Source organism: Lissotriton vulgaris, chromosome 7 (assembly GCF_964263255.1).
Source record: "Lissotriton vulgaris chromosome 7, aLisVul1.2, whole genome shotgun sequence".
NCBI classification, from domain to species: domain Eukaryota; kingdom Metazoa; phylum Chordata; class Amphibia; order Caudata; family Salamandridae; genus Lissotriton; species Lissotriton vulgaris.
In genome coordinates this window covers 894,854,845-895,431,560 of record NC_141695.1, presented here as the reverse complement: position 1 = coordinate 895,431,560, position 576,716 = coordinate 894,854,845, and the positions used below count along the sequence as shown (strand labels likewise).

Genomic DNA, 576,716 nt, shown 5'->3' with positions numbered 1-576,716 from the left:
TCATTGTCTCGTACATCTTCCCAGAGGTATACACACATTTCCTCAAATACGTATCTTTGAGTGGATGGATCCCACTGACGGAAAACTTCCATAACAGACTGAAGATCATACCTTACAGTATCAGTAACCCATTTGCGTGCTAACTCATTCAGTACTTCTCTTTCCTCGTAGTCGGGTAGTTGACTACGCAACTGTCTACGTTCTGGTTTAGGGGTCGTTTTAGGCGACCCAAAGAAGGGCGAGAATAGACCAGTGACAGTACTTGTCACTCTCTGTCTGACAGAAGGAGAAGCTTGCGGCGAAGCAGATGCGCCAGAAAAGACAGGCTGATGTAAAGAGGAAGTCGAGGCAACAGCAGAGGAAGTTGAGGCAGTCTATCAACATCCAGCTTTCCAAGTTCATCAATGATAACAATCTTCTTGATGAGACCCAGTTTGGTTTCAGACAGGGACATGGGACGGAGACGGCACTACTAAAGGCCGCAGACGAAATCAGAGCAACCATGGACATGGGAGGAGCAGCAGTCCTAGTTCTTCTGGACCTCTCGGCTGCTTTTGACACGGTCGATCATGTCACTCTGATCGACCGTGTCTCAGCTCTAGGAATAAGAGGCAAAGCTAAAGATCTGATTGCCTCATTCCTAGCTAACCGCCCTCAGACCATCAAGATGGGCAATTTCACCTCCCACACCTTCTCCCTCCCTTGTGGTGTTCCCCAGGGCTCCTTGCTAAGCCCGACGCTGTTTAATATCTATGCGTCGGACCTAGCGAGGGTGATAAAATCTTATGGAATCGCCCTCACTACGTACGCCGATGATACCCAACTAGTATTATCGGTGCACAATAATGGAACATCCGTCTCAGCCAACTTTCAGGAGGGAATGAAGGCGATAGGCTCCTGGATGTCATCTAATTGCCTCAAGCTTAACTCCGATAAAACGGAGGTGATGACATTCGGGAGCTTGCGCCCAGCATGGTCTCCTCAGTGGTGGCCACCTCAGTTGGGGCCCCCACCCCAGCCGGTGGCAAAGGTCCGCAATCTGGGAGTCATCTTTGACAACAAGCTGACATTTCACCACCACGTCAACGCCGTTGTTTCATCTGCTTTCTACACCCTCAAAAAAATTAAAAAACTGCTTCCTTACCTTCCACAATCAGCAGGAAAAACTCTCATCAGCACATTAGTGTTCTCGAGAACCGATTACTGCAATTCACTTCTTCTGAATGCGCAGGAAGGAGTTCTCAATAAATTACAAACAGTACAAAATGCTGCAGCCAGAACATTACTCTCTATCCCCAAATTCTCATCCATTTCCCCGTACATCAGAAAACTCCATTGGCTCCCCATTAGGAGCCGAATCAAATTTAAAGCTATGTGCATAGCTTATAAGACCCTGAACAATACAGGACCACAGTTTTTAAAAGAAGCTCTCCGTCCAGTTGAACAACAAAGGATCTTACGGTCTTCTTCAGCCTTTCTGTTGAAAGTCCCCCGCACAAAAAGGGCCAACTGGGGAGACAGACGCTTCACCATTGCCACGGCCAAACTATGGAACACTATACCTTTCCATATCAAAACTGCCCCCACACTTCTAAAATTTCGTAAAAGCCTCAAGACATGGCTATTCTCCTCCTCCTAACTCCCCTGTATACACATAGCCATCCTCCACATTTAACTCCGCTGTCACCTCTAAGTGAGTTTTGCGAACTTAGCGCCGAGACACCCTTATGGGTATTTGTTTGCGCTTTAAAAATTGCAAAAAATAAATAAATAAAATAAAGTAGCAGACGTAGTATCGTAGTGAATAGTTGGAGCAGTAGGCAAAGTCGTAGAAGTAGAAGGAGTATGTAGCAAAGGCGGCGGCCCTTGAGAAGGCTGCGCCGGAGAAGTAGGAACCAGCGGAAGAGGAGCTGGTGCTTGTGCAAGAGCTGCTTTTCGTGCGCTAGGGCGCGGTATAACAATACGTCTCGGGGGTCCAACAATACTCAATGTATATGGGGGTGGTGAGTTTAATAAATGGGACATTAATGGATCTTTCTCAGGTGTTCCCTTTGAGTCTTGTCCCCCATGTGGTAACATTGGGTAGCATTTATCTATTGCTAGTTTCTTGCTTCTGAGCATTTGCTCACTTTCCTGCTCTTCCTCATTATCCCTGTATGCGATGGCAGCTTGTACCATCGACATACCTCTTTTGTTTTTCTTTGCTAATTTCATTTCTTTCTGTTTGGCTTCCTTGCGCCATAAGCGAAAAGAGTCAAACCTCGCCGGCCGGGCTTTCTTCTTGAACAATTTGACCTCGAGGTTGTCTAATATTTCTGAGTCAAAACTACCATGTTGGGGCCATTTTAAAACACCATCCTTGCGGGTGTATTTCATCCACACTTCGTTATACGTGATAGGACCTACTCCATGCTTTATATATAACTCATATGTTGGAGTTCCAATCGGAGGAACCGGACACAAATCCTCTAATCGGGAGTCCTTACTACAACCAAGACAAAACAAGTTTCCAAGTCTGCTGAGACCAGGCATCTTCGCTCACTAGTCTAGCTTCAAACTTCAAGGGATTATCTAATTATGATATTGTCGTGATTACACGAACCCCTCGGTTTTGGTGCTTGCAAGTACCAATAATACAAACCGTATCTCTGGGATACCAAGACTAAGAACCAAACTAAGAACCAAACTAAGAACTGGGAGACGCTCCACTTATACTTAACTGAATATTGAAGATCGGTGACGTCACTAGAAGACTCGTCTATCGTTTCGCTCTACCAAGGATCACTGGGTCCAAAACAGGGCGATAGTCAGGGCAGCAGTCCTTCGTAGCCGTCGGGACGCGGGGAACCTCGCAGCAAAGACCTTCGGAACCACGTCGACATGCAGGGGTCGCTGAAGTGGCTGGCCGTCCTCCGGAATTTTCACACGAAGCTCCTCACGAACATCTGGCTTGGACCGTCACCGCTTGATATCGCCCTACGTTGGGCGCCAACTGAGGTGCTGGGTTTTTAGAGACCCGGTGGTGCCAGGGGATCACACCCGAAGACCTCTGAGTTCTCCCTGTTCTGGACTTACAGAAACACAGAGTCTTCTAGTTGAAGTCAGTGATCGAGTTTTATTGGCTGCAACCAAGTAACATGCGTCCTAGAAGTACGACCACAGGGGCCGTAAGTTCTCAGGAGACTGTTCTTTTTTACAGAACCAGCTTTCTCCTTATATACACAAATAATGGCTGTAGGCAAGAATTCTTGAGTTTATGATATGGCTATACAAATATTTCCACAATAATACAAAGAGCGAAGTCATGCTGGTCAGCACATATTTTAGATGTCCAGTTGGTGATGGATTACCCCGCCAGATCCAGAACTCTCATCAGATATCGATGAAACACCAATAAAGTCGAGCACCCTCCCATCATAAAACGGGTTGTAAACAAGAATCATGGACAGGTGTATGTGTATGGGAAACAGGGTCTGTATGTAGTGGATGGTTTATGACATGTTGTGCCTTGATGATATCTTGCTCGGCCACTGGGCGAGGAGCTGCCCAAACAGGCTTGGCTGGAGGCAGTGAAGGCAGCTTCGGCCAGGTCATGGGGAAGTCAGCTACAGAGGACGTGTCCTTTTAGATCAAGCTTGACTTTAATCAATTGACTCATATGAGGGCAAGCCATAAGATGGATGCCGTTTACAAAATGGAGTCCGAGGGTTCGGGACAGAAACTACGATTTAAGGGTGTTAGCATCACTCGATCGTGACGCAAATACATAGGGATAATGTCCTGATCATTACCGGTTCGTAGATACCAAATTCGTCACGGTACGACGATATTTTATGACACGAGTGTTGGACCTCGATATCTGTAAAACAGCGGGGTCCAGATTTGCAGTACCACAGGAGGCAGAGAGGGTAAATCATTTGCCAAGCCAGTTACCCCAGGGATGTGTAGCCCGAAGGAGGCTGCACCCTGGGGGCTTTCTTGTGAGAGGGCAGAATTGTGCATTCTGGGATAGGCAGATGCTACACTCCACAGGAAGTGGGCACTAGGTGGGAAGTAACCTAGTAGCCCGTTTGCTACCAATCCCAACCTACCCTGGAAACATTTCCTAAGTATAAAGGGGGCACCCCTGGCACCCTGAACTCTGATCTTTACGGACTGGAAGAAGGACCACTGAGGAACTTGCCAAGAGAGGCTGCACTGAAGAGGACTGCACAGCTAAGCCTGTTAGCTAGCGAAAGAAGGGACTGTGCTTGCTGTGTCCTGCTCAAAGGAGATATATACAAATGACAGTATCCCAACCGGTATTATTTATAGACGATTAGATAGGATATCTATACAGCATTATCCAAAGAGAGAACAAGGAGACTCAATTTGATTATCATATGTGCTCAAGGCATTTATATCAGCATTCAAAACATTTTGGTGTGGGACAAACACAATTACAGTTGGTATCAGCACTGCAATTAATCAATAACAGGTAGCAGCCCAAAATTGTACTAGGTGCACGAGTGCAAAGGTGAGTGGCACTACGGCGATGCAAGTGACAGTGAAGACAGCGTGGACGGTGCAAAGTGTAATGTGAAGAATTATATACAGTGCATAAAAACAATTCAGTTTTCCAATTTCCGTTTTCTGACAGCCACTGAATAGAGGGCGCCTAAATTATCGCTGGGGAGTCGACAGCGTTTCGATCCATAGAAATTGGGATCATCATCAGGACTGTGGGGCTGGAAGCAGTGCTGTATGGGAAAGAGAGGGGGAAAGAATCAAGGGCATGCAGGGACGTGGGTCCATCACGAGTGTGTGAGGGTGATGATGGTGGAGGGCTTACCGTCTGGCAGCTGGAATACATCCACGGTTCAAGGCTCTGTGGTGTGTATCGGGGGCAATCAGGTGCTGGGGGATAGTAGGGTCCCAGATTACATCTAGTGTTCCATCAATGCCTGAGGCCTGGGGGATAAGAGCTAAATCAGATTGCGGATATAGAACCAATTCAGGGTAGAGAGCTTGAGCTGTAATTATACTCAAAGCAGGGCATGCGTGGTAAACCGGAAACTTACCGGAGGTATGGAAGTGGGCTGAGTTGTCCGTGGGAACGCCGAAATAAATCTTAGCGTGGTAATGAGGACGGAGTTAATCAATCTGTCAAGAAGGAAAAACGTTCACGAGGAAGCGGAGGGTAATCGTGTCTAAATGAATAATGGAGGGCGACGTGAAAGATTACCTTCCTGGGTGGACCTGACAAGCGAGTGAAGCGCTGTCCCGGGGTTGCTAGGGCGAACAGGATCCTCAGTAACCAAGCTAAAAAGACATAGGTTGAGGAATCGGCCCGATGACGTGGGACCTGTACGGAGTAATACGACTATCCTGATAGGTGCAGAGGGTGAAGGGGGCAGGAGTCATGTAGTAAGGCACGCCCGGGGAGGGAAGCTGTCAAACCCATGGACAGGTACTGGTGTCAGATGCGAGGCGAGTCAGCAGTGTCAAGGGGAAGGCAAAAATGCTAAGAGAAGCAAAGGAAAACGAGCGTGGCACATGGTATCTTATACAGTAATCATCAAACATAAATCTGAAGCACTCCCTCTCTTGGTTTATGTTAGTTTTTTGGTTGCTGTTTATCTGGTTTAGCAGGCATGCACTCGAGTGTGCTCTGCTCCTTTTGCACACTTATACTGTCCATACTGAAACAATAGCCCGCCCCGTGCTGGGCATAAACGAGCTGCACAGCTGTATACACTTAGTGTTCCAAATGATTCACTTTCACCATAGTTTTTATATTTGTAATCCATTTTATTTCCAAATTTTATCCAAACTTCATTGTCACGCCAGGGATACGAAATTCATGGATACTTCTGCATTTAAATACTTCATGATTGCCAATCCAGGCTTAAACATGAGCATGTACTGAATTTCGAGTCCTCCAAATTATGTAAGCATTACATCAAACCCATTGTAGTTTGAATCTCCTCCCCATACCATAATTACAAGACAGTTATTCACTACGCAAACGCTTTCTAACTCACACCATGTTCTGTGTTTGTTTTCTAAAACCCTATTAGCATAACAAAACTACCCATTTTAAGGACATTTTAAGGAGACATTGTCAAATAACTTCAAAAAGTTAGCTTTAAAAAGGGCAGTTGGAAGGTGGACGGACAAAAGGGAGGTTACGGCACGAGGTATGGAGCAGGTCGACATCAGGTACGAGTGTAAACAGATCACACAAAAGAGCTTGTCGGGTAGGAATGTGAGCGGGAGAGAGTTAAAGTTTGTGTGATTTCATGCGGCATTGGGATTACAGCAAAGTATTGGTTTTAATTAGGGGGAGGTTTGAGATAGCGTTTTTTTCACAACTTAGGTTGCAGTCAAAGATCATTTTAGAGGATGCACGTTAAAAGGGTAGTTTTGTTATGCTAATAGGGTTTTAGAAAACAAACACAGAACATAGTGTGAGTTAGAAAGCGTTTGCGTAGTGAATAACTGTCTTGTAATTATGGTATGGGGAGGAGATTCAAACTACAATGTTAATACATGTTGAAAGTGTAACATTAACAGTAATGGAAACATGTGAATTTTTTATCGTAGATACCCCTGATGAAGCGTAAAGCGAAATGCATTGGGTTTGATGTAATGCTTACATAATTTGGAGGACTCGAAATTCAGTACATGCTCATGTTTAAGCCTGGATTGGCAATCATGAAGTATTTAAATGCAGAAGTATCCATGAATTTCGTATCCCTGGCGTGACAATGTAGTTTGGATAAAATTTGGAAATAAAATGGATTACAAATATTAAAACTATGGTGAAAGTGAATCATTTGGAACACTAAGTGTATACAGCTGTGCAACTCGTTTATGCCCAGCATGGAGCGGACTATTGTTTCAGTATCTTATACAGTAATAACATTACTAATCTGATTTGTGGCGAGGTGCACGCATAATGCTAGTATTCACATTTACGATTGTAAGCATATCAAAGGCATGCACAGCAGTATCTGTCAGGGGAGTTCAAAATAGCAATGGAGTGTTCATGGCACATATTAACTTATACAATGATAACAATAAAGATCAAAGTGGCGGTAAAGACCGCGTATGATACTGTTAATAAAAATCACAACTATGTGCATATCAGTAACATGTATAGAGATGTCAACGGGATGCAAAATCCATTTGTATGAATTCATGAACTTCCGTGAGTGGCGAAGGGAAAAGGGGGGGGAAGGAAAGGACCTGGGGCAGGCCTGGTTGTATCTACCAGGAAGGTGGAGTCTGTTGGTAGGTAGTCCCATGATGTCAAAGGGGGCAGAAAGGGGGGGGGGGGGGTCTGAAAGGGAAGGGAAAAGAGGAGGGGAGGAAGAACAGGAGAGGCAAGAAGGGGTGGATCAGATGATAATGGTGCTGGTTCCCAGGGAGAAGTTATGGAAGGTTCTGCTAGATCTAGGGTTACCCCTGTATATCCTTTTCTTATTGTTAAAATTTCACGATGGTAACTTTGCTCAAGTGCGATGGGGCACGAAGGGCGAAAAAACAGAAAGAATCCCTGTGGGAAGGGGCGTCCGTCAGGGATGTGTCTTAGCGCCCACTCTGTTCTCGCTTTATGTAAACGGAGTGGTTGACCATCTACTTGGAACTCCCTCGGACGCTCCTTCATTGGCGGGCAAATGGATCCCTACACTGCTCTTTGCAGACGACACTCTCCTTATTTCTAAATCCCCCATGGGTCTACAGAGCCTCTTAAATAGTTTCCATGAGTTCTGTCTGTTGAGAGGCCTGGTAATCAACACAGACAAAACTAAGTTTTTGGTTATTAACCCCCCTAGGAAACTTGGCAGGCTTCCGTCTTTGAACTCCGAGCCATTAGAAAGAGTTTCCGAATTTGACTATCTGGGTATCCGCCTCAATGATTCCCTTTCCTGGAATCCACATATTTACAAAATGCTACTGGGCCACAAAAGGGTAGGAGGAGCATTACTTAAGAAACAACGCTCCTCATCCAGCAAACCCCTAGCCCCAATAGTGGAAATATATAAAGCGAGAGGGGTCAGTGCCGCCCTATATGGGGCGGAGCTGTGGGGCACCTGCAACTTGGACCCAATAGTCAAATCGGAGATCAAGTTTCTGAAAGATCTGATGGCTTTGCCACGGAGTACTCCAACCGTGCCAGTATTACTGGATTTAGGTTGTTGACCTATCGGGGACCAAGCGCAGCTTCGCCCACTGCTCCTTTGGGCGAGGTTGTGGCGAGTGCCCGAATTGATCTCCTATGCTGTACCTCTGTCTGAGGTCATGGATATGGCAGGGTGGTCTAGGATCAAGTGGCTGAGGGATGTCAAAAGACTATTAATGGAAATAGGGTTACCCGATGCTTGGGCCACGAAATCTGCCCCACCAAAGGCTACAGTTAAAAAACTGTACTGGAACTGGGTCTCTGCGAAACTACATTTAGACTCACGCCATTGTAACGCAACAGTAGCTTTTGTGAGAATTAAGGATGTGGTGGCATACGAATCCTATTTAGACATCATCTCCATCCCTTTTGACCGCACCCTGTACTTTAAGTTCCGTGTGGGGACCCTACCCGTAGGGGAGGTGGTTGCACGCTGGAAGCGCCCTTACCAACTTTCCCCCTATTGTGCATCTTGTCCTACTCGCATAGAGTCTGTGGCCCACATCTTCTTTGAATGCCCGGATTATCGTGCCCCGCGCTCTCGTTGGCTTAAACCACTCTGTAGACTTTTGGGCATTCGTCAGTGTCTAGTGGTGATGCGTATTTTAATGACTGACACATCCCCTGTGATTGTATGTGCTGTCGCAACATTTTTGAAATGGTCTTGGTTGATTCGTAATAGAAGGCTTTCTGTATCAATTTAATCCTTGTATTAACCTTTTAAATCAATTCTTGTACTTATTTTTAACGATTATGTGTAACAGAGTGTATTTGATATTATTACGAATTGTATTTTTGTATTGCTTTTATGGTATTGGTATACCGAAATAAAGCCTATCAATCAATCAATAATGGTGCTGTTCCACTCATCAATGGTATTTAGTCCATTATTGAAAGTCACACAGGGTCATCCACTTGCATTCACTCTTATTCAAGAGGGAACGGATATCGCCACCCCTTGTGGGCAATGTCAACTGTTCAATAACTTGCCATTTAATGTCTGTGTCTCTGTGATTTTTCTCGAGGTAGTGGTTCACCAAGGGTGCTGAGGTCACTTTGCAATTGATGCGACTCTTGTTTTGCATGATCCTGTTTTTGATGGTTTGTGTTGTTTGGCTAATGTACAAAAGTTTGAATGGACATTCAATGGCATATACAACATTGGTAAATCTACAATTGGTGTGGCTTGTGAGGGTCTGGGTTTTATTCTTGTATTGGAATACTTTGGTGTTGGTCGTAAGTTCGCACACTGAACAGCTCTGGCATTTGAAGTGGCCCAAGACTGGTGGCATGCCCCATGCTGCAGTAATGCTGTGGTGATCTGGAGTTTTTTCCGGCCAGGTGATGGCCCGCACCAGGTGGTTGGCCAAGTTGTCTCCTCTTTGGTATGAGAAGAGAGGTTCATCCTGGGAGGTTTCAAAGGGACGGAGGATTGACCAATTCTTCTTGATTATTTTGGCCACTTTGTTGCTGTTTGGATTGAATTTGGAGACAAAAGGAATTCTCCTAGAGGATTGTTTGGTTTGGGTGGAGAGGAAATGCTCTCTGTGGCTGTACCACGCTCTTGAAACCAGTCGTTTAGGGTATCCCCTAGAGATACGTTTTTTAGTTAGAACATCAGCTTCCCTGAAGTAGTCGTGACGCCACTTGCAGTTACGCCTAATTCGGAGAAATTATTCAAAAGGCAAACCGTCTGAGTCCTCTCGGGTGGTAGCTGGCGTATTGGAGCAAAGTATTTCTCTCAGTCGGTTTTCGAAAAAGGCGAGTTCCCAATTTACCATCCTCTGCATGGATAGTGACATCTAAGAAGGGTAGGTCGTTCTGTTTGCCTTCGCCTGTAAAGCGGAGATGTTCCTGGGAGCGGTTCAGCTAGTCAATAAAAGGCATGAGGGTTTCATTGCTGCCTTTCCAAAGTAGCAGGACGTCGTTGATATATCGACGCCACAAACTTATGTTTCCGTGAAAGGGCTTGGATGGTTGTAGAATAAGGGTCTTTTCCAAATGATGGACATACAAAATTGCAAAATTCGGAGCAAAGCAGGTGCCCATAGAGACTCCTTTAATCTGTAAGAAAAAGGTGTCTTTATATAAAAAATAGTTGTTTTGGAGCGCAATACGTAGAAGATCCATGATGAATTGGGTTGGTATTCTGGCCGGTTGTGGTCTGGAGTGAAGAAGTAATTCGATGACTTGTAAGCCTTCCTGGTGGGGGATGTTCGTGTATAACGACTCAATGTCAAATCCTGCCATGAGATTTTGTTCTTCATTGTAGTCCAGTTCCTCAATGGTATTTATAAGGTCTGTGGTGTCCCTGATGAACGTATCCGTTAGGGGGACAAATTCTTTGAGAATGGCATCAATGTACTTCCCTATCGGTTCTAGAATGGATCCACATCTGGACACGATGGGCCTGTCGGGTGGATTGCTAAGGTCTTTGTGGATCTTGGGTAAGACGCATACGACAGGTGTACGTGGGTGGGGGTTGTTCAGAAAAAGGAATTCCTTGTGGCTTATAATGTCCATCAATTTAGCTTGTTCAGTCACCGCCGTGATCTTCTTTCTGATCTCTGGTAATGGATCTCTAGTGAGTCGACGGTAGTGTTCGGCATTGTTAGGTTGCCGTTTAATTTCCAATTCGTATTTGTCCGCTTGTATGACGACAATTCCTCCACCCTTATCCGCGGGCTTACAATGATATCTGTATTGTTCTTCAAGGCCGTGAGTGCCTGTCTTTCAGCTAGAGTGATGTTGTATCGAACAAATTGTGGTTGTGACTGTAGTTCAGCAATGTCGCGGAGCACAAGCCGTTCAAAAGCCAAGATTTCTGGAGGCATCATAGCCGAAGGCGGATTGAATGATGATGGTGGGTGGAACCGTTGTAATATTGGTTTATTGGGTTCGGCTTCATTAATGAAGAACTGTCAAAGGCGTATTCTCCGGAAGAATTTAAGAAGGCTTGATTGTAGTTCTAGAAAATGTGTTCTTTCAGTCGGAACAAAACTTAAGCCTCTAGACAGAATACATGTTTCCTCATTGGTCAATACATAGTTGGAAAGGTTAAAAATAGGTATGACTTCATTGTTGGCAATGGTAGGCAACTCAGGTTCAGTTGAGGAGTTGGTTATTGTGGGAGTCACCATTGGTAGTACCGGTTGCATGTTTGTTTCTCTCCTGGTAGCTGTGGTTGATATTGACGACTTCTTGTTTGTTGTGGAGGAGGTTGGCCGCGTCCGCGGTCTAAAAAACCTTGGGGAAGTAGAGGTGGAGGTCGGCTGGAAGGTCGGCTGGAGCTAGAGCCTTCTCCAGGGTCCGAGTCTTCGGCAGAGGTGTTTGAGGAATCAGAAAAAGTGATACGTTGGTTGTTCCTGTATCTACCCCAGTTCTTGGAGGAATGTAGAGTGTATTGTAGAATTCCTCGTTGAGGTAGGGGTAAGTATTTTCTACCTTGTAAAATGTAATATCTCTCAATTTTAGTGACTTTTTTATTTTGTTCAAAAGTACTGAAGGTGGAAATAGTAGTATTCACTTTCTCTAATAGGCTCTTAGCGTCGGGGATTGTCGAGTCGGCTAAGATGAGTTGTTCCAACTCTTCGATTTCTTGGAGTTCCTTACGGCTATGCTCGATGGCGGTGTCAATACCTAACACCATCCAATGGCGGGAACAGGTGGTTGAAAGGTGACTAAAACTGGTACGGAATTTGGGTGCTGTGTAAAAATGGCAGGAGTGTTTCGAATCTGGAGTCCTACTCGAATGACACCAGAGCGAAGGTAGTCAGTGAGCATGCAGGCATGTAAATCGGTTCTAATCTGCTTTTTCTTTAATTTCTCTAGTTTCTCCAGGAGAACACGGGAATTGTTGGGTGGGTTGGCGGTAGAGGATGAGATGGATGGACCTGTCAGGAGGGAGGGGCCGCCCATAAGGGTCTGGATATATTCCTCTGAGTAGGTCAGAGACTCCTTGGACATTCTGAATGATCAGCAAAGTGTCAAACAGAGTAAGGGATTACCAAATTAATCCGAAAATGAAGGCCCTAAGAAGGGCGAACTCTCGCAGCTCAGCAGCTGCTCACAATCTTGTGTAAAGGAAACAGGAGTGAAAACCCATCAACCTTGTTGGGATTGGGGTGAGAAGATATGTACAAATGACAGTATCCCAACCGGTATTATTTATAGACGATCAGATAGGATATCTATACAGCATAATCCAAAGAGAGAACAAGAAGACTCAATTTGATTATCATATGTGCTCAAGGCATCATTTATATCAGCATATCAAAACATTTTGGTGTGGGACAAACACAATTACAGTTGGTATCAGCACTGCAATTAATCAATAACAGGTAGCAGCCCAAAATTGTACTAGGCGCACGAGTGCAAAGGTGAGTGGCACTACGGCGACGCAAGTGACAGTGAAGACAGCGTGGACGGCGCAAAGTGTAATGTGAAGAATTATATACAGTGCATAAAAACGATTCAGTTTTCCAATTTCCGTTTTCTGACAGCCACTGAATAGAGGGCGCCTAAATTATCGCTGGGGAGTCGACGGCGTTTCGATCCGTAGAAATTGGGATCATCATCAGGACTGTGGGGCTGGAAGCAGCGCTGTATGGAAAGAGAGGGGGAAAGAATGAAGGATATGCAGGGACGTGGGTCCATCACGAGTGTGTGAGGGTGATGGTGGAGGGCTTACCGTCTGGCAGCTGGAATACATCCACGGTTCAAGGCTCTGTGGTGTGTATCGGGGGCAATCAGGTGCTGGGGGATAGTAGGGTCCCAGATTACATCTAGTGTTCCATCAATGCCTGAGGACTGGGGGATAAGAGCTAAATCAGATTGCGGATATAGAACCAATTCAGGGTAGAGAGCTCGAGCTGTAATTATACTCAAAGCAGGGCATGCGTGGCAAACCGGAAACTTACCGGAGGTATGGAAGTGGGCTGAGTTGTCCGTGGGAACGCCGAAATAAATCTTAGCGTGGTAATGGGGACGGAGTTAATCAATCTGTCAAGAAGGAAAAACTTTCATGAGGAAGCGGAGGGTAATCGTGTTCAAATGAATAATGGAGGGCGACGTGAAAGATTACCTTCCTGGGTGGACCTGACAAGCGAGTGAAGCGCTTCCCGGGGTTGCTAGGGCGAACAGGATCCTCAGTAACCAAGCTAAAAAGACATAGGTTGAGGAATCGGCCCGATGACGTGGGACCTGTACGGAGTAATACGGCTATCCTGATAGGTGCCGAGGGTGAAGGGGGCGGGAGTCATGTAGTAAGGCACGCCCCGGGAGGGAAGCTGTCCAACCCATGGACAGGTACTGGTGTCAGATGCGGGGACGAGTCAGCAGTGTCAAGGGGAAGGCAAAAATGCTAAGAGAAGCAAAGGAAAATGAGCGTGGCACATGGTATCTTATACAGTAATAACATTACTAATCTGATTTGTGGCGAGGTGCACGCATAATGCTAGTACTCACATTTACGATTGTACGCATATCAAAGGCATGTACAGCAGTGTCTGTCAGGGGAGTTCAAAATAGCAATGGAGTGTTCATGGCACATATTAACTTATACAATGATAACAATAAAGATCGAAGTGGCGGTAAAGACCGCGTATGATACTGTTAATAAAAATCACAACTATGTGCATATCAGTAACATGTATAGAGATGTCAACTGGATGCAAAACCCATTTGTATGAATTCATGAACTTCCGTGAATGCCGAAGGGAAAAGGGGTGGGGGGAGGAAAGGACCCGGGGCAGGCCTGGTTGTATCTACCAGGAAGGGGGAATCTGTTGGTAGGTAGTCCCATGATGCCAAAGGGGGCAGAAAGGGGGGGGGATCTGAAGGGGAAGGGAAAAGGCGGGGGAGAACAGGAGAGGCAAGACGGGGTGGATCAGATGATAATGGTGCTGTTCCACTCATCAATGGTATTTAGTCCATTATTGATAGTCACACAGGGTCATCCACTTGCATTCACTCTTATTCAAGAGGGAACGGATATCGCCACCCCTTGTGGGCAATGTCAACTGTTTAATAACTTGCCATTTAATGTCTGTGTCTCTGTGATTTTTCTCGAGGTAGTGGTTCACCAAGGGTGCTGAGGTCACTTTGCAATTGATGCGACTCTTGTGTTGCACGATCCTGTTTTGATGGTTTGTGTTGTTTTGCCAATGTACAAATGTTTGCATGGACATTCAATGGCATATACAACATTGGTAGATCTGCAATTGGTGTGGCTTGTGAGGGTCTGGGTTTTATTCTTGTATTGGAATACTTTGGTGTTGGTCGTAAGTTCGCACACTGAACAGCTCTGCCATTTGAAGTGGCCCAAGACTGGTGGCATCCCCCATGCTGCAGTAATGCTGTGGTGATCTGGAGTTTTTTCCGGCCAGGTGATGACCCGCACCAGGTGGTTGGCCAAGTTGTCTCCTCTTTGGTATGAGAAGAGAGGTTCATCCTGGAAGGGTTCAAAGGGACGGAGGATTGACCAATTCTTCTTGATTATTTTGGCCACTTTGTTGCTGTTTGGATTGAATTTGGAGACAAAAGGAATTCTCCTAGAGGATTGTTTGGTTTGGGTGGAGAGGAGATGCTCTCTGTGGCTGTACCACGCTCTTGAAACCAGTCGTTTATGGTATCCCCTAGAGATACGTTTTTTTAGTTAGAACATCAGCTTCCCTGAAGTAGTCGTGACGCCACTTGCAGTTACACCTAATTCGGAGAAATTGTCCAAAAGGCAAACCGTCTCCGAGTCCTCTCGGGTGGTAGCTGGCGTATTGGAGCAAAGTATTTCTCTCAGTCAGTTTTCGAAATAGGCTAGTTCCCAATTTTCTTTGAAAACGTTACTAAGCGTGAAATGTTTGGAATTGGCCTAGGGTTCTGGTTGAGTGAAAATGCTTTGAGTTATCAATCCTATTAAAATCTATATCTCCAAATCCCTCAAGTGGATCTTTTCATTCTAGTGCGTAAATTCCTATAAAAATTGTCTATTTTTATAAATTGGTTTTGAGTTTCTTCTGTCGTATTGATTTCTTCTTCAATTGTTTTACTGCTTTTTAAACACTTTACTCTAGTTCCTCTTTGTTAGCCTTGCTCAGTGATATAGCTATCCTGGACTTAGCTGAGGTTTTGACCGGGGAAACCTACTGGTGCGAAAGAGGTTGGTAAGTGTATTACACGAGTTGCACAACCACACCATATATTAATACACTCCATTTCCTCACAAGTGATGACAGTTTTCGACCTTCCTCCTGAAGTCTGTAATGTTATTCTGGCAGCCAGGCGTCACTCCACCAAGTCAGTATACGCCTGCTGCTGGGATACATTTGTGACATGGTGTGCATCTAGGAACATTAATCCTCTGTTGGCACCCCTTCCTCAGGTTCTTCTGTTTGTTTTTATCCTTGCAGGGCTCTGTTCTGGGCACAGTTAAAGGTACTTGTCACTCATTTCAGCATTTTTGCTATTGCCGGACTAATCTTTTTTGTTCAAGTTTTTTTTTGACGCTCAACATCCTGTGATTCTAGGCAAATCACCTATTCTCCCCGTGCCTAGCAAAAATGAATGTGTCCTCATATTACGAAACTGGTGCTCATGTAAAACGCTCGGATACCCAATGTCTCAAGCCTAGTTCGCGCTATATAAAAATCAAAAAAAAAAAAGAAATTGTTAAAGTCACATGTTTTCGCTAGATTCATCAATGGTTTGCAACATATGTTTCCCCACAGGCATTCATTGTTCCCCAGTGGGGCTTAAACATAGTCTTGAGCTACTTATTGTGCACTCGCTTTGAGCCACTGCACAACTACCCTCTCTGGTTATTAACCATCAAGACTGCTTTTCTGGTGGACATTCCATTGGCCAAGCGCATCAGCGAATTGCAGGCAATCTCTATATACCCTCCCTACACCACCTTTTATGCAGACTAGTTGGTACTCCAGACACATGCCTCCTTCCTCTCAAACATTGTGACTCTTTTCAATGAATGCCAGAACATCACACTCACTACCTTCTTTGCTCGGCCTTACCCTTTAAAAGAGGAGGAGAGATTCCACTGGACTCAATAAGAGCGTTGTTCTACTTTGATAGCACAAAAGAGTTCTGGGTTGACGATCGCACAAAAAGAGAAAGCTGTGCAGAAGGGACCATCTTTAGATGGACAGTACTCTGCATAATGATCTGCTATGCATTGGCCAAGAAGCAACATCGTGAGGGCTTGCATGCTCATACCACCAGAGCCAAGGCTGCGACCACTGCAGTAGCCCGTGTAGTCCTTGCCCTGGCCATCTGTTAGACAGCAACATGGGCATCTCTGTGCACATTTACCATGCACTACTGCCTAGAGGGTCAGGTCCATTGTGACGGGCACTTTGTTTGTTCAGTCCTGCTGGATTTCAATTAATCCATCAGGAATTTATAAAGCACGGCAACTATACATAAGTGTGTCCAGGCGCTAAATAAACTGCAACAGTTTACTGCATCCACAGTGTAAACCCCTCAAAATACCCACTAGAATAGCTACGTTTTCACAGCTTTCCTAAAGAGATATTCCCCCCTAATCTTGCAGCAATGTTGCTGGAGTTGGTTCCATGCTTGAGCGGCAGATAGGAGGATGACACCCCTCCCCACTTTTTTCACCTGATCCTTGGCACTGAAGTAAGTTGGCATCTGGCCGAACAAAGGGCTCTAGACAGGTGAGAATGATGTAGCCTTCTGTAATGTACCATAAAAAGTTCTGTGAGCCAAGACTAGTGCCTTAAACTGAATTCTCTCCTTCACAGCTAGCCAATAGGTCAACTTCAGATGGGGAGCAATTGACAAACACCTAGGCACTTTTAAGAGTAGTCTAGCTGCTGCTTTCTGTACAATCTGCAATCTCTTGAGCAGATAGTCAGGCAGACCCAGGTGCAGGATATATTAGCATAATCTATGTGTGACGGGATTACAGCATGGATTACTGTCCTCTCTGCCCGGAAAGGGAACAGTCTTAAAAAACGTTTTTTAACAATCTTAATAAAACAAAGCATGAACTGACTATAGTAGAAATCTGTGAGAGCTTGGAGAGGCTAGAATCAAACGTAAACCCTAGATTCTGTGCCAGAGTGGTAGGAGGAGGGTTCGGATTACTCTGACCAGCATCCCTGTCCCAGCTTGACATGGAAGATCGAAGTAGCAGGGTTTCTGTTTTTCCAGGGTTACACTGAAGTTTGCCGGCCCCAATCCACTTAAAACAGCTGCCAAACAGTTCTTAAAAGGCTTAGAAGAACTCTGTGGTATCCTTGTCCTCCTGGTCAGAGTCACTGCTCTACCCCGTGCAGCTCCACTGTTAAGGCTTTGCCCTTATCACCAGCTTGAGCTCCTCAGGTAGGTGTTTGAGGCCCTCCTCCACCACAGGCTCCTGCCTGCGCCTTATCCCTGGTGTTCTAGTGGAAGAGCACCTTCTCTTCTGCTATTCCGCTCTGTTCTGTGTCCTTTGCTTTTCTCTTGTTTGCCTTTTATTTTGTTTGCCTTTTATTTTGTTTGCCTTTTCTCTTGTCTGACTCTCTCTCTTTGCCATTTATAATTTTGTGTCTCTGCCCTTTTTCATCTCTTTCTCTTTGGCCTTTTTTCATCTTTTTGTGCCTCTTTCTCCTTGCCTTTTCACTTTCTGCCTCTTTTTCCCTCTTGCCCTCCCTGCTCTCTCTTCCCGCGCTCCCTGCCGCTGCTGCCCCCGTGGCCCTCCCCCCAGCGTGTCGCTCCCGGCTGATTGCCCGGCCCCTACTTAATGGTGGCCGCGTAAAAGGCAAGCCTATCTGCGCCAGACTCCGACCAGCACCAGGGAACCTGGTCCCGCGACCCCCTGCCGCTATGACTCCAGCACTCTCCACACACTCAACCCCAGACACAACAACTGCCAGCTCTTGATGCAGAGCAACACCAATGCCCCATCTCCTGCCACCACACCCACCTCCGGACCCCAGCAGCAACCCCCAACCCACCGGACGCCACAGCTCTCAAACCACTGAGCTGCATCCTCCTCAACCTACACTCCCTGCACAGACACACTAAAAATCGCGGACCTACTCAACACTCACACGTACAACGTCACGTTCCTCACAGAGAACTGACCGAGGCCAGCTCCTCACCCATTGCAACCACTGTCCCACACGGATACAAGATCCTAAGAAAAGACCGCACCAACCGTCGAGGAGGATGCCTCGCCATTGTCTACAAAAGCTCCCTCCGACTGACAACCAACAACTCAGACGACGCCTCGCCCCTCATGGAACACATCCACCTCCAGATCCAGCCCAACCCCAGAACGGTGCTCTGCGGAATTCTCATCTACAGACCTCCAATTTTACCCCGCACCCCCTTCACCAACATCATCGCCGACCTCATCGCACCCCACACCCTCGCCTCTACAGACTACATGCTATTCGTAACCTGAACTTCCACCTAGACAACCACAGCGACCCCAACACAAACCGCCCACCTAGAGAACCTCACCAACATAGGATTGAAGCAACTTGTCTTCACCCTGACTCACACAGTAGGACACACACTCGACCGCACCTTCACCCTAGGACCAGCATTCACTTCAGCCACACAACGGAACTGCTCTGGACCGACTACTATTGCATCCATTTCTCCTTTATGAAACCCACCGCACACAAGCAAATGAGCCGCCCCCACGCAGAAGCTGGAACAAAGTCTCCAAAGAACACCTCACCTACACTCCACCCCCAATTACGGCAGATTCCTACACAGCGGCAAGCAACCTCTACCAATGGATTGCCAACTGCGCCAACTCTCGCGCCCCCCTCCTGAACACCTCGAGATGACACAAGAAAGCCAACTGGTTTACTTCGACTCTCCAAGAATCCAAGCGCTCCTGCCGAGGACTGGAAAAGACGTGGTGTGGGGAATCCGCAATACCCCTTGAAAGCACGCTCCAACTACAAAACAGCCATCACAACACACCACCAACTCAACAAAACAACAAAGAAAAACTTCATCCAATACAGAATCCTCTCCAACGCCGACAACTCCAAGGAACTCTTTGCCATCATATAAGAATTTGCCAAACCCAACAGCGAAACATCTGACGTCCCTCTCTCCCTCCCAAGACCTCTGCAACAAATTCAGCTCCTTTTTTCAAGACACTACAACAACTTGGACGACCAAGATAATTGCACTGCCCCATCCTCCACCTCTAACGACGCCAACCAACAGACCCTTCTCACCTGGACCCCTCTCACCACAGAAGACACTCTAAAGACAATGAAGAGCGTCCACTCTGGAGCCCCTTCTGATCCTTGCCTGCCACACATCTTCCACTGCCATTGCACCCAAGCTACGCTGAACTATCAACTGCTCCCTTGAGACAACCACATTCCCCGACAACTGGAATCCCACCAAAGACAACCGCCTCCTAAAAAAGCGCTCCGCAGATCCGACGGACCTCAAGAACTTCAGGCCCATCTCACTGCTTCCTTTTGCTGCCAAAGTCATCAAAAAGCCGTCGACACCCAGCTAGCACACTTCATAGAAATCAACAACCACCTAGACACCTCTCAATCTGGATTCCACAGCCGCCACAGCACCGAGACGGCCTTCCTCGCCGCCACCGGCAACATCCGCGCCCTCCTCGACCAAGACCATACTGCAGCCCTCATCCTCCTGGACCTATCAGCAGCCTTCAACACCGTCTCCCACCGCACACTAGCCGCCAGGCTCCACGACGCCTGCATCCAAGGAAAGACCCTAGACTGAATACGATAATTTCTCTCAGGCAGAACACAGAGAATAAGACTCCTGCCCTTCCTCTCAGAACCAACAGAGGTCATATGCGGAGTACCCCAAGGATCCTACCTTAGCCCCACACTCTTCAGCATCTACTTGGCCCCCTCACAACCACAGTCAAAAACCATGGGATCAACATAGTCTCCTACACCGATGACACCCAACTCATCCTCTCTCTCACCAAGGAACCCGACATCACCAGGCACAACTTCCAAGAAGGGATGAAAGCCTTTGCGACCTGAATGAGGAAATGCTGCCTGAAACTCAACCCGGAGAAAACAGAAGTCCTCATCCTCGGCTCCACCCCCTCTGCATGGAACAACACCTGTTGCCCCCTGCCCTCGGAGACCCACCCACCCCAATGGACCATGCACGCAACCTCTGCATCATACTTGACTGATCACTCACCATGAATTGCCAAATCAATACCGTATCATCCCCATGCTTCAACACCTTGCGCATACTATGCAAGACGTTCAAGTGGACCCCCCAACTCCAGGAAAACCATCATTCACGCACTTATTACCAGCAGACTGGACTATGGCTTGGCCTTCTACTCTGGAATCAATAAAAAACTCCTCCGCAAACTCCTGAGCACCACAGACAGACTTATCCTCGATACCCCACGACACATCCACATCACCCAACACCTCTGTGACCTCCACTGACTCCCCTTCGTAAGAAGAATGACTTTCAAGCTGCTTACACACGTCTACAAGGCCCTCCGCAAATACCAGACCCCAATACCTCAATGATCGAATCTCCTTCCACACGCCCAACAGAAACCTCTGCTCAGCCGACCTCTCCCTAGCCACATTTTCATGATTCTACAGGACCAGAGCAGGTGGAAGATCCTTCTCCTACCTCACAGCCAAGACTTGAAACAACTCCCCCTTCACCTCCGAAAGAGCCAGACACTGCACCAAGTCAGAAAGGAACTCATGACCTGGCTCTTCGAATAACCCCAACGGAGCTCAGCCAACCTCTCCCTAGCCACATTTTCATGATTCTACAGGACCAGAGCAGGTGGAAGATCCTTCTCCTACCTCACAGCCAAGACTTGAAACAACTCCCCCTTCACCTCCGATAGAGCCAGACACTGCACCAAGTCAGAAAGGAACTCATGACCTGGCTCTTCGAATAACCCCAACGGAGCTGCCCACACCCACCCTCAGCGCCTTGAGACCCTCATGAGTGAGTGGTGCGCTTGACAAATCCCCCAATTGACTAACTGACTGATTTAAAGAAGAAGCTGAGTTTTATCCAACCCTCGAAGGATTCCACTAATGAGGCGAGGGGAGATATATAGATGTTAAAACCAGTATATGTAAATATTAAAGAAAGGTAACATTTAGAAAGTTACCTTTTACCTGTCTGACTTCCTGGAGGCTTATTTGCATTGACTCTCTAGACCAGGGGTATCCAACGGGTAGCTCAGGAGCTACTAGCATCTCGCCAGTACCCTGGAAGTAGCTCTCTGAGGTGCAGTACAGCACACTATGCAATACAGAATGTCTAACCACATTGAAGAAGGCAGCAGTATATATCTCTAGACTTCACACTGACAACATGCAGGACTTGAAATATAATCACGTCTCCTCTCTCTATTTGCAGTCACATGGAGATTTGTTCTTTTGTAAGCCCTACACAACCTTTCCTACAGTGTGTGAAAAACACAAGAGGCTCTTCGACTGTTTTACTTAAAATGAAAAAGGCATTTTTGATCGAAAATAGAGTAATTTGAAAATGTTTGGGGAAAAAAAAGAATGAGAATCCAAACTACATTTAAATGTAAAGCTGCTCTTTTTATGGGAGATTTATAGCTATTAGTATCTCTTTTGTGCCAGTGGGCACTTGTCGATTTGATGTTATTCCGTTAGTCATGTGGAGGCTTTTTATATTGATACAATTTTCCAATAATTGATCGTGGTAAGTGTCTTATGCTTTGGGGTGGTCAGCGTTCTATCATAATGTAGTCAGAATATTGACGGCCACAACATTGTGAAAGAAAGTATATATACGTAAGTATAGTTTAATGTGTGATTTACACCTGGGTGGTCGCTACTCTGATCCTGCAAGTTGTGGTCACTATTTTGGTCATATCTGATGTGGTCACTATTGTATCAATGATCAAAGACATTAGTAGTTCAGGACTATTTTCACTGATCAGAAGTAGCTCTCACTATCAAAAAGGTTGAAGAGCCCTGCTCTATCCTCTCCCAGCCAGTTTTGCCCAAAATTTGTGTAAGAGTTTAATGCCTCCCAGGAGCACGCAATAGGTTGACCTGATGCGGCAGAGATTACTCCTGAAAATGCAGGGTGGGGGCTGTGGGCATCTGTTTTGACACTGGAGTGTCAAATCCTGCTTGCATGTCGAGTCGAGCTTGACAGGACTGCCCAGCTCACGCAGCACTTGGGGCACATTTCAATGGGGAGAGAAGAAGATGGTAAGAAAATTATTGTGGATCCACAGTCTGGTTGCTTTAGTACTCTGCTTTTGTCCTACCAGACCTTTGCTTCTGGTAAGTTATGCATACAGCGGCTGCCTCAAACTAGATTTCAGTGTTAGATGTGGGAGGACACAAGGGTTACCATAGTACTCTCCCCACATGCACCCAATCTTCTGAGCCCAAGTTTAATGTGGCTGAATACTGTTATCATCTTGAAAATGCTTAAAGTGGGTAGGGTTGGCTTCAAGAACTTTACCCTATTAGTTAGGATGTACCCAAGAGTCATTCCCACCTACTAGCTAGTGCCAGGAATAAGTGTGGCACCACCAGGCACTTACTTGAGAACACTTATTGGAGCTGTTCCCTCTTGTACAAAGGACAAAGAATTGAACTCCATGGGTCATACGGCTGAGATAATGTTTAAGCTACATAGATACAACAAGCAACAATAAATCTTTTCCTGCAAATACCCAGCTGACCAGTGGCAACTGCACCAATTGTTTGTCCTTTACCTTACATATTGTAGGTATTTGTGTATCTAAAGCCCCCCTTGAGATCCTGGATAGGCTTTAGATGCATACTCCTATGATGGATTTGATTTAAATGACTAAATCAGAAGGTAAATCTGTTTCCTGGCCTAACCTGGTTGGTGTATCTGGTCTGCACTCCATCATGGCCACCCAGAAATTGCCCACAGATCCCAATCTACTAGAACCATTGACTATCATTGGAGCTTTGTGCTCTTTGGATTTTTGTCATTTTGATGTCCTTTTGTTTATTACATTTTACTCTTTTTTTCTACTACGATTTGGGATTTTTATTGTTTTATATTATGACTTTATACTGTTATGTACTGCATAAATACTTTACACATTGCTCTCTGTTAAGCCAGCCAGGTAATTTGGTGACTTTGAGAGTTCACCATGACAAGTGTTGTGATTGTTCATTAAGATGGGTATTCCCCTATGCGAAATAATAATCCAATTATTTCAATATTCAGTAAGCTGTATAAATTAACTAGATGGCCTATATTTAGTTCATGTTATAATGAAACATATTTGCACATTTTAAAAGGTATTAAACCAAAGAAGAAAGTGTTGAAAATGAGTATAGAAAAGCCAAAAAAAAGAAAATAGTATGGAGTAATAGATATGAAAATTATGAGAAAGTGATGAAGATTAGCATGTTATATGAGTACAATGGACAGCTGTATAGCATAATGAATATTATTTGATAGCTTTAATAGAGAAGAATTGCTGATTTTTATAACATTTTAATTTGGGGACAATTCAATCTGTCGTTATAAGTTATAGTCATTAAATTAGGTATTATATTTAATTTAAAAAATATGGTGACCAGGTAAAAGAAAACATCCTTCTTACTTTTATCATGCTTTGTTGTTTTATAAGTATCAAAACTTTGGTTAAAACATAGAACATTCCACCTAACCAATAAAATAAAATCCTTCTAACAAGATGTTATAAGCAAATATAAATTAATTTAAAATTATAGGATTCTGAGTCAATGGGTACAGATAATGTTTCTAGAGATACATTTGTGAAGGGGAAAGATAACTGTAACAATGAGATTTCATTAATGTTGCATCAAACTATCTTCCAAAAATGGCATCTTATTTATAGGAGAAAAGCAGATGCATTAAATAAGCATTTAAAGGTTTACCTGTTCCAACATGTCAAGCCACTAGTCTTTGATGAAAATTTACAAAGTTTAGTACAAGTGAAAAGTAAGCCATTATAAATGAAAATAAAGTTTAGATAATAGCTGATTTTGAGGATTTAAAAAGTGGTATTGTTGTAGTTTAGAGACATTGTTTAATGCATATATAAATTGTATTTTCTGTGTAATGGTTTGCCCCACTTTATCCCTCTTACCTTTGTTCCCTTGTTCCTTCTCTTCCTTGGTAACTTCCTCATTCCACGACAGTTTGAATGTGCTGGAACCTACTGTTTATATTGTCAGTTGAGAAGTCTACCAGGCTGTCACAGAAGATATTACTCTTCAAGTTACTTTGTGTGGGGAGAGTTCTTTACTATAGTTATATTATTCTAAATCTAGGCAAGCAGATGTTAATGGTTGGAAGGTTGGTGGTGGGTTATTCTGTGAAAATCTGCTCTACCTCTAGCCTTACAAGTTTAGGACTAGCGCTGCTGCCTTGGGAGTTGGCAGTGAGTCAGTCCCTCTAAGTTATCATAGCACACACACTCTTTGAGATGCTAACTCCAACATATTTAGAAAATAGGCACAGCAAATAATAGATTGTTTTTCATATTCCTTTTCGAAAAGCCATATCTTTTTATATGAAATGAATGATTTACACCCTACTTAAAACCCTGTACTGACCAATTGCATCGCGACTTTAAAACATTAAGCCCTATAATAAGCATATAAAAGTTACCTGGGGATGAAAGGGTAAAATAGGACAATGTAGCCATACACACAGCTCCATGTAAGATTGAAAAACTGCCAGTACAGCTTCAAGGAGTCATACTGGTCAGAATGCTGCTACTGCAACCAATCTCAATATCGGCATGACCAGGGGAGTAATTCACCCAGTAAAGGCATGTCCTGGGACTTTGTTTCCTTATAGGACTTTATGATCCTCATTGTGACATCACAGTTTAGTCATCTAGCTGCAGATTCCTTACCTTCGAATTTCCCAGCCGTCAGTCTTGATCCAGATGAATTTTGAGTGAACAGTATCCCTGTGTGCTGGTAGGTGATGTCAATCAGCTCCACATGGCTTCATCCTTGCCAGAAGTGATGTCCGTGTTGCCTCTATAGGCACCACCTCGGTGCACTGATTTCATTTCTTTTCTTTCCACACCAGTTAGTGCTGATCTGGAGAAAGAGCTACCCCTCTGTTGCTTTTTGACGGAATTTGTTTGCTGTTTGTCAAAATACTTTTATGAATACTTTTTCCTCCTGGTGTGTCGAGGTGATGTCTTTGAGAAGACAGGTTTTAAACAGTGTGGCGCCTGTTATCGTGCCATGTTGGTTATGGACCCACATCTGTTGTATCTGTTCTGTCTCGAGCGTGACCATGATACAAGTCGTGCTCGGACTGCCAGGCCGCCATGGCACCAAAGGCTTTGAGAGAGCAGTCCCTAAGCTGCTGGTGGCCCGGCAGGCAACGGCGAGTTACACGATTCCTCGGAGGTCTCAGTTCTGATCAAGAGGGAGGTCGCAAAACTGCTACAGAAACCCCAAGTCGTCTTCCTTTCATTCCACTTCATCAGGACGTTTGGGAAAGAAGCATAAGAAGCACAAGGTGTCGAATCATGCTTCGACCTCAGCTGAAGGGATGAATAAGTATCGATGTTTGAGCCACAGTTCTTTAGCATCGTTGCCAGGGCCGACTCCGCGCCTCCCACCTTTTCCAGGAGCCAGGGTGACCCACATTTAAACAAATTTTGCGAGGCCATGCGCCACGTATGTGAGCGGACCAACCCCTCCGGCGCACGTTCAGGCCCTGTGGGGTGACAGGGACCCCATTGGATTTAGGTCCGGCCTCTGCTCTGATGGATCCGATCCCAATCTGTACTGGCGCCAGTCATGCCACAATGACCTCCCCCAACGCCAGCCCCAACGCTGATGCTTCCTTCACCCACTGGCAGCGCCAGCCCTCTGTACATCGAAGAATCCAACACGGAGCCGGAATGGCATAGACCGCCGCTGATTCCGGGGGTGACAGGACCAATAGGTCCTGGGTTAGTGCCTGAGCCTTATTCTGTAGGGCTAGACTTTGGTAAAAAATGGGAGGGGTCACTGAACCCTATAGAATAACAGTTTCAAGGTCAGGAAATGGACTGATGTGAGGAACTCGGGATGCCAGTGGTCTGGACACATCCCCAGATGTGGCTACGGAGGAAGGGAGCATCTTATTCCTTTTTTCATATTATATTCTTATTGCTATTTACCATACAAGTTCATAGTATCACAAATGAATAAATATACACAGCAACATCTCCAAAATTAATCGCATTCATATTCTAAACAGTAAGATTGCAATATAATATTAATACAATATCATACATAGCCAAATAAACTTTACTTACACTCCAGCTGTACTTGGGTTAGCAGCATCGGTTAAAAAAGAGAGAGAAACCAGCCACTCTTAGGTATTTAAGGTGTCAGCTTTATGATGTAGACACATTTGCACTTTTAGAGTTAATAGGCAGGCAAAAAGTCCCAGATCATGACCCCAAATCTAAAATGCCCCTCTAGGCATTATCCTCCTGACCCCTCCATCCAGGTGGTAGCGGGCCCAAATCCTGTGTCCCCCTTGGGAGCGTCTTATACCCTGGTGGTGGAAAGAGCAGCGTAGGCCTTGGATCTCGAGCTGCATTTAGTGGCAATCAAGACTAATATCTTTGCAGACACACAGCTGATCCTCTCCCTCACTAAAGACCCGGCCATCGTGAAACCCAACCTTCACATGGGAATAAAGGCCGTCGCAGAATGGATGAAGACCAACCACCTGAAAGGGAACTCTGACAAGATGGAGGTCCTCATTCTCGGATCCACCCCCTCTGCATGGAATGGCTCCTGGTGGCCGACCTGCCCTGACACCCACTAAACACGCACGCAATCTGGGGTTCATCCTGGACTCTACCCTCGCCATGACCCATCAAGTCAATGCCGTCTCCTCCTCCTATTTCAACACCCTCCATATGCTCCGTAAAATCTACAGATGGATTCCATGAAACCAGGAGATCGGTCATCCAGGCTCTTGTCAGCAGCAGGCTGGACTACGGCAACGCACTCTACGCAGGAACCACGGCTACACTCCAGAATAATCTCCAGCGCATACAGAACGCCTCCGCACGCCTTTTCCTCTGACTCCCTCGCCACATCACCACCCACCTAAGAAACCTGCACTGGCTCCCAGTCAACAAGAGGATCACCTTCAGGCTCCTCGCCCACGTGCACAAAGCGCTCCACAACGCCGGACCAGCATACCTCAACGAATGATTGTCCTTCTACACCCGAACCGCCAACTTCCCTCCGTTGACCTCGCCACTGTCCCACGCATCTGTCGAACGACCACCGGCAGCAGATCCTTCTCCTACCTTGTCGCAAAGACATGGAATACCCTCCCCGCCCATCTACACAAGACCCAGGACCTGCTGACCTTCAGTAGACGCCTCAAGACATGGCTGTTCGACCAGTACCTGCCTTCCCTCTCCCCCCTCCACCCCTGCGGCCCTTAAAGCCTTGAGACCTTCACGGGTGAGTAGCACGCTCTACAAATGGATTGATTGGTTGATTGCAGAAGTGCTAGAGCTGCTTCTTCCAAACCCTTGCTCCCTTTTAATGAAGCACTTAATGTGTTCTACTGGGAACCTGGTCAAAGCCCAGCACAGGGACTCCTGTAAACAGGAAAATTGCCCGTTGCCGCCACCACTCTGCACCTGGGAACCCGAACTTCCTCACTCAACATCCCACCCAGGGGTGTGTAAATTCTACAACCCAACTCCCTGAAATTTTTATTTGGGGTCAAGGATAACATTTTTTCATGTTTATTTTGTCCTTGGGATAAGTAGGCCCAACCCCCTGCAGCACAAACCCTTTGGCTGTCAGTTTACAGTACCACATTATGGATCAGAGAAGGGTATTGTCACAGTTAAGGTAATATGTGTGTCTATATGTTAATGCTGTCCAAACTTCTATTTATGGTTCTCCTTGGGATTTCCATGAATAGCCCTAAGCACTGAATATTTCCGCCCACCTGCAGGACCCCAGAGCAGTTCTTCAATATATTTCTTCTTAAGTAGAGACTTTCGCCGTTCTTCAGGATGGCCTGTGAAGACACTTAAGAAAAACACAGATAATGCTGCCTATACACCTAGGCTAATATTGCCAGCTTATTTCATCATGAAGTCAAAAAAGGGCAAATACATTAAAAGCGAGTATAATTTGAGATACTTGGAAACCGTACAAATCTCCTTCACAAACTAAAAAGAAGATATGCCTTTAGGAAGCCAAAGACCACTAGTATCCCATCATGCCCAGCAGCTGGCCGTTACTTCAGTTCTTTTTTCTGGCTCCTGCTGGCAGGACCCAGAAGCATTGAGCTTGACTTTTTTATAGGATTTTTTTCTGAAAAAATATTAGTGACAACTTCTACACAATGTCTTTTTGCTTTTCTATTGTTTTCTGTGATTTATTTATTATTTTTTTTTTAATTTTTATTTATTGCATAGTAAATAGAAAGAAGGAAACACAGAGAAAGAAAAAGAGAGAGGAAGACAGGCGGCAATATTGCAGTATTACATATGCAGGATTGGGAAGAGTCTCAGACAGAAGCATCTGCTATGATGTTCTCCAACAATTAGGCTGTCCTGGATGCAAGGAAAGCCAGCAATAGTCAAGGAACTGACAATCATACGTTTCCGGATGCCTCGGCTGCCCCCTCCAAGGAGAAAGTCCATCTAGCAAGTTCACGGGTCCCGAGAACCCCTGGGTAAGCAAAATCTCCCCGCAGCTATGCAGTGCCGCAACAAAGACAGAAACCCCCCCCCCCAACTCCCCCCATCCCGCATCCCCGAACTCCCCCCTCCCCCCAAGGTGGTGGCGCCAACATACATTCTCATTCACAGTCGCACTATCACACAACCTACTTAAATCTGAAAAAGATGAAGGGCTCGCAGGGCTGATGGGCAGACCGCAGACGGCAAACCTCGCGATAAAAATCGGACCAAGGGTCCCCACCGAAACATAAAGTTCTTAAAGTTGCCCAGGAAGATGTCCTCCATTCTCTCCATGCTCATCCACCTCCATAGCTTTGCATGCCACAAAGACCGAGCCGGGGCCGTCGGTTTCTTCCAGGCCGCAGCCAATGTAAGCTTAGCTGCTCCCAGACAGAGCCACAAGACTTGTTTGTCCTCCTTCGTTTGGTGCTCCAATAGCAAGTCCCGCAGGCCCAACATGACAAAGGACAAGGAATCCGGGATCGGGTATCCCAATATTTCTTTGATATGTGACAAGATCTCGGTCCAGAAGGGCCGTATAACCGGACAATCCCACCAAATGTGGCTAAAATCTCCTAACAGACCACAGCCCCTCCAACAGCGGTCCGAAGACGCCGGGAAGATGCAATGCAGTTTTGAGGGGTACAGGTACCAGTCGAACATAGTTTTAAAGTGGGCGTCCCGTAAATCCACGGTGTGATTATGAGTCCTAATGTCACGCCAGAGACCTTTCCATTCTCCTTCCGTTATGTCCCTACCCAAAAGGCCCTCCCAGTGGTCCATGTAACGTGGACGGGGAGAGATCGCCGTACGAAGCAAGAGTTTATATAGAAAGGAAATTGTTCCCTTCATCGTGGCAGTTCGTAAGAGAAAGGCCTCGAAGAGTGAGGGCGGTCTAGTTGCCGCTTCTCGCAGTCCCGTCGAGGTAGCCCAGTGGATCAGTTGGGCATACCTAAAATGCTCCGTAGAAGGAAGGCCATAGTCACGCATGCAATTAGGAAATGAGAGTGGCTCCGTGCCGTGAAACAGGTGCGTAAGGGCTCTACAACCTCCCTCTCTCCAGAGTCGAAACGGCCCCTCTTGCAGCGCCGGCGGAAAGGCCGGATTAAAATGCAGAGGAGTAAATGGAGAGGGGAACGTCGTCCAGCGCTCATCCCCCGTCACTGTGTCCCACACCTTCAGGACAGTGCCCGTGGGCGTGCTGATGTAGGCGTTTCTGGGCCTGTCAACTTTGGGTTTCCAGGCCAGATCCCAGATCGACCTTCCCGCCACACTCCTGTCCATGTGCAGCCAGTGTTTCTCAGACTCTTGCTGTGACCATTCCACCAGCACCCGCAACTGTGCAGCCTTGTAGTACAAATGCATATCAGGGAGACCAACCCCCCCCCCTCCTCCCGCGGGCGCCGCAGAGTTGCATAGGAAAGGTGTGCCCGGCCTCCCTGCCAGATGAATTTCAGCAATAGAGTCTTAAGGCGCCGGAAGAAGTCCATCTCTATAGGAATGGGGAGCGCCTGGAAGAGGTATAAAAACCTGGGGAGGAGAACCATCTTAATGGCATGGATCCTATCCAGCCAGGAGATGTATTTCGGCTTCCAGCGGTCCAGTTCCCCACGTACCGCCGATAGCATAGGAGGGAAATTTGCTTCGAATAGGGACCCAATGGAAGGTGTCAAACGCACACCCAAATACAGCAGGGAGGCCGGTGCCCACGCCAGTGGCGTAAGCGGGCGGAGTCGCTCCAACTCGGCTGGCGGGAGCGTCAAATTCAAGATATACGATTTGTCGAAATTAACTTTGAATCCGGCCACTACCTCATAGTCAGAGAGCAATGATTGTATGTGCAGCAGAGATTGAGCCGGGTCCCCCACCGATAGCAACACATAGTCCGCGAAAAGGGAGATTTTATGCTGTTACCCCGTAAAGGGGGATTCCTTTTATTTGCTCCCTCTCACGCACCGCAAGGGCCAGTGGTTCAATGCTTAAAGCAGAAAGGAGGGGTGATAGAGGGCAGCCCTGCCTACTTCCCCGGGAGTGAGCGAAGCTGGCGGAGCGGTGACCATTAATTACCACCCTGGAGTTGGGAGTGCTGTAGTTCGCACGAATCATGGTGATAACTTGGCGTGAGAAGCCAAAGGCCTCCAGAGTGCGGAATAGAAATCCCCAATCCACTCGGTCAAAGGCCTTTTCTGCATCCAACCCCACCAGTACTGCTGGGATACGGAACCGAGAGGCTTTCTCTATGAGATGTATAACTCTTCTCAGATTGTCCTGCGTCTGGCGGCCCTTAATAAATCCCGATTGATCTGGGTGTATTATTGCCGGCATCAGGTCCTGAAGCCTGCGTGCTATGATGGTGGAATATAGTTTAGCATCAACATTGAGAAGAGCTATCGGGCGATATGACGAGCACTGAGATAGATCTTTACCCGGCTTGGGAATCACCGTGATCACAGCTTCCGCCATAGAGCCCGAGGTTCGTCCCGTGGCTGCCATTTCGTTGAAGAGGGGCGCCAAGATGTCACAAAGTTCCGATACAAATGATTTATAGAACAACGCCGTGTATCCATCGGGTCCCGGTGCCTTGTGGAGCTTCAGATCCCTGATAGCATCCAACACCTCTGATCTGGAGATGGGGGCAGCAAGATGTTCATTCCACTCCTTCGACACCCGCGGGATGGGAAGGTCAGCCAAAAAACGATCCTGAGCCACTTGATCTAGGGAGTCATCCCTATATAGTGCCTCATAAAAACGGCCAAAGATATTGGCCTTGTCCACATCTCTGTGGTGTAACGACCCAGTGGGGTCCAGGATGCCTCCTATATAATCTCTCTCCCTCTTGTCCCGTAGTTGACGAGCCAAGTGCTTGCCTATTTTATTCCCCTGTGAGTAGGAAATACGCCGAAGCCGAAGGAGGGTAAACTCTGCACGGTTATTATAATGGGCCTTCAATTTACCCCGTACAGCAGTCAGTGGTCTAAGGGTCAATCTAGACAGATTGGTTTTGTGGGCTTGTTCTAAAACAGCCAGCTCCGCTTCTAGATCTTCCCGCTCCTTCCTCCTCAACCTATTGAGGTTGGCGTTGAGACTGCGGCAGGTGACCCGCAGGGAGGCCTTACTCGCATCCCAAGTGTTAAAGAGGGAAGTGTCCGAAGCCGGGTTGAAGGCCAGGAAGTCCCCTATCGCTTTCCGCAGTTCCCTACGGGAGGTGTCATCCCGAACAAGGGCCGGCGGGAAATACCATTTCCTCGCCCCATCTCCTCCAGTCGGCCAGTGGAGCCCCAGTACCAGTAGGCTATGATCAGACACCGAAAGAGGGAACACGCTAGAATCACGGACATCTCCCCTGAGGGCCTGGCTTACAAAGATATGATCGAGTCGGGAATAGGTATGATGGACATGAGAATAAAATGTGTAGTCTCGTGTGTGTGGATGCAGGAATCGCCAGCTATCAATCAAACCAAGGTCACCAACCATACTCTGAGTGTCCGCAGAAAAAACCCCAGTGCCCGCTCTCTGAGCTCTAGAACTGTCCAAGTCCTTGTCCCATATCATGTTGAAATCCCCCATAAGAATCACATGCCCCTCAACAAAATCCACCGCTCTGTCCAACAGATTGCGGAGAAAAGCATTCTGCCCCGAGTTAGGGACATACACCACCACAAAAGTACAGATCATACCATGAAGCACCCCCTTGACCATCAGCCAACGCCCCTCCTTGTCACAGCTGATCCCCATAGGTTGGAAGTGTAGGGACGCTCGGAACATAAGTGCCACCCCTCTATGTTTAGTAGCTGCAGAAGATCTATAAATGAGCGGGAAATGCCTATGACGCAATCGAAGCTCATCTTTACGCGCCAAGTGGGTCTCTTGAAGCCCCACAATGTCTAAGTGGTGATCGGAGATATATTTCCAAATTTTTGGGCGCTTCTGGGGTGAGTTGAGGCCCTTAACATTCCAAGTCCCAACACTAATCGGCATGGGAATTAATCAGACCCCCCCTGCATGTACGTCCCGACAACCTGCCTACGCTCCCATTCCCCCAAAGGCAGCCAAGCAGACCCCCAAGCCCCAAACAGCACCAGGCCTTCACTGAGCACCGTACTCCTCCCAGATCCCGGAAACTCAGGTTCAGCAACAGCTCCCACCCAGTTAGCAAGCCCTCCCAGAGGCCCGACAGACCAGATCACAATCAACGCAAATGAAAAAAGACCGAAGCATACCACACAGTCATTCCAGACGCCACCACCTAGCAGCCCAACTCCCCCCAGTCTCCCACAACCCCCCCCCCCCCGCCAAAGCCCCAAAGTGTCCTCCCGCCTCCCCCCAAGACCAAAACCAAACCCAAAAGCAAACAAATGTACTTAGCAGTCCCAGTGGAAGGTAGTTCGTAAAAATCCTCCTGGGTTGGGGCCGGGGGACCATAGTTGGAGCCCCAAGAGACCACGGACCGGGGTGTCTTCTCCAAAAGTACAATCAAACCCACGGTACCTGAAGTCATGCGCCCCTCCGGCACCTACCAGTTGGCGGCTGAAAGATCAAGCAGCTCCTGAGCTTTGCTGGGAGGACGCCAAAGTCGCCGAAGCCACCGAGGCCACCGCATCTCCCCTCTCCAGCAAGCTAGCCGAACGGTCAGGCCGTCTGGCGTCCAAATCCGGGCCCACCCTCTGCCATGAGGAGGAGCGCCTGCGCCTCCGTGGCGGCCAGCCGCCTGCTTCCTGCGAGGGGGTCACGTCGTCCAAACCCAGGAGATCCTTCGCCACTTGGAGAGAGCGAATCTGTGCTAGTCTGTTCTCCCACCGAAAGATGATGCGAAATGGATGGCCCCACGAGTAGGAAACGCCACGCGCCCGAAGGAAGGCAGTCACCGGACGGAACTCCCGCCTTTTCTGGAGGGTGGAAGCTGCCAGGTCTTGGTAGAGCTGCGGCCTGTGTTCCCGAAATTGCAGGGAAGTGATGGTCCGTGCCTTCCGTAAAATGCGTTCTTTTAGTTGGAAATCATGAACACAAACTAGTATGCCCGGAGGTGGCCCCCCTCTCCTCGGAAGCCCAACTCTATGCACCCTGTCCATTCTGATTTCCTGGACGTCATCGTCACCCAACACCTGCAGGAAAAGGGCCTGGACATAACCCCGTAGATCCCCTGCTTCTCCGCCCCACGGTACAGCGCGGATGCAGATGTTGTTCCTGCGGGAACGGTTCTCCAGGTCTTCCGTGTGAGATTGGAGGTCCAGGTTTTGCTCCGTGAGACGAATGATGTCTTGTTGTAACTGGTGGACATCGTTCGCCATACTTAAATCGTGATCCTCCAGGGTAGCCACCCGCTCCCCGATACCATCAACATCTCTCCACACCTCACGGAGGTCCGATGCAAGTTGGGCGCGTAGTTCCGAAATGTCTTCCTTAATGGAGGCAAAGAGCTCCGTCATAAAGGCCTTAGTCGCTGGGGCCTCATCATCCGACTTCTTGGGTGACGCGCTGGGTCCAGGGGACGCCGGTTGCTGAGTAGATTTCGCCGCACCATCTTTCCCAGGTTTCCCCTTGCTGCGGGATGCGTTTGACATCGCGGCACTTCTCATGGGATGCGGCGTCCCCCTAGCTCCAGGTGGCGAGTCCTGCACCCCAATAATCCGCCACCTCCCGTCGAAGCCTAGTGTAGGCGCGCCACACAGGCCGCGCTATCAAGTCCCATGCAATAGCTCTCTCAGGGTGGGCCCAACGCCGCTCCGCGCACCTTCACCTGCAGGCACAGCGGGAGAGCGTGGCAGTCCCCACACGAGCCCCCCCTAGATGCCAGGTGGCCACAGTTGTCGCGGCAGGCCAAGTTAGGGGCAGTGGGGAAGAGTCCATGCAGTCACCAAATCCGCTCTGCCATCAGACTTCGATTGAAGCGCCAGCTCCTCCACTCCAGTAGGCCTCGCTCCGGCGCGGCCTCCCCACAATCTCCAATTCCGTACTGGACCCCCAGCAATCGGTAAGTCCCAAAATCGGTAGATTCCTCCTGTCAACACTCCGCGACCACCTCCGACACTCTCCCAGTAGCAACGCAAGGCCGGGGATCACAGGCCTCCGGATCTCAAAAAGTCCTGGAGACCAGGTCGGCCGTCGCCGGGACTGTACTCCTTGCCAAGTCTCTCCTCACCACACCGTGGGAAGAAGCCTTCCGGCGCAGCGACTTTGCCGGAGTGGTCAGCAGATAGCGGGAGGAGGGGGGGCAAGATGCCGTCACTCCGCCAGATCACCCCGCCGGAGGACACGCGGCGGCCGCGGCCCCCGATTCCAACGCCGTCTCACTCCTCCAACCCTTTGCCAGCAGACTCGGTAGGCAACAAAGCTGGGGCCGCAGGTGTCGACGCCACCTCCGTCCTGCCTCAGAGTCCTCGCTTAGGAGCCGCGTCAGGGATCAGGAAGTCCAGCCCCTCCAACACGCTAGGCCGGGGATTTCAGGGCCGTGTGGCGTCGCCGCTCCAGAGACCCCGTTACGACCTCCAAAGGTCCCGTGTGTGGCACCGGAGCTGGCCCCCCATTTCAGGGAGCCGAATCAGTCCAAGTGGGACCGTAAAGCATGCCGCTAAACGTGCTAAACAAGGCTAAGCTGGGCTCGGCGCCGGAGGGACTCAAAAAGACGTCTTACTCCGCCGCCATCTTGGCCACGCCCCCTGTGATTTTTTTTAACAGAAAACGGAGGCATTTGCTCAAACAGAATGCCTTAATTGTTTGATAAGTGCCCTTGCTGTGGCAGGTAAAAGGCCAAAACAGACCCTCACGAGGTCTGCATCATCTGCCTACCTCCTGCTTATCTTCATGATACCTGTGACATCTGCAGGAAGTTATCCAGGCCCACTCTTCGCGACAAAGAAAAGATTTGCTTCAACAAAGAGAAGAGAGATGGCGCCAGCCAGTACAGTCTGCTAGTGGGACTTCAGAGTGAGGGGAAGGTCAGTCTTCCACCAAAGCTCTTCATTCGGCCTCCAGTGAATGTGGTAGGCTTCAAAGGTGTTTTTCTGCATCGGTCCCGGTCGACGTAGAGAGGTTTGGCATCGAGGCAAGGTATCAATGTATTGCGCCAACATGTTCGCCGTCGAGGACTGGCTGAATGTTGCACAAGGGTCGCTGCTTGCCATCTACCCAACACCACTTGACGTCGAAGGATTATACATGGTTGAGCAATCACCTGCATTAGACGTCAAAGTACCTTGTCATCGAATAGTGCCTTTGTCACCGCAAGAGCATCAATATCGACGTGAGAATTTGACTTTGAGGAGTTTGTCGACGTAGAGGAGGCCATACAGAAAGATGAGAAGAATGTATTCTTCATCTGAGCCTCACCATTCCAGAGCTTATTCACCTCTGGTTTTAGTACCATACCATACCCTACTTCTCCACCTCCAACATCTTCTACACCTCTAACACCTTCTCCGCCATCTCCAGCACCTCCTGATCTGCCACTTCCTGCAGTGCCACCTCCAACACCTATAATTCCAGCTTCCAGGTCTTGTACGCGATAACGATTGCACCACCACTCGCGGCACGGCCATCATACATCTTGGCGCTCTTTCACCACGTCAAGACATACTCATCGTCATCATAATCTGTGTGATTATAGATGGGGACAATCAATATGCTAATTAGCCCAGTCAACGCTAAACTTCGGGAGCATCTTCCATGTAAAGGCAAACATGAACAGCTCACACACATTATAGCTCTATTTCAGGGAGGAGCTACTTGAATCCCCATTCCACCTAGGCCTGTTGCAAATAACATTGAGATGGACTGTCTGCGCCCCGAATTAATACCAGTGGTTACAATTGACTCGAGCACTTCTGTCCTCTGTTACTGATGTCCATTGCCCAAGTATGTGGTGTGTTTGGGTTCAACCCTGTAGATTTCAAGTTGTTTATTTCTGCATTAGCTCAAGCACAATGATTTTATTGGAACTGAGCTTCGTCATTAGTGGTCAGGGATCCTTGAACATCCTCCTCACGGATGGATAGATCTAAAGTATGGCAATATATTTGGAGGAGACAGTAGTGGGGGCAGAAAATGGTGTTACTCGATGCAGCTCGGTAGCCCTTCCTTCTCTGAATAAGAGGAGGGCAGGCCCAGAACCTATTTCCAAACTATGTAATGACTAAGGACCACATCAATACTTGGCCAGTTTCCATTTAAGATGCCAGACTATGACATCCATATCCATCCATTGAGGGTGGAGTACTAGGAAACGAGGCAAGGAATGCAGAGCCTTTTGGGAGGGAGAAGGGCGGCAAGCCAGACTGACAACTGTATTGTGTGTGTAAAAGGCCGCTTTATTGAAACAGGTGCACAAACTTTATTAACTGGCTCCTTGCCTTACAAAACTAAAACCTCTCTAAACATCGAGTTACCTGACCCCTTGCCTTTCCTCCCCCCGACCCTACGATCCCCACATGATAAAAACATCCCCCACCCTGCAAAACACAATACATAAAATGCAAATACATTACATAAATACACTATAATACACAATCTTATCCCATAACCTTTGACCTTCTTAACCCCAAAAACCTAATCTCCTATCCGTCTTCCTGCAACTGTAACTAATGAGCACCAATGTAAAACCTCAAACCCGTTCCTGAACACCAACTCCCCAACTTAACGCTAACTACCAAAACTCCAGCCAAACTTGGCCAACTTCCAAAACAAAAACCGCCACGCAGGAAAGTCGGGAGGATAGGTGGGTACAACGCCTCCCTACTTTCCTGCCCCCCCCCCCCCGTCCCCCTGCTCCCTCAAAAACAGGCAGAACCATCAAAAGCTCTAGCGAACCCCTAACAACCGCGAAACCACCTCAGTTCCAGCAGGTAAAGATCCATCCCCAGATGGGACAAATAGACCCCATCACCCCGAAACAGTTCCGGGGCATCATACCTTATATCCTTGTGCCAAACTCTAGAGGAACCCAGGTGCCTACAGAACCTCACCATCTCCACATTCACCTTTCTCCTTGCTTTGTCAATTGCCCCAGGCTGCACCGCGCCCCTCCACACCCGACGTGGCACAAACTCTGTCCAAACTAACACGCACCCTGACCACCTTCTCTTAATCTCACCCAGATCCCTCTTCATAGCCCTCATAAGCACCAAACCAGTCTCCCTCACCATGTCATTTTCACTTAAATGCAGCACCAGGACGTCAGGACACCTACCCGCTACCACCATGGTATTGAGAGTGGAAACCAATTCCCGCCACAACATGCCCCCTTTACCCTTCCAACTTATGCTAAACACATTAGGGTTAAAACCCAAGTTTTCGCCAAAATAACTGGATCGCGCCTGCACCTGGGTACTCCTAACAAAAGAATGCCCCACGATCCAGACCGCCATGTCTCTAGCGAGGGTACCCGCCACCGAACCAAAAAAAGAAACAAACAGTAAGTACCATAGTCACCATCAACACCGCGCGCTTCAAACGCTGGGTGCGCCCCGAATGTTATGCCGATAACAGTCCGCGACCATCTGCCCAGCCGCATGATGTCCCCTCGTCCCCGCCCTTGCCGGTGCGCCTCCAACGCTGCGCCAATCCTAAAAGAGTGGGTGCCAAAGCGCTTCCCGTCCAGCCCCAGCCCCTGCAATGCCTTGCGCAGAACCGCCAGTAGCTGCGTCCCGACACCCAACGGCCGTCCGCATGACGAAAAACAGCCCCCTCCAGACGCCCGCCGCTTGCAGTCTCAATCCCCACCGCACAGGACACCTACCCCCCGATGCGACCCCTGCCAATGGAACACAACGGCCTACCCCCCTCTGATCCATCTTCTCTCTCCTCAACCACAAACTTACTTCCCCCTCCCCTAACGACAACTCTGACCACTGTAGTCCCGCCTCCTTCCGCACGACTAGCAACTCTGATACCCTAAAGGCTCCCGCAAACATCCATGCCATCAGAGTGGCGAACAAACAGGCCTCCCCAGCGTTAAAACACACGCCTGGCAACACATAGATAACCTGATCCAGCAACCCCAGCGACAAAGGTTGACGGACCCTGCACCCCCTCCAGCATTCTCTGGCCCACCCTTCCAACATGCGCAACCCAAGCTCCCCGAAGACGGCGCATACCACCTCAAAAGTTTACCCATAAACGCGATACCCGCCAGTTTTCCCGCAATCATGACCCACGTGAGTCCCTTGTCAATTAAATCCAGAATGAACTGAACCACATCCTCCTGCTTTTCCCCTCCCGTGGACCGCCTCCACGCTCCGGACGCCAAGAAATCCTCCCAAGCCGTCAAGTACGTCACCTTTGTAGACACCGCTAAGGACCCTAGAACCAGCTGCAACATCCTGTATTGCCTACGTACCACATCTGAGAGGGAATGCTGGTCGGATCCCGGTCGGCGTCCTTGGCTAAGCCACAGAATCTCCCCCACTGCGAACGAGACAAAGCATCCGCTATTTCATTGTCGACCCCGGGCACATGCACCGCGCGAAAATCAATATCAAAACGCAAGCAGCCAAGCACAAACACACGCAGCAGCTTCAACACTTGTACATTCCTGGCCGACTGCCGATTGAGCTCCTCCACCACCGCCATGTTGTCCACGTGAAAAGTTACCCTCCTGTGTGCCAGCAGTTCCCCCCACAACGCCACCGCCACCCCCAAAGGAAAAAGCTTGAGGAAGGCGATACTCCTGCCTCCCCCCACCCACTCTGGGGGCCACTTTTCCGCTAACTACCAGCCTTGCCAGTACAATCCAAAACCGTCGCTCCCCGCCGCATCTGAGAAGATCTGCACGTCCTAGACCAGTGCCTCCCCCATCTGCGTGGGGATTCCATTGAAATGCTGGAAGAAAAAGCGTGAAAATCCGTAAATCCTCTTTGACTCTCGCAGGGAGCCGGACGTGGTGATGCGGCGGGTGCCGCCCCGCCAAAGCCCTGGCCAGCCTTCTACAGAAAGTCCTCCCAACGCGCACCACTCTGCATGCGAAATTTAGGTGGCCCAGCAACACCTGAATCTCCAAAACCATAACCTTGGGTCGTGCCAACATTCCTTCCAGCAACTCCAGCATGTGCTGCTTTTTATCCACTGGTAAACATAGCCACAGAGTCCAGTTCAATCCCCAAAAAGGACATTGCCGTGCCTGGCCCCACTGTCTTTTCTGGCGCCAGTGGCACCCCCAACTCCCCAATGAGCTCTTGGAACCTGTCCAGCGCCTCCTGGCAGTCCGGAGAACCGGGGGAGCCGACAAAAAAGAAGTCATACAGGTAGTGTGTGACACCTTGGTGACCCGTCCGTTCGGTGAACAGCCACGGCAGGAACGTACTGAAGCACTCACAAAGTGCGCATGACATCGAACAGCCCATCGGCAATGCTTTGTCCACGTACCAGCGGCCGTCGGACTGAATTCCCAGTAGGCCCCAATCGTCTGGATGGACTGTGAGCAGCCGGAAAGCCGACTTGATGTTGCACTTTGCCATCCCTGCCGTTGCGCCCGCCGACACTACCAAGGCCATGGCTGCATCAACGGAGGAATAAGACACCGTAGTCTCCCGCTAGTCAATAAAATCGTTCACCAAGCCCCCCTCTGGCCAGGACAGGTGCTGTATAAGCCAAAACTGCACTCTCTCCTTTTTTGGCACAACCCCGACTGGGGAGACAATTAACTCCTCCAACGGCCAATCCTCAAAAGGACCCGCCATGCGGGCCTCGCGCACCTCCTTCTCCAGCTTGCTCCGCACCACCTCCGGGTGCTCACTGGCGGACTTCAAATTGTCGGCCCACCTCCGCCGCCTGGGCCCTTCATACCCCAGGCGGAACCTGTCCCGGAATCCCACCCGCAAACGTTCGGCGGCCCTCGCGTCGGGGTAATCGCGTAGCGCCGCCACCAGCCAATCCACTCTAACTGGCGTATGGGCCCCGGACCCTTATCACCTCTGCCTGTCCCGGCCACCTGGTGGGAGCCCGCCATCTGACCGCCTGTTGCCTCTCGCTGACCTCCTTTGGATGTGCCCACCACACCCCAGCACCTGACCAGGGGATGGCCATATTTCCCGCAGCCGGAACATTCATGGCGGAAACGGCAATGTTCTCGGGTGCCATCCCTTTGTTGTAATCCCAACAGGGACCTGCAACACCGGATTGAGTTTTGGCCCCTGCCCCCACCTCTGGGTGGGTCGACCTTGAAAGGGCTGATAAATTATAGGCAACCCACTGGCTGTAAAAATGGTCTTCCCCGACCCTGCCAACCCCATCGTATGTTGCCAAAGGTCGGTGTCTAGTCCGCCCCATTTCGCCTCTGGATCCCAGGCCATCCTTGCCTGAACTCCTCATCATACTGCGCCCAGGCAAAACCGTCCCCGTGATTTGGGCTTTCCGGATGACATCCATGTATTTAAACAAGGACACCGACCTCTCCGGGAACTTCTCGCAATACACGCTCGTGAAAATTAAGAAAGCCGCCGTCCAGTTCTCTATCATGAGAGGCACATTCGGCCTCTTCTGGAGTTCATACTCTCCCTCCTTCGCCTGCACCTCCTCGTGAAGTAACTTAAGAATCTCAACGTCCCACCTTCCAAATCCGTTCCTTCGTTGCCAGCTTCTTAATCTTTAGCTCCTTACTCTCCGGCTTTGCGAAGTCCTACCCCGTCGTGCCTGCACCTGCCGATTCCACCCCTCCAGCGGACCCGGTCACCACCGCCCCTTTTGCCCTGCCCTCCGTGCCTGCTATGCTCGAGTCCTTGCCCGTCGGCTCCACTAACACCACGTCAGGTCCCACCCCCTTGTCCGTCACATACTTCCCTTTTTGCAGCCACACACCCCCAAACCCCCCCTCCCCCCTACCCCCACAGACACTAAACGCGCTGCCGCTGCCGCTGCTCCCGTACCTGACACCAAAGAATCCACCGTCCGTCCCCCACCATGTCAGTCCATTGACGCAGCTCTCGGCTCCCAACGTGATGCCCGGGCCGTCCACTCTTGCTGGCCCCGTGACCTCTGTAAAACACTAGCAACACCATTATTACGCCCCCTCCGCCCTCTCCATCCCTCAATTCTCCTTCCAAACTATCCTCGTCATCCATCACCTGCACAGAACCTGCCCCATACACCCTTCCTGTCAGCGGCGCCGACTGCCCCAACATTAAACAGCACAAGTGTGTCGTTCCTCCAGCGGCGAGACTCCCCAGGCCGCTGGTGCCCCGTGGGTGCTGGGGTCGGCGAGCCCGCCTTGGGCCTTCTTGTGCCGGCCACGACGGGATCCCTCGCCGGTACCAGGCTTGCCGCGGGAGGCTCCGTCCTCCTTTCACTTTGGCGCCGCCGGGCCGTCCCCAGCCCTGCCAAGTCAGGAACCCCTCGCCGCTCTTCTTCCTGTAAAAGAAATGGCCGGACTGGTGTGCTGGGTCCCTCACTCAACCGAAACCCCGACCCCCTTTGCCTCCAACCCCTCCCCCGCGCCCCGACCCGAAGACCCATCATCCTCCCTGTCCTGTCTCCCCCTCCTCCTCGTCGTCGCTCCACACCAAACCCCCAAAGTCCTCACCCCGTCATCATACCACGCCCCTCTGTCCTTCACGACCGCTATGCCGGCCCCCTGCCCCTCCGAAAATCTGCCGCGTCCAACTCTCTCCACGGTCCCAAATGCCCCCGGCCCCCCAGACCCTCCCTGTGTCCCCGGCGCCTCCCTTATCCCCTCCCCCCAAGACTCAAAACCATCCAAGCCCTCCCAGTTCCCTCCACTCCCCTCCGATATTAACCAAGGGGACCAATACCCCGCCTCCTCCCACCCTCGCTGGACCCCCGTCCCCTCCCTCACAACCTTCTTCCCCTACACACTTACCTCTGCCAGACAAACCCCCCCATCCACTCATGGCCCCCAGACCCTCCCCCCACTGTGGCTCCTCTTGCCCCCTGACCCACTTGCCAAACCCAACCAGACCCCTCTCCACCCTCCACCAATCTACCCGGCGAGAGGGGGCCCTCCAGCCCCCCTATTTGAAACCCTTTCCTCCCCTTCTCCAGTCTCTGGGGCCTCCCCGCCGACCTCTCCTGCCTCACCCCCCACTCTCAACCCCGACCACCCCCATCATCCTCGCGCTCCTCTAGTACCGAGGGGGGGAACTGGCCTCCGCCTCCCCTTTTCCTGACTGCCTTGTCCCGGCACGCCTTTCTCGATGTCAACGGGGAAGCACTCTTATTGCCCCCCCGCCGCTTGCCTGTCGCCTTCCTCCGCACACCTCCCGCCCCAGAAAACGCCCCCTCACTCACTGCGGGGGGAGCGCTCTTTGCGCCGCCCCTCCGTGTCACTCTTGCGTTCCCCTCCGCCTGCCCCGACACCTTTGCAGCGGGGAAAGCGCTCATCGCGGCTCCCTGCCACTTGCTGTCAGCCGCTCTCCCCGGCCTTCCCGTCAGAGCTCCTGATGTCCCGGACGAAGGCGCGACCTCCGTCCCAGACCTTCCCGCCGGCCTCACCAAGACCGCCCCCGAAGCTGCGTGCGGTCAGACTCCCTCCCAGACGCCCGCGAAAGGTTGCCCCCGGCTCTCCTTCTCAGTAACGGCCTCCCCTGGCCCCTCTCACCTCCTGCGCCCACAGACTCATCCCCCAGGGCCGCGCTCAGACCCTCTGCTCGGCCCGGGGGCCACACCTGTAGCCTTGCAGACTTCCGGGGCAGCAAGCAGGCCAACACGGCCGCCGCCACCCCGCAGACGTGCTCCTCGCCGGGTGCTCCCCCCCTGGGGGCCCACAAGGAGGTCCATCCGCCCTGCCTCACTGAGCAGGCGGATGGCCTCGAGAACATGAACGTCGTCAGCAGCCATACTATCTCTGGCAAAAACCACCAAAGCACTACAACCGTCAGAGCACCACCAACCGAGGCCCAGACAAAAAACCTAGCCTGCAGCACTCCCAGCCACCAGGTTACCAAAACCTAGAATGGTGGCTGGGCAGGCGCTGTAAACCCCTATAAACTTATTGGGCTTTTTAATTTAAAAACGTGGGCTGCTTTTGGGCTATCCCAAAGCAGCCCAAAACGGCACAACATGGCTGCCGCCATCTAGCACCCCTCCCCCACCAATCTGCCCTGGGGGCAGACATGGAGGCTCGGCTTCCCCCCAAAACCCCCTTCTCTTACTGGAAAAGTCACACGAGGAATCGCAGACGTGAAATTCTGGATCAGTTCTGCTAACAAATTATGTTAGAATACAAAAAATCCTTCTTTGAAAAACCATTCATCTCTAAATTCTTATGATTTTTTTTTTTATTGCTCTCTAATAGTAACTGGTGCATGTCGGACTTGTCACGACCGTCTGGGATGTTGAGGAATAAAGAGTGAAAGGTTATTTGCTAAGTGGCTTTCACTTTTTTAGGATTTCCGAAGACGATCATCCGCGAAAGGAAAACCGGGTTTCTCTTAAAGTAGGTTACTATCGGAGTGAACTGTTGAATCTTTCCAAACTACTGTGCCTCAGCTAAAATCCTGCGTATCCCACAGGCTGCTTCCAGGTGTGCCTCACTCAAGTGAATGAGGGCTCGGGTGAGATTGATTTCTAAATGCGAATGCAGATGTACATGCGCTTATATACTTTTGGCCCAGATGTGGGCCTCCTGGCTGGAAGTGTCTGCATTCATAGCCAGGTGTAGCTTCACTGTTTATTTATGGTTCAGGCGTGTGGGCCAAAGTGCCATGCAGTTATATAACCATACTGCATTCGTTTAACTTATAGTAATCACTGTAGTTTGCTAAAGTGAAGTCTTTCATTTAATTTCTACTCTGTATTGCGTTGCTGAACCATGTGAATTTGTTACAGAAGCATTTGTCACATGTTCGGCCTTGTGTTTTTGCTAATTATTTTGCAACACACTAATGTTATGTTAAGTTATAGGTATTTCTAAAGCGTGGCGAGGGTGTCCTGGCGCTAACCACTATTCTCTGAGCTATTATAATAGGAGGCAACGTTACAGGTTAAAAAGCCAGGTTTTCAATCCCCTCCTAAACAGAAAAATGTTGTGGCTGCCACTATCCTAGTCCTAAACTGGGTTGGCAGTGGCTGCTTCTCTTGCTAGCACATCTCCCTTTTATGATATACCTTCTATAAATTTCCCTTCATCAGCTCCACATAGAGTACAACCTAATCCTGAATTAATATAATAATTCTTTGTCACATTTCAAAGCCACTAATTGTATATATGACATAGCTATTTGAATGTACTTGTGGTACTGTCTTGCATGCAGTGCATTATGGGTAGGGTGGATTTACCATATCTTCTGCAGAGTGCAGTACCATATGTGACCAAACATTTATGATGTTCACTAGGGACCTCTAGGAGCAGCTTGTGGTACTGCACCTAGACATGCAGTGCTGGTGCCTTGCTCAGTGGGGCCCTCTAGGAGCAGCTTGCGGTACTGCAATTAGACATTTAACCTGTTGAATTGTAGGATTTGCAGTCCAAACTCTGTAGTTTTTCCAACTCATTCCCTGTGACTACCAGTTTTTACCTCCAAATGTCTCCTTTGCTCTGTGCTAAGACCTGTATGGGTCCGCTGAGACCGCAGTAATCTGCTGTGTGCTGTTTAAACTCTATTTAATAGGGACTGTGCACTTCGTTTTTTGGCCAGGAGAGGGAGTAATGTTTTATTCAAACAGTAGTGTTAAAGCACAAGTTTGTTAGACCCTAACCTGTAGAAGTACAAAGTGTGAATTGAGCTTGTCTGTCTCCTTGGAGATTTCTGAATAGAGCAGCAGCTTCCAACTCCCTGGCCAGCAAACCTTGTCTGATTTAGCTGGGACCTTATATAGTCTGCTATTGTTTGGTACATGTGTACACTGATTGGTGGTTGCATCTAGTGTTTCTGTTGGATTAGGGTTAGTGTCCTCATTGGTTATATATTTGAGGGTTGTGATTGGTTTCTGGGTCTGTGATTCAATCAATGTAGGGTTGGGGCTAGGGTTAGGAATTCTATTGGAAGTAGGGACTGGGGCTTTCTGTGTTATTGGTTGGTGGGACTAGGGCTAGGTTAGGCCTTTAATTGGAAGTAGCGATTAGGGAATCTGGTGTGATTAGTTGCTGGACTAGGTGTGGGTCTAAGAGTAGGTTTAAGCTTTCTATTGGAAGTAGAGATAGGGCTTCCTGTGCCATTGGTTGCTTGGACTAGGGTTGGGACTACTGGTAGGGCTAGGGCCTCTATTGGACCTAGAGATAAGGTTTTTTTTTTAACTGATTGGTTGCTTGTACTAAGGCTAAGATTGGCTGTAAGGTTCTGGTCTCCTACTGGTTCCAGATTTTAGGGGTTGTGTTGTGATTGGATAGTGTTAGGGCTAGAGTTGCCATTGGCTGAAGGGGTCACCAGATTACTAGGACTATAAAAGGCCAGGGTTAGGGCATTTCAGCCCGGGCGTCAAGGCGAAGGGCAGAGAGGACAAGGGCAGTTGCCTCTTTGCGCATGTTCCGGACTAGGGCCAGAAATACTGCCCCTGTTATCATTCAGTAATACCCACCCACAATTTATTCTCACTATAGATATGGATCTATCTGTGTGTATTGCTTTGTATAAACATGTGGAATAATTATGTTGTTAAAAAAATCATCATCTTTGGTCTACATGTACTTGCTTCCATTGTGCATCTATGTACCTCCATGTACTTGGATCTGTGTGTCTGTTACTTTTCTCCTGAAAAAGCATATCCGATGCACTACCCTACTTCTCATCCTGTACCTCTATCAATATAATTAATGTACATATACTTACCTCCTTTATGCATCTATATTCTTTCAATGTACTTATGGATCTATATAGTTATCAATTTCTTCTAATTTGGCATTTCCAATGCACTGCCCTATTTCTCACCCTATACTTCTCTCAATATATCTTCTAACCCAACTTTCAGACTCATCTCAAACTTCTTTCTACTGCTCTTTCCAAAGCGCCACCCTATCTCTCATCCTATATATTTATCAATATATCCTATACACCCACTCTCTCATTTATCCCAAACCACTACTATGATCCCCAAAATAACCCTTTCTAGACTCGCTTCTACTCTACCCCTCCTTGCCTCATCTGACACCTCTTTTACTATACCAATCTCCCAAAACAAACCTCTCTAAACTCTTGCCTCTGACTCTTCCCCTCCAAAAAAACCCTTTACTCATCCAAAAGCCTTCTCCCACTGCTATGACCTAAAAAACAAGAAATAATTAAAAAAAAAGTCCTTCACTCTTCTATCCATCCACTATCCTTTTCAATCAAAATAACAGACTAACATGTTTACTTCTCAAATCCAATATTCCACTATACTAACTCACCACTAATCCTTTATGGATTCCAGAGTAGCATGCTATTGGCCAATAAAGCATTTCAACATCCCATCAGGGTTACAAGCGCTATATAAATGCAAACCTTTTTTCCCTTTTCTACCCCTCCCCAACCCTTCTCAATCCAAATAACTGACTAACGTATACACCACGCAAATTAATTTCATGTTTCACCATAATAATTCAACACTAATCCTTATGGGCTCCGGATAAGCGTGCTACTCGCCAGAAAAGCGCTTCAACACCCATTGGGGTAACAGGTGCTATATGAATGCAAACCTTTCTTCCCCTTCTATCCCTCTGCTATCCTTCTCACTCCAAATAACTGACTAATATCCACCTCTCAAATTACTTTCATATTTCACCATACTAATTCACCACTAAATCTTTATGGGTTTCCGGAGTAGCGTGCTACAATTACCCAATTAGGGATAACAAGCGCTATATAAATACAAACCTTTTTTCCTCTTCTATCCTTCTGCTATCCTTCTGAATCCAAATAACTGACTAACCTATCCACCACTTAAAATTTACGAGCATGTTTCACTATACTAATTCAACACTAATCCTCTATGAGTCCCGGAGTAGCGTGCTACTCGCCGAAAAAAGCCCTTTGACGCCTCGTCAGGGGTAGTAAGCGCTATACAAATGCAATTACAATACAATACAATACAATACAATACAATAGATCGCACCAATGATCAAGGTCAACATCTTATAGAGACAATACACATGATTCTTCTTCTACCAGAGTCTAATCACCAACTTTGTCAGACTGTCCACCGCCCCTGTCTCCCCGGTGGATGACATTTCTACCTTTCTAGAGCTTCTAGTCTGAGGGGCGGGCAGTTAAACATACCGATGTCGGTTCCAATACCATCCACAACTGTAATCTTTGAGACGCTACAACAGTGTATGGCTACAAAGCCTTTGCTTCCCTTGGTTCCGGGTCTTCTCAAGCCCGCCATGGATTTGTTCCTCACACCAGCTGGTGCTAAGCCTTTCCCATCCAGACTTCAAAAGAAATACCGGCCTCTGGACCAGGACCCCTTTGTTTTCTAAGGTCTGACCCTTCACCTAATCTGCGGTGATTTTGGCTGCACGTAAGTCTCGTTCCACCATTTTTGCCTCCAGTTAAGGTGAGTAGAAAATTGGATTCCTCATGCCAAAATGTCTGCAGTGCAGCAGACATTTCTATGAAGGCAGCCAGTGCTACAGCCCTCTTCAGGTACAACAGAGACCTTTGGGGTTCATTCAGCAGTTCGCTGAGCAACTGTCGAGACAAAAGGGAGGTTTTCCTAGAGATCATTAATGAGGGTGCAATAATCTCAAATTAGATCATCAACTCTGCTGCAGATTCTTTCCTCCTTGCCGCTCATGAATATTGTCATGGAGTGTCCTTGCGCAGACAACTCTTAAACCGGTAGTGCAACACCGCATTCGAAATTTGCCATTCTCTGGTTCCAAACTGTTTGACAGCCAAGTTGACAATGAGATGGCATTAATGAAAATGGACATGGATACATTAAAAGCTGTGGGCCTGGAGCAACACACCAAACAGTGCAAATCATTCCGGCCTTTCCAGCGCCAGTTTTACTCCGTGGGTTCAAACCCCTCATTTGCTTCCAGGAAGATCTCAAAAATATCAGACCAGAAGACGTTCTGTCCAACAGTCCACCCAAGGTGATAAACAGTAAACAAACATCAGACTCAAAACCCCGAGTCCTCCCTTCCCCCTCTACTGTTATTCACTCCAGCATTGGGAAGCATGTCACATTACCTGGAAGAGTGGCAATGCATCACAAGAGATGCCTGGGTTTTAAATATTGTGCAGAATGGGTACTGTCTCAGGTTTACCTCCCCATCACCCTCCATTCCACCAAAGTCGTCCGCTTTCCATTTCGACATACTAAGGACAGAAGTCAACAACTTATTGCAAAAGAAGGCGGAAGTCGTTCCTCAAAGTCAATGGGGAACAGGCATTTACTCCAAGTATTTCCTACTACAAAAGAAAGAAAAACAAGAAATCAGACCCATTCTCGATCTTAAAATCACCAACAAGTGGATTTGAAAGGAAAAATTCGGGATGCTGGCTTCACATCAAATATATCCCCAACTATACCAGGGAGATTGGCTCTGCTTAAAAAGACCTCCATGATGCCTATTTCCACATTCCTATCACCAGGAAGCATCAGAAATTTCTCAGGTTCATCGTGGGTCATGAACATTACCAGTATACAGTACTACCATTTGGCCTCTGGTCCGCACCCAGAACATTCTCCAACGACGGGACATGGGTACGCATGAGACAATACGGATTCAGGTATTAGACAAGGGAAAGAAATATCCCTACATTGAATAAGCTAATCAACACGTGAGTATATTGTACAATGAAATAATATGGATACTCGAAGGATTAATATCTTTTGAAATAGAGGCTCGATGACATACAAGAATGAGCCCTGAGGAAGTTCAAGCGAATTTGAACGAAACGCATTTGACACGGGGCACCTATTGGATACGGATTGGAAAGGCAGCAACACATGAGCTCTAATTATTTATATCTAAATTATTAGTATGGTTGACATGGGGCACTCTTATTGTGGATGGCCGTGCCCCCTTGTTTACCTTTGCATTTTGTTGTCTTTCAGGACCGCTGTGGCAGTGGTTTTGTTGGGGGTTCTTTTTACTAACAGAACATCTATGTAAGTTGGGTTGATAGATCGGGCAGTAATTACGGAGGTAGCGGATTCTGTTACATCATGACTGCATATGTGAATTGCTCCATTCCATTATTGCTGCAGCGAAACTGAATTTGGTGGTTGCTACCACATAGGGTTGATATCTGGATATTTGCAACTACCCAGATAGGTGCAGTGCATGCATACGGTTGCGATATAACTTAATTGAATAAGTCTTGTATGAGAAATGTATTCACTTGTACTGTTCCCAAATGACCGCCACGTTGACTCAGCATTTCGTCCATAAGGTTAGGGAATGGCAATGCCGACGAATACCTACGTAAGCGTGACTCTCTTGCCTATTACTTTCGTACTTCGAAATGAGGGTATCCCCATTTGTTGTGTTTGAACGACCGGAAGCGGGTACGTAGGAGACAATACGGATTTAGGTAATATGGCGGTAAGGTACTCTGCTGGTTGCTCGGAATGGGTGTAATGGTGTTTTTTCCACCACTCGTTTTATATATTTTATCAATAAAAACTTTGTAGTGACACTCAGATATGTCTGGAATGTCATGATCTTTGCCGGATAGTTAGTCGCAATAGGGAGGTGGAGGAATGCTGACTGTTGGTCTGCACTTAATTGAAACTTAGGGATCTCGACTCACGTCATTCACGGGGCATGGTTCATGAAGTTTATACAATTCGGGAGGCAATTCTAAACTAGAGTGGATTTTGGTGTTAAAAAGGGCTTGCAGTGTTTTCTCTATTTTAGTCTAAGTCTCAAGGATTGTTATTCTTAATTTTGATATCGCTTAAACAGGTGTAGAATTGTGGTCTTAAGCCCCAATTGCGTCCCATTTCCTGTTGCCTGTATGGGGCATTAGGATTTGCATGTTTGTGTGACTTATATGAGGTGCGTGTTAAAATGACTACATGGTAAATGGTCAATGAAATCTGTGGTAAATTTTAAATAAAGAATTATCTATGATTATTTAGCATTTCCTGTGGCCCTTCGACACAAATATGGGTTATTGCTGATAGAACAGGATAGAGGCTCGGTTGAGGGGCATGCCAAATGAATATATGGGGATTGTAATGTTGAATTAGCAGTGAAAATTCAATATAAATATGGCAGTGTGACCTCTGTTTGTGGTTACACTATGTAAGGACTGGCAATTTGCTGGGACTTGAGATCACAATGTCTGAACCTTTTTTTAGGTATTGGACCAGGGAAAGAAATATCCCTACATTGAATAAGCTACTCAACACGTGAGTAGACTATATCGTACAATGAAATAATATGGATACTGGAAGGATTAATATCTATTGAAATAGAGGCTCGACCGCATACAAGTATATGGTATATTTGTTTTGTATACTTTAAGTCATTTAGTCAATATAAGGTATTTTCAAAATAAATATTTTTATAAAAATGAATTGCAGCAGCAATGATTTATGTATTGGAAATGTAGTTGGCTACCGGATATCGTTGGTACACTTAAAATATGCCATTTAAAAAAGTAAATTTAATGAAAGTTATGAAAAATAAATTGATGTGTTCCATGCACCCACTCAGGTCACTGCCTTATGTATGTTATCATAACAAAATGAGATAATCATGCTTTTTCTGTTTGTTTTTGTTCTGTAAATGTATCGTTATTAATAAGTTTCTGTTTGTGACAGTACCACTTATTTAGTTACTACTTAAACAATGGGGTAGCATTTTACTTGCTTTGATAATATTTGATGCTTTCCTTTGTAGAGCTTTCCAATACGTATGGGATTACGTTGATAACAAAAATGTATGTTTATATACCTTTGTAGTTTATCTTCTCTGTACTATTGGGTCGAGAATTGTTATTTTATGTAAATTTGTAATTCTGTGATGTTTTGTTGATTACTTACTACTAAGTTAGGTTCAGCTATACGTATATACGTGGGTCTGTTCTTTATATGTGTGTGATTGTATTTATGTCTATATTTATGTTGGGTTTTTGTACATCACTTACAGCCCCGAGGAAGTTCACGCGAATGTGAATGAAATGCGTTGGCTGGATGATTTTAATCTTTGGAATTTTCAAATCTGAGAACTGGATGTGAATAAAGAAAGAACATTTTTTCTAATGGGCTCAAACACTTGTATTATTCCTGTATCGGTGCACCATTCCATCTTTCTGCTTGTCAAGATTCCTTCTGCTTTGCAATAATACCACACGACGGCTGGTATTGGGAGAGAAGTGCACTGGGTTGTACTGTTGGAACTATATGTGTGGTGCAGTAGGGAGGTCTGCGGTTGACCCTTTTATATTTCAAGAAGCCCAACTAAATTTCAAATGAACTTGCGATCTGAAAGAGACACGTTAGTGATAGATTCCTTACCTTAGAATATCCCCAGGCGTCAGACTGGATCCGGAAACTTTTGCGTAGCAATACCCCTGCGCGCCGGTAGGCGTCGTCTGCGGCTCCGCGTCCGTCGTCGGCGTCGTGAGCGCCGGGATGACGTCGTCGGAGTACTTAGACGGCGCCCATGCGCGCTGACGTCAGTTCTTCTTTTTTCCGCGCCAGCTAGCGCAGATCCGGAAGAAGCTCTACCCCCAGTCACTTTTTGACTGAAAATTTTTGATCCTTTTGATCTTCTCTTTAGTCGACTATCTCGACTATCGGTGCCAGGGATGCCCGGGTTCAAGCCTTGTTCGAAGTGCGGCCGACTCATGTCGGTCACGGACCCCCATCGCCGGTGCCTGAAGTGCTTAGGCCTCGACCACGACGATCGATCCTGCTCCGACTGCCGGGCCCTGACGTCGAAGGCTAGGCGGTAGCGGTCCCGCAAGCGTCTCGAGCTGAGGCAGTCGGCCCGCGCCGCTCCAGGTCCCGGTCCCGGTCCCACGGGAGGTCGAGGGACAGGTCGCGAGGTCGGAGTCATCGGCGTTCCGGAAGTGGACACCGATCGTCTGGTTCCAAGTCCTCAGGTAAGAGGCATGAGAGGTCGGAGCGACACCATCGATCCTCCGACCCGACGCTCGCACGACGCGGCCGGGGACTCGGGCGACACCGCCCACGCGGCTCCGCGGGAGTCGCAAGCGTCGCCGCCTGCCCCACACCTTCGGGTCCCTGGGCACGGCGCGTCGCAGGAGGAGGTCGAGAGGTACCTCATGGCCATGAGGGCCCTCCCTCCTCAGTCGGTTCCCGTGGCGCCTTCGGGCCGATCGGTTCCGTCTGGAGGTCCTTCCGGGTCGGGCGCTTCGGCCCCGACGACGTCGGGTACTTCGGCCCCGGCGCCGCTGACGACTTCGGTCCCGGCGCCGCACGACCTCGCTGGATCCGGCTCCGGATCCGGGACCCCGCCGGTCGACCCTACGACCTCGCCGGCGCCGTCCCTTCAGGTGTCGTCCCCGGCAGCCGAGGTGGTTGCCGCCCCCAATGTCTCCTACGGTCCTACTCAGGAGTCGGAAGGGCGCCGATGGGCGCCGATTCCGTCGGCCTTTGGAGATTTTTATCTCCACGAGGAGGCCCTGGCTGTTAATCCTGGTCTCCAGGAGCCAGGTGACGAGGAGCAATGGGAGGGGTCCGAGGACCCTCTGGCACGTGATTGCCAGTCGCAGCAGGACTGGACATATGAGCTTGGGGAGGCCAGTGGTATTGACACCTCGCCAGACACTGGATTTACATCGCCCCCGACTGTGGCTTCGGAGGCGGGTTCTGCTTACAGCGTAGTGTTGACGAAGGCAGCTAAGGCCTTAAACCTTCAGCTCCCCGTCGCGGCCGTGAGGACTAATCTCCTCACCGAGGTCCTCAAACAGCAGTCAGGCTCCGCGGAGCCCCTCCTGCCGTTCAATGAGGCCTTATGTGACGTTCTTCTGGGCACTTGGTCCAAGCCCGCCACAGGCCCCCCTGTGGACAGGAACGTGGCCAGACGCTACCGCCCGGCACCGGGCGACCCATGCTTTTTGTCCACCCATCCCACCCCCGAGAGTCTGGTCATCCAGGCCTCAAACTCCCAAACCGCATTCCCGTCGGCCCCGCCCGACAGGGAATCCAAGAGATATGAACAGTTCGGGAAGGTTTTCTCGTCTGTGAGCTTAGGGCTGCGGTCTGTGAACACCGCCTGTCTCTTGGGCCGCTACACCCACACCCTGTGGGACACGGTTGCGGAGGTGCTGCCTAAATGCCCGGAGGAGGTCCAGGCTAAACTCAGCCAAGCCCTGGCGGATGGCCGAGATGCAGCACGCTTTTCTATCCGGTGTGGGCTGGATACTACGGACTCACTGGGCAGGGCGATGGCAACGACGGTGGCGGTTCGACGCCACGCCTGGTTGAGGTCCGCCAACTTTTCGGCCGATGTCCAGGCCACCCTCCTGGACATGCCGTTTGATGGCCGTCGCCTCTTCGGCGACAAGGCAGACCATGCGCTGGAACGTTTCAAGGACTCCAGGGCCACGGCCAAGTCCTTGGGCCTTACGGCCCCACGCCAGCAATCGGGTGCCTTTCGCTCCTTTCGTGGCCACGGAAGGGGCGCCCCACCACGTACCGTCAGCCACGCGCTGCAGAATGTCCAACAACGCGGTGGCGGACGTGGGAACCGCCGTGGCGGTGGTCGGGGCCAGCGGCGAGGCCAGTCCACACCTCCCTCAGCAGTACCTGCCTCAAAACCTTCCTAGTCCGAGTTTTCAGGCCCATGTGACGCCTGTGGGAGGCAGGGTTCGCCATCACCTCTCCCACTGGCATACAGTCACTTCGGACAGGTGGGTGCTGCAGATTGTTCGAAGGGGCTTCTCCCTCCCCTTCGAGTCATCCCCTCCATCCATGCCACCTCAATACCACCGTGTGTCGGGGGATTACTTGCAACTTCTGCAAGAGGAGGTTTCGGCCCTCTTGGCAAAGAGGGCCATCGAGCGCGTTCCTGGGCCAGAAGTAGGACGTGGTTGTTACTCCCACTACTTTCTGGTGCCCAAGAAGGGCAAAGGGGGCCTACGCCCTATCTTGGATCTGCGGAACGTCAACGGCTTCCTCCGGACGGAGAAGTTCAAGATGCTCACTTTGGCTCAGGTCCTGGCTGCCCTGGACCCAGGAGACTGGATGGTAGCGTTGGACTTGCAGGACGCCTATTTCCACATCCCCGTCCTGCCGGCCCACCGGCGTTACCTGCGGTTCACGGTAGGCCAAGAGCACTTTCAGTTTACCGTGCTCCCCTTCGGCCTTACCAGCGCCCCACGGGTGTTCACGAAGGTGATGGCGGTGGTCGCAGCCCATCTGCGCAGGCAGGGGGTATCAGTCTTCCCCTACCTCGACGACTGGTTGTTGAAGGCGGGCTCGCCCCAGACAGTCGTCAGCCACCTCCAGACTACGGCCGACCTCCTGCACTTGCTGGGGTTCTCCATCAATGTGCCGAAGTCACACCTGTGTCCCTCTCAGAAGCTCCTCTTCATCAGAGCGGTTCTCGACTCGGCGCAGTTTCGGGTTTACCCACCCGAGCAGCGGGTTCGGGATATTCAGGCTCTGGTTCCCATCTTCCAGCCGTTATCCCGGGTCTCGGTCAGGTTGACGCTGCGGCTTCTGGGACTGATGGCCTCCTGCATCCTTCTGGTGCGTCACGCCAGGTGGCGGATGCGGGCTCTGCAGTAGGACCTGAAGTTTCAGTGGGCCCAGCATCAGGGCAACCTGTCCGATCATGTCCTGATCTCAGAGGGCACTGCGAGACAACTGCAGTGGTGGCTCACGGACCGCGACTGGGTCAGTGGCAGACCCCTCTCCCTACCCCAACCGGAGCACGTAGTTGTGACGGACGCGTCCCTCCAGGGCTGGGGAGGCCACATGGGAGAGGCGGAGATCAGAGGCCTCTGGTCTCCGGCGGAGTCCCGGCTCCATATCAACCTTCTGGAGCTGCGGGCGATTCGTCTAGCACTGAAGGCATTCCTCCCCTCTGTCCGGGGGAGCGTAGTGCAAGTGTTCACCGACAACACCACCGCCATGTGGTACTGCAACAAGCAAGGCGGGGTGGGGTCGTGGACCCTCTGCCAGGAGGCTCTGCGCCTCTGGCAGTGGCTGGAACATCAGGGCGTGACCCTGGTGGTTCAACACCTGGCAGGCTCTCTGAATGCCAGGGCGGACGAACTCAGCCGCCGGTGCATGATGGATCACGAATGGCGTCTGAACTCGGACGTGGCGCAAGGTCTCTTTCGGCAGTGGGGAGAGCCTTGGTTAGATCTATTCGCCACAGAAGAGAACGCGCAATGTCATCAGTTCTGCGCGTTGGAATTTCCAAGGCGGCACTCGCTCGGAGACGCTTTTCGTCGCGAGTGGAGCTGCGGTCTGTTGTACGCCTTTCCGCCTATACCACTTCTGCCCAGAGTGCTGAAGAAGATCAGGCGCGACCGGGCCCAGGTCATCCTTGTGGCTCCGGACTGGGCACGAAGATACTGGTATCCCGAGCTACTCAGCATGTCAGTCGATCCCCCGATTCGTCTGCCTCTTCGGGAGGACCTTCTGTCGCAGCAGCAGGGGACGGTCCTGCACCCGAACCTGTCCAGTCTCCACCTACAAGCTTGGAGATTGAGCGGCGGCAGTTGAGGCCATTTGACTTGCCTCCTGAAGTCTGTGATATCATTCTGGCAGCCAGGCGTCCCTCCACAAAGTCGGTATACGCCTGCCGGTGGAACAGATTTGTGGCATGGTGCACAGCAAAGGCTGTGGATCCTCTCTCGGCACCCCTTTCGGAAGTGCTGCTCTTTCTTCTTTCCCTTGCCCAGCAGGGCTCTGCTCTGGGCACTCTTAAAGGGTACCTTTCTGCTCTATCAGCCTTCCTGAGGCTACCAGATCAGCCTTCTTTATTCAAGTCCCCTATTGTAAGTAGATTTCTGAAGGGCATCACGCACATGTTCCCTCCTGTTCCCTTCGTGATGCCCCAGTGGGACTTGAATCTTGTTCTCACTTATCTGATGTGTGCTCCCTTTGAGCCACTGCATAACTGTCCTCTTCGTCTCCTTACTCTGAAGACTGCCTTCCTGGTTGCCATCACCTCTGCCAGGAGAGTGAGTGAGCTCCAGGCTCTTTCTTCTTCTCCACCTTTCCTGTCTGTCCACCCTGACAAGGTGGTGTTACGTACACGACCTTCCTTTCTGCCCAAGGTTGTCACGGCCTTCCACATCGGGCAGTCCATTACCTTGCCCACTTTCTTTCCGCCTCCGCATCCCTCGAAGGAGGAAGAGAGGCTCCACCGTCTGGATCCAAAACGTGCGCTCTCCTACTACCTAGACCGCACACGCCAATTCCGGGTGGATGACCAACTCTTCGTTGGTTACGTGGGCGCGAAAAAGGGTAAGGCTGTGCACAAGAGGACCATCTCTAGGTGGATCATCTTGTGTATCCAAGCATGTTACTCCATGGCGAGGAAGGAGCCCCCGGCTGGATTGCGGGCTCACTCCACTCGGGCCACGGCAACGACAACTGCCCTGGGCCGAGGTGTCCCCCTGCAGGACATCTGTCAGGCAGCCACGTGGGCCTCGCTGCACACGTTCGCAAGACACTACTGCCTGGACAGTCAAGTCCGGAGGGATGGCTTCTTTGGCCGTTCCGTCCTCCAGGACTTTCTGGTGTGATATTGGTTCGCAGACCCACCACCGGGGTTGGTATTGCTGGGGTATCTATTCTAAGGTAAGGAATCTATCACTAACGTGTCTCTTTCAGATGCACAAGTTACTACTTGTGTAACGATATATCTGTAAGAGACATTAGTTAGTGATAGATTCCTTACCGACCCACCCATCCTCCCCGTTCTGCGAACCGATATCTAGGGTTAAGGTCATCCCCTTTCAGGGCCCTAGTTTCATGGCACCAGTGTTAGTTCTATCATGGCTCTGCGTATCTGGCGCGGAAAAGCTGTGTGTCAGAACTGACGTCAGCGCGCATGGGCGCCGTCTAAGTACTCCGACGACGTCATCCCGGCGCTCACGACGCCGACGACGGACGCGGAGCCGCAGACGACGCCTACCGGCGCGCAGGGGTATTGCTACGCAAAAGTTTCCGGATCCAGTCTGACGCCTGGGGATATTCTAAGGTAAGGAATCTATCACTAACTAATGTCTCTTACAGATATATCGTTACACAAGTAGTAACTTGTGCATCTCCTCCATTGCTTGCGTCTTCACACCAACTTCATCAAGTCCAGGTCAACTAAGCATGGGCGGAAAATCCGTTCCGCTTGCGGATTTTCGGTAAATTCGCAATCCGCGAACTCTCGCGAATTTACCGAAAATCCGCAAATTCGCACGCAGCGGATTTTTTTGCTTGGTGATACAATATTGCGGCGTGCGGCGTTCACTTACCGTCATTCAGCATTTGCCAAGTTGTTTTTCTCGATATTTTGCGAGTGCTGCGCCATTTTGGATCTTGCTGCGGGATCCCGCGGGATTTTGGCGACGCATCGCGAGAGTTCGCAATTGCAAACATGTAGATGCGGCGGGCAGCAACAATCTCGCACTCGCGAAATTAAAAAATTTGCAATTCTGCACAAGAAATCCACCAGCAACAGCATAAACCTTCTGAAAATGATGATTTTTATCAGAATAACTCCTCAGGTTGACATTTGCCTGCACTTTTTTGGATTTGAGGCCTTTTTGACTTTCTTTGGATCTCTTTTGGATTAGAAATCAACTTTCACAAGTAAGTTTGTTTGGGGCATTATAGTTGCTGTTCTGCAGAAAAACGAGTTTTGCAAAACTGAAAGCACTCAGCAGGTGCAAAAGTTCACTCATCATTAGTAACCATTCCCTGTAGTGCTTCCTGAGGGGCCCCTCCAGAGTTCAGTTGCCTACGTTTGTTTGGGGCATTACAGTTGCTGTTCTGCAGAAAAACGAGTTTTGCAAAACTGAAAGCACTCAGCAGGTGCAAAAGTTCAAACTCATCATTAGTAACCATTCCCTGTAGTGCTTCCTGAGGGGCCCCTCCAGAGTTCAGTTGCCTACTTGCAACTATTCTATGACCCTGCTCTGACCCTCACAGCAGGCTCATAGAATAGCTACAAGTAGGCCACAAAGGTCCTGGGAAAAAAAATTGCACTGCAACAGAAAGCAAATTACAGATAAGGAAGCAGGTGCCAGACAGGAACTTTAAATTCAGTGACACATTAATCAACGCCAAATTAATTCATGTCAGTTGAAGCAGGGCAGGTGTGCTTGCTTTTCCCCCTCATAATCTACAGTGATGAATCAGAGGGTGGCAGTGATGTACCAGAGGATGGCATGGGTGAATCAGAGGGTGGCAGTGGTGAAACAGAGGGTGCTGTGAGCCTGTGATGATGAACCAGACGTAGAAACAACAAAGTCGCGACCGTTGCGAGCCGACAAGTAAGTCTACAATTGCGAACTGGTACAAAACCCTTGCGAACTGGCAGAAACCCTTGCGAACACAAAAAAAATAAAAAATCTGCAAATTCGCGAGAATTCGCGGATTGCGAGTTCGCAAATACGCAAATTCGCGAACGCCAGATTCGCAAATTTCGCCCATGCTTAAGGTCAACACCAGTCCAAAAGTTGACCTACTTGGGGCCTCCATCAACACCATTCGTGCACAAGCGTGTACTTCCGTAGAGCGACACTTGTCGATCCTTCAGAAATGTCAGACTCTCAAGAAGGCTCCTCATCTAACAGTAAGGGCAGTCTCATTCCTTCTCGCCTCAATGACCTCCTGCATTTTTCTTACTCCCAATGCTCGCCTCCACATGAGGCACCGCCAGGAGTGTCTAGACAACCAGTGGGACCAGCTGATGAGCAGCTGGAATGACAGGATCATGCTTTCCTTGCACAGGCACGGTCCCTCGAGTGGTGGAGCTCTCAAACCAATCTTCTCCAAGGGATGCCGTTTTACCAGTAAGCTCCTTCTCAGACCATTGTGATGGATGCCTCACTACTCAGATGGGGAGCCAACATGAATCATTTCTGAGAGAGATGTCCTACCATATCAATGTTCTCGAGCTCCGCGCAGTTCATCTGCCGCTTAAGGCTTTTCACCCATCATTCACCACTGCCAACCTGTTTGTTCAGACTGACAATACAACCACCATGTACTACCTGAACAAGCAGGGGGCACCATGTCCAGAGCCCTATCCCTAGAGGCCCAGACAATTTGAAATTGGCTCTTGGCCAGGAACCTTAAGGTGATAGCTACTCACTTACCAGTCATCCAGAATGTTCAAGCAGATGCTCTCAGCAGAGGTCTCAACGAAAATCACAATCTCTACTCTTCGAATTTGGCGGCATGGATCATGAGCTAGTGCAGTATAGACTCTTAAACTTGCCATAGGACTGCATGGAGATCCTTAAAGAGGCTAAGCGGCCTAACACTTGCTACACTTATTCATTCAAATGGACGAGATTTTGCATTTGGTGTTCCTCTAAGAACATGGACCAGAGTACTTGCCAAGAGGATGTGATTTTATCATGTCTCTACACTTGGCTAAATCTGGCTCGAAATTATATTCCATCAAGGTCATCTGGCAGCTCTTACTGCCTACAGGCAAGGTCTGTGACAAAACTCCTTTTTCCAAATCTCAGTCATAAAGAATTTCTTAGAGGGGTTGAAGAAGGTTTTCCCTCCCATTAGGCTTCTTTCACCTCCCTGGGAATTCCATATAGTGCTTTCTCACCTTCTGCTGGATTCTTTTGAACCCATCTATAGGGCCTGCCTACAACACCTTACCTGGAAGGTAGCTTTTGAGGTAGCGATAACATCAGCTCGCTGGGTTAGCGTGATACAAGCACTATGTTCTCATGACCCATACACTGTCTTCCATTCTAGCAAAGTGGTTATGCACAGTCACCTGAAATTCTTTCCTAAAGTAGTGCTGAACTGCCATATAAACCAGACTATCTCATTGCTTACATTCTCTGAATGTTAGGAGGGTTCTAAAATGTTATCTTAACAAGACAAAAGATATCCGCTGAACGGACCAATTGTTTGTTTATTAACTATGTTCCAGTCCTCACTGGATTAGCCACCTCCAAACCATCCATCTCCAGATGGATTGGTTCATGTAGTTTGTTTTGCTACCAAAAACCTCACAAACATCTAGTATCTAAACCTAAAGTACACTCTACCAGGGGAAAACCACTACTGCTGCTTTACTGCGCAATATCCTGATTACAGAAATTTGCAAAGCAGCTACTTGGAAATCTGTACATAATTTCACCAAGCACTACTGCCTAGAGTAGACTCTGATGCTAGAGAAGATGCTAAATTAGGACAGACATTCCTCGGAAATGTATTTGCTTAAACTATCAATATTTCCCTCTGTCTTCTCCACCGCACTCTGGGCTTGCTCCTCTTTTCAGTGCTTATAACTATACATGGAAATCCACACAAGAGGAAGAGAAGGAATAGTTTCTGTAATTCCTGTTCTCTCGTAGTGGTATTTTCATGATAAGTCATAAGCACCTCTTATCCTCCCGGTGACATAGACAGAGGTGTCCTTGTACTCTTACACATGGTGCGCATCGCCTTAAAAAATAAATTAAGTAACTGCCAGCAGCTGGGCATGATGGGATACTCGTGGTCTCTGGCATTTTAAAGACACTGCTTTTGTAGTCATAATGGCAGCCTATGGAACTACTCTGCCCTGCGCTCCCTCATCTCTATCATAAAAAAAGCATTGTAAATGTAATAGGTCTCGCATTTGTTTGAGTTCGAGCTATTGGCATTGTAAATGGCAACGTTTTTTACTGATATGTTATGAAGTGTATACATGTGGTGTACAGTGGAACTATGGGAGTTGAATTTGATTAGTTAGTTGTGGAATTGTGTGGTGTGGAATTGTGTAGTGGATAATGTGGTATGGTGTGCTGTGGAACTTTGTGGATAGTAATTATGTGGTATTGAGTGTACTGGAACTATGTGGAGCGGGATTGTGTATTATGGAGAGTAATTATGTGGAATGGTATTTTGTGGCGTGGTATGTAGTGAAGTTTATGTGGTGTGCTTTTGAATTTTGTGGCAGGATGTGGAATTGTATGGTGTGGATTTGAATGTATGTGGTGTTTTGTGTAATTATGTTGGGAAATTGTATTATGTGGTTTGGTGTCAAAATATGTGTTGCAGATTGGAAATGTGTGGAGTTGAATTGTGTGGCGTGAAACTGTGTGGATAGCTTTGACTTTTTGGTGATGAAAAAAGAGAAATACATAGGAGCTAAGGTCCAGATCGGTGTGATAGGGTGTTAAAAAAATAATTATGCAAGTTAGACTATTCGCGTTGTAAATGTAAATGTCTCTTACCTATGTGTGGCATCGAAATGTGTGTAGTGGAATTATGTGGCCTGTGCAATGGTATTATGTGGTAATTGTGTTTTTGAGTTTTCTGGAATTATGTGGAATATTATATGTTATGGACTAATTATGTGGAATGGTATTTTGTATTGTTGAGTGGTTTGTAGTAAAGTTTAATCTGAAAGAGACATGTTAGTGATAGAATCCTTACCTTGGAATATTCCCAGGCGTCAGACTGGATCCGGCAAGTTTTCGCTAGCAGTACCTCTGTGCGTCAGAAGGTGGCGTTGTGCGGCTCTGCGTCTGTCGCTGGTGACGTATGTGCTGAGATGATGTCACAGAGACTACTTAGGCGCCACCCATGCCAGTTCTTTCTTTTTCCGCACCAGCAAGTGCGGATCCGAGAGAGAGCGGTACTCCTGGTCAATACATTTGACTTATTTATGAGATTTGTCTCGTTTTTGTTGAGAGTTCGACTTTTGGTGCAGTAGGGATGCCCAGGTTTAAGTCCTGTAGGGACTGCCGTTGGACCATGTCGGTGATGGACCCGCTCAAAATGCGTCTCTTCTGCTTGGGGCATGCCATCTCCCCGAGACGTGCCCTGATTGCCAGGCTATGGCGCAGAAGGCTTGCGGGAGCATTCCCGGAAGTTGTTGGAGGCCTGGCACTCGGTACAGGGCCGCTCAAGGTCCTGTTCCTGTGGGAGGTTGAGGGATCGCTGGCGCAGCCGACTCCATCGTTCATCGGAATTGGGGACAGGTAAGTCCAAGCGCCATTAAAGGTCGAAGGAGTGGTGTCGCTCTTCGTCTACCACTCACCGGTCGCCGGACTCAGTGGAGGGGGCGGGTGGCTCCCCCGCGGCTCCAATGGGGCCTCCGTTGTTGCCTGCGGCTACCCGCATTTTTGGGGACCGTACGTGCCTCCGGAAGAAGTACAGGTACATGGCCCGTTTCTTGTCCCATCGGGTCCCTCTGGAGCGCCTTTGGGCCCCGCGGACCCCTTGGGTGGCTCTGCTCCCATGCCACCCCATTTGGCCACGGTTACGCCGGCAAGATACCATGTGGTGCCGTTGGCTCCAGCCTAGTCACCACCGCCGTTGGCTCCGGACTCTGCACAGCCGTTGGCTCTGGCCTCGGCTTTGTCATTGGTTCCGGCCTCAGCGTCGCCGTTGGTTCCGGGCTCAGCGCTGCTGTGGACTCCGACCTCGGCCCTACAGTGGACTGTGGACTCCGGCCTTGGCGCTGCCGTAGGCTCCTGCCTCGGCGCTGCAGTCGGCTCCGGCCTCGGCGCTGCAGTCGGCTCCAGCCTCGGTGCTGCCATTGGGTCTGACCTCAGCGCCTCCGTTAGCTCCGGCCTCGGGGCCGCCATTGGCTCTGGCCTCGGCGCAGGCTCTGGCCTTGGCGGAACCGATGGCTCCGGCCTCGGCACAGCCTGTGCTCCGGCCTCGGCGCAGCGGTTGGCTCGGGCTGCGGCACTGCCGTTGGCCTCGGCACCACCTTCAGATCAGGCCTCGGCGCCACCTTTAGATCTGGCATCGGCGCTGGCCTCAGCGACGCCGTTGTATCACAGCCTCTGCACCAGGGGCACCGGCCATGGCGTCGTTGCCTGCAGGGCCGCATTACATAGAGCCTGCCTTGTCTTGCCTCCTATTCCTATTCCTGACCGACGGGGGGTACTAGGAGGGGTCAGAGGACCTTCTAGCAGTGCTGTGAGGGTGATCTAAACTAGATTAACAATATGGAGAATCCCAGCAAGCTGGAATTATCTCCACACCCTGAGTCACTGTCCCCTTCCTCCATAGCTACGGAGGTGGTGGGTTCCTTTTGTGATAAGGCATAGGAAAGGCTCCTAACCTCAAATTCCATACAGTGCCTCTCGGGGCAAATCTTCACACTGCAGTGCTTCAGCAGCGTCCTCCTCTACAGAGCTGCTACTACCCTTCAATAACTCACTTTAAATGTAACACAGGGGTGCCTGTACATACAAGGCAACCCCAGTTTCATCGCTCTGCACCTACTACCGGAGTGTCTAGTGGTCCAGGGTTCTGCTTCTCCAAGGGCCTTTTGGCCCTCTATTCCAACTCTGTGTGGGACATGGTGGCGCAGGTGCTCTAGCGGAGGCTTGGAAGGTGCTCTCCCAAGCAATTGCCGAAGGCAAAGATGCGGTGGGATTCACCATCCATTGTGGTCTTGACCCTGCATCCTCCATAGGCAGAACAACCTGTCCGATCATGTCCAGATCTCGGAGGGCACTGCACGACAGTAGCAGTGGTGACTCACGAATAGCGATTGGGTCAATGGCAGATCCCTCTCCCTTCCCCAACCGGAGCAGACAGTGGTGACAGATGCGTCCCTCCTGGGATGGGGCGGCCACTTGGGAGAGGTGGAGGATCAGAGGCCTCTGGGTTCCGGCGAAGTCCCGGCTCCATATCAACCTTTTGGAGCTTCGGGCGATCCGACTTGCACATAAGGCATTCCTTCCCTCTGTCCGGGGAAGTGTTGTGTAGGTGTTCACGGACAACACCACCGCCATGTGCTATTGCAACAAACGGAGGGGGTGGGAGAGTGTACCCTATGTCAGGAGGCTCTGTTCTTATGGACATGGCTGGACCATCAAGGCATTACCTTGGTGGTTTAACACCTGGCAGGTTCTCTGAACGCCAAGGCAGACGCATTCAGCCGACGGTGCTTAATGGATCACAAATGGTGTCTGAACTTGGATGTGGCAAAAGGTCTCTTTCAGCGGTGGGGAGAGCCTTGGTTAGATCAGTTCATCACCGAAGAGAAAGCTCAATGTCTTTAGTTCTCTGCATTGGAATTTACAAGGCGGCACTCGCTCAGCGACGCACTTTGTTGTGACTGGAGTTGCGGTCTATTGTACGCCTTTCCGCCTATACCTCTTCTGCCCAGAGTGCTGCAGAAGATTCGGCGCGACCGGGCCCAAGTCATTCTTGTGGCTCCGGATTGGGCATGAAGATACTGGTATCCCGAGCTACTCAACATGGCGATCGATTCCCCGATCCGACTGCCTCTTCGGGAGGATCTTCTGTCGCAGCACCCGAACCTGTCCAGCCTCCACCTCCATGTGTGGAGAATGAGCAGCGACAGTTGACAGCTTTCGATCTTCCTCCCAAAGTCTGTGATGTCATTCTGGCAGCCAGGCATCCCTCCACTAAGATGGTATACGCCTACAGGTGGAACAAGTTTGTGGCATGGTGCACAGCAAAGTCTGTGGATCCTCTCTCTGTCCCTCTTTCTGAGGTCTTTCTGTTCTTTCTATCCTTGGCCCAGCACAGCTCTGCCCTGGGCACTATCAAAGGTTATCTTTCAGCCAGCTCCGCCTTTCTACAGCTTCCAGATCAGCCTTCTCTTTTTAAGTCCCCGTTTGTTAACTGTTTTCTCAAAGGCATTACATACACGTTTCCTCCTGTGCCTTTCATAATGCCTCAGTGGGACTTAAATCTTGTCTTGACTTATCTGATGTGCGCTCCCTTTGAGTCCCTTCATAATTTTCCTTTACGTCTTCTCACTCTAAAGACGGCTTTCCTGGTAGCTATCACCTCTGCTAGAAGAGTGAGTGAGCTCCAAGCTCTTTCTTCTAAACCTCCTTTCCTTTCTGTTCCTCCGGACAACATGGTTTTAAGGACCTGTTCTTCTTTCCTGCCAGAGGTTGTCACACCCTTCAACATCGGACAGACCGTCACTTTGCCCACCTTCTTTTCCCCTCCGCATCCTTCAAAAGAGGAAGAGAGGCTCCTCCGCCTGGCCTCAAACGTGCGCTCTCGTTCTAGTTGAAGCACACACAAATGTTCCAGGTGGATGACCAGCTCTTCGTTGGCTACGTGGACACCCAAAAAGGTTGGGCCGTGCACAAACAAACCATCTCTCGGTGGGTAATTCTGTGTATCAAAGCATGTTACTCATTGGCTAAGAAGGAGCCTCCTGTGGGGCTGCATGCCCATTCTACCATGACAACTGCAGCTACTACTGCCTTGGGACGCGGCGTTCCCTTGCAGGAGATTTGTCAAGCAGCTACGTGGGCTTCGCTGCACATGTTTACCAAGCATTACTGCCTTGACTGTCAAGTCCGGAGAGACAGCCTCTTTGGCCGTTCTGTTCACAGTGACTTTCTGGTGTAATCTTGTTCGCATACCCGCCACAGGGTTGGTATTGCTGGGGTTTCTATTCTAAGGTTAGGAATCTATCAATAACGTGTCTCAGATGCACAAGTTACTACTTGTGTAACGATATATCTGTAAGAGACATTAGTTAGTGATAGATTCCTTACCGCCCCACCCATCCTCCCCGTTCTGCGAACTGATTTCTAGGGTTGAGGTCATCCCTTTTAGGGCCCTAATTTTATGCACCTGTGGTCAGTATCTTGCATGGCTCTGCGTTCCTGGCGTGGAAAGTTGTGTACAGAACTGACATCAGCGCTCATGGGTGGTGCCTAAGTAGTCTCCGTGATTTCATCTCGGTGCATACGACGCCAGCGATGGACGCGGAGCAGCACAATGCCACCTACTGACGCGCAGAGGTACTGCTAGCGAAAACTTTTGAAATCCAGTCTGATGCCTGGGAATAGTCTATGGTAAGGAATCTATCACTAACTAATGTCTCTTACAGATATATTGTTACACAAGTAGTGACTTGTGCATTATGTGGTGTGCTGTTGAATTTATTGGTATATTGAATTGTGTTGTGATTTGGATATATGTGGTGTTTAGTGGAATTATGTGGTTTGGTGTGAAATTGTATGGCGTTGAATAGTGTGGCATGGAAGAGTGTGGTGTTGAGTGGAATTATGTGGCATGGGGTAAAGTGTAATAATGTGGATTGTTATGTGTTATAGAGTACATTGATGTGGGGTGTATTTATGTGGTATTGAGTAGCATGTAATTGTGTGAAGTGTAATTATGTTGCTTGGTGTGGAATTGTGAAGCACTGAATTGTGTTGTGGAATTGTGTGACATTGTGATGAATTATGTTGAGTTGAATGCTTATCTACAGCAGTGCTGACGGAGCAGCCTTCATGGGAGGTGAAATAATGTTTCTTTTTTCTGTCATCTAACCACCCTGAAACTAGCTAAAACAGTGTGAATGCAGCTGGCCATGTCGCACGCAGAGCAACATAGAGGGGACCGCATCCTAGTGTTGCTTCCCTGCTGCAAGGGTAGACTAGCCCATCGGGCCACCATAGGAGGGGAAGGTGGGTCATCCCCCACTTAGTTTATGGCCAGGGGGTGTCAGGAGGGGAGGAGTAGACCAGGAGGGCTCATAAGGGGTCATCTCCCAGGGCAGGGACTCTTTGGCGGTCTGCGTTTGTTTGGACCTGGGGCAGACTGCGGAGGTGGAAGCTGTTCTTCTAGAGGTGAGCAAATAGTGGAGGAGGCTGCAGCTCTGGCTACCAACATCCGGATAAGGGGCACGGTGCAGGAACACACCCCGCGCTTCACTCTAGAACTAGAATAAAACCAATAACTCCATTGTGCCTGTGCCCCCACCACTGTGCCAGCATTAATATTAATAAATGGTTGCCTCAAATCTAAATATCCACTAGATGTCCGCGGTCACCGCAAGAAGTGATTCGGTTGGTCTCTAAGGAGCAGCAAGAGCAGAGCCAGCAGATTTCCGGGACCTATTGAGTAGCCGCTATGGATCTGTGGGTGGCAGCAACGCTGCCCCCGCCCTGCTGCTATTTCTGCCTTTTTGTTACATGCTCACTTGAAGAGTGGCCGTCGTTGTCCCACCGTTATACTGTAACAGGGATTCTGCGCAAACACAGAACTGTGCACAGAGACTTAGGACCTCAGTGAATTAGGGTGTGCCAAAACTCACCTTAGTACCCAAAATCCCCTACCACACTAGAAATCAGTGTCACATTAGCTCTTCGTCCTAGAGAAAAGAAACCAATGATTAAACAACCTAGAACATGCGACTTAGAACCATCTCAGGAATGGTGGGAAGTGAAAACACTCTTTGGTTAATCGTGCATACCAGTCCACAACAGGAGTAAAATAGAGACATGGTAAGGTTAAAATGTTTATTTTAACAACGTGATCTCAAGCGCAGTATTTTAATCAACATCAGCATACATATAGATAATACTAATACAGACAGCATGGTTACAATTCCATAAAATACAAAAGGAGGAATCATATTACAATGATAGTGCAAACAGCTGATAAAAGCGCCTATTTAAGGCACCCTCCCTAACTAGGAACTATGTATTATAAAACTATAGAAGGTCTCTGGAGTTTTCTTAGGTGGACCCCATTTACCTGTCCGCTCATAAGTGTAAATTACATCAGGGTCGGTTAATCTCTCTGCATGCCTGGAATCTTCCAAGTGTACTAAATTCTGACAAGTGTGCTATGATAAAGGAGCCAGAATCCTACTCGGATTGCAGCTGCCAAATTGTTGTGTCTAGAATGTGTTACACGGACACGCCAATAAACAGGCTAAATTGTGTTTAAACTTCTAATAAGTCATGCTAACTTAACATGCACGCAAAAAGAGGCCCATAAACCACACTACACCCCCCCCCCATATGTTCGGGGAACACACAGAGATCAAGTTCGAGTGAAACAGAACCAAGTTCAGACATTTTTTGCCGAACTTGAATTTTAGGATTGAAAAGTCAAGAATTTTTTTTCAAATCAGTGAATTCAAACACACGCTGCTATGGTGTGTGAAAATACCTCAGATATGTAATAAAAAAGCAATACCAAAATTAAAAATATTCACAAGTTCAGCACATGTCTGAAGCAAAAAAAATTATTAATACTTCAGTCCAACAACATGTAAGCACTAAACGTTGCAACTGCTTCCAACAAGAAGTCGTCGTTGTCATCCATGAACATTTCAGCCATCCAATTAAACAAAGGAAAAAAACATATATGCTCCTCGATTGCTGGAGCCTCTAGCAAAATCAGAGGACAACTCGGACTTACTTCAAGATAACTGCGATCCAGAAAGTCATTGGCCGCAGTCCAAACGTTCCAATTGCCTAGAACCCCATGTGCAGCTGTGCAGGCCATAATCCCGGAACTAGAACAGTCTATTTCATGAGCAACTAAGGGACTCATTAGTAGATCAAAATCCAGATCAGGAGACACATTGTTGCAGAGACACAAATCCAGGGCCCTTTCGAATCCACAATCTAGGCAATGGAAAACAAGGCTGCACGCAAGTGATTAAAAAGAATCGGAAGGATAAACCATAGGCCACACTTAGAGTCGCCAAAGGCAGCGCACCATAATATTCTAGCATCCGGTCATGCAGGTGGAGCAGCCGGGACTGTACGTCAAGGGGCACATATTGTGCATCCATTTTGCAATAAACAAAATAAAAGCAGAATGCCGGCGCCCAAAGCCAGGAGAAAGGGGAAACCTCTGAAAACACTCGGAAAAATTGAATGAAAAAATGCAGGGATCACACCAAATATAGTCTGAAATGAGGTAACTAGGCCAGAGCATACTTCTTTAAAAAAATGAGCCAAGCCAGTAGTCGGCGAGGCATTCAAGAGTGTGTGGATCAAAGCATCGAAGTGCAAGGGCACTTGCTTAATATAGTCCGTGTTTAATATAGTATTTACTTCAGTACGCGTATTTGCAACATGTAAAGGACGAATGTCTCACGCGCAGATGTAAGGGGAACTTCCTTCCAGGACAAAAGAGCTCTTATTCTGCTCATCATGTTGAACTCTGCTTTCAAGGTCGGAATCAAGGGCCAGATGGAAGCATCAAGCCTGCCATGCGGAGGAGGGAACAAAACATTCTTGCAACAAGTTACACGCTGGGAAATGGTAACAATGTAAGCAATACCGGCGTGCATCCCACAACACTCTTCATTATTTAATAATAAATAACTACCGTTAGCAAGCAGTGTGAATATAGGTGTAATGGCCGAGACTGGGGTGCCTTTCAAAACACACGCTAAATTTAGTGCAAGCACATTACACGAGCCGTGCAACTGAAGATTTCTGCATGTTAATGAATGGTCTGGTGTAGTGACGCAATCGTCACCATTTAAAAATACTTTTTTACCATCCCTCAAACATCTGTAAGTGAATGGGAGGTTCCAAACTTCATGAAGATATGCTCCACCCAGGGGCTCAAATCTGCCTATACCATAGTGTTTCATGCAATTCTCGAACTTGAAAAGAGAGAAGGGTAAGGTTATTAACCCGTGGATAAGCCACACAGCCGAATTTGCCTCTGCTACAGAAAAAGGCAATGGTTCTAATTTTTCAATATGCAACAGGGAAAATGTGGCATCTTTCATTGACATAAATTGCTGTTTCAAAGTCAAATTAAAAGGCAGAAATAAGAAGCTTGTGTTCATGTAATCCCATGGAACGCGACCATTCTTAAGTGTCTGCAAAGTCCAGGCAAACTGCATAACAGAACGCAATTGATTTTGCCCATGATATAACACTGCAACATCTTCTTGTACAATATCAACCACAGATGACACAATATTATCTAAAGTGTAAATTTGGGAAGAAAGGGTGTTAATGCTATTATGTACAACAGCAAGCACTTTTTCTAAATTTGCCTGATCAATAGCTCTAAACCTAGAAGCAGCTTCAATTTGAGACAGTTTCCAAACTTCATTGTAAGCAGCATATATCCATCTTTTCGATCTGCCTCCCGCAGGGCCTTTCACAAAATCATTTAAATCGACAGTTTCAGTGAGTTTGGATAAATGTGATTTAACAGACGCTAAGGATGAATGTCTGAGCCTACTCTAGCACAACTTGCCTACAGAATAGGTGGTGACTGAATGGTGAGTCTGAAAATGGGGATCAACTCTAACCGCCGTATAGCCAGGGGTCAGACCCAGAAAGCGGAGCTGCCAGGAATCTGCACGTTTTTGCCATAGCAACCAGCCTTCGGGATTAATGCTGCAAACATTAAAAGAGGAATTACCAAACAGTGTCTGAATTTCACTCAGTGGTGTACTGGTAAAATTATTCCAATGGGGGAATTCACCCAAATCTGGAAAGGAAGGAGCATTTAATTATTTAGAAGTAGCCAATCCAAAGCATGGTGTTTGTGAAATAGTATCACTCAGAAACAACATATGGTTTGGGGTGAGACATGCACGATGCAAAGCCTCAGTGCCTTGCACTTGCCAACTTTTAGAACCCCAAACAGATTTAAGATCAATAGTATCTCTCCACAGTTCATAGCCCCCAACAGCCAACTGGTCAATAAAGGACTTTGAATAGAGTAATTTAGTGTGAGTAAGTCTAACCTTGGAAAATGACTCTCCAGTCAATTTAAAATAAAATGCATTAGAGTTGGATTGATCAAAATCTGTAAAATAAGAAAACTTGTTCTGCGCGAGGTCCCCGACGCCGATAAACCCCGTCAGTTGTCGAAAATTATTACGGAGGCTTACAAGACTGTGGGTCGTAATAGTTTAAGTGTTAACCCTTTCGCAAAGAAAGAAAAACAACTGCAAACTCAGCAAGGGTCGTCCGATAAAGATGACCGCCCTAAAGTTCAGAAACAAAATTGGAGTAAGAACAAAAAACAGGGGAAGTAGCAGCAGCAGAAACAGGGTTCCCGTCCCGCTTCACCTACACCTGCCCCTGTTGACAGTAAACATGAATTGCGTGACCGCAGAACTAGTAAGTCGCCTGATAGGTTTCAGGTTCCTGAACAACATTCTCCTCGCTCTTTGCAGGAAACATCGGTAACAGCCACCGGTGGAGGAGGCGGCGGCAGAGGTCAAGGTGCCCAACAGAGCTGTGAGCAGCCTCGTAAGGCTGACGGAACAGGCAAGCAGGACGAGACACCGCGTCAAAGGTCACAGTTTCAAAAGAAGAAAGTTGCTGCTGTGGCAGCCAGACATGCCACATATAGTGAGAACGCAGCTTCGGAATCTGACATGGGCTCTGACCCTGCTGGACAGCGCGGCGGCGATTACCATCATTCGAGAGGTGCTGCGTTCACTACTGAAGGTGATAGCGACTGACACCTTCGTTGTAGTTGAAACAGCAGATACTGGAGTGGCTCCCCCTGAAAGACTTTATGAAATAGTCCTTGTAATTGAAGGTGACATAGAACGTGCCATAAAAGGTTTTTGGGGGAAAATCTAACGACTACTTATGATATTTTGTTGGGGGAGGTCGACTGGCCCCCACCTTTTGTCTTGGCCGCTCCACAAGGGAAGGAGATGATCCTCCCTGCTTTCATGCACACAGTGCCGAAGGAGTAGGCGCTGCAGTTTGCAGAAAATTGGGCTAAGGCGCTTGCGCCAGCGTTGTACTGTACTCAATGTGGATGGGACAAATTTTCCCCTTGACATGAGATCCCTTTGCGGTCAATACCACAGCCACAACCCCAATACCCCATGCGGCGTGAGGCAAAAGCCTCGGTGGCCGAAATCCTTGAACATTTGGAATATCAAGGTGTAATTGAAACGTCTGTGTCTCCGATGAATAAACCACTTTTTACTGTGACCAAGCCAGATGGCTAGTACCGTTTCGTATTGGATTAACGCCACTTAAACTCACATTGTCGTACGTGTGCGGTGCAGAATACTCACAGCTCTGCTTGAGTGGATAGTCTTGTGAGTAAAAGGTTCAAAACCACGCTTGACATTTCCAATGTTTTTTTGCCCTGAACTTGTCCCCGCTTAGAAGTCCGTGGACGAGTTTTACCTGTGGCAGCACACAGCGCCAATTTCTTCGTTTGGCCATGGGCTACAAGAACAGTCCAGGCGTTTATGCTGCCCGAATAGTCTCTCTGCTTGAGAGGCTCGACACAGATGCATGTTCGTATGTGGATGACATTTATCCCACAGATGACAAATTATGGCTATAAATTCAACTTTGCAAAATCACATATTGCAGAATACACAGTGTTGTTCCTGGGCTACGAGCTCAACAATGAAGGTAGAGGTGTGGCTCCTTACTCCTTGGAGAAATGCGCACGTTTGCGAGCTCCCACAACGCTGAAAAAACTACAATCCTTACTGGCCTTTTTGAATTTCGGACGTACATACATTCCAGAATATGCCCAGCGTATCAAGCCGCTTTATGCGTTGATACAACCTACTTTTTCCAAATCGTGCTGGCTGCCAGAACATTCAGCCATCTTGCAATCTTTGCAGGCTGACTTACTTGAATCTAAGCTCTTGTCGACTCGTGATAACCACACAAACCTGGTGATAAGAATCGTACCAGGGGCGGTGGGTTTCAGGTACCTCACTTTTAATGAAGGAGACACTGTTCCTATTGCTTACAAGTCACACCTGTACACTTCGGCCGAGTTGCGGTTTTCTACTGTTGAAAAAGTTTTGACAGCAGTGCAAATGGCGATTCTTAAGGAACGTGCACTGTTGCAGGGAAAACGCATTGTGGTTGTTACTCCGTATCCTGCCTTGGAGGCACTGACAAAGGCCAGTGTACCAAATTCCAAGGCTTTGCACGCTCGGTGGATACAATGGGCTACATCCTTGACATCCCCAGATGTAACATTCATTTTCGATTCCTCTTTGCAGACTCAAGAGTTTTTGCAGTATGAGTTTGTTCATCCTGCTCCTCTGACTATGCGCCCACTTGAGGATTTTCGTTGTATCATTTACACTGATGAGAGTGCGCAAGCGGCTACGGGTTCTAGACACGCGTATTCCGTGGCCTGTGCAGTTGTGGTTGGTACAATGGTGGATGGTGAATTCAAGTCCGATGTCGTGCATACACAGACACTAGGGGACTGTACCGCCCAATTAGCAGAACTACGTGCTCTGAAGCTTGCACACGGCCCAAGTGTGACTACTCTTATTGTGAGTGATTCTTACTACTATGTACAGTCTTTCAATGACAATCTACCCTTTTGGACTCAAAATGATTATCGTGACTCCAAGGGTCGCACAATAAAACATAAAATGATCTGGGTTCGAGTGGTGGAGCTTAAAGAACGTCTCCCGCTCGTTTTTGCAATTCATACTCTAGGTCATCATCGCGTGGGAGTTCACGCTGTTGGCAACTGTCTCGCGGACAAGGCTGCGAAGAAATTAGTAGCAACATTTGCAATGGCAGCGGCTACACGTTCCAAAAGTAAGATTGATGATGACATCTTGGCAGCTATTGCCGCGACTGAGAAGGAAGTTATTTATCTTAAAGGGGTTCCCTTTGAAGTACTTTATCACTTAAGTCCCGAAAAAGTTCCTTATGTGAGAATTAACGACGTTGGTGACAGACTGGGTCCCAACGCGGACGGCAGACAGGCTTTGATTACAGCAGCCCACGCGGGGATGGCTTCCGCGCATGCCTGCGTATCAGCTACTGTATCACTCCTCCAGCAACGATATTGGTGGCGGGGTTTGTACAAACAGACATGTGATTTTGTCCTTTAATGTGGCATTTGTTAGCAAATTAAGCCTTCTTCTGCTACACCCCCGCCCCAGACTCAGTTGTACATATCTAATAAGCCACTTGTGTGTGTTTGTTTTTTTGGAACACTGCAGTCCTTTCTCCTCTGATATTGCATATAAGTACATCTTAGTAGCAGTTGACTCTTGCACGTCCTTTGTGTGGGTGTGACCTCAAAGGAGCGCTGATTCCAGAATTGTCATAAGAGATTTGTGTGTCTTTGTGGGAATTTATGCATGTGGCACCTTCCATTCGGACCAGTATCCAGCGTTCGCCTCTAAGGCGTACAAGGATGCCATGGGTTCATTTGGGGTCCAAGTCAAATTTTTGTCTCCATACAGGCCTGAGGGCAATAGTGTTGTGGAGCGGATGAACCGTAACTTAAAGCAATCATTGACAGCGAAGGTTTTAGGTGCTGGCAGAGAATGGCTCACCCACTTGAATAGCTTACAACGTGCACCTAATAATCTCCCTAGAAGGTCTCTGGGTGGGCGGACCCCATTCGAAATGCTCTTTGGCATTAAGATGTTTGTTCCGGACCTTGGCGGTCTAGACATGGCGGCGGGAGCCGCATCCTTTGACGTAGTCGAACATTCTAATAATTTGCAGAACCTACAAAAAAACAGAGACAGTCTTGCAAAGGAACACTTGCCCTCCAAGTCTGAGGCTGCGTTGCAGATTCCGGTAGTCGGATGGCTACCCCAGGTTGGAGAACTGGTCCGAGAGAAGATCGACAACAAAAAAGAATTTGATCCTTCCTATCGGGCTCCAGTTGCCGTGCTTGGTGTGCAGGGTACAAGAACAGTCATTTTATCTACTCTTCCTGGACGAAAGGGGAACAGGTACATTTCAATTGACCATGTCAAACCACAGAGGGTGGCTGATACTGTATAGTATGACCCCTGCTGTTTCATGTCCAGCAGAGTATTAGCGACCTGGAAACTTACAGCATCCCCCTTGACTTTAGCAAGGACGAGATCACGTACCATATCAAACGCTCCCACGAGGCGCATCCCCAAACTCCACTGCTGCCTCTGGTCTGTGCGGATGTACGTTGTTACAACGCATGTTGTAACAACACATGCCTTTACCACGCAAGTCTTACAACGCAAGTCGTTACAACGACTTGCGTTGTAGGGCGTGGATTTAGGAATCATATAATTTTATATTCCAACACCAGTCCCCGTAACAGTAGGGAAGGTGTTGGAATATAAAATTGCAAGATTCCTTATCCCACAGCGCCATCCAGCGCAAGTCGTAGTAACGACCTGCGTTGTAATAGCTGCGGGGTAAAGGCACTGCGGTGTAAAAACCGCGTCGTAAACGATGTTCCACACCCTGTGCTCATCCTGAGCACGCTTGATCACAGTGGGCAAAACAGTCATCAAGGATGTGCCAAAACACCTAGTATAGACCGCCGCAAAAATCACCCCCCAAGTTGTACACTCAGTTACTCGGCAAGCCAAAAAGGCATTTCTTCCTTATCTTGGGGACGCTTGCCCATGACCGCATTAACAATGACAGGACTAAGTTTGAGTCTGCCACCGCCAACTGGATGTGCTGCACCACCCGGGGCCACCACCCGGGAGGTTGCGAGTAATGTAGTGAACCAGACCCCTAATAATTGCAACCGAAGAGGCATATAGGGGTCGTAGTTGTATGGCTGTCAAAGCACCCGCCTGTGGATGCGGAGTGTAAGCAGCCAACACAGGCCAAGTAGCGGCTGGAATGGACAACGGTCCTTGTCTGACCGCTGTAACAACATGTGAGAGGGCGCCATTAAACCAAACGGCATGCTGCCAAACAGAAATCGGAATTTCTACTGTCCGATATGGAGCGTACACCGTAGGAGCATCAGTGGGTGTGTAAGTGTGAAAAACACCAGCATTAGCATCCACTGTGGGAAATGTGACCCATAAGTAGTACAACTCAAATGGGTACGCAACGTCAGCAGAGACCACAAAAACCACCGCCTGTCCCTCTAGAGAAACAAGGTATTCCTGCAAATGATTACGCACAGCTACACGACTGAGTGCCGGGATATCAACCGCAGCCATATCGAAACAGTAATAGAGAAGTACAATAAAATACTATAACACACAACTGGGTGGTAATTCAAAGAAGAAACCTTTGAGAAATATCAAGCTTGAAACAACCTATGTAAATATAGGTAGGTTTTTTTATCCTTCACTACCGTCAACTGGAAACGAAAGTGAGGGGGTTGTAGACTGATATAAGCTCTACTCAAGTGTCTCACAATAAGACCACACTCGTTGGCGGTGCCATGTAACAGGGATTTGGTGCAAACACAGACCTGTGCACAGAGACTTCGGACCTCAGTGAATTAGGGTGTGCCAAACTCACCTTAGTACCCAAAATCCCCTACCAGACTAGAAATCAGTGTCACATTAGCTCTTCGTCTTAGAGCAAAGAAACCAGATCCCTAACCTTATGTCCTTCAGAAAGGCCTTAAAAACCTGGCTATTCACCAACTTGGGCCCCCTGTTTTTCCTTATTTTCTGTTATGTTGCTGCCCTCTGCTGACCTCTTCGCCAAAGCGCCGGGACACTCCTTTGGAGTAGCCGTTGCGCTATAGAAGAACATTTTAACATAACATAACATAACAATGATTAGACAACCTAGAACATGCGACTTAGAACCATCTCAGGAATGGTGGGAAGTGAAAACACTTTGTTTATACGTTCCTACCAGTCCACAACAGGAGTAAAATAGAGACACGGTAAGGGTAAAATGTTTATTTTAACAACGTGATCTCAAGCGCAGTATTTTAATCAACATCAGCATACATATAGATAACACTAATATGGACAGCATGGTTACAATTCCATAAAATACAAAAGGAGGAATCATATTACAATGATAGTGCAAACAGGTGATAAAAGTGCCTATTTAAAGCACCCTCCCTATCTAGGAACTATGTATTATAAAACCATAAAAGGTCTCTGGAGTTTTCTTAGGGGGACCCCTTTTACCTGTCCGCTCAGTAAGTGTAAATTACATCAGGATCGGTTAGTCTCTCTGCATGCCTGGAATCTTCCAAGTGTACTCAATTCTGGCAAGTGTGCTATGATAAAGGCGCCAGAATCCTACTCGGCTTGCAGCTGCCAAATTGTTGTGTCTAGAATGTGTTACAGGGACACGCCAATAAACTGGCTCGCACGTTATGATAACCTTGGTGGCTCAGCACTCACTGTGCAGACTGGGGACATGATTTATGTCTAGAGATGTCGAAAAACAACCCTTTTCTCATATAGACCTTCGTGAAAGCTAACTCAGCAAAAACAGCTAAGCAGTGTCGTGTGCAAAAAGCAGCAACAAGGAAAATGGAGTTTAAACTTCTAATAAGTCATGCTAACTTAACATGCATGCAAAAAGAGGCACATAAACCACACTACAATACCTGGTAGTCTGGGTTTAGTGGGGTTGATATGTGCGGGCATGGGGGCAGCAGCTCACGTTTCTGCTGGTGGCAGCGGTTACGTCCCCCCACCCCGCATCACATACCCAGCCGCTTGTACTCCATATGCAGCAAGTATAATACCTTGCTGGTGCATCCCGGAGTTGCACACTTGCATGGGGCAGACAGGTTTTTTTTTTTGTGGCATCACTTTCTGCTTGGGTCAGCCCCCCGGGGCTCCCTATGCGTCATGGCTCGCTCTCGTGCCCATGCCTCCCCTGGGGTTGCCCGTGGACCGGGCCAGGCTGGTTTGTTGTTCGTTGTGGCTGGGGCGCTGTGGTTGGCGCCATATTCCTGAGTGCCAGGCACTGCCTCTGGGTGGTGGATGAGGTACAGGGCCAGCATGGTTGACACATGGGGAGCTGCTTGTTACCTCTTGTGGCTGCGGCACCGGGCAGCAATCCTTGCTTCTGGGTGGGGGACTTGCCGAGATATTGGGGATGGGGTGTGTGCCCGATTTGCAACTGCCATTTTGTCGCATTCCCTGAGCCACGAAGGGGGATGTGGGGCGTGGCTAACATTTGGAATGGCGGAAATGGGCTGATGCAGCCGCCATCTTTAAGAAAGAATAATAATGGATGAGCGCAATTTAAGTCAGTTTTGCATTCAGTGAATGCCCATGCAGTGGTTCCTTGGTTATATTTAAAAATAAAAAAAACACTTTCTTTGCAGCGAGCCTAATTCAGGCATAAGTGCTGTCACGTGTGAAAGTGGTAACACCAGCATGAAACATGTGAGCATGGCTGGGTATAGGAATGTGCCTGCTGGAAACCGGTTGGGGGAAGCCAGGGAATGTTTGATCAATTTTTACTTATATTTCAGATGATTTTTGAACACGGAAGGTACCAAGGGGAAGGTGGATGAACTCCGCATGGGTTGGCCCGTGCTAAGGGGAGATGGCCAAAGGGAGTGGTAGGCAATTGCAATTCTGTTTGCCGTTACAGCATGATATGCCGGTTAAGTCACTTTAAGCTATTACCTACGGGCATGCAGCTAGTTTGGAACGCAGGTGAATTATTGAATTGGACTGCATGTTTGAAAGAAGGGAATTTATCATAGCCAGGACTGTCAGCCTATATGAACATACAATGTTACTCAGGAGATCGTTATTGCAGTTAAGTCATACACTTAGGGTAGTTAGGAGGTGGCTAATGGGCAGCAGGGTGGTGGCACTGGTGGTTATTGTAATATTGGGGTAGAATTTGTGGTTCATGAAAAGTACTTGCTGTTTAGCGCCGATGCGGCTGCGAAAGGATGGCACAGGAACCTCAATTAGGCGGTCCAGGCAGCTCTTTACGGATCGGAGATGTGGAGGTATAGTACAAGTTAAAAGGGGCCCAAATACAATGGTGTTAGGTGCCAGCCTGTCATGTGTTTTGTATGTATGGCAGTAGGGCGTCATAGTGGGGCCATATATTAACCAGTCACCTTTTCACGCATGGCTACGACGACTGGAAGATTGTGCTGTGCATCACAGTGAAGTAAGTAGGTTACACACCAATGTGAGGGACAGTCAGGTCTGCCCTTCTATTTCATGGTTGCCCACACGAGGGAGGAAGATACATAGTGGGGAGGGGCGCCCCTTGACACCATCAGATAAGTATGTTCAGCAGGTGGGAATATGGTATTAAGGACCTTTGATCAGAGGACATGGCAATATGTGTTTCAAGTGGGGTATATGATTCACCACTTGTTAGTCAGGTGACATCTGCATGGACTGAGGAAACGAATATGATGATTACTTGCTGCCTCATCTTAGAGGTAGTTGTGGAAAAGCATAAAGCACCGTCCAACCGCTAGCACATGATCTAGAGAGGCACGGTGCAGCCGGATAGGAGAAACTACCTGACTAAGGGATCAACTCAGACACTGGCAGAAGCCTTAGCACGGAGGGTATAGCAGGTATTGGGGGCAAAGTTGTGGGCGAATGCAGATCCAAAGTGGTGCTAAGTTAATCGCACTTTCACAAGCTTTCAGATTATGAAGGAGAGGTTTACCTTGTTTCAGGTCATGATAGGAGTGAGGATTTTACGCCAAAGTAACTTTCAGAAGGGCGCGAGCCCAGTATGAAGGCGGATGTTGACAGGTCATGTATTCAATATGTTTCTATGCTGGTTTGTTAAATACGCTTCAGAAGGGCACAAGCCCAATATGAAGTCTTGTACATTTGGGTACAGCGGTGCAATTCCAAGTGACCGTCTTTAATGCAACCACTGATACGGTGACACATTTCCGTGCACACAATGGTTAAGCTGTCCTCTTTCAATTGCAGATTTCTTTCACTCACCCACACGTAGGCTCTGAGTTATGGAGGACAACGGTTCCCCCTCTCTGTTCTCCCCAGAGCCTAGCCACGAGGACACCAAAGTATGAGCAAAGTTCATGGCTATGGGGCAGGCAAAGGGGCCGGAGTGGGGAAGGAAGATGTTGGCAATGCAAGAGACGCAGCAGCAATCAGCGCCACTCAACTTGACAGATGCTGAGGAGTTGCAGCCAACGGTTTCTGGCCTTGGAGTCCAAAGTGTTCAGCCAGCGGTAACCCCGCAGGGCAGGGACAGGACCCACAGACTAGCGTGCCGGTGGCTCAGAGGCAAACTAACCAACCCGTGTGGGAGCTGGCTCCCAGCCTAACCCCAGGAGCATCAGGCCAGGGCCGGCAAGAAAGTCGAGGTAAAATGATGGGAGCAATGCACAGCTTCATGGCCTCTACGAAATTGCTCGTTGGGTCAGGCACAGGGCAGCCTCCCAGCACCAATCGAGCAAGTGCGTGTCAGGTGTGGGTGCAGGAAAGCAGTCCTTCTCTGTAAGTATGGGCTGAATCCTCCTCTTTGGCAACGGTTCAAGCACGGGTATTGCAGACGTTACTGCAGGTGCAAATAGCAAGGGAGTTTTAATTAGGCCTGATCTGCTGTTGCAGACAGGAAGGTCATCTTTGGCTTGGAGAATTCCTTTAGAGGCCAAGAGATAGAATTTGGAACCAGGAGTTCATTGACATTTTTTCATTGCTTACGTTTGCCAAGCAGTGTAAAGAAATCACTGTGTCGAGTAAGGATATGGATAAGCAGAAGTGGAAGAGGAAGGTTAAACCAGAGGAGACAATAGACATCTAGTTAGAGGCATTTGCCATGTTAGCCACAGTCATCATGGAGAAGTACCCTGAACAGGGGCCTGCCCTGTGCAAATATAACAGGGTACTTTATGAGGAATACAACCGTAATGGGGGCATGGACTGGTTGAATTACGATAGAAAATTCAGACAAAAGATGGAGCAGGCAGCTGAGATGTCATGGGATTGTCAGGAGATTGAGCTCTGGGTACAGTACATGGGTAATGGCAACAGCCCCACGAGGAGAGACACCCCCTTCCTGAAGTACTGACAGACAAAACTATACAATTTTAAACAACAGTTTAGGCATTACTTTCAGGGCAGGGACCCCCAGAGGGGGAGGGGATGCTATCAGCAGAGGGCCAACAAAGCATGCAGGCTATACAACAATGGGGCATGCACTTGAGGCTCAACATGCATATTCACCCACACCTGCTCCAAATCTGCACTACATTCTAGCGCCTTCCCCTATTTCCTTTCCCACCATGACCCTTAAAGAGTACCCTAGAGCAGCTGAGCGGGAATTGTTGTTCAAGGGTTTTAGTGAGGGCTTTAGGATTCCGTATTCTGGACCCGCAGTTATGAGTGAGGCCAAGAACTTATGCTTGAGTATAGACGCACCAGAGGTGGTCAGGGAAAAGCTGGAGAAGGAGTGCCATTTGGAGAGGGTGGCTGGGCCTTTTGCCCACCCACCCCTCCCATAACTATTGTGTCCACTCTGGGGATCATACCCAAAAAAGAGCAGGGCAAGTACAGGACGATTCATCATCTCTCTTACCCCAAGGGATCATCAGTAAATGACTACCTGGCTGACAAAGAGTGCTCACTTTGTTACGCTTTGTTTGATGAGGCAGTTGATTTGGTACGGGCAGCAGGCGAGGGTGCTCTTATGGCAAATGTGGACCTAGAGTCTGCCTTCAGCCTTCCCCCAGTCCACCCTGATAAGTTTCACCTACCAGGTATGTGGAAAGATGGTCAGTTTTTCTGTGATAAATGTATGCCCATGGGCTGTGCAGTGTCGTGTTCCCTGTTCGAAACATTTGCATGCCTCCTGGTGTGGGCATTGAGACAGAGGGACCCCCCAGTGAGCTCATTACATTATCTAGAGGACTTCCTCTTCATCAGTAAGGCAGTTTCCAGGGAGTGCAGCGAGACCCTCTGTGCATTTCAACAGCTTAGTCAGTCACTTTACTCCAGAGAAGACCCAGGGCCCAACCGAATGTTTGACATTTTTGGGCATAGAATTTGATTCTACAGCAGGGATGGGCAGACTGCCAAAAGATAAGGTTGAGGCACTTCACAATGACATCCTGCAGATCCTGAGCAGGAACTAACCGGCACTGGTCACTATTCAGAGCTTGCTGGGCAGGCTAAACTTTGTGTCTAGGATCATACCAGCACAGAATCTTTGCCAGGCGGCCTGCTAGGGTGACAGTACAAGTAGAGAAATCCCATCACTTGGGTACCTTAGTGGGGGATTGAAAGATGACCTGTGCATGTGGCTGTCCTTTGTGAGTGAGTTCAATTGGTCTCTGTTGTGGGGCACACCATGGTGCAGCAGTCAGCAGTCAGCAGCTTTAGCTGTTGACTGATGCATCTGGGAGAGACTGTTTTGGTGCCATTCTAGGCAGAGAGTTGTGTGCGGTGAAATGACCGAATGCATGGTTGAAACATGGGCTTACAAAAAACATCACTGTTTTGGAAATGTTTCCAATTGTTTTGTCAGTACATCTAATGCCACAAATACTAACTAACAGCAGGATCACATTCTGGTCGGACAATATGGCTGTGGTGCAGGCTGTTAATTGCCAATCGCCCGACCTTGGTGGGGCTTTTGAGGGAATTGGTGAAGGGGTGCATTTGGAGCAATATAGAATTTTGTGCCAGGCATGTCCAACGGGTAAAAAAACATGCCCGCTTGACGCTCTTTCTCGTTTTCAGTATGCAAAATTCTGGACAAATTACCCGCAGGAGATGGAAGACAAGATGCCCTTCAATGCGGAAAGGTGGCACATGGTTCAGTGAAGCAAAGGATAGTGGCCTTGGGGGAAAATTATCATAAGCACCTGGGACACGAGCCAGATAACAGGCGTGTTCCCTGGGATCAGCGGAAGGCCAGGGCCACCATCCCATCGGAAGAGTGCAGCGATTTGTGCTGTGGGCCAAAGACAATGGGAAATTGCATGCATGGGTTTCGAGACACCAGGCGGCAATCGCCCACCTTACGAAGCTGAAAGGGGAAGCTGATCCAATTGTGGTTTCCCTGTAAGTGCAACACTGAAAGGATGGCTAGGTAGGAACGAGAGAAGTCACCAGACCAAAAGGCACCCATTGATTTGAGCATGTTGAGGTGGTTAGTGGGGCCACTCCCTGTCATATGTAGTTCACGGTACGAGGTGCTACTATTCTCTACCTAGCCTTTTTTGGGGCCTTCCGGACATCCGAACTAGTGGCAGAGGCAGGGAATGACTCCGCTTATAGGGCGCTGAAGTTGGGTGACCTCAGAATGCGTCAAAATGTGGCCGAACTGACAGTGAGGCCGTCAAAAACGGATCAGTTGGGGAAAGGCGCAGTAGTCCATTTGACCAGGTTGGGAGACTTCGAGTGTTGCCCGATAGAACTGCTCGGGGCTTACATGGAGTGTCAGCCGAAACAACCAGGGTACTTGCTGCTTCACCAGGATGGTCAGCCTCTCACCAAATATCAATACAGAAGCATCCTCAGACAGGCTCTTACAGAGGCGGGGTAACAAGGACAGAGATGGTCAACTCATTCCTTTAGAATTGGGGCTGCCACAACGGCGTTTAAGGAGGGTTTTCCTCCAGCTGCAATTACCGCATTGGAAGGTGGCAGACTGGCAGTCAGACAGATACAAGTTGTATGCCCAAACTGGAGTCCATCAAGGGCCGTCGTCACAACAGCTGAAGTGTCAAAGTACACCATGACTTGTGGGGATCAAAGGGTAGCAAGAAATCCTCTAAACTACTGTATAACCTTAGCCTGGTTCTACCCTTGTTTACGCAGTGACGGTCACAGTACTGAAGCATTGTTTGTTCCTTAATAATTATATGACCATATTGAGTGTGTTCACAGATGTCAATAAAATGTGTGGTAATGTTTACCTTCTTGTTTTATTTAGGACCTAAAACAGCTTGCTCAGTGGACATCTAAGCGGTAGTTTTGCACCAGATGGGGTACACCTTTGCTCCCCTCACATCTCCTTTAAGTATAGCGCGCCTTTCCATGGCATCCCCAATGCTCAGCGGCAAACTGAATCCATGCATCATTTACGCACATGTTTAGGTCTGGATGGATAGCTAATGCAAATGACTAGACTGGGGAAAAAGGACGGTGTTTTTGCAAATGCAACTGTCTCTGTAATGAAAGTACATCATGTTGCGCACTGCTGCTGAGAAATATATGTCCAACACTGTACACTGTTACAAGTATAAACAAAGATGCTTTACAACAAAGACGGAATCTGTGCACATGTAGAGTGCCCCTCCAGCGCCGCATTTATACCACTGCACAATACTGAGACAATAGGAAGTGCAAACACGGGCGAGCACAACAGGGAAGGGGGAAGTGTGATAAAGAACGCAGTGTGAGAGAAGTACAAGAGGGAAACAGCCCTTCAACGTATGGTGTGCTAAACATATGGAGTGCTGCTGAATACAAAACAATTAATTTACCTTACAGAATGGAGATATATACGATATATTAAGTAAAGGGCATAGTTCTCTGGTGGGTGTTTGAGTCACAAGAAAATAAACTGTTTTTTCTGGGGGCATGCACTCATCTTTCTTGAATTGATTGGTCCCATCTTCCATCAGGAGACTGAGCTGCAGTCTCGCCTACACCCTGATACTGCTGGTTCTTCTCAGCCAGAGAGGTTTTCAAAGCAGGAAGTGCGGACACGCCGGCACGCACAGGGCCACGGGCTTGCATCTGTCTGTTCCTGTATTTGTATGAGGCCAAAGGCTGCTGAGGTGAAGCCGGGACAGTCACGGCTTGGCGACGTCCCTAACCAGCTGCCTGAGAAAATACAGGATGGTGGGAGACTGATTACATACATTGATCGCACATGCATAGTCTTACTCATTTGCACCGTTTTCATTACAAGTATACACCTAATGGCGGAAACATATTTACCACTGTTAATTATTCCTTTAAAAAGTAGAATGAAATATGCTAATTAATAAGAGCGTTTTCCCCACCTTAGTTTTGCCGGCATGTAGATAAAAGTACAGTTGTGCAAGCCATGCTGAAAGCAGAAGCACTGCACCGCACTGATCAAAGGCACCCAGAACTCGAAGTCAAGTCAAGTTTAAATTTGTATAGCGCACTACTCACCCAGAGGGTCTCAAGGCGCTTGAGGGAGGGGGGGAGCTTTACTTATCAAATATCCAAGCAGAGCATCAGGAAGAGGTAAAATATTTCCCGAACATGAACTCAAAAAGACAAATGCGTAACAAGAAGGGAAGTTAGGCGCAGCTCCTGGGAAGATACAAATGCTAAGAAGCGGGTGAAAAACAAAGAAGTAACCAGTAGCAACGAAGCAAGTTTGAAGGACAGACAAAAGAAAGAATGACAATGCATGGACGGTATATAAGCTCATAGAAAAGATTACAGCAGGTCTCCAAGAGACCGCGCATTCTCTGCCTAGGCTCGACCTGAAAAGGGATTTGTGAAGGAGACTTGTACTGTTTCCAAAGTATCTCATATTGAATGTATAGGCCTTTTTTTAATTAATGATGAAGAATCTGGCCATTGAAGCCAAGGTACATAGGCTGCATTATCTATCGTTTTCTTAAGTGTCTTTACCGGCGTAGGAGAGTAGGGTCTGCTTCCTATGGTTACCCCCACTTTTTGCTGTGTTTCACTGGTTTTTCGACTTTAGTATGGCGGTGGCCCTGCTAATCAGGCCCACAGCCTGGATGTTCTCTCTCTAAATTGATACCATGTACTTTAGGTACATACCAGATTGGTTACTGGGTCACCCTTGTGAGCCCTGTATATGGCACCTAAGGTACCCAGGGCATAGGTGCGCCCTAGGCCTACCAGGGGCTGCAGCATGTATTGTGCCACCCCTGGTTAGCCTTCCAAATTGACACCACAGGTTTGCTATTGCAGCCTGGGTAAGGTGGTGTCATCACCCCTTACTTAGATATAGTATACCTATATATATATACAGACAAATATTAACCTATAAGTCACTCTTATGGCAGGCCTTGACAATCCTAGAGGGAGAGTGCTTGGTTTTGTGTGAGAGGGTGCCCTAACATGAGTTGAGCCCCTCTGCACCTTTCGGAACCATCTCCTTATGGCTGTTCTATGATATAGCCATACCATATACTCTTAAGTGCATTATAATCCTCGTGGTTAATGCTAACTTTGGTTTGGCTTTATCAAAATATGTGTATGGTGTCAAGCACTTTGGAATACTACCCCCCCCCCTTCTAGAGGGAGAAGACATGTAGTTACTGGTAAACCCGAACCCGGTTAAAGTTAAACAGAGCCCCAGCATCACAAAATGGATGCTGCTGCCACAGACACGAGTCTGCCCTCCTGCTGCTAGACGAAACTCCGGCAGGGGAGGCCTGGACAATAGATTTCCTGTCCAGGGAGGTGCCAGCACCTCCCCAGACAGGATTTAGTGTATTGGGGCACGGTGGGTTGCATTTAGTGAATGCTTTTCAGACAAGGTGCTCCATGCATTTCACAGTTCAAACCGGTTGCTGGGACACTCTGTCCCAGCTCTGGCGCGAAACTGGACAAAGGGGAAGGGGTGTAACCACCCCCTCCCCAGGTCCTACCTTAGGTAGGACCCTAGAATTAGTCCAACCCCTAAACTTGCTATAAGAATAGGAGCCCAGTCCCTGAGACTTTAGATTACCCTGGACGAAACTCTGATACATAATTCCTTTACCTTCGACATTCCATTTCGACTGGAAGACAAAAGAAATCTCCCTTGTGGTCAAGGAGTGACCACCCTGTCCAAACAGGCACCAACAGTATCTTTGCCGGTCTGCATTTTGGAGGCTCCCACCGGATCCCGAAGAATCTGCGACACAGAACACAGACTTCTAGAAATCTCTGACGCTGACCTGCGCTCCCAGCAAAGCTGAGACCTGTAGCGGACACGAGAGACGTGGGACCGGAACTCCTGGACATCCTGCATTTTTGAAACTGCACCTCCTTCCCGAGGTATCCCGAAGTTGTGCATTGGGGTATTTGAAGCCCCAGCCCGAGCACCTTTTTCACCGAAGCTCAGAGGCCTACACTCCACGAGTGTCCGCTAGCGAACCCCCACAAAAGTCCATCTTTGATTTCTTGAGCTTTCCGGGTTGCTCCATATGGTCTGTAACTCCTCTCCAAAAGAGGAGTCCCTCAAACCTTGCTGTTCTGCACCAAAGCCAATCTCGACATCTTACGTGGGTTGCCATTGCCAAGGCTTGTTGGGTCCTATCCGGATTCCGACACCGCAGTCAACTAGATCCTTCGTGGCATAGCTCGAATCCAGCTCCTGGTCGTCGTCGACGCCTCCTGGTCCTCGTGGCTGAAGAGACAAGCTTCGCCTCTTTCACCCGAAAGCACCCAACATCCGCTGGCATCTTCTCCTTGCCATCCTGGTCACTGGCTAGTGACCCAGACTCTGTCCCTTCTGCTTTTAGGTTCTTCATAGCTCTGATCCACCCTTGGATCCACCCGGACACTTTTCCTCTGGTCGCCTGCAGCATTTCTTCGCAGCTCTCCATTGGAATCAACGACGAAACCCGACACTAAAAGACACCTATGCACCCGGCTTCCCTGGGTTAGGTAACACGAGTACTCTGGTGCTCCCATGGGTCTTGACTCTCAAAGTGTCCTAGTCTGAAAGGGTTCCATCGTAGTTCACCTAGAAGTGCCCTTAATCTTCAAAATTGTAACTTGTTCGTTCTCCATAGAAAGTCAATGGTGATCCGCGGCTGTGTTTAGACACTGCAAGCGTCCCCGTGGGCCACCTGCATCCTAACCTTTAGTGATTCTAGGTAGCCCCAGCGGTTTCTATAGGCCCTAGGCCTGCTTTCTAACTCTCACATGGTTCTTATACCACTATTTTAGTATATGGTTTGTGAGGCCCCTAGGGCATAACATATACTGTGCAACTTATCGTATGCTAATTAAGTTCCTTGTATTGTAATTTTACCTCTGACCTCATAAAGAGACCAGAGGGGTTGTGTTTAGATTAAATACATATATATTTGATATATACCTTGTGTGGTGTGCTTTCATTTGGTCATTCAAGAGATTATAATTGGTACAAACAACTTGCTTAACTCGCCTCTAAGTCTTAACCTGAAGGCTGCTCTCTACAGCTACCACTAGGATAGCTTTCTATAAGGTTAACTTTACAACCTACCATCAATAAGGGTCATTTGGACTGGTACAAGGTGCCCACTAGAATACTGGACATCATATACCAGGCCAACTTCTCACAACAGGCCTTCCTGAAGAAAGGCGAAAAGCTCCACTTAAGAAGGTATACATTTAAGAACTGCTCCGGGGTCCCCGCAGGCGGGCGTAACTATTCAGTGCTTATGACTTATTGTGGTGATACCCCTATGAGAGAGCAGGAGTTACAGGAAAGAAAATATTACTTCATTAATACAAAGCCTTTCTTATTCGAGTGAGCACTCTAAGGAAATATTGTAAGGTCAGACTGCACTTCTGACAGTGATTCCAGTGTAAACATGTATATATGTATCCAAAGTTTAACAATATGAGGCTATATACAATGCTCCCAGAATGTTCTCTAATTAGATGGAAATAACTGCAGCAGCGTGAAAGCAATATTGATGTACCTTTGCTTTGTAAATAAAATATTCACAAAAAAAAATGCAACTTGGAAAAAAAGATTTCGCTAAACTACTGTGAAATTGTATGAAACATTTCTTTGAAGCATCACTTTGTAAAATTTATTGATGCATGCAAGTATTTCCAGAAAATATTCATAATAGAAAATGAGTGCAACAAGTTTAATCAAGATAATGGGAAACATGAAAATAAACAAGCATTGGTAAAACGAATTGGGCTATATTGGTGGTCAGCATTTTGGTTTTGTCTTGTTTTGATATGGTTATTTGTAAAACTTTGTGGGAGATGCCAGGCCCTCACCATTATGACAAACATTAGCAAAAATCAATAATGTTTTTTGGTCTCAAAAAGCAAACATTGCCACAGTATTACCTGGGACTGAACAACACTACTTTGGGTGCTGATATGCTCCTTGTGAAAGAGGGGAAGCTGATGGATGGAGATAGCATTGTAATTAAAAAATGGTCTTGGTTAACATAAGATCTAATTAGGAGCCCAGTTATTAAAGAAAGTCACAAAATTGTACCCCTCTATGTCCTCGGAAGTAGGCCAGGAAATCGTACTCATAGAAAACATTTGGGAACTGCTTTTTAATACGTGTAGATCTGCTCATGCTAAAATCTGTTGAGTATTTACAAGTTCATTTTCCCTCCAACCACTTTTTTCCCAACTCTGGAACAAGTTTTACTTCTGCCATTGTTGGGAGTAAATTTCCAACCTTACTCAGTATGGTGAACAATTGGAGAAGATCTAGCGAAAACCATAACAACATGAAATTTAGTAGGTTTGCAAAGACTCAAAAGGACATTCCAACCCTCGAAAATTGCTTAACACTAGCTCCAGCCCCAGTATGTAGATCTGTAGAAAGGTGGCAAAATAAGGAAACTGCTAGAATTTAAACCCTACTATAGTATGAGTCCTGGAATACTCAGAAAGGCTAATATCGGAGCTTTCATGTAATGAAATTGCTGCCATAATTTTCAGCTGCACTATGTAAAATCAAAAGGACAAGTGTATTTTTTTTACAGGACACGTGTATATATGAAGAAACCTGTCCCATGGGCAAGTAGATATTTTACTAATTTCCACAACCCTTCCCCCTCTGAGAGGTTGGTGATCCAAGCCTCTACGTCCCATGGCGCAATCCTTGCTGCACCCCAGGACAGGGAATCCAAGAGGCTGGACAGCTTGGGGAAGAAGATGTTTTCTTCGACCAGCCCTGGGTTGCGGTCTGCAGCGACAGCCTCTAATCTCTCTTAATCTTTCCCTACAAGATCATGGTCCTCCAGTTGGTGGCAGAATCGGTCATCATCTGCACCACTGACAATCCATAACATTGGGCAGGTGGATCTTACAGATCATTCGGAGGGGCAACTCCCTTCTCTTTCAATCCTCCCCTCCCTCCAACTCACGATCTTCTAACGGAGGATCATTTGTTGCAAGGAAGTCACGGCTCTGTAGGCCAAGGGAGCCATAGAGAGGGTTCCATTGTCAGAAATAGGCAGTGGTTGCTATTCCTGCTACTTTCTGATTCCCAAAAAGAACAAAGGACTTAGCCCTATCTTTGATCAGAGAACCCTCAACCTTTTCCTCAAGAAGGAGAAGTTCAAGATGTTCACTTTGGCTCAGGTTTTGTCTGCTCTGGACCCAGGAGACTGGATGGTAGTGTTGGACTTGCAGAGTGCCTATTTTCATATTCCTGTCCTGCCTGCCCAGTTGGATTTACCTGTGGTTTACAGTAGGCCACAAGCACTTTCAATTCATCGTGCTCCCTTTTGGCCTTACCAGCGCCCCTTGGGTGTCTACCAAGGTGATGACGGTGGTCGCCACTCATCTGCACAGATCAGGTACGCCAGTCTTCACCTATCTCAACAACTGGCTGCTGAAGGCGGGATAACTCCAGGCTGTCGTCTCTCACCTCCAGACTATTCGCTAGGGTTCACTGTCAACGTGCCAAAGTCACACCTCACTCCCACTCAGACGCTACCTTTCATCGAAGCTGTTCTGGACACAGTGCAGTTTCAGGCTTATCCTCCACAGTGGCGAGTTCAGAATATTCTGTCCAAGATATAGAAGTTTCAACTTCTAGCCTGGATTTCGGTGACCATGACTCTGAGGCTGCTGGACCTCTGGCCTCCAGCATCCTATTCAAGTCAAATCAAGTTTATTCAATCAATAGCATGATCATACACACATACATAAAATCACAATACATACAAAGAGTCATTAGTAATACAATAAGCATAGAAATAAAAAGACAGCACCATCTTCACAGTCCTATACCACATCCAAAGGTAGAATTAAAAGTTGTGACTTGATTTGAAAGTTTAAAATTATTTTAAAAGCTATGCTAAACATTAAAAAGGATATCAGCAGTTAGCAAGACTATCCTATACCGTTATTTACACTACAGTCCCCGTCAATGACTTTGGCCTTCCTGCATCCTATTAGTGACACATGGCACATGCAGGCTCTGCAGTGGAACCTGAAGTTCCAGTGGGCGCAGCACTAGGGAAATCCCTCCGATATGGTCCATATCTCAGAGAGGGCTGCAAAAGACCTGTAGTGGTGGTTAACGAACCGCGATTGGGTCAGGGGCAGAACTCTCTCTCTTCCCCGACCAGATCTCACAGTAGTGACGGATGTGTTGCTTCTGGAATGGGGCAGCCATCTGGGAAAGGTGGAGATCAGAGGACTCTGGTCTCCAGCAGAATCCGGACTCCACCTAAACATACTGGAGCTCCGAGCGATCTGACTGGCATTGAAAGTCTTTCTACTCTCTATCAACGGAGGGCTGGTGCAGTTGTTCACAGATAACACCACTGCCATGTGGTATTGCAACAAACAGGGCTCGGTGGGGTCATGGACCCTTTACCAAGAGGCCCTGCATATCTGGAAATGGCTGGAACAACAGAGCATATCCCTGTTGGTTCTACACCTGGCACGTTCTCTGAACGCCAGAGCAGAAAAACATAGCTGTTGATGGCTAGTGAGTCACGAATGGCATCTCCACCCAGAGGTGATGCAAGGTCTTTCAGTAGTGAGGAGAGTCTTGGCTAGATCTATTCGCCTCTGCAGAGAAGGCACCATGTCTGCAGTTTTGTGCACTGGCGTTTCCAGGGCACCTCTCGCTTGGAGACACTTTTCATCTCGATTGGAGCTCAGGCCTTCTGTACACCTCTCTGCCCATACCACTTCTGACCAGAGTTCTCAAGATCAGAACAATCAGGCACAAGTCATACTTATGGCTTTGGACTGGGCACGGAGAGTCTGGTATCCTGAGCTTCTCAGCATGAGCATCAATCCTCTGATTAGGCTGCCCCTTCAGGAGGATCTCATGTCACAGAAGCAGGGAAGGGTCCTTCACCTGAACCTGTCAACTCTATGCCTTCTTGCATGGAGATTAAGCAATGACCATTGACAGCTTTAGACCCTTCAACCGAAGTGTGCAATGTTATTCTGGTAGCCAAGCATCCCCCCACCAAGACAGTGTACACCTGCCGGTGGAACAAATTTGTATTATATTGTACGAAAAGTCTATTGACCCATCTTTTTTGGCTGCCCTCCCAATGCCAATTGGAAATCATGATGGCCTTCTGATATGTATCCCCTGTCATCGGCTACTTCACTGGCAAAAAATCTGGGTGTCAAAACTGATAATGGTCTCATCTTCAAACCCCATATCCTTACTGTTTTAGGCCACTGCTGTGGCCTTCTAAAAACTCTCAAGAAATTTCTTCCTTTTCTTTCAGTTGCCCATAGGAGGATTATTGTTCAAGCTTTGATTGGCTCCCGACTGGACTATGCCAATATACACTACCTGGGTTTGCCGGAGTATTTACTCACCCGTCTGCAATCAGTTCAAAACTCGGCAGCAAGAGTTATTTTTGGCCTTAGCCAAAGGTCTCACTCCTCCGCCCTGCTGAACTCTCTTCACTGGCTCCCAGTGCGTAAACGCATCCACTTTAAGACACTTATCACAGCGTTTAAATCTCTCCACGGCATCGGGCCCTCCTACTTAAGGAAAAGGATGCACTTCTATCACCCTGCCCAATCTCTGCGCTCTGCCTCTCAGGCACTGGCTATTGTCCCAGCAGTCAATCGAGCTCGTATCAGAGGGAGCTCGTATAGACTCTTGGCGCCCCAACTGTGGAATAATTTGCCACTATCTCTCAGAAAGCTGAACAATCTCCTCTCCTTTAGGAAGGAGCTTAAGACGTGGTTGTTTGTGCAGTAATCTTGTGCTCTCTCTCTGTTCAGACACTGCAGGTCTCTTTTAGCGCCAGGACACTCTGCCTGAGTAGCCGAGCGCTCTACAAGACTATTTCTAACGTAACATAACATTCTGCTTCTCTTTTTTCCTTTTATTCTTACCCTTGCCCAGCAAGGCTCTGCTCTGGGCACTCAAAAAGATTACCTTTCTGCGCGATCTGCCTTTTTGCGGTTGCCTGACCAACCCTTTTTGATTTAGTCCCCCTATTGTGAATAGATTTCTTAAATGTCTTATAAATATGTTTACTCCCTCTCCTTTTATTATGCCTAAGTGGGACCTTAATTAGGTTTTCATGTTCTATGTGTGTTCTTTAGAGCCTCTTCATAATTGTCCCCTCCTGAGTCTCCCAATCAACACAGCCTTTCTAGGAGCAATAAAATCTGCCAGGAGAGTGAGTGAACTGCTGGCTTTATCATCCAAGCCTCCATTCCTGCTAATTGTTCCAGACTAATTGGTGCTTTGCACTAGAGCCACCTTCCTGCCGAAAGTGGTAACACCATTCCATGTGGGCCAGTCAGTCACCTTATTCACCTTCTACACTTCTACACATCCCTCAAAAGAAGAGGAGCGACTACACCTTTTGCACCCAAAAAAGAGCATTGTGGTTCTACCATGACCATACACGAGATTTCCAGCTAGACATTCAACTCTTCTTGTGATCGAAGAAGGGTCGGCTGTACAGAAACAGACCATTTCTCTAACTGCTACTCATTGGCCAAGGGCTTAAGGGCTCATTCCACCTGGGCTAAAACTGCTACCACTGCATTAGCATGTGGAGTCGCAGTCCTGGACTTCTGCCAGACAGCAACGTGGGTGTTCCTGCACATGTTTACATAGCACTAAAGCCTGGACAGTTCGGCCCGCAGGGATGGGCACTTGCCCACCCATCCTCCCCACTCTGCGGACAAGTTTCTATTGTCAGACTGATCCCTTTCAGGGCCCTAGTTTGGATACACCAGTCTCAGTGCACTTCATGACTCCACACTCCTGGTGTGGAAAGTCGTAAAAAGTAACTGACGTCAGCACACGGAGGTGGCGCCTATATAGGTGACAAAGATGTCACTTCCAGTGCAAACGCCCCTGATGATGCCATGCAGAGCCAATCAACGCCACGCAAAAATGTTCAGAATCCAGTCTGATGCCTGACAGATTCAAATGCAAGGAATCTGCAGCTAGATTTTGTCTATACAAGATAATGCTTTACTGAAGGTAAGTAACTTGTTTGTTAACGTCATTATGATTTTATAGACAATGTTTACCAGATCTATGTTGGTATGTATGTCCATATGTCAAAATACCGAAATGATTTCTTAAAGATTTCCCAGATTGATTCCAGCAAAGAAGACAGTAGTGTGGAATGTTCATTTATGATGGATCTGCCTATGACTTGGGCTGATTCTGCCTAGAGAGGAAGGCGAGTTCTCATGAGACTGGCAAATCAAGGCTGCCATCTTAAGCAAGCATTGGCATTGCCAATAGGTCTTGCCTTTGGGGCGTTATAAGTGTTTAGACAGAGCTATTGGATTTGTTAACGTTTTTAATATATGCTGTAGAGCATTGTGAATGTTGTGCAGCATGTTGAAAATGTATAAGTTATAATAAAAAAAGTGTTATAACTATTTCTGTCACCATATATCTAACCGAAAAAACTATATACAACTGAAGTATTGTACTAAAAACCAAAATTAATACAAACAATGTGTTCTAGTTTATTTGTTTATGCAATGCTGTAAATTTTTCCTTGTTTGTTGTAATACATTTTTGTTATAGTTTTTATGGTTAGGTGTGGGATATGAACAACCGGAGGGTGAATGTTTGAAATAGTATTGTAATTAGATAGGAGCAGTGGCGAGTTATTTGTGGAGAACTAATAGATGTCAAATTTTTATGCCAAACTGAAGTGGTGTGGAGTGATGCTTAGGTGGTTGTGAGTAGTGGCGGAGGTGATACTCCGGTGATCTTGAATGATATTGAGGTGCTGCTGAAGTGGTGGTGCGCTAGTTCCGAGGTGATGCTTATGTGATGCTGAATGATACATAGGTGGTACTGAGTGATGCTGAGCTGGTGCCGAATGATGTTGTGGAGATGAGTTATGCCGATGTTGTGTAGCTAAACTGGTGCTTATGAACTGTCCTCGTGTGCATGCCTCCCTGGAAAACTCTTTATTTAACAATATTCCCAAAACAAAACATCTTTTAATGCTCTGTGTCCTTTATTTTGTTAAGTAGGTACCTTGTTGGATGTTTGGATGGTTTTGGCATACCAATATAATCAGTGTAGCTGAAAAATAAAATAACGAGGCAGCGTGGGCCAGTTAATGGTATTAACTTTCCTGTAGATTACACGCCTAAACACTTACGTCTGTTGCACCAATCTCGGGGAGGAGACAGTGGGAGGGAGAGAGGAAAAGAGTGAAGGGGACGGGTGATGACCAAGTAAAGGGAGATAAATTGCAGCAATAAGAAACAATACATAGACTTTTTACTGTAGAGCCATCTGTTGGAAATGTGGGAGGGGTGATGGGTCTGCCTCCTCTTACAGTGGCGGTACTGGTGTGCTTCCTGTATGGGCAGCACAGGGGCACAAATGTTGGTGCTGATGATTTAAAAACTAACAAATAGTGTGATAAAGGGCAATAATGTCAATGCTAAAGTTGCTAGGAATATTAAAAATTAATAATATTATCAGACTATCACAGTAGCTTGTGGCAGAGGAGTTTGTACCTCGGCTGGGGTGGAGAGGACGCGTCATGTAAGGAAAGCTGCAAGGTCCAGCGCCTTGGTGCTTCTGTCAGGGCGCTTTATAATCCATCTTATGGGGGTGGGGTCTGTCCCTCAGCCGGGGTGAAGGGGCGGGCCTTGTAAGAAAAGCTGCAAGGTCCAGTGAGTTCACAAATGCTAACATTGTAAGCCTGGGCATCTGTGTGTGAAATGTGTTTATTAAACAGAAAACGAGAGAACCATGTGGGTGTGATGGAGGGGGCATGTTCAGTGGGGTGAAGGAAACACGCACCACAGCTGTGCACTGTGCAGTGGGGTTAAAGGGAGCACGCACCACAGCTGTGCAATGAGGTGAAAGGAAGCGCACACCACAGCTGTGCACTGCGGTGAAAGGAGGCACACACCACATATCTGCACTGTGCAGTGTTGTGAGAGGAAGCACACGCCACTACTGTACAGTGGGGTGAAAAGAAGCACTCGCCACAGCTGTGTAGTATGCAATAGGGGAAAGGAAGCACGCACCACAACTGTGCACTGTGCAGAGATGTCGAAGGTAGCACGCACCACAGCTGCGCAGAGATGTGAAAGGAAGCACACACCACTGTGATGAAAAAACGCAAATGTTAAAAGGTGTGGTCCATTTTTAAGCTGTGTACTGTGCATTGGGGGGAAAGGAAGCACGCACCACAGCTATTCAGAGGTGTGAAAGCAAGCGCTCACCACAGTGCTGAAAAAACGTGAATGTTAAAAGGTGCAGTCAATTTTTAAGCTGTGTACTGTGCAATGGGGGAAAGGAAGCACACACCACAGCTGTGCACTGTGCAGAGATGTCAACGGTAGCACGCACCACAGCTGTGCAGAGGTGTGAAAGGAAGCGCGCACCACAGTGCTGAAAAAATTTGAATGTTAAAAGGTGCAGTACATTTTTAAGCTGTGTATTGTGCAATGGGGGAAAGGAAGCACGCACCACAGCTGTACACTGTGCAGAGATGTGAAAGGTAGCAGGCACCACAGCTAAGCAGGGGCATTATTTAGCAGCCAGTGCCTGCAAGCACGCACAAAAAGCAAGCGCTAGTAATTAAGTGCCCACGTGCGCACCGGCAGACACTGGCTCAAATTAAGCCCCTAGTAAGGGCCTGTGTTACGCCCCTGGATCGAGCGAGCACCAAAAACAATGTGGGGAAATGAAACGCGCACCAAAGCTGTGCACTATGCAGAGATGTCAAAGGTAGCACGCACCACAGCTGCGAATCGGTGTGAAAGGAAGTGCACACCACGTTGATAAAAAACACTGATGTTAAAATATGTGGTCAATTTTTAGGATGGTACCGAAAAAGAGGCGACTATAGAGGCCAACTACAGAGTACAGCAAATGTCTTGACAATAACATACTAATGCAAAGATAACGGTGCAGGAAGAGAGTGCTGACATAGATGAAATGCGAGTGCTGGAAAAAGAAGAGCGCACTCTTGTGGCGGTGGGGTCTGTCCCTTGGCCAGGGTGGAGGGGACGTGCCTTGTTAGTATCTTATTGTCATAAATTTGAGTGCTGGAAACCAAGCTTGCACTCTTGTGGCGGTGGGGTCTGTCCTTTGGCTGGGGTGGGGGGACGCGCCTCGTAAGGAAAGCTGCAAGGTCTTGAAATGAAACATGATCTACAACACATGGCCCGCTGTGCCCTGCTGCTTGCTACCGACATCTAAACACTGTGGGAGTAAACATTTTCAGAAAAGGTGGGACATGCACTCACCTTTGGCCATTAGCCTGCTTTCATTTTTAAAAGCCAACCACAAAGGCAAATAGCATGTGTGGAAAATTGAACACCAAACGCACAAGTTTGCAGAAAGTCTGAAGTGATTCCAAGAGGCCTTCTCCTAGGGCAGCGCGTGCGTGCTGCGCTAGGCTCAACCTAAAAAGTCTGGTTATTTAAGTTGTGCCTCTCGATGTAAAGATGGCTGTGAGCCTTGTTGCCGAAACCTCAGAGTCTGGCAGAAAATGATATACCGTAGTGGCCCCCCGTTCTGGAATATTGACTGTAAATCTTCAGCTCATTATGTTTATAAACAACTTTATTTTGGGTACTATAATTTGAATTTGAGGAAGAGCTGGAAAAACAAAGCTCTTATTTCTTGGGAGTTTACTTGCAAGAGTATGTTTGACTAACCAAGTCCTTCCTTGCACAAAAATATTTAAACCAGTGGATTACAATGAAACCATGTTTGAAGAGACAATCCTTGTAGAGTCATTGGAGTGCCATCTGATCTAACTCGGTTGTGAAAACAAATATGCTATCCTATTTGAGAAAGAAAAGAACCTGTATTTGAAATAGTAGACAGAAAGACACAAAATGCAGGTAAGAATCAACAGGAAACTTTAGTAGAAATCACTGTGGTAGTGTAAAATTTGCCACTCGACTTATGGCACATGTATATATTTTTCGAAGGGACACCGATAGAGAGATAAAACAACGAGAGTATAAAACTAATTTATGTCCTAAGTACAAACAAGATTAACTTAAGTCTTGATTTGCCTTCACAGTTGAATGTTCCACATGTCTCCTTTTTGTTGTTGTTAATTTTTCAGTTTGTTTGTTCTCAACCTCTTCCATATTCGGGTTACTCTTTCTGCCATTTCATACGTATTCTGGGAGTCCATGCAATGCGGCCTAGCAGGGAGAAAACAACATTCGAGTCCAGCCTGACAGTTCCCTTGTGTCAATGTGACAGTTGCTCTGGCTTTTGTTCTGGCTCCTGGTGACTGGATTCTGGAGAACTGAGCTTCGCCTTTTTTGGCACTTTTCCTTTGAAAATCTTTCCAAATTAGCTTTAAAACTGTTTTATCTCGTTGTCCCGTAGAATTTAAAGTTCAGTTCTGTCGTATTCTGACAGAAAATATTTTTATTTAAAAACAAATGCCATATCTTTCTTGAGGTGTTCATGTGGGAGAAAAAGGTCAAAAACTGATCCTCATGATCTGTTTATACATTGTCTTCTGGATTGCCAAGTTGATGATAAGTGTAAGGAGGTAGGAAAATGTTCTGGCACTCCCTGAAGGATAGCGAGAAATGTTGCCTTCATGAGCTTCAGGTGAAACAGCACGCCAACAGGAGTCTCTCAGGACTAGCTGGAAGATCTGAGGAGTAAGAAGAAGTGGAAAACTTGACCAGTGGTTCCTTTTCTATCTTTGAGGGCTTCTCTATAAGAAATCCAAGAGGAGAGATCATTGTGAAAAATGACACAGTTACATAGAGTTCCATGATATCAAAGGCAAAGTACTGCCAGGTACCTGTTCGCCATCGTCATCAGTTCGCCATTGAAAAGCGATTATTGTCTAAGAGAAATCAACCTTCAATATTGATGGGATGTATGACCTCAAAACACCATTCATCATCAGGGTACATAGAAACGTTAGGATTTTTCTCAGTTTAGGAGTAGTAAAGTTAGGACTCCTAAACTGAGAAAAATCCTAACTTTAAGACTTTTGGTATTCACAGAAGGCATTTAGGAGTCCTAAAGTTAGGAGTCCTAACTTTACTACTCCTAAACTGAGAAAAACCCTAACTTTAAGACTTATGGTATTCACAGAAGGCATTTAGGAGTCCTAAAGTTAGGAGTCCTAACTTTACAACTCCTAAACTGAGAAAAATCCTAACTTTAAGACTTTCGGTATTCACAGGAGGCATTTTGGAGTCCTAAAGTTAGGACTCCTAACTTCTGTGAATACCGAAATGAGTAAGTGCCTTCTGTGAATACCAAAATGAGTAAGTGCCTTCTGTGAATACCAAAATGGTAGTAAGTTTAGGATTTTGTCTTAAGTTAGTTCTGTGAATTGGGCCCTGGATGCTTTGCACTACTTCACAAAGGCCAAATTGTCTCACTCTTGTTGAACTGCGCAAGTGCATTAAACAATGTGCCCACCCTTGTTCATAAAGAAGCATAAAGAGTCTGAGAGGCCCCAGTAACTTTCCAATGGACCAGTTGTTTTCCCCAGTGCCATCAAGGAGGTCCAGTCCACTGTGGGGGGGAGGTTGTTCTCACCACTTGTATCACTGAGCCAGAAACTACTTATGAATGGGTGATGTCAGTGGAGATTAACAGGTACGCTCTGCAGTTTTCACAGCTAGTTTCACCTAGCCATCTCAGCCTCGGTCACCATTCCAATAAAAGTAGCAGGACGTAGAGACGTTCCTCCTTTAAAGGGCAAGTGCACTTGTCTTTGATACTACCATTACTTCCTTGTAAGGTAAGAAGGATGAGGTGGTTGAAAACGCTGCCTGTCATTCAGGTCCTGCTGGCTTTTCAGAGCAATAACTGGTAAGCTCTATTGGCACTGTCCCATTCCAACAATTTGTCCATGTATAGATGAGCGAATTGATGAGAACTATCTATTAGTGCCTTGTGGGACATTTTTCTCTCTGCAGAAACTTTTGGAGCAGAAGGCAACATTTCATTCACTGTAAAAAAAAAATATTTACCGGTGTTCAAAGTCAGATTCGTGGTGATCCCTATGGACAGTACCAAAGCAATCAGGAACCAATAGGGTACTTTCTTCATAGTACTTTGCCAGCTGGTTGTGGACCTTGAGAATTTACCTTATAGTGCAACGTGTGCCCGCTAGGATCCCATATTACCCAGATTGACAATACCAGGGCGAACGGACTGTTACATTCTTCAGGAAGTCCCAACCCCCTCTTTGAGCCTGGAGCCACCCAGCCATAGACATTTCCTATTCATCTGAAAACCAGATCATTTCTCGGAATGATAAGGGTCCCAGATTTTGAATTTATTTGTACCTTCTTATATTCCTTTCTTCTGGTCCTGAAGGTCTTTCTGAAAACCAGGAGGAGCCCAGGCTGTTCGATCTTGCTGGTGGTTCTGACTTGGCCTCATCAAGTCTGTTTTTTTAACCCACTCCATCTGCCCGAGAAGGAGCACGTCCGTCTACCACAGCAGAAAGACTTCCTATCTGTGTGACGGAGGACAATGCACTCCCTCTACTATTGCTCAGCTTTAGTGCATTGTTCCTTAGAGTTAGCTTTTGAGAAGAAAAACTTTCTCTCACAGGACTTTAAGGTCCACAAACTCTTCCACCAGACCTTCCCACAGGATCATATCGCTAAGAATCTGGCACTGGACAATAAAGAACATAATCTCACTCACCCGCTGAGTGGATATCACCTTTTTTATGTCCCCTAGCCAAGATGAATACTTGCACTAATTACTTTGCAGAAGCTGGCACCTACCAGGGCAGTCGAAAGACATCTAACAGGCATCATACATGTGGTATTCCATGACTTGATGTCATTTGGAATTAGTTTATGTCACCTGGAATTAGTTTATGTCACTTGGAATGTTTATCCTTAATTACCGAGTCAGTTGCTCAGAGGTCTTACTTGGGAGAATGTCATTTTCCTACTTGTGGTTGTTAAGCTATTCTTCTGCAACAATAAATCTACTTGGAACCTAACTTCTGTGTGGTTGGAACTTACTACACATTTACTGGCGACGATTGGGAGGATTAGATTTAAGGAAGACGGCGTTCACACGTTTTTAAATTAAGAAAAGCCTGCAATCCATGAACAAATAAAGAAAAGCTCATTTGCGGTAATACTTTCGAGATTTTGCTAAAGGAAGTGGTCCGCTATGGCTCTACAAATGTGAGTTTTTTTTTTCTCCTCGGAATGACTCTGGATTCGTGTTGAAATTGGTTTCCACAATGTTTTGACTGTTTTTATCGTTTTTATCGACCGCACTTATCGAGCGGTGTTCGCCGTGATTGAATTGGATTTTGGCGAATTTAAGGATTGTTTGGCTGGATTGATGAATCGAATGTAAGCGGATGTGAGCTGAGCGTTTTTCGTAGAACTATTGACATTTAAAATTTAAGGAAGCTTACCACGAGCTTTTGAGTTCTGCCTCTGGAATTCGCTTATCGCCCGATCTTGACGGAGTGAATTCTGGGTATTCTAACGTCATCGCGCACGATAAGACGTTTACGGCGGCCATCTTTGTTAAGTTTGAGGCATTTTTAGCGTGAATTGTGAAGACTACGTGACAGGAGAAGACATAGTGAAGGAAGAAGCATTTTTGGGATTTAAACATCGTTTGTGTCATCTTTTAACATATCCTGCTGCAGGTCAGTAACCACGGTGATTTGAACACCTATTTCAAGATTTTGAGTGGAAAATTCGATGTTGGCAAATCAATAACTACGGTGATTTGCACACCTATTTCTCGATGATTTGCACACCAATACTGTTAATAATTTTTTTTTTTTGAAGCTTTATTTATTTATTTATTTGTTTTTTTTTATCTCTGCCAGTTTTAATTACAAAATGTCGAATATAGCTGCACCTCCACATTTTCTTCAAATTGCAGGTGATCCTAACATAGAATGGTTAATCTTTGGTATCCCATTGTTTATTGCGTACGTAGAAGTATTGGAAAAGGATGGTTGTTCTGCAAAAAGGAAACTAGCTCTTTTAAGACATTGTCTTGGGGGTGCTGGGATCAAAGAATTTGATAATTTACCACCTTTAGAGGATGCTGGTGACATGGATGTGTTTGATAAAGCCGCAAAGCAAATGAAAATTCGCTTTGGTAGAAGAATAAATACTGGGGTTGACTCTATGGTGGATAATTGGGTAAGGAATTGTTCTCCTTGTTTGTTGAGTGACAAGACTGTGAAGAATGTTACTGTTGAGATGACTCCTATTGAGTACGCCAATGGTCCTTGGCGGAGAGTGGCAATTGACATCATTGGACCTTTTAATTATCAATCTGGAAAAGAGTTGTTTGCTTTGGTTTTAATTGACTACTTCTCAAAATGGCCGGAATTGAAAATTGTAGAGAGAACTTCTTCTGAGAATGTGATTGAATTTCTTGATGAAATATTTTCAAGGGAAGGTTTACCAGAGGAACTTATTTCGGACAATGGTCCACAGTTCATCAGTAAAGAATTTGAAGATTTTCTTAGTAAATGTGGAATTGTACATAAAAGAACCTCAAATTATTTTCCACAAGCAAATGGCCAAGTCGAGAGGTTTAACAGGGTCATCAAGGAATCTTGTCAGCTAGCTGTGAAGAGTGGTTTGAAGTGGAAGAAAGCTCTTCAAGCGACCTTGTTAACTTATTGTTTGTCTCCTAATTCTGTGACTGGTTTATCTCCGTTTGAGTTGTTGCGTGGCAGGAAACCAGGTTCTCGACTTTTACCTTGGTGGTTAAAAAGTAATTCTTCTTATGAGGTGGACTTTAAAGAGTTGAAAGATAACATTGGAAAATATCAGGAAAGGATGGTTCAACATATTTCTAAGAAGTATAATGTTTGCAAATTACAAATCGGTGATTTTGTACGTGTGAAATTGGGCGGATTATTACATAGGAGGGTATCTAAATGGTCTGATCCTGTTAAGGTAATTGAGGTTTTTAGCAAAGCTGTCGGAGTGGAAGTAGGGAAAATATGGAATTTGAGAAGAATCTCCTTATCCAAGACTCTTGTTGTTCCTTTCACTCAAAAGATCATTTTGCCAGAAAAGAATGCATTGGATCATAATTCTGACGGCTTTTCTGGCACACATGAGGTATATGACAATCTAGAAAATACATTTGTAAATAATTCTGATGTAGTGATCAATTCTGATGTTAGGTCAGATGCTTGTGTTGAAGTTGATAATTATTCATTGAATGTAGATTGTGAAGAAATTTCCTTAAGACGTAGCGAACGTGTAAAATGTGTTCCTTCAAAGTTTAAAGACTATGTTAGAGTTTAACTTATTGCTAATTTATTTCCTTTTTGTTTTCTCTTGGGGTTATTTTTTTTGTTTTGTTGTTTTTTTTTTTTAAAGGGGGGAGGTGTGTGGTATTCCATGACTTGATGTCATTTGGAATTAGTTTATGTCACCTGGAATTAGTTTATGTCACTTGGAATGTTTATCCTTAATTACTGAGTCAGTTGCTCAGAGGTCTTACTTGGGAGAATGTCATTTTCCTACTTGTGGTTGTTAAGCTGTTCTTCTGCTACAATAAATCTACTTGGAACCTAACTTCTGTGTGGTAGGAACTTACTACAATACACCTGCTGCATCTAATAAGACACTCCACTGTCTCTTGGCACCATGGCCTGGTCCTGATCAGGGTAATGCATATGTCTTTTGAGATGCTAGCCCCATGCCACTCTTTCAGAATATTTCTTTATTGGAGGCAGGTGCATAAGCGAGTAGCATTGCCTTTGGTTGGAATAAAACCTTTCATACTCTTCCGTCGAGGCAAGATAGTCTTCAAGCACCCCTCTTTGTTCCAAATGTACTGTCCAAGTTGCAGTTAAATGAGCATCACTCTGACCTTTACCACTTCCCCAGGACATAATACCTTTTTGAATCCAAAGATGTTTTTTGCTTATATCTTTACATTAGTTTAGGTAGAATATAAATGTATGCATTTAATTTATGATCACAAAATGAGGAGCTCCATGGACAGGGGCTCTGCTAGCAGTGCCGAAAAATAGATCTTCCAAAGACCTGCACTGTCCTAAATGCATACACTGTATACCTGGCATACCTAGGTGTGGTGACAGAAAAGTACTCTGCATGGTTAAAGACATGTGTCCCTGACCTGAGTGCTCATCTGTGCTGTTGTCTGGATCCCTAATGCTGATTGTTGTGTCATAGGTAAACACGGATCTTGTGTGTGCACCATAACATAAGCCTGTCTCATGAACTGCAGTCTAGTAGGAGCACCTGCCTTCACCATGACCTAAGTAGCACAAGCACGGTGTTGCCCGCATACCATGTTGCGGCTCAGTAGTCGCAAACAGGTCCTTTTATCCTGTGTCATTGGAGTAAGGCCTAGTGGCTCACTCACCTTTGTAAAGGTTCTGCTGCTGAGGGCTTAACTCACCCTTGGCCCACAGCAGTAATATTCAAAGTACAGCCTGGACAGCACCAGCACTGGGCTGCTTTTTACTCGACGCAGTACTAACATTAAAAAGATGTTAATAAACAGACAAGCAGTTTTTTAAAGGTTAATTGCAGTTAAAGAAAGGAAGTAGCAAGGGTGTCATGCGCCTTAACTTAAGGAACACCTTTATTTTTTCAGCAAACTTTAAAAATATTGTAGTCTCTTCAAAATTCAAAAAAGTGTATTTCATTAACATTCAGAACAGTTTTCGGAAGAATTTTTGTTTGAAAGTGATAGTTTTCAAACAGGAATATATAAATATTCATGCTTCCCCCTCCCCCCATCCTGAAAACAATACCAATAGTGAACTAGGAGGCAAGTCAGTTGTTATGTGTACCCCTTGGGTGACTGGACTTACTATTATAAATGAACAATATTTTAGTTTATTAAATCAAACACAGGAGAAGGTTTTGTACAGCACACATATTCAAGTCATGTATTTTGAGGTCCTCATATATTATAATGAAGAAAAAGAAGGGAAAGTAAAATAAAAGGGTTGCCTAGGATCACACAATTAGGTCAAGAGTGGAAGCCAGGATTGATACCAGGTTTTTTGGTGCCGCATTATGCATTCAATTCAGCCACTAGATGTACATGTTTCATTTTCCCTACACAATAGCTTGCACCCCCTACCTCCCCCTGACCACTACCCTTCCGGCATCAGCATGGCACTTGGTCACACCACAGACCAAATGTTTTGGACCCTGGGAAACTGTTTGTGAGTACCAATGATGTAGTGTTGTGCAGCACAGGAGGAATGACTGTGCCTGGGAATGGTACAGTACAGGGACAGAGCAGTACTGTGCAGTATATGTGTGGTTGGTGCATGTACTGAGTGTATGTATGCCTGCCTACAGGGAATATATTACATGAGGGATGTAGTGTTGCAATGAAAGTATTTGCTGGGTGTATGTGTGCTTGTATGAAGTACAATACACAAAGGACTATGTGTGCAGTGCGCACAACGTGAGTGTGTGTGCTGGCAGTGTGTGTGTGTCTTTGAAAATAGCACACCCTGCTACAATACAGAAAAGCTGCAGTACCGAGCAGTGCTGATCCAAATTTGATCCTACAATCAGTGCCTCTGCCATAGAGGGCTACCACTGAATGCCACACTACTGAAATCTTTCACAACGACGAGGGCAACACCCGCATGGTGCTGCCATAAAATGTCTTCTTAACAGTGTTAACAGTACGATTCACTAGTCAAGCAGCCTGACTGGACAGCCATGGCCTGTGTCTACTACCATGCTTAGAGATCTGAAGAAGCTGCAATATCTCATATTTGGTGTTTTACAAACTTTGAAGAGAATAAATAAAGCGTGAATATAGTGGTGAGAGTGGCATAGATCGTCTGTGACATCCGCTCTCACCTGGAATGGAGCTTCAGTTGTGGAATGGGTAAACACCAATATCCTTGTTTAGTTAGAATCCTACTGACTATTGCAAGACATTGTTAGCTTACAATGGCCTTAGAGTCTGTCCATTGCTTACCATTGTTTGACTGGATTGTCACTCTGGTTAGCTTGCTTCTTATCCCTTCGCTTTTGTGAGCTTTCTTTCCTTTTTTTGTGTTTCCCCTGCCCTGGAATATGGATGCATTACTTGTGTCCTTCCGGTGCTCAGTTTTCAAGCACTACATTTTTCTTTTTAAACACTTCAAGACAGTAGACGTGTTTTCCAGCTGTCTCCCTAATGTGGTTCTCCTTGCTGCACTCTCTCTTGCCCGTGTGCTCATTCCCATTGCACTCACCTGTTTCTTTTCCTCCCCCGCTCCACATTGCTCTTTGTCCCCAATAGTTTGCATTCTACCAAAGCGTTCCCATGTTGCTTCCTTTCCACCTGTGTCCTTGTTTCTTGTGTGTCCTATATAATTCTTCCCCTCCTCTCTGTATTTCTTATGCCCTGCGCTCCACATTGCTTTGTCTCCCTGTTAGTTTGCTTCCCCACACCTATACTCTCCTGTTGCTTCCCTGACCCAACCCTCTGTACTGCTTCCATCCCCACCCCCATGCACCAGGTTGCTGTCTTTCGCCCATGTGTATTACTTACCATCAGGATCACAGAGAAGCTGACAATATATGGATCTGCTTCGCAAAGAGCAAATAACTGTGGGGGGGGTGAGAAAACAAAAGGGGCCTCTCCGGCCTTGAGATGCATGCAGGGGGGTGCCCTCCTGCGTGCATTCGCCCCCAGCCAGCTCCATGCCCTGCAGGAACTGGCTTTGACGCTCCCATTGCAGTGCCTTTTTCAAAGGCACCTCAGTAAGATTGCCAAAGAACAGCCTGCCAGAGTAGAAATAAGTTGTACTCTGGAGGGTGGTCTTTAATGGCTTTGGCGGTCTTGGAGCGGGACGGCAGCATGGTGGCTTCCCTCTGAGGCCGCCATAGTCATAATAAGGCCCTTAGTGCTGTCCTTGTGATGAGAGTTCACTGTCGCTCATCATCAATATCGCTCATTAATTATTTTGAATAATATTACTCTCATTTTAACATTTTGTAGGAAAATACTGCTCCCCTTACAGGAGGGTCAGAGATGACAGCTAGAAATGTATGAAAAAACAGTGCATCCATAGCAATCTTTTCAATGGTGCTGGAACAGTTTTTTCGAGTGGGTGTGCTGTCGTCAAGGTTACATCATTTGAAGTCATAGAGATTGTGAGAATTCCAAGCGTCTAACAAAGAAGTAGTATAGCAAATCAATTCAATAAGAGAGTGGTAAGGGTATGGAATATAGCTGGTGCTACATTACGAAGCACACTGATATATGACAGGCGATTTATAATGCGCACGGCTACTCCCAGGAGTGTCCCTTTGCAGACATAGTTAGACGGATGATATTTAGATTTGCACAAAGAGCCAGGTTTTCAGTTTCTTCCTGAATAGCACTGAGTTACTAACAGAGCGTAGCTCCATCGGGAGCTGGTTCCATCATGGGGCGCCCAAAAAAGTTAGTGATCTGCCTCCTGATCTTTGGTGCTGGTACTTTGGGAGCACAGCTAGCAGTTTATTGGTGGACTATAAATGTATGACTGTTTTGTAGAAGCTAAATCTAGCACTAAGGTATTTGGGCCCATCTAATACACAACATCATGTACCAATATCAAAGCCTTAAATGTAATCCTCTCTCTTAATAGGCAACCAGTGAAGTCCCCATAGAAGAGGGCTAATGTGTTGTTTTTTGGCACATTCAACAGAAGGTGAGCTGTTGCGTTCTAGATCAACTGCAATTTCTCCAGAAGATATTCTGGTATGCCCAGATAAAGACCATTACCGTAATCCAGTCTAGATGTGACTAGTGCCTGAATAACTGTTTTCCTAGTAGAAAAGGAGAGCAGGGGCAGAAATTTCTTTGGAGACATCAAAATGCCAAAGCATGTAGCCACAAGCTTTTTGACCTGCGAACAAAAGGATAGTTTATTATCAAAGGTTATTCCCAGATTTTTAACCGAGACCTTTTGAGGACCAATCAGGGAAACATCATCTGGTCAAATAGTTGACACAAAGTCAGGTGGGTAAGTCCCAAAGAAGAGAATTCCTGTCTTCTCTTCATTGCATTTAAGTTGAGCTTTGGCTAGGCAGTATACAACTGCAGTAAGGTAGATCTTAATTTGGGTGCCATTGAGCTCAGATCCCTTACACCAGGAGAAAAGCAATTGAGTGTCATCTGCATAAGACAGCGCCTTCGCTCCCAGTACTTCTGCTAGAAATGCTATGGGTGTAAGGTATAGGTTGAAAAGTGTTGGGCTTTGGGCCGAGCCTTGAGGAACACCTGTGTCCACTTTCTTGGGGCTAGCACGGCAGAATCCAAACTTGCTGGCTTCTGTCTGCTAGAAATGATGTTAGCCAGTCCAAAGCATGCCCTGTCACTCCAATATCTTTGAAGTGGTCTAGCAATAGTGAGTGGGGAACGGTTATCGAAGGCGGCTGACAGGTCCAACATGACCAATATGGCTGCTCCCCCCCACTCCCCATCAAGTGTTCCTTTGATGTACTCCGATACCTCAACCAGTCCAGTTTCCGTACTGTAACGGGCTCTAATGCTTGACTGGCTAGGATGTAACTGCTTAGTAACTTCCAGGAAGTTTGACAATTGCTTATTCACTTGCTTCTCCAGTATTTTGGAAAGGACTGGCAGCAAAGAAATCGGTCTATAATTAGCTTGGATGGCTGGGTTTGCTGTTGGCTTTTTAATTATTGAAAGGATCTTTACCTGCTTCCAACCATTAGGTACTGAGGCTGTTCTTATTGAGGTATCTACAATCCTGTTTACCACTGGATTGATAATCTCTGCCACCGAAGCCAACAATTTGGGCATGGATCATTAGGAGAGCCAGAATTGACTGGTTTGAAAGCACTTGTCGTGCAGTCCAACTGAATAAAATCAAAACTACTAAGGTTTGTCTTAGCTGTTGGAATCTTCTTAGCCAGCTGTAGGATCTCAGCATCGACCTCGGGAAGCCATCCTACAGTACTGCTAGGGGGATTGAAAGCTGACAATCTTAACGGTGAAGAAGCTTGCTAACATTTCACACCAGTCTATCGAGACTACCTTAGTATAAATGCAGGCCGCAAGGAACATACAGTTCTTGATGATAGAAACGATCTCTTTAGATCCATTTCCTCCCATTCCCATGCACTCCTCACAGTAAACTTGCTTTGATGTGGGTATAGCCGAATAGTATGCCTTTTGTTCCCACTTGAAGATCTTTTTATCTGCTGAATAATAATCCATCCTCCAATTGCGCTGTAGTCTCTTAAAATCTTTTTCTCTCTGTAAGGGCAGCTGAAAACCATGGCCTAGAAGGTGTACTTCTGTGTACTATGCTTCAGAAGACCGGGGCCAAATCTTCTGTAGCCTTTCTGATCCAACTATTTTGCGAGATCATCATTCATAACACCATATAATTCAGGGAGATGTTGCTTTAACACCTTTGAGAATTACTGCGGTTCTATACTATTAAAAGCTTTCACATTACGGGTCAACCTATTCTGAAAAGGGTCCTGTATTATTGGTCGTTGCCATGAAAATCCAATAAAAAAATTATCCGACCAGGACAGTTGTTGCGGTTCCTTCATCTGAATTGGCACGTTGGAATAAGCTTGATCCAGCGTATGTCCTCCGTGATGGGTCGGTTTCACCAGATACATGCTAAAATTAAGCATGTACATAGTGTCTTTGAAAGCCAGAGCATCTGCGCTGTCTATTTATCTCAATGTATGTTAAAATCACCAAATAACATGAAATGTGCATTTTTAAGGGCTACGTGGGCAATAGCTTGAGCCAAAGACTTCAGAAAAGCGCTAACAGGACCCGGTGGCCTATAGACTAACACTCCGGCTACTGGTTGTTGGTGAGATAAATAGATCCAAAAGCCCATGACTTCTGCACCCAACAAGTCCTTAACCCCTGTGACTTGAAAACCCCAATCTTCTCTAAGGATAATTTCTAATATTCCTCCCCTGCCTTCTGGTCTGCCTTTTTTTAAATACATTTCAAAACCCTTAGGGACAGCATTAGCAATAGTGCAGTTTGATTCTTTTGATAGCCAGGTTTCATGATACACTGAAAGTCAAGCCTACCTTCGCCTAGAAGGTCATAAATGCTGTATGCTGTTTTTTTGCATTGAACGTGCATTTATCAATGCAGCACGTACTGGAGAAATGCCTTTTTTAAGAGTGGTCTGAAGTACGTTTAACTGTTTCAGTCCCCTCCATATAACAGATGTGACAATCTGGGCAGTGTGTCTTATTCCTATTAAAAAAGGCCCTAGGCTCAATCTGGAAATTGCTCATCAGCGCGAGATCCAGGAGAATCTCTGCTGTAGCTGATGCTCATCTTACTGTCTGAATTCACGGGTAGCGTGACTAGCACTGGCTGCTTCCGAGACGCTGACGGGCTTAGATGGGCTTGCCTTTGGCACGCCCGCTGCGCGCATCCGCACATTGTGACTGCATTTAAGGATGAAGCCCCAGCGACACTAGAGCACGCACAACCAAAAAAAAGGTGCCTCTAGTTGTGTAACAGGAAGGCTCTTTCTACCTCACTTCCTGTGCTGCACGACTCCACCTCTCAGAGCCCCGACTAGCAAACACTGGTAAGTACAATTATCATTCAAGTACACAGTATTAAAAGTTTTAAAAAAGCAATTCATTAGTTGCAGTAGAAAACGAATCAAGGTGATAAAGTGCAGAGTGCAAATTCACAAACAAAATAACGCAGTGCTAAACATGAACCGACCTCTTAATGTTGCATCCGGGCAGTGTGACTGCACTTAATCATGAAGCCCGGGTGACACTAGAGCAGGCACAACCAAAAAAATGGCGGCTCTAGTTGTCTAACCGGAAGGCTCTTTCATCCTCACTTTCTGTGCTACACGAGTCCCTTTCCCAGAGCCTCGATTAGCAAACATCGGTACGTACAATTATTATTCAAGTAAACAGTATTGAAAGTTAAAAAAAACGCAAATTCATTAGTTGCAGTAGAAAACTAATCAGGGTAATAAAGTGCAAAAGGCAAATTCACAAGAAAAATAACACTGTACTAAACACGGACTGACCTCCTAATGTCACATGGTTAAAGCATGGTGTGGTAGTGCACTGCCAATTACAGACAGCATATTTTATATTGCAATTGCAACAAAATCCACGCTGACATGCAGTTTTACTGATAAAACTATCTAACTCGCAAATTATAATGTATGGAAATCGGGTTATAGCAAATTGTTATCATTTGCACATCACCAAGTAAAGTGTCCTGATATTTCGATCAGTGGGGGCTGGTAGGGGGAGGGTGGTGAGTTTAGAAAAAAAATTAAATAAAAAAGATTAACCTGCTGGTCGCCAGCCGTCCCCTCTCCACCGTCCTTGCTGTATCCTGACTCCCCGAAAAACCCAGGCTCACAGATACCCCTAGCCAATCACAACGCTGATGTCATCAGCATGACAGCAGCATCGTGAGTGGTCTGAGTGCTGAAGTTCGGCGCTCAGACATGGCGTGGTAGGCTGTGCATGTTCGCCGCCCAGGCTGTGCAATACAACCGGTGGCGAACATACTACTAGTGCAGCAACCACTCCTCCTCCCTCTGACGTCATGCAGTCCCACCCCCACCCAGCCCTAACATGGAGCTTACAGCCAGACTTAAAATAAAATGATAATAACGTTCTGTTATCATTTTATTTTTCCTATACACTGCTCTTAGAAAAGTGCGCCAATGCTCCTCCGCCTTAGTGGTAGAGCAGCTGCTATATTCGATCCCATTAAAATCTTTGTTTCATCACACTTTAGAATTACAAAAAAGTGCTTCATTTGTGCTTTCATAACTGCTATTTTTAATTTACAGGTATTTAAATACTCTTGTGTTTAGGAAACAAAACTGACAGCCCGCAGCCTTTTCTATCATATTTCTAAGGGTGGGTGGTGGACTTCGCCCTGCCTGCAGAGTTCACAGAGTTTTTGCAACTCCGTGCTCCGCTTGGAACATGGAGTTTGGCAAAAACTCTGCAACTGCAGTGGAACGGAGTTTACTACCACATCCGGTGTCGCTCACTTGCTGCCCCCTACTTTTAGTGACTGCAGCCATAGAAGAGGGTCAGTCTCGCGACAAGAAACACCTGGCAGGCTGCAGCACACTACAAAAGCTGAAGCGCTAGCCTCCAGCCACAACCACTAGTGGCAGATGTGAGGACGTGCAGACGCCAAGCTGCTGCAGTGAGACCTCTGCACTGATGGCATAGGCTGTTTGGCTGCCTCCATAACAACTTTGGTGTGGCATGCCCACTCCATGCAGAGAAAAGCCCGAGGGAGGAGGCTGTCAGTTTACCCGTCTCGGAGATGGATCGAGAAAGACATGCTCCCCAACACCTCAGAGTTAGCTAACTCAGTCATGCACGAAGATCTTTTTCTTTTTCTCATTGCCCACATGGCGGCCTCTTACTACCTTGGGATTAACAGCACCACGTGAAGGCTTGGTGATGTTTGTGTGGTTCACCTCAGTGAAGGAAGCATTTATTTTGGCCTCATCTGCCTGATCGCGGTGTTATAGTTGTCAAGACTGGCACTGGATTCTGTAGGACTACAGGGAAAAACCACTACGGAGGAAAAGCACCATGAATGGGTACCCCAATTAGTGTTGAATTACAATGTGCCTCCTACAAGCCTGTCAATCAAGAAGGGCAGCCTACTAGCCTGTCAATCAAAAAGGGGAGTCCAGGATGGCATTAGAGGTATGGGGAAAGGCGTGGGTTTTTGAAATTGTGTTGTGCAGCGGTTATGGTGGGCAAGCAAGCAATACCTCACTAAATTGTGGAACTCCGTGTAGCGCGGCGGAGATTTTTTTACCACTTCAAGGAGTTCTGCGCGGCAAAGCAGCCTCCGCCCTGGCCTACATATTTCCTGAACCGCACCAAGACTGCTGGTTAGTTCACTTTACAAAATCTCTAACTCTGTTGTCAAAGAAACAATAGTAAATACAGTTCTACATTTTAAAGGAATTTGAAGCGATTTGTTAGAACACATAACCTCTCTCGGAACGCACAGCAAGTACAACAAGATAAACACGAAATTTAAAGGCATATTTATTGCTCATCCACCTTCTGAATTCCAGCATTTTTAATTTGGGTGGTGCTACAGCACCCCCTAAGCACTTGTTTTTCAAACGCCTATGAATGTTTTTCCCCCAAATGAAGACAAAAAATGTAAACTATATTGGACGGGTGCAACAGAGAGTGGAAGAGATTGAAACTAGCACTGTGATGTATGATGTCTAGTATTGATCTATGCAGGCTGCCTCTTAGTACTGCGCCGTCAAACAAGCTTTGTCAGTGCTTGAGAGCAGTTTGATATAAATGAGGAACAACAAAGATTTTGTACATATGTTACCATCACACTTACGCACTGGAGAAAGGCCATAGATTGAATAAGCATATATTCTCAACACTTTTATGGCCATCTGACTCACACTGCGTTTAGTCCCATAGCTCTCAATAATGCACCATTATGACATCCTCTCACTATCAGACCTCACCCGGACTCCTAAATGTGACTCCGCTCACACGTAACATAAAAGCATTGGAAAAGGCAATAACTCTGCCTTTTAGCACAGAGGCACCTCGTCTTTGCCAATGTTTAGTACATTTATAGCCCACCGTAGAGGGCTATACCAGATATTAAAGGCCCTCTCCAGCGTTAAAGGCCCCGAGCCGAAGGCGAGGGCCTTTAACAAGGGAGAGGGGCTTTAATAGCGGTATAGCCCATCTACGAAGGGCTATATGGCTATTAGAACATTCTGTCACTAGAGGACAGAATGTTCTAACAACAAAAAAACAAAGCCTTTTGGGAGCGTGAGGGGATTGGAATCCCCTCAGGCTCCCTGAACCCTTTGTTCACAGCCAGAGCTGTGAACAAAGAGACATTGGAATGTTGGAGCTCCAGGCTTATACCAGCCATTATAAGCCCAGAGCGCTCCATTGTTTTCAATGGAGCTCCCAACATTCCAATGTTCTAATTCCAATTATAATACACAATTGCATTAAAGCAAAGAGTTTAATACTAACGAATTAAAGTTTTTACTTCTGTAAAATATGCAATGTATATTCGGTAATTTACTGGTAAAACCTTTGGCAAAGTCAATACCTCCCAAAAGCGAGACCTATTGGCTTTTTGCTAATGCTTGTTTTGGTAATCAGACATTTATTAATTTCTAGCAATATAGTATTTAATTTTCTAAGCCATCACATATATTTCAGTATTATACGTTCTCTGTTTCCAACTATTTAGCTTTTACTCTTATTTTCCCTTCTTCCCAAAATCTAAAGTGGCTGTAGGAATAAGCCTGAAATGTGAAAACGTCATACTTGTTCGCCTGTGCCCTAGATTGACTTTAATTTCCAGGTAGTATGACCTGACCCAGCTCTGTTGGCCTCGACTGTGCTGGAAGTGTACTGTCTATTTCTGGGTTGGTATAGTGCTTCTGCTAGCCTTCGGTCTCTTCAGAGCACTTCAGTTTTCTGAGGATGAATGGGTTTGTGAGGAGGGTAAGAGAAAGAAAGCTGGTCGGTGTCACTGAGTCACTCTCATACAACAGACGAAACAGGTATGTTTTAAGGCATTTCTAGTACGTCAGATAATCAAATTTGACTCAGAAGAGTAGAGGAATGGCATTCTAAAATGTGGAGTCCTATGACTCCAGAATCTGGGATTTTCCCCCTTAAAGGTTATACCCTGCCAGACCTAAGTACATCTACTAAGAGGCGCTGATCTTGATGGCTGCCAAGCATGCATCTGATTTGAGCAGATGTCCACCTGGCCAATGCCTTGTGTACTAGTCACAGTTTCCTTTTAGATCCACTCAGTCCTTGAAAGGAAAATGAAATTATTTCAAACAGCGGTAAAGTTCTCAGACTAGAGATGAGATGCACAGGATAAATTTCAATTAAATGTAACTCCGATGTTTACCATCTTCTGAGAAGGGATGTCCAAGAAATCAGTGGGGCTCTGGGTCTGGTCACTCGTCCTGCTCTTGGGGGTGTGTGCATTATTCTGTAAAAGGGTTCATACAATACAAGTATTCCTCCACAATCAGAAGCAAGGTGGTCCAGCACCGCTCTGTTTGAAGATGTCAAGCTGTTGACGTGGACACAGAGTCACAGTGTGCCACGTTAGTCTCTTAGCACCAATTATCAGAAATGCGGTCACTCCAGTAGACGATGAGGCCTCCCTTTTCTGGACTCAGGCCCCTGGGCTGCCAAGTTTCTTTCTCGGTGCTGACTGGCTCGGTCACAGGTGCTCGTAGGCTCTCAGGTGCTTCGGAAGGCAGTAGCAAACAGAGTCACTATAGTAATAGTTGTCCGGACATCGGGGCCTCCTCCTTGGGCACGGTGACCTGTAGCAGCTGGCCGGGCACATAAAGGGACTTTTATTAGAACCGTCGTAGACCTTTTAACTAGCGGAGCAAACGTTCAATAACACAGAAATGTACATCAAAACTGGAAGAAAACAATTTCTGCTGCGGTCTTAATATGGTGAGAAAGCAGGCAAAAAAAGCACAACTAAACTTCTTGGGATCTTATTTTCACAAATACAAACTTTTAAAGTATGTTAAATACATCAACTTTCCCAGCAGTAAGGATTAATTAAAATTGAAAACTAAGCCCGCGAGGTTGTATGGCAGAATATTGTGGACATTAATTCTATACTTTTGAACCCAACACCATCCCACCACCGTGCCCTCCTAAGACAGGTTGTTATAACAACTTGTGTGCTGAACAAATGTGTACTAAAGACGTGTTTGTTCTTTTTTGCCGGCGCTGTAATGGCACAACGGATTTCGGATTCAGTCTGAAGGATTTTTCTCCTATGTAGTGTGTATGTGTGTGTATATATATATATACATATATATACATATATATATATATATTTTTTTTTTTAATGAAATTTAAAACAATGAACGAAAAATGAGCTAATGTAAATGCTTTATTTCTGTTTATTATAAATTTCACTTTGAATATGTAAATGATACACAAAATGAATAACAACGTTAATTGTTTTTAAATGAGCACTAAGCACTTTCACTTTACCACCCTGGTTAAGTCATGGTATTTGTGGTATTTGCACGTTACAAGATGGCGCCCACTACATTCTGAGAAAAAAGTGTCCTTTTTCTATTTTTTGTAAATGCAATTGACCAATGACTTTAAATGGTGGTTTTAATTCTGTCACTAACGTTGCACTGACGAAGCCTGCAAAGGCGAAACGCGTCTGCGAGGGGTGAAGGGGGGTTCTGGTGATTAAAATTTTGGAAAACGGATACTAGTGTGCCGGCCTTTCTTTTTTCTGACACCGCATGGAGGCAGAAAACGTGTAGCTGTGTATAGCGTCTCACCAGCGCTGACGGCTTTGGCACCCGTGGAGAAGAGGAGCGACGGCGGTGATTCGAAACCGTGCCTGAAACGACTATGACCGTTGGCCCCGGGGAGAGATGAGCGTAGAATCCTCATAAACATCGGGAAGAAGTACAGCAGCGTATGGGCTGACCTGCACACGCAAGCGGGATCAAACAAGCGTGCCGATTCAAGACGGAGACACACCAGCTGGCGCTGACGGATACCCTGAACGAGCGGCAAGCCGGGTGAGTGAACGCCGACCCAATCGCTTTCAACACTTGCTCAGCCCCATCCACGAAGGTTCCGTGGAAGTTTACCAGACCCCTTACCACAGTGACTGAGTCACCACCCCTGCAATTGTAAAACATATTATTACAAGTGAAATAGTGCAAGAAGAATATGTCCAATGAAGATGGTATCATGGGAGAAAGAGAGTCAGCCGCAAACTTTATGTTTAGAAGCGCAGCCACTCGACAAACACAGTCAAATAAAACAGCCACACCAACTGCTCCTGGAAGCACGCTAAAAACACTGTTTTCAAGGCTAGAAAAAATCCAGGAAAGAGAAATTCGAAAATGGTGGGAAGCAACATCACTGGAGAGGTATATAGACTGTGGTAGAATACCTAGAGGACTGCGCATCTATACCGTTCCGTCATATGAAAACCCTGATCCTGCATTGCTCAAAGATTGGGCGGAATATACGGCAGAGTCAGCCAAAGGAATGGTAAGGATACTAATAAAGTATGCGTGGAGTGATAGGGAAAAATGTCTCCAGGAAATTAAAGATATTGAAGAACTAATATCTAAGGAGAAAGACTCTAAAGAAAAAGAAGAACTGAGAGATACCATGACAAAAAGGATTAAGAACTACGAACTGACTATTCGAAAACGCAAACAATCCAAATTCCTCAGAGTTTGAGTTTGAGTTTGAAAGTACTTTTAAAGCGCACGTATACCAGCGGTTTCTTGGCTCAGAGACGAGCAAGACTACCTGACAGGGAGAATCCTAACATTCGCCAAGAAATTCGATGCCACAAGGAAGCGCCTGGCACAGACGAATGTAAAACTAACGGAAGATGAAACCGAGGAGTCTGAAGTCTCAGAGGGGGAACAAGTGGAAAGTAACACAGAGAGAAATGAGTCAACTGAAGATCCTTTTTTCGACGAGTTCGAAGTCATCAAAGAGACCCGCCTCCGCCCCCAACTACGAAACCACCCACCGGCAGCCCAACAAAAACAAAGAGGAGGACGCGGAGGGGCAAGAGGGGCAAGAGGTGGAGGCCAACAAGCAGCAGCATCCCCGAGAGTCACCAGGAGCGGATTGAATCGCAAGAAGCAAGGGATGAGCATGAGCAAGACAACAACATCATAAACCTTTCAAAACGAACACTAACGGATGACGAGATTACCATCCTTAAGAAAGGTTTAAGCTTCTGTCCAGCCAGCGACCATGATCCAGTAAAAACACGGATTGATCTCTTCAAATACACACGGAAACTGAAATTCAAAAAAATCTTTCTCCAAAAATCTGAGAATGAAATATCAGCAAGTAATTTCATAACTTCCACAACGGATCTGAATGAAACACTATCATGTGAGGAACTGGCAGATGCTTTGCTGACACCAACACAAGAACAAATGTCGAACACCAACATGGATGTGACTCAATCACAAAACAACATAGAACAAAAACGTGATCCAAGTCACTGGAAAAATAAATCTAAAAAATTACCAATCTCCAGTTATGACGCAATTGATCTCTTCAATGAGGCAGTCCTTGAAGATCTAGACAAAGTTGCATCTTGTACAAAAAAACAGATAAATCAGAAATCATCGAACATAACAAAAGGAGAGTGGCAAGCGATCAGATCATTAAAAGAGGACACCACGATCGAAATTAAACCTTCTGACAAAGGAGGAAACATTGTCATCCTTGATCAAGAACACTACCTGGCAGAGGCTCATAGACAGCTAAAAGATAGAGAATGTTACACTCCAATAAAAAGAACTGAGTATAACAAGAGTATTTTGGCCTATTACAACATGTTGGACGATTGGCAAAAGGAGGGCATGCTAACAATGGATGAATACCTCTTTTTGAAATGCGATGCACCAGTACTACCAACATTTTACCACCTACCAAAGGTGCACAAACACCCAACCAAGCCTCCGGGACGCCCCATTGTGTCCTCAATAGGTTGTCTGCTTGAGAACACCTCCAGATTTGTTGATTCTTACCTGGCACCTTTTGTCAAAGATCTTCCATCGTATCTTAAGGACACTCAAAACTTTCTTAATGTCATGGACAATGTAACATGGGACTCAGAAATGTTATTAATCACCCTAGATGTGGTAAATTTATACACCTCGATAAACCATGAACAAGGTTTATCTGCGATAAAATGGTTCTTAGACCAAAAACCACCACATTTCAAGAGTCATAACAACATGATTTTGTCAATGATCAGATTTTGTTTGTTTAATAACACTTTTATATTTGATGGAACCTTGTACAATCAAAGAAGGGGCACTTCGATGGGCTCGTGCTTCTCCCCCAGCTACGCAAATTTATTTGTGGGCTGGTGGGAGAAGCACGAAGCTTGGAGTGACTCCAATCAAATATGGACCGAAAAAATACTCATGTGGACAAGGTATATTGACGACCTTTTTATAATCTGGCAGGGGGATCGTCAATCAGCAGAAGAGTATATTACCGCACTGAATAACAACACGCTCAATCTTAGATTCACCAGTACTATAAGCACTACTAGTATTAACTATCTGGACCTTGAGGTTTTTGTGCATAATAACACCCTTCATACACGCCTGTATAGGAAACCGACAGCAGGCAATGCGGTCCTGCATGCCAAGTCCTACCATCCAAAAAGCTTGGTAAAAAATGTACCTTACGGTGAATTTTTACGCCTGAAGAGAAATTGCTCTCTGGAGAGAGATTACAAAGTAGCAGAGAGGGAGGCGAATAGCAGATTTGAGCAAAGGGGTTACAACACCACTACCCTAAAACAAGCCAGTGTGAAAGCCTCAGGAACCAACAGGAGGGACCTCCTGGTTCCTAAAACTAAAATAGAGGCTCCCGAAGAAGTACGTATGATCACTGAATTCAGTACCAAATCGGGGGAAATAGTCAACATTTTCCGAAAACACTGGCATATACTCGCTGCAGACAAAGTCCTGAAAAAAGATCTGCCAAAGAGACCGCTGATAACCTATAGGAGATGTCCCTCTCTGGCAGATCATTTGGTCCATAGCCATTTTAAATCTCAGGCTAAATCCATCAAATTATCACAGTCAGTGGGGTTCTTCCCGTGTCTAAAATGCAAGGCATGTAAATTCAGCTGTAAAACAACAGAATACCCAAATCGCACAGGTGACAATAAGCCGAATATTAAGATCAAACAGTTGTTTAACTGTAACTCGGAGTATACAGTGTATTGTCTTACCTGTCCGTGTAAGCTGCGTTACATCGGCAGCACAATAAAACCGGTGAAACTTAGAGTTCTCGAACATATGCGGGCTATCACCAATAATGACAAATCTTACCCAGTAGCCCGCCACTTTGCTCAAGAACATCAGAGCAAGTGGGAGAAACTAAGTTTTTACTGTATAGATCAGGCCCCCAAATTGGAACGTGGAGGTGACAGAGACAAGTCTCTTAGGATTCTAGAATCCAAACACATCATTGGCCTCAAAACCATCACCCCTTGGGGATTGAATAACAACGAAGAACTTTGGGTACACTTGTAAATAGCTGTAAATATTAGTGAAAATAGTGGACTAAAAAACTGTACAAAAGAACTCTGCCACTTTCCCAATCATTATGTCTTTAATTTTCATGCCTTTTTTCTGTCTTGCACCATGCTAAGTTTGCCCATTCAGGGCTAAATAATGAAATTTAAAACAATGAACGAAAAATGAGCTAATGTAAATGCTTTATTTCTGTTTATTATAAATTTCACTTTGAATATGTAAATGATACACAAAATGAATAACAACGTTAATTGTTTTTAAATGAGCACTAAGCACTTTCACTTTACCACCCTGGTTAAGTCATGGTATTTGTGGTATTTGCACGTTACAAGATGGCGCCCACTACATTCTGAGAAAAAAGTGTCCTTTTTCTATTTTTTGTAAATGCAATTGACCAATGACTTTAAATGGTGGTTTTAATTCTGTCACTAACGTTGCACTGACGAAGCCTGCAAAGGCGAAACGCGTCTGCGAGGGGTGAAGGGGGGTTCTGGTGATTAAAATTTTGGAAAACGGATACCAGTGTGCCGGCCTTTCTTTTTTCTGACACCGCATGGAGGCAGAAAACGTGTAGCTATATATACATATATATACATATATATATATATATATATATGTTATAATTAGGAAATAGCATCAAAAAACCATTGAAATTCACTGAAAAACCCAATTGTTACAGGACGTTATAGTTAGGATATAGAATTAAATAAACCTTACAAATTCCCTAAAAAAATCCCAAAGGTTACAGGTACGTTATAGTTAGGTTCAGATTTTACAGACAAAAAAAATATAGAAATTCAGCAGTTATAGTTAGTTATCTCAAGTAACTAAAACTCTTGCCCTAAGATATCTAAAACTTGCGCCCCCACCATGCCCAGTTTTCTCACTAAACATTTTGTAGCAAATGTTTCACTGATATTATCAATCATGTCATAGAAGATGTCATGAGGCCCTCCTCCTGTGCTAATTTTTACCCCGGGGACGCCATCACCTGGGGCCTTTCTAAAGTTAATAAGGGGGCAGAGGTACGCAGGCCCCTCCCCAAGCCAATTTTGCTCCTCTATCCACGGGAGGCTGGCCAACTACTAACAAAGGCAAAGGGAGCCGTGTGGCCCCCTTCCTCTGTCCAATTTCAGAGCCAGGGACCCTATCCGCCAGGGCCTTGCCGAGAATGGGTGGGTGCCATGATGCCCACCCAAGGCACCCACCATATCCTTGTTGAAACAGCCCGGGGAGGGTACTGCGTACCCCCTCCCCCTTATTGACTTTAGCTTGGCCCCCTTCCACATCTTAATAAGGACAGACCCTGGGGAAGGGGTGCCTGGGGCCAATATTGGCTCGGGGAGCAGTGCCGCCTCCCTCCCCTTCTCAATATCTGGTTGGCCCCAGGGATGGGGTCCCCCAGGCTGATATTGGCCTGAGGACAGAAGCCATGTGCACCTCCCTTACCATACTAACATAAACAGTTAACTCCCCGGGACCTGGCCCACCCAGGGTGAAAAACAACCACATTTTCTTCTCCAAATTTTGCCACGGATTTGTGGCAACATTAAAAAAACAAATGTTTGGACCCATGACCAGGTCTAGGAGGTCAGAGCATTCCTCCCCTGTCCCCTAGTGTTTTTTTTCTTCATTTTTCTTGGGACTCGTACCGAGTCCAAAGACTCAGATGGGTGCCACCTCTTTCTGGTTAAAGTGATGGCAGCCAATTAGGCCTCATCATGCAATCTTTCAGATCCACGGACCCTCTGCTTGATGAACATAAATCTTATTTTTTTAACTACTTAAAAACTACTGAATGGATTTATTCCAAATTTCACAAAGCACTCTTTCTGGACCAATATCTAGTTTTCTGCTAAATTTGGTGTAATTCCAGTCAGTGGTTTGGGCTGTAGTCTTGTCTAGAATCCCTATAAGAAATTGCATGGGAAGGGGGGGGCCCTAGAGGGCGCCAAGCAAGATGGCTGCACTTGCGTGAGGCTCTTTTTTTTCGGGAGCCCATCCGATAATTATCCTCCTCATTTCGCGAATATTACGCAGTTAAATCACACTACCTGATCTCCGACATCTCGGAGCATCCAGATGACTCCTCTGCTGCCCACGAGAATACCCTGAACCAGTGGAATGCAAACTACAGATCTCCCAGGCAAAACGCACAAGATGGCGGCCACGGCCGAGATGCTATCGAACTGAATGGCGCAGACCCACCGTTCTCAAAGAGATAGCCGCTCACCCAGCAGCTGACTCTGCAATGCCGGGGTGCCAGCTGGGGCTGATTGGCCGTCGGCTTGTGAATCCGCCGACCTCTACTGCTGGTGCTGGGTCCGCCTCCCTCTGGCGGGAAGCGGTGACCTGGCGGGCCTGGCTGGGAGAACCGGGCTGGTGCGGGCGTGGGACCACTGTGGCTCCTGAGAGACGAACAGAAGGAAGGGGCTGTGAGTGAATTGCGCTGTCCCCCTGGGACCGCTGGAGCGCTCGCGCCGCTGCTGAGCTTGGTCTACTTGCTATTGCACTGCGAATAACCAAAGGAAATGATGGAGGGAGCGTTGACAATACAAGCACTCACCCCCAGTCAACTGATCTGGGTTTAATCCATCACCGTTCTTTAGCCCACTCTGCCACCCCAGTTCAGACATGGCCATATGCAAATCAGTCTGATCCTGTGCCTCATGGGAACAGTCCAGCCCGAACTGCCAAGCCATGCTTTCCCTGGACCGGAAACAACGTACCGAGGACCGGTTTCTGGCATTTCAGCCGTCTTCAGCCCGGCTTGCTTGAATCCAGTGGCAAAGTGAGCAAGGGACTCACGCCTGAGCATACCCTGCCAACTTATGGCGAACAAAGAAAAACCAAAGGAAATGATGGACGGAGCGTTGACAATACAAGCACTCACTCCCAGTCAACTGATCTGGGTTTAATCCATCACCGTTCTTTAGCCCACTCTGCCACCCCAGTTCAGACATGGCCATATGCAAATCAGTCTCACCCTGTGCCTCATGGGAACAGTCCAGCCCGAACTGCCAAGCCATGCCTTCCCTGTACCGGAAACAAGCTACCGAGCACTGCGGCACTGCACTTCCACCCCAGGGGAAAGCGGCTGCGGCCTAGCGGATCCTGCTGGACGGCCCGGATTACTACACACGCCGGCCCGCGGCCCTCTAAACACACGGGGGACCCGGGACAAAGGCTTATTAGCGCAACACCCCGGCCCGCTTCGCATTACGAACCCTGACCAATTTGAGACGATTGGGGCTGGATCTCTATGGAAATCTTCTCTGCTGGACCTGGGGCACCCTAGAAGACATGAGAACAGTAACACCTAATAGCGCACAGACAAACCACCTGACCATGTACTGAGGCATGGCCCCTCCAGGTGCTGGAGACTGCGAAGCGTGGAGGGGGGGTGACATCGAGCCTGACTGCTTTTGCTGGGACCCACAGACGCCGTCCCAACTATCACCCACTATAAACCATCCCATGCTACTGCCCGGCGCTCACTACATCTGGGGACCTTTGGCTTTAATACCCTGGGATGTACCAGGTGGGAGATGCAAAGAGCTGATCCTTAGTGGCACCAATCTTGAGCCCAGATGCGTGCCTTTATCATCAGAACAGCCCTTGTTGACTTCTGAAACTGCCGCCAGGACCCCGCTGACCTGTACCATGTCCTGGACACTCCCGCACTCGTAAAGCACGGCCTGGAACTTCGATCCACACATATTGCCCTGATACAGGGTGGCCATCCCTAGAAAGCCACAAAGACTGCCTCGGACCGGAAGGGGTCTCTGTTGCCAGTACCCTGCACCCCCCGCCACTGGCTCGTCACGCACTGAGCATTGCGGCCCTCGCCACAGGGCAACAAGTACGAAGAACAGGATCGCGAAGCGGACCCTCTCCAACCAGAGCCCTATCGCCACTTCTCTCGCTCCATCGCCATGGGGAAACCAGATGGGAGGCAACCGAAACTTAACTTTGACACTCGTAAGTCTGCCCAATCCCAGACGGAGCCTGATGAAGATCAGGCCGAAGCTCCGACCACTTCTATCACAGACCTGAAAGAACTATTACTGGTGATGCAGTCGAGCCTGACATCCATTGAATCAAAAATGGACTCTATGAACGCTAGGCTGGACGGCCTCACACATAGGGTGGAAAAACATGACAACCGATTAACTGAGGCGGAACGACGAATATCTGACTTAGACGACACCTCCAGGGCCAAAACAAACGGCACACTTGAGATGAAGAAGGTCCTAAAGGTGATAGCTGCCAATCAATCAATCAATCAATCAAGAAATTTATATAGCGCGCTACTCACCCGGAGGGTCTCAAGGCGCTTGGGGAAGGGGGGTCTGCTACTGCTCGAACAGCCAGGTCTTGAGTTGCTTCCTGAAGGAGAGGTGGTCTTGGGTCTGACGGAGGTGGATGGGGAGGGAGTTCCATGTCTTGGCTGCCAGGTAGGAGAAGGATCTTCCTCCCATGATGGCTCTTCGGATGCGTGGAACGGCGGCGAGGGCGTGGCTGGTCGAACGAAGCTGTCGGGTGGGAGTGTAGAAGGTCAGGCGGTTGTTGAGGTACCTGGGGCCCAGGTCGTGGAGGGCCTTGTGTGCGTGGGTGAGGAGTCGGAACGTGATTCTCTTGTTGACGGGGAGCCAGTGCAGGTCTCTCAGGTGTCCGGAGATGTGGCTGTGACAGGGGATGTCCAGGATGAGTCGTGCGGAGGCGTTCTGGATGCGTTGGAGTCTCTTCTGTAGTTTGGCTGTGGTTCCGGTGTAGAGGGTGTTTCCGTAGTCCAGTCGGCTAGTGACGAGTGCCTGTGTGACCGTCTTCCTGGTTTCGGTGGGGATCCATCGGAAGATCTTTCGGAGTATGCGTAGGATGTTGAAGCACGAGGACGAGACGGCGTTGACTTGTCTGGTCATCGAGAGGGAGGAGTCCAGGATGAAGCCCAGGTTGCGTGCGTAGTCCGTTGGTTTGGGTGCGCTGTTTTTTGTAATTTTCTCCCTGAGTGTACTGGGATAGCTCAGACGTGGGTCCCAGAGCCTCCACACCACTGGAGTCAAGCTAGCCGGGCTGATGAGAGGTGTTACCTCGAAACCGGTCCGGTCCTCGGATGCTTGATTCCGGTCTGGGAAAGATATGGCTGTTGTAGTTCGGACTGGACTGTTCCCATGGGGCACAGGGTCAGAGCTGATTTGCATAAAGCCATTATCTGACCCAGGGTGGTGTGGAGTGCAAAAAACGATGGATTTAGGCCCAGATCCTTGTACTGGGGTGAATGTAAGACATTGATCTACATTCTGTCCATCAAATTGTTTTTTGTAATTTTCTCCCTGAGTGTACTGGGGTAGCTCAGACGTGGGTCCCAGAGCCTCCACACCACTGGAGTCAAGCTAGCCGGGCTGATGAGAGGTGTTACCTCGAAACCGGTCCGGTCCTCGGATGCTTGATTCCGGTCTGGGAAAGATATGGCTGTTGTAGTTCGGACTGGACTGTTCCCATGGGGCACAGGGTCAGAGCTGATTTGCATAAAGCCATTATCTGACCCAGGGTGGTGTGGAGTGCAAAAAACAATGGATTTAGGCCCAGATCCTTGTACTGGGGTGAATGTAAGACATTGATCTACATTCTGTCCATCAAATTGTTTTTTGTAATTTTCTCCCTGAGTGTACTGGGGTAGCTCAGACGTGGGTCCCAGAGCCTCCACACCACTGGAGTCAAGCTAGCCGGGCTGATGAGAGGTGTTACCTCGAAACCGGTCCGGTCCTCGGATGCTTGATTCCGGTCTGGGAAAGATATGGCTGTTGTAGTTCGGACTGGACTGTTCCCATGGGGCACAGGGTCAGAGCTGATTTGCATAAAGCCATTATCTGACCCAGGGTGGTGTGGAGTGCAAAAAACGATGGATTTAGGCCCAGATCCTTGTACTGGGGTGAATGTAAGACATTGATCTACATTCTGTCCATCAAATTGTTTTTTGTAATTTTCTCCCTGAGTGTACTGGGGTAGCTCAGACGTGGGTCCCAGAGCCTCCACACCACTGGAGTCAAGCTAGCCGGGCTGATGAGAGGTGTTACCTCGAAACCGGTCCGGTCCTCGGATGCTTGATTCCGGTCTGGGAAAGATATGGCTGTTGTAGTTCGGACTGGACTGTTCCCATGGGGCACAGGGTCAGAGCTGATTTGCATAAAGCCATTATCTGACCCAGGGTGGTGTGGAGTGCAAAAAACGATGGATTTAGGCCCAGATCCTTGTACTGGGGTGAATGTAAGACATTGATCTACATTCTGTCCATCAAATTGTTTTTTGTAATTTTCGCCCAGGGCAGGGGGCCACCAGGAGTCGTCCCAGGCGGAGGAATATGGTCCCAGGATGAGGACTTCCATCTTGTCTGAGTTGAGTTTCAAACGGCTGTTCTTCATCCACTCGGCTACTTCTTTCATCCCTTCGTGTAGGTTGGTTCTGACAGTGGCTGGGTCGTTGGTGAGGGAGAGGATCAGCTGAGTGTCGTCGGCGTAGGAGATGATGTTGAGGTTGTGTTGGCGTGCGATGGCCGCGAGGGGGCTCATGTAGATGTTGAAGAGGGTGGGGCTGAGTGATGATCCTTGTGGTACGCCGCAGATGACTTCGGTGGCCTTGGATCTGAACGGGGGCAGGCGGACTCTCTGGGTTCTTCCGGCGAGGAACGAGATGATCCACTCCAGTGCCTTCTCTTGGATTCCGATGTTGCTGAGGCGTTGTACTAGGGTGCGGTGGCAGACAGTGTCGAACGCTGCAGAGAGGTCCAGGAGGATGAGGGCCGCTGTTTCCCCGTTGTCGAGCAGGGCTCGGATGTCATCAGTGGCTGCGATGAGGGCGGTCTCGGTGCTGTGGTTGGCTCGGAAGCCGGACTGCGAAGGGTCGAGGGATCCGTTTGTCTCGAGGAAGGCGACAAGCTGTCGGTTGACGGTCTTCTCGATGACTTTAGCAGGAAACGGGAGGAGCGAGATGGGGCAGTAGTTCTTGAGGTCGGTGGGGTCTGCTGATGGTTTCTTCAAGAGGGCGCTGAGTTCGGCATGCTTCCAGCTCTCCGGGAAGGTGGCGGTGTTGAAGGAGCAGTAGATGACGTCTCGAAGTTGGGGTGCGATGACGGAGGCGGCCTTGTTGAAGACGTGGTGGGGGCATGGGTCGGTTGGTGATCCGGCATGGATGGTGTTCATTGTGTGGATGGTGTCTTCGGTGCTGACCGGGGTCCAGGCGTGGAGGGTGGTGGTGGGGGGCGTCGGTTCGGTGGTTGGGTGTGTGGGCTGTGTGCTGAAGCTGTTGTGTATGTCGGCGATCTTGCTGTGGAAGAACGAGGCGAGTGAGTCGCAGAGTTCTTGCGAGGGGGTGATGTCGTTGGTTCCGGCGCTGGGGTACGAGAGCTCTTTGACGATGCTGAAGAGTTCTTTGCTGTTGTGTGCGTTGTTGTCTAGTCGTTCCTTGAATGCTGTCTTCTTGGTGGCGTGGATCAGCTGGTGGTGTTTGCGGGTGGCGTGCTTGAGGGCAGTCATATTGTCTGTAGTCTGGTCCTTGCGCCAGGCTTTCTCGAGGGTGCGGCAGTTCTTCTTGGAGTTCATGAGATCGTCTTTGAACCAGGAAGCCTTCTTGCTGCCGGGTCTGCTGGGATGGTTTTTCAGGGGTGCGAGGTCGTCAGCGCAGTTGGTGATCCACTGTGTGAGGTTGTTGGCTGCCTGGTTGGGGTCCGTTGAGCTGGCCGGAGGATTCAGGTTCAGGGATGTGGAGAGCTGGTTGGAGGTGATCTTGTTCCAGCTCCTGCAGGGAACCTGTTGCGGGTGGTGGTGGGTCATGGTCCTTCTGAAGCTGAAGTGGACGCAGCTGTGGTCTGTCCAGTGGAGTCCGGTGGGGTGGCTGAAGGAGACATCCTTGCTGGAGGAGAAGACGGGGTCAAGCGTGTGTCCGGCGTAGTGGGTGGGGGTGTTCACCAGTTGCTTGAGTCCGAGGTTGGCAAGGTTGTCCAGCAGGGTGGTGGTGTTGCTGTCCTTGTTGTTCTCTAGGTGGAAGTTGAGGTCCCCTAGGAGGATGTAGTCAGCAGAGAAAGGGCGTGCGGGCTGATGAAGTCTGCAATGTCTTCGCTGAATTGTGTGCGAGTTCCTGGGGGTCTGTAGATGAGGGTGCCTCTGAGTGTGGTCTTGGGGTCGGTGTGTATCTGGAAGTGGAGATGTTTGGCGGCTGTGAGGGTGTCGTCGGAATTGCTCGTGATGCGGATGGTGTTCTTGTGGACGATGGCGATGCCTCCTCCTGTCTGGTTGACGCGGTCCCTCCGGGTGATCTTGTATCCGCCGGGATGGCGATGTCGGGCGCTGAAGAGGTGTTCATCCATGTTTCCGTGAGGAAGGTGACGTCTGGAGATGTGGTGTCGAGCAGGTTCCAGAGTTCCACGGTGTGTCTATGGACGGAGCGGGTGTTGAGCAGGATGCACTTCAGGTGGTTGCTGCTGGTGCTCGGCTTGGCGGGTGCGGTGCAGGTCCGGATGCAGGAAAAGTTGCAGGATCGGCAGCAGAGGGTCCGTGGGTGCGTCGCGGGGTGGCTCGGTAGCATCCGGGGATCCGGCCGGTGTTGAGTGCGTTGAGTGTGGCGTCGTCGTACTTCCGGTGGGTGGGATGGCCTTTGCGGGGGCCAGGGGTTCTGGCGCTGGGCGCGGTCCAGGCGCGGACGGGCGCAGACGGGCTTGCCTTTGGCATGCCTTCGGCGCACAATCGGTGCGCCCGCTGCGCGTGAACACTGCGCGTGCGTGGGGCGTCATAAGAAGGGAGCCGGGAGGGAGGGTCCACTGGGTGTCGGGGGAGAACGGGGGGTCCAATCTGCTGGCGGGGGTCGGGCCGCAGGGAGGCCGCGGCGGGAAAGTCGGGTGCGGGCAGGCGGGTGGCTCAGCGGCGGCTGGGTCACCTGCACCGAATCTGGTAACTCGCAGGAGCAGTAGCAGGAGCGTGGGGGCGACCAGGCCTAGGCAAGGCTCAGTGGTCGCCAAAAACGAAGATTTAGAATCTCGCTCAAGAAGAAACAACCTATGCATTTTTGGGGTGCCGGAACCAACAGACACCGGAAAGATGGAAGAATACGTTGAGCGCCTCCTCATAACGCTGTTTGGCAGAGAGGTTTTTCACCAGTTCTCGTTGTTGAACAAGCGCACCTCTCACTGGTGAACCGGCCCGCTCCTGGTACCCCTCCCTGTCCCATAATAGCCAATATACTTAATTACCGGGACCAAGACACTGCCCTCCGCCTCTCTAGAGAAAAAGGTCAGCTCTGGTATGAGGGAACGGAGAAATCAATCTATCCCAACTTCACCAAGTCAAGAAAAAGCTGCAACAACTCAATATGCCCTATGCTAAGCTGTTCCCGGCCCACCTAAAAGTAACACATCAAGGAAAACAGCACTTCGTCACCAATCTACAACATGCTCAGGACTTCCTCAAGACCCTACAAAAATAATCTGCAGGCCGGTCATCCTCTGACCACCGTCCAGCCAGAAATGGCAGTGCCTCCAACATAGAGTGAACCCATGGGAAACTGACCCTGCAATGTGACGCAACCAGGACAAACACTCCATGAGAAGTATCAAGGAACTGTAAAGACTTATACAAAGCCCCTGAGGTTCTGAAAATTACGAATTCGTTCGTGCTCAGCCTCCATTTTGTGATCGCTGCCATTTTATGTTGCCCTCACTCAGGCAGCTCGGCGAATGCGATGTTTTTGTTGTTTCTTTCTTTGCGTGTCAGGTGGCTTCTTTGCTTATGTTTACTAGCAAGTTTCAGGGTCTGGCCGAGTACACTAATTCCTGTCTGAGCTGATTAATCCCCGTCCGGACTACATGTTGGTTCACACCATTGTTTCCTTTAAGTTATCTTATCTGCTGTCCTTCGCTACATGTCTCATGCATTCTCCTGTTTCACGACTGTCCTTCTATAACACGCAGCTGTGTTTTCTCTGCTTGTAAATCGAATTGTGTGGATTCATTTGTAATTTACTTAAGGGGTCGAGTGACAAACGGAACCGGGAACTTGAGTTGCCTTAGCCTTAAAACATTGTCTATAACGTTTGCCTATAGCTCATGCTCTTGTGTGATTGCATTTTGCATTGTATTGTATTGTATATAAACCTGTGCGCCACGGAGTTAAGTTGCAGTCTCTTTTGAACCTCGTTGTACTGACGACTTCTAAGACCACTGTGCTAGCTGCAGCTAATAAATACCATCTTCTACGCCAGACGAAGAGTCCGTGTCTCTGTTTTGACAAGGAAGGTGAATCCCGGGGGTTTCAGGCGTACCCTGCGCCGCCGGGCCTTAAGGCTGCGGTTCTCCAACTGGCGCCCATGTGGGGCGACTTCAGCGGTAGCGGTTGAGCCTGAGGGTCGTGAAGAGCCCTGCAAGAAAATTCCGGAGGAAGCGCACCACGTGATCGACCCCTGTATGTCGGAAGTGGACCAAAGGTCTTTGACAGCATGGCTACTCCTCTCCGATGGCTCCTGACGACTGCTGCCCTGACTGTCGCCCTGCCTTGGACCCTTCTGATGATGTTTGGTAAAGAGAGATGATAGACGGACCTTCACTAGTGTAGAACGATTCTTAGTTAAGTATTTGGTGGGTCGCTCCCACAGACCTCTGTTTTGTTTTTGTTCTTGGGTTTTTATTCAGGTATTGCAATAGCTGAAGCTAAGGGGTAAGTACGTTTGTACTGTTTCATTGATCTACACCCCTTGTTGTTTGTGATCAGTCTAGAGAAGGGACGATGCCTGGGCTGAGTACGTTTAAAAGATTTTGTTGTTTACGTTGCACAAGGGATTCCCAGTTAGAGGAATCATGCCCGATCCCTCCTGTTGGAACTCCCACTTATGAGCTCTATTCGAAACACGGTATTGGTCCCATTACCTTTAACGAGACATGGGTCCGATACACGAAAAATAGTGGAGTTTTGAGATGGCCCCAGAATGGTAGTTTTGACCCCGCTATATTAGACAATTTGGAAACGATTCTGTTTAAAAGAAAAGCCCGGCCGGCTATGTTTGACTCCTTTCGCCTTTGGCGTAAGGAAGCCAAACAGAAAGAAATTAAACAAGCGAAAAAGGATAAGAAAGCACAAGACATGTCAATTTTACAGGCTGCCCAGCAGTTTAAGGATAACGAAGTAGATGGTGCGAATGAGGTACTAGAGAGACAACATCGCATGGCGATAGATAGATGCTTTCCGATGCTGCCTACTTCCTCTTCAGATAAAAATAAAGAATTAGAAGAAGATGCCCTAATGTCTTGTTTATTGAATTCCCCTCCGCCTTATGTCCAAAATGCTAACGCACCTCCGTTACCCCCTCCCGTTGCTCAACAGGTGGTTGCTCAACTGCCGATTGTCCAGCAACCGGCTCAGCCTATTAATGCTTCTTTGCCTGCTTCTGTTCCATCCTCACAGTCTGTGATTCAGCCCCCACTTTCTCCGGCTCTTACTCTTCAGCCTGCTACGTTTCAGTCTCCGTTGCCTTCTACATCTGTAATGCCTCCTATTCTCTTGAGGGATTCTCCTACTTCACAGAGGAGGATAGCAGATGCTGTTTCAAGTTTCTTTTCTCCTCTTCTTGGGTCTTTAAATTTGTCTCCAGCTTTCTCTAAACGACAATCTCATTGTCAACTTCCTCTTACGGACGAGAAAGTAGTTTTGGGTTCTCTCGCTCGTAAGTGGATTGAGCATGGACTAGAATATAGTACCGAAGATATTATGAGTTGTTTCGATCAATGGGTAGAGCCCACGCAGAGATATGTTTTTAATGTTATGTGTCAAACTCTTATTAGAGGTTGGGAAGATATGGAGTCGGATACAGTTCCTTCGGAACTACTGAAATTACAAGCTGATTTTGATAAGGGTTTTATTGTAGGACATCGAGTTCACGAGGCAGTGAATAGACTCATTGCATTTCGAACAATGCTCTTGTCCCTGTCTTTTTCCGAGACTAATCCGGCCAATAAACAAGGTAGTAAGAATTATCCAATGCGTGAAGTTCCTCCTGTATGGAGAGAAGCGGTGAATGGTCCACCTCCTGTCCCTGCTCATTTCCAGTGTATATGGGTCCACGAACCCTGGAAAAGGTCTGAAGTATTGGCGCTTAAAAAAACTCTTCCAGACCCCTGTAAAAATCCTGCTGGATATTACAAAGAATTGTCCCAAACAGTTGGCGCCTGTATTATGAATTTGGCCGACATTGATATGTTATTTGGCAATGTTGTTCCGCAAGGCATATGGGCACGGATTCGTAAGGAAAATCATGTGGCTGAATTAGGTGGTGATTGGGCTGCTATTAGAGCTGCGGATGCTAATCAGGTGGGTGGTGCGAACCCGAGGATTTGATCACGGCTCTTCCAGGTAGAATAATTGAATTGATGAAGACAATGATGCCTGCGGTGCGAGTAAATTGGGATAAGCTGGCTGAATGCAAGCAAAAGAAAGATGAAAGCGTCTCGGATTTCTTCACTCGCTTTGAAGAAACGTTTATTGACCACAGTGGTCAGGATTTGAGTGTAGAGGGTGGTCAGCGATTGTTTGTAGACAAGTTTGTATAATTTGCTTCCTGAGTTATCGAATAAATTAAAGAGCTCTGGAGCGCATGGGCTGTCTCTTCCCCTGCTAAAATATTGGCTACTGCACAGTATTACAAGAATAGGGATAAGGAGGAGACGGAGAAACAAGAGAAGAAAAACAAAGATTTGAAAACAAAGGTTCTTTTGCAGCAGGCGTATCCGCCTCGCTTGAATCAGCATCAGCAAACTTCCCAGTTTCAGCAGCCTCCACAGTTTCATAGATTGTTGCAGAACCCTGAATATTTTACTCCGCGACCTTCGTTAGGTCCTAATCAATGTGCATATTGTAGGGAGGAAGGACATTTCAAGAATAGTTGTCCGGTTTTATTACAGCGTAATAATGGGATGTCTGCTCCCCGAGGTCGTGGTAATTTTCAGACAGGATCTAGAGGTAGAGGACGGGGTGCATCCTCTCAGGAGCAGCGCTCTTTTCCTCCATCTACTTCGAATTACTTCGATCAGCAGACAGTTCCGTCCACACAGTATTACAATGATGATTATCATGTTGAAGATAGGGCTGATAATTTTCAGATTGAATAGGACAGCCATGGACGAAGTAAGGGAGTTGTGTCGATTCCAGTAGATCAAAATGGGCCGTATGTTACTGTCAATACTATGGGTGTTTCAGAGCCGTTTCTTTTGGATACTGGTGCGATGAGAAGTTCTATCATTCATTCTAAACTCCCTGGGGCACCTTTGTCTGGCTTAATGAATACCTCTGTGGGATTTTCTGGCGCCCCAGTCCGTAATCCGGTTTCTTGCCCTTTGCCTGTCTCGATTGGTCCTTATGATTTGGATGCTTCACTTATCCTGACAACTGGTTGTGGTGAGAATTTGTTGGGTCTAGATCTGTTGAAAAGACTACATGCAACATTGTATTGTTCTCCTTCTGGTGTGCATCTTACGTTGGGAAAGAAATTGACGTCTTCCATGTATTTGTCTCGAGATCAGTTTCCACCCGAGTTGCTCTCTCTTCCTGAAAGTCTTTGGGCTACGGGTCCGAATGACGTGGGTCGTCTTGCGATCCCACCGTATGTTGTCACAGTTAAAGAGAATGTTAGAATGCCACGCATTCCTCAATATCGTATTTCTAGTGATGGAAAGAGAGCACTGTTGGCTATTGTTGATGATTTTATTCAGAAAGGTGTGGTCGAAGAAACAAGAGGCAATGTTTGTAACAGTCCTGTTCTTCCGATCCTTAGGAGAACGGATCCTTCACAGCCTCCTGTCTATCGATTTGTTATTGACCTGAGAGAAGTCAATAAAATAGTGGTGCCACAGTTTCCTGTTGTCCCGGTTATTACAGCCTTATTGACGATGATCCCTGCTTCGGCAACTTGGTTTTCAGTGATAGATCTCAAGAATGCTTTCTTTAGTATTCCTATTGCTGAAGAAAGTAGGGACATCTTTGGTTTCTCTCTACGTGGCCGAAGTTTCCGATTTAAAAGAGCTCCTCAAGGCTACTGTGAGAGCCCCTCCATCTATAGTAAAGCTATTAAGTCTCAACTTGATGCTTTCTCTTTGCCTCATTGTGCTACGCTTATTCAGTATGTGGATGATTTGCTGGTGGCTGCTGATACGGAAGATGTGTGTAAGAGTGTGACTGTTGCGTTGTTACATCATTTGTCTGCTTTGAATCATAAGGTAAATAGTAAATTGGGCCAGCAAGGGATTTTGTTTCTGTTGTCAGAAATCAGCTGGTGCGGGACTTGAATTAATTGATACCTTGCACTATTAAAGAATAATGACTGACGAAAATGAATTTGTAATGTACACAAATAATGTTACCACACTAACATTATATGAAATAATGCAACAACCAGGTATTTAGAGTCAAAAAAAGTTTGTTATTTTACTTAAAGACAAGGAGTTGATCATTTGTTAAAATAGGGTACAAAAGAATGCAAATTAGGATATACAGGGAGTATATTACATGTTCCACTGGTATATGAGAAAAGGTCTAAACTGCTAACAGAAATAACAAAATTGATTTCAAATCAAACATTAGATGAAAATCAATTGTGATAGATGAATCAGATGCAGAATTAGATACTGTTGTCGATGTTTCGGTCTTTGTATTATGATTTCATAAGACCATCATCAGAACAGAGAATAAAAGCATTTGAATGTAGACCCTCTTTGGAATTAAGCTCAGCAGGGCGCTTGGGGCTTGTTCATTTGTCGTAATTATGTTCTCACGTTTTGAATGGTCGAGAATTTACGGCAAGTTTCTTGATCCAGGTCAACCGCGGCAGCGTATTCGGGAGGAACAGCCAAAGAGGGTCGACAACAGTGTCTAATTCTGCATCTGATTCATCTACCACGATTGATTTTCATCTAATGTTTGATTTGAAATCAATTTTGTTATTTCTGTTAGCAGTTTAGACCTTTTCTGATATACCAGTGGAACATGTAATATACTCCCTGTATATCCTAATTTGTATTCTTTTGTACCCTATTTCAACAAATGATCAACTCCTTGTCTTTAAGTAAAATAACAAACTTTTTTTGACTCTAAATACTTGGTTGTTGCATTATTTCATATAATGTTAGTGTGGTAACATTATTTGTGTACATTACAAATTCATTTTCGTCAGTCATTATTCTTTAATAGTGCGAGGTATCAATTAATTGAAGTCCCGCACCAGCTGATTTCTGACAACAGAAACAAAATCCCTTGCTGGCCCAATTTACTATTTACTTCTCTGCCCAAGCCCGCAAGGGTATATTGGGTTGATCATCTTTTTGTAAACTTGAATCATAAGGTGTCACCCTCTAAGTTGCAATGTGCCCGCCAATAAGTGACATATTTAGGTCATCTCTTGTCGAAGGAGGGAAGGTGATTGACCCCAGAACGTATTCATGCTATTTCACAGATGTCTGTACCTACCACACAGAGAGAAGTGCGTGCCTTTTTGGGTATCACTTCCTACTATAGACAATGGATTCCCAATTTTTCACTTTTGGCGAAACCATTGGTGGCACTAACGTTGAAAGATACGCCCCATCCGCTCCCTTGGACGGATGAATGTCAGAAAAGTTTTGTTGATTTACGTACTGCTTTGTGTTCTGCTCCAGTGTTGGGTACCCCAGATTATAGTAAGTCCTTTACACTGTACGTTCACGAGATAGAGGGTTGCGCATTGTCAGTTTTGACACAGCAATTCGGAGATAAGCAGAGGCCATGTGCCTCTTTCTCCGCTACATTAGACCCAGTAGCTAAAGCTTTGCCCAGTTGTCTTAGAGCTACGGCAGCTGCGGCAATTTCTATTAGACAGTCTGCCAGAATAGTGTTGGATAACACACTCATTGTTATGGTTCCACATGCAGTGGATACCTTGCTGAATAGAACCAAGACGCAGCATCTCACGAGTGCTCGTTTGTCTGGTTATGAGCTGACACTTCTAGTGAGCCATATACATATTAAAAGATGTAACACATTGAATCCAGCCACACTGTTGCCACTCCCAGATGAGAAGGATGATCAGGAAAAGCATGATTGTTTTCTTCGAACAGAAGAAGAAACGAAGGGTAGGATTGATTTAAAGGACACTCCGCTCAAGGATCCGGACGGGATCCTATGGGTGGACGGTTCTTGTTTCAAGCTTCCAAATGGAGAAACTACTTCTGCCTATGCTGTTACCACCTTATGCACAATTGTTGAGACGGCACATATTGGACATAATTCAGCCCAAGCAGCTGAATTGATAGCATTGACTAGAGCGTGTGTGTTGTCGAAGGGAAAGAGAGTGAATGTGTACACAGATTGTCAGTACGCTTTCGGTGTTGCACATAGTTTTGGTAAGTTGTGGAGGGAGAGAGGATTCTTTACCTCCCACTGGACAAAGATTCAGCATGGTCAGTTGGTGACTGATCTTCTTGAGTCACTTACCTTACCTACACATATAGCGATCATAAAGTGCAGCGCACATAAGAAAGTTACAGATGATGTGGGTCGTGGAAATGCGTTTGCAGATGAGGTAGCGAAAACTACAGCTAGAAACACCACTAGTCGAATGTATGTAGCGGGTCCTGCGAATTGGGTTAGGGAAATTGGAATGTGTGAAGACACAATTGAGAGTGTGAAAACGATTCAGGGAAAGGCTACTGAGAAGGACTTGAGTACGTGGAAAGAAAGTACAGGAATGTTAGATTCGACGGGTTGTTGAACAGAGTTGTCGGAACATCAGCGATGGTTGTTACCGGAAGCTTATGTGTTACCGGTCGTGACTATGGCTCATGGTCCAGCTCACATTAGTGCAAAAGGCATATGTAAGCTCTTGGCTCATGTGTGGCAGAATGAAGGAATTCCGGAATGTGCAGAAAATGTGGTTAAATATTGTATTGTTTGTTTAATGCATAACCCAGGAAAGGGTACCCCAACTCCGGCAGGTCATTTTGCTCCTCCGTCATATCCTTTTGAAGTGTTGCAGATGATTACATTTATATGGATCGCTGCAACAACCTCAAGTATGTTCTGGTGGTGGTATGTGCCTTTTCCCGTTGGATAGAGGCCTACCCCTTGAAAGATAACACTGGTCTGTCGACTGCTAAAGTGTTGATTAAGGAGTTCTTCCCCCGATTTGGTTTGCCGCGCATTGTCTGGAGTGACAATGGAAGTGAATTTTTGGGCCAGATTTTGCAGAAAGTATGTTCTGGTCTTGGTATTAGACAAAAATTCCATGCGGCAAACCATCCACAGTCAGCGGGTTTGGTTGAGTGTTACAATGGTACACTCAAACTTAAGCTGGCAAAGATTCCAGCCAGTACGGGTCTTGCTTGGCCTGATGCGTTGCCCCTAGCTCTTTTGTCAACCAGAACTACTGTGCACACTCGTATGGGACTCAGCCCATATGAGGTGGTATTTGGACATCCAGCTAATGTTTGGGGTGTCCCCCGCCCCAAAAGATACTCAGACATACCATATCCTTTGTTAATTGACTATTTGCACGATTTGACTACTAAATTAAGTGTTATTCGCCAACAGGTACAAAGTGTTTTGCCGGAGGCCTCCACAGACCCAGGTCACACGATCTTGCCCGGTGACTGGGTCTGCATCAAGAATTTTCAACGGACGAAGAATTTGGAGCCTCGCTGGTCTACGCCTATGTAAGTTTTGCTCATTACCCGCACGGCTGTGAAAGTGGTTGGCAAGCGGAACTGGGTGCATGGAGTACACTGTAAAAAGGTGCCACTGCCATTACCCTTCGACCAGTGCATTCGTAGTGGTGTAAGGGAATCGGACACTGCAGCGGTCCCTTGTTTTGTACCTTTCAGTGATGCTCAAATTTATGGGACTCAATCTGAAAAAGCAGATGATGATATTCTTCAAGCCGCTGTGCCTGTGCATTGTCGAATAGACACTACCGATCCAGAAACTTTATTCAGAGACCAGACCGTGTCGAGCAAAACATGATACAACTTAAGACCAAGAGCTAACAAAGAGAGTTGAACATTTTTTTTAACACTTCCTTCTATTACTTAAAGACATTCCTTTTTTCTGGTCCTTTTTGCTTCCTTTTTTGGTATGATATTAGTATTAGATGTGCCATCTGTCTCCGTCGCAGGGTCACGGTAGGAGACTCAGACTGTAACCTGATTTTTGTTCTTTTAGTAAGTGGCTAGTGCCTCAGGATATACAGAAGTGAGTAGCTGAGTGATTAAGGAAGATTGCCGTGAGCGACATTTTTTTTTTGATAAAGATGGATGGTACAACAATTGTAGGTAGGGAAAATAGGAAGCAGGAAATGAGATCAAAGTATTGTAAATTATTGCGTAGTCGATTTGGCGTAACTTTGTGTGTTCTTATGTTTTTGTGTATTTTATTAGCTTGCACAGGTTGGATCATACATGTTTTGCAATCAAGAAATGTTGCTAATTCTACAACTTCTTTGCCTTCTCGTCTTTCTTTCTTTTCACACAAAATGCATACTCTAGCCCCTCATGAACAGATAAGGAGAGCCGAATATATGAATAATACGTTTATTCAGTTGTTGCACCAACATCAGTTGGCTATTAATATGACTGACTGTGGGGTGTGCGGACTCATGCCACACAATACACAAAGGGAATGCCATATCTGGTTCTTCCTTTCTCATATGAAAGTTCAGCTTGGGCCTATTTGACAATGTTTTCAGCCGCATACCACAACAGACTTAGAAGCCTTGTAAGAACTTCTGGGAATGGATTAGATTTCAGTCATAGCTCGTTGATTAAAGGTATAGTGGTAATGGCTAAGATTATAGAGAACAATAAGATTCCATTAGATGAGAAGAGAGCTTATGACGGATGTAATGTTACCCACTATGTCTCTATTCTTTGTGACAAAACTAAGAAGGGTGAGTCTTCTCCAGTATGGACTGTACCCCATCAAGGTAATTTTTGTCTCCAAGTTAATAGCAAGAAAGCTGACATCGAGCAGAAATGTTCATACACGTACATTTTCTCGTCTCCTGATTTCCCTCCGTTGGTTCCGTCTCAAGGAACATATTTTGTCTGTAACGACCGAGCGTATTTTTGGCTCTCTTCCAACTTTTCTGGAACCTGTTACATAGCTTTTCTTCTTCCCCCTACATATACGGCTCCGTCAGACCACCACAGAGTTAGACATAGCAGAGGTGTATTTGATGCCAAAGACACAGCAGAACAAGAGGGAGGAGATTTCCTTAAAGGATTCCTTCCCTTTTGGGGCCCGATGATCAACAGCAGACACATCAGGCAACTGGTTCGAGTAGTTGAGACCACTATTAATGTTACTGCAGGTGCGATAGGTAATATTAGAGCAGAGCTTCAGGCTGACCGTCTTATGACTTTGCAAAATAGAATAGCGCTAGATGTGATCTTAGCAGACCGAGGAGGTTTCTGTAGATTGATTGGATCTAGTTGCTGCATTTATATTCCAGATGGCGCCCCGGCAGTATCCCAAGCCATTTCCAAATTGCACACGGTCTCCGAGTCGATTCATCAGGACGAAGGAGATTGGTCCCTTATGGGATGTTTTGGGGAATATTGTCAACCTGGGGATGGAAGATCGTAACGTTCCTTGGAGCAATTTTGGCCATCATATTCTCCTGTTGCCTATGCGTTCAATGTGGTCCTGCAATTTGTGGCCTGTTGGCTACTTTATGTGTTCCACAATCTGCGACTCAGAAGACAGAGAAAATTAGAATGATGGTGCAGCAACAGCTTGAAGATCTCATAAACATCAGTGTTGATTCCGACTCAGATTAGCATGAGTTGGTTTTGTTTTTGCCTGAGTAATGGCAAAAGGAGGGTCTGAGGTTCTGAAAATTACGAATTCGTTCGTGCTCAGCCTCCATTTTGTGATCGCCGCCATTTTATGTTGCCCTCACTCAGGCAGCTCGGCGAATGCGATGTTTTTGTCGTTTCTGTCTTTGCGTGTCAGGTGCCTTCTTTGCTTATGTTTACTAGCAAGTGTCGGGGTCTGGCCGGGTACACTAATTCCTGTCTGAGCTGATTAATCCCCTTCCGGACTACATGTTGGTTCACACCATTGTTTCCTTTAAGTTATCTTATCTGCTGTCCTTCGCTACATGTCTCATGCATTCTCCTGTTTCACGACTGTCCTTCTATAACACGCAGCTGTGTTTTCTCTGCTTGTAAATCGAATTGTGTGGATTCATTTGTAATTTACTTAAGGGGTCGAGTGACAAACGGAACCGGGAACTTGAGTTGCCTTAGCCTTAAAACATTGTCTATAACGTTTGCCTATAGCTCATGCTCTTGTGTGATTGCATTTTGCATTGTATTGTATCGTATATAAACCTGTGCGCCACGGAGTTAAGTGGCAGTCTCTTTTGAACCTCGTTGTACTGACGACTTCTTAGACCACTGTACTAGCTGCAGCTAATAAATACCATCTTCTATGCCAGACGAAGAGTCCGTGTCTCTGTTTTGACAAGGCAGGTGAATCCCGGGGATTTCTGGCATACCCTGCGCCGGCGGGCCTTAAGGCTGCGGTTCTCCACCCCTTCAAACATGCTCAGACTCCTAATGCAGCAGGGGATGTTGAATAGGCTCTATGCAACACCGCCCATACTATATGTAATGTAAGGCATGCAGAGTCCAAAACATGCAATTCACAGTGGGATTTGAGTCATCATGATAGCCTACACACACCAGGGCAGGAAAGGCAATGTTCATTGAGCACTATCCTGTGGGAGCACTTAGTGTTTGTTAAAATACCCCTCACACACCAAAAGGCCCCTTGATGGCATGCTTCATCATAGGGGTCTTCGCACCCCTCTAGTGGGATGCGGCGTGCTACAACCTACGACTACGCGGGAGCACTTATAGTAATGACTATGTGTGGTGTGTGTGATGCATGTGGTAGGGATATTTTATGTGAGTGGTGGGATTTAGTGAAGGATTAATAAGATACCTGGCTCGTGGGTATAATGGAAAAAAAACTTTATTCACAACCCCGGGCTTGTACTGCTAAAAGAAGTGAAGTGCAAGGTTGGACCTGTCGTGTTAATGGACCGTACCTCATGTGTGCGTCGACATGTTTCGGAGCTTGTGCTCCTTCTTCAGGACGGGGGCACAACTTCCCCACCTTACTCACGTTTCACTATTTTGTAACAATTTTTTTTTGTGTAAATAACAAAAAGTGACAAATTCAAAATGTGTATAAAAATACAGGCTATAATGTGCCTACAGCGGTTTAGCTCAAGTTCTATGCAAATTGCATGACTTAATAGATATTGCTTGCTTGCTTCATGAGCATTCAAGAACGTCTGGGGGTAATTGCTAATGTGCAATAAACTCGGGATGAGTTGTCCTCCGTTTTACCCCACACGCTGCTCCGCCGGTAGAACTTGAGCTAAACCGCTGTAGGCACATTATAGCCTGTATTTTTATACACATATTGAATTTGTCACTTTTTGTTATTTACACAAAAAAAAATTGTTACAAAATAGTAAAACGTGAGTAAGGTGGGGAAGTTGTGCCCCCGTTCTGAAGAAGGAGCACAAGCTCCGAAACATGTCCATGCACACATGAGGTACTGTCCATTAACACGACTGGTCCAACCTCGCACTTCACTTCTTTTAGCAGTACCAGCCCGGGGTTGTGAATAACGTTTTTTTCCATTATACCCACAAGCCAGGTATCTTTTTAATCCTTCACTAAATCCCACCACTCACATAAAATATCCCTACCACATGCATCACACACACAACACATAGTCACTACTATAAGTGCTCCCGCGTAGTCATAGGTTGTAGCACGCCGCATCCCGCTAGAGGGGTGCGAAGACCCCTATGATGAAGCATGACACCAAGGGGCCTTTTGGTGTGTGAGGGGTATTTTAACAAACACTAAGTGCTCCCACACCACTGTGGGAAACGCTTTCCTAAACACTGTCAGTAGGATTCCTTTTGTTTATGTAACTAAGCCTGTGGAGTAAGAATCCTACTTCGCTACTCTACCTCCCTCTTTTGTTTATATGCATTGAGCACTATCACCATCACCACACTGCAGGGGATCCCTGCTTTCCTTTAATGGTGCCCGGCGCGGAACATCGATTAGTATTCAACGTTCACAGTAGAGTGTAAGCGTGGAGACCCGGAGCTAAATCCTGGTACTCGTAACGCTGAAAATGCTCCCCATTCCTTTACCGGATGGACTCCTAAAGAACAATATCCGTACCAGACATTGGGATGTGATGAGGACGCACAATACTACCCTCGCACCCTCGCTGAGATGAGGAGACTCTAGCCGCCCTCTAGATTCCACCTGACATGCGAACCCTACGCATTGTACTTTATAACTAAGTTAATGGTTAGGCCACCTTCCCTAGTTGGGAATCTGGTGCAACGGGCAAGATGGGAGGGGGTGGGGCTTGGGCCACGGCAGGTTTGGGCTGTTGATGGGGAAGGGCTGACATACATAACAGCTTTTGAGTCCAGTCCACCCCACCCACCTCCGAACTTAAACCCCCCTTCAACAACCTTTGAGCATGGAACCCAATCACCACTGAAGACACCATCCGCCTGATGAACTCCATCCACTCAGAATCGCCAACCGACCCATGTCTCCACCACATTTTCAACAAAGCAGACTCCATTATCGCACCCCATCTCCGAGACGTCATCAACTGCTCCCTTAACTCCGCTACCTTCCCGGAAAGCTGGAAACATGCCGAACTCCGCGCCCTCCTGAAGAAACCCACAGCAGACCCCACTGAACTTAAGAACTACCGCCCCATTTTGCTCCTCCCATTCCCTGCCAAAGTCATTGAGAAAGCCGTCAACAGTCAACTCGCCGCCTTCCTCGAATCCAACAAATCCCTCGACCCTTCACAGTCCGGCTTCAGAGCCAAACACAGCACCGAGACCACCCTCATCGCAGCAACAGACGATATTCGAACTCTACTGGACAACGGAGAAACAGCTGCCCTCATCCTACTTGACCTCTCCGCAGCCTTCAACACAGTCTGTCATAGCACCCTTATACAACGCCTCAGCAACGTCAGAATACAAGGAAAAGCACTGGACTGGATCGCCTCGTTCCTCGCCGGAAGAACCCAGAGAGTCCGCCTCCCCCCTTTTTGAGCAGAGGCCACCGAAGTCATCTGCGGCGTACCACAAGGATCATCACTCAGTCCCACCCTCTTCAACGTATACATGAGTCCCCTCGCATCCATCGCGCGCCAACACAACCTCAACATCATCTCCTACGCAGACGACACCCAGTTGATCCTCTCCCTCACCAAAGACCCAAACACCGCCAAAAACAACCTACACGAAGGGATGAAAGAAGTAGCCGAGTGTATGAAGAACAGCCGTTTAAAACTGAACTCGGACAAAACGGAACTCCTAATCTTAGGATCATCCCCCTCCGCCTGGGACGACTCATGGTGGCCACCAGCCCTGGGAACCGCACCCATACCAACGGACAACGCACGTAACCTGGGCTTCATCCTGGACTTCTCCCTCTCGATGACAAGTCAACGCCGTCTCATCATCATGCTTCAACATCCTACGTATGCTCAAAAAAATCTTCAGTTGGATCCCCAACGAAGCAAGAAAGACGGTTACCCATGCACTGGTCACAAGCCGACTGGACTACGGAAACACCCTTTACGCCGGAACCACAGCCAAACTACAGAAAAAACTCCAACGCATCCAAAACGCATCAGCCAGACTCATCCTAGACATCCCCCGCCAAGCTCACATTTCCGGTCACCTGAAAGACCTCCACTGGCTCCCCGTCAACAAGAGAATAACATTCCGTCTCCTCACCCACGCACACAAAGCCCTCTACGACCTAGGACCCGAATACCTCAACACACGCCTGTCCTTTTACACCCCCACCCACCAACTACGATTGTCCAATCAAGCCCTCGCAGCAATTCCACGCATCCAAAGATCCACCATGGGGGGAAGATCCTTCTCCTACTTAGCGGCCAAGACCTGGAATTCTCTCCCAATCCACCTCCGCCTAACACAGAACCACCTCTCCTTCAGAAAACAACTAAAAACTTGGATATTCGATAAATAAAAGTACCCCCCTCCCTCAAGCGCCTTGAGACCCTCTGGGTGAGTAGTGCGCTATACAAATTTCAAACTTGAACTTGCTTTATGCCACTTACCACTGTATTGACACGCAAATATATAATTATGCTGCAGAACCAAAGTAAACTACATCCATGCCCTAAAACCTACACTCTATACCAACAACATGGAAGACCGCCCTAGACCCCCTACATATAACTTCCTGACTTTGAATGTCCGAGGCATGGGTGACTTCTGCAAACACCGGTGCATCCTTTTGTACGTAGACCGCCACAATGTTCAGTGTGCGATGCTACAGGAAACACACTTCAGCCACTCTACAACCACAACGTTTGTATCCCGATGGGCAACCTATTCACGGTTCTCCTCATATTCATCCTACGCCAGAGGCACAGCCATACTGGTGAAACAATCTCTCCCTTACACTCCAATAGGCTCCCATGAAGACTCACAAGGCCACTACACTATCATTTGGGGCCACCTGGCACCTCAATCCATAACTTTCGTCTCCTGCTATGGGCTAAACATGGATGACCCAGAGTTCTTCCAGGTGCTCTGGGGTAAGATCCTGGAGAGTGGGTCCACACATTTGCTATGGGACGGCAACTTCAATGTTACCTTAGATCCCACACTGGACCGCTGGCACCCGCAACCGTACCACTACTCGAATACACATTACACCCTTACATCGATTGTCGAGGAACATGAACTGATTGATGCCTGGTGACATTTACACCCGCAACTCCGGAAAGGATCCTGTTACACCACGGCTCGCTCCTCTTAGTCAAGAATAGATGGATGGCTCATCACTAAGGGCCTCGCCCCCTGGCTGACACATGATTCACATCTCTCCCGCACATATTCCTATCACTCCCCAGCGCTCATCACCCTTACTCCCCCCTAGGCTGACTCGCCCTTCCTGTCCTGGCGTCTGAATCTACAAAACCTACTAGATCCATTATTCCATCAGGAACTGGAACAAGAAATAACTGATTTCTTCCCACAAAATGAAGACTCTATCGAGAAATATTTCATGATATGGGAGGCTTTTAATGTAACCATCCGAGTAATTTGTATTTGTATTGCAAAGAGTGGGGGGATTCTGAGGGATATCCGCTCCACGCTTCGTAAACTGGAAGCAAAGCTCAAACAAACGGAAAACATGATACAAGCAGCCCCCACTCCAGATTTGCAGGCTCGGTTGAGAAGTTTACTCACTGACTATCAGGAAACAGCTGAAAACTAATGCAAGTTTAAAGGGAAATATCACCAGGTGCGCCGATATGGAGAAGGGGACAGACCGGGGAAGGCACTTGCATTCCCTGATTTGCCCAACCGCTTCTCTAATATGGTCCTTGAAATTGAAGATGAGGACGGCTAAATACATAGGAACACTTCTGAGATAGTGGAAACTTTCCGCAGCTTCTACAGAACCCTATACAAGACACATAGAACTCACCCGGTAGATTTCACCCCCTTTTTTTGAAGGAACCGCAATAGCCTGGTTGGGAAATGGTCAGAGGGAATTTCTCCTAGCACACCATGAACATGAAGAAATCATATCCGCCATAATGCAACTACAATCAGGCAAGGCCTCCTGGCCGAATTTTATAAAACGTTCCGCCATTTACTCATTCCCGTACTACGACATGTCTTCGCAGGGGCTCATGAAAGAGGAATACTACCCCCAATGATGCACAAGGCGTGCATAATCTCCCTGCCCAAACGAGGCAGGCTGACCTTGTACTGTGACTCATATAGACCCCTTTCATTAATCAATGTCGATGCCAAAATACTAGCAAAATTGATTGCCAACCGCATCAGCCCTCTCATGACTGCTCTAGTACTCCCAGATCAATCGGGCTTTGTGCCCAATAGAGGCACATCTCACAACTTGCGTACTTTGTTTACGGTCCTTCAGGACATTAAGCCTGAAATGAACGCTGCAGCAATATTTCTCAATGCTACTAAGGTGTTAGATTCTTTAGAATGGGACTACCTTGCCTTCGTTCTGCAACGCTTGGGGTTCCCCGCTCCTTTGCTGGCCTGGATAGACTTATTATACACTGGCCTGCAGGCTAGAGTCCTGGTTAACGGAGTCCAATCCTCCCCCTTCAAAATTACCAAAGGCACCCGCCAGGGCTGTTCCCTCTTGCCCCTACTTTTCGTCATAGCGATCGAACCCTTGGCGGCCAAGGTCCGACAACATTTCCAAGACCATGCGCTGATCTATCCAGAGAGGCAAATTTTTATTTCCCTATATGCCGACCACCTTACATTATATTTGCGTAATCCAGACGAAAGCCTTAACCTCGTTCTCAGATTTCTCATCGTATTTGGCCACCTTTCTGGAGTTAATATCAATTGGGGGAAATCCCAGATACTCCCTCTTGAACCGGACTATCCACTCACATGGTGTGGAGATACACTGACATACCTCAAGAATGTCATCTCTCGAAACAGAGACGAACTTATGCTGTCCAACTATGGACGAGTGCTTAACCTCCTCACAGCAAAATTTGCCAGATGGATCACGCTGCCCCTCTCCATAACTGGCAGAGCCTCCCTGATCAATATGGTGGTGCTTCCCAAATTGCTTTACCTCTTTACAAACATCCCTTACGCCCCTAGTCGCCATTTTTTTAAAGACATTAGAACTCAACTGATATGCCTTACAAGGGGGATGCGGAACAAGCCAGATTGAATTGGGACACCCTTACGCGACCCTTTGCAGCCGGAAGATTTGAGATACCTGATTTAGAACTTTATTTAATCTGTGCTCAGGCTCACTTCGCAGCCTACTGGATAAATCCCTCCCGTACATGCCTTACCTTTCGATAGAGGATAGATACATGACCCCCTCAACATGTTCAGCATATCTGAGCACCCGACGATCCCAGAATTATCAGGCCTCCACCAATGTTCAGTGCACAACTATCACCTGGAGAGACCCAGCCTGCCCTTCAGGGGAGACATGATCTCCCGCTCACACAAGAAGGGGGATGCCGCCGCCTGCTACGTAAGCTGTCCTGTCTCACCTGGAGCCAACTCTATGAGAAAGGAAAATTCTGCACTAGCAACAAATTCTTTGGAACCTCTTCTCCCACCCCCTTAGAGCGGTTTTACTACAGTAGGCTAAGGCAAGATGTGTGGACCCTTACCTCATGCTTCCCACAGGAACCTCCCACCATGCCCCCCTCCTGCAGACATTTTTGCAACAAACCACCCCCACGCATGTGGTGTCGCTCCTATATCGCACCACCCAAAACGACTGTGAGTGCGATCCCCCACCAGCTAAGAACAAATAGGAAGGTGAGCTAAGACTCCCACTCACTGAAGACCAATGGTCCTTTTGCTGTCACCAAACTAAGGAAATCCCCGCCAGTAGCAGACTGCCTATCATACACTACAAATACTTACACCATTTGTACTATACGCCTGCACATTTACATAGCTTTAATTTGCGTGATAACGATCAATGCGATTGATGTGGGGAGGAGGGAGCTGATATCAAACACCTGGCTTGGGACTGCACACCTGTTTGCCGATACTGGGGGGAGTTATGCTGGCTTTAGATCAAATGACAGGGATACATGTTCCGGAAGACCCCCTTACTGCACTCCTGGGGTACACAGAACCGCTACCCGTGAAGACAAGGCAATATGTTTCCTTGGCGCTTCTCCTTGCTAAGCGACAAATTGCCTGTAAATAGGACAGAGGAAGGGCTCCTAATTTTACGGATTGTCTACACGACCTCATATACTGCCAAGAATAGAACTCTTACCACCCTCCTCTCGCCCAGGAGATATCTGGGGTCCTCTCCAGACTTACCTCCTAGAACACACCACAACCGTAGACACAACCACTGACTCCCGCCCTGAAGGGGTTGACACACAGGGTGGGAATGGGAACTGATGCATGGGGGACACCACACAGGAAGAAACAGGACTCCTAAAATGCAGCCTTGGGGGTTGGGGCAAAAAAATTATGAACGTATTTCAGAGGCAGGATTTAACGACTGCGGAAATTTAATTCTGCTAAAATTGGTGAATAATGGTACTGTTCCTATGTTTGTTCGAACTTTAGATCATAAATGTTTTGCACCCTTTTTTGCGTCCATCTACAATAAATGCCCACCTGACGCGGCCGGCCCAATGTAGTTGAAGGCGGCTTGCTGTGTATCCTCCTTCCATCCCCTAATGCTATATCGTATGTTACCTTGCATTGCCGGCCCGCCTGTGATGTAGGCATCATGCTGTGTATGGAGTCCTCTGGCACCAATAAAGGTCTTTGAAAAAAAAATTTGCATGGAGAAAATGCATTTTGGACCCCCCTTTTTCTTGGACACCAAAAATCACTCTGAAACTTTCCAGACAGCTGATGAATTGATTGCCACTCTAGTTTGAACGTTTTGTGACGATTCGCCAAACGGTGCCAAAGTTATTAGCAAAACAAAAAATGATTTTCCTATGGAAACAAGGTCCTAACTATAACTGACTGCTGGAAACTTGGTGACTGCCAGTAGGTTATAACATGTTTAAGACGGCCGCCCAAGGGACATGTCTAAGGTGGCTGCCAAAGGGTCGAGCCTGTCAGAGGCTTCTGAACTGGGGTTCACCCTTTTAAGAATATCCCTGTTTAGCCGTACTCTGTTTCTCCCAGAATGAAAATTTGAAGGAAAAAAACACCTTCACCTACCTTTAACACAGTGTGGATGGCATCCTGATGCTTTATCAACACCCGATTCCTCGCTATCAGGATGGAACACTACTACCTCGCCTGACACTGTCCTGCTGAGCCGCTGTGGATCCTGATGGCTACAGCTGATCTGACAGACCCGACTTCGCCTCCTGTGGGCCTCCGGCCATTGGTTCCAGCCTCGAGGTTGTGGAGGGTGGTGGCATCGCATGCTCTGTACTCACTTGGAGTTCTGGACTTTGGGGTGTAGGTGAATGAGCCCACCATTTTAAACACTGTTGTTGGCTGAGTGGGTTGGACCTTCCCTTCACATCCCTTGGCCGATGCCCTGCATCCCGCTCCATCCCGCTGCACCGGGAGGGGCCTGCTCAAGGGCAGTCCGGAGCGGAGTTCATTGAGTTGAGCCACGGACGCGAACGGTGCCAGCTGATTACCAAGCGCATCTGACCCCTCGCTAGCAGCATGAATCTTGCGGTACCCGCTGTGCAGATCTCTTGGTTATACAGTTTTTTTTTCTTTTTTTGAGCTGAGGTACACACAATTGATGCGATCTAATACTTCCTCCATCCTCATGCTTAGTTTGATCCATGCTCTATAGCACTCATTATTTAGTTTTTATTTTGTATTAGCACAAAAGAAGCATTAAAAAAAAAAGCACTATCTAGTTGCCAAATTTCGTACTAAGGATCTCCCTTTGTAAGCTTTTCACTGTCAACTCGCTTAAGAGCTCTTAAATTTGCTTCATCCCTCAAAAGAATTCACCATGGCCCCTCACAGAATGGATATATGGCTTGATCCCGCTGTTCTCCATGCCATCTACTATTAACTAACCTCCCTGAAAATGCTGCCAAAAAGCACAGACATCAGTTACTCAAAACCCGACCTAAAACACTTATCTCAGACTTTTACTTCTGTGCCAACTAGGGTAAACTAACCAATGACCTCATCTTCTACTCTAGAAAACGGGCATGATGGAGGAACGTCTTCTATTCCATGCTTCGTATAACTGGTACCAGGAAAACTCTGTATGACCTCAAACTATCCGCTTCGCCCTTGCCCTTCTACAATGTGAACACCACCATCTCCCTATACAAGAACGGTAGTATCCTAATTCAAGATTAGAATGACAATTTCGCTAAAAAGGATAATATCTTCCCTTCTCTCAAGAAAGCAGGGATTTCTAAGTCTTCTCATCCCCTCTTAAACCCTCCTATTCCACATTATATCACTCTCACAGCTCTCATCATGTCCGGAGTGACTCCAACCTCACATAAAACTCCTCACTCCTTAAACAATCTCTGTTCCATTCAGTCCCCTGACTTAGTATCACCAGAACCTTCACTGTCCACATGACAATTGAATCAAGCAGCTAGGGGCCTACTGCATTATTCACTTGACCTCTATGCAGATACACAGTGAGTCCCTTACGGAAGTAACCTCTCTCGATGTACCACTTTTTCTCTCTCCTGGTGAACTTCCTTACATAATCTATCCTAACATGCCCTCAGCTGAGTCTGAGTTCAGGCTACCGCCCTTCATGGAACCTATCCCGCCCAACCCATTCAACCTCTCTTCACCCACACCCCATCTGCCACACATATGCCCCTCTCTCCACGCTAACTGGTACTCCACAAGACCTCATTGACTCACTCGCTCCCTCTGACCATTTCAATGCAGCCTCTGACCCTTCAGCTATCCTTCAAGGCCCCACCCCTCCGTCAGAACTCTCCACACAGCCCTTAACCAACAACCAACACTCTGTGAGATCTCTATCCACCTGCTCCTTGTCACATATGAACTCCTGAAATTGAAAGCCATCACTATCGAGCATCTCCCCTGCTCAGAACTTGTAGTACCCTAGGGACCTGACCTTTCGACCGTACAGGCACAGTTCCTGCCCTTGACACGCACACCTCTCACCATACTTCGAAAACTTTACCCCTCCCAAATGCCCACCCCAGAAGACTGAAGGCTGTTGTATCGATCCGCGATATCCATGATCTGCTCCTCTCTTATTCTCACCTATTAAACACTGATTCGACCCTACTGGGTCAAATGCAAGCCATTCATGCTAACCCATACAGAGAACCCTCCCACAATCTCAGCGGTATAAATAGTAACAACCTCAAGCGTGTTAACATCCTTCAGACTCCTAACTCCTACTTGACTGACAAATTGAAATGCGTCCTACTCAACTGCAGATCAACTAGTAAACACATCCTAACTAACGAGCTTGATATCATTATCCTCATGGAAACCTGGCTAAATTGCTCTTCCACCCCTATCCTTGACCTTCTAGTCCCACCTAGTCATGACATAATTCATCTGGACAGATCTATGAAACCGGGTGCAGGAATAGCTTCTATACACTGATAAACATTATTGGTTTCACAATCATAAACCACCGCTCTAACCGCCAGTGACTATCTATGCATCAAAATTTCTAGCAAAAACTTCCCTGTCCTCAAATCATTTCATCCGATGTAACCCTTTAGTGTCCTAAATTCTTCCTGGGAGACTTCAACTTTCACTGGTCTAACCAAAACGATCATGCAGTGAACTTTCTAAAATCCTTCCTTTTGGATCATGAGCTGACACAATTCTGTGACAGCCCAAATTATAACTAGGGTGAAGCTCTGGACCTTATCATATCCAAAGGAAACACCATCACATGTGATTCCATTATCCCATGTGACTGGTCTGACCACTACGGCATCTTCTTCTTTATTAAAAGGGGGGTGTCCCAGAAGAGGGACCACCCCATGAAAATGAAGCACTGGAAAAGGAACCTCAGAAACATTAACACTGAAGAGCTAGCAACCTGTTGTAAAAATGCCTTGACTACTCAAGCAGACATGAAATATGTTCATGTCCTCACAGTTTTCTATAATTCCTCTATTTCAAGTATCCTTGACTCTATAGCCTCTTTACAACAAAAAAAGGCCTCCTCCAAAACTCCAAACCTTGATTCCACATAAACTCGGAACGCGACATCCTAATGGCAGCGGAAAATCCTGGAGATCCATTGGCTCCAACGAACACGTAAATCACCTTAGATCCATTAGGAACTCTTACAACAAAAAAATCATGATTGCAAAGGCTGACTTCTTCAGAACCCAACTTAATCAAGCCAAAAACCACCCCAAAAAACCTTTTGAAATTGTTAAACAACAATTGGTCAAGGCACCCAACCGCCCTAAGCTTGGTGGCGGCTTTCCAACATGCGACAAGTTGGCCGCCTTCTTCGCTGAGAAAACAAAAAGCATCAATATCGACTCAGCATCAAGGAGAGCTCTTCTTCCAATTTCCAGGATCGCTGCTCCTCTTGCCCACCAGGAGCGGCTCGTTCCCCCTAGCATTCGCCCGAAGAACAATGCTTCTTGGCACATCTTTACTCCCCTTAGTGAAAACGACAACTGCAACACTCTTCCTGCGATCAACCCATCTAACCATTTCAGTGAACCTCTACCACCTCCCATCTTCAATGAAATAATCTTTATGGGCAAAGATTGTCATCACTTCACTATTGCAAGGCATGATCCCCAACTGCCTAAAAGCAGAGCAGGTACCCCCGATTCTAAAAAAAACTAACGCAGACAGCTCTGATCTAAATGACTTCCATCCTATTTCCAACATCCCCACGCTGGCAAAACCTCTAGAAACATTGAGAAATTCCAAGTTTTGGATCAACATCAATCTGGTTTTCAGAGAGGTCACAGCATTGAATCCGCATCTGGATGACATTTTAAAAATGCTAGACTAAAATTAATCATGCCTCCTGATTCTCCTTGACCTATCTACTGCCTTTGACACTGTGAATCATGACAAACTACTATCCATTCTAGAACACAGGATGGTCCTTTCAGGGCCGGTATTGCAATGGTTTTCTTCTTTCCTCCACAATAGATCCCAAAGAGTCATGGTGAATCAATCCCTATCTCAGCCCTCTACAGTAACTATGGGGGTTCCACACTGGTCCACCTTTTCACCCATACTCCAATTTATTCTTGAAACTATTAGCAAATGCACTGAACTCCGTCCAAATTCTTTTTCATATGTATGCAGATGACACTAAACTAAATCTGAAAATCACCTCCCGTGAAAACTTCATTTCACTCAACTCCACCCTGATGAACTCCCAAAACTGGTTCACTGAGAACCACCTCATGCTCAACACCTTCAAAACGGAATTCCTTCTCATCGCGCCCCCTAATCACACTCCCAAGATCGACCTCTGGATTAAACACCTTACAGTCTTCAACTGCTCTCCCCACATTGAGTCAGCTAAATCCCTCCGAATCCCGGTAGACATGCACTTGAAAATGCAGAATCATATCAGCAATGCAACCAAGGGAGCTAAACACCAGATGAGTATACTAAGGAATCTCAAACCATTCCTTCCACAGGAAGTCTTTAAGCTGGGGCTAAAAGTTATTGTACTGCCAAGGCTAGACTATGGTAGCTCCACGCTCTGAGGTCTTCCCAAACATAACTTGGCCCCACTAAAGGCTTCCATTAATGCCATAGCCAGATTGATCACTGGGTCAAAAAGAAACTATCACATATCCCCAGCCCTAAAATCCCTAAACTGGCTGCCATACGATGCAAGAATACAGCTAAAGTTTGCCTGCTTGACTCACAAAGTCCTACATTTCAAGACCTCCATTTATCTGGCTCAAAAACTAGAATTATCAGGGTGTTACAGACCGTCACAAAGTGCAAGTTCACTGCTCCTGAAACCACAGATTTTCTACAAAAAGAGAACGAGTCACAGAGCTTTCTCAGTCATTACCCTGAAGATTTGGAACTCTCTTGCACCGGAAGTCTGTCGAATCTCATTCACTGCTTCTTTCGAAAAGGAAGTGAAAAAACCCCTAATAAACAAGTTTCTGCCCCAAAAAGACCTTGACTCCACGACTCAATTATTGCCCTCTATTTTGATGCCCTGATTGACTACTACGTTGTTGTAAACCTGAGAATCCCAGTGTTAGCATGCTATGCACATATATGTAACAAATGTTCTTTTCCCACTATTGTAATCTACCTACCCTAATTGTGAAGCCCTCTGATACTCACCTGGGTAATGTTTGCACTATACAAAACGTTATAAATAAAAATAAATAAAACCAAAGGTTATGGTAATCTTATAGTAAGTTTAAAATGTATTTGACTTTGTAAAAAACACACCAAAAAAACACTGAAATTCACCAGTTACAGTTATCTCTAGTAACTATAACACGTGCCCCTACCAGGCACCACAGTGTTGTCATCGATGATTTAATTTAAGATGTTGCAGTGATTTCATCAAAGGTGTTATAGAACATGTCATGAATAATGTAATGTGTGAGGTAATTAGCAGTGCATGGCATGGGGGTTGTCCACAGGGCCTTGCATGCACCAGGCTTTATGTCCAACCCCTTGGGAGCAGCCAGTTCCAAACCACACACTGCTTTCTGGCATGTGTGGCATGCAGTTGGACTTGCACGTCCTGGCCGCACTCAAGCAGACTTACTGACAATGCAATGCTTCCTAATAGTGATTGTGATCAAAATGTTTAATAACATTTTTTTTTAATATCTGAGTCTTTCTTTTAATGTAGTTTTTCATAGTACATTTTGTGGCCTGAAAAATGTTAAAAGAAAGACTCAGAACTATTGTGTTGAAAAAAATAATAATAATAAAGCCAGAATATCTTCCAGTCATTTTTTCCAGCATTATTCAGCCCACAAAATGCAATAAAAAAAACAACCTCAAGGGGGCATTGTGCTCCAGTTGAAGAGCAGAGAGCTCTAGATAGAAGTGTTTTAAAAAACATACAGTTCTCCTCTGGTCATGGATTTAACTTTATTACATCACCCATGATATCTTTGACATGATTGATGACATAATTGATAACCTCTCAAATTAGGTAATTGATGACATCATCAAATGAGTTGGCTAGTTTATTTGATAGGTTACATAGTGGTGGGTAACTACCATATTACTTCTTTACCTAATTTTGTACTGCCTATGTACAGCTAATGGATGTGTTTACAAAACGCATGTGCTGCTAATTCATCATAGGAGTGTACAAGTAAAGAACATGTTTTAAATCCTTGTATTGAAGAATAACTTTGTGTGCAGATGATAGCTGACGATTTGTGTCCAGTATATTCCACACTTGTTTTTAGGTTCTGCAGAAATAGTTTCCAACAGGGCAAAGATTCTATGTAGTAGATACTAAGTACTGTAACAAGCCTTGAGTTATTAGACCAAATTGTCATAGCATGACAGTTTCTACATAACATAAAAGCCTTTGTGCACCAGGTTCTAACCTCTGTACATGGACTTCTTCGTCAGAAGATGGGTTATCTGTAAAAGTTCACCACAGCATGAAGGCAGCAGGTAGTATAATCTTTATCACATTCAGACATTGCATATTTCAACTGAATAGTAACTTTTTTGGGCAACTTGCGTAGAGTATACACTGTTCGTAGTAGATACTTTTTAATACTCTTCCAAGTATTTCTCATGAGAGGTTCACTATCAGCAAACAATGTAGTACAGAGTAAACTCTCTCCATAGAGTAAACACTGTTTATAGTGCCCACTTTTCTACTCATATCAACTTCATTTTTCAATGTAGGTTTGGTGACGGTGAGGGGACAGATAAAAGCTGTCCGTAGGAGGGCTTTCATTTTGGAATAGATGCTGAGTATCCTGAGGAACATGGCTTTCTCTGAACAGTTCCTTACAGATTGACCACCGTGTGCAGTGAGGGTTTCCCATGTATCTGTGGTTGATTGTTAATGTGAACTAGGCTACACGTTAAGTGTATGGTGTAGGGTCAATGTTACACATAAACCATGTTTGCTACATCAACGGTAGTTGCATCTGTGAGGGCATTAATGACCCTTCATATTATTCTGAACTATTTTGTACTTACTTTTGGGCCTCTAATCCCATACTAGTTTATAAAGTAGTGTGTGCAACAGAAGCTTGGATGATGCCATCAGTGATGTCATAAATGATGTCATAGAACATGTCATGAATGATGTAAAATGTGAAGTTATAAGCAGTGCATAGCAGGGGTGCAATTTATAGTTAGTTCTGCTAACTATAGTCAGTGAATTTCTGAGTTTTTTTAAAATTCAAATGTTCAAGTCAATGTTGTCATAGACATATACACCTAACTATAACTTACTTTAACCTTTCTCTTTTTCAGTGAACTTTTATGGTTTAAAGTCATTTTTATCATACCCAACTATCATTTTTCCTTCAGTGAATTCCTAGGATTTTGCTAATGTAAGGTAATATTTTATTACCATATATAAAAGCCACCCCATTGGCAATCCCTCCACAGGCAACCAACCCCACTGTGCAAGGCCTTTGCTAATGCACAGCAGGGGCTTGGCAACGGGGTGTGGTCTGTAGGCAGCCACACACACGCTGCACACAGCCTTTTGTCCAACCCTCTGCAGGCAATCATCCGGAGGCAGCCAACTACACGCCGTGCAAGGCCTCTGCTTGTGCATGGCATTAGTCACAGAGCCTGTTTTGCAGGCAGCCCCTACTTTCCAACTACCTGCAGGCAACCAGCCACACGCTGCACACAGCATTTGGCCATGAGCTGTGGGGGTTGATCACAGGGCTTGGCCTGCCACCAGGCCCTGCGACCAAAACCCTAGCAGGCTACCAACCCAACACCATGCACAGCCTTTGCAGTGCAAAGCATATGGTTGGCCTTTGGGCCGAAGGGGCCTCATCCCCTGGGTCATAACTATATATTAAGGGGAAGGGAGCAAGCAGACACCTCCCCGACCCAGGGACCCCCATCCCCCAGGGCTAAATACAATTAAACAGCAGAAGAGGGAGGAGGAGCCAAGCTCGCGACCGAGATGGCGGCATTGTAGCTCGGCTCCATCCACCTCCTGCCTGAAACACATATCCTGTACTTCATCCTGCCCCGAGGAGACACATTTGGCGGAATATGGGAAGGTGAAAAGCTGCTCGCACTTACCGTCTGGCATGGGGGCTCCGGGGTGCCGCAGATCTGGAGTTGTGCTCTTGTTTGATCCGGAGCCTCCGCGGCGTGCGGGCCGGGTACTCGCCTGTGACGCTCGGCCGGAGCGGGGCATCAACGCCGGCCCCAGGTGGAGGAGAGGGGTCGGCTGAAGAGGCCATTGTGCGGTTGTGCCGGTGGCGACTGACCGGGCCCGGTCTGGTGGCCCAGGGGTTCTGTTGTGGGGCGCGGCCCGCCTCGGACGGGGGTAGACCGTACAGGAGGCTTGTCCCCCCTTTGTTGTCCTGTCCGGCCATCTTGAAGCCCTTCGCCCGGAATCGGCAGGCGGCGCCCGCGAGACGGTGGCGCCGGCGACCCCTTGTTTTTGGAGGCCCATCTTTCTGCACCAAGATTGCCATTACCGGGGCTCGACGGAACTCCGGTTGGCCTTATTCGACGGCCCGGTCTGTGGGCTGAGGAGCGGAGCGTCCCTGCTGCACTGACAAAATGGTGGCCGGCGCCCTGGGTCCCGGACCTGTTTGGGGCGGCGAGTCTGGTCTGTCGAAATGCACGATGGCTGAAGTTTGTGGGAGTGAGCCCACGATTGGTGATGTCCTCGCCGCCCTATGTTCTTGGCGTGCGGCCATGGCCTTTGACGCAGCTGTGCAAGATAGCGGTTCTGCCGCCATGCCTGTTGGGCCGTCCCCCATGAATGCGGCCCAACTGAAGAAGTGTGCTGCTTTGCCTCCCTCGGCTGTTGCAGAGGGTGATGCCGCCGCTCATCTGGGAGACCATATGTCTGTGACCCCGAACCTCCAGGAAGTTTTGATTGTGGCGGACATGGGTGAGGGCCCCACGTCGGGGCCCGTCCAGGTCAGTCTGGCTGGGGAGCTCGGCGGCTGTTTGACTCGAACTGCTTTGGTGGGGTCCCATGGCTGCCCCGCGGGGGATACCTCGCCCCCTTGGGCAGCGGGACCGCACCCAGACTGTTTTGCTGTTCCTGATGTTGCTCTTTGACAATTTGGTCTTCTGCCGCCATTGTTTGCATTGCTGCTCGAGACTGGGATCCCCTGTTTTGCACCCTTGGCCTGCCTTGCTTCGATCCTGTGTACACTCCATGCCGAACTGCTTGCTGTATTCTATTTTATTGTGTACTAAAGCTATGACCAGGAGAGGACAAGGGGTGAGACAGAATTGCCAAGGCGGACTTCTAATTATTGTATGGAGATGAGGACTGCTCGCAGCTGTAACACTATGACCGATTCCTCTTCATGTTCCTGATATTTGAGGTTGTGTCGATCTCGTTTCGATGTGGGTTTCAGCAGTGTTAAGGCAGGGGGTAGGAGCTGAATGTTCGTTTGCAGATCTCCTCTCCCACTGGTTTTCTTTCCCCCTTCCTTTCTCTTTTTGTCTGTTGTGTTCTTTCCTCACTTTCTGATTCTTCTATATTTCGGGTTCCACTTAGGGCGACAGGCACGCTGCTGGGGGGGTAGGCCGTAGCCTTCTGCAGGGGTGCAGGATGGTGTGGGAGGGACGGGGTCTTTATATTGTCCGTTCTTTCTTAGTTCTATGGCTCTTTTGTATCCCTTTATCTGGGCGCTGTGTCCGCGTGCGTCTTCCATGGAGTGTTAGCCGGCAGTGTGGGGTATGACTTCCTCATGTCCATGATAATGATAGCACATATATCGTGTCTTACTCGCCTCGACCCCGATCGTGGGTCCCTAGTTCTGTGTACTTTATTAGCCATGGGACGCGTATAGCGGTGCTGCGTTCTTTCTTTCCTGTTTTTAATATTCCTTTTTCTGCCCTTCCCCCCTCTTTCTCCCTTTATTTGGGTTAGTATTGTGGATGGCTATCTGAGCGTTGCTGTTCTGACTCCTTTGTATTGTACCAGCACACATTCAGGTGGTGACGGGTGGATGGTGGGCAGCGTCGGGAACTGATTTGAAACGGGGCGACTCTATGTTGACTTTTGCCAATTGCTGCTATTACTTCCGCTTCTCACTGCTCCTTTGTATTGATGCTTTACCTACTGCCCGCCATAGGATTTCAGATGTCAAAAGTTGCTACTGCTCCTGCTATACTTCCTATTATATTATAAAATTAACCTTCTTTGATCCTGCTCCTAGCGGTTATATTCGGCCTCTTAATGTTGATTGCTTGTTTATATACTGCTGAGAAACTGCTGGGGAATTCCAATGCTGACTTTGTGCGCTTATAATGTGTCGTGGCCGGCCTGATTGGTTGTAGGCCCGTATTTGTATGCTTCTACTTGCACAATAAAGGTTTTAAAAAAAAAAAAAACAGCAGAAGAGGGCATGCAGCCACCCTGCCCGAGCCTTAATAGGTCGCAGGGACCACATTTCCTGGGGCCAAATGCAATACCAAAATGGGACGGAACAGCATGCCCCCCAGGCCTTATTATTCCCCAGGGATCCCATCCCCGGAGCCATACCATCAAAAGTGGGAGGGGGCCATGTTGCCTCCCATTCCGAGCCTCATTAGGCCCTGAAGACCCCATACCCCATCTCCTTAAGGATTTTATAGGGGAGGGAATCCCTGTGGCACCCTCCCCAAGCCTCATTAGATACTGGGGACCCTATCCCCTAGGGCCTGCTGCATTTTAAAGAGGAGGGAGGCCAAGTGGCCCCCACCCAAGCCTCTTTATGCCTAGGGAACCTTTTCCCCCAGGGTCACTTTTATTTTCAAAGGAGAGGTTGCCCCCTCCCTGGGCCTTCAGTATGCTAAAAGGAATGGGGACATGTGGCCCCACACCCCAAGCCTTATTAGGCTCCCTCCCTGATCTAGTTTTGGCTCAGGGGACCCAATCCCCTTGAGCTCGCATTAATTAAAGGTGGGTGCCCTAGTTCCCATCCACTGTACCCACCATGCACAACGGTGGCACATGCAGTGGGAGCCCCAGGGCCCCACTGAGCCAGCCAGCTCCCTGCATGACGTGAGAGTCTGCACTGTTCCTGCCCAGACAGAGCAGATATTTAGGCTGCTCCCTCCAGACGGGAGCAATATCTTGATCTGCATGCCTGCATCAGTACGGTTAGGGAAACAGATCACAAGTCTGTTCCCAGCTGGCGGAAGCATGTTTAAATCTCCCGCCCACTGAGAGCAGACTTAGTATTTGCTACTATTTGTCAGGAGTTTAAAAAAAGCTTCTGCCAGGCGGTAGCAAACACAAGCTTCCCGGCCTGTGCTGGTGTGCCAAGGAAACTACTATTTTCTGGGGGTTGGCTCCCCAGGACACAGTATGTGAGCCCACCCAGGGAACAGGGTCTCCGGGACCATTAATCGTTCAGGGAGGATGGTAACATAGCCCTCTCCCTTCTGTTTTAATTATGGCCATTAGGGATGGGGTTCCCAGAGCCTTTTAAAGACTTGCTGTGGGAGCCATGAGGCCTCCCTCCCCTTAAGAATGCAGTAGGCCCTGGGGAATGGGTCCCCGGGGCCGAATGCAGCTCAGGGAGGGGGCCACACGCCCTCATCCTCACATTTATGAAGTGGGGCCCTGGGTGATCATGTCCCTGGGAACAAATACGGCTTGGGGAAGGGAGCCATGTGCCCCTTTCCCAAATTAATGCACTGGGCCCCTGAGGATGGGGTCCCTGGGGCTGAAAATGGCTCTTTTAGGCCATAGGGGAGTGGGGTCCCCCTGGATCACCCCCAATTATTATTTTTTTACAGGTCAGGAAACTCTATTTTTTTAAATTGGGTCCGAAGAATTCCTGCGAGAGTCTCTCGAACCCAACCATCGAGATATACAATAATTTTTAACCTTAGTTTGTCAAAAACTGCTAAATGGATTTACACCAAAGCTCAATCTGTGTACCAAGATCTAGCCTCCTGCCAAATAGTATGTAAATCCGGTCAGAGATTTTTGATGTAGCCCTGCCTAAAGAAGTCTATGGAGAATGCATGTGGATTTTGCATTTTGGGTCCCCTCTATTTTTTTGGCCCCACTTGTGAATCACCCTGAAACTTTACATGCACAAACTAGTCAAAATGTAGCACCTTTTTGGAGAGTCTTGTGGAGATTTCCAAAAGGTGCTGAAATTATTAGCAACTATTAACAATACAAATAACACAGTTTCTATGGAAATGCTAACCTAACTGTTACTACCCAGTGGCGAATATATATAGGTGGTGTGGCCTCTATGCCAAAATGACTGTTGTGCCGCTGAAGAGTGCAATGATCACGAAACCTGTCCGGAGTGAATCGACAGGCATGCTGTAAACTGGATCCACTCGCCGATCCGGCTTTTACCTCATCAAGGTTGCTGCAGTGGATGTCAGAGTGCGTCTCCAACGGGTGGGAGCCTTGGAGCTTTGATTTATATACAGCCTCCCATCCGGGGGAGATGCACCACCCGGAAATTTGGGGCCACGGAGCTCCGAATCATGGAGTCTCAATGTGGAGGCATCCATGGAGTGTTGACAAGCTGGATGTGGGAGTTGAGGCCCATTGGTGGGCTTGAAACATTTCAGACAGCGGCACATAACTGAAGCACACACTACAAGACCCACAAACCAACGCAGACTCATTCTAGTCGCCCATTGGAGGGCTCATATTTTTAACTGGGAGGTGTGGCCTCTATGCCAAAATGACTGTCGCGCCGCTGAAGAGTGCAATGAGCACGAAACGCGTCCGGCGTGAATCGACAGGCATGCTGTAAACTGGATCCGCTCGCCGATCCAGCTTTTACCTCATGAAGGTTGCTGCAGTGGATGTCAGAGTGCGTCTCCAACAGGTGGGAACCTTGGAGCTTATATATATATATAAATATATATATATATATATATATATATATATATATATATATATATATATATATATATATATATAAACTTATACTGACCTATATATCTTTGCCATGATGCTATTTCAAAAGTCGATATTTTTGCAGCACAATATTCTAGTACAGTATCGCATGGAATTAACTAACATTGAATATGTCTTTTGAATTGGGGTTATTTTGTAAGAGTTTAGTAATAGAAATCCTAAATGAATGGGTCATGTGATATGATGTGCAGCTTTTTTAGTGAAAAGAGGCCTGTTTACGGTTAACTGTGGAACATTTGCAATTAAATACAACAATATGACAGAACAGGCTATTTGTTTAAACAACAGCATACTGAATGATGATCCAAATAATGGGATGCAAACACGTTTGTTTATGCATTCAATAGAGATTTGTACACTACTCATGACCTATTATCAAAGAAAAGTAAAAAAAAAATTAAAAAAATTCATTGTCTGAAAAAAGTTCCTATCCTGCAGAAAAGCAACAATTAAACCATTCACTTTATGGTAAACGCATGGCTAGGTTTCCTTTTTAGGTCTGGCCTTTTGATAAAAATAAATATGTGTATAATGGACTTCTTCGAGGGGCTTTCAGCTAGCTCTCTTTATTGATTGCTCTACTGAAGTATCACATTTAGCTCTCCCCCACTACAACATTCTGCTTGGGACAATGAGCCAACCCACTTGAGCAACTGTGTTCCTTCTTTTTTTTTGTTTAAATCATTTTTATTAACTTTTTCTTTTGTTTGTTTGTGCACATTGGTCAAGCAACTGTGTCCCTTCTTGGTAGTGATGCCATGTGAACAACATGGCTGCCACCATTAAAAGTAGTGGCCTTCAGAAGCTAGGACTTGTATGCCAATGCATTTTATTTAAGAAACAAATAACATTTACACCGCCACTCACACCTCCAACCAGACAACCACTCACATACCCATTGACAGCACATTAGAAGTACCTATACAACCACTCACACACCAGCTTCTCAATAGAACAACTTACCCATACAACCACTCACACACACAACATACATACCCATTCATATATTCATACAAGCAAGAACTCCCACATCTGCTCACTCACTCATACAGCCATTCACAAAGAGAAACACTCACCAATATAGCCACTCACACGCCAACTCACTTAACCAAACACCCACACAGCCACTCACTATACAGTCACTCACACACCCACTCACTCACCCATACAGCCACTCTCACCCATAGAGGCACTCACTCACCCATAGCACCATTGACCCACTGACCCACTCACACACCAAAACAGACACTGACACAGCAACTCACCCTCACAGCTACTTATACACACATATCACCCTCACACACCAACTCCCACACCTACTTAGCCACTTAGACACCCACTCACACAATATATGTTAGAAATAGTATCACTCATTAGTTGTACACCTAGTATACTAATATAACTTTTGTAGTAGCTTATTATATATGTTTAACAATCATAAACTCTTAGAAAAAACTTACACTCACTGGATGATGTCAGCATTGATATCATTTGAGATGTCATGAGTGATGTCACTGACCATGTTATGAGTGAAGTAATATGAGAGGTCATAAGCAGTGCATTGCGGGGTGTAAGTTATATAGTTATCACAGGTAACTATAACTGCTGAATTTCTATTTTGTACCATTGAAATCTGAGCCGAACTATAATGTCCCTCTAACCTTTGTTTTTTCTGTCAATTTCTAAGGTTTTTTCAAAGACTATTTCAAACTATAATGTCCTTGTAACCTTTGAGTTTTTTTCAGTGAATGTCTACGTTTAAAAAAAATTCTATCCCCAATCCATGATGTCCCTGTAGCCTTCTTTTTCATTGAATTTTCTAAGCTTTTTTAAAAAAAAGTGTTTCCTAACTAACAGTTCACGTCTGTGCAGTCCAAGCCCAGGATGGTGAGGCGGGGTCTCTGTAAACGCGCCACAGACAGACAGATGCGTGGGTATGTGCAAGGAAACTTCTTCGAGGTAAAGAAGAACAAAGACCCTTGGGGAAACGGTTGGAGGCTTTTAATGTAAACACATGGCGAATGCCTTTCTGGCCGATGTTTTGCCGTCTTCAGCGCCCAAAGCCTCCACAGGTAAGTGTGCACCTTAGCCAAAGTTCCACCTCTCTTTTAACTTGCTGTTCCAAGTCCGCACCGCCCCCAGTGCTTCAACTCAGCACACCTGTGTAGCATCTCTTGTGCTATGGGAAACTACACATCCCAGAACCCCCCGTAGAGAGTCCCTGGCGGTCGATGCTGGGGGGGTGGATTGCTGTTACATTCCAATGTGCGTCCATGAGGGAGGATGGCCAAAGTGCGCCCTGGGACACACCAACATATTGCTGATGCGACTCCCGGCTTTAATGTCCACAGCAAAACCTCCTCCGTCTCCCCATGCCACCTCCGCCTCTGATTCCAGGAGTTAATGTGGCAGGGGCTGCAGAACAGTGTCTGCCGCCCAACACGGGGTCCGACTGACCTCGCTCCTGACAACCTTTTCCCCTTGGTCTCCGAGGCAGGCTTAGGACAATCCAAACACCTTTGGCATACGAAGAACTTAACAGTTCACGTCTGTGCAGTCCAAGCCCAGGATGGTGAGGCGGGGTCTCTGTAAACGCGCCACAGACAGACGCGTGGGTATGTGCAAGGAAACTTATATAAACTTATACTGACCTATATATCTTTGCCATGATGCTATTTCAAAGGTCGATATTTTTGCAGCACAATATTCTAGTACAGTATCGCATGGAATTAACTAACATTGAATATGTCTTTTGAATTGGGGTTATTTTGTAAGAGTTTAGTAATAAAAATCCTAAATGAATGGGTCATGTGATATGATGTGCAGCTTTTTTAGTGAAAAGAGGCCTGTTTACGGTTAACTGTGGAACATTTGCAATTAAATACAACAATATGACAGAAAAGGCTATTTGTTTAAACAACAGCACACTGAATGATGATCCAAATAATGGGATGCAAACACGTTTGTTTATGCATTCAATAGAGATTTGTACACTACTCATGACCTATTATCAAAGAAAAGTAAAAAAAAATTTTTTAAAAATTCATTGCCCGAAAAAGTTCCTATCCTGCAGAAAAGCAACAATTAAACCATTCACTTTATGGTAAACGCATGGCTAGGTTTCCTTTTTAGGTCTGGCCTTTTGATAAAAATAAATATGTGTATAATGGACTTCTTCGAGGGGCTTTCAGCTAGCTCTCTTTATTGATTGCTCTACTGAAGTATCACATTTAGCTCTCCCCCACTACAACATTCTGCTTGGGACAATGAGCCAACCCACTTGAGCAACTGTGTTCCTTCTTTTTTTTTGTTTAAATCATTTTTATTAACTTTTTCTTTTGTTTGTTGGTGCACATTGGTCAAGCAACTGTGTCCCTTCTTGGTAGTGATGCCATGTGAACAACATGACTGCCACCATTAAAAGTAGTGGCCTTCAGAAGCTAGGACTTGTATGCCAATGCATTTTATTTAAGAAACAAATAACATTTACACCGCCACTCACACCTCCAACCAGACAACCACTCACATACCCATTGACAGCACATTAGAAGTACCTATACAACCACTCACACACCAGCTTCTCAATAGAACAACTTACCCATACAACCACTCACACACACTACATACATACCCATTCATATATTCATACAAGCAAGAACTCCCACATCTGCTCACTCACTCATACAGCCATTCACAAAGAGAAACACTCACCAATATAGCCACTCACACGCCAACTCACTTAACCAAACACCCACACAGCCACTCACTATACAGTCACTCACACACCCACTCACTCACCCATACAGCCACTCTCACCCATAGAGGCACTCACTCACCCATAGCACCATTGATCCACTGACCCACTCACACACCAAAACAGACACTGACAAAGCAACTCACCCTCACAGCTACTTATACACACATATCACCCTCACACACCAACTCCCACACCTACTTAGCCACTTAGACACCCACTCACACAATATATGTTAGAAATAGTATCACTCATTAGTTGTACACCTAGTATACTAATATAACTTTTGTAGTAGCTTATTATATATGTTTAACAATCATAAACTCTTAGAAAAAACTTACACTCACTGGATGATGTCAGCATTGATATCATTTGAGATGTCATGAGTGATGTCACTGACCATGTTATGAGTGAAGTAATATGAGAGGTCATAAGCAGTGCATTGCGGGGTGTAAGTTATATAGTTATCACAGGTAACTATAACTGCTGAATTTCTATTTTGTACAATTGAAATCTGAGCCGAACTATAATGTCCCTGTAACCTTTGTTTTTTCTGTCAATTTCTAAGGTTTTTTCTAAGAATATTTCATACTATAATGTCCTTGTAACCTTTGAGTTTTTTTCAGTGAATGTCTACGTTTAAAAGAAATTCTATCCCCAATCCATGATGTCCCTGTAGCCTTCTTTTTCATTGAATTTTCTAAGCTTTTTAAAAAAAAAGTGTTTCCTAACTATACTGTCTCTGCAACCTTGGTGTGTACGTGGGTGTGTGCGTGTGTGTGTCGGGGGTGTGTTAGTGCGTGTGTGAGTGTATTTGTGGATCTGTGAGTGAGTGTTTTTGTTTTAATTAGGGTCTGGGTCCACATATATATACAAATCCACCCAAATCTGTGATGATCAGGGAGGATCCAGAGAGGATCCACAGCTCCTCGCGTGGTAAAAAAAAAAAAGGTTTTTGGACAATTTCTTGCCAATGTCCAATAGTCCCATAGGGTCAGGGTACCTCTACCCTGACCCTTTCTATCACTTTTTAACTTCATTGTACACGCTGGGAAAAGAGTCCAGATGAACCAAATGGCAGTAGCAACTTTTTTTTCAGGTTGCGGCCAGCGAATCATGGCATTGCTTTTGGCGCATTGATTCAATGATCCAAGAAGAATTTGAGGAGGATCTGCAGCCCTGTGTATACAAATTTGGATTTCAGTTAATATCTACATAACTACTGAATGAATTTACACCAAATCACAAAAAGGTCTCTTTCTGGACCAAGATCTACCTTTCTACTAAATTTGGTGTCATTCCGGTCAGCGGTTTGGCCTGTAGTCGTGTCTAAAATTCCTATGGGAATTAACATGAGAAACACCCTTTTTTTACCCCCCATTTGCTCTGCCCCCGATGGACGGATCACCCAGAAACTTTCCATGCACAACAAGAATAACCGGGGCACTTTTTTGGATAATTTCGTGAAGATTCCTCAAACAGCGCCAAAGATGTAGACAAGTTATAAGACACTTTTCCTATGGAAACTGGGTCCTAATTATACCTACCTACTGTTGACTGCCAGTAGATATATACAAATATATAGATATATAATTACAAATACTTTACCCCTTATAATGTCATTAAAAAAATATCTTCTAACTTTTTTCAGTCCGTATACAAATGCATAATCTGCGGGTTATCACTGCTTTTATCCTGCAGCAGCAGAGGACCAACCTTTTAGTTGAGGCTCATTTTAGAGGCTCTGGCATGGGCTTGTGTGCTTGATGCAGTCATAGTGACACTTTCTATCCAACTTGCAGAGTGCTGTTAGACAGTAGTATTTAGTGTGTGTATGTAAATGGCCATCCAGTGTCTTCCAGAGTAAACCTGCTGCCTATAAAGAGTTAATATGCCTGCATTTGTACACGTGTAGTTAAAATTTCACTCACAACACAATCGCTAGTACTTATTGCAGTGTCATAGAGTACGTCCAGTTCCTCCTGACTGCCTGCACCTAGATCTGATTGCCTCTGGCTGCCTTGAAGCAGGTATGCAGTGCGTTTTTTTGCTCTGATGGAACTTTGAAGGTAGGCAAATCTTTCCACCCAAAGCAGTTACACCACAAAACTGCAGCTATCTGTACTGTGGACGTTACTGGGTGTGTGCAGGTAAGCGTGAGCGCCTGTCTCGTGCATGTTTTGAAACTGCTGTTATTTAACCCTCACTCTACCGAACATATATCAATTCAGCAAAAGTGACAGAATGAAATTGGATAATAAACATTAAACGAGGAATAATCAAAACCCAGCAACCCTGACCCGAGAGTGTGCAAACTTCGCCCCCAGCATCTGCCGAGGACCCTGGTGCTTGCCTGCTAGCGTCCCCCTCCCGCCGCCGCAATTGACCAAGAATAGCGGCCGCCGAGCGGAGGGGGGCACAAAACTACATCTCCCGCCAGGCTTTGCGGCGGGAGACGCCAATTCCATCGCGCCAGGCGGCGCATAAAGACAGCGTCACCCCGGTGGAGCGGGTGACGCGGAATAATCAAAACCCAGCAGCCTTGACCCGAGAGTGTGCAAACTTCGCCCCCAGCATCTGCCGAGGACCCTGGTGCTTGCCTGCTAGCGTCCCCCTCCCGCCGCCGCAATTGACCAAGAATAGCGGCCGCCGAGCGGAGGGGGGCACAAAACTACATCTCCCGCCAGGCTTTGCGGCGGGAGTCGCCAATTCCATCGCGCCAGGCGGCGCATAAAGACAGCGTCACCCCAGTTGAGCGGGTGACGCGGAATAATCAAAACCCAGCAGCCTTGACCCGAGAGTGTGCAAACTTCGCCCCCAGCATCTGCCGAGGACCCTGGTGCTTGCCTGCTAGCGTCCCCCTCCCGCCGCCACAATTGACCAAGAATAGCGGCCGCCGAGCGGAAGGGGGCACAAAACTACATCTCCCGCCAGGCTTTGCGGCGGGAGACGCCAATTCCATCGCGCCAGGCGGCGCATAAAGACAGCGTCACCCCCACGTCGCGGGAGCGCCCGGGAGCGCCCGGGGCTAAGCCAGGGCAAAGGGCGGGCCCTCTGTGGCCCTCGGAGGCCCAAGGAGGACGGGACGGGCTACCCCCCTTTGATTTTGGCTCAAATCAGCCTGCATAAGGTGAGAGACTCAATATATTACCTGCCTACCTGTACAGTGACTAATATCCACGAGCTGAAGTAAAGGCATCTGTATAATACTGTGGCAATTCAATTGTCTGATCAAGGACAACTTAATTATAGCATGATTATGAAAGTTAAAAAGACACCTATTGCTACCAGATCCTCAACCAGGAACAAAGTGGTTCCTACCACACCTTTGCCCACCCTCACTGCAATTGACATTATGCTGCAGAAAACCATCAATGTCGTGGCTGATGCTATTCAAAGTACTGAGAGACGTCTTTCTCTAACTCCTAATTTATGTTTTCCTAATTTATCACAACACAACACCCCTGTTACTAACACACTGGATCTTAGTACTAACTCGCAGGATTCACTCTTAATGCAATCCTTTACTGGTTTGCCTAATACCCAGGCAAGAGAAACCCCCACCCCAGACACAGACACACCAATAATCTGTAACAGTGCAGAAAGTAGCATACTACTAAATCATAGCCCACAGATACACCAAGGTACTCCTTCTTTAACGAAGGACATGCCGTTAACTTTATCATGCGAAGTAAACACAGGGGGATTACCATCCCTAAACACCCCAGTGAGTGAAAAGGACAATCCGTTAACTAAATCTAGAAGTCGGCACAGGAAAAGGTTAAAAATTAATAGGAAACAAATTTCACGATCTACTTGTAGACACATATCCTCTGTTATAGACATTTGGTCTACTTTTAGACTAACAAAACAGACAAACAATTGTAATACTTACCAGTCTTTTCCATCAAATAACACAATGGGCAGTGTTCACCGGTCATGCCAAACGGACTTATCACCGATAGATGATACTATATTTTTGGACCGGATAGAACACTTAATAAGGTCTCTCTTGTTACCAATAAGAGAAAGAATCATCAAGTTGGAAGAATTGACGGAGAAATCCAACGTCACTCATAATAAAAATACAGCATTAATACTGGAAAAAATTGATTCTATACCAGCAAAAGAGGTGTTATCTAAATGCCCACCTAAATTGTCAAATAAAAGGACTGCACGACCAAAAAATCTTCCTGATACTGGTAATGCTAAACAGTTACTACCTTTGTCGCCGACAGGTGCTGTGAGAGTTACTTTTTTGGATGTTTCCCAAAAAAATTCTACTGTCCTTAATAATATTAGTGTCCCAGCAGAAATTTTAGATTCTAATGCCACTCCCGAGTCGCCTCCAGTGGAAAACGACGAGAGCGAATGGGCAGCTGAGGGTCTATGCTTGGACAAACAAACCGTCCAGCACGGACCCTCAAGGCCCTTGGTAGTACGAAAGGTGCCAATAAATGACCCCAATGTAAACTCAACTCTAAAACCGCTTAAAAAACCAATACACATTAACCTCTCTCCAGAGTCTCACCCATACACAATGGTGATGATAGGTGTTCCTAAATTAGCTGAGGGAAAGACAGAGACATATGGGGAATTAAAAAATAAGGTGTCTCATTGGTTAACTACCCATAGGCCACTTCAACCTCACATCGGACTCAAACAACTTGTCTCTACGCCCACCCACATCGCAGGTCACACACTTGACCCCATCTTTACCTCCAGCAAACATGTCTCCTTCAGTCACACCACTACCCTCCAGTGGACGGACCACAGCTGCGTACACTTTTTCTACAATAAAACCACCACTCGCAACCAACCCCAACCTACTCTACGAAGAAACTGGAACAAAATCACCATCGACCAGATCTCCTCATCGCTTCTTCAAAACCCCCCTGCCCACTCCTCAAACCCCGACCAAGCAGCGATTAACCTCACCCAATGGCTATCCAACAGCGCAGACATCCTAGCACCGCCGAAAAAACGTCAAAATAACTTTGCAGCAAAAACGCCTCCTGGTTCAACGATGATCTTAAGAAATCGAAGAAACTCTGCCGCTCCCTCGAGAAGGCCTGGAAAAAAGACCCAAACACCAGCACCAGGGACGCCTTCAAAAACGCCACCCGCATACACCACCAACTGATCCGGACTGCCAAGAAAGCCGCATTCAAAGACCGACTAGACAACAACGCCCACAACAGCAAAGAACTATTCAACATCGTCAAGGAATTCACCAACCCATCAGCCAACTCCAACGACATCACCCCTTCCCAAGACCTCTGCGACTCCCTAGCTTCCTTCTTCCACAACAAAATTGCAGACATCCACAACAGTTTCGACACCCGACCCGGAGACCAACCCACCCAACATTCTGCAGGACCTTCACCCCCCTCGAACATCCTCAACGACTGGAACCCAATCTCCACCGAGGACACCATCCGCCTGATGAACTCCATCCACTCAGGATCCCCCACAGACCCATGCCCTCACCACATCTTCAACAAAGCAGACTCCATCATAGCACCACACCTCCGAGACGTCATCAACTGCTCCCTCAACTCCGCCACCTTCCCGGAAAGCTGGAAACACGCAGAACTCAGCGCCCTTCTGAAAAAACCCACAGCGGACCCCACCGAACTCAAAAACTACCGCCCCATCTCGCTCCTTCCATTCCCGGCCAAAGTCATCGAGAAAGCCGTCAATAACCAGCTCGCCGCCTTCCTCGAAAGCAACAAATCCCTCGACTCCTCACAGTCCGGCTTCCGAGCCAAACACAGCATGGAGACCGCCCTCATCGCAGCAACAGACGACATCCGAACTCTACTGGACAATGGAGACACAGTCGCCCTCATCCTCCTAGACCTATCCGCAGCCTTTGACACAGTCTGCCATAGAACTCTTCTACAGCGCCTCAAAAACATCGGAATCCAAGGAAAAGCACTGGAATGGATCACCTCATTCCTCACCGGTAGAACCCAGAGAGTCCGCCTCCCACCATTCAAGTCCGAGTCCACTGAAGTCATCTGCGGCATACCCCAAGGTTCCTCACTCAGCCCCACACTCTTCAACGTATACATGAGCCCCCTCGCGACCATCGCTCGCCAACACAACCTCAACATCATCTCCTACGCAGATGACACCCAACTGATCCTATCGCTCACCAAAGACCCCAACACCGCCAAAACCAACCTACATGAAGGTATGAAAGAAGTAGCAGACTGGATGAAGCACAGCCGTCTGAAACTGAACTCAGACAAAACAGAAGTCCTTATCTTAGGCACCTCCCCCACCGCCTGGGACGACTCTTGGTGGCCAGAGGCCCTTGGAAAAGCACCCATCCCGACGGACCACGCACGGAACCTGGGCGTCATCCTGGACTCCTCACTCTCAATGACCAGACAAGTCAACGCTGTCTCATCATCCTGCTTCAACATTCTTCGCATGCTCAAAAAAACATTTTGCTGGATCCCCACCGAAACCAGAAAAACAGTTACCCATGCACTGGTCACAAGTCGCCTGGACTACGGAAACACCCTATACGCCGGTATCACCGCAAAACTCCAGAAAAAACTCCAACGCATCCAGAACGCATTAGCCAGACTCATACTAGACATCCTGCGCAAAGACCATATCTCCAACCACCTGAAAAACCTCCACTGGCTCCCCGTCAACAAGAGGATTACTTTCCGCCTCCTAACCCACGCTCACAAAGCACTCTACGAACTTGGACCCGAATGCCTCAACAAACGACTTTCCTTCTACACCCCCCCTCGCCAGCTACCATCTTCCAACCAAGCCCTTGCTACCATTCCTCGCATCAATAAAACCACCATGGGAGGCAGATCCTTCTCCTACCTCGCAGCCAAAACCTGGAACTCACTCCCCACTCACCTACGCCTCACTCAGAACCACCTAACATTCAGAAAACAACTTAAAACCTGGATATTCGACAAGTAATTCCCATCCCTTCCTCAAGCGCCTTGAGACCCTCTGGGTATGTAGCGCGCTATATAAATTTCTGACTTGACTTGACTTGACCTTGATGGCCGTATAGCACATGTTAGGAGGGTAGACTGGGTGGGCCACAGATTTAAATCTACAGAAGGAGACTGCATTATTGTTACATTTAATGACACCGGAGTGGCAAGGTACATTACCAGATGGAGGGACGGTTTTATAAATAGTTTGATCCGTACAAAGGACCTTAGCTATTTTTACCCTTCTAATGGTCTTGGGCCAAATAACAGGTATCCCCATCCCCATGGGGAACAGAGAGGGTCCTATACTCACACTAATCAATACCTACACTGGCAAAACACTGATAAAAATAGTCACCATGATTTGGGTGATCAATTATATCTAGGCCAGGCTATACCTTGGAATCATAGAACTAGAGATTATTCAGCAATGTACCCAGAGAGTAGGGAAGGTTTATATCAGACACACCAACAGGAATACCCCTAACTCCCTAACATAAACAATCAGTACAACGTCCCTATTTCCAATAGATTTCATGCCTTTTATGACCAGTGTGATTTGGAGGGGGTTGACTGACTACCCGAATCACAAATTTCCTGTGAGAGCAAGGACACGGCAAAATGTGAATTGATATTAGACACAAGTAACAGCATAAAGGGTCTTAATGTTTTTGATATCACTAACTGTTTTTCAACATCTGAGTAAATGGGCATCATCATAAGAACCTCAGACGAGTGCTCACCCCTAAAAAATAGTCCTGAGCTGTTTATAAATAATGTACAAGCTTTTAGCCAAGAACTATCTAATGAAAAACAACAGCACAACGCACTAGAAGAACAGGAAGTTGCTAGAACAGAGCCCATTTTCCAAAAAAACGCTACAGTGGTAACTTCAAGTACTGACCTAAACGCTACAAGTCTGGTATCATGGAATACGGCAGGCCTGGCCGATAAAATTTGTGACCCAACCTGGCTGTCATTTGTTAAACAATATGCAGTGATATGCCTGCAAGAGACCTGGCTGGTAGATAAAAAATCTGCTCACATCGAGGGATACCAAAGTTTTTTCAACCAGGCTGAACCCTCTAACAGTGGGAGAGCAAAGGGGGGTTTGGCCATTTATATAAGTCTGGCTCTTACCCACCATAAAACCATCAGACACACAGGTAACAGGAATCTACAAGTACCTGAGCTAAAAAGGGGTAAATCCACACTGACCTTAATTAACTTTTATAATGCATCTAATCAGTTTGGAGAATGCAATCTACTGCCCTTGAGTGACTTTTTGAGCGACAACAAAGAGAAACTGTCGAGTAGTCAATAGTGATAAAACGGAAATAATGCACTGCGCAGTGGGCAGAATCACCAGAAGTCTACCCATCGATTTCTGGCCTTTAGACTCAGGGGAACCATTAACCCCAGTGAAATCGGTGAAGAATCTCGGAGTCAGCTTTAACGACAGTCTGAGTCTAGAGACCAATGTTAATAAGCAGGTGAGTTGCTGCTTTGCTTTAATGAGAGGACTGCGAAAGCTACTACCCCTCCTACCAGCGCAGGTCAGAACCACTATAGTTAGGAGCACCATTCTCAGCCGCCTGGATTACTGTAATGCTCTGCTTCTGGAATCCCCGGCCTATTTGATTTCCAGACTGCAAAGCATCCAGGCGGCAGCAGCGAAGCTGGCACTCTCCCGAGAGCGAAGATCCTCTACCACCCTCACTCTGGCCGACCTTCACTGGTTACCTGTACATCAAAGGATCTGTTTTAAATCCCTCTGCATTGTCTTTAGGGCAGTACACGGGATGGGCCCCCGACCACTTCAAAAGAAATTCAAATGGTATACACTCACACAGTCCCTCCGATCCTCATCCTCCAATCTCATAAGCATACCCAGAATTAGGAAAGCCACTTATGGTGGCAGAGCCTTCAGCATAGCCGCAGCTCATCTGTGGAATAAAATGCCTATCGACATCAGGAAAACAGACGAACTGATGGCTTTCCGGAAAAAAGTGAAAACATGGCTCTTCCCCAAAGCTTAATCTCACCTGAACCTTAATACTATTCCTCCCCTCCTCTGATGCACAGTATTTTTTCAGCAAATTGTACACAGCGCCAGGATGCCCGTAGGGTTGCAGATGCGCTTTACAAATGCTATAAATAAATAAATAAAATAAACTGCTGATTGCTGGTGACTTTAATAAACTCCCCTGTGGGAATCCTGGAGAGACACCCATTGGATACTTAGGGTGTAATAGTATAAAAGGATATCACTTTGACCACTCGCGGCGCGGTACACTGCTCAATAATATGATGGACAAGTATAATCTGGTCGCTGCCATGTCCGAGACACCGGAGCGTACACTCTTTCAAGTTCCTACATTTAAAGGTAACTCAAAAGGCTCATACATAGATCACATTTTATTATCCACTGAACTTGTGAACTTTGCCTCGGATTTCCGCATTCAATGGAATACCCATAGTGATCATAACCCGATTTCTATTAATGTTGGTGGAGGTATCCTGGAATTGCGAAAGAACAGTGAAAGCCGTGGAACTATAAAAACTACAAATGGAAAGCGCCGATTAAAATGGACTATGGTGGACTGTGACAATCTATATACAGCAATAAATAACTGCTGCAGTTTGGATCTCGAAACCTGTGTGTCATCTACATCATCTCCCGATCAAATTTTGTCTGCTTTTGAGGGGGTCGCTGCAGTAGTGGGGTCTTTATTAACTGTGCCTGTAAGAGGGAGTATTTGAAATAATCCAAAATGGTTTGATCATTCTTGCTCCAAGGCGAATAGAGACCTCAAGACAGCTTTAAAAGTTAAACCTAGAGACCCAGCCTGTATTAAAGCCATGCGTACACAGTATAAAAAATGCCTCGCAACACGGAATAGAGAGGTTAAGGCAAGCACCTGGGAGTCTCTTTTAGACCCGAAAATCCTGGGTAATAGTGCCAGGTTCTGGGAAATCATAAATAAGCCATTATTTGGTGACCCAAGTAATACGGCACTTGGCACAAATATCCCTGAGGAAGATTGGGTCACTCATTTCAGCGTCATTTTCAAAAGTAATAAGCCCCAGCAGAATATTCTTCTATTACTCCTATGGAGAATTTATTGCACTTTACAGCTAAAGAGATTGAAATAGGTATTCAAGGCCTAACTTGTAACAAGGCCCCCGGGCCTGATGGCCTCCCCCCGGACCTTTTTAAATCCCTGCCATCACTTTGGGCCCCAGTCCTCATCGCAGTAATTAATGCAGCGGCATCGTCTGGTTGTCCATCCTCATGGGGGATTTCTACTATAGTACCTGTATTCAAAAAAGGTGATCGCAGTAGTCCACTTTGCTATAGACCAATATCTTTAATTAACTCCATAGCAAAAGTGGTGGGGGGTGTAATTTTAAATAGATTAACAACTTGGGCCGATGAAAATAATATAATTTCCCCAATTCAATATGGTTTCAGGCCTGGCCATTCAACAATAGCCCAAATGCCTGAACGTATATATGATTATAGGGAAATATACTATGGCCAGAGAAGGTACAATCCATATGGCATTCATGGATCTATCGTCAGCTTTTGACTGCGTAGACCGGGGTAGATTATGGGATGTCATGGCTAAAATGGGCATAGAACAGAATCTAATAAACTTCCTAGCTGACATGCACTCTGATACACGAGCTAATGTCAGATATACTCAAGATCTAAAAGTATCAAGGGAATTTGGAATACATCGTGGTGTTCGCCAAGGGTGTATTCTAGCCCCATTCCTTTTCAACCTGTATATCAATGACTTAGAACAATATCTCTTAGACACGGGAGTCGATTACCCCTATGTAGGCCGGAAAGGACTGCCGGTACTGCTTTATGCGGACGACGCAGTCCTGATCTCCAGGACAGCAGCGGGATTACAAACTCTATTAAAAGCATTTCATGACTTTATGCATTCCCGGGATTTGAGTATTAACAACTCTAAATCCTATGTCATGAAGGTAGACCTAGGGTGCAAAAAATCAAATACCTTTAATATAGATGGGGAAAAAATTCCTGTGACAAAGACATTCTCCTACCTGGGTGTCCTTCTGGACCACCAGTTGAACTGGGGACCTGCTATAATGCTGCCATACTTGATTTTGCAAGGAAAATGGGTAATTCTCCAGTGGCTGCATTGCTCCAACTTTATAAAGCAAAAAGTATATCCATTGCGTGTTACAGTAGTGAATTATGGGGGTTTACTTCCCATAAAGGTCTGGAAACTGCAGAAAATAACTTCCTAAAAAGAGTTCTGAGGGTACCAAGGGGTACTGGTAACTTTACCGTTCATGAAGAATTAGGTATGTCATACTTGAGCGACAGTTTAGCCTTAAATCCTGTACTTTGTTGGCTAAACTGCTGGACAAATACTGCAATACCTTTAACCCAAAATTTTTTGAAAGAAGCACTAACTTGGGAAAACGGATCTAAAGTTCCTTGGCTTAAATATATTAGAAAGTGCCTAATTGAACTAGGGCGCCCTAATCTTTTTACAACCCCTGAACTCATTAGAAAAACGGATGTTACTTCTGTGAAGAAGTTATTTCTTCCCTCTAGGTACCTAGCCCGGGAGGAGGCCGAATTAAAGAAAGACAGTGTTCGGAAACATGTACTTGTAAAAACTTCTGTATACATGGAACCGTACCTGTCATGGCCCCTGACAGGCTATGACCGTTTTTTACTTTCGAGGTTCCGCCTAGATCTATTCCACCTTCTACTGGCAGTACCGAGGGGGGCCCATCGGGGACAAGTGTTGCCATCTTGCGGCTGCGACGATAAGTCTCCGCAAAATTTGGCACACTTTTTTATTCATCTGCCCTTTTTACTTGATACCTAGGAAACTATACCTAAAACCAATACTCGAAAAGCTGAACTTTGCACAAATTCGACCAGCACTTTATTATCTCCAACTATTAAGTAGTGATTGCACTTTGTTTGTATGTAATTTTTTAAAACTTGCGATCAAAGTTAGGAAAAGTATGGAGGGATAATTAGTGTTCTTGTCGAGAGTCTCTCTTTTAATTATTTAAATCTGAACGTTTTTAAATTGTGTATTCTGCCTGTAAACTGATACTTTTTGTGATCTCTAGTAATGTATGAATTAACTGTAAACTTTTTGTTGAAATGTGCTTTTATGAATGTCATAATGTACATTCGAATAAAGTTCTTTTGACTTTGACTGTACTGTGGAATGACTGCCCCCCTTTAAAAGTGAGGACTGATTTTGAGACTCCCCTTCGTAAGTCTGTGAAACCTGCTTATATTCAGCGATTGAATGAAAAATTTGGAACATCTGTGTTCCCCCATACAGGTTCAAATTAAATTAGTTCTATTATTAAGTGGATCCACACTAATTGACATGAAATTCTGCAGGACACAATACTTTGTTTCTGCAATTATTTGCACAGGCCATGTTCCTACACTAGTCAGCAACTGAATTGCTTAGGGGCAGATTTACAAGCCCCTTGCGGCACTTTTACTCGGTTGTATGGCATTACAACTGGGGCTTTTACCACGCTTGCCATTACAACGCTGTTTTTACAACGCAAGTCGTTACTACAACTTGCTCTGTAAGTGCTGGAAAGTGGAATAGTTTAATTTTCTATTCCAACTCCAGCCCACGTTACAGTAGGGAAGGTGTTGGAATAGAAAATTAAAATATTCCCTATCCAACAGCGCCCTCCAGCGCAAGTCGTTGTAACGACTTGCGTTGTAATAGCAGCGTTGTAATGGTAGCGCCTGGTAATACCCGCGTTGTAAAGGCTGTTCCCCCTTTTACACTTTTGTGACGAAGTGGCGGCGTAAACCATGCGCCATGTTGCGACTTATTTACAATGTGATGCATCTAGGCATATGCTTCACGTTGTAAAGCCCTGCGCCACATGAAACCTGCATCAGGTTTCATGTGGGCGTTCTGGCGCAGGGTGGGCGTTCCCTTGCAGGAAAGCCCCGTAAAACTGACGCAGTGAAATGTACAAGATTTCACTGAGTCAGTTTTACGAGCCTACTGCGTCAAATCCTTACGCCTGCTTGGAGCAGGCATAATGAGTGACGTACCACGTTAAGTATGGGCGGCCTCTGTGTACTGCAGGAGTTGCGTCATGCTTGCGACGCGACTCTAGCAATGCGCCGCCCGTACGCCACAAGATGCGTCACGCATCTGCCCCTCCTTGCACCATGGTGCGCCGCATTGTAAATGCAACGCATCTGTGGTGGCACAAGGGGGGGATTAGGTGATGCATCTGTTCTGGCGCATCCCTGCTGATTTGCAGAGATGCGCCAGAAGTTGTAAATCTGCCCCTAAGAGTACATCTTTCAGGCATGACAGCCAATGCAGGTTCAATAAACTGATTTAGTTTCTCTGCAACAAACGAGCCAGGTAAAAAATCAATTAATTAATTTACTAAAAAGAAATCATACCTACAGGAGTGAAGGTCGAATTTACTTCCCCTGCGGGGGCAGCCTAGGCTCTTCTCCTGGCACTCGCACTGGCAGCTGTTCATGTTCAGTGGCTTGTTTTTGGGACAACTCTTCTGGCATACACAGCTGCACTTCTGCTTGTCCCAACCCCAGTCAGGTTTGCAAGAATTTTTGGGTGCATGCTCAGGGCATACACAAGCACATGTGTTGTCCTGGAGGAGCATAGGAGGCTCACAGCTTGCATGAGCAAGGCCGCTACAGCCGCAACTGCAGGAATCCTCGTGGAAAACTTTGTGATGTTCACAGCTCGATTTGTCAAGGCCATTCTTGCAGACGCAACTACAGGTCTCCTCACTGAACATCTTGTGGGACCCACACCTTGATCCGTTGACGTCATTCTTGCAGACACAGCTGCAGGTCTCCTCACTGAACGTTCTGTAGGGTCCACAGCTTGGCCTGTCAAAACCGTTCTCACAGGCACAGGTGCAGGACTTCTCATTGAACATTTTGGGGGACTTGCAGCTAAATTTGTCAAGGCTGTTCTCACAGACACAGCTGCAGGATTCATTATTGAACACCTTGTGAGGACCACAGTTGGAGTTTTCAATGTTGTTCTTACAGACACAGCTGCAAGAATCTTCACTGAACACCCGGTGGGCTCCACACACACCCGTTCCTTCTGTTGTATCTTTACAAACAAAGCAAAGAAATGCATTTAGTTTGGGGTCTGTACCGAGCCACTTAGTAAGTATTCTGTTACTATTGTAGTACTTACCCCCTAAATCCTGCACTTTCTGATCCTTTACGCAGAGGCACAGGAGTGGGTCCCAAGACAGACCACTCCTGCAGCTACCATTATGATTGTGGCATCTGTGAAAGAAGGAATTAATTAACAATTGAGGCATTGGAATGTAACCCAAACTGTAAAGTATGCATGCATAAAGTTCTATCAAAGATTTTTTGGTATATAATATTAATAAGTGTTGTTGGAAATGGTGGATTACATGGGAGGACCTGTAATTATGGGGACTCACCCTCATAAAATGTAGGTAGGGGGCTTCCTTAGGTACCCTAACCAAGCTAGAAGGTTTACAGCTGTATGTGGTGCCCATATTCGCTGCCCTCGGACCTTTATCTTCCATTCTGTGCAGCCTATCAGATCCTCCAATGTCCTATTGATGCCTTTCCTGCCACTACAAGCCCTAGAACCTGCCCCTTCCCAGTGAGACCCTAGGAGTGCTGTGTAACCGAGATCTTTGAGATACGTAAGCACACAAGACCAAGATAGCGGGTGCGAAGTGACCTCCGTTCTTGCCGGCATAAACACCAATGTTGTAATGCCAAAATAAGGTATTTGGGCTACTTTTAAGGTACTTCTTCCAAATTACAAGCTTTTAACTGCAAAATGCTAGTGTTTTCCTCACTTTCTCTAGACTGAGGATGGAGTTTTGTCAACTGCAGCTCCTGGCAGGTGACTGTGTGAGAGAAGGGTTAGCCTGAGGAGAGGAGGCTTTGCAACTTTGCTGGTTTTCTTAAAGGTGCTGCATTTTCTATGCTTTGATGTTCTTAAAGGCATTCTGTGACATTGTTTGTACTATCAAGGAACTTAAGGCTCCTTTTAGGTTTCAGCTCTAGACGGCGTGCATCTCGAAAGAGACAGGTTGTATCTACTTTGTAGGTACACAGCCAACGCATAGACTTTTCATTTGTTTGTTCTCCCCATTTGTCAAGGGCATGCCTCTTCCTGTGTTTTGCAGTCACTGACAGTACCGCCCAACTACTTTTAAAAATATGCAGCGGCCATTTTTATCCATTTTGTGGGACTACTTTAAAAAACATTTAATGGGTGACCGTCCCGCCACACATTAGGGGCACTAGTGTTTTCATTAGCGACGAGTGCCATTTAAAAAAAATAAAAATCCTCTGCCACTGGCTGGCTCCTGTTTGCTCCATGGCTGCGCCCAAATAGGCTCGGGCACCACTTCCTTTTTCTGTGCCGGGGACCTGCAACCTCCAGTGCTGCCCTTTCCATCATCCCAGCATCACGCCTCCACAGGGCTGCTTCCAGCAGGCCACTGCTGTTGCTCAGCTTGCTGCAGGTCATCCTGGGCTACAGTCTGGGATGCTGTGCCTCAGCAGCTCTCTTTTGGTTAAACTTTCAGCTTATTTCCTTAATAGGTACAACTTCTCTGCTGTAAACTTCCAGTTCAAAGTGACTTTTTATTGCACTCCATATCGATTTCTGCTATTCTTAAGTGTTGTAAGTAACCCGTGTTATGTTACCAGGGCAGCCTTCCCATGGACCTCAAACTTCCAGGGAGTCACTACTGGTCATAGAGTTGGAGTGTAAAGGGATCATATTACACAACATAGCCAAAACACTTCATCTGCTGTGTTCTGTACTAACTGGAGCTTCTTCACCGGACAAGGACTGTACATAAGCAGAGGGTTGTGAATAGACCTCATCCAAACAAGGACGATTTCAAGTCAAGCAGATGGAAGTGAATGCAGCCAACAGCACCTTTAGGTAGTAAGTTCCTCTTTAATAAAGAATGGAGCATTTTTACGACAAACTCTGTACTTCGCCTCATGACAGTACTTGATTGAAATGGAAATATAGCAATTTGTTTGTAAATTATATTTACGTAGCGCTTACTACCCCTGACAAAGCAGTGAAGCAGTTTACAATGATGCACAATGGCACAACGATGAAGGGCCTACATTATTAGATCTACAACTGGGTGTTGTGCGCAGAAACCACAGCCATTGGCTCAAATGTCCTCCAACAACACTGCACTGCACTTCATCCATCATGACTGCATTGTGTCAGAAATCATTAGATCATCTTGTTCAAACGCTCTTCCAAGCTGCGCCAGCCTGTCTTGAACATACGTCATATCACGATGAGCCCTTGCCTGCACTGGTATTGTGCAGCCTAGCTTTAGTGCAGCCATGCCACTAGAGCTATTAAATGCTTGCATTGCATGTCATGTTATAAGTGAATGGTTTCCATTCCTATCTTCAGCTGCACATGCAGCTTTCTTGTCACGTTCATGCAGGAAACTATGATGAAGTGTAGTATGTGCCTCTAAAACCAGCACTGCACCAGCAGCCTTCATACTAATTGGTTAATTCCCCACCGCAACACCCCTTTTGCCATTTCTGTAACTAAGCACTCCCATTTCCGAGACCGATTGGCTATGCCACTGCTTGTTTCATTAATACTTTCACTCTGAACTTTTATTTGAAGTGATAAGTAATACTACTGTATTTCATATGCAATTTGACAGTTGGCTTTCCTAAAAAGGTTCAAATATGTCCAACTGAGAAATGTAAGTTATGTTGCATAAATTCTGGAAGAAGTTCAAGCAATTCGTAATAACACTGACGCTATTTGCTCTGATGTTAAACATATTTAAAGAGACATAGCCTGTTTAACAATTAAAGTATCTAATAAAGAGATTAAGATACATGATAATAAAACTGAAATTGCTCATTTTCCCCCTCACGTTACACACTGTCTGTGAGAAAGATGCTGTTGGATTTGGAAAATAGTAATCGTGAATTTAATTTGCATATCTTTAATTTGCCTGAGAATATTGATTGAAGGTAAGAATTACAAGGCTTTTTTGGAAAATCTATCAAAATCTTTATTGAAATTAAAACTCTAAGAGAAGTTTGAAATAAAGTTCATTCCATACACTCACATCATAAACACAATACATCTAAACCACACTAAGTCATATTTAAAGTGTTTTGTGTCATCACCACCTCATACTGATACGTAAAGCTGTCATGGACATTTCATCCTTAATGATGGAAGGCAATAAAATATATCATCAAGACTTTGCTAAAGAAACCATTGCAGACCTGGTTCATGATTTAGATTATCATGCTACAGTTGCAATGGATTCTCAAGCTTCTATTATTGATACCTGAAGCATTTTCAGCCATATCACTTCTGTAATAATGTTCTTTTCTTCCACAGGTACCATGGCTCTTTTTCACAATTTTGGATTGTACATTCGCTGTCTCAATATTGCAGCTAGTATTTTCTTTCCTTCATGTAATATCTGTCTTGTCTGTTTTGCTTGTTGTTACATATAGACTACTGTCGCTTTTTATTTCTTATATTCAGTCCCCATCTTCAAATTTCATTTCTATTCTTTCCTACTTATTCTTTCCATTAGGGCAAATAGATATACTTAAAAAATTGCCTTTTTAAATGTTAAAGGTCAGCGTCATCCAATAAAGAGAAGTAAAATATTAGACCATGTTCATAAACGTAAAGTGGATGTTTGTTTTCTGCATGAAACTCATATTGATGATAATATTCTGGCTTATATGTCAAAATTGTGGGTTGTTAATATAGTTTCATGGCTTGCCTAGGGGCGAAAAAATGGTGTGGCTATATATATCTCAAGTTACAAGTTACCAGTTTAAATTACAAACCTGATTCTTATGTTTGATATGTGTAAGTTCAAACATTAATTGACAAATACCATATACATTTCTTTAATGTTCCTTCTTCAACACAAGATGATTAACATTTTGGGAAATCAATTTGTTCAGAAATTATGACTATTGTAAATGTACCTCTTATTCTAGGAGGGGACTTTAACATGATTTCTGATAGAATTTCAACTTTTAAATTGTATCAACATCGGTGCTATGCTGAATTTGAAATATTCCTGGCTGATACTTTGTTATGATCTCTGGAGGCTCACGTATCCCACTGATTCTATATATTCGTGTATTGACTACTTATTTTCCTCCAGGAAGTTATGCCATTCAATTTCAAAACCTAAAATAGAACCCTTAACTATTTTAGACCAGGCCTTAATTTAATTTGCTTTAACTCTTGGGACTATTCCAAACATAAGCCCAGATGGGGAGTAATTACTGATATTGTACAATCTCTGCAAACCAAAAAAAAGCTATTGTCTGCTATTTCTGAATACTTACATAATATTCAACCGCAGCATAGCTCTAACATTACTCATTGGTATGCTTCTAAGGCTTATATTAGAAGGGTTATTACCTCTATCACGGCACATGAAATAAAATATTTAACTCAAATCCTAATAATTTAGAACAGCAAATTGCCAAAGCTGAAAAGATATTTCTATCATCTTCAGACATTCAAGTCAATACACCATTACAAAATTTAAGATACAAATATAATACTTTGCTCAGTAAAAGAGCAGGCCTTCTTACTTGCAAACCAAAAATGTATTTCTAATTCAATGTAAATAAATCTGGCTGCACTTTTGCTAATTACTTACGAATCAAAAAAGATTAAAAAACAGATACCTGCTCTAAGAACTCCAGGTGGCCATTTACTTCTCCCTGCCACAGAAATAGCTACACAAATTCAGAAATGTAATTCAAACCTTTATAGTAAACCTCATGACATTCAAGATACCATATTAGATAAATGTCCCATCCCCGACCACGATAAGCTCCAGGAACCCTGGATCTCCGACCTTCCACCGCTACAACACTACCACCCTCTTCGCACTCAACCCTGGAAGACCCAGAGACTGCCAACAGGCCTCCCCGAACTCGACCCACGCCAGTTCTCCTGCCGCAGGACCTTCACCACAACCCAGACCCTCAATAGTGCCAGCACTGACGAAACCCTCAGATGCATCCTCCTCAAAGTGCGCTGTGTACACAAACACACCATGGAAATCTGGAACCTACTCGACTCTCTCTCCCCCGACATCGCCTTCTTCACATAGACCTGGACCAACGCCACCTCCATCCCGACATCAACACCATCATCCCGGACAGATACAAGATCCAGAGGAAAGACCAACCCTCGCCATCGCCCACAAGAGCACCCTCCACCTCACCACCTCCAGCTAAACCTTCCCCTCCGCTGAACACCTGCATTTCCAGAGCCAGACCAGTCCTAAGACCACACTCCGAGGAACATTCATCTACAGAGCCCCCGAACACCCTTCGCCACCACCATCACCAACTTCATCGCACCACACGCCATTGCATCAATGAGCTACATACTCATCCGAGACCTCAAATTCCACCTCGACAGCACCAGTGACCCCAACTCCACCATGCTTCGTGATAACCTCGCCAACATTGGAATAAACCAACTTGTCACTGCACCTACACACAGAGCAGGACACACCCTCGACCCCATCTTCACTGCAGGGAACAGCGTTCATTACAGCCACACAACAGCAACCACCATGGACCGACCACCACTGCGTGCACTTCACTGTCGACAAACCCAAGACACCTAAACCAGCCCCCGCCCTCCCGGATGGAACTGGAGCAAGGTCACCGACGAGCAACTGAACTCCACCCTCACCCGAGACAACCACACCTGGGCATCCTACGCAAAAACCGCAGCCAGAGGACTCCACTCGTGGATCTCCAACTGCGCAGACAAGATCATCCCTCTATACAACACCAGCAAACAACGCCCCAGGAAAGCTGCCTGGTTCACCACCGATCTGAAAGTAGCCAAGCACACCTGCATATGCCTGGAAAAGACCTGGAGGAACGCCAAAACTACCGATAACCACTCCACCTACAAGGACGCCAAGACGAACTACCACAACAAAATCAGACCAACCAAATGGAACTTAATACACAACAAAATCCTCACCAACTCCAAGGAACTCTTCAGTGTCATTCAGGATTTCACCAACCCATGCAGCGAAGCCACAGACATCACCCTGTCCCAAGACCTCTGCGACAAGCTTGAAACCTACTTCCACCTCAATATCAAAACACTCTACAATAACTTTGTTGACCTCCCACAAGACTCCACAGCCAGTCCCTTGCCTCCCCAAGACACCAACCAGCCTATCATCTCCAACTGGACACCAGTCACGACCAAGGACACCGCCACGCATCCACTCGAGGGCCCCCACTGATCCCTGCCCCCCCCCCCCCACATCTACCATAGAGCCGCGAACACCATCTCACCCGAACTGCAACGCACCATCAACACCACCTTCAGAATGGGCACCTTCCCAGATGACTGGAAACGCGCAGAAGCCAGGCCCCTGCTCAAGAAGCCCACGGCCGACCCCACCAACCTCAAAAACTACCGGCCCATCTCGCTTCTCCCCTTCGCAGCCAAAGTAGCAGAGAAAACAGTCAACAGGGAACTGACAAGTCTCATTGAAGAACACAACCTCCTCAACTCATCCCAATCTGGGTTTCGAAGCAACCACAGCACCGAGATGGCCCTACTCGCCGCCACAGATGACATCCTCACTCTACTGGATCAAGGCCACTCTGCAGCCCTCATCCTCCTTGACCTGTCTGCAGCCTTCGACACAGTCTCCCGCCGCACACTAGTAGCAAGACTACACGATGCCGGTATACAAGGAACAGCCCTGGACTGGATCCACTCGTTCCTCACCGGAAGAAGCCAGAGGATCAGCCTACCACCCTTCCTATCCACCCCACGGAAATCACCTGCAGAGTCCCACAGGGGTCATCACTGAGCCCGACCCTCTTAAACATCTACATGGCCTCCCTCACAGCCATCGTCTGACAAAACTGCCTTAACATTGTATCCTACTCCGACGACACCCAGCTCATCCTCTTCCTCACCAGAGACCCCACCACAGCAAAACTCAACTTCCACAGCGGAACGCAGTCTGGATGACCAACAACTGCCTAAAACTCAATGCCGAGAAGACAGAAGACCTCATCCTTGGAACCACCCCTTCAGCCTGGGACAACAACTGGTGGACGACAGCCCTCTGGACCCCCCCACCCCTTCAGACCACACAAAAAAAACTCTGCATCATACTCGATTCATCACTCACCATGAACTGACAGGTCAACGCCATTCACCTCCATCTGCTTCAACACCCTCCGCATCCTTCGCAAGACCTTCAAATGGATCTCCACTGAGCCAAGGAAGACAGTCACCCACGCACTAATCACCAGCAGACTGGACTATGCCAACCCGCTCTATGTCGACATCAACAAGTCCCTACTCCACAAACTCCAAACAATACAGACCACCGCGGCCCAACTCATCTTCTGCATCCAATGGCACTAACACATCAGCTAACTCCTTGCGAGACTCCACAGGCTTCCCGTTGAGAAGAGAGTCACCTTTAAAATTCTCACTCACGCCTACAAATGCCTGCACAACAACGGACCCAAATACCTCAACGACAGGATAAACTTCCACGTATCCAAAAGAAACCTATGATCCTCCAACATTGCGCTGGCTGAAACCCCGCATATCCACAGAGCCAGAGCAAGCGGAAGATCATTCTCTCACATTGCAGCCAAGATATGCGATGAGCTACTGGCAGACATGAGACACGCCACCTCCCTTAACACGTTCAGGAAGACCCTCAAGACCTAGCTCTTCGGCTGAATGGAGTTGCGCCCCCCACTCAGCGCCTTGAGACCCTCACAGGTGAGTAGCGCACTTATAATTCCCTGATTGATTGATTGATTGAAGTGCAACTTGCTGATGGAAGTATTATTGATGCTCCTTTTACTATGGACGATATTTGCAAAGCCATTAGGTATTTAAATGCAAAAAAATCCTCAGGTTCTGATGTTGTTCAAGCAGAATTTAGTACTACTTTTAGGAACCAATTTTTCTTCTCCTACTACCATTGGTCCAGGTATACACAAACAAAGCGTCTGTGGAGGGATCTTTTAAAGAAGCAACCATTATTTTTCTTCCTAAACCAGATAAAGATCCTGCATTAATCCTTAGTTATTGCCTGTCCCACTCATTAATCTAATGTATTAATTTTGCAAAATGTATGCTAAAATTCTCGGAAATAGACTTTCTCCTAGTCTGAACCATTTTATTAATTTTGATCAGTCTGGTTTCCTGAAAGGTAGATTATCCTCACACAATACTAGATTACTATGTCACACTATCACATCCCTAAAGAAGTTTAAATACTCCATAGGCTTATTAGCTTTAGATGCAGAAAAAGAATTTGACATGCTCAATTAGAAATGTTTAGGTAGAACTATGTAAAAATTCTGTTTCAGAACTACATTTATCTCCATAGTTAAAGCACTATGATCACCCTCAGCTACCCTTTTTGTTAATGGCATAACTCTTCCCCTTTTCTCCTGCACAGAAGCACTAGACCTTGTCTAGGGGTGTGGGAGCATGTCCTTTAACCCCCTTGCGTTTTATATTCCCTATTGAACCACTAGTAACTCTTATTAGTACTTCTATGGACATTTCCAGCATTACAATCAATAATACAGTTCTCAAAGTTTCTGAGCATTCAGATTGTGTTTTGGTTTATTTAAATGACCCTGTACATACTATACCAGTGATATTTGATATTGTTGAAGGTTATGCATCAGTATCAGGATATACTTTAAATATCAATAAAACTGATGGTTTCCCTTTAAACATATTTTGCACTGCAGATATGACACATGACATAGGCATTATATAGAATACAATTGGTCTTAAGTATCCTGGTATTTATTTGTTTACTATAGGAACAAATAGAGTTGATTTAAATTGCAAACATTGGACAAATGGTCTTCCCTCAACTTATCTTGGTGGGGGAAAATTAAGGAAATTTAAATAGCAGTACCTCCACATAAAGTATATCTGACTAAGATACAGTTTTGCAGACCTGAAGTCCTGTATTTAGGACACCAGATTGAAAAAGGAGCAAGGAAAGTGTCACACAAAATAATCTCTGCTATTCTTAACATGAGTCCACCAACCTCCCAAAAAGAAATCTGCATGTTTCTAGGAATGGTGAGCTACTGCCGACAATGGGTTCCAAATGTTTCCTTAACAGCAAAACCTCTCCAGAGGTTGACACACAGACGTGTCTGATACTGTACCTTGCCATGACAGTTGTATGACTTTCTTCACTGAGCTGCAAGAATGCCTTTGCAGGGGACCTGCTCTGTGAATGGCTGATTATAGTAAGTGCTTTGTGTTATGTAGTGAAAGAGAAGGCTGCACTCTTTCAGTACTGAAAAATGCATGGAAATAGTCGCAGACCAATCACCTACTTTTCAGCAACCCTTGACCCTGTTGCTGCGGCTTTGCCTGTATGTTTGAAAGCAGTTGCATCTACATGTGTGAGTCTTGAACAGTGTGAAAGGATAGTCATGGAGCATCCACTGACTGTATTTGTACCTAATTCAGTGGAGATACTGTTAACTCATACACAGTATCTAACTAATAGTCGTCTCACAAATCATGAGTAGAATCTTTTGGGTGCAGAGAATGTGTATACTGTGTTGCCACTGCCTGGAAATGAAAATGTGACTGAAGAGGTTGAACATGGTTGCTTGGATGTGACTGAATTGTGCATAAAGTCCCCACCTGTTACACAGGATGAGCCATTGCTTGAATCTGCAGACACACAATTGATGGATGGCATGCAGAATAAATCAAAACATTCACCCACAGTCAAGAGATCGGGGTTAAATCCATCATTCTTTTGCTCACCATGCCACCCCAGTTTGGACCTTGCTTGAATCTGATCATGTGTTGATTGTTGATGGTTCATGTTTGTGAGACAGTGAAGGAAATGTGAAAGCAGCTTATTCTGTTTGTACAGTTGCAGGTGTTGTTGAAGCTTCATGGTTGCAAGGCATGCATTCAGCTCACGTTTCTGAGCTGGTTGCCTTGATGCAAGCTTGCAGCATTTCAGAACAACGAAGAGTTACGATCTTTACCAATAGTCAGTACGGCTTTGGGGTTGTACATGACTTCAGGCAATTGTGGTCACACAGTGGTTCATGAGTTTCTCCAGAACGCATATATGAAATGAAGCAAGTGTAAGGAACCTTTTGCTGTCCCTACAATTGCCTGCCTAAAATAGCAGTGGTCAAGTGCGTAGCTCACAGGCAAAGCACTAACTATGTGACCTTTGGCAATAGATATGCTGACAAAATCACAAAGGATTGCGCATGAATGTCCATACTTTTAATGGGGATTTGTTGACTGAAACATCAGACGTCACAAATTGTAACCTGTTGTTGACCGCAATAGAAGTCACAGCAGCTGAACAACAAAGTTGGGTGTGAGCTGGATGTACTGAAAGGGAAGAGGAAGTCTGAGTTTACATTGATGGCAGACCTGTATTACCTCATGGTTTGTTGTCACCTATGGCTAGACATTACATGGTCCTTCACATGTAGGAAGAGATCCAATGATTTGCCTCTTTCGACAGATGTAATTTAATCCCATATTCTGATTGATTGCTGAAATGTTGTGTCTTCGATGCATAGTGTGTAAACAACAAAATGCTGAAAGAAAAATGCAAGTTGTCATGAGTCATGTAGGAAAATCCGCAGGTCCTTTTAACCAAATGCAAATGGACTTTATACAAATGCCCTTTTGCAATTGTTTAAGATATGTTTTGGTCATTGTTTGCAATTTTCTCAAAATGGGTAGAAGCATATTCAACACGAAGAAATTACGGTCTCATAGTACCTAAATAGTTGTTAAGAGAGTTGATTCCATGTTTTGGATTCCCAAAAGCTCTTGAGTCAGACACAGAAACTCATTTTAACAATGTGGTCCTGAAAATGTTATGTGCAGCTATACAAGTTGAGCAGAAGCTCCATTGCAGTTATTGTCCAGATGCTACTGGACTGGTGAAACAAATAAATGGCACATTGAAATCCAGATTGGCGAAGGTATGCTTCAATGTCTTTGAAGTGGCCTGATGCATTGCTTCTTGTGTTGATGAGTTTGAGAAGTACACCAGACAGGAGGACAGGATTGTCACCCCATGAAGTCATCATGGGGTCCGAGTGATGAGACAGCCATCTGTTCCTGCAGATGCTCTCATCAATATACCAGAAGATATAATCCCGGAATACTGCAAAGGTTTGGATGATGTGATACGTTCTGTGTCTCACCTGGTTAGTGAAGCTACCCTTGCGATTCACCAGGAGCAGTGCCATGAACTGTTGGTGAGTTAGAAAAACGCTGCTGCTGGATCAGCTACTTGTAGGTTCCAGTGATAGAACAACATGAGTGGTGCAGTGTGGGATTGTGGATACCAATACATTAACTCTGGTGAGACCTGACACACACCTGCAGACCTTTTGTATCTTTTCAGAGTTTTGAACAGGACGTGCCATTACCGGGTTAAGAGTGCTGGTTGTCAAGACTGTGCTGAAGTAGAAGGCATGTGTGTGACTTCCAGTAATGTACTAAGGAGAGGGTTCGTTGTCACCAAGTCATGACTGAAGTGCATGGCAGAGTAGTCTGTTAGTCTCTGCACTGAAATAGCCGGAGTTCTGTAAGTTACTGTTGGGATGTATTAGCAGACTTACGTTCTGAGGTCCTACTTCTTGGATATGTGAATCTATCAGTCCTCTCTCTTTTGGTGATCATGCAATCTGACTGTGGTTCACACTGTGCACCTGTACACACCACTCACTTACCGTGCAGGACCTGTTCCATGTCTCTGTGCTTTGGCCCCATTTTGTGATGTGAATGTTCCAGCGTAGGTGACATGCCTCTCAGCAGAGGCCCTCTTCATGATGGAGCGCCGTTGGGCCAGGTGGCTGGTGCATCCACAGTTGGTGTGATTGAGAAACAGCTTGGACACCGTTCTTGGCTCCCGGATTGGAGGAATGGTTATCTCAATAAGCTGAAAGAGAGAGGAGCCATTAGATGGAGAAGATAAAATGCCAGAAGAAGAGATAGCGGATGTGTGTCATTGTCTTCCTCAATCTGATTGAGTGGTTGTAGACACATGGCTGAACTTTCTGCTGCTAGTGGATGGTTCCACAGTACATTGAAGAGAGAGGACACAACCAATGACAGAGAAGAGTAGTGGTTAAGTCAATTAATGCTTTCACATCAAAGATTTATGTTTGGTCCCATGGTGGCAGGTTTGATTCCTAGTGTACACTGAGACTATCATCCTTAAGAGGATGATAACATGAGTATCATTGAGTTGGCTAACAACATACATACTTTATTGGTAAACTGCGCCAGGATACCTCTTGGGATGGATGTACGCTCTACAAGTTCACCTATTATATTGTGGATAGAAGTGGCAGATGCCTCTGGGATGTTAAATACATAATTCCAAATTAAACTGCTTGTTGATGGAAGAAACTATTCACCATACTACTCATCCACTACACAAGCCCGTCACCTCATGCTGAAGGAATCCACCAGACACTCAAGACTCAATGAAAGACTGTGTGCAGTGAGAGTTGTAGTATGATGAAAAAGGCACATTGCAACAAAGGGCGTTGTCTAATCCATGTGAATAAGAACTTTATTCTCCACACTCCGAAATAGAACCTCCTTTTGTATCAATAATAGCTGAACTCGATAAGCAAAGAGATATTTAACAGTTAATATCGTACCCTTTATCTGGGCCACTAGTAATAATACATTTGGCAAGGTTCATAATTAATCCACGCAAAGCAACAAGTTCAAATTAATAATGTTTACTGTATGTTCCTGCTATTTAAAGCAGAATCCACCACCACCTCCAGATAAATGTTGTTTTCGTGTTCCACCCCAACAACTTTTGTTTTAACTAAGGCCTCTAGAGGAACCGATAAGAACCTGTCTTAAGGCCCGGTTTTTAGGTCGAGCCTGGGCACTGCTCTGTAGCATGCTGTATTGGAGTATGGAATAGAAGCCCGTCCATATTTGTCATTGGTTTGTGTCATTTTCCTTCCTAAATGCTGGCTTCTGATTCATTAATAGGCTTGTTAGTCCCTCCTTAGTACCGCCTTGTCTTCATTTGTAACCTCCCATGAGGACTGGCCCCTTTACTTTGGTTGTTACATGGTACGTCTTTTTTAGTCTGTAATCGCTATTTTCTTTATTCAGTTTCTCCTACTTCAGGCACAACATGCTTTCCAGCAACATTCAGCGGGCCATGTGCGCCCTTCACTTTCGAAGCAGCCTGGGACAATGGCGGCTGCTTCTTTGAATATGTCTCGCATTTACAAGGGTTTCAGCTATTGTAAATGGCAATGCATTTTATTTACGGGTTAATTAGCAATGCAGACAAATAAAAGGCATTGTCATTTACAATGTCAAAAGCTTAAACTCTTGCAAATGCGAGACCTATTGCATTGCAAATGCTTGTTTGTTTTGCTCTGTTGGTGCCGCGTACCGGCAGAAACCAGACTGGTTAAACATTAGCTTTGGGCATGAAACTTTTGTATGGGAAGCTCCCACTTCATAGCTTGAATTATTGAAGAAGAATCCCAGAGTGAGCGTTCAGAACACAATATAATTGGAACATGTTTTTCTAGATACAAAATGGCTCCATTTTACTTCTTTATTGAGGAATTTCAAGCCAGTATCAAATCACAGTCTTATCTATTGCATATTACACTGGTGCATTGTTTTCACTGCGGCAATCCTTATGACATAAAATGGCTGACTGCTTCATATCTGCTGGGCACGCTCATACTGTGAGAGTGTGTCCCCTTGCGTTCTACGCCCACAATACTCACGGTTTTGAGGATGAATTTCTGGCTGGTATTAACGCAGTTATTCCCTTCTCCATTGCAGCAGCCTCCACACCGGTACACTGTCACGCACTTGGGCACATAGAAGGTGCTGGAGGAAGGTGGGTGCTCGTCAGACACTTTGATGCACACCTCACGGGGCTGGCAGTGGGTCCTCTCCAGCTCTGCCTCCACGCCTGTGTCAAGGAATACATGAGCATTGTAAGGTTCTGTGCAATATGAAACAATTCAGTGATCAAAAAGTTGTGAGCCACTCAAAAGTGTGACTAGCTATACCAATGCACTCAGAAGTGTCAGATATTGACTTGTTCTCTGTTTAGGCCAGTCCCTATAGGATCCTAGAACCCTATAATGGTATTGCACTGTGGAAGTTGAGTTGTTACAGTGAATTCCTGTAAATTTGCCTCCTCACTGCTGACATGCTGGATTTTCTGTTTTGTTCCTTTGTACTGAATTAATGCTACCCAGTAGAGGGGGAGTAAATTAAATTGAACAGAAAAGTGAGAATAGAATGTGTCCTTCAAGAAGCCAGCATCAGCAGTGTCCCAAGAGAGAGAACTGACTCTCATTGTAGCCCAATTTTTCAGTAGGGGGTGCTGGAGGGTGAGAGGGGACAGCAGGTGCAAATGCTGATAAAAACTCAGCTGAAGACTTCCCAGAGCTAGGCAGATAGACAACAGGAAAAACTAATGGGAATGATAAGAATTACAAAAGTTGGGTCAGAAAAGCAAATGAAACAATACCGCTTACGGACACAGAAGGGAACAAATATTTTGTGGTCATTCCCTACCTCCCCATAACAGCTGTAAAAGGACTGCTTTGGCAACACAGTTGAGTTTCAGCCCTACTGCTGCAGATTTACTTCTGTGTGACTCACTAGCTGAAGGATTCCTCTTAGGGTTTGTTTTGTAACCCTGTAAGGAAGTCATCCCTCTTGCCCTGATCGCCCCCATTTTTTGACTGATGCAGATGGTTACTGACTCTGAAAGGGCTTTGTGCTCTGCTAACCAGGCCCAGGGTCAGTGCTATGTCCTCTAAAGCTATATGATAATTGACATCGTTCTGACTGGCAAAGACAACCTGCCTGTATGCCCCTACTATATGGTAGGTCCTGTAAGTTTAGAGACCCCAGTGGACTTAATGTACTTAAGTGTGCACTGCTAGGGTATCTGATGTCTTGTAGGCTGGTTTTAAAATAAAACTGTGCCCAAATTCAACTTTGGAATTAAAAGTGCTTTCAAAGTCCAAAACTACCTTTATTATTACATACAACTCAGCACTTAGGTCTGTTCAAGGTGCCCCCAGGGTAGGGCGCATTATTATAAAAAGCAGGGACAATATAAAAGATGTTTTGTATGCTCTAGTAAGGAAAAACAGCCAAAGGCGTTTCTCCCTATTGTAGTGCCTCTAGCCCCATAGGCTAACATGGGAAGGCATTATTAAACTTAATAAAGTCTAACTTTTATTAAGTTCAACGTAGAGTTCAGCATAGTGGCGGAGTGCATTACCTCGCGCCATTCTCACTGATTTTTAGCACCAGGTGTAGCACAAACGGCATCATGTGCAGCTCAAGAGGGCACTGCTTCTTTCTGCTGCTTGAGTAGAAGTTGTCCTCGAGCAGCATCTTCCTCAACGCAAAGTGAAGGTTCCTCAACATGAGGGCTACCGACCGCCCTCGTTGAGAAATCTCACTGGGAAGCAGTCTAGCGTTGGATTTTTCTCGCCCGTGCTCGCCAACTTACCGTTGGTGAGCACGAGTGAAGAAACAACTCCTCTCCGCTTTGCAGAGTAGAGTTTTTCTAAACTCCGCAAGCTCAGTGGAGTGCGAAAAACTCTGCAAACTCTGTGAATGGAGCGGAGTTCACCACCCAGGCCTACTTTCGATTGGTGCAAGCTAGACATATCATTCAAAGTATCAAAACAATGGTTACAATACATCGAACACCTTGCCACGGTTGGGATTTATTATAAATATTACAGGAAGGTAGTTTTAGAACTTACTGTCCTGGTGATACTTGCCCTGTAGCAGCCTCTTCTGATTGGTCAGTCTTTTACAGCCTGAGCTAAGCTTTTCCTTGAGTAGTTGTGAAGAGTCCTGGGGTTGAAACAATACAACCATTTGGGGGAGAGGAGATATGCTTCCTAGATAAGCCATGTAGAGGAAGAGGGCTGGGGAGATACGCTAGATGTCAAAGGCAGGAGAACAGATGTCATAAGACCCTGGCCAGCTCCCACTTCCTTGATCGCCAGCCACATGGGAGCCCCGCTAATTAGATTAGGAGAGGGGCTTGGAGGGAAGTGTAATCAGATGATAGCTACACATCTGGATTGGGTTACACAGACAAATACACAAAGTAGTGAATTTCTTAATTTTGAATTTTGGCAGAGTGGTGCATTCTTGGTCAAAAATATGCCACACTTTGCAAGAAGTGGTCATGTCAGAGGGAGGTAGCTTTACCCCTATAGGATGGGGTGTCATCCTACTCCCGGTCAGCTCAGAATGGAGGATAAATATGGGAGAGCTGCAGGAGCACCTCAGAACACTGCCTGGAACATCAGAAGAAGAAGGACTGCCCTGCTGTACCCTTGGACTGGACCACAGGAGGCTTGCACCCAGAAGGACTGCAACTGATGCACTGACAAGGCTACACAAAGAAATGACTGCACCTGATTCAAAGGAAAAAGAGTGGACTCCCTGATCAGCAACACGTACAAGAGAGCTGGCAGTAGTCGCCTGCCAAGCCAAAGAGAGGATCGCCCCCAGCTGACTAGTTGCAACTGGATTTTTCCTGGATTGTACAGGTGCGTTGTGAGAAATAGAGCCCTAGCCCCCAAGAAGCAATCCAGTCTCTGAACCCTTTACTTCTGTTACTGGACCCTTATTTACCCCAGTAGAACCAAGAAACTGCAAGAACTCAAAGTTTGGAAACTTTCTGCAAAGCTCCAGGACACCAGCTTGGCGTCAAGAGTCAAGAGTCAAGCCGCCGTTGTCTACTCCCAAAACGGCCTGACCATGCTGATTTGTCCTGCTGAAAGCTCAGGAGCTCCTCTCCGACAGGGACAAAGACTTCATGTGGCTCACAGAGGCTCTGTGCTGCAGCAGGCTGCCGTCATTGATTCAAGCTCCGGATTTGAGAAACCAGAGGACTCGTTGTCGAAAAGGAAAGCTCACAGAAAAGACTAACTCGGAAGGTAAACTTTTGACCGGGACCTAGCCCTCAATCTATCCGACACTCGCTCCATCGTTGTCGGCCAAAAAACTTTGACTTTTCCCCAGTCCAGAGCGACTAGATAGCCACAAGTTTAGGCTTTTCGGCACTAGAATATACCATTTTTTATTTCATCTTTAAAAATTCATATCTTCAGTCTTGTCATTTTGGTGTAATTTTAAAGATAAGGATTTTTCTTGTGTTGTGTCTTTTACTTATTTACTGTTTTGGTGATAATAAATTCTTTAAACATGCCTGTCTCCTAAATTAAGTCTGACTGCTCGTTTGCTAAGCGACCATGGGTTGAGCAAGGATTAATTTACTGAGGCTTGATTGGACCTATTAGAGACTGGTATTTTTAAAATCAAATAAAGATTATGAATGGATTGTGGTATTATGTTATGTTAATTTAATTTGTAAGGTGCAACAGCTACCCAGAAGGGTTTCCCAGCACCAGCCTGAAGGGAACAGAAAGGGAGAGGAGAAATTATTGATTAAACAGTCAAGGTTTTAGGCATTTACTGAAGTTCACATAAACAGTCTCGTTGCGGAGCGGCACTGGAAGAGAGTTCCATAAAGAGGGACCTAAGCAGGCAAAAGATCGACTAATTGTAGGAACCGAGAATTTCGCCTGAGTGGCAGAGTGGATGTGGCGCGTAGGCAAGGAAGGATGGACCAGAGCTTGCAGGTATTGAGGAGCCACTCCAGATTTAATCTTAAACATACAGCTCAGGGCTTTTAATTTAATTTGGTTGGAGCCAATGAAGGTCACACAGAGAGCCAGAGATAGAAGCAGCTCTAGGGACCTGACAGAGCAGTCTGGCGGCGGAGTTCTACACCACCTGCACCTTGCGTGTCACATCCTTGTTGGTCCCTAGATAAAGAACGTTGCCGTAATCCAGTCTGGAGGTGACAAAAGCCTGGACTGCTGTTCTCTGAGTAGGCCTGGGCAACATCCAGATAATCTTTTTAAGCCATTTCAAGATGGTGAAACAGGTTGTGGCTACCTTCACGACTTGTTGTCTCATAGAAAACATCAATGATGAAGCCTATATTGCGAACTTGGTATGAGGGAACACCCATTTTAGTAGGCCAGTGTTGGGGACCCCAAAGTTCTTTATTCTTCCCCAAAATCAGAACCTCAGTATTCTCTCCATTGAGTTTGAGAAAATTGGCCTGCATCTAGGAAGCAATTTTACTCAATCCCAACTGGAGAGCAGGTGTCTCAGGCACCCTCTCAGTAGAGTGAGAGAAGATAATCTGGGTGTCATCGGCATAGGATAACAAGGACAGTCAAGCCTCCTCTGCATTATCAGCCAGAGGCCTGACATACAAGTTGAATAACAAAGGGCTAAGAATGGAGCCTTGGGGTACCCCATAGGGAGAGAAGTGAGTATCAGAAATAGCCGGTGGGGAAAAGACCTGGAACGTTCGGTCAGTGAGAAAAGAGATGCGCCAGTTCAGTGCCGGCCCGATAACACCCAAGGATTGTAAAGCTTTCACTGAGACGGTATGAGACATGATGTTGAATGCTGCACTCAAATCAAGTAATGAGGACCACCGTGTCTCAAATATCTTAAGTGATGCCGCAGCAGTTCCGTAACTCCAAGAAGGGTAGTTTCAGTTGAAAAGCCGGCTCTAAATCCTGACTGGGATGAGTGTAAATAGTTTTGTGACTCAACGAACTGAGATAGCTGTAGATTAATGTGTCTTTCTAGAATTTTCGAGAAGGCCGGAAGCAATGAAATAGGCAAGTAGTTAGAAGTCTGATCAGGATCAGCATTAGCCTTCTTCAAAAGAGGAAGCACCATCGCGATTTTCCACTCTGGGGGAACTGTTGCCTCCTGTAAGGAGGCATTCAAAAGTTCCATGATTATTGTGAGTGAGGGCGACTCAAGCTGCCGGAGCACCGAAATTGGAAGAGGGTCACAGTGTGAGCCAGATTTAATAATAGCTAATAGCTGTTTAAAGGAGCTCATATCTAATAGAGACCAAGGGCCATATTATCAAGAACAGGCGATGGAATTATTGCCGCTTTATCGGCAGGAAACTGATGCTAAAGCGGCGATAATGGGCTTGATAATATGTCCTTGTGAATTCCCATAGCAGGCCAGGTTCTGGTGTTAACCTGGGGTTGCTAAGGGAATTCACAAGGGCATATTATCAAGCCCATTATCGCCGCTTTAGCGGCAGTTTCCTGACGATAAAGCGGCGATAATCTTATCGCCTGTTCTTGATAATATGCCCCCAAGTATCCAAAGTATTAGTGGATTCAATGATCCTGTTATCACTATGATCAATGGTTCTAGCTACTTGAGGGAATGTAGGTGCTTGCTGAAGGGGTTACCTGGTTTGATGTCCTTCATTTCAGAGTGTATTTTCTCCACTTTATGGAGGAAGAAGTTAGCTAAATCTTCACATTGCAAAGCATTAAGAGAAGGGGGAGTAGATTGAGTTTCAGAGCCAGAGAGTTCTTTGACCAATTTAAATAATGTCTTGGAGCAATTCAATGCACGTGAGATGGTCAAGGAGACATATTCAGCACGAGCTGACTTACAAAGAGTATGATATTCTCTTTTTGCCCTTTTATATGAGAATTTGGTATCGGGTGCATAATTCCTCCCCCAACATCTTTGCAAAGCTTTGCATTTGGTTTTCTCTGTTTTTAAATTCTCAGTAAACCAAGGGGCAGGCACGCAGTGGTTATTCGCCTTCCTAATCGAGGGTGGGAGACAGGTATCAATGGCATTTAAAAGCCACTTTTGGACAACACCTGAAAGAGTGATAGACATTTGTTTAGTGATAGGAGCATTGGAAGCCAGGATCCTATTGAGAGTTTCAATATCCAGTTGTCCCCAGTTTCTACTTGGTTTCCTGATGCCAGGTGCGGCTACAGGTGAGCTCACTGAGATCTCGAAACTGAAGGTGATCGCAAAATGATCAGACCACCATTAGGGAAAAGCTGGTGGGCATTGAATGTAGGATAAATTGGAAAACATAGGATCCAGTAGGTGGCCAGCCACATGAGTGGGACCAGGGCTACAAAGTGCAATATTCAATGCTGCCAGATCAGAAATAAAAGTAGCGCTATTAGTGCATGCAGACTCATCCAAGTGTAAGTTGAGATCACTCAAGATGGAGAAATTGGCGGCATTCAAGAGAAAAAGGGTTATTAGATCAGAAAAAGATTAAGCCCATGGTCCAGACAGCCCAGGGGGACGATAAACTAGTATGCCTGAGAAAGTGAACTTGGGGGTCAGGGCAAGCTTAAACAAAGCTGCCTCACAGCTGGTACATGGCAGATTTTTAAATTTGCACAGGTAGGACTGCTTGTAGATGATGGCAATGCCACCGCCTGTCTTGAAGTCCCTATCTTTCCTGACTATAGCATAACTGAACGGTAAAGATGCAGCTACATCAGGACCAGAACTCCTGCGCAGCCATGTTTCAGTCAGAAACCTTGTGTCTGTTTGTTCGCTGAGCAGAAGGGCAAAAATATCTTCTTTATGTTTAGGGAGCAAGCGGCAGTTGATGATAAGGAAAGTAAATTTCTTATTGAATGAGGTGCCACAGCTAGGGGGAGTGTCCTCCTTTGTGGTAGTAAGGGTGATAGTTAGCATGCTGGAACCTTTACAAGACTCTGTTCAAAAGGAGAATCCACAGCATAAACAATGTGTGTCCTTATCCTCAGGATAAAATAAAGTACATTCAGGGAGCAGCATGTTACGATATTCCAAGAGCTGTATTACTAGTTGAGGGTGAATATCCTCACCTACTAATAACCCACTTTCCTACACTGGTGCTATTCCAAATGTAGAATAATAAAAATGACTTAGAAAAAAGAAATCCAAACAAGATAGCACATCTACTCAGCTATGGATTAAGTAACAACAGAGTGAAAATAAAAACAGTACCACACAGATCAGATTAAAGCAAATTCTCAGATGCTTGAATTTGCCAATGCTGTGGGGCTTATGATAAGTAGAGACCAAGATGCTTTGTTGGTACACTACTTCTCTGAGTAGAAAGACATTCTTGAAAATAATTTTTCCATAAATGGTGCATGGAAAAGGGTATCTTCATAGGAAAAACACTATAAGACACGCTTGCCTCGACTGTGACGAACCTGCAAAAACAGCAGATAAGCTCTGCAAATAGTATCTATCTATCTATCTATCTATCTATCTATCTATCTATCTATCTATCTATCTATCTATCTATCTATCTATGTTTATGTGTAAAAGTCCATTGAGGAGTCTCTCATTGTGTTAGTCATCAGGCACTATTTTCTCTGTTTGAAGACTTGGGTTGAGTAGTATGACATAACAGATTTTTGAAAGCGGACAAACTAATGAAAACTTAAATGGTGATAATTATCATGTGGATGGTCACGTGCTTGATGCGATTATTTTGCCAGTAGCATTTGAGACTTGGGGCCTTGTGCACAATTATAGCAATGCTTTTGTCCTTCACATTATTTAACCCCTACCGTGCTCGCGTCGGCCGTTGATCGACGCGAGCACTCTCTCCCTGGTGCTGCGCACAACGTTTGGCCGACGCGCCCCGCTCACCCTTTAGAACGCCCGCACCATGGCGGAATGTTCGCTGCCGAAAATGGGTTAATAATGCATGGATTTTTGCTTTGAATTGTCCTGTAAAATCATTGTTTGCATATTTTCTATCAATATACGTTTTCTCTTTGTTTTATGTTGTTAAGCTGTAATTGTTGAGTGCATAGGTTATTTAACCTGTTGGGCCATAGGCAAATGATTGAAGTACCAGGAAGGCCATAACACTTTTTACAGACTATGTAAGTGAAGTGAAAACATTAGCTAACATCTTAAAGTTGGTTTATATCTATTTTAAGAGCATGGATATTAGGTGCCTATTTGACTGGTATTTTTTGCGGCATGACCGATTGGTTACGTCTAACGTCTTTGACCAGGCAACGTCTTTTGTGGTTGGCTCCACCACTGGTGTGGCCGTGATAAATCTACGGTTAACTTTCTGCAATGTATAGTAGGTATGAATTGTGTGGTCTTTTCTGATCATTGGAGTACCGAGGATACTGAAGTGACTAGTTTTGCATGGGTATGCTTTCCTTCTTTTTCTTCTAGCTACGGTGTGGATTTGTTGTTACTGTTTCCTTTGCGTGATATTAGCATTGCTTTTAACTTTTTCTTTCTCTGTCTTTCCTTTTCTTTATTCATTCTCTTCCCTACCTTTACACAAATGAACGGCGACTTCTGACATTTTAAATGATTCTCTGAATTGTACCGAGTGTACAATAAACTGACATGATGTTATCATCCAGTTGTTATTTTATAATGTTTCTGTGTCATGTCTTTGGTTGTGGATGTATGTGTCCTAAAAACACAGCTTGTGTGACATTATGTCTTGGGTCATCTGTGTTAGTGGTGTTGCTGTTGTATTTTTAAATGTCTCTTAAATGTATTCCACTTTGTATATTCATCACATTATATGTATATTCATGTTGGTCTTTGTAATTGTTACAGCCCTGACGAAGTTCCCGTGGAACTGGGGAACGAAACGCGTTGGCTGTGTGCCGGTGTTTTTACAGGAATTCAATAAAAAGAAGAATTTATGAAGTATTTATTTGTCGCCTGTTTTGACTTCTATCAAGTGCACCTTCCTTTTGTTTGAAAAAGTGAGAGAGCTGTCAAAGGAGTCTGTCTGTGTTCCTAGACCGCTTCAAAATAATGACATAGGGTTAACATGTTTGATGCCTTGTGGCCAAGTAGGCTCTTAGGCATTTCATCAGGACTGACTGTTGACACCTACCCTACAACTGATTGGAAGCAAAGAGTGTGCTATGCCCAATCACAGTTTGTCTACTGTACCTGCTGCAGAACAAAATTTGTTCCGATCCTTTTTAAGTGGTAACATTGCCCCTTCGGTATATCAGAGAGCCGCGCCTAGCTGCGGGAACAATAGGACCAACGTGGAAACTGACCGGGGACCTTCCGTCCTCTGCCATCCTGGAGGTGTCATTTAAGCCACCTTGTACACCACCCTATACTTACATCCTCACTTACACTCAACTTTAAAGCTGTATGAGGGCATTCACTTCTGATCACACGGATCCCCCGGATCCCTCTGGTCAGTTCCTTAGTCTCGACCAACTACTTAAGTTTCTTCATCCTCTTGGAAGAGCAGCATCCCCCTTTCGCATTACTACAATTATTTTGGAGCGTGGGCGCTGGACCCAATAATCTGCTCCTAGTCCCTCCCTTGATTTGCCATAGTATGAGTAAGCAACCAAGCAACAAGGTAGCAATCTATGTTAAGAAGGCAAAGGCCAGATATTAAAATGGCATCACCTACACAACCGGATAAATATTGCACTGACGAGGAAAGTAAACTCTTGTGTACCACCTGTCTGACTTAATGGACTGTAATGTATTGGAATTAGTATTACACAAGGAAGATATTTTGGATATATCTGCATGCACAACAAGAGATGACACACTGTGCAGTGTGATGAAACTGAATGGTCATTATCATTTGTAAGTCCATCCTCATTTTGGGATTTATTTTTCTCTTTATTCATCTCTGACTTACTTTTCATGTCCTGAATCCAACTGCTCATCTGGGTCTTAAAGCTTGGGCGGTGGTAGGGTGTGCCTCTGTGAAGGGTTTCTTGTTGCTGGACCTTCTTCCTCTGCAAGCACAGCAGGAATGGGGCGTAATCCCTTAGTCCCTCATTCATGTCTGACTGGAAGTCAGTGACTGCCAATTGCTGAAGCTCAGCTGGGTCCTGAGAGTACACAGAGGAGATCATGTGTCAGTACGGAAATATGTCAAAGCTAAGCAACATTAACCCCCCACCAGACATGGAAGGTGTCTGTAGAAATCCAGAGATTTCCAAAATGCTCATGTTTCTTAAAGGCTGTTATTTTTCTGACAGAATGGTATAAGTGAACATTAACAAAACCTCAGTAAGACCATATCTAATGAGTGAGTTTGTCGACAGTGTTGCTATTCTTTAAAAGCAAATGATAATTATATGTTCAGTAAATTATACATAATTTTTGCTCCATTCATATAACATAGTTTCCTTGGTATTCAATGGCTACTCTTGATTTTTGTATGCCTGAATATAAACATAAAGTTTTATTAAAACATTGTTTTATACTTTAAACTTTTGTGATTTCATTATCTGAAAAAGGTTTAGTGATTTGAATTCTTGAAAATTATATTATTATTATTGGCAACATGTTTAGTCAGTATTCAGTTGATCTAGTTTGTGTGCAGCATCATACAAAACAATGAGGGCAGGAAAAGGCAAAACAGAGGGCAGGAAAACAAGCAGAAAGGGCAAAACAGAGAGCAGGAAAGGCAAACAGTGCAGAAGAGGGCAGAACAGAAGGCAGAAAACAAGCAGAAAAGGCAAAACGGAGGGCAGAACAATTAGCAGAAAGGCACAACAGAGGGCAGAAAAAACAGAAGGAAAGGCAAAACAGAGTAGAAGAGAACAAAACAGAGGGCAGAAAAATTAGCAGAAAAGGTCAAACAGAGCAGAAAATAAGCTGAATAGGCAAAACAGAGTGCAGAAAATGAGCAGAAAAGGCAAAACAGAGCAGGAGAGGGGACCAGAGGGCAGAAAAATGAGCCAGAAAGGCAAATCGGAGGGCAGGAAAATGAGAAGGAAAGGCAAAACAGAGGGCACAAAATCGAGCAGAAAACGCCAAAACAGAGGGCAGGAGAATTAGCTGAAAAGGCAAAACAGAAAGCAGAAAAATGAGCAGCAAAGACAAAACCGAGGGCAGAAAAGGCACAATAGAGCAAGAAATGAGCAACAAGCAGAGGAGGCACAAACAGAGGGTAGCAGGTAGACAAGTTCGACAGGAACACTGTGGCAGGGGAAGCTGGCATGGGGACCTGCTCAAAAATATATATATGTGTGTGTGTGTCTGACATTGAAAAGAACACTCTGAGTTTGGGCCTCTCGTTTTGTCCTACAGAAATGTTCAACTACAGTGATACCAGAATTGACATATTCCGGTTCATAAGGAAATTAAAACTGAAGAAATGGCATGCTCTTAAAAGTAACACTGGTAACTGGAATGCACAGGAATCCATACCCCCTAGTCAGCCCTTTTTAGAGGTGGGAGACGCTAATGCCATCCGAATAGCGCAAGACTTAATATATGAAGGAGACAGCACGGAAATACACTTCCGGGAGGGGGGCACAGAATTGCTGAACATGACTACAGATAGAGCTGCCATGACTAGTTTTAAACCCAAATCCGTATTCTTTCCAAATCTCCCACATGATAATGTAGACACATTTCATGATATAACAACTAAGTCACTAATGGAATATAAACACTGCCCGAGGGGGAAGGGAGGAGGTTTCAACTTAAATTTGAAACAAAAGAAAGCTATTGAATCCCTAGCAAATGATTCCTCTATTGTAATACGCCCAGCAGATAAAGGGGGAAATGTGGTCATACAAGATCGGGAGGCGTATATAACAGAGGCAATGAGACAGTTAAACGATGAAAACTATTACTGCAAAAGTAATGGTGGAGTTTATAAAAACAACATCTTAACCATGTGGTCCAACCTTACCAAGTGGCAGGAGGATGGTCTCCTGTCTTGGGAGGAGTTCACTTTCCTGAAAAAAGATTATCCCAAATTGCCAATAATCTATTTTCTTCCCAAGATCCATAAAAACCCACTAACACCAGCAGGAAGACCCATAGTGTCATCCATAGGGAGTGTGTATGAAAATGTGTCAAAATATGTCGAGTACTTCCTCCAGGAACATGTCAAGAAACTCCCTTCATACGTGAAGGATACCCAAGATTTTTTAAAAAAGATTGACACCATAAACTGGAAAGCTGAATATATGCTAATGACAATGGATGTTAACTCATTGTACACCGTCATTGAACATGAACATGGCATAGATGCATGCATGCATTATCTAAAAAAACGAAATATAATGTACCTAGAACATACGAGGATGCTAGGGGAAATGATAAGAATATGCCTGGAAAACAACGTATTTATGTTTAATGGTGAATTGTATAAGCAGATAACTGGAACTTGTATGGGTACAAGCTTTGCGCCGAGTTTTGCGAATTTGTTCCTGGGGAAATGGGAAGGGGAAATACAGGGTGACCCCCAGTACAGGCAGGCATTTAAGAGAGTCATAGTATGGCTCAGGTATATAGATGACCTATTTGTGGTGTGGAGTGGAAGTGATGTAGAAGCGGATGAATTTGTGGAACAACTGAATGCCAATGAGTACAATATAAAACTGACTCATCAAAAGGACAGATACAAGGTTGAATATTTAGATGTAGAAGTAAGAGCAGAAAATGATTGTTTGAAAACAAAACTGTTCAGGAAAGAAACAGCAGGCAATAGTGTCCTCCATGCTCTTAGCAGTCACCCTGATACTTTAAAATGGAGTATCCCCTACGGGGAACTTCTAGGAGCAAGGAGAAATTGTTCCAGTACAGAAGAGTATAATCAAGAAAGTGGAAATATTATACAGAGATTCAAAGAAAGGGGTTACCCCAAGTGGGTCCTAGACAGAGCCTTGTCTAAAATGGAGAATGTAACAAGGGAAAGCACCTTAATAACAAAGGAGAAGGAAGACCAAGGGAATGAGACCACCAGAGTAATCCTAACATACAATAGGGGGTCTCATAAAGTAAGGAAAATAATTGCAAAAAATTGGAACATCCTTAAAAGTGATCCTGTTATTGGCCCTGAACTGAGCACTAGACCAGCTATCACCTATAGAAAGAGTCACAGTCTGAGGGACATACTCACGAAGGGAGACATCACGGACTACAAGGATAGGAACCAACATAATCTTGCAGGTTTCTTCCCATGTGGGCATTGTAAAGCCTGCAAGTATAGCCCTATGAGAAAAGACTTTGATATCCCTCATGGAAAGACCAATAGAAAGATAACTCAGTTTTTAACGTGTAGCTCAACATATGTGGTATACGTACTTGAATGTCCGTGTAAAAAAAGATATGTGGGCAGCACGACAGTAATGGCCAAGAATAGAGTAATGCAACATCTAAGGGCAATTACAAACCAGGACCCTCAGTACCCAGTCGCAAGACATTTTTCCCAATATCACAGATCTAATTGCAATTTGTTAACGTACTTTGCAATAGAACAGGTGAGGCAAAACCAGAGAGGGGGTAACAGAGAGATGCAGTTAAGAAAGAAAGAATCGAAATGGATTCTAGAATTAGAAACGCGACAACCAAATGGGCACAATGACCATGAGGAACTAGTAGTTCATCTATACGATTCATAGAAATATAGGTGGAAAGTATGAATACTGTATCTGAAGAATGAAAAAACTGATGAATGCATGTTTGTCACAATGAAGTAATGTTGGTAAAAAAAAGAAAATCTAAGCTGGTAATGTGTACATATATGTTTTTAATGAGAATCGGAACAAGATTGTAATTTTAATCTCTGTTTTACTCTAACAGGCAGAATCAAGATGATATCGTTAGGGATCACGTGCACTTCACGAGAAATTGAGCCTGTCACCCAGAAGATTCACGGGAGAATAGAGTAGAAGACTTCTTCACTAAGTAGAAACTTTTTTCACTTTTAGTTCACGTTTGGCACTTTATGTTTTTAGAGATAAGCTTTGCCCAGAGACATTAAACCCTAATTAAGCCACTAGGCGAAAGAAGAGGGGTTTAGGAACAGTAATTGCACAATCAGCCACTGTGGCGAATGGAATGTGAAACAAAGAATGAAATGTACTTAACTGCTTTAATGGACTAAGTGGTTGTGTAAAACGAGACATCATGTGTAAAATAACATTGTGGAACATGTACACTCAAAGATGTCAGCCAAAATGAAATGTGCAGTCCTGTTTCTATGGCTATCACATAGTGTGTATGTAACTGGTGGAAAGCTAATGGATTGCTGTGTGAGCAAGGAAGTAGAGGCTTCCGAAACGCGTTACAGCAATAAAGCGACACTGTGTACCACTTAAACTTCTGAGTGCGCGTTTAACTTGGATATTCTGGAAAAGCGATTGACTGGCGGGGCTCTGCCAGTTGGAAACGCGCCACCAGACTGTGGGAGGTTCCGCCGTGAAAGAGCCGTGGAAAGTAAGCATGTGTGTGTGTGTGTGTATACATATATATATATATATATATATATATATATATATATATATATATATATATATATATATATATATATATATATATTATATATATATATATATATATATATATATATATATATATATCTAAGCTAAAACGCAATACGTTTTAAGTTACTTCTATTCATGAGTGCGAGAGTATTTTCTTTGTTGAGAGATAATTGGTGAAATTTGAAACAGCTTGGCACTGCCGTACCGCGTCCACACCGCCTCGAGTGCCCGTTTATCGGAAAAAGGGGCCTTTTTGGAAAGGTATATATATATATATGGAAAGGCTCTGAGGTGGCAGCGGAAAACTTTATTGAAGGGATGAATGGGAACAATTTAAATCTCAAGTTCACGGGTCAGTTGAGCAGGTTTTTGGTGAACTTCCTTGATGTGGAAGTATACATCGAGAACAACAAACTGGAAACCAGGTTACATCGCAAGGATACAGCGGGGAATACAGTCCTGCATGCCACTAGCCACCATCCGGATCATCTGGTTCGCAGCATCCCCTATGGGGAGATGCTGCGAATTAGACGTATCTGCAGTACGGGTAATGAGTGTAGGCAGGCTCAACAGAGGAGCAAAAGTAGGTTTTTGGCCAGAGGTTATTCTGCTACTGTGTTGGACAGGGCTATTTCTAGAGCAAACTTGACTTCTAATCTACCCACACAGGACGATTGTAATGGGATATCATTAACCTCTGATAAGCCAACTCTGGATCAACCTAGGTTCATTACCACCTACAGTAGGCAACATAAACAATTGTGCAGTATTATTCGTAAAAACTGGCCAAATATCCAGGGTGACCCCGTGATTGGTGGCACGCTGTCTAGAACTCCGGATATCACATTTAGCAGAGCACGATCCATGAGTGATATGCTCATGAAAAGCAGTCCAGAGGTGAGTTCTAGCAGTTCTTGGTTACAAACCACCAGGGGGGTTATTATATGCGCATCCTGTTAAGCGTGTAAACTGGTTGAAAAATTAATTCGTTTACATTACTCCATTTAGTGATGTATTAGTACCCATATCGAAAAACTAACATGCAAATCTGAATATGCGGTGTATGTGCTGGAGTGTACGTGTGGCCTGCAATATGTTGGGAGTACCAAATTGCAGGTTCACGAGCGTATACTCCAGCACATGCGGGCAATCACCAATCAGGATGAGGCATACCCAGTTGCGAGACACTTTAAATCTTGTCATGGGAGTGATCTGGAATGCCTAAGCTACTTTGCTATAGATATGGTCTCACAGTTGCGCAGGGGGGGAGACCTAGAGGCTCAATTAAGGATGCTAGAAACATGATACATCCTTGAGTTAGATTCCAAGACACCGAACGGTTTGAACTCAAGTGAAGATCTGTACACTTGTCTCTAGTTTACCTTGGATCTGAGGGTTGAGATTTCAGTTAAGAGGTCAGAACTGTGTTTTATGAAGTTGCATACCAGGAATACTGATGAATTAATATGTGTACGGCTGTACGCAAGAGATGTTCCCCATTTTATGTATGATTGATTTTCACTTTTTACACATGGGATGGTCCATATGACCTACACAAAAGTAAGAGTTTCTCGTCTCTTTCCTTTTTTTGTATACATATGCATATCATCTTTGGAATAGACTTTTAAGGCAGTGAGGGCATAGCACGGTCATCACAACACATTTTTGCCCACATGGGCTGTATGATTGGATCGGGGCTCCCCATATATAAGAATATACATCTAACCAATGGGAGGCAGCAGCAATGAAGGCAATTATAGTGTTGGGGTCATCAAACATTAGTGGTATAGGACCCGGTCAGTATCTAGGTTATTATGGGTATAATTAGGCTACGCTTTGCCTAGTCAATGCAATCCTGTGTCAATAACCCTCATGCCAGAGATATATAGATCATGATATTATGCACTAAACAATAGCGTATTTGCACATTTAACGGCAAATTTGCACATTTTAAATAATTATTTATATTGCTGTATATTTATTTGCGGAATGTTGCACACGCTTGAAATATCTTTGCACTATATCATAGCTGCTGCTAAACTTATGATTTTAGATGTATCATGGAGCCTTGATTTTATTCTACAGCAATTTATGAACTGGATGTATAGAACTTTCTATTTGAATTTGATTGTAATGTTGCGGAAGTCTGTTGTTTATGTCCTTAGGCCAGATGGTCAGATGACCTGCACTTGCACTTTAAATGGTGAGGCTTGCCTAAACAACGTTATGTGAACAAGGGCTCATAGGGCCCGAAACGTGTCATGGCGGTCATGGGAATGCACGCAAAATAAGATAAAAGAAGACTGCAAATCACCTGCTTGGGTCCGTTTTCGTTTTTCCAGGCTTGGATTTTGAAATGAAGTTCAGCTAATATATATATATATATATATATATTACGAAATCCTGAGAAACTTTAGCACACACGCCTCAATCGTGCATGTAGCCAGAACACAGGACACGGACCCAAATTCCTTCTTACATTATTTATTTGCCCAAAGTTAAAGACGCGTTTCGCGGCTCCCGCCGCTTGTTCACTCGACAATGCAATCGCCAATGGAAGGCATTTTTAAAGTGAAAGTGCACATTTCGAATCCCTCACGTGACATCAATCCCAATGGAGATAAAAAACATACTTCTTTATAACATGTCGATGTTGTTTACATTTCTTTGTCAAAATGTACATATTAGTGCAAATACGCAAACGTGCAAATGTACAGTAGAGTTCAAATAATGTCATAATAAATATCGGTAAAATACCCATTTTAAACATTTAAAATCAACGCGATATGAAATCAATTCCTTATGCATAAAATAGCATATGTTAGTACAACGAGAGAAGAAATGTATTAACCCCTTCGCTGCGGCCGCGATTTTACCGCTGTGCGGTAAACAAAAGAACAGGGCGGGGCCGTGACGAACCCCAGCCGTCATCAGCACAAGCCCACCGCGGGGTGGGACGGCTGGGGTTCGTCACCAGCATGAGAGGGGTTAATTACTAGGTAAAAGACTTTTTGTATCCCTGACACCTCATGTACTACAGATTTCATATCCTAACTGTGCAAATATAAGCGTAGACAAAATAAAGGTAAAATACCATTTGTCAAACTGAAAACTCGACTGTATGTGCAAATTCGCAAAAAACAGGGGGGCGATTGTGGTAAAATACCATTTTAGTATGTTCTTAATTCTCCTGAGATAATTAAAAAAAATATATATGGGCGTGTAATAAAATTAAATGCAAATAAAAATGTTGATAAAAATAACCCCTAAAGTGCCAGTGTCCGAATCATAAGATTCATTTTGTGAAAAAAAATTATATAATAAAATACATTTGGTGTATATACAGCACATTATTTCATCATAATTCTGTATGTTGCTGTATATTGTATACGGTCATTAAAGGCTTCCTAGCCGTGTTTTGGATTCCATATATTCTATATTGGTCACATATTTTGTACGTCTACCAGTCACTTAGGTCCAACCTTTGTCACAGATTAATTATATACAACAGGAGTTCATAATGAGATTCAATATGTCAAATAACATCGATATAATAAATAAATACTATATACTAGTTAAAATATCATATAAATATCTCATCCTAAAATATACGTCAAAATATATAATAAATACTTTTGTGTATTAAAAATTTTCTTTGGTATATTAATGACATGTTAATCTCATAGTTGATGTTGTTTTGTCATTCTACCTGTGTCATCTTTATTCATTTCAAAAATTACTTATTCTAAACATGTGTATAAGTCTTCCGTATTATTGAGATCCTGCGGTTGTTTAGAGTCTAGTAGTAGGATGTATCTTGTTTCTAGTTTCCGCAATCTACTTTCTCTATTTGGGGGTACAGAGTCGATCACATAATAGGATAAACCTTTGTTGTTAGCTCCGTGGACCTCTTTAAAATGCCTGGCCACTGGATAGGTATTATCCATATTTGTTATCGCGCGCAAATGTTGCAGTATTCTTAAGTTGGCTTGTAATTTTGTGCTTCCAACATACATTCTACCACATGGGCACGTTAAAACGTAAACCACGTATTCAGATTTACAAGTCAGCATTTTGGTGATTTTGTAAGGTTTAACTCTAAAAGGACTTATATATGTAGTTGTATTAATGCCATGTGTACAGGCTTTGCATGTTATACATCTCTTAAAGCCTTTTAGACTTTGATACCAAATAGGATTGGCTAGAATTTCGGGACTTGATATTACCAAATTATCTCGCATGGAGGGAGCCCTGCTGTAGGTAATGGACACCCTCTGTGGCAGCAGGGGTCCTAATACCTGGTCACTTAAAAGAATTGGCCAGCTTTCTTGAATGATATTTCTTAGTTCTTTATGTTGTCTGCTGTAGCCTATGATTAAGCGAAAAGTAGTCATGTTGCCTTTAGATAAACTTTCTTCGCTAATTGTGACCAAAGTTTTATTACTGCTTTTGGACAGTAGGTCCTCCCTAACTAATGTCCCTGTTTTAGCCATAGCCTGGTTTATCACCTGTTCTGAATAGCCTCTTGCTAAAAATCTTATCTTACTTTCATGCTGAGCCTTTTCTAATTCATTTGCTGTGCTGCACACCCTCTTGATTCTAAGCATCTCGCCATAGGGAATGCTATTTATTAAATGGCGTGGGTGTGTTATTCTGTATATATACCTTGGTGTCCAGGAAATTTACATTATTTGCACTGATCTCTGCTGTAAATCTCAGATTTAGTTTGTTAACATTAATTTGTGCTACAAACTCCAGCGCTTCTGTTCTAGTGCCATGCCATATAATAAAAAGGTCATCTATAAACCTACCTTACTCTTGGTAGTCATAATTTCGGCAAATTCTCTCATGAGGACTAGCTTCTCCCACATGCCCATATGAAGGCAAGCGTAGCTCGGGGAGAAGCTAGCCCCCATTGCTACCCCTTGTACCTGGCAGTATAACAAGTGGTTAAACATGAAGTAATTGTTATATAAGCAAAATCCTATCATAGATGTTAACATTTCGCTGTGTTGTTTGTAAATAGGGTCCCTAGTGGATAAGTAATATTTGATCGCATTGATTCCATCCTCATGGGAGATGCTGGTGTACAATGAGGACACATCTAAAGCCAATAATAAGTATTCCTCATGCCATGTAAAATTCTTAATTTTGTTTATAAAGTCACTTGTATCCCTGATGTACGAGGGTAAAGACTTGACATAGTCCTGTATAACGTAATCAAAGTATACAGAAGTTTTTTCTAAAATGCTATTTATTGCGCTTATGATCGGACGCCCCGGTGGCTTTTTTTCATCCTTGTGGATTTTTGGGATGAAGTACATCGTAGGTACAACTGGATTTTTATTGGTTAAGTATTTCTGTTCATCCTCACTGATTAATTTCTTACTTCGCCATCCTGAGAATTTTTTATAATATATATGATACATTTCCTTTAGTGATTTTATGTCCGAGCGCTTGTAGCATTCTCTGTCATTCAGTTGACTCATGGCTTCAATTTTATATTCCTCCTGTCCCCAAAGTACAATATTTCCTTCCTTGTCACTATTCCTTATGATGACATCTCTGTGGTTTTTTAGTTTTTTCATTAGTTGGAAGTATTTGTGATCTTGGTTTCGATACTTTTGTGTGGTCAATCCAATTTTTTTATTTAATTTTTTACTTTTAGCAGTGATGATTTCATGGTAGGTATCAATGGCATCGTAAGTTGTAATAGGACAAAAAGTTGATTTCTGTTTAAATTTAGTCAGTCCTGCTCCCTTGGTGCCACATTCCATAATCTGTGTGTTAGACTCAATTTGTTCCTGGTTCCACATCTCATATAATTCCACTTCAGTGTTTGATCCTGGAGGTGTGGATTCAAGTTGTAGGTCCCCCTGTGCACTGTCTTCAATTCGTTTATTTTTTATTGCAAAGATTTTTTTCAACTTGAGTTTTCTTATTCCTTTGTATATGTCCGTCCGGACTCTTGGATAATCGAAATATATATATATATGCAACGATGTTCCTGTTTCGCCAGTACTCGGCGAAGGGAAACCAGGTGGGGACCTCAAACTCGCCTTCACACTCGCAGCAAGCAAGACAACGAATCCAATTTTCAGGTGAAGAGCAGAGTGGATAATTTATTTAATGAAAATAAGGGGAAAAGTGCCCATCCATGACGCGTTTCGCTCCACGAAGGAGCTTGGTCACATGATGCTCCCCAGAGTCCATTGCAAATAAATAGTAAACATAGAAGTTAAACACACCCATAAAGTGAGCACTGAAGGGCCTGTGGCTGCTCTCCAACTCAACTGAAATGGTAATAATCCTTTTATTACCATTTTATTTTTTCAGCTTTCTGCAACTGTGTGGGGAGGGGGGGCGGCTCTCCTCCGCTCCCATGGAGGAACCGCCGCTGGGTATTTTTCTCTGCTCCCACTGGGCGGGAGTAATCTCATTTTTCTCACCCGCTAAAGCGCAGGCAGGGACGAAAATGCATATGTGCATCTCCCGTCGCGTAGGAGTGCACATTCTTTCCCCTACTGTGCTCTTGCGGGCACGGGAAGTGTGTCCCAGGAGTAGGCTCCCTGGGACACAGCAATGTAGGCGGACCCAGGAGATGGGGTCCAGGGGGTCTTTAGAACCTAAGTGAGTCGTGCCACATGCCTCCACCCCTTTAAATATATGTGGCGGCCCTAGGGGACAGGGACACCAGGTCTTTGCAGGCTCGGGGGGGGGCACGTGGACCTCTACCCTTTTAGAATTAGTTGCCCCGGCAATGGAGTCCCCAGGACCTTGCACCCCTCCCCTTATTTAAAATATCGGTCCCGGGGATGGGGCCTCGTGAGCCCTATGACGCTCAGAGAGGGAGGCCACACATCCTCTTCCCCTTTGAAAAACATGGCAGGCCCCCAGGGCTGACATCGGCTAGAGCAGGGGGGCCACGCAAGCCAACCTCTCCAAATAATTCATATATATAAATATATGTATATATATATATATATATATATATATATACATATATATATATATATATATATATATATATATATATATATATATATCTATATATATATTCTCGCTCCCAGGTTGTCCACCTTTGAGTAGCACGCGAGCAGCAGCTTTATTTATGTGTAGGTGAGGACGGGGATCCGCTTGTAGACGCCGCTCCGTAATGGATCTGCCCGACGCGTTTCGAAGCTCCATCTGCTTCTCTTCAGGGGCTTTAACGGAAGCTGTGTGCGCACCCGCTACACTTCTCCAATTTCATATAACTCACCCGCCGATGGGAGGCTCCAATGAGACTTCTAGGAAGTGTAGTGCGGAAAGCACGCAATCAAGTCCTGTATGGACTCCACAAGTGGGCCCGTCCTCGATCCCATGTACGGCTGCTACTTCACGGCCGTGACCCCCAAGTTAACGGGGTGGTGCATACTCTGCGGCTGGACTGCCGCATATAGATTCTCGCTCCCAGGTTGTCCACCTTGGAGTAGCACGCGAGCAGCAGCTTTACTTATGTGTAGGTGAGGACGGGGATCCGCTTGTAGACGCCGCTCCGTAATGGATCTGCCCGACGCGTTTCGAAGCTCCATCTGCTTCTCTTCAGGGGCTTTAACGGAAGCGGTGTGCACACCCGCTACACTTCTCCAATTTCATATAACTCACCCGCCGATGGGAGGCTCCAATGAGACTTCTGGGAAGTGTAGTGCGGAAAGCACACAATCAAGTCCTGTATGGACTCCACAAGTGGGCCCATCCTTGATCCCATGTACGGCTGCTACTTCACTGCCGTGACCCCCACGTTAACGGGGTGGTGCATACTCTGCGGCTGGACTGCCGCATATAGACTCTCGCTCCCAGGTTGTCCACCTTTGAGTAGCACGCGAGCAGCAGCTTTATTTATGTGTAGGTGAGGACGGGGATCCGCTTGTAGACGCCGCTCCGTAATGGATCTGCCCGACGCGTTTCGAAGCTCCATCTGCTTCTCTTCAGGGGCTTTAACGGAAGCGGTGTGCGCACCCGCTACACTTCTCCAATTTCATATAACTCACCCGCCGATGGGAGGCTCCAATGAGACTTCTGGGAAGTGTAGTGCGGAAAGCACACAATCAAGTCCTGTATGGACTCCACAAGTGGGCCCGTCCTCGATCTCATGTACGGCTGCTACTTCACTGCCGTGACCCCCACGTTAACGGGGTGGTGCATACTCTGCGGCTGGACTGCCGCATATAGATTCTCGCTCCCAGGTTGTCCACCTTTGAGTAGCACGCGAGCAGCAGCTTTATTTATGTGTAGGTGAGGACGGGGATCCGCTTGTAGACGCCGCTCCGTAATGGATCTGCCCGACGCGTTTCGAAGCTCCATCTGCTTCTCTTCAGGGGCTTTAACGGAAGCGGTGTGCGCACCCGCTACACTTCTCCAATTTCATATAACTCACCCGCCGATGGGAGGCTCCAATGAGACTTCTGGGAAGTGTAGTGCGGAAAGCACACAATCAAGTCCTGTATGAACTCCACAAGTGGGCCCGTCCTCGATCCCATGTACGGCTGCTACTTCACTGCCGTGACCCCCACGTTAACGGGGTGGTGCATACTCTGCGGCTGGACTGCCGCATATAGATTCTCGCTCCCAGGTTGTCCACCTTTGAGTAGCACGTGAGCAGCAGCTTTATTTATGTTTAGGTGAGGACGGGGATCCGCTTGTAGACGCCGCTCCGTAATGGATCTGCCCGACGCGTTTCGAAGCTCCATCTGCTTCTCTTCAGGGGCTTTAACGGAAGCGGTGTGCGCACCCGCTACACTTCTCCAATTTCATATAACTCACCCGCCGATGGGAGGCTCCAATGAGACTTCTGGGAAGTGTAGTGCGGAAAGCAGATATAGATATATATGTATGTAAATATATATATATATATATATATGTGTGTGTGTGTTTTGTCTTTCTTACCTTTGTGTTCTGGCCCACCCTAAGGGTAATGTTAATGAAAAAAATCAATAGCGCTCAGGACTGCAGTGAAAAATTTTTTTTTCTTTATTTTGGCCCCAAGGGGGTTCTCAATGCCCCCCCCCCCCCCACACAAGGGTCCTGTGGGGAAGGGTATCTGTTACCTGCCCCTTATATTGCTTACTTTAGTTTCATGTTGCGCCCTGCCAATTAGAGAGCTTGTTCCCGCAGGAGCGAGATGGCCAAAGGGGGCCCTTGACCAATAAAAACTCTTTTTCTTTAAGTTGTGTTGGCGGGACTCTAATGAGAGTCATTTGAACCCAACCCTCCAGCCACACAAACATGTTTTAACCTTAATTTACCAAAAACCGCTGAACTGGTTTATACCAAATAACAAAAGGCACATTTTCTGGACCAAAAGTTAGCTTTCATGCCAAATTTGGTTTAATTCCTTTCAACCGTTTTGGCTGTAGTGTGTTAAAAAATCCATTTGGAAATTCAATGGGGATATTGCATTATTGGACCCCTCCTTTTCTCAGGCCCTGCTTGATGTATTTGTAAAGGCGCCAAAGTTATTAGCAACCCAAAAAAGCAATTTCTTATGAAAACACCGTCTTAACTATAACTGCCCACTAGTGACTGCCATTGGGAAATACATATACAGATGCAGAGTGTAACATAATATGGATTACATTTGTGGGTTAGGGGCATGGCTGAGGCGATGCCGTGGGTTATGAAGCCCCGCTCGCTCCTCCCTCAAAAATCGGTAGTATATAGACTCTGCATATCTGTATATATGGTTTATGCCATTGCATTTTTTCCTGAGTACTTATTTGAACAAAAGTTGTTTAAAGAAAACCAGGATACAGTTTCCATATGTGCACTAATTGTAAACTTAAGCAAAATCCTCCTAATCTGCTTCAACTCCTGTTTATGCAAAGCTGGCAACTACAAGTCAACGTTGGATGTCTAAAATTGACGGTCCGGCTGACTTAAAAAGGATTGGGCATTACGTTTGTGATGGACTAACCTGTCCAACAAACTCTAAATCAGGCCTTTAGTTTGGGTGTCAAGAGTGTTTCAAGGGAAACTCCCACACTTCCAAATGAATGTGCAAGAAGGTGGTCATTGGAAAGTTATAGAATTGTTATGGTGAAGAAAAACATCCAACATTACTCTTGAAGATTAGCTAGAAGGATAGATTGTATTTTTCTTTTGTAACGGTTCAATAAAACTAATATTCCCTATAAAGCTCTTGGTGGTCTGCAGCTTTAACCATGCTTATCCCACCATATTGTCCCTCTGTAGATTCTTCAAGCTATGTGATGGGTTCATCCCTTATACTATTTCTGTGAGATAGTTTAATACAATTTCTTAACTCTTTGTGAGTGCTCTATCTTAAGTGATATCCTCGCCCGCGCCATTCATTATTCTATTCAGCCTCATAGCATTACCTCTAGGCTGTTGGAAGTGCAGCCTCTTGTGTGGTTTCACTCTGAGGCACCAGGGTATGAGAGGTGCTATAGCACCTCCAGAATAACATTTTAGGAGGTTAAAAGGAGAATGATCAATAAAGAGGCCTTTCAATTATGTTTTTATTTTGTAGCATATTCTGTGCATTCAAAGGCAGAGGTCAAATGCCTTTCATTGTCTAGTGAGAAATTACACCTTATTCTTTTTTAGCATGAAGATTGGTATTTAATTGTCCCTTCTCCTACTACAAAGGGAGAGGAATTTTGCAGCCAAATAGCAATCCTCCAGGGGTATAAAGACTGTGAAAGGAGAAGGCTGAAGCATGTCAGATGTTTTTTAACACAACAAAACTGAAATACTTGTAAATGAACTTTAAAAATATTTTAAAATATATCGACAGCAAATAAAGACGAAATAATTAATATTGTTTTTTCTAATTCTGAATTATGATAGATACGGAGAATTTAATAGGATCAGAACAAACTACTTCCCTGTGTGATGATTATAGACAGAAAACATATTTACACAAGTTATTGTTTGTGCACCATATATGTTTTGCAGTAAAACCGCATACTTAAAGCAAATTAGATGGCCATTTCAATGGAACATGTGCTCTCTGTGCATGGCAGTACCCTACCAACCAATGCGTAATTCATATATTTAGGACAGTATGCTTCAAAATGCACCACTGGACACATACTACACCTTTACCATTCTCCTGCTGCATGGATGAGGCTCAAATGCTACACTTGTCCTTTATGTAGAGCTTAGATTTATCACAACACTGTGACTTCAGTGATGTCACATAGATGGCAGCACTCCCACTCTGAAATGTATTCCTGTACCACTGCTGTGGAGCATGTAATGTCTCCATTATATGTTTTATCTGTGTACACACATTGAGTTGTGTAAGGCTAGCTTCAGGGAATAACATCTGCTTTCGGACTTCATCTTTCTCCTGCCACCTAGAGAGAATTTGTATCCATCCCTCTGATGGTATGAAGAATAGAACTGGATACCAGGCAATATTATCGGACCACACCTGGACACAATGATGCCGATGTACCCTCTAGAACAGGGCACAATAGTCCAAATGCATCCTTGAAAGAAAATATGTTACTCCAGATGACTGGACACAAGTCGTATGTCCTTCTGTGACTCAGAGGTGAGCAAAGAAACACAGATGTGCCGGCCAGGACAGAACACAATACCCCAGGTAAAATATTTCCTTTTCTGCTAGTTAATTCTCACTAGATGAATCAAAGATAATAGTACATCTTTACTCTCCCCAGAGCACATTTCAGAATGCAATGTGATCATGTGTGCTGTGAATGAGATACATGACAGCCAAACACAATACACGGAAGTGGATCTATGACGACATAGTCATGAACGGATAGGAAGTGTGGAGTGTATATAAATACCACTGGACTTTTGGAGGATGTGTATATTTTTAATTCTAACTATAAATTGTGATTTTTTATTATAAATGGATTTTCCTTTTAAATAGTAGGCTTTGTGTGTGAATTTTATATAGGTAAAATTAGATTGTATCATATTTGCTACATGTTTTGCATCTAAGTGTTTGTAGTGTATATTTTTTATAGATATTATTTGGAAAGAGATTGGGGAGGAGATATGTATATGTAAGGCCTGAAGAAGGTGGTGTTTATATGTTGGTGCCACTGAAACGCGTTGACTAATTTAAAAAAGCACGACCTACAGTGCATGGATGATATCTATATGCTATTAAATGTATTCACAGAGATCCAGTTACATAAAAAATAGGAGTGATCCTATTATAAAATACAAATTGGATTGTGTTGCAAATTCTCCTTCTTGTTTTCTATATGCTATGTTTATGTATTTGTATTTTTATGTATATGAAATTTTAAATGTAATAATTTTTAAAGATTATTAAAGCCATATTTTTTAAACTTCTGTGGTATTTGGTTGTCTTGGATTAGATGTATTGTTGTGATTGATGAGCGAGTGATTGGTCACAATTTTTTTTTACCTAGGGGAAAGTTTTAGTTTTTGTGCGTAGTAGGAAGGACCTGTATGAGACATCAGCACATTTATAATATGCTGCTGCAACTGTCGTACACTGATACAACATCTCCTATTCCCTTCGTGTTAGGGCCTAAATACTGAAGTGAAGTGTTTTTGGCCTAGTGGCTAAGGTGTTGGTTGTGTGGGGAGTACAGTGAGGATAAACCAGCAACAAATCAACAAGACCCTTACTTGTGATAGAAACAACGTGTTCCCTACCTGAGGTGAGTCCTCCTGCAGCCTGGAGTCCAGTTCAGAGTCCAGTTCATGGTCGTTCATGGAGGGTAAACCCTTATCCGCATAGGCTTTTGGCGGGGTCTGCAGGAGGGCAACCGTGATCAGCAGCATGACCGAAGCCCACATGACTAGCAAGAAATGTCCTGGGTGCCGCTCACTGGTGAAAAAGGTCTACACAGGATCACAAATTGCTCTGCAATGTGATGTCAAGGGATTCGGCTCAATACTTATACTGAAGGTAAAGTACAATCAGGATGAGAGGTCTTTTCTCACCAAAAATCTAAACCTTCTACTAGCAATGGTAAAATAGTTCAGTGGGTGTAGATACACCTGAAGAGATCTGTGTGTAAGCCTCGGGCCAGTGGTTGAACTGCTGACAAGGCCTACCGGATGTTGGCTCCTTCTCAGGTCCATGAGGCGAAATGACTTCCTCTGGGTTAGCTAATGTCATAGAGGCACCGAGAGACAGTGGTCCATGGCGTGCAGAGCACCTTTAAAGAAGGCAGCGATTGGAAGCTCCCTCCTTCAATGTCAGCCGAGGTCACCGGGATCTCCCACCGTCGCCTACTTTTCTTGTTCTGTGTTCAGTTTATTCAGTGACGACGAGATGTGGTTTCTGACCCGACTGAGGCTCCACCACCTGGAGGTGGAACTGGAAGAGACGACGGCTTGAGGGTGTTGTGCTTCTTTCACTTCAGTGTAAACAGATGGCCTGCCGCCTCGGAGCCTGCAGAGGCCAGGAGATGCTGCCTCTCTCGTCTCCGCCCTCCTCTCGCGCGCTGTGACGGCGCACGTGCGGGACTCCATCTTTTTGAGTCTTATCTGTTGCTGGCAGGGACTTGGCCGTGGGCAGGGTTAGCTGGAGGGGGATTTCCAGTTAACGTGCACGTGTCGTACGTAGTTCATGCGAAAACATGAGCTCATTCTCTGGGTTTTCCTCTATCAGCCCATCTTAACCTGGCCTGTGCTCTCCCAGTACCACGCATGGTCTAAAAGGAGGCCACTGGCAAAGTATAAACAGGTACATGCCAACAGACCCGATGCAGGAGGGAGAGTCCCGGTTATACATACCAACGTTTTAGAAGAGGCAGTGGGGCTTATCGCACCTTCCCGTTTTCCCCTTAGGGATATCTGCACATCCGTCCGGTTTAAATTAATCAGAGGAAAGGGCCTGGAAACAAAGGTAAAACATGAGGAATTGGTTCTCTTAAATACCAATTTTGCTTGTTTTACCTCATTTCCAAGTGAAATACTGGAAAAAGAAGCTATTTACCACATCAAGTAAATGCTCCTCCCTTTTCTGACCTAGCCGAAACGTAGACGGGGGGGGGAGGGGGCAGATTTACAAGCCCCTTGCGCCTCTTTTACGCCGCCGTTGCGTCACTTTTGTGGCGCAACGGCGGCGCAAAAGATGCACCATGGTGGGGGGTATTTACAACGTGATGCGTCACGTTGTAAAGCCCTGCGCCATAAGGAGGCGTTCCGGCGCAGGGGGGGGGGGGGTGTTCCTGCGCAGGAACACCTCTTAAAAGCGGCTGAGTGAAATCTATAAGATTTCACTCAGTCACTTTTAGGCCAATGCTGCGTGAAAACCCTGCGCCTGCTTGAAGCAGGCGTAAGGATTGACGCAGCATTGTAAGAATAGGGCCCCCCAGAGCATTGCTGGAGCTACGTCACGCTTGCGACGCAACTCCAGCAATGTGCCGCCTTTACGGCACAGATGCGTCACGCATCTGTGCTGTTTTTGCCCCATGGTGCGCCGCATTGTAAATGCGGCGCACCATCGGTGGCGGAGCTGCGGCGCACAATATCTGGCGCATCCCTGGGGATGCGCCAGTTATTGTAAGTCTGCCCCGGGGTCTTTAAGAGTCTACCTATTATATGACCTGCAGAGGCGGACTAGGAATGCAAAACATCCCTCCAAAATATTTTAATACAAGCCCCAAGCTGCATAGTACTAGACACGTTCTTGCTATTGAACCAGACATTCTACAGGGCTTTGTGTAATTTATCTCTCAAGAAAATGTTTGAAAAAACAATATATTTGACTTAAACACCTTTACATACCTTGCATGTATTGCTCCAGTATGTAAAACTCAATAGTTAGGCCAATTTTCACAATGCCCTTGTATGTAAAGCACTGTTCCCAGACCAGTATCCACGGTTCCTAAACCACTTTCTTAAATGGGAGCCTCTGTATTTGGTCGGAGCACAGGCTCCTATTGAAGTCAATGAAAGATTGACCGAATCGGATCCGGAAACATCCGTATGCATCCCAATCGCTTGGTCGGGCTCTCCCGATCTGAGTCATTCGGAAAGAATTCCAGAACCGATTCGGTTGGAAAGCTTTCCTAACAACATCGTAATAGACCCCCTAGTGAAAATCACTCACAGTCCCACAGTATCTAATGGTAGCGTCTTTAGTGACCCATCACACAAATGAATAGAACCAGGCAGGTCTTGACAAAGTCTCATTATATGATGCAGAAATACTCCAGGCCGTACCTATAAAGCTCAAATATGTTAAAACCATATCCACTCAATATACACAAAGCCCTACTGTATAGCATTCATATTAGTTCTTCCCCAGGCCAGTATCTGCAATGGACTGGTATGTAAAGTATGATCCTTAAGGGCCGGTGGCCAAAAACAACGTATTCCCTGCTTAATGGTGGTCCCTGACTCGCCCCCGATACATGACGCTTCCGATTCCTCTTGTGTGCAGTCTGCCCTGTGATTACAACACGTCTGCAATTATATTGTATACAATTCATGATGACTCCACAGTGAGACCTTGTTCCTTCCTTTTCAATGACAGATTTAAACCAAAGGCTTCCTTAAGGAAAGATGGGCTTATAGCCACTAGGGTGGTTGCAGTGCAGAGCAGGGGAGGCCTCAAGGTCAAAGTTTGAGCTCGTCATTGGTTCAAAAATTTAGAATTTTAGGAGTGAATGTTTCACCGTCTGTGATTTTTAAGATTCTTCTTTTATCCTTAAGACACTCCTCCAAACCTGTGTGCCTGTTCTAGGTGGCTGGCTGTCACGCTAGGCACTTTGGCCCCCTGTTACGTGCAGGTTCTACAGCTGCTTCTCCAACGAGTAACTCTCCGCCTATTTATTTATTTTTTATTTATTTGAGTTGTATATAGCGCTGGCTAGAACCGGAGGTATCAGAGTGCTTTACATGAGGACAGTTACATCAGTTACATGTTACACATTGTTACAAAAGATACATAATTTACAAGTTACATCTGTTGTTTAGGGCGTGTCAAAGGGTAAAGGGAGGTAATGTAAAAGGGGAATGAGGAGGGAGATACGGCGGAGAGACGAAGGAAAAGTCTGACCAATGTCCGGCTGGGTAGGTGACGGCTGAGGGGGAAGTCCACAGCCCATCTCCTCTATAGCTATCAAGGTAGCATCACCGGGCATCAGCCAAAATGCTAACAGCCTGATTCATCATTCTCCCGTTTTGCGAGCCCCTAATAGCGATTCATAACGAATCGCTATTAAGGACTTGCAAAACGGGATTCATGTAGGAATTGCAATAATTATTGCGATTCCTACATGTTCCTTATTTGCGATTAGCTAATTGCTAATCGCTAATAAGGAATAACTCCCCATGCATTCCTATGGGTCTACAGGCCCATAGGAATGCATGGGGAGTTATTCCTTATTTGCGATTAGCAATTAGCTAATCGCAAATAAGGATGCGATTTCAAGGGTGCAGGGGTGTCCAAAGGACACCCTGTAGCGCCCCTGAAATGTAATCTACATTGGTGTTGCGCACACACATGTCCAAAGGACATGTGTGTGTGTAACATGCAACTTAGAAAAATGCATTTAAATGCATTTTTCTAAGTTTTTGCTATTTACCGAGAGGTCTGATCTCTCGGTAAATAGTGGCCCAAAATTGCCATTTCGCAATTTTAAAATGCTTCATGAATTGCATTTAAGGAATCTCAAATAGAGATTCCTTAAATTCAATTCTTCGCAAATGTGCGAATTCTTAAATAGCGAAATTTGCATTTGGGATGATGAATCCCAAATGCAAAAATTGCACTCGCAAAAGGCAAGATTCTGAGATTCTTGCCCTTTGCGAGTGCAATTTAGCTTGATGAATCAGGCGGTAAGTCTCCTCGATCGGTGGCAAGATTCACAGGTACAATGTCATGATGGGTGAGTCGGATGGGGGTGGGGGGTGGGTGAAATAAGCGAGGTCTGGTCGGAGTCCACTATAGGTGCTGACGTATTCATACGCTCTGTGCGGTATGGTCGTCGCCCACCGCTATTCATCTTTCCTGCTGACCTGAAACTGAGTTCTCCCGGTACCACAGCCATCCAGACATCACCACCGGGCATTGGCCGCACTGAAGTTGGCTCTGTCATCGGCAGATCATCAGTGATTCGTGGACCCTAGTCTCCATCTTAGGGTCAGGCGGGTACCTCCCTGAAAGGCTCCTCTCCTACTCTTCTATGGTTGCTCTCCCACCTATGCTTCCCTCTGCCAACTGAGATTCGTCACTTTCCAACGCAAAATACTGCCTGTCAAATCAGCATTCCCTGTGTGATCATTCGCTCCCTTGTCGTCCGTTTTTCCCAAGGTATCGTCATCTTGGGGTTAGGCAAAGTCGATATCTTTGTTCTGGTGTCGTGCTCTACTTTTCTTTTAGCCTCCCCAAAGTCTATCGGCCCATTAATTAGGGGCTCGCCTCACCCCGATTACTGCAGACATCGCGTGTGGTATGCACAGGAACGCACTTGTGGCTGCATCATCGGCGCTATATTCCCTGGGCACCTCCACGACTCGCTTTCTATGATGGTGTGCTCCTGGGCCCCCTTGTTGATGCCGGGGGCTGCTGGGATGTTGTTAATAATCTCACACGGTCAGTCTTCTGTACCTGCAGCCGCCATGTCTGCTGTCACCGTTGATATTTGGGCTGATTACCGGGTCTTCCGGCAGTCTCAGTCCTCTGTCTCTCGGACGTCACAGACTGGCGCCATCTTCCTGTTCTTCCTCTGACGGCTTCCGGGATTCCCCAGTGCCTCCATGCCAGCCTCTGCCTCCAGACATGCACGCCAGGTGCTCTGTTAAGTTCCTGTTGCGTTACAGTTTCTTTGTGGGCATAGTTAGCCCAAGGGCAGCCCTCGGTTGTGTTAAATAGGTGGCGGGCAGCGGAACTCCGATAGCTCGCTACCGCTCTGCTGCCATCTTGGAGATCAATGACCTACCTGTGAGTAGTTCTCCTGTGTGCAGCCCAGCCTTCTAAATTAGACTTGTTTGCTTTGATGAGTTAAATTATGTTGACCAAAATTAAAAAGTTTGTATTCCAGAAAAAAATGTTAGTATTTTCAGGTCTCAAAATTTCCAAAACATACTTAAAGCTGAAATTTTAGTGAAAAATCAGGTGGTGCTGGGGGGACTTAATACTCATAATATTGACTTGTTTCTATGGCTGTTATATATTTCCCATGAAGTGAGATTGAAATTGATAAAGCCTTTTTTACATGACTATTTGCCTGATGCACTAAGGTGATTACTGCTTGTAATCTTGCATAGGATGGGCACTAATGTAATCTTGTCAGATACGGTGGTAGTTCTGGATGATTTTCATTGAACGTAAGTAGCTCTTAATTACTAAAAAGTTTGGAAACCCCTGTTTGACAGAGATTATGTCAGTAAGCGCATTACCAAATGATCTATTTTACTATGACTGGAACCTGTGACGTGCATGTATGCACAGTTTACTAACTTGGTTAGAACTGGCAAAATGAAGTCTATACAGACCTCTGCAGTCTGTATATTAACTCACTGTGATGTTGCACATGTTTTTAACCGGATGTTAGAAATTGGGTTACTAGTTGGTAGAGATATGCACCCTGTCTAAGGAGGAACCACAATCGTAGTCAGGGTAAGTCAGATACACACCATGAATTACCCTGTGCCCACCCTCTTTTAGCTTGGCACAGAGCAGGCAGGCTTAACTTAAGAGGCAATGTGTAAAGTATTTCTGGAACACAACACACAGTAACACATTGAAAAAAAACACACAGCAGGTTATAACAATAGATATGAATTTTATCAATAAAACAAGACCAAAACAACAAAAATCCAATACGTAGAAGTTGAGATATGAATTTGTAAAGATTAACTGTGAAAATAGGGCTTAAAAGCAATAAGCGCCTACAGGGGTTATCTGGTCAGGAAATTCAAGACTTCAGGCCAACCATGATGGAGCGGGGGCAGGATACAGGGGCCACGCATGCCCCTGAAAACAGTACCTTGATCCTGGTCGCAAAAGTGAGATGCGGGGTGTAGCCGAGCGATGCGTCTGTGTTGATCCTGCAGTCGAGGTGATGCTTCGATTTTCTTCATGTACTGGATGAGATGCTTCGATTTTCTTCATGTACTGGATGAGATGCTTCATTTCCGAAGACCATGCACTAAGCTGAGAGACATTGGTTCCGTAGCTGAAGCGGCGGGTTTGTCCACACAGTCGAGGGGATGCGTCGATCTTTCCACACTGCAGCGGTGACAATGCGCTGGTTCCGATGGGTCGCTTCTTTAAGGTGATACGCTGGTTCTGTCTGGGATGCACCGATTCTGCTCCCGCAACAGGGTTGATGCGCGGGTTCTGCTACATGCAGACTGGCTGGAGATGTGGGGATTTTACTGGGGCAAGTACCTGGGTCCACTTCCAAAGCACAGGAGCCTGTTTCTTGAGACTTTGATGTCCCTGAGTCTCAAGAAACAGGAGGCAAACCAGCAGGCAGCGGAGATTACTCTGGATGCAAGGCAGTGTCCAGCTCTCCCTCAGCAAGGTCAGAGAGCAGCAGAGAGCAGGACAGCACAGCAAAAAAGCAGTTCTTCATGGGCAGCAGTCCATCAGTGACCGTCTTTGCAGCTGCACAGTAGTTCTTCTGACAGAGATTCTTTCCAGGTACAGGAAGTGTCTGATTTGGTGGGTCCAGAGACCCAGTACTTATACTCAGTTGTGCCTTCGAAGTGGGGGTGACCTCAAAGAAGTGTCTTTGAAGTGCACAGCCCTGGCTCTAGATTCACTGCAGGGGGGTAATCAGCCCTTTGTGTGGGGGCAGTACACAGCACATTCAAGTGTGTGTCAGCTCCTCCCTCCCATCTTGCCCAGGATGAGCCATCAGGATGCAGAGGGGCACTCAGACACACCTACCCTTACCTTGTGTGCGGCTGTCTAGAACGAATGCACACAGTCATGCTGTCACCCACCACAGACGTGTATTGGAGACAGGCTCCAGGCACACACAGCTTTAAGAGCAGAGAAATGCCAACTTTCTAAAAGTAAAAGACATACAGATGATTGCTGGAATGTGAAACAAATCAAACATCCACCCCCAGTCAAGAGATCTGGGTTAAATCCATTGTTCTTTTGCTCCCCATGCCACGCCAGTTTAGACCCAGCCACATGTAAATCTATCTTGACTCTGCTCCTCATGGGAACAGTTCAGCCGGAATTGCCAAGCCAGGTCCTCCCTGGACCAGAAAGAAGCATCCTGTGACCGGTTTGGGGATATCACCCCTCATCATCCAGACTAGCTTGAATCCAGTGGCACAGTGAGCCCGGGACCCACGTCTGGGCAAACCCGGTGCACTTTGGGTGAGAAAGCAAAAGATACATAAACAGGATGCTTGTTACTGGTGCAGGGATGACCTGGCCTGGCAGTTCTGGCTGGACTGTTCCAATGGGGAACAGGGTCAAAACAGATTTTTATATGGCTAGGTCTCAAATGGAATGGCATAGCATGCAGAAAAACGATGGATTTAACCCAGATCTGAGTCTAGGAGTGAATGTTTGATTTGTTCAGCATTCCATCCATCATCTGTTCTTTTTGCAATTGTCCCCCTAAGTGAGAATGGTAAGCCCAGACGTGGGTCCCGTGCTCACTATGCTACCTGATTCAAGCTAGCCTGGCTGATATGGGGTGATACTCTGAAACCGATCCCAGGATGCTTGGTAGTGGTCCAGGGAAGACCTGGTCTGGCAATTCGGACTGGTCTGTTCCCATGGGGAGCAGGGTCAAGACTGATTTGCATATGGCTTGGTATAAATTGGAATGACAAGCAAATCAACAATGGATTTAACCCAGCATCCGGCCAGCCAAACAGCCAACTAAGGAACCCAACCACCTCCAATGCATCCTCCTCAACACCTGCTCCGCCCGAAAACACGCCATCGAACTCTGGGACCTCCTTGACTCTGCCTCCCCAGACGTCGCCTTCCTGACAGAGACCTGGCTGAACACCGCCTCTGCCCCCGATATCGCCATAGCCATCCCGGAAGGCTACAAGATCACCCGCAGAGACCGCACCAATGGAGTAGGAGGAGGAGTCGCCATCGTCCACAAGAACACCCTCAGAGTCTCGACCAACTCCGACGACACCCTCAGCACCCCCGAACACCTGCACTTCCAGATCCACACTGACCCCAACACCACCCTCAGAGGAACCCTCGTCTACAGACTCCCCGGACCACGACCACAGTTCAGCGACTCCATCGCCGACTTCATCAGCACACACGCCCTCGCCTCCATCCTCCTCGGGGACCTGAACTTCCACCTCGAGAACAACAACGACACCAACTCCACCACCCTGATCGACAACCTCGCCAACCTCGGACTCAGACAACTCATGACAACACCCACCCACGCCGTCGGCCACACCCTGGACCCCATCTTTTCTGCAAGCCCCCTCATCCACTTCAACCACACCACCGAACCCCATTGGACCGACCACGGCTGCATCCATTTCACCTTCAGGAAGCCCACCACGCACCACAGCACCCAACAGATGCCTCGTCGCTGCTGGGCAAAATCACCGAGGACCAGCTAACCAGCACCCTCGCCCAGAACCGACCCGCCGACCCCACCGACCCCGACACCGCTGCCCGCAAACTCAGACAGTGGATCGACGACTGCTCCAACACCCTGGCCACGCTCAAGACACCCTCCAACAACCACACAAGCAAGAAAGCCACCTGGTTCACCGAGGACCTCCAGGCCTCCAAACGAACAAGCCGGAAGCTGTTGAAGAACTGGCTCCATGAACGATCACCGGACAGCTACATAGCCCACAAAAATGCCACCTGCAGACACCATCAACTCATCAGAACCGCCAAGAGAGCCTCATTCAAAGACCGCCTAGATAACAACGCACACAACAGCAAAGAGCTCTTCAACATCGTGAAGGAACTCTCCAACCCCAGCTCCAACACCAACGACATCCCGCCTTCGCAAGATCTGTGCGACTCACTGGCCACCTTCTTCCACTGCAAGATTGCTGACATCCACTACAGCTTCAACTCCACAACCGTCCAGACACCCACCACCCCCGCGACCACCACCTGCACCAACCGCCTGCTCTCCTGGACCAACACCAACTATGAGGACACCAGCGAGATCATGAACACCATCGACTCCGGATCACCAGTAGACCCATACCCTCACCACATCTACAACAAAGCCAGCACAACCACTGCACCCCATCTTCGGAAAGTTATTAACATCTCCTTTGAGACAGCTACCTTCCCGGAAAGCTGGAAGCACACAGGGATCAACACCTTACTCAAAAAACCCAAGGCGGACCCCATCCACCTCAAGATCTTCCGACCGATCTCCCTGCTCCTGTTTCCAACGAAGGTCACCGAAAAAATCGTCAACGAACAACTGACCCGCTACCTCGAGGAGAACAACATCCTGGACCCATTCCAGTCCGGGTTTCTCAGGAACCACAGCACCGAAACCGCCCTCATTGCGGCCACCGACAATATCAGGTCCCTACTAGACAATGGAGAAACAGCTGCCCTCATCCTCCTAGACCTGTCAGCCGCCTTCGACACAGTCTGCCACCGTACTCTACGAACACGCCTATGTGACACCGGAATCCAAGAGAAGGCTCTGGATTGGACCACATCCTTTCTCTCTGGCAGAACTCAGAGTGAATCCTCCCACCCTTCCGCTCCAATGCCACCGAGATCATCTGCGGCGTACCCCAGGGCTCATCCCTCAGCACAACACTGTTCAACATATACATGACACCCCTCGCACACGTCGCCCGACAGCACGACCTCAACATCATCTCCTACACAGATTACACTGTAGTTCCGTGAGTTTGTGGGTCTGGTTCGGTGGTTCCGAACCCGTTCAATAAAGGTCATCGGAAATAGACCGCAAATCACGAGTGTAGTGTGTACGAGTGTTTTCACATGAATCGATCGAAGAGAACACTATGTATTTGAGGATTTCGTTTGAACCTTCGGGTTCCATTTTGTGTGCGGCAGCCATTTTGAGTGGTTGCCCTCACATAGGCTGAAGACTGCGGCCGAACGAGTGCTTGAGACACGTATGCCTTAGCTGACTTCTGAATGACCTGGCCGAACTGACTCCCTTGCCCGAGGCTGACCTCGCATAGCCAGTTCCTTGTTAAGCAGCTGGTCAGATAAAGATCAAAGAGCAGGACATGCCAGCATTTACAGTACACTGCACCCACCTTTCTATCTTGCTTCCAATCTGTTTCTGTTCCTTCCTTTACGACATAATCACTGATTTGGGTTGAGGTTTTTATGATGAGTTTGTCCGGCCTGACTGAACAAGAATACTAGAATGTGCTTGGTCATTTCTGGTGGGCTGGACAACGGAAAGTGGGATTGTTGTCATACGCTACTTTTGAATTGTCACACTGTCATTGGTTAGTTTGTATGAACCCAATGTTAATTTTGAATGCTGCCTGAGGCTTGATTTTTGGCATAAAAGACCATGCTCTGCTCATTGAATTTGTGCAGTCTCTAGCGAACCACCCGTGTGTGCTTCGTAGACCTCTGTTCCTGGTTGCAGCCAATAAACTTTGGTCTTTGACGTCACCAAGAAGTGTCCCGTGTCTCTGTTTGCCAAGGCAGGGGAACTCGAAGGCATCAGGCGTTTTCCCTGACGCCCCTGGGTTCTAAAACCCGGTCCTTCAACACCCAGCTGATCCTCTCCCTCACCAAGGACCTCCATACCGCAAAAACCAACCTCCACGAAGGAATGAAGGCCGTCGCCGAATGGATGAGGAACAGCCGGCTGAAACTGAACTCTGACAAGTCGGAGGACCTTATCCTCGGCTCCACCCCCTCAGCCTGGGGTGACTCCTGGTGGCCGACAACACTGGGAACAGCCCCGACACCAGTGGCGGCTCCTCTATGGGGGCGTTTGGGCGCCGCCCCCCTGCTTTCTCGCCATGCGAGAAGGCAGAAACTAATGGTAGTTATTGCCGTAATACCTACCATTTGTTTCTGCCTTCTCGCACGGCGAGAAAGTAGAAGTTCCTGGTTGGGGGTGGGCGGAGTTGCTCGAGGGCAGGGGGGCGTGGCTTTCCCAATGTTTTTAATACTGTCTGTTTGGGCAGCTTCAGGCCTCCCAAACAGACAGTATTAACAACAGTGGGCAAGCACTCCCCCCTGCCCTCGAGCAACTCTGCCCGCTCTTCCTGTTCTCTCTATATGCTGCAGCATACAGAGAGAAAATGACGCGGATGGGGCAGCGGCCAGACCAATCAAAGACGCCGCGGTGGAGGGGAGGGAGGGTGCCTGCCGCCTTCCTGATGACGTGCACAGTGCTGCAGGACTTGAAACCCAGGACGGCGGAAGTCAGCAGTATCGGCGGGATGGTAGGTTTACTTTATTTAATATATTTGTTTCCTTTCCATTAAACCCCTCCTGCCTCCCACCTCCGCCCTCCACCCTCATCCCCTCCAGTCGTTGCGACCCCATTTCCACCCCCCCCCCACCCGCCCGTAATGCCGGCCCGGCCCCGACTGCAGCCTAGTATGTATGTGGTATCTATGTATGTATTTTCGTGGCGCAAACCCAGCAAAAGATAGCAATGTCTCTTCCACTGTGGATGCCAAATGTTATGCTTTCTTGGTTTTTCTACACAGCGCTATTTTATTCGCAAGAATCTCAGCATTACAAAATGCACAGGTGGCGTGTGCTCCAGTTTATATGCATTGGAGTCAGTGAATACATTGGTTAGGAACGTGTTATTTTTCAACTGCTAAAACACTATGGGGCAGATTTATGTTGGGAATGCGCCACGTTTGCGTCACGCAACAGCGGCGTAAACGTGGTGCATCCCTACGACCCATTTACAACGTGACGCATCTAGGCAGATGCGTCACGTTGTAAAGCCCTGCGCCACTTGTGCACGTTCCGGCGCAGGGTGGGCGTTCCAGGGCAGGTGCGCCTCGCATAAGTGGCTGAGTGAAATCTATAGGATTTCACTCAGTCACTTTCAGGCCAATGCTGCGTTAAAACCCTGCGCCTGCTTGAAGCAGGCGTAGGTCTTGACGCGGCATTGTAAAGATGGGGCACCCCCGAGCCTTGCTGGAGCTGCGTCGCGCTTGCGACGCAACTCCAGCAATGCGCCACCTTTACGGCACATCTGTGCCGTTTTTGCCCCATGGTGCGCCGCATTGTAAATGCGGCGCACCATGGGTGGCGGAGCAGCGGCGCAAAATAACTGGCGCATCCCTGGGGATGCGCCAGTTATCATAAATCTGCCCCTATGGCCTCTGCCTTTTCCTGTGTATTTCCCTACCTGTGGTTAGCCAGGCCAGACGCGTGTGCTTGGAATACATCGGACCCTATTTGGTGGAAATGAGCTAAAGAATGAAAAAATGTTGTATTTCGCTGTTCATCATTTTTTATTTTCGTTTTTCATGTACGCATTAGGCCCATCTTCTACCAGCAGACAGAGCATTGCAAATTGCTAGACTGAGACATCATTTTCAGGTGCACTCTGCCACTCTGTCTACAGTACGGCGCGGGTGCAAAGGCAGTGGATTCCATCTTTGAAATGTGCTTAAGCCTCATGGAAAGGGGACTGCGCCAGCGTAAATTTAGAGCCTGTGTGATCTGTTTTACAGAAGCAGCAAAACAAGCATCTGCCCCAAACACAACCCCAGTCTGCCCTTTAGCATTCAGAGACACCCGGAGGCCCAGACGGGGGCGCTAGGATATACCTGTCCTTTAAATACCGACCCCAGCCTGCCCTTTAAAGACCGACCAAGCACTGTCCTTGTAATACAGATCCGAGCCAGCCCTGTAGCAATCAGAGACAACATGCAGCACAGGTGGGATCTATATAGGTTACATCTGTAGTATAAATACCGACCCCCAACCTGTCCTGCATACACTGACCCCAGCCTGTCCTGTAATGATCAGAGAAAACCTGCGGCAAAGGGATATACTTGCCCTTTAAATACCAGCCACAGCCTGTCCTGTAAACACCAAACCCGGTCCTACCTCTGAAACATGCGTGAATAATTCCAAATGTGCAGGGATGCTGAAATATGCAGAAATATCTTCAAATTTTGCTAGCATCACATGAGATGCAGGGTACTTGACAGGTGTGTAACAGTCAATGAAGCCATGGGTCGACAGTGGCTCTAAGAGCCTGTACACCAACCGAGCCTTAAAACATATTTGGCAAGCAAAGTGTGCACAGCAGAAATGCCTGCAAAACCTATTACTTTTGGATATTTTATTATCAAAATTGTACTGCAAAATGCATCATTTAAACCTATTTTTTTATATATAATTCTCGAGGGGAGATCCCCTCACCCCCCACAAACACCCCTCAGGTCAGTCACACTTGTTCAGGCAAAGTCATACTCCAATTTTATGCCCCACTACTTTCAAACTTCACCAGCCGCCACTGCCCGACACCCACTGATCACGCACGCAATCTAGGGGTCACCCTCCACTCCACCCTCTCCATGACTAAACAGGTCAACGCCGTCTCATCCTCCTGTTTCAACACCCTCCGAATGCTCCGCAAGATCTTCAAGTGGATCCCCAACGAAACAAGAAGAACGGTCACACAGGCCCTCGTCACCAGCAGCTGGACTACAGAAACGCCCTCTACGCAGGAACTCCGGCCCAGCTCCTGGGTCAGCTGCAACTGCACGTCTGATCCTTGACATCCCCCGCCGAAACCACATCACGCCCCACCTAAGAGACCTGCACTGGCTCAACAAGAGGATAACCTTCAAGCTCCTCATTCACACACACAAAGCTCTCCACAACACCAGATCAGCATACCTCAACAGACGACTCTGCTTCTACACCCCCACCCGCCAGCTCCGCTCCACCGACCTCGCCCTCACCACAATCCCCCGCATCTGAAGAACGTCCGCCGGCGGCAGATCCTTCTCCCACCTCGTCGCCACGACCTGGAACACCCTCCCCACCATCCTATGGCAGACCCAAGACCTACTGACCTTCAGAAGACTCCTCAAGACCTGGATCTTCCATCAGTAGCAGCACCCCCCCCCCCACCCCCTAGTGCCTTGAGACCCTGTAGCGTGCTCTACAGGTGACCTGATTGATTGATTGACTGATGTTTAACCAATAGGAGAGCAGTCAGCATGGTCTCCCAAGGCCTCGAGACCCTTACGGGTCATGCAGCCCGCTCTACAAATCCTGATTGATTGAATGATATGAAACATGACAGAGCTACTCCTTTACAATCAGGAATTACAGCTTAAAAGTGTAATAAGGAATTCCCAATGTTAAACTATGAGAGGAGTAGCCCTCACAGTATTGAAAAACGAATTTAGGGATTTTTCACTACCAGGGGCATGCAAAACTTAAAAGTACATGCCCTACCTTTTACTTACAGAGCACCCTGTCATATGGGCTACCTTGGGCCTACCTTAGGGGCGACTTATGTGTAATAAAAGGGGAGTTTAAAGCTTGGCAGAGGTTTAAAGTGCCACGTTGAAATGGCAGCAAAACTGCACACACAGGCTCTGCAGTGACAGGCCCAAGACATGTTTAAACTTGTGTGTGTGGCACAATCAGGGCTGCAGGCCACATGTAGCATTTAATTTACAGGTCCTAGGCACAGGTAGTGCACCCTACTAGGGACTTACAGATAAATTAAACATTTCTATTGTGGATATGCCAAATGTAGCCATGCTTAGGGGAGAAGTGCATGCACTTTAGCACTGGTCAGCAGTAGTAAAGTGATCAGAGTCCTAAGGCCAACAAAATGAATCAATAAAAAGAATAGATAAGCAGGCAAAAAGGTTGGGGAAACACCACCCTAAGGCTGACAGGTCTAACACCAATGATCTACAGATTACGCATTTTACTCAGTAATAAATATGGTAAAGATCATATGGGATACACTCAGTTTAAACTGCAACATACTGTGTCTGGTTATACTTTTTGCTTGTTTTCTCTTTATTTTTGAAGCCTTCTTCGCAGCATATTACACATGTGAGTTCACAAAATCTTTGAACTCCAACACACAACCCCATTGTTTTAGCGTAATCCTTAGACATCAGTGTGCAACTGGGCATTCTGCTTTGCACTCTAAGGGCCCTGTCCTAGGAGTGCACACCACTGAAATTTAGCAGCCATATCAAGTACAGGTCAGTACCCCAATGACCTTCATTCAATGTTACCATCAAACCTTGTCCACTCTAAGTGTAATTGTAAAACAAGGCAAGGAGGAGAACAAGCATTTGCAATGCAATAGGTCTCGCATTATTAAAATTTGAGCTATTGGTCTTATAAATGACAATTTTTTTATTTATGTGTTGGTTTTAAAAATAGCTAAATTAATAGCTTTGTCATTTACAATGCCAATAGTTATAACTTTCGCAAATGCGACACCTATAGCATTTGTAATGCAACATGTTTTGTATTTACGTTACTTAGATGTATTGATATTACAAATAACAATGGCTTTTAATTTTTTTAAATAATTAATACTTAAATACAAGTGATTGTATTTTATAATGGCAATAGCTTAAACTTTTGTAAATAACTTTTGTGAAGATTATGTTTAGTGTATTTTATTGTGACGAAAATCCAGGAACAGATGTGAAATAACATATTTTTGTGACATTTGTAATAAAGCTTGAAACATTGAGAGAACATATTTGAACCAGTTGTTGAATGGTTGCACAGATTGATGCTGTGATGGTGCTGAGTGGTGCTGTGGTGGTGCTGAGTGGTGCTGTGGTGGTGCTGAGTGATGCTGTGGTGGTGCTGAGTGATGCTGTGGTGGTGCTGAGTGATGCTGTGGTGGTGCTGAGTGATGCTGTGGTGGTGCTGAGTGGTGCTGTGGTGGTGCTGAGTGATAATAAGGTAGTGCTGAGTGATAATGTGGTGGTGCTGAGTGGTGCCGTGGTGGTGCTGAGTGGTGCTGTGGTGGTGCTGAGTGATGCTGTGGTGGTGCTGAGTGATGCTATGGTGGTGCTGAGTGATTCTGTGGTGGTGCTGAGTGATACTTTATCAAAGAACTCCACTCCTGAGGCGGAAGCCGGGAGTTAGCTCGCCCTTATTTTAATCTGTTGTGTTGTTGCTTGATTTTAAATAGAACTGCTAACTTCCACCTATTCTCCTGCGTACTCGTGACAGACGGCATCGGCATCCTGTTGCTAGGGCAACGCCGCGTCACAGCAGCGGACACGCCCACCCACGTGATCTATCACGTGACCACTAGCTCTATTTGAGCGCGCGCAGATTGTTTTCGCGCGTTCAAAGAACTCCACTCCTGAGGCGGAAGCCGGGAGTTAGCTCGCCCTTATTTTAATCTGTTGTGTTGTTGCTTGATTTTAAATAGAACTGCTAACTTCCACCTATTCTCCTGCGTACTCGTGACAGACGGCATCGGCATCCTGTTGCTAGGGCAACGCCGCGTCACAGCAGCGGACACGCCCACCCACGTGACCTGTCACGTAACCACGCCTTCATTCTATGCCAGCACATTGACATAAAAATGTGCTGCAACAGGAAGCGCAGCGGACGAGCGCAGCGGGCGCGACGGATGCGCGCCAAAGGCGCGCATAAGGCAAGCTCGTCTGCGCTCGTCCGCGCCGAGGACGGGCCAACGGCCACTCCCCCTGCAACTCTAGACCCACGGCCTCATTCAGATACGGTGAGACTAACCTATTCCGCCGGCGAACTACGACAACTAAGACATCTAGCGGATCAACCGCACTCACTCCCTATTTTAAGACACTCCAACCATATCTTAGGCCCTGTGTCATGTCCATTTTGCATCAAACGTTCCAGTAAACCCTCAATAAATAACATACCTTCCATACAAGCGGCATTAATAAACGCAAGATCCCTCCCTAAACACAAAACGGAAATAGCCGACTTGATCGATGCGTATAAACTTGATCTACTGTTTATTACTGAAACTTGGGGCGACGAGGCCTCAGGACCCGACTTCGCTGAAGCCACTCCCAACAATTTCAATGTCTGTAGACTCGATAGACCAATAAAAAGAGGTGGCGGCATAGCCATCATTTATAAAAGCCACTTCAAACTTGCGACCAAACCACATATATGTTCAGAATACGAGTCACTTACATTCACTTTAGGACTATCAGCAAAAGCATCCTTTAAGGGAATGCTGATTTACCGCCCTCCTGGCTCAAGAGCGAAGTTTTTATCTAACATAGGTAATTTACTGGAAGCAGTAGCTGGCACCCCCCAGTTTACGCTACTAGGTGACTTTAATTTTCACCTTGAGATTTCAAATAACCAAGATACCATGCAACTAATTTCAGATCTTGAAGCTGTGGGACTAATACAGCTAGCTCATTAACTCTCCGACTCACCAGGCTGGTCACACATTAGACGGCATATTTACAAACAGCCCTCTTGTAAATATTACCCAGATAATCCCTTTGATCTGGTCAGACCACTCAGCCATTTGCTTCACTATACAAACAACCGCCATTAAATCGAACACTGATGTACCAGCTCGATCAACATACAGAGACTGGAAAAATATTGATATATCTCAATTAGCAGAGATGATACAGGATATATATATCCCTACTGAGCAAGACCCTACCAAAGCATCTCTAAACTACCTGACCAACCTGGACATGGCCTGTAACAAACTAGCCCCTCCCAAAACAACACACCGAAATAGAACAACACCTTCAGCCCCATGGTTCACGGAGGCCCTACGCATGCAGAAACAACATTGCAGGAACCTGGAAAGACAATGGTGCCGCAACTACAACCCGGCAGACAAATCCAACTATAAAACTGCCCTCGCTATCTACAAAAGAGCGATAACTACCGAGAAAAGTCACTACTATACCACTCAGATCAATCAGGCAAAAAATTCTTCAGGAGAACTGTTCAGGGTAGTGACCACCTTATCCAACCCCCCGACGCCGCCCTTAGAGACTTCTCAATCACTGACCGATGCCTTGGCCAGTTTCTTTGAGGAAAAAGTCAGTTCCATCTTCCAGACTTTTTCGAGATCTACCTCTCTACAATCTGTGACTTCTCCCTCTACTAGCAATTCACCAACTTTTTTATCTTTTAACCCTGTAGATAAAGATCAAATTCAACGTCTAGTAGCCAGCACCAAATCAGGCTCCCCCCTGGACCCTTGTCCCCCATCCATTCTCAACCGCATACCGGAAGCAATTTCCCCTTCACTATCCATAATATGTAATGCCATGTTCGCTACGGGAACATATCCTTCAGTCTGGAAAGAAGCGATCATAAAACCATTGCTGAAAAAACCCACGCTAGACCCTCTTCTTCCAGCAAGCTATAGACCTATCGCTTGTCTCCCATTTCCAGCAAAGATTTTTGAAAAGTCCATGAACCTGCAGCTGTCAAAATACATAAATGACAACAACCTGTTAGATGACACTCAGTTCGGTTTTAGGCAGGGACATGGGACTGAGACGGCACTACTGAAAGCCGCGGACGAAATTAGAACAACTATGGACAAGGGAGGATCAGCTGTCTTGATACTCCTAGATCTCTCCGCTGCATTTGACACGGTCGATCATATCACTTTGATCGACCGTGTCGCAGCCCTGGGAATAGGAGGTACAGCCAAAGACCTGATTGCTTCATTTCTTGCCAACCGGCCACAGATTGTCAAAATGGGCAACTACACCTCCCAGACCTTCTCTCTCCCCTGTGGAGTCCCACAAGGTTCCTCGCTAAGTCCGACGCTTTTTAATATCTATGTATCGGACTTGGCGAGGGTGATAAAATCCTATGGCATTGCACTGACCACATACGCCGATGACACGCAATTAGTGCTATCGGTACATGATAACGGAGCTAGCATAGCAGCCAACTTCCAGGAGGGTATGAAGGCAATAAGCTCCTGGATGTCATCAAACTGCCTCAAGCTTAACTCCGATAAAACGGAGGTGATGACATTCGGGAGCTTGAAACCAGCATGGTCCCCACAATGGTGGCCACCGGAGCTAGGACCCCCCCCCGAACCGGTGACTAAGGTTCGTAATTTGGGAGTTATCTTCGATAACAAACTGACCTTCCACCACCACGCCAATGCCGTGACATCATCTGCTTTCTGTATACTTAAAAAAATCAAGAAACTTCTTCCATATCTACCTCAGTCAGCTGGCAAAACTCTCATTAGTACTCTTGTGTTCTCAAAAACGGACTACTGCAACTCTCTGCTTCTTAATGCGCAGGAAGGAGTCCTTAACAAATTCCAGACCGTCCAAAACGCGGCTGCAAGAATTTTACTTTCAATCCCCAAATTCACTTCAGTATCCCACCGCATCAAAGAGCTCCACTGGCTCCCAATTAGGAACCGAATAAAATTCAAGGCTCTTTGTATAGCTTACAAGACCCTTAATTACCCAGGGCCTAAGTTCCTAAAAATAGCTCTTCATCCTCTGGAGCATCGCAGAACACTTCGATCCTCTACTACTTGCATGCTGTCTGTCCCTCGGACAAAAAAAGCCACTTGGGGAGACAGGTGCTTCACTACAGCTACTGCCAAATTATGGAATACCCTCCCACTGCATATCAAAACTGCCCCCACCCTCATCAAATTCCGAAAGAGCCTCAAGACATGGCTTTTCTCCTCTGTCTAACTACCCTCAAAGAGTAAGGAGTTCTCTGATCACTAGCGCCGAGACACCCTTATGGGTATTTGCGCGCTTTAAAAATAGCAATAAATAAATAAATAAATAAATAAATACTGTGGTGGTGCTGAGTGGTGCTGTGGTGGTGCTGAGTGGTGCTGTGGTGGTGCTGAGTGATAATGTGGTGGTGCTGAGTGATAATGTGGTGGTGCTGAGTGGTGCTGTGGTGGTGCTGAGTGATGCTGTGGTGGTGCTGAGTGATGCTGTGGTAGTGCTGAGTGGTGCTGTGGTGGTACTGACTGATAATGTGGTGGTGCTGATTGATAATGTGGTGGTGCTGAGTGATGCTGGGGTAGCACTGTGTGATGATGTGGTGATGCTGAGTGGTGCTGTGGTGGTGCAGAGTGATGCTGGGGTGGTGCTGAGTGATGCTGTGGTGATGCTGTGGTGGTGCTGAGTGATGCTGTGGTGGTGCTGAGTGATGCTGTGGTGGTGCTGAGTGATGCTGTGGTGGTGCTGAGTGGTGCTGTGGTGGTGCTGAGTGATAATAAGGTAGTGCTGAGTGATAATGTGGTGGTGCTGAGTGGTGCTGTGGTGGTGCTGAGTGATGCTGTGGTGGTGCTGAGTGATGCTATGGTGGTGCTGAGTGATTCTGTGGTGGTGCTGAGTGATACTGTGGTGGTGCTGAGTGGTGCTGTGGTGGTGCTGAGTGGTGCTGTGGTGGTGCTGAGTGATAATGTGGTGGTGCTGAGTGATAATGTGGTGGTGCTGAGTGGTGCTGTGGTGGTGCTGGGTGATGCTGTGGTGGTGCTGAGTGATGCTGTGGTACTGCTGTGGTGGTACTGACTGATAATGTGGTGGTGCTGATTGATAATGTGGTGGTGCTGAGTGATGCTGGAGTAGCACTGTGTGATGATGTGGTGATGCTGAGTGGTGCTGTGGTGGTGCAGAGTGATGCTGGGGTGGTGCTGAGTGATGCTGTGGTGGTGCTGAGTGGTGCTGTGGTGGTGCTGTGGTGGTGCTGAGTGATGCTGTGGTGGCGCTGAGTGTTGCTGGGGTGGCGCTGAGTGGTGCTGGGGTGGAGCTGAGTGATGCTGGAGTGGTACTGAGTGGTGCTGTGGTGGCACTGAGTGATGCTGTGGTGGTGCTGAGTGGTTCTGTGGTGGTGCTGAGTGGTGCTCTGGTGGTGCTGAGTGGTGCTGTGGTGGTGCTGAGTGGTGATGTTGAGTGATAATGTGGTGGTGCTGAGTGATAATGTGGTGGTGCTGAGTGATAATGTGGTGGTGCTGAGTGATGCTGGGGTAGCGCTGAGTGATGATGTGGTGATGCAGAGGGCAGAAAGGCAAAACAAGACCTATTGCTTTGCAAATGCTTGTTTTCAATATTTGGATCACTGTTTTCTTTAAACTGTGCTGTGGAAAGAGGCCTGCTGGACAGACCTCGGCCACGTCCCCTATTACTTGGAGCATCATCACACAGCAATCTCTGTCGCCTGGGTGATATGAACTCATGATAAAAATGCACCACAGCACTGTCCATGAAAACCTGCACAGTTTCTTCCTATCAGTGTACAACCACAATAAGTAAGAGCTCTCAACTCTTACAATATCACATCTTGCAGTGAATCATTGGAGACAGCTACTCCCTTGCACCCTCAGGGTATTATGTCAAGCGCTCTGACACCTTCGGGTCAAATGCCCACTGACTAAACATGCAGAAACCAAATAAGACAGAATGAAGACAGAGGGTGAAAACGGCCGAGAAGGAGGCGAAAGTGCAAGAGAGAGACAGAGTGAAAATGAGAGGATAGATGAAAGGGGCAGAGCGAGATTGTGAGAGAAAAACAAATGGTGAAGGATAGAGGAGTAGAAAACTTAAGTATCGGTTGATGAGACAATTCAGTAAGCAATGAGCAGGTATTCAAGTGCACCATCTGAGAACTTTCACAGGCCACCATGGCAATGAAAACAAGAAAGTCAATGCATTTAAATGCAACATAATGCATTTGTGTGTCCAGTAAGGGCATAGAAACGTGAAAGAAACCAATACAGCACTATAGTAATGTTTTAAATGTTATGTGGACTTGTGAGAACACAAAGGTAAAAATGCATGTTCGGATTCTATTTGTAACAAGCACAAGTTGTGCTGGATATGGTGGGGGGGTGGGGGCGGGCAGCGTTCCCACCACAGCCTGCAACTCCCTGCGACGCTCCGTGCAGAAACACAGCCAACTGAGAATTGTAAGTGAAGTCATTGTTTGTTTACTTACAAAAGATGTGTGAATGTTTGGGAGTGTGAAGGTAGTAAGCAACTGGTAACTGTACTAAACAGTACAAAAATGTAGATTTGAGATAGGAAGAAGTGCTCCTTTTCTGAGCGCCAAGAAGTCTGAAGCGGTGTGAAAAGTCCCAATTGTTTGGAAATGTAGCTTCGGTGGAGACTGCAGCAGCATAATAATACCAGTAAGCAGCCCCAACGCTAGCGCCTTGGCTATCGGGAGTGGAGCTGCGGGGTTGGGGTGACAAGAGGAATGTTCCTGAGAGGTGTGAAGATAGCATCGAAATTGGAGCAAGGGGGGGAGTCCCGCGTTTATTTTATTTATTTATTTATTTATTTTATGCGTTTTTATATAGCGCAGACTTTACCCGAAGGCGTCAGAGCGCTTCACCATAGGAAGGGTAGCGTTACATGAGGGGAAAATTACAAGTGGGCATGTTCTAAAAGCAAATGTTACATTATATGAGGCAAAGGTGACAATTGAGTATCGGGGAGGTGTAGCAAACGAAAGTGTGGGACTGATGTTTGTCAGCACAGAGAGGTAACTTCCAGCAGTGCTGGGAGACGACAGGACAGAGGCGAGCTGAAAAAAACAAGCTCTTGGCATTGCTGTGGGAAGGGGGGGAGGAGAAATGCGAGACACGGCCTGGCGGCCGTGAAGTGTGAAGCAGGGGGCGGGGGACTGGATGCCTTTGAAGTGAAGCTCTCGGAGGCAGGCGGCTCGGGAGCAAATGGTAAAAAGCGCGAGCATGTGCACATGCACTCTACGTAATCCGTGCGATGGTTTCCGACCTTGAATGAGCCTCTATACTCTCGTCTATTAACCCTTGCGGGATTAATAGGCGAGACCTAAAAAGTCTAAATCAGAAAAAGAACAGAAAGAGAAAACAATAACATCCAAAGACAGCACAAGTGTAAATAAAATAAACAATCCATGCATCAAAGCCTTAAGTTGTATGATTTAAGCGGCTCCAAGTGTGTAATGTTACATGATTTGTACAGCTCACTAATCACCCGAGAGTGTATCCAGGTGCTTGGACAGGTGTGTAGGTGAATGGTCCCCAAAGCGCCTATACAAAGATCCAGGTCTCCAGCTTCTTGCGAACTCAAGAAGTGAGTAGGAGGCTCTGAGGCGTTGAGGGAGGTCATTCCATGTCCTGGGTGTGATGTAGGAGAATGAGCGACCTCTTCTACCAGAAGATCCAGCTTTGTCCGATTCTGATTCTATTGCTATGGTTAAGGCATACCCGGGAAGAGTTCCTCGTAGCCCTTCTTCTAGAGGTATACTGAAAGCTGTAGGAGCGGATTCTTTCCAGAGCCTAACTATTGTACTCCACGCTACTCTTGGTGGTTCAGACAATGTGCTGACTGATTATCCACTGGAAGCATGCCAAAAGTGCACTCAAGAATCCTTTACAAAATATAATCTAACAACTCCTTGCAAAAGATGGAAATATTAGATCAGAATAAATTGAAATTCAGGCATTGGGAAAAAACACTTACATTCACGGTCAACGTCCTCATCACCACATCTACAGGAACAATACAAATTCTGAGGGAAGAGTTTTGCTAATTTAGATGTCCTATAATATGTCCGAAGAAGGAATAAAATGTTGTTAACCAGACCAGCTTTGTTTACAGTCACTTACCACAGGCGTTTAGAATGTTAAATGGGTTCATGATGCTTTCTTGCGTTTTGAGAAGTATTGTGACATACAGCCTGATTCATCATACTCCCGTTTTGCGAGCCCCTAATAGCGATTCATAGCGAATCGCTATTAAGGACTCGCAAAACGGGATTCATGTAGGAATATGCAAAAAAAATGCGCTTCCTACTAATTCCTTATTTGCGATTAGCAAATTGCTAATCGCAAATAAGGAATAACTCCCCATTCATTCCTATGGGCCAAAAGGCCCATAGGAATGAATGGGGAGTATTCCTTATTTGCGATTAGCAATTAGCTAATCGCAAATAAGATAGCGATTGAAAGGGTGCCAGGGGCGTCCAAAGGACACCCTGTAGCACCCCTTAAATGCTAATATGAACAGGGGTTGCGCACACACATGTCCAAAGGACATGTGTGTGTGCAACATGCAACTCAGAAAAATGCTTTTAAAAGCATTTTTCTGAGTTATCGCTATTTACCACGAGGTTTGACCTTGCGGTAAATAGCGGCCCGAAATTGCGATTTCGCAATTTTTAAATGGATGATGAATTGCATTTAAGGAATCTCAAATAGAGATTCCTTAAATGTAATCCATCTCAAATTTGCGAAAACGCAATTACCGATTTTTGCATTTGGGATGATGAATCCCAAATGCAAAAATCTCATTCGCCAAGGGCCAGATTCTCAGAATCTGGCCCTTTGCGAGCCGAATTCAGCTTCATGAATTAGTCTGATAATTCGTTAGTTGACCCCTTTAATTAAATTTAAAAAAAGTTCGTTAAGCCCTGCCACCGAAGGGGCCGACTACTGCATGAGAGGAACACACCAGCAGTGTCGTGTCGCGCGCACAGCTCAATGACGCTGGCTGCAGTAGAGGCCTCTGTGAAGTGACATCTGCGCCTCTCGCCCACGTGTGCTCGGCTGATAAACGTCCTGGTGATGGCAGGCAGGGCTCAGAGGACTGCGCCTGAGGAGCCCAGATAGAGAGGCACACGAGCCGCTTCTGTTACGTTACGAGGCAGGAGGGGGGCGGGGGGGGGGGGGGTGGATGTCGGTCATCTTGTTGATGCAAACATTACCTCATCAGTCTCACCCGTATCTTTTCCACACGCCGGAACATTGAGATGCATGCGTCACTCCGAATGTTCTCCAGTTAGGCCAAAGACTGGATGCATCTCTCCCAGGTTGCTAACATTCTATTTCTAGTGCTAGGGGTGTGCCGTGTAGAATTCAGACACATTCGAAGTCAAACATTTTTCTCAATGCCCAAAGTCCTAAACCTGAGGATCACGAGTTTAAACAAGCATTTGCAAAGCAATAGGTCTCGCATTAGGAAAGTTTGATCTATTGGTATTATAAATGACACATTTTTTATTTATGCGTTGGTTTAGATAGATAGATAGATAGATAGATAGATAGATAGATAGATAGATAGATAGATAGATAGATAGATAGATAGATAGATAGAGTGAGAGCGATAGACAGATAGAGTAAGGGCGATAGATAGAGTGAGGGTGATAGATAAGAGTGAGGGTGATAGAGTGATGGCGATAGAGTGAGGGCGATAGATAGATCGATAGAGGGCGATAGATATATAGAGGGCGATAGATAGATAGAGTGAGGGCGATAGATAGATAGATATAGATAGATAGATAGATAGATAGATAGATAGATAGATAGATAGATAGATAGATAGATAGATAGATAGATAGATAGATAGATAGAGTGAGGGCGCTAGATAGAGTGAGGGCGATAGATAGAGTGAGGGCGATAGATAGATAGATAGATAGATAGATAGATAGATAGATAGATAGATAGATAGATAGATAGATAGATAGATATGGACATCAAGATTATACGAAGATGAGAGGGTTGCAGTGCATTGGCTTTTCTGTTGCTTTCAGGGTTAATAGGGCACCTCAAGATGCTCTCTGGATCACATACATTTCTTCGGTGTGAGGCACTTACCCTGAGCATGTTTGCACTAGTGACAGTACAGTTTGCATTAGTCTTAAACTGATATGTGCTCTTATTGGCAACTGGAAAATATGCTGTGTACGATGTCAGTTGTTGCATAATAATAGTTGTTTTGGATAATCATGAGTCACAAAGGGTCAATTCAAAATTGTTCAGACCCAACGCACATTTCGTAGTGCTAACATAATGTATGCCTGGTGGCTCATTGCACGAATGCACCAACAATTTGAAGGACCAGTTTGATCTTATGGTGACATGTTTACATTCTGGCTGGCCAACTCAGCAGTTTATCCTTGCGAGGTCGATAAAATTAATCCATTGAATTGAGTCACAATATACTTATGCTATTCAGTACCAAGATACCTTTCTGTTTGAACGTGCACTTTAAAACACTCATGTAATTTTATGGTAATGTGACCCAAGGTGTATCCATTGGGTAAACTTTTATGCGTCATAAGGCAGAGCTGTTTTTGTATAATTTATTAAAATGAATGATCGCCTACAAACTTGACGAATCCATGTAAAAACAAGCTTCGGAGTCGGGACTGGAACCCCGTTTTCTTGACTCTACTCAATAGTTGGACAAATCCAACCCTACTCAATAGTTATACAAATCCGACCCATTTATGAAAAAAAAGAGGATCTGAAGGGCTGAAAGCATCGGCAATGCACGTAGCCAATTAAAAAGATGTTCCACAAATACAGGAACGCAACCAGAACAACATTGAGTTTCATTTAATGTGCACGTGGCATCATGCAGGCAACTGCTCTGTATGCTGAGGCCAGGGTGTCATTTGCAGTGATCATAATAATTATAAAAGAGCAATACTAAAACACATAACGCTTAATGCTATATTTGTGCCGTTTCTAAGTGTAGCAACAATAAATGCTACTATTCCCCAGTTTAAAGGTGCCCATGATGAGGGTGACGTGTCCATCTCAAGTAAAATACTCAACGTATCATGTATTCCGTGAGGCACCTCGCAGAATAAATGACACTCAGAGTATTGCACTTTATGGTCTGTTTAGTCAGTTTCACATCTCTCCCGGTTTTGCCAAATAAAGAACCCGGACAAGATTTTTTTGCCCAGGATCACATAATTCAGCCAAGTGTCAGAGCTGGGACTGGAACCCCGTTTTCTTGACTACTCAATACTCGAACAAATCCGACCCATTTGTGGAAAAAAAGGAAGAGGAGCTGGTGGGCTGAAAGCATCCGCAATACAGTTAGACGAAACTCGGAGAAGGCGCTGAGGCAGAAATCGATTTTTAAACAAATAAACGGTAAATGATTTAGCTGCAAATGCCAGTCTGTGTACCTAGAGGTGGGCACTTCTGTTTAGAAAAAAAACGAAACTTTTTTTACCAGTTACAAAGTGAGTGGCAGACTTCTGCAAGTGAATAAAGAAGCAGACAATGGACATCTCGGCATGATGCTGTGTAAGCCAGCATCACACCGCTGCGCTCTCTTTGAACGTCCAGGGCTCCGATAGATAGTTTTTTTTTAAAATTAAGACTTTGGTAAATGTGCACTGCTCTGCATACAAGGCAGTTTACCTTCGATGTCTGTGCCCAAGAGAGGGTTTCTGCGACGTCCTGCCTTTGTTGTACTGTTATTGCTAAAGGGAAAGAACACATATTGTGTGGAGGGGAGGCTCTAAATGCGAAGCAGCAGGGACGGGGATAACTTCAAGGGGCATGTAACGGCATGTGAAATGACCTTAATGTGAAGCGGTGTGTGAAAGAAATCCCGACGGGGTGGCGAGGGGAGGAGGGGTGCTCTTAACGTGAAGCAGCGTGTACCTTCGATGTCTGTGCCCAAGAGAGGGTTTCTGCGACTTCTGCCTTTGTTGTACTGTTATTGCTAAAGGGAAAGCACGCATATTGCGTGGATGGGAGGCTCTAAATGCGAAGCAACGGGATGGGGATAAATTCAAGGGGCATGCAGCAGCATGCCAAATGATCTTAATGTGAAGTAGCATGCAAAACAAATGAAAGGCGGCACCCGCATCATGCCGGGTGAAACCACCACGTATAATGTAATAGTCAGCAGGAAGTTGAAAAGGGGCACAGTTGCAGTAAAGCATGTCCTGAACCAAAACAAGATTTTAGTTAAAGCTATGCACCAAAGTACATAGCAGCAGCCTGTGGTGTGAGAGACAAATGTTGGGGTGAGGAGGAGCGAAGGGGGAGAGAGTGTGCTGCAGAGGAAGAGGCTGAAGGTGGGAGGGCGAGCATATGGGGTGTAAAACGAGCGCGACCGGTGGAGGTGGATGTGCGTGTGGAGGTGGGCGACTGGCGTACTAAATGGTGTTCAGAGCTGTCTGGGAATTCACCCCCTGGGATGAAGTTATTTGGGCTGGGAATAAATGTGCGTACTGCTGTGATCCGATTAGGGCTCAACCTAACAGTGTATATTTGTGATCACAATAACTTTTTCCCTCCCTAACAAAGTTGACCCACATTCTTTTTACCAGATCTTATTATCAGGATCCCTAGCTGGAAACCAGTCCTTAAAGATGCAAGGGTCTGAAATGAACATCAAGTTCCGGTTTGTGCCGGTTTGTGCCGCAGCACAGCCTAAATTGGGTGTGTCTAGGAAAGTTGGCAACAGTGCGCCAGATGACCCTAAACTTGTGCTGTGCCCACATCTTGCATGAGCTCTGACAGTTCGGGTGCGAGCTCAAGAGAGAACAGTGGTGAAAGATATAGATGCAGTAGGAAGAGTTGGGGCTGGTAAAGACCAGAAAGTTTACAAAAATAAATCGCTGAAGAGTAATAGCTTATGAGAAACGGGGCAAAAGGATAACAAGCAGCACAGGGAAATCTGCTGGCGACGGCCCCAATGTAAGAGAAGAAGGGGGAAGCCTGCTGCCGATGGCTGCTTTACCTAAAGGTGGGAAGTGCAGGGCTGGTCGAGGTCGCACAATCATGGGAGGCCCCTGGGTGACCAGTGATGAAAGAGAGGGGGGAGGAGAAATCTGAGTAAGGCTGTGTGCGGGGAGAGAGGAACAGATGGCCGTGAAGCAGGGGGCGGGGCAGCGGAATCCTTTGATGTGGCCTGGCGGCCGTGAAAGGAGAAATGCTGCTGCCAGGGGGAAGGCTCATGCATGAGAGCAGGTCACGTGATTGTGATTCACGTGAACTGTCCAAAATCCTCTGGAGGAGAGCCCTTGGCCAGAAGTACTGGTTTAGTTGCATTAGGGATCTTTTACCTATTCCTGCGGAATAGAAAATGGGCGAGCCCTAAAAATCAATTGCCCCCTCTCATGAATGTATGTTCGCTGTCTTCAGGTTTATATGAGTTCATGTTATGCAATTAAAGTATTGTCGGGCAGGAAAGAATAGTTATAATATGGATGTTTTTTTTTTCTCGTTTTTTTCGTTTTGAGTAAAGCAGGTCAGTTTGAACTTCAGAGTAAGAGTACTGCATTCATCTATAGACAATATGCTTCCTATCTGGAGACATGTATTTATAGTGATCCAGCGCCCCTATAGAAAATCTGTCTCAACAACACTACCCAACAGCATGATACTCACTATTAATCATAAACTTCTGCAAGGCCCATAAGTAACCGAGACAAATATTGGGCAACTGAATCATGTGACCTAATTAATCAGAACTATTCACATACTACTTACACTTTATATACAACTGCAGTTTGTCATCATCATAATCATGAAAATATAACGGAAACATTTCATTAAGTCACTTAGGTAAATGGATCAACTGATGGTAACTAGACTAAGAATAAACAAGATAAGCTTGTCATTTCAAAATCTAATTTATTAATTTTATTATCAGTCAAAGAGCAGTTTTAGAATATGAAATCTTTTTATTAGCAATTTTGAAAGCATCATTTAATCAAATAAAGGCATATTAGACTGACACTTCAAACGGATCAGCTTGCAAAGAATTAAAGCAGTTAAAGGTCTCACCCCTATTTTCTATTTCCCTGACTAAACTCATTAAAACCTAAAGGAAAAAAGTCATTAGTTCAGCTATCCTTACGTGTGTCAAAAGTCCGACAGCACTTCACGCCCTTCAGGAATCAGGAACAAGCCAGACAACCTCCTCCCATAAGGTCAGTTTTTATACCTTTTCTCTATCTAAAACTTACTAATTCACACTAAAAGAATACTTTTTCTCCGTCATCCAGCATTTCTATTGGCTGACAGCCGTCAGACCATATGAGATCATAACCTTTTCAATCCAAAGTTGTGCCTTTCTAAAACGTCTTTGTCCTTTATCCACAGGCGACATTAGCTTCCGAGGATTTTGCAACATCTTATTAAATAACAGTTCGCTACTTCCTCAGCTTGGCTGATCTGCCGCTTCCTGTCCTTGAAGTTATTCAACCCAGAGCACATCTTGCACAGTTCCATTTATTTATTTTTCTGATAAACGTCATTGTGGCAAAACTTTTCCACTTTCTTAGCTGTGCTCGGATCATCATGACAGGATTCCAAACACCCTTTTAAAAGGCGAGGCCTCAGGCCTCTTTCTTGAAGGCTAGTATTCAAAGAAACACAAAACATTAATTAATTCGAGTAATGAAGATTATTCTGTTACCCACCCCCTCTCTAAATATTAACCCGGTTAATTATGTTACCTAGCCATAGCACAAAAAGCAGCATAATAAAAACCTTCTTCTTATAGGCCTCCAGGATTCTCCACGAGCCTTTGCCACATATAAGACACGACATAGACAGAAGCACATATAAAATAAGCACATACCATTAATTAAACAGCCGCAATTAATGTTGACAAAATCAATAGACAAGGTTAGTTCATTATTTTTCAACGTACTTGCAAGTGCAACATAGAGCATATGAATTAGTCCCGTGTGTTATGCATGTATTTTATTTCTAGGTTGATTAGTACATTTTCGTGCATAAACTCATTAATACAATTAATCATTATGGAAGTTTAACTTCGCGAGACAAAACATAATTCATTTCTAAAACTCGCTTCATCAATAGAAAATGGTTTGGAAATGTGTATAGTGCTTCGGGGACACTTCAGAGTGCTGTAAGGTAGTGAGAGTTGGAACGTTGTGATGAGGGAGAAGTTAAGTCCCATCAGCAGCAGGAGGGTTCTAGTCTTCCCTGTTACACGTGTTATGGTTCTAGGCCTTTTCTGAAACACATACTTTCAAGTTTGGGTTCAGTGCATTTCTCAACCGGTGATGTTAGGCTCCCAGCAATCTCCTCCATACTTCGGACATCTGAAAGATTGTTGGGTGATGAAATTTGCCACTTTCGATCGCAGGTTTCTTTTGGTTGCATATCGAGGTGCCCGTTTTTTGTAGCTATCCTGAGCATAGATAATGAATTTAAATACACAATGAGTAATCATCAAGCAATACGATGTGAATTACAGCTGAGCAGCTCTGGTCATGAGACGAGGGCCTTTCCACGCAGATACACCCAGTGAGTTTCATTTAGGGAGTTTGGAAATGTTTGCAAGGGATATTCCCATCCTGGAACGATCTGAGATTTACTGTTGCCAGGTGTAAGGGTAAATCAGTGCTGGTTGGTTGGGACGGGACACTCCACAAAACAGGTGTGGCTGTGGCTCATGAGGCTTCTCTGCGGAAGAATTTTTTTTGACATTGAACAAAATGTAAAAGTTGCTATTGCATTATTGCGAGGTTGTCATGCCTACTCAGATGTAAACTTACTACATTTATGGATGCAAAAATGATTTCGCATTACGTTATTAGGAAATTACAAAAGGATTCCAGAACCACTCTTGGAAACTGCCACTGCTGTAGCTTCACAGGAATATTCCTGTTATATTTTGTAAATTTGAAAATAAATAAGTAAACGTGAGTAGGAGTATCATTTTGAGCTCTCACCTGTGAGAGTGCATGCATCTCATTCTCTCTCCCTTGGGGCGGTATGTGTTGTAGGAGGGGTTGGAGACGCCCATTGCTTGTCTTTCATTGGCTTCTTCTTTCAAGTGTGAGCATGGAGCAACTACTGGCAAATGTAGCATCTTTAGGGTCCTTCCACTGCCCATTTACTACTCGTGCTGTGATTCAGGTATTTTTTTTCTTCCAAGCGGACTTAACATTTGGGGCAATATTCCCCTCCCTTTTGCCAATGTTTGTAGCATCTGCTCATTCTTGTCCGAGTTTAGTGCTGATTTTTTGCAGTTTTATATAGTGTGGATTGGACCAAAAGGTAATGGAGCGCTTAAGATGACTACCAGTTACATTACATAAGGGCATTTGTTTAGGCACTGGAGATTAAGTGATGTGCCCAGGATCACATGATGTTGAGCCCACACTGCGACTCGAACCTGGTAGCCCAGTTCCAGTTCCCAAGGCGGCAGCTCAGGCCATTACCCACATGTTCTTCCCTTTTAGTACCTTTGTTTCTGGTTTAATAATGCAGCATCAGATTGTCATATTCACAAGTACAGCCTCAAATGGCCTAGCACAACCCCTATTTGCGAAGGCACAATCATCATAGCACCACAGGACCAATTGTAGCCACATTAGAGCGCATGTGCGCACTCTTCTCCCTCTAAGGACTAGTGTGCTCACTGGTTAAATGGGCTGTCAGGTTGCACAGCATGCGAAATCATGTGAGCTGTGCTCTTAATACCTAAGTTTGTGCACAGGAAACCCGGTCTCTATTCTAGTGATATGCTTATCTTGTTCACTGATTTTCGAATCAAAGATATACATACAATATGTTCTGATAATTATACTACTTTGATTTTATATTCTTTATTCATTCAATTACGCAGCATGTCACAACAAAAAAGGAAGACAAAATGGAATGGGAAGTCTGACTCAGCACACATATTCGTAAGAGTATAGGACATCAGGGTAAAAAGCGAAAAAATATCCTCGCCAGCCCCTGCATAATGAGCATTAACATGCCAACAACCTCACCCCAGGTAGCAGGCTGTACAGCTACACAATAGGTTCTGTATCAGCACACGCTCCTGCAAATGATTATAGGAACAAAGCTCAGACCAGGGGCAACCTGATACCCGAGTTGGATCTCTCCCCACTCTCCACTGGCGGTGTCTTCTGGGGTGATGACAAACCATGTACTTAGCATTGGTTCTTTGCATAAGATCAGGAGCCATTTGGTGAGGTTTGTTGGATCTGGTTGCTGATTGAAGCTGCTTTTAAATGGCAGTGACGTTGTTGATGAAGAATGAGAGAGTTTGTTGCAGGAGTCATGTGAGGGGCTGAGTGAGTTGAATGTGGCCGATGGTGATGTGAAATCTTCCACAATACAGAGATTTCTTTCGTTTTGTTTGTGCTGGCATCAATGTGATTCATCAGGGCGGCATGTTTGGGTGCCTAGATCATTTAGTGGTAGTGCCTTGGAGCAGATTCGAATGTGTTCCAGTCTACATTGCTCTATCTCATTCTCAATTTGCACTTTACTTGTTCGCAGTGGCGTTTCATTAGTCAGAGTTTCTCAGTGTATCAACTGACCTGGGGTCTGGATCTCTTTGTATTGCTGTGTTTGAAGCGGACCGAGGAATCGGCATAGGAGGTGATCCAATTGTTTAAATTCTTGATGGCTTTGGGAAGGCTGTTGCTGTGCTTGGATCGGTGGATGTTGAGAGCAATGTCCCAGTCCTTGTCAGTGATGCTGCTCCAGTTTAGGTGGGCTGGTCTGACAGTGATGTATGTGTGTTGGACTGGGACAGGGATGCTGAACTCGATGAGGAAGTGTTCTCTTCAGTGGGCTGGTATGTGCTTGTCGACTCGGATGTTGCTGACAATGGTGAAAATAGGGTCCAAGAGGTGGATAGACACCTTTACTCACTGGTTAATGCCCAGGATTCCAAAGTCTTAAAAAAAGTGTTCTTGAGTTGGGGACGGCGTGGTCTTCCAGGTGGATATTCAGGTCTCTGAGTAGGATGTAATTGCTAGCATCGAGGACGAGTGACGCGACAAAGTCTGTGATGGTGTCAGTGAAGTTGGTGTGTGGTTTGGGTGTTTTGTAGATAAGAGCGCTTCTTCGGGTAAAGTTGGCTGTGATGTAGAGCTTGAACAGCAGGTGTTCTTTGTTGGAGGATGACATGTCCGTGTATATGTTGCAGCTGATGGTGTTCTTGTGGATGCAGTGCCTAATTTGTGCCGGTGCTTGACAGTGCTTAGCACCGGCACTTATTTATCAGGGCCGGGTCTACATAACACCACCTGTCTGCAAATGACAGCACGTCATATGGCAATGTGAATGTGGCGTAGCTGTAGACTAGACAGTTTTAAAAAATAATTTACCTCAGTGACTCGGCGCATCACACACTGGCCAGACAGAATGACTCATAATGTATTTAGTCAATGAATGAATCCAATATATCAGTTCCACACAGTGATTCAGTCATGACGATCCTGATGCGCATTTTGTACTTGCTTTTGTTTAGGCAGCAATACATATCCCACACATACAGAAAAACAGTTCTGGCTGTTGAGCCTCCTCCTACATCGCTCCTTAAGTGTAGAACGCCCTGCCACTACACATTAGAGCCTCCTCCTCACTTCTTGAATTCCACAAGAAGCTGAAGACCTGGCTTTTCAAGCAGTCCCATCAAGCCCTAGATTCGGGGAAGCTCACGCCTGCTCAGCGCCAAGAAACACTCCCCGGTGATATTGCATCTTACAAATCAGCATTACATTGGTTCCGCCAAATCTGAGGTTGCATCCTTTTGTGTAGCCTACTGTACTTTAATTATAATTCTTGGTTGGGTTCGGGCCCGGCACATTGAGTGGGGCAATATGGTCCTTCTACCTTAGAGTTAAGCAGACTCTCACCACTTTATTCATTATCATCTGGACTTTCCTAATTTCCCTCTTGCTTGCTCAAAAGTATATTGCAACAATCTTGTAATGAAGGTATTAGCGGTTCTATTGCTTTTGTGAGTTCAATCTTATCATGACACTGATGTAACAGGATTACTGTTTCTAATGTCTTTAGCTGAAGGTTGGTATCCTACACAATTGTAGTGATCTGTTGATTTAAAGATAATTTGTGGTCTACCCAAAAACCAGGTTTTTAAACCCTTTACTGGTGGTAAGAGAAGCGTACATTATAGATGTGGCCTCCTATAGTATTAACTTCAGTTTTGGAATCATTTTGGCAAATGAAGCAGTCTTTGAACCAGGACAGCTTGGTCTGAGGACTAAGTAGACTAATGCATCTACCCCAAGGATCTGCATCAGACATACCCCATGGCCGGTGTAGTCAGTCTTTAATGCTTCCGAGGTCGATACCACGAGTACCATTAAGTCGGGTGATAGCATCTGTTATTTCAGCGCAGATTCCCGAGGTTGAAAGTATTTTTACAAATACTCATGTTATGACATTAGGTTTCTGGTGCTAATATCGACCATATATTTTCAAGTGGCATATTGATTCAAGTTTCATCCGCGTACATTTGAAATCACCATAGGTGTTGGGCAATCACATGTGATAGAGGCCACAAACACACAGTAAAGAGAAGCAGCAAGAAGCAGGGCCTTGAAGTCCAATACAAGGTACTTGCAGCTTTTTCTTACCTGGTGAGATTCCGACTGAAGAATGTAACCCTGCACAGACCCGAGCAGTAATCCCTACTTTCGATTCAAGTCTTTGAAGAAGTGTGTCTTGATTAACTCTTTCAAAGGATGCTGACAAGTCGTACATATTTAGGGGCAGATTTACAAGCCCCTTGCGCCACGTTTGCGTCACTTTTAACATGGGAAAAGTGACACAAAAGTTGCATAAGGTGCTTGTAAATCTGCCCCTTAATTTTGAATATATATTTTCAACGTTGGTGTCAATGCCATAAAAAAAACGTAGTTGTATTGCATTCTCGTAATTATATTTTCAAATACATTTGATTTCAAACTTTGGTATCGAAAAGTATAACCGATGCCACATCAGCCCCTCTGCAGGAAGGATAAGTCGATCATTTGAGAGCTAAAATGAGAATTGTTTAGTTTCTCCTTATGAAATATTTATAGATTCTAATTCCTTTAAAATTGGTGTTTCACTCGTTCTGAAACGAAGTGAACACTAGTGTCTGTGCTCCTTCCTATGGTTGGTTTGCAACCAACCCTCTTCACACACCGATGTGCATTGCTATTTGCAACTTCCTGTGTTGACCAATGTATTGCACTTAGGGGCATATGTACAAAAAATGGCGCAGCCCAGCACTGCAGCAAATTTTGCTGCGCCGTGCCATTTCCAATATGTAGGAATGCGCCGTATTTGCAAGACGACAGCATAACCCTGTGTTTTTCCTAGCGCTGGAGCTAAACATAGCCATTATTTAATGATTGTTTTTGTGCATGAAGGGACACCTTTATGTACAAAATCAATCAGTAAGGGCGTTTTACTCTTTTTATGTGTACTGCAGAATTACATCACACATAGAAAAAGCAAAAACGCATCTTTGTTGCGCCAATCTAGCACCTGCTTTTGCATGCGCTACCTTATATTTACATATTCTTGAAAATCTGGGGCAGCATCAAAAAGCAATGGGTCTTGTGGAGGAACGCCCACAGCCACACCCATTGCACACCCCTTTCACACAGATACCTTTGTGATAGGGTACCATATGCTTAATGCCTCTTTGTAAATATGGTGCAGGGCTTTGTGCCACTGGAACGTCGGTAAAACTGACTTTCCGGTGGTGCAATCCCCTTGTAAATATGCCCCTTAATGTTCTGGGGAAATTTTAGCCGGACCTGTATGTTTGGTTGGAGACTCTGTGGTCATATTCTGCCAATGTGGGAAAAGTTAGGATGATGGTTGAAGTCCAGACAAATGATTGTACAATCGTTTCGTAGTCAACTTGTTGCAGTAAATATTCATCTCCATGTATAGTGTGTGAAAGTCAACTACTACTTTCCTGTTTTAAATTTTCACTCGCTGCTAAGGTACATAAAATACCTAAGTGCCAGCAGCTTAATATCGTTGACAGTCACTTTCATTTCAGCCAATTTATCCCATTTGTCTGTTCCCTTTTTTCGGTGTCTTAACCAAAGCCTTGATTTCTATATATTATTGCTAGGCGGTTGTCTGGATGTAGTATTCTGTGTTCTTGCTGTGTTTTTCCCCTCATCTCGTCAAGGCTGACGTATCAGAGAGTTTTACCCTGTCTGCGTCTATGGAGAAATGAGTTAATAAATCAGGGCCTAAATTCCATTAGTATCTTCAAGGATCAATCTAGGACTAATACAGGCCATTCCCCATAGTGCTTAAGGGGCATATTTACAAGGGCATTCCGCCACCGGAACATCACTTTTTCCAACGTTCCAGTGGTGCAATGCCCTGCTCCATATTTAAAAAGCTGTGTTAAGCCACTTTGCGTGGCTTAACGCCTCTTTGTAAATATCGTCCCCGTTCACGCAGATATATGTGGGGCAGGGGCATGCAATGGGTGTTGCTGTGGGCATTCCACCACAACACCCATTGTTTTTTTATGCTGCCCCAGATTTACACAGCTCTGTAAATCTGAGGCAGTGCTAAAAACTAATGCCACGGAATAGCAGGCACCAGATTGGCGCAACAAGGAGAAATACTTTTATTTCCCTTCATTTTTGCTCTTTCCATGTGTGCTGCTTTCTGTTGCATGCATAGAAAGAGCAAATTGCCTTTAAAGATTGCTTATGTGCAGGAAGGTGTCCAATGCTTATATGACACATAAAGCCCTTCACTTAAAAACCCCTCTGTATCTTGCTCAGAAACCCAAAGTTGCTGGTGGCTCCAACACCCTTCTTCTGAAACCACAGAGATTCTGCAAGAAGAAAACTTACAACCACTCTTTCTCTGGAATGGTCCAGAGAATTTGGAACACTTTTCCCACTGAAGTTAGAATTAATCCCTCTACTATTTCCTTCAAGAAAGAAGTCAAAGCACTCATGAACAAATCTCTTCCCTAGATACCCTGATGCCCTTCTTCCCTCATTCACATTCATCACTACTCTCGCCGGCAACTACAGTGTTCTAAACTTAGGGTTCCTGACTCTACCCTCCAGTTTCTTGTTACTCCTGATCCAACAGTTTTATTGTCTGTGTTATGTTGGCTTTTATTAAGTTATCTCCTCTACTGTTGAAATTAGTAAAACGTACCCTCCCTTTTATTGGTGCTACCTATTTTGTGCGTATAATTTTATTCTTGTAGCTATGCTGCTCTCTGTAAACTTTTAAAGCGCTCTGATACCTGCAAGGGTCAAGTTTGCACCATATAAAACTAGCAAATAAATAAATAAGGCCATGTAAAGTCATCCTGCATTACTTTTCATGGTCTTGTAAATATGTTTCCCTTTCACGCATAACTGCATGAAAGGGGCGTTCCCTGGGTGTTGCTGTGAATGTTCCCACTCAACATCCATGAAACTTGATGCATTTCCAGATTTACAACATTTTGTATACCTGGGAATGCATCAAAATCCTATGCCTCCTCAGGGAAGGTGTAAGGAGGCGCACCGAAGAGAAGTACTTTTATTTCTCTTCGTTTTCCCCTCTTTCTATGCGCACTGCAGCACAGAAAGAGGAAAATGCCTTAAATAAATATAAATATTTTTATGCAGGAAGGTGTCTCTACCTGCACAAAACAGTCATCCCCTTAGTGCAGGCACCCTTGCAAAATGACACAAGGGTGTCTGCGCTGGCGCATGGCTGTTTGTGCGCCGACGCTGGGGAGAAGTACAGGAATGCGCGTATCTTATGGCACATTCCTGCCCTTATATTTTGGAAGGATTGCTGCGCTGCCGTGCGTCAAAATATTGTAAATGAGGCCCTTAGTGTCCAAATGGTGTGAACAAGTGACTAGAATCTTGATCTTGATTTAGATATTACTTGCCAAAACAAAGTCAGTCTAGACCTAGTCCTCACCCTTCTATTGATATTAGCTCTACAATTATTGATATTATTTTGAGGATACAGAGATGTGTTCGCACTTTGGCTTCACCAAAAATTGTGAGTTTGTATAACAATCTCACATGCACAAACGATTGCATCATTTTACAGTAAAATCTACTCTGTTTGAATATACTGAATGTTATTGTTCAGAATTGGGGGTTTTATGTCCTCAAAGGATATGCCAATAATTTGCCTTTTTTAGGTTGAATGCAGGCGACATTTGTAAAAACTGTTTATATGTGTTACAGCCAGCATTTGTATTAAAACCAGATGCTTTGGAATTGAAATATTGTTTTTGGCATTTGGCCCAATATTCCTGATGTACTTATTGTTCATATTATAAGGGTATAAGACTTTGTCATACCTTCTGTACTTCATGTTACACCTCTGGCCTTTCATTTTCTTTCTCCCTCTTGTCTGTGGTAGAATGGTACTGGATGCATTATCAGAACTGAGAGTACATTACGGACGGGGGGCGCTAGAGGGCGCCGGGCAAGATGGCCGCACTCGTGTGAGGCTCCGCCGAGACCATTAAAAATCCTTACATTAATCCTGCTTTCCCCGGCGCCTTTACCCTGAACCCCGGCTGAGCTTGCTCCGTTAACATTGGGGGCCACCTGGAGCGCTCTGTGCCGTGTTTGAGGCTGTGCTGTGGGCGCCTGGAGCGGCCCGATCCAGGGCCGGGAAATTGACGACTGCGGCCTCGGCTGAAGCGGAGCGGAGGCCCCGCTGTGATCCGGATCCTTGTCCCCGCTGCTGCCTGGAACATCGGCGCTTTGGAAGCGGCGCCTGTAGCTGCGGAGGCGGTGTAGCGGAGGCGGCGGCGGAATCTGTCTGGAGCGGCATCGGAGCACCGGACGGCCTGGACTCGGCCCTGCTGGTCTCGGTGAGTGGGGCGGGGCGCTACGCGAGCCCGGGGCTGCGGAGGTGGTGCCGGGCCGCGATAGCCCGCGTCGCGCGAGCTTGGGCCGGGGGGGGGCTGGGAAAGGGTCGGCTGGGGGGCGGAGAGGCTGGGACGGACGGGTGCTTCAGCGTGGCCACGACCTGGGCTGCAGGGGAGCGTTGTCTCCGCTACATTCATTTCGATGGGAGGCCTGCTGTAATGAACTGCTGACCGGTGACGCTCCCGCCATCTTGGGCCTTCTTCTCTCCTGGCTGCTGACCATCGGGCTCCGATGTTTGGCGCCTCTTCAGCGCTGCCTATCCTGACCTTCGGTGCTACCTGGGAGGGGCCCTGGTCCCGGAGTCCTTCTCAAGGCGGCCACTCCGTCCCTTTGGGTCCTGTGTGCTCTACATATCTTTACACCACATAGCTGCGCAGGTGTCGACTTGGCGCGCTTTGCCCGCCGGGGTTGATGAGCTGCCTGGCCTAGACTGAAAGTGACTGTGGGCCCTGTCCCTGGGCCGTCTCTGCGGTGTGTGACAACTGCTGGGTCCCCTGCTGCAGTTTTGAGCGCATTATCTGGAGCCTTTGACCTACATAGCTGTGCATTTGACCGCGCTGCTCTTGATCGCAGACATGGGCAGAACTGAGAGAAACCAGCCCAAACTCAACTTTGAGGCGAAAAAGACTACGCACACATCCTCCCAGGCGCCTGCGGACCCTGACCCGGCTGGGGCTGTTGGGGGCACACCTAATCTGGAATCCACACTGGTGGCCATGCAGAAGACTCTACAATCTATTGAAGGCACCATGGAGTCAGTAAATCACCGGCTTGACCACATGGCGACGCAATTTGACCGTCAAAACGAGCGGATGGGAGAGGTGGAACAGCGAGTTTCCGCCACGGAAGATGGCCTGGCCACGGTCTCGTCCAAAGTGTTTAATATGGAAAGAGTGCTGGCGGTCATACAAGCGAAGAATGAGGAGTTAGAAGGGAGGTCCAGGAGGAACAACGTCCGCGTCACGGGCTTGCCAGAGTCCACAAACGTGGGGCGCATGGAGGACTACATGGAGCGTATGATCATCGACATCTTTGGGGCGGACCAGCTGTCTCGGGTCTTTATAGTGGAACGGGCACATCGGTCTCTGGCTAAGAGGCCTCCGTCGGGGGCACCGCCGCGGCCTATCGTGGCTAGAATCCTGAACTACAGGGACCGGGACACTATTCTACGGCTTGCCAGGGAAAAGGGCTCCATAGAATACCAGGGTAACAAACTGGAGTTCTACCCCGACTTCACCATGGCGGTGCAGACTGCACGTAAAGAATTCGCTACGGTGAAACAGTTGCTGAGGGCCGAGACCATAGCTTATGCCATGTTGTACCCTGCGCGCCTTCGGATTGGGCCGCCTTCGGACAACAAAATCTTCTCTTCGCCAAAGGCAGCCATGGACTATGCTAAGAAGCTGAAAAAACGTGCTAAAGAACCGGCTGGGCGTCATGAAGGTGATGATGAAAGACTGGACGAAGTAGCCTGAATTGCATTGCACTGCTAGCTGTGATGGTGGATGAACTGCGGAGTATTGCGTTGGGACGCCTCTGTGATGGCGCATTTCTTACCTGCTGAGAGCTCCTGATCCACTTTATACTGTTGCTCTACATGGTGCGGGAGGGGGACTGCTCCGGCTAGCGCTGCCCTGCTGATAACGACATGTTGCTTCAATGGGGCTCTCAGCCAGGTGACCTTGGCTGAGCGTGGCCCGATTGAGCTCTGTGTGATTAAACGCCAGAAGAGGTGGCATGTCATGGTACGGGGGCTGCTGTGGTGGGCATGGACGCCTCCGAGGGCGCCCGGAGCAATGTACTATTATTTGATTACCACAATGTTTAATGCTTTGACCGGGGGTGTGGGTGGAGGGGTTGGGGGTTGAAGTTAACGGAAATGGTCTGCGCTCTCGTCGGTTCTGACGGGAGTGGTGCGCCACTACGCCCCCGGATATGGGAGCTCCCCAAATGTGGCGGTTTGCATTGTTGGGGGTTGTAAAGGGGGGGGACATGGGGAGGCTTTGGCAAATTGGGGGTGCTGAAGTGGGCGGCGGGTTGGGGGACGGGGTGTTGGGCTCTGTTGGGATGTTGTTGATTTTCCTGGTTGAGGGGACTGAGTCTAAAGGATCCACGGGCAATGATTGGGACTTCAGATGGGGGCATGGGATCTTGAACAGTGTCATTGCTGTCAACTCCGGGTTGGTGAGACTTGAGGTCTGGTCTAGTGGGTGGGAGCTGCCGAGGAAGAACTTACTGTTGGGTTGCATTTACCTTTGGAGATATGGATAGGGGAGGTACTCTCACGTGCGTTACGTGGAATGTGCGAGGACTTAATAAGCCGCAGAAAACTCGACGAATGCTTGCCTTTCTAAACAGACATGGTGTACAGGTGGCGTTTCTGCAGGAGACGCATCTCAGGGGTAACGCGGCCGAGATGGTGGGCAGACAGTGGGCGGGGGCGAGGTGGGCCACGGCGTATTCTTCCTATGCCCGTGGGGTAATGATTCTCATTAAAAAGAATGTCCCGTTTGAGGTGCTGCATGAGGAGGTGGACCAGGATGGCAGATATATTGTAGTGCAGGGCAAATTGTGCGGCACATTGATCACCCTTCTAAATGTTTATGGCCCTAATATTGATGACCCTGATTTCTTCGTTACACTCTGGAACAAGCTGTATAGCCTACCACCATCGGCCCTCCTCTGTGGGGGGGACTGGAATGTTACATTAGACTCTGAGTTGGATAAGAGGCATGACCGGCCATATGAGCGCAAGAGAGCGGCGGATGCGGTGTGCGAGGGTATGTCTGGGCTGCAACTTTTGGATGTTTGGCGCTTGCGGAATCCTGGCAGGCGGGAGGGCACTTGCTACACATCTGCGCATGATACGTGGTCGAGATTGGACTATTGGTTGTTGACCCGAGATGTGAGTGGATGGGTGCTGAATACAGAACATCTGCCCCGTACGATTTCCGACCATGCCCCTGTTACTTTGAAGCTGCAGATACCTACGCATGCCCCTGCTCCATTTTCTTGGCGACTTTCCCCTGGAGTGTTAACTGATCAGGTTCTGTGCGAACGTCTGCGGCAAATAGTTGAGGAGTTCTTTGTGAACAATGTGGGCTCTGTCAACAGTATGAGCACAGTGTGGGAGGCCTTTAAGGTCTCAGTGAGGGGTGCGTGTATTGGGTTGCGATCCGGGGTTCTCACGTCCATTAGGGACTCTATGTCCAAACTAGAAAGGGAGTTGCTGGTTCTAGAGCGCCGACTAGAGGAGGGGGGGGGAAGTCGAGTTACTAGCGGATGTTAGGACGAAGGTCACAGAATATAATGACTTGGCGGACCAGGAGGTGAAATTTCTGTCCAAACGTGTTACAGCCAGGTATTATGGAGAGGGGGGTAGGCCGGGTAAGGGTCTTGCGGATCGGATTAGAGAACCTTGGGCACGACACTGCACAGTGTTGGAAGTTGAGGATCAGGGGGATGTGGTGACTACGACGGATGGTATACTTGCTTGTTTTACGAGACATTATGCGCAGCTCTATGAGCACAGGGAAACGGCGGAAGAGGAAGAAGTAACGCGTTACTTGGAGGACGTGGCGTTGGTGTGGCTTTCCAGGGGTCAACAGGAATTCCTGATGCATCACGTTACTGCGGCTGAGTTTAGAGATGCAATTGCAGCCCTCCCAAATGGGAAGGCGGCTGGCACAGATGGCTTGCCCGCCGAATTCTATAAAACATATGCAGATTTGCTAATTCCGCAGTTGGCAATGGTCCTGGAAGAAGCTTTTGAATGCGGACGGCTTCCGGGGACTATGAGGGAGGCGCTCTTGGTGGCGCTCCCTAAGCCAGGGAAGCCTCTGAATAGGTGCGATTCATACCGTCCCCTTTCGCTCATGAATACTGATGTCAAAATAATTGCCAAAGTGTTAGCCACACGGCTACGTCTCCTCCTACCGGTTATGGTACTGCCGGATCAATCGGGGTTTATCCCCCTCCGGTCCACCACTCACAACCTGAGGACCTTATTTGCCGTCCTACATCTCCTTAAGCCAGAGCTGGCCGCGGTGGCGGTCATGCTGGATGCCGCCAAGGCCTTTGACTCGGTAGCATGGAAGTATATGATGGCCGTTCTGCATCGAATGGGGGTGCCTTTCTTCTTCACGTCACTAATTTCCCTGTTGTATACTGCGCCCACGGCGAGAGTTAGGGTCAATGGTCATGTCTCTTCCTCCTTTCCGATTCAGAGGGGGACGAGGCAGGGTTGCCCCCTTTCGCCCCTGCTTTTTGCCATCATGATGGAGCCGCTGGCCTGTGTCTTGCGGCAGAGATATGCGGAAGCAGCATTGAAGTTCCCTCTCCGATCGTTGGCCGTGTCGATGTACGCTGACGACATGGTACTATATGTCAGGGATCCGGCGCTCCACCTGGAAAACATTCTCAGAGAGTTCATTAAATTTGGCCGTCACTCGGGACTGACCATAAATTGGGACAAGTCTGTGGTGCTGCCCCTCACGGATGTCACTACTCCAGTCCCACTGGAGTTCCCGCTAGAATGGGCGGCGGAGTCGGTTAGATACCTGGGTGTCTGGGTGCATAGGGATTGTCAAGAGGTCATACGGGCCAACTACGGCGTTGCCATCTCCAAATTAGAGGACCAGGTGGCGAGATGGACTCGTCTCCCTCTGACCCTGGCTGACCGCGTGTCTTTGATCAAAATGGTAGTTCTACCAAAATTTCTCTATCTCTTTACAAACATTCCAGTCCCGCTGAGGTCACACTTTTTTGCGAGACTTAGATCCCTTTTGATAACACTCACCTGGGCTGGCAAGAAACCACGGGTGTCTTGGGAGGTGCTGATCAAGCCCTACGATCTGGGAGGGTTCGCCCTGCCGGATATGAGACTTTATTATCTTTGTGCACAGGCACACTTTGCGAGTTACTGGATCACTGCTCCACCATACACCCCGCACGTAGCTCTGGAAGCGAGCGCGGTTCTGCCGTATCCACTTAGGGCTATGATCGTAAATAAGCACTCGGTGTTTGAGAAAGGGGAGATCGATACTGTGCGGCTCACGGCGACTGCATGGGATAGCCTGGGTAAGCGAGCTGGCAGGTTACCGCTATATGCCCCGGCTATGCCACTGCTTTATCATTCAGATATCTCCGTGACCGGGGAACCTGGAGGGCTGCAGATCCTGCGGGAGGCTGGCTTACAGACTATGGGGGACCTCTTTCCGGGAGCATCGTTTCTCACAACTCGGGAGATGACGGCAAGCTCGTCGAATGCTACTATGTCCACCTTTGTATATGTCAGGCTTCGGGCAGCCGTGCGTGACTTATACCCAATGTATCCGGAGGAACCGATGGCCCTGGGAGCCTTGCAGTTGTTATATACGGCCAAAGACAGGACTAAATTATTATCTAAACTATATAAGGCTGCGCAGGAAGACGAGGGTGGAGGGGCGACCCTGGCTAGAGCGAGGTGGGATAGGAGTCTCCCGGAACCGCTAAGCGATGAGGATTGGAATGAGTGCTGTGCTATGACCGGGGGGTATGTGATCAATGGCAACTTCCGTCTTCTGCATTATAAATTTCTACAACAGTGGTACTATACGCCGGCTCAACTGGTACGTTACGGGCTCAGGTCAACTGCTCATTGTGTACGGTGTGGAGGCGAAGACGCTGACTTTGTACACCTGGCCTGGGGATGCTCACGCGTCTATGATTTTTGGAAGGAGGTGACTGAAAGGCTGACTGTCATGGTGTCGACTGAGGTAAAGCTGGATGTGCGCCTGTGCCTTTTGGGCATTGCTTCTGGGGTGGCTGCGACATCGCGGCGGCTGGTGGTGCTGGCGCTTCAATTGGCCAGGAGGAGGGTCGCTATGGTCTGGGGTGGGAGGAGAGCGCCAGAGGTGCAAATGTGGCTGAAAGATATGGCCTATTGCAGAGACCAATTGAACTGTTATTATGACGAATTACCCGCGGCCTCTCGCCCAAGGGATGTGTGGGCTCCGTTTACACTTTATATGTTGTCCTTAGCGGACACCGACAGCGACGAGAGTGTGAATGTTGCTCTGTTGGACGATGAGGATGGTGCTGCCTGAGATGTTCCTAAGATTGACCTGTATTTGGTGAAGGGTAACTGTGTGGGGGACACAACAGGGGGAATGTCATGGCCTGCTTGGACTGGCATGGAAATATTCGCTTCCCTAGCCTCGCTCCTGCCTATGGTTGGTTATAAGAAAGGAGGGAAGGTTCCCTTCCTTGGGGATGCACTGTTGCACAATAGACATGTTGACTGCCCTGTTACACTATGGCTACTGGACTTGGACTACTCACTGAACCCAGGATAAGGAAGGGGGGGAGGGGTTGGGAGTTGTTGATGTTATTTTTCTTTATGCAAAAATGAAAATTAGACCGAGATCACATGGGGGCGACACGGCCGCACTCTACGGGTGTGCTGTAAATATCGCATCTGGAACAACTGTTGTGCCTTCATGAGCCGAGACTTCTGGACTCCTGTAATGGTGTTGATGGTGTGTAATGGCAGGCTCGTATGATTTGTGTGGTGCACCGATTGCGGCCGGCCCCAGCAGTGGGTTGTAGGCACACCGCTGTGTATATGTACAATGTGCAATAAAGGTCTTCCAAAAAAAAAAAAAAAAAAAAAAAAAAAAAAAGAGTACATTACGGACGAGTCTTGTCCCTGTTATGTCTGTTCCTGCAGACAGAAGTCTGGCCCCTCCAATTCTGACTCTCAGCACCCCATCTTTTTTTAATGACAAGGAGTAAAGGGAAATTGGAAACAATAGTTACTTGAAGGACAGTGAGTCGAATCCAGTAGGTCGTGGTCTCATCCAATTCCCCATGACTCCACTCTAAGAAGTGCATCTCAAGAGACTAGGTTTATGGCACCTGCGCCAACACCAGATTGAATCTGGAATCATTTTGATTTCTATAGACCTGACAGCACTCACAATGGAGGCTGGCTCATTTGAAATGTTTCTTCACTATTATTGGGATTTCCATATACGTGGTTAGAGCCAGTTAGGTTCCAGTAGTACGCTCTGTCACATACCAATGTAAATAAACATTCTTCTGTATTGGTCTATCACAGTCTCAACCAGTACTGGCAATGAACGGGATCCAGTTGGATCTGACATCCAGCAGGTATTTATGAGGCTGGTCTGGGATCGAGGCCGGTCCTAGCCATTCTGTCTGTCAGTGTCATCATGAAATGGACTTACAACAGGACACAGGACAGTGGCGGTGTCAGCCTACATTTATTGTGTGCCGAGCAGCAGCATGCAGGGATGAGGGACATTTCTCCCTCGATGCCCCATTAACTGATTGTGGCCTGTTTGTGAGCATTTGTGGCTATTGTGGCACACAGTGCTGTCTAATGGCTTCCCATTAGGACAATTAACAGGGGAACCCGACTCACTGGGAGCCTGGGTAAAGTATTCATACAAAAACAATGGCTCCTGTGGACAATTACTCAAAAGGTATGATAATATTAATGCACGATGGCAATGTAGGTGATTTGGAAAAAGACAAAAGGCAAGTAAGTGGTATATGCACTGGAAGAATATATTTAGATACCCGCAAAGATAGATACAGATCTTACATATATAAACAATTTACACATTTATGTACACTTATACAATTTGGAAACAGTGAAATTGTGTCCCAAGTGAGTAATTGCCAGCAAAAAAACAAAACATATTTAGAGAAAAGGATAATGAAAAAGGAGTGACATAGGGTTTCTAATGTGAATTCGTTTTTTGCAAAAGAAAGAGGCGACCTATTAGTAAATTTCCAAATAAATATTAAAGTTGCCCAATAATGACAACTTAAAAGAACGGTCTGCTTCTTTGCGAGTTGTCGACAACGTTTCGACCTTATATGGATAAAAGGTCTCTTCAGGACTGACTGTATGTGGGGCACCTGCTCAATACTAGTGGGATATGCATCCGATAACAGTGACACCGTGAAGTGAGTGAATAAAAGCAACTTACAGAGATCCCAGCCGGGACCCCTGTAGTGACTAGATGCGGTGTACTCGTGAGAAACCGATTCTCTAACGCTTCCTGGAGCTCGTCCAAGGTTCAAAAATACCTCTGAGCACTTAACAGTGCTACAGATGAAGCGATTCTTAACACCGACGATGCGGCCAAGGTGTGTCAGGGCTCAGAAAATGCTGGCTCTTAAGTTCGACTTGCGAATTCCGGACAATCCCGAGAGTAATGACGGCGTCTGCACAATGGCAGGGCATGCCGAACGACTATGCGGTGGAAACTGTCATTCATGAGTTGCCAAGAAGTAAAGTGAGTTTTGAAAGGGTTTTTCAAAGATTTTCGAAAGCTCAATATGCCTGTAGATCGATGCATGTTCGGTAACAACATCAGGCAGATCTGCCTATGAAAGCAAGTGCACTCATAAATATATCACACTATATAAACTGATTTTATAGGCCACGGCCAGGCAGCGCTTGCACAGTCTCTTCAAGACATGTTGTATATACTTTGTGTGCTTACATCCCGCTAAATGCTTTTCATTTGTTTCTTCGAGTGTCCTTTTAAAAGCCTTGTTTGCAAGTGGTTTATCTTTCCCTTATGTCTCTCCTTTTCGTAGGTTGTTCCCTCCCACGGAGCATAGCCCAGTTATTTGTACCAACACACGTTTGTGCTTGTATGCTGGTTTTTGGGCCCTATTATTTTTTCTTTTTGTTGAGCCACTCTACAAAGAGCATGTTTTGTAGCTGGATACGTCTGCTCCTTCCGACCATCTGTTTGCTTCTTCCCTCTGTGTTGACCCTCCTTCCCAATGCTCTGCTCGCCTCCCACCCAGCACAATAATTAATCCAGAGGCCAGATGCCTTATCCCCGTCCTGCTTCGTAAAAGGCTCTGACTTCGGCTGGGAGTTGTCTGGAGTCTTATCTAAGCCTCACCGGAGTATTTCACAGGGCTTTGAAAGACTGTTTGCAGGCCTTTGTAAACTGGTTAACGAGGCTTTGTTTTCTTCACCGGTTTCTTTTTCTTTAGACTGTCCTTGTGAGTGCACATTGTTCTCTTACACCCGGCGCCTACTTAGTTTTATCTTCTTTAATGATTTTGTCCTGATACTTTACACTTCCAATTTTCTTTCTTTAGTTTTCAATATATGTTTTGTTGGAGTGTGTGTGCGTGTACTTCTTTTTTTTTGCTTTTAATTATTTTGATTTTTTTCATAGCTTTTTTCACTTTTGGTTTACCTATCTGGGGCCTTATTTATGAAGGACTTGCGCCACTTTTACGTGACTTTTAAAATGGGAAAAAGACACGCACCGGTGGCGCAAGGCCTTCATAAATAAGGCCCCTGGTTTGCTAATGGGGGCACTTTTATTTTGGTGCCAGGGCCTATTTTTTGGCCCAGTCCGACCCTGATTAGTGGACTATTGCCCCCATGGAGCAGGAGACATTTTACAGAAAACTGAAGGGACTAGAACATGCCTGCACAAACAAAAGCACAACCCTCTTTCTTGAACTTTCCAATTTTCTGCAGGAACCGAGTGATAAACATTCCAGTTCTGTTATTTGCTGCTCTTCAGATGGCTTGATACCCTAGATCTGAAATTGCTTCATAGGAAAAAGACACAAAGAAACTATGCTACATCTTTACAAAGCCAAATGCATCCCTATAGTGTCATATGAGTCAGAGATTTGGGGGTAATAAGCCTTGCCTTCAGATACAAATTGCCGAAAATAAATTCTTCAGGAGAGTATTATGGTTACCCCAGATGACTGCCTCACAATCAGTACAGTGAGCCTCTTTCTGAACACAATTTTACGAGTGAGAAAGTCCATCGTTATGGGATAATAAGAGTTAATTAAGTGTTTTCAACTACTATGTTTTTTAACTGATTGTATTGTTTTATTCCTTTTAAAGCTTCTTTTTAACTGTAATAAATTAAACCTTAATTATGTCTAACTTAGAATGGAATATGACATTTTAATTGTGATTTTAGTATACTTTAATGAATTGTGAATTCAACTTGAATAAAGTCTTTTTGAACTACCCCAGAGTGTCCCTTCAGAGATCATACATGATGAGTTATGCATGGGTTTCATAGATTTTATTTGAATCTGCCGTATACTTTTATGGTTTTCAGTTTGATTAAAAGATGATCTCGAGCTTAACAGAACAATCTTACGAGATTGATTGAGCCTAGATTACTGTCTAGTTATATTTTGGCTGAGGAAAAAAATCACTTTGGGTGAGCTGGGTAAAGCTCATCTTTATGGCGATCCTGAGTTGATTTGGAAAGCTGATATCACTTGGGCTAAAGAGGCCTTTTTGGTGCGTAGGCTTGAGGAGCAGGCCCGAGTCTCATTGTCCAAAGTCTTATGTAATCATTATAATCTGGTGTATCTTTTGAGCAATTTAGAGCAAGATTTAACATTGGACATGCCTCCTCAGCATGGAAGGCTACTAACTTATTTTTGTTTGAATTTGTTCCCACACCTTTTAATGGGGTGGTGTAAGTCCTCTGACCCTCCGATCTGTACATGTGATGGGATGGCTACACAAGACACTTTGCACATTACTTATTTTTGACTGTAGTGGGCAAGATTACGACATAAGTATATCTGTCCTCCTTTTACATTTACATTTTAAACAAGGAAGACCAGCATTACTGTATTTGCAGTTTTTAGACAACCCCAATGTTTGTTGTCACTAGTCACAGTATTTATCATGGGTGTTTCATGGGTGTTTCTGGTTTTAAAGTCTTCGTTTTATGTTATGTTTTTAAGGTGTATTCAATGTCAAATCGAATAAAGATAATTGATGATGATGACAAAGAAATTGTTAGAGAGTTTCTGTGATTATGATCATCAAACAAGGCACAAGGGGAGGGCAGCAGATCTCCAAAGCAGTTTTACCAGTTATTTAATTTAGAGTTGTTGTTTATTGAACTACAAATTCTCTAAGGATGTTCCCTTAACTTCATTAACTCTGGGCTATTTTGACAGCCTCGCCTGTGCTGGCCATCTTTCCTACTGTGAAATCATTGGCAATATCTTGTTAATTACATTCACTAACAGTGCCTCCCTTAGGTACTGCTTGTTCTTCCTACGTTATGTTATGGATACTTTTATAGCACATGACTCACCCGGGGGCATCTCGGTGCTTGCAAAGAGAAAGAAAAGGCTGAAAGATAAAACTGGAGTCAAGACAACAGCAGATTTTAAAACAGGAAAGCTTTTAGTTGTTTCCTAAAGGTACTATATGAGGCACTTTCACGTCGGGCAATAGGTAGTTTGCTCCAGTATCTTGGAGCAAGGTATGAGAAAGCTATAACCCCTGAGAGACCAAGACGTATTCTGGGTACCTGTAAAAGGGCTTATTTATTAGATCTAAGATTTCAACAGGATACGTGTTTTGTAAGTTTCTTTTGCAGGTAGCAGGGGCCTTTGGCATTTAAGGCGTTATGGGTGAGGCAGCAGATTTTGAAATAAGATCGCTTCCTCACAGGTAACCTGTGAAGCTCTCTCAACAGGGGACATGAGGGAAAGCCTGCTGGGCGATTTAGGATCATTCTTGCTGCATTGTTCTGGATCACTTACAGCTAAGCGAGCAGGGTCTCTCCCACTTCAGCCATCAGAGCTTTGCCATAGTCCAGTCGGCTAATCACCATGGCCTGGACTAGAGTTCTACGATGGTTAGTGGACAGATAAGGAAGAATCTTGCGTATAAGATGTAGGCTATAATAGCAGGAGCTGGTTGTGGCCGCAATGTGGTCTTTCATTGTTAATGTCTGATCAGGTTTTAATCCAAGTTTTTTTACACATTTTTTGGGGATGGGTGCTGCTCCCAGCTGTGGGGGCCACCATTCATCCGCCCAGATAGTAGAGGCTTTCCCCATTAGCATGAGCTCCGTCTTACTGGGGTTCAGCTGAAGGCAGTTCTCCGTCATCTAGTTTGAGATGGCAAGCATAATTGCAGAGAATCGGGTTTTCTCTGCTTCTAGATTGGGGCTAATTGTAAACATAAGCTGAGTATCATCAGCATAAGAGATTATCTCAAAACCTAGCTGTTCCACAATTTTTGCCAGAGGGGCCATATATACAGTGAATAATGTTGGGCTCAGGCAGGAGCCCTGAGGTACGCCCTTATCCAGATGCATTTTCTCTGAAAGGTATGACCCTAGCATTATAGTTTGTAGTCTGTCCGAAAAGAAGTTCCGCAGACATTTTAAGGCTGTATCTTGAATAGCACAGGAGTATAGTCTCTTCACGAGCTTTAAGTGTGAGATGGTATCAAATGCCGCGGAGAGATCTAATAGGATCAGAACTGCTGATCCTCCTGCGTCCATTACCTGCCTGAGGGAATCAGTCACGGCCAAGATAGCGGTCTCAGTGATGAAGCCCGGTCGGAACCCTGATTGCGAGGGGTGCAGAATTTTGTTTGATTCAAGGTATAGACTTAGCTGCCTGTTTATTATACTTTCCAATTGCTTACCCAACAAGGGTAGCAAGGAAATAGGCCGGTAGTTACTAAGTACTTGGGGATCAGCCTTAGTTTTTTAGTATTGGTCGTACGTACGCTTCTTTCCATGTAGTGGTGGATGATACCTGATTGGATTGAACAGTTTAAAAAAATTCCGATTTCAGGAGCACAGCTAGTGGCTAGAAGGGCCATTATTTTAGGGGGCAGGGATCTCAAGGCGAGACGGATTTGGCAGAGGATAATAGGTTGGAAACCTCATCTAACGTAACAGTTTCAAACCGATCAAGGGTACTAGGTGCCACCTTTCCCAATTGTCCAAGTCTACTGAAGGAGTCAGGGTTCTGGGACACCGTAGTTGAAAAGTCAGAACAAATGTTCGCAATTTTTTCGTGAAAGTGAATCACTAATGAGTTGCAGAGCTCTTGAGATTCCACTGGGGATTGCCTGCAGGCTTGTGGGGACACAAAGTCCTTAACTATGTTAAACAGAACTTTTGAGGAGTTGCTAGCTTGTTCTATTTGATTCATGATGAAGGTTCGTCTGGCTGTTTTTTATGTTCTGATGATAGCTGGACAAAGATTGTTTGTACACTTGTCTGTCTAGGAGATCCTTACTAATTCTCCATCGTCTCTTAAATGTCTTACATTTGGATTTATCAGTTTTTAGCTCAGAGGGGGCTGATAGCTGCCGCTGAAGGGAGCCATAGTTTATTTGAGGAATTATTGAGTTCAATGCTGTCACTAAGGCAGAGTTGAAGCATTCCAACATCTTGTAGACGTCTGTATCACTCTCAGGTGGATTAGGGCGGAATATCTCTTTGAAAGCTTCCTGAGATAGATCACGTCGTGGTCTGTGCACCTCATTTTTAGGTCTCGCCCTGCGATTGCAGGCCAAAGGCCTGCTGTCGCAGAGCGAGACTATTGTAATCATTCTGGCTTTCAAGGACTGAAAGGGAGAGGACAAGAGACTGGCACGCGCACGCAGCAGCCTGCCGGAATCGGATCAGATCGCGCGCGTCAACAGGCGCTCCGATTCCGGCAGGCTCTTTACAACACATGCACAACACACATACAGCCCCCCCCCCCGCCGCGCATACACACACACACATACAGAACCCCCCGCCGAGCATACACACACGCACGCACACACATACACAGAGAACCCCCCCCCGGCGCTTACACACACATCACCTACCTCGTCTCGGCATCTTCGCGCTCCCTTACCCCCGCTCCTCTGGTGCGCGCGCACCACAGGTTTCTATTTCGTGTTTATTTAAACAGCCAATCAGGAGGCAGAACTCCTTTAAGACATGCTCCCTCTCTGGTCCGCTATCATTTTAACTGCATGGTGCGTCGTGCACCCCAACAAAAACGGCAGCATGGGCCAATCACCTTTGTATGTGCATTGCTTATTATTTCCGTAGGCAGCTTTTGGTTATGCGCAGCCCGCGTCACGTACAGAGACACCTGTGCGAGTACTTTAAACGTGACTCGTTAATATCCTCGCAGTTATGCCGCGTTCTCTTGCCAGCTGCTGCGGCCTTGCAGAGACAGTCGGCGGATCATCCCGGATTCATTCCCTGATAAGGTAACTCCGCGGCTGTAGGCCCTTGCAGCCGCCCCTTTTAATTATGTGTGGCATCGCGCATACAGGCGTTTGTGCAACACGGGGCCGATTTATTTTTAGACTGATCACGCTGCCTTGATGTTTTTCAGCAACCACTAGTCTGATGAACGTATTGAATACCTTCTTGTTTGACCCAGATTCCTTCAAGGTAAATACATTTTTTAATGTTAAATCCTCCCCTCTTTGTGATTAAATTACTCGAATACCTTGGGAGACTTACAGTTCCCATTTTCTCCCATAGCAATACAGTGTCTACGCAACTGACCCAGCCACGACTTCATTAGCGTAGCGTGACTAATATCCTGACACGACCAGTGTTTAAGGAATTTTGTATATTAGGAATTATGTCACACTCCCTGTAATTGTGAAAGACCCTGACTCCAACTCTCCCCTTTTCATAGATGTGAGACTAGGCCCCACATCTTATAAGGTTGCCCCACCCAGTCCTGATGAACATCCGCACAGCCAAGGCTCCAACTACCTGAGGGCTTTAAGACGGATCGAAACGTCGACGAATACCCCACCCAGCTAAGGGCCTGGACCCTCCAGCCCCCACGTGCTATACAAACAATACATTATATGTATATTAAACACTTTTGAAAAACGGCATATGAATTGACTTTGGCCAGGCTTCATAGGACGGTGAATTACAACCGGTCCTTGTGTGTATAAATTATATAATTTGCTCTCTCCTATGTCACTGAATGTGAGTTCCCTTTCTTACCACATCTTCATTTGAGCACTTCTCCTCTTTTTTTGCACGCTCTCTCCCCCTTGGAGAAACCTATCCCTAAATGACATGATGTATTTAAATAACGGTCTCACCATTTTTAAATAAAATATATGGTGATTTCAATTTCAGGGAGTTGCACATGGTTTTTGCTTTTGTTCTTGCTTCACAAATGATGTATTGAGTACCAAAGAGCTGCTACATCTAATTCTAAGAGCTCTGAAAATAGTTTATGAATATACCTACAAGGAAGTTGATTTATCTCTTTCAGAGTACAGGTCAAGGACCATTGTTTTTTGTATTAAACTATACCCAGGTCCCTGACCACGATTGGGCTACCCCATTTTTGTAATCGGAACTAGAGATGGACACCAGCGCAGGGCTGAAGTCCTCCAAGTCACTCCCACGACAGGTTTGCATAGCGCTTACTACATCAGGCAGTCGTCAGAGCGCCTCGTATACATGTTCGGGCAGCTATCAGGTCTAATGTATATTTAGATTTGCACATCTCCGTATGCGGGGCGTGGAATCATGTTTTGGGCCATCGGGTAAGTAGGAAGTTGCACTGCAGTGCATTACACGGCTGGGACAGTCTCTGTTTCTGTTGCTGCTGTATGCTAAATTTGTTGGCGTTATGGGGAGCAACCAGGGAGGTGCCCCTGTCTTGGGTTGTTGTTGTGGTAGTCATATCAGTGTTACTGTATTTATGAGATGCTGAGGCTATTCCCACATAATTAAAAATGTGCCACATAATTCCCCCTCCCCCCGCTGCCCTGTTTACAAACTTCAATAGAATACTTACTAGTTAGAATACATTAAAAGCACTGCCACGTGTCAAACTCTGAAGTGGTATGCTGTTTAGCCACAATAGTGTTCAAATTGACTTCATAGTGAATCAGTGTGGGACAAAATATGCTGCACATTGACTCTACATGTTACTCCAAACTGACAGCAGACAGGCATCCGATCTCATGCCAGCAGGAACGGAACACACATCAGAGTTGTCCTGAGATGTTTCTTGTTGTCCGAAAACTGCAGTCTGCTCGCTTTGCCCTCTACAAACCTGGGGGCGGGGTGGACAGGCGTGCACATAACAGAGGCAGGGTTACCTCCCTTACACTACATTATGTCCTGGAGCTGTGGGCACAGCACATCAAACAACAAATGGACAACCACCATCCAATAAGAACAGAGAAACACACCACCCTTGGCTCTGGAGACAGTGCTGTTTGTGCGGAAGGGGCACAGAAATTGCAATTGTGTGTTGCACAATTTTTTATTATGCACGTAGCAGCAAACACCTGGGTAGGGCAGATGCATGAGAGCATTTGTACAAGGCTTATCAGGAGCTCAAGTATTTAAAAGTACTTAAAGATGTGATAAACTCCCCAGATCACACAGGGTGTGCCTTCAGGGATGCCGTAATTAAGCCCAGTTATCAGGTTTTACAGTATGCAGTTCAGCCACTGGATGGGGGGTAGGATTTGTAAAGTGTGCCCAGGAGCACAAAGTGTGGTCATGCAGCGTTTTTATTGTATACTGGACTAATAAAACACAAAATGGCCAGTATACCAGTCAAATTGCCCTCCAGTAACCCAAGGCAAAGCAGACACTCCCTCCAATAGATCATGAAGCACACCCAGCTGCCTCCCATTCTGGATGCATCCATTCCCAACTTAGCACTGCACTCCCTTAATGTGCAGTGTAAGTGCTTCTTTACAGGCATGTCATATTTAATGTACAATGTTAGGGCTTATTTGCAGGCATGTCAAATGTATGTGTTGTAATGTGCAGTACTAATACTTTTTCATTTGCATCGCCAAGAACTAAAACTTTCTCTAATGCGAGACCTATTGCATTGCAAATGCTTGTTTTGTCCTGCAATCACTGCTAGGCTCGTAGTGCATGGTAATTGAATAGAAAACATGATCATTGAATGGTCCGTCCATGTTACGGGTTTGGGAGGGTTACAGGTCAAGTGGTCGATATTAGAAAAGGTTAGATGGAGCGAGTGGCCGGCCCGGTGTGTTGGGCCTTTGACTCTTTGAGAAAGTCTGATTAGGTCTAGGCTGGATAGAAGCCTATTAACTTCTGGGTTGGAGTGATCTTAGCCATGGAAGTTAAAATCACCCAGTAAAATAAATGTATTGGATTCCAGTACGTACATCGCTATTTGTTCAATCAATTGATTAGTAAAGTTAGCTCTAAATCCTGGGGGACGATAGATCAGCACTCCATGCCAACTGTTTGTTGGTGACATATTTATCTTGAAAATTCCCAGTTCCATGCTGTCATCCTATCGCAGCCCCCAAGTTTAGGAGCCATCTCTTTCCCCAGTAGGGAACTGCCGGCGTCTGGTTAGTGCTGCCTCGGCTTTTGGGCACAAGATATCCTAGAACTTTTATATGTTTATCACCTTCTACTTGATGAAAGCTAGCAATTGATAACAAGTTTATTTTTCTACAGCGGCCCGGACACCGCACTTAAATACATTTATTGTGTAAAGATGTGAGCAATGCCTTCCTTATGTCTTGAAGTTACCAGGTAGAACAAGCATTGGAAATGCAATAGGTCTCGCATTAGTAAAGTTTGAGCTATTGGTATTGTAAATGACACTTTTTTTTATTTATGTGTTGGTTTTGAAAGTAGCAAAATTAATAGCTTTGTCAGTTACAATGTCAATAGTTTTAACTTTTGCAAATGTGACACCTATAGCATTTGTAATGCAATGTGTGTTGTATTTACGTGACTTAGATGTATTGATATTACAAATAACACTGGCTTTTACTTTTGTAAATAATTCATACTTAAATAAAAGTTATTATAATTTATAATGGCAATAGCTTAAACGTTTGTAAATAACTTTTGTGAAGATTATGTTCAGTGTATTTTATTATGACGAAAATCCAAGAACATTGCATTTGCACCTACACACACACAGAGCCACACACATATAGATGTGGTGGTGGTGGATCTGGGGGATATGGTGGTGGTGGATGTGGTGGTGGATGTGGTGGTGGTGGTGATGGTGGATGTGGTGGTGATGGTGGTGGATGTGGGGGTGGATGTGGTGGTGGATGTGGTGGTGGTGATGGATGTGGTGGTGGATGTGGTGGTGATGTGGTGGATGTGTTGGTGGTGGATGTGGTGGTTGTGGATGTGGTGAAAGTGGTGGTGGATGTGGTGGTGGATGTGGTGGTGGAAGTGATGGTGGTGGGTGTGGTGGTGGATGAGGTGGTGGATGAGGTGGTAATGGCAATAGCTTAAACGTTTGTAAATAACTTTTGTGAAGATTATGTTCAGTGTATTTTATTATGACGAAAATCCAAGAACATTGCATTTGCACCTACACACACACAGAGCCACACACATATAGATGTGGTGGTGGTGGATCTGGGGGATATTGTGGTGGTGGATGTGGTGGTGGTGGTGATGGTGGATGTGGTGGTGATGGTGGTGGATGTGGGGGTGGATGTGGTGGTGGATGTGGTGGTGGTGGTGGATGTGGTGGTGGTGGTGGATGTGGTGGTGGATGTGGTGGATGTGGTGGTGATGTGGTGGATGTGGTGGTGGTGGATGTGGATGTGGTGAAAGTGGTGGTGGATGTGGTGGTGGATGTGGTGGTGGAAGTGATGGTGGTGGGTGTGGTGGTGGATGAGGTGGTGGATGAGGTGGTGGATGTAGTGGTGGTAGATGCGGTGGATGTGGTGGATGCGGTGGTGGTGGTGGATGCGGTGGTGGTGGTAGTGGTGGATGGGATGGTGGTTGTAGTGGATGTGGTGGTGGATGTAGGGGTGGTGGGTGTGGTGGTGGTGGATGCGGTGGTGGTGGATGCGGTGGTGGTGGATGTGGTGGTGGATGTGGCGGTGGATGTCATGGTGGATGTGGATGTGATGGTGGATGTGGTGGTGGTGGTGGATGTGATGGTGGATGTGGTGGTGATGGTGGATGTGGTGGTGGATGCGGTGGATGTGGTGATGGTGGATGCGGTGGTGGTGGTGGATGCGGTGGTGGTGGTGGATGGGGTGGTGGTGAATGCGGTGGTGGTGGATGGGGTGGTGGTTGTGGTGGATGTGGTGGTGGATGTAGTGGTGGTGGGTGTGGTGGTGGATGCAGTGGTGGTGGATGTGGTGGTGGTGGATGTGGTGGATGTGGTGGTGGATGTGGCGGAGGATGTCATGGTGGATGTGGAGGTGATGGTGGATGTGATGGTGGATGTGGTGGTGGATGTGATGGTGGATGTGGTGGTGGATGCGGTGGTGGTGGATGCGGTGGATGTGGTTATGTTATGTTATGTTATGTTAATGGTTTTTGTACCGCGCACAGCTGCCCCAGTAAAGGGGCGTCCTGGCGCCAGGAAAGGTAAACACAACATCACAAAAAGCAACAGAATCAGGAATTTTTAATTAAAAAGAAAGGTTTTGATGGCGCGTCTGAACTGAAATAAATCCTCCATAGCTCGGATTTCACTGGGAAGAGAGTTCCATAATTTAGCCGCTACTACTCGGAAGGAGCGGCCTCCAATCCTGCTCAGTAGAAAGCGTGGAACAACAGACAGATTCTGACCCATCGATCTCAAGGATCGAGAGGGAACATATGGGGTGGTGGTGGTGATGGTGGATGCGGTGGTGGTGGTGGATGCGGTGGTGGTGGTGGATGGGGTGGTGGTTGTGGTGGTGGATGTAGTGGTGGTGGGTGTGGTGGATGTGGTGGCGGTGGGTGTGATGGATGTGGTGGTGGATGTGGCAGTGGATGTGGCGGTGGATGTGCATGATATGGGGTCCGCAGACGTTTTGGTAGACTTTTCTTTAACACTTACTATAATTCTCGCCAATGCGCTTGAAATGCTTATTTCTGAGAAGTGCCTGTACACTCTAATTAAAAGTATTACGTCTCCCTTGAGAAGAGCCTGCAGCATTTCTTTATAAAAAATACGTCCGCCCTCCTGACACCGCTGGTATAGCATCATGGACACGATCAGGCTGAAGGGTTAGTGCCCTTCAGCAGGACATCTTGGAAACTGTTACATTGGGTAATAGTAAACCCTGTTATTTACAGTGGGGTAAGACAGAACTGTGATAAATTAAAGCACATTATCACACGGATAAATCGTGCAGATCAGAGTTATTTAACATAGCGCCACAAATATCAGGGATGAATTTGTGCTAATTAACATTACACCCTGATCACTAGGGCACAGCCTGCTGTTTAGCCCTCCATTCGGTTAAATAATTCTTTATGGCATGTATTGCACAGACAGGCCAGATAAACAACTCATTGCATCTGTGGTATTTAACATAACACAGGCAGCTAATTTTGAATCTACACTATTTAAGAGGGCATCCGGAAGAATGCAGTAAATAATATTTAGCCGATTGTCCGGACACATAGTGCCGAATATGCGCTATTTAACAGTACATCAGGAAGAATAAGGCAGACCGCTGCTCTTTTTAATACGGATTAAACATTTTTTAAATGTGCTTTATTGAAACCACCCAACACGTGGAGTTTGACCAGAGACACGCAGTTCAGATACACACTACGGCAGGCGTCGATTGAAAAGACAGTCTTCTGTACAGAAATACTTTACCTAGGACCGACATTTAGCTACCAAGGTTTATCCAATATACTAATAGCTGGCAAAGGTGCTCCACATTAAATATCAAATAAATAGGTGAAAATTGGAGGATTTCACCCTCTCCCATCCTTAAAGCGACGTCCTCGCTTAGTAACAAGATTGTGAGCACTCGGCGCGGAGAAGCACATGAGAGGCTACATGTTGGCGCTGCGTACAAGCATACTGGAATGAAATATACCTAGAACATATGCAGGCAGGGTATCGAGCATTCACGGAGTGTGTCCGCAGTCTGGGTGCAGTGCAAACTCACATGGAACACACACAGCACGTGTGGATGCGCAGCAGGGGACTGTGTACGAATAGGCACGGTGTGCATAGAGATAGATCACACCGATTATAGAGACAGCACGCACGGAGGGTGTAAACAACACAGTAAGATCACCCTATATACTACTCGGGACATACATGCTGTATGTCTGCGGATAACTCACAGTACAAAACATCAGGCTTGTAGTATGCAGACAGAGCAGACGGCGCAAACACACACAGGAGGCTGCACCTACGGCAATCGCAGAAGGCTCACGCACACAGCGTGCATAAGGTATACCTACATAGCAGATGACGAAGTGAATGTACACACAAACTGTGCCTACAACAGTAAATGCATTCCTTTAGAGAACACACACTTAGAGTATACAAAACATGACGCACGCCTGCGGGCATAGTCACAAATAGGCACCCATACAGTCTGCGAGTACAGCAGACGCATGCACACAGCAGAAGGCAGCCTGCATAGAAAGACACGAGTGGAGCGCACACGCAGGGACATTCACAGCGTCCACATGCACAGAGCGGGGTCACAGCTGACGCGGCGCTCGTGCAGGATACAACACACATGCTTGAAGTGAGAGACACCTTGGAGGAATGCTTGTAGGTGTGTGTGTGTAGGCGATGAGGGTGTGAAGCAGCAGGAAAAGACAGCACCAACCCTAACGAAAACGAGTCAAAAGAAACACGAGAGACTGCCGTCGTCAAAGTGAAAGTACGACCGGCGGAGGGCATTGCTGTGGGGAGGCGGGAGGAGAAATGCGACACGGCGGGCAGGGGAGGGGGCGGAGCTGGGAGAGCGGCATGAGGGTGTGAAGCAGCAGGGGAGGAGTGCTGCTGGCGTTTGACTGGCGATTTGATGATGTGCACGCGCATTTTAGGTCAATGCGCTTGCGCATTGACCTAAAAGCGCACGGGCACAGCATCAAATCGCCAGTCAATCGCCAGTCTAGGTAAAGCTTATTTAAGCCGCTATATATCGAGCTCCCACTCAATGCGCATGCGCATTGAGATAGGTCGCTCGACCTAAAAATGATTACGTACATAAAATTGGAAGACAATACAATGATATTTTATTTGGAACGCTTCTTTAAGACCGACTTCTTTGGGAAGGTTATCTGTAATAATTCCTCTCTCCATGGTCCTGGATGTCCTTTACAACGTGTCTAATAGTTTCAGGAGCATTATTTATTTATTTATTTATTATTTATTTATATAAGAAGCTTATAGAGCGCACGGCTACCGCCAGCGGGGGTGTCCCGGCGCTAAGACTACTTGTTTATCACAGAGGGGTTGCCTAGTTCGTGACTATCTGTCACAAGAGCAGGTCTGCAAGAGATTTGCTGGCTAGTGCTTAGAAAACAGCCATGTTTTCAGTTTGCGACGAAAGACTTGTTCGGATTCGGAAAACCTGAGATCCAAAGGTAGACTGTTCCAAAGCTTAGCGGCCGTAACGGTAAAAGTTCTGCCACCAGTGCGCGTGAGTCTGAATCGAGGGACAATCATCAGGCGAAGACTATTGGATCTCAAGTGCCTTACTGAAGAGGCTATCTTAAGCCTTTTGCTCAGATAGCCAGGGCCAGTGCCATTAATTGCCCTAAAGGCAAGAATCAGAACCTTGAAGTCAATGCGACGGGCTATTGGAAGCCAATGAAGCTCCTCTCGGTAAGCTCTGACCGAGTTGCGGGGGGATGTTGCCAATAAGCCTTGCTGCCGCGTTTTGTATAGTTTGAAGTCGATCAATGAGATATTGGGGGGCACAAGCATAGAGGCTAATGGCATAATCAAGGTGTGCCATGATAAGTGCCTGGACCACTGTTTTACGGGAAGACTGAGGGAGATAGGGAAAGATCTTCCTGATCATACGCAGTTTATTGAAACAAGCCGCCGCTACTTTATTGACCTGGGGTTTCCCGGACAAGGTGTTATCAAATATGAAACCCAGGTTACGGGCTGATTGCACTGGTATAGGAGGTGGGTCAAGAACGGTGGGCCACCAAAGAGTTGCAGGAGGGGTGGTTTTCTGGCTGAAAAAGAGGACCTCTGTTTTTTCAGTATTGAGGGCGAGATGATTAGCAGCCATCCAGGTGCAAATGTTGCCAAGGCAGTTTCGAAATTTGGAAAAGAGGGAGTCAGAATGGTCTCTAAATGAAAATACAAGCTGAGTATCATCAGCATACGAGACCACCCTGACTCCTGAAGACTCAACTACCTTGGCAAGAGGGGCCAAATAAACATTGAACAATAAAGGGCTCAAAGCTGAGCCCTGGGGCACGCCACACAAGAGGGGTTTGTCTTCGGATTGGAATGGATGTAACAGTACCCTTTGGGTCCGTCCGGACAAAAAGGATTTGAGCCAAGCTAGGACAGTGCCCTCAATCCCCAGCTGTTGTAGTCGAGATATAAGAATGACATGGGAAACCGTGTCAAATGCAGCGGATAGGTCGAGGAGGACCAACATGGCCTCCTCACCCCTATCCACTGATTCCCTGATTGTCTCGGAAACTTCCAGCAACGCTGTCTCGGTGCTGTAACCGGTTCGAAACCCAGATTGAGAGTCGTGTAACAGTTTATTTGTTTCCAAGAACTGGGCCAGTTGTTTCTGAACAACTTTCTCCAATATCTTAGCTGGCTTGGGCAGAAGCGAGATGGGTCGGTAACTGCAAAATTGGGAGGGATCGGCGTTGGGTTTCTTAAGGATAGGAAGAAGCCTAGCTTGCTTCCAAGCCGAAGGAAAATGACCCTGGGTCAGGGAGGAGTTCCAGATGGAGAGAAGGGGATTAATTAAAACCGGGGCAAGATTGCCCATCACTTTAGCCGGTACAGGGTCTATGGGTGAGCCAGACTTGACTTGATGGAGTAGTGACAGGGCAGAATCAAATGATAATTCGCTAAAGGAATTAAAGGAGCATTGAGTGAGGTGAGAAGAATCTGAAAGAGGGTTGGGCGAAACAGAGACAAATGAGGAGGCAAGTTTTGTAATTTTGTCCTGAAAAAAATCAGAGAGACCATTGCAAAGATCTTGTGTAGGACTGCATTGGGTTTTTATGGCCAAAGGAGTAACAAAATCTTTCACAATCGAGAAGAGGGTTTTAGACGAGTTCTGCGCCTGTTGAATAAGGCTAGAGAAATATGTTCTCATGGAGGAACGTTTGAGCATTTGAAATTTATTTAAAGCAGATTTATAAGCCAGTTTAGCCACTGGATGTCAAAGTTCTCTTTTAAAATGCTGCCTTTCAGGGCCACGTGACACACGTCAATATTACCGACATGATATCAACCCCATCCAAAATCTGTAAGCAGGTGGAAGTAATGCAATGATTACCACAGCTTAGTTATGGGTTGGACCTTATCTAAGCCTATTGTTGTCGAGGTCTCCATGGTGCTATGTTGAAGCACAGTATGTGATATGAGAATTTGCAAAGTGGAAAATATCCTTTTTATGTGCCATTCTACATCCTAATCCATTTAGCATGATGTCATGTCTTCGCTTTGGCTGTGTTTCTCATTGCGCCGGTCTCCAATGAATTGCACGCCGCCCTTTCATGCAGTTGTGTTTGGGGCCTAGCAGAGATGGCATTGTTTAATGTATCTAGTTGCTATGCAAACAAATTTACATATTTATTTGTGCAGCTTTTTGTTAATTGTTTTCAATCACCGCTTTCATTATTGAGCATTTGTTTTACCAACATGAAGTTAAAGGGTAGGGTTAGTTACGGATTATACACATTACCTAAATGCCCCTGTCCAAAGATCCCTCCTCGCCTCAAATCTGAGTCCCTGCTTTTCCCTTCGTTGCTTGCTTGCCATAACCAGCCCCCTATCCGTTTCTTCTCCCTTACACCCACCCACCACTCCCACCCACCCTCCAATTCATGCACTTCTGTAAGCAACGGGCGTACTGTGTGCTCTTGTGCAAATAGGCATTTTAAGGTAAAAAAAAGTGCTTTGATGCAGCCAGCATTGACCGTGTCATAGCGCTTTTTTTTCTTCAAGCCATGTTGCACAGCGGCTTGTGGTGCTGTGAGCAACATGTTAAAAAAAACATTGACAAACCCAATAGATCTCATATAAGGGAGACCTATTGGCTTTACCAATGCTGGTTTCTAAAGGTTTAAACTGATGCCTTGTAGATTTCAAGGCGTTGTTGTTAAATTCAGTAAAATAAAGATGAAGGGTCCTTGTTGTAATGTTCATGTAGTATATTTATTCTTGAGATTAGATAGAAGGTACAGCATTCAGGTAGGAATGTAATATGGTAAGAAACCCCACCGGGAGCAGATAACTTCCTGCTCAGCCTCCAGGTAACTGATAAATCCCTTTAATAGCAACAGGTAGAATCATGGATGACATCACAGAGACATGACATAGACAAGCAGACACCAACACTAAGACGGGACAAAGAGAGAGGAAGAGCAGGATATAACACACCTCCCTCCTTGAAAGCAAATGAGCACCTCAACAAAGGTTGAGCACAAACGTGGCTCCAGTAAAGTAGGCAATATTAGAATAAATTATTTCAAAATGTATCACTTGCAAATCCACACAGAAAAGAACATGTAACAGCATACACACATAACCTAGAAACAGAGTTCTAAGCATTGAGCATATAAATAGATATTTAGCACACCACAGTACTTAGAAGAAATGCACTCAAGGGTAAATTACAGCGCAAACTACACATTGCATAAATTAGGAAATATGCAAAATTGTTCACAACATCTTAAACATAACAAATCAAAATAATAAAAGTAGTCACCGTTGTCATTTGAATGAAGGGAGACACAAACAGCTCTGTAGAAATCTCCATGGGAAAATTTTAAGAAAATCAAACAGTACCTTGTTGGAGAACACCCTTTTGTTTAAGGAAAATAAATAAATAAATAAATAAATAAATAATTCATGAAGCAGCAAACACCGGTGAGCGATCTCCCACCCGGGTTGTAGATCCAAACGTAGTGAAATGGTGTGCAAATCAAGTTCTCGAAGTCAGGAATGTAGACAGACTCCCAAATGCTGTAAAGCCAAGTGCTGGCATGTGAATTCCAGATGACAGAGCACAAATATCGAAGATTGGAAGTTAAAGAAGTAACGCCGTAGTGCTGCATGACAGAGAAATTGACAAAAGTACACACCAGAAGAACACGCAGCACTGCTGCAGAGTATGCGCAGGACGTGGTTGGCAAGAAGGCAAACTGCAATGACAGTACCAACCACAACATGGCGGTACGTTTCTTGACGACAAGCTGGGTGGCTCAAGGCACGCAGAAACATGCAGGCGTCGATAGGCAGCTGAACAGGCGTCATGGAGGAACGAGGAGAGAAAGACATAACAGAAGCACTCTGCCTCCATGCGACGCTAGAAGTAAGGTGAGTGTGCCCTTGAGCTCGAGCTACATCTTTATTTTTAATTTTTGAAAAAGACAGTTGTCAAGAAATAGGCATCAGGTCTCAGCGTAGGCCACAAGGCAAGCCAAATAACAAAGTAGAATAGCCCTCTCTTCACTCAAACTGCCAGTGCACAACCTCCAAGGTACCGAAACACGGAGTTCACACAGATTGATGCAGGCAGACTTTAATTTTAAGTGCAGGTTGTAACGGTCCCAGTTAGTAGCGCTTTTGTAAACAGGAGACCTTTAAACAGCAGGTTGGCACAAGTTGCGCAGGCAATAAACTGAAGTCACAAAGTGAGCTGACAATCTTTTAAACAGCAGATTCCAGAAATAGCACAGGCACACTTTCATTTAAACAGGAGTTTGCAGAAGTAGCACAGGCACACCTAGGACAGACAGCAGCAGCCACGTTACTCACGTAAAACGCTGACTCACTAGATGAAAACAGGGAGTCCTTTAAGTTTGCTCTAGTGCCAGATGATATAGTAGTAGTATTACTTCAGCAAAGGTTATTCCAATGCTCTGGGTTGAGGCTGTCGGTTGGATTTAGACACCAGTGAAGTACCCAGAAGCAGGAAAGGAACTTTACACGTTTCTCTTCTTGTCTTTGGTTGCAATGATGATCTCTTTAAATTCACTGAAGTTCCTTTTCTTTTAAATGGGTCCTTTTTTACCTCGTCGCCAGTGTTAAATTCAGTAAAATAAAGATGAAGGGTCCTTGTTGTAATGTTCATGTAGTATATTTATTCTTGAGATTAGATAGAAGGTACAGCATTCAGGTAGGAATGTAATATGGTAAGAAACCCCACCGGGAGCAGATAACTTCCTGCTCAGCCTCCAGGTAACTGATAAATCCCTTTAATAGCAACAGGTAGAATCATGGATGACATCACAGAGACATGACATAGACAAGCAGACACCAACACTAAGACGGGACAAAGAGAGAGGAAGAGCAGGATATAACAGTTGTTTAAATGATTGTACCTTCTGGCCTCTAGGTAACATAAGGATTGCCTTAACTAGCGGAGTTGTGTTACATAAAACCCAGATCTGTGGCCTGCACTTGAAACCATATGAACTGAATCAGTCACAATAATCATCTGTGCTATTTCATGATGCTTCAAACCTGCGACCAGCGCTGACACACATACCTCTACAACAAGTGTATTTAACCATCACACCACAATTGTATCAAGCACCTTGAGGGATACCATTAGAGCGCTATGTGCGTTTCCCTGTGTTTTCTTTTACTATGTCATGGTGTTCAACGGCAAAGGCATTGGACAGGTTCCTAATGGGTTCTCATTTTCTATACTTCACAAACCTGCATAAAGATTTAAAAGGCACTAAAAGAACAAATTACAAAAATCTGGCTCACATGGAGCAGAAGAGAAGAGGACGAGTATCACTAGCAGGCCCAAGACTACCAAGAAGGCCAGAGGATTCGGAGGACTATAATCAAACAAATCAGGACCAGGAAGGCAAACAGGACAAAGAGGATCAGGCTTAGAAGGGCCAGGAGGATCAAAACCAGGAAGTCCAAAATGACTAGGAGGAGGACATTAGGGTTACACGGTGGACCAAGACATAGAAGACCCGCTGCCAGACCTGTGCCAGGAAGAATATTGTCAGTAGGATCTACCGAAGTAGGATCAGGACTAAAAGGAATAAGAAGACCAGAAGCAGGATGCCACCCAGGAGGACCAAGAGCTGGATGGGCTGCAGGAGGGCCGAGAACACGACCAAGACTTAGAGGAGTACTCAAATAGAAGGATCAAGACCAATTTGTCCCAAGATCAGGACGACCAGGGTAAAGAGAACAAGGGACAGGAGGATAACAGCCTTCTGGACTAGTAAAATAAGGCCATAGAGGACCAGGACCATGGGTACTGAGGTCAAGGAAAACCAGGCCTAGGATGATCAGGAGAAGGTCAACATGGGCCAACAGCAGAACCAGGATCTGGGGGAGGACCAAAACAAGAAGGACCAGGATAAGGAACAGGAGGGCAAGACCGACCGGGAGAATCAGGATTAAGATCGAAATGGGCAGGAGAACCAGATTCAGGAGGATCAAAACCAGAAGGACCAGGAGAACAAGGACTCGGGGAGGATCTGGGCCATTACATTATGGAACACCAGGTGAATCAGGGTTAGACTGACCAGTGCTGTGAGGAACAGAAACTGGAAGACAGAACCAGGGGGAACAGGGCCATGGAGACGAGCACCAGGAGGCCAGGTATCATGAGGAATAGGAAAGCGAGAACCAGTAGGAGTAAAAGGAGCAAAAACAGGACTAAACCTAGGATGCCCAGGTACCTGGCTAGAACTACAAAGAACTGGCCCGGGAACAGGAGGGCCACAGCCAAGAGCATCAAAAACCAGAGAACCAAACCGTAAGGGATTAAGAGATTCAGGGCAGAAGGAAAAAGACCAGAGTATCGCATTAATTCAAGGCAACGAGGATTAGGAAAGAGAAGGCCCAAAGTATCAAGGCCACAGGAGCCAGGTCCTGGTGGACTAGGACCAGGACCAGGCAGTGAGGTTTTTGTAATGTAGATCTGTTAAAAGCCTCTGCCTACCCATGATATTCGTACTGGTGAACATGATGGAATACATTGCAGATACAGAAACGGAGACAGACACAGGGTACAGAGTGAGTGAGAGAGAGATAATATCCGAAATAGAGCCTTCTCTCGGAGGTTTCAACTGTTTCAGGGGTTAGCACAACTCTTTCTGGATCATACAAAAGGCCTTGTTTGTTCAATGTAGAATTCCGCATTGTGGCAACAGAAAGTGAATCCAGGTCAGAGAGAGGGTACTTGAGGATGTGGCACTTGGGTCTGGTATGGTGATGGAAGGGAACTTTTGGCTGCACTCGTTTGAAACACGTTCCAAGATGGCGGCCTCCTTTTTCTAAAGCACAGTCTGGACCTACAATCATCCCAATCCGCTGTAAACCCACTAATGGGTCTGACCAACTACTTCCTGTTTTGGGTCATGGAAGGCAGTGACAGTATAAAAGGTCAGGGACAGAGAATCACACTGCTTGGCAACATTACTTGATAGTCCAAGCCAGAATCAGTCCTTTTTAGGTCTCGGCTGGCGTGACTGCGCACATGCGCAGCACGCTCAGCAAGATTTTTTTATTTTAAGGGAGCTTCAGTAAAGGGCTTTAAGCCCCGGCCCTCTTTCCCATTGGCTAGTGTCACCGTTTATGCTAAACGGTGGCCAGCCATTGGGAAAGAGCTTTTCCTGACGTAGACTTTTCTCTTTTTCAGACGGCCCACTTGGACGGGCTCGTCTGATTTCCGCTCGTCGCAAAAGCTTTCTTATCATTATGGGGCCATGTGTTTCAAACATATGGCCACATAAAGACAAGCTCCTCATCCGTGAGCCGCACTTGTTTTTCATTGCAGATAAGAATGGTTGCACCGGCTTAGGAGGGGGAATTATTTAGCCTAGTACTATTCCTTTTCAAAGGCTTGATCAGGGATTTACAAGAAAACGGCAAAACATTAAACAGTTTTGTTGAAGTCATTTTCGTAATTGAAGTTTGAAGAAGAGCCCGTTGTGATCTTTTCAAGCACCCCTGTAGCTTCCTTTCCATCGATCAATGCTTTGACTAATCTATTTTTTTTTTAGATGAACAAAGAAGGTTTTGCTCTTTTGTATGCACTCCTTCCTGATTGTGATGAATAGAATATGAAAGCAGTGCATGTTAATAATGTTCCCTTGCCCAGGGTCACACAATGTGATCTCCTTGTGACGCCTCATGGCCCAACAGTTAGCAATTTAGCGATAACACCACACCTCCCACCTTCGGGATTTGTTACCGACATGACACGGAAGTCATTGCTCCATGGTAAAATGGCTTTGTTGAACAGTCTTACGACTACACTCTACGGCTATACTTATATTTAGAGCCTTTTGTCTTGAGTGACGCCATAATAGATGGGTGTCCAACTCTTGTCTAACGAGCACCATGGGAGATTCTCGAAATATTCACAAGAGGTAGATATATAGAGAGCAAATTAAAACTGGCATCAGTTTGACTGGCAGCAGCAGCTCTGTAAATCTAACATTATTCTTGCCATTGTGTGAAATGCCGTCACCGGAGCCTGTGCCAGCCATGTAGTCCTTCTCCCACCACAAAGCTGCTGCATCATTGAAGTCTTCTTCTTTTGGCTCAGGCGATCGATTTTACAGCGCTCCTTTTTTAAAATTTAACTCTTTGGCTGCTGGCGTCGGCCCGTGACAGGAAGGCAAGGGTTCTCTACTCTAGGGTTCACTACTGTCTACTCCTCACTCACAGCTCAACGCGTGACTGAGCCGATTGGATGCCAGGCTTTGGGTGAGATTGCAGGAATGTGCCGATTAGCTGTCCCCTCGGTATGAAGGGCTTTGTACGGTTGCACATTCTGTATCAGGCTCCCGGTGGGACTGGAGGGCTGCGCCGCTTCTCCAGTTACTAAACACTTACAGTAAAGATTCAGTCACCGGAGCCTGTGCCAGCCATCTAGTCCTTTTCCCGCCACAAAGCTGCTGCGTCATTTAAATCCTCTTATTTTGGCTCTGTCGATCGATTTTACAGCGCTCCTTTTTTATTTAACTCTTTGTCTGCTGACTTCGGTCTATGACCGGAAGGCAAGTGTTTATCACTCTAGGGTTCACTACTCTCTACTCCTCACTCTCTACTACTCACTCTCTACCACTCTCTACAGCTCACTCTCTTCTACTCTCTACAACTCACTCTCTCCTACTTCTACTCTCTACTAATCACTCTCTTCTACTCTCTACTTCTCTCTACTACTTACTCTCTACTACTCACTCTCCTCTACTCTCTACTACTCTCTACTACTTACTCTCTACTACTCACTCTCTACTACTCTCTCTCTACTACTCTCTACTACTCACTCTCTACTACTAAAATACAGTTCCTCCCTGAGAACTTTAAAGTAAGCAAACTTCAAAAACCATCAATTAGTAATTTATTTCCTTTGCAAGTCCATATATTTCAATTGTATTTTTAAAAGTCAAAACTTTCAAAGCTGACCTTTCTTTCCTCGTCAAATTGCCCCTGCTGCTATATATTTTAACTACTTTTTCTTTATCTATCAATCTTTCTATATCCAAATTAACCGCCTAGTAAAAGGCATCTATCATATTACCCGATGAAAGTTGGGGGGTCCACCTAGATTTCTTTTTGAGCCCACTACCTGTTAATGACAAGAGTAATCTGGTATCGTGGATCTCCTGAATTGTCAAACTACTAAGTTCTGGTCTTACATCAACAAATCTGGATTTAGACGGTTGGTTTGCAAAGTATTTCTTTATTTTAAGCATTCTAACAAATTTGTACAAATCGATTTTAGTCATATACCAATCTACTTTCGTAGACGGACAAAAACCCAAACCTTTCTTCAATACTGATATCATGTCTGCAGACAACTCTAACGAGGAAAGATTAATATTCTCAATTTCTTTAGTATTCTCAGTTTGTGTACTCAATTCTTCCAGGAAAGGGTCTTCATTCCTTGTCTTACTTTTAGTTCTTCCTTTCCCTCTTGTCCCTCTCCTTGTCTTTGTCCACCTGTTTCCCGAAATCTCCCCCGTTTCTCGATTTCCTATTCTCATTCGTCATACCTCCTGTAAAAAACTGTTTTCTGGAGGCGTGGCCAAGATGGCGTCGGAGTAGGACGCACTTCTGAGCCTCTCCGACGCCACACCGACAAAAGCAACGTACAGCGGGGTCCCGGGAGTGCTGCACGGCGCTCCACGAACAGTGGCGACTAGCGGAGTGCTCCGGTGCCGCCGAGGGGGAGATCTGGAGCCTGCGACGCCTTTGGGAGCCGGTCCAAGCTGCGGCCTGTGACGCCGCGACCTCGCGTACTGGAGGATCCGGCCTCGGCCTGAGCGGCGCTTAGCCCCTGTCGGGCCCGGCCGTTGCTGGCGACCCCGGCGTGGGTCGGACGAGAACGGGACACACCTCCCTTCAGGGCCGCTGAGCGCGGGTGCTGCGAGGAGGGGCGCATCGGCGGTCCCGACGAGGCAGGGCCGTGGACGGCAGCACTGAGCACCGACGGAGACGGACCAGCCGGAGCGCCTTTACTGCTCCCGCCGCCGGGGCGCGGCGGAAGGTGAGCCGGAACGACAGTGGGGTGCAAGGAACCGGCAAAGGCGTGAAGGACGCCGCAACAGGGGAGGACCTGGGCCGGGGGCAGACCGGGAGCGACGCCTCAGCCCTAGGGAGGCGGGAGCTTGGCCGGCGGCGCCGGGGGAGTTCTCTCGGCCTTCCAACGCTCTGGGCTCCTCTGCATCATGGATGCTGCCTGATAAAACACCACGGTATTGAAGTGTTCTCATCTTGAGGGAAGGACTGTGAATGGAGGAAAAAGTTTGGTGAATGCCTTCAAAGACACTCCTCGATCCACAGATACTGCCATGTGTGTGCTTTAATGAAACATTTAACTTGCTTCTCTGAGTGTCCTTCACTTGTCACACTTTCTACAGGACAGGGGTGCTTCCTCTACATTGCTTGGATTTGCCCGGAGGAGCACTTTGCACGGTCCGGGCGGCCGGGACGGTTAGCTGCCTGAGGTGGGCGACCCGCCGTGCACGCTGGCGACGCCATCTTTGTGAACCCCTGTTTGGCGCTCGGCCTTGCGATCTCTCTGGCTTGGGCTGTTGGCTAGGGACGCCCACCGCAATCTCCCAACACCTGCAACTGGCTGACCGCTGTGCCTGTGGTGCTGCCCCTTGCACCCTAAAGTCGAGAAGGGACCGCAGCTGGAGGGCACGGAGACCGGTCGGTGGGGTGCTGAATTCGTCGACCACCGAGAGGGGGACTCTCCCCGCGACGGCCCGCGTGGTCCTGCGGGCGCTGGAGGTGGGTGCCTCACTTGAGCGCCGGCGAGCAGAGAACGCCCTGAGGGGAGGAGGCCGCCTTGCCGACTAGGTATGCCTGCATGACCTCGGGAGGAGGTGAACAACACCGCCGACAGGAGGCCCGACGCGGTGAGTCCCTCGCCTGTGACTTGTCCTCCCGACTGCGCCTACCAAGAGGCTGGTGGAAGGAGTGTGGCGGCAGTTCACGGCCATGTCCAATTCACAGCGCAGAGGGGGAAATAAGGGGAAGGAGGGGGCCCCGAAATCATCGCAGCAACCTGCGTCGCCGGGAGCCAGCGGTTCCTCTAAACAGTCAGACGATGAGGCACCGGCGACTAAAGCATTCATGAAGGAGCTCTTCGCTACCATCAAGGAGGACATTACCGAACTTCGTACACAGCTGGCCTCGGACCTCAGGGAAGTGCGGAGGGATGTCGATGGGATTGGCGAGAGGGTGGCGACGCTGGAGGACCATGACCTTAGCATGGCGAATGATGTTCACCAACTCCAGCAGGACATCCTACGTCTCACGGAGCAAAATCTGGATTTACAGACCCACGCAGAGGACTTGGAAAATCGCTCCAGAAGGAACAACATTCGTATTAAGGCGGTGCCGTGGGATGGTGAAGCGGGGGACCTGCGTGGGTACGTCCAAGCCTTGTTTCTTCAGATCCTAGAGGATGAAGAAGTGCGGGATATCCAGATGGACAGAGTGCATAGAGTGGGGCTGCCCAGGAGGGGTGGGGGCCCGCCGCCGGACATCCTTGTCTGTGTGCATGACTTTCAAGTGAAGGAGAGGATATTGAGGAAAGCTAGAACCATTTCCTCGTTGCAATTCAGGGGCCATCGCCCCCAGCTTTACCAGGACCTAGCGGCGACAACCTTGCAGAAGCGGAGGGACTTCCGACCTGTGACCGCCTTTCTCCGGGAGCGCGGGGTGTCCTACTCCTGGGGTCACCCTTTCCGGATCATCTTTCGGTGGGAGAATAGGCTGAGACAGATCAATTCCCTGCAGGAGGCGAAGGATCTGCTGGGCATCGAGGGGACGGAACTATCGCAGGAGGCACGTGGCTCGTCATTTCGTGGGCGGCGGCGCTCTTCCTCGTGGCACAGGGTGGGCCCATCCCCGGAGCGGCGACGACCGGACTCGGCGGCTAGTGCGCAGGAGAGGGATGCCGCGGTGGCCTCAGTGGCTTCCGCCACCGTGGCGGACTCCCAGATGGGCTCTGGAGCAGCTTGACCCCACATTAGCGGAATGGCGTCGGAGGGGGCTCTTGGCCTGAGGTCCTCGGGGTACTAAGGTACTTTTGGAGAAGACACCCCGGATTTTGGACCTGGGGGTCCCCAGGTGGACTCCCCTGCCCCAACTACAGTCCAGTGGGGGACTTTTGAACCGTGACCTGCTGGAACTGAAGACTGCGAGGTTCAGGTTCAGTGCCTTGAGTGGCATTTTGTTGTTCTTTGTTCTTGGGGGGGTAATGGGGGGGATTGTTGGCGCTCTGAATATGGGTGTCATGGCGGGATGTTTTGGGTTGGGGTTGGGAGTTCGAGGGGTGGCGGCGACATTGTGTGGTGAGCGTGAGTTGACAGGATCTTTGTCGATACTTTCATTTGTGTTTTGCATATGGTTCTGGGATCTGCCTTCGTTGACCCATGTGTGCCTTAGGGCTGTGGTGGCCCCATGGGATTCGCGGAGTGGCTGGGCGGGCCTCCTGGGTTGGTTGTGGCTGGGTTTCTTCCCTGGAGACCCCATGATTGTTCCTTTTCCCTGGGCTTGGTTTGTGGAGCATGTACGAGACTGGAGCGGGCCCCGTGGCTGTTTGACTGTGAGCGTGGAGTGGAATCTGTGTGAGCCCTTATGCCTGTCAGCATAGGAACTTGGAATGTCAAGGGCCTTAACTCCCCGCAGAAAAGGCAGAAGCTCTGGAAGTACATCATAGATCACCATTTGGATGTAGTGGCCCTCCAGGAAACCCACCTGGCTAGGAAAGATGAATTGAGGCTTCGACATCGGCAGTTCCCCCTTATCTACAGGGCCTCTGCGGCCACGAAGCACAGAGGGGTGGCCCTACTCTTTCGGGCTTCCCTGCATTTTCAGCCCATGGGTGTGAGTGCGGATAGGGACGGCCGTTGGCTTCTGGTGAAAGGTCTGTTGCGGGACCGCCTGTGTACCTTTGCTGTACTGTATGCCCCTAATGCGGGACAGAATGGCTTTCTGCAGGATCTACTGGACAGGATGGGGGACTTTGTGGAGGGTCATTTACTGTTGCTAGGCGATTTCAATATGGTGTGGGACAGAGGGCAGGATAGCTCTGGGGGCCGCAGGGCAGACACAGGCGTCTTCTCGGACAAAACTAAACAGCAATTGGGAGACCTAGGGCTGTTTGACGGTTGGCGCTTTCTTCACACACAGGCCAGAGATTACACCTTCTTTTCCAACGTACATCACTCGTACTCCCGCATTGACTACATCTTGCTCAGTCAGGCGCTTCGGGGGGATATACAACTAGCAAGTATTTTTCCACTCTCGCTATCGGATCATAGCCTTGTTGTTCTGGGACTGCGCTGGGCCGCTGGGGGGGATGGTTGGCGTAAGTGGTATTTTCCGGCAGCTCTGGTACGGGATGAGGCGTCGTGTAAGGCCCTACGTGAGGCGATTGGTGATTTCTTCCTCCTTAACCCACCCTCAGACACGTCGGTGTATACCACGTGGGACGCGTGCAAGGCCTCCTTGCGGGGCACGTGCCTCGCTCTCAACGCGAACCTGAATAAACTACGGCGCGAGGAGAGGGAAGCTCTGGAATTAGAACTGACTACCTTGGAACAGGCCCACAAGGCGAACCCCTCCAGGGTGACCCTACGCCCCCTGACGGCGGTCCGAGGGAAACTGAGGGCCCATTATAATAACAGGGCGGAATTCACCCTTTTGCGACTTAGACGTACCTCCTATTCCCAGGGCAACAAGATCGGGCGCCATCTGGCCCGGCAACTGCGGGACAAACACGAGAAGGACTATGTCGGGGGTATTCGCGATCAAGCGGGCTCTGTCCAGCATAGAGACGCGGACAAAGCGGCCATATTCGGGCGCTTTTATGCGGCACTCTACTCGAGTGATACTCTCGATCCCGGCGCACAATCCAAATTCCTGGAGGGCCTGTCTCTCCCGAAGGTTTCTAGGGAATGGAACGAATCACTATCCTCCCCCATCACCCGAGAGGAGGTCTTGGAGGCCATTAAAAACCTGAAGCTGCACAAGGCCCCCGGGCCTGACGGTTACACGGCCCTCTTCTACAAAACGTTTGCTTCTGAAATATGCGATTACCTGGTCTCCCTCTTCAACGCAATGGCGGTTGATGGCAGGACCACGGATTCTATGGCTGAAGCACTGATCAGTATTATTCCCAAACCGGGGAAGAACCCTACCCTTTGTTCATCCTACCGCCCGATAGCGCTTCTCAATCTGGACGCCAAACTGTATTCCTCTATCTTGGCGAGTAGGCTGCAGGACCTGATGCCTGCCCTGATCCATCCTGATCAATCGGGATTTATTAAGGGCAGACAGACCCATGATAACCTGCGCCGCGTCATGCACCTCATCGAAAAGGCGGAGCGATTCCGCATACCCGCGGTGCTCGTGGGGCTCGACGCGGAGAAGGCTTTCGACCGCGTCGACTGGGGGTTTTTGCATCAGACTCTAGTGGCTTTCGGCTTCTCACCTGCATTTGTGAAGATGATTGAGGCTAACTACAGTGGGCCCACATCCCGCGTACTGGTCAATGGCCATAGATCCACGACTTTTCGCCATTCCCGAGGGACGCGCCAGGGATGTCCCCTCTCACCCCTTCTCTTTGCTCTGAGTATTGAGCCATTAGCATTAGCGGTGCGAGATAATGAGGGGATTTTAGGACTTCCCTTTACGGGCGAACAGCACAAGATCTCGCTCTTTGCGGACGATGTACTGCTATCCATCGGGGAACCAGCGCTGTCGCTGCCGCATGTCCACTCAGTGCTCTCGGCCTACGAGGAAGTGGCAGGTTTTAAGGTTAATTTCGATAAATCCTACATCCTCAACCTGACTCTCTCGGCGGGGGAGGTGCAAGCGACCGGGCTGCTCACTCCACTTGCTTGGGCGTCGGAGTCCTTGCTCTACTTGGGCGTGCGGTTGACCTCTACCGTGAATGCCCTGTTCCACGCTAATTTCCCTCCGATGTTATCCTCCGTGAGAACTGAACTGGAACGTTGGAAGCCTAAATACATCTCGTGGCTGGGCAGGATACACGCCCTTAAAATGGTACTCCTTCCCAAATTGTTGTATTTATTTCAGGCTTTGCCTATTCCGATAGGGCTGGACTACTTCCGCCGATTGAAGACCATGATGCTGCGTTATGTCTGGCAGGGCGGCCGGGCAAGGCTCCCATTCCACGTCCTGAGGCGCCCACGCTTAGAGGGGGGGGTGGGCTTTCCGGACATGCATTTATATTACAAAGCTGCCCAGCTGAGGGTCATCGTAGAGTGGTCCCAACAGCAGTCGGAGAAGCACTGGCTCCACATGGACCGTAGCGTGGCGGGCCGCTCCATCTGGGATTTGGCCTGGAAGCCTAAGGCGGACCGCCCCAAGAATGCCTACGTTAGCACCCCCACGAGCACGGTGCTGAAGGTATGGGACACGGTGAACGGTGACGACCGCTGGACCACGTTCCCGTCCCCATTCACCCCAATTCATTTCAATCCGGCTTTCCCACCGGCCCTGGCGGAGGGACCATTTGACGTTTGGAGGGAGGGTGGCTGTAGAGCACTCACCCACTTGTTCCATGGCGCCGAACCCCTCACTTTCCACAACTGTATGAGGGACTATGGTGTCCTCCCGACGGAACGCTTCAGGCATCTCCAACTCTTACATTGGGCGACATCACCTGCCGTGGTAGACGCGGCTACCAGACCCTTGTCAAAATTTGAGTCCTTCCTTCTTCACACTACTACCATGAGGGGTACGATCTCTTTCCTGTACAAACTGTTATTAGACTCTGCCGTGTCACCACGACCACGATATCAGGACCATTGGGAATCCACGCTGGGGAGGGACATTTCTGCTACCGATTGGCGGGCCCTATGGAAGGATGTGACGGCGCACAATCACTCTGCTGATCTCAGAGAAGCACATATGAAACTCATCTTTGATTGGTACCTGTACCCCTCCAAGTTGCACCGCATATTCCCAGCTACTTCGGATAGGTGTTGGCGGGGCTGTGGGATGTTGGGAGACTTTAAGCATATTTGGTGGGACTGCCCTACCATCCAGCCGTTCTGGGCTGAGATTCTGTCCCACATTAGAGACATCTTGGGTTACCCGATACCGAACTCCATGGACTTTGTCCTATTAGGACTTAGAGACCCGCTGCTTGAACACCAGACTAGGGCGGATAAGCGGGTGATGTGGTTGTGTTTGGGTGCGGCCAAAAAGACTCTAGCGGCAGCGTGGAAGTCCCCATCTGCCCCGGCTATTTCCCTGTGGCATGCCCGACTGTGGCGTCTGTTAAGCATGGAGCGCCTCTCTGACATCTTCCTGGGGAACTTTAAGAACTTTATGTACAATTGGGGCTCACTTGTGAGATTTCTGTCCCGAGGTTTGCCCTCAGCAGTATGCCCATCAACGCTGCGATCTCTCCATCTCTTCCAGATTTGATCTCAAGAATGTCTGTATTGTGTGCTATGAGTGCTAGTCGCCGCCACCGGGGGGAGGGTGATGTTGGGGAGGGTTGTGGGTGGGGGATAGTTGGGGTGTCCGTCTTATGTTCTCCTTCCTCCCTTTTCTCTCGCTGCGACTAACTATGCCTGGGGAGGGCTACGGTGCCATGTGCGGACTTTGGGCGGCGCTTTCGCTCTGAAGATGCCTATACTGGACTAGAATCCCTATTACTGGTGGACTGTAGAGCTCTATCGCCCTTCCTCTTTGGATGAGTTCCTCCCCCTTCTTTGCGCCCCCTGTGTGGGGTTTCGTGGCGGTATGTCGCCTATCCTTTTTTTTCCCTTTCTGTTCCCCCCTTCCTATCCCCCACCCCCCTTTCCATTTTCAACTACTATACTGCAAAATAAAAAATTAAAAAAAAAAAAACTGTTTTCTACTGTAACGACTGCATGTGTATCACCTGTATCCTCATTCTCACTACTGGAGACGTTACTTGAAGAGGAATGTATATCGCTAGTACTTGGTGTATCTCCCTTCTTGTTGGAAACCAGACCTTTAATCATCAAATAATCAAACCGTTGTGCAAACGTAAAGATACAACCAGTTTTATAGTAATTTTCGTCACGTTTTAATTTTCTTGCCTTCCTCCTCTTTATATCTGCTTGTAAATTAGTTAAAATCTCATCCAATATCGTGTAATTCTTAACTGTAGGTTCAGGCAGGTTCAGCTGTTTAATCTCATCCTCACAGGTTTGGATCTCTATCAGAAATTTAGCTATTTTTCTTTCTGCATTTTCTACTAATATAATAATCAGATTTTTGGAACTATTTGTCAATTCCTTTTCCCAAAGATCTAAAAGATCTGGTTCCAAATCTTCATAAATTGGCACTATTTGTGATCTAAGCCCTCTCGGGATTCTGTTCAGTGCGAGATATTGCCTAAGGGTGGCAGCATCCAACCATTTGTTAAGTTACGCTTTCTTTAGGCGTTCCAATTTGACAAATTTAGCTCTTAAGCCCTCATGTTTAGGGTTTTTAGAAATACCAACTGCTGTACCTATAGAAGACCCAGCACTCAAATTACAAAATAGTTCCTGTGCTTCTTTATCTCTATTCATCTTGGCTCCAGTGGCTGCCACACCTGTACAGTACTAAAGCTAAACAAACACTCCTGCTAACCAGGTTTAGACTTGAGTGCACTACTGAATGTTCGGGCAAAATTAACAATCGCTAAGTAATAGGTAGTGCTTCAAAAGGGGGGAGAGGTTGGTTACCTAACAACCCCACAATACCCACTGCGTGGGCACCACACAAACTAAAATACAGTTCCTCCCTGAGCACTTTAAAGTAAGCAAATTTCAGAACCATCAATTAGTAATTTATTTCCTTTGTAAGTCCATATATTTCAATTGTAGGTACAGCCGTATTTGAAGTAATCTCAGTACGAAAACAGGTCCTTCTTCAATTAGAAATTCTTCATATTTCCAAAATGTAGCCAAATCCAACACACATTCTTCTTCCAATTAAAGTGTATATGCTGTTCCAAAGTGTAACCAAATAATCCCAAAGTGCAGCCAACATGTGTTTTGTCATGCACTAGTTAGTGAATTTATGACTATCAGGGCTGCAACCCAAAATAAATAACATAAGCACAATATACCGCTAAAAGTACATCTGTCTCAAAATCAGTATAGCATTAGAATCAAGATCTAAAGTCAAGTTAGAATAAAGATCAGGTCAAAGTGAGCCTGAGAGCCTGTGCCTGGAGGAAAGGAGCAGAAGTGCGCAACACCGTCAGCTGCAGACTCTGGGCAGAACGCCTGAAGGAACCTTGAGGGCGCGGGACTGCGAGGACCAGAACCCTCAGCGGCCTGTCATCCGCCGCACCTGGGACCTCTTCCCGCCCCCACCTCTTGTGCAGTACTTTACGGCGCGCGGCCCCCGCTTCGCGGGAGCCGCTCGCAGCCGTAGTGTGTGGGAGCTGTGACTCTGTCTACCCTCCTGACCCTGGAATCATTTGGTGCTACTGGATTTATCTTTTACAGACTCTGGGCAGAACGTCTGAAGGAACCTTGAGGGCGCTGGACTGCGAGGACCAGAACCCTCAGCGGCCTGTCATCCGCTGCACCTGGGACCTCTTCCTGCCCCCACCTCTTCCTATTTAGCAGGGCCCACATTCGCGATACGCGGGACGCCCGCGGGCCAAGGGCGGGCCCGTTCTAGCCCGGTAGAGACTGAACCGTGCCACCCCTCTTGGTATTATTTTCTCTCTGTAGTGATTGTGATTGTGTGGGCTGTGTACCTATATTACTAGTTGTAGTATGGCGGGGCGAGAGACTAGAAGCAAAGCCCTGTCCTCGGCCTCTTATACTGTAGGGACTATGGATAATTTCATCATTAGAGCTAGTTCTCTGCTATCACATGAAATTACAACCCTAGAGCGGAGACTATCACAGGGAATTGACAATGCGAAAAGATCGTCCCTTGGTCATATTGCAAAAGCGATAACCCCCATTAGAGAGGTGCCTCCCTCTGTTCCTGGCTTGGTAGCTCCTATTCTGCTAAGCTTGGAGAGTAACTCTGGGTCACCCATAGAATACCCACTGTCCACTCTGGTGCTCTTATTAACACCCATTACTAGTGGTAACCCTCCAGCTGACACACAGTTTAATAATAATAATCGTCAACTCAGAGGGAATAGGGAGGGAGCTGTCCCCAAAAGGGGGCAACAAGGCGAAGGTCGCTAAACATTCCAACTTTTTAGCTCACAAGACCGGGGCAAGCGACCAGGAACCTGTCCCCCCTACAACTAAACCCAACTCCCCCAGGCTCCTATACAACCTGTTTCACCTCCAATAAATTCAATACCTAGCGTCCCGCAGTTGGCTAGCAATAATGTAGCAAACCATAATCTGGGCACCCTGGTAAAGTCTTTGCTTAGTCCCTTGGAAGCAAGACTTGCCCAGATTGAAGCTAGATTGATGAAGATAGAACAAGCCACGGGGGCAACTGCGGACCATCTTAACACAGTAATAAACTTACAGAAAAAGTTGGATGGAAGCAAGGTGGTACAGCCTGTAGTTGCCCAGACTTCATATCTACCTCAGGATATGGCTAGCAGAAAAGAGCTCCCTATTTCCCTAGCTAATACTTCTGTGTCAGCTAACAAGACTAAACCGCCAGGGGGTCATCAAGTTTCGTTGGGCACCAGCTCGAACAAGAAAAAGGTGATTGATCTCCCCCCGATGCAGCCCCTTTGGTGGTAGTCCTAACTGGTGTACCAGAGCTCGATGCATCTACTAATGAATCATTTGCATCACTAAAAAATAAAGTGGTTGGTTGGTTAAATAAACATAGTCCACTTCCACCTAGGATATCTAGTGAAATCCTGATGGTTCGAAGGGTGGCCTGAGTGGGTAATACAATCAAGCATACCAGTGGCAACTGCATCCTGGTAAACTTTAGGGACCCAAGAACTGTCTTTCATATCTGTAATTGGTTGCAGGGCGACATAGACACTCTAATTCGGGCCCTCCCATTAGCCGCTTTTAATCCTCCTGATCTTGTGCGGCCTATGGAGGGGTCAAAAGAGGCCTGGACTAGGGTAGAATCAAGAGGACAAAGCAAGGTGACTAGGGTAATGCCCCACAACTCTTAATCACACAGTCAACCCTTTTATTGTAATAGGTTCAGTTCTTTGGACCTGGTTGACTGACTGCAATATAATAGGGGTGTACCATCTTCCCCAAAGTCAACGGGGGCCCCTATTAAGAATATGGCATATGCCGAGGCGATTATAAATACATGTATGTCCAAGATTTTGATTGATTCTACCACAAGTCTCTCAGATATGGAGGCGACGGTGCTCAATCCTGAGGTGCCCCTTGATTGTGAAGAAAGGACTAATGCCACTAGAAAAGTTTGAAGCTCTCCAAGAATTGTTATAGGGAGAACGGCTCCGGAAGTACCCGATAGACGGTTGGTTCCAAACATTAATGTGATCAAGATACTTTCATAGAACATAGCGGGCCTCCAAAAAAACTTGGAAAATCCAGAATGGAACAAATTTATTAATATGTATGACATCTGTATGTTCCAGGAAACCTGGAGCATGTCTCCCCTATATAAAAGTGGATATTCTACCCATTTTATCCCGGCAACCAGTGTAGGGAAAGGTCGCCCATCGGGAGGACTTCATGTATGGATTAGTGTGGCACTGATTTGGGCACCTACTGTGCATAATTTATCCACTGAGGACATATTACATATTACTGTTAAGTGTCCCCATACTGGAAGCTCCATGGAGCTGTTTAATGTGTATGCTAGAGGTACCCCGGGAGGCCAAACTTCAACTATCATAGCACTACTCGAGGTGGCATTAGCGGGTATCCCCCCTTTCTCTAATGTTATTGTTGGGGGAGATTTTAACTGTACATATGAACCCCTAAGTGAGGAAGATTACCTGGGATCTAGTGAAGAGGAATCTAGACAGTCTATCCCACCCCTGACTTTGGCTCCAATCAGGAAATTGACACCTAGAGCGATCCAACTAAATGTGCTAACATTAGAATATAATCTACGCGCTTTGAATGGCAGGACTACTTCAGACCCAAATGGTGCGATGACTTACAATAGACTCAATTGCCCGTCCCGTATTGACTATATTTTACTTGATATCCGATCATGGGGCAGATTAGTAGATATGGAAGTTAGACAGTCGCAGGACAGTGACCACAACCCGCTCTGCATGAAAATAAGATGGGGGAGCGGGAGGGAAGTACCAAATGGTCCATTAATGCTTGAAAAAGAGGTAGTCCCATCTCATTGTAATCGTAGATTAAAATGGAATAGGGTGATGTGTCAAGAAGACAAATTGACTAGTATCAAAAAACTAGTCGAAGAAGAGACTAGAGTACTTTTACCCCTTAATTCTGCTCAGGCCACTAAACAAAGTATTAAACTCACGGGCTCCTACAAGAGTCTAATTGAGAAAATTGGTTTATTTTTTATTATTGGGGATACTAGAGGGTCCAGGAAGAATATCACAACCACATCCGGTACACCTTGGTATACGGCTGAATGCAGGAAAAGGAAAAAGGCTATATCGAATTCCATCAGGAGGAAGGACATAATGGCAGTTAGGGTAGCCAGGAAGGAATATAATAATTGTATCAAAAAGGCAAAGAAGAATTGGGAGGAAGAGCATTGGCAACAACTTAAGATTGCTGCCCGCTTGAAGGACTCCACACTGTTCTGGAATTTGATAAATAAACTTGATAGGAGGGGAGTGGAGCCCCTCCCCAACCACATAACCGAGCAGCAATGGCATTCTCATTTTTCAAAATTGTATTGTGATGAGGCTGAGATAGACAATTTTTTAGGGCCACAAAATGATTTTATCACAGAGAAGAATATACCTGTAGAACCCTTCGCAATTTGGGAAGTATATGATGCTATTATGAGAATAACCCCCTCCAAAGCAGCAGGTCCGGATGGGTTACCGGGTGACCTACTCATCTATGACCCTAAGCTATGGTCTGACTTAATTGCCCTTCTAATGAACTTAATTCTTCATGGACATTCTGTCCCTGATTCATGGAAGCGTGCAGAAGTAATTACTATCTACAAGAAAGGTGATAGGGAGGACCCTGCCAACTACAGGCCGATTAGTTTAATAGATGCCATTCAGAAAGTAGTTGGCAGGGTTATTATTAACAGAATGTAAATGTAAATGTAAATAGGATCTTGGCTTGTAGAAGGGAACATACTGACTCATTTTCAGGCGTGCTTTCGTCAAAATGTGGGTACAATGGACCAGGTCTTTAGGTTTTGCGCAATATACTGGAAATCTGTGACCATCAAGAAGGGGAATTTATATCTGGCCTTTATAGACCTTAAGAGTGCTTTCGATTTGGTGCCCCGTGATAAACTATGGAAGGTGTTGTTGGACATGGGGTTCCCACGTTACCTCCTGGAGTTTATTGTTAAACTCCATCAGGATAACTATGCCAGAATCAGATGGGGGAGCCCGGGGCAGCTAACTGAGAGGGTACCTGTGAACAGAGGGGTGCGCCAGGGCTGTGTGATGGCCCCAACACTCTTCTCCCTCTTTATTAATGGGGTAGTTGACCATTTGAGGGAGGAGTTTGCCGATGCCCCAGTCCTGGCAGGGGAGAAAACACCCACCCTTCTCTTCGCAGATGATACCCTCCTGATGTCAAAAACCCCCTCGGGACTCCAGAGACTATTGGACAGATTTAGTGTGTTTTGCGACAAATGTGGGCTTTCCATTAATACTACCAAAATAAAGCTGATGGTGTTGCCCCCACTTAAAAAAACAAAGAGAATCCATATTACTCTCAATGGGTCGCTGCTAGAGGAGGTGGAGGCATTCGACTACTTGGGTGTCAGGATCAACAACAAAATGAAATGGGACTCCCATGTTGCCAAAATGCTCCTAAACCTTAAAAGAGTGTCTGGTGTAATTCTGAGAAACCAGCGAATGTCGGTCAGCAGACCTATAGCTCCGGCTCTTGCCGTTTATGAAGGAAAGGCATTAGCCTCTGCAGTTTATGGGTCTGAACTATGGGGCTGTGAGAATATAGTTGATCTGGTCAGAGCCGCGAATAAGTTTCTGAGGGACCTAGTTACCCTCCCCATCTCGACTCCATTAAAGCCCCTTTTTCATGACATGGGCAAACGCTCAATTTCAGACATAGTTCTCCTCAGCCCCCTGCTGTTCTGGGTGCGCCTGAGAAGGACACCAGAACTGGCAAACTACGCCTTGGTGATGGACGAACTGATTGCTCCGAATAGTGCAAACAAGATACAGTGGCTTAACAAATTGAGGCAGCTTGTCACAAAGCTGGGTCTGGTCGAAGTTTGGATTTCTCAGTCCCCGCCTCCTAAGCAAGTTGTTAAAAAAAATCTATTGGGAGTGGGTGCAAGCCGAGGACCTCAAGAGCGTAAAGTAGGGAGCCCTAACTACCCAATTTTTGGAACATAAGCCTACTAGGAAGCTGGAACCATTTTGGGATTTTATCCAAATCCCTAAAGCTAGATCACTTTTCCTGAAAATGAGGTATGGGACACTTCCGCTTAACAAATTCACTGAGAGTTGGAAAGGAACGTGGGTTTTACAGTCCACCTGCCCTAGCTGCACATGTGCGACTGAATCTTTACTGCACTTTTTGTTCGCCTGTAAAGCTTACAAGAAGGCTAGAGCAAGATGGTTAAAACCAGTATGTAGGGAGTTGGGAGTGAATGACTATAGGGTCGCCCTACGCATCTTCTCATCAGACACAACATCTCTGTTTATTTGTATGCAGGGTTGCTAAATATTTATCATGTGCTTGGCTCACACGCACTATGTTGTTAAATTCAAACAAAGCCTAAATCTTGCCTCTGTATAAAGTCTATATGTATATTACTGCTGTCGTATTTTAATCCCTGTAGCAGGTTTTTATATTTTATTGTCTTTTATATTTTTGAACTGGATACATCAGTTAATAGTGATTTTAGGTTTGAAATGAATGTATGTTCTTTTATGATATAAATATATCGAATAAAGTATTTCAACCAACCAAATCACCGCTGGTGAAAGCATAGAAAGTATAGAAGAAACAAACAATAAAGTACCAGATTCACTAAATCACCCTAGTGCACGCGGAACCCAAGAGATAAATGGAAATTACTTAAGATCAAAGGACATAAGTCACCTTTCATATCAATGATCATTTTAGCTCCTGTCACTAATTGTCCTGCACGTAAAAATCCACCAGCACTCTGTCAAAGAAAACCTATTTGTCCATTAATCGTTATCCTCACTCTAACCCTCGAACATATAAGATCTGTAATACAAAAATAGTCCCCTAACAACATTAATAACAGTTATACATTCCTCTCCCTCGATTACCAAGATAAATCCATGTTATTTCTCATTCTCCATATTATTCCAAAGCATCAAATAAAGTAAAATAACCCAAAGAGGACGCCCCCATTCAAGTGCGTATGCATAGTACTACTGTCTCATAATTCTCTTACAATGTATACAATTCCCCTAACGTTAAAAAGATAATCCAATTATTTTGTATAAGTAAAGAAATGTACAAATCTATTACAACCAATGTTTATCGTTTTTCACATCATACGTTACCTATCTACTACTCTCTACTACTTTCTCTCTCCTACTCTCTCTCTACTACTCACTCTCTACTACACCACTACTCACTCTCTACTACTCTCTCTTTACTAGTCCCTACTACTCCCTCTCTACTATTCACTACTCTCTACTCACTCTCTACTACTCTCTATTACTCACTCTCTCCTACTCTCTCTACTACTCTCCACTACTTACTCTCTACTACTCTCCCTTCTACTCTCTACTCAACTACTTTTTACTACTCACTCTGCTACATTCAACTACTCTCTCCTACTCACTCTCTACTACTCTTCTACTCTCTACTACTCACTTTGTACTACTCTCTACTACTCATGCTCTACTACTCTCTACTACTCACTCTACTACTTTCTACTCTACTACTCACTCTCTACTACTCACTCTTTACTACACACTCTCTACAACTCACTCTCTAATACTCTCTACAACTCACTCTCCACTACTTCTACTCTCTACTACTCACTCTTCTATTCCCTACTCCTCACTCTCTTCTACTTACTCTACTACTCTCTCTACTACATTCTCTCTCCACTACTCTACTACGCATTCTCTACTACTCCCTCCTACTCTCTCTACTACTCTACTATTCACTCTTTGCTACTCACTCTCTACTGCTCACGCTCTACTACTCACTCCCTACTACTCAACCTCTACTACTCACTCTCTTCTACTCACTCTCTACTACTCACTCTACTACTCTTTACTCTCTCCTACTCTCTACTCCTCACTCTCTCCTACTCTCTCCTACTCTTCTACACTCTACTACTCACTCTCTACTACTCTACTCTACTATTCTTTACTTCTCTCCACTACTTTCGATTACTCTCTACTACTTTCTATTACTCTCTACTACTCACTCTATACTGCTCTACTACTCTTCTACTCTCTACTACTCACTCTCTACTACTCACACTCCACTACTCTCTACTCCTCACTCTACTACTCACTCTCTACTACTCTCTCTACTACTCTACTCTCTACTACTCACTCTTTACTACACTCTACAACTCACTCTCTACTACTCTCTACTACTTCTTCTCTCTACTACTCACTCTCTTCTACTCTCTACTCCTCACTCTCTACTACTTACTCTACTACTCACTCTCTCTACTAATCTCTATCTCCACTACTCTACTACTCATTCTCTACTACTCCCTCCTACTCTCTCTACTACTCACTCTCTACTACACTACTACTCACTCTACTATTCACTCTCTGCTATTCACTCTCTACTGCTCACTCTCTACTACTCACCCCCTACTACTCACTCTCTACTACTCTTTACTCTCTCCTACTCTCTCTACTACTCTCTACTCTACTACTCTCTACTCCTCACTCTACTACTTTCTACTACTCTCTCCTACTCTTCTACATGCTACTACTCACTCTCTACTACTCTCTACTCTACTACTCTTTACTTCTCTCTTCTACTCACTCTCTACTCTCCACTACTTTATATTACTCTCTACTACTCACTCTCTACTACTCTACTACTCTTCTACTCTCTACTACTCACTCTCCGCTACTCACTCTACTACTCACTGTCTACTACTCTCTCTACTACTCTACTCTCTACTACTCACACTTTACTACTCTCTACTCCTCTCTCTCTACTTCTCTCTACGACTCAGTATATACTACTCTCTGCTCTATACTACTCACTCTCTACTACTCTCCCTCAAATACTCCCTACTACTCACTCTCAACTACTCTCTCTACTACTCTCTACTACTTGCTCTCTACTACTCACTCTACTATTCTGTCTCTACTACTCACTCTCTACTACTCTCTGCTCTCTACTACTGTCTACGAACTCTCTACTAATCACTCTACTACTCTCTACTCTTCATTCTCTACTACTCACACTTTACTACTCTCTACTACTCTCTGCTCTCTAATACTCTCCCTCTAATACTCTCTACTACTCTCCCTCTACCACTCACTCTCAACTACACTACTACTCACTCTCTACTACTCACTCTAGTACTCTCTACTACTCTCTACTGCTCACTACTACTCATTCTCTACTACTCACTCCCTACTACTCTTTACTCTCTACTACTCACTCTACTACTCTTTACTACTCACTCTCTATTACACTCTCTCTCTACTACTCATTCTCTACTACTCACTCTCAACTTCTCACTCTCTACTACTCAAGGGAAGTTTCTAATGTCAATGACCCACAGTTGTAACCCCCCCCCGCCCGTGTCCCTGCTGCCCTCCTCAATGTGTCCACAGGCATTCTATACCTAAGCGCTGTAGTATATACTTTTACTACGCATTCGAATACATCTCATGCCATTACAACGCAGCCGTTAGAATGACCGCGTTGTTACCACGTATACAATTACATCGCAAGTCATTACTATAACTTGCTGTAGGGGGTGCACTGGACTTAGGAATAGTGTTATTTTCTATTCCTACTCCAGTTTGTGCAACAGCAGGAAAGGTGTTGGATTAAAAATCCAACACCAGTGCTCCCCCTACAGCAAGTCGTAGTAATGACTTGAGATGTAAATGTATGCGTGGTAACAACGCGGTTGTTGTAACAACCACGTTGTAATGGTACCACGTTGAGAAGGTAGCGTTGTAAACGCTGTTTCCCCTGCAGAATAGGTGGCAACATTTCATTTAGTTCAATTCACATATATTGACGAAAACTGAACCCATTAATTGACACCCCAAAAAAGGTTCTAACAAAAGTCTGAATTGCATACATTGATAACCCTGATAATTTTGTTTAGCCAACCTTGAAACAGGGTGCTTTGAGATTTCCAATAATATGTAATTAGTGACTTGGCCACAGTCATAGAGATAACAAGCATTGAAAATGCAATAGGCCGCGCCTTTGATTAAGTTAAAGCCATTTGCTTTCCTAATGGTATTGTACAGCAAAGAAAATGGCTTTAACTTAATGAAAGGCGAGACCTATTGCATTTTCAATGCTTGTTTTTTTGTGTGTGTGCTTTTTTCATTCATCAGCTAGTTCCAGTAGAACTAATCTCATTCACTTACTCTAGTCCAGCAAGCCTAAGCCATATAGGGTCATATTATCAAGGACGGAGTTAAGATTATCGCCGCTTTAGAGGCAGGAAACTGCCGCTAAAGCGGCGATAATGGGCTTGATAATAAGCCCTTGAGGATTCCCATAGAAGCCCATCTTCACACCAGAACATGGGCTTCTATGGGAATTCACAAGGGCATATTATCAAGCCCATTATCACCGCTTTAGCGGCAGTTTCCTGCCGCTAAAGCGGCAATAATTTTAACGCCGTTTATTGATCATATGCCCCATAGAATGTTAGTAATAATAAATGCCTTTTTCTTTGATTACAGTATTGTTATTCATGAGCTGCATTGACTTTTGTTACTATCTCATGAACCTGTTTCCAAGTTCTGGAGCATACCATATGGTCTTGTTGTTTTTCCTTCCTGTGTTCCCCCTTGACTCTGAGGTCATCCCTTTTCTAGTACATTATATATATGTAAATTGTACACTGATGGATATGTGGCTGCTGGGAAACTGGGGGTTATCTGCAGTGTTCTCAAACTGTACTTTCAATGTGACTATTTTAAGTAAACCAGAACAGCTTCATTATCACATTTTTCCTTGTTGACATTTTTGTAGAAGCAGACTTCATGAAAAGTAATGTACAGGCAGCGCTGACTGTGACCACCAGCGCACTTCATGGCGCACCCCCTCACGAATCCACCCACCCCTTTTCTGCGGCATCTATTTTATTGAATCCCGCAGCGGACTTTCCATTTCCAGAGCTGGCCTCCACTGGATTGTTAGATTCTGTCCCTTTCTCTACATGCTTCCGTTTAGGAGTTCTGAAAAAACATGAATCTTTGAAAATTCTTGAATGCATGTGGCCTTATCTTAATGCTCAGTAAAGTTCTTCCGAAAGACGGTTTGTGTAAAGCAATGAGTATTGACGTTCTGATGATTTTACAGAACTTCCTGAGTGACTCTGTTTCCCTCAACTCAGAGTAGGAAACGAACATTTCTGAGCAGAGTTTTAGAAAGACCTGTTGAGAGGACGTCTCTTCTTAAGAGACAGTGCGACTCTGGTATCCGCGGCAGCATTAGTTGTCGGGCTTGCCTCACAGCTGACAATCTTTGCCACATACAGAGCACTTTTTCGGTGGAACTGTTCATCTGTCACATCTACGGATCCATGAGTAAGCCTCTCCGCCATATTTACAATTTCGGAAATGTTTTAAACAGTCTACATTCAGTATAATTTCCAGAAAAGACGACAATGTCCACTGCCAGTGTGGTTAGCTTTATTAATATTGCTGCAAAGAAACAGTTTGAGTGCAAAATTAGCTTTTAATTCCTCTTCATTTCAACTTTGGCAGTTTTCGCTGTTGGTTAACAGCAAAAAGGAAAAAAAATATCAACTACTAAAATTGTGCTTTAGATTGCAACATAACCAACCATTTTATCATGTACAAGCAGCTCAGATTATAAACAGACCACAAACTCGCTCTAATACTATCAATCAACCCCTTTCCATTAAGGATGTAACCGACCCTGTCATCAAAAAACACCAAATTACCTTACCCCACCCCTAATGCAACAAAACGGATCTTGCAACAGCATATCTGTGATTTAAAAAAAAAAACAACATAGTTGTCATAGCTCACCTACTGAAAAGATAATGCCCTTTAGAAGCAAGATATGCACGGCTAAAGGAAATGCACATTAACAATCTTTTATAACAAAAAACACCCTAGTCTTATTTTGAAAAGATGGCAGGCCTGGACTTTTTAAAGTGCGACCAGCTTTCTTTTGACATGGAAGAATTCAATGATATGTAAGATCCTTTTTAAAAAGGGACAGATCGACTACTTGTCAAATACCAGAACTGGAATATGATTGACTTTGCACCAGTTACCAGCTATGGGGAGCTAGGGATGTGCCCAGAGGTGTTCTTGAATAAAATGATAAACGTCCTGCTCATGCATTAATTACCCTGCAACCGTGAAAATCTCACTTTTTACTTAATTATTGCCAACAAACACAGTGCTATAATGTAACAGTTTAATCAACTACTTGACTGCCGTGTATATTTTGTAATGCTATCAATAACTTTGCGAACGTTTAGACAAACGTGTTAAACTTTATCACGTTGTAAAACTGAATTTCTCTCATCAGACCTAAGTGACTAAACTTCATGGTTTTTAGGTGAGGTCAGAGATACCCACAAATTCTTTGGCAATAGTACGTCAGGAAACATGGAGTCTGTAAGGTAGGCCACTAAGCCTTTGGACAAAGTCCCTTTGCTATTCTGTCAATGCCATTACAAATTTTACCTGGAAACATTACACGTCCTCAACACAAATACATTTCATTTTTTTCTGTGCCAAAAAGTATAATACAAGCATTGCTGTTTTAAAGCACCATTTGTTGATTAATCTTATGCTCGCCTTCTGAAAGATAGCACCCAGGTACAGGCACAGAAGCCAACATTCCACGAATCCCCTGAAATGTGACCACTAGTAAACGTTGAGCACAGGTCAAAACTCATGGACAGAAATGCATTATCCGTTTTAAAAAGTGAAATACCTGCAATAATGTATCAAAGGACATAATGTTAGTTAACATTACAAGAATAAAATCATAGCAACTCACATACATCCGACATATTTTCTTTTCTAATAAGAAACATTTTGGAAATATCTCAGAGAGACTGTAATGGCTAAAGTATCATACTTTTGAACTAAAAGCAATTTGGCAGTCCCCAGTTATTTCTTACGTTTGTCAAAAAGTGGATGCAAATTCAAAGAAAGGACGACACAGTATGTTACTGCTATGATTCACACATGACAGGCCAACAGCAATAGCAGACAAATTCAAAATCCAACATGGCTGCATGGTTTGCAAACAACACTGTCAACCTGATCTTGGCTGATCGACAAAGTGACCAGTGAGATTGCAAGTGAGACAAGAACAGACAGGTAAGTGATTGATACACGCTTCTGTCAAATGCCAGCAAGGAACCACTAACCTCCAAAGAGGTAACTTAAATTAGTTGAAGATGGACATTGACGAGAAAAATTTATAATTTTATACCTGAATTAGGCATAGAAACTCAGAAAAAGACTTTCTGGAGAGGTGCTGAGGCGGCTGTCACAGAAGAAATGGGGCTGGTGTTATCCGGACCAGTCAGTGATGCAAGAGAGTCTCTTGATAAAATTGAGGGATCTAGTGTTGTCCCAACAGCTTCTGCAACCCTACAATTCAGTATGCCACTGAGACACCTGATTACCTCCAACAGCACCTACCAAGAAGCCACATAGCCTCAACATGAGATCAAGACAGACCTTCTGATTATACCTCCACAAGAACAGCTCTGTGAATCATGAGGTGTGTGTGCTTGGGGAGAAAGTCGAGCAACACCTCTGGGTCTGACATCCTGGTGGCAAAGCATTTCAGTCCTAGTGCAGTCTTTCAGGAAAGTGTTTCAGATAAGGAAACTTTTGAACCTGGCCCTCAGTGACATTGCAGGGCAGAAAACATGGATGAAATCTTGCTACTCCACTGCTAAAAACACCCCAGGATGATGGTAGCAATTTGATAAACTTTTGTCAAGTTTCAAATCTACCATATCCACCAAAATTAGCAGAAAAAGTAGCATGGCCAGCCTTCAACTTTTCATAGATAACCATATTATCCTAGACACAATATACACCGGATTTAGAACGGAACTTGGCAAATCAGTAGTCACCACCTTGATTCTTTGATATCAGAAGGGGGTAAAATAGCAATGATGTTGGGGATTTGGTAGTTCCTTGCGGAAAGATCACAGAAGGTGTTTCTACCACATTCATATCCTAAACCTCTGAGGCTCTGGGGTTACAAAAGACCTCCACTGTTGCAATTGTTGGTTAATATTTCTCTCCTGCACTTCTCTTCCAGTGAAAATTACATGGGATAAAGCATTAACAATTACGCAGAAGACAAACCATTGACACTGAAGTCACTTCCTGAAACTTTGTGAACAGGGAATTTGATATCCTTTCTTGAAGCAGCAGACAGTAGGATGGGCTTCAACCAGTTCAAATTGAACCCAAGCAATTCAATGACAATGATGGTAAGGCCAAGAATGGTTGCAGAAGTTTGGCCAGTTGTGCTGAGCAACTGCCTTTAACAGTGCCTCTGCTGAAATATCTGGCATTCTGGATAAACTAAGAACTATTTTGTCACAATAAAACAATTGCCTCCATTTTTCTATTTTAACCATTTCAACACAGGCTCATATGACTGTGCCATTGGTGCTATGAAGATTGGACGGCTCAAATATTTTGTAAGTGTGCATGCTGGATTACAGAGATTACAGCATGCAGCGCCTAAAACACGTAGGCACCTGAAAAAGAGGGAGCATGATCTCTGGCACTGGTGACACTACCCTTGATACAGTTAGGAAATTAATCGTTTTTAAATCTCGGTTTTGTTCACAGGGTCCTCTAAAGAAAGGTGCCAGGGTTCTTACTTGATAAACTCATCTGGACAAGACTGCATAGATCTTTGTGATTTGAAAAGCTGAATTTTGTAGCATTCTTTGTTTCTTTCAACAGAGTATGGCATGGTGACCAAACATTTTCCACCCAGGCCACCATAGCATGCAATGGGTTATATTGGACATAAGACTTGAAAAGGGCCACTTTAGGTTCTGCTAATTGTGGAAGACATCAGGTCTTTCTTTACACCTTCTTAGTTATTATGTGTTTGTGTAGTAAATCTACCAAGAAACCCATTAGGGCTACATATTTGCTAGAACATAGTATACTGACAGACTTGTAGCGGATGAAGGCGGAAGGGTAGGAGTTAGAACTGAGTGTGACACCTTCGACTGTATGTTTCTGTCCTTTTATCCACTCCCTAGACCATCTCTCAGGGGTGAAAGCTGCACTACATGCCAGCTCCAGCATCGTATCCCTCATAATTACCCACCATGGACACTGTACATATTTATGCTCAAAAAGTCACCTAACCCATGGTGGAAGGGGTCTGTGGATACAAGCTTAAGAAGTTATTTTTTAAGCTTTAGGATTTATTTTTAAGCTTAGACAATGACGAGCCCTTGGATAATCTAGAATGGCTACTGGCATGCTCTCTGCTTACCAACCAACTTGATGAGTTAAAGAAATATCCAGAATCATTGCTCAGGGAAAACTGTTCAGCAAAATGAGGAGTAATACATCGGGAAAGAACTTGCTGTGCTCTAATAGCAGATGTAGATCCCGTAAGACATTCAAACAACAGGAGAGGGGCCTCCTTTCACCAAAGGGACAGGGCGCTGAATTGACAATCAGTCTAATGTAAACAATTTTCTTTTGGAGATATATAAATAAAGAACTGATTTCTATTCACCCAACCATTCATCCAAAACTGAACCAATATCACCAAGAAATACTGTTCAAATTCATAATCAAATATATAGTTTTCTTTAAAAAAAAGTTGGAAGTTTCATTAAAACATACTCAATGTAGCAATAAATATGTGCAAAACAGGTTTATTCATACAGTTGCATGTTCTATCTGCAAATTTAAGTCCACACCAAAATTACGCTAAATACAGATTGACAAACCAAAAAAAACCATTAAAATTCATATTAACACAAGGGGAGAATACCATAGACATTCATTTTTGTCATTAGAAACCACTAATCGAGCTAAAAATCATTGGATAAACCACACTATGAAACACTGTTTCTTGTTACAACCAGTGTTGAGTCGATTTAGTGTATAGACATTTCTGCATCGACACGTTTTGGTGGGTATTAATGACCAAACCACCTTCTTCAGGAAAAGAATTGATGTCTCCCACAACTTGAAATCTAGCAAGTATTGCTCCTTGTAAGATGACTACTCAGGTTCATATGCCACACACAAGGTTATCCAACGTTCAAACATGAGGCAGAAGGAGATTGCATTAGGATCAGAGGCAGCTTTTTTCCGGCACCTTTGGGGCCCCTTTGAAGTTGACTGATGTAATCGTTGCTTGAAACAAACAAGCGGTGGAGATTGTTAAATCCCACATATAACACGAAAAAGGATCGAAAAAAAGAAATTCAGTTTATCATTAAGATCCATATACTGATGGGACCGTTGGATAACCTTATGTGTGGCATATGAACCGGAGGAGTCATTTTACAAGGAGCAATACTTGTCAGATTTCAAGTTGTGGGAGACATCAATTCTTTTCCTGAAGAAGGTGGTTTGGATCATTAATACCCACTGAAACGCGTCAATGCAGAAACGTCTATACACTAAATCGACTCAACATTGGTTGTAACAAGAGACTTTCTTTAACAGTGGTGGTGTAACCAATGATTTTTTGCTCGATTAGTGGTTTCTAATGACAACAATGTATGTCTATGGTATTCTCCTCTTGTGTTAATATACATTTTAATGTTTTTTTTAGGTTTGTCAATCTGTATTTAGCATAAGTTTGGTGTGGACTTGAATTTGCATACAGAACATACAACTGTGTGGATAAACCTGTTTTGCACATATTTATTGCTACATTGAGTATGTTTTAATGAAAATTCCAACTTTTTTTAGATAAAACTATTTATTTGATTATGAATTTGAACAGAATGTCTTGGTGATATTGGCTTACTTTTGGATGAAAGGATGAGTGAATAGAAACCAGTTATTTATTTATATATATCTAAAAGGAAATTATTTACCTTTGACTGATCCATTAAGATAGCCAAGCTCCAGTAACAGATGAGAATATAATGTCACTCTATCTGTTCTGTTTGCTTGCCTTTTTGTGAGGAATTGTGATAAGTCCAGATGGGAACATTGCCATTTATCAACACGTGCCTGTATGTTCCATTTGAATCTGTGGAGAAGCACCCATATTTTGCTCACTAATTTTCACTGAAAGCAAGTGAGCATTGTGTCTTCCTCTTAGTCCCATCTGTGTACCCGTTATTTTATGGCACATCCTTTTACTGAGTTTTATTCTGCCATGGGATGGCAAATGTTCCATTTACTAAATCCTCTGTGTCAAATATAGTAATCCTCCACTTTACAGTTTATACTAGTACCTGCCAGACAGCAGACAACTTTTTAATCTTCTTCCACGTATGCAAACCATATAACTGAAATGAGAGGAAAACCCTGTTTTTGTTGAAGCCTAAATGAAAGGCACCTTATAAAGCACTAAGAAGACGGTGCAACACCTTGCATGTTTGGTGGAGAATTCGAAACAATTAAATCGTCTAATGTGGCACTTGTCTTTCAATGGCACATCTTGATTTCAGGAGATGCAACTTGTACGCCCATTAGAGGATGAGAACACTGCATCATCAGAATGGAGTATGGCAAGTATTCAAGATATTGGTTAAAACCATGTGGGTATGAACCAATTAGAAAGTGAGGGGAAAGCACAATTAAGTCAACAAATGATGCTGTTTTCTAAGACTGATGGATACAGACTGTTCTTCTGAAGAATAGAAAGAGTTTAAGACTACCCAGCATCATACGTACAGTACTTGTGGGTTACATTAAGATTATCACAGGTAGACGGATGCACAGCTTTACCCCATACAAACCTATTCTTATTGGCCACTCTGAGCATAATCCCATTTTGTTCGCAAATTTAGCTCAGTTGGTGATCCCTGCAGCCAAGTTCAGGCTAACTATCTTGCATTATTAAAAGCACAGCCTTCTTTGAATAAAAAGGTGAGTTGCTATTGCCACTACTCTGCTTAATAGTGTGTGAAGCACAGCAGTAAAACACTACATCCATCTTCCATTCTCTATAATATCAATTGGCATGCTTTCTAAATTACTCTACTCTAGCATATTTGTATTTCTAAGTTAAAACTGTTGACATTTAGAATTCCAAACTGTGCCCAAGAGATCAGAGTAGACAGCTTATTAGTGTGTCTGCCTTTAGTTTATTCACATAAGATTAATCAACAAATGGTGCTTAAGACATCAATGCATGTATTTTACTTCTTAAGGTGCAGGCTGTAACTTTTACCACTCTCCAGTGACCCCTGTCTGGCATGTGTTGCTTTACTCTGGAGAAGTAAGCATTTCAGGTTTTCTGTGCCTGAACTAGGGCACCATCCTAGTCAGGGTAAACTAGCATGTCCAAAACCCATGCTATACGGACAAATGCTCCATGAGAAGGGTTTTGTATCCAAGACAAAGATGGGTTAGTACTGATGGTGATGACTACTGTACTGCTAGTGCGGAAATGGGACTTTGGACCTCTCATTTCAAATTATTTGCTGTAATCATACGGTCTCACTGTCTTCTCAGACCAATAACTATGTGCTTTCTTCCTCTACACCCATAGGTCAGATTGGAAGCATTTATTTGAACCCTTGCAGATAAACCTTTGCCTTTGTTACCAATGTACACTGCAGGGTGATCGCCACAACTGCGCAAACTTCACAACTGAAAGCAAATAACAGCAATACCAGGTACATGCCACCGCCCCTTCCACTTTTCGTTCTGTATGAGACAAAAATTTAAACATTTGCAATACAGCTGGTTGAGTTGCTGAGAGATGAACAAGACATGCTCTACCCATAGTGACTACACATACACACACCCACCTGTATGTGACTGTTGCCACTCTCCAGCATGCTTGTCAGCCTGTTCTACATAGGTGCTATTGCCCCCACTCTCTCCTATGAAAGCCACAGATGGGCCTGCAGTCCTACAGAACATTTTTGGTGGGTGGGCTTGTGCTCATCTTCAGAGATGTATTCTGCCTGGAAACACCTTGGACTCAAGCGTAGTCAATCCCTTTCATGACTTGTAGCAGTCTATGGACACATACGATACAACTACATAGACATATACATAGACATGGAAGAACACACCGGCCACAGTGCCGTTTGGAGATTTCTTTAACTTCAGCAGGAAAGAGAGGATCCTAGCACGGTGGAGATGGGTGTGAGGCAGGAATCACTGCATCATCTTCTGTCCACTTGGCACATCTTTGCTGAATGTTATGTTAGGCTGAGATTTGAGATTCCCACTCTTGGCCCAGTCTTGTTCCAGTGTATAATAGATTGCTACAGTATGATGACTTTACCTCATCTAGCTGCATCCGATGAAAAAGAAGAAAATGCCCTTTGAATCCGGCTCTCAAACCCTAACAAGCCTGAGAGTGATGGAGGCTGGGAGAGCTCCAAGACAGCTCAGACATAACAGAAAATCACCAGACAATCTGTAAATTATGAGGAGGTGGAAGACAAAAGTGCCACTAGACGTGTGCACGCTTAACAGAACTGGTAGTTGTTGCTCTTCAACAGGGGCTGGCTGGCGTCTCCCTGCTCGCAGGATCCCTTGTCGCACTTGGACATCCCGCAGTCAGAGTTCCTATCCCCCTCTGCATTACATGGAAGGTTGGCATCCTGAAAAAAGAGATGCAAGGTTCAGTTTACATCTTAAGAAAAGTGCAGACAGTAATCGTGCAAGGGTTTTAAAGACTCAAGGCAAAAGGGAAACACTTTTGAAGGTTGCACCTCCACTAGGCGGCGCCCTTAGCTGGTTATCCACCATGTGGAAGTGCAGATGGTGAGTGCAGCTCCACCACCTTGGAGCAACAAACATTTGTATGTGGCAGAGTATTTGAGTGGTAGTGAACAGTATGGTGTGTTGGGCAGTGCAAGTGCAAATATGTATTTAAGTATATACATATTTGCATAGTTTTAGTTTTTACATTTTAGAAGTACACATAAATACACACATATATATTATATCAATTTAATGCATCTATGCCTTCATTTTCTGTGCCTGCAGTTAGGCCAACATTTAAACCGTGTTATTATCTATTTTTGTGTTTTGTGAGGAATCTTTTGCTGTGTTTGCAGCGGATTTACTCATAGTATGACTCTGCATGTAGCCTCCCTTGTGTTATTCCTACTTGTTTTGGTACCGCAGTATTCAACCACAACCTTTTGGGAAGACTTTACTTCAGATTTCAAGCATAATCATGAGGGCTCATGAGGTGACCCTAGTTTTGGGTACTGCAAAGGGTCTTTAGTCTAAGAGTACACAGCTCTCTGAGAACTGAGATGAGCTGACAAAGGGCCTGATTTTGAATTTGGCAGACATGGGACATATGCCAAAAACCTGCGGATGCCCAGTCTGCCCTGTGTGGAGTTTATAGGGCTTTAATGCTTGCAAAAATGGGCAGCCAGGACATGCAAAGATTTTCGGTAGATGTACTGCATTCATCAGACTCTAAATAAGGCCACCACTTTTTTCTCAGTGGTGACCAACAATACTTTCAAATCATGGCATCACAGATCCCTCCAGGAGCTGTATTACTGTAATGGTTCACTCTCCTTGTTTGCGCTGTGGTGCACCCTTTGACTAGGTACACTCGGTGCAAACAAATACAGTGTGCCATATTACTGATATTGTATTGTATTGTATTGTATTGTAAAGGCTCCTCTATAGCGCATGGCTACTCGGGAGCATCCCAGCGCTTAGGACTGACCAGAGGGAAATGGATTGCAGAAGATGCGGAGGCCCAGACTCTAGATGCTGGGAAACAGGACAGTTTTTAACTTCTTTCAAAATGCAAGTAAGTTAGGCTCTTGTCGGAGGGATGGAGGAAGAGCATTTCATAACTTAGCCGCATTATACGAAAAAAGACGGCCCCCTGTGCGGGCCCTATTAATCCTGGGAATTGCTAAAAGATTTTGCTGATTGGAGCGAAGGTTCCTAGATGGTTTATAAGGCCTAATCATGTCATCCAGGATGGGGGGGCCTCTCCCATAGAGTGCTTTATGGACCGTACAGAGGGTCTTGAAATGAACCCGCTCCCTTATCGGAAGCCAATGCAAAGTGCTCAACGCGGGTCTAGCTGATACGCGATAGCTAACACCCGTAAGTAGCCTCGCTGCAGAGTTCTGGGCGACCTGGAGTCACCGAATAACCGAAACAGGGGCTCCTAGATAAAGCGCGTTCCCATGGTCCAGCCTAGATAGAATAATGGCCTGGACTATGGTTTTCTTGGCTTTTTCGGGTAGCTGAGGAAGGATTTTGCGGATTGTCTTCAACAATCCAAAGCAAGTAACTACTGTCTTCCTTGCATGGGATTTGAATGACAACTCCGCATCCAGCCAAAATCCAAGTCTCTTAATCTCGATCTTTGGAGTGGGCCCAGGCCCCATGCAGTAAGGCCAAAGTGTCAAGTTGTTAAATGTGGCTCGTTTCCCCAATAGCATCAGCTCAGTTTTTCCCCCATTCAACTTAAGGTGGGATGAGTCCATCCAATTTGCAACTGCCTCCAGGCAGTTGCAAAGATTGGTCGGAAGGGGCTCTACCTGATTCAAGGAGACAACTAGCTGGGTGTCATCAGCGTAGCTTACTAATTGGATTCCAAAGGGGGCCACTACCTCTGCCAGAGGCGCCATGTACACATTGAACAGTGTGGGGCTAAGGGAGGAGCCCTGTGGCACCCCACACTGTAATGGTACTGGAAGGGAACAGCTGTTCTCCGAAAAGACCTTAAAAAATCTATCTCCAAGAAAAGACTCGAGCCACATAAGGGCCTTGCCCGTGACCCCGATCCTTCCAAGGCGAGATAGGAGGACACGGTGGTTAACCGTGTCGAAGGCAGCACTGAGGTCCAGGAGGATAATGACCGTGCTGCCGCCAGCGTCCAGAATCCTCCTGGAGTCCTCGACCACCCTCAACAGTGCTGTCTCAGTTCCCTGTCCTCTCCGGAACCCTGTTTGAGTTGGGTGGAGCAAGTCGTGGGTCTCTAAAAAAGACGCCAACTGTTTGTTCACCCATTTTTCGGTCAGCTTACTGATGCCAGGGAGGAGGGAAATGGAGCGATAGTTGGAAAATCGTCAGGATCAAGGCTTGTTTTTTTTAACAAAGCCCTGACCATGGCCAGCTTCCAATCTCGTGGCACAGTGCCTGACTCAATCGAAGTGTTGACTAAGTTAATAATGTGCGTACTGATGTGGGGCAAAGCCGAGTTTAAGATGGTCATAGGGGCAGGATCGAGCGGGGAGCTGCTCTTTATGGAATTAATGAGATGGGGTAAAAGTTCTGCACTGAGGGGGGAGAAGAGAGAAAGGTGAGGCGAGATGGAGTCAGTGCAACCTACCAGAGGGGAAGTTAATTCAGCCATGGGTGGGGGGGAAGGGAGAGGAGGATCTTTTGAATTTTGGCGGCAAAAAAATTTGCTAATTCGTCACAGCGAACACCAGATTCATCAAAAGATAATGATGATGATGGCGGGTCCGGGGCTTTTAACAAAGATTTGACTATCCTAAACATCTCTCTCGGGGCGTTGGAGGAAGCCTCAATTTTTTCTGCATAAAAGGTGGATTTGGCCATGTTAAGGGCAAATTTATATTTCTTTATGGTGGATCTGTATTTATTTTTCTTCTCCTCATCAAAATGTTTCCGCCACTGCCTCTCTTCCCGTTTACATTCCTGTTTAAGGGACCTTAGGTCTGAATTAAACCAGGGTTGTTTAGTAGGGCCTTTCTTGTTTGTAATAACATTTTTTGGGAGCACGGTATCCAACAACTGTTCAATCCATTGATTGAAGTCTTTGTTTGCCCTATCTATGTCCTGATTACCCAGAGGCTCGCTCTTCTTCAGTATTTCTAGCCAATCATTTAGCTCTAATTTCGTCCAACGCCTACCTAAGGCTTTGTGAGAAGGAATAGTTGGACTGGATCTGTGTGCCTTTCATATGAAGGTAATAACCATATGGTCTGACCAAGGGATCGAATATGGCTCAGCTGAAATTAACTCCGCAATGTTTGAAAATATGGGATCTAAAAGATTCCCTTTGGAGTGAGTGGGATGCGAGACTATTAAGCTCAATTCACAAGAGGCTAAATCCTTAGTCAGTTCCATTGCGGTGAGATCTAAAAGGTTATTAAAATGGAGATTCAGGTCTCCCAACACTATAAAATTAGAACCCGTACTAGCTAAATCTAGAGTAGTTTCGATTAGTCCTTCCTGAAATTGTCCTATCGGGCCAGGTGGATGATAGATCAAAAGACCTGAGAATGACAGTTCTGGAGATAATGTGATAGAAAATTGCGCACTCTCACAATCTGGAGTAGAACTACCAGTCATACGACAGATTAGATGATCCCTATAAAGAATGGCGATCCCTCCTCCAACCTTGGACACTCTGTCCCTATGTTGGTATCCAGGAGGGAGAGCCTGGACGATATCTGGGCCAGAAGTGGATCCAAGCCATGTTGCTGTTAAAAAAAGGATGTCAAGGTCCAGATCTTGAATTAAAAGGGAGATTTCGATTGCATGTTTTGGTAAAGAATGGCAGTTTACCAATGCCATTTTCAGATCTACCTCTATTTTCCTTGTGTTATCGACCACCACCGTCGCCCTAAAAGGACAATGTTGACATGAGAAGCGGCGAAGCGCAAGGTCCACAGAATGGCTGCAAGCAGATGGAGTTACCCCCTTTAGGGCAAGAAGTGTCCAGCAGGAGTATGTTTGTAGGGGGGTGGTTAGTGGGACAGAGGTCCTGGTCCCTGGGCCCGACCGTGCGCGAATGGGCGAAAATGGGCTTACCTCTGGCGCACCTCCGGCGCGCCATCGGTGCGCCCGCTGCGCGCAATCGCTGCGCGCCAGCATGGCCAATAAAATATATAGGAGGTGAAAACCCGGCCCAAAGACTAGAGCGCCTCCCAGCCTATGGCGGCCACTGTTGTAAGGCCTGCCTCACCAGCCAAGATGGAGATGCTGTGTGGGGGGAGTGAGTGTTATCGCTCAAGCGGCGGGTGCCCAAATCAAATTTTGCAGTGCAGGTAAGTGGGGGATGTGAGCCTGATAAAAAGGGGCGATTTCCAAATATACGGCGATTTATGCATTTTGTAATACCGAAATGCTGAAAATCTATACCATCTCATTTTATTTTGCACTTATCTAAATTCCTTCAGCCATAAGCAAGCTATTCCCTTGATTGTTAGGGCCTCACCTGGTTGTGGTCACTGGCAATCTGATGTTGAATGAAGTCACTGATCTGCTGGAATGTAGGGCGGTGTGTGGGCTCCAGGTCCCAACATGCCTTCATGATTTCATACCTGTATGAAAAATAATATGCATTAACACAAGGTAAAATAGTTTCCCCTTTTTGTATAGTACCGACAGACAGCAGTAGGGAAGGACTGAAAGTGAGTAAAGGAGAGAGTGGGAGTAAAAACAATCGATTGGGCAAAGTGAGGGGAGTTGGGATTAAAGATCTTGAGAAGGGGATACAGGGGCAGGAATGTTGTAGAGTTACTATATGTCCCCCATTTCAATTAACACTACTCTGAGACCCGTATGCTGAAGAAATTCAAACATTGATGCAATGGCAAAACGAAGGAACCATTATACATGGAGGGTGCATTCTTGGTGCTGCATTTGGAGGATATAGCAGGATACACTCCCAATAGAGATTGCTTCAAAGCACCGCACTGTAGGAAAACTCTAGGTGGTATGGCCAAATCCTTATTTACCACAGTGGCTAAAAACTCTATTCTGACCCCATATGTATTATGGCTGTCCTTCAACACTTCCTGGTTTTAGCAACGCTATTCATGTTACCTTCCTTAGCTGTGCCCAATCTTAGCTGCTCTACATTTGAAATTGATATTTTGTCCAGCCCATTCACAACAGTCTGGGTACTAAAGCCGGATACTGTCTCCTTCTGGAGGATTGACGTCCAGACATACCACACTGCCCCAAGAAAACCAGGGTCCACTTGAGTATGATTCTACGGCCCACAACACAATCAATTCCTGAGCACTTCCAAAAACATATTCTATGTAAAACAAATCCAACTGAATTCTAGGGTGGCTCAGCTTATGTGAAAGAAAATCCCGCCCCATGGTAGGAGCAAGTACCCTCTGGATCCTGCTCTCTCAACGCTCAGCTCCACCAGCAGCTCTTCTAGGCAGTGCCTCTTCTTTTCACTGCCACTGACCGCGGTTCAAGGCCCTGCTCTGCCTTCCAGCCAGTTGCACTTGTCTCTCTTTTGCCAGCCATCATTTTTATTTTCTCTCTTCACTTAATTTTTCTTTAATTTTCACTTTATTTTTCCTTACTTTACTTTTGTTTTCCTCTACTTAATCTTCTGCTTTCTTTCTCTGTTTCAACTTCCTCTCAGCTGCTTTCCTGCCGCTGCTGCCACCGCTGCCCCTCCGGCGTGTTCCTGCCTCCCTGCTGTCTCACCCTCCTCCGACCCTATGTAATGGTGTCTGCAGCGCAGCTGGTTGCAGTGGGGTTGACGCTGGTGCGCCAAAGGCAAGCCCGCCTGTGCCTGTTCGCGACCCAACCGCGGCCAGCGCCAGGAACCCTGGTCCTCCGACCGGCCAACGCTACAGCTCCTCGGCTCTCTATGCACTCGTCGGCAAGAACAACAACTGCCAGCTCTCTTCACCTCTCACCACCCAGGGACCTATCACCTAACGACACTGCCACCACTCATTCACCATCACCGAGACCCAGGACCCTCCTCCACCCTCCAACTACAACTCCATCACGCCCCAAACCCTGCATGCATTCTCCTCAACGTCCGCTCCAGCGCAGGATTTGGAACAAGAACAAGATCTCCAACAAGAGCCTTTGAAACAGTCTCACATTGTACTCTAGCCCGCAGACTCCAAGACTCAGGAACCCGGACCAAGGCCCTCAACTGGATCCGCTCATTCCTCTCCGTCAGAACGCAGCGGGTCAGACTCCCCCATTTCTTCTCGGAACCCACACTGACCACATGCGGAGTCCCCCTAGGATCCTCCATCAGCCCCACCCTGTTCAATGTCTACATGGCCCGCTCGCATCCATTGAAAGGCTAGTAAATCTGGCCCTGGAATCGAATGTAGAGATTCTAGAATCCTAAGTGTCAAAATATGAGGGGCAGATTTACAAGAACTGGCGCATCTCTGCATATCAGCAGAGATGTGGCAGTTAATTTGTGTCACACAAAAAAACCCTTAGCCACCATGGATGTGTCGCATTTACAATGCGGCGCACTGTTGCACAAGGATTGATAGATGCGTGACGCATCTATTGGCATAAAGACAAAGCATGGCTGGAGTCGTTACGCAAGCACGACGCAACTCCAGCAATGCTTCGGAATGCCTATTTCTATTATGCTGCGTCACTCCTTACGCCTGCTTCAAGCAGACGTAAGGTTTTGACGCAGTGGCATTGTAAAAGTGACTCAGTGAAATCTTGTAGATTTAACTGCGTCACTTTTACGAGGCTTTCTTAAGTCGGAATGCCCACCTTGCATACATTATACCTGAAGAAGGTATAATGTAGCGCATGGCTTTGCAACGTGACCTAGATGCGTCACGTTGTAAATATGTTGCAACGTGGCGCATTGTTTATGACGTCGCTGCGTCACAGAAGTGACACAACAGCGGTGCAAAGTTGTCGCAAGGGGCTTGTAAATCTGGCCCTGAGTGTTTTCAATCTTCTGATTCCAAAATCCATCTGGCTGAGCACTCCATTCCCTTTTTTTTCACAGCAGTTCAAACTGCAGTGAAAGTCATACTGATGTTCAAAACTAATGATGACCAAATAAAATAGAAAACACCTAATTAAGAGGCTCCTTATGATCGCGGACGGACTTGAGTCCGTCCGCGACCATACAGGAGGAGGGAACCTCCGCATGGCCTGCAGAGTTCCCTCCTGTCAAATTAGGATGTGACCGCCACCCTGGCCGTCACATCCTCTATGTTTACCATTGCGGCAGGTGCAGCTTCAAGCTGCATCTGCCGCAATGGTAAAAATGCATACTTTTCATTTGTATGCAGAAAGCGGCAGGCACCGTGCGGTGCCTGCCGATTTCTGCATACAAATGCAGGGGGGTACCATAGGTACCCCCCATGTGCACCCCCCACCCCCGCCGTCACCCAGGGGGCCCGCAACGGGCCCCCGCAGTGAAGTTACTCATGCTTTTCCACGGCGGAAAACCCGCCGCGGAAAAGCATTTTTGATGCCCCTCCTAATATGGCTGACGGTGTCTGAAAGATACCGTCACCATATTAGAGCTTTTCCGCTGCGGTTGTAAGCCAACTGCGGCGGAAAAGCTGCGGACGGAAACCAGGACCCACCAGCCATCCTAATGTGGCGGTGGGTCTTTGCTGGGTCCGCTGCGGTTTTTCCGCATCCTCTGGGCCGGCGGTGGCTTCCGCCAGCCCCGAGGATGCGGAACAACCGCAATCCTAATCTGCCCCTAAATCTGTGATTAGTGATCCAAATTCCAATGTCAGAGCTTTCTTTGAAGCTAGTTGTGCACTCAAAATTTCAAATGGATTCCCCTCCCCCCCCAAAAAAAACAAGTCAGGACTCCGATTTTGATGAATTACCGCAATCGCAAATAAGAAACTGGCATCCTAAATTCCAAATGTCTGTCTTTGAATTTTCTTAGACTTTTGGATCCTCTCTGCAAATTCCATTTCCGAATCTAAATCAAACACAATTTCAAATTCTACGTTTTGAATAATCAAATATTTACAACATTTTGAACTTGAAAGACTTCAGCATCTACCTGCCCAAAGGACGATAGTGGTGGAATTCAAATCCCTCATACTTACATTTCCAGAGGAGCGAAGTCTGGTCTGGCCATCTGGTATCCCGTCTTCACCAGCTTGTAGAACTTTCCGTCTACCAGTATGCCTGGGTATGGGCTCATGCCTATAAATAAGAGGTACGAGTGAGCAAGGAGGGTCTAATCTAGAGGCCATTTAGCCGCATTGGGTGGAGACTACATCCAGCTTATAAGATCCAGCTATAAGCTTCCTCTGAGAACTTTATCTTCCTAAAGCCAACCTGTCCCGATAAAACCAACAGGAGATTCCTCATTCTGTGTAAGGCAGAATACATATTCACAGTTTCAGTGGGGCCACTGAAGGAACTATTGGCTCTTAACCAACACCGCTGAAATTAGGGATTTGGGTGTTACACCACCAGACCAGGGCTAATGCCATATCGGAAGGGTTGGTGAAGAAACAGTCACAACTCAGCATGCCACTGGCACCCTTCCAAAAGTACTTTGGGTGTGCACAAGGAGGGGACCCATCAGTGCAGTCATACTTGCACATGGGTACCTTGCTCCCTGTCCAATTAGGGGCTCTGAAGGACCCTAGGAAGATGAGTGCAGTCTTGTGAGGGCCTTCAGTGAAGATCGAATTAGGGAGTCCACCTTCACAGAGACTCAAAGCAGCAACATTCACCAACTGCTTTGTGTGTGTCAGTCTGCTGCATGTTCCTTTGCCCACCACTGACAACGTGAGGATTTGCACAGACTAGAGAAAGACAATTATGTTTTCTTAATGGTATGCAAACCCTTGGTGTTGGTGTATTGTATCTGTTTTATATATCCAGGTACAGACACTGGAACCTTCAGCCTCGATGGACAATGCTACCCAAATCTTTAGAAATTGGACTCGACTGTATGGACTTTAAACTCCATGACAGAGTCTGCACTTCTTCATTGGCTTTCCTAGTCCTTGTTTAGATTTGGAAGTTTTCACTTGAGTTGCAGAAGCAGGGATTGGGTCAATGATCATCTGGAATATGTGGTTATTGGGATGGGAAAGTGCTGGCGCTATACTAAAGCCATAAATACATAAATTAAATAAAAGGCAGGCAGATTGGGAAAGAGTCAGACACATGCCATATAGTGCCTGACTAGTGGCTTAATGCTCCAGTCCAAATAGCCTTTCAAAAGAAAGGGCTACCTGAAAGTTTCTTGGTTTATTTTCATGTAGGGCTACACACCCGAGATCGGCAGTCTTTGATCATGGTGGCGCCCATTTTAGGATTTTGAATTCCAGTTATTAGTTTCGGCACCCTGGCATCTGTCAGCTACTACGGGCATAGATGATCTGGTCATGAAATACATAATGTCAACCAGCAGCAAGGAGGCAAGTGTTTTGATCAAATAATGAAACATTGCCCTTACCCAGAGAGAAGATCTCCCACAGCAAGATTCCATATGACCAGACATCGCTTTGGACAGTGTAGATACAGTCAAAGATACTCTCAGGGGCCATCCACTTCACGGGCAGCCGAGCCTAGAACACAGGAAGCAACACTAGATTGCACATCACGCTTACTGTGAGAATCCACCACCTGGTCCCTTTTGCGTTCATAGAACACTGAAAACACTTAATAATAAAATGTGAATGAAATGATAAAACATGTTCTGTTGGATCGTTCATGCATGAGTGATGTATGACTTAGCAGCTTTTGAAGATGAGTAAGGTTGCTTTTTAATGACACCCTTTCCACCCCCCCCCCCCCCACCATTTGTTGCTATTTGTTATTGGTAGAACAGTTCTTAACCATCGAAGTAGTTTCTTACAATGGTCACTGTTGGGCCTAGGTTTACATTTACTGATCAGCCCTATAATGGTGTAACAAGGTTCTCTTTGAATCTCTGATGAATTAAATGTGCTACAGGTTTATCAAGCTAATTACTCTTGCATGATAGAATGGGCCTCCTGTGTGCTTGTGAAGGCTCATTTGAAGCTTTCAGCCCAGAGCTCCAGGAGGCAAGGTACATTTTTTCGAATGTCATTTTATGTGCAAGGGTTACAAGAATGGGTAGTGCTCTGGGGGGGTTGTTAGACCTGGCATCCTTAGGGTGGTCTTCCCCTAGACTGTTTGCCTTTTGTCTCCTCGTTTTGTTGATTCTGTTTGTTGGCCATGGGACTCGGATCACTTTACCTCCAAGAACCAGTGCTAAAGTGCATGTGCTTCTCCCCATAACATGATGACATTGGTGTATACCTGTTTTAGAAATGCCACTTTTAGAAAGTGGACATTTCTCTGTACTTACTGGTCTGTGTGCCTTACAGCATGTCTCCAATGCACATCTGGATTGGGTGACAGCTACACTTTGGGGTATATTCACAAGTATGTGTGATAACTACCGCAAGAGTAGTGTAACGCAACTTTCAACATCGCAGCCTATCGCGGTAAAACAACCCTGTGTCAACGACACCAGACAACGCGGCAAATGTCCGCTTGAAAATCAATGCCACACCGCAAAAATGCGATACGTGAATGCAAAAAAACATGCGATGAGGCCAACAGCGGTACAAAAAGTAACGACAACAAGCCACAGGCCTACAAATCCCAATCGTCTGGCGGGACAATGCACCATAATAATGACAGAAAAAATACACCAGAAACAAGCCAAAGCACGCAGGAACATGGATGTACCCTGACCCAGAGCAGAGGCCAACTCGAACCCCACAACCCCCACAGACCACCAGCAAGGAACAACGGGGTCAGGGAAGGCCAAGGAGAAGAGGGAGAGGAAGACGGGGTGCAGACCGCAGGAAAACAAGACCAGCATCACGGAGGTGACAGAACACTATCAGCAACTGACCCACTAGCAGACCACCTGTATTGCAGACGGAGTGCCGAGGAGGGCAATCCAGGAGGCCAATAGGCGCCGGCACGACGTGACTACCTAAATTAGGCATCAACCCACTGCCAACAGGAAGGCAGCATCCATGACAGGAGGTGGCCCAACGGGTGTGGGTGGGGGCCGAACCCATGGTATGCAAACCAGGACACATACGTAGGGGTCCATCACCCTTCAGGGACCACCCACATCTCACTAAGGAGACCCACACTGCCATAGAGACACCTGCAGATGTACATTCACAGCACAGAACCACGCCCAGGGGCGCTCAAATAGCAGTCACACATCCATGTTGGCTCTGGGTATGACGGCCCTAACCACTCCCCTTACAAATTGAGTGGGTGACGACTAAGCTACATGTCCAAGCACCAACCCGCTGCCTGCGGTGACATGTCTGCATCCGATGTACACAGCACAATGTAATGTCGTAGGGCCCAGGGCCCACATGCATACTACAAGACCACGGAGACACATGCAGACATCATGTTGAAGTGGCTACGGGCACAAAGGCCCGGCCCCTTTATTGGTAGGGCCACATGTACAGTGACACCTGTGCTGGATGTGTGTGGGGTGAGTGTAAGCCATTCCGCACAGAATGTCTGGTGCTGGCAACCACTCGAACATTGGACCCCAGTGCAACGGAAACAGAAAACACATGCATTATAGAGTCAACTGCTGAGCAACATGGAGTGAGCCGGAGAAAGTCCAGAGGACAGCCAACATGCAAACCGAAGTGTCCGTGGGTTGCAGTGCAATGGGGTTGGGACACTAGAGATGAGCTCATGTGAAGAAGAAGTCTCGGATTGTGTCCCTTTGACATATTCCTGATGCAGATGCAGTGGGGTGTGTTAGACTTGCATCATCTTCACCATCAAAGTTTTAGGGCCCCCACACTGTTTGAGGTGACATAGCTGCGCAACCGCTCCACAGAACAAAACACAATCGGCAACGGACAATGGGCTGGAGTGCTGAGCCGGGTATAAGGCCAATGATGGCATCCACAACAGGTCTGAGCAACTCCGTAAGTCTGTCAGGACCACCGTTTCAACTCTGGTATATGGCGGTAGGAGGTGGTCCTTGCGTTGGTGGCGTGTGCCTCCTGCGGTGATGCGACGTCCGGCCCAGTCTGGACTCGCTTTGGTGTGTGAGCCCTGGTGGGACGCATTTGGTCCCGGAGGCTGCGTACAGCGCAAGGCTACAGAGAAATGGCGTTGATGACCCCAAGGCCTACGCCTCAGGGGCCGTCCAATGTCTCAGGAGAAGGGGTCCGGACCGGACCAGCACAGAGTTAGTGGCCCCGGATGCACTGCGGCTGGCACAAGCACCCAGCCACGGGACGGTGACTTGCGGTGCAGTCAGATGGGCCATGCGATCTGAGCAGATCATCATCAATGTCTGAGGTTTATGTTGGGGAGAGATTCGGGGGACAGTGGAAGGTGTCCTCCAGGGCATAACGCAGAAAGGTTTGATTTTATCTGGAAGCAGCAAATGGAGGAGTTAAATGCGACAGCCTCGTTGCCACACCAATTCGATATCAGCTACATGAGGATGAAAACTGCCCCCTAGTCCATAGACTCAGACGCCACCAAAGTTCGATCAGAGAGTGTCCATGAATGTCGGGGAACAGACTTAGTGGCACCGGGGCTGAGTGTGGATGCAGTCTGCGAAGATGCGGGTAGACTGAACTCCATCATTGGAAAATCATGACTCTGTGACCTACTGAATCACAGTGTAGGCTGGAGGCAGCGGTCAGCAGTGGCCCACAGCCACGTGTCGTTGGCTGGTGATGCACAGTGCTAGCGACACCAGGTCAGTTGTTGGGAGTGTACGAACACCTCCATAACGATGATCCTTTTCTCTCCGCCAAGATGCATGGCGTCATCCTCTTACGCCTCTCCTTGCGTGCAATGATATGTAATCTGCCTTTGCATACTCGATGTTCAGTTCCAAATCTGTGACCTACTCGAGTGCAACCTAGGCCGTGAGCAGTGGGGTAGTGGCAACGGTCAGCACGGGCCATTCACCGAGTGTCGCCGGCATAGGTTGGTGGCCCCACCGGCCTGCGTAGTTCAGGTTCAGTGGCACCACGTGTTCGCTCACCTCCATGACCGTGACCCGGCTTTCGTCCAGATTGAGCCACATCTTCCTCTTACTCCTCTCCATGCAACCACTGGTGTGGACTATGCCAATCGTTATTCACGACTAGGTGCTGGATGTGAGACCTACTGGTACGCAGGGTAGTCCCCCTCAGCCTCGTGTCGTCGGCTGGCGTTGAAAAGGGTTTGTGGCAGCACGTGAAGCCGGCTGGCGTTGAACAGGGTTTGTGGCACCACGTGTCGCAAGATGCCCATATGGAAAATTTGCCTCACGGATCGAAGGGAGTCTGGTGCTGTGGCCACTGGCCCGGATTTGGGGTCCCTGCCATTCAGGAGCCAGGACACAGTTTCACATATTGAACCCACAGGGCCGCAGAGGACCACAGGAGAATATGTCAACAGGGAAGGAGTAATGTAGGCCAGCATCGGTGGGCCTGAGATGGTCTGAAAGGCTAGCAGGCTCGCGGGCCTCAGGCTTGGAGCTTACACAGGCACGCGGTGGGCCCTCCTTGACACACGCCGGTGTCGGCTGCTGATCAGTGTGGCCAGGCTGCGCAGGGTCGGGCATGACGGGTTTGTCGTCCAGCGCACGGAATCTGAGGCAACTCTGCTAATGAGGACAGCATCAGCATCAGCCTTGTTGTGTGGTGGGAGGCGCCGCCCTGGCAGAGACGTTGGACTTTCTGGAAGAGGATCACGCCCAGGGCTACGCGCTTTTCATTCACACCCCTAAGCTGGCCTGGCGTACGCCGGGCCATCCCACTCTGCTCACGCTTACGGGGGGGGGGGGGCGGGGGCTGGGGTGACATGGTTGCATCCACTGTCCACTACACTCCATACACCAGAGGTGTATGTGGTCGAGGATATGGGCGTGTTCTACATACTGCGGTTCGGTCCAGCACATCGCCGCCACTCTTGGCATTGTGTACTTTCATGGGTCTACTGCATCCTTCACACATGCCTGGTTGCCACCTCTCCCCACATTCGGATTTTGTGTGGCTGAGGTGCGATGCCGCTGATTGGTCATGTTCACGGCTTGCCAAGGTTACCATTGCAAGTTGTTCTATCGTGTCTGGTGGGTGGGCATGTTGTTGTGCATGTTGTGCATGTTGGTTGTGAATTTGTGAAGTGTGCATTGCCAGAATTGTGGATTGCATGGTTGTGGAGTTGAGATGAGCGGGATGTTAATTGGGAACTTGCCAAGGGGCTGTGCGTTTTCCTTGGTGCCATCCTGGAAACGTTGGCTGCTGATGGACTGTCGGAGGATGTAGGTATCATGCACACTGGCTGTGTATTTGGAGGCGACATTGGTGAAGGTCCGTTGGTGTTCGAATGTTGCCTCCACATGATGTGTGACGTGTGCTTCCTGTTGTGTTGATTGAGTGCTGTGTCAAGAGGGAGCACAGGTGGGACATGTGTGCAGTGGATTGTCCTTGCTTGGTCTTCAGCGGTTCCTGCGCCTTGTGTTGGACGTATGGAGACTGGGGTGCCAGGGTGACGGTGATGTCCAGGACAGGTGTGGGGGATTTGGATGTGGCTGGCTGTGAGACTCTGCCGACTCTGGCGGGTGTTATTTGGTGTGTGCCAGGGGCCAACCAACAGGTGCAGCACAGCCAGCAGCTTGGTGTGGGGTGGGTTGTTGGTTGTCCGCTGTGTTGGTGCTGTAGTCCTGTTAAGCGATGATGGCCAGGATGCGTAGGATGGTTGTCCCTTTCAACCTGTAGTGGACAGTGACATTGTCAGATGTTGGGCCTGTGAGGCAGGTGCGTTTCCTGGAAGGCAGCTGTCAAGCGGGGGGTTGGCGAGGGGTGTTGTGGCCCTCTTGGGTGTCCATGGGATCTGTTGCCCTTCCGATAACGCCCTGGGCTGGGCTCCCTTTTGTGGTGCAGGCTGCCGTCCGACTTTACACCAGGTCAGAGCAGGTGTTAATTTCCTGCTGCAAAAGCGCCCTATCAAGTGTTTTGTGTTCTTATCGTAGATCTGGCTGGTCGTTGTGAATGTTGAGGTGTGGTGTTGTCGCGGCTTTTTGAACAGGAAGCCTACACTGCATCTCATTAGCGATAGTTGTGGGGGTCCTCTTTGGCGATGTATTTTGCGGCGGCTATCTGGTGCTGGAAAACTGGTGCTGTGGGCTGTTAGCACCAGCTTGTGAATGGTGGGGGAAATTTATCACGACTTTGGCTGTGATAAAGTGATAAAGTGCTGCTAATTCGGCGATAGCTCCTTGTGAATATGCCTCTTTGTGCATTATCTCTAGGCAGTCACAAACACAGGAAGAGAGGCTCATCTGCATTCTTAGCACTCATCTCCATTCAACTGCATTTTTATGGGTCTTTCAGGGCAGAGAGGCAGGTGAGGGACTGACACTTACAAGTCAATAAGAAGTGTCCTGTCCACACACAATGTGTTGATTTACCCAAAACAGATAGCCTGGCAGACAAGACTAGGTAGAAAGGGATCCCTGTGCACCTCAGAGAGCTGCTTTGAAGTCACCCCCTACATCAAAGGCACTTTTGGGTATAAGTAATAGGTCTCTGACCCACTAAAATCAAACACTTCTGGATCTTGAACTGAACCTCTGTCAGAGGACTGCTGTGCTGCTTAAAAGACTCAACTGAACTGCTTTTCTGGAAGGATTGCTTCTCTGCTTGTTGCACTGCTGCCTGTGCCTCTTTGACTCTGCTGAAGGAGAGCTGGACTCTGCCTTCCCTCCAAGTGATCTCGGAGGGCTTGTCTTCTGTTTTCTGAAGTCTCATGGACAGAAAAGACTTCCTATAATTCTACTGGTGCTGCTGGAATTTGCCTTTTGTGAGTCCTACCCTTACCCGAGGTGCCTTCTCAAAGTTCTGAGCCTCATAAGTGGGTTCTGCAGCTGTTTTCTACAAATCTGATGCATAGTCACCACTGCACCAGTCGAAACTGACGCATCACTCTTTGACACAGACGCAGAGGCTGTTCTCCCACAGTGGTTTAACAGCCTACGAAGCCTGATTATGATGCTCTGCGCTGCTGGACGACAATGCATTGCCTTCACTTCAGCGAACCGCAACGACGACGGAGCGACCCAACTGCATAAAAAAGATCGACGTATCTGGCCCTCAGTGTCGGAGCTTTGCTCCACCCAAGGTACTATCTCAGCAGGCCCTGTGTGGGTCCCATAGTCGGCCTGCTCTCCATCACGGTGGGCCTGTTTTTTTTATTTACACCTGTCCCTTGCGACCTCAAGTAACCTTTTGGCCGCTAGTGACTTTAAAGCACTGTGTTTGCATTTAATCTGTAAAGATTCATATCTTGATTTCTACTGATTGGATTTGTGTTGTTTTGGTTGCATTTTGCTCAGATAACTAATATTCTCTATTTTTCTAAACCTGTGTGGAGTCTTTTTGTGGTGTATTCATCATGTTATTGCGTGAGTCTGAGTGTGTGTTAGACAAATACTTTACAATGCCTCTTTAGGTAAGCCTGACTGCTCTGGGTGAAGCTACCAGAGGGTGAGCACAGGTTACCTTTTAGTGTGCTTCTAACTTACCCGGACTAGAGTGGAAGTTTTTGCCTGGCCTGGGTTCATACCTCAGCCAACCAGGCATCCCATTTCTAACAGGGGCCAAGGGTGGGGGGCCTCAGTTTATGGGGTCAAGACATCAGATCACCACGTCGCAAAGTGCCCGCGACGGGGTTCCCTGCTTGGACGGGTGAAGAAGATCTGGCCAGGCCCGAGTCAGACCTTGGTTAACGTTGGGGTAGAAGCCACCATCTTACACTCCAGTCTTCAGGATGCTATGTCGCAATGTGTCTGAGACAGGTCCTAGACGCTGAGGGAGGGATCCCATGTTTAGCAGCGTAAATAAGGTCTGACCGTGCCATGGGTGAGATGTCCAGCTGACCCGGGGCTGAAGACCTCCATCCTTGGACTCCATTATATAAGAAACAGTGTTGCAAAGAGCCAGGACAGGGTCAAGCAGGCCAGGGGAGGGATCCGCTGCCTGGCCAGGTGAAGAAGGTCTGACCGGGCTCCAGGTCAGAGCACTAGCTTGGAAAGGGACGGAAGCGCTCCATCCTGGCTCCATTCTCAAGGCTGTTGTATAGCAAAGTGCCCGGGCCTGGGTCCTGCAGCCCCCAGATGGGCTTCCCTACTTGGCTGGGTGAAGATGCTCTGACTGAATCCCAGGTCAGAATTCCAGCTTCCTTGGGGATGAAAGCCGTCCCTGGGCTCCACTCTCCATGCCACTGTGCCACATAGACCCCAGAATGTGGTAATGCAGGACTTGGGAGGCCTCAAATGTTATGTCTTCCCTTCCAGTACACTTTAAGAAGATATGACTAGGCCCTAGGTGAAAGCACTGGCTGGCCTGAGGGAACAGAGACCTGAAGGCCCAGGAGGGCCTCTGCTGCCAATCCAGGTGAAGAATCTCTAACTGGACCCAGGGTCAGAACTCTGCCCGGCTTTGGGGTCCATTCTACCTGAAAATCGCCCACCCATGACTTTGGATAGGTAGTGACAAAAAATAACAATACAGGACTTTTTCGAGGCTCTGTAATTGGAACGAGTATACTTTAATGAGGATCAATGTTGGGCAAGCTTTGTGCCAGCAGCTGTGTTAATTACAGCTCCAATAGCATATATTGCAGTTGCTGTAGTTAAAAACGTTGTAGTTGGGTCTTAGGAACGAGCTAGCGGTCCATCGCAAGGCGAGCTATCGTCCTTTCCACCTCCTTCTTCCCGGTGCCCTCTTAATGCTCTTGACTGAGTGTCCTGAGGATCCGTAGTGTTTACTTTGAAAAAATTTGAGTGTTCAGAGCAGTCTGGTTGCCTGTATACATCAGCTAGAAATAATGGAACAGAACTCTGGTTCTGTTTTTTTGGTTTTTAGAACTGGGGCCATGATTGTAAGAGTCAGCCAGGGCATTCGTATCGTACTGCTTGAGGTGAAATTCTTGGACCGCCAGAAGCCAACCAAAGCAAAATCATTTGCAAGGAATGTTTTCATTATTCAAGAATAAAAGTCAGAGATTTAAAGATGTTAATATAACATTGTAGTTTTGAGCATAAACAAAGTGACTAGTGAACTGGCAAACTGTTATTCCCACAACCTGCTCAGTAACTTGTAGGAAATCAAAGTCTTTGGGTTCCAGGAGGAGTATGGTTGAAACCTGAAACTTATAGGAATCAATGGAAAGACACCACAAGTAGTCGAGCTAGTGGCTTAATTTGACTCAACACGGTAAAACTTCACCTGGCTCGGACACGGAAAGGGCTGACAGATTGGTAGCTCTTTTTTAGTTCGGTGAGTGGTGTTGAAGGGCAATTGTTAGTTGGTAGAGACATTTGTACGATTAGTTCTGATAACGAACCAGGTTCCTAGATGCTAACTAGTAACGCAATCTTCAGTATTCGATATTTTAGTAAGGCAAGTGGCATTCAACCACACTAGATTGAGCAATAGCAGATTTTTTTTTTCAAAATTCTTTATTGTCAGGAGGTCAAGAGAAATATTCAGAATAACACGTGTAGGTTACTTTTGCATCTTACTAGCATGTGGAAGCAGGAGAAATGAACAAAACAAATCGCGAATCAATAACCATCAATCTCTATCACGGTCATTGCACAGAGTAATTAGGAGTGATCATCATACACAGATTATGGCACCTTTTCGTTTCATGTCCATATATCATTCCATGACATTACCATCCTGATACATCTATCCGAGTCTAACAATGGTAACTTTGTATAAAAGTAAAAACTATAAAACCCAACTATGGTCATCACATAGCAATTGAGTGTGGTCAGCCACAGACATTCCCCAGCCGTTACACCTGCACAGCACTGCGTCCAAGGTGATGTTGTATTCCCGCACCCTCCCGGCCCCCCCAGCATTCTGCCAGTAAGCCCATTTCGGCTAGTCCTCATCCTCCTCCTCCTCCGAGTCCTCGCCCTCCGGCAGGGCCTCGCATGGTTCTCCCCTGTACTTGTTCCATGGCGTCCATACCTTATTCCACTTGCGGGGGCACGCTCGTAGTACATAGACTGCCCTTTCTTTTACCTAGGAGGTCCATATTCCTTATCCACCCCGCTACCGTTGGCAACTCCGGAACACCCCACCTCTGCGCAATGTCTCGTTTGGGCACTGTCACCGCCAGCGTGACCCATAGTTGTCCATACCTGTCCAGGTCTGTAGGGTCCCAAATGTTCAACAGGCATTTACGGGGTTCAGGCAGGACAGATACTTTGACGGCCTGGGAGATCATGCGCATAATCTGCCTCCAGACTTCCCGGATCTGAGGGCATTCCCATAGCGTGTGGAGGAGCGTTCCCTCTTCCCCGCATCCCCTGAGGCAGTACGGGTGTGGTGCCCTCTGTATTCTGTGAAGCAAAGTACGGGTGTAGTATGTTCGATGTAAAATCTTGAGTTGTACTAAGCGAAATCTGGCTGATATGCCTACCTCTCGTGGTGAGGCAAGCGCCTCGTTCCATTCTGTATCATCCATTTCACCTATTTCCCCCACCCATTTCTCCTTAAGTTTCTGTGTGGGGTCTGGCAGGTTGTTAATCAGTTTTTTATATGTGAGAGAGGTTGCCTTCTGTTCCATAAAGTCGGTCAGTAACCTGTCTTCCAGTGGTGATGAGTCTGGGAGTGTGGTGTCAGGTGGGATCGCCTGCAGCAGGGCGTGTCGGATCTGCACATATCGGAATGTTTCAGTGGGGCCCAAACCGTACTGCTGTTGGAGCTGCGGGAAGGCAATAACCGTGCCCTTGTCCCAAAGGTCTCCCACCACTGAGATCCCTATGGCATCCCATTGTGCGAACCCCTTACATGCCCGCAAGTTTCCTAGTGTTTTAGTGTCCCACAATGGTGTTAACCTGGTGATTTTCCCCTTCCACCCCAGACATGATTGTGCTATAGGCTCAGAGCGCCGCCGTATGAAGCGTTGGGCCCAGTAAGGTCCTCACTTGCGAGTAATTGTATAGCACTGAAAGCATGCCGTCAGTCCCCAGTTGTGACCAGTCCGCCTTATAAGCGGGGTCCTCCCGTGAGACGTGGATCCAGTGATTAATTATCTTAAGTTGGGACGCCCAATAATATAATTGGAGATTGGGCAGTGCAATCCCTCCCTCATACCAGCTCTTCACCAATTTACCATGCGCTATTCGCGCCGGGCCATTGCTCCACAGCAAACTGGATATTAATGCAGCTACCTGTCTGAAGTATCGGGGGTTCACCATATAGGGGGAGTTTTCAAGCACATATAGAAACCTTGGGAGAGCCATCATTTTATAGAGCGCCGCCCGCCCTAGGAGGGTCAGCGGCAATGTAGCCCAGTACTTGACGTCCGCACGCAAGCGTGCTAGAGGCGGCAGCAAGTTTTTGGTATAAAACTCCGCCGCATTGGCAGTGATAAAGATACCTAGGTACTTAAAAGAGGTGGTCGTTATCTGTAGGGGACATTCAGCTGGTAGCACTGGGCCCGGGCCCTTGAGTACATAAAGTATAGACTTAGACCAGTTCAGGGTGTATCCCGATGCCTTGCCGTGGTCATCGCATAAGGCCAACAGGGCAGGGACCCCCTCATTGGGATTGATCATATAGATTAGCATGTCGTCTGCATATAAGGAGACTTTGTCCTCCCACCCTTCCTCCCAAGTGATGCCCCGGAACAATGGCGTTGCTCTGCGCAGGATTGCCAACGGTTCCAACACTAATGCAAATAGAAGGGGCGATAGCGGGCATCCTTGCCTAGTACCTCGTCCCAGTGGGAAGGGTGGCGATATATGACCATTCGCAACCACCTGCGCAACCGGCGATGTGTAGAGCAACCGCACCCATGCAAGATACTTTGGGCCGAATCCCATCAGAGTCAGGACAGCAAACAAGTACTCCCATTCCACTAGGTCGAACGCCATTTTGGCGTTTAGAGATAATATCACAGCCTGGTCCGAAAGAAGATGTGCCCGCGCCAACACCCCATGCAGCCTTCGTAGGTTCAGCGCTGTGCTCCTGTGAGGCATGAAGCCCGATTGATCGGGGTGTATCAGGGTGCGCAGGTGCTGAGTCAGTCGGCTGGCCAGGAGTTTCGCCAAGATCTTCGCCTCGGTGTTGAGCAAAGAAATGGTCCGATACGAGGCGCAGTCAGTTGGTGGTTTGGCTGGTTTGGGAATGGCCACGATCGTGGCCGTGCGCTGGTCGAGGGGGAGCAGCGCCTTCTCTACACTGTCATTGTACATGTCCAAGAGGGGCTTGGCCAGCACCGAGGCTGTCGCCTTATACCATTCTACAGGTATCCCGTTGGGGCCTAGTGCCTTGCTGGATTGCAATGCTTGTATCGCTAATTGGATCTCGTCCTCTGTCAGGTCTGCGTCTAGTTCCTGCTGTGCATCAGGAGAGAGCACAGGGATAGTGATGTTCTCGAGAGACGCCAGTGCCTCCTGTTCGGTGACGGATCGTGTCGGCGTATATATCCCCTGAAAGTGGCGTGCTAGGGTGCGCACTATTTGTTCCGGGTGAGTCTGGAGCTGTCCCTCAGAATCATATAAGCGTTGTATCCCCCTACTACTTCCACCCCGTTTGTCTAGCCACGCCAGCATCTTCCCTGCCTTATCTCCCACATCGTATATTCGGTGTGCGGTGTTTGCTAGGTGTCCCTTAGTGATCGTGGTAAGGTGCGCTTGGTGCTGTTGCTGCCGGAGGTGTAGCGCATGCGCAGTGTCAGGGGTGGGATCCGACATGTGGGCAGTGTTCGCTGTGTGGAGTGCTAATTCTAAATTCGCAAGTTCAGCTCTGGATTCCCTTTTGTGCCCAGTGATTGCCGATATGGATGCGCCGCGTAGGACCGTTTTATACGCCTCCCAGAGCACCGAGGGTGAGGTGACTGTGCCCACATTTTCGTTAAAGTAGTGTGTCGTAGTCAGTTTAAGTTTTTTCCTGACTCCCGGGACCCGTAAATAATTGGGATATATCGGGTACACTCTGGCGCGTTTCTGTTCTTTGGTAGTAAGGTGAAGGGACATTGGGGAGTGGTCAGAAATGCCTCTCGGTAGAATTTCCAGCTTGTCTATGGAACCCAGTCCCACCCCCAGAAAGAAGAAGAAATCAATACGTGAAAGGCTGTTGTGGGTGGCGGAGTAGTGCGTGTATTGCGTCGCCGTGGGGTTCAGCTGACGCCACACATCAGTGAGGCCCAGGGCGTCTAGGAATCCAGGAAGCGTGGCAGCCCCTCTCAGGCGGTCTCGTATGGGAAAGGTGTCTAGCAAGGGGTCTGTTATAGCATTGAAGTCCCCCCCAATGATTATGTCGCCCTCCGGGAGGTCAATAAGAAACTGCCCAAGTGCCGGCAGTGCCGTAGAGTGCAGCGCCGGGGGGATGTATACAGACACTACATTGAGGGTCCTCCCCTCCCACTGGCCAGAGAGCGCCGCAAAACGTCCCTGGTCGTCCGTCCTGTGGCTACTGACCAAAAAGGATGAATTTCTCTTAAGGAGTATCCCGGTGCCCCTGGAGCCTGTGGTGAATTCCGCGTGGACTGCCATGGTGTAACCCCGTCTATCTAGCGCTTTGCATGTAGTCCCTGCCAGGTGCGTTTCCTGAAGTAATACCAGTTCAGGCCTATGGCGTTTAATGGTTTGCAGTACCAGACCTCGCTTAATTTTGTCCCCCAACCCTCTGACGTTCCATGTGAGCAGTTTCAGTGGGGGAACCATTGTCATCACAGGGGAGCCCTCAGTGGGTGCTACTTGCTCTCGTAGTGCCATTTGGATTTACGACCCGTGACTCCAGTATGCAGTAGTGTGGTGTATCCTATATGCTGAGATGTGCTTCGGGATATCGGGCTCTGACTGCCAGCAACGCGGTTATGCCTTTTACGTACATTGTGATGACCAGTAACCATAACTATAACAGTACAACTCCCTCCCCCCCACCCCCTCCCTGCTCCCCTGCTCCACGGACAAAGTCCCGCCCGCATCCCCAACTTGGCAGAGTGCTCAGTTCCCTCCCTGTTCAGTTTTACTTGCTCGTGGGGTTGGTGAGTCCCCTACAGGCACCGGCCAGTGCCCGCCCTACTCAGTTCCATCAGCTCGAAGTCCCAAGGGCTGTATTCGTGCCATCTCTCCTACAGCTCAGCCGGTCAACCCCTGATAGGTTGTCCGGAATCGAATGGGTCCCTTTCAAGATCGGAGTCTAGTCCCGCGGCGGCTCCCTGTTCAGTTGCCGGACTGTTGGACCGGCGTTCCGTCGCTCTCTCGTTGCGGTGATCCTGGCGGTCCCTGTGTGGGCGTTGAGGTTTGCCCACCTGCCTCCATCCATACAGCCACTCTCGTGCCACCTCAGGCGTGTCGAAGAACCACGTCTTTCCCTCAGCCACAATCCGCAGTTTGGCGGGGAAAAGCATCGAATAAGGCAGGCCCCTGTCACGTAGCGTCTTCTTCACTTCAGTGAAGGATTTCCGGCGTCTGGCTACCTCAGCCGTATAGTCCGGGAAGAAGGCCAGAGTCGAGTTCTGAACTTTTACTGGTGGGGCGACCCTTGCCGCCTGCAGGATGGCGTCTCTGTCCCTAAAGTTGAATAGTCTAGCCAGCACTGGCCGTGGCGTGGCTCCCGGTTTGGCCTGACCTCCAGGGACCCGGTGCGCCCTCTCTACAGAGAAGAAGTTGGACAGGCCTTTAGGCTGCAGTTTGGTTTTGATAAGATCCTCGATGTACAGGTCCATGGCGCCCTTCCCTTCTGATTCCGGAAGGCCTAGGATGCGGACGTTGTTTCTTCGGGAACGCCCCTCTTGATCATCCAGCTTGTCCTGTAGTTGCTTAGTAACCTTTTCCATCCGCTCCATCGCTACCTGTAGATCAGAGGTGTCCTCGATGAGCGATTTCGTAACCACCTCCACTTGTGACACCCTTTCTGACATCTTCTTAAAGTCTGCTCTCAGCAGGTTGACTTCTGAGGAAATGGTGCCCACTGTCGCCTGGACCTCAGTGAGGGATTTCATAATGTCTTCTAGGGTAACTTTCCCTGCCCCATTCGTCTCTGTGGTGGCACCGGTGGAGTGGCGCCCATTCCCTTGTGAGTGGCCATGCTGAGTGTACGCAAATTTATCAAGCCTCGCTTGCGTCGTCGCACTCCTCGTGCCTTTGCCTGCCATAGCGTTGTGTTTGGCACTGTAGTGCCCTTTCTCCGCAGTGGTTCCTGGGTCGGCTGCCCACCAGCCCCACGGTTCTCCGGGTACCAGGCTGTATGTGTCCAGGCGCAGCTCTTGTAGATAGCAGGAGCTCGAGCTGCAGTGTACTGTGGCCCTGCGAGTCTTGATGTGGGTCTTGCACTGCCCTGCGGGCCAGTCTCAGCGGCTCACCAGGCATGTAGTCTGTTTTACCGTGGCCGTTATATTACGTCTTGCTGTGGCGCCGTGATGCGCCGTCATCGGTCCCTGGGCATGTAGCTCCTCGGGGGTAGCGTTCGGATTTGCTTTGTTCCCCCTCCAGTTGGCTATGTGGTCCGAGTATCAGAGCCTCCAGGCCAGGCTGTCCCTCGCATGCATAATCTCCCCCTTCGTCGTTATGGACTTCTCCGTTGGCTCACATGCAGGTGCCACAAGACGGGGATTACCTTCCGCTTCTTACGCAATTTCGGGCGAAAGTCCGACTTATCGAACTGCGGGTGGGCAGTATAGTTTTTGGTGCAGGTCACCTTGTTGCGCCGTGTAAGCGGGCCACCCGGCCGTCCCAAAATGGCGCCGCCGAGGGACAGGGACGTCCCCTCCCGCGAGGGTGCTCACCCCGTGCGCGGGAGAAGCCCTCCCTCGGTCCCCGGCGCAGCGGCCGCGTCTGTGTCTTTTGGCTGCTGCGCTGGGCACAAGAAGCGCCGATGTCTTACTTTTCCCCCGAGGGTCGTGGGCGCCGGTCCAAGTCTATGTCTCCTAGCCGATCAGGGCGAACTTCCGGTCGGGTCCGCCAAGCACGCCAGGCCGGTGTTGCTGGGCAGGTGGAGGCCCCCGGGCGCCGCCGCCGAATGGAACACTTCCAGGTGTCCGATTCTTGCCGGGAGCGGAGCAATGTGTGCCGCTTGCTCCCCCGAGCCGATGTCACTCCTTCGGGCGGGCTAAGGTACGGATGATTGTGCGGATTTTTGAGCGGGCCGGTCAGCCTTCAGGAGCTCCCGATTCAAGCTGCCGCCATGCTCGGCAGTCGGCCACGCCCCCCAGCAATAGCAGATTTTTAATGCCTGTAGCTCTCCGGGGCTGCACGTGTTCTACACTGAATGATCAACTTGTGTCTTCCCTTTGCGGGTAACCTACTGAACCCTATTCAAGATAGGCATTAGGAATTTTAATTATTTTCAATGAACGAAATTCCCTGTAAGTGCAGGTCATAAACTTGCATTGATCAAGTCCCTGCCGTTTGTACACACCGCCCGTCAGTAATACTGATTGGATGGTTTAGTGAGGTCCTCAAATTGGCTCCACCGGGCTTGGCAACAGCCCTTGCCGAGCATCGCAAGATGATCAAACTTGACTATCTAGAGGACGTAAGAGTCGTAACAAGGTTTTCGTGTGTGAACCTGCGGAAGGATCATTAATGGCAGAGCAGCCCAAATGACTGACAGCGCCATCCGTATCCTCGGCTGCCTCCCAGGCAGAATCCAGGGCACGGGCCCATCCTTCTGCTCGCGCACTCTGGCTAGTGGAGCGGTCCGTGGCTGCTAGGCAACTGGAAGAGGACAAGGTGCAGGTAGGACCTGACCAGCATCAACGTTATTGACATTTTAGTGCACACTATCCAATTAGGCAATCCATGACCACAATGACTGTCTGAGAGCAGTGCTTTTAAGAAAAAAGAAGGGCTCACAATTCAGACATATATCAAATTGTTTGAGTATTATTTTTCTGTAGAAGGTGCGGCTCCTGACCACAAGAAAGTCTCCAACCTAAAAAGTGCCTCAACCCATCTTTAAAGTACAAACAAGCACATACATCAAGGTAGGATTTTGCGAGTCCTTAATTGCGATAATTAAGGAATTGCAATTAAGGACTTACAAAAGCCTATGCATGTAGGAATCAATATAAAATATGCGATTCCTACACATTCCTTATTTGTTGACTAGCAAATTGCGAGTTGCAAATAGGGAATGGCTTCCCATTCATTCCAATAGGTCCTCGCAAATTGAGCATGCATTTTCCAGGGTGCCATTGTGTCAAAAGGACACCCTGTTGCACGCCTAAAATTGATCTGTGCACATATGTTGCGCACACACATGCCCTAAAGGCATGTGTGTGCGCAACATGAAACTTTGAAAAATGCTCAAAAGTGCATTTTTCAAAGTTTTTGCAAATTACCATGAAGTTCAAGTTCATGGTAATTTGCGCCCCTATTAGCGAATCGCTATTCTTGATTTGTTCTTGCATTCCAATCGCAATTTGAAAACTCACAAATAATTGCGATTTTTTAAAGTGCGAGTGGCAAGTTGTTTCATGCATCGACAAAAGCTAATTTTGCGATCGCAAACGGACGATTTTTGCAATTCGCACCATTTGCGATCTTAACACCATGCGCGCTAGCGTTATTCTGCTCGCACGCTGAGATTTGCGAAAACGCACTTTACATGACGAGCTGGGCTCGTCATCAGCGTGCGAGGAGGCTACGCCATGACGAGCCCAGCTCGTCATCAGCGTGGAAGGGGTTAAATAGCTCTGATGCGTGTGCCTGAAAGTTTCTTAGGAAGGGTTAGCAAAAACCAGACCGCCATCATAGGATCATAATAGTCTCACTAAAGTTAAGTGAGCCAAGTACCTGGAACAAAGCAAAAGAGGCAGCCTGCCAGGAGACAACAGATGTCCTTGATTCAGCAACATGGAATACATTGTTCAAGCAATAAAACAGAACTGTCAGTAGACAGTAGCCACATCAAGTACATACAAAACAGGTAAGGAGAATTAGAAGGCTATTTAAACCAAGCAGGAGCGAGATACCAACAGCAGAAGATATTCACAAACACACAGATCCCACTAAGCGAAGGCAAAGACAGATCAGGAAAGTTACAGCTGCAGCTACATTAGACAGGGTAAACGAAAATGCAGAGCAGGAGGGTGTGATGCAGGTCAGAAAGGACAAGAATATGCAGATACATATGGAGCAGGCAGGTTGTAGGTACATCCATAGCAGCCGGGGTGCAAGACATGGTAAAAGAAACAGGGATGAGGTGCAACATGACAGATAGTGATAAAACAGTCAATTAAATGCAGCTAGAGCAGCCGAGATGGAAGTTCCCATGGAAAAGACAATACTGATAAAGTCATAGCAGGTGTAATGAAGGTAAAGCCAGAGTATTTCAGTGTAGGTAGCATCACACACAGAATTACTCACATTTCCTTTAACAACATAGTTGGAATCATTCATGATGTCCCTTGCCAGTCCAAAGTCACAAATCTTGGCCACGCGTCCGTGAGTCACCAATACATTCCTTGCAGCCACATCCCTATGAATGCACTGAAGATGAGAAGCAGAATTTAAGTGAAACACTGGAAAAAAGATTTAAGATTTAATACTACTATGTGACAGCCACTCCCTTGGGTGCACTCTAAAGCTCTCTGTTCTCTCGGTGCTGGAATAACAGGACTGCAGTAGTCAGTGGTATGGTGTATTTGCTTGGCCATGTGGGATCTACTATCAGCCCAACAGTGGATGCTATAAATAGGTGAACAGCAGGGTTTACAGCATGCTATAAATAATAAAGACGAGGTGGTGTAGAAGCAAATGGTTCCACTAAATGGGACTGTGTTGCACTGGCACAGATGTGTGTGTGTGGGTAAAACAACAAAAAAATGAAGTACTGAAATTCTTGAGCCAATGCTAACTATTAGGAATGTCTTTGTGCATCATTTCATTCCACTGATTTTTTTGTTCACCTGATTAACCATGCACAAATTAATCTTGGACTCATCCAAAAGCCAGACGTCCAGAACAGTCTGCCAGGCCAAAACCCTTTGCAGGAGTTCACATGAACCCCAGATGCACTTCCGACTCACTGGCCCTCACTGGTGAGGTGCAATTTAAGTCTATTGGGATGGAAAGCGCCAATCAATGTCTGAGCATAAATCCCTGTCATTAGGTAGCCATGCTGACATAATAAAAGTGAAGGAATGGAAATGCTTGAGCCAAGCACTGGAATGTGACTGGACTATCGTAATTCTGGTCAGTGTTTTAAAGGGAAAGGAAAACAAGGAGCTCAATGTACTCACTTATCCCCTCATGTTTTAATTCCTTCATCCATCCAATCACGGGCTGGCTCTCTCATCCTTCCACCCACTCACCTTTTAACTGTCATCAATTCATGCACCTACTTTTCCATAATTCCACACGACAAACACTTGTACTTCACCTTACCCATCCACTAACACACACATACGTGCACTCTTTCACATATTTGCACCCTCTGAGGAACCCCTGCAAGCACCAATCCACCGACCCACTGCCTCACTTACTCACCTACCCACTCACCTAATCACTGGCTGTCTCACTGATACATACAAGCAAACACAATAAGATGATATGATGGACAGAGCACTGAAACTTTTCAGGCCCTCACCCCCAGTCGAAATTAGATCTGGGTGGAATCCATCATCGTTCTTTTGCTCACTTCGCCACACCAGTTCAGACTCAGGCATATGCAAATCAGTCTTGACCCTGTCTAATTAGCTTGAAAATGAACGTCATGCCTCGTTTACTGAATGCACTATAAACATTACTCCTGACTATCCCAAAAATAACACTGCAACATATGTGCCGGAAAATGTTAGGCTTTGGTTTGGTAAAACGGCCAGAGTATCACGCTCAACACTTTTCTGCCCATTAGACGAAGGGGGACTGGGATTTCCTGATGTTTTCACCTATAGTCACCTATAGGTTTAGAAACCCAGGAACCAGTTCCAGTATGCTTGTTTCTGGTCCAATGAGGACCTGGCTTGGCAGTTCAGGCTGGACTGTTCCTATGAGGAGCAGGGTCAAGACTAATTTGCATATGGCTGGGTCCAAACTGGGGTGGTGTAGTGAGCAAAAAAACAATGGATTTAACCCAGATCTCTTGACTGAGGGTGAATGTTAGAGCTACTCAGCATTCTGTCCATCATTTGTTGCTGTATCCTTAAGTGGGATGGGTATGCCTAGACGTGGGTCCCTTGCTCGCTGTGCCACTGGATTCAAGCTAGCCTGGATGATGGGGGGTGTTACCCCGAAACTGGTCCCAGGATGCTTGTTTCCGGTCCAGGGAAGACTTCACTTGGCAGTTCAGGCTGGACTGTTACCATGAGAAACAAGGTCAAGACTGATTTGTATATGGCTGGGTCTGAACTGGGGTGGCAAAGTGAGCTAAAGAACGATGATGGATTCAATCCAGATCTGTGACTGAAGTGTCTGAAAAGTTTTAGCGCTCCGTGCATCATCTCCTTGTGTTCGCGTCACTGATGCATACACCCACCCATAATCATACATGCAACCTTTACTTACGTACAGTGTAAATACATACAGTGGAAACCTACTCTTCGATTACTCTACTCAGTACATACATTGAATGCTTTTATCTCCCTCTCAAACACACTGCTCCACATGTATAATCACACCATTGGGTGTCCACATGGTTCCTCGCGGAAAGCTATGCACCTTGCACATTTCTATAGTTATCTTTGCACTGTATGCTTTTCTTGCACATTTGCTGTAAATGTAATGCGCATATATACTCACACACATACACATGTTAATTTTCGGACAGTAACAATATTAGCCATATTGTTCTAAACCTATAATCATAGTAATTAGCTGGACAGTGATCTTTAACTACACACTGTGTAACTGCACTGCCCACCCATAAAGATGCCTATGCATACAGAGTAATATCACCTTGCATGAGCATACACATACGCAAATACAAACCCATAATGTTCAACTCACATGTGCTTGCCACAACCTGGTTTTCACTGACATTCACTGTAATAATATGTTGAAAACACACAAACTCACAGATATTTACAAACACAGAAACTCACACACCCAGGATATTTACTTTGATTTTTAAGTACAAGGCTCAATACTTGTTTGTACTGCACTACAAAACCAGGACTAACAAGGCAAATTACAGAGGCAGATCATTTTCTCTGGCCACCTGGAAACAGCTACCTGATTCTAAATTAATGTTCCTGCAGAGCAAGTGCATTCTCAACAACTGATTACTCTAACACTTTACCTCCACCCGAAAGAATTCCAACATTAGACCAATCATAAAGAAAAAGAACCTTGATCCAACAGGCCTAATGGGCTACTAACTGACATGCACTGGTACTTGGAGAAGGGAAGAGCTGAAACAACCTACTTTGAGACCATCAAATGGGCTTCTGCTAAGGAAGATGCCCTGAATCTGCCCTGATATTGATCTGGACAACCTGCAAACTACCGTGGACATAAATGGGGTGGCTGAACTATTACTGCTGATTCTATTTGAAGCTTTTAAAGCAGTTCAGCAAAGACACTGCCATTGATACTACAGAGTATCAATGCTACCCCCCTCCCCCCAGCGCCTTCAGACCCTCACGAGTGAGTAGCGGGTTTACAAATCCCTGATTGATTGATTGATTGATACTAAAGGAAACAGGCATCTGAGGAGAAATCTTGGCCTGTATCTCTTCCTACCTATCCTGCAGGCCCAGCATCATCTCTCTACCCCTGTGCACATCTGCTCCTAACACCACCAACCCTAGTGTATGTCTGGGAGGGATCATGGACTCCAACCTTTCCCCTGTCCCTCAAGTGAATCAAGAATCAGGTCGTTTCAATGCGTCTTTCCTCAGCAAGGCTTCTTTCAGGAGTTGCAGGGCATTATGACTCTTCTAATGTCTCAACTAGACTACATAAATGGTCTCTACTAGACGGACGGACACCAACTCAAACTATCAGCAGTGGGAACCACCACAGTCTAATACTTGAATTCTGTAGTTTTTCCCTCTTTTATGTAAATTTTATCTGATGTTCATGACTAGATATTTTTATCAATTTGTATCATTGAAATTTAATTTTATATGTGATTATAATTAATGTCTATTTTATCTTTATTCCTCTTTTACATGTGTTTATATATTATTGCACTAAAGTTTCCTTTTTGCCAGTTATTCTGACTATTATTGCCTGGATACTGTTACTTTCTAACCTCTACTATAGGCCCCAACTCTTCCTACTCTAAAAAATGTGGGAGCAAGACAATGCCTACATCCCCACCCAAGGAAACGCATCATTCTAGCGAGATAAGCCCTTTACTAGCTCCCTACGGCCAGGCACTCTGTCTCCAACATATTCTGCATTGGCAAAGTGGTCATGCATTGTCAGTGCCCATTCTTAATCGGATTAGAGCTCCAAACATACTCACAAAACAGAACCTTCCATATGTTTCTCGTCTTTGCTTTTCCAGTAAACACACGTATTTTCCAAGATCACTTGGAATTCAAGAAGGAAGTAAAGACTATGCTCTCCCTAAATTAATGATGCAGGATCCTGCGAATGCAGATTTGTTAGTAAAATAAATGTTTGTTTTCATGTGTTTGAGTTAACTGAAGTAGGCTGAAAACTAATTTACAGGGCTGCTGGGCTGGTTGCACTGACAGCTGAAGAAACGTGGCTTTTAAAACTTGCACCATGTGCTTTTTTCATTCATTCTTTGTTTTCTATTTCCTTCCTAAAATAGATTAAATGATGTTCTCTCTAGGGTACTGTTTATTTCCTACCGTAACAATTAATGTGCTTCAGAGGAGGCCTGCCTGCAGGAGTAACACACAATGTTTCAATGCTCAAGGTTGACACAAAACTGCTAGCTGGACTGCGCTCCAATAATTTTTTAAACAGTCATTTTTCAGTAGTGCAATTTCATTTCGACTTGTATGTAGGTTAGAAGTCCCTATAGACATTAATTTTGGGAGGGTTACTTGAGTAAGTCTGTTTTACGTAACACAATGTTTGAAATGTTGATTGTTTTTTATCAGCGTATCCTTATTAGTGCATCCCATGCTGCCATTACACAACATGCAAAGGGAATGTTTCACCACTCCTCTTCCCCTCTAAAAAGTGTTGTTTTGGGATTTATACCAGACTCTTCTGAAACTCATACCGAGCATGTCCTTATGAGGGACTGCTCTTTGACATTTCAGGGCTTTTCCCTTGTTCTTACCGAGTAGTCACTATGACAGATTGTGATTTGACTCTTTCTCTCTCTCTCTTCATATATATACCTACCATCCACTTTGCTACTCCAAATAAACAGTGATCATGCATGAGTTTCCCTTTCAATGGAAAACAAAATGTTTTTAGTCTTTCCCAATACATACAATATATAATTTTTGTATGTATCTTTTAAACACAGCCATTCTATTTCTATTATGCACTTTAAACTTGCACAGACAACACTTTTTCCGTATGCACTTTAAGACAATGTTAAGAAATACAAAAAACAGCTGCCCAAATGCTATATTTGCACATACGACAATTTTTGCAAAATTGGGACAATTTGCACATACAATTAAGACAGTTGCCCATTCTGATTCTAACTATATCAGGCTATTAATCAGTTTGATATTCATTTTTTGATAGATTGTGATTTCAATTGCACTAATATTTATTCACTTTAAGCATTTTATTTATCTGCAAAATATTTAATAGTTTTTATATATATTTATTGATATGTATATATATGGATATATTTATTTTGTATGTATATACCAATGCATGCGTATATCTGTTTTTCATATTTATTTATTTATATCTATGATATTAGATATACGTATATAAATACACACAATCTGCAAAACACAAATTGGGACATTTCATTAGTAGAGACCAAGGCTGGGCGCCTGTGAAAAGCATTTAAGCCACATATTATATTGTCATGTCTACAGATGCATGCAACAACAACCAATGTGCATATCACAAACAAATGTCAACAACATCTTTACATCTGACAACAAAAAGTTACTCAGAAATGTCAAAGAAACTTAGCATTTATGCATGTATAGTATTTCTTTCATGTCTAATAATCACATGTGGGAGGAGAAAGCATCACCAATAGAAGAAAAAAACGGGGTATAAAAACAGAAAGCGGACTGTGTCCAGTCAAATGATAAAGAATACTTGTTATTCGAAACACGTCTGACCTGACATCAGCTGAGAGCAAATAAAGACCTGCTGAACCACGTTACCTTGGTGTGCGTTTCTTGTCCTTTGGAGCGCTACCGGCTGGAGTGCATCTAAGAGGTGTGGGAAAACCCAGTGGAGATATATATATATATATATAAAAGCAGGTTTCTCTGCTGGAGAAAAAGTTGAGTCGCACACTTTCCGTGATTAAAAGCATTTATTTGCAGTTTGTAGCGTGAGCATTTCCGGATGCATTTCGGTCATAGGACGCCACGGCATGTAGTAGTATATATATATATATATATTACCTACTGGCGGTCGCCAGTAGGTATATATAGTTAGGATTTTTTCTCTATGGCACTTTTGAAAATTCTATGTCTAATAACTTTGGCGTTTGTGGACGGAATCGGCTGAAATTTTCAGGAAAATGGCACATTTTGTTTCTGAGCAGCCCCTGAAAATTTGGGGGGGTTTCGTCAAGGGGGGTGGCGAGAAAAAGGGGGGTCCCAAAACACGTTTTTCCCATTCATTTTTCCATAGGGCGTTTGGCCTCACTTTTAGCTCGAACGGCTGAATGGATTTGCACGAAACTTGGCAAAATTGTAGGGACTGTTAGCCCGATGTGCCTTTGCTAGGTCTCAATATATGTGCTCCATATATATATATATATATATATATATATATATATATATATATATATATATATATATATATATATATATATATATATATATATATATATACACATATATATATACATACATACAGACACTTGGAAACTACCCAGAGTTCTCTGCTTCTTTTTTTGCATATAAATATATATATATATATATTTATATATATATATATATATATATATATATATATATATATGTATATATATATATATATGTGTGTGTGTGTGTGTGTGTGTGTGTGTGTGTGTGTGTATATATATATATATATATATATGTGTGTGTGTGTGTGTGTGTGTGTGTGTGTGTGTGTGTGTGTATATATATATATATATATATATATATATATATATATATATATATATATATATATTATCCTCCTGCTGATTTGAATAGACTAACTTATCTTTTTGGCTCCTCTAATGATTCTTAATTTTAAATACACCTTCATTGTTTGGACTTTGCATCTTGTCTGGTGTGGATTTTCCTGTGTGGCTATTACTTTGTTTGCCAATGACCCTTGTCCTTTGGAACTCACATAGCCAGATACATCCAATCGTCTCTATTATAAGTAGAAAGTGCCAGCAATCCCCTTGACCAATAAACAGATACTTGTGTCCCCACAAGGAAATTATGGACTTCAGACAGCTCAGTTGGATACCCACCAAGAACTGGAACCTAGCACCCCTCTCAAGGATGATAGGTACAAACACAACCTTCTGGTCCAAACAACATATATAGGGCTCCTCTGCTCTGATTACTGTATTTAACAGAGATCCCTTGAAATAGGTGGACCTTCCAGAGTGGGTATGCCTAGGACTGCAGAATATCAGGTGACAGTTAAGCAGGGTGTGTATAGATCGTTTTTCATCTTATTAAATTCTGATTCGGATGACATATTTGGAAAAGCAAATCTATTTCCCTATTCTCCTTCATGTCCTGCAAATAAGGCCAAGAACACATCTCTACTCTTCTTTAAGACAAATATATGGCATTGAGTGACTATACTGAGGTGCGACTTCTAAAGGCCTTCTTAGCTGCTAATGGGGTTTCTTTAAATGGGTTTGGCACTTGCCTGGCAATAGAGACTCTTATGTTAATCTTGGCATTTTGACTAGGTATAGGTACATTTGATGTTCCTCTTGGAAGGAGGAAGAAAAATTCGGGTCTATGATGACAATGAAAGCCCTGGATGTATTTGATTCTATGTGTGATGGTGCTGTTCCAATTCAAGTTATATGCTGCTAAACAGCTCCTATCACTGACCTTTCGTGATCCTAATTGGATTTTGGATGGCTTAAAACCTAGGACAAAATTACGGAAATCTTGAAGCAATTGAAGAGTCACCCTGGAAAAGTGATTTGAAAACTGTGACCTGTATTTCAAGTAGTCAGGTGTGTGAGTTGGGTCAACTGTTTGAGAAATTTGAATTTGCGCCTTTGTCGCTTGTTGCAAAGATTTTTGGTAAGAAGAGAAGGAGCACGCCTGTATTCAACTGCAAACAAAATCTCTGTCTCAATGATGAGAAGTAAGTCTGATTATGGGATATCGTGCTATGGGTGGGTTAACATTTGGGCACAGTGGCCTGACATTGCATAAGAGAACTCAATGTGTATGTTTTGCAATAAGGGAATCGAAACCTTAACTCATGCGTGGTATTTTGGTGCATGCGTAGATTTTTCCTACATCTGCGAAGTTCCCCATTTTCATGTTGAAAGTTTCCAGTTAACTAGTGCAACGTGTTTCTGCACAGAGTGAATCAATTTAGACCAAACAAAGAGATTATTTTCACGCTAGTTAAACTCAACCAAACTAAAAGATGAATGCAGATACTTTTCCATAAAAGTTTATCTTTTGCACAGCTTTTCTATACACAGTGGAATTGTGCTAAATACTGTGGGCCTCAATCAGAGTGCATGATGTTTTTGAATTGGGTACAAACAGTGTTATATAAGGATACATGCAACGTAAGCTGTTGCAGAAGACATGATTTTCATGACGATGTGGCACGGCCATTTTGTAAAATTACCAAAAACCTCAGAATTTTTTTTGCAACTTCACTTACACCAAGCTGTGTGTTTGCCCGACACTGCTGTGTGTACAACCCTAATGTCTGGGCTTCCTTCCACTACAGATTGGAGGTCGCCTATCTTTTGAGTAAACTAACGAACAACCATTTGGTGGCATTTGGGGCCATTTTGTACCGTAATTATTAGGTTTTGTAGTGCTTTGAACTGGATTATGGCTTATTTAAGTTAAGTTTTATTTCTGCGAATTTGTGAACAGGTTTTGCGTTTTTAAAAGCTATACAACATTATACAGCGCTATTAAACCTCTAGTAACATAGAAGAACGGCTGCTTCTACTGCTGCTGCTGTTGGCACGCCTACTCCTTTCCCTGCCAACTCTGCCATATTTTCTACTATTAGTGCTCCATCTACGTACATTACCAATGCTATCCCTAATACTCATAAAACTCATCCTGATGCTTCTATTACTGCTGCTACCAATACCCCTAATGTTGCATCTTCGCTTACATTTCTGTATTACGAACACTCACATTCTTGGAGGCCAAGAAGGCCATCCCCTGGGCCACCTGGCTGGAAAAGTGCAACAGGTCGAAGAGCACAAGCGGCTTGGTGTCTTCCTCCTCCTCTTCTACTGCCACCAAAGCACTGTCTGAAAAATGGAATGCAGCAGGTAATCCCCAGTTATTTCAAATGATATCATTAGACTTCAGTAACCGCATCAAGCCTGATATTTCACATGTAGCAGTGAATTGATCGCGTGACGGTCCCCAGTCCTCATTAGAAGAAGAATCACTCCGTTAAGATAAACAGGAATCCATTCATCCTCATGCTAAATCGTAGAATGGCTCACCCTTGTACTTGGGGCTACATGCATCCCTACATATCTAGGATACATTACCTTCCCTCCCCCAACAATCTTTTGAAGCCCATCATTTAAGTCTCCGAATTCTCAAAGTTGTCATTGATGTGATCTCATTTTTCAATTAGTATTACAGTAATGACCAGTAACCCAGCTACTTTCGTTGCAGTATTACTGAGTTGGTTTGTGGCGTTTTTAGTTAAGTGTTATAATCTTAACAGGCAACCACATCACAGACAACCCGTCAGTGCTCCCACCATGGGCACTGGCCGCAGGACACCCCGTATTAATTATTCAACTTGCCACCAGGTCCTGGGTCAGGGAACAGATTTACTGATGCTGCCTGCTTCCTCGCTCAGCACAGGCAACCCAGAGGACAGTGAATGGTGATGGACAGCAGATGTAGCCATTTTTCTGGTACTGCTCTGGTTGCCATCAGCAGAAAACACTGCGCTGTTACCCACATGGCTATCTCCCTAGACACGTACCACAATTTCCTCAGGGGAAGGTGCGGGAACAACACATATCCAGTGGAGGTAACCCACAATAAACTCATGGACAGACAGGGCTGCTGACCCAGATTCACTCCTCACGTCAGATGATGATCACCATTCCCCACCATCATCATCAACACAATCAACAGAACACTCCACCTGGAGAAGGGAAGTCCGTGATGTGTACACCAAAACCATTAGTTGGAGGGTTATGTACATACCCTGCAGCCAAGGGTTCTCTCCATTCCTGTTCGATATCTCTCAACCTATGAAATATCCAAGTAAGGATCATGTCAGATGCTTGTTGTGCATGATGCCCACTAAAATTAAAGATTATCACTTTATGGTGGGGAGTGAGAAAGATCTCCAGCATAGGTTAAACCCAGTCGAAATCATTTAGCGTGTTGAGTGGGTGAAAACGATTCCTAAGTGGGTGATACGTTACAAAGGAGATTGAGCTGAGGAGTGTGTGTGCAGGGCGAGAGAAAGCACAATGCTGGTTTGCTCTCCTGTAGGCTGCCTCCTCCATTAGATCTAGATGCCATAGGGAAGTCTGGGAGGAACAAGTTCTTCTAGCTTATCCACCAACATCAGATGCTGTACAGAAAAGATGATGTGTTTTATCACTTTCTTCTAATCAGCAGGAAGGAGAGCCCAGGAAGAACGGTGTCCTCCTCACCTTGGGGATGTGATGGAGGATGAGGGGGCAATATAATAGTATTGGGAATCAGCCAAGGACCTCGAAGATGGTTAGATTTCTATTTTCACCTAATTCATTTTATGGATGTTCACTGCCTTTTTAGACTCTTTGTTTGGATACTACAATGTTCGCAAGCAGCTCTTAGCGTGTGGCTCCTAACACGACTATTCTTTCATCGCTAGCACCTGCCGCCTCTCACTGAGCTGGGCTACTTCACCATCAGCAACCTCGCAGGTGTTCCTTTCTGACTGTTTCCCATATTATGGACATCACACCGTATAACCTTTGATCAGTCTCTCTGGATATCATCTGGATTCAGGGCCCCACATGCACATCAGCAGGACCAGACCTCTGGATAGAAATGCATTGCGGGGTGGGGATGAGCTCATAGACCAGTGTCATGACTGTGGCTTCTCTTCCCTTTCTTTGCTTGAGTCATAAAGATGTGTTTGCTTGTATTAATTGATTCTTACGTCCCACAGTTCACAGTCGTATGGCTAATAGTATTTTGTGCTTCCAGTATTGCTCACATCTCACTCCCCTGCTGATCATTCCTGATTTATATTCTATTTCCCTGCCAAATAAAAACGTAATGAGCTCCAAAGATGAGGTTTAGTCACATTACACACATCAGCCACCACGTTAGGGATCCATGATCCATGTATGTTCTCCACTGAAGGTATTTTCCAACACCCTTTTTCATACCTACTCCCCAACTCAGCTCACCCCTGCCTGGGCTAGTCACCCCAGTGAGATTGGTGACAGGGAACTCCTGTTGAATTAGCTGCTTTACCTCCCGTACGAAAATTTCTACCACACAGTGTAATTGTAAGTCCCACAATGCAATGCTGTTATTGCTATTTGCTTCATTGCTCCAAAGCTACATTCATACTATTTAAGTACCAATGTAGGCATCCATCCATCTGAAATATGAATCACAGACCCACTGATTTGGTAACCCTTTCCCACGCCTCCTCAAACCATGTCCCTGTCCCAGAGTTTCCCTTAACTTACCTCGCTTGGAATTAGAATCTAAACGGGCGGGTCGCATTTCAAGGTAACTTTCACGACACTGGCTGGAAAAGCCGCTGTCACTGTCACAAGAAACAAAGAATATAATATTATCAACTGCAAGAAATGGCTGTACTGTTAGTGTCATGTACAGGGTGCTCCTAAATACGGTCGTTGGTTGGCAAGAGAGACGTGGAAAGTGAAGCATTCTGGTATTAATGGAATTCGGGAGTTTCTCTAATAGGATAGGTCTTCTGAAGTACTCAGGCAAAGTCCATAAAATGGCCTGTCAATCTCACCTTTGTAGCCCAGCTTCCCTGCAGCCTGGTACTACAACAGTGTTGATACCATGCTAGATAAGCCAAGCTGGTGAGGCCCAATTGCCAGTAATTGGAACATCCGAGAGCCTATTATAAAAGTTGGTATTAAACCAAAACACTGATTCCTTTTTAGGTGTGAGGCTCCTTTACCGTGCTTTGAGTGCGTGGCAGTAAACATTCATATAGTGGACTGAACTGTATCTTGGCATTGGTCACCTTATTGCCCGCTGAAAATGTGTGAAGAAGAGTCCGAAAAAAGAAGCCTTTGAGGACTTCCTCTAATTAGGATAATTTGCACTGCTGCCCCGATTCTCTGACGGAGTGTCCCCGAGTTAGGTTCTCCAGTCAAAGGACAGCCCACCTGATGTTTGGTGCTTTACTATTGGAATATCTGAATTCCAGTTAAGGAGTGAAGAGTTATTGAGGAAGAGTATTGAGTGACAGATGGTGCAGTTGCATTATGACTGCTAACATGTGGCCCCATTTGTTTAAGATTTGGACCAGACAAACAGCGACTTACTAAACTGACGGTGCAGCCAATTAAAGAGTTAGCATAATCAAGCCTAGCATTTCCTTGCGTTTTAACTATTTATGAAAATTGTCACTAGGGATGAACTGGTGAATATCACAAGCATTTGGAGACAGCCCCTTGTGAGGTCCCACTGATGTAGACCAGCTTGTTGTAACGTGTGTGTCTATTTATCAGCAGGTGTTTGGAATACCGAAGGTGAATGATCATGTCTTAGAATGTTCACGTGTGTGCTAAGGGGATGCCAGGGCGGAGCTACCTTTGGAAGGACTATTGAGCCCAGGCAAGACCTCTGTACCGGACTCTGTACTTCAGAGCTATCAGGTAAAGAAGATACCAACCTCTACTTGAGTGACTCCTAATTCTTGTGCGAAGGACCTCCCTCTAGTCAATGCAGAGCTGTAAAAGTGGTTTGCAATGTGGGCGAATCAAGCACAGTGAGTGAGCCTTCAGAAGCCTGCATTAGACAGTAAACTGTAAACACAAAAGGCCCCTCACTTCAAACACCAGTGTCCTGTCTGTTAAGACCCACTTGCCGATAGCAGGCCCTCCATCCAGCCCTGCCGCATCTGAAAGACAAACCTGCATCCCTGTGGGTGTCTTTTGTCTCCTCCGACAATCTCCTCTTTTTGTCTCCTGTTAAAGGAACTCTGGTGCAGACCCAGAGTACTTAAACCCTATACTACTGACTCCTCCTCTACCAACTAGAGTCATATACACAAATGTAAATACAAACATACATAATGAGGAGAAACGTGTAGGAGTGGTGAAACTAGAAAGCAGTGAGACACTCAGAAGAAGGTGGGGGGATATTCTTTAAAGTATTTGGTTAGCAAGGTTACGGGTTACCAGATGGTTACCTTCGGGTGTACTTCTTGTCCACACAGATATTCTTGTAAGTGACACTCCCATCTAGGAGAGTTTCTGTGATGGGGTCTTTGATGATGAAAGAATCCACCTTTTTCCGAAGGAAGTTCAGCAGGTCTCCATGTTCGCAATATTCTGTTATCACCAAGATAGGGCCTGAGAGGGAAGGCAGTGGGCATGATTAGCATCACCAGGCAAGTATGGCGTTATTTTGTTTACCACTTTATTTGTATTTTTCCATATACATAAAATCTTGAAACACTTCAGTACAACAAGTTTTAAGGAAGAGGGAGCTTACAATGGACTTTAAAATAAAAAAAAGGAAAAATATAATATAAAAATATAATGAGCTACCAGGTTGGGAGCACACCACAATGCGAGGCATGGGTTTGTTAAGGAAATAGAGAAAGGTGATAGAATTAGATTGGCTCAGAGTTTACAGTGACAACTGGTTGTGAAGTTACAGTACAAAACAGTCATCCTCGAGCAACCTGTACCTCAGGGCCCTCTGGGGTGTTCAAGTGTTGCTATCTTTGGAGTGGGAAAGGGAGTAAATCCCAGAGCTGTGCATATCGGCGTCACCACTGGAAGAAATCTGCCCACTCCCCGTTCTCTCTTCACATGGATGATGAAGGGGCACCAGTTCTTTTTGAACTTGTACATGCTGTCATGGATCAATGCCAACAGGACCTGCGTAGCATGGATGGGCCAAACCGCCCCAATACGTAAATGGCAGGTGTTGTAGGCAACTTCCATAATTGAACTATGCTAAGGAGAGTAGCCAGTAGGAAAGGAGATACCAGTTTTCCAGTTGGGGAAGTCAGGGCGTAAGTTCCAAGGCTCCTGGGTGGCCGAGGAGGACCGTCAGGAGGCGTTGCAAGAGAGTGACCACCGTTATCATCTGTATCCAGGACAGGATCTCCCACCAGAAGGTTTTGACGTGCTGGCATGACAACCAGGTATGAAGTAGCTTGCCTCGTTCCCCACAGCCCTTCCAGCATGTGTCTGGACTACCGAACATAGCATGTAGCCATGTGGGAGTGATGTACCATTTAGTTGTCAGTTTACAGGCGTTCGCTCTGTGTTGTATGCACATGGAAGACCCTGCGACTCTCCTCCATAATTCCCTTCAGTCGTTGTCAGTGCTCAGATTCTTCTCCCATTTTGCGATGTCGGAGAGTTTAGAGTGTGGTCCAAGCTGTGCAATGTATTTATATTGCCAGGAGGTACCCTTCCTACACACGTTGGTTCTTAAGAGGGACTCAAGGTTAATATCATCTCTACTGATCCGTCGTCAGTGTTGTCTTCCTCCTACCCAATAGATCGCTTGTGTGTGAGGACAGTTATCTGATCTAGTTATGGCCCACTAGTCTATCAGGGTTTCCCAAGATAAAAGATCACCACCTTCAAAGAAATCTTTAAGCCGACGGGAGTTACCCGCATTCAAAGTTGCTAAGTGAGGATCGAAGATCCCAGAAGGGAAATCCGGGTTGGGGATGATTAAAGGTGTTAGCAGAAAGGGATATTTGTGAAAGATCTATTTGCATACCAAGGAATTCCAGTGGTCAAGTAACATTGCTGTAATCAGGATAAGGGCTTGTTTATCTTGGGTTCGATTGAGTGGGGGTCAAGGATGCATTTCAGGGGAATGTTGGAGAACGCTTGTTGGAAAGCTACTCATGGTTTGCTGTCTGGATTAATTCCAGTCTAAAACTGTTCTTATCTGGGCTGCTTGACTATAGGTTAACACATCAGGAAATCCCAGTCCCGCTTCGTCTATCGGGCAGAAAATTGTTGAGCATGCTACTCTGGCCGATTTACCACACCAAACAAAGTCTAGCATTTTCAGCGCATATGTAGCAGAGTTAGTTTGGGGATAGTCAGTGGCAATGTTGGTAGTACATACAGTAAAGAAGGCATGACGTTCACTTTCAAGTTATTTAGACGTTCCACCCCGGAAATTTACAATTTACTCCAATGCTAAAAGTCTTTAAATAGTGTTTGCAGGAGGAGAGGAGAATTGCAATTGTACAGAGATCGAGTTGGTGCTGGAAGGTGGAAACCGGGATTTTTGACGGAAGATACCACCCAAGAAAACCCTGCTGCTTGTATTTTGTCTCTAATCTCCCGTTGGGGTTCTGCCACTCCGAGACCTTGGGATTTAAAGTAATTTATTTTGAAGCCTAAGACAGTCTAGTTCTACTAGTAGAGCCAGGAGTGAGAATGCAGGGTTAGTTATGAAAAAAAGTATGTTGTCAGCAAATAGCATTAACTTATGTTCAGTCTCCCCATCCTTTGATGAAGGACCTTTGAAATTCACCTGAATAAAGGTTTGTATAAGGGCCCAATCAGGTCCTATTCAGTGGTTTGGTGAGGTATGGACAATCATTCGGGTCGAAGGCCTTCAATGCATCAAGTGAGAGAAGGACCATCGGAAATTTACGTCTCTCAACCACCTCCATCAAAGTGAGTGCGAGCTAGATATTTGTTTAATGTAGAGAAGCTTTTTAGCTGCATTCTTCATCTCTAACTGTTTTAGCTTGCCAAGATCCTAAGAAGGTCCCGTAATGTGGTATTGGAACCATTCTGCTTGTGGCAGGTTTCCACTTGTGCCAGTCTGGCCTCAATGCCCCCCCCCTATTTTGTTTGTGGAGGGGTTCGAAAGCAGCCATGTGGGAGATCAGTTTGCTCCTAATGACTGCATTAGCAGCATCCCATAACACATATGTCGATACCTCACCAGTGCAAATTTCTGGGAGGCAATGTTCTTTTGTGTCTTTTATGCAGTCCTTCAGTCCGAGATTCCTCAAACCCAACTCACTAATCAGTCATGGGGGAAAAGAAGCTTTCTGGGGAGATGGGGCGTCATCAAAAGCCAGGTTGGGGCATAATCTATCAGGGAACGTAAGTCAATACTAGTGTATAATAGTTGGGGTAATAATGTTTTCATGACCAGAAAATAATTTAGTCCTGAATATGTCTTATGTACATTCAAATAAAATGTATAGTTACTGTTAGTTAGGTGGTGCAGATGCCAAACCAAATGCAGGATTCAAGCCAATGACCTCTTGGGTCAAAGAAGGTGGTGGCCATGGGTCATTATGTAGTGGATGAGATTGGTCAAACGGGGAGGTCAAGGGAATGTTGTAGTCACCTCCCACAAACATCTCTCCTTCCACAAAGTGGGCCACAGCAGGGAAAATGGCAGCAAAGAATTTCTCTATGTTCTCGTTTGGACCATAGAGCAAAAATATTGGGAGGCGGGTAGGACCCAATTTACCCTTAATCCCCACCGACCAGCCTTCAGGATATCATGGTGTGTCTTTCATATGGCAAGAAAGGCCTCTTCGAAAAAGTATCACTTGTGTTTTGCGGTATCCAATGCATGGAATTGTAATGAAAACCAATAGGAGTGCAGACTCCTTGTGTTTGTATGTAATAAGTGGGTCTCTTGGAGCAGGACAAAGTCTGTATTCTATGTTTCAACCACTGAAGAAGGCTTTATGTTTCATAGGAGAGTTAAGGCCCTGAACATTACAAATGACTGTTTTAAGCTGCGTAATTTCTGTAAGCAATATGATATTGCTTTCTGGACATGTAGGTGAATCGCCAGGACTCCAAAGGGGACGTTAGGTGGACCGCTCCCGCCTCCCAGCTGCTCCTCCCTCCCACATCCCCTCATATGGAGGCCGAAGGCGTGCCTAAGGCAAGCCCGTCTGTGCCCATCCATGCCTGGACCGCGCCCAGCGCCAGGACCCCTGGACCCTGCGAACGCCACATCGCCTGACACCGCTACAATGCCAGAACCCTCCACGCACTCAACCCCGGACGATAACACACCTGCTTCTTGGCCGCCCCAAAGCGCACACACAGAGCTTTCACCGCCCGGAACTGCAGCTTCACAAGCATCTGCCCCACCATGCTGGCAACCAGGAAAGAACCCAACCACCTCAGATGCATCCTTCTCAACACCCGCTCCGTCGCAAACACGCCATTGAACTCTGGGACCTACTCGACTCAACCTCCCCAGACGTCGCCTTCCTGACGGAGACCTGGCTGAACCCTGCCACGGCACCCAACATAGCCATAGCTGTGCTGGAAGGCTACAAGATCACCCGCAGGGACCGCACCAATGGAGCAGGAGGAGGAATTGCCATTGTCCACAGGAACACTCTCAGAGTCTCGACCAACCCCGACGACATCCTCAGCACCGCCAAACACCTGCACTTCTAGATCCACACCAACCCCAACACCACCTTCAGGGGAACCCTCATCTACAGACCCCCCCAGACCCCAACCACAGTTCAGCGACTCCATCGCCGACTTCTTCAGCACAAACGCCCTCTCCTCCATGGACTACATCCTCCTCGGGGACCTGAACCTCCACCTCGAGAACAACAACGACACCAATTCCACTACCCTGATCGACAACCTAGCCAACCTCGGACTCAGACAACTCATCACAACACCCACCCACTCCGCCAGTCACACACTTGACCCCATCTTCTCCGCAGCTACCCCGTTTCCTTCAACCACACCACCGAACTCCACTTGACCGAACATCACTGCATCAACTTCACCTTCAAGAAACCCCCCATGCACCACCGCACCCAACAGATGCTTCGCCGCTGCTGGTGCAAAGTCATCGAAGATCAACTAACCACCACCCTCGCCCAGAGCCCACCCGCCGACCCCACTGATGCCGACACCGCAGCCAGCAACCTCAGACAGTGGATCAACGGCTGCACCAACACCCTAGCCCCGATCAAGAAACCCTCCAACAGTCACACCAACAAGAAAGCCAGCCGTTTCACTGAAGACCTCTGGGCCTCCAAGCAAACCTGCCGAAAGCTGGAGAAGATCTGGCTCCGTCAACGAATACCAGACAGCCACGCAGCGCACAAGAATGCCGCCCGCAGGCACCATCACCTCATCAGATCCGCCAAAAGGGCCACCTTCAAAAACCGCCTAGACAACAACGCACACAACAGCAAAGAGCTCTTCAACATCATGAAGGAACTCTCCAACCCCAGCTCCAACACCAACAACGTCCCACCCTCGCAAGACCTGTGTGACTCGCTGGCCACCTTCTTCCACCGCAAGATCGCAGACATCCATGACAGCTTCAACACCTCAACCTCCCCGACAACCACTGAGACCTCCGCCCCCACTATCCGCACCAACTGCCTGCTCTCCTGGACCAACATCAACGACGACCACTCCATCAGGATCATGAACACCATCCACTCCGGATCTCCGTCAGACCCATGCCCACACATCTTCAACAAAGCCAGCACATCCATAGCACCCCATCTTTGGAAAATCATCAACACCTCCTTCGAGACAGCAACCTTCCCGGAGAGCTGGAAGCACGCCGAGATCAACGTCTTACTCAAGAAACACAAGGCGGACCCCAAGGACCTCAAGAACTTCCGGCCCATCTCCCTGCTCCTGTTCCTGGCAAAGGTAATCGAGAAGACCGTCAATGAACAACTGACCCGCTACCTCGAGGAGAACAACATCCTGGAACCTTCCCAGTCCGGGTTCCGCAGCAACCACAGCACTGAGACTGCCCTCATCACAGCCACCGATGACATCAAATCCCTGCTGTACAACGGAGAAACGGCGGCCCTCATCCGCCTGGACCTGTCAGCTGCCTTCGACACGGTCTGCCACCACACACTACGAACACGCCTCCACAATGCCGGGATTGAAGAGAAGGCCCTGGACTGGACCACCTCCTTCCTCTCCGGAAGAACACAGAGCGTCCGCCTCCCCCCTTCCACTCCGAAGCCACCAAGATCATCTGCGGCGTACCCCAGGGCTCATCCCTCAGCCCAACTCTGTTTAATATCTACATGGCACTGCTCGGCCATGTCGCCTGTCGGCACGACCTCAGCATCATCTTCTACGCCGATGACACCCAGCTGATCCTCTCCCTCACCAATGACCCCCAATGACCCCCACACCGCCAAAACCAACCTTCATGAAGGAATGAAGGCCGTCGCTGAATGGATGAGGAACAGCCGACTGAAGCTGAACTCGGACAAGACGGTGGTCCTTATCCTCGGATCCACCCCTTCAGCCTGTGATGACTCCTGGTGGCCGACCGCACTGGGAACCGCTCCAACACCCACCGACCACACACGCAACCTAGGGGTCATCCTCGACTCCACCCTCTCCATGACTAAACAGGTCAACGCCATCTCCTCCTCCTGCTTCAACACCCTCTGCATGCTCTGCAGAAACTACAAGTGGATTCCCACTGAAACAAGAAGAACAATCACCCAGGCCCTCGTCAGCAGCAGGTTGTACTATGGAAACGCCCTCTATGCAGGAGCCTCGGCCAAACTCCTGAGACGACTACAATGCATCCAGAACGCCTCTGCACGCCTGATCCTTGACACCCCTAGCCGCAGCCACATCACACCCCACCTGAGAGACCTGCTCTGGCTCCCGGTCAACAAGAGGATAACCTTTAAGCTCCTCACCCACGCACACAAGGCACAACACCGGACCAACGTACCTCAACAGACGACTCAGCTTCTACACCCCCACCCGCCAGCTCCTCTCCGACGACCTCGCCCTTGCCACAGTCCCCCGGTTCCGAAGAGCAACCTCCAGCGGCAGATTGTTTTCCCACATCGCCACCAAGACCTGGAACACCCTCCCTATCCACCTAAGGCAGACCCAAGACCTGCTGAACTTCAGAAAACTCCTGAAGACCTGGCTTTTCGAGCAGTAGCAGCATTCCCCATCCTAGCGCATTGAGACCCTCACGGGTGAGTAGTGCGCTTTACAAATGATATGATTGATTGATTGATTGAGGGCTAGCTCCGGCAAAGAACCTGAGGTGGGCTACTGCTGGGGTGAGGCATGATATGTACAGAATCAGAAGGTATGGACTGTGTGTACCAATTCTCATGGCTGGTCTGGGTGAAGGGAGAGAACCATAAGAAGAGAGGCATTTGAGGGCCTTGAGCTCTTGTTAAAGAGTTGGGCTACGAGGACTGCATCAGAAGGTATAACAAGGGAACACCAAATGCAAGTATTGGAAGAAATCTGTCAATAATGGGGCTGGTTCCAAGTTCGCTATGGAAGCATTAGTGGCGGAAAAATGCCAATTTAAATTGTTTCCTCCTCTGAGAACAGTGGGCAGCTCTCTTTGTCTTGAAGGCGAAGTTGTCTCCTGGCCTTTTTATGGGTTGTCTTGAAAGTCTGGAAGCGCCAGCCCTCACCAGCATCTGCACGGTTGTGGGGGTGGGGTTCTTTTTGAGATGACACCATTGAGGAGAGGTTGAGTACCCTCTTCCCTTCCAGGAGATCTCGGAGCACATAGCGCTTATCCTTAATTGTAAACAGCAATCTGAAAGGGAACTCCAAGCGGTATGGAGTTTTTCTCTTGGCAAATGCATCATGATCTTATGCAACTCTCTGCGTGCAAGCATTAGGATGGAAAGATCTCGGAACAAGAGACTTGTGTCACCTCAGAATACCGGCGACTTCTGTTGTCGAGCCAAGCCACCATCAGAATTTGTTTACTGATGTGATAGTGTGGGAAGGGTATGCCCAGACGTGGGTCCCATGCTCACTATTGGAGTCAAGCTATCCTGGCTGAAGATGGCTGATAGCCAGAAACGGTTCCTAGGATGCTTGATTCCGGTCCAGGGAATACATGGCTTGGCAGTTCAGGCTGGACTGTTCCCATGAGGCACAGGGTCAAGACTGATTTGCATATGGCCATGTCTGAACTGGGGTGGCTTGATGAGCAAAATAACGATGGGTTAAACCTAGATCTGTGACTGGGGGTGAAAATGTTGCCATTGTGCAACATTCCGTCCATCATCTTGTGTGTTTTGCTGTTCACCCTATGTGGGAAGGGTATGCCCAGACGTGGGTCCCGTGCTCACCACGCCACTGGAGTCAAGCTATCCTGGCTGAAGATGACTGATAGACAGAAACTGGTCCTAGGATGCTTGATTCAGGTCCAGGGAAGACATGGCTTGGCATTTCAGGCTGGACTGTTTCCATGAGGCACAGGGTCAACACTGATTTGCATATGGCCATGTCTGGACCGGGGTGGCTTGGTGAGCAGAATAATGATGGATTAAACCCAGATTTGTGACTGGGGGTGAATGTTTTGCCATTGTGCAACATTCCGTTCATCATCTTGTGTGTTTTGCAGAAATGAACACAAGTCAGAACAGCCAGATGTAGATTTAATTGTTGCTGAACTGGTGAGAAAACCCTATTGATACAAATCAGAAGTACTGATCCATCGTCAGGTAGGTGCAGGACATGACCAAATAACCCCTGAACATATGACTCAAGTTCTGCTGCCGCCAGAGTTTGTTATATGCCTCAAATCCAGATATTATTACATTGTGATCTATTTTCAAGGTCATTGAGTTTGTCCTGCAGGATTTGTTGTTGGAACTCCAACACAATCAGGCGAGATGTGTGATTATCCTTGTCTTGAATGGTATCAGCCAGGTTAGTTTCCACTTGAGCCAGTCTCGATTCAGTTTTGTGTAATAGCACTCCAAAAACGATATGACTTCATGAAAGTTCTGTTTCAAGAAGATGCCCTTCCGAAACTCTGTAAGATGTGTGTGGATATCTTTCTTCGTGGCAGGTGACAGAGCGTCAGGGGAATCACCTGCTTGTAGTGAGTGGCTTGAGTCACTGACCTGTGAGGATACAGTGTCACACATGTCAGCAGGGGGGCCCAAGGCCCCCCAACAGGGTTGGTCACTTCCAGTCATGCAGCACCCATTAGGAGGACTGCACACTGAATATTCTGCTAGCCTCCAGGAAGGACTTCCACAGCTCCATAAGTCACCCACAGGCTCCTCAGCTTGTCCGGTGCTCTGAAGATCTCCCACTCGGTCCGTCTTAGTCCGAGGTTCTTCAGGGTGACAAGCTCAGTTTCGGTTCACGCTCACTGGGCCGCTGACATGTGCCACTGTAACGATGTCAGGCAGAAGATGCACTGGTGTTTTTGGCCGTGTGCGGCAGTAGTCACCATCTTAGGGTCGGCCCGCTCCAGACCTGCCTCTCGCATTGCTTGTCCGTGGTCGAAATGGGGTCAATCTCTCTGCATCTGCCTCAGCTCACTTTCGTTGTGTTCCAATCATATTCAGGGCTCTTTAAAACAGCATAAGGGGAAATGTAGTGACTGTTTTTTGGGGGACAGATTAGGAGCCCAGATCTTGGAGCTCAGGAGAGACGCATCCACTTAAGTCTCTACGTTGGTCACGCCCCCTGAAAGTATGTGATTTAAGCAAGGGATTGGTAGTAGGGAGGGATATCTTGTATTATGACAATCCAATTAAAAGTGAATTGTTGGAATGAGCTATATGTTGTGGCCAAATACACCTAAAATGGAGGACAAATGCTTCAGCGATTGCTAAAAAAAGCAGATATAGCTTGGATAATTGTTATCAATTTTCTCTTAAATCAACAAGTGACTCCAGTTCTACATCGTCTACCTAAAATGCACAAAACATTTAACAAATACAAATGATAATTAGCAGGTTTTGCATTAATTGGTCACATAAACTAATACTTTTTGACAACCGCTTGTTAAAGGACGCTCAACTCTCTACTATCGAGAGTGTTCATTTCACAATAGATTTAAAAATGTTACACATACAAAAATTCTAAGTGAAGAAGAATAACTCTTAAGTATACATTTGATTGTTTAAAGATAGTGCAAACAAAGAGGGACAGATTACAAAACATTTTTCACTTGCGTTAATTTCTTCTACTGATTGGACATCCATGAGAAGAAAATCCTGAAAAATGCTGACATTACAAACAAACTACATCAAAGCAAAATCCCTATGTTTCTTTCTGGACAAACATCTGCACTTCAAAGACCACATAGAGGACAGGTTGTCCGAGATTCCACTTACCAAAATAAAAAATCTCAAGCATATATTTTCTAAGCAGGATATGAAAACACTATTGAAATCGTTGAGTCCACACCTAGAATACAAATGTGCACTACAACTAAGCCTGCCAAAGACCCATCTAGCCCTGCTTTAAGGAGTTCTCCATGAAAAAGACAGTTTCCTGGCTGATAGGAAAATAGTGGAAATTACCCATAATCTTAAAACTCTTTGGTAACTCTTTATAGAGACCAGATGTTGCTCCAAATCAACCTTTATAACATATTAAAAAAATGACACATATACACCCGAAATACCTAATACTGAATTTAAAAGTCTCAGGTGGTCAAGACTTTTCATACATAAAAATGAACTCACACTCAACACACCTTACTTAAACAAGATTACGTTTCACAGACCCTTCTCAGGAGAGGCACCTAAAATCTGCAGTGCCCTCCCAAATGATATCAAAAATGCCCATCTTTCCCTGCTTTTGAATACGCCTCAAACACATCTACATCAACAAGTACCTGATCACCTGAATGCAGTATTTTTCTCATTTTCAGCCTAAACCCAAGTTCTGTTCACTATTTTTCTATTGCCTGTGTAAGACACCTACATAGTGTTTCTACCATCTCTTTCCAGAAACAGTCTGAAGCTTCAACACTGTACACACCTATCCTTATTCCAGATAAACTGTAAATATTCTCTTAGAACATACCTATATCAAGGATTAAAACGTATACCCTTAACATATGGACAAATGTCTTCTCCTCCCATTCTGCACTTGCCATCTGCATTTACTCTCCCTGACCCAAATAAAAAAAAGTTGTCTTACCATCATCCCATGCCTTCTGTGCCTGCCCTTTCCTGCATTCCAAAGCTGTGCTCTCTGTTCTTCACGAAGAAGTGAGCCAACGCCGTGCCTACAGGTTCGCTGAGAGCCATATCATAGCACTTATAAAAGCTCTGTCAGCATGGGTTTGCAAAGATCCTCAGCTGACAGGAAGAGTAGCAGGTGGCAGAGTGCCTTGAGTTCTGCTACCTTCCTTAGGTCTAAGGAGACCCAAGATAAGCCGGTGAAGGAGGTTAAGAAAGCCAGGCACTGGTCCGCCTCTCTGCTCGTGTGTCAGGAGAACCAAGTGAGGTGGTAGAGTCCTCATTTCGACTTTTGTTTTCCACTCTTGTGACAGGGCAGCAGTGAATAGTCAGACTTAGAATGTGGTATGAGAACCATACTTTAAAAGCAATGTATGTAAACCCCAATGAGATGTCACTGAACCCTTCTATGATGTCTCTGTTTCCCTTTGAGGCCCCATTATACTCTGTTGAGATGCTTATCAGTAAAACCCTGACTCACCAATTGTCCTCAGATTCTATCGTCATCACATGAGGGCACAAGTTTCAAATATTACCTCCTGCATACCAGAAAGGCCTGCTGATGCTGCTGGCCGAATTATATTTCAAACAAAGCTGCATCTTATACATACAAATGTAGATCCACACTATAGGTCATTTGTCTAATACAGGACGAGATGGATTTTCCCACGGTGTAGCGCTATGAAAGACCGACAGCAAGTTACATACCAAGCAGACCCTAACGTTTCCCCTTAGAGAAAATCGTAACTTGAACCATTGCATGATAAGGATGCATCAGTCATAGCATCTCCCACTCAGCTTTACCCAAATAATCCTTTGCACACTCTTTGACTGTAAAAGTTATCCTGTTACGCCATCAAACCCTCCTTCCAAGTAGGAATAGCAAACCTCACCTTGGCCCAAACCCTATACTTTAAATCTGATCCAAACCATTAACCATAACTGATAATCCTAATATTTTAAACTAACATTTGACTCCAGTCCTAACCTATCCTGTAACTATCAGACCTTACCTCTACTTTACCACTAATTGATAATCCTAATTCCACCTATGACTATTATCCTAATACTTTAGCCAAATTCCTTAATAATTATTATTACTTCCACTTGTGAACCCCATCTAAACTGTAACTGTTAACTTTAACCCTTTTAACTATAAGTTTTAACCATAACTCATCCTTTTCAACCCTGAAACCGATTCATAATGTTAGTTTTTTTCCAGTGCAGGAAAAGAGTGTGACTATTCAGTTTTGGCTAGAGGTGGTTGCCTGCTACAAATTCCATGCCAATACTTAATGGGCATACAGCCACTGTAGAGAAAATGGAGTAAGAAAAGGCTGTTATAAAATAGCAACGATATTTACTCTGTTCATCTTCCACATGCATGAAATTAAAGTGTCAATTACGTGTGATGCTGTACATATCAACACTGACGTGCCTTTGACATGTGTGTCAGAGGTGACTCATATTATAAAGCATGATTGAAACAGCCATTTCTACGCCTGAAAGACACTTGGGTGCACACATATTTACATTTAGAACTGAAAGGTATACTATGTAATTTACAACATTTAAATATATACTCATAAACAAAATTACTCACAAGTACAATTACTTCATTGTGGTGTAATTGTATCCGCTTACTGGGGGATGGTGAATGTTACAGTGTGGGAATCTGTGCAAATGGAGGTGAACATCTATACAGTCACAAGTACGTAGTCACAAAAAATATCTGTTTTCAAAATATGAAAGGGATGGGGGTGTAGATAAAGGCATTCCTCCATATGGACACATATTGCCCCTATGTATGAATACATTTAACCACTGCAAATGCACTTATAAATAACCTTAACCCATTTGCAAATATACACCTGCAACAATGGTGAATGCATACATCACTAATCATATGAGTACTCTTAAAATAGTGTCTCGTCATTAAGCTTAGATTTCTTTGTAAATTCTAAGAAAATGAAATAAATGCTCCAAATGTAGAAATACACACATGGATTGAAATATGCGAATTTCTTTGTGAACCAGCCCCCCGTACATCAGTGAGGAATCTTGGACCTTAGAAAGGGAAAAGCACCCCAAACGAAGGGCGGGATCAAAAGACTCTTGTTGTAAATTGCTTATGAATACAAGGAGACACATAGCAGTGTCCACACAGAGCACTGTCCTGGCAGCGTCATGGCATGTGGTATGGTGTCCTCACCTCCGTGTGTACATGCACCCAGCAGGTTCACGATGTTGTCATGTTGACCCAGGTGGCTCATAATCTTCAGTTCCGACATGAGGGCCTCCTTCTCCTCAATGTGCGCGCTCGCTGGAGGAAGAGAAGAAGGCATCAGCAGAGTTAGACAGGGAAGGAAGACTTCTATTATAAATGTCCCAGAGTCGACTAACATTGACATATTCAAAGACCAGCTCAGGCAACCAACTACACCAGTAGCAGTGGTTGATTCCACTGGAGTGTAAGAGTGAATGAGTCCATTAGGATAGTGTCTTGCTACCAAGCCAAACCGTTCAGGACGCCGCTCTGCAGCTGGGACCACTTTACAATGGGAATCCGAATTCAATACTCCGTTATGGAATCAGTTTCAGACCTGTCCTATAGGATGAGACAAAGACCTGGAAATAGGCGAGACTGTCTCAACATGGGAATTCTTGGAATTGGCAATTCTTACTACAGGGCCTCGTTGTACTGTTTATAAGGGATCTAGAACAAGTCAGAACAATGCCACATCCCCCTGCTACATTGTGGTACAGTTAGGCTACCCATTTATTTCAAGCTGGCCAGTAGATACAAGGATCTTCCCACCATCGGTGAAGCTTGACTTGAAAAGCTTCCTATGACTCAGATTGGTAGACTGCTTCTGAATCCCCCCTCTGCTGCTGGTTGGTACAGTAGTTCTTTAACCCCCCATGGTTCCGGCTGGTAGTCTACCAGTCAAGCACAACTCATTTTTATCACAATTCAAAGTTCATCTTCCCTATGTCGGAAAAACTAAATATCAACATTTTTGTCGTTTAAGATGCTCTAATCAGTCCAAATACTTACGTTTCAGCATCTTCACAGCCACCTTAACAGAGATGTCTTCTTTCACAAGGCCATGGGCTGTGGCTTCCAACACCTTTCCGAATGCCCCGGCCCCCAGGGTTTTCCCTGTAATGTGTAGAATATGATAATATTGTCCATCAGAAGCATGTGCGTACCCAGCTCATCAGCAGAAAGTACTGTATCTCTGTTATTAGGAAACTGAATAGAGCCAGACCCACATATATGAAAATGTGTAATTTCCCAACTGGCGGACAGGGAGGTAGGACTGGTGAAAAGTCAGTTACCTATCAGGCACCAGCACAACCTACCCATCAGTAATCTCCTAAAGCCTGGTTAGATGTTTGTGTCACGACTCACCTCTCTAAATATTGAGACCCATCACCACAACACAACCCAAATTCCAGCATTGTAGTTTAAGGGGAAGAGTTTGATTCTTACCAAAAGTCAATTTGCTTCGGGGGAATTCCAGCTTCTCGTTGTAGGGGAGCTGCGTTGGGTCGATGAAGGTGTAATTGTTCCCCTCTGAGGCTTCGATGATCTGCCAGCGGGTTTCATATTTGGGTTTCTAGGGGAGATGAATGGGGTTGCATGTTTAAAGAGGCGCAAGTATGAACAATAAGCACACTTTCCATTGCAACAGTCAGGCAAAGGTCGCTGTCGTCATCTGGAGAATGCAAGGATGAATATGGCTTTACTAACCCTGAAAATGCTTTACATCTGTGCAATTACTAACCGCCCATTTTAAATACATATCGGGTCAGGAGGACAGTGAAAGAGAAGAAAGAGGAATGGTATTACATTTCTATCAATGTCCGGAACTTACAGCATTTTGGAAAGGATCAACCGCGGCTTTAAACAGAAGACAAATTATATTTCCAACACTTTCGGCACATTTAGTATTGCTAGATATACAAGATACTAATAACAAGTACAAAGACTTGATTTCTATTGCTATTGCTTGTGTTAGGTTGGTTATTGCACGGACTTGGATCTCTAAGGAACCACCCATTATTATGGAGTGGTGGAATCTTATTAATGAAATACATACGATGGAACTTTCGTTGGCCAAGCTAAGGGGTACTAAGGCATTGAAAGCGAGGCAAAACATTTGGGGTACTTTCATCTGATCTATATGTACCGGCAGTAACTAAAATGATTTACTTTTGGATGTACACTGTTATCCTCTGTATTTATTTAACGGTTAAATTTATGTTTGGATATTTTTGCCTCTGAAATTTGTATGCAATGTGATGTTGTTTTTTCTTTCCTGCAATAAAAATTTACAAAAAAAAAAAGGTATTACATTTTTCAAGAAGAGCTCAAGACCTGGCTCTTCAATGATCCGACCTGCACCCCTCCTCCCCCTCAGCGCCTTGAGACCCTCACGTGTGTGTAGCGCACTCGATAATCCCCTGATTGATTAATTAGTCAGCGACTTTGGCTTCGGGCTAACTTAGTCACAACAAGGGGCTCTCATGGGTAACGCCCTTTAATGCAGCCTACCGATAAAAGGTGCTGCACAATGGGCTCTGCTGGAGCTGAAGACTCCTCGCATGTCAAGGCCTAGGACAAGAAAGAGATGCTTGAAGCAATGGGGTCACTGGCATTCGTTGTCACCTGGTTCCTGGATGCCAGGGACGTTGGAACAAATATGCAGAAAGAAGACCATATTACTTTTCTGCGCCGAGCATGTGGGGTATAGATAATAGATATAAGGTCACTTATGTTTAAGTTGATTTGAGCAATTTTTTTAACCTTAAAGATATTCTACTGGCTTTAAAAATCGTTCCTCGAATTAAAGTCGGTTACTCTTCATCCTGCTTGGCTTGCGGCTTATTTCTTCTGGGTGTGGCAGGTTTGTGGTTGCAACCTTAACACTTCTTGTCTCTGGACTCTAATGTTTTCTCGTTGCTTGTTTGGTGCCTAGTACTGCAGCAAGTCCAACATGAAGCAGTGAGCTCAGCCTGTGCATGGATGGCACCTGACGGTCACAGAAGCTGGGGGGCAGCTGGACCATCATGAAAATGGATCTGGAAAAATGACGATCCTTCTTCTTACACATTTGTACTACGGCTTCACTTGAGGCTTGATGCTGTGTGGATGTATTTGTGCGGTCCTATTAGAAGGGAACTGCATTATAATCATGTTTTGTTTTTTAGTACGTTTTTGCAACATCCAATAAACAGTCAAATCAAACTTTGTTTTATTTGGTTGGTGACCAGTTCGTAGCTGCTGGTGCATTTGTTTTAACCCTAAGAAGCATATGATTACATTTTAAAAATCTTAGCTCACAAAATGACACACACACTTCTGTCTTCCAGTGAGCCTACGTTTGTAATGCGTCTAAATAACTGATATACACAGCCAAAAGCAGGGCCGATTTAGTGATCATGCGTGCCTCTCCAAATTCGGCCACTGGCCAACTGTGTCAGCTTGCGTGTTGAAGCCCATGCTTCTCTCTGCTATCTAGTTGAGGCCAAGGACGTCCATTTACCAAAATGCCAGCGGGAGCATGAGTGACCACGTGGGCACTTTGATCCCCAGTGATATCACAGGGTTGTCTTCTTGTCCCAAGTTTAGCCTCTCAACAACCTCCTATTTGTAACTGGGGAAGGTAGAGGAAGGACAAGGTGCTGAAACTTAAACGGGGTCTGAGAGCCCTTTTTACTTTCTGTTCCAGAGGGTCGCTTCATGGCCCTGAGAGCATGGCTAGTAAGAGCAATGCTAGTGGTAACAAAGGGCAGGGCAGAGATGGCAAGTGCTGTCCCTGATGTCCAAACCTGAGGCATCACAGTGATGTCGCTGCCTTTCCCACAAGATGCTAACATGTGTGGTAATCCCTAGGTACTGGCAGCTCTCATCCTACGACCATTGGAGATTAATTTCAACCCACAATCTATGCAGATCTACCTAGGAAATATGTATCGTATGAAGCTCCTGTGAATATGAAGAAAGGCATCACAATCCTCCTGAAACTATCATCATCACATCAATGTATATGATGCCAGATTGTACTTCTATGAGCCACTGTAGCGAGTTACTGGCTCAGCAGTCTGCCTGCTATGAATAACATGCAGGGACCTACTGTGCAACATTAAAATGCTGGCACTGACTCTTCAGTGCACTTCTTCCCGACAGGGTGTTCATGCAGCCAGTCAACTCCAGTTTGCGAAATCTTTAGAAGGGGACATTGCTGAGCATGCAAGGGGTGCACTCCCTCCCACCTTCTCCCTTTCACTTCCCTCAAAACCTTCGCACTGCAACCCTAGCTTTGTGTTTGAGGATGGGGGCTGTGCCTCCCATACATTCTCTCATCGGATGTGGCTACCACCAGAGAGATCTGAGTTCTTCTTCATTTAGATCAGATTGTGCAACATTTCAACACATTCTGCATGTTCCAGGAACAGGTTTACTGAGCGTGGGCTGAAGACAAGGAAGGGTCCACGCTTCAATGTTCTCTGCTGTAGGTTCCTCTACAGGGAGTCACGCTAGGGCCCCAGGAAAGATCCCAGATCTGAACCAAAGTTTTACTGCTTCTACCATTCTTGCCCGGAAGGAGTGTATTGAACTAGGTTTCTTCCACCCAGCATCCACACGCACCCACACGCTACTGACGTCTACCTTGTACCACAGGATAAATTGTGGATCTCTATTCCACAGGACAAGGGGACATCAGACTAACTTATGCTTGCTTAAGGGCAACCCCCCCAGGGACTGTGGTTGCAGGAAGACATTTAAGGCTTTTTCCCCTTGACCTCTGGCTTCCACTGTTTGTTGGCCGTTGTGCTTTTCTACACTTGCTGCTGATCATGCTTCATAGGCATTTCCCTTTTCAGTTTTTTTTTTTACAGTTGACTCTGATTTGTGATGGTTGTTTCTAACCCACAGATGCCGATGAGGCAATACTTGCGGATGGGATTGCTTAACAGTGAAACCGATCCTTAATCACAGACAATTCAAACTATATGGAACGTATGCTCGGCAAAGACGTGCAGCAGGAGCTTCTACTGACCTAAGTCAGGGTCTCTAGTAGTTGCCTAGAGGATATCATTGCAACAGTTGCCTCTCCAGACTGCCTGCAGTGAGTTGATGGACATTATAGGTCATTTTACCAGGTAGAAGTTCTCAAGGGGCTGTGGTCACCGGAATGGAAGTGAAGGTTTGAGTGGCACACCAATGTGAAATATGCTGGGAGAGATGATGAGGACTAACTGATTTGCAGATTAGTAAAACATTGCAAATTAAAGCAGGTTTTTTGTAAGCTACTGCTTTGTGAAAAGTGTCTAACAATGTTGGGTTTTCCTGGAAACTGTCCATAGCGATGGTAGAGTTAAGAGTTCAGGGGAGAGGCGTCTAACTGTGAGCTGGAAGATGACAGCAATCGCTGTTGCCTTGAAAACTCTGTCATTCTTCATGTAAAACAATGGCATTCCACAGAGAGCCGGGAACATTGCAGCAAATCCGAAATCAAAGGCTGTTTTTGAAAACTGTGAGGCTTACAGAAGTGGTTATAATTGGGTAGAGAAATTAAGAAGTATTACCCTTTTCAATTTTATTGATGGCTACACGTGGATTTCTGATTTCCTTTAATTTTCGAAAATTATATATTTTTAGCTAGAATCAATTGACCAATATCATAACTGGGCTCCCTACACGATCCCCAAGGGCAAACATTATAGCGATACTCCCACCATCACATTACGCCCCCATCCCCCTTATGCATCGTAATTGAATAAATCATGTGCTGAACACAAAAAAAGCCGTTTAGGATGAATTCCTGAATAAACTGCAAGTTACCAACTACTCCCTCCATGCACGAACTCAATAAAAAAGGTTACACTCTGTAGAATTCATCTGGTAACTCATCTCATTTACAGATTCCAGAACCAAATTCTCAGTGGATTACGTAATTTGTAATATCTATCACAGAACTATATTTACAATTACCATTGCAATATTCACCATTTGGCCTTCGAGTTCCTTACTGGAATTCACAATAGTTCATATGATTTATGTATGATAAACCCACCATGCGCACTTTCTTGCTGCCCTGTTATATTCCATAATCTATGCGGGATTAAAGGGTCCCTTGGTCCAGGGAGGCGCAGTGAGAATCTTGTGGGACGCACCTGTTTGTACTTGTAGAAGAGCACAACCAGCATCAGGAGGAGCATGGCAGCAAAGCCGCAGGAGGCCCCCAGCACCGGGCTGAACAGCCTATTTGGTACTTTTCGTTCTATGATGCGCTCTGCAAAGGGAAAAAGACACAAGACACAAGGAAAACGATGTGGTAAAGTAGTAGACAGCTTGCCCAAACAGAATTGGAGCTTTGGTTGATGTGGCATCAGTCTCAGGTTAGCCAAACCGTACCTGACGAGTGAATGTCTGTGACACAGGCAGAATAACTGGCAGTGGTCTCCTACAAGCCCGACTGTGGTAAAATCTCTCAATTCCAATCCCAGAAACATAGATCTTTCACAAGCAATTGACATAAAAGCCTCACACTTTCCCTTTAGGGCATACTGCCTGTGTTGGAAATCTCATCAGAGAAAATAGCTAATAATGCGTTGTGTAAGCCTTCCCAGATTACTCATACTTTAAAAAGGCATTACTCCAGATTTGCTATGCCATGCAGAGCCACACAAGGTCTCTCTGCATGGCATAGACAACCTAACTGGGCAAAGCATTCGTTTCCAAGATCTGACTTTTTAATTTCTCCCACTCATAACCCGCCTATGCCATTGCTCTACAGTTTAGCTGCTTACTCAGTGAGGCCACAGAGAAAGTCATTTGCTTTCATACTCTCATACTAGATAATTAGGAGCCAATTATATGCAATCTGTGGCAATATTGATGGCATTTTCTATTTGAATATTGGCAAATCAGATTCCACCTTAGAGGGAACCAGCAAGAAAAATAATTCTAGTCTTCAAGTCTATGCCTAGATTGTTGGTGCATAGCACAAAGGCAAAACACTGCCTTAATGCAACCATCTGGTGCGGAAAATAAGGAGGCTGGAGAACGTAAGGTGTGTCCGAATCGAAAAAAGGAAAGGAAGGCTTTTCATCCCCTAAAGTATTGCGAATAGCTTTTTACCTATTATTGATATCTGAGAGACACCTAGGATACAGAAAAGATTTGTTTTTTGATGTTTGGGAGATATTGTCTCTTGTCCTGAAGAAGGTGGTGTATAAACAATTACAAACCACCGAAACGCGTCAATGCTTTTTTAATAGAAAGGCACACTCTAGACTGTTAAAACATGTATTATAATTATCAATAGATTTAGATAAAAAATCAAAGATTGAACAAATGATATTGGTCAGATGTATTTGCCCTTCCTACGACTAGAATTATTTTTCATGCTGGTTCTCCCTAATTTGCACTGAATTAATTGGTTTTAACTGTATGCTTAATATTTGTGATATGCAATGTTTTTAATTTGATGAAAAGTTGGGTAATAATTTGTTGCAAACAATTTTATCTGTGACCAAATGTTTGGTTTTATTCTTAATAAAAATAAGTGAAATATTTCTTTTTTTTTTTAATTTGTTCAACACTTGGCCTTTCTGAGTGATATGGCTGTATGATTGGGTGTACATGCTATGATGTTTTAAGTTATCCAAAAAGGATTACTTTTCTGACTATGATAATTAACCACCTTTGAAACAGGATACAACTCTAGGCCCTTGTCATATAAACATGCAAGAGACAATGACAGCAAAGCCTATAAGAGTCAGCTGAAAAAAGCTTGATGAAAATAGGCCTGGATAGAGTTCCGCGAAGGGACCAAAAAACTCTGCCGTGCTAGGCAGTGTTCCGCAAGCAGCAGAGTGCATTGCGTCACGCTGTTCACACTGATTGTTAACGCCAGGTGTTTGTCCCGCACTGTAAAACCAGCGCAAACTGCACCATGCACAGCGCAAGAGGGCGCTGCTTATTTCTGCCACTAGAGTAGATATTCTACTTGAGCGGCAGCTTCCTCAACGCAAACAGGTTTCTCAATGCGAACAGTAGCGACCATCCGTTACCACGCGCATTGAGAAATCTCGCAGTGAGGTGGTCAGGAGTAAGATTTTCCTCGCTTGACAATGTAATGTTGTTGAGCACGAGAGAGGAAAACACTCTGCTCGGCTAAGGTCCATGGAGTTTTTTAGAGCTCTGCGCTCTACGCGAGGCAGAGGGGGAAAAACATCGCGAGTAGACCAAAATTTCACACCCAGGCCTAGTTGAAAACTGAATGTTACACAAAGAACACAGAGGATTGCTCTGAGATTTCTGCCCTCCAAGGTCAGGTGGAAAAGGTGCCGTTTAAAGTACACACCAATAAGGCCTTCACTATACTGTATAAGCTTAAGATGCTTCGTCGATCAAAGAGAGATGGTTCCTCTTGAAAAAAAACACTTTTAATTCAAATTGGAGACCGGCTTTAAATATTTCGCATGGATTCTTGCTTATACATTTCTTAAAGCTATGTGCCAAGGAAAAACATCTGCCCAAAAAAGTGAAAATCGATTATGGACAGGAAACAGACAGCAGCTGTGAACAATTATCTTGTTGAAAAATAAAGCGGACATGCCCAAGGAAGACCAATTGGGTCCAGAGCTTTTCAACTGACCAGCAGGACTGAGAGGGAAGAGTAATCATAGAGCATTACTTCTGCAAAGAAAATGATGAGGCTGATCAGTCTGGTGTTTTGGAAGAACAAGAAGCCCTGTCAAAAACTACAAGGGCCCCGGAGACAGAAGGCCTGATTATGAGTTGAGGCCTTATTTATTGCCCCTGATAAATAATGATACCATGGGGTACGTTATTTATCGGGTGCAATAAATGCACATATTATGATGTTATGGATTATAACAAGCAGATTTTGGTGTTTAATGCACAAAAATCCCAATGATACGGTAATTACAGTATGCTTTCCCCTGCTACATTTCGGCAAGTTTGACCTGCCGAAATGTAAAGTATGTCATCTGGTAAAAAGGGCAGCTGGAATAGGATGCATGTTTAAGGTTAATATTCATGAATTTTTTACGCTCTTTATAAAGTGCTTTGCCCTAAAACGGTTCTCCAAGTCCTACAAGATAGCAAAAACAGAAAGCAGATGCAAAATAGTAGAAACAGAAAGCATATGCAAATTGCATAATGGGTCAAGAAGACTCAGATAAGATAATGGAATGTTTCTGAGTAAGCCACAAAAAATTAATACATATTAGAAACTGGACGCGGAATAGAAGGAACCTTGTTGAACATGTTGAAGGACTGGATTGCAAATCAATGAACTACTGCATTAAATCTCACTGCATTAGCAACTTGCAGGAAGCCGTCTGTGTCTGACAAAGTTAAGGCAGAATTTGATGAGAGCGATTCCTATTAATGATGCTCATTATGCAGCATTTTGAGCATAATGCTTTTTAAAAAGAATTGTGACGAAACCCACAACCAGGAAAAAAATCCACTATACTGGGGTTTTATGTGAATTACTATCATAAGAGCCCTATTTCTACTTTTTAAAGTTGGCGAATGCACATCATAGGTTCCCGAATAGAGAGAGTGTCACAGTTACACATTCTGAAAGTGAGCTGAGTGTGTTGACTAGCAACTGCATAGACATATGTATCACCAGTAACCAGAGAACGACACTATCCATGGAAGATATCACACATTTAGCAAACAATGTGGATACATGTGATCCAGCGCGGGGCCAACCTATTACCAACTGGTTATCCAATGGTTCTTTTATTTGTCAACTGAGAGGTAGAAGGAGTTAGGATGAATCAAACAAATTAATTTACAGCGTAACCCGTTTGGCCACACAATGAGGACCAAGAATCAGTGGATAAACTTAAACGGTTTTATTACAAATTAGCAGTCAGGTTAAGGTAAACAAAACTCAAAACCATACTATAAAGATACAGAATCCCAAAAGGATAGCCTATCCTTCTGAAGGAGTTCAAGCGCATTAATATAAGACCATCAAGCAGTTTAGTCATAGCCAGTGGCGGTTTCTGCATTGGGGTGTGGGGGTGTTGCACCCCTGTTTGTTTTGCTGCCCCCGGGCGACCCCATAAATGTGTGATTCTTTTTAGCGGCATCGGAGTGGCCCTGCAGAGCTTGCCTTTGAGAGTCTGTGAGGGGCGGGATGGATCTTAAATGTGGATTGGCCGGTTGGTTCAGCTGGGCCTGGGGGTGAAGTGTGCATATTGGGTTAGGTGGGTGCCTTTCTCTGACCAGTCCGACATGCGCACTCGAACCCTCACCAGGATGCACAATGTTAGGAGCTGCAGCCCCCAAGTCTCCTAAAGAGCTTTGGCAGCGCCAGACTGAGCCAATCACTGTGCTGGTCTCATCCTGTTTACTATCATAAACAGCAAGGGAGCAGCATCCAGATTGGCTCAGTAGACGAGGGGTGGGTGGAGCTAAGTTCCGAGCGGGTTGAAAACTCACAACTCCATGCATGCCCGTAAGCAGAGGTAGCAAATAACGATGAGGGTTCTTCTCTGTGGTGACACTGGTTACTGTAAGTGTCTCCCCTGCAATTAGGGAATAATTCGATTTTTGTAACACTGAACTAGGGCCTTAGTTCAGACGATGACCTTTAAGGGCAAGACTGCATGTAAAATGTTGCTACTCTCTCGGATGTTGTGGGCCCCCACAGCCCTGTGCTTTACTTCTCAGAGAAGTGTGTCTAAAGCGGAGCAGGGCAAACTTTTTTCCCATCCTCGGAGCAAGAGCCCGCAATGAACGGTGTGTAGTTTATGTTTAATGTTTCCTGACACATGTGTGCACCCAGACGTGGAAGAAATCCTTTGCACCTTAGTGAAAGTTGCTCCTTGACGTGCCTGTCTTCACAGGGGGTGGGGTTCTGCACTGCACTCAGTGTGCCTGTCGTTCGTGTTCTGTGGTCTCCCATCACAAGTCTAAGGGTGACTACAGCTGGAGGTCACAATCTGAGACTGCAGTGGGATCTCAGTGTAACATTAGAGAACAGACTGAAGAAACACCAGAGAGTGTTTTCAACTGCCTTTGACTGAAAGAGAACGAGTCAAAAAGCAAAGCTCTCCAGTTATTTCATACCATGTGCAAGTGGGCCATCTGTCTTAGACACTCCAGTGCCCGCACACATGCATTTACAGCATGAACAACAAAAGCACAAGTACCAAAAGGCAAGAAAAATAAATAGGACCAGATAAGCTACGCACACCTGACTCAGGACAACCCCGAACAGTGGCGGCTGGTGACATTTGAAAGTGGTGCAACGCAAAATAATTGTTGTACTGCTCTGAGGCAAGCGAGCTTAGGGAGCGAGCCTGAACAACCTACGGTGGGTTCTGGGGGGTTCTCCCCCGAGAATATTTTGAAAACAGAGTGGATAAACGGTGCATTTTCAAGCAAATTTGAGAAAGCAGGAAGGTTAACCCCTTCGCTGCTGATGACGAGCTCAGCTCGTCATCAGCCACGGGTGGCGTGTGCTGATGACGAGCTGAGCTCGTCAAGTAACGCGGAAAACGGAAAACAGCCGCACAGCGCAAAAATCACCGCAGCAGCGATGCGGTCAATAAAGCAATTGTTAATTGCCTTGCTATTTCCCTGTCAAGCAGCATCACACCCCTGTACATCTCTCTTCTTTGTTCATTGCATTGCTATGTCCCTGTCAAACACCAGCACAGCCTTGCATTTCTCTCTTCTATGTTCATCGCCTTGCTATGTCCCTATCAAACAGAAGCAAGGTCCTGCATATCTCTTTCTGTTCTGTTAATTGCCTTCCTATTTCCCTGGCAAGCAGCAGCACAGCCCTGTACATCTCTCTTTTATTTTTATTGCCTTGTAATGTCCCTGTCAAACAACAGTACCGCCTTATTCTTCTCTTTTCTATGTTCATCGCCTTGCTAGGTCCCTAATAAACAGAAGCAAGGTCCTGCATATCTCTCTCTGTTCTGTCCATTGTCTTGCTATTTCCCTGTCACACAGCAGCGTAGCCCTGTACATCTGTCTTCTACTGTTTACTGCCACTGAGTTGTGCTTCTACACCCTGAGCAGACATTCAGGATCCAGCCAGAATTATTTTAGCTTGGTTTGCTTGAGTAGCTCAGTCATAAAGGCTGGCTTCTCTCCCACAGCGTGTGATATTCATCTGGCTCTCAGCAAGCAGTGGGGGCTGGTGCCATTAATTGCCAGTGGGTTACATGGCTTTTCGTAAGCAAACCTGGATACATTTTCCTCCATGCACTGCATCAGCAGCTGTACCCAAAAGGGCATAATCTGTCTCTAGCAGCAGCAGTGGAGGAGCGATACTGAGGCGCTAGCAAAGTAGGACAGAGAGAGAGCAGCTAAGAAACGAGTGCATCGCTTTCACCTCCAGAAACTACTGCTGAATAACTGCTGAATGTGTGTCTGCTGGTGCCCCCTCCTCAAAACAGTAGTAATGCAACTGCAATTCTGAATGTCTCTCTCAACTGCACTGTGATGCTGTTGACCCCTCTGGCAATGGAAACTTCCTGATCCGGCTAGTGCTAGGGTAACTGTGTTAAGGTGCTCTGTGACATTGCACAGGGTTGAGAGGAGTTGAGTGCGCTACTGGGATGTAGGCCCATCCCTGTGGTGGGCACACTTATTCGGGTTCTATGTGTAGATGACACAATAGATTCCAAGAGATTTCAATAAAAAGTTCCAATTGTGAAGTTGTGGAGTTTATTGAAAGATTTTCATTTCATAATTTTCTTTTATATTTCAACGTGGGCATCAAAAGATCGATTCAATCAACATTAGAATCGATCTTTTGATGACCACGTTGAAATATAAAAGAAAATTATGAAATGAAAATCTTTCAATAAACTCCACAACTTCACAATTGGAACTTTTTATTGAAATCTCTTGGAATCTATTGTGTCATCTACACATAGAACCCAAATAAGTGTGCCCACCACAGGGATGCGCCTACATCCCAGTAGCGCACTCAACTCCTCTGATATCCGAGACGCACCGGAACAGTTGCGTCACCTGTAGGAGCACCTTGAAATTCACTACCTGAACTTTACCTTCCCTGAAATTGACAGTTTACAATTCAAGTAGTGCGCCGTGCCTATTTCTGTTTCACTCTCATTGCACAGGGTTGGGCGTGCAGCTCTTCTGAGAACTAACATCAATAAATGAAAAATAAAGCCTGAATATTGATGTATTTTATAATTCAGCCAGGGGTCTGCTCCGGGGCCCATGACACACTGGCTACCACATCTCATTTGGCCGTGTTTGCTGATTTTCCTGCCGATCTTGTAGTGAGTGTGGCTACTCCCTCTCTCGGTGCTGCACACCCTGCTCCGGTAATCTTCCTCCGTATAACACACGGTATGCTGTCTTCTGCTATTTATTCCCAAGCAGCATGTAGTTGCCACTATACCATCTCCGCATCCTGTGCACGGGTTTGCTGGTTTCTACCCCCTTAATGTACTTTGTCTCTGTACTGTTTTATTACCACCTCTACCCATGCTGCACATTCTTCGCTATCCCTTTTTCTCATGTTTTCACCGTTTTGCTGTCCCCTTTTCTTATGCTTGCATTTTGTTTTGCTGTCCCTCCTTCCCATACTTGCAGTTTTGCTATCCCTTCCTCTACGCTTGCTTTGTTTAGCTATTCCTTTCGACTACCATGCTTGTATGTATGTATCAATGCAAGGATTTACTTTGCGAGCCTTTCTGTCAATGCTTGGACTGCTTTGTTATCCCTTTCTCCCATGATTATACTGTTTTGGTATCACGCCTTACCTTACCGTGTTGGCAGTATATGTTTGCTATCCGCTTCTGCGATGCCTGCACTGTTTTGCTGTCCCTTCTCACCATGATAATATGTACGTATCCATCAGTCGCAGCTCACATGACTTGTGGGGCGGGGTGGGGACTGGGTTCGCGCGGGGGTTCGTGCGGTTGTGGGGGTGATTTGATTCTTTTTTTTTAAACTTACCTTACTGGGTCCTGCGCCTCCTCCGTTCCTGGCGGGGTGACCGGTCCCGCACCTGCAGTTTCCTGGAACAGGAAGGAAGCATGCATCCTCCCTCCCCTCCCCTAATCCAATCACAACACTGTAATGGCAGCATTGTGATTGGTGAGGACAGCGTCCAGCCAGGCGCCTGAAGGGAGGCATTTTCTCTATGTTGGCTGCATGCAGCCTACATAGAGGAAATGTAGAGTGTGCAAGCCACTCCTCCCAGACCCGCCCGCCTCCAACCAGGCATACCCTACCTTCCCTTTTCTCTCAGCGCAAGAGGCAGAAACATAAAATGGTATTTAAAATACCATTTTATGTTTCTGCTTCTCCCACTGCGAGAAAGCAGTGGGGCGACACTACCCCGCTCTAATGGAGGAGCCGCCCTGACCCCAAAGCTGTATGAAAGGGCTAGGAGAGAAACAAGCGCATCAGCAGTAAAGCTGTAGACCACGTAGAATGTGTGAATCAACAGCAGACGGGGCAAGAGAAGCCTGGCAAGCAGGGAGGTGTTTACCTGTTATTAGATTCAAACCCAGTTATCGCTTGTTAGCCAGTATCACTTGACCACAGAGTTGTAGTTTCTCTTTTCTTATGAGACTATGGACATATAATTATTGTAAATGTTTGGTGGGCTAAAAAACGATGACTGGCTGAAGGTGTGTTATGGATTAGTGATTCCATGATTGGAATGCTTGTTTCCGGTCCAGGAAGGACCTGGCTTGGCAGTTCGGGCTGGACTGTTCCCATGAGGCAGAGGGTCAAGACTGATTTGCATATGGCCAGGTGTAAACTGGAGTGGCATGGTGAGCAAAAGAATGATGAATTTAACCCAGATCTCTTGACTGGGGGTGAATGTTTTGATTTGTTCTGCATTCTGTCCATCAATTGTGTGTCTTTTGCTTTCACGCCCTAAGTGCACCAGGTATGCCCAGACGTGGGTCCTGGGCTCACTGTGCCACTGGTATCAAGCTATCCTGGCTGAAGAGGGGTGAAACCCCGAAACTGATCCTAGGATGCTTGTTTCCGGTCCAGGGAGAACCTGGCTTGGCAGTTCGGGCTGGACTGTTCGGTATACAACGTTTACAACGAAGTTTTTACGACGCACTACCATTACAACGCAGGCATTACCACGCATACCATTACAACGCATTGCGCTGGGGGGGCGCTCTAGGATAGGGAATAAGTTTAATTTTCTATCCATCGCCTTCCCTAGTGTCCACGGGGACTGGAGTTGGAATAGAAAATTATACTTACCCCTATCCAGCACCTCTAAGCGCTATGCGTTGTAACGGTATTCGTTGTAAATACCGCGTTGTAAAGGTATGCGTGGTAAAAGTATGCGTGGTAACGTCATACATCCGGACTGTTCCCGTGAGGCACAGGGCCAAGACTGATTTACATATGGCCAGGTCTAAACTGGGGTGGAATGGTGAGCAAAGGAATGATGGATTCGATGCAGATCTCTTGACTGTGGGTGAATGTTTTGATTTGTTCTGCATTCCGTCCATCAGTTGTGTGTCTTTCTCTTCCCAGAAGAAGCAAGGGATACTTTAATAGCTTTGGGTAAGGGGTATCACCTCACTCACCTATCCAGACATGAAGGACGCCCGTCTCACTAAGTCTGGTCTCACTCCTGAAAAATACAGGGATCAGTTCAGGTCCAGTAAGAAGTCTGATGACAACACTTGGTTGGAATGTGCTGATATGTTTTGCAGGTCACTGGATGGCTGGGTGGAGGGCAGTAATGTGACAGATTTTCAGGGGCTCTACAATTTGATTGCATGGGAGCACTTGTCTAGTCTATGTCTTGCAGATCTGCGCCAGCACCTAGTTAAACTGGCTGACCCCAGGAAGCTTGCTATGGAGGCAGACCACTGGGTGAATACCAGGGTCCACAGGAAAGCATATGGGGGAGACTCAGCCACACTCTTCTGCCCTCAGCACTGGGGACTGTGTGTTTTGTGCTGCAACAGAAGAAGAAGCTTCCCGACGACGTCGATGATTACACTGCTGACTCCGTGTCCTGAAAACACCTCAGAGGGCACCGCCGCAACGCCACCCTGGTCTCACCAACGCCGCCTGCTGCTGCCGCCACCGAGCCGCTGCTCGCACTGCGACCTGTGGGCACCGCACTTCGCACCGCCTTGCTTCACGACGACGCCTTGGTATCCGCAACAACGAAGCTCAACGCCGAAATCTACGCTGCTGCTCGCACCGTGGTTCGAGGGCACCGCTCGAAAAGTTACCCATCCCACACCGCAGCCTAGGCCTGCTGGCGCCATCGACGCCCGTTCATCAGCCGACAACAGCGCTTCAGCAAAGATGACATAGATGCTTGCACCTCTACCTGCCATCAAAGAGATGAGCACCGCATCGACTTCGCACCGCGACCCTTGTCTCACCGACGATGCCGCCACTACCGCCGCAGCTCGCACCGCGACCTAAGGGCACCGCAAGCCGCACCACTGCACTTTGCACCGCTGCACCTGACACCTACCAACGTCAGCACTCCTGACTTCAACACGGAGGAGTTCAATCTGCAATGCGTGTGAACCTGAAGGCCCCGACGACTCCCCGGAACCGACGCCTAATGACACTGTGCTTTCCGAAGCTCAATGAGAGGTCGCCGACGCCCTGCATTTCTTAAAGGTATACTGTTTGCATGTCTTTCTGACACCATAGCTGGCCCGGGACACCACGGTCAGCCAGAACTGTTTGGATTTGTTTGCTCATGACACCGTGATAGTCCCGGACGGAGCTATAGACATCAAGGAACTGTTTTTCAAGCATTTTTTGATAACCAAAGATCTTTAAGTACTGTATTGTGGATTTTGTATCGTTTTTGGTCTTGTCTTAAGTATATAAAAATATTGGATATTTTTCTAAACTGATGTGGTGTCCTTTTGTAGTGCTTACACTGTATTACTGTTGGTTATGTGCAAATGCTTTATACACAGCCTCTAAGATAAGCCTGACTGCTCAAGCCAAGCTACCAAGGGGGTGAGCAAGGGTTATTTTAGGAGTGTACCTCCCTTATCCTGACTAGAGTGGTTGTTTCTGCCTGGCTTTGTCACATGACCTAGCCTACCAAAGATCCCATTTCTAACAGTCATCCAATCCTTGGCCTCTCTGTTGAACAAACAGAGCAATGGTCACTTAATCCAGTTGCAACTGTGGTTCTGTGGAACTGTATGTGATAGGAAACACAGTTGCCAAAATATTGAGAAGGCAAAGGTAAATGAAAATACAGTGCTTACTGGCAAGTCAGTGCATTGTGTGTTTGGGTGTTGGAAAGTGAAGTTCTCAGGTTATACTGAATAAGCAGCTACCTACATCATTATCCTATGATATCTCTTTAATGATGTTATAACTACACTTTCACAATTACCTTATTAACCTTCTTGCTTTCTCAAAATTGCTTGAAAATGCACCGTTTGCTCACTCTTTTTAAAAAAAAATCCTGGGGGAGTACCCCCAACACCTCTTATGACGGTTGGGCCCACTTGCTATGCTTGCTCACCGCAGAGCACTCATCCCGCACTTTTACGCCTCACCATTTTCAAATGTCACCAGTCGTTACTGGTCACAACAATACAGAAAATTAAGAGAAGAACTTGATGCTCAGAGAAGAGTCTCTGGTACTTTCACCTAAACATAAGTACAGTCTAATGTCATCCAATTTGGTGTCTAAACCAATAAAGGTAGTTAAATCTAAAAGTGATCTCAAAAAGTGGGGAAAATGCAGAAAAATAAGCACATGTGAGAAGGTGTCAGCATTGCAAAACCTTGGTCAAGAGTCTTATCAGGATGGGGAAATAAATGTTAGCCTAAGCCACACTAGGCTAAGAGTCAAAGAGAAAAATATAGAAGTCTGTATCTTTCAAAGTCCAAACGGATAATCCTAACACCCAACTGAAGGAACACTAGTTCAAACTATCCAAATAAACAGAGTGACAGCTCTTGTTCGTGTCATCAGTGGCTCCATTGTTTCTTCTATTCTCATGTTGTCAACTGCAACATTCGTAGAGTCTGTCAGTCTCAACCTGCAAACAATAGCATCCTTGGGGACCTGCAACTCCTTACTAAATTACTGAATAGGGATTGTCAGTTAACACCCTGGCTCGCCGTGTTTCTTGTCAAGGTCCCCTTCTCAGGCTCTCTATTGCTAATACAGTGTTACATCTATTCTCAAACCACCAAAACATGTGAATGCACCTGCAATGAAAAGACACACAAGGAGAAAATGAACAAGCATTTGCAATGCAATAGGTCTCGCATTAGGAAAGTTTGAGCTATTGGTATTGTAAATGACACATTTTTTATTTATGTGTTGGTTTAGAAAATAGCAAAATTAATAGCTTTGTCATTTACAATGCCAATAGTTATAACTTTCTCAAATGTGACACCTATAGCATTTGTAATGCAATATGTGTTGTATTTACGTGACTTAGATGTATTGCTATTACACATAACAATGGTTTTTCATTTTTTTTTATAATTAATAATTAAATAAAAGTTATTGTAATTTATAATGGCAATCGCTTTTAAACTTTTGTAAATAACTTTTGTGAAGTTTATGTTCAGTGTATTTTATTGTGACAAAAATCTAAGAACAGAAGTGAAATAACATATTTTTGCGACATTTGTAATAAAGCTTGAAACATTGAGAGAACATATTTGAACCAGTTGTTGTTCAATGGTTGCACAGATTGATGCTGTGGTGGCGCTGAGTGATGTTGTGGTGGCAATGAGTGATGCTGTGGCGTTTAGGGATGCTGTGGTAGCGCATAGTGATGTTGTGGTGCCCCTGAGTGATAATGTGGTGGTGCTGAGTGATGCTGTGTCGATGCGGTAGATAGAGCGAGTGCGATAGATAGATAGAGTGACGGCGATAGATAGATAGATAGATAGATAGAGTGAGGGCGATAGATAGATAGAGTGAGGGCGATAGATAGAGTGAGGGCGATCTATAGATAGATAGATAGAAAGATAGATAGATAGAGTGATGGCGATAGATAGTGAGTGCGATATATAGACAGATAGAGTGAGGGCGATAGACAGATAGATAGAGTGAGGGCGATAGATAGATAGATAGAGATAGATAGATAGATAGATAGATAGATAGATAGATAGATAGATAGATAGATAGAGTGAGTGTGATAGGTAGAGTGAGGGCGATAGATAGAGTGAAGGCGATAGATAGAGTAAGGGCGATAGATAGAGTGAGGGCAATAGATCGAGTGAGGGCGATAGATGGAGTGAGGGCGATAGATAGATTGATAGAGTGAGGGGCGATAGAGTGAGGACGATAGATAGATAGATAGATTGATAGAGTGAGGGGCGGTAGATAGAGTGAGGGTGGTAGATAGATAGAGTGAGGGCGATAGATAGATGGATAGATAGATGGATAGATAGATGGATAGTTAGATAGTGTGAGGGCGATAGATAGAGTGAGGGCAATAGATAGAGTGAGGGCAATAGATAGATAGATAGAGTGAGGGCGCTAGATAGATAGAGTGAGGGCGCTAGATAGATAGATTGAGGGCGATAGATAGAGTGAGGGTAATAGATAGATAGATAGATAGATAGATAGATAGATAGATAGATAGATAGATAGATAGATAGATAGATAGATAGATCGATAGAGTGGGGGCGATAGTTAGATAGAGTGAGGGCAATAGATAGATAGATAGATAGATAGATAGATAGATAGATAGATAGATAGATAGTGAGGGCGTTAGATAGATAGAGTGAGGGCGATAGATAGATAGATAGATAGATAGATAGATAGATAGATAGTTGTGTGTGTGGTTGTGTGTGTGTGGTTGTGTGTGTGGTTGTGTGTGTGGTTGTGCATGTGGTTGTGGTTGTGTGGTTGTGTGTGTGTGGTTGTGTGTGTGGGGGGTTGTGTGGCAGTTTGTGTGTGTGTGTGTGTGTGTGTGGGGGTGTGTGTGGGGGGTTGTGTGTGTGGGGGGGTTGTGTGTGTGGGGTTGTGTGTGTGGTGTTGTGTGTGTGGGGGGGTTGTTTGTGGGGGGTTGTGTGTGTGGGTGTGTGGGGGGGGTTGTGTGTGTGTGGTGTGTGGGGTGTGTGTGTTGGGGGTTTGGGGTGTGTCTGTGTGTGGGGGGGTTGTGTGTGTGGGGTTGTGTGTGTGTGTGGAGTTGTGTGTGTGGGGGTGTGTGTTTGGGTGTGTGTGTGTAGGGTGTGGGCGTGTGTGTGTGGGCTGTGTGTGTGGGGGGGGGTTGTGTGTGTGTGGAGTTGTGTGTGTGGGGTTGTGTGTGTGTGGGGTTGTGTGTGGGGTTGTGTGTGTGGGGGCTGGGTGTGTGTGTGGAGTGTGTGTGGGGTTGTGTGTATGTGCGGGGTTGTGTGTGGGCAGGGTTGTGTGTAGGGGTTGTGTGTGTGTGGGATTGTGTGTATGTGGAGTTGTGTGTTGGGGGTTGTGTGTGTGTGGTGTTGTGTGTGTGGGGGGGGTTGTGTGTGGGGTTGTGTGTGTGGGGAGGTTGTGTGTGTGTGGTGTGTGGGGTGTGTGTGTGTGTTGGGGGTTTGGGGTGTGTCTGTGTGTGGGGGGTTGTGTGTGTGGGGTTGTGTGTGTGTGGAGTTGTGTGTGTGGGGTTGTGTGTTTGGGTGTGTGTGCGGGGGTGTGGGCATGTGTGTGTGGGGTGTGTGTGGGGGGGGGTTGTGTGTGTGTGGAGTTGTGTGTGTGTGGGGTTGTGTGTGTGTGGGGTTGTGTGTGGGGTTGTGTGTGTGGGGGAGGTGTGGGGGCTGGGTGTGTGTGGGGTGTGTGTGTGGGGGGGGGTTGTGTGTGTGTGGGGGTGTGTGTGGGGGGTTGTGTGTGTGGGGGGTTGTGTGTGTGTGGAGTTGTGTGTGGGGGGTTGTGTATGTGGGGTTGTGTGTGTGTGGGGTTGTGTGCGTGTGTGGAGTTGTGTGTGGGGGGGTTGTGTGTGTGTGGGGTTGTGTGTGTGTGGGGTTGTGTGTGTGGGGGGTTGTGTGCTGTGTGTGGGTGTGTGTGGGGTGTGTGGGGTGTGTGTGTGCATGCCCTAACCTGGCACAATTTAAGAGACTTCTCAAATGTGGCTGTTTTGATAGAGCACTGTCCATCCTGTGATCTGCCACCCAGGCGCAGAGAGATCCCCTTGGGGAAGATTCACCCGCCTTTACAAATATTAAATAAATAAAATAAATAAATAAAGCACAAGAATGGAAAAGGGCGTTCCTGTGAAATGGAGCCATCATCAGCAGTTAAATGATGTGTACGTTTGAAACAATGTGAAGCAGCATGCAGGCTGTTGGCATTTGAAGCTCTCGGTCACATCATGTCAGCAATGTTCTGAAATGAGTGATTTTGGATTAAGAGGAAGTTCAAACCGCAACACTTCTCTTCCGAATCAATTATACTAATAAGAGGAGAGGACCACCCAGCTGAGTCTGCTCGTGCTAAAACTCTTGCTGAACTTCAGAGAGCCCTCCTGATTGGCTACAGTCTCCCTCGCGCACCAGGACTGCCAGAGTGCACCAAAGGGGTATTAAGACCAACAGATGCTGTTTTGTTGATTCTGATGCTGAGGAATGAGAAACAGGCTCTGGAGAAAACATGTTTTTTCCTTTACCTTGCAGATTCTGGATTCGGATGTCACTTATCTGTCCAATCAGCTCCTCTCGCTGGAACCAGTCCCATTTGTGCCTGGCCATGGGGGCTATCCAGGGTGAAATGATAAATGCTGGAAACACACACCAAACGATTCAAAGAGAGCGTGGCGCCAGAGGGATCCTGTTCCTGTGCTGTGGGGAGGAGGGCGGAGGGCTAGGACAGGCAGGCGTGGGACATGCGGCCAACTACTGGCTTGTAATTGGAGTTAGTGCAATGCACGTACTGCTGGTTATCTTTATAAGTACTGCATGAATGTGGTAGTTAGGAGGTACAGACTGTACAGTCCGATTGCACATTTTACATGAGGATGCCTTTAAGGTCTTGGATCTAATATGATAATGTTGTGGAAAAGGAACATGCCCAGCAGCTGGAGCTGAGTGTTTGGCTGTTTGCATGCATTCATCTGCGAAAGGCTGTGGATTTGCTGATGCACATGGACTGTTTTTTCAGTTTATTGTGAATTTTACTGGGATTTTTGGTTGGAGACAGCTGTATGGTTGTTGGGAGACCCCAGTACCACAGCAGTCGCTGCATTGATAGTTCTTATGTTTCTACCGAGGATCAAATATGCAGAGCAGTTGCTGCTCTCGTATGGCCATCTGATCAACCTACATGACATGAGTGCAGTGTGCCCATGTCTCCGATGTTGCATATATATTAAGCCAATGTTTTAATTGACTATTAAGCGGAGTCCACTGTTTCTAGATATGGTTGGGTAAGGAAATCAAGGTATGTAGGCTGCTTAAGTGTTGTTAACCTAGCTCCAATCGATGCATGCTGCACAGTAATGGAATACAAAATAAGGGATCAGATAGCTAGTACTGGAATTAGTTATTGAAAGCAAGGAGGGATAACGAGTAGGTCACAGCACAAGAACTGGGAAATAGAGAGCAATTTACAGTGGGCGCAGAAGGTGGGGATCTGCTACCCAGGGTAATTATACAAGAGGAGTTATTACTTTAAAGGATGGGCATATGGCGTGTGAACTGCAGTTATTCTTGCTTTGGGAATTAACTATGTACAATATGTTGGTGTGGCAGATTGGGACTTCACTGAGTTGTTTCCAGGTACATTGTGAGCATTCCATTCTCTCTGATCTACCCGAAATCTTGAGGAGGGCATGGTTTTCTCCGGACCACATGCTAACATAGTCTTCCGTCTGAACATGCCGACTCGCCGAGTGAGTGCTAGCATCTGAAGAGGAGAGGGCTTTTCCCCCCTGTTTAATGGTGTTATACTTTCTGCTGAATATACTGCACGTCTGAGGTACAGAACTTTAAAGAGAGAGTGGTCTATACAAAAGTGCGGTGTTCTTCACTTTGCTAGAGTCTGATCAGACACAATGGGCTCTAGGGTCAGACAAGCCTGGAAAGTAGAGCTGCTGACAATTTGGTATGGGGTTTTCATCGCAGCTTGTGGTAACTGGAGCGCGTGAAACTGGGGAAAAAGCACGTGCCCGCTCCTTCCCTTTTGAAGCGTGTCCAGAAAAGCGGGCGTAGTTTGCGCCATAGAAGCGGCATAGAGCACCCCTACTAGGGGCAGTTTGCTTCTATGATCTAACCCGCTCCGTCTGTGATGAAACAACCTTGCAAGGCCGTGGGGGCCAGCTCCTGCCGTCCCTCTATCGAGGGAAGGGCTGCAGCGCCCGACCACATTTGTTTGTGAGGAGTGAATGGCTCTTCTGAGGTGGCACACACTTAGGCCCTACATGTGTGCAGCATGAGTAGAGACAGAAAGCAATTACAAAGAAGGCCATTTATAACCGGGAAAGGCAGCGCAGCTCGTTTTTTTTCTGGTCCATCTATATGTGAATAGAGAACACGAGCTTACAATGGCTTTCTGTTGTGCGAAAGCTCGCCTATTTTGTACAAAAGGGAACAATAGCAGGCTGTGGATTTGGAAGCCATATAATAGTGCATAAATATGTGTAAAGTATCCAGACCACTACATACATCCATACAAAGTGCCCAGACCCACGCAGAACGGCGCGTATACGCTCGTAAAGTAGACGTTCCGGCAGTTGGCACATGTTGAGGTTCACACTAGAAGCAACAAGCTCTCGGCATTGCTGTGGCGGGGGAGCGGATTCCTTTGAAGTCTGATGCGGGGGAGCGGAATCCTTTGAAGTCTGATGCCTATGCTGTGCGATGTGCAAGCGCCCGGCTCACATGAACTGTACCTAATCCGCAGTTTGGGTAGACTTTTGAAAGCCTTACTATAATCTCTCCAAAAGCAAGTATTGCTAAAGCAATACTGTAGGTGAGACCTAAAAAGCAGCATTTTATGCAGAAAGAAATATAGGCCTAATCATGTCAATCTTAAACGTACAAAATCAATGGTACACATTTAATATAAGTGTGCACATACAACTACAAAGAAATGGAAAACGTCAGTATGTTAGATCCATATTACCTTGCATAAATATAATATAACTTTGAATTCAAGGGTTAAATGCGACTAAGAACTACATTACAAAGGCTAAGGGGAAATCATTACCACACACTTTTACATGAATCTTTCTAGTTTCTGGAGCAAACACGTTTTAATAGTATGAGGATAATTTATCAATCACCTAAAGACACATTTCATACTAATAAGATTAAGGCACACAGTGTACATGAGTCTCTAGTTCTATGGTGAATGCACATCAGTTTTGAATTCAGGTGCAACACTTTACATTAATAACGTTAGGACACACAGAATATATGGTGCTAAGTGCACATATATATATTGCCGACTTGTGACGTGTAGTGGTAGAGCAAACATTATGCTGCTCCCCATGAAATATTGAGTTTTGTGGTCTTGCAGGAATTGTTCAGCCCAGGATAATGACAATGTATCAGCCCATGCTGCCACAATCAATTCCTTCAGGAAGACCGAGTGCTTAAGATAAGCAAAATCGGCCAACATCCTGACATCAAAGCAAACGTGCTAAAAAGAACAGCACAAAATAGGATGCTAAATGTCAGAGTGGCTGATTCAGTTTCTCCACAGGGTAAAATATAAAACTGCTACTAACTCAAAGTGCTGGTGGGTAAAAAAGTTTATGTCACTGAAATCATTGCAAATCTTACCAAAACTTTAAAATAGTACATTTAAAAAACGGCTGTGGTTGGAAGGGGACGTACAATCAAGGGATATTTTCAGAAATGCATGTTTAGTTATCCAGGATTCAAACATTATGTGATGAAAACAAAAACTGGAAACGTTAAAAATAACTTTCTACATTCCTACACAGTAAGTAAACAGAAAAGAAATTGTGGGACAGATTTCCTTTAAAAATCAGAATTTATATAGTTTTGTTCACAGAAATGTAGTATTTCTTTTATCTCTTGACAGTTGAGACATCGAAGTTTCAGATTATTCTCTACGAAGATCTGTGCCTGCACATTTTTCCCCATATTAATGTAATATTGTATACAAATACCTCTCATTTACCTTTATGTGGAGGTTTATGAAACAAAAATGACCTGATGATGTACGACTGAAGCAACTAAGTAAATATTTTTTTTTAATTCAAATTTTGATAGTATGTGGAATCTCCACTCGAGTTTTGCCCGAGGATCTAACATTTAGTACACTGTTAACAAGACACCATTCAATCTGACTATAGAAATGTGGGGCTGGATATGCGTAACTCTTAATGGTTGCAAGCCTTCTGATTCTATCAATGAGAGTGTTTCTGAATTGATAAATGGTTTTAGAAATGGATTATGAACCGCAGTTTGGAACTGGCATGTTGTGGGCATCCCTAACAAATTGAGATTTGTACGCTCACGTATCAATGGCTTGTGACCGTAATTCTGGTTGCAATCACTGAAAAGTTACAGACTTCCAAATTGGGATGGCAACTTATTGCAAATTCGAGTACAAGTTTCTTTACAAAGCAGCCCCATTTTGGTTCAGTAAATCTTTCTGCTTAAAACAAAAACAATTTCTGCTTTGAAAAATAGTCACAGAGATGGTGGTTTGCTGACCCTTGCATGCCCCATCTCTCTGATTGTGACCAATTGTAGTGATTCGCAAATTGCAAACTGCCTAATGAATATTACTTTGACAGGACAGTCTGTAACTCACTATAATTACATAGTTTGCAAACTGATCTATTAGTACTATAGTTCGGTTCATAAAATTAGATTCCATTTGCAAAACGTTAGTGCGCAATTTGCAACTACTTTTAGCAAATAGAATCTACATTTGTCAGGCCCATGATTTTTAGGGAGTAATATTAGCTTAGTATGATATTCTTATCTTCAAGACATTGCCTTAGCGGTTTCCCTTGACTATATAATCTTCCATCAGGACAGGTTAACTAGACCAATGGGTGGTATTGCACTGTACAGTAATCGGCTCCCTCTCTCACTTCGTAGGATTTCTCAGGAGTTGTCCTTTTACTAGACTCTTAAAGAACAACTTACTTACCTTTAGTAACGTCTAATCTGGTTGAGACTCTATCAGCTGCAGGTTGCTTACTGTAGAATAATCCCCAGGCACCAGACTGGATCTGGAAATTTTTGACCAATCCCCTTGCGTGCTGGTAGATGGAGTCGTTCGGCTACTCGAGGCGTTGTCCCCGCAGGAAGTGACCTGTGCGGTGCCTATAGAGGCGCCACCCCAGTGCACTGACCTTAGCTTTTGACTGTTTTTCCCCACTAGAAGCCCTGAGTCAAGCTGAGCAGAACTGATTAGTGTGTAAAAGTAAGGTCTTGAAGGATCTATTTTATTGTAAATGACATACAGTTCAGAGAACGGGACAGATCAGAAAGGAATCTGCGACAAAATAGAGCCTCTATCAGATAAGGTGTTACTGAAGGCAAGTAACTTATTCATCTGATAAAGACTTCCAGCTGCAGAGTCCTGACCTTGGAATAGATACCAGAGCAATCTCTCCCTGGAAGTGGGTTTTCAGACTGCATTGCACTAAGAAGTCCTGGAGGACTGAACAGACGAAATACCCACCATGCTGGACTTGACTGTCTAGATAGTACTGTTTATCAACATCATAGAGTGATGTCCACATGGCTGCCTGACAGATTTTCAGAACTGGGACCCCTCTTGCCAACACAGTAGTCACAGCTTTAGTTCTTGTTGAATGAGCTCTTAGCACTCAGGGGGCTGCTGTTTAGCCATTGCATAGAAGATTTTAATATAAAGGACTATCCATCTGGAGATGGTTCCTTTGTGTACTGATTAGCCCTTCTTTCCACACATGAAGTCAACAAAGAGTTGATCATCCACCTGGAAATGTTGGTGCAATCGAAATAAAAAGACAGTGCTCTTTTTGGGTCCAGGTGGTGGAATCTTTCCTCTTCCATCCTTAGTAGGATGAGGAGGGGCGAAGAAAGTACGCAGCATGATAGTCTGCCCAATTGTTTCCGGTCCAGGTCAGACCTTGGTTGGCAGTTCAGTCAGGACTGTTCTCATGAGGCACAGGATCAAGACTGATTTGCATATCGCTGGGTCTGAACTTGGGTGACGAAGTGAGCTAAAGAACGATGAAATATTCAACCCAGATCTGTGACTGGGGGTGAGTGTCTGAAAAGTTTCAGTACTCGGTCCATCATCTCTTTGTGTTTGCGATGTGAAAAGGTATCACCACCTTTGGCAAACAGGATGCTTGGATTCTAAGATCCAGCTTGTTTGGGAAAAAGGTAGTGTACTTAAGGGTTAATAGAATTCGCTAACCCTCCTGGCAGATGTGATTGCTTCAAGGAAGACAGATTTGATGGTCAAGAGTTTTAGAGGGCAGCTGTGCATCAGCTCAATAGGTGAGCACATGAGGTAGGCGAGGACTAAATCTAGATCCCATTGGGGCATAACGAAGGGTGTAGGAGGAACCATGCTACAGGTGATTTGAGCAGGGACGGTAGGCTTGGGAACTGCAGGAAGGTGAAAATGTCAGAAAGATAGCCCTTAACCATGCTCAAAGCAAAGCTTTGCTGGGCAACCAGTAGAACTTCAGACAAGGGTGCAGACAAAAGATGAACAGTTTTATATACAGATCAAGCAACAAACGTGTCCTATTGGCATGCGTAAATCGTTTTTGTGGAATGACGCCTGGCTCCCAAGATGACATCGACCACTTCAGGAAGGAGGTCCAACACTCTCAATCGTTGCCACTAAATCTCCAGGTGGAGAGTGGATAGGTTTGGGTGCAGAACCCTACCCTGCTGCTGCAACAGGAGATCCTGCCTAAAGGGCAGCCTGATCATAGGACAGATGCTCATGCTCAGAGAGGGAGGAAAAAGGAGGCCAGTGTCTGGTCAGGTATCCAGACACCGATGTCAGCTAAATCTTCCTACCAGGTGTATTTGTCCAAGGACTCTGCAAGGGGGTTGGAGTAGCCACAGGGATTTTCAAATCACCTCTATTGCTGTTCCTCAGTGGGCCCTTCATGGGAATAGGTCTCCATCTCCGATTCAGTTTTTGTGGGCCTGGTCGTTGCCTAAGATGACATCATGTATCGCCAGTCCAGCTCTGTATCAGAGTTGAGAATCACAATGTGCCTTGGGGGCTGACTGGTGAGGAGGGCGGACCCACTGGCGGAACTTCAGTCGAAGACCCTCCTGAACCCATTGGGCCGAAAGCCCCTTCAAAGGGTTTGGCTGCATACATATGAGGCTCATGGCATCATAGAATTCACAATGTTGGAAGGGGGACGGTCTGACTCTTGGAAACTTGGGGAGTTACGAAGCGAAGCCAGTTTTAGACAGCATCTGCACAGGAACAACCTGTAAACAGGGTCTGGATTTGTGACGTAGGCCTCTCAAATCGTTTGAAATGTAGGAGCGATGCAGAGAAGTCAAAGATTGCTTTGACTACTTTTTATGAGACTTACCAGAAGACGGGCTGGAGCGCTATGAGGATCGATGCAAGATCCTCCGGGAAAGGTCCGTGACCTCCCTCACAAATAGGACATAGAGCGGCGTGGAATCACATGGCGAGCAGCCAAGAGCTTCATGGACCCCTCACAGAGGGCCTTGGGGTACATGGTCTGGCACTTTGCACAGGACTAGAGTTGTGGTCTCTCTCTAGGCACCACAGACACACAAAGTGGGGGTCCGCCACCAACATTTGTCTATTACAGGCCCACAAGGCTTGGACCCAGTACAGTAGGTTTGTTCTGAGACATCTTCCAAAAAATAAAGATGGAAAAAGGCACACTAGACATCAACAAAATTTCGAAAAAATCCAGTTGAGAAATGATTGAAGGGAGCTAATTAGGTTTGCATTGATGGCGTAAGAAAGAAAAAACTGAGGTCAATGCACTGGGGTGGCGAATATATATGCACAGCGCACATCACTTTCAATGTGGACGACACAACGCAGTGCCGTAAAACGCTAGCTACCAGCACACTAGGGGACTGCTCAAAATTGTTCGGATCTCATCTGACGCCTAGGGAATTTTTAAGGTACGGAATATGTGGCAAGAATCTGTATCAAATACCAAACATTTTGCATCTTAGTTGGCTGCCATGTTAGTGCAACCGTTCTTCTCACCATCTAGTTCTTAGCGATGGGACACTCTTCCGTGTAGCCGTGTGCTTTATAAGTCTTCATCATTCATGACAAAAGTGACTCCAGCTCCAGAAACTCCATCCATCAGACATCCACAAAACACAACAGGAAAAGCCCTACCTGCAAGTTCAGCATTCAGTGAGTCCCAAGCACTTCCTATGATATTTGAGGCCATGCACATGTAAGTAGCATTGGCATCGATATCTTCCAGGCTTAAGGTGCTTATTGCTTGTGCGAAGAAGACCTCTGTGTTGGCACCCTCCAATGGCAGCATCTCCTCCTCATCACATCTGTGGGAACAGAAGTTGGAGTGTTGACGGCGCTTTTGTAGACAAAGGTGTGTGTAGCTTGACAAAACACTGCATAGCATGATTCAAGTTATTTTTAAGAGCTTCAAAGCTGGTGAACACAGGACCTTTAAGGTGAAAATGCACATTTTCTTCTGGGCAGGGATAGCGTTGTCTACCAAGAAAGATACTAGAGGATTTAATTAATAGCTGATCCCACGTGGTGAAGTCAATCACCCCATTACTCTCATTCAGGTGTTTTTTTACCTCCATGACATGACTGGCTCTGTCCTGTTTGACCTGCCTTTTAATCTACTTGGCTCAAAGAAAATATTCCTGGTGTTTCTGAAGCCAAGACCAGCCTTAGCTGTAATGCCATTTTTCTTCACTAACTCATTTCCCAAGCCCATGCGACTTCATCATTGCTCGTGTGGATCACGTTTAGGAACAAAGGGTCTGCAATTTGTTTCTCACCTTTCCTTCCTTCCATTGCACCAATTCCAGCTGATCTGTGGTGCAGGGTAGCCCGAAGCATAGCACTTCATTTCCTTGGAGTTGTTGATTGGAGACAAGCTGGCAGAGACCGAAGGCTTGTCTGGAAAAGGTAGAGAAGATGGGAAAGTTAAAACATCCTTAAAACTAAGCCATCGATTTCAACACAAGAATATCACAGCAGAGGGAGCTTTGGGTGCACTATTAATGCAAGCATGTTACTTTCATTGCATGTGTTTGTTTGAAATAATGGAACAACACAGATCTGCCTAAATTGCTATTGAGGACATGATCATTATAATTGCTGGTAAAGCACCAGATGGAAGCAGGTTTACTGAGAAATAATAGTAGGATGGGTACAACTTGCCTTTAAAGACATCCCTATTCAATCATTATCACTCTACTTTCTAATTTACTTATATAGTTACTTCTACTTCATAATTAAACTTGTCGACGCTTATCAGCTACCTTCTAGATTTCCTTTAAAGACCTCCTCACAGATGTTCCCCTTCTATTCTCTTCTGAGTCCCCGACATTATTTCTGCTTTTTACCAGAGAAGCCATCTTTTGGTTCAAAACACATGGCCCTCTCTGCCTTCTTTGGGTTCAAACATTGCTCAAATGTGCCATGCTGAAACCCATAGTATGCTTTCTAATCAGAATCACTGCACGCAAATCTCAATGATGTGTCCTACACCCACTCTAACCTTCTCATTACAACCAATCGAGATGAAACTCTAGACATATGAATGAATGCATTTCCCCTTTTGCTACTTATCTTTGGTGGATGCACCATACAATTAACTTCTGGTATTGGTACTTACTGTACAACGAGAAGGTTATGGAGTTGTTGGCTTCAGAATTGGCAGCAAAGAAAGTATATAGGCCAACTTCGCTTTCCTTTGGCCGGTGCAAGATGAGATGGCTCACGTAGCTGCAAGAAATGAAATTTGGCACAAGATTGGTAAGTGTGACTCTAAAGACATGAATCCCATGATACACATACTGGGTCATAAAAGAAAAGCAACAAGTTGCTTTCTTAAGATTGCTTCAGTAAGCTAGTATATTTTGTCATTCTAAACAGCACGCTCTATGAACTCACATAAAAATAGAGCTTAAAATTGCCTACAGACGAGGGATGGAAGGACCCTCTGTGTTAGCAGTACAGACAATGCCATTTTCAAATGAAGATAAAATTAAGGTATGATTTAGAATCTGTCGAATGGGTTAGTCTAACACACGTGACAGATATCCCGTCCCCTGTATTACAGGTGCATTCAATCTGATGCCGCTTGTTGAAAAAAGGTGGACGGGATATCCGTCACAGTTGTGACCTTGTAATTGGATTTATATAGTGCTTACTACCCCAACGAGGCATACGGTGAGTAGCACACTACTCCGGAACGCAAGGTTAGTGGTTAGACTAGTGGTTATTGTGATTAGTAATCTGCTCTGAAGAGAAATTGCATCAATTTACTTCAGTTACTTTGTTATATGTTAATACCAGGTAAGTGTGATCATTAGTAGGGGCTATGTGATTTCATGGGAATGGATGGTTGGTTACATAGGCTGGCAGAGATTAGTTAATGTGAGATTACAGGGATAGGGAGTTAAAGAGGAGAGGTTGTGATCTATGAAATGAGGTATCAGCCAATTGCAGAATTACAATAAGAAGGATTGAGGCAGAAAGGCAAGAGACTTAGAGGAGACTACTGTTTAATTAAACTACTATTCTCAGAAATAGAAGGCATGCAAAGGATGAGTTCGCCAAACTCTAAATGAGGTCTTAAGTATGTATATACGAGCTCTTCACTACATTTTCTCATATATCATGCTTTCATACAAGAAATATTTTTAAGAATACGTAGTTGTTCTGGCAGTCAGATTAGGACCAAAAATAGGCCTGGCTCCCAAAAAAATGTGGCACACTTTTGCGGAGCATGACCTTCCACAAAGTATTGTTTGGTTAGTGCTGGGGCTATTTTGGGGAGAAATACGTGGCACATTAATCAATTTACAGCTTGTTGAGCCAGTAGCATTGGCCAAATCTGGAAATACCATTATTCCACTGCAGTTCATTCATAGGTCTGCTGCTGTTCATCTTCATGTCTATGAGTCTCCCTTAAACCTTGTGCACCCTTCGATCCCTGAGTCTCCTCTCTGTCAACAGGCTCCAAAGCACCTGCTCATACATGGAGATTCTCACTGTCCACTGGCCAGCAAGGTCCTCAGAGAATCATGTTTACTCATAAGGGTGGCTTCTATTCACTCTAAATGAACTAGGTGACCTGCTCATCCCAAGACAGTGAGGCTGATGCTCATCATCAGTGGGTGCAAGAAGAAGCCAGTCTCACTCAGGACCTTTAATATCAGTTCCACTGATAGGTCACTTGGACACTTCCTCCTGGAGGTAACTGCCTGTGCTTTACTAATCCTGTAATCAATCAATCAAGTAGGTCCCAAGAGGCTCTTGTACAAACTCACATCCTAGAGGCTCCTCTTCACACTCAGTTCCCCAGAGGTTACTGTTCATTCTCATGTGTCATTGGGATCCTGCTAACCCTCAGGTCCCCTTATATTCCTATTCACCCTTAAATCATATATCACTTGCTCATTGTTACCCAGAGCCCTGCACACACTTAGGTCAATGAAATACATATTTATGTCATCTCCCCTGGTGCTCTGCAAAAAAAATGTAGTGAGATTCCAACGCACCACCAGATCTCCAAAGCTTCTGATCCTAACTCTTAGGTTCCATTCTGTTTATTTATTTCTCCAAGGCTCCCGCTTGCCCGAAAGTCTACAGGGCATTGGTGCCACTCTCAGTTTCCCAAAGGCCTAGCTAACCTTCTTGTGGTCCCCAAAACAGGTAAGCACCTGTTTATTCTACATGGGCTCCAAGCTTACCTTTGCTGGCTTCCTAGGTCTTCACTCACACATGACATCATGGAACCAGGATAAATTCTGATCATCCACAAATGCGGTATACTTCAGGATCTCACCCTTTCCTTCCGCTCTCAGGGAGCTGTAAGATCAGCTAACTCCCTTCTGCATGGCTGCCCACTGTAGGATGGTTTCCAAGACAAAGACCGAGTCAATGGAGCACTGACAGTGGCTAAGACTTGGACAGTCATCTTCCCACCCAAATCTTTTTTAGCTCCATAGTATAACCCAGAGCAAGTCTCAGAGTATATGGAGTATGCGGCATAAGAACACTATATAACAGCAGACTGCAAGACTTTCCCTCATCAGGATAACTGGTGGCCGGGTACAGGTCAAATAAACTATTGAACTAGTCAGCAAAATTCAGTGAGAGATGTTACTCTTTAAGTGCAAAGTACAGGTCAGAGGACTGGACTTCTGCAAGGCTAAATCTGCCTTTCATACCTTCAAGAAACATTTGAGTTTATGAAGTGCATTATATGAAAAGCCACTATTTGTGTCAACTGTAGTAGGCCAGGAACCATAGACAAAGTAACAGCAGATTAGAAGTGTTCAGGTTTCTGCTGCTTGCACCACTGCTCCCGAGAAAAGAGTGATTGGTATAACTGTGTACAATTGGATCCTTTTGCTTATTCCCCTTAAATTATTCTATGAGTTATCCATTAAAATTGTATGCAACACACTACACCGTAGGCTTTGAGTTTGTGTTTTGTCTGTGCTTTCAACAATAAAACGAGGGTCAAGCTAATGAACTGAGGGAGGGTTTGCCACTTTGCATGATTAAAGAAAGAAAGGGAAGAATGAGTGATTAAAAAGAGGACGAGAGACAAGACTGAATGTAAACTCTTTGACACTGCCAGTGACCCTGTGTCAGCCAGATGCTCTCCCGCTCCCACGCTCTTCCATTAAGCCTCAATAATTTTGAGCATAGGCTTGAAAGTGGAGCCTGCCGTCCCAGCACACTACATGCACAGCTGGCTGTGTCCTGGCTTAAAACCCAATAAATTGCAGTAGGGTATCCTCTAAGCTAGCATAATGTGCACCCTTAAAATAATGGACAGCAGACAGTGTACTCCCTTGCAGTCTTTATCAGCAGCCTCTGAAGATGGTGCAGAGCCAGCTCCTCGCCCACTTTCTGGTCCATAACAATTTCCCTTAATTGCAAAACCATTTCTCCTGCTAGAAGAGCAAGCAAACCAGGAGATAAGGCAGAAAAGACTAGACACCCCAGAGCATGTAAACATTTTTCCACACGCTGTAAATCCTAGGCTAACTTATATACTAATCACCCTGGTGTGCTGAGAAACAGACATTAACAAGGTAGAGGTTCATTGCAACAGGTCCTGCCTCACAGCGGGGATGACCCCTAGCCCCTGGGGCCTTCTCAGGGGAGATCTCTCTATAGATGATGGTTATGTATCCATTCTACTGATCGATCTAGAGCTCTGGTGTTGCAGAGTCGTATCTGGACACCAAGAGACAGGGAGCTACAAATCGGTGCAATTCAGAGTTTGCAGTGGGATGGATTTTACGGAAACAACTCTAAAGTCAGAGAAAAAATTAAAACAGACAGCTAAAGAAGAACAAGCCTTGCCGGCGTGGTGCCTACTGCCTTAAAGAAAGGTAAACGTGTGCAACTGGTTATTCATCAAATCTAAAGCCTGCCTCGGAGCCAGTGCAGGCTATTATAGATAGAATCATTTCAGCTTGATGATGGCAACGAGTTTTTCTCTTTAAAAGTAGTGAAAGAGTTTAAGCAGCTGAGTTCTTGAGTGTGCCCTTTTAATGGAAACATGAAAAAAAGTTTTTACTAGGTATCTCACTAAAAATATATTTAGAAAGCACTTGTTTTGTCTTAAACGTAAACTCTTCGTGCATTTTGCAGCAACCTGTATTATGTTGTGTGTAATGAAGTTTCAAAATAATGTATTCACAGTGCTTTCTGTAACAGGCAGGGATCTTGAAGCACTGTGATACTATTCTCCAGTGCACCAAAAAGGTTTCATGCCTAAGACGCTCCTGCTATACACAGACATGTACTATGGTTACATTCACCATCTGAGCTCTCCTACCCCAAAAATGATGCAGTTTCCAGATTAGTTACCTTGCATTTATTTTTCATTCAAATTGTGTGCGTTATATTCAGGGGCGGCTCCTCCGCTAAGGCAAAGAAACGTCGCCCTAGAGGAAAAATTAAATGATAATGAAATGCTGTTATTATCATTTTATTTGTCAGTGCCTCTCTGTAAGGGAGGGGCAGGCGGGCTGATCTGCCCACAGAGAAGGAAGGAGTGGTGGGCACTCTCAAAGTGCGCATGATGGTTTGGCCAGCGGTCTTGGGTCAGCCAAACCGGCATGTGCACTTGTCATGTTCTCTACTGGGCTGCAATGCACAGCCTAGGTGGAGAAAATGCCCAGGCTCCCAGTCCCCATCTGAGCACCGAACCATGGCGCTCAGACCAATCACGACGCTGCTAAAAGCAGCGTCGTTTAGCAGCGTCGTGATTTGCTAGAGCAGATTGGAAGCCTGGGTGCTTACTGTGTCGATGAAGAAGAGCGCGGAGGAGAAGCGGCGGGTGGCAGGTAAGTTTAATGTTTTTTCCTTTTCTTTTAACCTACTTCTCCCTCCCCACCACCACCACTGCCCCGTAGCAGTCGCTACTGGTTATATTTTATATGCAGTTAGCTGTAGGTGAAAGCCAACAAAATAATTAGAGAGTATTGCGTTTGTTTTACCACACCTCTGTCCTTCCCGATCACTGTCGAATACACTGAGGATCACAGTTTCCATGCTTATCTTTCTACACTTGAAACTCTGGTGCGGTAGCCCCTTCTTCACCTAGTGGTCCTGAATGGTGGTTGCCATCTGGATGCACTAAGGTTGCTGTGGGAGGTAAAAGCACAACTTCCTCGAGTTCTTTCACCTCCAAAACACACACAAACACACATACGCATGCACACACACATGCACCGTTAACACCCTTCCTCTTCCTCCCCAAGATTCCTTCACTTCCTTGGCAGAGGAGTGTGAACTCTGCTGATCTGAAGCAGAATCTCACCTGGTGGAGACTCTGTGTAATGGTCTGGGTGAATGGAGGCACGCCATATGCTGTGACCCCCCCTAAGGACCATTGTCATTCTGTTGAAGGTGACAATGGGCCATCCCAGAGCATGCACCGAGGGGGTGTGGTAAGAATGCTGCTGTAGCCTCTTGTATTTGGCATGAGTAGCCTGCCAATCCACTAATAATGATAAAAAATTAAAGAAATTAGGAGATAACACTGGCACGCGGCTGCATAAACAAGCATTGGTATAGCCAATAGGTCTTGCATTTGGGACCTTATAAGTTTTAGCTATGCAGCACATTATCCTGAGAGTCAAGAAAAGGGAGTTTTTTTTGTTTTGTTTGTGGACTCACTTTGAGACCCTGTCCTTTTTCAATTAACAGGGCACCACTCCCATTTTTGTGGAGTCAGGTATGAAGAAGGTACAGCATTTTCTTGGAAGGTCACAGAATACAAACACACTACCCATCAGGTTTCATTATGTAGTATGGATACCAACAGTGTCCGAGTGACCAGAGGTGACACTTCTTGAGTTGGGGAGTGATGCCATTACCTGTCATTTTGGAGATCGTGCAGAGTTCCCAAGTTTGATATGTTGTTGATCTTCGACATTTCATGTGTCCAACTCCAGTGGAGAATCTTAGGATATGCCTCAATCTCCACTTCCACATGCAGCTCGTCAGCCAATCTTAGTTCCAGACTGTCGTTTTTCGGGACAGCCAGGCGCACGTAGCCCCTGTCTGAACACAAACACGTTATAGCATATCAGACTTTGATATCGGATCTGTTTCCACAGTCCCACCCACCCCACATTCTGAAAACATTCTGCATTGTTATTTGGTGGTAGGTGAAAAAAATTAGGTGAGAAATGAAGGACTATTCATATTCCAAGAATGTTCACTGGTTCCTTTACTGAGAATGGGGTCCCTGGTGCCTCAAAAGGAGCAGGTGTAAAGGTTAACGATCTACGTGAAATTGGAAGAGTTCGGTGAGAATTCTCCTGTCGCACATTGATGCTCGTCACTATCATGAGTAAGTCCGAAATACATATTTGTATTTTCTCTGAAGTTCCACAAATTAAATGACAAAAAATGCTTCTTTAACGAAAATCGCTGGACAATGATGCTGAAATGATTTAATATGATTGCCGCTAGCATCTTGTTCTGATACCTGAATGGCAGAGCAACTCGGCATGCACTTACAATGCTTTCTCACAACAGAGTGGTGGGGTTAGAGATGGTCTATTGTATCACAATGTATGTACTAGATGAAGTTGGAGCCCTCCATTTAGATAAGGCTTAAAGTCACATGACTTCCCCATAAATACACGCAAAGCACTTGTTGAACCTTACCTACAACCTGCAGAAGTGAGGACATGTTGTTGGTCCCACCTCTATTACGGGCCACACAAGTGAAGTTTCCGCTGTCTTTAAGTTCCACCTTTGGAATGCGCAGGATGGAGTTTAAAATCCATTGGCCATTTCGGTAATCTCCCTTGTCTGAGCTACTGACCTGTAAATTAAAAAATAGTCTATACGAGTGTATAAGCTTAGCTGGAGAAACAAATGATCAACTGGAAAACATGAGGGTCCTTTACACCACTCTTAATGCCAAATTTACTTATTAAATGTGATGATAAGAAAGCCTCTAAGGCCATTTTCATTATTCCTTATCTTTCAAAATACACAACATAGCTCTATATCAGCATGCAATAGTACTAACTTTACTAACAGATTTTAAAAACAAGTATTGGCAAAGCAAATAGGCTTTGCCTATGCAAAATCTGTTGGCTTTGTTGCAAAGTTTTTTTACATGGTGCAACATGGTTTAAAGTGTAACAAATAAAAAAAACAGTATGATGCGGCAAACACTTATTTTTATGTTGTTTAAACCATTTTGCACAGCAGTTCACCTGTGCAACATGTAATATTGCGACTTATTGGTTTTGTCAATGCTTGTTCGTGGAAAGCTGTTTTATATTTGCTAGGATGAAAAAGCCGAAAAAGACAGCAATAAACAACAAGCACTGGCGTTGCCAATAGGTCTCGCAGTAGGAAAGTTTGAGCTATTGGTTGTGTAAATGACAAAGCCCTTTATGTATTCAAAATGATAACAACAGTGAAAGGCATTGTTATTTGCCATTGTAATAGTTCCACCTGTCGTACTGCGAGATCTATTGGCAACGTGAGTGTTTTTCGTGTGTGAGTGGCGTTGTGTGTGTGAGTGGCGTTGCGTGTGTGAGTGGCGTTGCGTGTGTGTGTGGCGTTGCGTGTGTGAGTGGGGTTGCGTGTGTGAGTGGGGTTGCCTGTGTGAGTGGTGTTGCCTGTGTGAGTGGCGTTGCCTGTGTGAGAGGTGTTGCCTGTGTGAGAGGTGTTGCCTGTGTGATTTGTGTTGCCTGTGTGAGTGGCGTTGCCTGTGTAAGTGGCGTTGGCTGTGTGAGTGTGGTTGGCAGTGTGAGTGGCGTTGCATGTGGCAGTGGCGTTGCATGTGTGCGTAGTTGAGTGGCGTGGCGTAGTTGAGTGGCGTTGCATGTGTGAGTGGCGTTGCATGTGTGAGTGGCGTTGCATGTGTGAGTGTCGTAGCATGTGTGAGTGTCGTTGCGTAGTTGAGTGGCGTTGCGTAGTTGAGTGGCGTTGCGTAGTTGAGTGGCGTTGCGTAGTTGAGTGGCATTGCGTAGTTGAGTGGCGTTGCGTAGTTGAGTGGCGTTGCGTTTGCTATTACTTTATATTTACATCGGAAGGATGAACCGCCCAGCTGACATTACTTGAATTCAGAATTCTAACTGCAGAACGCATGTTGGTCAGTAGCAGCGTTTAACTTTAGCTCGTTGACCAATCTGGGTATTGAAATTATCAACACATTGTCAGCTTGTTGCAGTTTTGGCAATTCCGCCATGCCTTCCTTATAAGCCACCCCCGTACTATTCACATTTATTAATGTTTTAATTGTGTGCATTTTTTTTTTATAGCAGCTCAGGTTGGAAGTATTTAGAACTGGATAAATAACGCACAGCTCTACAAATTGCGGCCACTTGAGCGTACATTAGGAGCTGTTAGGAGTGGCGCTGATGACTTCCTTCTCTGCTTGCATGTGCCGTTTCTTTTTTGAGCCCTCATAAAAACTAATCTGCGGTCGGAAGTAGCTCTGAAGTTTTAGGTGTGTGCACATGGGCAGGCAGTGTGCTAGCTTGGGGCACCTTGAAAGACACTGCAAGGAGCTAATTGCATAAGACAAGAAGTTATGAATTGCTGTGGGTACATGATAGGCCACGGTGAGGTAATTGAGCAAAATGATAGAGAATGTGAGGAGTTTGCAGTGCCACGATCAAGGAATTGGCCTGTAACTCACTGCAACTAGCACTTTTCACAAGTAGCCCCAGGTGACTTTTCTACACGAGTGTAATCTCACGTAAATCATTATTGTGTTTAGTGTGTCTCTTAGATTTCGGGTGCGGGTGCTTGGCTCTCAAATGTAACAAGAAGCCAACATTTTAGAAGGGAGCGGCCGCGCTCGTAAAAAAAACAAGAAGCCAACATTTTAGAAGGGAGCGGCCGCGCTCGTAAAAAAAAAAAGAGCTGAGGCTGGAAGGGGTTAATATACCACAATGGCTGCATAAAGGTGAGAGGAAGACGGAGCCTCGGTGGGTCCGTAAAGTGCTGGGAGGGCGCTGGAGCAACAAAGCAGCAGGGCGTGTGGTTTGAGGAGGCCTGAGGCAGTATGGGGAGGCAGGGACATCAGACGCTGGGGCTGTCCATTCATACCTGGGTGAGAGGAGCCACAAGGCTGCATCAAACTCTGATTACCACTGAAACTGTTGGAGAGGAAGTAGAAAGCGGCACACACGAGTTTGGTGGGGGGGGGAGGGGGGTGAATCAGATGTTGAACATGCATTGGCGGCCGCAAAATGAAATTAAAAGCATGCAGGCATGTGTGACTTTCTACGTCATGAGCTGGAGCAGTGCGTTCCTGCGGGGTGCAGAATCAAATCATGTTGCAATGCTGGTTGGATTCAGCTGCCTAGGAAAGCTAATTATGTAACATGTTATGCAAGTGCATTCTCTGTTGTGGAACATTCTGTGGGATTACTTTGTAGTGCGATTTAGTGCATGGGGAGGGGGCATATTTACAAGGCCAGGAGAGAAAATAAAGAGAAACAAGCGGAAAACGAAAGCCGCCGGGAGAGCCTGGGTCGGGAATGCGAGCGAGGGGAGGCAGGCAGATTACGAGGGAAGCCGGATGGGGGCGGGAGAGCCTGGTGGGGGAGCCTGAGGGGGGAGGAGAGAGTGCGATGCGAGCAGCAGCAGGGAAGGCAATCAAGCGGAAAACGAAAGCCGCCGGGAGAGCCTGGGTCGGGAATGCGAGCGAGGGGAGGCAGGCGGATTGGGAGGGAAGCCTGATGGGGGCGGGAGAGCCTGGTGGGTGGGCGTGAATGCGAGAGAGGGGAGGTGAGCACACAGGAAGGTACCAATGTAAAAAGTAAAAATTAAACAGACAAGCGGAAAACGAAAGCCGTGCAAAACTAGATGGGCCGGCCAGCAGTGAAAAAAAAGTAATGTTTCGGGAGAGCCTGGGGCGGGAATGCGAGCGAGGGGAGGCAGGCAGATTACGAGGGAAGCCGGATGGGGGCGGGAAAGCCTGGTGGGAGGCGTGAACGCCGGATGGGGACGGGAAAGCCTGGTGGGAGGCGTGAATGCGCGAGGGGAGGCAGGCGGATTGGGAGAGAAGCCTGATGGGGGCGGAAAATAGCAAAGGAAACAAGTAAGGGTAAAAGAGGTTCAAAAACTTGAAAATTGTTACAGAGCACACAGGAAGGTACCAATGTAAAAAGTAAAAATTAAACAGACAAGCGGAAAACGAAAGCCGTGCAAAACTAGATGGGCCGGCCAGCAGTGAAAAAAGTAATGTTTCGGGAGAGCCTGGTGCGGGAATGCGAGCGAGGGGAGGCAGGCAGATTACGAGGGAAGCCGGATGGGGGCGGGAAGGCCTGGTGGGAGGCGTGAACGCCGGATGGGGGCGGGAAAGCCTGGTGGGAGGCGTGAATGCGCGAGGGGAGGCAGGCGGGAGGCAGGCGGATTGGGAGAGAAGCCTGATGGGGGCGGGAGAGCCTGGTGGGTGGGCGTGAATGAGGGGAGGACTGGGCTGGGCTTGCATGCGATGCGCGTGCATGTACACAGGCACTGCATGAAAACCGCGGGGCTGAAAGCCCTTTGGTTTGAAGATGTTTTCGCCACATGAATTCTCGCTACGCTCGATGCGCTTGCGCGCATCGATAGGTCGCGAGACCTAAAAATGGGACTTCCTCCACGGTGGAGTCAACCTTTCATCATTCTCATGTTGACAATCACTTACAATGAAAACTATCACTCATAAAACAAATAAAATGAAATACAGGCTGAGGCAACAAAAAGCAAACAAGCAAATGCAATTAAGCATTTCATGTATTCCTGATTGACCCTTTTAATTAGCGATGCACATTAAAAGATAATCTTTTGTTTTAATGTCTATCAGTAATGGTGACGCTAAGGGACCCATTAGGATGTTGGGCGGATCGCCACCGCCATGTGGGCGGTGGCAATCCGCCCAACATCCTTCCCCGCCCGCCACCCATTTCCCCCGCCATATTCCTATGGCGGGGGGGACCGCGGCGGACAGATAGACCGTCCGTCGCTTTTCCGCCTGGTCAAGGAGTTGACCGGGCGGTTAAGGGTTTCATATGGTGGCGGTGTCTGTTAGACACCGCCATCCATATTAGAGTGAAGGCGGGGACATGGTTTTCCGTGGCAGCAACGGAATGTCCTGTGGTGGTGCGTTGCGGGCCCCCAGGGACTCCAGGGGGATGGCAATACACATGGGGGGTACTTATGGTACCCCCCTGCACTTCACTGTACAATGTGACAGGCACCGCACGGTGCCTGTCACGTTGTGCATTGAAGTGCACAATGTGTATTTTTAGCATTGCGGCAGGAGGTGCTTTCAGCACCGCCCGCCGCAATGTTAAAAATGCGGGATGTGCCTGCAAGTGTGGCGGGCGTATCATAATGGCCCCCATGGGACCGCCGCCCTTATGGCGGGCAGTCCCGTTTTACGTCTGTCCGCCCGTCAACATAATGGGCCCCTAAGTGTCGTGTTTAGAATATCGCAAGGAAGCGTTATCTGTAATAAACTGGACTAAACAAGTGAAATGGAAACTTAAAAACAACTAAGAAATTGCCAGACACAACGGCATACCAGGGGATTAGATAGCTTTTGTGCAGCAGGTGGAGTGGCATCATGAACTATTGTGCTCAAAGGTACTCTGTGGAAGCTTGAAATACATTTTTGGAGTTTCCCTGTGTTGCTGAGGGGCAGTCAGATTGGCTTGGTAGCTTGTGGCTCTACCGGAGTCCAAAACATTGAAACATTACCACAGGCAGACGCTGTGCATGCCAGCTCAACTCGTCACACAGTTCACCTCACCCGTGATGTGAACTCTCCAGGTGATACCACTGATGGCATGGCTTAGTTTTACGTCAGTGCATAGTCTCGGGCTGCTGATAATAGATCATGAAAAACTCTAGTGGGTCCAAGTTTAAAGGGACAGAGAGTGAAAAGTAAAACCATGGATGAGACTCGCTTTGCAGGTGGAAACATAAATGCTAGGAGAGGCCATGGGTTGTCTGAAGGCCCCCGAGCTGCTGAATTTGATGGGTCACCTTGCCAGAAGCACAAACAATGGCCGAGCCCGAAGAGCCTAGGTTCAGAAGCGAGCACGGTGGCTCACTGACGTGCTCGACCCAAGAAGGCTGCCCTCGAGCAGGCTTTGTTAGGAGATAAGACAGACGCGGCGGACACATTGAATGAATGAAATGAAAATTATATTTATATAGCGCGTACATACCCGGAGGCCTCGCAGCGCTTCGACTGATTACTGTGGCGAGGGCATGGGTAGTTAACACGCTTTGACAAACAGGTATGTTTTCAATGCTTTCCTGAAAGCCATCCACATTGCATGCTGGTGTCTCCCAATAACCTCACCTCACACCCGTGAGGAGCTCTTGGTCTGTATGGGCATGTGGTGTAGCGGCTAGAGGTGTGGATTCTGCAATCGAGTAGCTATGTTCGAATCCCGGCGTTGCCAGCAGCTTGTTGTGGTTCCACGCAAATCGCTTAATTACTTAGCGGTTAGAAATGGGGATCTCTAGTTGGCAATAGTTTGGACCTTTGTCCAAGTAGGGACTCTTCTTCCTGGGCAGGGTAAGGAGGATACACTTCTAAAATAATCCCTGCTCACCCCTTTGGTAGCTTGGCACGAGCAGACAGGCTTATCTCGAGGGCAGTGTGCAAAGCATTTGCGCACACATACAGCAATACAGTGAAAACACAACAAACGGACACCACACCAGTATAGAAAAATAAGTAATCTTTATCTAAACCAAAGAAGACCAAAACGACAAAAATCCACAATACAGTTATCAAGAGATCCTCAAAAATAGGTTATTCCCACAAATAAACCTTGTAGCAACAAATAACTCCATCTGGAGCTATTACGACGTTGTGACAGATGAAAATCCCAAAGTACGGTGCAGACAGCGAGGTGCCCGGCATCAGGCAGGGCATCACACAGACGCCCAAAGAACAATACCTTGGCAAACGATGAAAACAAAGACGGTGAACAGGATTGGGGAGGTGATGCTTTGTTGGTGCCAGGCGGCATTGGTTCCTTACGACCACAGGGGAGGTGATGCGTTGGTTCCTTAAGATTCCAGGGGAGGTGAGGCCTCAGTTCCAAACTGCAATGCAGAGGAGGTGAGACGACTGTTCCTTACTGTTGTCGGGGAGGTAACGTGTTGGTTGCTTACTGGTGCTAGAGGGTGACATCACAGTGGGGGGCGTGTCATCGGTTCCTTACGATGGTGGGGTGTCGAACGATTCGGGAGTCACCCACATTGAGTATCGGCTCCCTGTGGATGAAGCACTGCCATTGGTGAATTTGGGGCTGTGGTGCAAGTCGGGATGCGTATATTAACTATGGTACCCAAAATGCCGAAAGTAACAGACAAATCGGGCAAGCAAATGTATATATCTTTCTTCCATGTCTATGATGTAGTAAGTCACGGGGTCTTAACCAATCAAACACTGTCACTTTAAATATGAGCACTGTGATTCTATACGTTGTCATGTGAACAAGGCTCCACGGAGCGGAAACGTTATGCAGCTAAATCTGCAAGGAACAAAATACATTTTGCACTTATCTGAAGGTCCCTGTCCGATGATTCTGTCACTGCAAGGAGGGAATCGTTAATTGCTGACGTGTGCGCGGTATGATGAATATATATATATATATGTATATGTATGTGTATATGTGTATATATATATATATATATATATATATATATATATATATATATATATTGTAGCGCAATCCTCGAACCTCCACGCTGGCAGCGCAGCGCGGCGAAAGAAGAGGGCAGACCCCACGTTTTACAGGCAGGATGATTTTTTATTTGAGACCCTTCAAGTGACGCGTTTCGAGTACCACGTTCACACACCTTTGAAACAGTCCGCCTTCAAATTTATATGCTTTTTTTTCCCCTGACCCTTCCTAAGGGCCACACCTCCTGTTGTGTATCACATGACTCATTGCATAGAAATAGAAATGAGTGCAAACATTAAACATAGGGAATACAGACGACTGAAAATATAGTGAAGTCACAAATCATGATGGTGTTAGTTAAACGATAGTCTATTTACGCATATAGTGTATAATACATTATATACAAAAGTACATATAACCAACACATCAAAAATTCAGTCGTAATGTTTGAAACCAAAAATGTACATATATCATTTTTGAACATTGTCTTATTCCCAATTGACGTTATTGCACAGATCTCTATACAGGCCTATCAAGATATATATATATATATATATATATATATATATATATATATATATATATATATATATATATATATATATATATATATATATATATGTCAAATTGCAACGGATTTTATTAATCATGCAATAAAGAATTATTATTAATACACTACCACCTTGCCCATGCCTACTTTCTACGTAGATGTTGAAAAAATATTCTACTTGGAGTAGTGCCCCTATCATTTAAAGCAGGAATGCAACATACGCCACCAGGTGCCAGAACATTGGCAAATGTTCATTGGTTGCTTACATAATTTCCATTTAGAATAATGATATGCCCATTTATCTGTTGGGAATATTCTGACACTCTGACATGGCTTTGTGCCTTCCCAACCCACTTAGGGCACCCTTGACACGATGGTTTTGTAAACATTCAGTTCTGGCAAGCGTTTGGTATTTTGAATCATGTTTTTCTCATGTGTTTACTCGTCATGAATGAGGGCCAATTCTTTCTTTTTGAAGAACGTTTGGCGTGTCTAGGGTCCATTCTGGCAACCACCATTAGAAAGAGTCTGTAGCTGTTATATGTACCCTGATTAGTGATTGCCAAGTATTTGTTTATAGAAATGATGTTCTGTTGCTCGAGATATCCATCCCTACATTATTACAACAAACAATCCAACATTGGTCTCATTTCTGTTACCTAATCAATGTCATAAAATCTAGTTTGAAGCAGTCCAGTTATGCAGATGAATAGCAATATCAAATAAATAGAGCATAAAATAATTTCCATAAGTGGGCATTTGTTCACATATAGACACAGCAACAACATTAAATCGATATTATACTGGATAAACTAATCTGATTATAATACTGTTGATGAGTTTATTCTGACTTGCTAAAGTTTGTAACATTACATTGGATTTGTAAAGATTTTTCTAGGACATGTTTAATTTAAATAAAATGTTGGCTGGTTTCTTAGGAGTACTTAAAAAGAATAAAAGAGACTTAGTTTTCTATAATTGGCCCTTATTATTCTGGCAAATAATGTACTAGAAATGTGAGCTTGGGTGGAGGAGAAGCTGGCCTCTCCTGACTAAAGAGTGAAAGAGATTCAGAACTCATTCCCTCAGGCTGCATACACTCAGAACATACAGAATCTGCTTGAAAATAGAAATCATGTGCTAAGAAGATTGGTATAACCAAATAGTGTTCTTGCTTAATATTATTATATAGAAGGTTTAGAAAACAATGGGGGTTATCCTAAAATTCAAATTGTTTATTTAATTTTTCTACTTTATGGGGTATATTCAGAAGAAGGTGTGATAACTACCGCAAGAGTAGCGTAACTCAACTTTCCACATCGCAGCCCATTGCGGGAAAATAACTGTGTCAAAGTGGAATTCACAACAAGGTGGTAGCATGCAACAGACACCAGATAACGCAGCAAATTTGAGCGTGAAAATAAATGCCACTCTGCAAAAAGGCGATACGCTAATGTCAAAAAAGATCCGATGAGGCCAACCACGGGACGAAAAGTAGCAAAAACCAGCCATAGACCTGCAAATCCCATGCGTCTGGTGGGACAATGCACCATAAAAACCACTGAAAAAACACCCCAGAAACAAGCCAAAGCATGTAGCATCATGGATGCACCCTGACCCAGCGCAGAGGCCAACTCGAACCCCACAACCCCCACAGACTACCAGCAAAGAACAACAGGATCGAGGAAGGCCAAGGAGAAGGGGGAGAGGAAGACGGGGTGCAGACCGCAGGAAAACAAGACCAGCATCACGGAGGTGACAGAACACTACCAGCAACTGACCCACTAGCAGACTACAGGTGTGGGTGGAGGCCGAACCCGCGGGAGGCGATTCAGGACACATACGTAAGGGTCTATCACCCACAGGGGCCACCCACACCCCACTAAGGAGAACCACGCTGCCATAGAGACACATGCAGATGCAAATGCACAGCACAGAACCATTCCCAGGGGTGCGCAATTAGCAGTCACACACCCATGTTGGCTATGACTACATCACCCACTCCCCTCACAAATGGAGTGGGTGATGACAAAGATACATGTCCAAGCCCCAACCCGCAGCCTCCGGTGACATGCCTGCATCCGATGTACACCGCACAATGTAAAGTCATAGGGCCCAAGGCCCACATGCATACTACAAGACCACAGGGACACACGCAGAGATCATGTTGAACTGGCTACAGGCACATGCGTCCGGCCCCTTTATTGGCAGGGCTACATGTATGGTGGCGCCTGTGCTGGATGTGTGTGGGGTGAGTGTAAGCCAACCCGCACGGAATGTCTGGTGTTGGTAACCACTTGAACATTGGACACCAGTGCATCTCAAATAGAAAACACATGCAATACAGAGTCAACTGCTGAGCAACATGGGGTGAGCCGGATAAAGTCCAGAGGACAGCCAACATGCAAATAGAAGGGTCCGTGAGTCGTGGTGCACTGGGCTGTGGACACTAGAGATGAGTGCGCTCATCTGCAGAAAAAGTCTATTCCTGATGCAGATGCAGTGGGGTTTGTCTGACCTGCATCATCTTCACCATCAACGTCTCAGGTCCCTCACACTGTTTTAGGTGACATACCTGCGCAACTGCTCCACAGCACAAAACACAATCAGCTGCGGACAATGGCCTGCAGTGTACTGAATCACTGGCACCTGGAGTGATGAGCAGGGACTCAGGCGGATGATGGCAAACACGACAGGCCTGAGCAACCACAAAGTGTGTCAGGATCACCGCTTCAACTCTGGCAGATGGTGTTTGGAGGTTGTCCTTGCAGTGGTGGTGTGTGCCTCCTGGGGTGATGCGTCGTCAGGGCCGGTCTGGACTCGCTTTGGTGTGTGAGCCCTTGTGGGACACATTTGGGCTGCGTACAGAGCAAGACCACAGTGTCATGGTGTTGATAAGCCCAAGACCCATTCCTCAGGAGCCAGCCCATGCCTCTGGAGAAGGGGTCCCAGACTTGACCAGCACATAGTTAGTGGCCCCGGATGCACTGCGGCTGGCACAGGCACCCAGCCACGGGACGTTGACTTGCGGTGCAGTCAGATGGGTCATGCGACCTGAGCGGGTAACCATCATTTTCTGAGGTGTGTATCGGGGGACAGTCGAATGTGTTCTCCAGGGCAAGACACCAAAAGGTTTGATTTTATCAGCAAGCAGCAAATGGAGGAGTGGAATGCTACAACCCGTTGCCACCACCAATTCCGTTTCAGCTACATGGGGTGAAAACTGCCCCCTAGTCCATAAACTCAGACGCCACCACTGTTCGACCACAGAGTGTCCATGAATGTCGGGGAACTGACTTAGTGGCACCGGGGCTGAGTGGGGATGCAGACTGCGATGATTCTGGTACACTGATATGGACTCCGCCATTACTAAATCATGACTCTGTGACCTACTGGACAGCAGTGTAGGCCGCAGGCAGCTGTCAGCAGTGGCACACAGCCATGTGACTTTGGCTCGCAAAGCACAGCGCTAGTGACACCAGGGCAGTTGTCGGTAGTGTACGAACACCTCCGTAACGATGATCCTTTGCTCTCCGCCAAGATGCAAGGTGACATCCCCTTAGGCCTCTCCTAGCATGCAATGATGTGTAATCTGCCATTGCATACTCAATGTTCAGTTACATATCTGTGGCCTACTCGAGCACAGCCTAGGCAAAGAGCAGTGTAGGCTGGAGGCAGAGGTCCGCACAGGCCATTCACCAAGTGCCGCCGGCATAGGTTGGTGGCCCCACCGGCCTGCGTAGTTCAGGTTCAGTGGCACCACGCGTTTGGTCACCTCCGTGACTGTGACCTGGATTTCGTCCGGGCTGAGCCACATCTTCCTCTTACTCGTCTCTGTGCGTCAACGCGTGGTGTGGACTCAGCCATTCGTGATTCGTGATTAGGTGCTGGATGTGAGACTTACTCGTCCGCAGGTTTGTCCTGGTCCCTCATCCACGGCTCGCCGGATGGCGTTGGACAGGGTCTGTGGCAGGATGAGTCGCAAGATGCACATATGGCACTATGCCTGTCTGATCTAAGGGAGTCTGGTGCTGTGGCCGCTGTCCCGGATTTTGAGTCACTGCCATTCAGGAGCCAGGACACAGTCTCACATATGGGACCCACTGGGGTCGCCGGTAGAATATGTGAATGAGAAATGAGTAATGTTGGCCAGCGTCGGGGGACAGTGGTGGTCTGAAAGGCTGGCCGGGTCACGGGCCTCGGGCTTGGAGCTTACACTGGCACGTGGTGGGCCCTCCATGACACACACCGGTGTCGAATACAGATTAGTGTGGCCTGGCTGCATAGGGTCGGCCCTGACAGGTTTGTAGTCCAGCGGTCCGGGGTATGGCAGGTGCACAGGATCTCAGGCAACTCGACTGACGAGGACGGCGTTGGCCTAATGGCGGGGTGGAAGGCGTCGCCCTGGCAGAGACGTTGGGCTTTCCGGAAGAAGACAACGCCCAGGGCTACCTGCTTTTTATTCACACCCCCACCCTGGCCTGGCATACGCTGGTCCATCCCACTCTGCTCACGCTTATGGGTGGGGCGTAACAGGCAACATTTCCGCAAGGACCCCCATTGGCTGAGGTGACCTAGTTGCGTCCACTGTCCACTACACTCCATTCACCAGAGGTGTATGTTGCCGTGGATATGGGTGTGCTCTGCATACTGCGGTTTGTTCAGCACTTTGCTGCGACTCTTGGCATTGTGTACTTTCCTAATCATTGTTCTACTGCATCCTTCACATATGCCTGGTTGCCTCATCCCCCAACATTCGTCTATTGTGTAGCTGAGGTGCCATGCCGTAGATTGGTCATGTCTTTAACAACAGGAGTGTAACCCATAAACCATGTTGAGATTTGGTTGGGTACATTAAACAAATAACAGTATCTCAACTGGTATAGTTAGGGAGGATGGTTAGACATGCAAGTACAATACTTTACACGGAAGGAAAAACCGGGAGACTCTAGGCTGATTTTTTTAAATGTGCATTCAGCATCATATATTTAAGAACAAATCTAGGAAAAATCAAAATACAGTTTTAACAGCACTGTAAGCAAAAATACGTGAACAACCCGAATTGGACTTGGTGCTTGGTTGTGTAGGTGACAGAGTTGGTGACGACCAAGTGACAATGTGTAGTCAGCGGATGAAAATGGCGCAATATGAGAATGTGAATAATTATATACAGTGAATACGGTGGTTCCAGACAAAGATTCACAAATGGGAGGAAAAAATATAACAATGATTTTGTTGAACCACCGATGTTGCGCCTTTAGTTGCGCTGAGGAGTCAACAACGTTTCGATCCAATTACTCAGGATCATCATCAGGACAGTGTTGTATAATTAGGACAGTGCTTGGTAATGGTAGTATCCAAGGTATGAAGAAAAAAATGAAGAGGGCCGTGTCACGGAGGAACATCGGCGGGGGTATCAGTTTCTATGCAGGCCCACTCTTAATGGTGGAGAAATGGTGCTGCAATCAATGCGGAACCGCCACAGTCGTATATGGAATGCCGGCGCTGCAATGAATGCAGACACCACCTCATCAGATTAGCCAAGAGATCCTCCTTCAGAGATCGCTTGGATAACAACGCACACAACAGCAAAGAGCTCTTCAGCATCGTAAAGGAACTCTCCAACCCCAGCGCCAACGCCAACGACATCCCGCCCTCACAAGAACTGTACAACTCACTAGCCATCTTCTTTCACCACAAGATCGCTGACATCCACGACCGCCCGACTACTACAGACTCCACCTCCCCTGTGAACACCACCAGTGCCAACCGCCTGACCACCTGGTCCAACCTCAACGACGACGAGACACGCAAGGTCATGAACTCCATTCACTCAGGATCTTCGTCTGACCCGTGCCCAAACCACGTATTCAACAAAGCAGACGCAGCCATCGCACCCCAACTACGGAAGGTCATCAACATCTCCTTCGAAACAGCGACATTCCCAGAAAGCTGGAGGCACGCCGAAATCAACGCCCTCCTCAAGAAGCCCAAAGCGGACCTCAAGAACTTCCGGCCCATCTCCCTGCTCCCGTTGCCGGCAAAGGCCATCGAGAAAATCATCAACATGCAACTGGCCCGCCACCTCGAAGACAACAACATCTTGGACCCGTCCCAAACCGGATTCAGACAAAACCACAGCACCGAGACAGCCCTCATCATCGCCACAGACGACATCAGGCGCCAACTAGACAACGGTGAAACATCAGCCCTCATCCTCCTGGACCTGTCAGCCGCCTTCAACACGGTCTGCCATCGCACTCTAAAGACACGCCTCCTAGAAGCCGGAATCCAAGAGAAGGCTCTTGACTGGACCACCTCCTTCCTCTCTGGCCGAACCCAGGGTGTCCGCCTCCCACCCCTCCGATCCGAAGCCACTGACATCATCTGTGGCGTCCCCAGGGCTCATCCCTCAGCCCAACTCTGTTCAACCTCTAAATGGCCCCCCTCGCACGACCTCAACATCATCTCCTACGTTGACGACACCCAGCACATCCTCTCCCTCACCAAGGACCCACACACCGCCAAAACTAACCTCCACGAGGGAATGAAGGCCGTCGCCGATTGGATGAGGAGCAACCGTCTGAAGCTGAACTCGGACAAGACGGAGGTCCTCATTCTCGGACCCACCCCCTCAGCCTGGGACAACTCCTGGTGGCCGAACACACTGGGAATAGCACTAACACCCACCGACCATGCACGCAATCTAGGATTCATCCTCGACTCCTCCCTCTCCATGTCTAAGCAGGTCAACGCCGTCTCCTCCTCCTGCTATTATTATTATTATTATTATTATTATTATTGCATTTATTGAGCGCACAGCTACCCGGAGGTTTCCCGGCGCTTGCCTTGGGAACCCGTCCTGGCTTTTCCCTGTAAGATAGCCCCTACAGGGCATCCCCAAGGTGAAATCCAGGCATCCCGCCGCAGGGGGGCCGTTGTGGAGATTAAGCAAGCCTAATGCCCAGAGTTGCAGAGTGAGAACCCATGATTAGAGCAGGCCCCGAAGCGAGAATTATCGAGTCCGTGGACATTTGAGCTCAAGACCCTGCCGCGTCGGGAATTGAACCCTGGTCCCGGGTCTGACCTCAGCTTCCGGGTCTGCCTGCTCTACACCGTGAGCCACACTTCTCCATACTTCTGCTACAACATCCTCCGCATGCTCCTCAGGATCTACAAGTGGATCCCGACCGAAACAAGAACGGTGACACAGGCCCTCGTCAGCAGCAGACTGGACTACGACAATGCACTCTACGTAGGAATCTCATCCACACACCTACGACGACTACAACGCACCCAAAACTCCTCCGCCCGATTGATCGTCAACGTCCCCCGCCGCAGCCACATCACCCCCCACCTGAAAGACCTACACTGGCTCCCCGTTGACAAGAGGATCACCTTCAAGCACCTCACCCGCGCACACAAAGCACTCCACAATGCCGGACCAGCCTACCTGAACAGCAGACTCAGCTTCCACACCGCCACCCGCCAGCTCCGCTCCGCCAGCCTCGCCCTCGCCTCTGTCCCCCGCATCCAACGAACGACCTCCGGTGGCAGATCCTTCTCCTACCTCGCCGCCAAGACCTCGAACACCCTCCCTACCCACATACGGCAGACCCAAGACCTACTTGCCTTCATAAGACTCCTTAAGACCTGGCTCTTCGAGCAGTAGAAGCACCCCCCTGCCCTCAGCGCCTTGGGACCCTCACGGGTAAGTAGCACGCTTTACAAGTACTCTGATTGATTGATGAGATCCTGCCCAGTGGCCCATTGATGCGCCGGCATATACAAGGACATCTGAGTTTACCTGTAGAGCTAGTCAAGCAATTCAAGTAAATACACCCCAATCACATAGTCAGTTGCACCCTAAATAAAAGTGTTCCTGCCCTAGTTCATCTGTCGCGTTCTCCATATGTAGACATGTCTAAGTGACAAACTCCTACGGATCCAACCAGTGGCACATTACATTGAAAATGTTGGAGTTTAAACATTTTTAATATATTGTTTCTCTCAAAGAAAAATAAAATTCACTTAAAAATGCACCCCGTTCGTTCCTCTTGGATGTCCGGATTGCATGATGAGTGGCTCCATGGCATCTGTTGCCCTTCCGATGATGGCCTGGGCTGTGCTCCCTATTATGGTGCAGGCTGCCGTCCGACTTTACACCAGGTCAGAGCAGGTGTAAAATTCCTGCTGCTAACACGCCCTATCACGTGTTTTGTGTTCTTATCGCCGATCTGTCTGGTCGTTGTGAATGTTGAGGTGTGGTGTTGTCGCGGCTTTTTGCATGGAAATGCCTACTCTGCATCTCATTAGCGAGAGTTGCGGGGGTCCTCTGTGGCGATGCTTTTTGCAGCTGCTATCACAGGAAAACTGGTGCTGTGGGCTGTTAGCACCTGCTTGTGAATGGTGGGGTAAATTTATCATGACTTTGGCTGCGATAAAGTGCCGTTAATTCAGCAATAGCTCCTTGTGAATATGCCCCTATATCTCTTGGGGGGATACTGGATTTTCAAGAAGAACGATCAGGGTGCATTTTTAAGTGATTTTTTTTCTTTTGAGAAAAACAATATATTTCAAAAATGTTAAATCCAAAATTTTCAATTTAATGTGCCACTGGTTGGATCCGTAGGAGTTTGTCACTTAGACATGTCTACATACGGAGAACGCTACAGATGAACTAGTGCAGGAACACTTTTATTTAGGGTACAACTGACAGTGTGATTGGGTATATTTACTTGAATTGCTTGATTAGCTCTACAGTTCTGTTATCATTAGGTAAACGTAGACGTCCTTGTATAGCAGGAACACATGTATCAGTGGTTGTCACCTTTCTTCTCTAGTGACAGCCATCGTTTGGTATGATGTGATAACTTCAAATGGAATGTATACCTCAAGAAATGTGGTCACAGTTGCTAGAGATGACCCCAAAGGGTTATAATGAAATGAACAAGCAGCAAATAGAATTCAAACTCAGAATCTATTCTTGGATCTCTATGAAAATTTGGGAATCCTTCACAAGAGGGAAGTGACCGTATTAATATCAATTGTAAAAATCTTATTTCTGTAAGTTTTGGAAAGCTCAGCATGCTGCTATTTTGCCATTAGAGAGTTTTATACAGTTGTGCAAAAATTGGATCCAAAGACGTTAGCCCAGTCTGATGTGTAGTGGAACCTCTATTCCATATTCTTCAGCTGCCACTGCTGCACTTTTTAGGTCTCGCTAGAGCCAGCCGGCATGCGCTGGTTTGCGAGACATTCAAAAACTGGCTTTTAAAAGTGCTACCAAAGCCTTTTGCCGGCCACCAGCGTGCGGTCACGCGCCACGTGAAAGTGCACAGAAGCCATCTGGCTTTTGTAATGGCTCTTTAGGCCATACTTCTCCACCCCTCTCTCTCTCTCTGCTCTCAGTACCCCCTCCCCCCTCTTCGTCAGTTTGAAGAAGAACCCTCAAACCCATCACATTCTAGATGCAGAGAGGCCGCCTTCCAAGCATTAAACCGATATGAATGAGGTAAACATGTTGCCCTTACATTCTTAAAATGTGTTAAAGTTAAAAAGGTGAAGTAATATCGCTTCAAAATTTGCCTCATTAGGCGGCATAGTTTTCTTTTTCTCGCATAATTTAATTAACACTGGTCCTGGTCAAAGTGCACTTCACAGACTAGTGAAATGCAAAATTACATTTCGATCCTGATTTTTTGATTTTACTATTTTAGGTTAAACAGCCCAGTGGGTGAGAGCAGAGGGACTTCCAAATGCAGGGGGTTACATCTCACTGCCAATGGGCTCACATTTGCCCTCCTTGGGTAAAAACCGGCATGCAGAAAATACATTGTTCCTCAGAACAACGCGAGCAGCAGAGACACTGTGAAAGGTGAAACGTGCTGGCAACCCTCTGTCCGCACACCGGACTGTGACCTGTGACCCTGCCTTAGGGTGGGCAGCACGTGCTTTCCCGCGGGGGCTGCCGGGGTCTGTAGTGCCTCACAGCCCTCGAAGAAAGCCGAACAGCTTCAAATGACCCACCTGGACTCCCAGCAGACGCCCGTCGGTAAAACACATGCCCCCATACCCACCTCATAGAACGCATGCTTCTGTGCACTTTCATGCTTTTACCACTAGATTGCCTGCCCCGCAACAAGCGCCCTGAAGCTACAGGTCAAGGGTATCGTTGGTGCAACGTAAAAAAGCAAATAAAAACATGTAATTCTTTGAAGTATGCCAGCTGCCGAAAAACTACTTGGAGAAATATTGAATTATAATCCTATATAAAGTGAATTTAAAGCTCACTGAGGGAAGCACTCACAGCTCCTTATGAATGTGTTATAAAGAACATTTCACTCGAGCGGTCAAAGAAATGTGATGTTACTCTCGTTTCATGGATTCCGAAAATAGTGATTTATATTATCAAAGCGGCTGCCTACCTCAGTGGAAACTAAAGGAATGTATTATACATGAATACATATCTCATAAATGTATGTATTTCCATATTGTCATATCTATCTATCTATCTATCTATCTATCTATCTATCTATCTATCTATCTATCTATCTATCTATCTATCTATCTATCTATCTATCTATCTATCTATCTATCTATCTATCTATCTATCTATCTATCTCTCTTTGCCTGTCGGTCTGCCTGTTGGTCGGTCTGTCTGTCTATAACATTTAGCATTGCCGGGCAGTGTCAACACGTTAACCATACACTAATGCGTCTTGCACCACACGCACATGTATTAATTAGCATTTTAACAATGCAGATACCACGACATTTGACTGATCAATAATAGAGTGTATTGGCAGCACGTACACATTGCGTCACAGGGTGATTATTATTATTAACAACAATAATACTACTAGGAATGATAATACATTTGTACAGATATAAACATATCAACATGTAACAAGCATTGGCATAGCCAATAGGTCTAGCTTTTTGGACCGTATAATTATTTAGTTATGCAGCAGAATATCCTTGGTGCAACAACATCAACTGTTGCATGGCCAAACACTTATAAGGTACCAAATGCGAGACCAATTGACTATGCCAATGCTTGTTTCAGTTAGGTTTGAAATATTTCCTGGTGAACATGGGTCTAAATTCTACTCCAGGGCTCATTTTCAAAGTATTCCAAAGAGTGAGCACTGAGCGGCCAGGGGTGTGTGCTCATGTTTTACACACTGGAATTGTAACTTGTGCACACCCGAACACAAAGCAGTAAAGAGAGTAGCTCAAAACAGTGTGGCATGCCTCATGATTACGCGTTGTGTGGCCAGAACCACTGCGTTTATTTGCAATAAATTATCTAGACTAGTTAAGACTAAATTTGCATTGAAGTTTTGATATTCATTTAAGAGTACTGCATGGTGCCTAGCTCATTTCTGTGAAATATTAAAAGAATAAAAAATCATTTTTACATTTTTGCTTGTGTGATTCCACTCCACACTGGATGGGACTGAGCTGACCGTTTCACAGCAGACGCTGAATTCCTCACCCACAATCCGCACATGGCCATTGGATTTCATTTTCACTATTGGAGGACCATGAAGAACACCTGGATAAATGACAGAGGAATAAACATTTGAGGTCTTTTTTTGGACCAAACGTGAACTTGAACAGTTGTGGTGGACTCTGTTGGTCTTACTCAAACACTTTTGCCAAGCTGAGGACTCAAGAGGCCCAGGACCATTGCCATAGCAGTAGAAACAACTGCCCATCCATTTTCAAAACAGACACCACGGCTCTCCTACCCTCACATGTGACATTGGGGTAATGTAATGCTGCTGTCAGTTAACTTCTGCTCGTTAACCAATAAACTACAATACCCAGTGCATATAACTGCCATTCTCAACTTCTACCACGTCACTAAAAATCTGGGTCATCTAGAACATTCCAAAACATGTGTTCTGCAACCACAAAACATTTTACCTACTTTGCACCAGGATCTTCGGAAGGCCGGATGAATGCCAGCTATAATCATTTAGACATTATTTATTTCTTTTTCTACAATTTTTACTTATTGATATTTAAAGAACACAGTGCCAGCATAAGAATCACTAAACATCAAGAGATGCACCCTGGTGGAAATACAGGCAGATGGTACAAAAATCTTCAAAGCATAATCCCAGATAGCTATGCAAACTCTGCATGCACTATGACTCAAGTGCATGTGATGCTGAGTGCTAAGGACCTGCCATCAAGTGGTGTGTGATGGCTAAATCAACCAGGCGAGGAAAGGCTGAGCTCCCCAGGGACAGCCTCTCGGCATACCAAAAAACACTTTAAGTGTAAAGGGGGATTAAGGGTTGGAGAGTGTTCTAAAGAGGAGGAGGGAACAGGCATAACAGAGTGCCCACAGGTATGAGAACATTGTCAGTGGGTAGGTCAATGTGGCAATAGGTTGGCACCTCCCAAATAATGGCGCCACATCTCCTATCTGTGAAGGCGATGTGCTCATTTAGACATTTAAGTGCATTGTAAACAGCCTCTAAAAAGTGTGCAATATCAAGAGTGAATGGATTGGTCTGTATGAAGGAATAAGGGATATTTAGTAATAATCCTCTTAATTCATAGTTGATACAGGATTACCACACTGTGTTGCAGTTTGTGAAATCCGAGATGCGTTTTTAAGAGATGAGGTGGGCTCCTCTTGAAGTTATTACACAATACCTCTATTCATGTTCAGTACAGACATCTGTCATGACATGCTGTGGAGCTCTTACCTTTTACTATAAGTTCAAAAATGTCTGATCTTCTCCTCTCCCCATACATGAAACCTTCACACGCGTAGTCTCCTTTTTGATCAGTCCGCACCTTGTGCAAAGTTATACCCTGGTGAGGGTCGAACGACATGGACTCTGGTGGCACCAGGTGGTTTCCATCACGCACCAGCGTGACATTACTCACTGATGGATCTGTTGGCAGGCAGCGGAAGAGCACATCCATGCCCTCGTTGGCAGAAATAGGCCAAAACTGGATTAGCCAAGGAACCTTTGAATCTAACAAAAGAAAGCAAATCTACGATGACATCAAAACACCAGGATTACTATTCAAAGGGGAGATGCACGCTTGAAGGGACAAGAGGTGGGCGAACACTGAAAACATATGAAATTAGAATAGTTTTCGGAATTCCAAATGACTTGCAGTGTTGTTTTGCATTGCAGTTCAAGAAACACAAATTTGAAATTCAATATGGCTAAAGAAAATGAGCATTCACTATTTTGACTGGTCCCTCAAAATTCCAATTGACATAATCTGAACTTCGAAGTCGTGTTTTGAACAATATTTTTGAGTTTTTAATTTGAATGCTTGAAAACCGTAAGATCAATGAATGGATCTAAAATGATGAGCCTTCTAACAGTTACTCATTTTCTTATTTGGCATTTGCTCTTACTTAAGTTAAACTATTGGGTAAGAATTCCCTTCCAACAATACTGGCAGCCCAGAAATCGTAATCCTAACAAACACATTTTGTAACATATTGAAAGCGTAACTAAAGCATAACTGCCAACTGTGTTTATTTTAGAAACGTTTGAATGCAAAATTCTGAAATACCGTGCACAAACAGCTTTAAAAACACTTTGTTTATCATTTCTTTGGAAAATAATCATAATTTACAGATATGCAAATAAGTAAAACATCAATTTTTATACTCCTGTGCCGTGCATCACAGGCAACGACACTGTGGGTATTTATTTACGCTTAATATGTACCTTTGACGTAGATGTGCACTGATGCCTGTTCGGCAGAGCTGCTGTTGGTGTATTCACATGTGTACGTGCCAGTGTCCGAGGCTGCTGCTTTGAGAATGCTGACGCTTCTGTTTGTTGGTGTACCGCCGACACGTCCCCTCCTCCATTTTTCAGAATTGACCCATGTCACGCTCTGGTTCCCAGTACAGTAGAAAAACACTGGTCCCCCTTTGTTTACCGTAAACTCCTTCAAATCTGGGTGAATTGTAGGGGACCCCAGTCCTGGAAAAGAAATGGGAAGCAGTTAGAAGCGACCATCTAAAGAATCTTGAGACATAATGCAAAGAGGCATTATTAGTTATCCATGGACGTCATTTAGGGGTCACCAGGGGTCGCAACTACGACCCCTAAGCCACCCGTTGCGACCTCTGCCACCTTGCTTGTGACCCCTGTTTGTTAGTCATTCTTGGCAAGTCCTCTGGTGGCATGAAATCACCCGTAACATGAGCTGAGCTTGATTAATCTGCTGTGCTGAAGTTCTGCCTGCAAAGACATCAAAATAGCCTGCAAGCCGCACCTGGGTGGGGGAACGAACTCATCTCACTCATTGCTATGGGGACCCCGTGTTAGCCGGCGCAGTCCTCGATTTGATACATTGTATGTATCTGATGCAGGCCTGGGCTAGGAAACTGAGCGAATGAGCACAAAGCAAGTGCAGCATGGATGAGCGTAATAGGACAGTGACTAATTACATATGCTGAAGCTAGCAGCATGTGTGCGCACGTGCAAGCAGGTACCTGTTGCATCCTACCCTAGCTGAGGATGTGGGGCCTGGTGCGGTATGTGTACCACCATGTTTGGAACTGCCAACCTGGTCCCATGGCTGTCAATCTGGTAGTGCTTGAAAACGCTACCAATGACGAGGGCCCTTGCAAACATGATTGGCCAGACCCCTAGCCGCAGTAAAAGCCACACTGACGCAGCGCGGCTTCAGAGTAGAGTCGGACTTGTGCCTGTTGCGTGGGTGCTGGGTGTCAAGACTCTAAAGTGACTGACTAGAATCAGCACAAGTTCGGGACCGGGCTGTGAGTGACTTGCTCCACTTAATTGTCACTCTCTGACTGAGTCGGCTGGTAGGACCTATGGAGGGCAACAGGGCAGGTGAGGTCGTGTGAGACTGACTGAGTCGTCACATCGACTTGACTAGAGTCTGGAATCTCTGACTCCCCTTGTGGTGGCGCCAGTCGTTGTGACTCCTGTGAGCCGCGGGTCCTAGGCATACCTCTAACATAAGCAACAAGTAAAGATAAGATTATCTTTTGTTCGAGTTGAAAAAAAAATGTCAAATGCCCAGCAAAACGCCAGAAATTATTGTTAATGAGCACACATTTCAGGTAACGTTTAGGTAATGTGCATAACACATCAATTGCCATTGTTTTATGTTGAACACTGCATCTGTGTAGCCACAGCATGTGAACTCCAGTCAGTAAGTGCTGGTGGACTGGCCAACAAGATGCCTGTTTTGACCACCACCAAGGCTGGAACAGCTGTACCGGACATCGGCCAATGGGTGGGAGTTTCCCCGGGAGGCTGAAAGAGTAGGGGCTGGTTTTGTTAGTGGGGATGGTTTTGTAGCAGCGCAGCAGTTTTAAAAGCACTGCTAAATTCCTTGTATATTTAGCAGTTTTCGAGCAGCAATTAAAGTGTCAAGTTAACTCTTTGGTTTATTAATGTATGTGCTGAAGAGAGGTGAGTTTCGTCCAGTGGCAATTTTCACTTATCTAAAGTAGCGCAGAGGATTAGTATGCCTGCTGTACAGCATGTGTACCATACATGTCCAGAAACATTATTTTATGGTGATAGCTCAGTGGGTTACTGCTTTTGTCACAGTGATTCTGTTGTTGCTGTCTCTGGGCCATCTCTCCCCTACTGCTCACAACCCCAGCAGGGCGGTGCATTCTACTCTCTTATATCTCAACTCTTTTTCCCCCAGATTACTCTCTAATCTCTCCACAGATTCCCCACTAATCTTCACTTTTTCTCTCCACAGATTCTTCTCTAAATCTTCGCTATTTCTCTCCACAGATCCCCTCATCTCGTTTTTTCTCACCACAGATTCCCTCTCTAATTGTTTTTTCTCTCCACAGATTCCCCTTTAATCTTTGCTTTTCTTTCTACAGATTCCCTTCAAATCTTCACCTTTTCTCTCCCCAGATTCCTCTCTAATCTTCACTTTTTCTCTCCATTAATTCCCTTCTAATCTTCACCTTTTCTCTCCACAGATTCCCCTCTAGGTTGTATGTCGTCACAACGTATTCCGTTGCAACGCATGCCTTTTCCACTCATGCATTACAATGCGAATGCAAGTACTATGAAAATGCTTTACCACGAAATTACCTTTACCACGCATAGTTATGTAACGATTTTCGTTGTATAATTCTCTCCACAGTTCTCCTCTGATCTTTGCTTTTTCTGTCCAGATTCCCTTCTAATCATCGCTTTTTCTCTCCATTGATCCCCTCTCATCTCGTTTTTTCTCTCCACTATTTCCCCTCTAATCTTTTCTTTTTCTCTCCACAGAGTTCCCTCTCATCCTGTTTTTCTCTCCACAGATTCCACTCAAATCTCATTTTTTCCCTCCAGATTCCCCCCTTTTTAAACTCATTTGTCCACAGATTCCCCCTTAACTCGTCTTTTCCACAGATTTCCTTCTCTCCCATATCTCGCTGCTCCAATTCCACGCTCTACCTCCCAGCTGTTTCCTTAGCCTGCTTCCCACTTACCCTACCCAGTGCTCCGCCACCCTTCTGGGTAACCTACTTAATGGAGGCCGCATCTTTGCGCCATTGATCAGCTCCCCGGGCCAGCTGTCCCCTGCTGCTCACATCTTCAGCAGATCCACACACTCTCCCCGGTTACATCTTGCCTTTTTCCTTCCCAGATTCCCCCATATCTTCGCTTTTCCCTCCACAGATTCCCCTCTAATCTTTGCTTTTTTCCATCACAGATTCGCTTCTAATCTTCGCTTTTTCTCTCCACAGATTACCCTCTAATCTACACTTTTCTCTCCACAATTACCCTCTAATCCTCGCTTTTTCTCTTTACAGATTTCCCTCTAATCCTTGCCTTTTCTCTCCAAAGATTTCTATCTTATCTTGTTTTTTCGCCTCAGAGATTCCTCTTTAATTATGTTATTCCCTCCAGATTCCCCCTTTTTAGATTGTTTTTCCACAGATCCCCCCTTAACTCGTCTTCTCCACAGATTCCCTTATTTCCCATATTTCACTGTCCCAATTCCATGCTCTCCCGCCCACGTACTTCATTGCCCCCTTCCCCGCTCTCCCTCCCAGCTGTTTCCTTTGTTCGCTTCCCAACTCCCACTTACGGTTTTTCTCTCCACTGATTTCCCTCTAATCTTCGCTATTCCCTCCACAGATTCCCCTCTAATCTTCGCCTTTTCTCTCCACAGATTCCCTTCTAATCTTAGCTTTTTCTCTCCACAGACTCTCCTCTCATCTCATTTCTTTCTCTCCAAAGATTCCTCTCTAATCGCGTTTGTCCCTCCATAGATTCCCCCCTTTTTTAACTTGTTGTTCCACTGATTTCCCCTTAACTTGTCTTCTCTACAGATTTCCTTCTCTCCCATATCTCGCTGCCCCAATTCCACGCTCTCCCTCTCCCATGCTTCACTGCTGTTTTACCACTCTGCCTCTCAGCTGTTTCCCTCACCTGCTTCCCTCTCTCCTCCTAGGGAACCTTCTTAATGGAGCCTGCAGCCGTACAGCAATCGCTTCTCCGGGGCGCCAAAAAAAAGCATGTCTGCGCCAGGACTGAGCCCAGCCCCTGGACCCCTGATCCCCCTCCCATCAACAGATACACATGCACCAAACTTCTAACCCTTAACCACGGTCAACACAATGACAACTGCAACCTCGCCTCCCCGTGAACAACAGCAAGTCTTTTCTTCTGCCAACACTGTCCAATCCACTACAACACAGAACCCTCACTTGTCTACCGCCACCTCCACAGATCAACTCAAATGCCAACTGATCAACATCCGATCACTCTTCAAGCACACAAGCGAAATATGGTACATCACTTGCCTCACCCTGGACATTGTCTTCCACACCGAGACGTGACTCAACCTGGCATCAGCGCCCAGCATCACCACCGCCACACCACAAAATACAAAAGAATTCCCTGGGACTGCACAAACACACAAGGTGGATGAATACCTATCATCCACAAAGAGCCCATCAACTGTACAGCCACCACTGACACCCCCACCCCATCATGGAACACCTCAATTTTCAGATCAACACCAACTGCAAAACAATGGTCAGAGGCACCCTAGCCTACAGACCACCCCGGCTCCATTCGACGCCTTTTGCGAGGCAATCACTGAATTCATCACCCCACTGGCCATCAACTCCAAAGATTTCCTCTTCCTCGAGGGCCTCCACTTCCACCTGGAAGACCCCAACAACACCAACACAACCAACCTACTCGAAAGCATGGAAATCATGGGACACTTCTCAACTGGTCACCAATCCTGCACACACTCTTGACCCTATTTTCTCAGCAAGCGACCGAATCAGATACAGCCATGTAAACCCGGCAAGAGTTCAAGAAAGACCTAGCTCTTTGAGTCATTAAGGCTAGCCGGAGCATCCCCCCACCCCCTCCATGCCTGGATGCTCTCAGGGGTGATAAGCAGCACTTTACAAATCCTATTTGATTGAATGATAAATTAAATTTGTAATCTAGCACAGTAAGCTATGAACTGCCATACAAGATCTACATGCAAGCTACATGATACAGGTCAGAAAGTTATGTTTTTTTACCAGTCTTTTTATCCCAATTTTGCTAATAAAGATTTGTTTGAGTAGAAATTCATTCTTATAATTAAAGTAAACCCTAACCACTGTGTTATGTTCTGAATCCTGAGTTTGTGCTTCTTCAGAACAGCCATTTTAGAAAGTACCTACCAGTATGGATGACGTGAATCCTACACCTGGTAGTCTCCTCTGCCTAATGAAACATTTTCCATACACTGATTTACATATTTATAATTCATTGTCCCTGCATATGTGTGCGATGGATTTTTTAAATGTGGAAAGTTTTGCTTTAGGAGCGTAATTAATGGAGTAATTTTTAAATATGGACTGTAACATCTGCATTTCTAAAGCAAACATTCATGCCTTTGGGCATCCTGGCTTTTAGATAGGATGTTTGTTGCTGGTAAGGTATGCTCATGCATTACAATCATATTATTGCTCATCACAAGTACTGTACCAGTGAAGTGCATGTTTTCTATAAAATAAAGTAATGATAGTAAACCTGGAAAGGTTCATGGCTCCTCAGGTTTAGAAGTACCTATAGCATGTCATGGAAAGGACTGTTGCTGGGAGAACTTGACCTGCCATAAACCACACTGTTATCTATGTTTCAAGACTGAGGCTTTATTATATGCTACTCTTAGTTTCTAAAACAAATGATGAAGTGAACTTGTTTTGAACATTATAGGCCCATCAACCTTCCCATTTTATAACTTATTTGATATTGATAGTGGCTGATTTAAACTTGACTAGCGTACTTTCCATTGTTAAACACTATTTGACAGGTTTTTAATCAATGCTACATTATCCTAATTGTATATCTGAAGATACTGCCTGAAGCAATGTTTGTAGCTGCATTTACAATAGGATTTGAAGTATGTCTATTTATAGGGTACTTCTTTTGTATCTGTAGAGGTTTTCTAGGCTCTGTGTGTGATGTAAGTAACCAAACGTTAGATGCATCACTTCCTGTAATACCACCAAGCCTGAGTTTATGCACCTGTGATGTCATCAGGTCAAATGCCTTGCACTGTAACTTCCTGTGACATCATCAGGCTGGGTCAAAGGGCAGGTATTGTGACTTCCTGTGATGTCTCCAGGTCAAAGTTTCAGTGACATCAGGAGGGGGTTGCATGGCATGTGATGTCACTCCGCTACCCCTGGCATTTTGATGAATCGATGTCCGTACAATTATGGTGTGACAGATTGTGAGGAAGATAGGGAAAGACTAGAGTTGGCTCTTTGAATCACAAAACCTCGCTGTTTCTCTATGGGTAAGAAATATGATCAGAGTGTGGGTCCAGGGATTGCGCCCACGAAGTGGCTCTGGCTCAAAACTTAAAGGGTAAGACATATAACCCTACTTGTAACAGGTAAGAACCTCAGGATGTGACCTATGGTTAAAAATGTAAATTGGCTTTGCCTCTAAACATCTTGAACAACAAATGGCTGCGGCAGTAGGGTTGAAGGGCAAAGGCTGGCTCTGGTGTTCTAGATAATGGCCAGGCATAGACTAGGGCTCTACAGATAAAGCACAACCATTGGCTGTGGTCCTAAGGATCAAACATGGAGGCACATCACACAGGTTCTAGATGTGGCTCTATGGATCAAGGCCATAAATTGGCAGTGCCGCTGAAATTATAGCACAATAAATAGCTATGGATCTAGGGTTAAAAGGCAAGAGCTTTGGCATTGTAGATAAAGTACCAGGATTGGTTGGGACTGACAGATAAATCATAAGGGTTGCAGTAGCTTTAAACTCAAAGAATAAATTGGCTCTGGCTGCAGACATAACCGTTACGAGGCAGCTCTAGTGATAAAGCAAGTAAATTGGCTGTAGCTATGTCAATAACTACAGGGATATAGGATACATGCTGGCCAATGCTCCCTGGAAAATCAAAGGGATTATCTGTGGCTCCATGGATAAAGCACAGTAATTGTCTTTGACTCCTGAGATGAAACCCAAGGAGTGAAAGTCGGTTAAAGCACAAGAACTGTGTGAAGGTCTGGCAATAAAGATCAAGGATTGGCTGTGTCAATAACGATAAATGGCAAGCTCTGGTTTTGCGATCCAAGGACTGGATTTGACTCTTGGGGCAAAAGCACTGTGAGATGATGCAGAAGGGTTGTTGTTATAGTCATTTTGAGGAAGGACTCTTTATAATTTTGCAGACGAAGCAAAAAGATTTACTAGAGCCCTGGGGCAAGAAAATTCTTCATCAACTTCTCCGACATCACAGTGGACAAGGCCCTCTCCTGTTGACTGACTATGCCCTTATTCAATCCGACCTATCCCTTACCCACCAAAGCCACCAGATGCAACTGAAGCGTAATCTCCAAGGAACTTTGGAAAATAGAACTTCCAATCCACCATTAAAAAGCTCCAAGAAGGTCTCTCCTGATCCATCAACAAATTCAACAACTGGATCACCTTCTGCACAGACACCCTGGCCGCATTCAAAACCACCACCACTTCTTGTACCATACCTCCAGCAAGCAGGTACACTGATGAATTGCACCTCACCAAACGCCACTGCAAACAGCTGGAGTGCTAATGGAGATTCACCCACAAGAGATAGACCTTTTAAATCAGCCCTCCATCACTACCACCAGCAACTCAGGGCCACAAAGTGCTAAGCCTTGGCCAACCAGATCAACAACAGCACCAATAACTCAAAAATAAATAATTCGCCTTCACCAAAAGACTTGAGCTCATCTGCGTTGCCCTCATCCATATCCTTAACGACTCTCACGCAGCTACCTTCCTAAACACATGGAAATACACCATCATCCTGCTGCTACTGAAAAAGCCTGCAGGGGATCCAAACACACCAGCAAACTACAGATCCATCTTCCCTCTACCGATGGAATCTGTCTCATCATGGACCAGGGCAACACCACCACCCTCATCCTCCTCAACTCCTTTGCGGGTTTCAACATCATCTCCTGCCCGATCCTCTTCCAATGACTCCACAAGACATGAATTAGGAGATTGATTGGATCTTCAGTGGATCAGTTCCTTCCATTCAGGCCCCATGCAGGCAGTCAGCCTGTCTCCCTACACCACTGAACCCTCCAACCTGATCTGCCACACCCTCTGGGGCTCTCAGCTCCATGCATTTCAATATCTACATGGCCTCACATGCCAACATCATCTGTACTAGTGGCCTCAAGCACGTCTAGTACACCAACAACACACAGCTCACCCTCTTACTCTCATTTAACACTCTCAGAACCAAGGCAAAGTTATCAATTACAGGTCAGTTTATTGACTTTATTCAGAGTTGTCCTCTGAATGAAGTCCAAATGCCTGAAGCTCAATTTGGATAAGACAGAGGTGGTACTCCCAACCCCCACCCACATCAAGCCAGGATAGGATCCTAGGGATTGTGATGGTTAGCCATATCTCAATGCCCAGTCAGGTTAACTCAGTTGTCTCCTCCTGATTCCACTTGCTCAAGATTCTCAGGAAAATCTTCAGATGGTTTCCGCTCAACATCCATTGCATAATCGCCAAAATTCGAATTATCAGAAAGCCAGACTACGGAAATCCACCTTAATGGTGAATCACTGCTCAGCTCACCAAGAGGCTTCAGGTCATCCAGAATGCAGTGGCCATATTTATACTCAATCTCTCACTGAGCACCCACATATCCAGTCATCTCAAAGGCCTCCATTGGCCCGTCATCCACAAATTGTGCCTTTTTCAAACTACTAACACACAATCAAAGCAATGCACGACCTAGGACATGCATACCCAAACAGCTGAATCAGCTTTCATACCCTTGCCAGACACCTTCTCTTCACCAGCCTTCTGCGTGACTCTGACCCTTGCATCGGAAGAGTCAGATTGGGATGCTGCATCTTTTCCTGCCTTGCTACTAAAGCCTGGAACATTATCCCGCTCACATCAGAGCTGCTAGCACTGCACTAGAATTCCAAAAGAAACTGAAATCCTAGCTCTTCCAATAAGCAGTTTCTCCTGATAAGTTCCAGGAAACCCATTCGGGTGAGTTGCATGTTCTACAAGTAAAGATAAAATAATCCAATACAACATAACCTAACCTAACATAATACAACAACAATCAGCCTAAAAATAGAGAGTCCATTCCCTGACATTGAAAGATATCCACTGTCTCCTTAAAATATTAATCAAATTTAAATTCCTGTGCTTCGCATACAAATGCCTGTATGGCCTTGCTCTTTCACCTTGTATTAGACATGTGTATCCTCTGAGTGCCAAAATAACACCCACTACACTCGGGAAATCTCCCACAAAATACACAAGCCAACCATCCATTTAGCTTCAACTACGTTCTATTGTTCTGCAGATTGCAACTAATACCCACACAACAGAGATCACTATTTTTATTTTATGAGATTTTGTTGGATAGTGCTGATGGTGCCGGAAGCCATCTTGTAAGACCCAGTGCAACAGAGAAAGGAGATGTTGCACAGAGTTAGGGTGGAATCAATGATCACATGTTAAAAAGTTCCAGTGAACAATTAAATAATGAGGATATAATTTAGATGTAAACCAAACAATTCTCAAAGCAAGTTAATTTTCAGTATCAGTATGAATCTGAACAGATTTGTTTTGAGGCAGAGGTGTTAACAAAGACAGATTGAAAGGTAGGAGTCTTGTACTTACAGTGTTCTGCCCACTAAATCTTTTTTTAAAGAGTTTTTTTGTGGAGGTTCATCTTAGGAGTCAGGTCGGCTTAAAAAGGTGTCATCATCATAGGTAGGTAGAAATGTGCTGATCACAGAGGACCTCATGCATTTGGCATGAGGAATGAGGTATTGAATCGGATCCATTACTTTGTTAGGAAATAATGAAGACACATCAGTTCAGTTGCAGTTCATCTGTATGAGTCTTGCTGTACAAAACACTGGTCGCAAAATACTGGTTGCAAACTGCGACCATTATTTTTGCGACCGGTATTGAATTTTGTAAACAAGCCGATGAACGAAAAATCGGTTAGCAACATTCCTGTTTAGTGGGTCTCAATCTAAGGTACATCATGAATATTAATGAGATAGGTAGCAAATTGTGACTTACTCTAATTGGACCACAATTAGCAGACCACTGTTAGCTGACTACCCGGTCTGTAGTCAAATTTAAATAAAGTATTTTTTTAAATGCAGCCTGTTTTTTTAAATTATATTTTGACAGTTTGTTTGGGACTTGGCAGTGGTCTCCAGGACCACTACTTTCTGCTCAATAAACTTTTTTTTAATTCACAAAGGGGAAAGGGTCCCATGGATTACCACCCCCATCTCGAGAGCCAGTAAATTTTCAATTAAACATTGATAAATCTCATAACGGTTCACAATCACATTTCAGAAGTTGGTAATGCATCCATTTTGCGAACTGCAGTGTTTGAGACTCCAAAATAGGTTGCTGTCATAAGGAGGCATATCACAGTTTTTTAAATGAAGTCTTGTATTTATTTCATAGCAAAATCTTAAACATGGTGATCCATCCACCAGTCAGCCATCAACTGAAGATGGATGGAAGATACACACACAAACAAAATAACATCAGCATTTTACTACATGGAACATTGTATTCTTAAAGTGACACTCAAGAGGAGTTCACAACATATCCGTTCACCCTTCTCAATAAAAGATACCAATAATAGCAATATGAAACCTGGAATAAATGGCAAAAAGTATAACTGAAAAGATTATTGAGACTCATCTTGCAAACTCTTGCAGATAGCTTGGAGGTCTCCTTACTCTTGGAGTCCTTCCATCCTTTTAGGCACTACCACTACCATTACCACTTTCCACATAATTTCCATTCACACTCAAATTGTCACCACCTGGAGCAGCACTGTTCTGGTTGGCGTCTCTTCCTGTTCCATTTACTACATCTTCACCCTTCATCAACATAAAACCATTGCACCCTCCATCTACGTTGTCTCTTCTATCCATACACCCACAAATGTCATACTTTGCAACCCCCTTCAGTTCCACCGCTCGCCATTAACCAAAACCATATACCACCAAAGTACTTTTTTTCACCTCACAAGGCCCAGGAAACTTGCTCAACCCCTTCGCATACTCGCTGAACGTACATTGTTGTGAAACACAGATAATAACTCTCTAGTTGCTCTCCATTAATTGACAAACTCCTTCCTTTGATCAAATATTTTATCCAAGAAGGAATGAGCTTGGTAGTGGGCGTACTTCCTCCCATTGCACAAAAAGGGACACATCCCATGGCTGTAGTCTCCTTAGTGGGAAATGCCCAAACCAAATCAGAGACTACTTCCTCATCATCCAATCTGTTGCCTATCGACAACTGTATGGCACCCCTGACCATGAGATTCATCCTCTTAACTATACCGTTGGCTTGGGGATTGTACAATACCATGCATGAATGTTTAAAACCCCAATCAGACAGAAATTCCTTCATATACTGGGAAGCTAACTGAGTACCATTGTCAGTTATGAGGGCAACTGGAAAACCGTCCTCCAGAAAGACCTCTTGTAATGCACTTATGGTAGTTCTCATAGAAATCTCAGACATAAATCTTACCATCCACCATTTTGAATGGATATGCACCATTACAATAGCAAATGTCCTTCCACAGTCAACACCAGACATGGGAGCAATACAATCAATGCAGTCACTATGCCAAACCTGCACAGGATCACAAAGACTGCCTGAATCTGCACGAGAACCAACTTTAAGTCTTTTTTCACACTACGCACACATCACAATGTTCCACTCAATATACCACATCATTAACCGTCCCCGGCCACCAGAATTCCATCCTCAATTTGTTCTTGCTAATAGGTTGACCCAAATGTCATGTGCTATCTCAAACAATCTCTTCCATACATAAATAGGCAATACAATGTTAACACCTCACGTTATCACCTTATCAGCCTCTACAGTCAATTCATCCAAAAATTTACCATAAGGCATCAACGTACTAGGCAACATACTCTCTCTTCTACCACCTTTCCTGATCATCTCCAAAACTGATTTCAACACCTCAGTCACACAGCAGCTCGCACAAGCGCGTAGACAGCTGTAGAATTTCCATAAAAATGAGGAAACATTGTAGACTTCATCAGAAGTTTATTCAGGTACAAAGGATCCCATCAGAACATTTCATACTATGCTAGGATGGAACTTAAGCACACATACAATTCTGATAATAGAGAATAGCAATAGGAATACCACACATCACCCTCCTATAATAACTATATACAGATTCCAACATTTTCAAAACATTATACATAATCCTTTAGATATGACTAGCAGCCCGTCCCGACCTTGTCCGGGAGCAACAGGCTTCCCCGACCCCCGCCCACCCCGACATTGTCCAGCCGCCCAGGTCCCCGCCCGGCCCGTCCCCCGCCTGCCCTGACATGGGTCCCCTTACCTCAGCCGCCGCTTCTCCCACCTGTCCGCTGCTCGCACCGCCGCTGGCCTGTCCGCTGCTCCTCACGTCACCGCTCCTCCCCCGCGCCATGTTCGCCGCTCCTCGTCGCGCTCCTGGACGCCGCTCTTCCCCGTGCTCCTGACGTGAGCACGCACGTCGCGGCCGGAGCTACTTCGGAGGGACTACTTTTTTTTTCACTGTAAAGTTTTTTAAATAACGTTTTTTTATTTTTATTTATATAGCCTATAACCATCTACACACCCTGACGATTCCAACGGTGTATCGGGTGTGTGGATTGGCGCTGTGGTTCCCGAGTTTACCCGCCTCAAAGGCTGAAAGTTCTTCCTTTATTATAGTAGTATAGATGGACGTTTTGAAGTCCTAAAGGAATGACAAAGATAATTGTGCTCACCTCTGTTATTATAAGAATGTTCACCTTGGTTACCACTGGTAGAAGCACCTTGACTCTTCCCAGAGTGAGCATCCTTTTTTTTTCCAGAACCATCACCACAACCATCATTTCCATTTGATTTAAATCTTACAATGACCACTCTATTTAAGATTCCATATCCTGTGATCCTGAGTTTTCACAGCGTTATTGAAAGACTTTTTTGACTAACACTGGTTTGAGATATTTGGAGTTCCCACCACCAAATAAACAAGGTTGCCTAATAGCTACCCAATCTCCCACCTTAACAACCTTTTTTTTCACAGATTTTTTTGCATCAAAATTCCTTTTCCTTTGCTGAGCCTTATGTTCCTCTCTATCATACAAATCTTGACCATCCACACTTTCAACTCTTCCTTTAATTCTAAAATAATCATTAACCCAAAATGGTTCCAAACAAGTATTTGCAAACCTTCCCCAAAAAAGAAAGAAAGGAGATTTTCCTGTTGTAGAATGAGGGGTGTTGGAACTGGGGTCTCCAGTCCCCTAGGGTAGCATGGCACGAGCGGGTAGGCATCCGAAAGCTTATGTGTAAAGTGACCATACAGCACACGCAACCACTGAGTCAGAAACATGAGCACGCAATTAGGGACGCCACTTCAGTGAGCTTGTATAAAAACTCAAGTTAACTTTATTAAGATAGAGCAGGATCAGGGTATTAGAAATTCATCATAAGATTAGCTTCATAGCTCTCTTTTCAGGTACCTGTGTGTCAACACTTGGCATTAAACTTCAGTTGAATAAATATTAGATATTTCATAAATAATAACTATTGGATAAATACATTTTTAGTAAAACACAGGCCCGACCTATGCCTTGCTCCTGGTCAGCACCTGCATCAAATACATTAAGGAGTTATAACAGAAAGCATTTCAATAAATAACAGTAGGTTTCCACTTTCCTTAAATATGAAACATCACATCGGAGGAAACCTTAGCTGTGCATAACTCTTCTCCCATATTAGGAGTAAAACATCTCATAAATAAATAGATGATGTATCATAACTGACTATTGGTCAAAGGTATCATTCTCCTTACGCAGGAGAAAGACTTCCTGAAGAAGTCAATGTAAAACATTTCATTTAACCAGCATTACCCATTTCATCAGGTAAGAATAAACCTTTCTTTTAACTAGGGTAAACTATCACAACACCTGAGGCTGGAATAGCAGTGCGTTATCCCTATTAATCAGGAATAAACCTCTCCTCAAATGGGAGTAACCATCTCCTTATATACCTAGAGGTCTTTGGGAACCATTGCATTAGGCAGGAGTATGCATGACATATGACCCAGGAACCATGTAATTATGTAGTATAAACATTTCCTGAGGTAGCAAACAGCAGTCAGATAACAGTGCCTTAGACAGTAATATACATGTCATGAGAGTAAAGGCAGAACATTTCATTAGTCATAAACTAACCAGACAGTTAATTACCAGTTTCACTTGGGAGGAATAACCATTCCATTACCTAGAGCATTACTCAAAGCATTTTTGAATGAACCTTTCATTGGGCATTCACTAAGGCATTTATAAGTGGTTATTCACTAAAGCATCTTTAAATGGACCTTTCATTAGGCAAACTACACATCGGCTGGTGCATGAATGAGCAGTAAATTGCTCCTGTTAATCAGGGAACATTCCCATAAGGCAAGGGAAAAATATTCATCAACAATGCAGCCCAATTAAATAATTATTTTACTGTAAGAGTAAACGTTTCCACAGCAGAGGACCCACAGTGACCTTCGTGGGCCCAGTCCCCATGCCTGAAGGCTTCTGTAATTAATCAGGGTCAACGGGACCCAGTCTCCAGTTTTTCTTTAAGAGCAGACCGATTCCGGGGCCTCCTTCCCTCCCAGGGCTTTACCTTGTGGACTTCGGGCCTATCAGGCCCCTTGCGGAGCTCCTCGTGCTTAGGGGACGAGTAGGCCCTCTGGCAGGCCTCTCGCTCGATTTCCGGCCTTCCAGGGGCCGGTGCTGGCAGGTGGGGGCACACAGGCTCCTTCTGAGCCGGCGCCGGCAGGTGGGTCAAATCGGAGGGGGCTGGGCTCCACGGCCCCTCTTCGCGATGAGTGCTGGGCCCGGCCGGGCTTTCCCCGGGTCTCGGGCCGGGAACTGGGAGGCTCGGCGGACCAATCCGGAGATAAGGAAAGCGGGGGCGCGGCTAGAGACGCGGCGCCCCCGTCAGGTGGTCGGCATCTCAGACTTCAAGGCCTGGCACGGCCTAATGACTTGCGCTGGATGCGGCGGCCCTCTCCTGGCATCCGAGGGCCGCCGAGGGGGACACTGTACGGGTGCGACCTCACTCGAGGGTCGGGCCGGTCCGGCAGGCCAGGCGCGGCCGGTGTAAGCTTCCCGCGACCCTCTCCTGCACACGGGGGCCGCCAAGGAGGGTCAAAATGCTGACAGTTGACACCGGGTGTGTGGAGATTCTTCGGCGCCTCAGGTAAGCGCGTGGAGGGGGGTTTCACGGCGCTTGTGGACCAGCAGCGCTTCAAGCCACGGCGCTTCCGAAGGGGGCAATTACAACAGCGCTCCTCACAGCCTCAGCCTTCACACCAGTGGAAGTAATCCTGGGCACAGAAGCGCTTTCTAACACAGCGCCAGGCAACAGTCTCTCAACTTCCCAGCGCTTCAACTAGGCAACCACATAGGGCAGTCCAGCACTTGGGGCACTTCACAGCGCTTTACAGGGGGGCAACTTCCACAGCCCTGCAGGCAATTCCCAGCGCTCCCACAGGACACAGCAATTCTTCACCAGTTAAGCGCTTGGAGGGCAATGTAGCGCTTAGGCAGTTTCTAGGTTGGCGCTTCATCAGTAGTTGCTTTAAAATAGAGGCAGCTCACAGGACATGCCACACAGCAGCGGTAGGTTAGCGCAGGGACCCCAGGTGGCGTCAGGGGGCACAGGGAGCGACACAGCGCCAATACCTGTTGGGTTCCTCAAAAGTCCTGTGGTGATTTAGTTTTCTTCTTGGCGGGATGTTTCTTGCGCCCTTAGTTTAGTTGCTTGGTTTCTTGTTCCTTGAAGGGGGGATAAATTGGTGGCTGGTGTTCTAAGTTCTTCTCAGCCAATCCCTTCAAGTGGTCCCTGGGGGTTCCCTTCCGCGGGGTTAGGTCAGTGGGGGGGGGAACAGGATACCTCAACACTTGTAAAGCAGCACACTAGGCCCTGTCATTCCAGCATCATAAGACCCTGCCCTGACCCCCACTGCCTATCCTCCTGCGTAGGTACTTCCCCAGGTCTTCCCTCAGCCCCTCACCTCAGGAAAGTTCCCTCCCTTTCCTTTTATACTGCCAGTTGACAGTTGGTACTGGCAGTTGGTGTCACCTCACCTCTCCCAGAAGGTTCCAGAGGCTTCCAGGAGGTTCCACCATTCTACCTGTGGACAGGCTGGCAGGCTAAGATGGATACATTGCCTGAGGGTTCCAGCCAGCCCCTGGCTACTAGAATGCGCCCACTAAACCACGCTGCTGCAGCAGTGGTCTGTGGCAGCCATATTAGGGGTAGAAGGCACCTGCATTTTAACACTAGTTTTACACTACACAGGCCCTTCTCCACTACACAAGGCCTACACACTGTTGTTTCAATAGGGGCATTCTAAATTAACAGGGGATAAAAAGCGAAAAATTTCTGGGGAAAGGGCCAAGTCTCACACATCTCCCCCCCAGCCAAAAGCCAGGGTAGACTGATCATTCCCTTGATGGGCTTCCCTGCTTGGGGCGGAAAAAGGTGGACGCAGGCCCAATACCACCATGACATCCCCGCTAATCCAACCACCCCACTGGTGTTCCTAGTAGGATGCGGCCAGGACAGACCTCCAATCCAGATGTCTCTGGCCCTTACTCTCTCTCAGAGTGGGGGGCAGTCGCCCCAGGCCCGTGGTACCCTTTTCCACTCTCCTCCTCAACCTAGGGTCTAAACCCTTAAGTTGAATTGGTGACAGGGGCGAGACCTACCTCTCCCTGCACCCCCTCCCAGGGTTCCGCACCCTCCCTCCTGGAGTAGTACCCCTGAGAGTCACAACCGGGGGAACTCTGAATACAGAGATTCCTCCCGCCAGGTCAGGCAACCCCTGAACCTGGCCACCCAACCCAGGATCTTAACCCCATGGCTGGACCGGTGCCAGAGGAGAGTCCTCCCTCCCTCTGCACCCCCCTTCCAGGGTTCCGCACCCTCCTCCCCGGATAGGTACCCCTGGAAGTCACAACCGGAGGAACTCTGAATACAGAGATTCCTCCCGCCAGGTCAGGCAACCCCTGAACCTAGCCACCCAACCCAGGATCTGCGCCCTGTGGCTGGACCGGTGCCAGAGGAGAGTCCTTCCTCCCTCTGCACCCCCTCCCAGGGTTCTGCACCCTCCCACCTGGAGTAGTACCCCTGAGAGTCACTCTGGTAGGGTCCTCAGTTACCGGTACCCCACCCTCCAGGTCAGGCAATTCCTGATCCTGAAACCCCAGTCCAGGTCCTACACTCTGTGACTGGTCTAAACTCCGAACCTCGGGTACGCTGCCACCATTGGAAGCACCTGGTACACATAATTCCAAGGCCTTCAGCTCTAACTCTTCTAGCTGAAGCCTGTGCACCAGCTTCCTCTCATCCATTGCAAGGCTCTCCCTCTCCCTCTCATGCTCTATCATCTTAGACGACGCACACCCCCTGTTACTCTACTCCCTGCCCCAGAACATCCTCCCGGTAGCACATTGTCAGACACAACTATTTTGAGTAGGCCTGGGTCTTCTGGTGTGCCCGCCTCCCTGGGTGTGACCTGCCTCTCCTGTTCCCCATCCCCTCTCCCCTCTGGGTGGGCTCCTACCCGTGCCCCAAAAGTGGTACGGAGTTCCTTCTTCCCTCCGCCCAACAGGCACCCCCATCCCCTGACAACACTCCAGTACGCCAGGTGGGGACTCAGATAAATCTGGGAAAAGATACCAGGACGTGGGTGACAGGATTAGGTCTAACAGATCTTGATACACTCACAGGCTAGACAGTGGAGGGGTCAATTACTTTGGCTTACACACACAATAATTGTGCAGCCCAATTGCTGTGCACCCTGTCCCAATGGAGGGTGCTGCATGGTCACAAGTCCTGGATCCCACCGCTCGACACCAATATGTTGGAACTGGGGTCTCCAGTCCCCTAGGGTAGCATGGCACGAGCGGGTAGGCATCCGAAAGCTTATGTGTAAAGCGACCATACAGCACACGCAACCACTGAGTCAGAAACATGAGCACGCAATTAGGGACGCCACTTCAGTGAGCTTGTATAAAAACTCAAGTTAACTTTATTAAGATAGAGCAGGATCAGGGTATTAGAAATTCATCATAAGATTAGCTTCATAGCTCTCTTTTCAGGTACCTGTGTGTCAACACTTGGCATTAAACTTCAGTTGAATAAATATTAGATATTTCATAAATAATAACTATTGGATAAATACATTTTTAGTAAAACACAGGCCCGACCTATGCCTTGCTCCTGGTCAGCACCTGCATCAAATACATTAAGGAGTTATAACAGAAAGCATTTCAATAAATAACAGTAGGTTTCCACTTTCCTTAAATATGAAACATCACATCAGAGGAAACCTTAGCTGTGCATAACTCTTCTCCCATATTAGGAGTAAAACATCTCATAAATAAATAGATGATGTATCATAACTGACTATTGGTCAAAGGTATCATTCTCCTTACGCAGGAGAAAGACTTCCTGAAGAAGTCAATGTAAAACATTTCATTTAACCAGCATTACCCATTTCATCAGGTAAGAATAAACCTTTCTTTTAACTAGGGTAAACTATCACAACACCTGAGGCTGGAATAGCAGTGCGTTAGCCCTATTAATCAGGAATAAACCTCTCCTTAAATGGGAGTAACCATCTCCTTATATACCTAGAGGTCTTTGGGAACCATTGCATTAGGCAGGAGTATGCATGACATATGACCCAGGAACCATGTAATTATGTAGTATAAACATTTCCTGAGGTAGCAAACAGCATTCAGATAACAGTGCCTTAGACAGTAATATACATGTCATGAGAGTAAAGGCAGAACATTTCATTAGTCATAAACTAACCAGACAGTTAATTACCAGTTTCACTTGGGAGGAATAACCATTCCATTACCTAGAGCATTACTCAAAGCATATTTGAATGAACCTTTCATTGGGCATTCACTAAGGCATTTATAAGTGGTTATTCACTAAAGCATCTTTAAATGGACCTTTCATTAGGCAAACTACACATCGGCTGGTGCATGAATGAGCAGTAAATTGCTCCTATTAATCAGGGAACATTCCCATAAGGCAAGGGAAAAACATTCATCAACAATGCAGCCCAATTAAATAATTATTTTACTGTAAGAGTAAACGTTTCCACAGCAGAGGACCCACAGTGACCTTCGTGGGCCCAGTCCCCATGCCTGAAGGCTTCTGTAATTAATCAGGGTCAACGGGACCCAGTCTCCAGTTTTTCTTTAAGAGCAGACCGATTCCGGGGCCTCCTTCCCTCCCAGGGCTTTACCTTGTGGACTTCGGGCCTATCAGGCCCCTTGCGGAGCTCCTCGTGCTTAGGGGACGAGTAGGCCCTCTGGCAGGCCTCTCGCTCGATTTCCGGCCTTCCAGGGGCCGGTGCTGGCAGGTGGGGGCACACAGGCTCCTTCTGAGCCGGCGCCGGCAGGTGGGTCAAATCGGAGGGGGCTGGGCTCCACGGCCCCTCTTCGCGATGAGTGCTGGGCCCGGCCGGGCTTTCCCCGGGTCTCGGGCCGGGAACTGGGAGGCTCGGCGGACCAATCCGGAGATAAGGAAAGCGGGGGCGCGGCTAGAGACGCGGCGCCCCCGTCACGTGGTCGGCGTCTCAGACTTCAAGGCCTGGCACGGCCTAATGACTTGCGCTGGATGCGGCGGCCCACTCCTGGCATCCGAGGGCCGCTGAGGGGGACACTGTACGGGTGCGACCTCACTCGAGGGTCGGGCCGGTCCGGCAGGCCAGGCGCGGCCGGTGTAAGCTTCCCGCGACCCTCTCCTGCACACGGGGGCCGCCAAGGAGGGTCAAAATGCTGACAGTTGACACCGGGTGTGTGGAGATTCTTCGGCGCCTCAGGTAAGCGCGTGGAGGGGGGTTTCACGGCGCTTGTGGACTAGCAGCGCTTCAAGCCACGGCGCTTCCGAAGGGGGCAATTACAACAGCGCTCCTCACAGCCTCAGCGTTCACACCAGTGGAAGTAATCCTGGGCACAGAAGCGCTTTCTAACACAGCGCCAGGCAACAGTCTCTCAACTTCCCAGCGCTTCAACTAGGCAACCACATAGGGCAGTCCAGCACTTGGGGCACTTCACAGCGCTTTACAGGGGGGCAACTTCCACAGCCCTGCAGGCAATTCCCAGCGCTCCCACAGGACACAGCAATTCTTCACCAGTTAAGCGCTTGGAGGGCAATGTAGCGCTTAGGCAGTTTCTAGGTTGGCGCTTCATCAGTAGTTGCTTTAAAATAGAGGCAGCTCACAGGACATGCCACACAGCAGCGGTAGGTTAGCGCAGGGACCCCAGGTGGCGTCAGGGGGCACAGGGAGCGACACAGCGCCAATACCTGTTGGGTTCCTCAAAAGTCCTGTGGTGATTTAGTTTTCTTCTTGGCGGGATGTTTCTTGCGCCCTTAGTTTAGTTGCTTGGTTTCTTGTTCCTTGAAGGGGGGATAAATTGGTGGCTGGTGTTCTAAGTTCTTCTCAGCCAATCCCTTCAAGTGGTCCCTGGGGGTTCCCTTCCGCGGGGTTAGGTCAGTGGGGGGGGGAACAGGATACCTCAACACTTGTAAAGCAGCACACTAGGCCCTGTCATTCCAGCATCATAAGACCCTGCCCTGACCCCCACTGCCTATCCTCCTGCGTAGGTACTTCCCCAGGTCTTCCCTCAGCCCCTCACCTCAGGAAAGTTCCCTCCCTTTCCTTTTATACTGCCAGTTGACAGTTGGTACTGGCAGTTGGTGTCACCTCACCTCTCCCAGAAGGTTCCAGAGGCTTCCAGGAGGTTCCACCATTCTACCTGTGGACAGGCTGGCAGGCTAAGATGGATACATTGCCTGAGGGTTCCAGCCAGCCCCTGGCTACTAGAATGCGCCCACTAAACCACGCTGCTGCAGCAGTGGTCTGTGGCAGCCATATTAGGGGTAGAAGGCACCTGCATTTTAACACTAGTTTTACACTACACAGGCCCTTCTCCACTACACAAGGCCTACACACTGTTGTTTCAATAGGGGCATTCTAAATTAACAGGGGATAAAAAGCGAAAAATTTCTGGGGAAAGGGCCAAGTCTCACAAGGGGGTAATCTATACTCTTAGCCTTTTTTACGTACTTCACACTTCCAGTCTAGATGCATAGATTTTGCAAGAGTAATAGTTTCCTTTAACACTCTGTTATACCTCTCAATCATTCCATTACCCTCAGGATGATATAACGAACAAGTTTTATGCACAATATTATTTTTCATGAGAAAATCCTCCATTTCTTTGGATATCAGCTGCACGCCATTGTCTGACAGAATAGATCTTGGATTACCCCTCTCGAAAATAATTCTCTCAAACACCTTATCACACTTTGTGTCTCCGCATTGGATAAAAAGAAAACCTCAGGCCACCTAGAAAACATGTCCATGATGACCAAAAGAAAGGTTTAGGAACCACCGCTATGAAGGGGTCCTAAAATGTCCAATGCAATGTCTTCCCACGGACGCGTAGGACGTCTTCCTACTACCATGGGTTGAGTTCTAGGAAATTTGGATTTATCACATAATCCACAAAGAACACATTCCCGAATCTCTCTCTCTATGAACTTGTCCATACCGGGCCACCAATGCGTGCTCCATAACCTCTCTTTAGTTTTAGTAATACCGGAATGTGAAATATGAGCCATGTCCAGCAACTCCTTCCTAAGACTGGCCGGGGGAACTAATCTCGTGCCTCGAAACAGTATACCCCTATTGACCGATAATTCATGCCTCACGTACCAAAACGGACTTGTAGACAATGTCCCTGCCTTAGCACTGACCCAGTTACCACTTAATAAAGAAAAAACTTCACTCAACGTTTCATCTGAACCAACTTCATTAACCCATCTCTCTCAGTTATACTTGCCAAATCCAAAGCACAAACCGATTCCTCTTGAAACTTATTGTCAACACCCTCAAACTCTTCATCTACGTCTGAATCTTCAACACCTACCTCAGGATCAAGGCGAGAAAGAACATCCGCTATTTTATTCTCCACCCCAGGAATATATCTAATGCGAAAAGAATATTTTTGCAGCCCCATTATCCATTTGGTAATTCGGCCAGAAATCAAATACAGGCCCTTTTTCTCAAAGATTTCCACCAAGGGTTTGTGGTCAGTCCTACCCGTCCTAACCTCAAATTCTGTTCCCCATATAAACTTTTTCAACTTCCTCACAACCCAATAAAATGCTAAAGCCTCTCTTTCTACAACTGAATATCTAGTCTTAGGATCCCTGAGACTTCGAGACAAAAACATTATTGTTTTAGTACCAGATGGACCGCATTGTTGCAATACAGCACCTAAACCCCTCTCACTAACATCCGCTGTGAGAATAGCTTTTGAGAGAGGTATCAAAACTTTGTAAGGATGGAGCATTTTTTTTTATTTCTTGACACCAGCAAATTCTGCATTACATTCAGGAGACCAACACCTTTTCTTAATAAACATCTCATATTGACAGTCACCTCAGCAAAGTTTTTTACAAACTTAGCATAGTATTCCACCATGCCTAAGAACGTCGTAAGTTCTTCCTTATTCTGGGAGGACTCATTTTCTGAATAACGTCAACCATGACTTCTTTTGGTCTAACCCCGTTTGCATCTATCCTATGACCCAAATAATGTATGGAGTCCGCACGAAATTTACACTTTTCCTTTTTCACCGTGAGATGACATTCATTCAGATTGCGTAACACTGCCCTTAATCTACTATCATGCTCGACCATATTGTTGGCAAATACCAAAATGTCATCCTGATAAACACACACACCAGGTAAACCCTTCAACACTCTCTCCATTACTCTCTGAAATACTGATGAGGTCAAGACTAGACCAAATGGCATCTTTTTAAATCTAAAAGTGCCAAAAGGCATAATGAAGGCTGTTAAGTCTCTGCTGTTTTGCTCCAACTCTATCTGGTGATACGCAGATGTTAAATCAATGGTGCTAAATACTTTAGCACCACCCAATAACACTAAAAGTTCATTAATATTAGGTAAAGGATATTCATAGATCACCACTTTTTGTTTAGTTGGCGCAATGCATAGACGATCGCCATTGGGTTTTCTTGTGGCCACCACCGGAGCCAACAATTCCGTTCCCTCAACCTCCTCAATAATTCCACCATCCATCAATTTCTTTAATTCTTTTTGCATATAATCTTTTACAGACAAAGGAACATTTCTCACTTTGCAACATACAGGAATTGATCCATTCTTTAGCTTGATTTTATGTTGATACCCTTTCAAGCATCTCAACTCATGTTTGAATACATTAGGAAAGTTTTCAATGAGGGATAACCCAAATTCATTTTCCTTACCCTTGATACAGACAGGTGTGGAAGCATGTTCATGCTTCAAATCTAGAACCTTCCTGCTATCACTTTCAAGTGTTGAACTAGAACTAGATTTCTAAATTACCGAACATTTTTCTCTGATTTCTATAGGAGGATCTGCATTGGGATCCAGAAACACACCTAGATCTCCTTGATGTAACCAACTTATTAAACTATCTCCTTTCTTAGATATATAAATCTTCCATGCAATCATTCCGTCCTTGTACTCAATCACACCCATGAAGTATCCATGAAGCTTAATTGGTTCCCCTCCATAGGCTAATGGAATAATATCAGGTTTTACAAATTTGATTTTATTCTTAAGCTTTAAGTTATAGAATTCATTAGAAACTATAGTTATCTTTGCCCCAGAGTCAAAAAGGACTCTCGTTGATTCACCTTCAATGAGTATGTCGTCAAATGGACAATTTCTCTTCTTGGACATATCTTGAAACTGGACAACTATCTGCCCACACTCAAAGTCGTCCTGAGAAGACTCTGAGTTACTTTCGTACACCTCTACTTTTTTCACCCTGGGAGATATTTTCGTCCTACATGTTTTAGAGAAGTGACCTTTTTTCTTACATTTGGAGCAGGACATCTGCTGTCATTAGCTAAATGCCCTACCTTATTGCATCTGAAACATTTGAATGTGGTGAACTTCTCCTTATTTTTAAATCTATCATTTTTAACCTCTCTATTAGTTTTATCTTCCACAACTGGATTAGATTTGTGAAACTTACTTTTAACTGAATGAACCTTTTCCTCTTTTACATTACCATTCTTAAGAACATCAACACACTTCAACGAGTGTTCTATTCTCTTCGCAACTCCAAGAACCTCCTCTAGAGTAGGCTCATCTCGAAGCCACAACTGGAGAGGTGTGATGCAGCGGCCAGGGCAGCTTTCTTCGGAGCACAGGGTTCACGGTTCGATCCCCAGCTCCGGCGGCAGCTCAGCTCAGCACCATGTGACTCTGGGCAATAGCTCACTTAATTTCCACGACGGCCCCCAGCGCCTTGAGACCCGTATGGGTGAGTAGTTTGCGCTGTACAAATACAGATTTACATTTACATTTACAACTCCTCTCTCACCTTTTCCATGTTTCCCAAAATGATACCTTTCAAGTATTGTGCTTATCTTAGACAAATAATGTTTATCCAATTTACAAATGCAAATTTCTTATTCATTCAACCCATTAGCCTCAGAAGATGGTAATTCTGGTAAATGATCGAAACCTTCCTGTCCTTCTGATCCCAAACAATGTAAAAGAAGTGAAGTCTTTCTTTCAGCACTTAATGATGTCCCACAAACTTTGGCATATCTCTCGAAAACAAACTTTAATTTCTTCCATCTAATTTGAGGATCACCCGGTGACTCCAAGAAGAAAGGTGCCGCCGTTACATTCTGCATCGTTTAATGATATAGGCCACAATTCAATAAAGCTGAATGCTCAAGTAATGTAAGCGTGCGAATCGCTGATGAAAATGATGTGCTTTTCATAAAATATGCAATTCACAGTCTATCAATAATAAGCGTACAATTCGCTGTTGAGATATTTTAGTAGAAAAATGATTTGCCACAGAGTGTACTTACTAAGAGACACCAAATCGCCATGACCACAAAATGTAATATTAGCCCCACAGTACCTTTATCTTCTGATAAGCATGCAAATCATAGTCACCGTAAATGAAATAAAATATTGATGTGAGCATGCAAATCGCTGTCGATATCTTTTTAAAAATGATTTGCCACAGAGTGTATCCTACTGAAATCACAAAATAAATATTAGCACACTGTACCTTTATCTTGTAAAAAATATGCAAAACGCTGCCATAGTCAGGAATTAAATTGGTGAAATGGTCCCTGATAAGTAGGTAGGAGTGTATCTTTGACTTTACCAGTGCCGAGTGAATACAAAGTCTTCAAATGTATACATTTCTAACATTCTTAAGAACATCAACACACTTCAACGAGTTTTCTATTCTCTTCGCAACTCCAAGAACCTCCTCTAGAGTAGGCTCATCTCGAAGCCACAACTGGAGAGGTGTGATGCAGCGGCCAGGGCAGCTTTCTTCGGAGCACAGGGTTCACGGTTCGATCCCCAGCTCCGGTGGCAGCTCAGCTCAGCACCATGTGACTCTGGGCAATAGCTCACTTAATTTCCACGACGGCCCCCAGCGCCTTGAGACTCGTATGGGTGAGTAGTTTGCGCTGTACAAATACGGATTTACATTTACAACTCCTCTCTCACCTTTTCCATGTTGCAGCCTAACATAAATTGATCACGTATGTGATCATCAGTTAGATTGTCATATTTACAGGATGAAGCTAACTTTCTTAAGTCTGTTATGTATATTTCAACAGTTTCCCCATCTTTTTGCGTGTGTTTCCCAAAATTATACCTTTCAAGTATTGTGCTTATCTTAGACAAATAATATTTATCCAATTTACAAATGCAAATTTCTTATTCATTCAACCCATTAGCCTCAGAAGATGGTAATTCTGGTAAATGATCGAAACCTTCCTGTCCTTCTGATCCCAAACAATGTAAAAGAAGTGAAGTCTTTCTTTCAGCACTTAATGATGTCCCACAAACTTTGGCATATCTCTCGAAAACACACTTTAATTTCTTCCATCTAATTCGAGGATCACCCGGTGACTCCAAGAAGAAAGGTGCCGCCGTTACATTCTGCATTGTTTAATGATATAGGCCACAATTCAATAAAGCTGAATGCTCAAGTAATGTAAGCGTGCAAATCGCTGATGAAAATGATGTGCTTTTCATAAAATATGCAATTCACAGTCTATCAATAATAAGCGTACAATTCGCTGTTGAGATATTTTAGTAGAAAAATGATTTGCCACAGAGTGTACTTACTAAGAGACACCAAATCGCTATGACCACAAAATGTAATATTAGCCCCACAGTACCTTTATCTTCTGATAAGCATGCAAATCGTAGTCACCGTAAATGAAATAAAATATTGATGTGAGCGTGCAAATCGCTGTCGATATCTTTTTTAAAATGATTTGCCACAGAGTGTATCCTACTGAAATCACAAAATAAATATTAGCACACTGTACCTTTATCTTGTAAAAAATATGCAAAACGCTGCCATAGTCAGGAATTAAATTGGTGAAATGGTCCCTGATAAGTAGGTAGGAGTGTATCTTTGACTTTACCAGTGCAGGGTGAATATAAAGTCTTCAAATGTATACATTTCTAACAAATCAGCAAATCTATGCATTCAGCAAATGGTATTTGATGCAAAGTTAAATGTTTTCCTTGAAAAGTTCAAGTCACAACACGTACAGTATTAAAGCTGAATCATGCCAATAAAAGCCCACAGCAAGCCGCTTTCTGACGAAATAAAGGCATTCAGCAAATCGCTTTCCAATGCTAAAACTCAAAGCAAGTAGTTTTCCTTGAATTCTTCTTATTTCCACAAAAGTACCAAATCTCGAGCAACCATTCTGAGAAATTTGAATGGAAATTATTGCTCAGAGAATAAAGGAAAATCATGCAGCCACTGTTATCATTTAATCAAAGGATGATGAGTTCTAGGATGAGCCCACATCGATATGCTAAAAATCATACATCCCATATAAAGCAATATGTGGCGAAGCTCTAATCCCACTAGACTCAAGTAGCTTAATATCCTTTGAAAATAAGTACCCACAAAGTCAAATGAAAGGTGAACTTTAAAATTCTCACCTTAAATGCAAATATGAAATTGTAACAAAATCATATAGAAGACAGTTCCTGAGTTGAGATCCTTTGGTGAAGCTGCCGACTACGTCAGTGTAGAATTTCCATAAAAATGAGGAAACATTGTAGACTTCATCAGAAGTTTATTCAGGTACAAAGGATCCCATCCAACAGCTGCCAGAGTAAGCTTCAACTGAGCAGCATCCTTCAAACCCCTAATGACATCAGAACATTCCATACTATGCTAGGATGGAACTTAAGCACACATACAATTCTGATAATAGAGAATAGCAATAGGAATACCACAACAGCACAGCAATGTTCACTCGCGAAATAAGTTTAAATTATGGTGTTTCAGCCCAGCAGACATCCCCAACACACAAGAGCGCTAGTTAAAGTATGTACAATTTGAGTCCCCCTCCACTTAATCGATGTCCATGACTCTGTGAATATGCAAATTCACCACAACCACCCAGAGCATATTGCCGGCAGATACTCTCACTGAGCTGGCAACACGTTGCCAAAATGATGTCCTACTCCTAATGAGGCAAATAGAAGTTCTTTAAATGAAGTTCTGTATTTATTTCATAGCAAAATCCCAAACATGGGTTTCCCTTCACCAGTTAGTGAGCAACTGCTGACTGATGGAACATCGACACCCAAGCACAATGACCTCAGAATTTCACTACATAGAACATTCCATTCTTAAAGTGACACTTGCGGGGAAATCATAACAGAAGATTGTTGAAGTACATTACAGAGATAACTATTGCTTAATGAACGGCAATACACTGAGGCAGGTGAAGGAGGAGGAAGATTGCTTGCAGGAGATGTGGGTGGCAGAAGTAATTTTGGATGAGGTTGTGTTCCTTAAGGATTGGTTATGGTTTTGCAATCAGGATAATTATTAGGTTTTAAGAAGGAAGTGAAAGAAGGTCCATTGAAAGAGGCCAATCTAATGAGGGTTGGGTGGGGTTATTGCAGCTAAGTATTGTCCCTTCAATATTGTAGGCAGAACATAGGTTAAAGGAATGCTATGCGACCCTGCATAGGGAATACAAAATGTATAAATAAGTTTAAAAACAATCTGTGTGACCTGATGCATACTTTGCTGTTTCAGAATAAGAACCTTTGTGAAGTGTCTTTCAGAACCACTTCAGTCTTAGATGAAACATCATATTATTTTCCAGCATTGAGAACCATATGGAGCTCTAGGTAAGCACCTTTTCATCAGTCTGCTCTATCTCTTGCAAAGTCAGACCTAAAAAGAGATGTGTCAGTTTACCTTATAGTAACGGTATTTACAAGCAGCACTGCCAGTGGTGTAGCCACTGCTTACTGTTTGCATGCATGTTTTTCTCTTGAGATGATGATCAGTGCTTTTCACGCTCAGAAATAAGGATCTCTTTCTGCTTCGTTGACAAGACGGTTAACCACAACATCCAGGGACACCACGAAGCTGGGGCTTATTTTTGCATTCTTTGCAAAATATTCTGTCTGTGCTTTGGTTTAGGGAGATGGAGGAGGAACTGAGAGAGTTGAGAATGAATTAGTGAGTAAAGATTTGGAGGGGAAGGTTTCACAATATCAGGAAACATATTGCCCCAAGCCTTGTCCACTGGTTCCTCCTTCCTTCTATCGCTCCCACGACAAACCTAATCTACTTTCTCATTTTATTCATTCCTCCATATCATCCCCAGGCAGAATGTGCTACAGGGTCCTTCTTTAGAGCGGCAAATGAAAGTCAACCAAATTAAAGCAATACTATTCTCTTAAGTTCTTGTAATAATACCATTCCAATGAGTTTTCTTAATGGCTCCATAGTGTAGGTTCACTAACTCGGAAGACTGATATGTGTAATTTTTGTTTCAGATCTATGTCACAAAGTTACTTCCTTATTGTTGGCAATGCTTGGGAAGACCCACGTTTTAGTGACTGTGGATCACTGTGTTCCTGATTAGTTATTCGAATTGGCTAGCAAGTGGATTTTCAAATGTTTGTTGAGTACTGTTACTTTGAGTTGCCAGTGAAATTTCACACTTAACGCACCCACTGTGGCTACGGCTAAGTGCTGCGCATATCAGGAATCAGGGATATCCGAAGCGAGCCAGGGTGTAAGAGAAAAGGTAGAATTCTAATTTGCTCAGCTGTATTCCCTGGTTGTTATTGTATGCTGCAGGTAGCTTTGAGAGGTGTGGTGAGAATAAAAGGTAATTCGGATAAGAAAAGGGAAATGTATAATTTTTTTCACCACTGTAGTGTTTTGGTGAAGCTTCTTTCTTTGGCTGAATACGGAGGTTAACATTTAATAGTATTTGTGAGAGTAGTCCATTAAGTTGGACGTAACTGTATTTAGGTTTGAAGTAACGTTGGCAAGAGATTTAAGCAAAATGTCTGATTATGTCATAGTAGCATGGACATGTTACTTGTCATAAATTGGGTCTCTGCAAAGAGATATGTGCCTTACACACTGCATGATCGCCAGTCAGTGTTGAGGTATTCCAGAGGCAGTAGATACACTTAGGCTGATGTTAAAGAGGATATCTATCTTAACATTTCAATGCTCCTTGGAAAATCCTAAAGTCCAGATCTTTCGTGAGATGTCAACAGTGTATGATACATGGGCTATGAAAATCGGTTAGGTGTCTTACAATTGGCACTACAAACATTGTTTCAAGGCTCGGTACTATAATTATAGTATAGGTTCTTATTTTTATTACATTACTGAAATTACATTAATTAACGTAATAAAATTATATATTTTTCAATAGCGGGGCTAAGGTTAGAACTACCTTTTGGGTTAATATTAGGATATGGGTTGCTTTAAAAGACAATTAAATGCCATTTAATTTAACTAAGAAGTAAATGAATTTAAATAATATAGCTAAATATTAAACATTAGTTACTGTAAAGTTAGAAACAGCGTTGGAAAGGGAATTCCCAATTTTACAGAATTTACAATGAATTGAAGTGTCATTGCTTTTTACTTGTGAATGTTTTAAAAACAATGCCAATACAAATTATTTACAGTAAAAATGCTCATGCTAAGTTTTGTGTTTGTAACTTAATTTATCCTACAAAACTGGTCGGATTTATTGTTTTTAGACAACAGCTTTTCTTAGGATTGAATCTTTGAAATCTATAAGTTTATTCCACAACCTCTTCTTTTGGGAAAAAAGCAATCATTTATGTGTAAGAATTTGTTTTCCCTAATTCAGCAATTTTAATGCGTTTTATTGTTATCTACAGAAAGGTAAGTCTGACCTGGAGAGCTTATGTGTTGTATCTTTGAAGATAAAATCAAATTTATTTTACAGAACTTTCCCTACTAACTTGATCAGACTTATGTTAAGCTCAATTTCAATTCTTCTCTCCATAACTGTGTCCGCAGCTTAGGAAAGTTTTATGAGTTTACTCTGGAACTATTCCGGAGAGCTCTTGAAACAGCCAATTCTGGATCTCCTCTCGATTTATGTCACCCTAGAATTTCAGCACTACTTTCAACCCAGTTGGCCCCTGCAATATGCTCCCTGTTTAATCTCGCAATATACATGGGGAAATCCCCTTGGTCTGAAAAGCTGCACATGTTATGCCCATACAAAAGCAGGTCAATATTGCACCCACAAATCTTACAATTATCTGCCCATCTTGTTGCTCTTATTGTTAGGCTAACTGCTGGAAGGTCAAATCAACAAACAACTTTCGGATTACTTAGAGGACAACACGATCTCACCCATCTAAGTCTGAGTTTCAATCCTCACACAGCACCAAGCTTGCCTTAGTGACGGTCACAGATTACATAAGGCTAGCACTCAATGCTGATACACCATCTATGCTTGTGCTGTTGGATTTACGTGCAGCATCTGATACTTTATCCCATCCCAGGCTGCTTCAAAGGTTGTACAAGATTGGAATATATGGGCCAGCCCTACAATGGTTTTGTTATTTTCTAAATAGCATAACCCAAACTATCTCCTCTGGCTCTTTCAAATCCTGCACCGTGCCGATAGAGAACAGAGTGCCCCAGGGCTCATGTATAGCCCTATGCTTTTCAACATATATGTTGCACCCCTTGCCAAGATCGTCTAAATCCTTTGGATCTGAAATTCTGTGCTATGTTGGTGACACACAGTTGGTAATCTAGACAAAGACCTGGTTAAAGCAAAACAGTGTTTTGAGACAGGGATGAAAGATATTGCAGTCTGGATGTCCACTAATTGCCTAGAACTGAATGGAGAAAAAAAAGAGACCCTGAGGTTCCCTGTCTGACCTGCCTTCTTGAGTTTGGAGGCAAGGTAGTCGGGTTTCCCTGTGTGCAGGGCTTTGTGAGTGAGGCAGGAAGATCTGAAGCTGGCACACATTTCAACTGGGAGCCAATTTAGCTCTCTGAGTGAAAGTGAGATGTGTTCGTATTTCTTAACTCCGTTGACCATTCTGGGTGCTGCATTGAGAGTTGTTCTGAGGGGAACTAAGTGGGAGTTTGCTGTACCTGTGAGGACTCCATTCCTGTCGTCGAGTCTAAACAGCACCAGTGATTGAGTAGCTTGGTTGAGGTCCTTGGGCGGGATGAAGGGTTTCATTTTTGTTGAGTAGCTTCAAGTTGAGGAAGGAGCTCTTTGTGTAGTTCTTGATGTGTTTGGCCATGTCAAGTTTTGGGTTTAGGGTGATTCCCAGCGATTTTACAGTCAGCCTGTGTGAGATTGACGTTGAGAGCATCAATAGCTTTTAGCCATTCTACAATTTGGGGGTTCTCTTCTTTGTTGGAAATTAGGAGGATATCTGTTTTGTCTTGGTTGAGATCTAGGTGGTTTATTGATAGCCAGTGTGGGACTTCTTTTAGAGTGTCGTTGAATCTCTAAATGTCATCAATGGAGGAGGTTTCAAGATAGATCTGGGTGTTGTCTGCATATAGGTGGAAGGGGATGCTGGCTTTTTTGAGTACGTTGGTGAGGGGTTCCATGTAGATGTTGAAAAGTTGCTGGGAATGCACTGTTCCTTGGGGGACACCCCTGCTGGCGGGACTGTGGGTCTGAAGCAAAGTTTTTGATTTTTATTCTCTGGATGCGTTTGTGGAGAAAGGAAGAACACCAATGTAAGACCACCTCATCTACACCTACCCTTTCTTGAAGAACCTTAATGAGTAGGTTATGGTAAACCGTGTTGAAGGCTGCCGATAAGTCCAGGAGAATGAGTTGGCAGCATTGGTCCGTTTCGAGTGCGTTGTGGATATTGTCTATGACGTTAAGAATCGCGGACTCAGTGCTGCAGCCATTTCTGAAACCCGGTTGGTGGGGGTCTAGGAGATTGATGCTGTCCATGTGTTGAGTCAGTTGTAGGAGAACACACCTTTCCAGGATTTTGGATAGGAGAGGGAGATTGGAGACGGGTCTGAAGTTGTTCAGATCATTTGTGTCCAAGCCTGTTTTTTCCAGTAATGAAGTGAAATGACCGACTTTGAGGCAGTCTGGTATGACTCCAGTTCTCAGGGAGCTGTTTATGATCTTGCTCCAGATCGGGACTTGGGAGAGTTTCAGCTTTTAGGTCAGTTGGGCAGGTATAGATTCTAGGATGTGAGATGAGGGTTAGGAGGTGGAGATCAGTTTGACTGTCTCTGCTTCCAGGATGAGGCTAAAGGATTTCCATGGTTTCAGGGGTGCTTGGGTGCGATGTCTTCTGTTCCTGGTGACGGGCTCTTGTAGGGGGAACTGCGGTTGTTGTCCAGTGAAAGCTTGATCTTGGTGATTTTGTCATTGAAGAAGTTGGCGAACAGGTCTTTGGAGGCCCGAACCGAGGATGGAGGGGGCTTGGAAATGTGTTGCCTAATGAGGTTGAATAGTTCTTTGGGCCTGTTTTTTGCATTATCTAGAGCGTTGCAGAAAAATAAAGTTATTTCGTTTTTTTTATGTGTTTTTTTACTTCCTGCATGCTGATTTGAGTTGATCGAGGAGGATTGTGGAAGGGTTGTTCCGCCAGAGTCTTTCTGTGGCTCACAGTTGTCTTCTTTCAGAGTTAATGTCAGTATTGAACCAGGATCTGGATGGAATGTTCCTGACTTTTTTTAGTTTCAAGGGGGTTAATTGGTCATGAATGGAAGTCATCGTTGTGTTGTAGTGAGAGGTAAGTTCTGTTGTGGAGGGATGTATGTCGTTACTAAGCATGCTTTTACAATGCATGCCTTTACCACGCAGGTTTTACAACGCAAGTCGTTACAACGACTTGCGTTGGGGGGCGCTGGATAGTGAACAGTTTAATTTACTATTCCAACTCCAGTCCCCGTGAATAGTAGGAAAGGTTTTGGATAGTAAATTAAACTATTCCCTATCCTACAGCGCCCCCCAGCGCAAGTCGTTGTAACGACTTGCGTTGTAAAAGTTGCGTGGTAAAGGTACTGCGTGGTAAAAGTTGCATTGTAAACGCTGTTCCCCGTTGTGGAGAGACCATCTGTGGAGAGAGCTTACCCTTTCCTCTAGGCCAGCCAGGGGAATCGGAGTTAGATTTCTCGATCATTTGGGAAGTCTAGCGTGAGGGGTTGGTATAGGATCGTTTGGTTGAAGTGGAATAGGATAATGTGGTGGTCGGACCAGTCAACGGGCATGATGTGGTTGATCATGACTGTGTCGCATTGGGCAATAATGGCGAGGTTTAGAAAGATTTTGTTAAGGGCCAGGATTATAGTTTCTACCTGGCTTTACAGCAGGGTGAGACGATGAAGCATCTCTTTAGAGGCTGGAGTGGGGTTGTTCTGTTCTGTTATGTTATGTTAAAAGCTCTTGTAAAGCGCACGTTCACCAGACGGTTTCATGGCGCTAGAGGCAGAAAGAAGGGTTTACGGAAAGCTGAGATTAAATGTTATAGGCTTGAGCAAACAGGAAGGTCTTAAGCATCTTTCTAAACTGTCCGTACGTTGGAGTCAATCTGATCTCTGCAGGGAGAGAGTTCCAAAGCTGAGGGCCTATGACAGCAAAACGAAGGCCACCTAGCATTTTTCGTTTAAAAGAGGGAATAATCAACCGGTTTTGGTGACAAGAGCGTAAGGCCTGGGAGGGAATATATCTTTGAATTTTGGCTGAAACTAAAGCGGGGCTGCTGCCGGACAAGGCTTTAAAAATGGCACATCACAACTTGAAGACACACCTTTTGGCAATAGGAAGCCAGAGTAGATATTTCATTATAGGGGTCACCTGCTGCCATTTGGGTTGAAGAAAAATAAGTCTGGCGGCTTGGTTTTGAACCAACTGAAGACGTCTGAGTAAGTAAGCCGGGATGCCACAATAGAGAGAATTGACGTAATCCAATCGGGAAATCACGAATGCTAAAACAACCAGGATCAACGCCTCCCTAGACACGAATCTGCTGATCTTCCTTATTCTCCGTAGCTCTCGCAGATACTTCTGAGCGTATCTGGGCATTCATTGACAGATCGATCGAAATCATGATGCCCAGGCTTTTAGCTGAATCTGCCGGCTCTGGAGGGTTGCCTAGTGAAGCAGGCCAAAAATTAGTGTCCATGGATTGGAGGATCCACCTGTGAGAATCACCTCGGTTTTGGGCGGGGTCGTACCGAGAAGGAGAGAGCTTGTCGTTGCTATGTTGCCTTTTGGTGTTTGTGCTGTCATTGTTGTGGGGTCATGGGTATGGGGTGTTGTGTGTCGTGTCAGGATTTCAGGGTCCTCTTGCGTGTGGGTACAGAGAGATAGTTGGGAGTCATTGGCTGCGGGTTGGGGTCGTTCGTTGTTTGTTGGAGTAGGTGATATGAGGGGCAGAGGGTGTAGGTGACAATCAGCAGGGGGTTAGGGAACCTTATTTGCTGCATCCCTCTGGTTTGTATAGGAAAGGGTGAATTTATTGTGCATGTTTTGTGTGGGGAGGATGGAGGTGCGGTTGGTGTCTATGGGGAAAGGTTGGCGGTGTTGGCATGAATGAATGAAATATTATTTGTAACGCGCAGCTATGCCCAGTGGGCGTCAAGGCGCCTAAACCAAAATATAAAGCTGTTAGCAGACAGAAACAGAGCCTACTGGTATGCCTTAATAAAGAGCCAAGTTTTCAGTGACTTCCTAAAGAGGTCAAGGGAGGGAAGTCGTTTGATTTCAAGGGGGAGTGAATTCCACATCAGAGGTGCCAATATGGAAAAAGCTTTGGACCCCCATCTGGCCTTCTTGGCTCTGGGGATTACCAGTTGGTGTTGCTCGCTGGATCGTAAACATCTGCTCGGAACATATCTGGTAAGTAATGAACCGAGGGCATCAGCCGAGCCTGCAGTTAGAGCCTTATATGTGAGGCAAAGAAGTTTGAAAGTGATCCTTGACGGAATGGGGAGCCAGTGGAGGTTCTTCCTCGCTAAGGTCATAGATGACAACCAGGGCAAAGCGAGAGCAAACCGCGCTGCAGCGTTCTGTATGACCTGTAGACGCTGGAGCAAGCCCTTGTTGGCCCCGGCGTACACTGAGTTACAGTAATCGAGCCTTGAGCCAACAAGGGCAATCACCACCTGTTTCCGCGCCTGTGGGGACAGATAGTGCACAATCCTTTTCAGGGTCTTGATGACACCCCAACAGGTCGCCACCGTTCTATTCACCTGTAGCTCCATGGAGAGCTGGGTGTCAAAGATGACACCTAGGTTTCTAGCAGATTTGGTAGGTATGGGGCAGCTGCCTAAAGAAGGGGGCCACCAGTCATCTGACCATATGTCCTGGTCCTTGCCAAAGACCAGGACCTCTGTCTTGTCCCCGTTCAACTTTAGGGAGTTGGAAACCATCCACTCTGCAACAAGTTGCATGCAGGCCCTAAAGTTAGAAGCAGTTTCACTGACAGAGTGGGTCATGGATACCATAATCTGCGTGTCGTCCGCATACGACACTACCTCCATCCCCTGAGATCTTACAAGTCTTGCAAGGGGGGCCACGTAGATGTTGAACAGGGTCGGACTCAATGCCGACCCCTGTGGCACCCCACATTGCAAAGACTTGGCAGGGGAGAGGTATTCACCTAGCATGACACGTTGCTCTCGATGTTGTAAAAAGGAGCTCAGGAGACTGAGCGCTGGTCCGCCTACCCCTGCCTCCCTTAACCTAGATGTTAAAGTCAGGGGAGACAGGGTGTCGAAAGCTGCTGAAAGATCAAGCAGCACCAGTACGGTGGAAAGACCCAAATCTACTTTTCTGCGGATGTTATCCATGACTTTTGTCAAGGCAGACTCCGTGCTATGTAGTTTTCTAAAGCCATGTTGGGACCCATCCAAGAAGCCGGAGGCGTCGAGGAAGTTCGAGAGATGGAAATTCAAGTGGGTCTCCAACATCTTAGCAGGGGCTGGCAGCAGAGAGATGGGTCTAAAATTTTTCAGCACTCCAGGGTCTAAGGTGGTCTTTTTCAGAAGCGGCTTTACGATGGCTCTCTTCCAAAGTGATGGAAAAATGCCCTGTTCCAAGGCTCCATTCATTACCTCAAGCATCGGGGGAAGAATGATCTCTCTGCAGTTTTTAAGTACCTTGAGGGGCAGTGGGTCAAGGGGAGATGAAGATTTAGTTTTATCCAACAGGCTATTGAGATCTTCTAGCGTAAGAGCCGGGAAGTGTTCAAGGGACTGAGGGGAGTCTACATTCCAAGCCTCCAGACGTGTAATTTGCACGGAATCCTCCGAACTGAGTAAATTCCTCTGCGTTTTTAGGGCTATGTAAATATCGTCTATCTTTTTATAAAAAAAGTTCGATATGTCATCACATAGCTCCTGGGAAGCAACTACTGGGTCAGGAACCTGAAGAGAGCAAAGGGAGTCTACAATTTTAAAAAGCTCTCTGGAGGATGTTAACGAACAGGTTAAATTGGAAAAATAGTCCTGTTTTTCCTTAATGATTCGCTTTCTATACTCCCGTAGTAGACTCTTGTAGCCTTCTCTATCTTTTAAATCCCAAGATTTACGCCAACCACGTTCCTTCTGTCTACATTTTTGTCTGAGCAACCTCAGATCGGCAGAGAACCAAGGGGCGGATGGCTTCTGTCTAGCTGCAGATTTCAAGGAGGGGGGAGCTAGCTCATCAGCAGCTTTGATAATGGCATCAGTTAAATCTTGAGCCGAGTCATCAACCTTCTGTTTAGTTGAAATACTGATGTTGCAAATAAAAGGTGCAAGTGCCTCCTTAGTGAAATTTTTGAAGCTCCTTTTAAATTGTTTTTTTCCAGTATCGGCCGTAACACCAGGACAGGGAATGTCAAGGGACAGCGGGACTGCTAGATGGTCAGACCATGTAATTGGTACCGGTAGACCAACTTCTAGTCTGGAATCGTTGGAGAAAATCCCGTCAAGGATGTGCCCCGCCTGGTGGGTCGGGTGAAGAACGAGTTGGACAAAATTACATGCCTCCAAGGAATTAAGCAGAGAGGAAGTGTCTTTTGATGCAGAATCCTCTAAATGGAAATTGATGTCGCCCAGAATGGTAAAGTGAGGCCTACCAAAATAAGGTTCTAAAATTCTAAAAAGTTCTGGGCAGAAGTTAACTCTAGACCCAGGGGGTCTATAGAGTAATATGCCGGAAAAGGAGCTCACCGGAGTGTGCGTAATACAAAAATAGAGCGCTTCGAAAGGATCTGTAGAGACTGATAAAGGTTTTATTGTGCAGGAGAGAGTAGATTTAAAAAGAATGGCTATTCCACCTCCTCTACAACGTTCTCTGTCTAACCTTAGAAAGGTATATCCTTCAGGTATAGCCAGGAGCAAATCATGACCAGCGGACTCAGAAGCCCAAGTTTCTGTGACAAAGACCCAGTCTGGATTCCTCAAACTGACGAAGTCATGAAATTCGATCCCATGTTTAATCAGAGAACGGGCATTGACCAAAAAACCCTGTTTGGGTTGAGAGATATGGCTGGTGGACTGAAGAGGGGTAGCACGAGTACCGGATTGAATAGGACGAGTAAAAGAGCTGTTGCAGGAGGGACATAGACGGGCCCGGCTCAGAACTTCAGGTCTAAGCCGGTGATGGCAGCAGAGTGCACGAGGTCTCAGGGAAAGAAGAGTACCGTAAAGGTTCTCTAGTGGGGGGGGGAGGATGAGCGTCGGAGAGCCCAGGGTCCAGCCCGTCCTGCAGCGCGTCCTCAGCGCGGACGGGCGCAGACGGGCTGAACTCTGGCGTAACTCCGGCGTCAGTCTGGCGTCTCCGCAGCGCGTATCCGCTGCGCGTCTGCATGATTCTCTTAAGTATCCGCCTAGCGTCCTCCTGGCGACTAGAGCGCGATACCAGCCAATCAGCGTTAGTGTTAAGCCATCCCCATCCAAGATGGCGCTAAAAAACGGACCTGCGCCGGGAAGCGGACCCGCCAAACAGCGGTGAGTGTCCCAAGTTAAATGCAAGTAAGGGCCAGGTACAGCGAGCGCTAGATAAAAGCAGGGAATAATAAATGAAGAATTTAAAATAAATGGCAAAACGAGGCAATATTAAAAACGAGCAGCAGCTCGGTTCCTGCAGTGCATTAGGAGCATGCACAGATCAACTGCCAGCTATAGAGAGAGAGCAGGAGATTTACCTCTCTTAAGTATCCGCCTAGCGTCCTCCTGGCGACTAGAGCGCGATACCAGCCAATCAGCGTTAGTGTTAAGCCATCCCCATCCAAGATGGCGCTAAAAAACGGACCTGCGCCGGGAAGCGGACCCGCCAAACAGCGGTGAGTGTCCCAAGTTAAATGCAAGTAAGGGCCAGGTACAGCGAGCGCTAGATAAAAGCAGGGAATAATAAATGAAGAATTTAAAATAAATGACAAAACGAGGCAATATTAAAAACGAGCAGCAGCTCGGTTCCTGCAGTGCATTAGGAGCATGCACAGATCAACTGCCAGCTATAGAGAGAGAGCAGGAGATTTACCTCTCTTAAGTATCCGCCTAGCGTCCTCCTGGCGACTAGAGCGCGATACCAGCCAATCAGCGTTAGTGTTAAGCCATCCCCATCCAAGATGGCGCTAAAAAACGGACCTGCGCCGGGAAGCGGACCCGCCAAACAGCGGTGAGTGTCCCAAGTTAAATGCAAGTAAGGGCCAGGTACAGCGAGCGCTAGATAAAAGCAGGGAATAATAAATGAAGAATTTAAAATAAATGACAAAACGAGGCAATATTAAAAACGAGCAGCAGCTCGGTTCCTGCAGTGCATTAGGAGCATGCACAGATCAACTGCCAGCTATAGAGGGCATGAGACTGGTTTGTGGGCTCTCCTGGCGGGTCAGGCTGTCCGGGGATAAGGGGTAGATTGGGTGGGGATGTGTGTGTGAGGGGGTGTTTAGTAGCGAGGGGAAGAGGGAGTCAAAGGCATCTAGGTTGTCATTATTGGCTTGAATAAGGATTGTGCCGTTAAAGTAGATGGTCACTGAGGCACTTAAATTGGCTCTGCACCAATAACCAAACAGGTAGCCAGGAACCTAGGGGCCCATTAGGATGTCGGGCGGATTGACCCCGCCAGGATGGCGGTGGCCACCGCCAGCCTGGCAGGGGCAATCCGCCCGACATCCGCATTCGAATCCCCCCCCATATTAGTATAGCGGGGGGACCTCTGCGGACGGAAAGACCGTCCGCCGCTTTTCCGCCCCGTTCGCCTTGCTGCCGGGGCGGACAAGGATTAATATGGTGGCGGTGTCTATTAGACACCGCCAGCCATATTACAATGGGCTTAGTGAGATGCCTTTCCGTGGTCACGGAAAGGCATGCAGTCTTCACTCTGGGGATCCCCCTGCGGTAAGAAATATCGTTTTTGTAAATATGAAAGTGAGTAATATTGATAGTAAAAAAAATCAATGTTACTAATATCGATATTTATATTAGTGTTATGTATTTTATTATGTATTTTATATGTATGTGTTATATATTTTTGTTACTTATAGTACTGGTCTTTAAAAATATGTATACAATTTTTAGAAGTTAGTAATGTTTTTTAAGTAAATTATACGTTTTAGTACTGTAGCGGGTTGTGGGTTTATAGGGGAATAGGGTGGGAAGTAATTTAATTATAGTGAGTTAATTAATCATTTTTAGGAATTATTCATTAATTTTAATTACATTTTGCATTTTAGTTCTGTAGCGGGTTATGGGCTTATAGGGGAATAGGGTGGGAAGTAATTTAATTGGAATTAAGTAAATATTTTATTTTTTTATTGGTATTGATAATTAATTTATTGTTAATTAATTATTAATTGGAAATACATTTTTATTAATTGGTAATTCATTTTTATTAGTTGATTAATTGATAATTATAGTTGGAGCGGGTTGTGAGTTTATAGGGGAATAGGGTGGGAAGTAATTTAACTGTAATTAGGTAAGTATTTGCATTTATTTATTGGCATTGATAATTAATTTATTGTTAATTAATTAATATTTGTAATCAATTTATATTAATCGGTAATTATTTTTTATTAATTGATTAATTGATCATTATATTAAGTGTATTCATTTATTATTGAAGCAAGTTGTGAGTTTATAGGGGAATAGGGTGGGAAGTAATTTAATTCTAATTAAGTAATTATTAATTTAATTGTTGGGTATTGATAAGTAATTTATTGATAATGAATTATTAATCAGTACTTAATTGTTAATAACTGTTATTTGGTATTGATAATTACTTTATTGTTCATTAACTATTAATTGGTAATTAATGTTTATTAATTATTATTTATTGGTATTTATCATTAATTTATTATTAATTAATAATGAATTGGTAATTATTTTTCACTAATCATGTATTGGTATTGATAATTAATTTATTGTTATTTAATAATTAAAGCATTCTTTATTTTAAGAAAATGTTTTAATTACTCACTGGAGTGGGAATCGGATGTTTTACCCCTACGCTATCCAACGCTTTCCCTACTGTTGCACTCATCGGAGTGGGAATAGTAATTTTTACACCTACGCTATCCAACACTTTCCCTACTGTTGCTCTCTCTGGAGTGGGAATAGTAATTTATACCCCTACGCTATCCCACACTTCCCCAACTGTTGCACTCACTGGAGTGGGAATAGTAATTTTGACCCTACACTATCCAACACTTTCCTTACTGTTGCACTCACTGGAGTGGGAATAGTCATTTTTAACTCCTATGCTATCCAACACTTTCTCTACTGTTGCACTCTTTGGAGTGGGAATAGTAATTTTTATCCCTACGCTATCCTACACTTTCCCTACCGTTGCACTCACTGGAGTAGGAATAGTAATTTTTACCACTACGCTATCTCACACTTTCCCCACTGTTAGACTCATTGGAGTGGAATTAGTATTTATTACCCCTACGCTATCCAACACTTTCCCTACCGTTGCACTCACTGGAGTGGGAAAAGTCATTTTTACCCCTACACTATCTAACACTTCCCCTACTGTTGCACTCAATGGAGTGGGAATAGTAATTTTTCCCCCTACGCTATCCAACACTTTCCCTACTGTTGCACTCTCTGGAGTGGGAATAGCAATTTTTACCCCTATGTTATCCCACACTTTCCCAACTGTTGCACTCACTGGAGTGGGAATAGTAATTTTTACCCCTACACTATCCAACACTTTCCCTACTGTTGCAGTCACTGGAGTGGGAATAGTGATTTTTAGCCCTACGCTATCCAACACTTTCCCTACTGTTGCACTCACTGGAGTGGAAATAGTAATTTTAACACCTACCCTATCCAACATTTACCCTATTGTTGCACTGTTTGGAGTTGGAATAGTAATTTTATTCCCGCCACTATCTAACATTTTTGTATTATTTTAGCTAATGTAGTATATAATTAATTTTAAAAAGATTTAAAATATTTTTTTTCATTTGTTATATATATTTATTTAATTTGAATTTATATGACTGTTTTATGTGTATAGATATATTTATCATTTATAGGATTTCTTTAAATAATTTATAAGTTATTAAAATAATTATTAAAACATATTAATAAGTGTATATATTATATATTACATGTATATATTAAATGTATTTATAAACTATATAGATATAATTTAGAATTTTTAAATATTTTAAAATATTTTTAAGTATGTTTCTTTTAATTATATGTATTATTCACTTGTTTTACAATATTTTTCTAACAAAAAAAATCCGATATTTTGAACGATATTTTTGAGAACGATATTTTTTTCTGATATTTTTGTTCTTACCAGAATGTAGATAGGATGTCCATATTCTTGACTTCGATATTCTTGCTGCGATATTTCTGTAGGTCGATATTCTGACCTTCGATATTCTGTCAGTGAATCAACTACATCCATATGATCCATGTGTGCAGACCACATTAAATTCAGAAAGATGCTCAAGACAGTCTTTTTCAAATTATGCGTTTCTCTTGTCGGCGATCTGGTCAGCACCGAGATACTTCTCCTGGGGTGATTTGTGCTCAATATTATCTTTAATTAACGTAACATACCATGTTTTCTACCATCACTGTATTTTAGTCGATTAAAAGGTATGAAAACATTGGGTGCGTGGATGTTTAGACTCGACTGACACAGCGTTAAGCCTCTTTTTTTATACAAGTTTTTGGGAAGCTGTGGTTAACGTTCACTTTTTCCCCGTATATTTATGAAAGATTGCAAGGTTACTTAAGGCCACAGTTGGTATTCAATGGGCTTTTCCTCATTTCAGAAACTTCTGAGCATGTTACACAGGCTTTCAAAACACAAAAGAGAGTAAGAGATTTTCAAAATTTAAAAGGGATACTCCTAGTCCCCTTAGAGTTATATAAATAAACAAAAATGAGGTGTATACCCAGGAGACAGAGCACTGTCTTCATGGTATTCAGGAAGCAAAGAGCACAGCAAAGGAAAATCTCCTTTCTGTAGAAGACCCCTCACACACCAACCTAGTTGGTGACATGCTTCATCATTGGGGTACCACCCAAATAGCCGAATGCCATCCGGGTGTGCTACGACACCTGATTACAGTGGAGTTGGTTATTTTTGGTGTGAAAAGTGAGTGAAAAAGGTGTGAATTAAAAATTGGCCGGATATAACCCGCACATTTTTTTTTTTAGATGCCGTGCTAGGTTAGATTGACCCTCAGCATCTTCGAGTGAAAAAAGTGCAAAAAGTACAATAAAAACGGTCTACATGTTTCAACCCTCAGTTGTAATCGTCAGGTTTTCGTCAGGACCAAAGAAAGTGACCCGGGGGGTGTACACACGCTAAGGTGTACCCTGCCCTTGGTCACTGTGACCTAACCATGTACTCACGGTAGGGTATCCTTTCGTCTCATTAGTAGAAAGGAAATATCTGTGAAGACGAACACAAAATCATAGACAAATAATTCAAATCGCTATAATGTGTTGTCTTATAGGATAAATGCTCTTACAGTTCCCAATTTCAATTGTGCATAGCGTGGGAATGTGCCTCCTCAGCTATGAGGCAGTGAACTGAAGTACTCACGCACACATTGGTGACAAATTAGCCACTAGGAAATAAAACATACCCACTTAACACACTTAAAGTGGGTGTCTGAGCACTCTATGCAAAAAGACGGGGTGCAAGTGTACCGGTGCTGGTGTTGGTGCCACAGGAAATACATTGCGGCTCATAATTCAGTAAACTACACAACCATCACTCATTCATGGTGTGTGCTGCACACTCTCTTTCAGTCAAGTGTGTGCGCAAAGGTAACAATCATGCCGACATCACAAACATGTTGTAAGAGAATCTGATTCATGGAAAGGAGAAGCCTGCTTACTTAAAATGCGGTATTAGCGTGCCTCATGGGAGTCGGGGTCACAGTGTGTGGCTCTTTTCACAATCTGGATAAAATTAGGCAAGACAGAATCAAACAATGCCCACGGGAGTGGTTTGAGAGGGGGTAAAAGAACGAGGACTTCCACCTTCAAACTGGGTACTTACTATGTGGAGCTGCTCACCGACTGCTGCGCCTATCAACAGGACCTGCCGCTACTCCCCGCAGGATCACTGTCCCGGAGCCGTTATGCGGGTTAAGTGCGAAAAAGAAATACAAGGGAACCCTACTCACGACGGAATCAGGATGATTAAGTAGACGTGCCAGATAGAAAGTGACTCAAACGCACAGATTAGGTTGTACAATAATTGTATTTATCTTATAGATGTTATGTATTTGAAAAAAAAAATTGGTTGCTTTTGTATATAGCAAAGTTTATTTGAAACCTTGCACATATTGTTTCACAAATGTTATTTTTATGCTTTGGTTCATAATTTCACATAGGACACAATACACGACTGTAAATTTAGTTGTAGAACTTTTCACAAATCATTCTGATTTTCAATACAATTACTGTACAACCTAATCAGTGCGTTTGAGTCTCTTTCTATCTGACATCCCACCTAATCCCTGTCTATACACGCAATTTTTGCCTTTGTCTTATCAATCAATAAAGTATCTTTCCCACAGGAACCACTGTTTTTCTTATAATGCCGGTTAAGTGTAGCGGCTTCCAGATGGCGTGATTCGGGGGTGTGGCTAGGTGGGTCATGTGACCCCGTCAGCACGTCGGTGCGGTGTAAGAGCTCGAGCTGGTGGTGGCGCTGCCGAACAATAAAGTTGCTGGCCTTCAAAGATAGGTAAAGCTAAAGAAAGTGGTTGAGGGCGTGTTAGACTTCCAATAGGCATGAACAGGGTTTTTTTTTAAAACTCATACAGACTGGGAAACTGAAATGTGTTGGAAATGCCATAGAAGGGACACCACTTATAAGAATGTAATGCGATCTTGGTGTAAAACAGGCATTCTTCATGCTTGCAAATTCACAGTGCAAACATCGTTATAATAAATTGGATAATTTTATCTAGATCGTGAAAAGAGGAACACACCGTGACCCCCACTCCCATGAGGCACGCTAACACCGCATTTTAAGTAAGCAGGCTTCTCCTTTCCACCAGAATACATTTTTTTGCGGGTTATATCTGGCCAATTTTTAATTCACACCGTTTTCACTCACTTTCCACACAAAAAAATAACCAGCTCCACTGTAATCAGGGGTCGTAGCACACCCGGATGGCATTCGGCTATTCGGGTGGGACCCCAATGATGAAGCATGTCACCAACTAGGTTGGTGAGTGAGGGGTCTTCTACAGAAAGGAGACTTTGCTGTGCTCTTTGCTTCCTAAATACCACGAAGACAGTGCTCTGTCTCCTGGGTATGCTCCTCATTTTTGTTTATTCATGTTACACAGGCTTCTGAACAATCCGCCTATAATTTGAAATATTTGAAGGACTGTCATTGTTCACTGGGATTTACTTTGTTTATATGAATTAGTTGAAGCAGATTTTCAGTGATTTGCTGATGTAATTAGTTTGCTCTTCACAGTATTTATTTGTGATATCAAAGAGAGTTGGGTGGGCCACTGTCCACCATCTGGAGTAACTCTTGGTGACGTTGAGGAGGGCTGGTTTGCCCTTCTCCGAGGTTGCTGGTGATGTATGGGGAGTCGTTTGCTGATTTTTGTCACTTGGATACAGCTGTGTGATAAATTTGACACTGGTGATTTATAGCCACCTCGAGCTTGCTGTGACCACTCCATTCTTGAAGAAGATAGTGTCACTGTCCCTTTTCAGAAGTAAAGATGCTCTCAAAAAACCTCTAGGTATTGAGGCTATACGAATACTTCCACCTTACTCTCAGTGTCAAAATTGTTTAACATTGCTGTAGGTTCTCAAGTCAAACACGAGGCAAGCCACCAAGAAAAACAGACGAGGGATATTTTAATCAACAAGGAGCAATAAAACACAACCCTAGGCAAGACGCCCAAAGGTTTTGCTCTGAACAATGAAGGTGAACAATGAAGGCAAGGTGCATATCATTTATATAGGACAAAACCAAATAGAATGCAAGCCTGTACTTTTTCATGGTTGCATTCATAGGAAACATAATCTGATTTTTGGTGCAAGCAAGATTGTTGATGTCAGACAGTCTTCTAAAAGAGGTTTTAAGAGAGGACAATAAGGGCTGAGCTTGCTACTGTCTGTAAATGAAAGCTGATTTTCAGTGACCTTGAGAGGTCCGTGAGAAGCACGAAAGGGTTGGAAGAAAATAATTAAAGCAATCTAAAGCATTGGTAAGTTACACAGGGGTATCCCATTGTCACTTGCTCGTCTATATTTTTACAGACAGGGACCGTTGAGATATGAAAATAATTATTTGCATTCCCAAAAACAAACAATGTAGCTGAAACTGCTAGGATACCTCCGTTCGTAATCAGAATACAAGCAAAAGAATACAGGTGTGTATCATCCTAAATAGGCCTCGTCTATGAGGTGCAACTTTAAAAGCCAGACAGCTTATGTGGAATGGATGAACCTCTCTCTTCAGGTTGCTTCAGTTTCTCTTAAAAAGGGCTTTGGCCTGGCAGTTTTGAATGGATTCTGCTTTTTGGGTTGGGGCCTGTTAGACCTGTGATCTTTAAGGTGGTCTTCCCCCAAGCCTTTTGCCTGCTTGCCTCCTCTTTCAGGTGTGTTTTCTTGCTGTACTTAGGACTCTGAGCCCTTTAACACGGCTGACCATTGCTCAAGTGCATGTGCTTATCCCCTACACATGGTAACGTTGGTGTATACAATTGCCTTATTTAATTTACTTGTAATCCCCTAGTAAAATGGTATACCATATACCCAGGGCCTGTAAATTAAACGCTGCTAGTGGGCCCACAGCACTAATTATGCCACTCACTCATGTAGCCTTTCAAACCTGTCTCAGGCTTGCCATTGCAGGGCCTGTATGTGCTGTTTACTGCCACCTCTGCTTGCCATTTAGCACCCTTAGCCCAGCCTTAAACTCCCTTTTATTACATATACAACACCCCTAAGGTAAGCCACAGGTAGCCTATAGGACAGGGTGCCATGTAAGTAAAAGGTAGGACATGTACTTTTAAGTTTTGCATGTCTTGGTTGTGACAAACACCCAAATTCACTTTTCACTACATTGAGGCATGTTCCTCTCATAGATTAACATTGGGAATGCCTTAAAACACTTTTAACTTGTAATTCCTGATTACAAAGGAGTAGCTGTATCATGTTTCATTTCTCTGGTATGGTAATGATAAATCTTCTTTACGTGAAAAGTTGGATTTAACATTACTATTTTAGAAATGCCACATTTAGAAAATTGAACAAACAAAGAGCTGAGCGCAGCAAAAACTGCACTCAAGATTCTAATTCAAAACAATCTGAATCTAAATAAACAAACTTCAATTGATTCTCTAAAAATCACGTGTGCACCAGATGAGGGGCTTTGCAAGCCACCTACTTCAAAAGTGAAAAAAAGAATACCTGGAAGTGTATCCAGGTTAACCCAGTACACTACTATTCAGTCACATTTTAGTGTACAAACTTAATCACAAAGACATCACCAAAGTATTCCATATAATACAATATCACAACAATAATCAAAAGCAATGTTCATTGAATCCAAAGGTTCCAAATAGGTTTTTCAAAACCTGGAGCGATTTTAAATCTGCTTTTATGCAAAGTCCTCGCAGATCAAATCCAAAGGATAATGAATGGTACAGCTTGTATTCAGCATGCGAAAACAAACTTAGTACGTTCTCAATGTATTTCGGGCTTTTAACATAAGCCCTTCATCACATTTAGAAAGTGGGCATTTCTCTGCTATTTCTGCTCTGTGTGCCTACAAAGTGGTACAAAAGGGGGTGGTGATGGACGGAGCATCTGAACCAATCAAACACTCACACCCAGTCAACAGATCTGGGTTTAATCCATCACAGTTCTTTAGCCCACTCTGCCTCCCCAGTTCAAACATGGCCATATACAAATCAGTCTGACCCTGTGCCTCATGGGAACAGTCCAGCCCAAACTGCCAAGCCATGTCTTCCCTGGACCGGAAACAAGCTACAGCCTGTCTTCAATACATGTCTGGCATGGGTGACAGCTTCAATTTGTCCATTAACTCCAGACAGCAAGAAACACAGGAAGTTTAGGTGTGTCTGAACACTCATCTGTATTCTGATGGCTCTTTCTGGGCAGAAAGGGAGGGAAGAGATGACACTCGCTGAAACCACTGTTTAGCACTCCATGGGAGAGCATGCCTTCCTCTTCACAGCACACTCACACTCATTCCCTTACCCATTCCTCCTTCATTTAAGCTGTCTCTCTCTTAAAATCTTCCACCATGGCATGCCAGGCGCCAGAGGTGGCCTTAATACTTTTACCAGCTTGTACTTACAAATACAGGCTAGGCAAGTAAAAAAACACCTGGATGAAACCCTACCAATGGATAAAGGACCCTTTTCCCTCATCAGTCTAGTATGTAATTAACGTTATTTATTGTACAGTCTGGTACATTCGGAAAGTGGCTCCTGCTCAACATATGTAGAACAGGAAGTTTGATTTTCAAGAACTTCCTGTAAGAAAATCCCCCAGAAAGCATTTCATTTGGATGTTGGAACACAATTAATTTGCACACTAAGTTCAAATGTTGAAATGATATAGTTCCGTGTGGGTGTGCCAAACGTTGACAAACCAAACAAGCTCTTTGATCAGTTTGCTTTTCAGAACTCTACACACCTTGAAAAAAATCCACCACGAGCATTGTAAATGATAAACAATTAGCCACATATTCCATCACACTGCTCTAAACAGCAGAAAAAGTTCATGAGGCTTTTGGGGTGAGTGAGGCATGCATGCGACTAGCAAAATACCCCTTTCTTCACTAATTTGCCAATATGGAACATGCTTAAAATCCTTGTCAGTGGTAGCAAGTGCCCTACAGATACTAATACAATAAAATAAAACAAGTTTGTGTATGTGTGGTTGAGAAAACGCAGGTGTACTCCCAAGCAGCGGCCTCATTTTGCTTCTCACTGATGCAATAACAAATGTGGGAGGCCGGCAATGAGGATAAATGAGGCAGTAGTTCCTGTTTCAGGCCTCACAGGGTTGTATAGATGTACAGGTGGGAGTATAGTTGGATTCAAAGACTCTTTCTTCCAGACTATTTTATTTAACGATTTTTCTAGGGGCATGCCATTTGCTATCAAAGTGGCTTGGCAGTAGCATCACATGGTGTGAATAGAAAGATTATCTGGAGTTTTATGGATTGTCAACTTGTTTTTGTTGCTCTAATACAGTTTCAATTTGAATACATTTAGGTGGCAGCAGGATCTTCATATTTTGTAAAGAGACAGAAAAGAAAACTATTGGGGCGGAGAGTTCTTCTGGTCATGGACTAATATCCCCATTAAGAGTTATTTGTCACAGAAGATGTTCTTCAAAAAGGAAAAGGTAGGGGCGATGTGGGAATGTGGTCTTCATGCTCTCTTTGTGGCCGACGGGTATGTTGATCAGAATGTGACTAGGGTGGTAAGCTCCACTCCGCCGGCAGAGTTTTCAGAGTTTTAGTTTGGCAAAAACACTACCAACCGCTACGTGGCAGAGTTTTTCTTGATCAAGAAAAAAACAGTGCTAGATCACCTCCCAGATAGATTTCTCAACGCAGGCAGTCAGAGTAGGTCGCTACCGCTCGCATTGAGAAAGTTGCCACTTGCATTGCGAAAGCTACTGCTCGAGTAAAAAATCTTCTCACGCTGCAGAAAGAAGCAGTACCATCTGGCGCGACGCGTGGTGATATTCGTGCTTATTTTAAGGGTGAGACAAGCTTCCAGCGAGATGTCAAAAAAGAATGTCAGTGAGACCTAAATAAAGTTTTTGATGTTGAATGGGGGCCGTGTGGTCTGAGAGTTTAGAACCCAAGGTAAGGGAGCAGTCACATGGTTAATTAGGTTAATTAGGGTTACGTTTTTTCATAGCAGTTTGGATTGTAGTAATTAAAGTCATCAGAACGCTCTTTAATTATTTTACTATTTCATAAGTCGATGGTACTAAGTTGGTAGTTTTGTAAATCCTGTCCATAGTTGTAACTGTGATTAATCCAAATGGCATTATCTGGCATACACCCTCTCAATTGGGATTAGAGATGTTTGTATAGCACCATCCATTTTCAGTATAAGCTGTGTATCATTGGCAGAGTAGAACAAGCATTTACAATGCAATGGTCTTGGCATTATTAAAGGTAGAGCTATTGGCATTGCTCCTTACTTTTTTTTTAATTTTAAATCATAAATAAATGGCATTGTCATTTTCATTGCCAATAGCTTAATCATTTGCATATGCGAGACCTATTGCATTAGCACCCACACACAGAGTAAGTAGTAGAGTGAGTAGTTGATAGTGAGTAGGAGAGAGGTATTAGTAAAGAGTATTAGAGAGCGAGTAGTAAAAAGTGAAAGAGTGAGTATTCTATAGTGAGAGAGTGAGGCAGGATATAAGTCCCTTGTAGGTTTATATTAAACACAATCGTTTTCTCAAGCACAGTGCAAGTGCTATACAGGTGAAACCTAAAATGAGTACCAGGCATTAGCAAACGATCACCTGAATGAAAATTATTATTATTATTATTATTATAGAGGCTTTTATAGAGCCCTCTGTTACTAAATAGTATAGTATCCTGGCGCGAAAGAGAGGGGAGCAGATCACAGTAAATGCAGAAGAGAAATGGCCACTATACAGTGGTGTTAAAGAGGTGGGTTTTTAGGCCTTTCCTGAATGCCATGATGGAAGGGGCTGTTCTCAACTGCAGAGGCAGGGTATTCCAAGCTCTCGCTGCTCTAACCGAGATGGATTGGCCACCAAGCCTGCTATATTTAAACTTTGGCACAGTCATTTGGTGAAGATTGCTTGATCTAAGAGGGCGGTTGGGAGCATAGAGGGAAAATCTTTTTCTCAGATAGGTTGGACCTGTTAGATGGAGTGCTCGGTAAGCTAGCACAAGGATCTTAAATAAGATCCTTTGGGCAACTGGGAGCCAGTGAAGATCTCTGAGAGGTTGGCGGACACTAGATCTTCTGGGTATGTTAAACAGCAGCCGGACCGCAGCATTTTGAATGACTTGAAGGCGGTGGATCAGATAGGCTGGGAGTCCACAGTAGAGAGCATTCGCATAATCCAATCTGGATAATATCAGAGCACGAATGACCGTCTCCTTGGCTGCTCTCGGAAGTAGAGGTAGAAATCTGCGCAAGGTTTTAAGGGTGGAGAAGCAGATTCCAGTAAGTTTTTTCAGGTGGTCCTCAAATCTGAGATTGTTGCTAAACCAAATTCCTAGGTTTTTTGCAGGTCCGCCAGTGGAATTGGGGCTAGGAAAGTCGGTGGGCCAGAGAGAGTTACTAAAGTTATCTGGAAAGGAGCCGTACAGCAGGATTTCAGATTTGCTCTCATTACATTTAAGTTGGGCACAGGCCAGCCAGCGGAAAACCGATGATAAGCAAAATTGAACACTCGATGTGTCCGAGTTGTTTTTGGGCCATGTAAACAGAAGCTGAGTATCATCGGCATAAGCCATAATTTTGGCACCTAGCTGTTCCGCAAGATAAATGAGGGGGGTCATATATACATTAAAAAGCAGAGGGCTTAAGGTGGAGCCCTGTGGTACACCAGTAGAAAGTTTTTTGGGAGAGGAGGAGAAAGGCGGCATCCATACTTGCTGTGACCTGTTGTCTAAAAAGGATGTTAACCAGTCGAGAGCTGGACCAGTTATGCCTATGGCTGCTAGTCTGGTAAGTAGGAGGGAGTGTGGGACCGTATCGAAGGCGGCAGAGAGGTCCAATAAAATCAGCGCCGCTCTGCCACCTCCGTCCAAACACTCACGAATGGCCTCAAAAACCTCGACTAGAGCCGTCTCTGTGCTGAAAGCAGCTCTAAAGCCTGATTGCGCAGGGTGAAGAGCTTGAGAGCTCTCAACAAATCTGTCCAGCTGTGAAAATGCAACTTTTTCGCATATCTTTGCTAGAGCTGGCAATAGAGATATGGGCCGGAAGTTAGCAGGGGCCTTTGGATCTAGGCCATTTTTTTTGAGAAGTGGTAACAGTTTTGCCTGTTTCCAGCAGGCTGGAACAGTGGCACTAGAAAAAGAGAGGTTGACAATATGTGTCACCTCTTGGCCGACTGTATTAGCCAGGCCCGCAAGGACTCTGGCCGGGCAGGGGTCAGCGGGGGAACCCGATTGTAGGGTAGCCAGAATTTTCACAACCTCTGTTGTGTTCACTGGAGAGAAGAAGGCAAACTGATCCATAGAGATAGGCATAATGGGGGAAGGAATAGTCATGGAGACTGGAAAATTGCTACATACAGTAAGCAGATCATCTTGGATTTTTTCAATTTTTTCCACAAAGAATACAGAAAGTTCTTCACACCATTTTGCCGATGAGGCTAAAAGCGGTTGAGCGGCGCAGGGGGAAACAAAGCTTTTTACAATAGCAAAGATTTCTCCGCTATTGTTGTTGGCCTTGGTAATGCGCCCGTCATAGTATGAACTTTTTGCCGCTTTAATTGCTGCATAATACTTCTTTTGAGCCATTCTTAGTTCTTTCTTGGCCTCAGGGAGATAAGCTTGTCTCCAACGTCTTTCGAGTTTTTTGCAGCCTGATTTGAGATCGCGAAGAGTATTGGAGAACCAAGGTTTGGAAGGGGTGGAGCGAACTCTACATACGCGACCTGTTTTGGTTGAAAGAGCAACACCTCCTTTGATCCATGAGTTGAATGAGCTAACGGCTAACTCAATTTCTGGAGGAAGTGGGGTGCGAGAGGTATCCAGCTGATCACAAAGCATAGCTATGTTAATTTTCTGTGTATGAGCCGCGGGGTGATTGGTCTCAGCAGAGCGTGACAGGGGCCACGAGAATCTTATTAGCATATGATCAGACCAGTTTACTATTTCAGGCTCAGACATATTTATGTTAAAGTTGGTACATATTAGGTCAAGGACGTGACCCCCTGAGTGGGTGGGAGCCTTGATCCACTGTTTTAGCTGGGCCATCGCAAACGCATCATTTAGCCGAACTGTGTCCGGTAGATCAGGCTGGTCTGCGTGAATATTAAAGTCCCCCAGAAGGAGATATGTGGGGTATTTCAGGGCACGTGGGACTATCATGTCCTCTAGTGCCTCTAGAAATTTTCCTGCGTGGCCGGGTGGTCGGTACACCAAGGAGCCCCCTAAGGTAAAATGTGCCCCCAGAGTAAGAGAGAAATGGAGTACCTCGGCGTCAATAGAGGGGCCCATAGAATCTAGAGAAAAGGTCCACTTATCCCTAAAAATGGCTGCTATGCCACCTCCTCTGCCTAAGGGGCGATCTTGTCTAATGATTTTAAAGCCACGTGGAATGGCAAGTTCGATCACTGGGTTGCATGTGTCATTGAGCCATGTTTCTGTGACAAAAAGAAGATCAAACTCGTTGTCACTTAATAGCTCAAATATATTGTTAGAATGTTTTACCAGTGATCTGGCATTGATCAAGCCGGCCCGAAGACATGACGAATCAATAGAACACTGAGTGGGGGCAGAAAGGATAGGTTGAAGGCGGAATGTGCATGCTTGACAAGTGCGCTGAGAAGTATCTACCAAGTCCCATTGATTCGAGCAGGGGCAAGATTTAGCACTAAGTGCTATTAAGTACTCACGAGAGTAGGAGACACGCGGCCAATCAGTGGATGGGGAGGCAGCCGCAGGGGGGCTGGCGCTGGCCACGTCCGGGACACGGACGGGCATAGACGGGCCCTCCTTTAGCGCTCCTTCGGCGCGCAGACGGCGCGCCCGCTGCGCGTGGCCGCTGCGCGTCTTGAAGTGCATGTTTAATTGTAGCCACAGCCCCTCCCTCTGCTGGACCGCTAACTCGGGCCCAGCCGGGTCCGAGCCTGACTCAAGATGGCGCCCGTCTAGCCCTCCACATCAATCGGCACCAGGGAGCCGCGGTGGAACGGGGCACAGGGGGACCAAATCCCTAGCGCTGTGACAGGTAACAGGTTTCACAATGTTAAAATTGATTTTAAAAGGCACAGAAGTAATAAACACGCAAATGCTAAAAACGATTGCAGGTAATCTTTAAAATGACTGGCTAGTTCGGTGGGAACCAGAAGAGAGCAGAGGAGAGCCCTCGCAATCTGCTTTCCTTCACTGAGCGAAATAACGAGGTGCTGCCACCACCTCCAACAAACGCCCAGACCCACCTACTCCGATTCTATTTGTAGCCACAGCCCCTCCCTCCGCTGGACCGCTAACTCGGGTCCAGCCGGGTCCGAGCCTGACTCAAGATGGCGCCCGTCTAGCCCTCCACATCAATCGGCACCAGGGAGCCGCGGTGGAACGGGGCACAGGGGGACCAAATCCCTAGCGCTGTGACAGGTAACAGGTTTCACAATGTTAAAATTGATTTTAAAAGGCACAGAAGTAATAAACACGCAAATGCTAAAAACGATTGCAGGTAATCTTTAAAATGACTGGCTAGTTCGGTGGGAACCAGAAGAGAGCAGAGGAGAGCCCTCGCAATCTGCTTTCCTTCACTGAGCGAAATAACGAGGTGCTGCCACCACCTCCAACAAACGCCCAGACCCACCTACTCCGATTCTATTTGTAGCCACAGCCCCTCCCTCCGCTGGACCGCTAACTCGGGTCCAGCCGGGTCCGAGCCTGACTCAAGATGGCGCCCGTCTAGCCCTCCACATCAATCGGCACCAGGGAGCCGCGGTGGAACGGGGCACAGGGGGACCAAATCCCTAGCGCTGTGTACAGATTTGTTTAATCCTGAACTTTGGCCCTGACAAATTTGGTGGAAACAGGATACTGTAAAATATTCAATATATATATGTTCACAAACCGACGCACTTACTGCCCTCAACACTCTGCCCTCTGCCCTCAACACTCTGCCCTCAACCCTCTGCCCTCAACACTCTGCCCTCAACACTCTGCACTCAACACTCTGCCCTCAACACTCTGCCCTCAACACTCTGCACTCAACACTCTGCCCTCTGCCCTCAACACTCTGCCCTCAACACTCTGCCCTCAACACTCTGCCCTCTGCCCTCAACACTCTGCCTCAGCACTCTGCCCTCTACCCTCAACACTCTGCCCTCTGCCCTCAACACTCTGCCCTCAACACACTGCCCTGAACATTCTGCCCTCTGCCCTCAACACTCTGCCCTCAACACTCTGCCCTCTGCCCTCAACACTCTGCCCTCAACACTCAACACTCTGCCCTCAACACTCAACACTCTGCCCTCAACACTCTACCCTCAAAGCTCTGCCCTCAACACTCTGCCCTCTGCCCTCAACACTCTGCCCTCAGCACTCTGCCCTCAGCACTCTGCCCTCAACACTCTGCTCTCAACACTCTGCTCTCAACACTCTGCCCTCTGCCCTCAACACTCTGCCCTCTTCCCTCAACACTCTGCCCTCAGCGCTCTGCTCTCTGTCCTCAACACTCTGTCCACACCACATCATCAGAGCTGTGTGAATAATAACAGCTGTGAGCCCGTGCCTGAGGTGCATCATCAGAGCTGTGTGAATAATAACTGTGTCAGCCCCGTGCCTGAGGTGCATCATCAGAGCTGTGTGAATAATAACTGCGTCAGCCCTATGCCTGAGGTGCATCATCAGAGCTGTGTGAATAATACCTGCAGGCAGCCCGTGCCTGAGGTGCATCATCAGAGCTGTGTGAATAATAACTGCAGGCAGCCCGTGCCTGAGGTGCATCATCAGAGCTGTGTGAATAATAACAGCTGTGAGCCCGTGCCTGAGGTACATCATCAGAGCTCTGTGAATAATAACTGTGTCAGCCCCGTGCCTGAGGTGCATCATCAGAGCTGTGTGAATAATAACAGCTGTGAGCCCGTGCCTGAGGTGCATCATCAGAGCAGTGTGAATAATAACAACTATGAGCCCGTGCCTGAGGAGTATCATCAGAGCTGTGTGAATAATAAATGCGTCAGCCCCGTGCCTGAGGTGCATCATCAGGGCTGTATGAATATTAACAGCTGTGAGCCCGTGCCTGAGGTGCATCATCAGAGGCAGAGACCATGCATCGGGCGGGGCAAAGAAGGAAAGGGGAGCCAGCAAGAGGATAAGCACGAGGGAACAGACCCATAAAACTTACCTGCTCAGGGGGGAGGGAGTCTCTGTCTGTTGCGCAGCCAGACAATGACACGACCATCTTTCTCCGAGGCGAGGCAGAAACACACGGTCATTTTGCGATTCGGGCGTGTTTTTTAGGTTTGAGTGACGGATGACATCGCAGGGCAAAAGAACGCAAAAAACACGCCCGAATCCGAAAAAGACGGGGCTTCAACCGAGTGACGCCTCTCTCCTCCAATGGCTGGCCTCCGTTTAGGAAGCCAGCCAATGGAGAAGAGGGGCGGGTTCAAGCCCCCCTAACTCAAAAACATGAAATCTTCGGACTCCGCCCACTGCTTCGCAGTGCGACGGTCCTCGACCTAAAAAGGAGAGACCAAATTATTCAATGAGAGTTACTAGCAGGGTAGCATAGAGAGTGAAGACAGCTGGACTAAGAGAGGATCCCTGGGGGACTCAACAGTGTAGAGGTTTGAAATCCAATTGATAAGGAGGCAACAAAGGTGTTTGAAAACGTACTGATGACAAAAAAGTAGCCAATCCGGCTACAGACCCCTAGTTTTGCCAACTGGGCAAAAAAAATGTTGGCAGAAGAAAGGTGAGCAGGGTGGGGGCATCCTTACAACCCACATACAAATGTATATGAATTCCATCAACCGCATGCGCGCTAGCGGGTTTTCCCCCTGCGCGTTGAAAATTCAAAAAACCGGCGTTACGTGACAAAGCCAGCTCGTCATGCGCGCAGCGCAGGTAACGCCCATGACGAGCTGGCTTTGTCACCAGCATCGAAGGGGTTAAGAACTGAGACCAGAAAGGTTTCAGTATCATGATAGGAAGGGAAACCGAACTGCTGAACATCTAGGCAATGTCGCAACTCCAAACAGATAACTGAGAGTTGGCTAGGGATTCAATAACTTTAGATGTGGAAGGAAGAAGAGAAATTATAAGGTAGTTGGATAAGATGCTGGGATCAAATGTGGGGTTTATTTTAAAAAAAAAAAGGTGTCACCAGCATGTTGCTTCCAAGGTTCAAGAGAGTATTCTGAGAAAGAGGTGTCGTCAGTTGAGGGGCAATAAGTGTGGTCCATTGTTTCGAAACTTTTGCAGGTCAAGGATTAGGCGAGGAGCCAGAAGATAGGGGGGGCATTTTTTAAAACACTGCATCCTCTTTAATCAGAGTAAAGATAGGAGTCAATTGGAATAGTGTAAAAGCATGTGATGTCTGAAAGGTTTCAGAATATCATTAATTTTGTTCTGGAAGAAAATGTAAATAATATTACATACAGATTGGGAGGGAGGGAGGGAGGGAGGGAAGGCAAGTCGACCTGCAGATACCACAAGAGGATACACTCTTAAAAGTGAGAAAAACCTCTTTAGTTGTGTTAAATGCCAATTGGATGGGGTTGCCATCATGATTAATCTGTGAAGTGCAGATGAGCTTTTTGCATCCCATCATAGATTTTTGTTCAGTATTTTATCGTAGAGGAAACGTGCAGGTGCCATTTGCGCTCAAGTTGTTTGTGGTGCTGTTTTGCCTCATCTAAAGAGAAATAGAGCCAAGGAGCAGAGGCGCATGTCCAGCTTTGGCTCATGGATTTGAGGTATATAGGAGAATCTATGGTTTTACAAATCTAATTTCGAAAGCATTACCACTAGAGACATAACCAGAAGTAACTGTGATTTTCAGCTGGGCAGCTGTGAGGCAAAAGAAGGTTGATTGATTTTTTTTAGAAGGGACAACACTAAAGATATTTTCATGTATCAGAATACTGTGTAAGGCATTTACTAGATGGTGAAGCGATGGGTTCAAGATCAGAGTTTTGTAAGCCATGTTTGCTTCCAATAAATGCAACTTCTTTCACAACCAACATTGCCCATCTGCTATAACGGACAAGGCCTGAAAAATATTCAAATTTTATAGTAAGGTCAGCAACTCAAGGTATGTTCTCTTTTCTCGCTTTGATTTAACAATAACATAAACAAAAAAATAACTGTCCTTTGGGGAAATGAAGCAATAGTAGGACAACAGTCGTCTTTCAGTATAGTCCCAATGAAGACTAGTACAGTATCCAAAGTAACAAGCAAGTTATTTTAAAGGTAAATGCAAATATGTTGCGGCATTTGCCACAAGTATTTAAGTGCAATTCTTGCTAGACATTTTTTTGTTTAATGTGTTTCAGGCAAGCATAGTTGATGCAGGGCCCAGTCCAGTAACTGCTTCCCAAAGGTGCCAATTTGGAGAAAAATAACTACTACAGTAATCCACAGAATTTAAAAGTGCTGTTCAACTCCAACCGAAACTGGAGGAGGACCTAGAAGTGCCAGATGCTATCAGAAAAGTCCCCTCAATGGGTAGAATATCATTCTTTGCCTTGCAAATATAACAGGAAGTGTGCATTGGCTTCCCTCAATATGGAAAATGCTAATCTTGCTACCTGGGTTTTTTGAACCCATATTAATATTTGGTCTGGAGTTATATTATAACTCATTCCAAGTTGGAATTCCAAATATTATGTATTGTTTTAAAACAGACAGTCGACCATTCATATTCTTACAGATATCTGAGTGCCTATAGAGTCAATGGCTTATCTTGATATGAAGGATGTGCATCACAAGAACTTTCTTCAGCTTCTCTGGGAAGGCTAGAATGTAATTTCGCCTTTTTCCGTTCAGTAGTGACTTCCACACCTTTGTGGCTCACCATCTGCTCCAGCCAGCGGCAGTGACCATGAGTACCATAGGAGTGTGTATAATAGTATAATTTGGCAGGATGCTTTTTATGGCTTGGAGCACAGGACTCCTGTCTTCTCAAGCTTTTCTAGTTGTTCAAGAGAACCTTATGTTTGTAGTTATTTCTGAGTTGTCAAAGGCTCTTATATACCAAAAGATTTAGTTCCAACGTTTTTTGCAGTCACTCTGCAGAGAATACTTCAGACATTGTAAGTTGAATGTGAGATGTTTTTTCAGGTAATTTCTCGCCCAAAACTAACCGGTTCAGTGAATCTTTTCAAGCCTTTCATCCGTGCCATGTCCCTGAGACCACTGTATTACTGGGCTACGCATAACTTGAAATTTTAGATATTCACTTTATTCTTAGGAGCTAGTGTTAGGGAGCCATGTAAAGGCCAGAGGTGCGCTGAATTTCCTTTCTTTGCTTACTCATGAAAGACAGTGTACATATGTGTTAACCTTAATGCTTCATGATCTGCGACTTCATCTGATCAAGTAATTGTTCATGCAGTATCTCTAGGAACACATGCCCTCTTGTGTCGGATCAAGAGGGGAACTTGTCTTTCTAATGCACCCAGCCGAGTTATTTAGCCTCTTAGGTGCTGCGCCTATTCCAACGGCCGACGGCACCACTACCTCAGGAGTGCTGCCGTCGGCCGTTGGACGTTCGAACCTCACCTGCGCAATGGAACGTTCAGGACTGGAGCTGGACGTTCCATAGCTGCTAAGAGGTTAAGTCTAAAGGCCATAGACATATTACTCCAGACTTTCTTCAAAGAACAATCATCAGAGTGCTCTCTTTCAGAAGCGTTTGTCAGCTAAGCCCGCGTGCTGTTTTCTCAATTGTTTCCATTGACTTATTGGTAAGACAGGGAACGAACTGACTCAGAAACAGAAAATGCTGTAACCTAGCCAGCAATACATTAACACTGACTGGGTTAGGGACCTGGCCTCTGGTCACCCCACACGCCGCACGGCTCCCCCTGTGCCTCTGTGACCCCTCCTGCTGCCTGGAGCCCGCCGCTGGTGTGCCCCTGGGACTGGTATTGTTGTTATCGTAATTGTGCTGCTGTTTCTGTCTGTGTATTTTGTATTTTGTGGTTTCTGGCTTCCCCTTGCGCCCCTTGACCCCCCCGCCCCACGCTCCCTGCCGCTACTCCCCCGCCCGTTTTCCCTTCTGTAATCCCTTCCCTCGCCCATTGGCCGCCCGCTCCCGCCTCCCAGCTGCTCCTCCCTCCCACTTGTCCTCTTATGGAGGAAGCCGCTCAGCAGTGGCTGTGACCTGACCTCTGGTCACCCCACACGCCGCATGGCTCCCCCTGTGCCTCCGTGACCCCTTCCTGCTGCCTGGAGCCCGCGGCTGGTGTGCCCCTGCCCCTGGGACTCGTATTGTAGTTATCGTAATTGTGCTGCTGTTTCTGTCGCTGTATTTTGTATTTTGTGGTTTCTGGCTTCCCCTTGACCCCCTTGACCCCCCCGCCCCACGCTCCCCGCTACTGCTCACCCGCCCTTTTTTCCTTCTGTAATCCCTTCCCTCGCCCATTGGCAGCCCCACTCCCACCTCCCAGCTGCTCCTCCCTCCCACTTAGCCTCTTATGGAGAAAGCCGCACGGAAGCGCGCAGCGGAAGCGCTCAGCGGGGGCGCCGCTGGCACGCCAAATGCAAACCCATCTACGCCCGTCCACGCCTGAACCGCACCCAGCGCCAGGAACCCTGGCCCTCGACGATGCCAGCCCACCCGACGGACTTACGACGCCGCCACCCTCCACACACTCAACGCCGGCCGGAACCCCGCCTGCCACCGAGCCACCCCAAAACGCATCCACAGACCCTTCACCTGCCAAGCCTGCAAATTCACCTGGCTCCGAACCTGCACCGCACTTGCCAAGCCAAGCGCCAGCAACAATCACCTCAAGTGCATCCTGCTCAACACCCGCTCCGTCCACAGGCACGCCTCCGTACTCTGGAACCTCCTCGACACAACATCACCAGACGTCGCCTTCCTCACAGAAACCTGGATGAACGCCTCCTCAGCCCCCGACATCGCCATAGCCATCCCGGATGGCTACAAGATCACCCGGAGGGACCGTGTCAACCAAACCGGAGGAGGCATTGCCATCGTCCACAGAAACACCATCCGCATCACGACCCACTCCGACGACACCCTCACTGCTGCCGAGCACCTTCACTTCCAGTTACACACCGACCCCAAGACCACCCTCAGAGGCACTCTCATCTACAGACCCCCGGGACCACGCACACAATTCAGCGAAGCCATCGTAGACTTCGTCAGCCCGCACGCCCTCACCTCCTCAGACTACATGCTCCTAGGGGACCTCAACTTCCACCTGGAGAACAACAATGACAGGAATACCGCCACCCTGCTGGACAACCTCGCCAACCTCGGACTCAAACAACTGGTGAACACCCCCACCCACCACGCCGGCCACACGCTTGACCCCATCTTCTCCTCCAGCAAGCACATCTCCTTCAGCCATCTCCTTCAGCTGGACTACAATGGACAGAACACATCTGCGTCCACTTCAACTTCAGGAGAACCATGACCCACCACCACCAACAGGTTCCCCGCAGAAGCTGGAGCAAGATCACCGCCGACCAGCTCACCACCTCCCTCAGCCAGAACCCTCCCACCAAAACGACGGACTCCAACGAAGCAGACCGCAACCTCACACAGTGGCTCACCAACTGCGCCAATGACCTTGCACCACTGAAGAACCCTCCCAGCAGACCCGGCAGCAAGAAAACCTCATGGTTCACCAATGACCTTAAAAACTCCAAGAAAACTTGCCGCACCCTCGAGAAAGCCTGGCGCCGTGACCAGACAACAGAAAACATGACAGCCCTCAAGAACGCCACCCGCAAACACCACCAGCTGATCGGCACCACCAAAAGGACAACATTCAAAGAATGACTGGACAACAACACCCACAACAGCAAGGAACTCTTCAGCATTGTTAAAGAGCTCTCCAACCCCAGTGCCTGCAACAACAACATCACACCCTCGCAAGACCTCTGCGACTCACTCGCCTTGTTCTTTCACCGCAAGATTGCCGACATACACAGCAGCTTCGGCAAACAGACCACGCACCCAACCACCGAACCAGCGCCCCCCACCACCACCCTCTGCACCTGGACCTCGGTCAGCACCGAAGACACCACCCGCATGATGAACACCATCCACTCCGGCTCCCCAACCGACCCCTGTCCACACCACATCATCGCACCCCAACTCCGGGACATCATTTACAGCTCCTTCGCATCCGCCACCTTCCCGGAGAGCTGGAAACATGCCGATCTCAGCGCCCTCCTGAAGAAACCCACCGCAGACCCCACGGACCTCAAGTACTTCCGTCCCATCTCGCTCCTCCCTTTTCCTGCCAAAGTCATCGAGAAGACCGTCAACAAACAACTCTCCGCCTTCCTCGAGACTAACGGATCCCTCGACCCCTCGCAGACCGGCTTCCGAGCAAACCAAAGCACCAAGACCGTCGTAGCTACCGACGACATCAGGCCCCTGCTCGACAACGGGGAAACAGCTGCCCTCATCCTCCTGGACCTCTCAGCAGCCTTCGACACCGTATGCCACCGCACCCTGATACGGCACCTCAGCAACACCGGAATCCAAGGAACGGCCTTGGAATGGATCATCTCCTTCCTCACCGGAAGAACCCAGAGAGTCCGCCTCCCCCCCTTCCGATCCGTGGCCACCGAAGTCATCTGCGGCGTTCCTCAAGGATCCTCACTCAGCCCCACCCTCTTCGATGTCTACATGAGCCTTCTCACAGTCATCGCACGCCAACACAACCTAAACATCATCTCCTACGCTGACGACACCCAGCTGACCACTCCCTCACCAACGACCCAGCCACCGCCAGAGCCAGCCTCCAGGAAGGAATGAAAGACGCCGCGGAATGGATGAAGCTCAGCTGTCTGAAACTGATCTCAGACAAAACGGAAGTCCTCATCTTGGGACCATCCCCCTCTGCCTGGGACGACTCCTGGTGGCCCTCTGCGCTGAGCACTGCCCACAAGCCCACGGACCATGCACGCAACCTGGGCTTCATCCTGAACTCATTCCTCATGATGACCAAGCAAGTCAACGCCGTCTCGTCATCCTGTTTCAACACCCTGCGCATGCTCCGAAAGATCTTCCGGTGGATCCCCACCGATACCAGGAAGACGGTCACCCAGGCCCTCTGGACTACAGGAACACCCTCTACACTGGAACCACGGCCAAACTCCAGAAAAGACTCCAGCGCATACAGAACGCTTCTGCACAACTCATCTTGGACATCCCTCGTCACAATAACATCTCTGCCCATCTGAAAGACCTGAACTTGCTCCCCGTCAGCAAGAGGATCACGTTCAGACTCCTCACCCACTCACACAAGGATCTCCACGACATGGGCCCCAAATACCTCAACCGCCGCCTCACATCCTACACAGCCACCCGCCAGCTCCGATCCCCCAGCCTCGCTCTCGCCGCCGTCCCACGAGTTCACAAAGCCACCGCCGGAGGAAGATCCTTCTCCTACCTGGCGGCCAATAAATGGAACTCCCTCCCCACCCCCCTACGGCTGACCCAGGACCATCTCTCCTTCAGGAAACAACTCAAGACCTGGCTGTTCGAGAAGTAGTGACTCTCCTCCCTCCCAGCGCCTTGAGACCCTAGCGGGTGAGTATCGCGCTCTACAAATGTATTTGATCGATTGATTGATTGATTGAATAAACTACAACTAGGCCAGGAAATGCACTAATAATAAAACATGGACACTAGGGCAATGTGATATGGATGCACTCCCGGGGATAAAGGGAAGTGGTCAGAAGCCTCAGTCAGAGAGATAAACTCTGGACTGACTCTGGAGATAAACTCTGGACAAGGCTGCATGAAAGGTTACACTAGGATAGGGAAACACGTTCACAGGGGCAGGGAGAGATTGGCATGAGCACTGAGACAATGACACTTGCACATTGTGATAGAGACCCATGGAGATGCCCACCATAAGTGAGACAAGACCCAAAAGGTATAAAACAAATTTGCTTGTATCATACAAGACCGGACGCTGATACAAAGTACCATTCATTGGGGCACCCCAAAATCAACAGATGACACATGCATACCAGAAGTAGGGAGACTCTCCTAGGTGCACTGTGAGACATGGGTACTGTCTGTCAAAGAAAGCCTGCAAGACCTGATTGACGGTTGGCACCAATGAAGTGCCCCCTTCATTCGCAAAATCCAAAACCAGGAGAAAACAGTCTGTATTGTGGAGTACCCAACATTGTCAAAAGGACATGAAGAGGGATAAATGCTTTCTATACACTAAAGGCCTTGTTTAAGTCTAGTGTGGTGCAGGGCAGTGCAGCAGGTCACCTTGCTGTGTTGCCCTGCATCACAGGAAAAGGGCCGGAATGCGCCATAGTTATCCAAAACGCGCATTCCTGTCCTTTTCCCTTGTGATGGTGTTATTTTGGCTGCCTAGTGCCAACCTAGGGTCCCTTGCACCAAGGTGCCTCCGTTGCATGAACAATTGTTTTTGTGCAGGAAGGTGCACCTTCCTGCACAAAAACAATCCTGACAGACTTTGCAGAATGCAGCACCCGTAGAAAGAGGAAAAACCAAGGCGAAATAAAGATATTTCCTCTAGTTATGCCTCTCGTGGGAAGGTAGGAAGATTATTTTGGCTCATTCCCAGGTTTACAATTCCTTGTACATCTGGGAATGCATCAGAAACCATGGGAGTTGCGTGGGACCACAACGCCCATGGAATGTCTTCCTTGCTCAGAGTAAGGCAACACAGCGATTTGCGCTGCGTTACCTTACTCCAAAATTTTGAAGCCATTCAAAGGCACACAAAGTAGCTTTGCGTGGCTTCAAAAACCTGACTTAAAGGTTTGTACCATGTCGCGTGGTGCATACATGACCCAAGGGTCTAAAAAATACGCACCCTAGAGCTCAATTAATAACAAAACGACCTGATTACATTTTCTTTACTTCCTTTTTTACGAGGGCAAAATGATGGCGCAATTCACAGGTGTATTTTTAGCACTTATAGGATGTTATTCACATGGTTATCAGTGAGACTAAATCCGCTGTGGGAAGGGAGTTTGCTTTTTATTGTGGGAATTCATTTTTGAAAAAAAAGAAAAAGTTAGCATTTGAATGTGGTGTTTTTTTCTACATGCAAAACTAACTGTGTGCACGTTTCCAATGAAGCAAATGGAATTCCTAAACCTTTTCCAGGATTAGGCCCGGGAAGCTATGAGTGATGCTTGTTTCCAGGCGTATTATGAAAATTCGTAAAATGCAGCATCCAATCGTCTAACATCAAATAATATTAAATGACTAAATATAATTGTTTTTACGTCTGTGCCAAACACTATGCCTATGAATATCTTTCATAAATTATTACCAATCATATTTGCATATGTTCTCTTTTTACTTGCACTACTGCAGAAATTCTGCTAATGGCTTTGATCGATGGTTGAACTTCTCTCTTCAACTGTGGGTTTTAGAAGTATATCACAAAAGTGGGGGCACATTGCTTGTACTCTGTCTTCTTAAATGCTTGTGCACCTTCATGCACCTTCACCAGTATGTTTGATGCGCCATGCTTACCATTTCCTAAAAGTCTACTTCCTTTTCAGTGGCAATCTTTCAGACATGCAGCACTGTCATTAATGATGGGGGTTCAGCCTCTCAACATCAGGCAGCTGACGTGCCACGGTTTATCACAGAGTTGCCTTCCATCACTAGCACTCATAAAGGCCTGTCCACTAGCGGAGCCCACTACCAAGGGAATTACGAACAGGGTGCTTCGACCATGAAAGAGTCGGGGGACACATATAATGTTTTTTGGGCAGAAATTCAATTTGTGTCATCTTTTAGTGAGCGGGCTTTACTGGTTTAACCACCGGGGGACAGATTTACTAAGGGTCTGATTATGAGTTTGACACAACGGCTCAACGCCGGCTCCATTGCGCCAAACCAGCGCAAGGACTGAACTGTATCACGAGTTAAACTCATGTTACACGAGTTCAACGATGCGGTCGACAGTCCTTTGCCTTTCCCACGGTGGTGCCTGGAAAACAGGAACGACAATGGGAACAGCAAAAACTTTCCAGCACGGCATGGACGTGAACATCCATGCCGTGCTGGAACTTTGTGGGAATACAGACAGGGGGCACATGTTATGCCCCCCCTAAATGTATCCACATGGCAAAAGGCTTTGTTCCTCCACTGGCGTGGTGGACCAACTCGTAATATGCTGAGCAGGACTGCCCCAGAGCAGTGCGGGGAATGAGATTTTGATACCTTTTCTGATTACCTAGATACCTATCTCATTCTTCCTTTTTGGATCGATTATTTTCTGTCATTGAGTAAAAGGCAAACCCACATAGGTTAAATCAACCCCATAGACTGACGCAACTCTGAAGAACCACTTACGACTGATAAAGTTTTAAAAGTTTAATATAAAATCAGAATTAATTGCATATACAATCCTCTCAGGATAAGATTCAACAAGTATACAGGAACTAAAAGGAACATAAATTCCCTAAAGAATCTAAGTCTACAAAAGAATACAATTAAGATCAATTCCAGAATCAACAGATTAAAAAGCATAGACACAAAGTGGTTCAGTTGCGTCATCTATAAAAAGAGAATAAACAAGTTAAATCTGTCCCTACTCTATACTAGGTGACATCCCTACTTCGCAAGTTCCTTACCTAAAAAAGGTGTCAGCAGTTTGACTTCCAAAGAAGTTCAAACTCTCTTAGCCTCTAATGGTAACTTATATCGAGAAACAGTACCCTCTCTGCCTACCCATCCGCTCTCTAAGGGTCCTCGGCCTACTGTTCTCTTGCGCTCTGCTCTCTTTCTGCGCTCTGAGCTCTTCGCTTGCTCTGATCTTCTGTTCTGCGCTAACTTCTCCCCGGGGTGCTGTCCCTAAATACACAATCACAGTATGGGTGGAACGCCCCTTGACGCCCACCACGTATACATTTACACATGCTCTCATTCTTGGGTTTTTCCATAGCTTCATCTCTTCGCGTCGTCCGTTAAGTTGACCTTGCTTCTTAGGCGCCATCTTCGTCTTCGTGCTGGTGACTTCATTGACATTCCAGTTGACACTTTCAGAGAAAAGTCTATCACCTCAACAGAACTCCATTCATTACGGTTGTGATTATAACCTCGTTTGGTCCTGTGAACGATCATTTCTAAACAAGACCCCAAATTCCAAGCGTCTCTTATCTCACTTAGGCCATAAACTTCGTCCAGCATTGTCACCTTAAATCTAACAAGACCTTTGACTCTTGTCTCGCACGTACAGATCAAGGCTATCCCCTGTTCCTGTGAGCCCACTAAATTACATACAGCGGACTACGCTCTTGCGAACCCTTGGTCAGTTAGGTTAAAATCACACATGACCACACTTTCTAAAACTCCTTCTTTTACACAGTATAACCTTTAACACACATACATATATATATCGAATTAGCGAATCAGTGATTATACTTGAATCCATGTTACATAAAATACAACGTTATACTCTCGTTTCTTAAACAGTGCTATATAGTCTACACATTTCTTCGTTTTATATTTCGTCTTCTTTCTCCGTCTAATAATTACATACGTATATTCAGTTTAGCACGTTCTAACGTTCTTAAGCATTTCTATACATTTCTATATTAGACCACTACATATACGGTCTTTCTAAGGCATATTCTAACGTGAATACAAATACATTTCCTATTACCTAAGTTACATCGGCTAACTTATACGCTACAAGTGCTACTTCATGTTACAACTTCTACGTTTATGCGATATGCTTGTAAATATGGTACAGATATATTTTTCATTCAAATTGCGCTCTCTCAGTTCCCCCCTTTGATGACCTCTGGGGTCATCACTAATTTCAATTTGAATGACACTTTACACAGAACTAGTTACAAGGTTCCCTCTTTTTATTGTTTCGAGAGCTCTCAAACTTTTATACTGTTGATCTTGTAAAGCAGCTAATCTCCTTTCTTGCTCTCTCATGGACCTTTGTAACCGGTTCGACCTATACCATTTGTACAGTCTCACTAACCCCAACAATGTAATTATGCAAATCAATATTATTAAAACAGGTTTCAATATGTACCACACAACACTTTTACCAAGATTGGCAAACCAATTTCCAACTTTTCCCACTCCATGACCTACTTTTTCCCAAACATTTACTTTTGTTAAGTCTTCAATTTCTTTATGTATCTCTGTAATGTTCTGTATGACTTTCTCAAGTGGTTTTGAATTGTCTGGAATGTAAGTACAGCATTCCTGGACCTTCAAAGCCTTGCAGACTCCGCCCTCTTTTGCTAGCAGAACATCTAAAGCAAGACGGTTCTGAAGAACCATTGCCCTAATCGACTGCATCTCTCCTTCTACTAGCATCAATGACCTTACAGTACTTGCAGACAATCTATCTACAACCGTAGCTAGTCTCCTGATCTTAACATCGTTAAGTATTAAACCTAACAGAGGAAACATTGCTCCAAATATGTCTCCAACTACCTCAGCATCTCCTACTTCTCTTTTCGCTCTTGTCGAAGCCTTTCCTTCTATGATCGCTAAATCCTTTGCATGATATATTTTGGGGAAGACAATTGACAAGTAACACGAACCATACCAATTGTCAGGCAGTTTTACATAGGCATTTCTTCCACATACAAAATATACATTAGGAATCGCTTGCATCCCTTTCATAAAATCTTTCGTATAGTACTCTAATCGAAAAGCATGTTCGCAAATAACTTCACCTACAAATACACTCTCATAATACGTCTTGCTTCGAGTTAAACATAACATTCCTTTCTGCGTTCTATCCAAAGCTATTGGACCATTGCTACCCTTCTTCTTGTGTGCTTTTTCTTCTTCGGTCCAATCTGTTTTCCACTGTCCTGACATTTTTAGAATCTTCTGCCTTCTGTACCGGTCATCTACTTGTCCTATGAACTTTTTCTCTACCTCTGACACTTTGCAAGTCAGATTATTTCTGCGTGCATATGAAGTATCTAATGTATCCCAAGGAAGAAAGAATTTTGTTAATCTGTCTTCCTTTTTATAATAGTCCCACTTATTCATTTGTTTATAATTCGGGACTTCAGGCAGTACCGAATCATAATTTGAAAAGTAGTACTCGAACCCTTCTCTACCATAAAATATACTGAGCAATAAACTACATGTTATCCCATATGTCAGTGGGAGATGATGATATCTGATGCCTTCATCTACGGAAGCCGGCAATTGCATACACACAAAACAATCCTTGGCCTCCATGGCATCAATATACTCATACAATAGCTTGGCAAATGCGTTTGATCTAAAATTTCCCTGCGACTCGTCTACGTGTAACCTACGAGCTTCATTTGCCAGTAACGTCTTTTCACAGATGACATTGCTCTCCTCCTTCTTCCCAACAAGAGCAGGTTTCAAAGTCGTTACAGGCTTTACATCTGTTGTCTCTTTTTCACTTGCATGTCCTACCATGTACGATGTGGTAACTACTGTAATAATGAGAAAAATTACTACTGCTATTAGTGTACCTACTATGCATTTGGCTTTTCGGTTTGGGTTGCCATTCTCCATGTTATCAAAACAGCGTAGCTCTTTCCTTTTCGAAGAAAAGTTTTCTTTTCAAGTCTTTGTCTTTCTTTATTCGCTTTCTCAGTCTGTGAAGCGCTCTTAATCCACAAAAAGTCTCTTTTCACAACAATGTCTTTTTCTCTTCAACAATAGACAACCCTAACCCTTCTCCGTCCTCTAAATGTAATCCCTAATTTTATTCTTCTTTCCACTCGGCGCTAGGTTATCTTGTTCTTTATAGCTTAAACACAAAAGTCTTTATGCATCTACAATGATTCTCGTACCTGCAGCTCTAATAACATGTTCCAATAATTCTAAACGAATGACTTTTTCTTCTTGTGCTGGTATTTGATGACCAAAAGTCGGAAACTCTAATCGATTCAGTACTAGGTCTTTGATCCGACTTAGGTAAAGGGGAATGGGAAGTGTGAAAGTCAGTAACCCCTCAGTCTCGATTCCAGGCGTCAACATCCATATCTCCACTGCCACAAATGGATCGAGATTGATCACTTGCACTTCTCTCACTCTCCCAGATCTCTGTCCCCAAGACATCTGCTAGATAAGTCCACTCTGGGGTGGCGTACCTTCTGCAGGGCACACGTACCCTTCTTGATCTTCTCGGACTCTCAGAGCCTGAATCCGTAGCTTCTTCGTCTAGCTCTGAATCTTCAGAGATCGGGACAAGGGTGCTCTCTGGATTTGCTTTTAAGCTTGACCTTCTCCGTCTTTCTGGCCAACTAGCTTCTCCATTCCTTGTCCTCCTGCTCCTTGTTCTTGGACTCGTCTCTTGATCACTTGCAGCTTGTTTGGTATCTGACTCGAACTCCCAGCTACTTTCCTCTTCTGAGGCGACTTCGGTCTCACTGGTGTCTTGACCGTCGTCAGCCTGCTCCGACACAGGCTCAGCCTCTTCAATCACCTCTACAGCTTGGCTTTCCCTCTCTGTGGCTTCTCCGCTTTCTGCTGGATTCCCATCCGAGAGAGGAGCTGTTTCTTCCAGAGGTGCTGGAACTCTTCGGGTGTGTGAGGCGTGTATCCAGTTGGGCAAGCCTCCACACTTTACTGCAGTGTTCGTAACTAGTATGACTTGGAACGGTCCTCTCCAGCGTGCGTCTAGACAGTTCTTCCTGACATGCTTCTTCACCAGGACCCAGTCCCCCGGACACAGGTCATGGCACAAGTCTTGTGCTGATGGAACCTCTGCAGCCTGGACCTGGAGGGACACAGAATGAATGGCATCAGATAGTCCCTTGCAGTAGTCCAAGATCAAATCGTCTGTGATGTTCAACAATGCTGCAGTCGGAACCGATGGCAATCTCATAGCTCTTCCCATTAGCACCTCGTGTGGAGAGAGACCTGTTCTTCTATCTGGTGTGCTACGTATGCTCATAAGAACCAATGGAAGTGCATCAGGCCAACTCAGAGATGTTGATGAACAAACTTTGGCAAGTCTGGATTTAATTGTGCTGTTGATTTGTTCTACAATCCCCGAAGCTTCTGGTCGATAACTACAGTGGAGCTTCTGGTCAATGCTCAAGGCTGAACATAGCATCTTCACTATTTCGCTGTTGAAATGAGTTCCTCTGTCCGATTCCAAAGAGGATGGCACCCCAAACCTCGGTCTCAACTCTCTAAGCAACAATTTTGCCACTGTAAGTGTATCGCAGCTACGTGTCGGGTAAGCTTCAACCCATCTAGAAAATATACAGACTATCACTAAGACGTATCTGAGTCGATTGCACTTAGGCATTTCAATAAAATCCAGCTGCATTCTATTGAAAGGCCCCCCAGACCTCCCTATGTGACTCAAAGTAACTGGTGTTCTCTTTCCTACGTTTAGTTGCTGACAGATCGCACAACGCTGACATACTGCTTCTGCCGCTACTCTAAACTTCGGATTATACCACGTTTGTCTGAATACTCTCACCATAGCATCTCTACCTATATGTGCTGGTCCATGCAATCTCCTTGCCATTGGACTAACAAGTTCGTTTGGTAAAGCTGCTCTCCCATCTGCAGAAATCCAAAAATTAATTTCACTTTTGTTACATCCCGCTGTCTCCCATGCTTTTTTCTCATCATCTGGTGCATTTTCCTGAACACACTTCAGTTCGTCCCACGTATCTACAGTGTCTAACAACATAGTCAACTCAGTTCTTTCCTGTATTCCCCCCACTTCTACATTGGTGTGAGAATACCCCTGTTCTGCACAATAACGTGCAACTTCGTCCGCGTATCGGTTACCTTGCGACACAAAGTCAGTATTCTTTGTGTGCGCGGCGCATTTGACAACCGCTATGGCTGTCGGACCTTGTAATGCCTCTAACAATAATCTCACGAATTCTCCATTCCTAATAGGAGAACCCGAGGAGGTCATGTAACCTCTTTGAGACCATAACTGCCCGTAGTCGTGAACTACCCCGAAACCATACTGGCTATCGGTGTATATGGTGACTCGAATTCTGTTACCTGCCAAACAGGCACGGGTCAAAGCAATGATTTCAGCTACCTGAGCGGAATGTACTCCTTCCAGGCAGGCGGCTTCCACAACTCTGGTAATTGTACAAACTGCATATGCTGCTCTCAGCTGACCGATATCGTCTCTTACGCATGAACCATCAACAAAGAATATTTCATCGGGGTCAGTCAATGGTTCATCTACGATATCTGGTCTCGGTTTGGTGCATAGTTCAGTCACATCAAGGCAGTCATGATCTGTACAAATTTCATCATCAATATCATTTGGAAGTGGCATCAAAGTAGCAGGATTCAAGACAGAGCATCTCTTTAGGGTCACATTCTCAGCAGCCAATATGACTTGCTCGTAGCGTGTGAGCCTGCTATTCGTCAGATGCTGGGTCTTAGTCCTGGTCATTAACAATTCCACAGAATGCGGTACGTACACCACTAACTGATGTCCCATTACCACATTTTCACATCTTTCAATGCTGACACCCGTTGCAGCAACGGATTTGAGACATCCGGGCAACGCTGCGGCTACTGGATCTAATGTAGCCGAAAAATACGCAACTGGCCTACGCGCATTTCCATGTATCTGGGCCAAAACTGCTAAAGCCCAACCTTCTCTTTCGCAGCAGTAAAGCAAGAATGGTTTTCCGTAATCAGGCATTCCCAAAGCCGGGGCACGACACAAGTCCTCCCTCAGCTGCAAAAATGCCATCAAACAATCTTTGTCCCATGGTACCGGATCACTCACTCCCTTGTGCGTCAGTTGTAGTAAAGGTTTTGCCTTCAGTGAAAAGTTGGCTATGTTATGTTATGTTAAGGGAATTTTGTATAGCGCACTGTCACCGGAGGTATCATGGCGCTGAAAGGGTGCTGAGGAAACAGAGGGATTTTAGCGGGATTGTGGGAAAAGCCAGGTTTTTAATGATTTGCGAAATTGAATCAGAGTACCGGAAGTCCTAACTGAGAGGGGGAGAGAGTTCCAAAGTTTGGGGCCGAGAAAGGCAAATCTTTGACCCCCAGATCTACAGAGTTTAAAGGGAGGGACCACCAGAAGATGTAAGTGAAGTGATCTAAGGTTACGTGAGGGACAGTAGGGGCAGATCAGGGATTTCAGAAAGGCGGGACAGGAACCAGAGAGAGATTTGAAAATAAGACAGCCAACCTTGAAGGCAGCCCTTAGGCTAACCGGGAGCCAGTGTAGCTTGATAAGGAGGGGTTTGGCGGACTGCCACTTCGGAATCCCGAGGGCCAGTCTCGCCGCCTGGTTTTGGATGACTTGCAACCTGTTGATGGAGCATTTGGGCAAGCCGTAATAGATGGAATTTGAAAAATCCAGGCGGGAGAGAACAAGGGCCATGATGACTTGAAGCAAGGCATCGGGAGTAAGAAGGTAGGCCACCTTCCTGATCCTGCGCAGTTGTAACATGCAGGAGGAGACCACTGTCCCCACCTGCGGCCCCAGAGAGAGCCCAGCGTCAATAGTGACCCCGAGGCTTTTCACCGAGGTTACCGGGGTGGGAGGAGAGCCAAGCTCTGTCGGCCAGAAATATGGACCCCAGTGGACGGCGCTCCTACCCGGCAGGAGGAGCTCCGTCTTACCGGGGTTCAATTTCAGCTGGTTCTGACACATCCACTGAAAGATATGGGACATGACTGCCTGAAAAGTAGGAATAGAAGAAGGAGAGTTTAGAGAGAAAATGAGTTGTAGGTCGTCCGCGTAATTGAAGACGCGGACGTCCCACTGCCTCAGAGAAGAGAGAAGAGGGCGAAGATAGAGATTGAAAAGAAGAGGGGATAGAGAGGAGCCCTGAGGGACCCCACAAGACAGATGTTCCCTAGGGGCCCTAAATGTACCTAGGCTGAGGGACTGGGATCTCCCCATAAGGAAAGATTTCACCCAGGCCAGCGCCAGGCCCTGGATGCCGGCCTGTTCGACACGGTGGAGGATGTTATGGTCCACCGTGTCGAAAGCGGCCGACAGATCTAGTAAAACCAGGGCCTGGGAGGTACCCTTGTCAGCTCCGTCTCTCAAGGTATCTAGGACAGCCAGGATCACAGCCTCCGTAGAATGACCAGGGCGGAAGCCGGCCTGGTTGGCCTCGAGAAAGATGGAACTCTCGATGAACCCCGAGAGACAGGCAGTTACATGGGCCTCTAAGATTTTTGAGAAAAAAGGTAAGAGAGAGATAGGACGATAGTTTGCCGGGACGGCAGGGTCGGCTCCAGGCTTCTTCAACAGAGGCACTAGAACGGCCTCCTTGAAGGAGCTGGGTACCGTCCCGGAAAGAAGAGAAGAATTGAGCAGAGGAAGGATACAGTCGGGTAGAGAATGGCAGATGTCGCAAAGTATGGAAGGTGGACAGTGGTCGTCAGGGGAGCCAGACTTGATCCGGGCCACCAGGTTGGCTAAAGATATAGCGTCTAGTGGGGGAAGCTGGGTGATAGAGAAAGCATTATGAGGGGGCGTGATGGGAACAGCATCCAATGAGGTGACCGGGATAGTGCCCTTATCCACTGCCGACAATAACCGACCATGCCTAGAAACATCCTGACTTCTCTTTGTGTTTTAGGCGCGTTCATTTTCATGATTGCCTCTATTCTGTCTGGAGACACCTTCCGTTTTCCCTTTTCAATCCTGTGGCCCAAGTATTGCACTTCGGTGAGACAATACTGCAATTTACTTGGAGACACCTTGTGTCCGTTCTCGGCCAAGTGATTTAACAAGGTGATGGTGTCTACCTTGCAAGCTTCCTCAGTTTCTGACGCCACTAGGAGGTCGTCTATGTACTGGACTAGAACCGAATTCATGGGCAGTACTAGACTTTCAAGATTCTTCTTCAGCAGCTGGTTAAAAATCGATGGGCTTTCTGTATACCCCTGGGGAATACGACACCATGTTAAAACGCGATTTTCCAGCTTAAAAGCGAACAAATACTGGCTCTCCTCATCTAAAGGAATCGAAAAGAAAGCCTGGCACAAGTCTATCACTGTGAGACATTCAGCTTGGAACGGTATCTGAAACAATATTACTGATGGATTCGGTACCACTGGACAACATGAAACAACGATATTATTAATCTTTCGAAGATCCTGCACTATTCTGTATTTCCCACTAGGCTTCTGCAAACCCATAATCGGGGAGTTACATGGACTTCCCACGATCTCCTTCAGTATTCCCTGTTTAATCATGGATTCGATCACAGGCTTTATTCCTGCAATCGTCTCCGGTGTCAACTTATATTGTGGTGTTCTTGGATACTCAGCATTGGGTTTTACCATGATCTTTACCGGTTCTACCCCTTTGATCAGTCCTATTTCCTCTCCAGTAAAATCCCACACCTCAGCTGACACTGTCTCCTTCAAGTCCTGTGGAAGCTCCTCCACCGTTAGGGTAGGATATAGTTCCACGCATCCCTGCGAGTTTACAACCTTAAAATCGGCATCATCATCGTTAGTCTGCACTTCTACTCCTTCAGGTGTGCAATATATGGTGCAATTTAGTTTACACAACAGATCTCTTCCTAGTAGACACACAGGGCTAGAATCACAGATCACAAACTGATGTTCATCACTGTAGTTCCCTATCTTCACTGACACTGGTTCAGTCAGAGGATTCGTCATTCTCCTGTTTGCGACTCCTACCACCTGAATCGTTTCTCCCGACATTGGCAAACCTGGGACTACCGCCGATCTCAAAGTGGATCGAGTGGCCCCCGTGTCTACCAAAAAGGTCGTAGGACATCCAGCCACCTCAGCCTCTACGTATGGTCCTCTCTGGTCTATCTCCAGGGCTGCTCCTAGAGTACAGTCTTCCTCCCTATTCACTCGTTGCCCTGTAAGAGGATCAACGTAGTAGCATTCTTCTCCTCCTACGAACAGTGGCAGTTGTCTATAGGTTTTTCCTCCATTTGCAATGCGAGGCGGTTGAGGGAACGGGGCTCGAGGAGTCTGAGTCCCCCCTTTGATAAACTTTCCCTTCGGGACTGCTGTTCCCTTTACCATGCTGGTTTGAACCTCATCCTCCTCCTGTTCTAATTCCCCCGTCTCGGCATTATAGGGACACTCGCGTCTCCAGTGTCCTACCTCGTTACACTGATGGCACCTCGTTGTCTTTTTCAGTGTCGCGATATCTACCCTCGGTCTCGGTCTTTCTTCCTCATCTCTGCTTTGATTATTCTGTTTCTTTCCTAGTGTTCCTGTTCCCTGTTGTCGCTGTCCACCCTTTCCAGCTGATTGCATCTGTACCAACATCAGCTTTTCCTTAAGTTTCTTTGCTTTTGAATCTATTTCATCGCTACAGTACCTCGCATACCTCAGAATCTCATCTAAAGGTTTGTTTTGCCAACAGATCAAATGCTGTTGAATCATTAAGCTTATATCTGGCCTCAATCCTAGGACAAACTTCGACACAAACTGTCCTATGTCTTTGGAGTCCATCACATCCAACCCACTGTACTGTTTGAATGCTTTCAGCAATCTCTCATAGAACTCGTGAACGGTCTCTTTAGGCTCCTGAGTTGTTCGATCTATCTTAACCCAGTCTATGTCCTGCACCGGCACCTTCTCTTTTAACCATGCAATTACCCTCTCGTACTTTTCCATGACTCTCTCTGATGGACCATTCGTCTGGGCATCCCTCGCGGGTTCACAAATGGGCCATTCGACACTACGTTTGCATGCCGTCCACAAATCTCCGGGTACTACGATATCAAACAGAGTGTTCAAATCGATCCACAGTACCTTAGAGATCTTCACAAACCTCTCTACCTGCTTATACCACTCGACGGGGTTCTCCCTGAGCTTTGGAAAGGAATTGGTAAATGCCGCTAAATCCCCCCTACTCCAGGGTACATGCACGTAGCTTGCGTTCGTGATTTCTCGCAAAGGGAAAGCTTCCATTCGCATTATCTCTCCATCCTGGGACCTCGCAAGTGTACTCCTTCTGACGGATCCCCTCTTAGACCATCTTTCCTCCCATTTATCCAAATCCCTCCATACTCTGATACTCAGGATCAGTTCCTTTATGTGTACTTTCAGCCCAATCGTCCTACGCTCATCTAGATCTTGATCCGTGCAATTTAGCCTATGGTTGCCCTGTAAAGCTTTAGTTCGTGACATGTCTATCATATACCTGTCTGCCAACTCAGTTAATTTTTCATGAACTGACCTCGCTTTCCGAGTAACATCCTTAGACATAAACAGTATTTCATCATGATCATACAGCTCTATCCTTTCCATTGGCAATGTGCCGTCTATGATTTCATCCAAGTCTGATTTTAAACTCATTACATCGAGCCGTTTTACTTTTATCTCAGCTTTCAGTACCTCACTCCTAGGTGGTTCGTATACATCCCTCTCACCCCCACTACGAGCCCTACGTCTCGGTGCAGGTGAGTTATGAGGCGTCCTTCTTGCTTCTCTTTGTTCCCACCTCTCTAGATCCCAAGCTCTCCCATCCTCTCTTGGGGTATGGTGGAACAATGTTCTATCCCCCATTACTGCGTTCTGTCTTTTCGGCTCGGTCTCTCTAGATGCAAGATAGGATCCTCCGTTCTGTTCTATATCACTGCAACTCACTTGCTGTCTGGTGTCACTCAATAAACGATAAGGTCCTTCACAATCCTCCATGTTCCCGCGATCCCGTCCGTGATCACTGGATGCATGGCGAGACCTTTCGCGACTCCCTATATTCTCGTGACTCCAATGTCGCACGTTTTCTCCCGGGGCATGGTGAGTGCACCTGAAGCTATCTCGGTACTCCTGCGTCTTTCGTTCTCCCTCACTAAGAATGAGGCGAGGCACTCCCCCACACCCTGCACTCTTGTCCTCACACATTTGTCTAGTGCCACCGATGGTATGGCAAGTATCTCCCTTGCTTCCTTGACTCCATCCCTCCCACTCCGGGCTGCTTTCGCCAGCTCCGCAGTGAGAGAGGATCCTGTTATCCTGATCTCTCCATTCTGCTTCTGTTTCTAATCTTTTATTCTGAGTCTCTTCGGCAGCATCCCATTCTTTCAAATACTCTCTTAATTCCTTAAAGGTTTTCGGTTTCGGTCCCCTCAGATCCATCTGTCCTCTCTGACCCCCTTGTTCTATCCAGGGACCCGTTGCTGAATCCAATGGGGTACTCCGACTCTTTGGTCCTAGCAACTGCCTTTGGGAATTGATCGTATTATTCCTACTTTCCATCTCTGCCCTTTCCCTGTTCCATCGTGCCTGTTCCTCCTGCTGGACTCCCTCCGGGTTGTAGATTGATACTATAGGACCTATGGTAACAGGTACTTGTAGAGCATCTGGCAATTGATACGACCTTGCATGCTGCGTTTCTGGCACCTTCTGGACCACGAATCTTCCTACTACTCTCTGTACGGGACTAGATTGAGGTACTTCCTCACCTTTCTTGGGATCCCACTCTGATGTGGGGAGCGGTTTATATTCCCCCCACCTAGCCCCATCCCCTTGCTGTAGTTCGGGACTTTCGGCTTCTCTGTTGTACGGTGGTGGTCTATCTAATAATAGCCTCTCTATCAGATCCTCATCCGGCTCGCTATCCTCATCTTCCTCTAGAGGTTTCTTTTCTCCCGTAGTCTCTAGCATTGTGAACAGTTTGTCTGCTTCTATCTTCTGCACCCTCCACTTTTTAGCTTCGTCATCCCATTTAGCATCCTGCACTGCTTTTACCGATCGTCTCACTCTTTCTTGGCGCCTATTCAAGCTCTTTTCGTGTGCCGTTCTAAACCATGCACTAAGGGCTTCGAACTGTGTTGGCCTCGGTAGAGGTCTCGTTGCGAGCATTACCGCTTTCAGTTGGTTCAATGCTTCTATCCTAAACGTCCCGTATCTCGGGAACGTCAGTTCCTCATTTCCTTCGGTTAGCTTACTCCACTCGGAGATCCATAGTATGGAGTGTAACCCTACATTCACCGCCATATAATAAGCTGGTGTGCCTTCTGGTGGAGCTTCTTCTCCTGCATACAAGTTTCCTCTATCTCTCTTAAAGATCGCCCTTAAACGTTTAAAACACTTCATTTTCAAAATCTACGATTTTCCTTTTAATTCTCTTTCTTATTTACTTCTCGATGACAAACAACCAATCCCTGCGCGGCTCTCGCTGACCAGCCTATCCCAGCGCGACTCTACGCTGACCGACCAATCTCAGCGCGGCTCTACGCTGACGTCACTCGTCCCCTCTGCAGCAGTTCCCCTCCTTTCTCAGCTCGTCTCACGGTCTTGCATGCGTTTTCATTCATACGCCGAAAAATGACTACTTCCGTCCAAGCGATCACTTTTCTTGACTATACGTCCACAGTCTAACTGTAATTGTCACCTCAACTGACGAAACGTCTTCCTCTCACTTCAGACGCTCGCCTTAACTGATAGGTTACTTACACACAGTAAACGTCCGACCAGCGTCCGTTACTCATACACTCACTCTGTCACTCCCCCTATCATCGGTCCTACGGGCGATCAATGGTACCTCATGACCCCCTTTACAATGGTAGACAATTACTCTGGGTGTTCGATACACCCGAACCACTTAAGCCCTTCCTTGGATCTTAAGATTTTATCCGGTTGCGCGCGCTCACAACCTTCCCTCAATCACACTACAGGCATTCAACTCCGCTTGACATTACAACACAAGTACAACACAAAACACCGCAATCTGGCAACGCATGACCCTTATACTCACTCTCGACCGACTCTGCTGCTTTTCTCTCGCACCGTCAGCACCTTCTTTGGCAGGGATTCTTCTTCTGGTCGTCGATGACTAGGGACCTTGGGGTAATCTAAGCCTGACCTAGGTTGTCTTCCTCAAGAAGAAAACCATCTTTCTCTGCTACCAACTGCGGGGAATGAGATTTTGATACCTTTTCTGATTACCTAGATACCTATCTCATTCTTCCTTTTTGGATCGATTATTTTCTGTCATTGAGTAAAAGGCAAACCCACATAGGTTAAATCAACCCCATAGACTGACGCAACTCTGAAGAACCACTTACGACTGATAAAGTTTTAAAAGTTTAATATAAAATCAGAATTAATTGCATATACAATCCTCTCAGGATAAGATTCAACAAGTATACAGGAACTAAAAGGAACATAAATTCCCTAAAGAATCTAAGTCTACAAAAGAATACAATTAAGATCAATTCCAGAATCAACAGATTAAAAAGCATAGACACAAAGTGGTTCCGTTGCGTCATCTATAAAAAGAGAATAAACAAGTTAAATCTGTCCCTACTCTATACTAGGTGACATCCCTACTTCGCATGTTCCTTACCTAAAAAAGGTGTCAGCAGTTTGACTTCCAAAAAAGTTCAAACTCTCTTAGCCTCTAATGGTAACTTATATCGAGAAACAGTACCCTCTCTGCCTACCCATCCGCTCTCTAAGGGTCCTCGGCCTACTGTTCTCTTGCGCTCTGCTCTCTTTCTGCGCTCTGAGCTCTTCGCTTGCTCTGATCTTCTGTTCTGCGCTAACTTCTCCCCGGGGTGCTGTCCCTAAATACACAATCACAGTATGGGTGGAACGCCCCTTGACGCCCACCACGTATACATTTACACATGCTCTCATTCTTGGGTTTTTCCATAGCTTCATCTCTTCGCGTCGTCCGTTAAGTTGACCTTGCTTCTTAGGCGCCATCTTCGTCTTCGTGCTGGTGACTTCATTGACATTCCAGTTGACACTTTCAGAGCAAAGTCTATCACCTCAACAGAACTCCATTCATTACGGTTGTGATTATAACCTCGTTTGGTCCTGTGAACGGTCATTTCTAAACAAGACCCCAAATTCCAAGCGTCTCTTATCTCACTTAGGCCATAAACTTCGTCCAGCATTGTTACCTTAAATCTAACAAGACCTTTGACTCTTGTCTCGCACGTACAGATCAAGGCTATCCCCTGTTCCTGTGAGCCCACTAAATTACATACAGCGGACTACGCTCTTGCGAACCCTTGGTCAGTTAGGTTAAAATCACACATGACCACACTTTCTAAAACTCCTTCTTCTACACAGTATAACCTTTAACACACATACATATATATATCGAATTAGCAAATCGGTGATTATACTTGAATCCATGTTACATAAAATACAACGTTATACTCTCGTTTCTTACACAGTGCTATATAGTCTACACATTTCTTCGTTTTATATTTCGTCTTCTTTCTCCGTCTAATAATTACATACGTATATTCAGTTTAGCACGTTCTAACGTTCTTAAGCATTTCTATACATTTCTATATTAGACCACTACATATACGGTCTTTCTAAGGCATATTCTAACGTGAATACAAATACATTTCCTATTACCTAAGTTACATCGGCTAACTTATACGCTACAAGTGCTACTTCATGTTACAACTTCTACGTTTATGCGATATGCTTGTAAATATGGTACAGATATATTTTTCATTCAAATTGCGCTCTCTCAGCAGCAGTAAAAAATGTTGTGCTATGTTGCGTGAGAAGGAGAGAACAGAACAGCTCCATATCTACTGAGATATGGCTCTCTCCTCCCCTCTCCCTAGCGCCGGTGCAGAATTTTGCTGCTGAGATCCATGTGTGCGCGAGTCTAGCATATGTTTTGTACTTGAAGTATTCCCTTCCAGTTCAAAATGCTACACCTAGACAACCTTTAAAACTTTTTCTACTTCTTATGTGTGCTCTACAGTGCAGCACATATGCAAAGTCGGAAAAGAAAGGAGAAATGAAAACATTTCTCCTTGTAATGCCTGCTTGCAAGTGGGGTTAATTTGAAGCAAAACCCTGTCTCATATTTTTGGTAGATTGGGTTTTGCGACATAACGCATGGGTGGCTGCATCGGAACACCCATCTACCATCCATGTAAAGCTCCCTTGACGCTAAGTAACATACTGTTTTGCTTTACTTTTAGGCAATTTCCAGGGCAAAACAAGTAAATAATTAAAAAAAAACTTTTGTGCTGGCGATACAAAAACAGCGCAAAATATTTGTAGATCAGGCCCCAAGTGTGCAGAAGGCAATTACACATTTTTTTACGTGAGTGTGAGAAAGTTCGTTGCTTGCGGTCCTCCTCTAAATGTGTTGAGATGTTTGTTTATGACACCTTTTTATATTTCCAAAGTGTATTGGAACCTTCCAACTCGAAATTTTTGATGCTAGGCTTCCATTTTTTCCCAAAACGTACTCATGTTTGTTCTTCCCCACCTCATAACGTGCCATAATCCAATATGCAAGTCCCATCCCCTAAAATTCTGAATGCTAGTGTTTAGCTTTACACCGATCCAACATTTGCTTTGATCGAACAGCCTTTGCGTAAACTGAATGCGTGTGTCCCGCAATCTGCCGTCTGCAATATGACCTCTTGCATAATCACATGGTGTGAAATACAAGAAGGCTTTAGGTTCACTTCCCCAGCGTTACCAGTAATTAGGATGTAATGAATTCATGGCACCTTAGTTGTGCAACATTCGCTCGCACAAAGCCTGCCCACTCCATCTTTCTCTACCCACCCTTCCATCGAACAGGCATGGCTTCTTGTGCCAAAGTGCGTTTCTTCTCTAAAATGGTGTGGTGCTGTGCAGCATGACTAGGGCCTTTCTAAGCCCAGGAGATGTGTTTTACTAGGGGATTGGGGTGCAGGAACATTTACAAGCAAGGTGGAGAACTCCCTCAGTCTAAAAAAACAAACAATGTTCACTTTCACACCAAGACAGCTTCCAAGAGGTTTATTAAAGTGGTGTTATTTGGCATGAAAAGAGACTCCAGTACAGCTCCTGTGGTAGATGTGTAGCCCCGCGAGAAAAATCGTGCTTTACAGAAAAACACTTTTGTTGCTTCAGGTGTGCGGATCACATCACACAGTGATTGCTGGCGCTTCAGTGTCCATTGTAACCTAAAGCTGATGCGACAGATGTGCAGCTGCCTAGGTGTTTACTTACTCAATTAATAATAAATTCCATACGACAGGAAAAACCTGACCTTGATGTACTTTATGTAATAGTTTGATTGCAGTTTGCATGTACTACCGTGGTCTGGCTTTTTTGCTAGTGGGAATAAAGCCCTAGGGGCCATATTATCAAGAACGGCGATAACATTATCGCTGCTTTAGCGACAGGAAACTGCCACTAAAGCGGCGATAAGGGGCTTTATAATATGCCCTTGAGAAGTCCCATAGAAGCCCAGACTTGATGTCCTGCACACCAGAAACCTGTGCTTCTATGGGAATTCACAAGGGCATATTATCAAGCCACTTATCGCCGCTTTAGCGGCAGTTTCCTGTCGCTAAAGCGACGATAATGTTATCGCTGTTCTTGATAATATGGCCCCAAGTTTTATACAGCATAGTTACCATAAAAACCAAATGTGCTGGTAAAGAAGAATGGCTCTTTTAATACTGTAGAGCTCCTGTGGTCGTCCATTTTCTGACAGAGAATGGAATCTTCTAATTATTTATTTATGCATTTTTTATGTAGCGCGGGCATCACCCACAGGTGCCAGAGTGCTTTACAATATAACAGATTTCATTACAAGAGATACCCTTACTTTCTAAATTCCAGACAAGTATTCTCTGCCTTTCAGAACAGGCAACATCCAATTGTAAAGAGAGATTATGATAAGATGGTACATCATCTAATGAGACGAGGTGCCCTCCAGGGAGAGTTACGAGCAGAGCGAAGGTTCCTCGACAGAGGAAGAAAATAACCGAGTATGTAAAAAGAAAAAAAAAACATATCCCATCTTTTCACATGTCCATATGAAATTCTAATAGGACACATACGGGAGTAGTAATAATTATGTTGAACACTCGGCACAATCGAGTCATAAAACCGAATATCGTGGCATTCATATCAACACTCATGCAACAGATGTTCTAAACCGCAGCTGGAAAACAATATCTGAATATCATTCTAAACAGCTTAACTATTTCAGAGCTCCAGCACATTTCAGGGTTAACATCACGCACAGCAAGCAAAGTCAACAAAGGTATGATTGATTCTTAGATCTGGCGTGAGAGACGAGCTGTCTGATTGAAGTAGTGCTATCAACTCTTTAAAATAGACATAGATTGGGCCTGGGTCTGGCTTAAAAGTTCACCTGCCTGCAAGACGTATTGTTGCCAATTCTATACAGAGTGCGCCATTATGCAGTGTATTACACTCTTTCACCTCATGAGATTGGCTATTTGCCAGTAGTATTATTCTGCCTTCAAGGAATTTACTCCATTGAAAAGCATGAGGGACTATTTTACATATAAAAAGTACACTCAACAATCACACTTTAATGTAATAATAAACAACATTTGTGTATTCAACATATTAGACCGCATGTGCGGCTTCCTGTGTTTACACATGTTTACAGAAAAAGCCACACATGAGAGGGTCCGTGCAGTCACGCCATCCCAGTTGGCCAATATTTATTTGATATTTGCTTATCTGGTTATCAGAAATTACAATCACGTTAAGATACCAGCAGAGGTTTCTTAACATTACTGTGTTGCAAAAGCCCTTGAAGATGTAGATATAATACATTCTGTGCAGTTACCAGCTTGTAGGACAGATCTTTCGGAGGATAAAAATGCCAGGGTTATGTTAATGTAATCTCTCTCAATGCAAATGGCTTTAGTTTGTTATCTTGGATTAAGGGATAACTTAATCCAGGTCTACAGCAGATAGGAAGCAATGGACAACACTAGCTACGAATGCTGTAATTTCTCCAGCTCTTCCAGTTGGGTGCAACCTGCTAGCCAAATACTCCAGGTTTAGTGGTAGCTCTAGTTAAGCAGCGAAGACTTACTTTAAGAAGAATTTATGGAATCTCGTTCAGGCAACATAGTTAATCAAGAAGAATAACGTTTAATGTCCGGTTTGCTGCTTTTCTTTTAAAAAGGAATACAAATTATTCCTCGGGCAGACAAGTAAAGCAACTGCAAGACACAACCTCGAAAACTAGGAGTTCCACAACAATATCACCATCATCACCAAGAACGTTGACCCTTAACATCTCCCCACGATACAACAACCACCACCGGCCCCCACCCCAGGACCCCGCTGCCCCTTACCACTGGTCACCGACCATCACTGAAGAAACCGCAGCAACCATGGCATCTACCAACTCGAGCACCCCAGTGATCCTTGCCATTTTCGTTTCTTCCACCTCGGCAGACTAACAATTACTTTGGCTCTACAAACCATCAATAACACTTCCATCTCCACCGCCACATTACCGGATGCCTGAAAACACACAAGTGTCACCCCTCTCCTCAGAAAACCTTCTGCAGGCCCAGATATCCTCAGCAACTAGAGACCCATCTCACTGCTTCATTTCCCTGCAAAACTCCTGGAAAAGATTATTAATACCCATCTCTTCTGATACACCGAACAGCACAAACTCCTGGCCCACTCTCAATCCGGCTTCTGAAGCAATCACAGCACAGAGTTGGATGCAAACCAACTGCCTCATACTCAATGCCAAGAAACAGAAGTCCTGATCTTCAGTTCCAACCTTTCTTCCTGGGACGTCACCTGGTGCCCCACTAAGCTGGGACCTACCCCCACATCCTTAACCACTGATGGGCAAGTAACCTGGGCATAATCCACGACAACGACCACACCATGAGACCTCAAATCAACACTGTCACCTCCGCCTGCTTTAACATTCTCTGCATGCTCAAGAAGCTCTTCAAATGGCTTCTCATAGGCACCAGAAAGACCATCACTGAAGCCCTGGTCATAAACAAACTGGAATATGGCAACACCCTCTACTATGGCATCTCCTTCCACCTCACACACAAGCTCCAAACCATCTAGAACACCACAGCAAGACTAGTACTCAGCATTCACTGGCACACCCACATCTCGCTACACCTCTGTGAATTCCATTAGCTCCCCTTCCAGAAACGAGGCCATTTCAAGATGCTCACCAACGCCTACAAGGCACTGCACAAGACATGCCTCACATACCTCAATCGCTGTCTCCATTTCCACCGACAGAACCGGAACCTCCACTCGGCCTTTCGCTCTCGCACACACACCCCACATCTGCATGATCAGGACGGGAGTCCTGATTGAAAACTCATCGGCAAGGTAACTGGGATCCTCCGAAAGAGCAAATTAATCTCAAACCGTTTTGGAAACAGGAAACCCCTACACTTGCTGGACACCTTCAGATTCCAACAAGAGATTGTAAGAAATTGGGTTAATGGTCAAATCATGGGGAAGGGGCAAGGCCAGCAATCAGCTTACAACGTCAGGGTCTCATAGCAAGCCCTGACCACAAGTGGGGAAGCACATGCCATACCCACTGATACGCCTATTGGGGCACTTGCTCAGCACTTCATACACGTCCAACATATATCTGAGTCCTCATACAGGGCATCAGGTCATCCTTGCACCACTCACACCATCCACTTATGTAGACTGCAGGGTTCAGTTACAAGGGACTGTATGTATTTTCCACAGAGGGGCAATATAAATAAAGCTGTACCTCAACTATTAAAGACAGGTGACTCCAAATGACAATACCCACATAGACTATGATGGAAGGGCGTGCCCTAATGTGATAGGTGACCAGGGTTCAGCATGGAGACACTGGCAGCCCAGCTCGGTCTTTATCTGTGTACAGACATCCTGCTTTTGGGAGTTGAGTGGGTTTCCTCAATAAGTAAGCCTATGGTGGCTTTCAAGTTCCCTCTTCATTCATAGTAGCAGGAAGCCATTAAACATCAGTTGGTCATCTGCTGCCCAGTGTCTCTCGTGACGGGGACTGTCTTGTGAACTCGCTGTGACAATTCAGTTTTAAGACTTATTTCATTAGTGCAGTTGAGTGTTTGGGTCTCATTATTGGACAAAGGGATGGCTCAGGAGCACAGGCAGATTATTCTCTGAGACTACTACTAAAAGACCAGGAAGAGGTACAAGTCAGGACTGAAGTAAACTGGCAGAGTTTTGTGCGGAGGCCTGTGTTGGAAAATGTTTGGCAATAAGACAGGGAAGCTTGGGAATGATGGCACCTCGAATGTGTGTTCTGGACAGAATTCAGCACAGTGTCTATAAGGAAATAGACATAGAGCGTTAAGACACTTTAAAAACAAACATTGGCTATCACATGTAGTAGAAGCACATAAAACAAGCATTTGCAATGCGATAGGTCTCGCATTAGGAAAGTTTGAGCTATTGGTATTGTAAATGACAAATATTTTATTTATGTGTTGGTTTTGAAAATAGCGAAATTATTAGCTTTGTCATTTACAATGCCAATAGTTTTAACTTTCGCAAACGTGACACCTATAGCATTTGTAATGCAATATGTGTTGTATTTACATGACTTAGAAGTTTTAATATTACAATTGAAAATGGCTTTTAATTTTTTTAATAATTAATACTTAAATAAAGGTTATTGTAATTTATAATGGCAATAGCTTAATCTTTTGTTAATAACTTTTGGGAAGGTTATGTTCATTGTATTTTATTGTGATGAAAATCCAAGAACAGCAGTGAAATATTAACACCTTTTTGTGACATTTGTAATAAAGCTTGAAACATTGAGAGAACATATTAGAACCAGTTGTTGTTGAATGGTTGGACAGAGTGATGCTGTCGCGTTCAGTAGTGCTGAGTGATGCTGTGGCGTTCAGTGGTGCTGAATGATGCTGTGGCCTTCAGTGGTGCTGAGTGATGCTGTGGCATTCAATGGTGCTGAGTGATGCTGTGGCATTCAGTGGTGCTGAGTGATGATGTGGCATTCAGTGGTGCTGAGTAATGCTGTGGCATTCAGTGGTGCTGTGGCGTTGAGTGGTGCTGAGTGATGCTGTGGCCTTCAGTGGTGCTGAGTGATGCTGTGGCATTCAGTGGTGCTGAGTGATGCTGTGGCATTCAGTGGTGCTGAGTGATGCTGTGGCATTCAGTGGTGCTGTGGCATTGAGTGGTGCCAAGTGATGCTGTGGCGTTGAGTGATGCTGTGGTGTTGAGTGATGCTGTGGCGTTGAGTGATGCTGTGGCATTGAGTGATGCTGCGACGTTGAGGGATGCTGCGATGTTGAGGGATGCTGCGATGTTGAGGGATGCTGCGACATTGAGAGATGCTGTGGCATTGAGGGATGCTGTGGCATTAAGTGGTGCTGTGGCATTCAGTGGTGCTGTGGTATTGAGTGGTGCTCTGGCGTTGAGGGGTGCTGTGGAAATCAGTGGCGCTGAGTGATGCTGTGGTGTTGAGTGGTGCATTGTCGTTGAGTGGTGCTGTGGCGTTGAGTGGTGCTGTGGCGTTGAGTGGTGCTGTGGCATTGAATGGTGCTGTGGCGTTGAGTGGTGCTGTGGCGTTGAGTGGTGTTGTGGCGTTGAGGGGTGCTGTGGTGTTGAGGGGTGCTGTGGCAATCAGTGGCGCTGAGTGATGCTGTGGCATTGAGTGGTGATGTGACGTTGAGTGATGCTGTGGCGTTGAGTGATGCTGTGGCATTGAGTAATGCTGTGGCGTTGAGTAATGCTGTTACGCTGAGTGGTGCTGAGGCGTTGAGTGGTGCTGAGGCGTTGAGTGGTGCTGAGGCGTTGAGTGGTGCTGAGGCGTTGAGTGGTGCTGAGGCATTGAGTGTTGCTGTGGCATTGAGTGGTGCTGTGGCATAGAGGGGTGCAGTGGCATTCAGTGGTGCTGAGTGATGCTGTGGTGCTGAGTGATGCTGTGGCGTTGAGTGGTGCTGTGGTGTTGAGTGGTGCTGTGGTGTTGCGTGGTGCTGTGGTGTTGCGTGGTGCTGTGGTGTTGCGTGGTGCTGTGGCATTGAGTGGTGCCGTGGCGTTGAGTGGTGCTGTGGCGTTGAGGGGTGCTTTGGCGTTGAGGGGTGCTGTGGCAATCAGTGGCGCTGAGTGATGCTGTGGCATTGGGTGGTGCTGTGGGATTGAGTGGTGCTGTGGCATTGAGGGGTGCAGTGGCATTCAGTGGTGCTGAGTGATGCTGTGGCGCTGAGTGATGCTGTGGCGTTGAGTGGTGCTGTGGCGTTGAGTGGTGCTGTGGTGCTGAGTGGTGCTGTGGTGCTGAGTGGTGCTGTGGTCTTGCGTAGTGCTGTGGCGTTGAGTGGTGATGTGGCGTTGAGTGGTGCTGTGGCGTTGAGTGGTGCTGTCGCGTTGAGTGGTGCTGTCGCGTTGAGTGGTGCTGAGTGATGAGTGATCACTGTCTGCATTTGTGCTTTTAACGCAGGATGGCCCTACGCACGCCTTGGAACCTAGAGAGAAATCCCTGGGTGTGCTCTGCAGTTAATTTATTTTCAAGGCACCGGTTGCCTAGTGAATAAATACCCCTTCGTACCATAAACGAAAACATCTGTGCCGCCCAGATGTGGGGCTGCAGGTAATGTAAGCGAGTGAAAAGTGGAGCTGCAGATGTATCGGATGGTGCTGGTGTATTGGCAATTGGCTCGGAGTAGAGCGAGAAATGCACAAAGCAGGACGTGAAAACCACGTCTGTTTATCTCATTTTATCTCGGGCCGCATTCCCGTCAGCGAGCGCTTTGGTTTTCACACAAAAGCCGCAGTGAGCGCTTGTAATAGGCGAGTCAGTCAGCAGGGATCGCTCGTCATAAAAGTGGCCGCACGTAGAGCAGGAACCGCTAAGAAAATGTGTTTATCATGAGCCAGTTGTATGTTTTTAACTCAAACTGAGAGGTTTCGCTACTGACCTTCTGCACAACCAGCCCCTCCTCTGCCTCCCGCCCTTCCACATCGGGTGTGACTTCCATGTTTAACAAGCATTGGCAAAGCCAATAGGTCTGCCCAATGGTTTGTAGGCACGCTACACAGCGTCCGCAATGCTGTGCAGCATAGCTAAAGTCAAATGTAAAAAACGTAGCCTGGCTGCCAGCCTCATTGTGTAAGCATCATGCATGTTCGTTGACAAAATTACATGGACACTTTCTGTTTTTGAGATACTGATCCAAGTAAGAGCGGTAATCAAAAAAAAACATGCAAAAGCGTTTTTAAATACTTTTTAAAGCAATCGGGGAAAAAGAAACAAGGGGTGAAGCAACATGGGGAGGGCAGGGGAACACAGTAGCAAAACGGGGAAAGGCAGAGGGACACCAAAGCAACAGGAGGATGGTAGAGATGTAAAAGCAAGATGGGGAGGGCGCATATCTCGCGCTCCCCCGCTTAAATCTTAAATACCCCGTATTTTGCTTTTCGCTTATATTATTGTTTCCATGAGCGCCGCCTCTGGCACAGGCACCGCAAGCCCGGCCTTCCCATAAATCATTTCAAGATGAAAGGGGTTTAAAGAGATGGCGGGGCTTTATTCCTGGGAAGTCAGGAGGGCGCCGGTGTGAAGAGCTGAGCTTGGATGAATCAGCCGGGAATCACATGGTGAGCTCGGCTGCACTGCTTGGCTGGGATCCAGGGGGCTTACGGTGGACGAGTACAGGCAGGGGTGAATTCCTCCTTGGTTTAAAGAGGTCGTTCCCCGGCAGATGCTGGCTGCAGCTTCCAAGCACCGACGCCCTCTATTGCACACGCCAAGGAGCCAGCACCGTGCCCCGTCCACAGGTGCCCGGATGCCTCTGGCGCACTGGCTGCCGCACGGTTCACACTATGGACTCACTTTGGATGGCAGCGTGAGATGTTGCAAACGCCTTACAACCTTTATCAGCTACAGTATTGCTTCTGGTTATTTATAAAACGATGTTATAATTACAGATATTTAAATACATGGCGTGGTGTATATGGAGACGCGGAGAAGAACACCTGCCCTTATAAATAAGTTATAACTAAATATATATCTAGATAGACACAAATCTAGGTCTGTTGTAATTCAATTATAGTTGCGATTGCTTTGAACCTTCTATCCGGAAATAAAGCAATCGCTTTTTGCCGATAACAGTTCATTCTCAAACTAATGGCACCGAATTTCGAAAGGTTCCAGCGGGTTCCTTCAGCATGTGGAATCTGGCGAGCACTTGGCAAGGATTTCATATTTTGAACCACGTTTCTCAAAGTCTTTGTGTAACACATTGAACTCGGCTCTTAAACATCGGAATAGCGCAACACTGCATAAAAATGAACAAACTATACCGTACACGTACAACCTATGGAAAACACGGGCGCTGTCACAAACGGTGGCAAGTACCTCCACACCTTTTAAAACAAGGTTTGAGATTGCTTTGTGTAATTATGAGTGATATTTCAACCGACCTTCCATTATAAACAAGTCCCGCGGCGACCCAGAAGCTTTTGGCCGGCTGGCCAATCCGGTCGCGGCTGACCGGAAGTCCCGCCTCCCGAGGTCCGCGAGCTGCCGGCGCATGGAGCGCCCTGCCTGTCCGAATCAGCCCGGGTCCCCAGGAGGGGGCCGGGGAGAAGGAGTGTGGCGCCTGTTGCGGGGCTCCTCGGACCTGAGGGAGCTCCAATTGTGAAGAGGAGACGAGACGCGCCGTGAGGCGCGGAGCGCGAGAGGAGCCCGCCGGAAGAGCGCAGTGGGTGAGTGGGGCCCAGGGCTGAAGTGAAGTGCGTGCGTGCCTGTGTGTATGCCTCGGAGGGGTGGGGGAGGGGGAGGGGGAGTGTGTGCGCGCGTGTGTGCGTGTGGGAATGTGTGTGCGCATGTGTGACTGTGTGATTGAGAGAGAATGCGAGGTAGGGGATAGTGTGCCTGTATGTGTGCCTGTATGTGTGTCGTATGCCTGCGTGTGCATGCGCGCGCCTGTGTGTGTGTGTGTGCGTGCATGCAGAGAGGTGGGGACTGCCTGTGTGTGTGTGTGAGCAAGGGATTTGATTTGCGCATGCGCAGCTACCAGACGCTCGCTCCCGAGGTGAAATCTGACCTCGTCAAAGCGCGCGTCTGGTAGCTGTCCTCATTCCTAAATACGGGCCACAAAAGGTCTGAAGCAGAAACTCTCAATGCTCACGCATTGAGAGTAGGTCTGCTCGACCTAAAAATGAAATGTGGACTGTAGTGAAGGCTCCCTGGTTGTAATTAGGCAAGCACTACGGTGAATAGGGCTTTGGGGGGGCGGCCGACCAGCAGGAGGCCTGCCACCCCCGGGGGGTTTTGGGGTCGGGGGAGGGGAGGGTGGATAGTGCCAGCACTGTACGTGGGCTGGTTTTGGGCTAGTTAGTAGCCTTGAGCTGGGGTTGGGCTAGTTTTGGGTTGCTTTGGGCTGGCCCCCCTTTAAAACCGGACATTTTGTGTTATAGGTCACCATTTTGGTGGCTGGTGACACAGCAGCCGGGCGGGGGGTTTGGCGGAGGTAATTATTTTAGATAATGACCATTCCTGTTAGAGTTTCTGTATTGTGTAGAATCGATGCGCGGGCGTAACGGTACTGCATTATTATGGTGCATCTCTTGAGGATGGGTGCGTGCGTGTACTTATGCCACTTCACGGTGTTAATTTTCTTTTTGTCCTTGGTGTGTGCAATAATCGTGATTGATGTACGTTTCATGGTTGGTTCCTTTGTAATGCGGTTTCATATTTGCGGAGGCGCACAAAAGGTTTGGTTCTTTCGGCGTTGTGTTCGGGCGGGGGGATACGAGGTGGAGGCTCGTGGCCGTGGTGTGCGGCCAATTGGGGCCTACGAGGGAGGCTGGGTTTCTGGTGCCCCCCCCCCCCCCCCCCCTTCCCCTTTTTCTGAAGATGCCGTGGCTCAGGTCGGCGGCTGCGGACTGGATTCGATGCTGGGGCTCGGCCTCGGGTCCATCGTCCGGGAGTGTCTTGGCTCTGGAGCTTGCTTCCGCTGCGCAGCCTCGCTGCATGTCCTATTCCCCATAGCCGCTTCAGTGAGTGCGATCGGAGTCATGAGACTGTCGCTAGGCACCAGTTCTCTCGTGACACTAAGGTTGTCGTGCTTCGTGATGCAGTTTCGTAAAAGGCATGTTGTAGGTGACTCTCGGTAGCTGGATTTACACGGGGGAACGGATGGGGGGGGAGTGGTGTAGGGGGGTGGTGTCCCCGAGGGGGAGGTGAGCACGGTGGGGGCCTCGCAGGTCTCAGTGTCCACGGGGGGGGGGGGCAGGGGTTGAGAGGGGGGGATGGTGGGACTGGGGGGAGCTGTTCTGCGCTGAGTGTGCGACGGGGGAGTGCGGGGTGGGGGGGAGGGGCACAGGGCGAGTGGGGGGGCAGGAGATCCTGTTCGGGGGGAGGCCTTCGAGTGGGGGGGTGGGGTGTCCTGCGGGGAACGGGTGTTGGGCAGGTGCGGGGGGGGTTTGGAGGCGCGATGAGCGCGGAGGGGGGCTTTCGGCAGGGGGGATGGGAGTTTTTTTTGGGGGCGGGAGGGGGGGTTTCGGCCCCGGCATGCTGGACCACACCTCTTGTTCTGGACAGGGACGCGGAGATAGGTGCTCGGGAGAGCAGCATGCGGCTCCACTCGACCGAGGGGATGGGCCGGCTCTGCCTGGTACGGGCGGTCGGCTCCCACGAGGGACCATTCTTGGAACGCGCGAGTGGAAGCGGGGCTGTGCGTCCCTCGCCACTCCCACCCCGAAGGGTCAGGACGGCCGCCAGGGGTTGGGGAGGAAGGCAAGAGACTGTTGATCAGATGCAGATTATAATTTATTTATTTATGCATTTTATAATAAGAACGGACCGGATGCAAGGGCAGTTCCAGTGAAGGTATTGCTTAAGCAAGGTTACAGTACATGAGGCATATGTGACAAGCGTGCGCAAACAGAATACAGGAGGTAGCAATCTGGAGTCATAGGAGGGAGAGTGGCATGTGTACGGGTTACAAAAGCGAGGTGCTAGTGGAGGTAATACTGCAGTAAATGGAGAACACTCGAACACAAGAGTGAGGGTTACATGGGCATGGGGTCCCCGTGAAGGTGGAAACGAAAAAATGTAGGGGGTGGAAAACGGGGTGTTACACTGGACCCGTGACGTGTGTATGTTAATAAGAGTCCCAATCACGGGTGCTGAGTAGTGCTGCAATAATGGCAGCTCACGGACCACGCGTACCCACTGGAACGGCACTTCCATAGTTGGAGGGTCAAGGACTGTTCTATACAACAGGGTCTGCCTGCAGGTAATAGGGGCAGGATTTAACTTTGGGAGGGCCTTGAGGGAGGGGAACTTTGAGATCAGTTTGGAAAGCCGGGGAGGAGTTAATTGGGTTGCTAGATAGCGGGGGAGGAGGAGTGGGAGGCTTGGGGGCTGGGGAAAATTGCAGTAGTCCCGTTTTGGTGAGAACCAGCGATGGGACCAGGGTTGTTGAGGCCATGGTGCGGGAGGGAGCGTTCCTCCCACTAAGAGGGTGCAGTTGGTGTCGAGCAGGCTTGGCATTTGTAGTATTAGGGTGGATAGATTGTGTTGTGTGACGATTAGGACCCCAGGGTTTTGCGCTGTTGACAATGTGGGTGTGTCGTTTTCATAGATTCAGCTGGTCCATCCATGATTGCACCAGTGGAGGAGACAGTACGGAGGAGGGGAGGGGGAGGCGGGAGGTGGGAGGACGTGGATCGGGGGATTTGATGTGGTGGTGTCAGCAGGTGGCAGGGTGGAGTAGACGGAGCCATGAAGGGTGGGATTGGGGGACGAGTTTACTTATTTTATGCGATTTTATATAGCGCGGACTTTACCCGAAGGTGTCAGAGCGCTTCACAATAGGAACAGTAATGATACAAGAGGAAACAATTACATATGAACAAATTACAAAAGCAAACGTTGGGTTACATGGGTCAAAGGTGACAATAGTGAGCAACCAAAATACATGAGGTAGCAACCAGTGCGTTACAGGAGGCAAAAGTGATATGTGTGCAGGTTACAAAAACGTACAAAGTACCAGTGGAGGTTTTATACTGCAATAAATGGCGGACACTCCGGCACAAGAACAAGAGTTACGTAGGCAATGGTGGCACTTGTGCAAGTATCTAAAGCAAACAAAATGTGAGGGGTGGCAAACAGTGTGTTACAAGAAAAAGGTGGAAGGATGGGCCCAGTGCTGGGCAGGAGGCCATGGGCTGTTGGAACTTGTGGAGGATTCTGAGGAGGAGGGGGAGATGCGGAAAGGGGGTGAGGCCATGGGGGCAATTGAGCTATGTGGAAGATTCGGAGGAGGAGGGGGAGATGTGAAAAGGGGGGGGGAGCAAAGTAACGGTGTTGGTAGTGTGTTTCAGGTATATCCACGGCAAGGAGCGCCGGCGGCGGGGGGGGTGAAGATTTTTGGGCAAAGTGCAAGGTTAGGTTGGCGTCCTGGTGGTTTCGGAGGCATCCGGGGGATCACCGGCGGTGGGGACCCGGTTTGAATGGGGGGCCCTTGTGGGGGACCATAGCATGAGGGTTCGATCTCGCAGGCGCGTTTGGGCGTTTCAGTTCTTTGTTGCAGTGGGCTTTTTCCTGGCGGACAGGCTCTGAGACAGACGCACGATCTGGAGGACTTCTTGCTGGTGGGACGGCCGGGTTCAGCAGACTGCCGGCGGTTGCTGGTCAGTTATGGGCCTCGTGGTTTGCCTGGGGGCGCCCCTGGCGCCAGAGAAGATGTACGGTCCTAGTACGGTGCTGTCCTTGTTTGGTATAGAGCTCGACTCTGGGCCATGGAAACACGCCTGCCAGAGGACGAGGGGGCGGCGAGGTTGGCATGGAGGGCGACAGCACTGCCCATGGAATGTTCAAATTTGTGTGCGCTGGGTGCGCCATTAGGTGAATTTTGCAGTGGGTTTTTTCCTGGCGGACAGGCTCTGGTCGGTGACGCACTATCTGGTTGACTCCTTGCTGGTGGGACGGCCGGGTTTCCACGGACTGCCAGCGGAGCTGGACGGTTTTCCGGGCCTTATGGCGTACCTTGGGGTGCCCCGGGCGCCACAGAAGACGCACGGTCCCAGTTCGGTGCTGTCATTCCTTGGTAGAGGGCTCGACTCGGTTGCCATGGAAGCACGGGGGGAAAGGGGGGCGGCAACGTTGTGGTTTTTGGGTCTGACGCTGTCCGTTGTGACGCGGCCGCATCCTTGAGTACGTTTGTCGGAGGGGAGTGAAGGGGACTTGCGTGGGACAGGCGTTCGTGAGGCATTTCCATGGTGGCATATGAGCGGGCATGGGAGGAATTGTGGCGGTCGGGAGCAGGGGGCAGGGGGATAGGTGGTTTCCGCAGGAGCGGGTGTTGCGGTTCAGGTTGAATTTGATGGACGGGGGCTTTCGGGGGTGACAATTCACCTTCGGCGGGGGAATGGGGGACGCAGCGGTGGGAAGGTGGGGCAGGGGGATCGGTCGAGAAGGAGGTGGCAGGGTGCAGGCGGCACAGGTGTAGGGGGTCCTGCAGCACGCCCTATGGTGTATGGGTGAGGACCCTAAGGCGTTACGGAGGCATTCCGTCTGAGTGGGGGCGGCGACGGAGGCTGCGCGGCAGTGTTGGGGAGGGCCTCGGGCCCTGGAGGTCGGACTGTTAGGGGCATCTGTCAGGCTGCGGGGGATGGGAAGTGAACGTACGACGTAAAGGACATTTCTCACCTCTCTCATGTGTGTCTTTTCAGGTGCAGGGGCGGGGCCAACTGCAGCGGCGCTGGAGAATTATGTTGGTGAACTCATTGATAAAGCAGGCAAAAAGGGGGACTGGGTCGAACACCGGAATCAGTGGTTGGAAGCGGACGACAGGTTGTTTCATTGTCAGCGGCTAGGAAAAGGGCATGAGCTAGCATGTGTTGTTGCAGGCTTTGTGTGCAGTGGTAAAGGGGAGAGTGTGCTTGGCGTGGGCTTGGTACTGTGCAAAGGGTTAGCGTGGGTTAAACAAGTGAAGAGGGACCTGTTAGGGATACGGCACGGGTAGGCAGGGTGTCAGGTCATTTGGTCAGAGTTTCGGTCCCAGGTGGGTTGAGGGGGGCTGAGGGGCCAGCGGCCATTGATAGGACCCGGAGGAAATTTGCAAGGAAATGAGGGTTTTGAGGAGATGGACGGTTGAAAGGATGGAGCACCCGGAGCTTAGGTGCGGGGCAGTGGAATTTCAGGGAGGATGGGGTTTCACCTGTAGTACGGGATGGAGTTAGGTGCTTCATTTGAGGGAGGCTGTGGAGCAGGGCATTGGTGCGCAGAAACTCGGACGTGCAGGAGTCATAGGGGGGGGTCGAAAGCCGTTAACACGCCTTTCGAGTGGCGGTTCTTCCTAATATATGGGGGAAGTGTAGGAGATCTGTTGTTGGATTATCGGGGGGTAGGTCAAGCATAATAAAAGATGTAGCCAGGTGGAGAGGCAAATTGACGTTTCTGCTAATTGTTTACTGTATTTGGATTGGGGGAACCAGTTAGGGGAGGGGGTGGGGGGTTTGTCAGGACATTGCATGTTTAGTGAGGTATAGTTTTGTACGGCGCAGGCCAAGGGTTTTTCATTGTTCAGGGTGTACCTGCTTCCAATAAAGCGGCCTTTATCACACCAAATTTTGAGTCTTTGGTCGGTGCTGTTACCCCCCCCCCCCCCCCCCCCTCTCCCCCGTTTGGCCCCAATAGGGCTTTGGGGGGGCGGGCGACCAGCGGGAGGCCTGCCACCCCCGGGGGGTTTTGGGGCTGGGGAGGGGGGGGGGATAGTGCCAGCACCGTACGTGGGCTGGTTTTGGGCTAGTTAGTAGCCTTGGGCTGGGGTTGGGCTAGTTTTGGGCTGCCAGGGGCTGGCCCCCCTTTAAAACCGGACATTTTGTTTTATAGGTCACCATTTTGGTGGCTGGTGACACAGCAGCCGGGCGGGGGGTTTGGCGGAGGTAATTATTTTCCAACCCTCCCTCCCTGTGTTTTTCGATCAGTTGATGGGGGGGTTTCAAGTGTGGGGTCTGGAGGGGCGGGGAGAGGGGTGATTAGTTTCCTTGAGGGTGTAGGAGGGGTTTTGTGGTGTGCAGTGGTTTTGGAAGAAGTTTCCTTGGGGGCCGGTGCATCTGGTTCTTTGCTCGATGGTTGTGGGTTTGGTTGTGTCGCTGGAGCAGGTGTGGGGTGATGTTCTGCCTTTGGGCGGTTCTTCCTAATATATGGGGGAAGTGTAGGAGATCTGTTGTTGGAATATCGGGGGGGGTAGGTCAAGCATAATAAAGGATGTAGCCAGATGGAGAGGCAAATTGATGTTTCTGCTAACTGTTTACTGTATTTGGATTGGGGGAACCAGTTAGGGGAGGGGGTGGGGTGGGGGGGGTTGTCAGGAAATAGCATATTTAGTGAGGTATAGTTTTGTACGGCGCAGGCCAAGGGTTTTTCATTGTTCAGGGTGCACCTGCTTCCAATAAAGCGGCCTTTATCACACCAAATTTTGAGTCTCTGGTCGGTTCTGTTCCCCCCTGAAAGAGGCTGCCACAATAAAGCCAATAGCTAGCCGCGGTTCGTGCAAGTAACAGCAGTGGGGCGGTGGAGCCGTGTAAAGGGGGATTACGAGGGACGATGCGAAAGGGAAAATTAGATAAATATTACATTTTCCCTCAGCATCGTCCCTCGGCACCCCCCTTACACGGCCCCACCTCTGTTACGTGCATGGACCACGGCATGCAACAGCTGAAAGGAGCAAAACCAAAACTCACTACATGTCTCCTTGACTCCTCCACTGTCAAAACACAGAGCTAAAATGCAACATGCACCATGAAACAAAATGCCTTACAGAAAGGGAACAATCATTAAAGAAGTGAACAGTAATTCAATGAGGAAATGCGGCAAGCAGTGAGGGCACTCTCATATACAGCCTTTAAATGTCTCCCAAGGTCATGCATGTCTAAAATACCGATTTAGATGAGATGCTCTTCATTTTTGTAGTGCAAAAACCTGTTTATCGTACGTTTTTCTAAGTAACAATCCTTAACTGCAAAGCATGTTATTGGGAAATTAAATCCCAATGTTTTTCTAAATCGCCCTTGTCTCTGTTTCAAGATGTTGGCATGTATGTTCAAAGCAAACAGACCCACCCTTACCTCCGCACCCAACTGGCCTGTGAAAGCCCATAATCCATGGAAAGAACCATGTCTATGTATTTATATCATTTTGTAAACCGTGAACCTGGCTTCATGAACCTCGGAGAGCGGCTCAGATGCTGTACAATACAAGTACAGATGCTATACATCCAGGTGTCTAAATCAAAGGTACTGTAGGGAACAGGATTTTGTGGAAAACTGGGTGCAATTTAACATCTCAAAGAAGTGAAGCAGTATTATTTGTACAATACAGGTATAGGTACGTTAGAATGCATATCATTATTATTAATATGTGCATACATATGGCAGAGTACAATTTGTGCAATTTAAACTGGGGGTCAGCCACCAAAGACCTTAAATTTACATTCAAGATATTTTGGTGCGTTCAGGTGGATGGCATTGTATTCGATACGAAAACATTTGAATTGACATCTTGTTTCAAGTGGAAGCCATCGCAGTTCATTTAGTAAAAGGATGTGACCAGTGCAGTGAGTATTTGGAATTAAGCATACCGCTGCATGCAAGACACCTTTAGTAGGGCTCGTCTAGATTTAGAGACATCCTTTATTTAATAGGGCATTGACATCATTTTCTTTGGTCAGGACTAGACCTTGGATGATTCATTTAATTGGGTCTTGCTTTGGAATGAACACGTACATGCCTCACTCTTTTGCAGTCATAGTCTATTGGTTCGTCAAGAATTTCTAACCTCTGTGGTGTCCATGCATTGGCTAAAATGCCCAATCTTGCTCTGCTCTCTGCCTCACTCATATTCTTTACCTGAGGTATCTACAAATGTGGGTGCAGGCTCAATATTGTGTTCTTTATCCCATAAGCAGCATTCAACTCACAGTTCTGGTGCCTTTGCACATAACCCTTTCTCATTTAGGTACAGGGACTGGCCAGTAAATGATGTGACAAGAGGTATTGGATCCAATCAGTCTTCATCAATAAGATTGGCATCTGGGAATCGAAGGTATGTTGAGTATCAGTAGTTCGACCTCAATGAGACCAGCTCCCAAGGGTTGGGTCGTCTGGCCTACATGCCCCTTGTGCATGCACACTAGTTTTTTCTAGTGCATTACGAAAATAATTAGACAGAGATTCAAGTTCATCTCAGTTCATGAAGTGATTGTTCTGGAAGAAACAGTCATTCTAAACACAACCTCCTAAGAGTGTCTGCTCCCGAAAAAGCAGCCAACTTGCATCCCTACTCCTCTGATTCAACCTAATTTTCTTTCGTAGGCTGGTAGAAAACATTCTTGAAACAAGCATTTGCAATGCAATTGGTCTCGCATTTGCAAAAGTTTGAGCTATTGGTATTATAAATGACAAACCTTTTATCTATGTATTGGTTTTAAAAACAGATAAATAAATGGTATTGTCATTTATAATGCCAATAGTTTAAAGTTTTGCATTGTAAATGACAATGCTTTTTATTTATTGTTTTAAAAAAACAAATAAAATGCATTGCCATTTATAAAAGCAATAGCTCAAACTTGTGTAAATGCGAGACCTATTGCAGGTAAATGCTTGTTGTTATAGGTTTCAAACACCAATGAAAGAAAACCAGCTTTGGCAAAGTCAATAGTCTGATTACCAATGCTTGCTCCTTCAGTAATTTGAGTGAGATCGTGTACCAATAGTTTTTCCCCCAATCTTGCCCATGCCTGAAGCAAATATTTCTTCATAATCCATTTTAGGCAGGTTTCCCCAACTTCTTTGGTTGCTCAGACTTCAAAGTATGCACTATCTGTGTATATGAGGGGATTTATTATGTTTTACCTGCAGTGGATGCAGAGATGAGGGATAAGGAAGTCAGACAGGAGGGAGGGATATGGAAGTCAGACAGGAGGGCATAAATGCAGCACTCGGTGACACCACTGAACAAATGTTGTGGCCCCTGGAAAAACGTTTGCTAGTACCCATGATTCATAGCAACGAGATATTTCCCGAGGGTCCAGCTTACCACAAGCAATAAGGGTAACATCCACAATTAAAGCGTCACCCCTAGGAAACATCTGTTCTACATTCACACAAATGATCTACTCGAAGTCAAGATACCTTTCAAATTACTGGCATGTGGGGGCATTATTTCACCAAAGTTGGGGGCAGAGACACGAATCCTTAGAGACATCTGTCTGCGATGCTCGGGGGTCGAAGCCTTCCTCATATCAGGAGGAAGTACATCTCGCTTCTTTGCCCAGGGTACACCCCCTTCCCTCCCCGCCTGATGGGAGGGGGCAGTATCTCTAAAGCAATAACACGGATTTTTCACCTACTATTCTTGCGACTTGGCAAATTGCCAGAAAGCGGATGGGCTGAACGGTCAGCACAGTTCTAATCAGAACTGTACAACTAGCGCTGCGATGCCATATTAATGGGCAACTGTACGATATATAGACGGCAAACAACGAAAGGCAGCATCTCGGAATGAATGTTGTTGAACAGCAGCGCTGAGGTTGGAGTCTCTGCTGGGCGCTCCAAATTTTGGCTAAATGGGGAACCGAGGTACAGCTGAGGGGTGTGCCACAGATCACACAATTTGGTTAAGTATGAAAGCTAGGCATCGAAATGCTGCTATGCTCATTCCTCCCAGCACTGAGGAACAGTCTTCGACGGAAGACCGGCCTTGGGTAAAGCTGGCAAGTTCCTCCATAGCACCAAGAACACAAGGCTCCAGTCCTGCGCTCCTGTGTTGGAAATCAGTGTGTGAGGTCAGCTGTATCAATTGAAATTAACTAGGACTACAACTCCCACAACAAATTCGTTTGTTAAATGAAAACCAGGGACTGGCGGTCTGGCGCTTCCATTGGTGGCATGGCACAATTGCGCAACTAGAGCCAAATTTCGGGGGGGGGGGGGGGGGGGGGGGGCTATGAAAAAAAAAATTCAGGGGGGGCTGAACCTTTAATCAGTAGGCAGAGTGGAGCTGCAGGAGCTCTTAGAAGGGTTGAAACAACTGCAAGGCCTAATTAACTTTCAAATGGTCTTTTAATGACCTGTGAAACATTCGGGTGCGGCTGTGTGTGTGCCCGGGATCGGTCTCATCCCGGGCTGCCACACACGACGGGGGGTGGGGGGGCGCTGAAGCCCGGTGAGTCCAATGGGTGTTGCGCGCCTGTTTCAGCACTTATGCAACACGTAATCTTACACACTGATAAAAACGACACACTGCTCAGTTACCCAGGCATTTCCTGTCGGTAATGTGGGTGTCACGCAGCACTGCGTACATTAACAGATGCAATCGCTTCGTAGCACTATGGCGCTACTCTCAAACCCCACACAACTCGGCCTTTAACAGGTAGCAAGTGGTGGAAAGGAGCCAGGGCGAGGCCACGCGCTCCTCTCCCTGCACCGCTCGAGGGCTGGAAGTCATAACAAGGCTTACAGCAGAGAATCCTTGGAGGTGAAGTAAGCCGGAACCGTGAAGAGTCCGCCCATCCTACGCAGGCATGGCACCCGCCGTGGCCTCAGGGTCCCGGGGTCATCATGGCATCCACCGGGCTCTCCGCCCGGGTCATCTCACCGGTCCCAGGGTCAGGCAGCCTCCTGCTGTGCGCATCCGCTACACAGCAATCCGCCGTGCTGGGCTCACCTGCCCCGGGGGCGGCTGGGCTCACTTGCGTTTGCTCTGCCTGTGATGCACACCCACCTTTTGTTACACACAAGGCGCAGCTCTACCAAGAGAGGAGGGTGAGGAGAACGTAGTGTAATACAGCTGTATCAGCGCCACATCAGCATGTACATGTGTGCTGAGAGCCCCAAAGCTGGTGTGTGCTTGGAGGGTGGGAGGAGGGCTCCTAATGTCAAGCGGAAAGAGGGAAAGACTAAATAAACAAGGTAACAACCAGCCTTGCACTGCTCCGGGCAGGACTTCAGAGGACTCACCTGACTGCGGCGCCGCTCGCTGTCACCGGGGTCCCGCTGCTGGGGGGCTGCTGTGTGCAGGCCCCGCTGCTCAGCTCCCGTCGCAGCTCTGCCCGCAGATGGAGGTAGCCCCCGAGGGTGACGAGGTGCAGCGCCAGAGATAGCGCCAGGAAGCCCAGCAGCAGCTGTCCTTTGCCGGCTGGGAGCCTCGGGGGCGGGTCGGGGGGGTCATGGCACCAGGAAGCAGGGGGGCTCTCCGGGATCTGCTTCAATCAGCAGCTACTGCCCCATGTCGCAGAGCCGTGGAGACACTGCTGGGAGAGCCTGGGAGCCGGGACGCCAGGGGGTGGGAGAGATAGGGAGAGGGGAGGAGACCGCAGGGAGGAGCTAAGGGAGGGACGTGAAGTTAAGAGGGTGGGGCACTGCTGGAGCCGAGGACGGGGCAACGGCGACTTCCTGCAGAGGAAAGTTAGCAGCTAGGACGGGAAACGATACCGAAGAGATAGAGGAGCACCGCGGCCCACGAGACAGAGAGCGGAGCATGGAGAGGCAGGTAGGGAAAGGACCTGGAGAGAGCCTTAGGCAGAGGGAGGACAGTAAACTACAGAAGGGGAGGCGAGAGACACCGAGGGAAGGATGCAGGCGAGAGAGACGCTGAGGGAAGGGGACGCGAGAGAGGTGGAGGGAAGGGGACACGAGAGAAGCGGAGGGAAATAAACGGGAAAGACACTAACGCGGCATGGATGCGAGGCACGGCTTGGGCGCCGATGGCGATGGTCGCCTGAGAGCTCGGCTCCGGGACTAAGCCCGAAATTATCCTGAACATCGGAGGCTGAGGGGCGCCCCAGACCCCGCATTCGGTTGTGCGAGGCGACGACACCCTGCCGGGGGCCTTGGTGGAGTTTGGACCGGGGTGGCTTCGAAGAAATGCCGAAGTTTGCGGAGTTGCGGAGTGTGACCCAACATGGCGCCCGGACCCCTTTGTCCCCTTGATTGAAAATACGGAGTTGAGGAGGTCGCGCGGGTGTCGCTTGGCACCCGGCTTCACCATCCTCAGTTGTTTTAGACATTGGACATTGGCAGGTTCGGACCTTCTACAACGGGTTCATACTCGATTAGACGACCGGGCGGGTGCCCACGCACTAGAGGGCACCGGGCGCGGGTGCCCTCTGTTCCAGGCGGTGGTCTGCACCGCGACTCCGCAACTAGCTACGATTTCCTGGCCAGCCCAACTACATGGATGGCGCGACACTCTGGCGCCACAGGTCAACCGAGGGAGTCGGTGGCCCTCGCCCCGGAGCTATATTGGGTGAACGGGCCTGCCCGACTCGGCGACGGTTGTCTCCGCCCCCTTATCGGTGCCCTCGGACGCCGTGGCGGTGGCGTGAGCCGAAGCGGCGGAGTCTCCACAGGCTCTGGAGAAGGAGATCGCCCGTACCAGACTTGAGAACGAAATCCCGGGAAGGTCGTGCTGGACACTTGTACACGGAGACGCCCACTCCGGGACCCTCGCGGAGAGCCCCTGGCAGCATGGGGAGACCTAAAGGAGCCAAGGGATCCAGCCAGACCACCTCAGACTCTGAAGCCCTGGACAAGGAAGAGCATGGAGACCCTAAACGACCTGGTGGCGCACCACTCCAGCAACAATTCGACCGTGTACTGGAAGCGATAGAGGCAACTCGGTCGGCCCTCCAACAAGACATTGCCCAGGTGGCGACCGGCCTGGGCCTCCTTAGGGCAGACCATGGTAAACTCTCAGACCGGGTCAAGGAGGTGGAGGGCACGGTGAAGACTTTAGAACCAGCGCAGAGGACCCTGGCTGCGACGATAAAGGATGCCATGTCCCGAATCGAGACCCTCGAACGGAGGGCGGAGGATGCGGAAGGCCGCAACAGGAGGAATAACATTCGGGTGGTGGGCCTGCCGGAAAAAATCGAGGATGGCGATATGGTGCGATACTTGGAGACCTGGCTCCGAGACACGGTGGTCCCGGAGGGCCTGTCCTCCTTTTACACTCTGGAACGGGCCCACAGAGTCCCAGCACGGCCCCCACAGCAGGGACGAGCCCCAAGGCCAGTGGTGGCGCGGTTGCTACATTTCCGGGACAGAGACCTGATCCTAAATGCCGCCAGGCACAATGGCCCGTTCCAGGTTGCAAACAGTCAGGTGAATATCTTCCCTGACTACACCTACGAGACGCAGCGCAAGCGGTTCTCCTTCCTGGCGGTTAAGCGTGAACTCAGGAGTGAGGGCATCCAATATTCACTCCTATTTCCCGCAAGGCTCCGAGTCATTGTCGACGACAAAACCCAGTTCTTCGACACCCCAGAGGAGGTCTGTGACTGGCTCGAACTGTACCGGGCAGGGAAAGATGGTTATAGCGCCTCGACCCATCAGGCGGAGGAGCCGGAACAAAGGAGGCGATCTAAAAGGGTCAGGAACCGCCGCGGCCGTACAGGAGGACCCTCGACAGCGGAGACATCATCGGAGCGGAGGGGAGTGTTGGAAGTTCTGTCGGAACTGTCGGGAGCAAAAGGCGAAGTCACCGAGGAGGAGGAAGAAAACCCGGGTGCTCAGGGGGCACCATCGGACTCGGAAGACTCAGTGGCAGACAGTACCCATACACCGGTGATCACACCGAAATCGGTGGAGGACCTTTTGGACGGACAAGGGTAACGGGATATGCTGCCTTGTTTTGGGTGGGGGCCCGGCAGGGGGGAGGCGGTTGCCGTTCTTTATTGCTGACAACGGAGGAGGGAGGGTTGGGGGGCTGCTGCTCTTGCCCCGGAAGGTTTTGACACAGGGGGGGGCTTACTGTAGTCCTGGTAGCCTGGGCGACGAGGGCCCACTGCCTCCGCTCAGCCCGCACCTGGCCCATAAGGCCTTCCTACGGTGGCGACCGTAGGACTAGTGGGGATTTTGGGGTTGATCTCCGTAGAGGTTTGGATGGGATCTAGATGGTGTAGTTTGGGTCCTGTTCTGGGGTGGTTGGGGGGGGGCTTTGTTGGTTTTTGGGTGGTTTGGTTCTGGTTGGGGAAAATGGCCGCCGTCAGCGCTGGGAGGATTGATGCTTTTTCTTTGTGGGGACCCGAACGGGGAGACTGTGCAAGAACACTCTGGGACAATGGCTGATGTTGCTAACTTGAAATGTATTACTTGGAACGTGAGGGGGCTTCACACTATGTCCAGGCGTCACAAGGTCCATGCTTATTTAGTGCGTAGGGGAGTGCAAATGGCGCTGCTGCAGGAAACGCATCTGAACAAGGCGGAAGGGGCGGCGCTTCAGCGTAGGTGGCGAGGGCAGGTCTTTTCCACGGCGTACTCTGCTTATGCCAGGGGGGCGCTAATATGGATTAGGGCAGGAGTCCCCTTCCAGGTCACGAGGACAGTGTTGGACCCAGAGGGGCGTTTCGTGGCCATATCAGGCACGCTAGGAGGGAGGGACCTGAACGTTTGCTGTGTGTATGCTCCTAACGTGGACCAGACTGCCTTCCTTTCCAGGTTATCGGGCTCGCTGGCCCATTTTTTCGCCGGCCCCCTCCTGCTGGGGGGAGACTTTAACTCCGTAGTGGACGTAGACATGGACCGCTCGCATCCCCCGCTCCCCGATTCCCCGGTCCGGCGGGCGGCTAAGGGCCGTCAAGATTGGCAGACCCGCTGGGGTTTGACGGACATTTGGAGGGCGCATCACCCCGCGTCTAGAGATTATTCATACTTTTCGAGCCTTCATGAGCTGCATGTCAGACTAGATAGCTTTCTTGGTTCGTCCGAATTAGTTTCGGCAGCGGTCCGATCGGAGTACTTATCGCGGACCATCTCGGACCATAACCCCCTCCTACTGGACATTCGCTGGTTCCCTGGGACACCGGCAGTACCCACCTGGAAGATGCGTCCCGAGATCCTCGAGGACAGTGTCTTCAAGGCGGACCTAGGGGAGAAAATCACGGATTATTTTGCGTCCAACGGCGGCTCCGCGAGTACTAGGGCGTTCGAATGGGACGCTTTCAAGGTGGTGGTGAGGGGCTACTGTATCTCTAAGAAGGTGGGCATGCGGCGTGTTATCCTGGCTGACTTAGACACAGCGGACCGAGCGCTCCGCGAGCTCGAAATTAGCCGCCCCGGACACCCGGAATTGCAAACACAAACGGTAGAGGCGAGGGAGAAGGTAGCGGTGGAGGTCGAGCGGCTCCGATGTTTCGATTATAAGGCCTATACGGTCCGGTCTATTGCGGAGGGCGACAGGTCGAGCGCGTTGCTGGCATGGTTGGCCAACCCTACGCGTCAGTCCCAAACGACGACAAATATGCGTAGGGCGGATGGGACCGAGGTGTGCACCCAACCGGAGATTCTTAGTTGCTTCCGGCATTACTACGAAAGTTTATACCGCAGTCGCTCCGCACGTGACCCAGACCGGCTTGACGAATATCTTAGCCCACTGGAACTCCGTACAGTGGGACAGGAAGTGGCGGAAACCCTGGGTTCTGACATCGACTTAGGGGAGATCCGCGGGGCCATCAAACGGATGGCGAGGAACAAGACCCCGGGCCTAGATGGCCTTCCGGTGGAGTTCTATGCAGCTTACGCTGACCTCTTGGCCCCTCGATTACTGGTGGTCTACAGGGAGGCGAAGAGATTGGGTCGTCTCCCTGGCTCGATGTGTGAGGCGTTGGTGGTTCCTCTCCTCAAACCAGGCCGAGACTCGTCTGACCCGGGGTCCTACCGCCCCCTTTCAATGCTGACGGTGGACTACAAAATATTGAGCAGCATCTTGGCCTCGAGGCTGCTGGGACATATGAGTTCCCTAGTGCATGAAGACCAAGCCGGTTTCATCCCACGGCGAAATACGACTATGAACATCCGAAGGTTGTTCCGCTTGCTTGGGGAACCATTCGTGGATGCCCCGTCCCCGGTAGTTTTATCGGTGGACTTGGAGAAGGCTTTCGATAGCCTGGAGTGGGACTACCTATGCACGGTATTACGGAAATTCGGCCTCGGGGAGGGATTTGTCAAATGGACAGCAGTCCTCTACGCTTCCGCTTCGGCCAGGGTTAGATCGGGCCCTTTGATTTCATCGCGATATCCGGTGGAGCGTGGCACGCGGCAAGGGTGCTCCTTATCCCCGCTTCTTTTTGCACTAGCGGTGGAGCCACTAGCGATACATCTTCGCTCGGGAGCCCATTATACGGGCTTATGGACAGCAGCGGGCCCACATTACGTCTCGCTCTATGCGGACGACCTGTTGCTCTTCCTGGAGGACCCGGTCGACGCATTACGGGGAGCGGAATTAGCGCTAACGGAGTTCGGAGCGGTCTCAGGCCTCCAAGTGAATTGGTCTAAGACCTGCCTCTTCCCGATGCGTAGGGGTACCCCCACTCCTGCGCTAAGTAAGGAGATCAGATGGGAGCCCGACTGCTTTAAATACCTGGGGGTATTTGTGTACCACGACCAACCCGACCTCCTAGATGGAAACATTGCCCGTTGCATACGAGCACTCCGAGGTAGCATGGACTTTTGGGCCACGCTGCCGCTCTCCGTGGCGGGACGCATAGCCTTGCTTAAAATGGTGGCGCTCCCCCGACTATTGTATTACTTTCGGACTTTGCCGATCTGGGTCCCACCGGCTACGTTTCGTCGCTTGCGGTCTATGGTGGTCGGGTTCCTTTGGGGAACGGGCCGGCGGCGGGTGGCCCTCAATACCCTGATGAGGCCGAAAGACGAGGGGGGGCTCGCTGTGCCGGACTTCGAGAAGTATTACCTAGCGGCGCAGCTCCAGACCTACACCCAGGAGATAGCCAGGGAGTTCAGAGGCCCGGAGGACGGTAGAGGGACGGGTATGGCCAGGCACGTCCTCTCCTTTATCGCGCTGCGACAGCGCTTAGTTCTACGGGACCTGTCGATGGAGGAGCGGACTGTCCGACTCTGTTGGAATCGGGCTCATAACAGAGGTCGCCTACGGACGCCATATGCGCCTGAAATACCATTGGGGATGCTGACGGCCCTCCCACACGGAGGAGATTGGTCACGACTGGCGGACTGGGAGGATTCCGGTTTACAGCTCGTCGGGGACCTGTACGAGGACGGAGCGCTCCTGTCCTTTCAGGATCTCATTGACCGCTTTGGGATCCCCCGGGGCGACTTTCTGCTGCACTCGGCCATTGTGCGAGCGATCCAGGCGCACTGGCAAAACGGGCTAGAGGAACCTCAATTGTCTCAGGTGTGCCAGTACGTAATGATGTCGGCGGGCACGGTGAAGGCGGTCACTTGCCTCTACGGCAGGTTGATTGCCGAGGGGTTGGTTCCTCTCGCCACACTGAAGTCCCGCTGGGAAGAGGACATTGGTAGGGAGATCCCGGAGACGACCTGGTCCCAGCTGGTGAGACGAGCCTGGAAGGGCACACGTGGCGCCCGTTTCCAACTGGTCCACTATTATGTTCTCCATAGGGCGTACCTGACCCCGGTAAAGATCAGGCGTTATTTTGCCACGGCTTCAGCGGAATGCCCTAGGTGCCCGGCTCAGGAGGCGGACCTCCTACACATGCTATGGGCCTGTCCAGGACTGACGTCCTACTGGCAGGAGGTGGCGGCGACCCTGGAAGAGGTGACGGGGAGGCACTTATCATTCGATGTGGCGGTAGGGCTATTGCACTGGTTCCCCCATACCCCCCGGAATAAAATCACCAGTAAATTTATCGACCTGGGGCTCCTACTTGCTAAGCGAGAGGTGACCAGGAATTGGAAGGCACGAGCTGGTCCTACAGGCAGCAGATGGCACAGTGAGCTTTTGAAATGGGCGGCGGGTGAGAGCGCGCTGCGGTATCAGTTGGCTTGGAGGCAGGGCAATGAGCAGGCGCAGGAAGCCGCGTTAGAATGGGAAACGCTGGTGCAGGCCCTCAGAGATTATTGTACCCCCAGCGACTCCGAAAGTGAAGAAGCAACTCGACCCGAGTCCCGTTAAACATTAGCATTGACAGCACTATTACCTTCCCCGTGGGTCAAGCAGTGGATCCTATGTTGATGAGCTCCCTGGCGCTGATGGTGGGGGAGGGGGGGAGGGGGGGGTTTCACAGTAACTGGGAATTTTGAGGGGGGGGTTTCTTTTTGGGGTTTGGGGTTTGTTTAGAAAAGCAGATGACGGACAGTGTGTTATCCGGACCAGCTCCAGCATCCTACTGACCCCAGCTGCATTTGCCGCCCAACCCCAGGGATATGGGCTGATTGGCTATATAGTAACGTTATGGAAGGGGGTCGGTGGGCTATATCTTGTATAAGTTGTTTATAATACGATACTGGTCGTTACTGTATTGTTTTACTGATTCCTGCAATAAAAATATATTTAAAAAAAAAAAAAAAAAAAAAAAAAAAAAAAAAATGGATGCGAGGCACTGCAGCCAGTTTCACTTTCATTCATTGAAGAGCGCGCACCAGGCAGGGGATGTGCACGGCGCCGGCTGGGCGTGCGCGCCCACGAGGTCCAATCTCGCCAGCAAAAGCGCGTGGCACTTTGCTGTCCACATTCCCCCGAAAGTAGCAACATAAGTTGTCTCGCCCTAGACAGCAAAAGCTTCGCTTTTGCTTTCGTCTAGGCGAGACCTAAAAAAGTCATGTATTGCGTATCAGTACACTTGTGCATAAAAGGTTTCATACATGGGTGATCCAAACAGGAACGAAATGCAGATGTGCTACAGAGGGAGAAGGAATTAGAGAAATAATGCTTGGTGTCCGTGTCAGACTGTAAAGTAATGTATTTAATCTTCTGAGTTGGTGTAAAAATGCTGTCTTTTTTGCATAATTCTTTTTTAAACATAACTCTAATGTACTCCACTTAGACCCATTTTTAACTCATTCTTTTTAGAAGTAGCTCTCCTCAAACAGAGCCACTGGAGAGGTGCTGACGTTTTTGCTGTGCTCAATTCCTCTCTGCTGAGTTGGTTCTAGGTCCTAAGTCGATCATTAATATTGTCTCCGGATCTGACTTTCACTAGTGCAACATGGTTGTTAGTCACACGCCTGATCCCTTAGACACCCATCCCAAGTGCCCACTGGCTCAAAGCATTACCCTTGGTACAACTGTAACAAGTGGACTTGGTCTTTCAGCATCTGCAAATAAATTGACTAGGTTAGGTGCCCCAGCAGAATTGAATGGACCCTAGCCCACCGGTTTGTTTATATAATAGAGGGGTTTGGTTACTTGTACCTGCTGCATCGAGTGAACTCTAGCCTGACGTTGTGTGCATAATTAATGGGCTTGGTTAGCTGTCCCAGTAGCATCAAGTGGACTTTAGTCCACTGGTGTGTACATATAAATTAAACCGGATAGCTATGCCAGTAGCACTGGGTGGACTCTAGCCTATCGGTGTGTGCATAAAAAATGGACTTGCAAAGCTGATCCAGTAGCATTGAGTGGACCTTAGTCCTCCAGTGTATACATAACAAATGCACTGGATTAGTTGGCCCATGAGCATCTGCATCAAAGTGCAGCTTTAGATACACAAAAGCACAAAATTGAGATTTCCCTTTTTCTCGATTGCTAGATTCCAGCAGAAACACAGGAAAAAATGTATCCTGTTATGCAGTTCAGCTGTCCAGCAGTGCATGACTGGCATGAAAAGCACTGCGGTGTATGCATCATGTTACTACTGCAGATTTAAGTCTATGGCAGGGTGAAGTGGCAATCCTGAGTGTTCCTGGCATTGTAGCTCCAACAGTCCTTCCAAACTTCAATGGGACAAATTCTGAGACCTGCCTATCCGGCACTTCGTCACAACCGTAATCCTAAAGTAACTCCACGAAGAATGCTGCTGGCCAGCATCCAATAACCCTTTGCCATGGTGCGTTGTTTCATAGTTCAAATGGGCATCAATGAGAAACATTATTATTAGAATATAGAAACAGCACTATCCACATCGCCAATAATAGTATTACTTCGTATTTAGAGGCTTTTGCTATTAAAGATTCCCAAAAAAGACATCACATTTCTCAGTCACTAAATGTATCAAAAATACATTGCTAGTCTCACTAACCTGTTGGTCAAAGTCATGGCGAGAAATGTATTATCGAAATTGAAGAGTATGACCATTTACACTAAACCATCTCTTAATGATCGGCGATATTAAAGGTTTGTTCAATAATTAAATAGGAATCAAATGATCTTAAATTAGGTTGTATTTTTAAAAAATCGGGCCACTTTTTTCATCTTTATATGCTTAATTTTGATGTTCCTCATTCAAGCGATTTTTGAACATCGAGAGCTTCAATTTAAGCCACCCATTCAAAGTCAGGCTGAGCTTACTATTAGCCTCTGTTACCAAGCTGCTTTCTTAAAATACAAAAAAAAAATGTTGTATTTATTTTCAATCTACAAATTCTTAAAAGAGGCATTGGACCAAAAGAAGCAACAGGAGGTTTCCTGACTTCTACCTCTGGGGTAGTGGGCACAGGGTTACATGTCAAACGCTCATCCACATGTTCTCCCACTGCTCAAGCCAAAGAGGTGCAGAATTCAATGTTGTATGATGTAGATTATATGCCAATATGTATGTTTGGTCAAATGAAATGCATCCTTTAACCAAACATGTGTTCTGATGATAACACTGATGTTTTTGTATCTTAACAAACATGTTTTTTTTTGGTCAATGCAGGGTACAACATTAAACATTTTTCTAACCAGCCTCTCTCTCGGCCTCAAGTACTCAAATCAGTGCTGGAACAGAGCTGGAACCAACCAGAATCTGATTCTAGCACTTATTTTGTATTCCAAACTGGTATCCAGACTGCCCTCAGCAAATCATCCCAACTGTGTTTTGTGCTCTGTGCCAGCCCTCCACCCTCGGCACCCCACACCCCCCCACCGAGCACGCCTGGAACCTCGGCATCAAACTCAACTCCTTCCTCACCCTGACCCCACAGATCAACACCATCGCCTCCACCTGCTTCAACACCAGAAAGACCGTCACCCATGCACTAATAACAAGAAGACTGGACTACGGAAACACCTTCTATGCTGGAATCAATAAATCCCTGCTACGCAAACTCCAAACCATCCAGAACAGCGCAGCCAGACTCGTCCCCGGCATCCTACAACATGAGCACATCACCCAACTCCTGCAAGACCTCCACTGGTTCCCCGTCGAGAAGAGAGTAACTTTCAAGCTACTTACCCACGCATACAAATCCCTCAATAACATCGGACCCAAATACCTCAATGAAAGAGTCTCCTTCTATGCACCCAAAAGGAACCTCTGCTCCGCCGACCTCACCCTGGCCGAAACCCCACGCATTCGCAGAACCAGAGCGGGTGGAAGATCCTTCTCCGACATCGCGGCCAAGGCCTGGAACTAGCTCAGACTCAACATCAGACGCTCCCCTACTCTACACACCTTCAGAAAGAGCCTCAAGACTTGGCTCTTCGGCTGAACCGGAGCCGCACCCTCTCTGAGTGCTTTGAGACCCTCACGGGTGAGTGGAGTGCTTTAAACACCCTGAATGATTGATTGAGCACTGGGATACTGCTATGCTGCCTGCACACATTCAGTGTGTGCGGTGCAGAACAGCTGTGTGTAGCACACAGTGGAGACTGGAGGCTCTGTTTTCCCTTAGCAGACCCTTGGCAGACTCCCAGGTTGCAAATGCTTCTCTTCACGAACAATCAGTACTTACATCTGTCTGAGTTGTGTTCTGGACAGTAGCAGATGACGGACGTTAAAGGCATCTTAGGTGGATAGTGCTTTATTATGCCTCTTGACTCAGCAGTCCAAACACACATTCTGAGTATCTCTTCATTAGTTGTATTATAAGTTTTGAACCCTTTCACAGGCCATCTCCAAATGTTGCCTTCTCTTACAAGTCCACCAAAGCATTTGTTTCTTCCTGGCTTAGAGCACATTGGTCAGGAGGATAGGCAATGTTATTAAAGGTACAAATACTAGATTTTCCATACAGTGAGGTGTCACATTATTGACTACGACCATGCTTCTGTAATGTATATTAGAAATGAAAGCCTGAAGACAGACTTTAACACCCACTAGTTTTGAGCAGACTTCAACCTTGATGTTACAGTTGTATTGCTTGATTGTTATTTTAGCTCCTTGATGAGTACTTTCCGTGCTTACTTCCTCCTAGAATGTTCCCTCTTTCAACATGGAACATCTATCTATGTTCAGATAATGTGTCACTCTGTGGAAAAATGTAAACATCTCAAATGTAATCTTGATGGCACAATTGTTCCTAATTTCCAGTTCTACCTTCTTTCCTTTTACCTGCCAATCCTAATGTTTCTCAAATAAAGGTTCCACAAATCTATTTTACAGTCCTTTATTTTGAGTGTCCCAATAAACCTGATTTGATTGTTAGCAGGACTTACTGTTCAATTGTAATTACAAGATGGAGTACTTCACCTACAGACTTTGGTAACTGCAGGTGAGTAGAAATACCTCCAGTCGTGGGATTTTGAGGGAATGTGGACCTGAAAATCCCTGAATCTGGGGATCAAGAACCTAGCCCTTGGGTGATTGGTATTCACAACACTCGCTGGAGTTGGAAGAATTAAATGTCAGAAAGAAAAAGTTTTCTTTCCTGAGTCCCCTCACTCACCAGGGTTTCCCCACTGTGACATGGGGCCATCCCAGTCCTCTACGGACTGAGGAGTGCTACGACTTGCGGAATTACGTAGGAGCACTGAAGTGATGGACTATGCGTAGTGCAGTCAGTGGAGTGAAGTGGAGTGGGTTTAGAAGTGAGTTAAAACTACCTATCTACTGGGCGACGATGATTTATTCTTGCTCCTAGTAGGTATGATTAAAAAAAACGGGGTAGAACACTAGGGGTCCTAAATACAATGGGTTAGGTGTACCTAGTAATTTGAGTCAACATGTTTCGAGCGTTCCCCAAGCTGTTCGTCAGGACTACACAGGGACCAGACCTGTGTTCCCCACTCCTAGTTGTGCTCAAGTGAGGTAAATTCTTAATAAATAAAATGCTGCAACAGTAAAGCATGGATTAGTACATACGTATATTTGATAAGTCACGTAGTATCTGTAGGGTAGAAAACACAAAATATGGTTACAAGGACCCCTTCACATTACATTATAACTTCTGTAATCTTAATCTCTGCACATGAAAGACACAGAATGTGAGGTTTTATGTAAAACATTCCTTGTGCCTTAGTCCAGAATAAAGGAAACTGATTGACGTGTTTTTAGGAAAAAGTGTCATTGGTTAAGAAAAGTGAAACTGGCACTCCGTGACACAACACACACACAATGCAAGACAGATAATTACATACATTTTTCGAGGACCTAGCTTTGCCCCATGGTCACGGAGAGTTGTTGGTATCTCTTGAATCTAGTTTTAAGGGAGAAAATGCAGAGGAAAATATTGCTGTGTTAGAGGCTATATTGGTAGAAACGCAAAACAGACTTATATCTGGTTGTGCCTGTAGTCCGCCGTCTTTCTGCACCTATTTGAGTGAAAAACGGGCACTTACTTGCACCTAAGATACGCAGGCTTAGTCACCTATACTGGAACCTTCGGACCGCATATTGGTGAGTGCGGGTCCGGTTCCTGCTTTTAAACTACTGTTTCCGCATTGTCATTGCGGAAAGGCATAGTCTGCTTGGGAGTTAGAAAATGGCCGTCAGCCAATGGCAATGGCGTTGGCCATATTGGGAGTATGTCACATACTTCTTTGGGGGATAAGTGTGCCAATACTGTTTATTTTGTCATAAAATTAATTTATGGGAGGTGTTGTGGTCGAAACCCTCCTGAGAAATGAATTTAGAAAATTAGGTGGAAAAATCAAAAACAACGTTAGATTAATATATACATGGTTTTGTAAATCCATGTCTGGCTCTATATCCTAGAAAAACGGGATATAAATTCTGTATGTGGCCCCTCTCATTAGAAATGAACTCACCCTTGAAATTAGAAGCTATTTTCCTGGCCTTAGTTAATTAAAACTTTAAAAGATACACACTCATAGGGCATTGGCCAACTGTATTGTTGCTGGAGAGCTACTTGGTAAACATATGGCCCATCCTTCTAAAACTGACGGTATTCATGACCAATAAGGGTGTCAAGGGTAACAGCAAGACAGTGTGTCATGGTTGTCTTTATGAAAATTGTCCCCACGGTATGTCATCATTTAGGCCATGGGAATCAGAGCGCAATTTGAAAACCCAACGTTGTTCTTTTTCAAACAGTTTCTTGTCAATGTGTGTTCGATTCTGGATTGTTTCGAGCACCACCCACCTCATGTCGTTAGTGGTATGTTGTCTTTCCAAGAAATGCGTAGTAATTTTTGTGTTAGATCGTTTGCACCTAATACTGCTGCAGAGCTCTGCTATGCATGTACTGACCTTCCTAGTGGTCATTCCCGCATAGTGCAGGTTGCAGGTGCAGGTGATTAGGTAGACTACACCTGTCGTGTTACAGTTGGAAAAGGATTGACTACGACCGTGCTTCTGTAATGTATATTAGAAATGAAAGCCTGAAGACTTTAACACCCACCAATTTTGAGCAGACTTCAACCTTGATGTTACAGTTGTAATGCTTGATTGTTATTTTAGCTCCTTGATGAGTACTTTCCGTGCTTACTTCCTCCTAGAATGTTCCCTCTTTCAACATGGAACATCTATCTATGTTCAGATAATGTGCCACTCTGTGGAAAATTGTAAACATCTCAAATGTAATCTTGATGGCACAATTGTTCTTAATTTCCAATCCTACCTTCTTTCCTTTTACCTGCCAATCCTAATGTTTCTCAAATAAAGGTTCCACAAATCTATTTTACAATCCTTTATTTTGAGTGTCCCAATAAACCTGATTTGATTGTTAGCAGGACTTACTGTTGAATCGGAATTACAAGATGGAGTACTTCACCCTCAGACTTTGGTAACTGCAGTTGAGTAGAAATACCTCCAGTCGTGGGATTTTGAGGGAATGACATACTGGTCAACAACATGCAGGCATCAGTACATAAATACTGATTTGCTTACACAACTTTCTAATTTTTGTAGTTGGACTATTTTTACCCCCTGATATTACCGGTGCCTCCCTCACCAGTCTTGATAACTTTGGGTTGGGGGATACGAAACAGAATTACAGACAATTTAGAATGGAGCCCTGAGTAAAAGTGGACGTCCAATTTCCATTATTTGTTTAAAGACATAGCAAGAAATTCCAATTACTTGTTATCATTCATCATCGTTGTGATTATATCTCAATGTGATTTTCCCATTCCTCCACTTAACTGCATAGTACCCCATGGTTTCTGTGAACCCCACACATTTCTTCTATAATTACTTTTGTCTTTTACAGCTTCCATATGAAGCTGTTATACCTAAACAACGTATCTAACATATATTGTAAGCTGAAGTCAGGTCTCAAGGAATTCAGCTGACTTCTTACACCCCTACTGGGTCCGTCCAGTGAGTGGAGGCTATTGTTACACTAGAATCTCCTCAGCCTACCTTCGGGTCGCTATGAGAAGTGGAGTAGCTGCAGATGGTGTGGTACCACCATCAGACGTCTTGCTCTACCTTCTCCAGGTTTGCCCAGTGGGAGGAAAAGGGCAGGCACCACTGCTGCATCAATTTATGCTGCCCGTGTTTGCCTCCTCTAGGCATTGAGAGACAAGAAGAAGCAGGCAAATGTACCCGCCTTTGACAGTTTCTTTATCACTTAAGCAGAGGTAAAGCTGACTACAGTGGCTGTACCAGTCTCCAATTGTCTGATTCATAGAGTCTAAAAAAAATGGAAATGTATGCACCAAAGGTTTATTGCTACAGCTTGCATATATATCTGACTTCAATTTATTGTACAAAAATTCTGAGTACACACAAGGATAGAAGTAAATCATAGATTTCCTTGTATACTCTTCTTCAATAGTTAATCCTCTGACCTATCCACAGGGGGAATAACCCACGTGATTTAAGCACTGCTGAGATGCAGTAACAACAGCTCTTTTTACCTTTATCATTTCACCTGAATAATATTACTTCCTCTTATACACAATGAATTTTGGGGTGTTTCATACACTGGCACCATATTTTTGTCCTACATTAAAAAAAATAGATATATCATACATGGCAACACTTGGGAACTGATAAGTGTGAGATTTAGAGAAAACACTTCTCAGTCTTTTCCACGCAACTCATAATTCTGATCACTGTGCAAACAGTTGTTGCATTGGATTTTAGTTCATCACAGGTAATGAGTGCCTTTATCTCCTGAGTCCATTCTTGCTTGCCTCACTAACAAGTATAAATCTTCTCTCAACCAACAGTGACTGAACAGCATTAAAACGTTCCTGATACAAGGTTATGGAGCATGCCCTCCTAAAACTGGTAATGCTAGCCACTCCTAGAAAAAGACAATACTGATTCTAATCTAGCTGAGAAGTAAACACCCAATTCTGGACTCCCCCAAGGAAACAAAGATTACTTTAAGGTGTGTTGTCAATCAACTAATTGAAAACACCATGGAGTATCAGCTGGAGAGCAACTTTCAATTGGGCTTCTGTTGCGGTTACAGCAGTAATGCCAGTCTGCTAATGATTATTGATGTTAACTTCATGATGTTTGATGTAGGTCACTTGTGTCTAATTAGTCCTACTGAATCGATCAGCAGCTTTTGGTACAATTAACCATTGCTCTCAATTTTCTTAACAATAGAATGGACATTTTCACTCTCTTCTTTAAGTTCTACCTAGCAGATTCCAACCAGTTAAGATCAAAAACTTTCTATGAACCCTCTCTAGACCCATGTGGTGTCTCTCATGGACCTTTACTGACACCTTATTTTCTTACTTCTGTATTGAACATTTCCTTTGTAAAAATACATTTGTATTGATTGTACTATGGGACGAGGCAAAGATACAGCATATTTTCTATGCAAGCTTGGATAAATATTAACGGTTCCAATTGACTTTGCAGTTCTTGCATTGTTTTCATGAAGTGTGTTCTCTTAATCAAAACTCAAAAGGTATGCAGTAGAAAACAAGAGGAAAACAAAATTAAAACAAATCAAACGTGGATTCAGGGTCCTGTGATTCAATCTTGAAAGTGCCTTTCCCTGACTGTTGCATCAATCCACTGATAACCGGAGTGGCTTTATCTCCCAGCTAAGTCACCTATCGCATCTTCTTGGCTAGGTTATTTCAATTTTGGATGTATTGATAACTGCTTCCCTGACTGCCAAGTCAATTTGGCGCTGTTTCGACTATCCTTTCTGCTGTTTTCAAAATGTAATAGCAATGCACCCCCTACCTTGTTATTCGTTGGTCCCATGAAGTTCTTGTTTATCTGCATATCATGTGGCAGTTTTTAATCCTACCCATTTAGCCCCTTTACTTCCAGAGCATTCAACATTATGAGCCCTACAAGACTTCCAGTTCGCTGCTAAACATCTTAGTTATATACTGACCGTATCTTAGAACTCCTTTCAGCAGTACGTTAAGCTCCACCTAACGATTCGAAGTTTAAAAGAATCTTCTTTTACTCTCTATCTGTCTAACCAAGATACAGGTACCGATGGCATAGCTAAAACTAAAGGTCAATGTACTAAAATGGATTTGTCCTTCTCGCAGCTAAACCAAAATGACAAGATTCCCTCTGTCCGGCTCGAGAGACTTTAACCCCTGAATCTGAACCAAAGGGATGTTGTCACTGCTGTACAGAAAAGTTTTGTTTTAAAATGTGGGTTTCATTTTGACTCCCATACCAAAACTATGCCCCTGATTGCATGCCTTTAACTTAAAGTGAGATAAAACATGAAGTCTTTACAAAAATATTGGGCATAGTTTACTATGGAAATCCTCTCCTTACTAGTTTCCATAAATTACTGCTTGTCCCTCAAACTGGTGATCTCCACTCTGTTGCTTGTCTGTCTCTAATATCAAGAAATTCGACTGCCTAACTCATGTACACCACGCTCAAATGGTTATGCCTGGAATCAACAAACAAAGACACGTCCGCTTGCATAACTCTGAAAGGTCTCTAAATAACCAATCTTAAAACCTGTTACAACTAAAGATCCCTAGTGGCTTTCTGAATTTGAGCGCAGAGCTCTTCTGTGCACTGAAACGTCCTATTTCATAAATATGAATACATTGTAATGGTCTTTCTCTGGCTCCACTGAATATTTTTGGAATGCTCCCTTGACACACATCAAGCTTGCTCCTTCTTTTACTCAGCTCAAAAAGTACGTCAAGACTAATTTTTGAAGTAACCTCAGCCACTCAGTCCTTGAAACGTCTTATTGTGGTTTTTGTATGCTCTCTGTGGTCTTATGTAGTAGGCAAACTAAACAACTCTGCTAGAGAAGCAGTGCATGTTTCAATCAAACATTTAACCATATCCCACAGACCAAAGTTCAAACATTCCACATACATTAGGACAGTCACAATGTAGAACAGGTACAGTACAATCCTATTTTCATACACACTACAGGTATGGCACAATAATAGTAATACAAGTTCACCTCACACATAAGGAACAGGTGCATATGCTAAAGTATTAAAAGTTTCTGTTACACACAAATAGTGTAGGTTTCCTGGGCACACAGAGGTAAAAACAAGAAAGGTTTCGCTCAGTTACAGAACAAGCACAGACTGGCCAGATTCAGTGCCATCTTTTTCTTGTTTTTGTTTTATGTAGCACAAACTCAAACCGAAGGTATCAGAGCACTTTACATGAGCACTAGTTGCCTTACAGACGGACACATTCATTTTTGTTAGGCACAGGGAGATTAAGTGATTTGCCCAGAATCACAATATGTTGAGAGGCCCTGCCGAGACGCGAACCCAGTTTCTCAGCTTCGAGGTCGACCGCTCTAGTCGTTAGGCCACATCTTCTCTCACCCAGTGTAGTGTTGTGAGACTATGGGTGCTAACACCCATGGGGTTCTAGGCGGACTCAATAGAGTAGGTACGCAACTTCCTGGAAAGTGTTATGGTGTGGTTGTTAATGGGTATGATGTAATCAGAGAACAGAATGTGATTGCATGCTGAGGAAAAAAGATGTGCAATTCAGAGCTCCGTGAGATGGTATTCATTTGCATGCTCCCGGGATGGGAAGGACGCTACACACAGACCACCGAGAGAATGAGTACACGCTCCTGGTTCATACTGTATGAGTTACATCAATGCATGTATCCCTCCATGGTTGAAGTGGGGAAAAAAATAGACTCAGTGCCCCGCCCTCCCATTAGCGAATAAGATAGATAAAAAGTGGTGCACATTTGCAAATCAGGACAGCTTTGAACTTGTAAAGGCACACTGTAGGTGGTTTGTAAAGCATGGGAGGCTAAATCCATTTCTGCTTGCTGTAGTCCATGTTTGTGGTAATATCCGGGAAATCAAGACTAAAAACCGGAACAGGTACAAAAGGACGATGCAGTCACAGAGGGAACTCACAATACCAATCTTTACAGCATAGTAAACAGCACATGGTGCTCAAAGACAAAGGCCTGAGATGTTGGGCTGGACCTGAGAACTTTAACAGGTTAAAGCAATGCTGAAACTAACCTGAGCCCAGTAGGTATTTTTCTTTATCCATCACTATCTCTCAAGTAGTGGCAGGGCTGGCGGGGCAGCCTGGGCTGCCTTCGAATTAAAGAACGCACGTTAACAAAATGGTTATTGAAAAACTATAGGCATGTCTGTGACTGCTCTGAAAGCTTAACAAGTGGGTCTCTTGCAAGGTGGGGGCCGTGGGCCACAGCCCTCTTAGCCCATGCCTTAAAACGATTCTGGCCCACACACTGACTGACCTTATAGGCAAACTGTCAGGAAGGTTAATTGAAGGCTTCTCTCCAGCCCTGCAAGGATCCCGTACTAGCAAGATCAGGGGAAATGTCAGAGACAGAGAGTAGCACGAGCACAGAGAAACTGAAGTAGAAGCTTCCTTGACCCAAGGAACACAAACAACACGTTCAGCAACAGCGTGAGCTTCCCTTTGAAACACAAATGTGCACGTTGCCTTCACACAAAAAAAATACTACAAGACAGAAGTGCGTGCTCCCTTCATGCAGAGACGTTTTAAGACATGGGTCAAGTGGGAAATTGCCCACAACCTGCATCTTCCTATGTACCCTCTGGGAAACTGAACTTTCTCGTTTTTTCTCGTTTTTCCCTGAATCTTCCTATTCTTTCCCTATCGCTATCTCAGACTATCCAGTGTCATTTTAAGGATTTTCGTGCAATGGGCAGCACATATTTTAACTGTTTTGTGTGACTCTTTTGCTAAACGATTAGCATATAATTAAGCACTGTTTAGCATCACGCAGGCTTGATTTAGTACAAGTATATCACAAGCTTTCAGTAGCTGTAGACACCTTTAAAGCTTGCAGCCTTGAGTTGATTTTTAGGGCTCGCCTGCTGATGCGCTGAAGCGTATAGCTGGTAAGCTATCTTGTGGCTTAAACAGAGTTTAACCATCTCGGCGATTTGTTGCAGTGCCCGAGAGCGCGTGAACATCAAAGCCACCAGCCTCCTCAGGCATCTCAAGCTTCCCCCAGCCGGCATTTCTCCTCCCCTAATTATTCACTGCACGGCCGGCCGGCACATCAAAGGCTGCTTCTCCCGGCCCCTATTCTTCCCTTCTTGCCTCTCCCCGCCCCCCTTCCCACCACAGCAATGCCGAGGGCTTGTTTATATTGCAGCCTAACCATCTCGCACGCTGCTCTTGAAACAATAACCGTTTTTGGTCATGATATAATTAAACGCTCTAATTATTTTATCAGGGCCACACAGAATTTTATAAACTCTTTTGCTGGCATTTTCGTTTTATGCTGATTGCTATTTTACACCTTTCACATGCTGGCGATTTGCTTCAAAGGAATACATTCATCCTGAATCCCGTTACTAGAGCTTTCTCCTCTTCTGCTATATATGGGTTTTAGTTGAATTTCATTAAACTCTTTTACTAATGATTTATAAAAAGTGCCACCCACCACACAGCTCCACCTACACAGCTCCACCGATGCACTCACCACACAGCTCCACCGATGCACCCATCACACAGTTCCACCGATGCACCCACCACACAGCTCCACCGATGCACCCACCACACAGCTCCACCGATGCACCCACCACACAGCTCCACCGAGGCACCCACCACACAGCTCCACCGATGCGCCCACCACCCAGCTCCACCGATGCACCCACCACACAGCTCCACCGATGCACCCACCACACAGCTCCACTGAGGCACCCACCACACAGCTCCACAGATGCACCCACAACACAGCTCCACAGATGCACCCACCACACAGCTCCACCGATGCGCCCACCACCCAGCTCCACTGATGCACCCACCACACAGCTCCACTGATGCATCCACCACCCAGCTCCACCGATGCACCCACCACACAGCTCCACCGATGCACCCACAACACAGTTCCACCGACACAGCTCCACCGATGCAACCACCACACAGCTCCACCGACACAGCTCCACCGATGCACCCACCACACAGCTCCACTGATGCAACCACCACAAAGCTCCACCGACACAGCTCCACCGAGGCACCTACCACACAGCTCCACCGATGCACCCACCACACAGCTCCACCTATGCACCCACCACACAGCTCCACCGAGGCACCCACCACACAGCTCAACAGATGCACCCACCACACAGCTCCACAGATGCACCCACCACACAGCTCCACCGATGCACCCACTACACAGCTCCACCGATGCACCCACCACACAGCTCCACCGATGCACCCACCACAAAGCTCCACCGACACAGCTCCACTGATGCACCCACCACACAGCTCCACCAATGCACCCACCAAACAGCTCCACAGCTCCACCGATGCACCCATCACACAGTTCCACCGATGCACCCACCACACAGCTCCACCGATGCACCCACCACACAGCTCCACCGAGGCACCCACCACACAGCTCCACAGATGCACCCACCACACAGCTCCTCCGATGCACCCACCACCCAGCTCCACCGATGCACCCACCACACAGATCCACAGATGCACCCACCACACAGCTCCACAGATGCCCCCACCACACAGCTCCACAGATGCACCCACCACACAGCTCCACTGATGCACCAACCACCCAGCTCCTCTGATGCACCCACCACACAGCTCCACAGATGCACCCACCACACAGCTCCACAGATGCACCCACCACCCAGCTCTACCGATGCACCCACCACACAGCTCCACTGATGCACCCACCACCCAGCTCCACCAATGCACCCACCACACAGCTCCACTGACACAGCTCCACTGATGCACCCACCACACAGCTCCACTGATGCAACCACCACACAGCTCCACCGACACAGCTCCACCGATGCACCCACCACACAGCTCCACTGATGCAACCACCACACAGCTCCACCGATGCACCCACCACAGAGCTCCACAGATGACCCCACCACACAGCTCCACTGATGCACCCAAGACACAGCTCCACCAAGGCACCCACCACACAGCTCCACAGATGCACCCACCACACAGCTCCACAGATGCACCCACCACCCAGCTCCACCGATGCACCCACCACACAGCTCCACTGATGCACCCACCACCCAGCTCCACTGATGCACCCACCACACAGCTCCACCGATGCTCCAACTAGGCTCCACCGATGCACCCACCACACAGCTCCACCGACACAGCTCCACTGATGCACCCACCACACAGCTCCACCAATGCACCCACCAAACAGCTCCACAGCTCCACCGATGTACCCATCACACAGTTCCACCGATGCACCCACCACACAGCTCCACCGATGCACCCACCACACAGCTCCACCGAGGCACCCACCACACAGCTCCACAGATGCACCCACCACACAGCTCCTCCGATGCACCCACCACCCAGCTCCACTGATGCACCTACCACACAGATCCACAGATGCACCCACCACACAGCTCCACAGATGCCCCCACCACACAGCTCCACTGATGCACCCACCACCCAGCTCCACCAATGCACCTACCACACAGCTCCACTGACACAGCTCCACTGATGCACCCACCACACAGCTCCACTGATGCAACCACCACACAGCTCCACCGACACAGCTCCACCGATGCACCCATCACACAGCTCCACTGATGCAACCACCACACAGCTCCACCGATGCACCCACCACAGAGCTCCACAGATGACCCCACCACACAGCTCCACTGATGCACCCAAGACACAGCTCCACCAAGGCACCCACCACACAGCTCCACAGATGCACCCACCACACAGCTCCACAGATGCACCCACCACCCAGCTCCACCAATGCACCCACCACACAGCTCCACCGATGCACCCACCACACAGCTTCACCGATGCACCCACCACAGAGCTCCACTGAGGCACCCACCACACAGCTCCACCGATGCACCCACTACACAGCTCCGCCAATGCACCCACCACACATGTCCACCGATGCACCCACCACACAGCTCCACCTACACAGCTCCACCGATGCACCCACCACCCAGCTCCACTGATGCACCCACCGCACAGTTCCACCGAGGCACCCACCACACAGCTCCACCAATGCACCCACCACACATCTCCACCGACGCACCCACCACAAAGCTCCACCTACACAGCTCCACCAATGCACCCACCACACAGCTCCACCGAGGCACCCACCACACAGCTCCACGGATGCACCCACCACACAGCTCCACTTATGCACCCACCACACAGCTCCACCGATGCAGCCACTACACAGCTCCACTGACACAGCTCCACCGATGCACCCACCGCCCAGCTCCACCGATGCACCCACCACACAGCTCCACCGACACACCTACATCGATGCACCCACCAAATAGCTCCACCTACACAGCTCCACCAATGCACCCACCACACAGCTCCACCGATGCACCCACCACACAGCTCCGCCGAGTCACCCACCACACAGCTCCACCGATGCACCCACCACACAGCTCCACCGAGGCACCCACCACACAGCTCCACAGATGCACCCACCACACAGCTCCTCCGATGCACCCACCACCCAGCTCCACCGATGCACCCACCACACAGCTCTACAGATGCACCCACCACACAGCTCCACAGATGCCCCCACCACACAGCTCCACAGATGCACCCACCACACAGCTCCACTGATGCACCCACCACCCAGCTCCTCTGATGCACCCACCACACAGCTCCACAGATGCACCCACCACACAGCTCCACAGATGCACCCACCACCCAGCTCTACCGATGCACCCACCACACAGCTCCACTGATGCACCCACCACCCAGCTCCACCAATGCACCCACCACACAGCTCCACTGACACAGCTCCACTGATGCAACCACCACACAGCTCCACCGATGCACCCACCACACAGCTCCACTGATGCAACCACCACACAGCTCCACCCACACAGCTCCACCGATGTACCCACCACAGAGCTCCACAGATGACCCCACCACACAGCTCCACTGATGCACCCAAGACACAGCTCCACCAAGGCACCCACCACACAGCTCCACAGATGCACCGACCACACAGCTCCACAGATGCACCCACCACCCAGCTCCACCGATGCACCCACCACACAGCTCCACTGATGCACCCACCACCCAGCTCCACCGATGCACCCACCACACAGCTCCACCGATGCTCCAACTAAGCTCCACCAATGCACCCACCACACAGCTCCACCGATGCACCCACCACACAGCTTCACCGATACACCCACCACAGAGCTCCACTGAGGCACCCACCACACAGCTCCACCGATGCACCCACCACACAGCTCCGCCAATGCACCCACCACACATCTCCACCGATGCACCCACCACACAGCTCCACCTACACAGCTCCACCGATGCACCCACCACCCAGCTCCACTGATGCACCCACCGCAAAGTTCCACCGAGGCACCCACCACACAGCTCCACCAATGCACCCACCACACATCTCCACCGATGCACCCACCACAAAGCTCCACCTACACAGCTCCACCAATGCACCCACCACACAGCTCCACCGAGGCACCCACCACACAGCTCCACGGATGCACCCACCACACAGCTCCACTTATGCACCCACCACACAGCTCCACCGATGCAGCCACTACACAGCTCCACTGACACAGCTCCACCGATGCACCCACCGCCCAGCTCCACCGATGCACCCACCACACAGCTCCACCGACAAAGCTACATCGATGCACCCACCAAATAGCTCCACCTACACAGCTCCACCAATGCACCCACCACACAGCTCCACCGACGCACCCACCACACAGCTCCGCCGAGGCACCCACCACACAGCTCCACCGATGCACCCACCACACAGCTCCACTGATGCACCCACCACACAGCTCCACCGAGGCACCCACCACACAGCTCCACAGATGCACCCACCACACAGCTCCACAGATGCACCCACCACACAGCTCCACCGATGCACCCACCACCCAGCTCCACTGATGCACCCACCACACAGCTCCACTGATGCACCCACCACCCAGCTCCACCGATGCACCCACCACACAGCTCCACCGATGCACCCACAACACAGTTCCACCGACACAGCTCCACTGATGCACCCACCAAACAGCTCCACTGATGCAACCACCACACAGCTCCACCGACACAGCTCCACCGATGCACCCACCACACAGCTCCACTGATGCACCCACCACACAGCTCCGCCGAGGCACCCACCACACAGCTCCACCGATGCACCCACCACACAGCTCCACTGATGCACCCACCACACAGCTCCACCGATGCACTCACCACACAGCTCCACTGAGGCACCCACTATACAGCTCCACCAAGGCACACACCACACAGCTCCACCGATGCACCCACCACACAGCTCCACCGAGGCCCTCACCACACAGCTCCACAGATACACCCACCACACAGCTCCACAGATGCATCCACCACACAGCTCCACAGATGCACCCACCACACATCTCCACAGAAGCACCCACCACACAGCTCCACCGATGCACCCACCACACAGCTCTGCCGTGGCACCCACCACACAGCTCCACCTACACAGCTCCACCAATGCACCCACCACAAAGCTCCACCTACACAGCTCCACCAATGCACCCACCACACATCTCCACAGAAGCACCCACCACACAGCTCCACCGATGCACCCACCACACAGCTCTGCCGTGGCACCCACCACACAGCTCCACTGATGCACCAACTAAGCTCCACCGATGCACCCACCACACAGCCCCACCGATGCACCCACCACACAGCTCCACTGATGCACCCACCACCCAGCTCCACCGATGCCCCCACCACACAGCTCCAGCTACACAGCTCCACCGATGCACCCACCACCCAGCTCCACCGACGCACCCACCACCCAGCTCCACCGATGCCCCCACCACACAGCTCCACCTACACAGCTCCACCGATGCACCCACCACCCAGCTCCACGGATGCACCCACCACCCAGCTCCACTGATGCACCCACCGCACAGTTCCACCGAGGCACCCACCACACAGCTCCACCAATGCACCCACCACACATCTCCACCGATGCACCCACCACAAAGCTCCACCTACACAGCTCCACCAATGCACCCACAACACAGCTCCACCGAGGCACCCACCACACAGCTCCACGGATGCACCCACCACACAGCTCCACTTATGCACCCACCACACAGCTCCACCAATGCAGCCACTACACAGCTCCACTGACACAGCTCCACCGATGCACCCACCGCCCAGCTCCACCGATGCACCCACCACACAGCTCCACCGACACACCTACATCGATGCACCCACCAAATAGCTCCACCTACACAGCTCCACCAATGCACCCACCACACAGCTCCACCGATGCACCCACCACACAGCTCCGCCGAGGCACCCACCACACAGCTCCACCGATGCACCCACCACACAGCTCCACCGAGGCACCCACCACACAGCTCCACAGATGCACCCACCACACAGCTCCTCCGATGCACCCACCACCCAGCTCCACCGATGCACCCACCACACAGCTCCACAGATGCACCCACCACACAACTCCAGAGATGCCCCCACCCCACAGCTCCACAGATGCACCCACCACACAGCTCCACTGATGCACCCACCACCCAGCTCCTCTGATGCACCCACCACACAGCTCCACAGATGCACCCACCACACAGCTCCACAGATGCACCCACCACCCAGCTTTACCGATGCACCCACCACACAGCTCCACTGATGCACCCACCACCCAGCTCCACCAATGCACCCACCACACAGCTCCACTGACACAGCTCCACTGATGCAACCACCACACAGCTCCACCGACACAGCTCCACCGATGCACCAACCACACAGCACCACTGATGCAACCACCACACAGCTCCACCCACACAGCTCCACCGATGCACCCACCACAGAGCTCCACAGATGACCCCACCACACAGCTCCACTGAAGCACCCAAGACACAACTCCACCAAGGCACCCACCACACAGCTCCACAGATGCACCCACCACACAGCTCCACAGATGCACCCACCACCCAGCTCCACTGATGCACCCACCACACAGCTCCACTGATGCACCCACCACCCAGCTTCACCGATGAACCCACCACACAGCTCCACCGATGCTCCAACTAAGATCCACCAATGCACCCACCACACAGCTCCACCGATGCACCCACCACACAGCTTCACCGATGCACCCACCACAGAGCTCCACTGAGGCACCCACCACACAGCTCCACCGATGCGCCCACCACACAGCTCCGCCAATGCACCCACCACACATCTCCACCGATGCACCCACCACACAGCTCCACCTACACAGCTCCACCGATGCACCCACCACCCAGCTCCACTGATGCACCCACCGCACAGTTCCACCGAGGCACCCACCACACAGCTCCACCAATGCACCCACCACACATCTCCACCGATGCACCCACCACAAAGCTCCACCTACACAGCTCCACCAATGCACCCACCACACAGCTCCACCGAGGCACCCACCACACAGCTCCACGGATGCACCCACCACACAGCTCCACTTATGCACCCACCACACAGCTCCACCGATGCAGCCACTACACAGCTCCACTGACACAGCTCCACCGATGCACCCACCGCCCAGCTCCACCGATGCACCCACCACACAGCTCCACCGACACAGCTACATCGATGCACCCACCAAATAGCTCCACCTACACAGCTCCACCAATGCACCCACCACACAGCTCCACCGATGCACCCACCACACAGCTCCGCCGAGGCACCCACCACACAGCTCCACCGATGCACCCACCACACAGCTCCACTGATGCACCCACCACACAGCTCCACCGAGGCACCCACCACACAGCTCCACAGATGCACCCACCACACAGCTCCACAGATGCACCCACCACACAGCTCCACCGATGCACCCACCACCCAGCTCCACTGATGCACCCACCACACAGCTCCACTGATGCACCCACCACCCAGCTCCACCGATGCACCCACCACACAGCTCCACCGATGCACCCACAACACAGTTCCACCGACACAGCTCCACCGATGCACCCACCACACAGCTCCACTGATGCAACCACCACACAGCTCCACCGACACAGCTCCACCGATGCACCCACCACACAGCTCCACTGATGCACCCACCACACAGCTCCGCCGAGGCACCCACCACACAGCTCCACCGATGCACCCACCACACAGCTCCACTGATACACCCACCACACAGCTCCACCGATGCACTCACCACACAGCTCCACCGAGGCACCCACTATACAGCTCCACCAAGGCACACACCACACAGCTCCACCGATGCACCCACCACACAGCTCCACGAGGCACTCACCACACATCTCCACAGATACACCCACCACACAGCTCCACAGATGCATCCACCACACAGCTCCACAGATGCACCCACCACACAGCTCCACAGAAGCACCCACCACACAGCTCCACCGATGCACCCATCACACAGCTCTGCCGAGACACCCACCACACAGCTCCGCCGAGGCACCCACCACACAGCTCCGCAGAGGCACCCACCACCCAGCTCCACTGATGCACCAACTAAGCTCCTCCGATGCACCCACCACACAGCCCCACCGATGCACCCACCACACAGCTCCACTGATGCACCCACCACCCAGCTCCACCGATGCTCCCACCACACAGCTCCACCAACACAGCTCCACCGATGCACCCACCACCCAGCTCCACCGATGCACCCACCACACAGCTCTACCGACACAGCTCCACCGATGCACCCACCACACAGCTCGGCCGAGGCACCCACCACACAGCTCCACCGATGCACCCACCACACAGCTCCACTGATGCACCAACTAAGCTCCACCGATGCACCCACCACACAGCTCCACCAATGCACCCACTAAGCTCCACCGATGCACCCACCACACAGCTCCACCGATGCACCCACCACACAGCTCCACTGATGCACCCACCACCCAGCTCCACTGATGCACCCACCACCCAGCTCCACCTACACAGCTCCACCGATGCACCCACCACCCAGCTCCACCGATGCACCCACCACACAGCTCCACTGATGCACCCACCACAGAGCTCCATCGATGCACCCACCACACAGCTCCACCAATGCTCCAAGCTCCACCAATACACCCACTAAGCTCCACCGATGCACCCACCACACAGCTTCACCGATGCACCCACCACAGAGCTCCACCGAGGCACCCACCACACAGCTCCACTGATGCACCCACCACACAACTCCACCACTGCACCCACCACACAGCTCCACCTACACAGCTCCACTGATGCACCCACCACACAGCTTCACCGAGGCACCCACCACACAGCTCCACCGATGCACCCACCACACAGCTCCACCGATGCAGCCACCACACAGCTCCACCGATTCACCCACCACCCAGATCCACCGATGCACCCACCACACAGCTCCACCGATGCACCCACCACACAGCTCCACCGAGGCACCCACCATACAGCTCCACCAAGGCACCCACCACAAAGCTCCACCGATGCACCCAGGACACAGCTCCACCGAGGCACCCACCACACAGCTCCACAGATGCACCCACCACACAGCTCCACATATGCACCCACCACACAGCACCACAGATTCACTCAGCGCAACCACAGCATCACTCAGCGCAACCACAGCATCACTCAGCGCAACAACAGCATCACTCAACGCAACCACAGCATCACTGGTTCAAATATGTTCTTTCAATGTTTCAAGCTGTTTTCAAGCTTTCACGCTTTATTACAAATCACAAAAAGATGTTAATATTTCACTTCTGTTCTTGGATTTTCGTCACAATAAAAAACAATGAACATAATCTTCACAAAAGTTATTTACAAAAGTTTAAGCTATTGCCATTACAAATTAAATAAATTATTTAAGTATTAATTATTTAAAAAAATTAAAAGCCATTGTTATTTGTAATATCAATACATCTAAGTCACGTAAATACAAAACATGTTGCATTACAAATGCTATAGGTGTCACATTTGCGAAAGTTATAACTATTGGCATTGTAAATGACAAAGCTATTAATTTAGCTATTTAAAAAAAAAACATAAATAAAAAAAATCATTTATAAGACCAATAGCTCAAACTTTCCTAATGCGAGCCATATTGCATTTCCAATGCTTGTTAAATAAGCAGAGTGTCACATTTTGCTTTTAAAGTTAAGGGGGTGTTTGTGTTTATTTTTCATTATCTTTATCAGGTCTGCAGATAGCAGGGCCTGATAATGAGCTGTGCTCAGTCAGATGTACAACCCAGGCTGGAGCACAGAGGGGAAGAACTAACCACTGAGGTATTTAGCTCTTAAATAAAAGTTATTGTCAACTCAATATTGGGGTTTCAGAACAAAATTATGTTTCTGAATGCTTCTAAATGAGAGAAAATGAAAATGAAAAGTTACCTTAATGGTTATGTAAACTCTTCATTTTGATTTCCTCCCATTTCAAAGTGTCACACCTACAAACAGAAGGCCTCCTGCTCCCAGTGGCCAGTAGACACAGTACCATATTAATAACTTAAAAATACAGTAATTTTTTTAATTGGAGAAATATACAGTGAAGAAAAATATTTATATGAAACAATACATCTTAATGCGTTTCTCCACTTTCAATTAGGCCAATAATGTCTTAATGTTTTATGAAGCATGTTTTTTACTTTAAGTTCCTCTGATTTTAACAAATGGCTATATTTTTCTGTTATAAATATGGCATCATTTCTACAGGCCAATAGGAGCACGACATTTCGAAATGGGAAATAAATTAAATGATGTGTTTTATGGCATCCATATAAACATAAAGTTAACTCTTCATTTTAATTTTCTCCCATTTCAAAGTGTTACGTTTACACCGGGCAGGCATTTTGATCACAGTGGCTGGTTCACACAGTGCCATATTTAAAACTGAAAAATGCAGACAATATTTTAAATGGGAGAAATTTAAGGTGCAAAAAAAGTTCCAAATTATGAACATTTGTGCAAAACATTTTCTGCACTTTAAATTTCTACCATTTAAAATAAATAGTTGCATGTTTGTGTTATACATTTAACTATGCCAAAAAGGACAAAAGGTATGTCCTGTGTCACAAGTACATATGACACAGGCTGTCAGTCACCGACACACATACATCCCATTCATATACACACATGGTCGTACTCCCCAAAGACCACGCTCTCACTGACAAACATGACAGCCCTATCCCAGTGACCCCATTCAAAGCATTTTATTCAAATCACGGTGCCTGGCTCTATGGGCATTAGGCTTAAAGTCAATGAAGCTGGGTGGGTGGTAAAAATGCGTGAGTTGCTTAGCCTTCAGTACCTCATGATGATTTTCACTGATCAGAAGTAGCTCTCACTACAGAAAAGATTGGAAATCATGATTTAGGAGAAAATGGCTAATAAAATTCAAAGTAGTTGTTCCCAACAGGGTCCCTCAAAATATGCCTTGCCCATGGCCACCCCCAAATCCTTCAGATGTACTGCCTTCATGCACACAGAGAAACCAGTGCTGGCACACAACAACAGTGTGTGTTGGCTCACACGAAAGACATGTGCAGCACTGCCTCTCCAGTCAATGAATGACTTGTTATTAGGGGCTGTTTTGACGTCCGAAGAAGAGCAGCATGCAGATTTTTAAGAGTTGGCCTCTGCACTTTCGTGGAAGAGCCGTCACCAGTTCAGGCATCAGATAAGAAACAATAATTTTAGAAAGTTTTAAGTTAACTGGCTCCTCCAGCCCCTTGAACAAGATGGAGGGGGTTGGAATTTGTTATCACCTAACCTAACTCAATAACACTCATTTATCAAGCAAGAAACCATAAATAACAGCTAAATTGTCTCGATCCCTAAATAACCTAAACGTTTCCTCAACGGCCATATCACCCACGCAGCGGCCCTCTAACGTACCTTGGCGGGCGCAGACTACGACTATCAGCGCCAGGCACACGGGGCCCATGATGTCCCCCTCGCGCGCAGCCGGGCCTCTTCTGGACGATGCGCGAGGCGGTGTACTCGTGCAGACTGCGCAGCAGGCCGTGGCAACCCAGAACTCCCTGTCGGCGTGAGTAGGAAAGACGTCTGAAGCGTACACGCGCCGGGCGATCACTTAACCCGGACGAAACTTCTCCTTTTTGGAGCCGACCGCAGATTGGGACATCTCTGAAAATATCAGGAGAATGAAAGCCTGAAGAGGTGACAAGTAAGTGGGGGTTGCAACGGGTTTTATACGGAACAGCAGAAGCCTCCAGTTGAAGAAGAGCCCAGTTGTGTTAAGCCCCGGTATCCTTTCCTCAAGACCTGAAGAAACTTTTAGTTTTAAAGTTTTATAGTTAATATTGGCTTATTTATCGTGTTATAATATACTATTGGTGTAGCCAACTAGTATGAGAGGGCAACCTTGACATGTATAACAAGCATTGGAAATGCAATAGGTCTCGCATTAGAAAAGTTGGAGCTATTGGTCTTGTAAATGACAAATATTTTATTTATTTGTTGCTTTTTAAAATAGCTAAATTGATAGCTTTGTCATTTACAATGCCAATAGTTATAACTTTCGCGAATGTGACACCTATAGAATTTGGAATGCAACATGTTTTGTATTTACGTGACTTAGATGGCAGCTCTGGTCGTTAGGCCACATCTCTAGAGAGCAGGACAGTGCAGCAGGGGAGAGAAGCACAGCAATGCAATAGGTCTCGCATTAGGAAAGTTTGAGCTATTGGTATTGTAAAGGACACTTTTTTTATTTATGTGCTTGTTTTGAAAATAGCAAAATTAATAGCTTTGTTATTTACAATGCCAATAGTTTTATCTTTCGCAAATGTGACACCACATCAAAAAACTTACAGGCACCTGTTTTGCCACTCTGAAAATGCTCCGCAAGTTTTTCCCCTTGCTCCCTAGGGAAGCCAGAGAGTCGGTTGCCAGAGCGCTCATACTGGCTCGCCTCGATTACGCGAATGCACTGTTCAGTGGCATTCCGGCATATCTGGTCAAACGCCTCCAAATTATTCAGAATGCGGCTGTACGCCTGCTATTTAACATCCCCAGGTGGAAGAGCGTTCGCACTGAGCTGCGCTTGCTTCATTGGCTTCCCGTAGCGCAACGCATTCTGTTCAAATCTTTGGTGTTGGCGTTTCGTGCAATTCATGACCAGGGCCCCTCGTACTTGAGAAAGAGATTCACAAGGTACATCCCGGCACGTACCCTGAGATCCGCCTCTCTGGTTAAACTGTCCCTTCCCCGTTTTAAACGTGCCAGACTGGGCGGCCAGTCGCTGTCTGTTGTGGTGGCTCGGGCCTGGAATGCCCTCCCTCTCCATCTACGCTCCACGCCGACAGTGGCTGCTTTCAAAAAACACCTGAAAACTCACCTATTCAAGAGTGCAGTCTAGGAGGATCCCCCGATGTCTTGTTCTCTGCCTCTCTGTCTTTTTCCCCGCGCCAGGATACTCACCAGTAACAGAGCGCGTTACAAAACGGTTTATACTATACTATACTATACTATACTACTATTGTAACACAATATGTGTTGTCTCACTGAGTGGTGTGAGGGTGAGGGGTGTGAGGGTGAGGGTGAGTGGGTGTGTGAGGGTGTGAGGGTGAGGGTGAGTGAGGGGGTGTGAGGGTGTGTGAGGGGGTGTGAGGGTGAGGGTGTGTGAGGGAGAGTGAGGGTGTGTGAGGGGGTGAGGGTGAGGGGGTGAGGGTTGGGTGTGAGGGTGACTGAGGGTGTGTGAGGGTGAGGGGATGAGGGTAAGGGTGTGTGAGGGTGAGGGGGTGTGATGGTGAGAGGGTGTGAGGGTGAGGGTGTGTGAGGGTGAGGGTTGTGAGGGGGGTGAGGGAGTGAGGGTGAGTGAGGGTGTGTGAGGGTGAGGATGAGTGAGGGTGTTAGGGTGAGGGTGGGTGAGGGTGTGAGGGTGGGTGAAGCTTTGTGAGGGTGAGAGGATGTGAGGGTGTGTGATGGTGAGGAAGTGTGAGTGTGAGGGTGACTGAGGGTGGGTGAGGGGGTGAGGGTAAGGGTGTGTGAGGGTGAGTGGGCGTGTGAGGGGGTGTGAAGGTGTGTGAGGGTGAGTGAGGGGGTGTGAGGGTGAGTGAAGGGTGTGAGGGTGAGGGGGTGAGGGGTGTGAGGGTGAGGGTGTGAGGGTGACAGGGTGTGTCAGGGTGAGGGGGTGAGGGTAAGGGTGTGTGAGGGTGAGGGGTCTGAGGGTGAGGGTGAGTGAGGGTGAGAGGGTTGTGAGGGGAGTTGAGGGTGTGAGGGTGAGTGAGGGTGTGTGAGGATGAGTGGGTGAGGGGGTGAAATGGCCTTGGTACTGTGTGAAGCAACATCTAGGTCCCTTTGGCTGTATGCCTGTATGAAAAAAATAACACCTCAAATGGCTGGGCTCCGTGGTTGCAATGGACTGTGCTTACGACACAATTCAACAAGCACTGGGAAAGGCAGTGAAGAAAGTTTGAGCTATTGGCATTGTGAATGACACTTTTTTATGTGTTGGTTTTGAAAACATACATTAATAGCGTTGTCATTTACAATGCCAATAGCTTTTCCTTTCGCAAATGTGACACCTATTGCATTTGTAGTGCAATATGTGTTGAGAGTGAGTGAGTGGGAGAGTCAGTGAGTGAGTGGGAGAGTCAGTGAGTGAGTGAGTGGGAGAGTCAGTGAGTGAGTGAGTGAGAGTCAGTGCTCTGTGTGCTTTCATATTGCAGTGACTCAGTCATTTATTATGGAAATGCAATTCCTGGTACAGGAATTGTGATATTAAGTTGAGTGTTGCATTATGGGTTGAATACTTAATGGCATATGTCTTGATTTTAAATTCTGGGTTCTGTAAATTAAGGCCGATGGTAAACACATTTTCATTGTCTTTTTAGGACGTTGTTTAGTTGTAAACAGTACAGAGAGGACTTGTGTGTAGGCGCGCTAATTGCTGCTCCGTGTGCTTTCGGGCTCCATTCACTTCCAATCTCATTTGATGTGTTTATGTTTTGTGTTATTCTTTTTAGTGAGGAGAGCTCTGATACATATCACAGGGTTGTTTTGGCGAAACGCGGTTATTAACTCAGATAAATGCACATCACAGCTACAGGACACAGTGGGCTGGTCATGCAAGCCATATGATGTCATTTGTATAATCTGCAAAAAAATAAGCATGGCAGTGGCATGCATGATGAAAAGAAGTGACCTGTGCAATCACTTGGGGGAGGGACAGATGTTTCACCATGAGCCCCCCGAAAAGAGGTGTGAAGTGTCAGCCAGTGCACAGACAATGGCCAGGAAGGGGGCCAATTAATGGCCCGCGCAGGGGTCCCTCCGTGGCTGCAGCAGAGGATAAAGGTCACGAGCGAAGAAAGGTCAACGCAGGGGTTAGAACAGGCCTTCGCACCTTGAACAATACACGGGCACTCCCGCTTACACTGTTAAGGGACGAGTGTAGCCTGCCTGTCCCTGCAAGCGCGGCTCTTTTGCACTAGTGAAATAATGTATTTGTCTCGGTGAACGGTTGCATTGAACATGTTAAGTGCAGTTTTACGGTACTTGTGCAAGGAAGCCCAAAACTGAAAAAAATGAGCGCAGCAAGCCTGAAACCTCTGCTGCCTATAGTGCTCCGAAGCCACAAAACTGTGCCAAGAACTCTTACAGTTGCATTTGATTTTCCCTTATTGCCCCTCTCCTGTGTATTCTATGCGGGTGAATGTCCTCGCTGAAGTCACCCTGTGACCCCCAAGATGTCTGCACATGTGTAGTCCCACTTCTATGATGGTGCAATGTCCCCTTTCTGGCTTCCAAATCCTGGCCAGCCTAGTTCTTCCAGGTTAATCATGATGAGCAGACAGAGAATTAAAAAAAACATGCATAAATGTGGCCGATTTCTATTTATACAGCTTTGGCTTGTGTATTGGGCAAATTCATAAATTCAGCAAGCACACACAAGACTTAACCTCGAAGAACTTGTTTTGGGCGACAGTTTCTTCTTCCATTTTCTCTCAACTTTACTTTTTATGAACCTGAGCGTAATTGACCGATTGCTATCTTGGGCAACTTCAGCCATTTCCAGAATTAATATTTGTATGCCTTTCGCTGGATACTGTGGGTCATCTCTGAGAGGACCGTCACAGTAAAAAACGAAGTAGTCTTGGGCAGTGCGTTCTAAAAAAAGAATTGCTTGGGTCACCTACCGATGGCTGAGAAAAGCAATCTCATACAGAGTTTATGGCACGGTAATGTCCTCTCACCGCTCCGAGAGGCATACATTATCTCTTGAATAAGATACGATAACAACGCTGATGGGTCGAATGTTTTTCGTCATTGTGCTGAGAGCTGCCGGCTCTCTGAAAATGTAATGTTCTCTAGGGGTGGCCGTACTTATTTAAAAAGATCGACTGTTCTGCTGGGAAGCTAAGCTGCCTGTTCAAAAAAATTCAGGCCCATGGATGGCTCTGTGGCTCTGGGAGTGTAGGCGACAGCCCCAGCCCTGCCAGCAGAGAGAGCAACACCAAAGCAGTCATTTAGGGCATTTATCTAACGCCAGTCACGCTAGTGACCTCAGCTTGCTGAACTCAGTTGGTCATGACACGACGGGGTCGAAGGAGCATCGAATCAACAACAAGCGCTGCACTCTCTCCCAGCACGCCAGACGAAGGGCCGAGTTCAAGTCTAAATAAAACATTTCCCAAAGGCACACACGAGAGATGAGTCATGGGGTACTTACAATTTTCAACCTGATAGTTTGGCACAAACTGCTCGTCATTGTCAGATACCTGAGCTGAAGAGAGAGAGAAACAAGAAGGAGGGCATTGCTGTGGGGAGGGGGGAGGAGAAATGCGACATGGCCACACTTCACACGGCCGGCCGGCCATGAAATTGAAAGCACGGCCGGCCGGCCGTGAAAGCCTTTGATGCCGCAGGGGGTGGAGCAGCACCAAGCTGGGCAACAGATGGCTGACAATTTGATGCTGTGCACACGCATTGACCTAAAAGCGCACGGGTACAGCACCAAATCGCCAGTTAGTTAAAGTCTGTTTAAAGCCCTATAGTCTCGCTCCGCTCAATGCGCATGCGCATTGATAGGTCACGAGACCTAAAAAGTGCTAATTACTTTCCAATCCAGACAGTGTTTGTGTTCCTCTAGATGTTACAGCTCCTTTATGTTTTATGAACAACACTGGAAGGTATCACTTTGTTTAGAATAATTTTGGACTTGGAAAATCAATGTTCATTCCTATTATATATCATGTGATGTGTATGAATAAGAGTGCGGCCGCACCAATGGTCTTTGTGCGAATACGTTTATAGTTTTCGTTGAATGAGTATCATCAGTATATTGTGCCTTGTATCAGACACGTTGCTATTCACAATCCTAATTGGTTTACTGAGGTACAATATCTTTTATCTAGTCCTAAAGTTGGACTGGTGTTAAGTCGATAACCCACCCCTTCAAACGTAGTGCAACAATAAAAGAAAAATAATTTTTTTACAATATGAAATCTTCTCCACTACCATGACAGGAGGTTTAGATTTTATTAAAGCTTTAAACATAACATGTGTATTTGTAAAGCGCACGTTCACCCGCATGTCTCTTGGCGCTGAATAACATGTTTATTGTCACCCAACTCAATGGTACTCATTTTATCAACCTCAGATGGATGAAAGTCTGAGTGGACTGCCGGGATTTGGACCTGTGACCATGAGGTTGAACACAGGCCCCTGCAATGGACGCATTAGTCCACTGAGCCACCAGACCCAGCATATAAACAAAAAGTATGACATGAACTTTGTTACTTAAACTAGCAACAAAATTAACAACCCATATATGAAAAATTCTAACATGGATCATCTACAATTTAAGTGCAGGATTAACAGAGGTTACAATGCATTCAAGTTCGATTACCACACAGTGAGCCTTCGGACATCATGGACAGCTTTGTACGTACTGCAAACCTAGTGTGCTTACTATTTTTCTTAAATTTGGAATCAAACCAGCAATAAAAATAAAACTGGAAACTTCTTGAAGAAGGTGTAGTGTTATCAACTAACTTAAAAAGAGAGTTCCAAGACAAACACAAAAATACTTGCAGGTGTGCTGGGCGCCCACTTGTTGATAAGTCAAACTGAAACATACATAAAACCGAAAACAGATTAAGGTGATCTGGAGGGATGATCTTCGCCACTGTGTCTTTAATAGAATCTAAACCTGTCATGATAGTGGGGGAGAGTTCACATTCTACTTCAAGACCAGGACTGTATTATATAGAGTGCCCCAAGGGTACAGGTGGAGTGTGCCTCTGTTTTCTGGTCCCCAGGGCACTGTAGTATTATAAAAGAGGCCGAAAACGCGTGTGCAGCCCCTTCAGTATTACTGATAGTGCTGGCGCACATGTAGCACAAGCTGTATTTTAAGAGAGCTTTCCGATATTTGTATGGAGTAGTACCCTCAAGCTAATAAGTAAATTATTTTGCTTTTGTGCAATATTATGAATGCAGGAGTAGAGGCAAATAAGCCATCAGTAGGTGCACTGACTGTGGGTGACGTATATGTATTTAAAAGGGAGTTTTAGGCTTCGCAAAAGGTTTATTTTGCCAAGTCGAATTGGCAGTCTAAACTGCATACAGGCTGCTATGTCAGTCCTGAGACATGTCTTAAAAGGCTACTTAAGTAGGTTGAATAATAAGTGCTGCAGGCCTACTGGTAGCATTTAATTTACCAGCCCCGGGTATAGGGTATACCACTTTACTAAGGACTTACATGTAAATTAACTATACCAATCAGATGGAAGTCACTTTTACTATGTTTTAGAGAACAAGCACAAGTGTTGCAGGAATTCTGTTTGGGAATAGAACTGTACCTGGGATCACAGAACGTCAGTATGTAAAGACTGCTTCACACTGTACCTATGGGCCTGAATCCTGACTAGATTATAGGTCCTTACCTGCCCTCCTAACCTTCCCAATGTAACAGGTAAGTTGGCACCCCAGAACACAACACTCTAGTTCCCTCAGTCCCACGATAACCCTTCGTTCTCTCACTTACACATGTCCGTAATAAACAAATAAGAGACATGAGGAAAGTTTACAATATTTATTGAAACTATCATGCTCCATCATGTACTGACTGTGCTGCAATTAGGAAACATATGCAACTAAGCATTACCAGTAGACTGTACACAATTAAAAGCCCTACCATGGCGAATTATATACTTGTATAAGCCTAACCTCACTAAATTAGCACAGTGATAAATCACAGATCTCTGCGATTAGAGTATGGCCCATACCTGGCATTTGCAGTTTCCGTGGTCTGCATCTCAGATTGCAAAAGGCTGGTGCACTCATCAGAGGGTCTTTCCTTTGCAAGATACTCTCCTCTCTATTTTCGTTCGATAACTTTATTTCGGCCGCCAAGGACCATAAAAGTGTATACATATAATACAAAGTTTAAGACAATAAATAAAAATAACAATTAAAAGTACATTGTGTATAGGGATATACAAATACATACAATACCGTACATAGTATAAAACAAGATTAAACTACTTCTCATTATCGAACTTCATAATAGATATAAAAGAAAAGCAATCTCATGCTAAACACTAGGAACAATAATTAATTTCCTGTGTTTGTGCCACATCGCTTTTAAAAAACGGGAAACTGCAAAAACTATTGGGGGATGGGTATCGTATTTTAACACCCTAAATGCATGCGCACACTGACGAAAACCTAGATTTCTGCAAATTGCAATAAGCCAGTGCTTGCGTGGACCCTGATACGCTGGGCAGAAGAAAAATACGTGGATTTCATCCTCTAGGCCAGAGCCGCACGCAGGGCACTCCCCACTCATGGCTCTATCCCATTTGCTTGTAAGTGCTCTGAGTGGGAGAGTGCCAAGTCTGAATTGCATATACAAGTTACAATTTACGTGCTACTGCAGGGAATATTAAGTCTAGGAATTCCTCCCTTTTGTAATCTTCTTTGACCTGGAGGAACTCAGTGGTCAATCTCCCCCGTAGTTCTCTCTTGCAGGGAAGCCAGGTTATAGTTCTTGTAGTGGCATTTCAGGTCAGCTTTAGATATTTCCGGGCAAGCAACTTCTGGTGTTTCCCAAAGATTCAGTATGCCTAGACTGTAAATTGTTAACTTTATGTGGGCGAGCCACCTAATGTTCTTGCTTCTTAATGCGCCCCAAATTTCCACAAATTAATTTTTATAGCAGGAGAGTTCCGGGACGGACCACAGTCTTTTCCAATATAATAGAGGACGTAAGAGCATAACTTCCTCAATAGGGAGTAGCCCTATGTCCATATGCTGTGGTACCAGAGGGGTACTTACAGGAAGACCCAGTAGGTTCCTAACAAATGCATGCTCTACCCTGGCTAGATTTTGAGATTTCTCGTGCCCCCAAAGCTCGGCCCCATAGAGGGCTGCCGCTCTAGCCTGTACACAGTAAATTTAAATTACTGGCGCCGCAGGTTTGAATTCGGACATTCTATGCAACCGCTGGATCCCCCCTACCACCTTCGTTAGCTTGAGTGCGGCTTTAGCCAGCTGCGGATCCCATTCCAGGTGTTCTCCCAGAGTGATACCTAAGTATTCGAACGTTTTCACTCTCTCCAATGGGGTTCCACCTAGGAAGGGATTGGGGCGTGTCTGTCTCGGTGGGTTGAAGATCATGAACTTGGTTTTATCCAGGTTGATCTCCAGCCCCCTCAGTACGCAAAAGTAGGCAAAGCCATCAGGGATACGTTGGATGTCCGTTGATGCCTTGGACAACAACAAAGTGTCGTCCGCGAACATCTGAGCGAGCACCCTACCGGTGGCTAATCTTGGGGCATCGATGTTACATTCTCCAAGGAGATGGTCAACCAAACCATTTATATAGAGGGAAAAGAGGGTAGGGGCCAGTACACAGCCCTGGCGCACCCCTTGATTAACTGGAAAGTGACCTGACAGGACTCCCTGTTTCCCACACCTTACCCGGGCATAAGTGTCAGTATGCAGACTCACCAGGACCCTAAGTAAATACTGTGGTAGGCCCAGGTCTTGAAGTACATTCCAGAGTTCACTTCTAGGTACTAGGTCGAATGCCAACCGCAGGTCAACAAAGATCATGTAGAGGCTGCCACCCTCTACAGTCACCGTTTTCCAGTAAATGACCTGCAGTCTAAACAACTGGTCCACCGTTGATGTGCCCTGCCTGAAGCCCACCTGAAAAGGTGATAGAATATCGTTATCCTCCATCCAGCTCTGTATTCTACCCAAAATTATTCGGCCCATCAGTTTCTGTGTCACATCTATAAGGCTAATCGGCCTATAGTTTGATGGCATAAGGGGGCATCCTTTCTTGTAGATGGGTACAATTTCGGCACCCCGCCACGTATCTGGGGGGTCCATACCGTTCAGTATATTATTAAAGAGAACACATAGGTAGGAAACCCATATTTTTGGCTCAGAACGATATAGATCTCCTGGTATCTTGTCTAGGCCAGGGGCCTTATTTGGGGCTAACTTCAAGATCGCCTCCTCTACCTCCTTCAAGGTGATCTCACATGCCCCCTCCAGTCTATACTTGTGGGGGAGGCATGGGAGAGACGTCTCTGTGCAATCATTGCTCAGGGGGGAATACAGAGCCCCAAAGTGTGCTTCCCAGGCTGAGGCAGCTATGTTTGGTTCATTGGCCACAGTGCCAGCCCTGCTCCCGCAGCTAACAATTGTCCAGAAAGCTTTAAAATCTTTAGAGTTAAGCGCAGTTCTAATTTCAAAATGACAAGCCTCCGTTTATATGACAAGAAATGCCATGCTAGAAATCAGCAACTGGGTCTCTTTGTTATGCCTATGTGTTAGATGTGTTAGTGACCGACCACAGAGAAAAATAGGGCACAGTGTTGTTCAACCTTGTACGAAATGTTCAGACTGAATCCCAGCAGAAGAGCTAAATAAGAAAGCATATGCAGCCTATTTTAAAAATAATAGTGTGGCAAATAAGAAATAACATTAGCGGGAAGCCCCGAACACACTGGAAAATAGGAAATGAATAAAAGCTGGTATTACTCCAAAGATTGTCTGGAAGGTACTGACTAGACCAGAACCGATACCTTTAAAAAACTGGGATAAGTCGGCAGTATTCGAGGCATCAAAAATATAATGAACCAATTTACGGAAATGTAATGAGAGGTCGATGTCTAACAAGGACCGTATTTCACTGGATATTCTTGCAACTTGTAATTCAAAAGTTTCTCAAGCAGATAGTAGCGCTACTTCCTTTTGAAACAGTAGTCCTTTGATTCTGCTTAGCTTGCTGAAATCTGCCTTTAAAGTTACAATGGAAGGCCAAAACGAACTGTCCATACAACTCTTGTGTAGGAGGGAAAAGGACGTTATTACAGCAGGCCACTATCTGGGAAACCAATAAAATGCATGGGATCCCAGCTTTCATTCCACAACAGTCCTGGTCGGTTAACATTAAATATCTTCCATTTGAAAGGACTGTAATTAGTGGCAGTATTGCAGGGACTGGTGTTCCTTTTAGTTAGTAGTCACTACAGACGCATTGCAAGTGCCATGTATGGTCACGTGTTTACAAACGAGTGAATGTCAGACAGAAGATTCACATTCCTTTCCAGTAAGGAAAACCTCCTTATTGGCACATTCATAATGATACGAAAATGGGAGGGACCATAATTTATGAATAAAGCTGGCTCCTGGGGTTTCATATCTACCGACAGGGAAATGTTTCATGCAAGCTGCAAACTGTAATGTTGAAATTGACAAAGATATTACGCTGTGCATTAACCAGACAGCGGAAGGTTTTTCTGCTATTGTGAATA

The 576,716-nt window shown here is 46.3% G+C and overlaps 2 protein-coding genes, 1 long non-coding RNA gene and 1 pseudogene across 4 annotated transcripts; 1 reads left to right on the top strand and 3 right to left on the bottom strand.

The window, feature by feature from the left end:
- Positions 1–3,103: 3,103 nt before the first annotated feature.
- Positions 3,104–5,224, bottom strand: LOC147702650 (uncharacterized). Its single transcript, XR_015297238.1, has 3 exons — positions 5,061–5,224; positions 4,832–4,950; positions 3,104–4,739 (listed from the first exon to the last, which is right to left on the bottom strand). It is a non-coding gene; the product is annotated as an uncharacterized LOC147702650 (long non-coding RNA).
- A 57,409-nt stretch (positions 5,225–62,633) lies between these two features.
- LOC147702649 (uncharacterized) lies at positions 62,634–81,568 on the top strand (annotated as a pseudogene).
- A 32,675-nt stretch (positions 81,569–114,243) lies between these two features.
- Positions 114,244–221,698, bottom strand: LOC147702648 (vascular endothelial growth factor C-like). Of its 2 annotated transcripts, none has more exons than XM_086931315.1 (7): positions 220,922–221,698; positions 203,659–203,854; positions 193,853–194,043; positions 191,804–192,012; positions 180,168–180,262; positions 179,393–180,080; positions 114,244–115,766 (listed from the first exon to the last, which is right to left on the bottom strand). In XM_086931315.1, exons 1-7 carry the CDS (start codon positions 221,063–221,065, stop codon positions 115,652–115,654), a joined length of 1,638 nt encoding a protein of 545 aa, XP_086787441.1. In that variant the 5' UTR covers positions 221,066–221,698; the 3' UTR covers positions 114,244–115,651. The 2 variants fall into 2 exon arrangements, with proteins under 2 accessions (XP_086787441.1, XP_086787442.1); XM_086931316.1 differs by having other exon boundaries at positions 179,397–180,080.
- A 96,691-nt stretch (positions 221,699–318,389) lies between these two features.
- CSF1R (colony stimulating factor 1 receptor) lies at positions 318,390–565,976 on the bottom strand. The gene is made up of 21 exons (XM_086931314.1): positions 565,810–565,976; positions 432,018–432,278; positions 431,028–431,303; positions 429,723–429,859; positions 410,749–410,908; positions 409,950–410,136; positions 404,213–404,322; positions 403,371–403,491; positions 402,730–402,899; positions 379,595–379,713; positions 374,904–375,030; positions 374,466–374,570; positions 373,620–373,730; positions 360,629–360,791; positions 358,923–359,002; positions 356,386–356,504; positions 347,351–347,473; positions 329,438–329,549; positions 328,068–328,167; positions 324,458–324,563; positions 318,390–319,883 (listed from the first exon to the last, which is right to left on the bottom strand). Exons 1-21 carry the CDS (start codon positions 565,856–565,858, stop codon positions 319,749–319,751), a joined length of 2,871 nt encoding a protein of 956 aa, XP_086787440.1. The 5' UTR covers positions 565,859–565,976; the 3' UTR covers positions 318,390–319,748.
- Between the last annotated feature and the right edge of the window lie 10,740 nt (positions 565,977–576,716).

Bases quoted from the DNA above. Each gene is read 5' to 3' on its own strand.
- LOC147702648 (XM_086931315.1), bottom strand. From the start codon at position 221,065: ATGTGGGCTTCGGTCATGCTGCTGATCACGGTTGCCCTCCTGCAGACC. The intron at 180,263-191,803 runs GTAAGTGAGTGG...CTTCTTTCACAG, and splicing joins CATGGAACAGGTCCTGCACG to ATGCCACAATCATAATGGTA. The intron at 115,767-179,392 runs GTATGATTTCTT...GTGCCCGGCCAG, and splicing joins TTCGACCTTCACTCCTGTAG to CTGCTACAGGTCACCGTGCC.
- CSF1R (XM_086931314.1), bottom strand. From the start codon at position 565,858: ATGGGCCCCGTGTGCCTGGCGCTGATAGTCGTAGTCTGCGCCCGCCAA. The intron at 373,731-374,465 runs GTAAGTATTTGG...CTCTTCCTCCAG, and splicing joins GGCTGTGAAGATGCTGAAAC to CGAGCGCGCACATTGAGGAG. The intron at 359,003-360,628 runs GTAACCATCTGG...TTCTTGTGACAG, and splicing joins GACAAGAAGTACACCCGAAG to TGACAGCGGCTTTTCCAGCC.